Here is a 513611-nt window from a genome sequence, read left to right as displayed (position 1 = left end):
GAATGTACCCTGTTTTAAGTATTTGTTTTTTGTATATTTTCTTGCAAATTAAAGTATATTTTCAACTAAAAAAAAATGATGCCTTTTTTTTCTTTTTTTTCTCTCTAACTTTTTCCATCCCAGAGTTTGTCTTAATACCACGAGCATGTCAATTGTAACCATATCTTTTTGCATTAACTATCTTTGTAGACTGGCAACACTATTTGTATTTTCTGTATAAATAAATTTGATCTTTTGTAATTTAGCACCATTATCATTCCTTATTGATTTCTTGGGTTATAGAATTAACCGCATTGGTTGATTCATATATAGAGAAAAGGATTTAATCACTTATATATCATTAAGTATATAAGTGATGTAGGTAAAAATAGCCTTATCAGATGGCGCCCATTTGTGTGAGGAAGTTTAACGTTTGGGTGAATGCAATTTCTTGTATGGAAGACAGAGCTGGTTTATATTGAATACCCAGACTAAAAAATCTTCTCAGAACTTTCCTGTTTACCTTTTGTCTGTAGCGCACTACTCCCTTGGGAGCTGCTGTGTAGTTCATACTATACTGCCAACATGCATTCGTTCTTCCACCATGCATGATTCACAACAGACACAGTTAATAAAGTTGAACAGGTAACTTTTATTCCTTCTGCTGCAGTCCATGTGTAATGGTGGTGATGGGAAGTATGAGCTGCCTCCTTCTAGTTTCTCTGAGTAGCTAGATCCCTTTCCCTTAAACTGACCAATGCTCCTCTGAAAAGCACCTTGGCAATTGGACGCTGGAAGTCCTAGGCCAGTTTAGGAAAGTCCGGATGATGCCCGCTTTGCAGCTACTTCCTGTGTCCTAAATATATGGGATGCCTGGATTAATTCCCCAGGATTTCTCAGACTTCTTGATGTACTGGGGCCTCTGAAACCACAGGCCTTTGAGCTTGCTCCTTGGAGTTACATTTTGGCTGCTTCACTGGACTCAGTTTCTTCCCATCCTCCTCTAGGAAGCATGTGACCTCAGAATATATATCAGTCCCACCCCTGCCCATACAAATTAATGATTGGGCCAGGGGCCATATACACTGCCTGCACTCCAGTCCCTGACCCGCCTCCTTTCCAGAACATTCTTGGAGAAAGCAAGGGAGGGTTTTCCCAGGGCAGAGTACAGGTGGCCACACCCCCTTTATTCTAGTACTCCTCCCAAACCAAATTAACCCACCAGGCCTAAACAAACAGTGTAAAGCATTGGCAATTTTAAAGCGGAGGTCCACCCTAAAATGGACCTCCGCTCATCGGAATCCCCCCCCCCCCCTCCGGCGCCACAATCGGCACCTTTCAGGGGGGAGGGGGGTGCAGTTACCTGGATAATCCAGGTAACTGCACCCACTTCCGGGCTAGCTCTCTGCGGAACGGGGCGTACCGTTCCGCAAGCGCCCGCCCCCTTCAGCAAGTGCCCCGCTGCCTGCTGGGAAACACACAGCTCCCAGAGGCAGCGGGGACCGTCCGGATTGCGCCGCGCGGCTCGCGCATGCGCAGTAGGGAACCGGGAAATGAAGCCGAAAGGTGGTGGGTGCTACATGTCTATACTAATACTTTGTCAAGACAGATTTTGAATAATGTATATATATGTGTGACTAAGGTGCGACTTTAATGTGACTGTGGTGTGGCTTTGAATGCGACATTGATCCAAATTTACACTCTGGGTCTGGGCCTGCTGCAGCTTTCATTTGGAAGTATTCCCCGGATGGTCACGATACCCGGCGCTACACCACCATCATATTAATTGTAGTGAGTTAACAAGTTCTTTGGTTTGGGGACCTCAACCCCATCATTGTTCATGTTTATACTTATACTTTAACCATTTACTTGGTTAAGACCATATTATTTACCCATAGATACATCTTGTGCTCGCTCCTGACAAGTGGCCCACTTGCCACGAAACGTGTAGAGCTGCCACAGACCATATAAACATTAACATTACCTGACCATCAAGCTTACCTCTATTACCCTTTTTCAGGACCAATGAAGTCATGGGCTTTGCAGGCATTATTATGCATTACGGTTTTATCCCATTGTTGGTTTTGGTGAACTCTGGAAGATCATTGTTTGCTATACCTTGTGATATTGCTTTTATGACTTTATGCATTGTATTACTACTATATCATTGTTATATATGTTTACTTATCATATTTGGCTGTACTATATGGCAACCAATAATAAATCCAAGTACGTTCACCATTTTGCTTTTTTGCAAACCATGTGCCTCATATACATTTTCCGATTCCCTCACAAGACATTGCCGATGCACAGCGACCCTTGGCATTGGATCAGGAAGAGGAGGTAGCAACAACCGCCACTCAGCAGTCTGACGACAGTACCCAGATCAGCCCAAGGAGGAGGTTGGTCCCCGGTGTTGCTGCCTACTCGGAGATCTCTAATTATAGTGGTGGGGAAGGTAACGTCGATGATGACGTGTCTAGTGATGTCACGTGGGTGCCCACAAGAGAGGAACAGGAGGGGAATTCAGAGGGAGATATGGACCAGCAGATAGGGAGGAGAAGCAGGTGGAACTTAGATTGCACAGTAGGGACAAACCAGACTGCTAATGTATCTGGAGCGAGGCATCAACCATGTACGGTCACATCTGGCGCTCCCAGGACGCCAAAACATGGCTCCGCAGTGTGGGCTTTTTTAACGTGTCCGCTGCTGACAATAGTGTTTCCATCTGCAATCTTTACAGTCATTGCATAAGTCGCAGTAAGCCCAACACTCACCTAGGGACGACCGCCATAAGAAGGCACATGAGCAGCCATCACCAAGCCCAGTGGGAGCAACGGAACCCACAAAGCCATACTCCAGGCTCTCACCGTCCAGCCTCTTCTACTTCTCCTTCTCCTCTCTCCTCACAATTGTCCTCCACTCCACCTTCCATTATGCTGTCCTCACGTTTTTCTGGAAAAAAGCAGGCTTCCATGGGTCACATGTTCGAGCGTAAAAAAAATAAAAAAAATGATGACACCGGGAGGAAGTATTTCTCACAGAGGGGCATCTCAGAGCTATATGGCCATGTTCAGCAAAAAGCGAATGTATCTCTGGCACACAGTGTCAGACATACATCTGACCACAGACAAATGGTCTGGCAAACATGGGCAGGGAAGGTATATAACAACTTTTACTGTCCACTGGGTGAACCTTCTGACAGCTGTCAAGCATGTAACCCATGGTACCCGTGTAGATTTTGTTTTACCGCCACGGATTGCATGCAGGCCTGCCTCTTCTTCTCCTCCTCCTACTCCATCCTCCTCCCTTTCCTCCTCGGCTGACTCCTCCTTTTTCCCCTGCTAGTGTCTCTTCCGCTGCGCCGCCCAAGATCCCCAGAACCTATTCGACATACCAGGTGAGACTTTGCCTTGCTGTGCTGCATCTGTTGTGCCTGGAAGCCAAGAGCCACACTGGTCCTGCACTCCTTTCAGCTTTGCGTTCACAGGCAGATCAGTGGCTAACACCACTCAATTTGACAGTTGGTAAAGTGGTGTGTGACAACGGTGCCAATCTGCTTAGTGCATTGAAACAGGGCAAAATTACACATGTGCCATGCATGGCACATGTCTTAAACTTGGTCGTGCAACGATTCGTTGTCAAATACCCTGGGGTCCAGGACATCTTGTGGCAGGCAAGGAAAATCTCGGCCCATTTCAGAAGATCTTACATGGCGATGGCTCGCCTTGCTGACATTCAGCGGCGACACAATCTGCTGGTCAGACGTCTTATTTGCGATTGCCAGACGCAATGGAACTCAACCTTCTATATGCTTGATAGGCTGCTCCAGCAGAAGCGTGCAGTTAACGACTGTCTGTACGAACTCTGCGGCAGAACAGGTTCTGGGGAGCTTGGTTTTTTTCACCGCACCAGTGGCTGCTCATGCGTAATGCATGCAGACTTTAAAGCATGCTTTAAACCTTTCTGGGATCCCTGTTGTTGTCCGTGGATGGGAAGAGGAGAACGAGGAGGACGATATTATCCTGGATGATGAGCAGGAGCCAGGCCACCACACCGCTTCTAGTTTAGTACAAATGGGGACCTTCATGCTACAGTGTTTTAACAGGGACCCCCGTATAAAAAAGCATAAAGGTCAAGGACCAGTACTGGGTGGCAACGTACTTAGACCCCCGGTACAAACACAAAATGGCGGAAATGTTACCACCATCACAGAGGGCTGTCAGAATGGAGAAATTCCCACTCCCAGAGAAAGAGTTGCGGGTACCAATCCAACAGGGCCTGCAAGAAGAGGACGGTTTGAAGATGTGTTGGTGATTTCTGATATGAGGTCATTCTTTCAGCCGACCCATCGACAGGTCTCATCCGGATCCAGCATCAGGGAACACCTAGACCAACAGGTGTCTGACTACATCGGGTTAACAGCCGATGTGGACGCTCTGAGAAGTGATGAACCCCTGGACTACTGGGTGGGCAGGTTTGACCTCTGGCCAGAGCTTGCCCAACTTGCAATGGAACTGTTTGCTTGCCCCTCGTCCAGTGTCCTTTCTGAAAGGACGTTCAGCGCAGCAGGGGGGATCGTGACCAATAAGCGCACTCGCCCAGCTCACGACAGTCTTGACTACCTCACATTTATAAAAATGAATGAGGCACTGACCTTTTTTCTACCTTTGGCTCACTTCCTTGTACAAAAAAAGCACACTGTACAATATGCCTGTACCCTCCTGTTTGAAGAGGTTGAGCGGTGTCATATTTTTGGGTCCCGCATCAAGTTGCTGGTTTCAGTGCTCTCTCTATCTCAGCGCTGGCGTCAGCGCTCTCCATCACGGCGCTGGCATCAGCGCTCTCCATCACGGCGCTGGCGTCAGCGCTCAGCCTCGAGGTGCTGGTTTCAGACAGTGAGGGAAATAGCAGTGCCAGCACCATGGCTGAGGATCAGCACTGGACTGGCACCGTGAAACGTCCCATCGGAAGTTCGTCCATCACTATTCAGCGCCCTTACCTAGTTGGTGATTCTATTTGTCAGCCCATTCGGCTGTCTTTTGGACTACCTAGGTGTGTGTTGTATGTTCAGTGAGTCCCGGAGCTAAAAAGCAGAGATCAGCGCAAGGACGGCATGACAGGGTGGACTCACATTGCCGCTTTAAGGTTGGAGTGGGTGCTTTAAAAAAATGGGAGGTATTACGGACTGAGCGGCACTTAGGTAAAGAAAGAGTTCAGAGGAACAAGGAAATGATGTCAGTCCATGCGTTAGAGGAAGAGATTACAGGACCTTCACTGCTCTGCGCAGTGCCAAATATGGAGACAGAAGACCTCATGGAGCAGCTTAGGGCGGCAGTGGCAGAAAACGGTGCTGATTGGCTACAGGCTCAGGTAGCGGCGTTTGCGGCAGGTGGAGGAGTGGCGCGGGATGGGGGGGGGGCGGCCACACCAAGGGCTTGGCATTCCTGGCCACCCCAACTTTTCAGCCCTGAGCTGGGCACGACAGGGACACAGAGGGGACAGACAGCAAGTGGCAGGGTCCAGACCCTTAGCACCTCAGCAGGAAAATGCTTGAGCAACAGAAACCCGGAAACGGTGGGGGGCAGCAGGAGAGGACAGGCTGCAGCGAGGGGGAGCCCAGATCTACACATGGCTCTGTGCCCCCAGCCCGGCAGAGATGCCTGGGTCGGTCAGCAGCGAGTGGTGGAACGAGCAGAGACGGCCAAGTCCCTCAGCATCGGATTGGGTCTCAGCAGGGGGGGGGGTACTATGGTTAATATGGCCCCCAGCCCCAGGCAAGCAGAGTCCAGGACAGGGAGGAGCACCAGGGCAAGTGATGGGGACAGTGCGGCACAGGTGGCAAATGGTCCAGGGAGGTACAGACACAGGAGCCAGTCACTCAGTGAGCCGAGCGGGTCTGGCGGGGTTAATGAACGTGCAGGACGAGTTCGGCACCCCAGACCCACAGCGGATGGTGCAGGTCCATCTGGAGCCCAAGCTATGGTGCGGCAATCAGATGCAGTCAACGACAGGTCGGAAGGTGAACTGATGGAGTCAGAAAGAGGCGAGGATGTCGATCAATCGTCAGTGGTGGGTCCGAGTACAGAGGCCGTTGGGCCCAGTCCTGGGCAGCCTGGTGAGTCCAATTCTTCATTGTCTATTTCTTCTTTGCTAAGTACTTTGTTGGGTCAACCTAATAATTCAGGGCCAGCGGAAACTAGCATGGGGGTAGGGATTGGGGGGGAACAGTTCCACCACCTCTACTCCTGGGGTGATCGACCCTGGCGCCGGGCCAGAGGGGTTAGACGGCCTGCTTTTGGGGCTCAAGGAATTGGTCCAGTGATTTGAATCGCATGGGCTGGGGGGCCCGGCATAGGCCCAGGACGCCTAGTGCAACAACAGGGTCAACAGGGGCGGCTGCTAGGATCGAGAAGGAGGCGTCTGCCGTGGTGGCTGGAGTGGCTAAGTAGGTAAGTGAGGCGTCAAGGAGTCCAGCTAAGGAGGAGACACCGGAGGGCAAGGTTAGTGAGAAGAAGACGAAATCTGTCAGGCTGGCAGATTCGGCATTTGAAGATGGAAATCAAGGACAAGATATGGAAAGGAGAATATGTTGAAATCTTCAAGTTGCTTCCCTTAGAAAAGTTCAACCTGGATAGGTTGAAGCCAGAGGAAAGTAAGAAGGACGGGGAGAAGAGACATTATCCCCTTATCAGTCCTACTTTTTCCAACTGGCTGCAAGCTTTTGCCATCCTGGCTAGTGTCATGGAGGAGAAGAATCCCGAACACTCTTCGGCATTGTTTGTATACCTTGAAACTATAAGCGAGGCCCATAGGACCTATGAGGGAATGGGAAAAGGAATACATTTCAGGAATTGGCACCAAGGGTGGAACAGCATGGAGTCACCTGTCCCGGCTGGATGTGGAGAATTGCGTTAGGAACGCAGCCAAGTGGATCAAGCAGTCTGTGAGTACGGCCACGTGGAACGCTTACTCTAAGGTATGGAGGGACTGGTTGGAGTGCTTGTCAAAAATCGGTGTGTCCCCAGAGGATCCGAGAGTGTCACATGCCGTGCTAAACTTTATCGGCACGGGGTGGAGACAGGTGTCTCACCGCGGCTATTGAGTGCAAGTTAGCCGGTTTGGCATTTTATTTAAATGGCAGGGGCATAGGGACTACACCAAGGATTTTTGGATAAAACAGAAGGTGAAGGGTAGGAAGGTCCACAAAAAGCAGGATGGACGACACCCGGTCTCCTTTGATATGCTGCAAGTGTTATGTTTGCTTCTGGACAAGGTTTGCACCTCAGTTTACGAGACAGCCTAGTTTAGAGCGGCCTTTACGTTGGCTTTCTTTGGGGCTTTGAGAGTGGGGGAATTGGTTCGTTCAGTAAAAATGGTAAAAGGAGGACTATTGTTAGGTGATGTAGAAGTTGGTCAGGGAATGCTCAGAATTGGATCAGGAGATCTAAGACTGACCAAAGAGGACGAGGGATTCAACTGGAAGTCGTCAGGATTGACGAGTCCAGTATCTGTCCGCTAAGGGCATTTGGAATTTTCCAGGAAATGCGACCTCCGGTTCATTGCTAGTACACATGGATGGTACTTCTCTTTCAAAATTTCAATTTGTCGCAGTATTTAGGAAATGCCTAAAACTGGCAGGGTTGATCCCATGAGTTTTTCCTCACATTACTTTCATATAGGAGCGGCAACAGAAGCATCCAGGGCAGGTTTGAGCCAAGAGGAGGTCAGGCGCATCGGCAGGTGGGAGTCGGACAGGCTTAAATTACACGTCCGCCTGCAGCTGTTGATATGGGGAGGCCACGGGTCCTGAGGGTGGTAGGATTTTACTGGGTATTGTGTTCCGCATGTTATTTGTTGGTGTTGTCTTTGTCAACAGTGGGATTCATGTGGATTCTTGGCCATTCTTACGTCTACTGGGGGGGCCAGAAGAACTGACGTTCGGCCAAACGGCAGACAGTTAAGAATACCATGCCTGGAGACTCAAGTCTGGTGGATCGGGGTCCCGGGCATGCATTGGAGCAGAGTTCTGGGGGATATGCACAGGTTCTCTCACCTGGACAGGCCTCCGTATGTGTTGCTTTAACATGTGGGGGGCAACAACATGGGATCTAGATCAATGAGGGAACTCATTAGAGTCATAAAATGTGACACTTAAGCCTTGTACACACGATCAAAGAATCCATCGGAATGTGTCCTATCGGACCGTGTTGTCGGATAATCCGACTGTGTGTGGTATGCATCGAAATGTTTCCGTCTGAATATCCGTCGGACCCAAATTTCCAACTTGTTGGAAATATTTCCCGACCAACTGGTTCGATAGGACATACTCCGATCATGTGTAGAGAATTTTGATCGGACCAAGTGCCACGCATGCTCAGATCAAATTCCTACATCAAAGCTATTGGCTACTAGCCTGAATGTAGTCCCATCGCAACAAAATTACGTCATCACCTTCTGAAAGATCAGATTTTTCGACAACTTAGTCCGACCGTGTGTATGCAACAGTTTCGAACAAGATCCGACGGACAAAATCCGACGGGCAAAATCCGACGGATTTGGCTGTCGAAATCTCCGACCGTGTGTACAGGGGCTTAGACTCAAGGTTGCTTATCCCAATATGGTAATGGTATGGTCAGATATGGTGGGCAAGACTTCTTGGAGTTGGGCATGTTTGGATGAAAAAGGTGGACAGGGCTAGAATAAAAGGTGAATAAGGAGGTAAGCCACAGGGAATTGGAAACATGGAGGTATTTGAGAAGTGATGGGGTCCATTTGAATGAGGTGGGGACAGATTTGTGGTCCCTGGGTTTACAGGAGGGTATCCAGCGGGGGATCAAGGTGTGGAGGTGCTCGCAAGGACAAAGGGTTACTCCTTGCGTGTGGTGGCAGATGTTGGGGTCGCTTTAAATGAAGAGAAAGGTACATGTCGTATCCATCCATGGGATGGGGGTGGTTATGGTTAGGAGGGGTTAACCTGGAAGGGTTAAATAAAGGGGGTAGGTCACTGTGATGGTTTGGTACCACCTCTGAGTCAGGGGTGTCTGACTGGAGGCAAAAGTTCAAAGTTCAAGAAGTTTTCACAGTGACCAGTTGATTAGGGTTTTTCCCCTACACATGACAAAGTTGACGGAGTTTTAAATTAACGGTTACATTTATAGATGTTATTTTAAGTTACTTTATATTTTTTACCTAATGAATATCTGTGTGTTCCAAGGCACACCAGTCGACTTGTGTACCTGCTACTGTTCAGTGATCCCGGCGCCTCAGTGCTGCAAGGGATTTTTCTTTGCCCATTGGCCAATTGTGTCTGGTAGCAGCAGTTCCTCACGCTGGATGCACATTATGCAATTTTTTGTTGTTTAGTGTCCTTTAGATTTATTTTCAGATGCGTGGTACAAGGGACTACCTGATGGCATACAAGTTGAAATGGGAACATATAAGTTGAGAGTGTATAGGCCTCGTCTTGTATAGTTTTGTGTGAGTCTGGAGGAGAAGAGTTGCGCAGGAAGATTGTATGGGGGTGTTACCAGCTCTTGGCTGTTCTAAGGAACCCAACTTTGGTTATATGTGTGGGCATGCCATATTCTCCTCAGTCGATACTAGGGATGAGCTGGGTGTTCAAGTCAAAATCATGTTCTGCAAAGCCAGTACTTTGTGGGCCATTTGCGCCGTATTCATGTGGTGCTCATGGCCCACAATGCACTGCGCCATCGCAGTGCATTGCTGGCTGATGCTTGGCCAAGCATGCACTGTGACCTGCAGCGCCGGCAGCGAGAAGATCCATAATTGCCCACAGGCAGGATGCCTGTGGCCAATTATAGCTCAGGGGGTTTAATACATGCCCCACACTATATAAGGTCGCCTAGGATAGGCAGGGACAGTGTCTTTTCTTGTGAACCTAGTGCAGTTACAGTTGGTGTATTGTGCCTCCTGCACAGTATACATCTGAAGCTACCCTCAATTGCTGGTGTTGTTCTGTTCCTATACCACAGGCATCTGCAGCAGTTACAGTCGGTGTATTGTGTCACCTGCACAGTATACACCTGACGCTACCCCCAATTGCTGGTGTTTAGGGATGAGCTTGGTGTTTGAGTCAAACGCATGTTCGACTCGAACACCGGCTGTTCACCCATTAGGCAAAGCCAGAATTCTGTGGGCCGTTTGTGCCATATTCGTGTGGCGCTCACGGCCCACAATGCACTGCGCCATCGCAGTGCATTGCTGGCTCATGATTGGCCAAGCATGCACTGTGATCCGCATGCTTTGCCAATCACAGCGCCGGCAGGGAGGAGAGGAGAGCCATAATTGGCCACAGGCAGGATGCCTGTGGCCAATTATAGCTCAGGGGGTTTAGAACACGCCCCACACTATATAAGGCCGCCAGCGCGGCAGCCTTGTGTAGTGTGTTCTGGCATCTGCAGGAGTTAGTGGTTATTGTATGCCTCCAGCGCAGTATACACCTGTCTCTACCCTTTATTGCTGCTGTTCTCTAATACAAGCACCTGCAGGAGTTAGTGGGTGTTGTGTGCCTCCAGCACAGTATACACCTGTATATACCCTTTATTGCTGGTGTTCTATCATACAGGCATCTGCAGGACTTAGTGGGTGTTGTGTGCCTCCAGCACAATGTACACTACCCAATTGCTAGTTTTCCCATCTCCCTGCAGGTCATTACCATGTCTGGAAGGCTAACAAGGAGAGGCAGACAGTCACGAGCCAATAAAAGAGGGCAAGCAGGCTCTGTGTCTAGAGACAACAGTGCTGGTCATGGACGCGGTGCATCGTCATCAGCACGTGGCCATGGGACACACTTGTCCCTCTTTTCGGCAACTGGATGCGTTGAGCCGCATCATGCCGAAGACTTGGTAGAATGGATGACCAAGCCCTCTTCATCCTTCTCATCCTCTCTCACCCAGGCTCAGGGTACTAGCAAAGCAGTTGCCAACGCATCCTCTTCCCTCGTCTCAATGTCATCATCAGTCACTCCTTCCCTAGACCCACCATGTCCTCCTGAGGAGTCCCCCGAACTGTTTGAGCACAGTGTTGGGTACATGCGTCAGGAGAATGCCCAGTGTTTTGAAGGCTCTGATGATGATACTCAGCTAAAGGAAGGCAGTAGCATGAGCGCAGAGAGAGGGGATGCTCAAGGAGGACAGCAATCTGGCAGTCATGTTCCACTAGCTGCAGCATACTGCCAGGTTTGCTCCAGTGATGAATGGGGATGATGAGGTCACTGACTCCACGTGGGTGCCTGATAGGAGGAAGGAGGAGGAGGAGGCGGCACATCTCCAATGAGGCAGGATGCCCTCCAGGGGCCAGCTTAGGGGCAGCACACCAACTGAATCACACCGCAGAGCTCCGCCTGTGTAGGGCGCTGCCTCTGCTCATTATTCCAAAAGTTCTTTGGTGTGGGCCTTTTTTGAGATGAGTGCATCAGATTGCACCGCTGCTATTTGCAACATATGTCTCAAGCGCATCTCGCGTGGCCAAAGCATCACCTGCTTGGGCACCACAGGCTTGACCAGACATATTTTGACCTGCCATGCAGTCCGTTGGCAAGCATTCCTTACAGAACCACACCAAAGAACAAAGCAGACCTCTCCTTGCTCCTCATCAGCTGGGATCTCCAACCCCACTAGACCTTCAGTCCTCTCTGACACCTGCACTGAGAGGAATGAAGGTGGAGAATTAGGTGTGTCACAGCCAAGTACTTGCGGGCACTCTGCTAGCAGTACACCCACGTCCTATTGTACCAGGCAAATTTCCCTGCCCCAGCTGCTGGACCGTCAAATGAAGTTTACACCCAGCTATCCACATGCCCAGCGGTTGAATGCTAGCTTGGCTAAATTGCTAGCACTTCAACTGCTGCCTTTTCAGGTGGTAGACTCGGCCCCCTTTCTGAGTTTGTGCAATGTGCGGTTCCTCAGTGGCAGGTTCCCAAATGCCATTTTCTCACGGAAGGCGATTCCGGCTCTCTACTGGCATGTGGAAGGCAATATCCATGCCTCACTGGACAGGGCGGTCAGCGGCAAGGTGCATATTACCGCTGACTCATGGTCCAGCAGGCATGGACAGGGACGTTACCCATCTTTCACGGCACATTGGGTCACTCTTCTGGCAGCTGGGAAGGATGCAGGACAAGGTGCAGTAGTGTTGGAGGTTGTTCCGCCACCACGCCTCCAAAATGCTACTACTGGTTGTGACACTCCTCTCTCCTCCACTCCCCCCTCTTTTTCTTCCTCCATGGCCTCTTCCTGTGCTTTGTCCTCGGAACCAGAGGTGATCCTAAGGCATTCAAGGAGCTACGTAAGTACGCAGGAAAAAAGATGCCACGCCGTGCTTGCGCTGGTGTGTTTGGGGGAAAGGAGCCACACTGGGGCAGATATTTTGTCAGCTCTGCAGGGGCAGGCTGAGAGGTGGTTAACGCCAACAGAGCTTAAGCAAGGAATGGTGGTTTGCGACAATGGCACCAACCTCCTCTCCATCCTCCGACAGGGACAACTGACCCATGTGCCCTGTGTGGCTCACATCCTTAACCTGGTGGTGCAGTGGTTCTTGGGCAGGTACCCAGGCTTACAGGATGTCCTGAGGCAAACCAGGAAAGTCTGTGTGCATTTTCGCTGATCATATAATGCCAGCGCTCGGCTGGCAGAGCTCCAAAATGAGTTGAACCTTCCCAAAAACCGCCTTATATGTGACATGCCCACCAGGTAGAACACAACGTCGGCCATGCTGCAGCAGCTGCCCACGCAGCAGAGGGCCATCAATGAGTACCTGTGCGACTACGGCACCAGGACAGGGTCAGAGGGAGCTTGGTTTTTTCAAAAAGCCAGTGGGGCATGATCAGGGATGCATGCACTGTCCTGTCACCATTTGAGGAGGGTGAGCAGTGACAGTGCATGCATCAGTAAAACTGTACCTCTTGTCCACCTGTTGGAGCATACGCTGCGTGGAATAATGGACAGGGCAGGAAGAGGAGGACTTCCTTGCCTCTCAAGGCCCCCTTTATCCAGACAGTGTTCCTGCTGTCCTGCCAATCACACAGGATGAGGAGGAGGAGGAGCAGGAGAAGGATTGTGTCAGCATGGAGGTGGAGCCTGGCAATCAGCAGCAGCAGTCTTTTAGGGAGGATTTACAGTCCCAAAAAACACGTGGACTTGTACGTGGCTGGGAGGAGGTGGCTGCGGATCATGTTGTCCTTAGTGACCCAGAAGACTCCGGACCGAATGCCTCAGCTAACCTATGCTGCATGGCCTCCTTGATCCTGCAAAGCCTGCAGAAGGGTCCTCATATTCTTCGAATCAAGGAGAGGGATCATTATTGGCTGGCAACTTGTGGACCTCATCTTGCTGTCGCAGAGGGAGCAGAGGGTGAGACATCTCCGTAGGGCCTTGCAGAAAGGTCTCTGCAATGCGTTCCCAGAGACTGGGAGGTTACAAACTCCTGGTCCTGGACAACGTGTTGCTGAGGCTCTGGTCAGTCACAGAAGTAGTGGTGGAGAAGGTGGCCGTCTGACCGATGCGTTCAAACAATTTTTTTAGTCCGCAGCCCCAAGGTATGATCGGTTTGAGCAGCCTTTGCCAGCATCTGATTTACATGGTGCAGGAATACCTAGGGGCAAGGTCAGACTTGGACACCTTTCCCACTGAAAATTCTCTGGGTTACTGGGTCTTGAGGATGGATCACTGGCCAGAGCTTGCACAGTATGCAATTGAGCTACTGGCCTGTCCTGCATCCAGCGTTCTTTTGGAAAGCACATTAGGTGCTGCTGGAGGCTTTGTAACCGATCACAGGGTGCACCTGCCCACCGACTCGGTTGATCGACTGACCTTCATAAAGATGAATCAGTCTTGGATCACCACCAGCTACCAAGCACCTGAAGCTGATGTAACCGAGTATTTTTATTTTTTTTAATGTCACATCCCTTCAAGACTGCCTATGCTGATGCTGAGTGACTATCTTGTTATGTTGACTGACTATCCTCTTCCTCCTCAATGATCGTGCTGATAGCTTGGAAGAACATTTTTGGTTCTGGGTGCCGCCATCAGTGCCTAAGGCCCAATTTTTCAGCCCCTGTTTAACGGGGGCATGTAATTACAATTTTTGATGCAATGCTTTGCAGCAGGGCACATTCCTGCACTCCAACTAGAGTATCTGGGAGAGGTTGCAGTGTCGTGGCACCAGCACCAGTGCCTAAGGCCCAATTCTTCAGCCCCTGTTTAACAGAGGCATGTAATTACAATTTTTTCTTGAAACATATTTTATTAACATGCATCATAACAGTTACACAGTGTAGATCACTTGTTGGAGTGCAGGATTACAAAACATTTTGCGATAATGTATCAAATACTTTGTATACACAACGGGTGTCAAGACCCGAACAGTCAAGTAGAGTGGGCATGAAATGATACATTGAAAATGCACAACAAATATGTGAATAGGAAGATTATAAGGTAAGAGACACTTAAGGACGAGGGACAAAACCTTCCTAAGTTTGTGAGTCAATCCCGGGTAGGGATCGTCGACCTGTGTGGTAGACAATTTTCAGTGAGGGGGACATAATAGGAAAAGGGAAAGAAAAGAAAGAGGTGTGAAAGTGAGGCTGGGAGGAACAGGGATGGGGAAGGGGAGAGAGGCAGGGGGAAGAGAGCCGGCCGACCCGCCCGGGCAAGGGGGTCCACAAAGAACTAAGGTTCGGGTAATATTGAGCATGCTATATCAGCAGCCCAATGTATCTAAATCAACATTAACAGGCAAAAAGTGATCAGCCCATGGTTGCCAGATTTTATTATGCTTGGGGAGGCGGTCAAGGAACTTGGCTTCAGTCCTGCTATGGATCATAGCCTGCGTTACCCTATTCTTAACAGCAGGCAGGGGTAAAGTTGTGGACTTCCAGGCGTGTGCTATGGTTTGTTTCGCTGCAGTGGTAAGTTGGAGAAAAAGTTTCAATTGATTGCAAGTGCAACATTCAGGAGATTTGTTAAGTAAAGCGAAGACAGGGTCTGGCTGTAAAGTGAATTTGAATAAAGTGGATGCCATTTGGAACACTGCTACCCAGAATTGCTGGGCTACCGGACACGTCCACCAAATGTGTAGGTGGGTGCCAACCGTGTTGCAGCCCCTAAAACGTAACGCCGAGTATCCTGGAACGTATTTGGCGATTCTAGCTGGAACTAGGTACCAACGCATTAATACTTTAAAATTGGCCTCAGAGGCAACAACATTTTGAGATGCGTTCTTGGTATTAGGCCAAATCTCGCCCCAGGTGTCAACGTCTAGGTCTCTAGACAGATCAGTCGACCACCTCGTTGCATATGGTGGGAGGGAAGGGGGGGGAAGTGAGGTGGGCATATAGTTGTGATATAATGCCTGGGGCATGTGGGTCTGAGTCGCATATTTTTTCAAAGAATGATGTGTTGTGTTGGGTCGGACTGGGCTTAGGAAGGGATTGTAAGAAATGTAGAATCTGAAGGTAACGGAAGTATTCCGCATGGGGAAGGTGATATTGTTCATGGAGTTCGTGGAATGTTTTTGGCAATCCGCCCCTCAGGAGGTCTAAGACTCTAGTTATGCCTGCTCCGAACCAGGCTGTAAAAAGGCCTGGCTCAGTGAGAGCCGGGGGGAAGAGCGGGTTACCAAAAATAGATAACAGTGGAGTGTGCGTGGATATGAGTGCGGAAGATTTGCGAGAGGCGTCCCAAATTTTCAGAGAATGCACCGTAACTGGGTTTGTAAGGGAGCCTCTCTTGGAATGGGGTAACCAGAGTAGGTTAGAAATGGCAATGGGGTGGACATCTACAGCTTCAAGGCTAACCCACAGAGGAACTTCTGATTTAGCGTGGTAAAGAGCTAGTTGGGCCACCTGAGCTGCTCTATAGTACTGTAAGAAATTGGGCACCCCTAGGCTGCCCCGTGTCCCGTGGCGGAAGAGGACAGATCTAGCAATTCTCGGTCTAGTCGGTTCCCAAATATATTTAAGAGTCTTATTTTGTATGATACGATGGAAATATGGGGTAACCGTGATGGGGAGAACTCTATAGAGGTAGAGAAATTTAGGTAGAAGAGACATTTTGACCGCCGTAATTCTACCCAGCCACGAGACACAAAGCGGCTGCCAAGAAGCCAAGATACTCGCAAATTTCCTGATTAAGGGAAGGTAATTTGAACGATAGAGGGAGGATGGGTCGTTCGTCAATTGGATGCCTAGATAAGGGATGGAGGATGAGGACCATGAGAAAGGGAAATTGCTTTGTAGTCGTTTAAGGTCATCTGATGGCAGGGACACGTAATTACAATTTTTTATATAATATTTCACAGCAGGGCCCATTCCAGCGCCCACCAAGAGTAACTGAGGATTTAAAGTGTTGTGGCACCAGCACCACCAAAGGCCCAATTTTTCTACCACTGTTCAACAATGGCATGTAATTACATTTCTTGATATAATAATTCACAGCAGGGCGCTCCAGCGCCCACGAGAGTCACTTTGAGGGATTACAGTGTTAACTTGTGACAACATCTTAGGGCCAAATTTCTGCAGAGCATATAGGGCAGGCCCCTACTTTCAAAAATCCAACTTACAAACATCTCCTATTTGCAAACGGAAGGAGACAACAGGAAGTGAGCTGAAAAAAGTCAGATGGCCAAAAAAATTATACAGGGGTGATAACCCTTCCCTATGTTTTCCAAAAACCTTAAAAATAGATTTTTTACTGGAGCTACACTTTAAAAATGTACCACTTCAAAATTACAAACAGATTCTACTTAACACAACAAACCTACACAGTCCCTCTCTTGTTTGCACCTCTTGTATACTGCTGTTCTGAGTATATAGGGCCCAGGGGCCCCACGCCTTTCCTTTTTTTTAATTTGGGTATGGGGTTCTCCTTAATATCCGTACAAGACCCAAAGGGGCTGGTAATGGGCAGGGGGGCTACCCATGCCATTTTTCTCACCGATTTCCATCCATATTGCCAGAACGAGACATTACATTAAAGAGGAAGTAAACCCTGATGAGTTTATTTCCTCTTTCATTCCCTGCAAAGGCAAAGCATAATGGACTACTATGCATCGCATAGTAGTCCATTATGTGTCACTTACCTGACACAGTAGCCAGCGAAGTCACTGCTGTCCCCTGCAGTCCGGCGCATTTATCTTCTTGGTGGGGTCTCGCAGCTCCGCCGCTGTCATTCAGCGAAGCCGCGATGACGTCACTCCCGTGCATGCGCGCAGGAGCCGAGACGCACGGCATCTTCGTCATCGACGATGCCACGCTCAGTGCACCTGCGCGCCGCTGTCTATGGCGCATGCGCCGTAGACAGCGGTGCCCGTCTTCGGGCAAATATCTCCTAAACTGTATAGGTTTGGGAGATATTTCTTGGACCTACAGGTAAGCCTTAATCTAGGCTTACCTGTAGGTCAAAGTGGTTTGTAAGGGTTTACAACCACTTTAAAGCCGCAAGCAGTTTTAAATTACTTTTTTTCCGTTAAATGTAATTTTGTGCAGGGACTGTTCTAAACACAGGAAACGTGCCACTTCAGAGGCATACTATAGACACCCCCAAGGCACGACATTTAAAGGAATATTTCACTTTTTTCTTTTCATTTTAAGCATCATTAAAATCAGGACAATAACTTGCATATTAGCCTTTAAAATTGGGGTTATAAAGTTCGTACAAATTTTTGGTCCGTTCGAAGGTTCTGGTGCGAACTGAACCGGGGGGTGTTCGGCTCATCCCTAGTTAATATCTATAGGTGTCCTTCCTGTCCTAGACACCTTGTGTATCTTAACTAGTTGCCTGTGTCCTGCATGCCAGGAAGACCAGTGCCCCAGTGCTACACTATGCCCCTGTCATTCATATGAGTCCTGTCTGAATAGTGTAGGCAGTTTATTTTGTATGGGTGAAGGATAACATCATGGTCTGATTATTGAATTGATAACGGAGGGAGAAGGTGTGCAGCCTCTATAAAGAAACAAGTGTACCTGGTGGCAGGTGGTTTTCAATCTGGGTATTCAGACTATTTCCCATCCTTGGGAAAGAGAGGCTTAATGGAGACTGTCTTTGGAGCTGGAGGTGGGGCACTGGGTACCGTAAAACACTATGGAGCTGGAGATACCGAGGACCACATTGGGAGGTCTTGTGCTACATATCAGGGGTTAGGAAAACCAACTTGCTTTGTCCAGCATCACTTTGCAAGGACAGGCAGATGGGGGTAGTATCCAGGTTGCCTATGAGTCGTAATAGATTGGTGGATGACTCAGTTCCAGGATTGTCAAAATTGAACTTGCACTTTTCTCATCCCTAATGGCAGGGATGGAACATTGTGTAGATATCAAGGTCAATCTGAGTACTATCTTATCAGACTGTGTTTCACAGTCCATCTTGTTCTGATAGTTTGAATCTGGACAGCCTCAGATGACTGGTACTGATGAGTGCTGCAGAAAGTAAGGAGTTGTGCTTTTGGAAAAGGCAACAATTCTGGCACAGAGGGAGTCATGTATAATGGATGCCAGGGTAGTGCCACAACTGGTCCTAAACAAAGTTAAAAATACTTGAGACCTGAGACCAGGATACTGGTGCTGGTAGCATGCACTTTTAAGCATCAGGTTAAATGGTACTCAGCAGGGTACACTACCTTGGGGAGTCTAATGTACATCTCCTCTGGCCCTTTGCATGGATATAGCAGGAACACTGGGTTGTACCCAAGAAAGGTTTTATAGCAAACCTGACATCCCCTTACACCTACTAAAACTTCAGTTGGGATTCGGGGAGGAGTTCAAAGTTGGGTAGTTTGGGCAACAGGTAGATAGTGCCAACAATTTGTGCAGGGCATGAATAGAAGGGCCCTGTTTATAGGGATGAGCTTCGTGTTCGAGTCGAATGTACTTTCGACTCGAACATTGGCTGTTCGTCCGTTCGAAGTCCGAACATTTTGGTCCGTTCGCGTCAAATTCGTGTGACGCTCACGGCCCACAATGCACTGCGATGGCGCAGTGCATTGCTGGCTCATGATTGGCCAAGCATGCACTGTGGCCAAGCATGCGGGGTCAATCGCAGCGCCAGCAGCGAGTAGAGCCATGATTGGCCACAGGCAGGATGCCTGTGGCAAATCATAGCTCAGGCTGTGTAGTGCACGCCCCACACTATATAAGGCCGCCATCGCGGCGGCTTCGTGTAGTGTGTTGGCGTCTAAAGCAGTGGGTGTTCTGTGTACCTTCAACACAGTACACACGTTTTCGGCCAATTATCTATCTTGCTGTTGTGTAGTGGTTATTGTCTGCGTGCCCTGACCGCAGTATACACCGCTATATTCACCTCACCTATATAGCTAGTGATCTATCTTTAATAATAGAGCTTGCAGTCAGTAGTGTTAGGAGCTTGTGCGTGCTGTCTGCATGCTCTGTACCCAGTACATACCGCTATATCCACCTACATAGCTGTTCTCTATTTGAGCCCACTTGCCATCTGCAGGAGTTATTGGAAGTTGTGTGTGCCTCCAGCACAGCACAGTATACATCTGTATATACCCCTTTATCTCTGGTGTTCTATAATAAAGGCATCTGCAGGAGTTAGTGGGTGTTGTGTGCCTCCAGCACAATATACACTACCCAACTGCTGTTTTACCCAACTCCCTTCAGGCCATTACCATGTCTGGAAGGCCAGCAAGGAGAGGCAGACAGGCGCGAGCCGATAAAAGAGGGCAAGCAGGCTCTGTGTCTAGAGACAACAGTGCTGGTCGTGGACGCGGTGCATTGTCATCAGCACGTGGCCATGGGACATGCTTGTCCTTCTTTTCGGCAGCTGGACATGTTGAACCGCAACATGCCAACGACTTGGTAGAGTGGATGACCAAGCCCTCTTCATCCTCCTCATCCTCTCTCACCCAGGCTCAGGGTACTAGCAAAGCAGCTGCCAACACATCGTCTTCCCTCCTCTCAATGTCATCATCAGTGACTCCTTCCCTAGACCCACCACGTCCTCCTGAGGAGTCTCCTGAACTCTTTGAGCACAGTGTTGGGTACATGCTCCAGGAGGATGCCCAGTGTTTTGTGGGCTCTGATGATGACGCTCAGCTAGAGGAAGGCAGTAGCGTGAGCGCAGAGAGAGGGGATGCTCAAGAAGGACAGCAATCTGGCAGTCATGTTCCACAAGCTGCAGCATACTGCCAGGTTTGCCACAACGATGAAGAGGGAGGGGGTGATGAGGGCACTGACTCCACGTGGGTGCCTGGAAGAAGGGAGGAGGAGGAGGAGGCACATGTCCAACGAGGCAGGATGCCCTCCGGGGGCCAGCTTAGGGGCAGCACACCGACTGAATCACACCGCAGAGCTCTGCCTGTGCAGAGCGCTGCCTCTGCCCGTTATTCTAAAAGTTCTTTGGTGTGGGCCTTTTTTGAGACGAGTGCATCAGATCGCACCGCTGCTATTTGCAACATATGTCTCAAGCGTATCTCACGTGGCCAAAACATCAGCCGCTTGGGCACCACATGCTTGACCAGACATATGTTGACCTGCCATGCAGCTCGTTGGCAAGCGTACCTCAAAGACCAACACCAAAGAACAAAGCGGACCTCTCCTTGCTCCTCATCAGCTGGCATCTCCAACCCCACTAGACCTTCAGTCCTCTCTGAAACCTGCTCTGAGAGGAATGAAGGTGTAGAATTAGGTGTGTCACAGCCAAGTGCTTCCGGGAACTCTGTTAGCGGTACACCCACGTCCGATTATAGCAGGCAAATGTCCCTGCCCCAGCTGCTGGACCGGCGGAAGAAGTTCACTCCCAGCCATCCACATGCCCAGCGGTTGAATGCTAGCTTGGCTAAATTGCTAGCACTTCAACTGCTGCCTTTTCAGTTGGTAGACTCGGCCCCCTTCCGTGAGTTTGTACAATGTGCGGTTCCTCAGTGGCAGGTCCCCAAACGCCACTTTTTCTCACGGAAGGCGATTCCGGCTCTCTTCCGGCATGTGGAAGGCAATGTCCTTGCCTCGCTGGACAGGGCGGTCAGGTGCATATTACCACTGACTCATGGTCCAGCAGGCATGGACAGGGACGTTACCTGTCTTTCACGGCCCATTGGGTCACTCTTCTGGCAGCTGGGAAGGATGCAGGACAAGGTGCAGTAGTGTTGGAGGTTGTTCCGCCACCACGCCTCCAAAATGCTACTATTGGTTGTGACACACCTCTCTCCTCCATCCCCTCCTCTTCTTCTTCTTCCTCCATGGCCTCTTCCAGTGCTCTGTCCTCAGAACCAGCGGTGCTCTGTAGGCGTTCCAGGGGCTACGCAAGTACGCATGCAAAACGATGTCATGCCGTGCTTGCGCTGGTTTGTTTGGGGGACAGGAGCCACACTGGGGCGGATGTTTTGTCAGCTCTGCAGGGGCAGGCCGAGAGGTGGTTGACGCCACGCCAGCTTAAGCCAGGAATGGTGGTTTGCGACAATGGCACCAACCTCCTCTCCGCCCTCCGACAGGGACAACTGACCCATGTGCCCTGTGTAGCTCACGTCCTTAACCTGGTGGTGCAGCGGTTCTTGGGCAGTTACCCCGGCTTACAGGATGTCCTGAAGCAGGCCAGGAAAGTCTGTGTGCATTTCCGCCGATCATTTAATGCCTGTGCTCGGCTGGCTGAGCTCCAAAAGGAGTTGAACCTGCCCAAGAACCGCCTTATATGTGACATGCCCACCAGATGGAACTCAACATTGGCCATGCTGCAGCGGCTGCACACGCAGCAGAGGGCCATCAATGAGTACCTGTGCGACTACGGCACCAGGACAGGGTCAGGGGAGCTTGGTTTTTTCTCACCACGCCAGTGGGGCATGATCAGGGATGCATGCACTGTCCTGTCACCGTTTGAGGAGGCCACAAGGATGGTGAGCAGTGACAGTGCATGCATCAGTGACACTGTACCTCTTGTCCACCTCTTGGAGCATACGCTGCGTGGAATAATGGACAGGGCACTTGAGGCAGAACAGAGGCAGGAAGAGGAGGACTTCCTTGCCTCTCAAGGCCCCCTTTATCCAGACAGTGTTCCTGCTGTGCCACCCATCACACAGGAAGAGGATGAGGAGGAGGAAGAGGAGGAGGAGGATGATTGTGTCAGCATGGAGGTGGAGGCTGGCACTCAGCATCAGCAGCAGCAGCAGCAGTCTTGTAGGGATGATTTACAGTCCCAAGAAACACGTGGACTTGTACGTGGCTGGGAGGAGGTAGCTACGGATCATGTTGTCCTTAGTGACCCAGAGGACTCCGGACCGAATGCCTCAGCTAACCTACGCTGCATGGCCTCCCTGATCCTGCAAAGCCTGCGGAAGGATCCTCGTATTCTTCGGATCAAGGAAAGGGACCATTACTGGCTGGCCACTCTCCTTGATCCACGGTACAAGGGTAAGGTTGCCGACCTTATCTTGCCATCGCAGAGGGAGCAGAGGATGAGACATCTCCGGGAGGCCTTGCAGAAAGGTCTGTGCAACGCGTTCCCAGAGACTGGGAGGTTACAAACTCCTGGTCCTGGACAACGTTTTGCTGAGGCATCGGTCAGAAGGAGCGGTGGAGAAGGTGGCCGTCTGACTGATGCTTTCAGATCATGTTCCAGCACGGTATGATCGGTTCCAGCACCCATCGCCAGCGTCTGATTTACATGGTGCAGGAATACCTAGGGGCAAGGTCAGACTTGGACACCTTTCCCACCAAAAATCCTCTGGCTTACTGGGTCTTGAGGATGGATCACTGGCCAGAGCTTGCACAGTATGCAATTGAGCTACTGGCCTGTCCTGCATCCAGCGTTCTTTCGGAACACACCTTCAGTGCTGCTGGTGGCTTTGTTACCGATCACAGGGTGCGCCTGTCCACCGAATCAGTTGATCGACTGACCTTCATCAAGATGAATCAGTCTTGGATCACCACACAGCTACCAAGCACCTGAAGCTGATGTAACAGAATAATTATTTTTGAAATACCACATCCCTTCAAGACTGCCTATGCTGATGCTGAGTGACTGTCCTGTTATGTTGATTGTCTATCCTCTTCCTCCTCCGCTGATATGTTGGAAGAACATTTCTGGTTCTGGTTGATGCCATCAGCCCAATTTTTCTGCCCCTGTTTAACAGGGGCGTTTAAGTACAATTTTTGATGCAATGCTTTGCAGCAGGGCTAATTCCTGCAATCAAACAAGAGTATATGGGAGAGGTTGCAGTGTGGTGGCACCAGCAGCAGTGCCTAAGGCCAAATTTTTCTGCCCCTGTTTAACAGGGACATGTAATTACAATTCTTGATATAATATTTCACAGGAGGGCCCCTTCCTGTGCCCACCCAGAGTAACGGTGAGGACTTATAGTGTTGTGGCACCAGCACCACAACCACCAAAGGTCAATTTTTCTACCACTGTTCAACAATGGCATGTAATTACAATTCTTGATATAATCGTTCACAGCAGGGCGCTCCAGCGACCACCAAGAGTCACTTTGAGGGCTTACAATGTTGTGGCAAAACCAACACCTTGTTCCGCCATTTTTGCAGAGCATATAGGGCAGGCCCCTATTTTCAAACATCCAACTTACAAACATCTCCTACTTGCAAACGGAAGGAGACAACAGCAAGTGAGATGAAAAAAGATGGACGACAAAACAAATTATACAGGGGTGATAACCCTTCCCTATGTTTTCCAAAAAGCTTAAAAATAGTTTTTTTGACTGGAGCTACACTTTAAAAATGTACCAGTTGAAAATTACAAACAGATTCAACTTAACACAACAAACCTACACAGTCCCTCTCTTGTTTGCACCGCCTGTATACTGCTGTTCTGAGTATATAGGGCCTGGGGGCCACACGCATTTCCTTTTTTTAATATGGGTACAGGGTTCCCCTTAATATGCGTACAAGACCCAAATAGGCTGGTAATGGGCAGGGAGGGCTACCCATGCCATTTTTCTCAATGATTTTCAACCATATTGCAGGAACCAGATATAACATTAAAACCGCAAGCAGTTTTAAATGGCGTTATTTCCGTTTAATGTCATTTTGTGCAGGGACTGTTCTAAACATGGGAAACACATGGCACTTCACAGGCATACCACAGACACCCCCCAGGCACCATATTTAAAGGAATATTTCACTTTTTTTTCACTTTAATCGTCATTAAAATCAGTGCTCCCGCCAAAACGGCCATTTTTAAAAACATTTTAGGCATTGACCCATGTCCCCTGGGGCAGGAGCCAGGTCCCCAAACCCTTTTTAGGACAGTATCTTGCATATTAGCCGTTAAAATTAGCACTTTTCATTTCGAACGTTCGAGTCCCGTAGACTTCAATGGGGTTCTAACGTTCGTTCGAATTTGGGGTCCGTTCGAAAGTTCTGGTGCGAACCGAACCGGGGGGGTGTTCGGCTCATCCCTACCTGTTTATGATCTAAGGGGAGGAGGATGGTACAAAAATAATAGCTGCTGGGAATTATCTGATATGGAGCTGGCTGAGGTAACATCTTAGGTGGAGGCATGGTAGGCTTCCCAGAATAAAAGAGTTTTTTTAGAAATGAAAGAGCCAATGTTTGCTCGTGTTTTAAATAATGTCACTTTGGAGGAAAAGTTTAGAGGACAAGTTGTAAAGGGTCTCCTGCCATCCCATTGACAGACTGATTTCTGCCCAAGATAAATGTTATTCCTCATCCCATGGAAATTTCACCTTGCAATTCTCCATTCTCTCATTGTAGATTTTGTCAAAATACATGCTCTTGGATTCAGTGAAACGGTTCTTCCAATCACCACAGATACCTCGAAAGAATAAAATGTGTATATAGTATGTTCAGCTCCAGCCCAAACTTTGACAATAGATTGGGTAAGAGAACTCACATTTTTACAGTGACCCCTTTAGGGAGATTTTTGCTCACTTCCTGCCCCTCCAAAGCACTTATAAAAAATTAGGGTACAGGCATCACAATAACAGAAAGTAATGGCCGGAGGAGGAGGAACGGTGGGAGAAGGGCAAGCATGACTGGGGTGGGCAGTGAGGCAGAGTTAATATTGTGGGTGGATAGGCAGGAAAGGTATGGAGGTATGGGCGTCCTTTCCTTTAAATGGTAGCAATGGTGTGTAGTTGGTTGTATCTGGAAGGAAGTAACTGGTTGTCCCTGAGCTTGCGTAATACACGGCGTGGTGACTTTATAGGGTGTACCGATACAACGATTTGGTTGGAAATATAATTTGATCAAAGATCTCTAGATCAGGAAGGTTTAAAAACTGATTTGTATTTGGTTGTATGGTTATGTAAGAATGTATTATATGCATTAAGTTATATGTTCATGTGAATTTTTGTGTTTCTATTTGTTGTAATAAAGAGGCTGCTATGGCCATTCAACTCCAAAAAATTGTGTCGTCTGGTCATTTGCTGGTAAGGATATAGAAGGGTTTATAGTATTATTGATGGTAGCCTCAGAAATATGCACATCCCTTAGTCAAGAGACAGGCAGCCATAGAATGCCGTCAGAGGTTTAACTGTTCCCTAGTCTACTAAAAAGGTGTTTTGTCTGTATCCCCAGTATAGAGACGTATCATCACTTCTTGCCCCAAAAGAAGTAGGACACAGATGACCTTAAAAGCAGGACAGAGTCTTCTCTGCTGTGTTCAAAACAAAAGTTTGTTCTTTAAAGTATTAGTGGCAAAAGTAATGCTTTACAGAGAACTTTTGAACAATTTATCTCCTACTTGCAATGTCATGGCAGTGCAGTTTACACCTCCCAAAACATTATAATAAAGGGTAAGGCTTAGTGAGCGTCTCCCATCTTACACATTTTGGCTCCTTTCACACTGAGGCGTTTTTCAGGTGCTACAGCGCTAAAAATAGCACCTGAAAAAAGCGTCTCCTTTCACTCTGGAGCAGTGCGTTGGCAGGTAAAAAAAGTCCTGCTAGGAGCATCTTTGGAGCAGTGAATTCACCGCTCCTACCGATTGAAATCAATGGGGCGGCGTGGCCATACCACCGGCAATGCGCCACTGCAGCAGCGCTTTGCCGTGGTTGTAACCCTTTTCAGCCGATAGCGGGGGTTAAAACCGGCCGCAAGTGGCCTAATAGCACCGCTAAAACAGCGGTAAAGCGATGCTAAAAATAGAGCCGCTTTACAGCCGATGCCCGCACCGCCCCAGTATGAAAGGGGCCTTAGGGAAGATCACTATAATTAAATAGATTTCCGATCTTATGCATTTTTGAAATATCAATATTAAATAGATTTCATTACAGAGCGCCTTGGCTGCCTTACTGAACCATGTAGGAAGACTGTATAAGTGATCTACAACAGGTATGTATATGTAGTCACAATGCACATAATCAATGCTTTTTAAATCAGCCCCATTCTGAAATGCTGATCAGTCAGTCACCCCATTGCATTTTAAAACTGTTAAAACAAGCAAGCCAACCATAAACAATCAAAAATGTCATTTAATTTAGGGTACACAGAGGCTTCAAGTTAAAACCCCATTTTAATGCTTCCAAATTCTGTTTCGTTGGACTGATTCTTTGCACCGTATACTTGACCTATGCATTTAGGAATACACCCCTTCCCATAAACCTTCCATTTTCCTACCCCTTACCTTTTACCTTTCCCCTTTCCCTTACCCCCCAATAAATAGACCACACTGGAGTTTGGAGTATAAAATGGCCACAGCAGCCTTTATTTTAACCAATCTTCAACCAAAATAAAATAAATAACTTTATTACTCTAATAGAGCAATACTATATTGCAACAGCAATTACAACTCCCAGCCATTTGGTCTTTGACGGTACCTCAGTTCTCCTTTTAACTTTTTCTGTTTTACCAATACACTGCGGGACCAAATTTTCACCATACCAGGCCTCCGGCCGTTTATCAGCCCGGAGACAACCCCCTTTCCCGCAGTGCCACCAAAACCCGTATCCCAGCCTACCCTTCCGCTGGGATACACCAAAAAGGGGGCACATACCACATATGAGTCCCCCCCACCACTTCCATCACCTCCGTTTCTTTACCCCGTCAAAGACCAAAGGCACCGCCTTCCGCTGCTATGACGACCTTCTTCAACGAACCTGCAAGAAAAAAGGGGGACAACGACAACAACCAGAAATACAATAACCAAAACAGCAACCTAACCTAAGGGCGGGTGGGTGGTCAACTTCCAAAATCTTGTGACCCACGCTTGCCGCTCGACTCCTCCCCTCCTTTAAATAGAGTTCCGCCCCCTTTTCGTACCGGCTCTCAGCTCCGCCCTTCCTTTACTTCCTCCTCAATTTTAACCCTACAGGGTTTTTACTTCGCATCCATCATGCCAGCCCTGCACCTACGTCCTTGACTTTGTTTCCGTGCTTCCCTATACTATGGTCCCCATAACCAGTCACACAAGCCATTAGCAGAGTGCCCATTTACTTACCATGCTCATACACAGGTGCAGGTCCCTTTAACTACATTTTTCAGACATGCCCAGGGAAGATAAGTTTCTCAGCAGCTTAGAGACAACTAATTAACAGGGATTTCCTCTTACTTCCTGTTCTGGCTTTAGGACAGGAAGTGAAGGAAATCTTTCCAAATGGACACAAATAGCAAAAAAACACTGCCAGGGGTTATCCTTCCCTTCCTCCCTTATTCTATCAAAAGTGGAAAAAAAAAACTTACTATAGTTCCAAGTCTTTCTGATGTCAAAATGTTGCAAGTGTGGGCCAGGGAGCTGAATATACTGTTATTTAGTGCTGATGGTGAAAACCCCCCTGCGAGGGAAACCCCGTTGGTTTGCTTTTCTGGAACTTTGAATGTTCTTTAATAAAAGTGGGCCAACAAGCCCTGAAATGTAACTATTTTGTTTGGAATGTTCTCGCTAGCAGGCGCTACACTTGAGCCAAACAACCGCCAACTTTAGTGTGTGGTGGAGTGCTTTGGGCACAATCTGACATCCCTGCAATCAAGTAAGTTCATCTGTGATATGAACTGTGTGTGTTAGTGCAGGAGACTGCACAATCTGGGAGCACAGGTGAAAACCTGCAAGAGAAAAGTAACTTGCTTTAACCACTTCAGCCCAGGAAGATTTGGCTGCTTGAATGACCAGAGCATTTTTTGCGATTCAGCACTGCATCACTTTAACTGACAATTACGCGGTCTGTACCCAAACAAAATTGTTGTCCTTTTTTTCCTGCAAATAGAGCTTTCTTTTGGTGGTATTTGATCGACTCTGCGGTTTTTACTTTTTGCGCTATAAACAAAAAAAGCATAAATTAAAAAAAAAAAAATATATATTTTGTACTTTTTGCTATAATAAATATCCCCATTTTTTTTTAAAAAGGAAATTTTTTTCTCAGTTTAGGCCAATATGTATTCTTCTACATGTTTTTGGCAATAAAAACCTCAATGAGTGAATATTGATTGGTTTGCGTCTACAAAATAGGGGATAGATTTATGGCATTTTATTATTATTATTATTTTTTTTACTAGTAATGGCGGCGATCAGCAATTTTTATTGTGACTGTGACATTATGGCATCGGACAATTTTGACACATTTTTGGGACCATTGGCATTTATACAGTGATCATGGTTATAAAAACGAATTGTTTACTGTCGCTGGCAGTGAAGGGGTTAACACCTGGGGGCGATTAAGGGGTTAACTGTTCCCTGCTACCTGTTCTAAATGAAGGGGGGATGGGACTCGCGAGGGGAAGAGATAGATTGGTGTTCATACTTTGTATGAACACATGATCAGTCTCTTCTCCCCTCAGAGAACCGGGATCTCTGAGTTTACACAGAGATCGGAAGTTGGAGAGGTATGTGGTTGCCCATAGCAACGGTGGTGAGGTCAAGGCTGTGCACCCCATGAGAAAAGTATTGCCTGCAGAGGATAGTGGCAAGTTAAAAGCAACAATGCTCCAAGGAGAGCAAAGTCGTTGTGTTTGGGAGAGTGACATGTCCCTTCGCAATAAAAAATCGAGTGTCAACCGGAAGGAGGAGCTACAGTGGAGATGTGGAGCAGCGGCCCACTAAAGATATGTGCAGAAATGTATCATGTCTGGAATGTGGTCAACTGGGACATGGGATCTTTTCTTGTCCCAGGTTGTGGAATGTGGCTGGAGCTATTGCTACTGGGCAGAAGTCGTTGTCTGCAAGCCCAGATTCTTGTTAAAAAGTGTTTGCAGTCACCTCTGGCAACAGTGAGAAAGTACCTGTTGTGCCTGCAGGGGGTGCTAAGGAGTCAGAGATGGCTACTGCAGTTTCATTTCGTGGCCACCAGGGAGAGTTGGCCAGTGAAAGTGTGACAAAGGACAGACAACGTACTGAAGTGAACATGGCAACCCCTGTTACAGTGATGGGTAAGACTGTTGCTGGTAAATGCATGGAAGTGACCCCAAATGGGAGATCCACTGTGTGTGTGGAAAAGGACTTGCCTCGCTGCAGTGCCCTGTCCAGTGGGAAGCAAGTGTTAAACTTGAAGGTGACAATGGGATGTTTAAAACTGCTAATATTGTGTTGGCTAAAGTTGATAGTCCAGTTGCTAATGGGCTAGTGCAGCTAACTAGAGATAAAAACATTACTATGAATGCAGTTAAAGATGCGCTATCTCCCCTAGTAGCTGTGATGAAGGCCACAGAAGTGTTCCTAGAAACCCCCAGGGAGCTCTGCGTTTTGGAGCCGGAGGTTGCCCAGGACAACTGTGGAGCCGCCAGTGATAACAAAATGTTAAATACTAAAACTGAAATGTCTAAAAATATTCATGGTGGAAATGGGTTAATGCAGCCTGGTAATGACAGGTGTGAAGATGTTCATGCATTTAATAAAGTGGCACCAGAGCAAGGTGGCACAACACCAGGTGTGGTATTGCAGCCTGCTATGGTTACAAAATATATTGGCACAGTCTGATTTGAACAAAAGTGACATGTGCAATATGTCTGTTACTGGACCACTCTGTCCCTCTGGGTCTCCTTGTGCAGTTGAAGCAGTACTTCTGATGGGAGCGCAGAGATAACAGACTGGGAAAGGTGGGCCAAAAGTCAGTTGGCTTTATTGGTAAAGACCTCTGATGGTAAAAGTGGAGCCAGTGGCGTATTACCCATGAATGCAGGGTGTTCACTGCACGTGGGCACCTGCGGGGGGGGGGGGGGGGCACTGTGACCTGACCCACCCTGTACACATGGATGATATGTTCAGGAATGATTGGTGCATCGGTGGGGGCCCATCCTTTCATCCAGAGGCACTGTTCCTTCGAGAAGTGACCCCCCCCCCCCGAATAGTGCCCGGTATGTACTACATATGCGCCGTACGGAACAGCACAACAGCTGATTTGCCAATAAGCTGGGCTGACTTAACCAGGGTGCATGCACTCATCGTAGGAGGCGTCTCTCGATGGGAGGTACCATTTCACAGGCACAATTTAAGCCTATACCTACAGCGAGGGAGACCATAGTTCTCAGATTGTACATCACTGCTGCTGGAGGGCGGCTAGCTGCTGTTGAAGAGCTGGTTTTGTCTGTGTTGCAATCCACCCTTTCACACAAGAAAAAATGTAGTAGTTGTATGTCTTACCTGGTTTCCACCACTAGAGGGAGTAAGAGCAGCCTGATGCATACTTACATGCCTTTCAGATACACACGCTCAGTGAAGACTCACGTCTCCACTGCAATCTCTGCCACAATGAAGGTAATACAGGGGTCCCACGTAGTCTGGGGGTCCCACGCAGCTCCGATGGCGATTCCCTTCCCCCCTGGATACCGGCGGTCCTCGTGCGCGCGCGCGCCGAGCGCGCTCCCATGCTAATGGAGGAGGGGGGAGCGTGGTTGCGAGCCGTGCACGTCGGTGTGCACGGCTCTGTACTGCGCAGGTGCCAGGCGGCAGTTTTAAAAAAGCCCAGAGCGTCAGGGGGCTGTAAGTGGAGACAAAGGAGCTGTGGGCAGTAAGCATCCCAAGGGATTGGATCCAGGCAAACCTAAGACACCTACTCAGCATCAGGTTGTGTAGTTTAAGCATATATATTTATTGTGAGACTTTAAGCACAACAGTGATTGCACTTTGTACTAGTACCTCTGCTTTGTAGCTTAGGACTATGTCTCCTCGTAAGAGGGTCTCAGGGGGGAGGTAACAAGGGCACTGGTAAAACACCGCCTAGGTCTAGGGGTTCTAAAAATGCCTGTAGGTTACCATCCCCCCCTGAAAGCTTCCCTGAAAGATAGCAGGAAAAGGGATAGATCCTCTCCCTCTGCTGAGATTCCTCTTTCAGATGACACTTCTGACAATGAGGAGAGATCCCTATTTTGGGACAGGGATCTTGAGCATACGGATGAATCAGAGGAAGAGGAGAGAGTCCCCTCCTCCCAGGCACTCATAAAGCAGGTGCTGTATTATACTGAATTGGTGTGTACCACATTCAGAATGCCTGCTGCTGAGGTCGCTACGTCCTCTGTTTCTTCCCTGGGAGTCAGGAAAATCCCACAGACTGCCTTTTCCTTTCCAATTCATCCCTTAATGGATAAATTGTTGTATAAGGATTGGGGACATCCCGATAAACTGTTTGCTCCTCCTAAAAGGTTTTCTATGCTTTATCCTCTGGAGGAAAGTTTCACCAGAAAATGGGGGGTCCCATCTGTCGATGCGGCTGTTTCTTGCGTGAATAGAAACCTGACCTGTCCTTTGGATAATGCTCAGGTATTTAAAGATCCAACTGATAAGAAGCTGGAAACATTATTAAAAGCCTCCTTTTCCATGACTGGCGCTGTAGTGCAACCTACAGTCGCAGCTGTGGGGTTGTGTCAGTTCCTCAAGGAACAGGTTAAGCAGATGCTTGGCCTCCTTCCCAGTGAGGAAGTGGAGAATTATGCAGAAATACCTCAAATTCTGTGTTTCATGATTGATGTGATTTTGGATTCTGTCCAACAAGCATCTCGTTTGTCTCTCCTGTTGGTACACATGCGAAGGGCCCAATGGCTAAAGAATTGGGCATCTGAGCTTTCATGCAAGAAGCATTTGATTGGGTTCCCGTTTAAAGGGGAACGTTTGTTTGGAGAAGAATTAGACAAATTCGTCAAAAAAAATTCAGGGGGTAAATCTACTCTCCTTCCAGTCAAAAGGAGCAAATGTCCATCATTTAGGCATTCTTTCTCTCCCGGAGCATCAAGCTCTAAGCAGTGGCGACGGCCTTCTCAACCCCCCTCTACAGGAAAGGCTCAAGGCCGGGCCCAGGGGCAGAAGAAAGCCTGCCAAGCAGAGCCCAAAAGCTTCCTTGTGAAGGGGCGCCCCCGCTCGGCCGAGTGGGGGGAAGGCTCCTGCAGTTTGCAGAAGCCTGGCGGGAAGAGATCCAGGACAAGTGGGTGGTCTCTTCGGTATCTCTGGGCTACAAGCTGGAGTTTCAGGAGATTCCACCTTCTCGCTTTCTAAGGTCAAGGATCCCCAGGGACCCAGTAAAGCAAAGACTGCTATTTCTGGCCTTAGATCACGTACTATCCCAGGGGGTGATAGTAGAAGTGGACCCAAGAGAACAGGGTTCAGGGTTTTACTCGAATCTCTTCACCGTTCCAAAGCCAAATGGAAGTGTCAGACCTATCCTGGATCTGAAGGATCTGAACCGTTTTTTACGCCTCTGGTCCTTCCGAATGCAGTCAATTCGCACTGTGGTCTCCTCCCTGCAAGGGGGAGAGTTTATGGCATCAATAGACATCAAGGATGCATATCTCCATGTGCCAATTTTTCCTGCACACCAAAAGTATCTAAGGTTCGCGGTAGAGCGGCGCCATTTTCAATTTCTGGCCTTGCCGTTCGGGCTCGCTACGGCCCCTCGGGTCTTCACAACGATTCTGGACCCTCTCTTGGCAAACCTAAGAGCTCAGGGTATAGCCGTCATGGCTTATCTAGACGATTAGCTTCTCATAGAGAAAACAGTAGCGCTCCTGAACCACAGTGTTACCAGAACGCTAGAACACCTGGAACGCCTAGGTTGGATTATAAACCTAGAAAAGTCGTCCCTACAGCCTGCTACCAGGTTGGAATACCTGGGTATGGTTATTGACACCGCTCAGGGCAAGGTGTTTCTACCAAGGCCAAAAGCCTTGGCCATTGGGGATCTGGTGCGCCTAATTCTGGGCAGAAGATCTTCCCCCCATTCGGTTGTGTATGAGACTGTTAGGGAAAATGGTCGCCTCCTTCGAGGCCGTTCCATTCCCCCAGTTCCACTCAAGGCCTCTGCAAAGATGCATCCTTGCGGCTTGGAACAGGAAGCCCCTGTCCTTGGATCTTCCTATGCGTCTATCCCCAGGGACGCGCAAGGGCCTCTTCTGGTGGTTACAAACCGAGAATTTGCTAAAAGGCAAAACTTTTCTTCCTCTTCCATGGAAGATTATTACGACAGATGCCAGCCTACCAGGCTGGGGAGCAGTGTTGGAGGAGACATGCTCGCAGGGGAAATGGTCTGCGATCGAGAAGCTTTTGCCCATAAATGTCTTGGAGATCTGGGCAGTTTATATGGCTCTCATAAACTGGTCTTTCAGACTACGGGGTCTCCCTGTTCGGGTTCAGTCTGACAATGCCACAGCGGTGGCCTATATCAATCACCAGGGCGGTACCAGGAGTTTGGTTGCGCAAAAAGAGGTGAATCGCATACTTGTCTGGGCAGAAAGGCATGTTCCATGCCTTTCTGCAGTCTTCATTCCAGGAGTGGAAAATTGGCAGGCGGATTTTCTGAGCCACCAGCAGTTGTGCCCAGGAGAATGGACTCTGCACCCCAAACGTGTTTTGGAACATATGTCGCAAGTGGGGTACTCCCAGGCGTAGATCTGTTTGCGTCCAGGTTCAACAGAAAACTGGACAAATTCATGTCAAGGACAAGAGATACACTCGCTCAGGGGTTGGATGCTCTGACAGTTCCCTGGGATCAGTACAATTTGATTTATGCCTTCCCCCCGTGCCCGCTTCTGTCGTGGTTCCTAGGAAGAGTCAAGACGGAAACAAAGTCAGTTCTTTTGGTAGCCTTGGCTTGGCCCATGCGACCGTGTTACGCAGAGATCATGAAGTTGGCAGTGGGCAGGCCGTGGATCCTCCCTCTCCAGCCAGATCTGCTCTCACAGGGTCCAATTTACCATCCTGCTTTACACAGTCTGAATTTGACGGTTTGGCTGCTGAGACCCACATTCTGAGAGACCGTGGGCTTTCTACTCTGGTCAATGCCAAAAAGCCAACCTCCAGGCTTATTTACTACAGAATCTGGAGGGCATAGGTTTCCTGGTGTGAACTCAGGGAATGGCATCCTAGAAAGTATGTCATTAGCAGGATCTTGGCCTTCCTCCAGTCAGGCCTAGAAATGAATTTGGCCGTAAGCACTATCAAGGTGCAGATTTCGGCCTTGTCGGTGTTTTTTCAGAAGCCACTTGCATCGCATTCCCTGGTGTGGGCTTTCATCCAGGGGGCTATGCGGATAAGGCCGCCAGTCAAACCTCCGGTATGCCCATGGGATCTGAATTTGGTTCTCTCGGCTTTGCAGGGGCAACCTTTTGAACCTTTGCATCAGGCTTCTTTAGTTCTTTTGACTAAAAAATTGGTTTTCTTGGTAGCCATATCCACGGCTTGAAGAGTATCAGAACTAGCAGCTCTCTCCAGCAAAGAGCCATATCTAATTATTCATAAGGACCGGGTGGTAATGCGTCCCAACAGGTCATTTCTGCCTAAGGTGGTTTCAGGATTCCATTTGAATCAAGATGTAATCCTACCATCCTTTTTTCCGGACCCACAGTCCACAGAAGAAGAATCTTTGCACACTTTGGATGTGGTTAGGGCAATCAGTATCTATCTTCAGGCAACTGCTCAGATAAGGAAAACTGATTGCTTATTTATTTTGCCGGAAGGGCCAGGCGGCATCAAAATCCACTCTCTCAAGGTGGATTATGCCACGTACACACGTAGCCGACTATCCGATGGACTTAGTCTGGCGGACTTCCCGCCAGACTGTCCGTCGGACTTTCCGAACGAGCTACTTGCCCACACGCGGCACTTTTTGTGGGCAAGTTCCCCGTGACGTATGGGTGACCCCGCCCCCCTCTGATGTAACGGAAACCTGCCTGTGTTACATCAGAGGGGTGCGGGTCACCCTTACGTCACAGGGAACCCCGGGTTTCCCCTTGCGTCAGAGGGGGGCGGGGTCAGGTGACGGGTGGCCCCGCCCTCCGTATATAAGAAACGTCAGCCGCCGGAATGCCTGCAGTGTCTCCGTGGAGGAGACAGAAGAAGGATGTATTCGCTGCGCTGGATGACATGAGACATCGCTGGAGAGATGACCGTCCGTCGCTGGATAGCAAGAGTGGATTACCACCGCTGGAATCTTTTTTTTATTTTTTTATTTTTAATAAAGGAATTTTTCAAAAGTGTGTTTGTTTTATTTAACCATTTTTTACACTTTCTTTGTGAAATGGTAGGGGTACTTTTGTACCCCCTTACCATTTCAAACAGGGGGGGGGGGGGGGCGGGATCTGGGGGTCCCCTTGTTAAAGGGGGCTTCCAGATTCTGATAAGCCCCCCGCCCGCAGACCTCCACAACCACTGGCCAGGGTTGTGGGGATGAGGCCCTTGTCCTCATCAACATGGGGACAAGGTGCTTTGAGGGGTCACGGACCCCCAAAGCATCCTCCCAATGTTGAGGGCATGTGGCCTGGTACGGTTCAGGAGGGAGGGGGGGCCGCTCTCTCCTCCCCCCCTCTTTTCCTGCGGCCTGCCAGGTTGCGTGCTCGGATAAAGGGTCTGGTATGGATTTTTAGGGGGACCCCCACGTCAATTTTTTTTTTAATGTGATGCGGGGTTCCCCTTAATATCCATACCAGACCTGAAGGGTCTGGTTATGGATATTTAGGGGGAACCCCACGTCAAATTTTTTCTTAAATTTAAGGCAGGGTTCCCCTTAATATCCATACCAGACCTGAAGGGCCTGGTAATTGAATTTGGGGGACCCCCACGCTTTTTTTATTTATTTATTTATTTATTTTTTTATCAATGACTTTCAATGAGTGTTCTCTGTATTACGGAGCTGACAATTCATAATAGCTGCGAGTGTTTTTAAAGGACTTTTTTTCCTGCATAAATGACACTTTGTGCAGGGACAGTTCTAAGCACGGGAAACATGCGCCCCTTCACAGGCACACTATAGACAACCCCCCCTACGAAATTTAAAGGAATATTACACTTTTATTGTTTCACTTTAATCATTATTAAAATCACTGCTCCCGAAAAAACGGCCGTTTTTAAAACTTTTTTTTGCATTGATACATGTCCCCTGGGGCAGGACCCGGGTCCCCAAACACTTTTTAGGACAGTAACTTGCAGAATCTTTTCTCTCTGTCAAATCTTTTTTCTCTGTCGAATATTTTCTCTATATAATCTTGGACTAATAGAGGTAAGGTTAAGCACATTCGACCACAGGTTCTATAGAAACAGATTGTTGTCAGAGTCATGTCGAATCTCCTATTCTATATCGAACTGTTGTAACAATGAAAACGAAAATAAAGCATTTATTTATGTCGGATCTTTCTTTTTTCGGATTTTGTTCTTTCGTTATCATTTGTCAAAACGAAAACGAAAATAGCTGAAATTCGGACGAAAATGCATTCGGACGAAAACGAATGCACATGTCTAGTAGGGGTACATTGTACCCCATACTCATTCACATAGGGTGGGGGGGGCGGTATCTGGGGGCCCCCTTATTAAAGGGGGCTCCCGGATTTCGATAAGCCCCCCGCCCGCAGACCCCGACAACCAACGGCCAGGGTTGTCGGGAAGAGGCCCTTGTCCTCATCAACACGCGGCCCCCCCTTCCCTAAGGCACCCCCCATGTTGAGGGCACACAGAGTGGTACGGCTTGGAGGGGGGCGCTCACTCGTCCCCCCCCTTTCCTGGCCGGCCGGTTAGCGTGCTCGGACAAGGGTCTGATGTGGACCTGGGGGGACCCCCACACCAATTTTTTTCGACGTTGGGGTTCCCCTTTAAGTCCATGCCAGGTGGCGGGGCCAGAGACGTCTCCTTCGCGGGCCCCGCCTACCTGGAGACCCGCTCGAATGAGTGGACTTTTCTCCGGGTGGGAAAAATCCGTTCATTTCAAAAGTACGGTGGACTGGCATACACGTGGCCGGATTGTCCGCCGAAATGTGAGTCCGGCGGGAAGATTGGAGTGCAAAACTACTTTCTAAGTCCGCCGTACTTTCGGGTCAAAAAAGTATGCCGGAGGCTACACACGAGGGGATTGTCCGGCGGACTTGAGTTTGCCGGACTTTTCCACCCGATTGTTTGATCGTGTGTACGCGGCATTAGACAGGTTATTTCTCAGGCCTATAGTGTTAAAGGGAAGATCCCTCCTTTTCAAGTGAAAGCGCACTCAACTAGGGCTGTAAGTGCTTCTTGGGCAGTGCATCACCAGGCCTCCCTGGCTCAGATCTGTAAGGCTGCAACTTGGTCAAAAGTCCACACATTCACCAGATTCTATCAGGTGGATGTCAGAGGGCAAGAGGATATCACCTTTGGGTGCAGTGTACTGCAGGCTGCAGTTTAGGTCCTCCGGTCCATGGCGGTCTATAATTATGATCTGTGTCTCCCTCCCCTCAATCTAAGCAGTGCTTTGGGACATCCCACTATGTAATGAAGCTCCTGTATCCCGTGATGTATGTTTAAGAAAATAGGATTTTTATATACAGCTTACCTGTGAAATCCTTTTCTTGAGAGTAAATCACGGGACACAGGGCTCCTGCCCCTCTTAGGTTTTACGTGGTTTCCTATTGCTTTGCTACAAAACTGAGGTGCCTCCCATATGGGAGGGGTTATATAGGGGAGGAATTCTCCTTAATTGGGGGTTAACCAGTGTCCAATCACCAGAGGTGCCTATATAACCCACTATGTAATGAAGCTCCTGTGTCCCGTGATGTACTCTCAAGAAAAGGATTTTACAGGTAAGCTGTATATAAAAATCCTATTTTTTTTTGTTATAAAATCGTCACGCATAATTTCTTTGAAAAAAAATTTCAGCACACTGTGCTCAAAAGGTTGCATACCGCTGATTTAGAGCCTGAAGAGTCCCACTATATTTCTAACCATTCAACATTTTACTTTTTCTTAATAAACCTGCAGTGCACGGGTCAGCGCAGGATTACAACATAGCATTGCACAATCTTCAGTCTGCCTGAGGAAAGAGGAATGCTCCGATGTCTGCTGGGCAGAAAGCTGTAATCGGCGCAGGGCTGGTGCAAGGATTTTTGACACTGTTACAAACTCACCGGGGACAGAGGATTTTGTAGGCATTGGTGGCAGCAGTGGGATGCTTCCTGCAGTCTGGGACATCAAAACTTACATCCGGATCCAAGGTCCGGATAGCGGGAGAGGATAGGAGAGGTACAGATACCAGCCGCCATGGAAGAGGAATTCAGAAGGAGGTTGGGAGAGATGCAGATACAGCACAGAGGACCAAAGCAGGTCCTGCTGGGATGGTTTGATTCTATCCACTGCAAACTCTGGAAGGAAGTACTAGCCCCTGAGCAGCGACGCCAGGGAAATGTTCTCCACTCCATCCAGGAAAGGTACTGGTTAAGGATGAACCGAACACCCCCGGTTCGGTTCGCACCAAAACCTGTGAACAGACCTAAACTTCGTGTGAACTTTAGAACTCTATTAAAGTCTATAGGACTTGAACATTCAAAATCTAAAGTGCTAATTTTAAAGGCTAATATGCAAGTTACCGTTCTAAAAAGTGTTTGGGGACCCGGATCCTGCCCCAGGGGACATGTATCAATGCAAAAAAAGGTTTTAAAAACAGCCATTTTTTCAGGAATATTGATTTTAATAACGATTAAAGTGAAACAATAAAAGTGTAATATTCCTTTAAATGTTGTACCTGGGGGATGTGTATAGTATGCCTGTGAAGGGGCGCATGTTTATCATGCTTAGAACTGTCCCTGCACAAAGTGTAATTTTTGCAGGAAAAAAAGTCATTTATTCATCGTGGCTATAATGAATTGTGGGCTCCCGTAATACAGAGAACACTTACTGAAAGTCATTGATAAAAAAAAAAAAGCATGGGGTTCCCCCAAATTCAATTACAAGGCCCTTCATATCTGGTATGGATATTAAGGGGAACCTCGCTTCAATTTTTTTTTTTTAAATGACGTGGGGTTCCCCCTAAATATCCATACCAGACCCTTCAGGTCTGGTATGGATATTAAAGGGAACCCTGCATCAAAAAAAAAAATTACGGTGGGGCTCCCCCTAAAAATCCATACCAGACCCTTTTACGAGCACGCAACCTGGCAGGCTGCAGGAAAAGAGGGGGGGCAAGAGAGCGCCCCCCCTCCTGAACCGTACCAGGCCACATGTCCTCAACATTGGGAGGATGCTTTGGGGTCCCCCCAAAGCACCATGTCCCTATGTTGATGAGGACAAGGGCCTCATCCCTACAACCCTGGCAGGTAGTTGTGGGAGTCTGCCGGCGGGGGGGCTTATCAGAATCTGGAAGCCCCCTTTAACAAGGGGACCCCCATATCCCGGCCCCCCCTGTTTGAAATGGTAAGGTGGTGCAAAAGTACCCCTACCATTTCACAAAAAAAGTGTATAAAAAATAGTTAAATAAGACAAACACACTTTTGAAAAAGTCCTTTATAAAAAAAAAAAAAAAAAAAAAAAAAGATTCCAGCGGTAATCCACTCTTGCTATCCAGCGACGGATGATCATCTCTCCGGGGTCCAGCGATGGTTGATCTGATCCAACGACGGGGGATCTCTCTCTCCAGTCCAGTGCAGCGCATTCCATCCATCCTCCTCTGTCTCCACTGGCGGAGACACTGTGGGATCCGGCAGCCTGACATTTCTTATATGAGGAGGGCGGGGCCACCCGTCACCTGACGCTGCCCCCTCTGATGCAAGTGGGGAAGCCTGGCTTCTCCAATGACGTGTGGGTGACCCCGTCCCCTCTGATGTAATGCAGGTTTCCGTTTTCCTGCGGCCTGACAAGTTGCGTGCTCGGATAAAGGGTCTGGTATAGATATTTAGGGGGAACCTTACGTCATTTTTTATTTTATTTGATGCGGGGTTCCCCTTAATATCCATACCAGACCTGAAGGGTCAATGACTTTCAATGAGTGTTCTCTGTATTACGGGAGCCGATAATTCATTAAAGACGCAAGTGATTTTAAATGACTTTTTTTCCTGCAGAAATTACAATGAAAAAACATGCACTCCTTTACAGGCATACTATAGACACCCCCCAAGTAGGGAATTTAAAGGAATATTACACTTTTATTGTTTCACTTTAAGCATTATTAAAATCACTGCTCCCGAAAAAACGTCAGGTTTTTAAAAAAAAATTTGCATTGATACCTGTCCCCAAACACTTTTTAGGACAGTAACTTGCATATTAGCCTTTAAAATTAGCACTTTAGACTTCTCCCATAGACTTGTACAGAGTGTTACGTGGCTTTTTGAATTTGCCACAAACACCCCAAATTGTTCACTGTTCACCGAACAAGCAATGTTCGAGTCGAACATGAGTTTGACTCGAACTCGAAGCTCCCTAGTCCTGGTAGCAGTATGGATTGCGGGTGCTGCTTTTGGGAGAAAGCAGCTGAATTTAGCAGGCTGGTCTGGGCAGAGATGTGGCTGGATCAGAGCTACAGAGCCCTCCGGTGGTATGTATCCCAAGCATGCCCTTGGATAGCAGCTGAGAACCCAATGGAAGGCTTTGGCTAAGGCAGCCTGGGCCTATTGTATGTGAAGCTGACAGGGGACCCTAACTTTGGGAGTGATTTGGAGTGGCGGTTGGACGAAATCATGGATTTCCAAGAAGGGCTACTGAACGTCTCAGAAGTGCACTGAGCATTGGAAGATATAGATTTTCTGGCCGTTCAGGAATGGGAGTTGGAGATCGCCTACAGACGGCTACTAGACTCTGCTCAGTGCCAGGGCTGGGCTCCCTTTGCCTGGGTATCAGGAAATAATAGTTGACAACTCTGAAATCCTGGCTGAAGAGTAACAATATGCTTTGCCAACCTGCCCCCCGCAGCTATGGATGCGGAGGTCTTATGGCAGATGCAGCAAGTGCTGACTGACCTTGATGATCCTGTTTCTGCATGGGATGATCTTGGATGGAGGAATGTGCCTGTCCAGCATTAGTTATATCCTTACTATACACTACATACCTCTGCCCCATTCCCCCTCCCCTATCCCCCTTTTTTCCCAACCCCTTCTCTCTCACTTACCCCTTCCCGCCCTTGCCAGTTTGGATATGTCTCATCCTATCAATTTACATCATTTCATGAATCATCTCAGCATCTACCTCCATCATATCAATTCCTTTCTTATATATTTATATATTTTTATATATATATTTTTTTATTTGTATATACTTGTTATACATTTCATATATACAGTTTATTCGTTATTATTTTTTACTATTATTCTTTATATATATCTTTATTACATTTTTATGTGTATTTTTATTATTTTCTTTTATATCCAATATTTAATATTACAAAATGTTCATCTTCTAGTTTTTACACATATAAACTTTTTCCACCATTACCTCTCTCCATATATCTACTTCCTCTTATACCATTTATTCCCACCATTTACACATTCTCATTAGTACACCCTTCTCACGTCCCTCGGTTCTGTCATGACCGCCATACTCCCCTCCAAGCCACACATACACCTTTCCTGTACTGTGTTTACTCAATCTCCATGGTTATAAACATGCCGCACTAGTTCAGCCCATTCCCCAATCATGTTCCGACCCCCCCCCCCTTGTCAATGGTATATATTCCCTCTTCCAATATGGCCACCAGCACAGCCTGATGAAGAAGCATGCATGCTCCAAACGCGAAGCACTGCCTGCCTGACCATGTTCCCAGAAGAAAAAATATCAGCACAGTGTGGAGCATCATGGAGCGTGCTCCCCCTGCGTCCCTACCACCTGGAAGCGCTGAGCACCTACAGCACCTCCAGGGAGCCTTAGGACCTAAGATAAAAGACCCTCTCCATCGGCCCATGACATCTCCACCACCCGGGATACACGCGGATGAATGGACACTAATGTTACAATGCTGGTTATTATCTACTCAAATTTGAGTGTTTTTAACCCCTTATAAATAAATTGTTGTATAACCCATGCTGCAATTAGAGGGTGCCATCCTCTCTCCTTCTTGTTTCTGTCTTGCTGCTTGCTAACCTCTGCCCAGCACCGATAGCAGCATCTTCTGGGTTCCACGGACAGGAGCTGGTGAACCTCTATCCCCAGACACCAGTTGCAGAGACAGGGGGTTTGATAGACTTTTCTGCTGAGGAATAACAACCTGATCAGCCTCCAGCAGAAGAGCTGGTATCAGGGCCAAACTTCACTGTGCTCTGCCCAGCACCAACAGCAGTATCTCTGGAGTTGCAAGGAACTTTCCCAGCTGAAGTGCTGGTCACCAGACAGAGGGTCCAAGACCTCTACCCCACACCTGTGGCAGTTCCGGAGGCTTAGGGTGAGAATGTGGCGGACATGTGTTAGCCAGGCAGAGTGAACTCACATAGTCTGTCCGCATGATCTCCTTTGTTGGCTGCATGCAGGGAATAGTTGACCTCAGTAGGTGAGGGGCATTGATTCTCTGTCCGACTGTCAGCGTTTCAGATGGGTGGTGTTTACCATTCCATGGCTTGGCCTGTTGCTGGGCAGAGGGGCCCATTGCCCCAGTTCCCTGAAGCTGAGAAGAAACTGTAGGTGCTAGGTAGAGGCCAGCGGCACGCTGCCCTGTTGTCGGCAATTCAGCTGGGAGTAGAAGCTTCACTACACCTGCTTGTTGCTGGGAAGATGGGCCGACTGCCCCAGCTCCCTGGAACTCCACTGTTGTTGCTGGTGCTGGGCAGAGTTTGGTAGCACTCTGCCCTGTTGCCAGCACTTCTGCTAGGGACTCTGTATCATCCGCTTCAGCTAACCGTTGGGGCAGAAGGCTGGATTCCTCCACTCCCAAAATGTGTAGTTGCCATTGGGGAGGTGAGCTGGCTGCTTCCTTTTCTGTTCCCCAAATGCCAGGGCCCATAATTGGTAAGCAGGAGGCCCGCATTTAGTCCCCTCCAAAAGCCACTGTCCCGGGTGAGTCTGTCACAAACATTTAAATGTACGTTTTTTCCTTAAACTTCCCTCCTAAACTTGGAGTGCGTGTTATACACTGGTGCATGTTATACACTGATAAATACGGTAATATATAGAAGGTAGGGCCTGTAAGTGACTCAAGCCCAGGGGGCCCCACCACCCTAAGTCCTGCCCTGGCAGGAGGTATGGGTATGTTCTCAGCTCTGCTTTTGGACAGACTTTAGCATCACAGAGGCAGAGACAAAGGGTGCAGCTCCAGTGTTTTGGCGCCACCCCACACTTCGCTCAGGGCAGTGGTCCCTCCCATCCCCCCCCCCCCCCATACCCACCTGTATAGTGTAAGCCACAAGGATACATGGGACATGTTTTATTATAGACAGGTACATGATGGATCAGCCACACTGCTGTAGTTATGAAGGACAGACGAATAGCCACAACAACACACACAAAGACAATATAGGGACATTTTCACTGTTAAGCCCCGTACACACGAGAGGACTTATGTCCGACAGACTTCCGAAGGAGTTCCGTCGGAGTTCTGCCGGAGTTCCGACAGAGTTCTGACGGACTTTTCGGCTGAGCGGACTTGGCCACACACAATCACACTAAACTCCGACGGATTCGAACGTGATGACGTACGACTGGATTCGAATAAGGAAGTTCATAGCCAGTAGCCAATAGCTGCCCTAGCGTCGGTTTTAGTCCGTCGGAATAGCATACACACGAGCTAATTTTTCGAAGGGACCGGGTCCGGCGGAGTTCCTTCGGAAAAATTTGAAGCATGTTCCATATTCTAAAGTCCTTCGGACTTTGGCGAGTCAAAAGTCCGTCGGACTTTGGATGTTGAAAAGTCCGCTCGTGTGTACGGGGCTTAAGAAGAGCTTATGTTACAAAATGACTACAGTGTTTTGCTGTGGTGAAAGATGATCTTTATTTATATTAAATGTCAGCACCGAATTTAGATCTTCTTTAATTACAAAGAAAACATATATTGACAAATTCAACCACTTGTAACATTTGTAAGTAAAGTATGTCTAACATCTTTAGTTATTATAATCATTTACATTTGCCAGTGACTGAATCAGAATTGTTCCCAGGAAAAAGACATGTTGAGGTCTTTCATTTTCTCCTGATAAATTTTATCGAAATACTCACTCTGGGCCACTGTAAAATGGGTTTTCCAGTCTCCAGAGACTCCTGTAAGAAGCACAGCAATGATATGAGTACAGTAAACCATGAATGTCTCTAAACATCTGAAGTGGTATATCAGGCTTAACAAATTTGACCCCCACTGGGGATTCTGCCTTATATTAGAATGTTGGGGTCCCTGTCACTCCTAAAGCCCCATTCACACCTGACCGTTTTGTAGCTCGAAGCTCCAAAATGCTGGAGGAGAAAAAAAAACTATTCTTTGTGGAAATGGCTCACATTTCTACTCCAAGTCACCTAAAGCCGCCTAAAGCTCAAAAAAGATTGATTGACAGATTGCTCACCCGACGATATCCTAACAACAATAAGTCATCCCTGCTGGCAGCAATAAATCTCTGCTAATAGCAGAATGTAAACAAAAAGAAAAAGCAGAGTAGCCCCCCCAATCTATACCAGGCCATTTGGGTCTGGTAAGGATTTTGAATGGGCACCCACGCCAAAAAACAAAGCCAAGAAAAAAAAAGGCTTGGGGTCTCCCCCAAAATCCATACCAGGCCCTCTGGTCTGGTATGGATTTTAACCTCTTCAGCCCTGGAAGCATTTACCCCCTTCTTGACCAGAGCACTTTTTGCAATTCGGCACTGCATTGCTTTAACTGAAAATTGTGCAGTCGTGCGACGTTGCACCCAAACAAAATTGATGTTCATTTTTCCCACAAATAGAGCTTTCTTTTAGTGGTATTTGATCACCTCTGCAGTTTTTATTTTTTGCACTATAAACCAAAAAAAGAGCGACCATTTTGAAAAAAACACAATGGGGGTTATTTACTAAAGGCAAATACACTTTACACTACTAGTGCACTTCTAAGTGCACTTACAGTGTACTTAGAAGTGAAGTCGCTGTAGATCTGCGGGGGCATGCAAGGAAAATTAAAAACAAAATTTTAGCTTGCACGTGATTGGATGATAAAATCAGCAGAGCTTCCCCTCATTTCAGATCATCCCCTCAGATTTACAGTGGCTGCACTTCCAAGTGCACTTGCAGTGCACTTGTAGTGCAAAGTAGATTTGCCTTTTGTAAATAACCCCCAATATTTTTTACCTTTTACTATAATAAATATCCCCCAAACATATATAAAAAAACAATTTTCCCCTCAGTTTAGGCCAACATGTATTCTTCTATATATTTTTGGTAAACAAAATCGCAATAAGCGTATATTGATTGGGTTGCGCAAAAGATACAGCATCTATAGAATAGGGAATTGTTTTATGGCATTTTTATCATACATTTTTTTGTTACTAGTAATGGCGGCGATCTGCAATTTTTATTGGGACTGCAACATTATGGCGGACACATCTGACAATTTTGACACGTTTTTGGGACCATTGGCATTAATACAGTAATCAGTGCTATAAAATGCATTGATTACTGTAAAAATGTCACTGGCAGTGAAGGGGTTAACACCAGGGAATGATCAAGGGGTTAATTGTGTTTCCTGTTTGTGTTTCTAATTGAAGGGGGAAGGGGACTGTGTAGGGGAAAAGATAGATCCCTGTTCATACTCTGTATGAACAGATGATCTGTCACTTCTCCCCTCAGAGAAGCGGAAACTGTGTTTACATACACAGATCCTAGTTCTCTTTGCCTCAGCAGCAATCGCAGGAGCCTGGCGGTGATCGTGACTGCAGGGCACTCACATCGGCTCGGGGGGGTGTGCAGCGGGCATGCCCCTAGTGGCCACAGGACGAGGTGATGTAAAATAATGTCACCTCGCCCAGCCGTGCCATTCTGCCACAGTAGAACTGCAGTGGCTTGTCGGCAAGTGGTTAAGGGAAAGCTGCCCCAAGAAAAATGTTGTGTGGTACCCCCCCCAATCCATATCAGACAATTCTCCAAATATGCAGACCAGGAAAGGCCCCCCCCCCCCATACCATATGCCTTCAACATGGGTGGACATTTTGACAAGTGCCTCTTCCACAAAATTCTGGCCTGGTCTTTGTAAGGGTGCGAGGACTAGCTTATTGGAAACTACGACAGGGGGAAACCGGGCTGTCAATTGGTGAGTGACAAGCAAAGGGACCAGTCGTGTTCAGTGGACGGCTGGATGCTCTTTTTAGTGCGGGTCAGGTACCGATACTTCCGGTCAAGTACTCACATTCACCAATAACGAGTAGCAATACATACACATACACTGATACTTACAAAATGAATGGGCTCAAGTTGAACTGCAAAGAATCGCATGAGATTTGAACAGGAATGCAGTGCGGTTCCTATACAAATTGCATGTGGTTTCCTGCACCGCACTGAAGTGACTAAGACAAGCCTGGGTTCACACGGGAGTGGTGGTGGAAACCGCATAAGATTCAGACAGGAATTTAACTGTATTCCTGTTCAAATTGTATGTGATTCTTTGCAGTGCAATTTGAGCCCATTCATTACTAGACCTACTGATTACCAACAATACAAACCTGATCACAGATGTGGAAAAAAGGGGAAATTTAGGAAACAGTGATCACAGGTCAATTAGTTTCAGTATAAATCACACAAATAGGAAACATAAGGGGAATGCAAAGACACTGATTTTCAAAAGAGCCAACTTCCCTAAACTACGAACTTTGCTAGAAGAAACAAATTGGGATAAAATCTTAGGAACAAAGAACACGGAGGAGAGATGGGTTTGCTTTAAGAGCATATTAAATAAGGGCATTAGCCAGTGCATTCCATTGGGAAATACATTTAAAAAAGCGAACAGAAGTCCTGGATGGCTTAACTCCAATGTAGAAATGCATATAAAAGCAAAGGAGAAGGCCTTCAGAAAATACAAGCCTGAGAGATCATCAGCATTCAGACTTTACAAAGAATGCAATGTAGGGGTGCAATTAGAGTGGCTAAGATAGAACACAAAAGATACATAGCGGAGGAGTGCAAAGAAAAAAAATAAGACAATTTTTAAGTATGTAAACAGGGGGTTACACATACACACACTGAAAAGGTACTGGAGAGGCGGGGCAGCTATAATCTTGGGATTTATAAAAAAACACAGATTTTTACATACTGTCCCTGGTTTTATTGAGACTGGCAACCCTGATGGGGCCCCTTAGTGGCATGGGGCCATCGTCATGATGAGCAGAGACAAATGTGCGGAGAAAGACCTCTAACTTCTGATTAACCCTCTTAGTCTGTCCATTGGATTAAGGATGGTACGAAGAGGAAATATCCAAGACAATATTAAAAGATTTGCAAAAGGCTCTCCAAAAATGAGATATGAACTGAACATCCCTGTCAGAAACAATATAGGAAGGAACCCCATGGAAGACAAAAGATCTATTGAACAAAAATGGGAAGCAAAGCAGGAGCAGAAGGGAGACCAGGAAGAGGAATAAAATGAGCTATCTTGGAGAACCGATTGATTACCACCCAAATGACCGTATTATTCTCAGATGGTGGAAGATCGGTGATAAATTCCATGGCTTTGTGAGACCATGACTCCTCAGGAATGGGCAAGGGTATGAGAAGACCAGCAGGAGCTTGCGTGGAGGAGTTAGACTGGGCCTGGACATGAAAAGCCTTAACGAAGTCTTTGACATCCCAACGGAGAGTAGTCCACCACTGATGAGAAGGAAGGATCAGAGGAACCCAGCATGACTTGCCACCCTGGAAACTTGTCCCCAATGAAGGAGCTTAGCTCTTAGCTCAGTGGGGATGAAGGTCTTGCCAGGAGGAATTTTTGACTCCATGGTGGTAGAATGAGGTAGGAATGATCAGCTCAGGTTCAGAGGTGGGCTCCTCATCCTGAATGTCAAAAGACCTAGAGAGTGCATCAGCCATACTGTTGAAGGATCCAGGTTTGTACGTAATGGTGAAATTAAAATGGGAAAAGAAAAGACTCTTCCTGATCTGTCTGGGATTGAATCGTTTGGCATTCTGTAAGTACTGCAAATTCTTTTGGCAAGTGACAATTGTTATAGAATGCGGGGAACCCTCCAAGAGATGACGCCACTCCTCCAACCCCAATTTAATCGCAAGAAGTTCCCAATCACCAATAGTGTAATTCTTCTCTGTCTGAGAAATTTTTTAGAGAAAAAAAACGCACAAGGTTGACGTTTTTCCTCAAAGGATTGAAGAAGCACGGCTCCCACTACAGTCAAGCAAGTGTCCACTTAAAAAAAAAATGATCCCCAGGGTAAGGTCGCCTCAACAAAGGTCCAGAAACAAAGGTCTGTTTCAAATCATGAAAAGCAGAGACAGCTTCAGGGGGCCACTCCTTGGCATTCACACCCTTCTTGGTTAAGGTGATAATAGGCAGAGCAATGGAAGAGTAATTCCTAATGAACTGACTGTAATAATTAGTGAACCCAGAAAGGCACTGTGTGGCCTTGATGCTGGCAGGGAGAGGCCATTTGGTAATGGCTGAGACCTTTCAAGAATTCATACCAAGACCAAAACTAGAAACAAAGCATCCCAGGGAAAGGACATTTAGAACATTCAAAATAACATTTCTCCAGCTTGGCATACAGATTATTGTCTTGTAAGCGCTGAAGTACACTCTGGATATGGTTTCTGTGAACAGATTTTCCAAAAAGATGAGAATGTCATCCAGATAGATGACAACAAATTGATAAAGCAGATCCCTGAAGATTTTGATAACAAAGTTTTGCAACACAGCTGGGGCATTACACAAACCACAGGTCATAACCAAGTATTCATAATGTGAATAAAAAGTGCAGCGCTATAGTGCACCTATATGCAAAAATGAGTGTAAATGAAACAATAATAAAAGGAATAAATATCCAATCAAATTGTATAACAGTGACTGAAAAGTCCCAGGAAAATATATAAATGTCCACTAGTATCGATTCAAATCTTGGGATTCATAATGCCCATCTCTAGTGTTAAATTCATCACCCTCCCATATTCGGATCAGATTTTATGCACCCAAGATTCAACTTTGTAAAAATGGAGGCACCTTCAAATCTGTTGACTAGTTCAGATACTAAGGGTAATGGAGTATCGATTTTTGATTGTCACTGCGTTTAACTTCTTGAGATCCGTGCTATAGCCAAATGACGGTTACAGCGCAGACCTGCTTTTCCGGGTTGACGTCTATTGATGTCGTCCCATGCACAAGCGGCCTGCGTGCCCCCTGATGGGCGCGCGTGGCACGCTCTGTAATCAGCGAGTCTATGAGACTCGCCTGATCACAGATCGGAGCAAGGGGTCGATCTCGACCCCTTACCACGTGATCAGCTGTCAGCCAATGACAGCTGATCATGTGATCACAACAGAGCCGGTAATCGGCTATTTTTCCTCCTCGCGCTGACAGTACAGAATCAAAGTATATATAAAATATGCAAAGTGATTGGAGGGAAACTTCAGAATGGCAAAGGATGTTTTTATTACAGATTATGTGAGCAGACTGCAGTTCCTCTTTAAGCTAATACACAGACCAGAGATAAGCAGATAGACAGGGCATGAAACATAACACATACCTTTTCTGAAGCCGATCCGGTCCCACTCTGAGCTGTCAGCGGCGGCTTCTCTGTGGAGGCGGATGCAGAGGAGGCAGCCAACAACAGAAGCCCCATAATAACTCTATGGGTGAGGACACATCCCAGGCATTTCACATTGTCGGCTGTTTCCTGCACACAGCATCCACTGCTGGAGACCAGAGTGGCTTCAGAAAAGTTATGTATAGCGATTTCTTCTTTACAGGGCTAGATAAATTAGTCTTAGATTGTGGATGCAAGTAGATTTAGAGATTTTAGCTTTAGGGTGAACTTCTACTTTAATAAAGCCTGAACCATTTTATAATCATGCAAGTTGATGTTGGATTTTCTAACTCTGAGACAGGGGCGGACTGACAACTCATGGGGCCCCCGGGCAATAGGAGATTGTGGGGCCCCCAGGCAATCAGAGATTATGGGGCCACACAGTATACACAAACACGCACACACACAGTATACAATCACACAGTATACACATACATGTGCACACAGTATACACAGACATGTTTCTATTGGCTGAGAAGGTACTGGAGAGGTGGGGCAGCTATAATCTCTGGATTTTTAGACCAAAATGAAGTCGGTAAGGGACATTTTTAGAGACAAATGTAAAAAAAATAAAAAAATAATTTTTTTTTTTCATACTTTCCCTGGTTTTACTGAAGCTGGCAACCCTGATGGGCTCCCCTAGTGGCACTGCCAGAGTGGCCCAATGATCAGTCCGCCCCTGCTCTGAGAGTGCCACAAAGTCTGCAATATTGTTGCAGAATAAAATCTCTTATGGACTATACAAACTAGTGTGGGTTACATAGTTACATAGTTAGTAAGGTTGAATAAAGACACCAGTCCATCCAACTCAACCTGAGTGAGTGTCTGCAATTGTCCCTATCCCTGTACATTGCACACTCACATTGGTCCCTACACTCAAGGAGCCCACAATCCAAGGTCCCCATTCATATACTAGGGCCAATTTGGGACAGAAGCCAATTAACCTACCTGCATGTCTTTGGAGTGTGGGAGGAAACCAGAGTACCCGGAAGAAACCCACACAGGCACAGAGAGAACATGCAAACTCCAGGCAGGTAGTGTCATGGTTGGGATTCAAACCAGCGACCTTTTTTACTGCTAGTTGAGAATGCTAACCACTACACCACTGGGTCTCCCACCTTTAAAGTGTTTTGACAGGTTGGGGTGAAGGACTGGTTGGGCAGCAGTCCACAAAAAAGGGTGTAGTTAATTCTTTAGAGGTGGTGGGGCCAAGAGACCTAAGGGACTTAACCATCACAGACATTTGTTGGTCATCCAAGGATATGGGTGTTGGTCATGGGTCTTACATTGCCATTACTGGAATTAAGTTTTGGGTTGAAACCTGGAAGCAGCATTCTCCTCTTCTACAGTCCCTCGCCGGTGCTCCAGCGTCCTTCTCCTCGGCTAGTGCCCCCATAAAAAGCTGTTTTCTATAGGGGCACTCATGTGGGCTCGCTCCCGAACCACCTTGTCTATATTGACCCCTGCTCCCTCATCACAGCATTTGATTGACAGCAAACTGTCCAGTGAAGAGGGAGACCGCACCAAAAGCCGCTGCTCTCATGCACATTGCTGTATCTGGATCGGGCTGAGGTAAGTATAAGGGGGGGTAGGGGGTAACCTGTAGCCCAGAAGTTTTTTACAAAGTGGAGTTCCACATATCTTTTAGTTTATTAAAAGTCAGCAGCTACAAAAAGTGTAGCTGTTGACTTTTAACCTCCCTGACGGTATGATTATTACAGATTTTAGGTGCTGAAAGCGGTACAATTATTTTGCATGAAAATTTGGCGTTTTATATTGTAGTCCTGTATTTCTTAGGAATATTCTTAGGAATAACTCAATTAAATCTGTCCAAACCAGAGTATAGCAGACATCCCGGGTATGATAAAGTTTGAAAAATGAAATCATAAATTATAATATAATAAATAACTATAAATAATTATACCAAATAATAATATAACAATAATAAAAATTATTCAATAATGTAATCAAATCAAAAACACTGAAATTTGCTCAGTTGCAGAATTGTCACTGTCATTACTTTTCAGTATTTGATGACGGATCTCCCCACAAATCGCTATCGCTCAATTCTGCGAGTGATTCTAATTTACTATCGCTGTTTTCTAGCTGGTCTAAAATCATTTTTGATGTAAAGGGACAGTTTTGGTTGCTATGGACAATCTCCAGTTTCCAGGCATAAAGAACAATTTTTATAATCTAAAACTGCATGCAGGACACTGGGCAGATGACTAGGGACAAAGGGGATGTGAAATAATTACATACAGCAATGTAATCTGTAAGATTACATTATACTGTATGTATACTGTGTGTTTCACTTTTTGAATTTGGAGCCGATCTCCGTCCCCGTGCGTCGCAACGCTCGCAGGGAACAGAGATCGGCTCCGTGATTAATCGAGCGGTGGACGAGCCGCTCGTACAGTGGGGGGACATTGCTGGATCCAGGGGAGAAGGTAAGTAATCTCCTCCTGCATTCAGCGATGAGGTTCCGAGTCTGGCTCGGGGCTACCGCTTTTGGTATAAAACGTCCACCCCGAGCCAGACTCGGGAATAATAAACTGACACTTACTTGTCCCACGGTCCAGCGATGCTGCCACTGGAGCCCCGCTCCTCTCCCCTGGCACCGTCATAGCCACTGTGAGCACCTAGCCGTGACAGCTTTTGGCTTCACGGCTGGACACGCACTGCGAATGCGTGAGCCGTGCTGCGCTCTCATAGCTCACAACTGTCTCTGATTTGGGAGGACTGTCTCTGATTTGGTGCAATGTCCCTCTGTCTCTCATTCCTCCTCAGTGTCCCTCATTTTGGTCTGATCTATATAGATGTATGTAAAATGCACTTTTTATCTATGAAAACGTGTTTTCCAGTGCTAAACCTCTCATCCAATTTCTAAATTGCTGAATTTGTAAGTTCCAAAAGCCAATATAAAGGAATAGTAATGGTAAAAAAGCACTTGATTTTTTGTAAAATTCTCCTTTAAGGGGGCATGGCAGGGGGTGTGTCCTATGCCTGCATGCTTGTGCTGATAGGTGTCCCTTATTCCCATCTCAAAAAGTTGGGAGGTGTGCGCTCTGCTAGTGGCCAGGCAATCTTCTGGGACTGAACAAGTGTCTCAGAAGATTGCTGACAGGGAGGGGCCGCCTAGGGGGACAGGAGTCGTCTAGGCAGCCAAGAGCAGGAAGGAGGAAGTGGGACAGGAAGTTCCACTCTAAACTAAGTACCCACTCCCCCCAAAACAATTAGATGCCAAATGTGGCCTGTCAAGGGGTGAGGAGTGCTTAAAGCGGATGTTCCACTTTTGGGTGGAACTCCGTTTTAATGCATAGAATGCATTCAAGTAAAAAAAGTTAAGGCTTTAGAACCCCTTTAATGGGCGAGCAGGTCATGTGCAGGACGGACGGAGGAAATGATTCGCCTGGAGGAGCTGATCACATGTGGATGCAGGGCTGGACTGTGTCTGTGGGTAATCGCGCCAGCCCTGCATGCTCCCGGAGTGTCCTATACTTGCGCTGTGCGTCTCTGTCATCTGCTCTGTCAGCCCTCCTCTTCTATGTCAGCCGCCCCCTCCTCTCTGTCAGCTGGCCCCCTCCTCTTTATCAACCCCCCTCCTCTCTGTCAGCTGCCCCCTTCCTCTCTGTCTGACCCCCCTCTGTTTTGTCTGACCCATACAGCCCTGTGAGTGAGTGCACCAGACCCCCCCTCCTCTCTGTCAGACCCCCCCTCCTCTCGGTCAGACCCCCCTCCTCTCTCCTCTCTGTCAGACCCCCCTCTTCTCTGTCAGATCCCCCTCTTTTTTGTCTGACCCATACAACCTAACAGCAGCCCTGTGAGTGAGTGCACCAGACCTCCTGCTCTCTGTCAGACCCCCTGCTCTCTGTCAGACCCCCTCCTCTCTGTCAGACCCCCCTCCTCTCTGTCTGACCCCCCTCTTTCACCTCTCTCTCCTCCTCCCCCTTTCTTCCCCCCCCTCCCTCACTACTGCCTCTCTCTCTCACCTCCCTCTTTGCCTCCTCAGGCTGTACGGGGCCCCATTAATTTCTAACAGCAGCCCTGTGAGTGAGTGCACCAGTTCGGATGCGTCTTGACCTGTATAACGGGGTAGGTCAGTGTGGAGTGTAGGGGGCCCTCTATGACAGGGGGTAGGTCAGTTTGGTGTGTAGGGGTCCCTTCTATTAGAGGGACCCCTACACTCACCTACCCCCTATCATAGAGGGACCCCTACACTGCAACACTGCATACTGACCGACCTGAGATGTAAGGAGGCACTCCGCTGGGGACACTGAGATGTAAGGAAGCACTCCGCTGGAGACACCTGAGATGTGAGGAGTGACTGTACTGGGGATACCTGATGGCATCTGGTGGCAGGCGACGTGACAAGTCACACACTCAGGGCTCTCACTGGTTCTGCATTATGATGAGTTGAACTATTTCATTTTAGATTACAATGTAATAATAATGCGCTTCAATCATCCTGACACAATGGTGCTGGGATGATTTAAGAGCTAACACCAGGTGTTTGGAGTATCTATATTTGCTGATTGTTAAACTTTCTGAAATACACATATTTCTATTGTGGTGTGGGCCTGCTGTCCCTCCATCCCTTTCTTTCTCTTTCTTTCTCCCTTTGTTTCTCCCTCCATCCCTTGTTTATCTTAGACTCTAGCCACACCCCTTTGAGTCATGCCTATTTAAGCCACACCCACTATTTTACACAAACCACACCCGTTTTTCTCTTTCCCTATCCCACTCCTACTAATGCATGTCCCACCCCCTAATTATAAGTTGACTCCGACTGTAGCCAGAATTGTTTTTTTTTTTTTTACAATGTTGGCAACTATGCAAACGCCAGGCAGTTAATGCCATGGTTGGGATTCAAACCAACATGCCTAGTGCTGCTAGGTGTAAGTGCTAACCAATTTGCCACTGTGCTGCTACTGTGCTAATAAAAATATTGCTAATTTGCAAGCTCATCTTAAGACGAGTTATAGTAGGTGTTTTTCTATAACATGCTAGAATGGCCTACAAGAAAGCATGGATGTAACATTAGAGGGCAGTTCCAGAACAAGGCAGTGACAGGGAAGGCATTGTGTTGGAGGATGCAGCTGATGTGGAACCATCTCCTGCCTTCTCATTGCCTGGCTATCTCCTACACTGCACACAACCAAGCATTAAAACTGACAGCTCAGTTCTGCAGGTAACAGTGGGAAAATGTGGCTATCCCAATGTAATCAGCAGGACTCAGCTATTAGTATGACAGCAACCCGCTCTGCATCTGGAGCCCTGGGCACTATGGATAAATAAAGCATAGCAAAGAGCTGTCAAAGTGACAGCAAAGCTCTGCTGGTTGCACAGAGCCTTTAATAAAGGGTCAAACCACACAATAAAATTAGCACTTTTGATAAGCTATCAACTACTTTAGCATAACATAACATAACATACTTTTGTAATGATAACAGCTCTCCTTTCACATGCTCATTATGACTAGTAGGGATGATCCAAAACCCCCGGTTCGGTTTGCAGCAGAACATGCGAACAGGCAAAAATTTTGTGCGAACACGCAAACACCGTTAAAGTCTGGGAAGCGAATGTTAAAAATCAAAAGTGTTTATTTTAAAGGCTTATATGAAAGGTATTGCCATAAAAAGTGTTTGGGGACCCGGGTCCTGCCCCAGGGGATATGTATCAATGCAAAAAAAAGTTTTAAAAATGTCAGTTTTTTCGGGAGTAGTGATTTTAATAATGCTTAAAGTGAAACAATAAAAATAAAATATTTATTTAAATATTGTGCCTGGGGGGTGTCTATAGTATGCCTGTAAAGTGGCACAGTTTTCCCATGTTTGGAACAGTACCGCAGCAAAATGACATTTCTAAGGAAAAAGTAATTTAAAACTGACCACGGCTGTAATGAATTGTCGGGTCTTGGCAATATGGATAAAACTCCTTGAAAAAAACATCCATTACTTGGCATTTTGATGGAGACAAGGGCGTCATCCTCACAACCCTTGCCCAGTGGTTGTGAGGGTACACTGGCGGGGGGATTATCAGAATCTGGAAGCCCCCTTTAACAAGGAGACCCCCAGTTGCCGCCCCCCATGTGAATTGGTAACAAGTCCATTGTACCCCTATCATTTCACAAAAGAAAGTGCCAAAAATAGTAAAAAAGGCAGGAGAGACATAGGGACAAGTCCTTTATTAAAAGATAAAAAAAATAAAAATGTCCCGCGATGTCCAGTCATCTTCTATCACGGCGAGCTGAAAAAAGAAAATAACCACAACAGCTTTTCCTCCATGGGAGGCTCCCACCGAGTGACGCTTCTTCTTGGTAACAGCTCATATATAGCTGAGGACGGGGCCACCCGGTGATGTAAACAGGTGACCCCGCCTTCCTCTGACATCACAATTATGTCAACGGGTGGCCCCCGCAGTTATATAAGAGCTGTCATCAAGAAGAAGCATCGCTCAGCAGGAGCCTCCCATGGAGGCATAGCTGTTTCCTTTTTTTGGGCTCGTCAGCGGTGTGATAGAAGAAGAATGGACATTGCGGCACATTTTTATTTTTTATCTTTTAATAAAGGACTTGTCCCTAAGCGTCTCCTGTCTTTTTTACTATTCTTTGACACTTTCTTTTGTGGAATGATAGGGGTACAATGTATCCATTACCAATTCACATGGGGGGTGGGATCTGGGGGTCCCCTTGTTAAAGGGGGCTTCCAAATTCTGATAAGCCCCCTGCCCGCATACCCCCACAACCACCGGGCAAGGGTTGCAGGGATGAGGCCCTTGTTCCCATCAACATGGGGACAAGGTGCTTTGCGGGTTGCTCCAAAGCAGCCTCCCCATGTTGAGGACATGTGGCCTGGTACAGTTCAGGAGGGGGAGGCACTCTCTCGCCCCCCCCTCTTTTCCTGTGGCCTGCCAGGTTGCGTGCTCGGATAAGGGTCTGAAATGTATTTTGGGAGGACACCTACCCCATTTTTGTAAAAATTTGGGGGCAGGGTTCAAGTTTGGTATGGATTTTGGGGGGACTCCTACGCCATTTTTTTAAATTTGGCGCAGGGTTCCCCTTAATTTCCATACCAGACCTGAAGGGCCTGGTGTGGCTTTTGGGCACCTCCACACAATTTATTTTTACATTTAAGGTTCGGAGTTCCCCTTAATATTCATACCAGACCCAAAGGGCCTGGTAATGGACTGGGGGGGTAACCCATGCAGTTTTTTTCAATGAGTTTTACCTTTGGTCCCCAAACATTTTTTATGACAATAACTTGCATATAAGCCTTTAAAATTAGCACTTTTGACTTTAAATCCCTACAAAGCAGTCTGGGAAAATATCTATGGAATGACAAAAAACCCAGTTGCACATACCACATACTAATTAAACATAGAAATATAGGTGGATCAACCATTCCTGATCTACAGGACTACTATGACGCAACTATTTTAACCCAAATGCAGGAATGGTTCTTACCTACTCCTACAACTTTATGGGGACAAATTGAGAAAGACATCATGCGACAACCCAATATGCAATTCTGGTTGCTAAGTAGGAAAGTTAAGTCAGCTACCACAGCTCAATACCCACCGACGGTGAAAGTGACGCTAAACACTTGGAAGAGAATCATCACATACAAATGGGATAAAACTCCAATCACCATGTTAAATCCACCTCTAAACATACTATCAACATTAATTTCTGGCCTGCACATACATGAATGGAATTTGGGTCGGGATATCAAAATTGGATCCCTCTTTCAACAAGGCTCATTAAAATCTTTTTCACAATTGAGTAATGAATTACAGCTCCCGAAATCTGAGCAATCTACGTATAGTCAAATAACTAAGTGTCTTCATCATAACCCACAACTCAGGGCTTTAGTCCCGGTTAAAATATGGTCTTTCCTAACCAACCATACCACATCAAAGAAAGGAGTAGCAATACTATACTCAATCCTAGGGGAGAAAAACATACCCAGCAAATTACCCACCTTTCTTAAATGGGAACAAGATTTGAAGCAAGACTTCTCAATTAAACAATGGACGGCTTCCTTACAAAGTATATACCAGGTTACAGCCTGTGTTACATTGTGGGAATTGGCACAGAAATGAACTCAAAGACGATACCTAACCCCGCATATCCTAGCAAAATTCAAGGGGAACTCTTCACCAGCTTGCTGGAGGAACTGTACCCAAATAGGGACCCTATTTTATATTATGTGGGAATGCCCATACCTACAGTGGTGTGAAAAAGTGTTTGCCCCCTTCCTCATTTCCTGTTCCTTTGCATGTTTGTCACACTTAAGTGTTTCGGAACATCAAACCAATTTAAACAATAGTCAAGGACAACACAAGTAAACACAAAATGCAATTTGTAAATGAAGGTGTTTATTATTAAAGGTGAAAAAAAATCCAAACCATCATGGCCCTATGTGAAAAAGTGATTGCCCCCTAAACCTAATAACTGGTTGGGCCACCCTTAGCAGCAACAACTGCAACCAAGCGTTTGCAATAACGTGCAATGAGGCTTTTACAGCGTCCTGGAGGACTTTTGGCCCACTCATCTTTGCAGAATTGTCCTAATTCAGTTATATTAGAGGGTTTTCGAGCATGAACTGCCTTTTTAAGGTCATACCACAACATCTCAATAGGATTCAGGTCAGGACTTTGGCTAGGCCACTCCAAAGTCTTCATTTTGTTTTTCTTCAGACATTCGGTGGTGGACTTGCTGGTGTGTTTAGGATCATTGTCCTGCTGCAGAACCCAAGTTCGTTTCAGCTTGAGTACACGGACAGATGGTCGGACATTCTCCTTCAGGATCTCTTGGTAGACAGCAGAATTCATAGTTCCTTTTATCACGGCAAGTCTTCCAGGTCCTGAAGCAGCAAAACAGCCCCAGACCATCACACTACCACCACCATATTTTACTGTTGGTATAATGTTCTTTTTATGAAATGCAGTGTTCCTTCTACGCCAGATATACTTGGACACACACCTTCCAAAGAGTTCCACTTTTGTCTCATCGGTCCACAGAATGTTGTCCCAAAAGTCTTGGGGATCATCAAGATGTGTTGTGGAGAAATTGAGACGAGCTTTGATGTTCTTTTTGCTCAGCAGTGGTTTTCTCCTTGGAACTCTGCCATGCAGGCCATTTTTGCCCAGTCTTTTCCTGATGGTGGAGGCATGAACTCTGACCTTAACTGAGGCAAGTGAGGCCTGCAGTTCCTTGGACGTTGTTGTGGGGTCTTTTGTGACCTCTTGGATGAGTCGTCGCTGCGCTCTTCGGGTAATTTTGGGCGGCCGGCCACTCCTGGGAAGGTTCACCACTGTTCCATGTCTTCGCCATTTGTGGATAATGGCTCTCACTGTGGTTCGCTGGATTCCCAAAGCTTTGGAAATGGCTTTATAACCCTTTCCAGACTGATAGATCTCAATTACTTTCTTTCTCAATTGTTCCTGAATTTCTTTGGGTCTCGGCATGATGTGTAGCTTTTAAGGATCTTCTGGTGGACCTTACTGTGTCAAGCAGCTCCTATTTAAGTGATGCCTTGATTGTGAACAGGTGTGGCAATAATCAGGCCTGGGTGTGGCTAGAGAAATTGAACTCAGGTGTGGACAACCACAGTTATAGTATGTTTTAACAAGGGGGGCAATCACTTTTTCACACAGGGCCATGATGGTTTGGATTTTTTTTCACCTTTAATAATAAACACCTTCATTTACAAATTGCATTTTGTGTTTACTTGTGTTGTCCTTGACTATTGTTTAAATTGGTTTGATGTTCCGAAACACTTAAGTGTGACAAACATGCAAAGGAACAGGAAATGAGGAAGGGGGCAAACACTTTTTCACACCACTGTACATACCTATTGGCAGGCAATATCCCATTTAATTACTTCGGTTACAGGTATTATCTTTAAACTTTCACCAGAATTGGCCATTCTAAATATAAATATACAAACGATTCCCAAAAATATATCGCAAAGTGGTAACACATACTTTTGGCTGCGAGACTATCCATAACTAGGAAATGGAGAACTGACTCTATTCCTACTCTGAAAGAAGTTATAGAATTAACCCAACTACACCATTCCAATGAACTGATAGTTCCCAACAACAAGTTCCTTTACATTAAGGAACAACAACTATGGGAACCATGGAGTATATGGTACAAAAATTATACCTCTATAATTTAGACCGTGCTGATAATAGAACAACAATGATTCTTTAGTCAACTAGAAAGAAGACTCCATGTAAGTTTTAATGTATCTTGGAAAGCTTTAGAATAGCTTCATAATAAAGGGAAAAATACATCACATGTTTACTTCCTTGAAGTGAGCTAGGGAGTAAGAATAGACCTTTATGTCAATTCACAAACGACAATTACTATGTTTAAGTTCCCTATACTAAGACATTGGCCTGGACACCCCAAGACACGGATAGATCCCTACGAGGGGTGTCTTGGGAGTCCTGGAGTGGCCGTTACCCATATCGATATTATAATTTTGAAAATAATTATCATACAGAATGTACTATACAATCACTAATATACTTACTCTTGTTCGAGTCCCTTTTTGACAAAGGTTATTGGATACTTGTGAATGTTACTTTACTCTATGTTGTGGACTATTTATTACTATACTATACTATGCTGAGAACAATCTGTCGCTATATTACACTGTGCTGTGAAAATTTTGTTACTACATTTTTGTTTCTTTTGTAACCCTTGTTGTAAACAAATCTGCAAAAAAATTCAGTAAAAACATTTGAAAGAAAATTAGCACTTTTGATTATTAATGTTCGTGTCCCATAGACTTTAACGATGTTCGCTTGTTCGTCCAGATTATTTGCCTGTTCGGATGTTCTAGTGCAAGCCGAACCTGTGAAATATTATATCAAAAATTTAATTACATGCCCCCGTTAAACAGGGGCAGAAAAATGTAGCCTTTGGTTTTGGTGGTGCTAGAACACTATACGCTCTCAGAATTACTCTTGTTGGGTGCAAGGATGGGCCCTGCTGTGAAATATTATATCAAAAATTGTAATTTTATGCAGGGCCGGTGCTACCACTAGGCGGACTAGGCAACCGCCTAGGGTGCACTGCCGCCTAGGGCGCAGCCAGGACCGCTGGTTTCCCTACTTTGCGCTGGGAGCTTGTCAGTGCCTTGTTCTCCATAGTCCAGCATGCAGAGGGCGCGCACAATGACAGCACACTAGCACGGCCGGCCGCGTCAGCTCCACTCACACACACAGAGAGCGGCATGTTTGTGGGCGCTCCGCTCCCCCTCCCGCCTGCCTTCTCTTCAGGCCGTTTCTCATTGTTTACTGAATGGGAGGAGCGTGAGAAGTGTAGGAATCCCATCCCAATAACGGGGAAGGCCGTCCTGTCCCGCCCCGGGGCAGGAACACTTAGCAGGTGACAATACATTCGCCGCCACCCTCTTGCCTCTACTCGACGCTGACTTGAGCCCTGGGACACTGGTAGCTATTGGCCACGCCCACCACCACATGGCACGCCCGCCCCTGCTATCGATTGGTCGTGTATCCACAAGCATATAACTCCATGATTGGCTGCTCTGACGGGCTGTTTATTGCTGAGCTAGGATTCCATGCAATGTGACTGCCTCTTGAGAAGCTGACACTAACATCCAATACAGTGAGTGAAGTTCTTGTACCTGTCACACTGCCCTCCACCATCACCTGTCACACTGCCCTCCACCATCACCTGTCACACTGCCCTCCACCATCACCTGTCACACTGCCCCCCACCATCACCTGTCACACTGCACCCCACCACCACCATCACCTGTCACACTGCCCTCCACCATCACCTGTCACACTGCCCTCCACCATCACCTGTCCCACTGCCCTCCACCATCACCTGTCACACTGTCCTCCACCATCACCTGTCACACTGCCCTCCACCATCACCTGTCACACTGCCCTCCACCATCACCTGTCACACTGCCCTCCACCATCACCTGTCACACTGCCCCCCACTGCCACCTGTCACACTGCCCCCCACCACCACCTGTCACACTGCCCTCCACCATCACCTGTCACACTGTCCTCCACCATCACCTGTCACACTGTCCTCCACCATCACCTGTCACACTGACCCCACCATCATCTGTCACACTGCCCTCCACCATCACCTGTCACACTGCCCCCCACCATCACCTGTCACACTGCCCCCCACCACCACCATCACCTGTCACACTGCCCTCCACCATCACCTGTCACACTGCCATCCACCATCACCTGTCACACTGCACCCCACCATCACCTGTCACACTGCACCCCACCACCACCATAACCTGTCACACTGCCCTCCACCATCACCTGTCACACTGCCCTCCGCCATCACCTGTCACACTGCCCCCCACCACCACCTGTCACACTGCCCTCCACCATCACCTGTCACACTGTCCTCCACCATCACCTGTCACACTGCCCTCCACCATCACCTGTCACACTGCCCTCCACCATCACCTGTCACACTGCCCTCCACCATCACCTGTCACACTGCCCCCCACTGCCACCTGTCACACTGCCCCCCACCACCACCTGTCACACTGCCCTCCACCATCACCTGTCACACTGTCCTCCACCATCATCTGTCACACTGCCCCCCACCATCACCTGTCACACTGCCCCCCACCATCACCTGTCACACTGCCCCCCACCACCATACATCACCTGTCACACTGCCCTCCACCATCACCTGTCACACTGCCATCCACCATCACCTGTCACACTGCACCCCACCATCACCTGTCACACTGCACCCCACCACCACCATAACCTGTCACACTGCCCTCCACCATCACCTGTCACACTGTCCTCCACCATCACCTGTCACACTGCCCTCCACCATCACCTGTCACACTGCCCACCACCATCACCTGTCACACTGCCCTCCACCATCACCTGTCACACTGCCATCCACCATCACCTGTCACACTGCACCACACCATCACCTGTCACACTGCACCCCACCACCATCACCTGTCACACTGCCCTCCACCATCACCTGTCACACTGCCCCCCACCATCACCTGTCACACTGCCCCCCACCACCATACATCACCTGTCACACTGCCCTCCACCATCACCTGTCACACTGCCATCCACCATCACCTGTCACACTGCACCCCACCATCACCTGTCACACTGCACCCCACCACCACCATAACCTGTCACACTGCCCTCCACCATCACCTGTCACACTGTCCTCCACCATCACCTGTCACACTGCCCTCCACCATCACCTGTCACACTGCCCACCACCATCACCTGTCACACTGCCCTCCACCATCACCTGTCACACTGCCCCCACCATCACCTGTCACACTGCCCCCCACCATCACCTGTCACACTGCACCCCACCACCACCATCACCTGTCACACTGCTCTCCACCATCACCTGTCACACTGCCCTCCACCATCACCTGTCACACTGCCCTCCACCATCACCTGTCACACTGCCCCCCACCATCACCTGTCACACTGCCCCCCATCATCACCTGTCACACTGCCCCCCACCATCACCTGTCACACTGCCCCCCACCATCACCTGTCACACTGCCCCCCACCATCACCTGTCACACTGCCCCCCACCATCACCTGTCACACTGCCCCCCACCACCACCATCACCTGTCACACTGCCCCCCACCACCACCATCACCTGTCACACTGCCCTCCACCATCACCTGTCACACTGCCATCCACCATCACCTGTCACACTGCCCCCCACCACCACCTGTCACACTGCCCTCCACCCTCACCTGTCACACTGCCCTCCACCATCACCTGTCACACTGCCCTCCACCATCACCTGTCACACTGCCCCCCACCATCACCGGTCACACTGCCCCCCACCACCACCATCACCTGTCACACTGCCCTCCACCATCACCTGTCACACTGCCCTCCACCATCACCTGTCACACTGCCCCCCACCATCACCTGTCACACTGCCCCCCACCACCACCATCACCTGTCACACTGCCCTCCACCATCACCTGTCACACTGCCCTCCACCATCACCTGTCACACTGCCCCCCACCGCCACCTGTCACACTGCCCCCCACCACCACCTGTCACACTGCCCTCCACCATCACCTGTTACACTGCCCCCCACCATCACCTGTCATACTGTCCTCCACCATCACCTGTCACACTGACCCCACCATCACCTGTCACACTGCCCCCCCACCATCACCTGTCACACTGCCCCCCACCATCACCTGTCACACTGCCCCCCACCACCACCATCACCTGTCACACTGCCCTCCACCATCACCTGTCACACTGCCATCCACCATATCCTGTCACACAGGAGATGGTTCCTAGTGATGTGACCAACGTGAAGGCAATGGAGAAATGAGCTGGAAGGCTTTAAATAGGCAGGTCAGGCGAGCATCATCGGGAACAGCTGGTAACTGTGGAGAGAGAAGAAAGCTGGCAATTAGCCAACAGCTGAGCGGCCAGCCCAGAGGAGGAAGGGCTAAGCCAGCCCTGACAGTACCCCCCCATGACCCCTCTCCCTCAGAGGGCCACCGGGCTTGAGGGCAAACCGTCTACGGAACTCGCGGAGGAGGACAGGGGCATGTACGTCAGAGGATGAAACCCAGGAGCGTTCCTCCGGACCGTACCCCTTCCAATGCACCAGGTACTGTATGCGCCCACGGAACCAACGGGAGTCAACAATGGATTGTACCTCATACTTCTCATGGTTCTCAACCTGAATAGGGTGAGGACGTGGCACCGAGGTGGTAAATCGGTTACAGACCAATGGTTTCAATAAGGAGACTGGAAAAACATTTGAGATGCGCATACTAGGAGGAAGTTCCAACGCGTAAGCTAGTGGGTTAATCCTACGAAGGATACGGAAAGGCCCAATAAACCGAGGTGCAAACTTCAGTGAGGGAACACGAAGCCAGAGATTGTAGGATGACAGCCAGACTCTGTCCCCAACCTGATAGGAAGGCGCAGGCAGACGTCTGCGGTCAGCATGGAGTCTGTACCTATCATTAGCATGACGCAAAGCCTCCTGGACTTGTACTCAAGTGGAACGAAGACCACGGAGATGCTCCTCTAACGCAGGAATACTCTGCGGAACAAACGAGTCAGGCAACATGGAAGGTTGGAAACCATTTTTCACCATAAATGGAGACAATCGGGAGGCAGAATTCAAGGCACTGTTGTGAGCAAACTCTGCCCAAGGTAATAGGTCAGATCAGTTGTTATGGTGGTCAGAAATATAGCAACATAGGAATTGCTCCAAGGACTGATTGGCTCTAATAAATGAAGTTCTTTTTTTAAATCGTTTAGCTTCTTTTCGCTCTCTTTTTTTACCCAGGATCCTATGGATATTAATTTCCCCCTGGTTAGGGCTTTGTGGGCCTCCCAGAGTGTAGCCCTTGGGATCTCCTCTGAGTCATTGGTTAGAAAATATTGTTCAATTTCATATTTAATAGTGTTTTCTGTTTCCACATCTTCCAGAAGGGACTCATTTAGTCTCCATAACCCTCTACTATATTCTCTTCCTAGATCTTTTAATTTTATTATTACAGGTGCGTGATCCGAGAGGGTTATAGATCCTATTTTAACTTCCAATATATTTTCTAGTAATTCATGGTCTACAAATATATAGTCCAATCTAACATACATATCGTGTACTGTGGAATAGTATGTGTAATCCTTTTTCCTTAAATTAAGTATTCGCCAGGTGTCCATTAATTGATGCTGCAGCATCTTCTTTTTCAAGGTTCTATGTTGTTTGATTTCGTGTACCATGCCCAGTGAAGTGCTATCTATATACGGATCCATGGCGAAGTTTAGATCCCCTCCCATGATTATATGGCCCTGCTTGCATGTTTCTAAAGTATTCAGCATTTTGTTTAAATATTTCTTTGGGCCTTTATTGGGACAGTATATATTTACTAATGTGTATCTAACTCTTTCTATTAGTCCTTTTACAAATAAGTACCTCCCCTGTGGATCTGTTTTTATTTCTTCTACTTTCCAATTGACTTTTTTAGAGATCCCAATTGCCACTCCCCTAGAGCCCCTGATTGGGGTGTCTGCATAATACCACGTTGGAAAATTCTGTGTGTTTAATCTGATACTTAAGTCTAGAGCCAAATGCGTTTCTTGTAAAAACACGATGTCTGCTGAATAACCCTCCAGCTCCCTTAGTATATTGTACCTTTTTTTTGGAGAATTCATTCCTCTGACATTGTATGTTACTATTTTGATTTCCGGCATTATACGTGTTTAACATTTTTTCTATCCTTTTTTAGTAGTGGCAATGGTTTCTTGTCAACAGATTTAACCCTCCCCCCTCCCTCTACCCACCTCCCGTTCCCCCTTTACCCTCCCATTTACCCTCCCGTCCTTCTCCCCTCCCTGACCCCTCCTCAGATGTAAAATTGACCCACTGGTCCGGGACCTTTTATCTGGAACTCCCTCGTTCCATTTGTCCCTTGGCCCTAGGGTGGAATTCTGTTTAACGGTGTCGTCACCCAACTCACCTTTCATTGGCAAGGTGATTATCCCGCATACCAGGGGCACCCCAACCCCCACCGCACCCTCCCTCCCCACCCCCCCAATTCAACCCAACCCACCCCACCCCCCTCCCCCCCAGCAAAGCCAAGGGGGAAAGGGGAGGGGCAAGGCGAATGCGAGCAGGGAAAGGCGATCCCGAAAACTAGAACTCCACCTTCTCAATAAATTACATCTCTATCGACCTCTCCCTCCTCCCCCCCCCACCTCCCGGCAGAGAGGGGCGGGGTTGTTTCCCGTCTCCCCCCCATCTCCTCCCCCCTCCACCCCCCCGGGACCGGGACCCCCAGTTTTCTACAAAATTCTGCAGTTTCTTCAAGAAATCTTAATCTTGCTGTGCGGCCATTTTTTTTTCCTATTAAACTTGCAGGGAAACCCCAGTTATATTGCACTTCATTCTCAACCAGAACTGTCAATAACAGGTTTTAAGGCTCTTCTCCTCCTCAAGGTTTCCTGTGCAAAATCTTGGAATATCTGAATGTCGTTCCCTTCATATCTTAATGGTGCTTTTGCTCTTATATTCCTCCATATTTGATATTTTTCCTCTTCGTTTTGGAATCGCACTATAATGTCCCGTGGCATTTCTTGTGGGAGACCTTTAGGTTTCCTTACTCTGTGCACTCTTTCTACATTTATTACGTTAGTTATCTCTTTATTCATTAAGGGGTTACAAATCTTCTTGATTATATCATTCAGATCCTCTCGTTGTTGTGCGTCTGGAACTCCACGGATTCTTAGGTTTTTTCTTCTGTCTCTATTTTCTTGATTTTCGATCTTATATGCTTGCTCTTGTTGTGCTTTTTTTAGACTTTGTATTTCTACTTCCTGGTTTTTTATTATATTCGTATCTCTTTCCACTTTTTTTTCTACTTCTTCTACTCTTTCTAGTATGTGTCCAAGATTCTTATGTAATCTTTCCATTTCGGATTTCATAGTATTTTCCAGGGCTGCAAACATAGATATTATCTCATTTTTAGTGGGCAATACTTGGCGGTTATCTTGTTGTGTCTGTTGAAATATTAAGGGTTCTACATCTCGGTCTAGTTCAGTTATTGGGTCTGTTCCTTCTTCTGATGGTACGTCAAGTAATGTTTCTGAGTCATGTACGGAGATGTTTTGAGTTTGATGTTTCCTCTTCTCTTTTTTACTCTTTTCTCTCTCCTTTTTATCTCTGCTTTCCGCCTGTTGGGTTTTGGTGTATTGAGGTTTTTCAACGTGCTGCTTATCTGTAGCTACTGTCTGTGTAATATACTTATTCATTGCGCCGGGACTGGTAATCAAGCTCCGGCGTGGTGATTTCGAAACAGCCCCTGCTTTTACTGTTTTTCCCTTCATCTGGCACCGCGATATTTGAGCACCTTTATTACTCTTGTTATATGTGCTCACCCTCGGCTCCTAAGATGTGATTTTAAGATTTTTTCTGTCGCAGTGTTTTCGTGCTACCGTCGAGATGGCGCTAGTACCCCCTTATTCCATTCTCAGCATACTCGTTTTTTCACTCTGTTTTTTACATCTAGAGCAATCACGTGATATAGAGATCTGTCCCCTTTTATTTTGTTTTATTGAGATGGGTCACTGTTGTGTTGTGTAATTAGTTGCTTACTTGCCAATACAATTACACACAAAAAAAAAAAAAAAAAAAAAAAGGAAACTGTATTTTCCTAGTATATTAACTTTTATCTTCGTGGATTTTCCAGTCTGTCCCGTTACTTAACAGAAAATATAGTGCAGAGTATTTTGCTTTATGCTTTATATTATATGACAATTATATGACCACTTACCCCGTGGTTACTTGCAGTCTAGTTTATCTGCATATTTTAATTCTGCCCGACATTCAGCATTCTCATGTAGATTTTAGTTCTAGGTTTTTTTTTTTTTTTTACTGACCTTCTTGGGATCCCCTTTTTTTTTCTTTTTTCCACAATACCTTTCAATGTCTTTTGAGAGCAGTACCTTACTTTGTCCAGTAGATGGCGTCCGGAGCACTCGTAAGCCTTCCCAGAAGATTAACCTTGCTCTGCACAGCCAGTGCTACCGAAAAGCCGACATCCCCGGCATCCCTGCGCTCTCACACTGCAATCTCCACAGACACACAGGAGGTCCGGATCTCAGCCCGCCACGCCGCTCAGCGCAATGCAGCGTGTTCCGACCCGGGGGGAAGAAAGCCAAGGGGGAAGGTAGGAGAAAGAGAGAGGACCCACCACACCAGTGGTGGGGCTCCGCCGAGGGTTAGGACAGGAGGGTGGGGATCAGAGGAGGACCGCAAACAGCGGCATTATCCCTGCGGTGGGGGACTTGGAGCGCTCCAGCGCGCTAGGTACAGACACACACCATTCTCAGACTCCTCCCCCGGAAGGGCCCGGGAACAAGCATTCCCGTATTTATTAGAACAAAAACATAAGGGTCAACTCGATAAAAACACATATAAAGAAATAATACATAAACGTATGCAACTAAACAATAGATTGGAGCAAGAAGTAAGAAAAACCTATAAACACGTAGCTAAAGAAAGATACATGTGGGGTAATAAACCGGGGAAACAATTGGCCAGAATAGTAAGGGATAAAAAAGCTATAAATTATATAGAAAAAATCAAAAACGCGAATGGTGAAATAAAATACAGAACATCAGAAATAGCAAACGCGTTTAAAACATATTATAGCGCCCTATACTCAATCAGGAACAAGGAGACTGAAAGTCAGAAGGAGATCAGGAAAATTAAAATACAAGAATACCTGAGGGAAGTAGATCTACCAAAGATAACCCCCGAAATGTCTAATAGCCTAGAGGCTCCAATCACTCCAGCGGAAATTGAGTATGCAATAAAGGACATGCCCAACGGGAAAAGCCCAGGACCAGATGGTTTCACCATCAGGTATTATAAAAAATTCAAACAGCTGTTGGTCCCACAGTTATGTAAACTCTGGAACAAACTGGCAGAGGAGGAGCTCCCGAGGAAAGAATCACTCCTAGCTAATATCATACTAATTCCAAAACCGGGTAAAGATCCTTTGAATTGCTCTAATTACCGTCCAATCGCTCTTTTGAATACGGATATTAAATTGTACGCAAAAGTGTTGGCAACGAGGATAAAAAACCTACTCCCAGAATTGATCAACGAAGATCAAGCAGGATTTGTACCAGGGAGGGAGGGCCGCGATAACAGTTTGCGAACGCTGTTATTAATGGGGAATGATAAGGAAACCAATCCTCCAATGATATTGGTCTCAATCGACGCAGAAAAAGCTTTTGACCGAGTCGATTGGAGCTTTATAATGGAAACATTACAGTCAATGGGACTTGGCCCAAAAATGCTAAAATGGATAAACAATCTATATACATATCCATCAGCCAGAGTGGGGGTAAATGGGAGTATGTCGTCCGCGTTCGATATGCAGAATGGTACAAGACAGGGGTGTCCCCTTTCGCCATTGCTATACGTGTTAGCTCTGGAACCCTTATTAGCAAAAATTCGTAACAACCCAGTCATAGAAGGTATAAGAATGGGGGGGGAAGAACATAAAGTGGCGGCATACGCGGACGACATACTCCTATACTTGATCAACCCCCAAACATCTCTATCAGGTATGATGAAGGAGATCAGAGACTACGGGGCCCTTTCTAATTTCAAAATAAACCCAATTAAAACAGTTATCCTGAATATCGGATTAGATCTGCATGAGGAAGAAAAGATACGGCATAAATTCCCTTTCACATGGGAAAAAAAAGAAATAACATATTTAGGGATTAAAATAACAAAAACAATCCGGGGGTTATATCAAGCTAATTATGTCCCGTTGATAAACGAAGTTAAAGCGGAATTAATGAAGTTAAATAAAGGAAAAATATCTTGGATGGGAAGAATCAATGTGCTGAAGATGGTGGTATTACCAAAAATTATATACAAAATGCAAATGCTTCCGATAAATATTCCTATAGGTTTTTTTAACATATTAAGGACATTATTTTCAAAATTTATTTGGCAAAATAAAAAACCCAGGATAAAATTTAATTTATTAACCAGGAAAAAAAATAGGGGAGGAATGGCACTACCTGACATTCACAGATATTATTTAGCAATTATTTTCACGAGATTGGTTGAATGGACAAATCAAAACACGAAAAAGAAATGGGCAAAAATGGAGGAGACATTGACCGGGTCACAATTAAAAAAAAACATATGGATTCCACCAAAATTTAGAGCAATTAGTAGTAGGACGCACGAAATCACTTTAATGGCACTAAAAAAATGGGATACAACACAGCGTAAAAACAAACGACAATATAATTCACCATTAATCCCCCTGGAGGGAACGAGTTTTTTTACACCTGGGCACGACACATCACTAGGGAATCGAATGAGGGATTTACAATTAAAAGACATTATAAGGGAGGGGAAGATAATGTCAAAACAAGATTTAATGACGAAGCACAATTGGCAAATATTGAAAGACTGGGAATACCTCCAGATTCAGCACTTCGTTAATTCCATCCCAAAACCAATAAGAAATGAAAAAAGCTTAACAGCAATGGAAAAATTATGTACAAAGAAAAGAGCAGTTAAACATTGTGTCTCACAGCTATATGACTGTTTATCGGAAATAGAAGGCCAAGGACATATCCCATTCATAGCTAAATGGGAGAGGGACTTGGGTTATGAAGTTGATGAGACCCAAATGATTAACTCAGTATATCATTCTGTATTTGATATAAGATCAATTGAAGTAAATTATAAATGCCTAACGAGATGGCACTTAACACCAGATAAATTACATAGAATGGAACCATCCAACTCCAAGTTATGCTGGAGAAAATGTGGGAAACCGGGAACGATATTCCACTTCTGGTGGGAATGCCCAGTAATAAACCAATATTGGAGTAAAATTACAGAATATATAGAGAAAATAACAGGGCAAAAAATACCTTTAACCCCAGGGGAATGTTTGTTTTTAGGGGTAGATGTAAAAACGAGTAAGCATTTCAAAAGAAGCATACAAAACTCATTAACACCCGTTTTACTTAATGCCGCAAAAGCTTTAATACCAAAAAATTGGTTACAGGTGAAACAACCCCTGATCAGAGATTGGATCCAAAGAATAGAATACATCAATAATATGGAATACCTAAGAAAAATGGAGGAAAATAAAATGATAAAATACCGTAGAACGTGGGAAAAGTGGAGAACATTTAAAAAGACGAAGCATTATTCCCAAGCATTAATGGAATAAAGAGTAGTGGGTATGGGGAAGGTCAACAGATGGGGAGAAGATGGAAGGGTGGGTGTGGTAAAATCTAACAAAATAAGGAGTTAAATAAAGAGATAAGTTAGTAGAATAGGTTGGCAATGATAACTAAGTAGATGTCAATTTTAGTGTTGGTTTTTCTTTTCTTTCTTTTTCCCCTTTTCTCTATATATGTATGGTTTTCTCTTTTTAATGGAAAATATTAAACTGAATTAAGCTTATAAAGGAAAAAAAAAAAAAAAACACAATGATGTTAAGTACACAGGATAAGATTCAGACAGTCAATCTGATTAGAATCCATAAATAACAAATCTTAATGAGTGGTAAAAAAAAAAAAAAAAGGACTGATTGGGCTCTGCGTCCCCATTAGACTGCGGGTGATATGCAGAAGAGAACGCAAGCTGGATTCCCAACTGTGCACAAAAGGCTCGCCAGAACTGGGAGACAAACTGACTGCCCCTATACGAAACAATCACCTTGGGTAGCCCATGTAAGCGAAAGATCTCCCGAGCAAAAATGGAAGCCAGTTCCTTTAGAGGTGGGCAACTTCTTAAGTGAAATTCAATGACACATCTTTGAGAACCGGTCAACCTTCATAAGGATAACAGTGTTTCCTTGGGAGTTGGGCAATTCCACAATGAAATCCATAGACAGGTGAGTCCAGGGCCTCTCTCCATTGGGTAGGGGTTGTAGGAGGCCCACTGGAAGGTGTTGTGGCATCTTACTCTGGGCACATATGGGACAGGCAGCTACAAAAGCAGTAACATCAGCCCGTAGACTAGGCCACCAGAATTGTTGGGCGATGGCCCAAATGAGTTTATTCTTCCCAGGATGGCCAGCTGCCTTGGGAGAATAATAAGTCTTGAGCACTGCAGTACGGAGACTCTCTGGGACAAAGCAGCGGTCACAAGGTTTATCAGGAGGAGCATGGACCTGAGCAGCAAGAATGTTGTCACCCAAAGGAGAAGTAAGACTGGTGTGAACCGTAGCCAAGATACGATCAGGAGGAATCATAGGAACTGGAACCGACTCCAACTTGGAAGTGGAGGAAAATTGTTGTGACAAGGCATCAGCCCTTACATTCTTAGTACCGGGTAAGAAAGAGACAATGTAATTAAAGCTCGACAAGAAAAGAGCCCATTGCGCCCTTCTGGGAGAGAGTCGCTTAGCCTTACTGACCATAAGATTCTTATGGTCAGTAAGAATAAGAATGGTCACAGTGGTACCTTCAAGGAGGTGGCTCCATTCTTTCAGGGCTAAAATGATCGGCAACAGCTCTCTGTCACCAGTTTCATAATTGCACTCAGCAGGTGACAATTTCTTAGAAAAGTAGCCACACGGATGCATAGCGCTCTCAGTGTTAGGACATTGAGACAGAAGGGCGCCAACTCCCATCTCAGAAGTATCAACTTCTAGAATAAAAGCCAATGTAGGATCCGGATGTACCAACACAGGAGCAAAAACAAAGGCAGCCTTGAGAGTCTAAAAAGCCTTAATGGACTCCGGGGACCAACTCTGTGGGTTACTGTCCTTTCTAGTCATATCAGTCAGAGCCTTGACCAGAAACGAGAAGTTCCGAATAAACTTCCGATAGTAGTTGGCAAAGCCCAGGAAATGCTGCAGAGGACCTAAACCTACGGGTCGAGGCCACTGTAGGACTGCTGAAAGTTTCTCTGGGTCCATTGAAATACCAACAGTGGAAATGACATAGCCCAGGAATGTAAACTGTTCACGATGGAACTCGCACTTCTCCAGTTTACAATAGGGATTGTTCTCTCTTAGTTTCTGAAGTACACAACAGACATCTGTGTGGTGGCTCTCCAGGGACTTGGAAAATATGAGGATATCATTGAGATAAACCACCATACACAATTGCAACAAATCTCGGAGGATATTGTTAATAAATTCCTGGAAAACTGCCAGGGCGTTACAAAGGCCAAAAGGCATTACCAGGTATTCATAATGGCCTGTTCTGGTATTAAACGCAGTCTTCCACTCGTCGCTCTCCTTAATGCACACAAGATTGTATACCGCTCTCAGGTCAAGCTTTGTGAAAACCGTTGCTCCCTTGAGACGGTCAACTAACTCTGTAATCAATGGAATCGGGTAGGCATTCTTAATCATGACACGATTGAGACCCCTATAATCTATACAAGGTCTCAGTTCATCGCTCTTCTTTTTCACAAAGAAGAACCAGCACCAGCAGGAGATGAGGATTTGGGGATGAAACCTCGAGAAAGTGCATCAGCAACATACTCCTCCATGGCCCTATCCTCCAAGACCAACAAAGGGTAAACCCGGCCACGAGGAGGTATGGCACCAGGCTGAAGGTCAATTGCGCAATCATAAGGCCGGTGTGGAGGCAAACTACCGGCTTGACCTTTATCAAAGACATCGCCAAAATCACGGTACTCTTCCGGCAGGGAGGGGAGTGAAGCAGTGCACAGGACCTTGGATACCTTCAGGAAGCATGTCTCACGGCATTGTGGTGACCAGGAGAGAACCTCAGTATGGACCCAATCAAAAGAGGGGTTGTGCCTCTGTAACCAAGGATAACCAATAACCAGCAGAAATCTGGGCGAGGAAATAACTTGGAATTGGATTATCTCATGGTGAAGAGCCCCTATGGCCATGGACAACGGAGCCGTCTCATGACTCGCATGGGCAGGCTGTAAAGATCTCCCGTCAAGAGCCTCAATGGCAAGTGGAGTGTCACGCAGCTGCAGCGGAATAGAGTGCTGCGAAACAAATGCAGCATCTATGAACAGGCCTGCAGCCCAAGAGTCGGTTAGAGCCTGTATCTTGATGGACGACTCAGCCCAAGAAAGGGTGACATCTGGATAACTGGGGACGAAACAACGCCACCTAAGGTTTGTCCATGACAGGACCTAAAGGTTTGGGCGTTCCCTGGATGGGTAGGACAAGACTTCAAAAAGTGACGTGCCGTACTGTTGCCCACACGTATTTATGACTGATCTTAAAGGTGACATCAGTCACAAATGTTTGGAAGCCTACTCATTTCTTTTTGTGATCTTTCTATTTGTTATACTAAATTCTGTATGTAAAATTTTCTTCAATAAAAACTAATTAAAAAAAAAAAAAAAAGTGACCTGCCTGGCCATAATAAAGGCACAATCTCTCCCTCCTCCTAAAGGCTCTCTCATCTGCAGAGAGACGCGTGAAGCCCAGGTGCATGGGTTCATCTTCACTGACCAACTCGGTACCAGGAGGCATGGGAGGTGAGGGAGGCATGGGTGGGACTACAAAGCTTGGAGGCAAACATACAAGAGGCTTCCGCAAGCGCTCCTTAAGAGAAAGTCTTTCTCTGAGTCTGGAGCCAATGAGGATGGCAAACAAGATCAAGCTCTCCAGCTCAGTGGGTATATCTCGGGCTGCTATCTCATCCTTGATGGAATCCGAAAGACCATGAAAAAAAGCAGCCACGAGGGCCTCATTGTTCCAAGCAACCTCTGCTGCCAGAGTATGGAATTCAATGGCGTAGTCGGCAACAGTTCTCGTACTCTGTTTGATGGACATGAGGCACTTGGCAGCAGAAGCAGAGCGTGCGGGAACGTCAAAAACCCTTTTAAAGGAGGTCACAAACTGAGGGTAACTCAAGACAACAGGTTTTTGCGTCTCCCATAGAGGATTAGCCCAGGCCAAGGCACTCTCAGAAAGCAAAGCTATCACGAAACCTACTTTGCTTCCGTCCATGGAAAACGCCTGGGCAGCATTTCGATGTATATCTCAACCTGATTGAGAAACCCTCTGTGCGATTCAGGAGCATTTGTAACGCCAAGGCAAACTGATCCATGTGGTCTTGCTCATCCAATCTGGAAAAAATATTACCAACAAGTGGATTGACTGTATCTTCTGAATTCATGGCCTTCACGTACTGTCAGGAACCATGAAACAGACAGAGACAGAAGTACAATCAAATCACACTTGTTTATTATTAAAAATAAAAAGGTAAATAGGAAAAAGCGTAGTTGTTAGAATATTATTCCAAATTCATAATTCGGCACTTATAGGTGTTATAATATATTTATGGCAAGCTTGCAAAACATATTTGGTTTTATGATTAATCATAATAAATAGTATGTGTGAATGACCTTGATCAAGTGTTCAGTGAAACATATCCTCATCGAAAGCTGAGTTAGTAATAAGTTTCTGAATGTAGCCAATTTGAGCATGACATATATGGTATCTTGGTACAGAATGTCATGAGAAGACAAAAATAGACATGTGTCTACGTAGCTAAAGAAATGATACATTGTGGATTATATCTTGTTAAAATAAGTTTAGAGTAGTCTCAGTCATGTTAATATATATTAGTATATAGTTATCTAATATAAAGTTGCTAATATGTGTTCATATTATGTAAATGTATGGTTATATGACATTACATGAACAGCACATGATGTCAAGTATGGAGTGTTACATGTGAGCTTGTCAATCAAGCTCCATATGACTCTCTGAGTTAGTTTTGGATCGCACATTGCGGAAGTTAGCAGACATGAATGTGTGCCATACAAGGTACTAAGTTTGTGAGGTTATGACATTCGCATGTAATATTTAAGCCTATGTTTTCAGAGCTCTCGGAGACACTCACAGGGCACTCATTGACTGACACACACACGTACCCTCATACTCTCACAGACACACACACACCCAGACATATTCATACAGAGACTGATGACTTGGGACAGCTGAATTCTGCCAGAAGTCTAAAGGCCCGTACACACGGTCGGACTTTTTGACAACAAACATGCAAATTAGCTGTTTTGGAGCAACATCCGACTGTGTGTACGCTCCATCGGACAAACTTTTTCTGTTTTCATCGGACTTTTGTTGGCTCTGCGAACGGACAAACTTTTTGACAACAGAAGTCCGATGGAGCAAAGTCCGACCGTGTGTATGCAAAAGCATCGGACTTTTGTACAAGGTACAAACACGCATGCTCAGAACCATTGCAAACGATCAGACTACAATACAGAAGTTGACCAAAGGTGGCGCTGGAGTCATTGAACGTCCTCTTTTGAAGTGGCGTCCGTACGTTGTGACGTCACCACGTTCGTGTTTGTTGTCAAAAAGTCCGACCGTGTGTATGCAATACAAACTTGTGGACAACACACTTTGTACAAAAGTCCACGGAAAAGTTTGTACAAGTCCGACCGTGTGTATGGGGCTTTAGAACGTCATTTCCTGTTGCTTCTTGAAGGACACACAAGACAGCAGCCATTAAAGCACACATGCTTTCATAAGCTTATTACAGCTTTATAACTATACTATTTTATATATTTTTACCTACACTGAACTGAACTATTATACTTTTTACATTGTATTTATGATGCCAACTGTGTAACAAATAAACTCACACTTTCTTTTAAGTAAGTTTGACTATCAATGCTATTGATTCGGAAACGCCTCTGAGATACAGAATATTAGACAATATTAATATTCTTCAATTTGGCGAGCCAGACAGTGCCGTCATTTCTCAATTTTTACGGAAATCTCGATCCTTGCTGAGGGGGGAGAGATTAGCGCAGTCTTGCGAAGATTCAAGTCTCGAGATAAAAGACGGTTCAGAACCTATCAACCAAGAGGCGTTTGTGTTGCATCAGATGTGGTCAACAGTCCAGTATCAGACGGTTGAAGACAAGAAATTCTTCTAAATATGGTGAGTAAAAGTTATGGAATTTATTGATGATATAGCGAGAGAAAGCAAACTAGAGTTTAAAGATGTGTCTTTTTACCCAAATCACAGTGACTTATGGGCATATATGTACAATGAATGTTTACAAGCCAATTTGCAGATCGAGAAAAATAAATTTACTGTTCTGAAAGAGCGTAAAAAGATATCGAACATTTTTAACCTAGTGAGAATATTTAATAAGATTATTATTAATATTTTACCTGCCAAAAATATGTTTACACTAAAGCAGACAGAAACTAACAATGTACAGAACACAGGAATACATGAAAATGTGTCCCAAGATTCTCTTAGTTGTCCAAACTGTGAGATTTTTTGTAATTACATAGAGAATCTTGAAGAACAATTAGAATCTAAAAAAAATAATTTGCCAGAGTTACAAAATGACAGTAGACAGGTTGCTGTAATAACTACAGATGACAAAAAGACTGTATCCAAGTCTAAGCTACCTTCTTATATTCCGGAAAATTCGGATATGGAGAATGTTGATGCTACTAATGAAGTAGAAATGAAACATAAAAACTTATTATGTAGAACTGCAAAACTAAAGTTGCAAATACATGACCAACTTATGAAAGTTTTAAAAGATTTTCCTATTTATGACATTGAGGCAACTGTATTTTCCAATTGGGATTTATTTGAAATGTTTGCGGATCGTTTTAATCTGTCAAATGATCAGCGCAATTACATATTTCAGTTGTGGGTTCCTGTTAATTTTGCTAAACGAATTAATTCAACTGTTATTGATGACGAAGGTCAGGAAAAACAAAATGACGCGACAGATAGACTACGATAATTATTGCTATGTGCAACTGGTGAGCAAATACCAACCATAGAAATGTTAGATCTATTACAGACTACTGTAGAAGAAGATCCATTTGGGTTTAAAATACAATTTTGCAAGGTTTATGAAATGATTTTTGGAGTAGATGACAATGATAAAGTAATGACAATGACCCAGGTTTAAAAATAGCTTTCATAAAAAAATTTAAATACCTTGACCCAACTTCAGTAGCCATAGCACAGGAACGTCAAAATTTAAATGATGTAGTAAGTTTCATTGATAAAATTAGAAGACAATAGAATCAAAGCAATCTAACACACGAGGTAGCTATAATTCAATGTGACAAAAATAATCAGGCTGCAGACATGTCAGAAACGACAGGTCATAGCAGGAATGACAAGGACAGGTGCAGACAAATGAGGCAAGGAGAGCCTATCACGTGTCTTTACTGTCATAGATCTGACCATATGAGAAAACATTGCTGTAAATTTAAGAGAGATTCACAAATAGAAACTAAAGATATGGAGAATGAAAAATCAGCTTTTGTACAACCTGTTTTTTCATGTCAAGATGAAATTTTGACTGAATTGCCTTATGCCACAGAAGTCAAACAGATCAGTAATTTGACTGTTAACAGCAGTTCAGACAACACTGTCACTGAAAGAGAAGGTTTATTGCCATTGCCAAAATTAGAATTACATCGGGATTCAATTTCTCTGCCATTACAATATGTAGCACCAATTATATTGGACAAGAATGGTAGACCATATATACAATGTTTGCTGAAAAAAAAATATAAATTGTCTCATTGACAGTGGATCTGAGATTAGCCTTACCAGAGAAAACATATCTGTGAAACCTAATTCTCCTATGTGTAATATAGTGGGTTTTAATAATACAGGTGATTCCACTGCTAGACAGGTATCTAATGTAACATTTGAGGTACCTGGATTAGTGAAAACTAAAATTAACATTTGGGTTTGTCACAAAGCAGAGAATATACTTGGCATTGATGTAATCAATGAACAAAAGTGGGTGATTGATTTGACAAATAAAAGTATTTGGAAAGATCCATCTAGGCCAAAATCAGTGCTTATTGATCCCTCTGTATACAGTAATGTTGGTTCCCTTACCAATATGTCTACAGAACAAAAGTGGCCTGATGTTGATGGTAATTGTGCTTTAAAGGAAGTGGTACAAAGTTTTCCAAGTTTGTGGTCAAAGTTTAAAAAAAATATTGGAACTATGAAAAATACAGAATTGAATATTGAGGGAAAAGATCCAGAACCCCTTAGTCAGTATGAGTTACCACTAGAATCAATTGGTCCACGTTCTGCCATTATTCAAGAGTTTGTACAACTTGGAATTGTAAAGAAAGCTAAATCAGTGGTAAATAACTGTATTTGGCCTATCAAAAATACTGATAATTTATATTCTTTATCAGTTGACTTGCGGACATTGAATAAACACATCACAAATAACCCAGTTCTTCCTGATAAATCTAATATAAAGTTAAATTTGAATGCTGAGGACAATGTGTTCTCTGTACTAGAAATCGCTAATAGCCATTTTTCAATTCCTTTAACGAATAGTTGTCAGTACAAACTTGCATTCACATTCAGAAAAGAGACTTATACGTTCACTCGATTAATACCTGGTCTAGGTATTGGTGATGGTATAGTTCATGAAACTATAGCAAAAATACTTTCAAAATGTTCTAGGCCAGACTGCATTTGTCAGCATGTGGATACGATTTTGCTGAGTACTCAGAATATCGATGAACATATTGCTCTTTTGTCTGAGTTGTTTATGATGTTACAAGCTGAAGGTTTAAAGTTAAACACGGCGAAAGTGGGGGCGTGGCCAGGATGGCACTGTGAGCGGCTGCTTTTTTAGTGAGCTCCGCTTCTGCAATAAAATCACCCGGATCCAGGACTTTTATCTTCCACAATCAGCCCCTCTGGAGCCTGGGGCTGGTGTTTGTTGGCCCCGTGGCCCAGCGGGAGAAGACCGAGAGCCCGGCGCTCTCCCGACTGCTCCGCGGCCTTGCCGGTGTTTTAGGCCGAAGCCGCGGACTTTCCTGGCGGCCCTCGCCCGGGCGGCGGAGCGCGGTGCTCGCGGAGGATCGCGGCGGGACCCCCGAGACTGGTGGCTGCACGGAGGGTGGACCCCTGCCTGGCGGATAGTGGCGGCCCAGAAGCGGAATTCGGACCTCCGGCGGTGAGTAGGCCGCGACCGCGGCCTTTCCTGACGGCCCCCGCCCGAGCACCTGCAGTACCCCCGGAGCGGCACCCCCCGCGGCCTGTGGCGGACCCCATACGTGGTGGGGCAGAGCCTGGACATCCGGAGGCGAGTAGGCCGTGACCGGGGCCTTTCCTGACGGCCTGCGGACGGCCCGGGGGCTCAATTCTGCACACCTCCCCCCTGCACTGAGGTGGGATCCCCTGCCTGGCCTGCACACTGCAGACTCCCCCCCCCCCCGGTATACTGGGCTCTCTGGGACATTGATTGGAGGGAGTTTGGGGGGTGACCCCCCTGACGGCCCCTGTGAGGTGAAACCGGGCGGGGGACCCTTTTTTTTTAGCGCCCCAGCTGTCCTGGGGGACCCCAGCCGACGGATCAAGGGCCGCCTTGGCACAGGAACGGGCCCTTCTGCCCACACAAATCACAGCCCTCCCTTTACGGTCCGACGACACCCGGACTCTACAGCCGAGGCACCAGGGACTTGCCGGCGGACATTCTCTGAACCCACCTGGACTTGTCCTGCGCCACTCCATCTGAATGAGGCGCCGGAACTCTGGCAAGAATTTTAGTAAAGGGGGTAAGCGTCTGTCTTTTCCATCCCAGCCGGACCCCCCCCGGGAAGACTTGGTCCCCCAGGAGGAGACCCGCACCACACGAAGTGCCCATAGAGCTTCCCAGACGGCCCCCATGGATCCAGCCGAGTCCCGGCCTCCCTGGCTGGCGGAGGTCATGGCGGCCATTGCCACTTGTCAAACCACCCTAACAGCCAAAATGGAAGCCGTGCAGCTGGATATGGGTCTTATCAGACAGGACATAGACAAACTCAGATCCAGGGTTACTGAGACTGAGCAAAGGGTGAGCAATACTGAAGACACAGTGTCCGAGCATGGAGCTGCACTTCGCACCCTTCAAACTAAAGTTAAAGCCTTGGAATACAGAGCCGAAGATGCAGAGAATAGGAACCGGTGCAATAATCTCCGCATTGTCGGCCTCCCGGAGGGGGTTGAGGGGAACAACCCCACCTGCTTTGTGGAGGGCATGCTGCGGGACCTCCTCCCTGCTGCTCGTTTCTCGCCTCACTTTGCAGTGGAAAGGGCGCACCGTGTACCACCTAAACCGGGGCCTCCTGGAGCCCCCCCGCGAACCTTCATCCTCCGCCTCCTCAATTTCAGAGACCGTGATGCAGTTCTCCACGCTTCTAGAACGGTCGGCGACCTTCAATATCAGAATGCCAGACTGATGATCTTCCCTGACTACTCGGTGGAGACTCAGAAGCTCAGGAAATCCTTTGATTACGTGAAAGCGACTTTGAGAGCACGTAACATCCGCTATAGTGTTCTTTTTCCGGCCCGTCTACGAGTCCAGGATGGAGAGACGACCCGCTTCTTTAACACCCCCGGAGAGGCATCCGCCTGGATTGATTCGCTGGCGCCCGCCCGCTGATCGACTAACTACCTCTTCGGAATTGTTTACAATCCATTCTACTGTTGGGATGCCCACGACCTTTGTTGCACCTGTTGTGCCCAGTTTGCACCGATGGTGGGCTCACCTCTAACGCTGGCAGAAACCTCCCCAGTAGCGGGAGTTTAAGTTGACACCCCTGACCTGAGATACGGTCGGGAGAGGACTGTGACACGCCGCTCCTCTTTGCCCTTTCCTGCTCCCTCCTGGAGCATGGGGGCTCATACCATATGCTCCTTCTTCCCCCCTTTTTGGATCATTTTCACTGATGGGACAATCTGCAAATTTTCTTTATCCTCCCAGGTCCCTGTCCCTGTCAGCCTTCTTTATAGAGCAGGCGGTTGCCTCACGCCTAGTGAGCCGCTCACTTGGTTACCTGCACCCCCCCAGGATGTCTGGGAGGGGTGGAACTTGCCTCCTGCACGGACCCCCAGTTGCAGCCGGCGAGCTGATGCACTTTGGGATGGATACCCTCCTCAGTTTAAGGGGGTTGGGTGGGGTGGGGGGTGGGGACTGTTCCCCTAACGGGGCCAGGGACTTTTGTTTCCCTTTTTCTTTTCTCATGTATGGTTATTGGGGTTTTTTGTTTGTTCTCTGTTTAGTTTTGTTGTACTTGTTTACTAAAAATATTGATATTTCAGTGTTGCATTGTCCTCAGATATGTATGCCCCGGGTCCAGCGGTCCAATCCGGGAGCCGGGTTCCACAATGATCCTGATCCTTCCACTGCCCCCAGAAGCCATGTCCACACTTAACATTGTATCCTGGAACACCAGGGGATTGAACTCCCCGGTTAAGCGATCCCTGGTGTTCCAATTTCTTAAAAGCTATAACCCACATATATGCATACTCCAGGAGACGCACCTCATTGGAAGTAGGCTGCTTTCCCTTAAAAAACCCTGGGTGGGGTACCATTACCACTCCACCCACTCTAGTTTTGCCAGGGGGGTGAGTGTCCTAGTATTGAAGTCCCTCCCCTTTCGGCTCCTGGATCTGGCCTTGGACCCCGACGGCAGGTATGTCATTGTTCATGCGACAATTTACTCAATGACCTGGACCATTGTGGGATTGTACTTGCCCCCGCCGGCCTCATTGCTGGTGCTGAACCAAATCACTAGTAAGATGGCCGAGTTTGCCTCTGATAATGCTCTTATCCTGGGTGATTTTAATCTAGTTCCTGACCCAGACATGGACAGACTGACTCCAGGGGGACACCATGGACCTGGGCTTGCTGCCTGGGCAGACACATATGGCCTGACGGATGTCTGGAGGTGGAGACACCCCGGGTCTCGGGCATTTACATGTCACTCTGCCACCCACAAAACATTCTCCCGCATTGACTTGGTCTTTGCGCGGAGCCCAGTCCTCCCAAGGGTCGTAGATATACAAATATTGCCCAGGGGGATATCTGACCATGCACCTTTGTTCCTGACATTGGATCTTTCCCTGGGACCAGCGGTTAGACTATGGAGGCTTTCCAGGTTCTGGATCTCAGATGCCGCTGTGGACACTCATTTTAGGACCGAATTGAACAGCTATTGGGAGGAGAATGCAGGTTCGGCTGGGGTCACGGTAGTGTGGGATGCCTTTAAGGCTACCACGAGGGGACACTATCAGACTATCATAGGCAAAATACGCAGGGAACGTAGAGCAGAGCTAAAAAAGGCAGAAGAGGAGGCGGTCCGCGCGGAGGCTCTTTTTGTCCGCACTCGGGATCCCCACCATTATCGGCAACTGCAAATCCTGACCAGGGAGGCTGTTGATCTCCGTACCTCTCTCACCCAGAAGAGAATGCTGGCTCAGTCCCAGCGGATCTTTGAGCAGGGGGAGAGGTCGGGTAGGATGCTGGCCTGGCTCTCCAGAGAACAGGCAGGGGGGCTGAGCATTTCACATATCAGGGATAACTCCGGTCAGTTGCTTCACACCCCAGATGGGATTAACAACTGTTTTGCAGAGTTTTATACATCTCTCTACACCTCTAGGTCGGATTACAGTAAGGAAGAACTAACGACTTACTTGGCCGACATAGATATACCAATCCTCACGGAAACGTACCGAAATAGGTTGGACGCCCCTATCACGGTCCTGGAGATTCTCCAGGCGCTTAAATCTATGCAGGCGGGTAAGACGCCGGGACCGGACGGAATCCCGGCGGAATTCTATAAGCACTACGCTACGGAGCTTTCTGAAAGACTCCACCATCTCTTCTCTGCGTCGTCGCATATTGATAAACTTCCCGACACCATGAGCGAGGCGATCATAGTGGTGATCCCCAAGCCGGGGAAAGACCCCACCTTGTGTTCGTCATACCGCCCTATATCACTGTTAAATGCGGACGCGAAAATACTGGCCAAAATCCTGGCCAACAGACTAAATTTAGTCATCACGGCCCTTGTCCATAGCGACCAAACAGGTTTTATGCCGGGCAGAGGCACAGACATTAATATCAGACGCCTACTCACGCACATAGATAGAGCGGCCGGGGGGGGGACTGGTGTGGTGGCCTCACTCGACGCGGAGAAGGCTTTCGACTCTGTCGAGTGGGGTTACCTATGGGAGGTGCTCTCGCGATTCGGATTTGGCCCGGGATTTACGAATTGGATCCGCATGCTGTACCGCAGCCCCTCTGCTAGAATCCGTACCAATGGCTGTCTCTCCGGGCAGTTTCAGCTGGCACGGGGTACGAGACAGGGGTGCCCCCTCTCACCAGCCTTATTCGCCCTCGCGATGGAGCCCTTGGCTATCTTGCTGAGAGCGGATGCTGGGATAAAGGGAATACAGGTAGGGCCCATCGAGGAAAAGCTGTCCTTGTATGCAGATGACGCTCTGCTTTATTTAGCGGACGCGTCGTCTTCTTTGGGCACTGCACTGGAACTGATTAATCGATTCGGTCGGTACTCCGGTATCCGCATCAATTGGGACAAATCGGTTCTTTTCCCACTCCACTCCTCGACCCCTCGCGTGCCTCATCCGCAGCTTAAATGGGTGGACAGTTTCATGTACCTGGGGATTAGGGTCAGTGGTAGAGTTCAGAACTATCTGGAGGACAATATACAGCCACTCATGACGCAACTAGGGGCTAGGTGCGCGGCATGGCGATCTCTCCCTTTATCCCCAGTGGGCAGAGTCAATTTGTTAAAAATGATCTATCTCCCCAAGTACCTGTATTTCTTTCGTAATACCCCCATCCACATCCCCAGGACTTTTTTCAAGAGACTGGAGAGTCTGTTGATATCCTTTGTCTGGGCTGGAAGACCCCCCAGGGTAGCTAAGCAGATACTATATCTCCCACTATCGGGGGGGGGGCTGGCGCTCCCAAATTTTCAGATCTACTACTGGGCGGCCGTTTTGGTCACAATTCGGTGGTGGTTCTCCCAGCCCACACAAAACCCGGCGGTCACCCTGGAGGCAGCCATCCTTGGCTCCTATGCAGCTCTGAGCAACCTACCATTTCGGGGGCTTAGAGCGAGCTCCTCCATGACGGGCTTGATGCGTACCACGGTGAAGGTCTGGCGGGAGGCAAGGAGGAGCTATAGTAAGCCCAATCACATCTCCCCACATATGCCCCTATGGGGCAACCCCATGCTCCCTCACCTGAATAGTATCCCAGACCCTTCTCTGTGGGCGAAAAGAGGAATCGTTACTTTAAAGCACATAGTTCATCAGGGTAGGCTAATGACTTTCCAAGAACTGAGACGTACATATGGGCTTCCAATTTCTTTCCAGTTCAGATATTGGCAACTGAAGCACGCCTTTGGGGCTCAGTTTCCTGCCCCTCTGACTCTGGAATCGGACTCCATTGAACGCCTACTGACTTCCAGGGTGATGGGGAGAACTCTGTCGACCTTATATCTTTACCTAACGGTGGAACATGATACTAGTTTGACCAAGACCCGGGAGAAGTGGAGTTCGGACATTCCGTCCCTAGGGGAGGAGGAATGGGAGGAGTGCCTGACTTCTTACATTCCAACAATGATAGCCGCGAAAGACAGGTTTATACAATTTAAATTCCTGCATAGGGCATACTTCACCCCGCAGAGGCTGGCACGGATTTACCCCCAAAGAGACCCTAATTGTCAAAGGTGTAAGCAGGAGGAGGGCACTTTCTGGCACATGGTCTGGTCATGTCCCAAAATCCAGCCCTACTGGGAGGAAGTGGTTTCTACGCTAAATGCTGTGACCGGGTCGAACCTTCAGGTCGACCCTCAAACCCTACTATTGAGCCATTTGGCAGACGTTGAGGGGGACAGGTACTGTAAACTGTGCCTTACCTTCGCATTGTATTATGCCAGACGCGAGATTCTATTGAAATGGAAACTCGAGGACCCCCCTACCCCTGCCTTGTGGAGGAAATCAGTGAACCTGGTGCTCCCCCTGTATAAGCTGACCTATGAAAGTAGACAATGCCCGGGGAAATTTGATAAAATTTGGTCATCCTGGATAGATGCGTCCGCTGATCTTGGTTCCCCCTCCCCCTAACTTTGAGTTGAGCTGACGCGGTGGTGATTCCCCCCCCCCCCCGGCTGACCGCCCTGTCCTCTCTCTCCCGACCATTTCCTCCCTGGCCCCCCCCCCTTCCGCGGGCTCGCGCAAATGTCAGGTACCTGCATGATGGCTGTGAAGTTTCGCTGGGAATGTCCTGCATTTATGATAGAGTTATGGATGCTCCTGTTATCTGTACTGCTGGATTATTGATTTAAGAATGGCTACTGGATGAAGGTGTTTTTGTTTTTTTTGTTTTCTTTTTTTTTTCCTTTCTACAACTGTGTAATATCGGATCTACTGTACTTTGCAATGTAATGCTGATTTGTCTAATAAAATTTTCTGTTAAAAAAAAAAAACACGGCGAAAGTTCAGCTGATGAAAAATCAAGTGAAATTCCTTCACATGCAAATTAGTCAAGGAAAGAGACAACTGTTGCAAGAAACAGTTAGAGATATCACTGCAATTCCAACTCCAACAACTCATAAGGCATTGCATAAATTTTTGCATAAAATAAATCTTTGCAAAGAGTTTGTACATTGTTTCGCAGAAAAAGTTAATCCACTCTATAACCTTTTGAGAAATAAAGGTAATAACATAATTGACCAATGGGGTCCAAAGGAGAAAAATGCCTTTGAACTGTTGAAAAAAGATTTGCAGAATGCTTCAGCATTAAATATAGTAGAGGTTTGTTCTGAAATATCTTTTGTTTTGAAAACTCATGTATCTGAGAATGCCATCTCAGTAACATTGTCTCGATTACTAAAAGGTAAGGAGAAAATAATTGCCTATTTCTCCAGAGTTTTATCATTTTTGGAAAAGACTTTTGAGCCAGGTGTAAAGCAACTGCTAAGTGTTTACTATGCAATTAAAGCTACAGAGAGCATAGTAAAATCAAACAAAATCATTGTACAGACACCTGACTGCTCACTAAAAGATATTTTTAAGGAAGATAGTTTTAAAGAATGTCGTAAAAGATATCATCTATGGTTCAGAGCTTTATCAGGCAAACACATTCAAATAGATGTAAAAGGAAGACATCTTCAGAAATGTACACCAGCACATGTTTATACAGCTGTATCTGAGAAGTCTTCATCTCAGGTTTCCAGCATAGGAACAGAGAAGGACACAGAATCAGTACTTGTTACTGAAGAACATTTTAACACTAGAATAAAAACTTCAACACAGAATACACTTACGCATATTTTTAATCTTTTAGAAATGAGAACAAAGGCATAGTCCATTGTTGTCTTTGGGTGATATAAAACCTTTGTTTGTGAAAATATGGATTTGTATCATGACTAAAGAGAAATGTTACATTCTGTCATACCTAAACTTTACAGACATATGTTTTATAGTTGAGGTCATTTTAGACAGGATAAGGACAGTACATTGTCATACAGAAGTTCTCTTTGAAGGAAATACAAGATAGTATTATTTTACATATAGTTTAATGAATTCACAAAGTTACTTCCTACTATGTTTTAACATTTGTTGAAAAAAAAAAAAAAAAGAAAAGTTACAAGAATTGAATGGAAATATTTTATGCCTGATTAATGATACTGCAATCTCTTTTACAGATATGGCATCTAAAATCAAATAAATATGGAGGATAACAAGCTCCTATGAAGAGCAAAGAGAATATAAGGAAATTCAAAGTTAAAGAAGAGATCCTATCGGAAAGAATATTGGACAAAAGATTTATACTTCATATTTATGAATGTTTTATCTTATTCAACAAGGTTTTTCTAACCTAACAGAACTTGAAGAAGAAATTTTAAAGACATTTCATGAAGTGAAAAATGAATCAGAAGAAACTTTATCTACTATAGATAAACAATTTAGGACTGAAACATTTATCCACATATACATTTTTGATAATCCAATTATTCTGATAGTAATGTTCATATTAAGTTAGGATTATCATTATTATTTTTATTTATTTTTCCTTATTCATATATTGAATATTTTTAGGTTACAAATGCTCAATCATTCATTCTAGTTAGGAAACATATCACTTTTAATAGAACTATGGAAAGTTATGACAAGTTTTAGAGTGTAAAGTATATTTCCAAAAGAGCTAAAATATTATTTGAGCACAAATATGGAAATATATTATTCCATCATTTATTTTATTATTAATAACAATAATAATAATAATTATTATTATTATTATTATTAATAATAATAATAATAATTATTGATATGAGTCATGATTATGTTATACTTTAAAAAAAAAAAGAAATTATACAATTATTTTAAGATTTTGAATAGATAGATCTAAAAGGAGTTAAAAGTAAAGAGAATAGCATTTAGAATGAGAGTTATTTCTAGCTGCTTCAGTTCTGAGGAATATTTTGTTCGATCATTTGATACAAGGATGAGTGAATGGGACATAAATTATGTTATGAATGTATCAGATAAATTTGGTATGATTAATCATAATTCAGGGGGGATTGTTAGAATATTATTCCAAATTCATAATTCGGCACTTATAGGTGTTATAATATATTTATGGCAAGCTTGCAAAACATATTTGGTTTTATAATTAATCATAATAAATAGTATGTGTGAATGACCTTGATCAAGTGTTCAGTGAAACATATCCTCATTGAAAGTTGAGTTAGTAATACGTTTCTGAATGTAGCCAATTTGAGCATGACATATATGGTATCTTGGTACAGAATGTCATGAGAAGACAAAAATAGACATGTGTCTACGTAGCTAAAGAAATGATACATTGTGGATTATATCTTGTTAAAATAAGTTTAGAGTAGTCTCAGTCATGTTAATATATATTAGTATATAGTTATTTAATGTAAAGTTGCTAATATGTGTTCATATTATGTAAATGTATGGTTATATGACATTACATGAACAGCACATGATGTCAAGTATGGAGTGTTACATGTGAGCTTGTCAATCAAGCTCCATATGACTCTCTGAGTTAGTTTTGGATCGCACATTGCGGAAGTTAGCAGACATGAATGTGTGCCATACAAGGTACTAAGTTTGTGAGGTTATGACGTTCGCATGTAATATTTAAGCCTATGTTTTCAGAGCTCTCGGAGACACTCACAGGGCACTCATTGACTGACACACACACATACCCTCATACTCTCACAGACACACACACACCCAGACATATTCATACAGAGACTGATGACTTGGGACAGCTGAATTCTGCCAGAAGTCTAAGAACGTAATTTCCTGTTGCTTCTTGAAGGACACACAAGACAGCAGCCATTAAAGCACACATGCTTTCATAAGCTTATTACAGCTTTATAACTACAGTGGTGTGAAAAAGTGTTTGCCCCCTCCTCGTTTCCTGTTCCTTTGCATGTTTGTCACACTTAAGTGTTTCGGAACATCAAACCAATTTAAACAATAGTCAAGGACAACACAAGTAAACACAAAATGCAATTTGTAAATGAAGGTGTTTATTATTAAAGGTGAAAAAAAATCCAAACCATCATGGCCCTGTGTGAAAAAGTGATTGCCCCCTAAACCTAATAACTGGTTGGGCCACCCTTAGCAGCAACAACTGCAACCAAGCATTTGCGATAACGTGCAATGAGGCTTTTACAGCGTCCTGGAGGAATTTTGGCCCACTCATCTTTGCAGAATTGTCCTAATTCAGTTACATTAGAGGGTTTTCGAGCATGAACGGCCTTTTTAAGGTCATACCACAACATCTCAATAGGATTCAGGTCAGGACTTTGGCTAGGCCACTCCAAAGTCTTCATTTTGTTTTTCTTCAGCCATTCGGTGGTGGACTTGCTGGTGTGTTTAGGATCATTGTCCTGCTGCAGAACCCAAGTTCGTTTCAGCTTGAGTACACGAACAGATGGTCGGACATTCTCCTTCAGGATCTCTTGGTAGACAGCAGAATTCATAGTTCCTTTTATCACGGCAAGTCTTCCAGGTCCTGAAGCAGCAAAACAGCCCCAGACCATCACACTACTACCACCATATTTTACTGTTGGTATAATGTTCTTTTTATGAAATGCAGTGTTCCTTCTACGCCAGATATACTTGGACACACACCTTCCAAAGAGTTCCACTTTTGTCTCATCGGTCCACAGAATGTTGTCCCAAAAGTCTTGGGGATCATCAAGATGTGTTGTGGAGAAATTGAGACGAGCTTTGATGTTCTTTTTGCTCAGCAGTGGTTTTCTCCTTGGAACTCTGCCATGCAGGCCATTTTTGCCCAGTCTTTTCCTGATGGTGGAGGCATGAACGCTGACCTTAACTGAGGCAAGTGAGGCCTGCAGTTCCTTGGACGTTGTTGTGGGGTCTTTTGTGACCTCTTGGATGAGTCGTCGCTGCGCTCTTGGGGTAATTTTGGGCGGCCGGCCACTCCTGGGAAGGTTCACCACTGTTCCATGTCTTCGCCATTTGTGGATAATGGCTCTCACTGTGGTTCGCTGGATTCCCAAAGCTTTGGAAATGGCTTTATAACCCTTTCCAGACTGATAGATCTCAATTACTTTCTTTCTCAATTGTTCCTGAATTTCTTTGGGTCTCGGCATGATGTGTAGCTTTTAAGGATCTTCTGGTGGACCTTACTGTGTCAAGCAGCTCCTATTTAAGTGATGCCTTGATTGTGAACAGGTGTGGCAATAATCAGGCCTGGGTGTGGCTAGAGAAATTGAACTCAGGTGTGGACAACCACAGTTATAGTATGTTTTAACAAGGGGGGCAAACACTTTTTCACACAGGGCCATGATGGTTTGGATTTTTTTTCACCTTTAATAATAAACACCTTCATTTACAAATTGCATTTTGTGTTTACTTGTGTTGTCCTTGACTATTGTTTAAATTGGTTTGATGTTCCGAAACACTTAAGTGTGACAAACATGCAAAGGAACAGGAAATGAGGAAGGGGGCAAACACTTTTTCACACCACTGTATACTATTTTATATATTTTTACCTACACTGAACTGAACTATTATACTTTTTACATTGTATTTATGATGCCAACTGTGTGACAAATAAACTCACACTTTCTTTTAAGTAAGTTTGACTATCAATGCTATTGATTCGGAAACGCCTCTGAGATACAGAATATTAGACAATATTAATATTCTTCAGTAGTCAAGCATAGCCAGAGTCTAGTAGCCAGATCAGGTAGTCAGCCAGTCCAGACGTCAGGGATCCAAGGAGAGCAACTGCAAGCAGGATAGAAGCCAAGAGGGATGCCAGAAAGCCAGTCTTGAAACAAACAGCAGGAGATGGTTCCTAGTGATGTGACCAACATGAAGGCAATGGAGAAATGAGCTGGAAGGCTTTAAATAGGCAGGTCAGACAAGCATCATTGGGAACAGCTGGTAACTGTGGAAAGAGAGCTGGCACTTAGCCAACAGCTGAGCAGCCAGCACAGAGGAGGAAGGGCTAAGCCAGCCCTGACAAAGGGATCCCAGATCCATAGCAAATTCAATCAGTTACATCAGCATCAGGTGCTTGATAGCTGCTGATCCAAGACTGATTTATATTCATGAAAAAGAGGGGAAAAACTGCGCTACGGGAAAAAGAAGCAAATAGTGTTGAACGGAAGCTGCAATTCAAATATATACCAAAAATATATCAAACAAAAATAGAAAAAAGAAGAACTGCGCTAACCACAAGATACCCAATGTGATTAGGGTATATGAAAGTATCGGACCCACACTGTGGGTCTTAGTATCTAGTGTGTTAATATTGTGAATTCCCCAGACTCAATATATGTGTATCAAACTCTGTGCATAAACCCCTAAACCATAAAGATAAGAATATAAAGAATATATATTTGCTATTAGGCATAAATGATAGACATGTGCATTCGTTTTCGTCCGAATGCATTTTCGTCCGAATTTCAGCTATTTTCGTTTTCGTTTTGACAAACGATAACGAAAGCACAAAATCCGAAAAACGAAAGATCCGACATAAATAAATGCTTTATTTTCGTTTTCATTGTTACAACAGTTCGATATAAAATAGGAGATTCGACATGACTCTGACGATAACAATCTGTCTATAGAACCTGTGGTCGAATGTGCTTAACCTTACCTCTATTAGTCCAAGATTATATAGAGAAAATATTCGACAGAGAAAAAAGATTTGACAGAGAGAAAAGATTCTGCAAGTTACTGTCCTAAAAAGTGTTTGGGGACCCGAGTCCTGCCCAAGGGGACATGTATCAATGCAAAAAAAAGTTTTAAAAACGGCCGTTTTTTCGGGAGCAGTGATTTTAATAATGATTAAAGTGAAACAATAAAAGTGTAATATTCCTTTAAATTTCGTAGGGGGGGGTTGTCTATAGTATGCCTGTGAAGGGGCGCATGTTTCCCGTGCTTAGAATTGTCCCTGCACAAAGTGTCATTTATGCAGGAAAAAAAGTCCTTTAAAATCACTCGCAGCTATAATGAATTGTCGGCTCCCGTAATACAGAGAACACTCATTGAAAGTCATTGATAAAAAAATAAATAAATAAATAAAAAAAAAAGCGTGGGGGTCCCCCAAATTCAATTTCCAGGCCCTTCAGGTCTGGTATGGATATTAAGGGGAACCCTGCCTCAAATTTAAGAAAAAATTTGACGTGGGGTTCCCCCTAAATATCCATAACCAGACCCTTCAGGTCTGGTATGGATATTAAGGGGAACCCCGCATCAAATTTAAAAAAAATTTGACATGGGGTTCCCCCTAAAAATCCATACCAGACCCTTTATCCGAGCACGCAACCTGGCAGGCCGCAGGAAAAGAGGGGGGGACGAGAGAGCGGCCCCCCCTCCCTCCTGAACCGTACCAGGCCACATGCCCTCAACATTGGGAGGATGCTTTGGGGGTCCGTGACCCCTCAAAGCACCTTGTCCCCATGTTGATGAGGACAAGGGCCTCATCCCCACAACCCTGGCCGGTGGTTGTGGAGGTCTGCGGGCGGGGGGCTTATCAGAATCTGGAAGCCCCCTTTAACAAGGGGACCCCCAGATCCCGGCCCCCCCCCTGTTTGAAATGGTAAGGGGGTACAAAAGTACCCCTACCATTTCACAAAGAAAGTGTAAAAAATGGTTAAATAAAACAAACACACTTTTGAAAAATTCCTTTATTAAAAATAAAAAAAAGATTCCAGCGGCGGTAATCCACTCTTGCTATCCAGCGACGGACGGTCAGCTCTCCATCGATGTCTAATGTCATCCAGCGCAGCGCAGCATCCTTCTTCTGTCTCCGTGGAGGAGACACTACAGACATTTCGGCGGCTTGACGTTTCTTATATAGGGTGGGCGGGGCCACCCGTCACCTGACCCCGCCCCCCTCTGACGCAAGGGGAAACCCGGGGCTCCCTGTGACGTAGGGGTGACCCGCACCCCTCTGATGTAACACAGGCAGGTTTCCGTTACATCAGAGGGGGGCGGGGTCACCCATACGTCACGGGGAACCCCGGGTTTCCCCTTGCGTCAGAGGGGGGCGGGGTCAGGTGACGGGTGGCCCCGCCCTCCGTATATAAGAAACGTCAGCGCCGGAATGCCTCCAGTGTCTCCGTGGAGGAGACAGAAGAAGGATGCTGCGCTGCGCTGCGCTGGATGACATTAGACATCGATGGAGAGCTGACCGTCCGTCGCTGGATAGCAAGAGTGGATTACCGCCGCTGGAATCTTTTTTTATTTTTAATAAAGGAATTTTTAAAAAGTGTGTTTGTTTTATTTAAACATTTTTTACACTTTCTTTGTGAAATGGTAGGGGTACTTTTGTACCCCCTTACCATTTCAAACAGGGGGGGGGCCGGGATCTGGGGGTCCCCTTGTTAAAGGGGGCTTCCAGATTCTGATAAGCCCCCCGCCCGCAGACCTCCACAACCACCGGCCAGGGTTGTGGGGATGAGGCCCTTGTCCTCATCAACATGGGGACAAGGTGCTTTGAGGGGTCACGGACCCCCAAAGCATCCTCCCAATGTTGAGGGCATGTGGCCTGGTACGGTTCAGGAGGGAGGGGGGGCCGCTTTCTCGTCCCCCCCTCTTTTCCTGCGGCCTGCCAGGTTGCGTGCTCGGATAAAGGGTCTGGTATGGATTTTTAGGGGGAACCCCACGTCAATTTTTTTTTTTATTTGACGCGGGGTTCCCCTTAATATCCATACCAGACCTGAAGGGTCTGGTTATGGATATTTAGGGGGAACCCCACGTCAAATTTTTTCTTAAATTTGAGGCAGGGTTCTCCTTAATATCCATACCAGACCTGAAGGGCCTGGTAATTGAATTTGGGGGACCCCCACGCTTTTTTTTTTATTTATTTATTTATTTATTTTTTTATCAATGACTTTCAATGAGTGTTCTCTGTATTACGGGAGCCGACAATTCATTATAGCTGCGAGTGATTTTAAAGGACTTTTTTTCCTGCATAAATGACACTTTGTGCAGGGACAATTCTAAGCACGGGAAACATGCGCCCCTTCACAGGCATACTATAGACAACCCCCCCCTACGAAATTTAAAGGAATATTACACTTTTATTGTTTCACTTTAATCATTATTAAAATCACTGCTCCCGAAAAAACGGCCGTTTTTAAAACTTTTTTTTGCATTGATACATGTCCCCTGGGGCAGGACCCGGGTCCCCAAACACTTTTTAGGACAGTAACTTGCAAATTAGCCTTTAAAATTAGCACTTTAGATTTTGAACGTTGGAGTCCCATAGACTTTAATAGGGTTCTAAAGTATGCTATATAGTTAGCTCCGTCGAATCTTCTTTATACATTCGACAGACACCATAAGCCTTCCAAGACAGATTCGACCGTAATTCATGTGGATTTTCGGACGAATGCAATTTTTGAACGAAAAACGAAATAAATAAAAACGAATTTCGGGAGTAACTAAATAAATTAAGTTTTCAGACGAAAACGAAATTCCGAAACGAAATATTTTACTCTGCACATGTCTAATAAATGACCTATCGAAAAAATACTAAATCTGTGTTCAGAGACACTCTGTCTAATGTCCATACAATCATATATCAAAAAATTGAAAAATTAAATAAAAAATAAACATAAAAAATAAATGTCCATATAGTGAATGAACACCAGTGAAACAAAAATTTCAAATGAGGTACGACAATAAAGAAAAGTTCCAAACGACTGAATTGCAAATGCACGGATTGAAAATCTTCTCCAAAGACGTGGTGTGCTTATCCCATCACCGAAATAAATGAATCAGCTCCTTACCAGATCCAGACGACCCCCCGTTACAGAGGGTCACCACAAGCAGTAGTAGTCAAAAGGGTGTCCGGATAGCGCCTCCTCCTCAGATGGTCACGAATCTTCCACACGATGGGGTTGTGGCTGTTACTCACTCCCAACACAACGTGGTGTCACATAAGGGAAAACATAGGCTCCAGATAGTGTAAAACCAAATGACTTTAATTCTTAAAAAGCGAACGTAAACACTTACATAAAAGACTTTAAAAGCAGGTTCAAAACAAAGACGTGCACCGGCCGGATACACGCCAACGCCAAGACCAACCCGTCCTTCCTGGTCCACAAAAACGAACACGACTTGGGGTGACGTCGACACGTTCGCACCGCCCTACGCGTTTCGTAATAATTTACGTCGTCCAGGGGGTAGAAAGTTAAAATGCGGAGAGATTTGGAGATGGGCCTAGACACCTTGTGTAATAACAAGTCCCTGGTCACTAGACCTGCCGATAAAGGGGGGGGGATTGTGGTACTAGACCGTTGTGACTATATGAAAGAGATGCATCGCATCTTGGAAGATAGGGAAACGTACACTATCCTGAATCGGGATCCAGTGGACAAATATAGGAAGGAATTGGGTAGGATCGTGGAGGGAGGTCACCGGAGGGGCATTCTAAATGATAAAGAAAAACTCTTTTTGATACCCTGTGCCCCCCGTACACCTGTTATTTATTACCTCCCGAAGCTTCATAAGAATCAATCTTGCCCCCCGGGACGACCCATAGTCAGTGGTATCGACTCGGTTACGTCCCGGGTGGGCAAGTATATAGATCATTATCTACAACCTCTGGTCCAAAAGGTTCCGTCTTATGTCAAGGACACCAAACATATAATCAATCTCCTGTCCGGTATCACCCCTGGAGATGGTCTTTGGTTGGTCACAGCAGACGTGAACTCACTGTATACCATCATTCCCCATTCTTTAGGGGTCGAGGCAGTGAGATTATTCCTACAGAGGGGATCAGGCCTTCCTTCAGCTCAGATTGACTTCCTAATAGAACTGTTGGAATATGCGGCCGGACACAACTATTTCTGGTTTGACCAGCAATTTTACCGCCAGGATAGGGGAGTGGCCATGGGGGCTAAATATGCCCCCAGCCTGGCCAACCTCTTTATGGCCAAATGGGAGGAGGACGTCGTCGATGCCCCTAGAAGGTCTGAGATAGTCCTGTGGGCGAGGTATATCGATGACGTCCTCCTCCTTTGGGAAGGAACAGAGCCAGACTTGCGGTCGTTTATGGCTGGTCTAAACGAAAACAACAGAGGAATTAAATTTAGCTTTGAGGCTAGCCAGGATGAGGTCAACTTTCTTGATCTTAACATCAGGAGGGTTGGCAATGAGTTCATTACATCTACATATTTCAAGTCAACAGACAGGAATTCGTACATCCCTACCGACAGTTGCCATTTTCAACCTTGGCTAAAAGCTGTTCCCCTGGGGCAATTTCTACGCCTCAGACGGAACTGTTCGGATATAGTAAAATATGATGAACAGGCAGCGATTTTGGCAGGTAGATTCCTAGAAAAGGGATATGATCCCGTTTCTCTTGGTGACACTATGGAGATTGCCCGGACTAGAGACAGACCCTCACTACTGGCAGATAGACAAAGTGCCAGGGCAGGTACACAGGGTGGCGTACCGTTTGTCACGACTTTCTCAGTCCAGCATCGTGGTGTGAGAAACCTGATTCAGAAACATTGGCACTTACTTACTAGTGACCATGTTTTGAATCCAGTTCTGCCTGTTAAACCTCAAATAATTTTTAAAGGGGCCTCTTCACTGGGAAACAAGATTGCCCCCAGTGTACAAGACCCGCCTAAGGCCAATAGATGTTTTTTTCAAAATCTAGTTGGCTATTATAAATGTAAGAACTGTCAGGTCTGTACCCTGAATTCATATAGGGGCTCTAAGATTTCTAGTATCGCATCTTCGAGCACCTCTAGGACATATGACATAGAGTCCTTTATTACTTGCTCCTCGGAGGCTGTGGTTTACCTTTTACAGTGCCCCTGTGGCCTCCAGTATATTGGGCGGACCAAGAGGGCATTTCGGGTCAGGGTGAACGAACACATTGGCAATATCAGACGGGGGTTTGACAAACACCCTGTGTCCAGGCATTACGATCAGACACACAAGAGAGACCCATCAGGCACCCTATTTGTTGGCTTAGATAAATATAAGCCCCACTGGAGGGGGGGGTCCTTGGTCAGGGAGATATCCAAGCTCGAAATGGCCTGGATTCATAAATTAAAAACATACACTCCGTTTGGCCTCAATGTGGACACCGATGTAAATGCCTTCATTAATAACTCATGAGGTGACCTGTTTTGATGTAATGTTTCCCTACAATGGTTTTACTGTATTAGTTACTGTGAAAAATCACCTGATTGCATTATTCATTTTTCTTGCTGCATTATTAATTTTTTCTTGCTGTTTACTTTGATGTATATCATTGTAGAGCACATTCTGGTGTGACAGACCTGGCTTTGGGTCTGGCGGCCTTTTAGGTTACTGTTAGGTCTATCCCTCGACGTTGTTTTGGGGCACTCCAGAAAAGTCCCTGGGGAACACGCGAGACAAGAAGGCACTTGAAATACATGTCTACAACAATCTCATTTCCTAAGTGAATTTGATTGCTATATAAACACACCGGGTAAACGCACTACCTTTGAGGTATCTTTACACCTATTTGTCCACACGTAACTGGACCTGTTGGCCGTATGAATGCAGCAGGAAGCGTAGAATTTCTGATGCATTCCTGTCCCTATTTGGGATGGCCTATTTATTTTTTCTATTTTTTATTATTATTTTTTCTAATACATTATTATAATTTTTTATTTTTTTACCTTATTGATTTTTAATCTATTTTATCCTTCTGTTTTGGCGATCCACACTGTACCCTGTTCCGGGGTTCAGGAGGCGCACTTTCATGTGAGGGCATCTGCCATGTTACTCTGCCGATAGGGCTAATACCTGGAAGCGAGGCTTGGCTTATGATCCTATAACGTCCACATGAAAACGAGGCTTGGCCCGCAACCATAGGACGTTCGTTGCGGAGACGCACATCTGACGTTCGTGAGTGATAGTGAGGCTTGGCCTACGTTCTCTTTGATTACTATTGTTGGTGACGTCTAAAATGGCCACTGACCCAAAGTGAGGCTTGGTTAAATATATGGTTATAAAAGGGGTGACGTCGCACGCCGCCCGTGCCCCTGGACGACGTAAATTATTACGAAACGCGTAGGGCGGTGCGAACGTGTCGACGTCACCCCAAGTCGTGTTCGTTTTTGTGGACCAGGAAGGACGGGTTGGTCTTGGCGTTGGCGTGTATCCGGCCGGTGCACGTCTTTGTTTTGAACCTGCTTTTAAAGTCTTTTATGTAAGTGTTTACGTTCGCTTTTTAAGAATTAAAGTCATTTGGTTTTACACTATCTGGAGCCTATGTTTTCCCTTATGTGACACCACGTCGTGTTGGGAGTGAGTAACAGCCACAACCCCATCGTGTGGAAGATTCGTGACCATCTGAGGAGGAGGCGCTATCCGGACACCCTTTTGACTACTACTGCTTGTGGTGACCCTCTGTAACGGGGGGTCGTCTGGATCTGGTAAGGAGCTGATTCATTTATTTCGGTGATGGGATAAGCACACCACGTCTTTGGAGAAGATTTTCAATCCGTGCATTTGCAATTCAGTCGTTTGGAACTTTTCTTTATTGTCGTACCTCATTTGAAATTTTTGTTTCACTGGTGTTCATTCACTATATGGACATTTATTTTTTATGTTTATTTTTTATTTAATTTTTCAATTTTTTGATATATGATTGTATGGACATTAGACAGAGTGTCTCTGAACACAGATTTAGTATTTTTTCGATAGGTCATTTATGCCTAATAGCAAATATATATTCTTTATATTCTTATCTTTATGGTTTAGGGGTTTATGCACAGAGTTTGATACACATATATTGAGTCTGGGGAATTCACAATATTAACACACTAGATACTAAGACCCACAGTGTGGGTCCGATACTTTCATATACCCTAATCACATTGGGTATCTTGTGGTTAGCGCAGTTCTTCTTTTTTCTGATTTATATTCATGAATGTGAGCCTATCAACGGAGTCTGTGGACAAGCACTTTTCTTCCTGTGTGTTTGATTGGCTCGCAGGAATGCTATCTGGATAAAGGGTTCCTTGAGATGAAAGGAAGTCCTCCTCTTCCTCCCGCTGTTCTGCCTCAAGTGCCCTGTCCATGATTCCACAAAGAGCATGCTCCAGCAGGAAGACTAGAGGGACAGTGTCACTGATACATGCATTGTCGCTGCTTACCATGCTTGTGGCCTCCTCAAATGGTTACAGGACAGTGCATGCATCTTTGATCAGTAGCCACTGGCATGGCAAACAGAAGCCAAGCTCTGCTGATGCCATACCCACACAAGTACTCACTGCTGGCCCTCTGCTGTGTGTACAGCCGCTGCAGCATTGCCAACATTGAGTTCCACCTGGTGGTCATGTCACAAATGAGGTGGCTGGTAAGCAGGTTGCATTTCGTTTGTATGCCAACCAGCCGATTACTGGCATTGTATGACTGGTGGAAATGACCACAGACCTCTCTGGCCTGCCTTAGGAGATTTTGTAAGCCTGGGTACCTAGTCAAGAACTGCTGCACCACCAAATTCAGGACGTTTGCTAAACATGGAACATGAGTCAAGTGTCCCTGTTGGAGGAGAGAAGGTTGGTGCCATTGTCACATATAACCATTCCTGGCTGAAGCTGGCATGTTGTCAATCACCTCTGAGCCTGCCCCTGCAGAGCTAACAGAATGTCTGCCCCAGTGTGACTCCTGTCCCCTAGGTAGACCAACTCAAGCACCACATGGCATCTTTTATCCTGATTGCTTATGTAGCCCCTTGAACGCTTACAGAGCAATGCTGGTTCAGAGGAAAAGTCTGCATAAGAGGCCATAGAGGAAGAAGAGGAGTGGGTGGAGGAGAGAGCTGTGGCAGAAGCACCACTAGCATTTTGGAGGCGTGGTGGCGGAACAAGCTTCAAAAACACTAAACCCTGTCCTGCATACTTCCCAGCTGCCAGCAGAGTTACCCAGTGAACTGTGAAGGAAAGGTAATGTTACTGGCCATGCCTGCTGGACCAGGAGTCAGTGGTAACATGAACCTTACTGCTGACTAGGGATGAGCTTCGTGTTCGAGTCGAACATATGTTTTCGACTCGAAAATCGGCTGTTCGCCCGTTCGGCGAATTCCGAACGTTATGGGCCGATCGCGCTATGATTGCCTGTGGCCAATCATAGCTCAGGCGGTGTAGTACACGCCCCACACTATATAAGGCCGCCTGCGCGGCGGCCTTGTGTAGTGTGTTGGCGTCTGTAGCAGTTAGTGGGTGTTCTGTGTACCTTCAACACAGTATACACCGATCTTTATTGGCCGATTTTTCTTGCTCTTCTGTAGTGGTTGTTGTCTGCGTGCCCTGACCGCAGTATACACCGCTATATTCACCTATATAGCTAGCGATATATCTATCTTTTATAATAGAGTTTGCAGTCAGTGTTAGGAGATTGTGCGTGCTGTCTGCGTGCTCTGAACCCAGTATACACTGCTATATTCACCTATATAGCTAACTATCTTGCTCGTTTTAAATAGAGCTTTCAGTCAGTGTTAGGAGATTGTGCGTGCTGTCTGCGTGCTCTGAAGGCAGTATACACTGCTATATCCACCTATATAGCTAACTATCTTGCTTGTTTTCAATAGAGCTTTCAGTCAGTGTTAGGAGATTGTGCGTGCTGTCTGCGTGCTTTGAACGCAGTATACACCGCTATATCCACCTATACAGCAAACTAGTAGTATGTAGCCCCTTGAACGCTTACAGAGCAATGCTGGTTCAGAGGAAAAGTTTGCATAAGAGGCCATAGAGGAAGAAGAGGAGTGGGTGGAGGAGAGAGCTGTGGCAGAAGCACCACTAGCATTTTGGAGGCGTGGTGGCGGAACAAGCTTCAAAAACACTAAACCCTGTCCTGCATACTTCCCAGCTGCCAGCAGAGTTACCCAGTGAACTGTGAAGGAAAGGTAATGTTACTGGCCATGCCTGCTGGACCAGGAGTCAGTGGTAACATGAACCTTACTGCTGACTAGGGATGAGCTTCGTGTTCGAGTCGAACATATGTTTTCGACTCTTTTATAATAGAGCTTGCAGTCAGTGTTAGGAGATTGTGCGTGCTGTCTGTGCGTGCTGTCTGCGTGCTCTGAACCCAGTATACACCGCTATATTCACCTATATAGCTAACTATCTTGCTCGTTTTAAATAGAGCTTTCAGTCAGTGTTAGGAGATTGTGCGTGTTGTCTGCGTGCTCTGAAGGCAGTATACACTGCTATATCCACCTATATAGCTAACTATCTTGCTTGTTTTCAATAGAGCTTTCAGTCAGTGTTAGGAGATTGTGCGTGCTGTCTGCGTGCTCTGAACGCAGTATACACCGCTATATCCACCTATACAGCAAACTATCTTGCTCGTTTTAAATAGAGCTTGCAGTCAGCAGTAGGAGCTTGTGCGTGCTGTCTGCATGCTCTGAACCCAGTATACACTGCGATATCCACCTATATAGCAAACTATCTTGCTCGTTTTAAATAGAGCTTGCAGTCAGCGGTAGGAGATTGTGCGTGCTGTCTGCGTGCTCTGAACCCAGTATACACAGCTATATCCACCTACATAGCTCTTCTCTATTTGAGCCATCTGCCATTTGCAGGAGTTAGTGGAAGTTGTGTGTGCCTCCAGCACAATATACACTACCCAATTGCTGGTTTTTCCAACTCCCTTCAGGCCATTACCATGTCTGGAAGGCCAGCAAGGAGAGGCAGACAGGCACGCGCCGATAAAAGAGGGCAAGCAGGCTCTGTGTCTAGAGACAACAGTGCTGGTCGTGGACGCGGTGCATCGTCATCATCAGCACGTGGCCATGGGACACACTTGTCCTTCTTTTCGGCAGCTGGACATGTTGAGCCGCAACATGCCAACGACTTGGTAGAGTGGATGACCAAGCCCTCTTCATCCTCCTCATCCAACTCTCACCCAGTCTCAGGGTACTAGCAAAGCAGCTGCCAATGCATCGTCCTCCCTCCTCTCAATGTCATTATCAGTGACTCCTTCCCTAGACCCACCACGTCCTCCTGAGGAGTCTCCTGAACTCTTTGAGCACAGTGTTGGGTACATGCTCCAGGAGGATGCCCAGTGTTTTGTAGGCTCTGATGATGATACTCAGCTAGAGGAAGGCAGTAGCGTGAATGCAGAGAGAGGGGATGCTCAAGAAGGACAGCAATCTGGCAGTCATGTTCCACAAGCTGAAGCATACTGCCAGGTTTGCTCCAGCGATGAAGAGGGAGGGGATGATGAGGGCACTGACTCCACGTGGGTGCCTGGTAGGAGAGAGGAGGAGGAGGAGGAGGAGGCACATGTCCAACGAGGCAGGATGCCCTCCGGGGGCCAGCTTAGGGGCAGCACACTGACTGAATCTCACCGCAGAGCTCCGCCTGTGCAGGGCACTGCCTCTGCACGTTATTCTAAAAGTTCTTTGGTGTGGGCCTTTTTTGAGACGAGTGCATCTGATCGCACCGCTGCTATTTGCAACATATGTCTCAAGCGTATCTCGCGTGGCCAAAACATCAGCCGCTTGGGCACCACATGCTTGACCAGACATATGTTGACCTGCCATGCAGCTCGTTGGCAAGCGTACCTCAAAGACCCACACCAAAGAACAAAGCGGACCTCTCCTTGCTCCTCATCAGCTGGGCTCTCCAACCCCACTAGACCTTCAAGAGGAAGTAAACCCTGATGAGTTTACTTCCTCTTTCATTCCCTGCAAAGGCAAAGCATAATGGACTACTATGCATTGCGAAGCCGCGATGACGTCACTCCCGCACATGCGCACGGGAGCGAACACGCGCGGCAGCTCCGTCATTGAGAATGCCGCACTCAGTGCGCCTGCAAGCCGCTGTCTACGGCGCATGCGCCGTAGACAGCAGTGCCTGTTTTCGGGCAAATATCTCCTAAACCATATAGGTTTAGGAGATATTTCTTGGACCTACAGGTAAGCCTTAATCTAGGCTTACCTGTAGGTCAAAGTGGTTTGTAAGGGTTTACAACCACTTTCAGTCCTCTCTGAAACCTGCTCTGAGAGGAATGAAGGTGTAGAATTAGGTGTGTCACAGCCAAGTGCTTCCGGGCACTCTGCTAGCAGTACACCCATGTCCGATTATAGCAGGCAAATGTCCCTACCCCAGCTGCTGGACCGGCGAAAGAAGTTCACTCCCAGCCATCCACATGCCCAGCGGTTGAATGCTAGCTTGGCTAAATTGCTAGCACTTCAACTGCTGCCTTTTCAGTTGGTAGACTTGGCCCCCTTCCGTGAGTTTGTACAATGTGCGGTTCCTCAGTGGCAGGTCCCCAAACGCCACTTTTTCTCACGGAAGGCGATTCCGGCTCTCTACCGGCATGTGGAAGGCAATGTCCTTGCCTCGCTGGACAGGGTGGTCAGCGGTAAGGTGCATATTACCGCTGACTCATGGTCCAGCAGGCATGGACAGGGACGTTACCTGTCTTTCACGGCCCATTGGGTCACTCTTCTGGTACCTGGGAAGGATGCAGGACAAGGTGCAGCAGTGTTGGAGGTTGTTCCGCCACCACGCCTCCAAAATGCTACTATTGTTTGTGACACACCTATCTCCTCCACCCCCTCTTATTCTTCCTCCATGGCCTCTTCCGGTGCTCTGTCCTCAGAACCAGCTGTGCTCCGTAGGCGTTCCAGGAGCTATGCAAGTACGTAGGCAAAACGATGCCATACCGTGCTTGCGATGGTTTGTTTGGGGGACAGGAGCCACACTGGGGCGGATGTTTTGTCTGCTCTGCAGGGGCAGGCTGAGAGGTGGTTGACGCCACGCCAGCTTAAGCCAGGAATGGTGGTTTGCGACAATGGCACCAACCTCCTCTCCGCCCCCCGACAGGGACATCTGACCCATGTGCCCTGTGTAGCGTCCTTAACCTAGTGGTGCAGCGGAAAGTCTATGTGCATTTCCGCCGATCATTTAATGTCTGTGCTCGGCTGGCTGAGCTCCAAAAGGAGTTGAACCTGCCCAAGAACCGCCTTATATGTGACATGCCCACCAGGTGGAACTCATCATTGGCCATGCTGCAGCGGCTGCACACGCAGCAGAGGGCCATCAATGAGTACCTGTGCGACTACGGCACCAGGACAGGGTCAGGAGAGCTCGGTTTTTTCTCACCACGCCAGTGGGGCATGATCAGGGATGCATGCACTGTCCTGTCACCATTTGGGGAGGCCACAAGGATGGTGAGCAGTGACAGTGCATGCATCAGTGACACTGTACCTCTTGTCCACCTCTTGGAGCATACGCTGCGTGGAATAATGGACAGGGCACTTGAGGCAGAACAGAGGCAGGAAGAGGAGGACTTCCTTGCCTCTCAAGGCCCCCTTTATCCAGACAGTGTTCCTGCTGTGCCACCCATCACACAGGAAGAGGATGAGGAGGAGGAGGAGGAGGATTGTGTCAGCATGGAGGTGGAGGCTGGCACTCAGCATCAGCAGCAGCAGCAGTCTTGTAGGGATGATTTACAGTCCCAAGAAACCCACGGACTTGTACGTGGCTGGGAGGAGGTAGCTGCGGATCATGTTGTCCTTAGTGACCCAGAGAACTCCGGACTGAATGCCTCAGCTAACCTACGCTGCATGGCCTCCCTGATCCTGCAAAGCCTGCGGAAGGATCCTCATATTCTTCGGATCAAGGAGAGGGACCATTACTGGCTGGCCACTCTCCTTGATCCACGGTACAAGGGTAAGGTTGCTGAACTTATCTTGCCATCGCAGAGGGAGCAGAGGATGAGACATCTCCGGGAGGCCTTGCAGAAAGGTCTGTGCAACGCGTTCCCAGAGACTGGGAGGTTACAAACTCCTGGTCCTGGACAAACTGTTGCTGAGGCATCGGTCAGAAGGAGCGGTGGAGAAGGTGGCCGTCTGACCGATGCTTTCAGACAATTTTTTAGTCCGCAGCCCCAAGGTATGATCGGTTCCAGCAACCATCGCCAGCGTCTGATTTACATGGTGCAGGAATACCTAGGGGCAAGGTCAGACTTGGACACCTTTCCCACCGAAAATCCTCTGGCTTACTGGGTCTTGAGGATGGATCACTGGCCAGAGCTTGCACAGTATGCAATTGAGCTACTGGCCTGTCCTGCATCCAGCGTTCTTTCAGAACGCACCTTCAGTGCTGCTGGTGGCTTTGTTACCGATCACAGGGTGCGCCTGTCCACCGAATCAGTTGATCGACTGACCTTCATCAAGATGAATCAGTCTTGGATCACCCACAGCTACCAAGCACCTGAAGCTGATGTTAACGAATAATTTTTTTTGAAATATCACATCCCTTCAAGACTGCCTATGCTGATGCTGAGTGACTGTCCTGTTATGTTGATTGTCTACCCTCTTCCTCCTCCGCTGATATGTTGGAAGAACATTTCTGGTTCTGGGTGATGCCATCAGCCCAATTTTTCTGCCCCTGTTTAACAGGGGCGTTTAATTAAAATTTTTGATGCAATGCTTTGCAGCAGGGCACATTCCTGCTCTACAACTAGAGTATATGGGAGAGGTTGCAGTGTGGTGGCACCAGCACCAGTGCCTAAGGCCCAATTTTTCTGCCCCTGTTTAACAGGGGCGTTTAATTACAATTTTTGATGCAATGCTTTGCAGCAGGGCTAATTCCTGCACTAAAACTAGAGTATATGGGAGAGGTTGCAGTGTTGTGGCACCAGCCCCAGTGCCATCAGCCCAATTTCGTTTAAGTACAATTTTTGATGCAGTGCTTTGCAGCAGGGCTAATTCCTGCACTAAAACTAGAGTATATAGGAGAGGTTGCAGTGTCGTGGCACCAGCACCAGTGCCTAAGGCCCAATTTTTAAGCCCCTGTTTAACAGGGACATGTAATTACAATTCTTGATATAATCGTTCACAGGAGGGCCTGTTCCTGTGCCCACCCAGAGTAACTGTGAGGACTTATAGTGTTGTGGCACCAGCACCACAACCACCAAAGGTCAATTTTTCTACCACTGTTCAACAATGGCATGTAATTACAATTCTTGATATAATCGTTCACAGCAGGGCGCTCCAGCGCCCATCAAGAGTCACTTTGAGGGCTTACAATGTTGTGGCAAAACCAACACCTTGTTCCGCCATTTCTGCAGAGCATATAGGGCAGGCCCCCTACTTTCAAACATCCAACTTACAAACATCTCCTACTTGCAAACGGAAGGAGACAACAGCAAGTGAGATGAAAAAAGATGGACGACAAAACAAATTATACAGGGGTGATAACCCTTCCCTATGTTTTCCAAAAAGCTTAAAAATAGTTTTTTTGACTGGAGCTACACTTTAAAAATGTACCAGTTGAAAATTACAAACCGATTCAACTTAACACAACAAACCTACACAGTCCCTGTCTTGTTTGCACCGTCTGTATACTGCTGTTCTGAGTGTATGCGGCCTGGGGGCCACGCGTATTTCCTTTTTTTAATATTGGTACGGGGTTCCCCTTAATATGCGTACAAGACCCAAAGTGGCTGGTAATAGGCAGGGAGGGCTACCCATGCCATTTTTCTCAATGATTTTCAACCATATTGCAGGAACCAGATATAACATTAAAACCGCAAGCAGTTTTAAATGATGTTATTTCCGTTAAATGTCATTTTGTGCAGGGACTGTTCTAAACACGGGGAAACACATGGCACTTCACAGGCATACTACAGACACCCCCCAGGCATGATATTTAAAGGAATATTTCACTTTTTTTTTCACTTTAATTGTCATTAAAATCAGTGCTCCTGCCAAAACGGCCATTTTTAAAAACATTTTAGGCATTGACCCATGTCCCCTGGGGCAGGAGCCAGGTCTCCAAACCCTTTTTTAGGACAGCATCTTGCATATTAGCCGTTAAAATTAGCACTTTTAATTTCGAACGTTCGAGTCCCATAGACTTCAATGGGGTTCTAAAGTTCGTACTAATTTGGGGTCCGTTCGAAAGTTCTGGTGCGAACCGAACCGGGGGTGTTCGGCTCATCCCTACTGCTGACCTCCCTGTCCAACAAGGCCAAAACATTGCCATCCACAGGCCGGTAGAGAGCCGGAATGGCCTTCTGTGAAAAGAAATGGCGTTTTGGAACCTGCCACTGAGGTACAGCACATTACACAAATTCACGAAAGGGGGCAGAGTATACCAGCTGAAAAGGCAGCAGTTGCAGTGCTAGCAATTTGGCCAAGCTAGTATTTAGACGCTAAGCATATGGATGGCTGGGACCAAATTTCTTTTTACGGTCTTTTTACAGTTTACGGAAATTTGCCTGCTAAAATCAATTGGTGGTGTACTGCTGGCAGATTGGCTGGAATTATTTGAGACACCTTTTGTTATACCTTCATTCCTCTCAGTGGAGGTTTTTGAGAGGACGGGAGGTATAGTAGGGTTGGAGATCCCAGATGAAGAGAGAAGTCCACTTTTTTCTATGATGTGGGTCTTTCAAGTGCTGTTGACAATGAACTGCATGGCAGGTTGTCAAAAGTCTGGTCATGATTGATCTGCTTTAGACATAGGTTTTAAACAGCAATGGTGCGATCTGTTGCACACGTTTTGAAAAAGGCCCACACCAAGGAACTTTTAAAAGTCAGCGGGGAGTCAGAAGCGCCCTGCACCTGCAGAGCTCTGCAGTGTGATGCAATAGGGTGGCTGCCCTTAAGCTGCCCCCTAGAGGACATCCTGCATTTTTGGAGTTGTGCCTCCTCCTTCTCACTTTCCTCCTCTCTTTTCTCATGCACCCAAGCGACCTCATCATCCCCTCCCACCTATCACTGAAGCAAACTTGGCAGTATACTGCAGCTGGGTGAACATGACTGCCAGTTTCTTGTCCTTCTGTGGCACCCCCTCTCTCTAGGCTCATGTTACTCCCTTCCTCAACCTGTGAACCAACATCGGAGCCTTCAAATCGCTACGCATCCTCCAGCTGCATATACCCATCACTGTGGTCGCATAATTCCGGGGACTCCTCTGTGCATGATGGTGGGGCTACGAAAGGAGTGGCTGTTATTCACAAAAATGTGAGGGGTATACTCACTTTTCTCACTATATATTAATATATATTATTCCCTGCACTGACTGAATATAGAGTAAACACTGATTATATGAATTTATATATACTGTATAATATATCGTAGCAGAGTGTCCCAGAGAGAGACAGAAAAAGTCCTGTTCGGGGTTTATACCTCTCCCAGGCTCCTCTCATACACATTCAGGAATCTGTGATCCATGATCCAGTTCGGGTCTTGGTCCTCTTCCCCAGGCTAATTTAAGCTCACCTGAGCAGACAGCTTTTGCTCTCTGCCTGGGACATACAAAGTTGGTCTGTGGAGAGGGTAAGGTTGGTAAAAGCTGTTAAGCAGTTTTTGTAGAGACTGACAAGCGCTAGGCTTGTTCAGCCTGGTAGTGAGGGCCTGCAGATTGTATAGTTAGAGCCGTGACACAGCTAGGATTTGTGTTTTGCTACTCTGCCCTTTAATTTGTTTTCTGGAACACTGTACAGCACCTGTATATGGACTTGTATATAACACAAATAAACACAGCACTGTTTGTCACTTCATCATCTCATCCCAGGGAGCTTTATACCTGCTACCTGTCCCCCAGATTACATATGGAGGAGGCTGCGACCAGCTGTAGTAAGTTACTACTTAAAAGGCCAGTACCTAGAGTGACTAAAACATGGAGGAAATCCTAAAACAATTGATGATATCCAATGCTACACAACAGCAAACAAATGCTGAACTACGGCAAGCCGATGCTGCACAACAACAAGCAAACGCTGCACAGCAGAAAACAAACACTGTACTCAACGCTGCACAACAGCAAGCAAACACTGCACAGCAGGAAACAAATACTGCACTACAGCAAGCTAATGCTATCGCACAGGAGCAAACCAAGGCGTTGTTCAAACAGATTAGTGCTGTACAGGAGCAAACAAATGCTGCACTACAGCAAGCTAATGCTATCGCACAGGAGCAATTGCAGAGGCTGTTTGAACAGCTAGCCACTGATGCCTTGACGGAGGTTGTGGAGACGCTAGCACAGTGGTCACCTGCTTAAGTTGATGATGGAGACAAGCCCTCAGCCATCCATGTGGGTCGCTTTCTTTCTAAGATGACTGACTACAGATGATGATCCAGAGGCCTTTCTGCTAACGTTTGAGGCTGAGAGGGAAGGTTGGCCTAAAACCCAGTGGGCAGGACTGGTTGCTCCCTTGCTTTCTGGAGAATCGCAGAAGGCCTACTATGATTTGGAATTGGCAGAAGTGGGAGACTATGAAAAGGTCAAACGGGAAATCCTGGCATGACTTGGTGTCACTTTGGCAGTTCGAGCACAGCGGGTCCACAGCTGGTTCTTTCAAGGGGAGAAGCCCCCAAGATTGCAGATGTTCGACCTTATTCACCTGGTGAGGAAATGGCTACAGCCGGAGTCCCTGTCTGGGCCACAAATAGTGGAGCGTGTGGTCATGGACCGGTTCCTGAGGTCACTACCGATTCCCCTGCAGAAGTTGGTGAGTCAAGGAGACCCCAAATTGGCGGACAACCTGGTGGAACTCGTTGAAAGGTACTTTGCTGCAGAAAACCTGGTCACCACCCCTACAACTGCGCGGACATTCCACCCAAAGCCATGGTCTTCCCAGGCAACCGGTAAGACTGTTCCAGGGGAAGTGGGTGGTAAAGATGGCAAGGAAATAGGGGGGAGGAATTTTGTTGCCAGGACTGAAGTTTGGCGTCCCAAACAAGGGAATTCGTTGCCTGTCAGCAAACCAAACTGGGGAAACGTCAGGTGTTTTCGTTTCCAAGAACTGGGACATGTTGCAGCAAATTGTCCATTGACAGATGAACCGATGCAGTGCAAATTTTTTTCATTAGGAGACAGTCTATGTTTGCAGCTGTTTAATGCGCTGCAGCGCCAAATGTGGGAACACCAATGTGCCAAATGACTGTTAATGATAAGCCTATTACAGCCTTGCTGGACTCTGGAAGTCTAGTGATTTTGATTACAGCTGAAATGATTGAACCTGTGAATTGTCATGCTAAAAAAAATTCTGTGACCTGTATTCATGGGGATACCAGGGAGTACCCTATAACCACTGTTTGGTTTAAAACTGGCTTAGGTATGGTGACCCATCAGGTTGGACTTGTCCCCCACTTGGTGCATGAGGCCGTCATTGGTAGAGACTTCCCTAAGTTTTGGGAACTGTGGGATTGGGCCGACCTGGTCGCAGTACCTGACTCAGTGGCAGAGCCAGAACTCCTGGCCACTACTGACAAGGTGGGTGCAGGGGATTCCTCTCAGGGCTCCCCGGGTTTTCCTCTGTCGGTTTTGGCAGGAGAACTGGAGGAGTCTGAGGAAGTCCCCACCACTAGTAGAGCTGGACAGCCATTTACTGAATCCGAGCCTACGTTGGACTTTGCTGACCTCAATGTGCACAAAAAAAATTTTGGTACTGAGCAAAGAAAAGACCAGACCCTTGCCAGGGCCTGGGAAAATGTAATAGTGATTAATGAGGTACCTGTCGAACCAGGGGACAGGCCCTGTTTTCCTTATTTCAGGAGCAGTGAGGATTTACTGTATCGTGTATGTAAAATGAGTCATGAAGTGGTTGAACAATTGGTGGTCCCTAAGCCATACGGACGGGTGGTGTTGGAACTTGCCCATGGGCACTTGCTAGGAGGCCATTTAGGGGTTGAAAAAAATACTGAAAGGGTGTTGCTTAGGTTTTACTGGCCCGGGGTACAGAAAGATATTGAGAATTATTGTCAATCCTGTCCTGTGTGTCAGATGTCAGCCCCACTACCCCACTTCCGAAGTCCTTTAGTGCCATTACCTATTATTGAAGTGCCCTTTGAGAGGATTGCCATGGACCTTGTGGGTCCACTCCCCAAGTCTGCCCGGGGTCATCAGCATATCCTAGTAATCATGGATTATGCTACCCGTTACCCTGAAGCGGTTCCCTTACGCGCCGCTTCTGCTAAAAACATCGCCAAGGAGCTGTTTATGGTATTTAGTCGGGTGGGCATACCTAAAGAAGTCTTTACAGACCAGGGCACCCCATTTATGTCGCGAATAACTAGGGAGCTGTGCAAGTTGTTTAAGGTGACACATTTGCGAACCTCAGTGTACCATCCTCAAACGGATGGCTTGGTGGAATGCTTCAATAAGACGTTAAAGAGCATGTTAACCACTTAAGGACCGCCGTATTGCCAATGTACGTCATTACAATGGCACCGGTAGGCACAAGCACGTACATGTACGTGCCTGACTTCCAGCAGGTGGGGGGTCCGATCGGACCCCCTCCCGCTGGATACGGCGGTCCGGTTTGCTTCAGGAGCGATCCGAGATGAGGGGATGGCCGTTGGTTTCTGGCCATCCCCTCTCGATCGCTCCTGGCGAATGAGAAGCTTCCTCCCACTGTGTATTGTATACACAGGCAGGGAGGAAGTGATGTCATTCTCCTCGGGGCGGTCTTTTTGACCGGACTATGAGGAGAAGACAAAGTAAGTGTGCACCAACACTACACTGACATGTAGGCACACACAGGCACACAAACGCCCCCCCCCCCCCCAGTCACAGTGTCACTGATTGCAGTGATCATTTATTTACTGATCACTGCATTCAGTGTCAGTTGTAACAGTAAAAACTGTCAGGGCAGTTAGTGTTAGGTCCAGGGTAGCCCCCTACCCCCCCCCCAATAATGGTTTTAACCCCCTGATTGCCCCTAGTTAGCCCTTTCACCCCCTTTTGCCAGTGTCACTAGGCGATCATTTTTCTGATCGCTGCATTAGTGTCGCTAGTGTCACTAGGTAGCTAGTTATTTTTTTAGGTTCACCGCCAGGTTTTTATATCGCTAGGTACCCCGATATACTACCCAATAATGGTTTTAACCCCCTGATTGCCCCTAGTTAACCCTTTCACCCCCTTTTGCCAGTGTCATTAAGCGATCATTTTTCTGATCGCTGCATTAGTGTCGCTAGTGTCGCTAGGTAGCTAGTTATTTTTTTAGGTTCACCGCCAGGTTTTTATAGCGCTAGGTACCCTGATATACTACCCAATAATGGTTTTAACCCCCTGATTGCCCCTAGTTAACCCTTTCACTCCCTTTTGCCAGTGTCACTAAGCGATCATTTTTCTGATCGCTGCATTAGTGTCGCTAGTGTCGCTAGGTAGCTAGTTTTTTTTTAGGTTCACCGCCAGGTTTTTATAGCGCTAGGTACCCCGATATACTACCCAATAATGGTTTTAACCCCCTGATTGCCCCTAGTTAACCCTTTCACCAGCGATCGCAGTATAAGTGTCACTGGTGACGCTGGTTAGCCAGTTAGTTATTTAGGTTCCCCGTCAGGTTTTTATATAGCGCCAGGGACCCCCATATACTACCTAATAAAAATTTGAACCCCCTGATTGCCCCTAGTTAACCCTTTCACCAGTGATCACCGTATAAGTGTTACGGGTGATTCTGGTTAGTTTGCTTTTTATAGCATCAGGGCACCCACCATTTATTACCCAATAAAGGTTTAACCCCCTGATCACCCGGCGGGTGATATCAATTAGGTTTTAGGGTCAGGGTCTGCGTCACCCCAGGCAGCGCTAGGTTAGTGCCAGTACCGCTAACACCCACACGCAAAGCATAAACCTCCCGTAGTGGTATAGAATCTGAACAGATCAATATCCGATCTGGTCAGATCTATACTAGCATCCCCAGCAGTTTAGGGTTCCAAAAAAACGCATTGTTAGTGGGATCAGCCCAGATACCTGCTGGCACCTGCGTTTTGCCCCTCTGCCCAGCCCACCCAAGTGCAGTATCGATCGATCACTGTCACTTACAAAACACTAAACACATAACTGCAGCGATCGCAGAGTCAGGCCTGATCCCTGCGATCGCTAACAGTTTTTTTGGTAGCATTTTATTTTTAATCCGGAAGGCAGTGCTTGGTTTTTGGGGTCCCGTACGTGGTTAGGCTCCCAAAAAGTCCCCCACATGTGGTATCCCCGTACTCGGGAGAAGCAGCAGAATTTATTTTGGGGTGTAATTTGACTTAAGCCCATAGCATGTGTGAGCAATATATCATTTAGCGACATCTTTGTGCAAAAAAAAAAAAAATTGTAAAATTCCTGCAACTTGTGGCAAAATATAAAATATTTCATGGACTCAACATGCCTCTCAGTAAATAGCTTGGGGTGTCTACTTTCCAAAATGGGGTAATTTGGGGGGGGTTTGTGTTATTTTGGCATTTTATGGCCTTCAAAACTGTGATAGGTAGTGAGGAGTGAAATCAAAAATTTGCACCCTTAGAAACCCTGAAGGCAGTGATTGGTTTTCGGGGTGCCGTACGCAGATAAACTCCCAAAAAGTCCCACATATGTGGTATCCTCGTACTCAGGAGAAGCAGCAGAATATATTTTGGGGTGCAATTCCACATATAACTATGGCATGTGTGAGCAATATATCATTTAGTGACAACTTTTTGTAAACTTTTTTTTTTTTTTTTTGTCATTATTCAATCACTTGGGACAAAAAAAAAATATTCAATGGGCTCAACATGCCTCTCCACAACTTCCTTGGGGTGTCTACTTTCCAAAATGGGGTCATTTGGGGGGGTTTTGTGTTATTTTGGCATTTTATGGTCTTCGAAACTGTGATAGGTAGTGAGGAGTGAAATCAAAAATTTGCACCCTTAGAAATCCTGAAGGCAGTGATTGGTTTTCGGGGTGCCGTACGCAGCTAGACTCCCAAAAAGTCCCACATATGTGGTATCCTCGTACTCAGGAGAAGCAGCAGAATATATTTTGGGGTGCAATTCCACATATAATTATGGCATGTGTGAGCAATATATCATTTAGTGACAACTTTTTGTAAACTTTTTTTTTTTTACTAAAGACATGTGGCTGAATAAATTTTGCTCTAAATGTTTGACTAAAATTGAGTTTATTCGATTTTTCTTATAACAAAAAGTAGAAAATATCATTTTTTCTCAAAATTTTCGGTCTTTTTCCATTTATATCGCAAAAAATAAAAATCGCAGAGGCAATCAAATACCATCAAAAGAAAGCTCTATTTGTGGGAAGAAAAGGACGCAAATTTTGTTTGGGTATAACATTGCATGACCGCGCAATTATCAGTTAAAGCAGTGCAGTGCGAAATTGTAAAATGACCTCTGGTCCTTAGGCTGTTTATTGGTCCGGGGCTGAAGTGGTTAAAGAAGGTTGTTGACAAGGATGGGAAAAACTGGGACTTCCTGATACCATACTTGATGTTTGCCATCAGGGAGGTTCCCCAGTCCTCTACGGGGTACTCTCCATTTGAGTTGCTTTATGGGAGACACCCTCTGGGACTTTTAGACATAGCCAAAGAAACTTGGGAGGGGGAGCAGACACCCCATAAAAGTGTCATTGAGCACATCGCTCAAATGCAGGAGAGGATTGCAGCAATCATGCCGATGGTAAAATAACACCTACTGCAGGCCCAGGCAGCCCAGCAGAGAATATACAACAGGGGGGCCCAACTCCGGGGTTTCTCACCTGGTGACAGGGTCCTGGTGTTGGTTCCTACTGTTGAGAGCAAGTTCCTGGCTAAGTGGCAGGGCCCCTTTGAAGTAATTGAAAGAGTTGGGGAAGTCAACTACAAGGTGTATCAACCAGGAAAAAGGAAGCCAGAGCAGGTTTACCATGTAAACCTGTTAAATCCCTGGAAAGATAGAATGGCGTTAACTGCGAGATCCCTCCCGGTAACGCCTAAGGGTACTGAGTCCCCTCTGATCCCTGAGGTCACAATTCCTGATACCTTGTCATGTTCCCAAAAACAGGAAGCTAGAGAATTCCTGATAAGGAATAGAGAGACATTTTCAGAGTTACCTGGCATGACTTCAGCAGTTCAGCATGATATTGTTACTGAACCTGGGGTACGTGTCAAGCTCAAACCATACAGAATTCCTGAAGCGAGGAGAAAAGACATGAGCAATGAAGTTAAAAGAATGTTGGAGCTGGATGTTATTGAGGAATCCAATAGTGACTGGTCTAGCCCCATCGTGTTAGTCCCAAAACCGGATGGCACTTGGAGGTTCTGTAATTACTTCAGGAAGCTTAATGCAGTGACAAAGTTTGACACATACACAATGCCCAGAGTAGATGAACTTATAGACCAACTTGGCAAAGCTCGCTATATTAACACTTTGGACTTGACAAAAGGGTATTGGCAAATACCCCTGACTGATAGCGCCAAAGAAAAGACTGCATTTGGGACCCCGGAGGGTTCATTTCAATATAAAAAAATGCCTTCTGGGTTGCAAAATGCCCCCGCGGCATTTCAGAGGGCCATGGACAGGACCCTAAGACCCCACCGACTATATGCAGCAGCCTATTTAGATGACATAGTGGTATATAGCGCTGACTGGGAGTCTCACTTGCCTCGTGTCCAGGCTGTCCTTGATTCTCTCTTCAAAGACGGTTTTACGGCAAATCCAAAAAATGTGTCATTGGTCTAGAGGAAGCCAAGTATTTGGGCTACACTATTGGCCGTGGTGTCATAAAACCTCAAGTGAGTAAAATAGAAGCCATCCAGGAGTGGCCATGTTCTGCAAACAAGAAGCAGGCCAGGGCCTTTCTTGGCAGTGCGGGGTATTATAGAAGATTTATTCCAAATTTTGCAACTATAGCTGCCCCTCTGACAGACATGACGAAAGGTAAAGACTCTGTAATGGTGAAATGGTCCTCAGTAGCAGAGGAGTCTTTCCAAGTCCTGAAGAAGGCTCTTTGTGCACAGCCAGTACTGTACTCCCCCGATTTCTCCAAAGATTTTTTGGTTCAGACGGATGCGTCTGATGTTGGTATCGGGGCAGTACTATCGCAGGTACACAATGGGGAAGAACACCCTGTGGTGTACCTAAGCAGAAAGCTCAATGACCATGAGAAAAAGTATGTAGTCATTGAAAAGGAATGTTTAGCAATAAAGTGGGCTGTGGATGCGCTCAGGTACTATTTGTTAGGGCACCAGTTTGAGTTAGTAACTGACCATGCTCCCCTGAAATGGATGGCCCAAAAGAAGGAGACTAATAGACGGGTGAATCGGTGGTTTTTGGCTCTACAGGATTACTTCTTCACCGTAAAACACAGGCCAGGTGTTGAGATGGGGAATGTAGATGCCCTGTCCCATGTTCACTCCTGTTGGGCCACAGTTGTTCCAACCCTGGGGTTGAAACAAGGGGGGAGGATATGTAGCAGAGCATCCCAGAGAGAGCCAGGAAAAGTCCTTTTCGGGGGTTTATACCTCTCCCAGGCTCCTGTCATACACATTTAGGAATCTGTGATTCATGATCCATTTCGGGTCTTGGTCCTCTTCCCCAGGCTAATTTAAGCTCACCTGAGCAGACAGCTTTTGCTCTCTGCCTGGGACATACACACAAAGTTGGTCTGTGAAGAGAGTAAGGTTGGTATAAGCTGTTAAGCAGTTTTTGTAGAGACTGACAAGCGTTAGGCTTGTTCAGCCTGGTAGTGAGGGCCTGCAGATTGTATAGTTAGAGCCGTGACACAGCTAGGATTTGTGTTTTGCTACTTTGCCCTTTAATTTGTTTTCTGGAACACTGTACAGCACCTGTATATGGACTTGTATATAACCCAAATAAACACAGCACTGTTTGTCACTTCATCTCTGGATTTGGTATCTGTGCCTGAGAAACTGCTCATCTCAGGGAGCTTTATACCTGCTACCTGTCAACCAGGTTACAATATATATATATATGCACATATGCTAGACTGTCTACATATATACACATTTATGGCTCACTCAGCAGAATGATCTCACAGTGCATTATGGGGCGTTCCGGGGTGCTTGAATTTTCCGCAAATGCCCCATATGTTCAGTTTGTTTTAGAACAAAATGAACACCCTATGCTTGAGTCGAACTTACGTTCGTCTCCAACTGTGGGCTCATCCCTAATTATGACTAAATTACACTGCTTCAATTATGTCACAGCAACTCCCCCATCAAGTTTGGTTTTCCTTGGACCAAAAGGTAAAAAATCTAAAGGGCCATACACACGAGCCAAATACCAGGCGGTATCGACATTCAGCCCATGTGTATGGCAGGAATCCCCCTGTCAGATCACAATAGCTCAGCGGGAGAGATCCCTGTACTAACATTGGATAGCTAGTACAGGATCTCCTCCCAAGCTCTTCAGGTTTTTTTTTGTCCACAGACAATGGCTGTAATTTCTGCACAAATGAGCACATGGCTTTGTTCCCTTCCCACACATCGCAGTCTTCTCTCTTTCACTTTTGCAGAATGCTGAACTGTGTCAGAGTGTGAACTGCACATGCCTGGGTAGGGAAAAAGGCCAAGTGCTCATTTGTGAGTTTCTGGGGTTGCACATCCATGGTTCAGTATGTCCTAACATCTGCAGGATGGGGAGGGAAGGGCATTGAAATAGGCAGATGAAAAAGTAAGGCTTCTTTTTCAAAACAGCATACTGAGGACAATGTGATGCATAGTGATGTTTATGGCAAAACTCAGTAAAGGCAAACAAACCTTTAAGTTAAACCTAGGCTCAAAAAATAAAAGACATAATACTCTAACAAGTATAATTTAACGCAGTTTTGCAGAATGAATGGCATAAGCATATTATTTCAGGTTTGGGTGGACTTGTTGGGTCACCAACTTAAGGTACCAGCTCACAGGGCCAGCATAACCCCTAGGCGAACTAGGCAATAGTGATGGCCGAACGGTTCGCCCGGCGGTCGTTTCGCGGCGAATTTCCGACATTCGCGGTCCGCACGTTCGAACGCCTTTTTCCGTCGTTCGCCGCGGCGGACTTACGTGTTTAATGTATACAAGAACTTTAACCTTTGGTGACACGTTTATCATGTGATACAGGACAGCCAATTGAGACATGACAGCACATGGACACTTGTACATTCCCCCTAACCTATAAATACACCCGATCCGGTGGCCATTTTACATTCTTTCTTCTGTTAAGATAGGGACAGGTTCCTGTGTGGAGTAGGGAGAGATAAACCACTAGCTATTTGGTACACAAAAGTTCTTTTCAGGACTGGTATAGGTGTTAGGTGTTGATAGGTTTGCTGTGCTGCTGATTCTTGCAGCAGCCTGAGTGTCTTTTGTTAGTTTAGAGAAAGGGAAAGGACGGTGTATGCTACAGGGACAGCCAGATTAGTCTTTCATCATCATCATCATCATCATCATCATTAGCTGTTACTATCAAGGTCCACAAAAGAGCTGTTCCAGTAACCACTAATCGTTCTCTTTTTTTGCCAATTTGTATAGGGACAGGAAGGAAGCAGTGTTGTCAGGCAGTGAGGGTAATTTTAAAGACTTGCTGTTATTATTAGTTCCACAAAGGTTCTTTTCAGGACTGGTATCAGTGGTACAGTAATAGGCTTGTACATGTATAATATTCTTTCTTCCAAATATAGAAAGGATATTATACTTGACTGCTGCCCTTCTGCTGCAGTCTGCTAAACATTCACAACTCACTTGTTCCACAAAAGTTCTTATAAGGACTGGTAACTTGGTATAGGGTGCTACGGTACATAGGCTTGAGTGCGGTACAGTCTGCTGTTCTGTAAGGACCGCTATCGGTCCACAATAGATAGGGTTGACGTGCACCACTGCTGACCGCTGCCCTATACTGCAGCAGTCCTTCAGCGGTATAGGGACTGACGTACAGTCTGCTAATCACTAACACACAACCTGCTTGTTCCACAAAAGTTCTTATAAGGACTGGTAACTTGGTATAGGGTGCTACGGTACATAGGCTTGAGTGCGGTACAGTCTGCTGTTCTGTAAGGACCGCTATCGGTCCACAATAGATAGGGTTGACGTGCACCACTGCTGACCGCTGCCCTATACTGCAGCAGTCCTTCAGCGGTATAGGGACTGACGTACAGTCTGCTAAAAACTAATACACAACCTGCTTGGTCCACAAAAGTTCTTATAAGGACTGGTAACTTGGTATAGGGTGCTACGGTACATAGGCTTGAGTGCGGTACAGTCTGCTGTTCTGTAAGGACCGCTATCGGTCCACAATAGATAGGGTTGACGTGCACCACTGCTGACCGCTCACCTATACTGCAGCAGTCCTTCAGCGGTATAGGGACTGACGTACAGTCTGCTAAACACTAATACACAACCTGCTTGTTCCACAAAAGTTCTTATAAGGACTGGTAACTTGGTATAGGGTGCTACGGTACATAGGCTTGAGTGCGGTACAGTCTGCTGTTCTGTAAGGACCGCTATCGGTCCACAATAGATAGGGTTGACGTGCACCACTGCTGACCGCTCACCTATACTGCAGCAGTCCTTCAGCGGTATAGGGACTGACGTACAGTCTGCTAAAAACTAATACACAACCTGCTTGGTCCACAAAAGTTCTTATAAGGACTGGTAACTTGGTATAGGGTGCTACGGTACATAGGCTTGCGTGCGGTACAGTCTGCTGTTCTGTAAGGACCGCTATCGGTCCACAATAGATAGGGTTGACGTGCACCACTGCTGACCGCTCACCTATACTGCAGCAGTCCTTCAGCGGTATAGGGACTGACGTACAGTCTGCTAAACACTAATACACAACCTGCTTGTTCCACAAAAGTTCTTATAAGGACTGGTAACTTGGTATAGGGTGCTACGGTACATAGGCTTGAGTGCGGTACAGTCTGCTGTTCTGTAAGGACCGCTATCGGTCCACAATAGATAGGGTTGACGTGCACCACTGCTGACCGCTCACCTATACTGCAGCAGTCCTTCAGCGGTATAGGGACTGACGTACAGTCTGCTAATCACTAACACACAACCTGCTTGTTCCACAAAAGTTCTTATAAGGACTGGTAACTTGGTATAGGGTGCTACGGTACATAGGCTTGAGTGCGGTACAGTCTGCTGTTCTGTAAGGACCGCTATCGGTCCACAATAGATAGGGTTGACGTGCACCACTGCTGACCGCTCACCTATACTGCAGCAGTCCTTCAGCGGTATAGGGACTGACGTACAGTCTGCTAAACACTAATACACAACCTGCTTGTTCCACAAAAGTTCTTATAAGGACTGGTAACTTGGTATAGGGTGCTACGGTACATAGGCTTGAGTGCGGTACAGTCTGCTGTTCTGTAAGGACCGCTATCGGTCCACAATAGATAGGGTTGACGTGCACCACTGCTGACCGCTCACCTATACTGCAGCAGTCCTTCAGCGGTATAGGGACTGACGTACAGTCTGCTAATCACTAACACACAACCTGCTTGTTCCACAAAAGTTCTTATAAGGACTGGTAACTTGGTATAGGGTGCTACGGTACATAGGCTTGAGTGCGGTACAGTCTGCTGTTCTGTAAGGACCGCTATCGGTCCACAATAGATAGGGTTGACGTGCACCACTGCTGACCGCTCACCTATACTGCAGCAGTCCTTCAGCGGTATAGGGACTGACGTACAGTCTGCTAAACACTAATACACAACCTGCTTGTTCCACAAAAGTTCTTATAAGGACTGGTAACTTGGTATAGGGTGCTACGGTACATAGGCTTGAGTGCGGTACAGTCTGCTGTTCTGTAAGGACCGCTATCGGTCCACAATAGATAGGGTTGACGTGCACCACTGCTGACCGCTGCCCTATACTGCAGCAGTCCTTCAGCGGTATAGGGACTGACGTACAGTCTGCTAAACACTAATACACAACCTGCTTGGTCCACAAAAGTTCTTATAAGGACTGGTAACTTGGTATAGGGTGCTACGGTACATAGGCTTGAGTGCGGTACAGTCTGCTGTTCTGTAAGGACCGCTATCGGTCCACAATAGATAGGGTTGACGTGCACCACTGCTGACCGCTCACCTATACTGCAGCAGTCCTTCAGCGGTATAGGGACTGACGTACAGTCTGCTAATCACTAACACACAACCTGCTTGTTCCACAAAAGTTCTTATAAGGACTGGTAACTTGGTATAGGGTGCTACGGTACATAGGCTTGAGTGCGGTACAGTCTGCTGTTCTGTAAGGACCGCTATCGGTCCACAATAGATAGGGTTGACGTGCACCACTGCTGACCGCTGCCCTATACTGCAGCAGTCCTTCAGCGGTATAGGGACTGACGTACAGTCTGCTAAACACTAATACACAACCTGCTTGGTCCACAAAAGTTCTTATAAGGACTGGTAACTTGGTATAGGGTGCTACGGTACATAGGCTTGAGTGCGGTACAGTCTGCTGTTCTGTAAGGACCGCTATCGGTCCACAATAGATAGGGTTGACGTGCACCACTGCTGACCGCTGCCCTATACTGCAGCAGTCCTTCAGCGGTATAGGGACTGACGTACAGTCTGCTAAACACTAATACACAACCTGCTTGGTCCACAAAAGTTCTTATAAGGACTGGTAACTTGGTATAGGGTGCTACGGTACATAGGCTTGAGTGCGGTACAGTCTGCTGTTCTGTAAGGACCGCTATCGGTCCACAATAGATAGGGTTGACGTGCACCACTGCTGACCGCTGCCCTATACTGCAGCAGTCCTTCAGCGGTATAGGGACTGACGTACAGTCTGCTAAACACTAATACACAACCTGCTTGGTCCACAAAAGTTCTTATAAGGACTGGTAACTTGGTATAGGGTGCTACGGTACATAGGCTTGAGTGCGGTACAGTCTGCTGTTCTGTAAGGACCGCTATAGGTCCACAATAGATAGGGTTGACGTGCACCACTGCTGACCGCTCACCTATACTGCAGCAGTCCTTCAGCGGTATAGGGACTAAGAGTTTTGTCACAGGGTCATTTAAAAAATGACATGCAGAGGAAGAGGCAGGCCCTTCCGCAGGGGTGGTAGGGGTAGGGCAGGAGCAACAGGCTTGAGCCAAAGTGGGAAGTTGCAGAAGGTGCGTTCAATTACTTTAAAGGATGCACCAGACTTGGTTGAGTGGCTCGCTCAGCCTTACTCTTCTGCACCCTCCTCATCCTCTCGATCTGCACCCTCTTCTTCACTCTCTGCTATGTGCACCCCCAAAGACACTACCACCAACAACACGACCACCACCACCACCACCACATACCTTCCGCTTGAGTCACTGGAATTATTTTCCGATCCATATCAAGAGGACATTTCTGATGCGCAGCCACTCTTGGTATTGGATCAGGAAGAGGAGGTAGCAACAAGCGCTACTCAGCAGTCTGACGCCAGTACCCAGATCAGCCCAAGGAGGAGGTTGGTCCCCGGTGTTGCTGCCTACTCCGAGATCTCTACTTATAGCGGTGGGGAAGGTGACGTTGATGATGACGTGTCTAGTGATGTCACGTGGGTGCCCACAAGAGAGGAAGAGGAGGGGAGTTCAGAGGGAGATATGGACCAGCAGATAGGGAGGAGAAGCAGCAATGACTTACATTGCACAGCAGGGACAAAGCAGACTGCAAATGTATCAGGAGCGAGTCATCGACCATGTACGGTCACATCTGGCGCTCCCAGGACACCGGCACATGGCTCCGCAGTGTGGGCTTTTTTTAACGTGTCCGCTGCTGACAATAGCGTTGCCATCTGCAATCTTTGCAGTCAACGCGTTAGTCGCGGTAAGCCCAATACTCACCTAGGGACGACCGCCTTAAGAAGGCACATGAGCAGCCATCACCGAGCCCAGTGGGAGCAACGGAACACACAAAGCCACACTGCAGGCTCTCACCGTCCAGCCTCGTCTTCTACTTCTCCTTCTCCTCTCTCCTCACAATTGTCCTCCACTCCACCTTCCATCACGCCAAGCTCACATTTTTCTGCAAAAAGGCAGGCTTCCGTGGGCCTAATGTTTGAGCGTAAAAAAATGATGATGCCGGATAACCCTCTTGCCCAACGGTTGGCGGCTGGCTTGTCAGAACTCATAGCCCGCCAACTACTGCCATATAAACTGGTGGACTCGGAGGCCTTTCGCAAATTTGTGGCCATTGGAACACCACAATGGAAGGTCCCAGGAAGGAAGTATTTCTCAGAGAAGGGCATCCCAGAGCTATATGGCCATGTTCAGCGGCAAGTGAATGTATCTCTGGCACACAGTGTCGGTGCCAAGATACATCTGACCACAGACACGTGGTCTAGCAAACACGGGCAGGGAAGGTATATCAGTTTTACTGCCCACTGGGTGAACCTTCTGACGGCCGTCAAGCATGTAACCCGTGGCACCCGTGTAGATTTGGTTTTACCGCCACGGATTGCATGCAGGCCTGACTCTTCTTCTCCTCCTCCTACTCCATCCTCCTCCCTCTCCTCCTCAGCTGCCTCCTCCTTTTCCGCTGCTAGCGTCTCTTCCACTGCACCGCCCAAGCTCCCCAGAACCTATTCCACATGCCAGGTGAGACGTTGCCATGCCGTGCTGCGTCTGTTGTGCCTGGAAGCAAAGAGCCACACTGGCCCGGCACTCCTTTCAGCTTTGCGTTCACAGGCAGATGAGTGGCTAACACCGCTCAATTTGACAGTTGGTAAAGTGGTGTGTGACAACGGTGCCAATCTGCTTAGCGCATTGAAACAGGGCAAAATCACGCACGTGCCGTGCATGGCACACGTCTTAAACTTGGTCGTGCAGCGATTCCTTGTCAAATACCCTGGGGTCCAGGACATCTTGCGGCAGGCAAGGAAAATCTCGGCCCATTTCAGAAGATCTTACACGGCCATGGCTCGCCTTGCTGACATTCAGCGGCGACACCATCTGCCGGTCAGACGTCTTATTTGCGATTGCCCGACGCGATGGAACTCAACCTTCTATATGCTTGATAGGCTGCTCCAGCAGAAACGTGCAGTTAACGTCTACCTGTATGAACTCTGCGAAAGAAACGGTTCTGGGGAGCTGGGTTTTTTTTCACCGCGCCAGTGGCTGCTCATGCGCGACACATGCAGACTTCTGCGGCCATTTGAGGAGATCACCAAACTGGTCAGTCGCAGCCATGGCGCCATCAGTGACATGGTACCTTATGCCTTCTTTCTGGAGCGTGCATTGCGTCGTGTCATTGATCAGGCTGTGGAGGAGCAGGAGCGGGAAGATGAGGAAGTCGCAATGCTGGATGAATTCCCAGGGGGGGCTACTCTATCTGAGACAAGTCAACAACAGGAGTCTGATGAGGAGTCAGAGGAGGATGGTGCCGGGGCGGATGAGCAGGAGCAAGAAGAGCATGCTTTAAACCTTTCTGGGATCCCTGTTGTGCGAGGATGGGGAGAGGAGAATGAAGAGGACGACATTATCCTGGATGATGAGCAGGAGCCAGGCCACCACACCGCTTCCACTTTAGTGCAAATGGGGGCCTTCATGCTCCAGTGTTTTAATAGGGACCCCCGTATAAAAAGCATGAGGGTCAAGGACCAGTACTGGGTGGCAACGTACTTAGACCCCCGGTACAAACACAAAATGGCGGAAATGTTACCGCCGTCGCAGAGGGCTGTCAGAATGCAGCACTTCCAGGCCTTGCTTCGAGAAATGCTGCATTCTGCTTTTGCGTGCGCTGGCAGAGGAGCAATTCCCACTCCCAGAGAAGGATTTGCGGGTACCAATCCAACAGCGCCTGCAAGAAGAGGCCGGTTTGAAGATGTGTTGGTGACTTCGGATATGAGGTCATTCTTTCAGCCGACCCATCGACAGGTGTCATCCGGATCCAGCATCAGGGAACGCCTAGACCGTCAGGTGTCCGACTACATTGGGTTAACGGCCGATGTGGACGCTCTGAGGAGTGATGAACCCCTAGACTACTGGGTGGGCAGGCTTGACCTCTGGCCAGAGCTTGCCCAATTTGCAATCGAACTGTTGGCTTGCCCCTCATCCAGTGTCCTGTCCGAAAGGACGTTCAGCGCAGCAGGGGGGATTGTGACCGATAAGCGTACTCGCCTAGCTCACCACAGTGTTAACTACCTCACATTTCTAAAAATGAATGAGGCATGGATCTCGGAGGAATTCAACACATGTGACCAGTAGACCATGTATATGTCTATAAACTATTTTTTTAATCAAGCACACAGACCTTCTTAATTCATTTGGCTCACTTCCTTGACCCAAAAAAGCACACCGTACTATATGCCCCTACCCTCCTCTTTGAAGAGGTTGAGCGGTGTCATATTTCTACTGGGGCTGCTTATGATATCCCTGTGCTGTGCTGACTTCCTCCTGGGGGTTCTTATTATGAAGGGATCACACTATCCCTGTGCTGTGCTGACTTCCTCCTGGGGGTTCTTATTATGAGGGGATCACACCATCCCTGTGCTGTGCTGACTTCCTCCTGGGGCTGCTTACGGTGCTGCTGTCAGTGCTGTATGTCACGGTGCTGCTGTCAGCGCTGTATGTCACGGTGCTGCTGTCAGCGCTGTATGTCACGGTGCTGCTGTCAGCGCTGTATGTCACGGTGCTGCTGTCAGCGCTGTATGTCACGGTGCTGCTGTCAGCGCTGTATGTCACGGTGCTGCTGTCAGCGCTGTATGTCACGGTGCTGCTGTCAGCGCTGTATGTCACGGTGCTGCTGTCAGCGCTGTATGTCACGGTGCTGCTGTCAGCGCTGTATGTCACGGTGCTGCTGTCAGCGCTGTATGTCACGGTGCTGCTGTCAGTGCTCTGTATTACGGTGCTGCTGTCAGATGCCTCTATCACGGTGCATGTGTCATTCCGGTATGTCACGCTGCTGGTGATCATCTCCTGCACCCTCTTCTTTGCCTACCCTGGTCCCTGACCTTCCCTCTCCTCCATTGCCTTCATTAGCTCCATAGTCCTGAATTGTTAGAACAATTTCCCAAATAAAATAAAAATGCTTGTAGTTATCGATCCCAAATTCACCTCATACATGTATTATGTCATTGTCCAGATGGTGGGACTACGTTTTACCCCCTAATAATTACCACGTGGCCGCAAATTCGACATGAAGGTTTGCAAAGTTCGCCTCCCATTGAAGTCAATGGGGCCCGCGGCGAACGGTCGGTTTCGCGAACGTTTGGGTCCGTTCGCATTTCGCGTTCGCGAAACGTCCCGTCGGAAGTTCGTCCATCACTACTAGGCAACCACCTAGGGCGCAGCCACAGCTGCTGGTTTCCCAACTTTCTGCTGGTTTCTGGGTAGGTAGGATGGTGGGAGTTGGGTGGTCTCCAGGGCACTGGTGGTCTTCTCCCCTTCCTCTTACATCATTCTAATTCGGCCTTCACTGAGGAGAGCAATCCCAGATCAAAGGAGATTCCAGGAGATCTCTGGTTAGTGGGCTGGAGGTGTCCATAGAGAAGAGATGAATAATGGGATCGGACAACGATTATCTGTACTCCACTAGGCCCTCCCTCCACCTTCCAAAAAACCGGCATTTACACCGAACCAACTTACTGTCCACCTCCATAGTAGGCCCAGGATGTGAGAGCTGATGTCAGGGCTCCACACTCAGGACATCCAGAGACCAAGGTTTCTGTGATCCCAGTGCGGCACACCGCCAGACCCCTTCTGGGCATTACACAAAGTCAAGTGTCCAGAGAAACATCAATGTTATCAGGTGATATAAAGAGGGACTGTGTCCCCTGAGCTACAGGCTGTTTTAAAATGTTCTACTGTTTTTAAAAATGTTTACATTTTTCTTGGGGGGGAGGGGGGGATGCATGTGAGTAGCTGATCATGCCTAGGGTGCAAAATAGTCTAGCGCCGGCCCTGCTAGCTCCCTAGGAATGGAGAATATGGCCCTTAGTGTTTTCCTGCTATAACTTAAAGTATTTAATATTTGGTTTGTAACTGGAAGGGTTCAAGCCTGTACAAGAGGAATGAATTAGGACAGAGAGGTGTTCTGGCAGTGACCGACAGAGAAACAATATGAGCCAGTGGACAAGTTAGTTGATAACTAGAGAAACAATTTGGTACCCAAAATAGGGACCCTCAGGGACCTTTTGTTGAAGCTGTGACAAAATGCACTGAGCAGGATTTGATCCGTGGCTGAAAATTAAGTGACCTGACTTTTGACCATACAAGGGGAAAGTCTATATTATATTTTTACAAATCTTACTGTGAAAAATCCTTTCTATATGTGGAGGGTAGACCTTGTTTTCTCCAAAAGCAAACGGTGCCACCTTCTCATTTGCAATGACCTTAAAGTGAACAACTTTGCACCAAGTTTACTATATGGACCATTTAAATATTTATACAAGGTGATCAAATTGCCCATTTAACACCTCTTCTGAAGTGTATTTACCTGTTGTATGTTGCGCTTGATGGTGCAAATTTATACTTTCTATTAGGCTCAGTTCACACTGGTGCGATGCGGGAACCCTGTTACCCAGTGCGCACCTAAACCGCACAGTGGTTCACGCTGAGATTTGGAATTTTCTGAGGGTGTCGATCTAAAGTTAATGACACCCCAGATCGGTTCGCAGATCAAAGTGAGAACTGTGAAATGGTGCAGGAATTGGATCACATGGGTGTGAACACCCATGCGATCCGATTCCAGTCCGGACCAAAAAAAGGGTCCTGCACCATTTTGGTGCAGTGCAATGTGATTTTAGCCATACAGTTTGTATGGCTGAAATCGCATCGTACAGACATTGCATGTGATCTGCACAGCAATACGGTGCAATTCATATGCGATGGCTGGCATCGCACTAGTGTGAACCGGGCCTTAGTCCTAGTGACTGCTTTCAATTGAGTAGAAAGTGATGGGGTTGCCAGAATTTTACAGTCAGCCATAGAATAGAAATACAAGAAAAACCTTTTACTAGAGACATCCATTATGGTGACAACTGTCTAAGGACTTGTTCACACCAGGTACATTGATTCACTCTGATCATTGCAGGCTCAACACATGGGCCTTGTACATTCCATACATGTGCTTTGGGATGAATTGCTTAAAAATGCAGCATGTCAGCGTGCCACAACGAGCTGCATGCATTAATTGTTTTCTCGTTACCTTTAAATAAAATTAAAAAATAAAACATGTAAGCATTGTGATGCATAAAACGCATTGCACAACCCCTACACAGCACACACCAGCGTTTATACAGACCATAACGTGTGCTTGCTGGTGTGAACGAGCCCTAATGCCACGTACACATGATCAAACAATCCGGTGGAAAAGTGTGTGGGCTCTGGCGGACTTTTTTTACCCAAAAGTCTGGCGGACTAAGAAAGTAGTTTTGCACCAAAATATGTCCGCCGGACTCGCAGTCCGGCGGACAATACGGCCATGTGTGTGCTACACTGCCGTACCTTTGAAATTAACAGACGTTTAATGCACGGAGAAAAGTCCATTCATTTTGAGCGCGGCTCCATGTAGCCGGGACCAGCGAAGGAAGCGCCATTGGCTCCGTCACCTGCTATGGAGTTAAAGGGGAAGCCCTACGCCGAAAAAAACGGCGTGGGGGTCCCCCCAGGTCCATATCAGACCCTTATCCGAGCATGCAACCCGGCCAGTCAGGAAAGGGGGTGGGGACCGGGGGTTTGTCCGCCAGACTAAGTCCGCTGGATAGTCTGATCGTGTGTACGCGGCATAAGAGATAAAGACCCCTAATTTGAAGACACTTTATCTCCTTTCCTTTTGTGTTTCCAGGACAGGAATTACTACAGGGAATCTAACGAATCCCTATGCTCTACAAAACAAAACAAAAAAACTATTTAGGCTTCAGCTTTATACTTCCTTTGCAAGTGAGTATCACTTGGAATTCTATCCACATACCTTTACGTAAAAAGGAGCCTTTTGTGTGATCTAAAATGTCAGACATTACTTGAGTCCAGTTAGACATCTTGTTTTCCTTCATACTGTTGAAAGATGAATGCTTTACAATGGAGTCAATCTGAGCATCATCCAACTGCTTTCCTAGGAACTTACAGAGCTTCACCACACTTCCACGAGGGTCCTGAAAATAATGTTTCAATGTAACTTTTATTTGCATGAATAGTATTATAATGTAAACAGTATAATGCAGAATGACAATGCTCATTCATTATACTGTATCTATGGAGGAGCAGTGTTGTGACTCTGGGACAGCAAGTGTGTTTAGACTACAGAAACCTTCTTCTCTGCTCATATCTATAACGTGGTGAGAGGTAACCACAGCGAGGCTGCTAACACTGCTTGATATAACCCCTTAGAGGGGACAGAACACAAGAAAGCTCTAGTTCAGCGTTTCTCTTCAACATGGTGGAACCGTTGAAATAACTCTCTGGTCTCAGGGAACCCTGCTAAAAAATAACTATATCTAGAACCCATGATATATTATTGTGAAGGTCAGTGGGAAGAATGCTCCTTACATTTGTGGTCATTAGGAAGAATTTTACCCCCTTACAGATAGCTAAATAGATCAATGGTGTCAGTGGGAACTTATGTGAGAGGCAGAAACTGCTCATTGCTCAAGGAACTCCTAGCAAACTCAGGAGAGACACTGGTTGAGAAATCCTGCTCTAGATTTTGGGCAGGAGCAACAGGTATTTTTAAACCTATTGAACAGATTTAACAAAACCTTGTCAAATGTATATTTAATCACTTCAACCCCGGAAGGACTCACCCCCTACCTGACCAGAGCATTTTTTGCGATTTAGCACTGCATCGTTTTAGCTGACAATTGCGCGGTCATGAAACCTTGCCCCCACCCCCCCCCAACAAAATTATTGTCCTTTTTTCCCATAAAAAGAGCTTTCTTTTGGTGGTATTGGATTTCCTCTGTATTTTTTTTTTTTGCTGAAAAGACTGAAAATTTTGAAAAAAAAGCAATATATATTAAACTTTTTGCTGTAATAAATATCCCCCAAAAATATATAAAAAAACAAATTTCTTCCACGGTTTAGGCCAATATGGATTCTTCTACATATTTTTGGTTAAAAAAAATCGCAATACCTGTATATTAATTGGTTTCAGCAAAAGTTATAGCGTCTACAAAATAGGGGATAGATTTATGGCATTTATATTTTTTTTTTTTACTAGTAATGGTGATCTGCGATTTTTATCGGGACTGCGACAGATCAGACACTTTTGACATATTTTGGGACCATTGACATTTATGCAGCGATCAGAGCTACAAATAGCCACTGATTACTGTATAAATTACAATGGCAGGGAAGGAGTTAAACTCTAGGGGGCAATCAAGGGGTTACGTGTGCTCCCTAGGTGTGTTCTAACTGTAGGGGGGATGGGTTCACTACAACAGGACAGAGATCACTGCTTCCGATGACAGGGAGCAGTAGATCCCTGTCATGTTGCTAGGAAAAATGGGGAAATGCCTTGCTTACATAGGCATCTCCCTGTTCTGCCTCTTCTCGCCGCAATCGCAGGCCACTGGCGAACATACGCAGCTGTGGCGTACCCACTAGGGGGCAAATTCAAAGAGACGTACAGGTATGCCCTTTTGCCTGTCCTTGCCATTCTGCCAACGTAAATCGGCATGAGGCAGTCGGCAACTGGTTAAGGGATCAAAAAGGAACAAATAAGAGGAGTTCATTATTATGGGTTATAGTAGGTATAGAAAAGAATGACCCCCTTTAAAATAATCAAATTGTGTTGCATTGCGGCCTGAAATTAAGACAGACACAGTTTTGGTTTTATCCAGTTGTATATACTCATTACATCCTTTAATATCCAAGTGAAAGATTTAACACCAACATGTCATAAAAAAAAAATATATACCGGTATATAAAAAACAGAATCACTGAGTTAAAAAAAGGATCATCTCCTTGTGTCAGTTTTTTGTTAAATGGCATTTTGCTTTAATTACAACCTTTAGGCCGCGTACACACGGGCGGACTGTTTGCCCAACCTTGTCCGCTGAACAGTGTTTGGGCGGACAGTCCGCTCGTGTGTGGGGCTTCAGCGGACAGTTTCAGCGGACAGTTGGCCGAACAAGGTCTTACGGACTGTTCGCTCGTGTGTAGGCTTGTTCGGCCAACTAAGTCTCGCGCATGCTCAGAAAGGATTTCCACGTCGGAAGGTTGCATTGCAGTGTATTGGACGTCGAAATTTTCGATCCGTCGTGCGTGCCGAAACGTCATCGCGCACGGTTTCAGCAAACTGTTCGTCCGTCGTGTGTGGCCATGTCCGTCCATGCTAAGTTTGAGCGGACTGTTTGCCGAAACTGTTGGACGGACAAAGTTGGGCGAACAGTCCGCGCGTGTGTACGCGGCCTTAGTCTGTTGGGATATGTCTCTACTAACTTTGCACATCTAGGCTTTGCAATAATTGCCCACTCATTAAATTTTAGTCTCATCTGACCATAACACCTTTTTTCTTTTGTTCATTGGTGAACACAGCACTTTAATCTTGACCTTAGGATTATATTGCCACCTTTAGGAGAGGACTAGGCAGAACACATAAAAAACAAGCACAGTACCGCCCAGGAGGCGGTCCTACTGGCTATAACCCCTCCCTCTGCTTCCAGCAGCTCAGTTTTTTTCTGCGTAGTCTAGGAAAAGGACCTGGCTCCCTGTGGGGGCCAGTGGTCTTTGAAATGTATTCTTTTTTGCTTCCTGTGATCTACGATCAACAAGCCGGGCTGGGTGACAGGCTGGATAATATAGATCCTGGCAGTCTCCCCAGCCTGGCCATCGAGCGCGTGAAGACCTTAGCTCCACGCTGGGTCAGCCGTGACAGGCCCCAATCTGTTGCAGAGGCAACCCGTGAGCTATATGCTCCAGGGCACACATATGACCAGGCTACTGCTGTCTGAGTCACATTGTGCCATGGCTGGCAGCCACCCAATACTGCTCGGGTGATGGGTCTGTCTGTTCGGTGCGTCCAGCAGTCCCTGCAGGAGGGGTAAGTATGGTTCCACCTGTTTAGGTAGGTTAGAGCAGCTGGGCACTACCTGGGAGGTCAATTAGGGGTCTCTCTCACTCCCTTTCTTCTCTCCCTGCCTCTTTCCCTCCTCCGCATTCTAAGGGGGTGCTCTGTGGCTGGGCATAGGGGGTGCGGAGCATGTACCTGGCTCTGGGGTCCTCTGGTTGGTCTCTGGGTCCTGGCAGGGGGTTGTGCTGTGCGTTCGTTTGTTCAGATCGTTTATCCCTCCGTTTTAACTTCGGTTGTTCGTTTCGGTTATCACTTAGTTTTTCAACTTCATTTGCCGCCATGCGTGGCAAACATTCTCCGCGGGAACCATGGCCATTTGCCTTCGTTTGGCGCGTGCAGGGGGGGTTGTTCGCCACGGGAATTGCGGCCATTTTCCTGTTACCACGGTCATGTTCTTGTGGTCATCAGGGACGGTGTCTGTTAGTTCTCTAGTGCTGTGCGGCTGTTTAAACCAGAAACAGAGCAAAACTGACACAGAACATCCCGTGATTTGGAAGGCAGAAGGGAGAACGGACAGGAGCACAGCACAATGCCTGCATCAGGGTGGTAAGTCCTGCGGGGGCCCCTCAGTCTGTGGCAGCTAGGAGGGTAGGCATGTTTTGTCTCTTGCCTTAGGTCCCGGGTGACAGGCGAGAGTGGGTCAGACATGGTGTTGGATGTTGGCGCTTCTTCCCCATACACTCCTATGATAGCAACTGGTTCCACTGCCCCTGCGGCACCCATGGATGCTTGCTGGCGGTCCTGAAATCATTTGCTGACAGGGTGGAAGAGGCATGCGGGGGCAAGGTGGGTAAAAAACGCCCCCCACCCCCTCCCCCCATCTGCCAGGGAAAGCTCTGTTTCAGACTCGGGTCCCGCTGTTGCAGGCGGCCCCTGTTCTGACACTTCAGAGGTCAAGGACCATGACCCGCCAGACAGTGAGGAGGAAACCTCTGTGTCCGTTTTCAGCACAGAAAAGCGCTAGAGGGGTAGAGGATACAGCTGGGGCATCTGCAGATGTTTGATTCCTTTCAGGTTCCACAAGCCGATCTGCACCGCTAAGGTGTTTCCCTACCTAACTTATTTTGATAAGTTTATTGACAAGGAGTGGGAACACCCGCAGCGTGCCTTTTCAGGGCACTTCTTCCTCAGACACCCCTATGATAGCAACTGGTTCCCCTGCACTTGCGGTGAATATGGATGCTCTGTCGGCGGTCTTGGAATCATTTGTTGCCAGGGTGAAAGCAAGGTGAATGGCAGGGCGTTACTCCTGTGAGGAGGGATTCCTGAAAAATTTGACATCTCCTCCAGTTGCTGACCCCGCCCCCCCCCCCCCGGTATCTAGGTCTTATAAGGTAACCATGATTCCGGTGGAAGGGTTCCCCCTTTTTCACGGACCCTGCCGACAGAAAGGCTGAGGCGGTTGCCTGGCCATGTTTACGGTTGTGGGGTCAACGCTTCGGCCGGTGTTAGCCATGGCTCTGGTGTCAAAAACACTTACTGAATGGGCTAAGTTGTGAGTTTGGGAAGCAACAGGTTTCCTCAGTCTGTGTGGAACTGGCAGACCAGTTGGTGCATGATCTTAGGTATATCTGTGATGCGGCCCAAGATATGGTCCCTTTGCTTTCTAGAGCCTCTGTATCAGCAGTAGTGCTGCATCACCTGGTTTGGCTCAAGTGTTGGTCTGCGGAACAGACATCTGAGAAAGCACTGGTGGAGTTCAAGGTGGGAGGCTGTTTGGCTCCTCGCTGGATGACATTATTAAAAAGGTTACTGGGGGAAAGAGTACTTTGCTCCCACCATCCAGAAAAGGTAAGGAGCTACGCCGTAGGCAAGGGCTCCTATTTTTCCACTCAGAAGAATCATTCACCCGGGTCGGTGGGTAAGCGTCTTCAGTTCGACAAGGGGCCTGCTGAGGGACAAAAGCGTCCCTGGTATGGCAAGCTGAACAAGCATGTGAACAAATCAGCTTCCGCATGAAGGTTCGCCCCTGCCTGGCTCTTGGGTGGGAGGTCACCTTTGGGAGTCTGTAGACCAGTGTACATCTCTCCTTTCCAACCAGTGGGTCTGCAAGCTGGGTTTGTCAGGCTACAAGATAGTTTCCCTCTTGTCCACCAGACAGGTTTTTTCCCTCCAACCTTCGTCTCCATCCAGCTCGTTGGAAGGCCCTGTTTGGGGCAGTACAGGACTTACTGCTGCATGATAGTACCTGTACCAATGTTGGAAAGGTTTCAGGGATTCTACTCCAATCGGGTTGTAATTCCAAATAAGGAAAGCTCCATCCAGTCCTGGATTGCAAGGCCCTCAATTGTTTTGTGAAGGTTCGGAGGTTCAGGTGGTCACTGCACCCCAGAGGTTCCTGCGATTTGCGGTTGGGGACAAGCACTACCAATTGATCACTCTTCCCTTTGGCCTAGCATCGGCACCAAGGGTCTTCACCGGGTCCTGGCTCCGATTCTGGCATTGCTGAGACAACTAGGGATCGTGATCATGGGTTACCAGGACAATCTCCTTCTGCTTCAGGACTAAGGGAGGATGTGGCGAACACCATGCAGAATCTTCAGGAGTTTGGCTGGGTGTTGAATTTCCAGAAGTCGGTGTTGCTGCTGACCCAGTGCCTGGAGTTCTTGGGGTTGATTCTGGACTCCCCAAAGGTAAGAGTCTTTCTTCTTTCAAGCAAGCTGAAGTTTTCCAATCCGTAGTGTGGTTACTAATGTTCCACAGGTGGTCGTCGCTGCGCTGAGGTCGGGGCCTCATGGTAGCCACTTTCGAGGCGGTACTGTATGCTCAATTCCACAATCGGGTCTTGTAAGAAAATATACTGTCCAAATGGGACAATTCCCCGATGTCCCTGGATTATCAAATCCAGGTGAGCCAGCTAGCCAGGGCTTTCTTTCTCTGGTAGCTGAGGTCCCCGGCCCTTTGGTCCAGGAAATCATTCCTTCCTCTTCATTGGATGGTGATCATGACGGACGCCAGCCTGACTGGCTGGGGGAAATTTTGGCATCCAGTTGACCTAGGGTTGCTGGGAGCAGGAAGATTTCCATCTCTTGATCAATGTGCTGGAGTTGCTGGCGATCAGGCGATGCCTCTCTACATGGTCGCCGAGGCTGCAGGGTCATCCGGTCAGGATCCAGTCGGACAACTCCACAGCGGTGGTGTATGTCAATCATCATAGAGGTATAAGGAGCTCAGCAGTGATCTCCCACATCCTACAGTGGGCAGAAAGGCGCGTGTACATTCCGGGCGTAGACAACTGGCAGGTGGACTACTTAGTCGTCAGTTGCTGCACCAGGGGGAATGGTCACTGCATCTGTAAGTGTTTTGGCTCATTTGACTAAGGTGGGGCATGCGAATGTGGATCTCCTGACTTATCGGCTCAACTGGAAGGTGCAGAGGTTTGTGGCCAGGTCAAAGGATCCCTGGGTGGATGCATCAGACGTATTAGTGGCCCCATGGGGGCAATATCATCTAATTTATACCTTTCTTCCTTTAGGGCTCCTCCCTTGTCTGCTGCCCAGAGTGGAGGGTGAGGGGATTCTGGTAAATTTTGATGCCCCCACACTGGCCTCAATGTCCTTGGTACGCCAACATGGGGCAGATGTTCCTTGGTGGCTGCTGGTGCAGGAGAACATGTTGTCTCAAGGTCCGATACTCCACCCTGCTTTACCGTCGCTGGCTTTAACGGCATGGCTGTTGAATGCCAGGTGTTGAGGGGCTGAGGGCTGACAGTTTTGGAAATTACCATTATGCTAAGGGCGCAAAAGTCTTCTTCCCAGAAGATTTATCATACCTTGAGGGCCTACATTTGGTTTATTTGGTTTCCAAGATCCTGCTCTTTTCTGCAGCAAGGAATGGATCAGAAGCTTGCATTAAGTACCATTAAGGGGCAGATATCAGCTTTGGCTGTCTTTGTTTCAGTGGCCATTGGAAATTCGCTCATTGATGCATTGTTTGTTTAGGGTGTTCGACATGTGGCCCCTCCTGTACGCCCGCCACTGCCCCCGTGGGATCTGAATTTGATGATTTTGGTGCTTCAGAAACCACCGTTTGAAAATATTAGGAAGATCCCTTTATGGACGCGCTCTCAGAAAGTAGTCTTTCTAGTGGCTATTACTAGTAATGGACTAACTTCCGATGGGATGTTTCATGAACACGAACCGCGAATGCAGTCAAAAGTTTGCGGTGGACCCCATTGACTTTAATGGCAGGCGAACCTTAAAAACCTACAGGTCATATTTTAAGCCACAAAATACTTACTAGCTGTGCACACATAGTCCCACCACATGGACACTGACATAACAAAAGTATTAAGTGAATTTGGGATAGACAACGACAAGCATTCCTTTTTATCTGTGAAATTTTGACAATTCAGGAGTACATGAAGGCCATGGAGGAGAGGCAAGGTCAGGGCAGACTATGAAGTGGGTGCAGGAGATGATCAGTGCCACAGTCAGGGCAGCGCAGTCCTGTGCCAGTCTCCCAGTGTGCCAACCTGTGCTTGAGCCCCTCCCTCTGCCTCACCTATGCAGGGCTCCACTGCGGTGGTCCGGAGGTGCCAGTCCAGTGCTGACCCTCAGACATGGTGTTAGGAGTGCCTGCTTATTGGCTTCTCCGCTGCTATCTCCCTCACTGTCTGAAACCAGCACCGCAATAGAGACTGAGCACTGACACCAGCATCATGATAGAGAGCACTGACACCAGCACCGAGATAGAGAGCACTGACCGCAGCACCAAGATAGAGAGCACTGACACCAGCACCAAGATAGACAGCACTGACACCGGCACCGTGATAGAGAGCACTGACACCAGCACCGTGATAGAGAGCACTGACACCAGCACAAGATAGAGAGCACTGACACCACACCAGCACTGTGATAGAGAGCACTAACACCAGCACCGAGATAGAGAGCACTGACACAAGCACCGTGATGGAGAGCACTGACACTAGCACCCTGATAGAGAGCACTGACACCAGCACCCTGATAGAGAGCACTGACACCAGCACCGAGATGGAGAGCACTGACACCAGCACCGAGATGGAGAGCACTGACACCAGCACCGAGATGGAGAGCACTGACACCAGCACCGAGATAGAGAGCACTGACACCAGCACCGAGATGGAGAGCACTGACACCAGCACCGAGATGGAGAGCACTGACACCAGCACCGAGATAGAGAGCATTGACACCAGCACCGAGATAGAGAGCACTGACACCAGCACCGAGACAGAGAGCACTGACACCAGCACCCTGATAGAGAGCACTGACACCAGCACCCTGATAGAGAGCACTGACACCAGCACCAAGATGGAGAGCACTGACACCAGCACAAGATAGAGAGCACTGACACCAGCACCGAGATGGAGAGCACTGACACCAGCACCGAGATGGAGAGCACTGACACCAGCACTGAGATGGAGAGCACTGGCACCAGCACCGAGATAGAGAGCATTGACACCAGCACCGAGATAGAGAGCACTGACACCAGCACCGAGATAGAGAGCACTGACACCAGCACCCTGATAGAGAGCACTGACACCAGCACCCTGATAGAGAGCACTGACACCAGCACCCTGATGGAGAGCACTGACACCAGCACGAGATAGAGAGCACTGACACCAGCACCGAGATAGAGAGCACTGACACAAGCACCGTGATAGAGAGAACTGACACCAGCACCCTGATAGAGAGCACTGACACCAGCACCCTGATAGAGAGCACTGACACCAGCACCCTGATAGAGAGCACTGACACCAGCACCAAGATGGAGAGCACTGACACCAGCACGAGATAGAGAGCACTGACACCAGCACCGAGATAGAGAGCACTGACACAAGCACCGTGATAGAGAGCACTGACACCAGCACCCTGAGAGAGAGCACTGTTGGTGGTAGTGACTTTGGGGGTGCACACAGCAGAGAGTGAAGAGGGTGCAGATCGAGAGGATGAGGAGGGTGCAGAAGAGTAAGGCTGAGTGAGCCACTCAACCAAGTCTGGTGTGTCATTTGAAGTAATCGCACGCACCTTCTGCAATTTGCCACTTTGGCTCAAGTCTGTTTCTCCTGCCCTACCCCTACCACCCCTGCGGAAGGGCCTGCCTCTTCTTCTACCTGTCATTTTTTAAATGACCCTGTGACAAAAGTCTCTAGAGAAGTGCAGTATGTATGTGGAAGAAGGTATAGAACACCCCGCTTCAATCTGTCGTTTCTGGGGGCCACTGGTCTATCACACCAGTTATAATACTTTTTTTTTTAATTGCGTTTGTCACTCTTTGTAGTATCGCTGCAGAACCGCTCAGCAATCACAATGATGCACAGCGGAAATGCACTATACTATACTTTCTATATGTGCAAGTATTTTATGCGTGTATTACACCCCTATATACTGTACACCAATACTTTACCAGTCCTTATAAGGACCTTTGTGGACCTAGTAGCTAGTGATTTGCAGACTGTCCCTCAGTCCCTACACTGATAAAAGACAGCTGCAGAATCGGTCAGCACTCAGCTCAGCAGTCAAGTATAATAGGCTTTCTATATTTGAATGAAAGTATATTATACATGTACACAGGGGTCAAGTCCTGGGGAAAAAAGTGTGGGAACTCCCACCCAAGATCCACTCCCCCACCAAAAAAAAATGATATGCTCATATGCACGAACGCTTCAAAAATGTTATTTTTCATCCAATTTTTGTATGGTGTGTATGAAGCTTAACTGTTAGTACATTAAAAAAAAAACAATCCTCAATGAACATAAATACGGTAATTCTTCATTCAATTGTGCTTCCATGCAAATATGAACATCATGTTCTAAACTTTTTTGGGGAATGTTATATTGTATATAGAGTGTTTATGTGGTGAGTTTACACTTTTCATTGAACAGAGTTTGGGTAACATAGGGTTAAACGGAAAGGTCATAAATGAACTGCACATTATCTGGACAGAATGCTTGGGGAGATAGTGATTTGTTCCTGCTTAGGAGATGTATGTTAGCTTGGGGGGCTGCAAACTGTGCAGGGCTCCAACACACACTCGCTGCTATTCCAACCCTTCACATATTTTCACATAAACTTCCCGCCTGGCATTAAACTTTGCCAGGTATTGTGCTCAGCTTACCACCCCAAACTGATGTTCCTCCCTCAGCTCACCTCTCTCCCTGCATGTCCTGTGAGCAGAATAGCTGTGCTCCTCCTCTGGGTTCTCTCATCATATGGCACTGAAGATAGAGGAGGGGGGGATTCAGCGGGACACATAGAGCAAGAATGCAGGAGACTGGGGGGGGGGGGAGATGAGGAGACAGAAGTTCAGGTGGGGCCAGCGGGGAGGAGTGCATCAGGCAAGGTCTGACTAAATACAATCTCTTAGCAGCATGGAACCGGATCTACCCGTCAGCTAGCTATGATGACAGGTAGATTGAAGCGGAAGCTGTCATGGGGCCCCCTACTGGCAATGCTTTGGTGAATCGCGAACACGCAAAATTCGCCGCGAACTGACCGCCGGGTGAACCGCAAGGCCATCCCTAGCTATTACATCTGCAGGGAGGATTTCTGAGTTGGCAGCCTTGTCATGCAAGTCTCTTTATCTACATGAGGATAAGGCGGTGCTGCGTCCACAGCTCTCTTCTCTTCCAAAGGTTGTTTCGACCTTCCATTTAAGCGAGGACATGGTGCTTCTGTCCTTATGTCCTCAGCCGTTGCATCCCAAGGAGGTTGCTTTACATTCTTTGAATGTGGTCTGGGCCCTGCGGGTGTATCTGTCTGCTACAGCTCCTTTTTGGAGGTCGGACTCTCTGTGTGTCTTGGTGGCTGGTCCGAGGAAGGGCCTGGCAGTCTCTTCAGCCACCGTTTCTCGGTGGATCAGACAGATTGTGGTTTAGGCTTTTGCCATAAGGGGGCGGGTGCCTCCCCTTCCTGTCACAGTGCTTTCTACTAGGGCAATGGATGCTTCCTGGGCTTTCTGGCATCAAGCGTCTGTTTCTCTGGGTGTAAAGCAGCTAACCTGGTCGTCCGTACACGCTATCACCAAATTTTGGAAGGTCGATGTGGATGCATCTTCAGATGCATGCTTTGGCTGCAAGGTTTTGCAGGCAGCCGTCTGAGGTTGTGACTCCTCTGATGGGGAGTTCTTTTGGTGGTGGGTGGAGTTTATTTTCTCTGTGTTCCCACCCCTTGACACTGCTTGGGGACATCCCTAAGGTCATGATTAAAATGCTGTGTCCTTCAATGAACTAAAGAGAAAATAGGATTTTTGTACTCACCGTAAAATCCTTTTCTCTGATTGACAGACACAGCACCCACCTCTCCTATTTATGTTTGTACTGCTTTTTGATGAACTGAGCTGTTGGAAGCAGAGTGAGGGGTTATAGCCAGTAGGGCCGCCTCCTGGGCGGTACTGTGCTTGTTTTTTATGTGTTCTGCCCAGTCCTCTCCTAAAAGTGGCTATATAACCCTAAGGTCAAGATTAAAGTGCTGTGTCCGTCAATGAACATCAGAGAAAAGGATTTTACTGTGAGTACAAAAATCCTATTTTTCCATGTGGCTGCAGAATCTTCAAGGTGCGTTTTGGCAAAGCTCAGTCATGTCTGCATGTGGCCTTTCTTGAGGAGTGGCTTATTTCTTGCAACCCTCCCATCAAGCCACATTTGTAGAGAAGTTGTGATATTGTTGTCACGTGCACACAATGACCTCTCTTTGTCATAAATTCCTGCAACTGCTTCAGAGTTTCTGTAGGCCTCTTGGTAGCCTCTCTGACCAGTTTCTTCCTGGTCCTTTCATCCAGTTTGGAGCAAGATCCTGATCCAGGGAGGGTCTGTGTTGTACCAAATACCTTCCACTTTCTAATGTAGTGCACTACTACCTTGCTTGTTCATTACCTTTTTTGTCAGTTAGCCCCATTATTTTCCTGTCCCATGCAATTTCACACACCAGACGACTTTAAGGTTGATAATGCTTTATTCTGGGATAAATCAATAAATGCTGAAGCTGATGATATGAGATGCCCCATTATTTTATCATATTGGCATGTTATAATTTACTCCTGGTGACTCCCTCCTGCGCTTAACTTTTGCTCAGTTACAACTTAACACATCCAGTACGGACTGACCAGCATCACTCTGAATAATGCGTTGAGTTAGACGACAATGTCACAGGCCACACTGCCTATTTCCATGACCCTTCCTGTCATCCCTCCATCAAGTCCTGGAATTTGTGTATCACTGCAGTCCTTGAATGCAGTGTGTTCCCGGAAAAACACTACTGGGTTGCACTCCCTTTGCTCACTCCCAAGCAACAATCCATGTTACTCACAGAAAGCCGATTCCCAGTTTCCTCCGTACGCTTGACTCCTACTTCCTCCTCCTTTGATGTCCAGTGTATCCCCGCATAGGGACGCCTGGCCTCTGTTACAGTGCCTTGCGAAAGTATTCGCCCCCCTTGAACTTTTCAACCTTTTGCCACATTTCAGGCTTCAAACATAAAGATATAAAATTTTAATTTTTTGTGAAGAATCACCAACAAGTGGGACACAATTGTGAATTGGAACCTATGGAATCTATTGGATATTTTAAACTTTTTTAGCAAATGAAAAACTGAAAAGTGGTGCGTGCAAAATTATTCGGCCCCTTTACTTTCAGTGCAGCAAACTCACTCCAGAAGTTCAGCGAGGATCTCTGAATGATCCAATGTTGTCCTAAATGACTGATGGTGATAAATAGAATCCACCTGTGTGTAATCAAGTCTCTGTATAAATGCACCTGCTCTGTGATAGTTTCAGGGTTCTGTTGAAAGCACAGAGAGCATCATGAAGACCAAGAAACACACCAAGCAGGTCCGTAATACTGTTGTGGAGAAGTTTAAAGCCGGATTTGGATACAAAAAGATTTCCCAAGCTTTAAACTTCCCAAGGAGCACTGTGCAAGCGATCATTTTGAAATGGAAAGAGTATCAGACCACTGCAAATCTACCAAGACCTGGCCATCCCTCTAAACTTTCAGCTCAGACAAAGAGAAGACTGATCAGAGATGCAGCCAAGAGGCCCATGATCACTCTGGATGAACTGCAGAGAACTACAGCTGAGGTGGGAGAGTCTGTCCATAGGACAACAATCAGGCCGTGTACACACGGGCGGACTGTCCGCCCAACTAGGTTCGTCAAACAGTTTGACAAACAGACGGTTCAAAATTAGCATGAACGGACTTGACCACACACGTCGAACGAACAGTCCGCTGAAAACTTGCGCGATGACGTGAACGGCACGTACGACGGGACGAGAAATTCGAAGTCCAATACACTGCAATGCAACCTTCGCCGTGTAAATTCTTTCTGAGCATGCGCGAGACTTAGTTTATCGAACAAGCCTACACACGAGCGGACTGTCCGCTCAAACCAAGTTTTAGCGGACAGTCTTACGGAAATTCCGAAAAACTTTGTTCGTCAGACTGTCCGCTGAAACTGTCCGCTGAAGCCCACACACAAGCGGACTGTCCGCTGAAACACTGTTCAGCGGACAAAGTTGGGCGAACAGTCCGCCCGTGTGTACGCGGCCTCAGTCGTACACTGCACAAATCTGGCCTCTATGGAAGAGTGGCAAGAAGAAAGCCATTTATCAAATATATCCATAAAAAGTCTTGTCTAAAGTTTGCCACAAGCCACCTGGGAGACACACCAAACATGTGGAAGAAGGTGCTCTGGTCAGATGAAACCAAAATCGAACTTTTTGCCCACAATGCAAAATGATATGTTTGGCGTAAAAGCAACACAGCTCATCACCCTCAACACACCATCCCCACTGTCAAATATGGTGGTGGCAGCATCATGATTTGGGCCTGCTTTTCTTCAGCAGGGACAGGGAAGATGGTTAAAATTGAGGGGAAGATGGATGCAGCCAAATACAGGACCATTCTGGATGAAAACCTGTTAGTCTGCAAAAGACCTGAAACTGGGACGGAGATTTATCTTCCAACAAGACAATGATCCCAAACATACAGCAAAATCTACAAAGAAATGGTTCACAAATAAACATATCCAGGTGTTAGAATGGCCAAGTCAAAGTCCAGACCTGAATCCAATCGAGAATCTGTGGAAAGAGCTGAAAACTGCTGTTCACAAACGCTCTCCATCCAACCTCACTGAGCTCGAGCTGTTTTGCAAGGAAGAATGGGCAAGAATTTCAGTCTCTCGATGTGCAAAACTGATAGAGACATACCCCAAGCGACTTGCAGCTGTAATCGCAGCAAAAGGTGGCTCTACAAAGTATTAACGCAAGGGGGCCGAATAATTTTGCACGCCCCACTTTTCATTTTTTTATTAGTTAAAAAAGTTTCAAAAATCCAATAGATTTTGTTCCACTTCACAATTGTGTCCCACATGTTGGTGATTCTTCACAAAAAATAAAAATGTTATATCTTTATGTTTGAAGCCTGAAATGTGGCAAAAGGTTGAAAAGTTCAAGGGGGCCGAATACTTTCGCAAGGCACTGTAAATCTCTACATGGTTGATGTTTCTCCAGGGACCAGTTGTGGGTCCACTGAACTCCTGCTCCTCCGGTTATCCAGCTCTGGGGTCTCTGAATCCCCAGGCCTTCAAACCTCCACCAGAGGCTCCGGGGTCTCTGAACTCCCGGCCCTCCTCCTCTCCTTTCTCAGTACTTGTCGCCCCCCTTGATCATGTGACCTTCTTTTTATATGAGAAACACCAAAGAAATGTACCATTCTCTAACATGGGTTTCCTGCCACTCAGACCTGAGTCCTCTCTTTCCATTCCTGCCCACTGTCCAGCAGAGGAGGTGTCCCTGAGTCCAAGTGTAGGCGGCCACACCCCAATCTACACTAACACTCCCATCCCCAAATAAACAACCAGGTCTAGGGAAAAAAAAGAACCAGGCCCAGCCAAATTTACTTACATCTAACCTATACTTACAAGAAAACCCATGCTAATCACCCATCTAAGCGTGGGGTCCACTACACTAATAATAAACATCACTCATTCTAGGAATTGACAAAGCCTTTTACTTTTTTTTTGTCCATCGTCTGACTTGTGCCTATCCACAACTTTATTCCAGTGAGTGCCTTGTTATATTTATTTTCTAGTATGTTGGTTTTATATTTTTCACTTGGATGCTATAGTATAAGTAGAACTACAGCTGGATAAAACAAAAACTGTGTCTGTCTTAATTTCAGGCTACAATAAAACAAAATATGATTATTTTAATCCTTAGAACATTTGGTGTCCTGCATGATTGTTACTAATACTGAACTTTATATACCACCTAGTTTGGGTAAATATCAATGTCATATAGTTAAAAAATCAAAGTTAAAATGTATTAATTATTTTGTGCTAAAAAAATAGCCACCACACTTTGGGGGTCAGAGACATTTTCCTTTATCAGAGCTTTCAGTTAAAATGAGAACCTAGAATGGACTCAAAATAGAGCTTTGCTGTGTGAATTTGGGCAGGGAAGCCAATTTCTGCTACAGGAGAGTTACTAGTCAGCAGTATCTGTGTGAGCAATCAAGATGTCTCATAAAAGTTTGTGTGAGGGGGTCTAGAAAGGTGTGGAGATGTTATGCCAGCACAGAGAGTAATTAGATGTATCCATCAGAGTACAGACGGTGTGTTAACTTTTCCTAGAATAGTACGATTTTGTAGCAAAATCAGAGGCACACTGCAAGTGAATGAAAAAGCATTTATGGTTTCAAAAATGCTGCAAAAAGAAGTAATGTACTTGTTTGTCCTGTATTTTTACCTGCATGTTTGCAAGTTTGTGAAACTGTATCCTAACAAGGGCTCAGAAGTGCTTTTTCATATCATTAGCTTATTTGTTTCAGTTCAGGGGGAATTAGTATATGTTTAATCCATTTTCTTGCCTTTCCATACCTTTAAAAGCTCCTCATATGTAATAAAGAAGAATCTGCTGTCGTCCTTCATTTGCATCCAGCCTTTGACATGGTCAAACCAAGACCCATAGAGAGCTGGAAAAATAAATAGAACATATTAGTCAATAAAGTTACAACATGATAGCATATGTAGTGGTGGCTTCTGAAGAGCACGCGCTATGCGGTTTTTCAAAGTAAAACTTTGCCTAAACTGCAGTTTGGTTTAGGTATATTTGTCTAAATTGGACTTCGGCATCAGTCTGACTGGACTGTGAGATGTTGATCCTGGCCACAGGGGACACTGTCTCTTGTGGCAGGCATGGAACTATGGTCTGGTCAGGTGCTTAAGTTACTCTCTCTCTGAGCCAGGTCAGTGGGAGCGGCGCTCTCGCTGTGCTTTCTTGGAGAGGGTATTTAAGATGCGGACATCACGTGGTTCGGGGTTCCGGTCCAGTATGATGTGCTGACTTCATGGTCCTGGTCCTCCTGACCAGCCCCCAGGAAGGTTATGGCCTGGGGTGCGGATCCACCCGACTTTAATGTCTCGGGGCTGGCTAGCCCGAGGCAAGGAAACTAAAGGAGAATTCTGAGGTGGTTGGGTGCCATCTCCAGTTCGGAAGAGACCCAGTGTACTTCAAGCATTCCAGGGGAGGACTCTTTAGAAGAACACCACGTATGGGTTGGTTTTCTTAACAAGAGCCTGGAAGGGCTGAAGTAACCGAGAGAATCAGGTCTTGTGGATATCGCCAAGCAGGCTGAAAGATCCAGGTATCCTACAAGTGTTTCAAGTTTAGTTTCCCTACATGTTCTACAACAACGTCTGTGGCAGAGACATTATTTTGTACGTTCTACAACAACGTCTGTGGCAGAGACTTGTTCCTGAGTAAGCACCTTGTTGGCTGCTAGGCCTTGTGAGAGAGGGACTGTCCAACCTGAGTGATCATCCAGCTGCGAATGGCTATTCTCTGGATGCATTCAAAGTAAGCAAGTTCTTCAACGTTTTTTGAATTTGACATTAGGAGTACCTGAACTTCCTTCCCAACCCTCTGATCCCAAGTTGAAAGACTGTTCAATTGACTGAGTTTTGCAAATAAAATCCATTCAAGTGGCTCTGTTGTCAATCTCGAGTTACTGGGCTATTTACCACAGGACATCCCCTAGACGTGCCACAAGGAGAACAGAAGGTAATGGTAAGCCCAAAAATAACCAGCTGCTCCTTCGGGGGTTGGTGCTACACATATATAAATAATAATGTGCACCATTGTTAAATCAAGAAATTATATTTGGATATACGCTAGAGTAGGCTTAAGTGGATGTAACAAATCTTTTTTTCTGGTTCCTTTAAAGTTGACAAATCACAAAGGGTGCCGTAGATGGATCGAAATTCAGCTGTTTCAGCAGGGATCAGACAATTTTCGATCCATGTGAGGTCATTGCAGTTTAACAAAAGTTGATCCATTAATTGGCTTCTATTAAATCACACTGTTGGATAGAAGCCACTAGAGCAGCAGCTACTGCCAAAGATGGCGGCAGCCCTTTCTGTACAGCAGGGAGCATTGCCCCATCCACCTTAAATGTATGGATATGGGAATTGGCAGTGGCATGTTGTAAGCGCCCTGGGCAAGACAAGTAGTTTGCCCCCCCTAACCCATGGACTTTTAGCACTCCCCAAGTCCCTTCCACTAGTACAGTATTAAGCCCCTTATGGTAAATTTTAGGATTATTCATACATACAAAAGTATTGGTATGCCTGCCTTTACACGCACATGAATTTTAATGGCATTCCAGTCTTAGTCCATAGAGTTTAATATTGAGTAGGCCCTCCCTTTGCAGCTATAACCGCTTCAATTCTTCTGGGAAGGCTGTGCACAAGGTTTAGGAGTGTGGCTATGGAAATGTTTGACAATTAATCCAGAAGCACATTTGTGAGGTCAGGCACTGATGTTGGGCGAGAAGACCTGGCTTGTGCTCTAATTTATCCCAAAGGTGTTCTATCGAATTGAGGTCAGGATTCTGTGCAGGTCAGTCAAGTTCCTCCCCCCCAAAATTGCTCATCCATGTCTTTATGGACCTTGCTTTATGCACTGGTGTGCAGTCATGCTGGAACAGGAAGGGGTCATCCCCAAACTGTTCCCAACAAAGTTGGGAGCATAAAAGTGTCAAAAATGTCTAGGAATGCTGACACCTTAAGAGTTCCCTTCACTGGAACTAAGGGGCCTAGCCCAACCCCTGAAAACCAACCCCACACCATAATCTGGAGTGGAGGAACTTTTTTTTTTACAGGGTTTATAACCTTTTTAACTAACAAACTTTTGAACTAGTTACAGCAAAATGTTTTTTTTTATCCCTTTTGGCATAAAGATTTTACATACATTAATAAAAGCTGACCATTGTAAGAATCCCTGTCTGTGTTATATTGTTTATCTCGTCCTAACTGCTGCTTTTGCTGGATATCTTGGTCCATTAAAGGAAGTTGAAAAATAGTAGCCTTACTGGCCAGATCAACAGGTGAAAATAAAGCTTTTGTTTTTGGGTTCAATACTTGTTTAATGATTGGTCTGTTTTAAGATTCAATAAACCTGCACTTAGATGAGAACCTTCTGACATTATCATGTAAAAGATTCAGCGTATGTGGCCACCTAATCTGTCAAAGCACCCACTCCTGCCTGCTCTATGGGCGACCCAGTCACACTGGCAGCACTGGTGCCATCCTGCTGGAGATCTCTCCCTTCTTCACCACCCCCACCCCACCTCCCTCCGTACATTACCATCCATTGCAAACCTGTATTTCTGCAATGTGACACATTAGTATAAAAACCAAGCTTGGGTTAGGATGAAATCTGGTATTGCAGTACCATATACAGGGTGAAGTAAGAGTCAATTCATTCACATAATTACACGAGCTTAGCTGACACACAATCACAGAATATATAAAGGAATAAATTGGTGGTTTAAAAGTTTTTTTCCTGCACCTGTCTTTTACTTCAAACTTTTGTAAATTCTTTGTATTGTGTTGTATTGTGTATTCTTTCACGTCATAAACTCACCATTCCCATTCACAAAGTCCTCTATCAGTTGTTGAAAATTCTCAGATTCCTTGAAAATTTTAACAATCTTGGTGAAGTGGAATAAAGAAACAATTATGTCCTTTGGATTTCGCATTGTATATATAATCTGAAAAGAACCAAAAGAATTCCAGATATTTTAGCAATCAAAGGTGCTCTGTTTTCATGTGTCTGTGCTACAAAGCTGTCTTTTAAGGCAGATATTAAAAAAATAAAAATAAAGGGGAACTAAACTTACTTACTATTATCTGCCCGCCACTGCAAAAATTGTATTCTATTTTACACCTTTTCATATCTTTTGTGCTGTAGTGCACTTCAGGGCTTCTACCAAATGGTAAGCTGGCAGCATTTTTGCACACGCACATAAATACTGGTGCACATGCGCACATGCACCACTGGTATCTAGGTACTGGCAGTAATCTGACACACATATGCGCACATGCACCAGGACTTCTGCGCATGTGTAGAAATGCTGCCAGCTTGCCAGTCAGCATTACTGCCTGGCAGCGTTAGTGTGCATGTGCATAAATCTGTCATACATGTGTCTCTAACATCGTACAATTGCAGCTTAGTAACGCATATGCACACATGTTTGAATTTAAACCCCTTCCCGCAGACCGCCTCCAGTCCCTTTAAGAGTTCCAAAAGCTAGGAGGCTGGCATTCAAGTAATGTGTCTGCTGTGATTGGCTGTCACTGCGGTCACATAATCAGAAAGCTCCCAGTCACAAATATGCATCAGGAGCCTACTGATCCCAGCCAGCTAGACACTCTCAGCATGGTAAGTTGTTTACACAGAGCCACATATATGCAGGCACTCGGCATTAAGGCCCACCCGCCAAGAGCTAAACTTCTGAATGAATGGCCGACCCCCCTCCTCCACATCACCATCTTTAATCCCTTGACACCAACAGTAAGCATATATGAGGCCTCATATATGCTTACTGTTGGTGCCAAGGGATTAAAAGAAGACAAAGATTTTGAGAGGCGTAATGAATTCCAGAAAAAATAAACAGAGTTCAAAAGAACCTGAGAATTACAAAACAAGAAAAATTCAAACAAAATGAATGTATTAGACTGGGAGAAGGGTGACATGTTTAATTCCTTTGCTGAGAGAAGCCGAATTACATCTAGGTGTTTAATGCCACATACACACGATCAGACTTTTTAGACAGCAAAGGTTAGACGGAACAAATTTGTCGAACAATTCGATCGTGTGTGGGCTCCATCAGACCTTTGCTGTTCAAAAATCTGATGGACTTTAGGAATAGGACCACTGGACCCAGTTCCCATTGAGAAATCCGCTCGTCTGTATGCTAGTCCGATGGATGAAAACCGACGCTAGTGCAGCTATTGGCTACTGGCTATAAACTTCCTTATTCTAGTCCAGTCATATGTCATCACGTTCGAATCTGTCGGACTTTGGTGTGATTGTGTGTGGCCAAGTCCGTTCATTCGGAAAGTCTGTTGGAACTCCACCGAAATGCCATCGGGAAGACCGACGGACCTAGTCTGCCGGAAAGTCGTGTGGTCGTGTGTACGCGGCATTAGGTTGAGAACACATACTCACTTTAAAAAGACACAGTCATCGTTAGACAGGGAAAACGATAATGCAGAAAAATCTGTTATTTTTTTAGGAGTAGAGATCAGCCCGAACCCATAAAATATAATGACCATAAAACAAGGGAAAAGAAGGAGGAAACGATTTATTGGACAAAAAGGGAAAAGGAATAGAGGTAAATGGAAATCAGAGAAGTACTCGACAGAGAAATCAGAGAAAATATTAGATATTGAATCTAAGGAGCATGTAATACATAATATGAAGGCGGTAAACTTCTCTGATTTTCAGTTAAATGAGAATCACATTCAGTTATTACAAAGAGGGCTATCCTCCCCAACATCTTCAATAAATTAAATCAATAAATTAAATTAAAGTCTTTAAAGCGGAGGTCCACCATAAAGTGGACCTTCCGCTCATTGGAATCCTCCCCCCCTCCGGCGCCACAATTGGCACCTTTCAGGGGGGAGGGGAGTGCAGGTACCTGTACAGTACAGGTATCTGCACCCACTTCCTGGATAGCTCTCTGCGGAAAGGGGCGTAGATTACACCCCTTTCCGAAAGTCCCCCGCTGCCTGCTGGGAAACACACAGATCCCAGAGGCAGCGGGTCCATCCTCATTGTGCAGCGCGACTCGCGCATGCGCAGTAGGGAACCGGGAAATGAAGCCGAAAGGCTCCACTTCCTGATTCCCATACCCAAGATGGCGGCGGCAGCACCCGAGAGACGATCGAGAGATCGGCTTTGGGTGCTGACATCGCGGGCGCGCTGGACAGGTAAGTGTCACTATTTTAAAAGTCAGCAGCTGCAGTATTTGTAGCTGCTGGCTTTAAAAAAAAAAAAAAACGCGCACTCCCGGCGGACTCCCGCTTTAAAGACCTAAATATGTTTTTGTAAAACTTTTTCATCTTTGGCATGAAAGGAGGGACTCTACTTTGGGCCTCAATCTGTAGAAAACTTTGGATGAGGGGGACAAAGGAGCCCTGAATAATCAAATTTCCCTTCTTGATGAGAACATAGATAGCGAAACGGATAAAGAACATATTAAACTGGTTAGATAACCTTCTAATATTCGTATCCGATCTACTAAAATGCCATCTGTCTCTAAACATAAATGGCTGAGCCTCTGCCTTGACTTAGTCCAAATAGATCTGGAAAAGGTCAATTGGAACTGGCATTGTATTGATCATTTATCAATAGAGGAACGTAAAGCCCTTAAAGAATTAGACGAGGCCCCAAACTTAGTAATAAAGAAGATGGATAATGGCGGTAATGTGGTTCACCTGAGTGAGTCTATGTATGAGATGGAAGTCTTGAGTCAACTTAGGAATACTACCACCTATAGAAGTCTTGTAGGATCTCCATTTCCCGCACTTGTGGATGCATTAAATTCTAAATTAAACCTAGGGTTAGGAACAGGACTGATCTCTAAATAAGAAGCTAAGTACCTGCTAATAGAGGATTATAATATTCTAACTTTTTATATTATCCCTGAACTACACAAATCTTTACAAAAGCCCCCCAGAAGATCGATTGTGTATGCGATTAAGCACCCCCCTTGAAAAAATAGGGAAATATGTGGATTCACTAATTAAGGAAATGGTTAACCATCTTCCCTCCTTTGTTAGAGATACCAGTGATGTCCTACTTAAACTCCTAAATCTCTAGGTGCCTACTGGAGCCCTATTAGTGGGTATAGCTGTAGAAACACTATACACATCTATCCCCCATGATTGAGGCTTAAAGCAATATCCTATTTCCTGGAAAAGGAATACCCCCACCTTGGGGTACACAATGAGTTCATAGTTTAACTCCTGGAATTCATGTTATCCCATAATTCTTCCAGTTTTTAGGTATTAGTTATTAACAACTAAGGGGTACTTCTTCAGGAGCACCATGTGCACCGGCTTACACGTGCCTTCATCTGTGCTTTTAGGAAGAGGAGCTCAGGTATAGATACCTGATGTACCTCAGCCACTGCTACATGTGGCTGCGGTACATCGATGACCTTCACATGGTGTGGAGTGGTACCACTGAACAACTGGCGAAATTCCTGAACAAACTAAATGCTAATTAGAGAAATATCAAACTTACCTACTCCCATCATGAGAAGACACTGCCTTTCCTAGACTTACAAATCTCTATTGAAGTTAAAACAAAAAAGTGTGGCGCTTAGGTGGCAACAAACCACATGAACCAGTAAGGTACTAATTCAAGCAAAGAAAATTACATACACTTCAAAAAAAAGAAATTATGTGTAAATTCCATTGTATATTAAGAGATCTTACTCCCAGGTGGAAGAGTGCATGAACCTCATGCACACAAAAAGTTAAGGTAAATAAAATTAATTTAACATATACAGTCCATCAAGTGAACGTCTAACAGTCCTTGAAATGTGTAATATCAATCACAATTCCAAACTTGAGGTGACGTGAAAAAAGGTGAAATTCAACTTCTGATGTGTAGAATAATACCACCACCACCGTGATAAAGAAGGGGAGAGGAGGCTTACCAAATGACGTGGACTCAGAGGAAGGCTTACGCCTCTCCAGTCATATGGGCCTGTAGGTTAGCAAACCAGATAATCATACATCTAGTATGTAATCTCCCGCAAGTCTTCAGGTCATGAAATCATCCGTAGCGATCCTCCTATAGTGCTCATCCCACGAAAATAGGGGGCTCGGGTATCAAAGACCATGGAAGTAGAAAACTAGCATAGCGTGATACCGTTTTAACATCCAATTTATTAAAAAATAATAATAAAATTACACTCACATTTGGTTCAATCGTAATAACATAGTCAGAAAGTAGCGATGTCTGTAAGGGGGTCCACCCGACGCGTTTCAACTAAACAGCCGTCCTCTGGGGTGTGGACCCCCCCAAACAGCATCGCTTATAAGTACAAAATGACCCCAAAATAACCAATGACCCCGGAAGCACTTGGCACTTCCGGTCACATGTTCCGGAAGTGTATATATTAAAACCTAGAATGTCAAGGAGTTTTTAACTTAAGCACTGTCACATTATCTCAAGAAGAAAAAATCGTATTAAACAAGGGTCTCAAGTTTGCACCTCCTCGGAAGTTGAGCAAATTTGACACTTTTGTTGATGTCCATAAATTTATTAGAAAGGTGAACATACAACGGTATATAACCTCTAATCCCACTAGGAATGTTGCCAGGGCTGCAACATCAGGGACTGTACATTCAGGGTTACATAACCCCTCTTTGTTTAGCCCCCCTACACAGCTGGCCACATCATTAAGTATGTTCAAAGAGCTAGTATTGAAAGATTTGGCTTTATTACCACCTAGGAGGACTCATAATCCTCTACCCGAGGTGGGACTCAGGTCCTTGTGCGATAACAAAGACCTGGTCATTCGCCCTGCTGATAAGGGCGGGGGCGTGGTATTACTAGACAAGGCTGACTATGTAGGTGAAATGTACAACATTCTTAGTGATCACGCTACATCTGTTGAACTACCTAGTGATCCTACAAAAAAATACAAAAGGGAACTAAACAGTCTCATTGTTAAAGGATTTGATTTGAAGATTTTAAATAAAAAAGAAAGAGAATTTCTTGTCCCACTAGCTCCACGTATTCCCATTATTTATTATTTGCCCAAGATCCATAAGAATCCCATTTGTCCCCCCGGCCGTCCCATTATAAGTGGAATTGATTCCATCACCTCCCGTATTGGGAAATATATTGACCATTTTCTCCAACCTTTAGTTAAAACTACCCCTTCGTTTCTTAAAGACACCAAAGATGTAATCAACCGATTGTCTAGTTTCACTGTTGAGGAAAATTTGATCATGGCTACGGCAGATGTGGCATCACTGTACACGTGTATCCCTCATCATATTGGGATGTAAGCTGTACATACGTTTTTAAAACGTGATCCCACTCTTGCCGAGTTTCAAGTGGACTATATTCTGGAACTTTTAGAGTTTGCAACTCAACACAATTATTTTTGGTTCGAAGGGAAGTTTTACTTACAAACCAAGGGTGTAGCAATGGGGGCAAAATTTGCCCCCAGTTTAGCGAATCTATTTATGGCCAAATGGGAGGAGGACGTCGTCTTTGCTCTGGATTACCCTCAATTGAAACTGTGGGCCAGATACATTGATGACGTCCTCCTCCTATGGGCAGGTACATCTGAAGCATTAAAAGAATTTTTTTCTGTCCTTAATGGGAATGATAGAGGGATAGTCTTATCCTATGAATCTAGTATGTCTAGGATTAATTTTTTAGACTTGGGAATAGAAATTTCAGGACATCAGTTAGTGATGAGCACACATTTTAAACCCACAGATAGAAACGGGTTTATACCTGTGGATAGTTGCCACCACAGAACATGGCTGAACTCTGTTCCTAAGAGTCAATTCCTGCGACTTCGCAGGAATTGTACTGATATCAACACGTTTAAAATACAGGCTGATGTCTTGAAGTCTAGATTCTTGGATAGGGGCTATAGTGGGGTTGATATTGATAGAGAATTGCAGAAGGTTTTGGATATTGATCGAACTTCTTTGCTGGGGGAGAGGCCTCGTAGGGAGGATGATGGCCACTATAAATGGTCCTTCCTAACACGGTTCTCTACACAGCACAAACAAATTAAGAATATTTTTGAAAGACATTGGAGCATCCTAAGGAACGATAAAGTCCTTGGACCTCTCATACCGGAAAGACCCAAGGTGGTCTACCGGGGTTTACCTGCATTGAAAAGTAAGATTGCCCCCTCTATCATCAACCCCCCTGTAAAACCCATGTTCTTTCACAATTGGACAGGTTACTATCCATGCAAAACGTGTACGGTTTGTCATCATAATAGCAGTGGACGCGGCAGCACTAAGGAATTTAAATCTACCGTAACGGGCCGCACTTATAAGATCAAACAGTTCTGCACCTGTGCCACAATAAACGTAGTGTATCTACTGACTTGTCCTTGTGGCAAACAGTATGTAGGTAGAACTATAAGATCATTCACCATTCATGTGTCTGAACACATTAACTTAATAAAACTTGGGAGCCTGAAACATACTGTTCCGCGTCACTATCGACAACACCATGCTCGAAATCCTATGGGAACTCAGTATCTGGTAGTGATGGACGAACTTCCGACGGGACGTTTCGCGAACGCGAAACGCGAACGGACACAAACGTTCGCGAAAACGACCGTTCGCCGCGGGCTCCATTGACTTCAATGGGAGGCGAATTTCGCAAACCTTTAGGTCGAATTTGCGGCCACGGGGTAATTATTAGGGGGTAGCACGTAGTCCCACCACCTGGACAATAGCATAATACATGTATGAGGTGAATTTGGGATCGATAACTACAAGCATTTTTTTTTTATTTGGGAAATTGTTCTGACAATTCAGGACTATGGAGCTAATGAAGGCAATGGAGGAGAGGGAAGGTCAGGGACCAGGGTAGGCAAACAAGAGGGTGCAGGAGATACAGAGCACTGACAGCAGCACCGTAATACAGAGCACTGACATCAGCACCGTGACATACAGCGCTGACAGCAGCTCCGTGACATACAGCGCTGACAGCAGCTCCGTGACATACAGCGCTGACAGCAGCTCCGTGACATACAGCGCTGACAGCAGCTCCGTGACATACAGCGCTGACAGCAGCTCCGTGACATACAGCGCTGACAGCAGCACCGTGACATACAGCGCTGACAGCAGCTCCGTGACATACAGCGCTGACAGCAGCTCCGTGACATACAGCGCTGACAGCAGCTCCGTGACATACAGCACTGACAGCAGCTCCGTGACATACAGCGCTGACAGCAGCTCCGTGACATACAGCGCTGACAGCAGCACCGTGACATACAGCGCTGACAGCAGCTCCGTGACATACAGCGCTGACAGCAGCTCCGTGACATACAGCGCTGACAGCAGCTCCGTGACATACAGCGCTGACAGCAGCTCCGTGACATACAGCGCTGACAGCAGCTCCGTGACATACAGCGCTGACAGCAGCTCCGTGACATACAGCGCTGACAGCAGCTCCGTGACATACAGCGCTGACAGCAGCTCCGTGACATACAGCGCTGACAGCAGCTCCGTGACATACAGCGCTGACAGCAGCTCCGTGACATACAGCGCTGACAGCAGCACCGTAAGCAGCCCCAGGAGGAAGTCAGCACAGCACAGGGATGGTGTGATCCCCTCATAATAAGAACCCCCAGGAGGAAGTCAGCACAGCACAGGGATGGTGGGAGCCCCTCATAATAAGAACACCCAGGAGGAAGTCAGCACAGCACAGGGATGGTGGGAACCCCTCATAATAAGCAGCCCCAGTAGAAATATGACACCGCTCAACCTCTTCAAAGAGGAGGGTAGGGGCATATAGTACGGTGTGCTTTTTTGGGTCAGGGAAGTGAGCCAAATGAATTAAGAAGGTCTGTGTGCTTGATTCCAAAAATTGTTTATAGACATATACATGGTCTACTGATCACATGTGTTGAATTCCTCCGAGATCCATGCCTCATTCATTTTTAGAAATGTGAGGTAGTTAACACTGTGGTGAGCTAGGCGAGTACGCTTATCGGTCACAATCCCCCCTGCTGCGCTGAACGTCCTTTCGGACAGGACACTGGATGAGGGGCAAGCCAACAGTTCGATTGCAAATTGGGCAAGCTCTGGCCAGAGGTCAAGCCTGCCCACCCAGTAGTCTAGGGGTTCATCACTCCTCAGAGCGTCCACATCGGCCGTTAACCCAATGTAGTCGGACACCTGACGGTCTAGGCGTTCCCTGATGCTGGATCCGGATGACACCTGTCGATGGGTCGGCTGAAAGAATGACCTCATATCCGAAGTCACCAACACATCTTCAAACCGGCCTCTTCTTGCAGGCGCTGTTGGATTGGTACCCGCAAATCCTTCTCTGGGAGTGGGAATTGCTCCTCTGCCAGCGCACGCAAAAGCAGAATGCAGCATTTCTCGAAGCAAGGCCTGGAAGTGCTGCATTCTGACAGCCCTCTGCGACGGCGGTAACATTTCCGCCATTTTGTGTTTGTACCGGGGGTCTAAGTACGTTGCCACCCAGTACTGGTCCTTGACCCTCATGCTTTTTATACGGGGGTCCCTATTAAAACACTGGAGCATGAAGGCCCCCATTTGCACTAAAGTGGAAGCGGTGTGGTGGCCTGGCTCCTGCTCATCATCCAGGATAATGTCGTCCTCTTCATTCTCCTCTCCCCATCCTCGCACAACAGGGATCCCAGAAAGGTTTAAAGCATGCTCTTCTTGCTCCTGCTCATCCGCCCCGGCACCATCCTCCTCTGACTCCTCATCAGACTCCTGTTGTTGACTTGTCTCAGATAGAGTAGCCCCCCCTGGGAATTCATCCAGCATTGCGACTTCCTCATCTTCCCGCTCCTGCTCCTCCACAGCCTGATCAATGACACGACGCAATGCACGCTCCAGAAAGAAGGCATAAGGTACCATGTCACTGATGGCGCCATGGCTGCGACTGACCAGTTTGGTGATCTCCTCAAATGGCCGCAGAAGTCTGCATGTGTCGCGCATGAGCAGCCACTGGCGCGGTGAAAAAAAACCCAGCTCCCCAGAACCGTTTCTTTCGCAGAGTTCATACAGGTAGACGTTAACTGCACGTTTCTGCTGGAGCAGCCTATCAAGCATATAGAAGGTTGAGTTCCATCGCGTCGGGCAATCGCAAATAAGACGTCTGACCGGCAGATGGTGTCGCCGCTGAATGTCAGCAAGGCGAGCCATGGCCGTGTAAGATCTTCTGAAATGGGCCGAGATTTTCCTTGCCTGCCGCAAGATGTCCTGGACCCCAGGGTATTTGACAAGGAATCGCTGCACGACCAAGTTTAAGACGTGTGCCATGCACGGCACGTGCGTGATTTTGCCCTGTTTCAATGCGCTAAGCAGATTGGCACCGTTGTCACACACCACTTTACCAACTGTCAAATTGAGCGGTGTTAGCCACTCATCTGCCTGTGAACGCAAAGCTGAAAGGAGTGCCGGGCCAGTGTGGCTCTTTGCTTCCAGGCACAACAGACGCAGCACGGCATGGCAACGTCTCACCTGGCATGTGGAATAGGTTCTGGGGAGCTTGGGCGGTGCAGTGGAAGAGACGCTAGCAGCGGAAAAGGAGGAGGCAGCTGAGGAGGAGAGGGAGGAGGATGGAGTAGGAGGAGGAGAAGAAGAGTCAGGCCTGCATGCAATCCGTGGCGGTAAAACCAAATCTACACGGGTGCCACGGGTTACATGCTTGACGGCCGTCAGAAGGTTCACCCAGTGGGCAGTAAAACTGATATACCTTCCCTGCCCGTGTTTGCTAGACCACGTGTCTGTGGTCAGATGTATCTTGGCACCGACACTGTGTGCCAGAGATACATTCACTTGCCGCTGAACATGGCCATATAGCTCTGGGATGCCCTTCTCTGAGAAATACTTCCTTCCTGGGACCTTCCATTGTGGTGTTCCAATGGCCACAAATTTGCGAAAGGCCTCCGAGTCCACCAGTTTATATGGCAGTAGTTGGCGGGCTATGAGTTCTGACAAGCCAGCCGCCAACCGTTGGGCAAGAGGGTTATCCGGCGTCATCATTTTTTTACGCTCAAACATTAGGCCCACGGAAGCCTGCCTTTTTGCAGAAAAATGTGAGCTTGGCGTGATGGAAGGTGGAGTGGAGGACAATTGTGAGGAGAGAGGAGAAGGAGAAGTAGAAGACGAGGCTGGACGGTGAGAGCCTGCAGTGTGGCTTTGTGTGTTCCGTTGCTCCCACTGGGCTCGGTGATGGCTGCTCATGTGCCTTCTTAAGGCGGTCGTCCCTAGGTGAGTATTGGGCTTACCGCGACTAACGCGTTGACTGCAAAGATTGCAGATGGCAACGCTATTGTCAGCAGCGGACACGTTAAAAAAAGCCCACACTGCGGAGCCATGTGCCGGTGTCCTGGGAGCGCCAGATGTGACCGTACATGGTCGATGACTCGCTCCTGATACATTTGCAGTCTGCTTTGTCCCTGCTGTGCAATGTAAGTCATTGCTGCTTCTCCTCCCTATCTGCTGGTCCATATCTCCCTCTGAACTCCCCTCCTCTTCCTCTCTTGTGGGCACCCACGTGACATCACTAGACACGTCATCATCAACGTCACCTTCCCCACCGCTATAAGTAGAGTAGGCAGCAACACCGGGGACCAACCTCCTCCTTGGGCTGATCTGGGTACTGGCGTCAGACTGCTGAGTAGCGCTTGTTGCTACCTCCTCTTCCTGATCCAATACCAAGAGTGGCTGCGCATCAGAAATGTCCTCTTGATATGGATCGGAAAATAATTCCAGTGACTCAAGCGGAAGGTATGTGGTGGTGGTGGTGGTGGTCGTGTTGTTGGTGGTAGTGTCTTTGGGGGTGCACATAGCAGAGAGTGAAGAAGAGGGTGCAGATCGAGAGGATGAGGAGGGTGCAGAAGAGTAAGGCTGAGCGAGCCACTCAACCAAGTCTGGTGCATCCTTTAAAGTAATTGAACGCACCTTCTGCAACTTCCCACTTTGGCTCAAGCCTGTTGCTCCTGCCCTACCCCTACCACCCCTGCGGAAGGGCCTGCCTCTTCCTCTGCATGTCATTTTTTAAATGACCCTGTGACAAAACTCTTAGTCCCTATACCGCTGAAGGACTGCTGCAGTATAGGTGAGCGGTCAGCAGTGGTGCACGTCAACCCTATCTATTGTGGACCGATAGCGGTCCTTACAGAACAGCAGACTGTACCGCACTCAAGCCTATGTACCGTAGCACCCTATACCAAGTTACCAGTCCTTATAAGAACTTTTGTGGACCAAGCAGGTTGTGTATTAGTGTTTAGCAGACTGTACGTCAGTCCCTATACCGCTGAAGGACTGCTGCAGTATAGGGCAGCGGTCAGCAGTGGTGCACGTCAACCCTATCTATTGTGGACCGATAGCGGTCCTTACAGAACAGCAGACTGTACCGCACTCAAGCCTATGTACCGTAGCACCCTATACCAAGTTACCAGTCCTTATAAGAACTTTTGTGGACCAAGCAGGTTGTGTATTAGTGTTTAGCAGACTGTACGTCAGTCCCTATACCGCTGAAGGACTGCTGCAGTATAGGGCAGCGGTCAGCAGTGGTGCACGTCAACCCTATCTATTGTGGACCGATAGCGGTCCTTACAGAACAGCAGACTGTACCGCACTCAAGCCTATGTACCGTAGCACCCTATACCAAGTTACCAGTCCTTATAAGAACTTTTGTGGAACAAGCAGGTTGTGTGTTAGTGATTAGCAGACTGTACGTCAGTCCCTATACCGCTGAAGGACTGCTGCAGTATAGGTGAGCGGTCAGCAGTGGTGCACGTCAACCCTATCTATTGTGGACCGATAGCGGTCCTTACAGAACAGCAGACTGTACCGCACTCAAGCCTATGTACCGTAGCACCCTATACCAAGTTACCAGTCCTTATAAGAACTTTTGTGGACCAAGCAGGTTGTGTATTAGTGTTTAGCAGACTGTACGTCAGTCCCTATACCGCTGAAGGACTGCTGCAGTATAGGGCAGCGGTCAGCAGTGGTGCACGTCAACCCTATCTATTGTGGACCGATAGCGGTCCTTACAGAACAGCAGACTGTACCGCACTCAAGCCTATGTACCGTAGCACCCTATACCAAGTTACCAGTCCTTATAAGAACTTTTGTGGAACAAGCAGGTTGTGTGTTAGTGATTAGCAGACTGTACGTCAGTCCCTATACCAATGAAGGACTGCTGCAGTATAGGGCAGCGGTCAGCAGTAGTGCACGGCAACCCTATGTATTGTGGACCGATAGCGGTCCTTACAGAACAGCAGACTGTAACGCACTCAGGCCTATGTACCGTAGCACCCTATACCAAGTTACCAGTCCTTATAAGAACTTTTGTGGACCAAGCAGGTTGTGTGTTAGTGATTAGCAGACTGTACGTCAGTCCCTATACCAATGAAGGACTGCTGCAGTATAGGGCAGCGGTCAGCAGTAGTGCACGGCAACCCTATGTATTGTGGACCGATAGCGGTCCTTACAGAACAGCAGACTGTACTGCACTCAGGCCTATGTACCGTAGCACCCTATACCAAGTTACCAGTCCTTATAAAAACTTTTGTGGACCAAGCAGGTTGTGTGTTAGTGTTTAGCAGACTGTGCGTCAGTCCCTATACCGCTGAAGGACTGCTGCAGTATAGGGCAGCGGTCAGCAGTAGTGCACGGCAACCCTATGTATTGTGGACCGATAGCGGTCCTTACAGAACAGCAGACTGTAACGCACTCAGGCCTATGTACCGTAGCACCCTATACCAAGTTACCAGTCCTTATAAGAACTTTTGTGGACCAAGCAGGTTGTGTGTTAGTGATTAGCAGACTGTACGTCAGTCCCTATACCAATGAAGGACTGCTGCAGTATAGGGCAGCGGTCAGCAGTAGTGCACGGCAACCCTATGTATTGTGGACCGATAGCGGTCCTTACAGAACAGCAGACTGTACTGCACTCAGGCCTATGTACCGTAGCACCCTATACCAAGTTACCAGTCCTTATAAGAACTTTTGTGGACCAAGCAGGTTGTGTGTTAGTGATTAGCAGACTGTACGTCAGTCCCTATACCAATGAAGGACTGCTGCAGTATAGGGCAGCGGTCAGCAGTAGTGCACGGCAACCCTATGTATTGTGGACCGATAGCGGTCCTTACAGAACAGCAGACTGTACTGCACTCAGGCCTATGTACCGTAGCACCCTATACCAAGTTACCAGTCCTTATAAGAACTTTTGTGGACCAAGCAGGTTGTGTATTAGTGTTTAGCAGACTGTGCGTCAGTCCCTATACCGCTGAAGGACTGCTGCAGTATAGGGCAGCGGTCAGCAGTAGTGCACGGCAACCCTATGTATTGTGGACCGATAGCGGTCCTTACAGAACAGCAGACTGTACCGCACCCAAGCCTATGTACCGTAGCACCCTAGACAGACCAAGTTACCAGTCCTGATAAAGAGCTTTGTGGAACAAGTGAGTTGTGAATGATTAGCAGACTGCAGCAGAAGGGCAGCAGTCAAGTATAATATTCTTTCTATATTTGGAAGAAAGAATATTATACGTGTACAAGCCTATTACCGTACCACTGATACCAGTCCTGAAAAGAACCTTTGTGGAACTAATAGTAACAGCAAGTCTTTAAAATTATCCTCACTGCCTGACACACTGCTTCCTGCCTGTCCCTATACAAATTGGCAAAAAAGAGTAGGCTGGAACGATTAGCTGGAACAGCTCTTTTGTGGACCTGATAGTAACAGCTAATGATGATGATGATGATGATGATGAAGAAAGACTAATCTGGCTGAGCTGTCCCTAAAATAGCAGCATACAGCGCTCTGTCCCTTTATCTAAACTGACAAAAGAAACTCAGGCTGCTGACCTAACACCTATACCAGTCCTGAAAAGAACTTTTGTGTACCAAATAGCTAGCGTTTTCTCTGTCCCTACTCCACACAGGATCCTTTCCCTACAGTGACAGAAGAAAGAATGTAAAATGGCCACCGGATCGGGTGTATTTATAGGTTAGGGGGAATGTCCAAGTGTCCATGAGCTGTCATGTCTCAATTGGTTGTCCTGTAACACATGATAAACGTGTCACGAAAGGTTAAAGTTCTTGTATACATTAAACACGTAAGTCCGCCGGGGCGAACGACGGAAAAAGGCGTTCGAACCCGCGGACGGCGAAAGTCGGAAATTCGCCGCGAAACGACCGCCGGGCGAACCGTTCGGCCATCACTAGTATCTGGTCATAGACAGATATATTGCACAATGGAGGGGCGGAGCTAACACCAGGGGTGTTTCAAGACTTGAAACATTCTGGATCTATGAGCTACAGACTTATCATCCTTTTGGAATGAACGTGGAGCTAGACATAAATGCATTTATTAATCAAGCATAAGGACAAAATAACAACTTTTTATTTTTTTTATAATATCTTTTTAGTTATTCATTGGCCCTCCCCTGATTGATCTACATTTGCATTAAAATCGATTGTTATTCAGTCGAACTATTTAATTTGTAGTGATTGCATGATGTACTCACTACAAATGGTAATTGGTGGGAATACTATTTGATTGGTGGCCAATTGTTTTCATTTGTTTTAGTAGCGTGTTTTTTTGGAGAAATTAATGACCCCTATTGAGGTGGAGTAAATGTTTTATCTCCCCTTTTCTCCTCCTTTTTTTTTTTTTTTCTTCCCCTTATGGTGAATATGTTCATGTGAATATCTGTATATATATATATACTTTGTATATCTACTAAATATGTGTAAAGTTTATATTGATGCCCCCCTTAAGACCATGACTCCGGCAGACGCTGTATGTGATATGTATGGCATCGCCCTGTTGCTATGTAGTTGCTTGACGCCCCCTATGGGGAGGTTATGTGGGGCGGGTTCATATACACATAAGCGGTCAGTATGCGGCTAGATAATGATTGTTGCAGCCAGTCCGTGGGTTGGGCCTCGTTCTGAGAGCGAGGCTTGGTCCTGGGAAGTGTTTGCTGGCTAAACGTTCTGAGAGCAGGGCTTGGTTTTCAGAATGAGGCTTGAATATGCTGCATGCTGTTGTTTGGATGGCCAGGCCTTGTGATCAGAACGAGGCTTGGTTACGACACAGGATGGATGCTAATATGAGGCCTGGCCTCATAATCAGAGCGAGGCTTGGTTTTCAGAACGAGGCTTGAATATGCTGCATGCTGTTTGGAAGGCCAGGCCTCGTGATCAAAACGAGGCTTGGTTACGACACAGGATGGATGCTAATATGAGGCCTGGCCTCATAATCAGAACGAGGCTTGAATACGCTGCATACTGTTGTTTGGATGGCCAGGCCTTGTGATCAGAATGAGGCTTGGTTACGACACAGGATGGATGCTAATATGAGGCCTGGCCTCATAATCAGAGCGAGGCTTGACTATGCTGCATGCTGCTGTTTGGATGGCCAGGCCTCGTGATCAGAACGAGGCTTGGTTATGACACAGGAAGGATGCTAATTTATGCCCAAGATGTGGAAAATCTTTTATATCCAAATATTCACAGTCTCGCTTATATTTTGGATATTTGGCGGGCATCTCTGATGGGGATGATGCTATATGTAAGGATAATAAATATACATGGAGGAGTTTTTAATATATACACTTCCGGAACATGTGACCGGAAGTGCCAAGTGCTTCCGGGGTCATTGGTTATTTTGGGGTCATTTTGTACTTATAAGCGATGCTGTTTGGGGGGGTCCACACCCCAGAGGACGGCTGTTTAGTTGAAACGCGTCGGGTGGACCCCCTTACAGACATCGCTACTTTCTGACTATGTTATTACGATTGAACCAAATGTGAGTGTAATTTTATTATTATTTTTTAATAAATTGGATGTTAAAACGGTATCACGCTATGCTAGTTTTCTACTTCCATGGTCTTTGATACCTATGCCCCCTATTTTCGTGGGATGAGCACTATAGGAGGATCGCTACGGATGATTTCATGACCTGAAGACTTGCGGGAGATTACATACTAGATGTATGATTATCTGGTTTGCTAACCTACAGGCCCATATGACTCGAGAGGCGTAAGCCTTCCTCTGAGTCCACGTCATTTGGTAAGCCTCCTCTCCCCTTCTTTATCATGGTGGTGGTGGTATTATTCTACACTAGGGATGAGCTTCGTGTTCGAGTCGAACGTACGTTCGACTCGAACATTGGCTGTTCGGCCGTTCGGCGAATTCCGAACGTTTGGGCCGTTCGCGTCAAAATTCGAGTGACGCGCGCGCGGACCACAATGCACTGCGGTGGCGCAGTGCATTGCTGCCCCATGATTGGCCAAGCATGCACTGTGACCCCGCATGCTTGGCCAATCGCAGCGCCGGCAGCGAGGAGAGCCATGATTGGCCACAGGCATCCTGCCTGTGGCCAATCATAGCTCAGGCTGTGTAGTGCACACCCCACACTATATAAGGCCGCCTTTAAGGCGGCCTCGTGTAGTTTGTTACTTAGCATCTGAAGCAGTGGGTGTTCTGTGTACCTTCAACACAGTACACACCGATCGTTTTTGGCTGATTTCCTATCTTGCTGCTGTGTAGTGGTTGTTGTCTGTGCCCTGACTGCAGTATACACCACTATATTCACCTCACCTATATAGCTAGTGATCTAGCTGTAACCACTTAACAACTGCCCATTGCCGATTAACGGCTTCAGGGGGGTTGTTTAACTCTGAGAGGCCGTTAATTAACGGCCTCCCAAAATTCTGCTCTCGCGTGCCCCGAGGTGTGCGCACTCGAGAGCATCCGTGACCACCGGGTCGCATCACGGATCACGGTAAACGGCCGCTCATAGCGGCCGTTTACCACGTGATTGTTCCGTCAAATGACGGAGTGATCACTTGGAAACAAACCGGCGTCATGTTATGACGCCTGTTCCTCCCTCCCCTCTCTGTACCGATCGGTACAGCGGAGGGGAAAGAGATCGGTGTCAGCAGCGATGTGGGCTGCATCTGCAGTGCCCACATCACTGCTCACCGAATTTAACCCTTCAATTCCCTGCCAATACTCTGCAATACCAGTGCATACTCTGCAGTACCCTGCCATTACTCTGCAGTACCCCGCCATTACTCTGCAGTGCAGTACCCTGCCATTACTCTGCAGTGCAGTACCCTGCCATTACTCTGCAGTAACCCCCATTACTCTGCAGTAACCCCCATTACTCTGCAGTAACCCCCATTACTCTGCAGTACCCGCCATTACTCTGCAGTACCCGCCATTACTCTGCAGTACCCGCCATTACTCTGCAGTACCCGCCATTACTCTGCAGTACCCCCAATATTCTGCAGTACCCTGCCATTACTCTGTAGTACCCCCCAATACTGTGCAGTACCCTGCTATTACTCTGTAGTACCCCGCCAATACCCCGCCAATACTCTGTAATACCCTGCCATAAATTGCCATACCCAGCCATACTCAGAGATACCCAGCCATACTCGGTGATACCCTGAAATACCCAGCCATAGACGCCCCCCACCCCTCACCGCCCTCCGGTGCTTCTACCAACTCGCCAGTACGATCAAAGCCAGAATCTTTTTTTTATTTTTTATTTCAGGCTTCCCAGCCTAGAGGTGAGATGTGGGGTCATATTGACCCCCCAGATTTCACTGTAAAGAGGACCTGTCACCCCATATTCCTATTACAAGGGATGTTTACATTTCTTGTAATAGGAATAAAAGTGATCAAAAATATATTTTTGGGGAAAAAAATGGCAAACTAAAATAAAGTAAAATGAACAATAAAAAAATAAAATAAAAATTAAAGCGCCCATGTCCCCATGTGCTCGCATGTGCCAAACATGTGAGGTATCGCCGAGAATGTTAGAGCGAGAGCAATAATTCTAGTCCTAGACCTCCTCTGCAACTCAAAACATGTAACCAGTAAAAAAAAAAATTAAAGCGTCGCCTATGGGGATTTTTTAAGTAGCGACGTTTGGCGCCATTCCACGGGCATGTGCAATTTTGAAGAGTGACATGTTTGATATCTATTTACTCAGCATAACTTCATCTTTCACTTTATGCAAACATTGGGCTAACAAGTGGTTAATAATAGAGCTTGCAGTCAGTAGTGTTAGGAGATAGTGCGTGCTGTCTGCGTGCTCTGTACCCAGTACATACCGCTATAATATAGGGCAGGCCCCTACTTTCAAACATCCAACTTACAAACATCTCCTACTTGCAAACGCAAGGAGACAGCAGCAAGTGAGATGAAAAAAGATGGACGACAAAACAAATTATACAGGGGTGATAACCCTTCCCTATGTTTTCCAAAAAGCTTAAAGATAGTTTTTTTTGACTGGAGCTACACTTTAAAAATGTACCGGTTGAAAATGACAAACAGATTCAACTTAACACAACAAACCTACACAGTCCCTGTCTTGTTTGCACCGCCTGTATACTGCTGTTCTGAGTATATAGGGCCTGGGGGCCACACGCATTTCCTTTTTTTAATATGGGTACGGGGTTCCCCTTAATATGCGTACAAGACCCAAATAGGCTGGTAATGGGCAGGGAGGGCTACCCATGCCATGTTTCTCAATGATTTTCAACCATATTGCAGGAACCAGATATAACATTAAAACCGCAAGCAGTTTTAAATGGTGTTATTTCCGTTTAATGTCATTTTGTGCAGGGACTGTTCTAAACACGGGAAACACGTGGCACTTCACAGGCATACTACAGACACCCCCCAGGCACCATATTTAAAGGAATATTTCACTTTTTTTTCACTTTAATCGTCATTAAAATCAGTGCTCCCGCCAAAACGGCAGTTTTTAAAACTTTTTTTTGCAGTGACCCATGTCCCCTGAGGCAGGAGGCAGGTCCCCAAACCCTTTTTAGGACACTATCTTGCATATTAGCCGTTAAAATTAGCACTTTCCAATTCGAACATTCGAGTCCCATAGACTTCAATGGGGTTCTAACGTTCGTACCGAACGCGGGGGTCGTTCGCAAGTTCTGGTGCGAACCGAACCGGGGGGTGTTCGGCTCATCCCTATTCTACACATCAGAAGTTAAATTTCACCTTTTTTCACGTCACCTCAAGTTTGGAATTGTGATTGATATTACACATTTCAAGGACTGTTAGACGTTCACTTGATGGACTGTATATGTTAAATTAATTTTATTTACCTTAACTTTTTGTGTGCATGAGGTTCATGCACTCTTCCACCTGGGAGTAAGATCTCTTAATATACAACGGAATTTACACATAATTTCTTTTTTTTGAAGTGTATGTAATTTTCTTTGCTTGAATTAGTGCCTTACTGGTTCATTTGTTGCCACCTAAGCGCCACACTTTTTTGTTTTAATTTTTGTATGTTACTGTGTAGTCTTCAGTAGTGTTGGCAGCTGGGTAGAACGCATCTTTTCACAGCGCAGTATTTTTTTACACCTTTAAATCTCTATTGAAGGAACTAAAATCATTACCAGAATCAAAAAGAGACAGTGGCATACACCCTCCACGGATTTCCAACTGGTCAATTCCTGCGCATCAGGAGGAATTGTTACAAAAATCAGGACTTCAGTAATAAAGCCATAGATATGTACCAAAACTGTAGGGAACAAGGATATTCTCATAACACCATAAGGAGAGCCAGGAAGAGGGGTGAGTGTAAAAGGGAGAACCTCGTGGGGAAAGTAGAAATAAATGAAAATTAAGTAAACGTGTTTGTTAATGCGAAATGAACATTTCTGCCAGCCCCTCTATTATAGGCAGGCATACCACACTGTGTAAGTCTTTTATAAAAATGAGGCATGTAAATACCTTTCTTGATCATACATCACGGGACACAGGAGCTTCATTACATAGTGGGTTATATAGGCACCTCTGGTGATTGGACACTGGTTAACCCCCAATTGAGGAGAATTCCTCCCCTATATAACCCCTCCCATATGGGAGGCACCTCAGTTTTTTCGCCAGTGTCTATGGTGGTTGGTCACGTAAAACATGTGCTATGAAGAAAGCTCTGTGCAGGTCCCTGCGGGGGCCTAAGGGCTACAACAAACCGGATCCATATCTCGGGCTGATATTTTGGCTCCCAAGATGATATGGTACCCGGGCCTCATCATCCGAAGAAACAAGGTTTTGCCTGTAAGTCCTCTCCTATTGGAAGACTGGGCTCTGGGAAAACCAGACTTGCTGTACTATTTACATAGTGGCACGAAAGTTTCTGGCAGAGTCTTTTACAAGGTCCAGGTAGGAGGTTCTTCTGAGAAGGAACCCCAAAAAAACCTGAAGGTTGGCACAACTCTGCCCGCCGTGATGGGTGAAGGCTGGAATATGTCTGTTTTCAGCAATTCCTGCGGCGAGGACAGGTAAGGGAAGTTAATCCTATATAAATTATATTATGGATTTCTTCATTGAGTAGTTGTATGTCTTACCTGGTTTCCACCACTAAAGGGAGTAAGAGCAGCCTGATGCAAACTTACATGCCTTTTCAGTACACATGCTCAGTGAAGCCTGGTTCTCCCATATGACTCACGTCTCCACTGCAATCTCTGCCACAATGAAGGTAATACAGGGGTCCCACATAGTCTGGGGGTCCCACGCAGCTCTGATGGCGATTCCCTTCCCCCCTGGATACCGGCGGTCCTCGTGCACGTGTGCCGAGCACGCTCCCATGCTAATGGAGGAGAGGGGAGTGTGGTTGCGAGCCGTGCACGTCGGTGTCCACGGCACTGTACTGCGCAGGCGCCAGGCGGTAGGGATGAGCCGAACACCCCCCTGTTCGGTTCGCACCAGAACATGCGAACAGACCTAAACTTCGTGTGAACTTTAGAACCCTATTAAAGTCTATGGGACTCGAACGTTCACAATCTAAAGTGCTAATTTTAAAGGGTAATATGCAGGTTACTGTCCTAAAAAGTGTTTGGGGACCTGGGTCCTGCCCCAGGGGACATGGATCAATGCAAAAAGAAGTTTTAAAAACGTCGGTTTTTTCAGGAGCAGTGATTTTAATAATGATTAAAGTGAAACAATAAAAGTGTAATATTCCTTTAAATTTCGTAGCTGGGGGGTATCTATAGTATGCCTGTGAAGGGGCGCATGTTTCTGGTGCTTAGAACTGTCCCTGCACAAAGTGTCATTTGTGCAGGAAAAAAAGTCTTTTAAAATCACTTGCGGCTAAATTGTTGGCTCCCCGTAATACAGAGAACATTCAATGAGTGTTCTCTGTATTAGCCGACAATTCATTCATTCATTGATAAAAAAAAAAAAAAAAAAAGTGTGGGGGTTCCCCTAAATTCAATTACCAGGCCCTTCAGGTCTGATATGGATATTAAGGGGAACCCCGCATCAAATTTTAAAAAATAATTGACGTGGGGGTCCCCCTAAAAATCCATATCAGACCCTTTATCCGAGCACGCAACCCTGCAGGCCGCAGGAAAAGAGGGGGGACGAGAGAGCGGCCCCCCCATCACTCCTGAACCGTACCAGGCCACATACCCTCAACATTGGGAGGATGCTTTGGGGGTCTGTGACCCCTCAAAGCACCTTGTCCCCATGTTGATGAGGACAAGGGCCTCATCCTCACAACCCTGGCCGTTGGTTGTGAGGGTCTGCGGGCGGGGGGCTTATCAGAATCTGGAAGCCCCCTTTAACAAGGGGACCCCCAGATCCCGGCCCCCCCCTGTTTGAAATGGTAAGGGGGTACAAAAGTACCCCTACCATTTCACAAAGAAAGTGTCAAAATGGTTAAATAAGACAAACACACTTTTGAAAAATTCCTTTATTAAAAATGAAAAAAATAAAAAAAAGATTCCAGCGGTGCTAATCCACTCTTGCTATCCAGCGTCGGATCTCCGGGGTCCAGCGATGGATGATCATATCCAGCAACGGAGGATCTCTCAATCCAGCGCCGTATTCTGTCTCCACTGCGGAGACACTGCAGAGATCCCGGCGCTGACGTTTCTTATATTAGGAGGGCGGGGCCACCCGTCACCTGACCCCGCCCCTCTGACGCTGGAGAGGGAAGCCAGGGGTTCCCCAGTGACGTGTGGGTGACCCCGCCCCCTCTGATGTAACGCAGGTTTCCGTTACATCAGAGGGGGCGGGGTCACCCATACGTCACTGGAGAACCCCTGGCTCCCTTCACCAGCGTCAGGGGGGGCGGGGTCAGGTGACGGGGGGCCCCACCCTCCTAATATAAGAAACGTCAGCGCTGGGATCTCTGCAGTGTCTCCGCAATGGAGACAGAAGAAGGATGTATGGACAGCGCTGGACTGAGAGATCCCCCGTCGCTGGATATGATCATCCATCACTGGACCCCGGAGATTCGTCGCTGGATAGCATGAGTGGATTAGCACCGCTGGAATCTTTTTTTTTTTTATTTTTTTTATTTTTAATAAAGGAATTTTTCAAAAGTGTGTTTGTCTTATTTAACCATTTTGACACTTTCTTTGTGAAATGGTAGGGGTAATTTTGTACCCCCTTACCATTTCAAATGGGGGGGCGGGATCTGGGGGTCCCCTTGTTAAAGGGGGCTTCCAGATTCTGATAAGCCCCCCGCCCGCAGACCCTCACAACCACCGACCAGGGTTGTGAGGATGAGGCCCTTGTCCTCATCAACATGGGGACAAGGTGCTTTGAGGGATCACAGACCCCCAAAGCATCCTCCCAATGTTGAGGGTATGTGGCCTGGTACGGTTCAGGAGGGAGGGGGGGCGCTCTCTCGCCCCCCCTCTTTTCCTGCGGCCTGCCAGGTTGCGTGCTCGGATAAAGGGTCTGATATGGATTTTTAGGGGGACCCCCACGTCAATTATTTTTTAAAATTTGATGCGGGGTTCCCCTTACTATCCATATCAGACCTGAAGGGTCTGGTATGGATATTTAGGGGGACCCCCACGTCAATTTTTTTTTTTTATTTGACACGGGGTTCCCCTTAATATCCATGTCAGACCTGAAGGGCCTGGTAATTGAATTTAGGGGAACCCCCACGCTTTTTTTTTTTTTAATCAATGAATGAATGAATTGTCGGCTAATACAGAGAACACTCATTGAGTGTTCTCTGTATTACGGAGACCCGACAATTTAGCCGCAAGTGATTTTAAAAGACTTTTTTTCCTGCACAAATGACACTTTGTGCAGGGACAGTTCTAAGCAGCAGAAACATGCGCCCCTTCACAGGCATACTATAGATACCCCCCAGCTATGAAATTTAAAGGAATATTACACTTTTATTGTTTCACTTTAATCTATATTAAAATCACTGCTCCTGAAAAAACTGCCGTTTTTAAAACTTTTTTTTGCATTGATCCATGTCCCCTGGGGCAGGACCCGGGTCCCCAAACACTTTTTAGGACAGTAACCTGCATATTACCCTTTAAAATGAGCACTTTAGATTTCTCCCATAGACTTGTATAGGGTGTTCCGGCTTTTCGAATTTTCTGCGAACAGCCCAAATTGTTCACTGTTCGCTGAACAGGCAATGTTCGAGTCGAACATGAGTTCGACTCGAACTCAGGGCCGGCGCTACCACTAGGCGAAGTAGGCAGCCGCCTAGGGCGCACTACTACCTAGGGCGCAACCATGGCCTCTGTCCAGTGTGAGCTCAGCTCTCCTGATCGCTCACTCCCCGTGGTGTGCCGCCGGCGCCACCAATCCCCCATGTTTCCCCTTGAGCACCCCGCTGTGCTCACATGGATTTATCTCACAGCGCCGCTCAGGGAGTCCTTTGCTCCAGCCTGTCCCTGTGGAGCGGCGCTGTGTGTCTCTATGAGTGCAGCGGAGGGGCGGGGCTCGGCGGAGATGGGAGCATTGAGAGGTCTGTCAGCTGACCTCCCGCCCGGCGGGGACATCATGGAGTGGATGGATGGCGCTGGCCTGGAGGGACATCGTGGAGCGGGTGGACGGCGCTGGCCTGGAGGGACATCGTGGAGCGGGTGGATGGCGCTGGCCTGGAGGGACATCGTGGAGCGGGTGGACGGCGCTGGCCTGGAGGGACATCGTGGAGCGGGTGGACGGCGCTGGCCTGGCCCTGGCGGGACATCGTGGAGGCGGAGCGGGTGGACGGCGCTGGCGTGGACTCCTGAACAATTCTGCACACCCAGTGCTGAGGAGAGGCCCTGATTATGGTCGCTGAAGCATCAAAGAGCAGAGGTAAGGAGGAGGGTGGTTCTTCCCTGATCTACATTGAGCTGTATGGAGGGGGTTTGTGTGTGAGTAATGCAGGAACTAGGAGTCAGGTAGGTCAGTGTATGTGTCAGTGTATGTGTCAGTGTGATGGTCAGTGTCAGCGTATGGGTCAGCGTATGTGTCAGTGTGATGGTCAGCGTATGTGTCAGCGTATGTGTCAGCGTATGTGTCAGTGTGATGGTCAGCGTATGTGTCAGTGTGATGGTCAGCGTGATGGTCAGCGTATGTGTCAGTGTGATGGTCAGCGTATGTGTCAGTGTGATGGTCAGCATATGTGTCAGTGTGATGGTCAGCGTATGTGTCAGTGTGATGGTCAGCGTATGTGTCAGTGTGATGGTCAGCGTATGTGTCAGTGTGATGGTCAGCGTATGTGTCAGTGTGATGGTCAGCGTATGTGTCAGTGTGATGGTCAGCGTATGTGTCAGTGTGACGGTCAGTGTGATGGTCAGCGTATGTGTCAGTGTGATGGTCAGCGTATGTGTCAGTGTGATGGTCAGCGTATGTGTCAGTGTGATGGTCAGCGTATGTGTCAGTGTGATGGTCAGCGTATGTGTCAGTGTGATGGTCAGCGTATGTGTCAGCGTATGTGTCAGTGTGATGGTCAGCGTATGTGTCAGTGTGATGGTCAGCGTATGTGTCAGTGTGATGGTCAGTGTGATGGTCAGCGTATGTGTCAGTGTGATGGTCAGCGTATGTGTCAGTGTGATGGTCAGCGTATGTGTCAGTGTGATGGTCAGCGTATGTGTCAGTGTGATGGTCAGCGTATGTGTCAGTGTGATGGTCAGTGTATGTGTCAGTGTGATGGTCAGTGTAGGTGTCAGTGTGATGGTAAGTGTCAGTGTATGTGTCAGTGTGATGGCCAGTGTCAGTGTATGTCAGTGTGATGATCAGTGTGATGGTCAGTGTCAGTGTATGTGTCAGTGTGATGGTCAGTGTAGGTGTCAGTGTAGGTGTCAGTGTGATGGTCAGTGTCAGTGTATGTGTCAGTGTGATGGCCAGTGTCAGTGTATGTGTCAGTGTGATGGCCAGTGTGATGGCCAGTGTCAGTGTATGTGTCAGTGTGATGGTCAGTGTAGGTGTCAGTGTGATGGTCAGTGTGATGGTCAGTGTGATGGTCAGTGTGATGGTCAGTGTAGGTGTCAGTGTAGGTGTCAGTGTAGGTGTCAGTGTAGGTGTCAGTGTGATGGTCAGTGTAGGTGTCAGGTGGGTTAGTGTAGGTGCCAGGTAGGTCGGTGTAATTATCAGGTAGGTCAGTGTAGGGGTCAGTGTGATGTGAGTAGTGCAGGAAGTAGGAGTCAGGTGGATTAGTGTATGTGTCAGGGGGTCAGTGTAGGGGTCAGATAGGTCACATGTGTAGCAAGGGCAGGGTAAAGTGGAGTCAGGGGCGCAGCGGGGGGGGGCGGCAAAATTAGGTTTCGCCTAGGGTGTCAAAGATCCTTGCACCAGCCCTGCTCGAACTCGAAGCTCATCTCTACCAGGCGGCAGTTTTAAAAAGCCCAGAGCGCCAGGGGGCTGTTAGTGGAGACACAGGAGCTGTGGGCAGTAAGCATCCCAAGGGATTGGATCCAGGCAAACCTAAGACACCTACTCAGCATCAGGTTGTGCAGTTTAAGCATATATATTTATTGTGAGACTTTAAGCACAACAGTGATTGCACTTTGTACTAGTACCTCTTCTTTGTAGCTTAGGACTGTCTCCTCGTAAGAGGGTCTCAGGGGGAGGTAACAAGGGCACTGGTAAATCACCGCCTAGGTCTAGGGGTTCTCAAAATGCCTGTAGGTTACCACCACCCCCCCCCCCCTGCAAGACTGGAGCCAGCCTCACAGGATGAGTCAGTGCCCCTGTCAGGTTTTGCAGCCTATCCTAATATTTCAGCCCCGGTATACGTCACTGAGAACTCCCTTAGGGCTACATTGGAGGGTTTTGAAGGGAGAATCATGAATTTTATTTCAGCTTCCCTGAAAGATAGCAGGAAAAGGGGTAGATTCCCTCCTTCTGCTGAGATTCCTCTTTCAGATGACACTTCTGACAATGAGGAGAGATCCCTATCTTGGGACAGGGATCTTGAGCAGTCGGATGAATCAGAGGAAGAGGAGAGAGTCCCCTCCTCCCAGGCACTCAGAAAGCAGGTGCAGTATTATACTGAATTGGTGCGTACCACATTCAGAATGCCTGCTGCTGAGGTCGCTATGTCCTCTGTTTCTTCCCTGGGAGTCAGGAAAATCCCACAGACTGCCTTTTCCTTTCCAATTCATCCCTTAATGGATAAATTGTTGTATGAGGATTGGGAACATCCCGATAAACTGTTTGCTCCTCCTAAAAGGTTTTCTATGCTTTATCCTCTGGAGGAAAGTTTCACCAGAAAATGGGGGTCCCATCTGTCGATGCGGCTGTTTCTTGCGTGAATAGAAACCTGACCTGTCCTTTGGATAATGCTCAGGTATTTAAAGATCCAACTGATAAGAAGCTGGAAACATTATTAAAAGCCTCCTTTTCCATGACTGGCGCTGTAGTGCAACCTACAGTCGCAGCTGTGGGGTTGTGTCAGTTCCTCAAGGAACAGGTTAAGCAGATGCTTGGCCTCCTTCCCAGTGAGGAAGTGGAGAATTATGCAGAAATACCTCAAATTCTGTGTTTCATGATTGATGCGATTTTGGATTCTGTCCAATAAGCATCTCGTTTGTCTCTCCTGTTGGTACACATGCGAAGGGCCCTATGGCTAAAGAATTGGGCAACTGAGCTATCATGCAAGAAGCATTTGATTGGGTTCCCGTTTAAAGGGGAACGTTTGTTTGGAGAAGAATTAGACAAATTTGTCCAAAAAATTTCAGGGGGTAAATCTACTCTCCTTCCAGTCAAAAGGAGCAAACGTCCATCATTTAGGCGTTCTCTCTCTCCCGGAGCATCAAGCTCTAAACAGTGGCGATGGCCTTCTCAACCCCCCTCTACAGGAAAGGCTCAAGGCCGGGCCCAGGGGCAGAAGAAATCCTGGGGGCGAAAGCCTGCCAAGCAGAGCCCAAAAGCTTCCTTGTGAAGGGGTGCCCCCGCTCGGCCGAGTGGGGGGAAGGCTCCTGCAGTTTGCGGAAGCCTGGCGGGAAGAGATCCGGGACAAGTGAGTGGTCTCTTCGGTATCTCTGAGCTACAAGCTGGAGGTTCAGGAGATTCCACCTTCTTGCTTTCTAAGGTCAAGGATCCCCAGGGACCCAGTAAAGTGAAGACCGCTATTTCTGGCCTTAGATCCCTTACTATCCCAGGGGGCGATAGTAGAAGTGGACCCAAAAGAACAGGGTTCATGGTTTTACTCGAATCTCTTCACCGTTCCAAAGCCAAATGGAAGTGTCAGACCTATCCTGAATCTGAAGGATCTGAACCGGTTTTTACGCATCCAGTCCTTCCGAATGCAGTCGAATCGCACTGTGGTCTCCTCCATGCAAGGGGGAGAGTTTATGGCATCATTAGACATCAAGGATGCATATCTCCATGTGCCAATTTTTCCCGCACACCAAAAGTATCTAAGGTTCACGGTAGAACGGCGCCATTTTCAATTTGTGGCCTTGCCGTTCTGGCTCGCTACGGCCCCTCAAGTCTTCACAAAGATTCTGGACCCTCTCTTGGCAAACCTAAGAGGTCAGGGTATAGCCGTCATGGCTTATCTAGACGATTTGCTTCTCAAAACAGTAGCACTCCTGAACCACAGTGTTAACAGAACGCTAGAACACCTGGAATGCCTAGGTTGGATTATAAACCTAGAAAAGTCGTCCCTACAGCCTGCTACCAGGTTGGAATACCTGGGTATGGTTATCGACATTGCTCAGGGCAAGGTGTTTCTACCAAGGCCAAAAGCCTTGGCCATTGGGGATCTGATGCGCTTAATTCTGGGCAGAAGATCTTCCCCCATTCGGTTGTGCATGAGACTGTTAGGGAAAATGGTTGCCTCCTTTGAGGCCATTCCATTCGCCCAGTTCCACTCAAGGCCTCTGCAAAGATGCATCCTTGCGGCTTAGAACAGGAAGCCCCAGTCCTTGGATCTTCCTAAGCGTCTATCCCCAGGGACTCGCAAGAGTCTCGTCTGGTGGTTACAAGCCGAGAATTTGCTGAAAGGCAAAACTTTTCTTCCTCTTCCATGGAAAATTATTAGGACAGATGCCAGCCTGACAGGCTGGGGAGCAGTGTTGGAGGAGACGTGCTCACAGGGGAAATGGTCTGCGATCGAGAAGCTATTGCCCATAAATGTCTTGGAGATCCGGGCAGTTTATATGGCTCTCATAAACTGGTCTTTCAGACGACAGGGTCTCCCTGTTCAGGTTCAGTCTGACAATGCCATAGCAGTGGCCTATATCAATCACCAGGGAGGTACCAGGAGTCTGGTTGCGCAAAAAGAGGTGAATCGCATACTTGTCTGGGCAGAAAGGCATGTTCCTTGCCTTTTTGCAGTCTTCATTCCAGGAGTGGAAAATTGGCAGGCGGATTTTCTGAGCCACCAGCAGTTGTGCCCAGGAGAATGGGCTCTGCACCCGATGTGTTTTGGAACATATGTCGCAGGTGGGGTACGCCAGATGTAGATCTGTTTGCATCCAGGTTCAACAGAAAACTGGACAAATTCGTGTCAAGGATAAGAGATACACTCGCTCAGGGGTCGGATGCTCTGACAGTTCCCTGGGATCAGTACAATTTGATTTATGCCTTCCCCCCGTGTCCGCTTCTGTCGTGGTTCCTGAGTCAAGAGGGAGACAAAGTCAGTTCTTTTGGTAGCCCCGGCTTGGCCCAGGCGACCATGGTACGCAGAGATCATGAAGTTGGCAGTAGGCAGGCTGTGGATCCTCCCTCTCCGGCCAGATCTGCTCTCACAGGGTCCAATTTACCATCCTGCTTTACACAGTCTGAATTTGACGGTTTGACTGCTGAGACCCACATTCTGAGAAACCGTGGGCTTTCGGGGCCAGTCCTTTCTACTCTGGTCAATGCCAGAAAGCCGGCCTCAGGCTTATTTACTACAAAATCTGGAGGGCATATGTTTCCTAGTGTGAACTCAGGGAATGGCATCCTAGAAAGTATGTCATTAGCAGGATCTTGGCCTTCCTCCAGTCAGGCCTAGAAATGAATTTGGCCGTAAGCACTATCAAGGTGCAGATTTCGGACTTTTCAGTGTTTTTTCAGAAGCCACTTGCATCGCATTCCCTGGTGCGGGCTTTCATCCAGGGAGCAATGCGGATAAGGCCGCCAGTCAAGTCAAAGCGCACTCAATTAGGGCTGTAAGTGCTTCTTGGGCAGTGCATCACCAGGCCTCCCTGGCTCAGATCTGTAAGGCTGCAACTTGGTCATCAGTCCACACATTCACCAGATTCTATCAAGTGGATGTCAGAGGGCAAGAGGATATCGCCAGTTTAGGTCCTCCGGTCCATGGCGGTCTATAAATATGATCTGTCTCCCTCTCCTCAATCAGAGCATTGCTTTGGGACATCCCACTATGTAATGAAGCTCCTGTGTCCCGTGATGTATGATCAAGAAAATTGGATTTTTATATACAGCTTACCTGTAAAATCCTTTTCTTGAGAGTACATCACAGGACACAGGGCTCCCGCCCCTCTTGGGTTTTACGTGGTTTCCTATTGCTTTGCTACAAAACTGAGGTGCCTCCCATATGAGAGGGGTTATATAGGGGAGGAATTCTCCTTAATTGGGGGTTAACCAGTGTCCAATAACCAGAGGTGCCTATATAACCCACTATGTAATGAAGCTCCTGTGCCCCGTGATGTACTCTCAAGAAAAGGATTTTACAGGTAAGCTGTATATAAAAATCCTATTTTTTAGAGCGATCTTCAGGCTGGTCACATGACTCGTGGCCTCTTTACATCTCCGATACAAGGCTACTGCAGAATGGGCTGACATCTGACATCAGCTGCGGAGATCAAGCTCAGCCCTCCCCACAGAAGCCATGTATTGGAGATGTAAAGCCTGAAGATAGCTCTAAAAATGTATTTGCAAACCTCGTTTTAATAAAAGACTTGCACAGTGTGGTATGCCTGCCTATAATAGACGGGCTGGCAGTGGCCACTGTAAAAGAAGTGTCAGGATCCAGGTTTTTTACAGTTTAGAGAGGGGCAGATTACACGGTACAAGCACTGTGCTGTTTAATCTGCTTTAAGGCAACAGGATCTGTATTTCATCTTTTTTTGGGTTAACAAAGACTTTAAAAAGTTGGAGCACCCAAGAATTATCACCAGAGATGGCTCCCAGTGGCATCAAGTCAAGACCATTTTTGAAAAGCATTGGCACATTTTAACCAAATCTCTGCTTATTGTGGTTATAGTGGGACTGCGACCTCTAATGACCACACGTAGAGCCCATATTCTTAATTATACCTTGGTTTACTCTGAGTATCAGAGAACTCCAACTAAAAATTGGTTGACTGATCTCACTCCTATCTGCGGCATTAATGCTTGTGGACACTGCCACATTTGTAAATATGTCCATAAAACTGATTGGTTCACCAATCTTGACGTGACAAAGATCTTCAAGATCCACTAATTCATTAACTGCTCTGTGACTACAGCAGTATATATGCTATACTGCCCAAACAATAAAGCCCCGTACACACGAGAGGACTTATGTCCGACAGACTTCCGAAGGAGTTCCGTCGGAGTTCTGCCGGAGTTCCGACGGAGTTCTGATGGACTTTTCGGCTGAGCGGACTTGGCCACACACAATCACACTAAACTCCGACAGATTCGAACGTGATGACGTACGACTGGATTCGAATAAGGAAGTTCATAGCCAGTAGCCAATAGCTGCCCTAGCGTCGGTTTTAGTCCGTCGGAATAGCATACACACGAGCAAATTTTTTGAAGGGACCGGGTCCGGCGGAGTTCCTTCGGAAAAATTTGAAGCATGTTCCATATTCTAAAGTCCTTCGGACTTTGGCGAGTCAAAAGTCCGTTGCAGCCCACACACGATCGAATAGTCTGACGGAATCAGTCCGGACTTTGGATGTTGAAAAGTCCGCTCGTGTGTACGGGGCTTAAGGCCTATGTGGGCAAAACTAAGAGACCACTTTGTGTTAGAATTGGTGAACACGTAAAAAGTATATATACAAAAAAAAGGATGACGAGCCTTCGCTGGCAGTACATTTTGCCCAGTTTCTTTAGGGCAACCCCACTGGTTTAAGAATGAAGGCATATACAGTGGATTTTAATCCATGACCGCGTAGTGTGTGACTAATGGTTTTCTTTGAGACTGTGGTCCCAGCTCTCTTCAGGTCATTGACCAGGTCCTGCTGTGTAGTTCTGGGCCGATTCCTCACCTTCATGATCATTGATGCCCCACGAGGTGAGATCTTGCATGGAGCCCCAGACCGAGGGAGATTTACGGTCATCTTGAACTTCTTCCATCTTCTAATAATTGCTTCAACAGTTGCCTTCTCACCAAGCTGCTTGCCTATTGTCCTGTAGCCCATCCCAGCCTTGTGCAGGTCTACAATTTTATCCCTGATGTCCTTACACAGCTCTCTGGTCTTGGCCATTGTGTAGAGGTTGGAGTCTGTTTGATTGAGTATGGGGACAGGTGTCTTTTATACATGTAACAAGTTCATACAGTTAATGAGTGGAGAACAGGAGGGCTTCTTAAAGAAAAAATAACAGGTCTGTGAGAGCTGGATTTCTTACTGGTTGGTAGTTGATCAAATACTTATGTCATGCAATATAATGCAAATGAATTACTTAAAAATCATACAATGTGATTTTCTAGATTTTTTATTTAGATTTCGTCTCTCACAGTTGAAGAGTACCTATGATAAAAATTACAGACCTCTACATGCTTTGTAAGTAGGAAAACCTGCAAAATCGACAGTGTATCAAATACTTGTTCCCCCCACTGTATGTTCTAAATTTATTGCTAGAAGAGGTGATTTTGATATCATCCTTCACCAGAGGAAAAAATAGGAATTTATAGACTCAGAACTTTAATTCCCAATGGCCTTAACAATGAATGTAGTGTAGCACCGGGCTCCTAAAGAGCACACAATATGTGTTGTACATTTTGTTTTTTCCTAAGACTATGGTTGGGTCTTATGGTTAATTTCTCTAAATTGTGGTTTTGGCATCAGTTTGGCTGGATTGTACTATGTTCTGCCTGGTCATGGGTGTAGGTATCACTTTTGACAGGCATTGGAACACAGTCTGGTTGGACGCATTGGGTACCAATCTCTCTCTCTGAGCCAATCAGTGGGTGCGTTTTCTCGCTCTCTATTCCGGGAGAGGGTACTTAAGGTGCTGAGGTCATGTGGTTCTGGGTTCTGGTCCAGAAGTATGTTCTGACTCCATGGTCCTGGTCCTCCTGACCAGCCCCCACAGGCCCTCATGGCCTGGGGTTACCAATCCACCCATTTCCGAGTCTTGGGACTGGCTAGTCCAAGGCGCGGTAACTGGAGGGAGGATTCTAAGGTGGTCCTATGCCGTCTTGGGTTTGGAGAGGCCCAGCAACTCAAAACGCAACCAGGGGAGGACTCTTCAGAAGAGGGCCATGCACGAGGCTGGCTGCTCGGTAAGAGACTAGAAGCTGAGCTGTAAGGACACTAATTGAATCCGCATTTATTACGGTATCGTCGGACCGGCTACAAGATACTGATACTGTAAGAAAGTTGCTAATTTCATCCTTCGGTTACAACTAAGTTCCTGTGAGAGACTTTTCTTCGTGTTCATCTAAAGTTTTACAACCAAGTCTGTGGCAGAGACTTTCCTAAGCTAAAATCACTTGTTGGCTGCTAAATCCACCAACAAGGATTTATCCAACAGTTGAAATATCCAGGTGCGAGTGGCTATTCCCTGGATCATCTAGAGAGAGACATCTTTAAGTGTCAGCAGTTTCCAAAAGTGCCTGAGTTTCCTACCCATACCTTCTATTCCCAACTGAGAGACTGTGTTTCTGTTCAATGTTTTATCTGTCTCTGCAGTTTAGTGGGCCATCAACCTCGGAAACCCCTAGACGAACAACTAGCGAGAGATGTTAATGGTAAGCCCAGCAAAACCGGACGCTCCTTTGGGGGTCAGTGCTACAGTAGTTTACAACATTTCCTGGAGGACCTTTAACTGGTACTCAATAGTTGTATAATTACTTGCCAGATGCCCCCAGTAGAGTATCTCGATAAGATGGGCTAGCCCCTTTTTGTTCATTTTTTCCCTATTGTTTTGGCTATTTAGGAAAGTTCTGTGTCCACACCCTCCTATTTGCTGTAAATTACAAGAATTTTCCATAGTTAGAATCGCCAATATATTTGATTTGTAATCACTCAATGGTATTTTAGCTATAATAGAGTGATGAATGTGGAGGAGAAGTGTTAATGCATGACATCTTGTGGTGAAAAGGCATTACTACATTGAGTAAATGGTATATAAAGATGATGCAGGTAAACCCCTGCTCGCTCTGAGAAAGCTAGTGGTGATTGGCTAACGACTGTACCAGATATTGTTTTTGTTTATTCCATGGTGGTATGGTTGACACAGCCAAGACAGCAAACCTTGCATTGTCTGTTTTCTGAAATTCATTACTGTGTGTTGATTCAGGGAATCCTTTTTATTCTTTTATGTCATTTATGTAATAAAAAACCCTACCTGTCAGCAGTTTTGTCAAAAGTGAGTTTAGTACCACATACCCAGTTTGGATATAGGTACCTTTTTATAGGTAAGTAAATGCTAGCTTTAACTTTTGTACAGTTCCTAAGCCAGTAATTTAGATTTCAAAGCATATATAACAGTCAGGTTGTCTCATACCCACCTTTGCTTTGGATTTGAAAAACGATTTTGCAAACAAGTGGTGGGGGAGGTGGGAGGATATGATTCTTGGCTGGGTAAGTTTTTTTTCTTTTTCTGGAAAATGAATAGTCTCTTGCCATGGTGCTCTTTCATAGCTTGATATACTCTGACATACTGTTGCATCCCCATTGTGTTTGATTAAACTCAAGATCTCTATCATCCAATTTGTACCTGTAAACAATCCAAACACAATCTATATGGATAACAAAAAAAAGCCAGTGGGGGTGATTTACTAAAACTGGACTGTGCAAAATCTGATGCAGTTCTACATAGAAACCAATCAGCTTCCAGATTTTATTGTCAAAGCTGAACTGAACAAGCTGAAGTTAGAAGCTGATTGGCTACCATGCACAGCTGCACCAAATTCGGGGAATTCCAGTTTGAGTAAATCTTCTGCATTGAGTTATATAGTGAATCTTGGAGGATTACATCCACACTCCCACAGATTTAAGAGGATTTCAGCTAAATTAGAGTTACCTAAGATCAGTTTACAAATAGTGATGCACAGTGACGAACAGTGATAGTAGCATAGTTGCCAACATTCTGAAAAAATGTATAAAAAAAACTTTTTTTGTATGTAAGCGAAATCTTATTTTAATTAGGATCAGGACATTCATTTGTAGGTGTGGCTTGGCTGATAGAAAGAATGTGGGGCACGTAGCATTAAGATAAAAAGCCTTCTGTGGGCAGTAGCCTCCCCAGCACCCCCTAATAATTACCTGAGCCCCATCTCTGTCCAGCGATTTGCACAAGTCCCTTTGCCGTCTGAGACTCTCCCTCCTGATTGGCTGAGATACAGCAGCAGCATCATTGGCTCCTGTGGCTGTCAATCAAAGTCAGTTAGCCAAGCAAGGGAGAGAGGGGGACCAACGGCCGCTTCTTATCTGAATGGTTAGACAGAGCTGCAGCTCAGCTTGGGTGCCCCCATAGCAAGCTGTTTGGAAGAGGGAGGAGCCAGGAGCAGTGAAGGGTGACCTGAGACGAGGTGGATCCAGGCTGCTCTGTGCAAAACCAACTGCACAGAAGAAGCAATAATATGTTTTTTATTTAAAAAGAAAATGAAAAGAGACTTTACAATCACATTAAGTCTTCATCCTTCCCAAGAGATCTCCTGAAAGTCAGCCAGGTGGGTCGGTGAAGAGTCAGTGGGGAGAACAGGTGTGAGGCCGCGTACACACGCGGGGACTGTTCGCTCAACTTTGTCCGTCAAACAGTTTCAGCAAACAGTCCGCTCAAAATTAGCATGGACGGACTTGCCCACACACGACGAACGAACAGTTTGCTAAAACCGTGCGCGATGACGTGAACGGCACGTACGACGGGACGGAAAATACGACGTCCTATACACTGCATTACAACTTTCGGCGTGTAAATCCTTTCTGAGCATGCGCGGAACTTAGTTTGACGAACAAGCCTACACACGAGGGGACTGTTCGCTGAAACCAAGTTTCAGCGGACAGTTTTTCGGAATTTCCGAAAAACTTTGTTCAGCAGACTGTTCGCTGAAACTGTCCGCTGAAAGCCCACACACGGGCGGACTGTCCGCCGAAACACTGTTCAGCGGACAAAGTTGGGCGAACAGTCCCCGCGTGTGTACGCGGCCTGAGAGTTAGCCTGAAGGTTTTAAAGTTTTACTGAAGTCAAGTGGGTATCCAATAACCTCCCATTCCTATCCAAGTTATTAACCCCTTAATAAGTAACAAAAACAAAGTCACAAACTGTACTCTGATTCTGGGTGAAAATTCAGTGTGCATGGCTGAGCAGGAGTGGGGGATACAAGTTCACCAGCAGTCCCTACAGGGGTGTGCTACATATTATACACATTCTCTGCCTTATAAATATGTATGGAAAAAAAATAATCCCACTTTTTATGGAAAAGGGGCAGTGGAAAGTGTGCTGCCTCTGCAGGACATAGAAAATGCATTTGTGTATTCAGCCGGTGTTGGTTTCAGATTAAGTGTTGGTTCACACTGGGGTGACTTGTCAGTCCATTAAGTTCAATGGAACTGTTCTAATCTTAGAAAAAGGTTCCTGCACTACTTGGGGGTGACAATGGAGTCCCTTGCATTGACTTCTATTAAAGAAGTTGTTTGCAAGCCATGCCAAAGTCGCACTGTGCGGGGTGGCTTCAGAGTCAGGCGACTTTGAAGCCACCCCAGGGTAAACCATGCCTAATTGTTTTCATTATGTTGCCACCTTGTAAACATTTTTTGTATTTGATGTTATTTTCTGTATTTCCTTTTCCTGAGTGTGGGCTTGTGTAATGCGTCCTTCCTCCTACAAGAAACACACTGGGGCTAGGAAAGGCCAATACTCCTTTTTGATCACCTAAACAATTACTACATCAATCTGCAGCATTTTATTGTAATGCCACAGCTTTCTGCATGCAATAAAGTCATTCATGGATTTTCAGTGTTGTCAGTTCAGTTATTTGACAAAGACTTTCCGCAGTGAGTGTCTCTACTATATACAGGCCAGTCATAGAGGTCTTAGAAAGGGATAGTCACTAATACAACAATTGGAGTCAGAATAGAACTGCATTCTCCAGTCTGCAGTAACAAAATCATTCTGTAGTGAAACTCCAAGAGTCTGTGCCTGGGTATTGTAATCTCATTGACTACTTTTCCATGATAAATACAGAGTTTTCTTGTTATACTATTATGGTATATTGTAGAGTCAGGAGTTTGTTCCTGTTCTGGAACACTTATCATGTATTCATTACTATTGCACAGGATCGCATTATGTATGCATTAATATCTTGATAATGACATGTAGTGGTAATTCAGTGTAACTATTTATATATTTGTTAATGGTCTAATCCAGCTTCCCAGTTTGTAGGGGCTAGCTAAACAAGAAGTTTGCTTTTCTTTTTTTTTCTGTGAGAAATCATGCTTACCTAGGTGGATGCAGCCTCGGTCTGAGGCTGCATCTGTCCCACACCGGCTTTCAGACCAGAACTGAGCAATCAAAACTGCTAATTGCTCAGTTCTCACTGCTTTATTTACAGAGAGCTGGTGACTGGCAATCATCGGCTCTCTGCTCTGCCCCCCCCCCCTACTCACTGGAGCCCTGGGATGTGGAGGGGGTGGGAGTGGCTGGCTCAGGCTCTCAGCAGCTCACTGAGAGGCTGAGCCAGGTGCTGGCCAGGCTGGGAAAAAGATCATGACCATATGGCTCTAACATCAGCGGACAGCAGGTTTCAGCCCACTGTCTGCTGAAAACGGGTCACAGGAGTGCAAGAACTGCACTCCAGTGATCCACAGGAGAGCTTTGGCTGTACTTCTCCTTTTTTAATTTAGTCCTTAGACAGACCAGCCCCTTCTTCATGCTCTCTCAGTCAGCTGCCAACTATCTTAGCAGGCACAAGACTGAGAGCATTATAGGGAAGCCCGAAAACGCAGGCTGGACGGAGGTGCAGGGCTGGCATGACTGATGCTAGGTAGCCCCTATAGGGTTAAACCTAGTGAGAAGACAGAGGGAGGGGTGGAGCGGCAGGAAGGAAAGAGGAGAGGGCGGAGCGATATAAAAGTAAGGGGAGGAGCTACGGCAGGAAGCATGGGGTCACAAGCAAGAAGTTGGCCAGGAGTAAGGACACACAGGACGAGCTCCGGCGGCACCGTGGGCGGGACGGGTGGGTTTTTGGCACACGGGGGGGCTTTTGCTGCACTGTCATAACATGGGGGACGTAGCGGAGCTTTTGGAGCGGCTCCGGGCGGCAGCGGGAACACGCGGGACGGACTGGTTACAAGAGCAGGTGGCGGCCATTACACGTGCGGCGGCGGGGGGGCCAGTAGAAGGGGGGATGGCACACCACGCGCTCGGCGGTCCAGGCCACCGGAGCGCTTCTCACCTGACCCCTCCACCAGAGTCCAGCGCCCTACCAGGAGCCCGATAGCGGACCCGCCGCCCCCCCGCGAAACGGTCTTCAGCGGGGGCTCGGGGGGGTCCGGGCGGAATCCTATTCGTGGGCGGGACTCGGGGAGTGGGGGCTTGGAGTCAGCGGTCACCCCCTCCCCACCGGTGCGGTCAGGGGACGGACGGAGCACGGTCCCCCTTGCGGCCGCGGTGCTGCCGCCGCGGGGGGAGACACGGCGGAGGAGATCCAGCGACACACCTGCGCGTCCGCTACCAGACGCGGCGGGCAGGTCGGAGCGGAGCGGAAGTGGAGCCCGGAGGGTGGACGGGGACAGTCCTACGGGGCCCGCACGTGGACGCAGTGCGGGCGCCTTGCTCGGCAGGAGGGTCGGTCGGGCTTGCTGCGACGACAGAGCATCTACTAGCACAGCTGCTGCACCCCCGGGCTGCTCCACGGCCGGAGGGTCTGCTACGCCTATGCCGTCCGAGGCAGATGCGCGTTCCGAAGAGGAGCTGTCGGGTTCCGAAGAGGACGTCCTTGGTCGAGTGGAGGCGGCTGGAGTTTCCGGAGGGACGGCTGACGGGAGGGGACCCACGCAGCCAGGTAAGGGGCTTCATTTTCCTTCTCACGTTTTGCCTGATGCTTTGGGGTGTCTGTCGGGGGGAGTAGGTGGGGGCGCGGCATGGGGCCGCGCGGGGGGGGTGGTGCCGCGGGAGGCGGGCGGTTTGCCTGCCTCAGGTGGGACCCAGGGATCGTTGCAGGCGCTGTTGGGGGGTTTACAGGATCTGCTGCAGAGGTTTGCTGCCGGGGCGTCCGCGGGCCCCCCGCAGGTTGCGCCTTGGGTAGGTGGTCTGGGGGCTGGGTTGGGCTCGAGTTCCCTTCCGGGGGACGGGGCATCCCGTGGGGGTGAGGTATTACAGGGGCCCGGGGCTGGGGTGTTCGCGTCGCTGGAGGCGGGCTCCCCCTCGGGGGTGCAGGCGCCGGTGTCCGGGAGTGTGGAGGTAAGTTCGCGGCAGGAGGCGACGGTGGCTGGAGCATCCTCGGTAAGTACGGGGGACGACCTGACGGCAAAAGAGGCCGCGGCTCGGGTGGATTTGGTGCGGCTGGCTGACGCGGCTAGGTGTGAGGTTTATGTCTGTTACGAAGGGCCGTTGGGGGCGCATCTCAAGCAGGAGGTACGGGATAAGATCAAGAAGGGTGAGTATGTGGAGATCTTTTCGTTGCTTCCCTTGGAAAAATTCAATTTGGATAGGGTAAAGCCAGATAGCTCTTAGAAAGATGATGAGGAGAAGAGGCGGTATCGGCTGATACCGCAGACTTTCCCCAATTGGCTGCAGGCGTTTGCCATTCTGGCCAGCGTGATTGGCGAAACGGCGCCGGAGCATTGCTCGGCCCTGTTTTGTTACATGGACGCTATCGGGGAGGCGCATAGGGTGTATGGGGGTACGGCTTGGCTGCGTTACGACGAGCAGTTTAGGCAACGGCGGGCGGTGCGGCCTGATATTCGATGGGACCACAAGGATATCAGCCTTTGGATGCGGTTGATGGCGTCGGCGCGGACGCCGTCGCAGTTTTTTCAGGGGGGGGCCGGGGGAACCCCCGCCTCTGGACTTCCGGCCGGAAAAAAAATGGGTGTTTGCTGGCAGTTTAACGAAGGGGCCTGCAAGTTCGGGGGGTCCTGTCGATTTAAACATGAGTGTTCCGGTTGCGGTGGCTCTCACTCCCTCTCCCGTTGTTTTAAAAAGGGCAAGCGTGCCGGGGAACCTGCGTTCAAGGGGAGCAACCCCGGTGAGGGTGGAAAGGATGCGTCCTTTTCTAAATAGGTACCCGGACAAAAGGGCTGCGCGGGTGCTGGGGGAGGGGTTTGCGGTGGGGTTTCGGATTCCGTGTTCGTTAGAAGTTGTTCCTCCGTTGGCTAGGAACTTGAGGTCTGCCTTGCAGCATCCGGGGGTGGTTAGCGAAAAATTGGCTAAGGAGGTTGCCTTGGGTAGGATGAGTGGCCCGTTCGTGGAACAGCCGTTGCCGGTTTTGGTGGTGTCGCCGTTGGGGGTGGTGCCTAAGAAGGAGCCTAACAAGTTCCGGCTTATCCATCATCTGTCCTTCCCAAAAGGGGGTTCCGTGAACGATGCCATCGATCCCGAGGCCTGCGCGGTGTCTTACACGTCGTTTGACGCGGCGGTGGGCTGGGTGCGGCGTTACGGTAAGGGGGCCCTTATGGCGAAGTCTGACATTGAAGCGGCGTTTCGGCTGTTGCCGGTGCACCCGGAGAGCTTTTGGCTCTTGGGGTGTTCTTGGCAGGACCGGTTTTACGTGGACCAGTGCTTGCCCATGGGCTGTTCCGTGTCCTGTGCCTTGTTTGAACTGTTTAGTTCATTCTTGGAATGGGTGGTGCGCGACGTGTCGGGCTGGGCGTCGGTGATTCACTACCTGGACGACTTTCTATTCGTGGGCCCCCCGTCCTCCAATGTGTGTGCGATCCTGTTGGCCACGTTGCAGCACATTGCGGATAGTTTTGGGGTGCCGTTGGCGGCCGACAAAACAGAGGGGCCGGCCACGGTCTTGAGTTTTTTGGGCATTGAAATAGACACCGAGGTGATGGAGTGCCGCTTACCTGAGGACAAAGTCGAGGGACTGAAGCAGGAGCTGCGGGAATTGGTCGGCGTGCGGAAAGTGCAGCTGCGGAAGTTGCAGTCGGTCCTGGGTAAGTTAAATTTTGCTTGCCGGATCATTCCGATGGGGCGGATATTTTGCCAACGGCTGTCGGGGGCTACGGCAGGTGTTCTGGTTCCGACCCACTTCATTCGGTTGACAAGGGAACTTAGGGAGGACTTGAGGATTTGGCAGACTTTTTTGGAAGGCTTCAACGGACGGTCGGTGTGGATGAAGGGGCCGGTGAGTAATTTTGACGTGGAGTTGGTGACGGATGCGGCAGGGTCAGCGGGCTATGGGGCCTTTTTTCAGGGGCAATGGAGCGCGGAGGCGTGGCCCCGGTCGTGGGTGGAGGCGGGGTATGCGAAGAACCTGGTGCTGCTGGAATTGTTTCCGGTGGTGCTGGCTATGGAACTGTGGGGGGAGTCGTGCCGGGATCTGAAGATCAGGTTGCACTGTGACAACATGGGCGTGGTGCAGGTGATCAATCGGATGTCGGCGTCTTCGCAGCCGGTGATCCAGCTGCTGCGCCACCTGGTGCTGAGGTGTTTGCAAGCGAACGTATTTTTGTATGCCGTTCACGTACCGGGGGTGGACAATAACGTGGCTGATGCCTTGTCTTGATTCCAGTGGGAGCGGTTTTGGGCGTTGGCTCCGGAGGCGGCGAGCGAGGGGATCCCCTGCCCGGGGTGGCTCTGGGAGGTTGCGTTGGAATCGCCACGGACTGGATCAGGAGGTCGGTGAGCGGTGCGACCTGGGCGGCATACAGTAAGGTGTGGAAGGAATGGATGGACTTTACACGGCTAGCGGACGCTGAGCTGGGTGGGGGTGGCGATAAGGGGCTGTTGGTGTTGTGCTTTGTAGCTAAGATCATGGAACGCTTGGGGTCGGTGTCCTTGCTTGAGCGTAAGCTTGCGGCGCTGGCCTTTTGGTTTAAGTTGCGGGGGAGGTTGATCACACAAAAAGTTTTTGGGTCAAGCAGGCGGTTAAGGGGTACAAGAAGGGCAATCCACGGAGGGATATGAGGAGGCCGGTGACCTTCCAGGTCTTGCAGGTTATCTGCGAGCGGTTGGGGGAACAGTGCACTTCTGATTATGAGGTGCGGTTGTTCCGAGCGGCTTTTTCGTTGGCGTTTTTTGGGGCTTTTCGGGTGGGGGAGTTGGTCAGTCCGGCAAAGACTGTTGGGGGGGTCTGTTGGGTCAAGATGTGACCTTGGGAGCTGATAGGGTGCGTTTGCGGCTGCGTAGGTCCAAGACGGATCAGACTGGGACTGGGGTGGACGTATGGTTGTTTGCGCTGCCGGGGTCGGGATTATGCCCGGTGAGGGTGGTTTCAGAGTTCCTGGGGGTTCGACCGCAGGGGGTGGGCCCGTTGCTGGTGCATCAAGACGGCACCTTTTTATCTCGTTTTCAGTTTGTGGCTGTGTTTAGGAGGTGTCTGCGGGCCGGGGGGTTTGGATTGCTCTCAATTTGCCTCCCACTCCTTCCGCATTGGGGCAGCCACTGAGGCGGCCAGGTGCGGGTTGGACGAGGCTGTGGTTAAGAGGATTGGGCGCTGGGAATCACGGAGGTTTCGGTCGTACGTGCGGCCACACCTGATGTAGGCGGAGTTCGGGGTTTGGTTCATGTTTTACAGGTGGTGGGGGGGGTGTATGTGTTAGGGGGTCGTGGTCGGGTTTTGCATAGTTGCTTTAGTATTTTGTTTTTTCCTTTCAGATGGAGGTCGCGAACGCCTCGTCTGGATATTGGGGCACTCCTATGTTTTTTGGGGTGCCAGGAGAGCAGATGTCAGGCCGGAAGGAAGGCAGCTGGGGATTTCCCGGGGGGAGGCAAGCATACGGTGGTTGGGGATCCCCGGGCTTAAATGGGACAGGGTGGTGCCGGAGTTTCATAGGTACGCCAGACTGGATAGGCCCCCGGATGTGTTGGTGTTGCATGTGGGGGGGAACGACTTAGGGGTCCGGTCCACCAGGGACATCGTTTCGGATGTAAAGAGGGATTTTCTCATGCTCCGGAGGGATTTTCCGAGTATGGTGGTGATCTGGTCGGACATTGTTGCGCGGACCGCGTGGCGTATGGCTCGCTCGGTGGTTCGACTCAACAAGGCTAGAATTAAGGTTAATAAGGCCCTGGGGAGGTTTGTGTCCCGGAATGGGGGATTGGTGATACGGCACATGGAGTTGGAGGTGAATGTGGGCATGTACCTTAGGGGGGATGGCGTACATCTCACGGCAGTAGGAACTGACCTTTGGACCCTGGGGGTGCAGGGGGGGATTGAGAGGGCTCTGCGGGTGTGGAGGGGCCCTTAAGGCTAAGGTGGTCATCCTTGCGGGCGGTGGCGGTGTCTTTGGTCTTTGACGGGGTAAAGAAAATTAGGTGATGGAACGGTGTGGGGGGCTCATAGGTGGTATGTCCCCCTTTTTGGTGTATCCCAGTGGAAGGGTAGGCTGGGATACGGGTTTGACACTGCGGGAAGGTGGGGTTGTCTCCGGGCTGTTAAACGGCCGGAGGCCTTGTATGGTACAAAATTTGGTCCCGCAGTGGGTTTGGAAAAGGGTAACGTTAAATGGAACCGAGGTACCGTCAAAGACCAAACGACTGGGAGTTGTAATTGCTGCTGCAATATATATATATAAGTATGTTTCTATTTAACATTAAAGTTATTTATTTTATTTTGGTTAAAGGTTTTGGTTAAATAAAAGGCTGCTATGGCCAATTTATACTCCAAACTCCGGTGTGGTCTATTTATTGGGAATGGGGGAGGGAAAAATGGAATGGTACAGGTATGGGTAGTAAAAGGGAATATTTACGGAAGGGGTAATTACCGAATGCATAGGTCAAGGGAAGCCCGAAAACGCAGGCTGGACGGAGGTGCAGGGCTGGCATGACTGATGCTAGGTAGCCCCTATAGGGTTAAACCTAGTGAGAAGACAGAGGGAGGGGTGGAGCGGCAGGAAGGAAAGAGGAGAGGGCGGAGCGATATAAAAGTAAGGGGAGGAGCTACGGCAGGAAGCGTGGGGTCACAAGCAAGAAGTTGCCCGCCCACCCGCCCCTTTAGGGTAAGATGCTATGTTTGTTTTCAGGTTGTTGTCGGTTGTCTCATTTTTCTTGCAGGTTCGGTTGAGGAGGTCGTCATAGCAGTGGAAGGCGGTGTCTTTGGTCTTTGACGGGGTAAAGGAAATTAGGTGATGGAACGGTGTGGGGGGCTCATAGGTGGTATGTCCCCCTTTTTGGTGTATCCCAGTGGAAGGGTAGGCTGGGATACGGGTTTGGTGACACTGCGGGAAGGTGGGGTTGTCTCCGGGCTGTTAAACGGCCGGAGGCCTTGTATGGTACAAAATTTGGTCCCGCAGTGGGTTTGGAAAAGGGTAACGTTAAATGGAACCGAGGTACCGTCAAAGACCAAACGACTGGGAGTTGTAATTGCTGCTGCAATATATATATATAAGTATGTTTCTATTTAACATTAAAGTTATTTATTTTATTTTGGTTAAAGGTTTTGGTTAAATAAAAGGCTGCTATGGCTAATTTATACTCCAAACTCCGGTGTGGTCTATTTATTGGGAATGGGGGAGGGAAAAATGGAATGGTACAGGTATGGGTAGTAAAAGGGAATATTTACGGAAGGGGTAATTACCGAATGCATAGGTCATGTCTCTTTACACTTCAAGTGACTATTCCAATGCACTGCATTTTAAGAATTATAACTAAGTTGGATTAAACTGCAATGTTTTTTTGGAGAGTTGAGCTGTCTTTGGAGGGGACTCATACTGGCAGCATGGGCCAAACCATATAGAAGATATGTCAATGGCTAAAGCACTCAAACAACAGTTCCTGTAAACTTGTAACTAATAGATTTGCTTTCATTTACCTGATTTGAGGTAGGTAACATTGAAAATATCATCATCCAAGACTTTAAGTTCATTTTCCACATAACTGATACTCTTTTCTGAATGAACTTTGTGGGCAAATCTGACCCCTTTGTACTCAAAATGATCAAATGACATGTTTATCTGTAATGAGATGAAAATACAAATGTTATAAATGAACAAAACCAATGACACAATCTGGTGATTACACTACATTAGAGATTAGATAACACTGATCTACTGCTCCCAAAGGTCTCAAAAAGTCGAATCAATTCTCATTTTGGTCAGAGTTCATTAGTCAAACAAGGTAAGTGTATTTCTAAGCAAAAACACTCAGTACAACTCTTCAATACAATCACATTTTCTTATGTTTTGTCTCCTAAAAATGCTGTATGAACATCAGAAGTGCTTGTTGCTCACAGGTATTTTCCTTCATTATATATGTGGCCTTTTTTTCTACAAAGATATGCCATAGCAATGTCACCCAGTGTAAAAGCTGAATAAAGGGACCCTGCCACATCAGTGTGAATTTTGCAAAGAAAAAAACCCACCTATAAAAGACAGGGAAAAATATATGAATAGAGCTCTGTAACAATATAAACAACTCTGTGGCAAGGCACACGTTGCCCTATTCTATGAAGCAGAGCAAAGAGCAAAGTCAATGCAGAAATCAATAAGTGATTAGTCAAAGTTATGGAGAAGTCAAGGGAGTTTATATTGTGCATTTCCAGCTCATGAAGTAACAAGTTAAAGTGGTTGTAAACCCTTACAAACCACTTTGACCTACAGGTAAGCCTAGATTAAGGCTTACCTGTAGGTCCAAAAAATATCTCCTAAACCTATATGGTTTAGGAGATATTTGCCCGAAAACGGGCACCGCTGTCTACGGCGCGGGCGCACTGAACGCGGCATTTCCAAGAATGGAGCTGCTGCGCGTGTCGACTCCCGTGCGCATGCGCGGGAGTGACGTCATCGCGGCTTCGCCGAATGACAGCGGCGGAGCTGCGAGGCGCCACCAACAAGATGGATGCGGCGGACTACAGGGGACAGCGGCGACTTCGCTGGCTCCTGTGTCAGGTAAGTGACACATAATGGACTACTATGCAATGCATAGTAGTCCATTATGCTTTGCCTTTGCAGGGAATGAAAGAGGAAGTAAACTCATCAGGGTTTACTTCCTCTTTAAGGCAAGAGTGGGGCTTGTTCATACTATCTCCAATGAACTTCATTGACCCTCATGGATCAATGCAGGCTCAACGCAAGGGCACATAGAAAACAATTGTTTTCACATCGCAGCACTATGTTGAGGTGGGTTACGTAGAAATGCAGACAACGGGATTCCAGCACTATGCCTGGGAGCTGAAACAATCAACTCATGGTCTTCTGATGCTAATACAGATCACTCCATCAAAGTGTGCTGTAGATGTGAATGCAAACACTATTCTTCCACATAATGTTTGTATCAGGATTGTTATGACTTCATCGCCCTTCCTGCCAGGAGAAGTGGGCAGAGCTGATGCATCTCTCTCCAACTTCTCCCTACAGCAGTAGATCGCCGTTATAGTGTTCAATTGCTGGCTCATGGCTATTTCAAGTGATGTAGCTGCATGAGGGGTCTGGATCTTGTCTCCACTGAAACATAAAAAGAGGAAAGAGGGCACACCAACCTTGTGCATTACCAATGGTAGATTCTATTAAAAGCTATAACAGCAACAATCATACTCACATATGAGCGTGTAAAAGAGGCTTATCAATAGGTGAGACTGTGTCTCTGAACGTCTGCAACCCGGACCTGATGTTGGAGGGGTCAAAAAACCCTCTTCCTCAGAGCCAAAGCGATCAATGACCTATCTCCTCTGATTACCTCTATATATATCCACATGCCCACGCCCAGACCAACACCCACCAGAACAAGCCACACACATCCAAGTGAACAAATTCCACCTGGTGACTCAAACTGATCACATGCCTATCCCCTGCTATGCTGAAGGTGTCCCAATCCAAAATTCAGGGGTGTACTATAGGCAGGGATTAGCGTGGGTGTAGCGCCTCCCAGAATAATCAGTATCTAATGACAGGATCATAGTATATAACTCATGGTACTGGCCAGAAAACGTAGCCATCAGGTCTGGGTTGCAGACGTTCAGAGACACAGCCTCTTTTACACACTCGTTTGTGAGTATGATTATTGGTTCAGAGACACAGTCTCACCTATTAATAAGCCTCTTTTACACACTCGTTTGTGAGTATGATTATTGCTGTTATAGCTTTTAATAAGATCTACCATTGGTAATGCACAAGGTTGGTGCACCCTCCTTTCCTCTTTTTATGTTTCAGATTTAAAGCGGATTTCACTATGGAAAAAAATATTAAAAGCCAGCAGCTACAAATACTGCAGCTGCTGACTTTTAATAAATGGACACTCACCTGTCCTAGGGTCCAGCGATGCCGGCAGCCGAGGCCGATCGATCGATCACTCGGCTCTCGGCTGCTGCCGCCACCATTCTAGGTGAGGGAATCAGGAAGTGAAGCGCTGCGGCTTCACTTCCCGGTTCCCTACTGCGCATGTGCGAGTCGCGCAGCGCAATAGGAATTGTCCACGCTGTCTCTGGGACCCGTGTGTGTCCCAGCAGACAGCGCGCAGGGACAGGAAGAGGCATAGACTCCCACGGGAGTGTCTTTGACAGGTATCTGCACCCCCCTCCCCCCTGAAAGGTGCCAATTGTGACACCGGAGGGGGGGAGGGTTCCGATGAGCGGAAGTTCCACTTTAGGGTGGAACCCCGCTTTAATTAAAACCCATTGTTCTGAGGAGGGCAGCAAGACTGCAGGCACTGTTTGATTTGGAGGGTTGGTCGCACCACTTATCCATAGAGTAAGCAGCCAAGCGCAGGAGATTATTGTTGTTTCCTTGTCTCCACTGACCGAGTCTATACACCCCTGAAGAAAAAAAGTGTAAATAAAATAAATAATTATGCAGTGTCTATGTATAATAATATAATGTTTATATATACCAAAAAGCCATACCTTTATGACCACGCACCTTATATTTATAGGTCCCCCTTTTTGCTGACAAAACAGCCCTGACCAATTGAGGCATGGACGCCATTAGACCTCTGAAAATATGCTATGGCATCTGGCACCAAGCCGTTAGTAGCAGATCATTTAAAGCAGTAGTAAACTGCTAGGTGTGTCTTGGAATCGAACATGATACATCTAAAGTTTCTACATATCTGTTGGTACAACCAAGTCACCAAACAAAATCTGCATAGCAGAATGAGTTCTATTCAGCCCACCTGGTGTGCACGGGGCTTCAAAGACATTTAGGACAATGATGGCACTGGTCTGTCTGTAAGGACAAAGAAGATAACTAATGAGCGGGAAGGGCGTCCGAGATCGAATCACAAGATGTGAACCCAGTCGGAGCAGTTACAATTCATGGGCAAACACTGCCCCCCAGAGGCCAATTATGGCAGGACTGTCAGAGGTAGTTAGCCTGGGGGAGGAGACGCCCCAGAGACGCTGATTGGTCCACAGGCAAAGGAGGGTGGGCAATGGGGTGTGGTGTGGCTGAGGTGTGGTTATCAAAAAGGGGTTCATCAATGGGAGCTATCTCTGATTCCATCAGGAGGTCCAGTCACGAGGGTTGGATAAGTATGATGCTTGCATTGTATTCTGATTGTATGTTATGTACTCTGGTAACTTCTATTGATACCTTATGTAAGCTTTCTTATTTCCTTGGGAAATAAATGAGATTTGATAGATCTTAGACCGTGTATTGATTTCATAGCTAATGGTGGTAGTATTGTGATATTAACGATAGCGTGTGCTTGGAGTATAGATAGACTAACTAAACTATAGGGATTAGACAAAGTAATACATAACTGATAATAATAATAGGTTGCATTTATCAGTTACTTCAGTGTATGTTTGTTTTTTCCCAACCTGTAAGGTAAAGCCATAATGTGCTAGTATACATGGCATACTAGCACATTATGTCAAACTTACCTAAAAAACAAAGCCCTCCAGTGCAGCACTGTCACCACTGAGAGGGCTTCATTCTTCAACTGGTCTTCCTCCCGGGTTTGCGGACTCCGGCTGTATGAGCTGCTATAACGTCACTCCCGTGCATGTACAAAGGAGCTGTCGCTTACAGCACAGGACTCTGAAGGAATGGCTTGGTGGCCTTTCCTTCAGAGCGCCGGTGACGTCACCGGCTGCATGTACAGTAAATATTTCCTAAACAGTGAACATTTAGCAGATATTTACAGTACCTATAGGTAAGCCTTATTATAGACTTGTAAAATTATGAAAATGTGGAGATCGCAAATGTTAATAAACATGTGTAACCAATAGGGATGAGCCGAACACCCCCCAGTTTGGTTTGCACCAGAACCTGCGAACGGACTAAAAATTTGCGCAAACTTTAGAACCCCATTAAAATCTATGGGACCCCGAACTTTCAAAATCAAAAGTGCTAATTTTAAAGGCTAATATGCAAGTTATTGTCATAAAAAGGGTTTGTGACCCGGCTCCTGCCCCAGGGGACATGTATCAATGCAAAAAAGTTTTAAAAACTGTTGTTTTTTCGGGAGCACTGATTTTTATGTTGCTTAAAGTGAAAAAAAAAGTGAAACATTCCTTTAAATATCGCCCCTGAAGAGTGTCTATGAAGTGGCCCATGTTTCCCGTGTTTAGAACAGTCCCTGCACAAAATGACATTTCTAACGGAAAAAAAGTCATTTAAAACTGCTTGCGGTTTTAATGTATTGTCTGGTACTGACAATATGGATGAAAATCATTGAGAAGAATGTCATGGGTATCCACCCCCCCATCCATTACCAGCCCCTTTGGGTCTTGTACAGATATTAAGGGGAACCCCGTACCCAAATAAAAAAAAGGAAAGGCATGGGGCCCCCAGGCCCTATATATACTCAGAACAGCAATATACAGGCGGTGCAAACAAGACAGGGACTGTGTAGGTTTGTTGTTAAGTAGAATCTGTTTGTAATTTTGAACTGGTACATTTTTAAAGTGTAGCTCCAGTAAAAAAAATATTTTAAGCTTTTTGGAAAACATAGGGAAGGCTTATCAACCCTGTAACATTTTTTTTTGCTGTCTGTGCACATCTTCAGAAGATTTCCCCTCACTTTCTGTCCCAATAACCAATTTTTTTGAAAATTTGGGGTTTTTAGTAAAAGAAGGATTGGGATAAAGCATCAGTGGAGACACATTTTTCCCATATCAACTCTTAAAGGAGACAATTTCCCTTCCTAGGGGTAGATTTAATCTCACTTCCTGTTGTCTCCTTCCGTTTTCAAGTAGGAGATGTTTGTAAGTTGGATGTTTGAAAGTAGGGGCCTGCCCTATATGCTCTGCAGAAATTTGGGCCTAAGGTGTTGGTGTTGCCACAACACTGTAAGCCCTCAAAGTGACTCTTGGTGGGCGCTGAAATGCCCTGCTGTGAATTATTATATCAAGAATTGTAACTATATGCCATTTTTGAACAGTGGTAGAAAAATTGGGCCTTTGGTGGTGGTGGTGGTGTCATAACACTGTAAGTCCTCACGGTTACTCTTGGTGGGCGCTGGAACAGGCCCTGCTGTGAAATATTATATCAAGAATTGTAATTACATGCACCTGTTGAACGTGGGCAGAAAAATTGGGCCACTGCAACACCTCGCAGAAACTCTAGTTGGAGAGCAGGAATGAGCCCTGCTGTAAAGTATTGCATCAAAAATTTTAATTACACACCCCTGTTAAACAGGGGCTGAAAAATTGGGCCTTAGGCGCTGGTGCTCATGCCATGACGCTGCAACCCCTCACAGATACTTTAATTGGAGTGCAGGAATGAGCCATGCTGCAAAGTATTGCATCAAAAATTGTAATTACACGCCCCTGTTAAACAAGGGGCTGAAAAATTGGGCCTTAGGCACTGGCACTGGTGCCACGACACTGCAAACGCCCACAGATACTCTAGTTGGAGCACAGGAATGAGCCCTGCTGCAAAGTATTGCATCAAAAATTGTAATTAAATTGTAATTACACACCCCTGTTAAACAGGGGCTGAAAAATTGGGCCTTAGCCACTGGTGGTGGCGCCCAGAAACAAAAATGTTCTTTCAAGCTATCAGCAGGATTATTGTGGAGGAAGAGCATAGTCAGCCAGCATAACAGGATAGTCACTCAGCATGAGAATAGGCAGTTTTGAAGGGATCTGAAATTTCTAAAATAATTATTCGGTTACATCAGCTTCAGGTACTTGGTAGCTGGTGGTGATCCAAGACTGATTCATCTTTATGAAGGTCAGTGGATCAACCGAGTCGGTGGACAGGCACACCCTGTGATTGGTTACAAAGCCTCCAGAAGCACTGAATGTGCGTTCCGAAAGAACGCTGGATGCAGGACAGGCCAGTAGCTCAATTGCATACTGTGCAAGCTCTGGCCAGTGATCCATCCTCAAGACCCAGTAACCCAGAGGATTTTTGGTGGGAAAAGTGTCCAAGTCTGATTTAAATCAGACGCTGGCGATGGTTGCTGGAACCGATCATACCTCGGGGCTGCGGCTAAAAAAATTGTCTGAACTCATCTGTCATATGGCCACCTTCTCCCCCGCTCCTTCTGTGACTGACCGAAGCCTCAGCAACACGTTGTCCAGGACCAGGAATTTGTAACCTCCTAGTCTCTGGAAACGCGTTGCACAGATCTTTCTGCAAGGCCTCCCTCTGCATTGGCAAGATAAGGTCTGCAACCTTACCCTTGTAACGCGGATCAAGGAGAGTTGCCAGCCAGCAATGATCCCCCTCCTTGATCCGATGAATACGAGGATCCTTCCGCAGGCTTTGCAGGATCAGGGAGGCCATGCAGCGTAGGTTAGCTGAGGCATTCGGTCCAGAGTCCTCTGGGTTACTAAGGACGACATGATCTGCAGCCACCTCCTCCCAGCCATGTACAAGTCCACGGGTTTCTTGGGAATGTAAATGATCCCTAAATACTGCTGCTGATGCAGAGTGACAGGCTCCACCTCCATGCTGACACAATCCTCCTCCTCCTCGTCCTCTTCCTATGTGATCCGTGGGCCAGCAGGAACACTGTCTGGATAAAGGCGGCCTTGAGAGGCAAGGAAGTCCTCCTCTTTCTGCCTCTGTTCTGCCTCAAGTGTCCTGTCCATTATTCCACGCAGCATGTGCTCCAACAGGTGGACAAGAGGGACAGTGTCACTGATGCATGCACTGTCACTGCTCACCATCCTCGTGGCCTCCTCAAATGGTGACAGGACAGTGCATGCATCCCTGATCATGGCCCACTGGCATGGGGAAAAAAACCGAGCTCCCCTGACCCTGTGCTGGTGCCGTAGTCGCACAGGTACCCATTGATGGCCCTCTGCTGCATGTGCAGCTGCTGCAGCATGGCCAACGTTGAGTTCCACCTGGTGGGCATGTCACAGATTAGGCAGTTCTTGGGCAGGTTCAATTCCTTTTGAAGGTCAGCCAGCCGAGCACTGGCATTATATGACTGGCGGAAATGCACACACACTTTCCTGGCCTGCCTCAGGACATCCTGTAAGCCCATGTACCTGCCCAAGAACCGCTGCACCACCAAGTTAAGGACATGAGCCAGACAGGGCACATGGGTCAGTTGTCCCTGTCGGAGGGCGGAGAGGAGGTTAGTGCCATTGTCGCAAACCACCATTCCTGGCTTAAGCTGGCATGGCATCAACCACCTCTCAGCCTGCCCCTGCAGAGATGACAGAACCTCTGCCACATTGTGGCTCCTGTCCCCCAAGCACGCCAGCGCAAGCACGGCATGGCATCTTTTTGCCTGCGTACTTGCGTAGCCCCTTTAACGCCTACGGAGCACCACTGGTTCTAAGGACAAAGCAGAGGAAGGGGCCATGGAGGAAGAAGAAGAGGAGGGGGGAGGAGAGAGGGGTGTCCCAATCACCAATAGTAGCATTTTGGAGGCGTGGTGGTGGAGCAACCTCCAACACTACTGCACCTTGTCCTGCATCCTTCCCAGCTGCCAGAAGAGTCTCCCACTGTGCCATGAAAGACAGGTAACATCCCTGTCCATGCCTGTTGGATGTCATAGTGCATGCTTGGCCAATCGTCAGCCAGCAATGCACTGCGATGCCGCAGTGATCTATGGGCCGTGCATGCCACTCGATTTTGGCGCGAACGCCCCATAATATTTGGACTTTGCCGAACGGGCGAACAGCCGATGTTCGAGTCGAACATGGGTTTGACGCGAACACGCAGCTCATCCCTAGTAACTAAGTGTGGATGAGTGCAGATGTGAATATACAACGCAAAAAACATGTAAATAAAGTCTAAATAAATGTGCTGAATGTTCTGATCTGCAATGGGAAAAAAAACAAAAAAACTTTTGACGTGTTTCCGGTGGCACTGACGTACTGTAATTTCCTGCTCCTTGGAATGCACTTCCTGGTTTCTGGAATGCACGCCGTGAGCAGCATCCGGATCCATCCCTAATCCCTTTACATGCCTGTTTAAATCAACTATTTTGTAAGTACCCATTTGTATCTGGAATAAATCCCTTTTCAAACTTTTCACTATTAGTTCAGTATTTATCCTTTTTTGGTGCCAGGTGATTCTGCTGAGAAATTCCAACAAGAAATCCTTTGATCTGATGTGCACAGCACCACTCCTGAGCTTCTGTGGATATCATCACATAAGCCTGAAGTAACCCCCAGACTGCAAAGCTGGGGGTCATCGCCATTCGGTGAGTGGGGACACATGTGGGGGTGGCATTTCTGCACCGGAAAAGTCCTGGAGTGTCTGTGGTCCATTGTACTTCAAACGTTTTTTTTCCCCATTGAGGATCAGAACATTCAGCATATTTATTTGGACTTTATATACATGTTTTTTGCTTTGTATATTCACATCTGCACTCATCCACACTTGGTTACACTGTTAATTAACATTTTCGAGTGACACATTTTCAGAATTTTACATTCTAGTGAGTAGCACTTTGTGTGTGGCAGCTGCTTTCGTTTTCTTTTTCACAGTTTTTTCACAATTCAGTGCAAGTTTAAATTTTATATTATTCACTTATTATAGGCTTACCTATAGGTAAAAGTCAGAAATGGGAGTTTACTCCCACTTTAAGTCCTGTAAGTTGCAAGTTAAAGGGGAAGTAAACCCATCGATTTAAACAGTTAAAAAAAAAGGCATGCCGGGAATGCTAACTGCACATTGGCTGTGCTCTCAGCCAAACTATCAAACCATCCAATGGCTGGTGTCATAACGAATCACATGTGCAGCATCATAGCAGTTGAAGATTAAACAGAGGCAAAGATGGCAGCTTCTTTGGCTGAAAACAATAGGGGAGTTTACTTTCACTTTAAAGCCCTCACAGATGTTCAATTGTTTTGAAATAAGGAGAATTTGGAGGCCAAGTCAATACCCCAAGCTTGTTTTGTTCCTCAAAACATTCTTGAGGAATCGACAGTGCAACAATATCATTGGATGATCTGGAAGACATTTGCTTTCACAGCAAAAGCATCAAATGCTCACGTAAAGGAACACAATGCCAGTCTAATTTTTTGCGATCCCAAGCCTATGAAGAATGAAGAATTCACTCTTTGCTGTTGTGCTCATTTTTTCCCTTGCCAACCTGACGGTCCTTGTTAATATTATCATAAAAATTTACGTAAACCGTTTATTTTCCCTCTGTGTGTTGTAAAGTAGCATTAGTTAAGGAAGGGGAATAAAGCACTACTAAAGTAAAGTGCATTTAACATTCTGCTATGTTATATAAAAGCCCCACTAATGTGAGATCATTTAAATGTGCAGACTGTGTTAATTACATTTTGAGGTAAGTGTATGGGGGTGCGTAATTTACATTAACATTTTGTTCTGAAAAGTTACAGGAAGCTGACTTTTGTTTTCAAATTTGTATCTATTTATTGCCTGTAAAAGGCAAGTAGGAAATTGTATCCAAAGTTGCTACCAAATTAAAGCTCTTTCAGAAACGATGTATAATACATTAGGGTAGATTACAGCACAAAAAAGTTATAATGTGCAGAACCTAAATATGCCCAAAATGATAAAGAAATGCTCTGGGACTCAAGGAGATTCATAAGAAAAAGGCTTGGGGCCCTATTCACTCATTAGCTATTACATGCGGCAAACTCAGCGGGAGTTCCTGGTGAGTAGATGTAGGTGAAAGCCCATTGAAAGCAATTGTAGGTTGACAGCTTTCCAGCTAATCATGGCCACGATTATGTAATTACTCATGGAGTGATTACTTGCTAATGATCGACCCTGGGCTGATTATTCACAAGCAATCGCTGCAGGATTGAGCAGCCCCAATTAGCTGTGGGATCTGTCAGCCTCTCATTGCTTTCAATGGGACTTCCACCCGCACCTAATTGCCATGAACCCCAACTGGGTTTTCTCCATGTAATTGCTAATGGTCCTATTTACACATGGGAATGGGGCCCAAAGATTTTTGACTATTTAGGCCAAATGAATCTTCACTGAAACTATAAAAATTATGAGAGTCAAGCAAAAATCATAACACTGGCCCCTGAAAAATGAGTACTCTTTATACTGTTTATATTCAACTTATAAGCAGGCCATCGCCTTCATCTAAGAAGGTCAGATATCATTTCTGTTATTAAATAGCTGGCATGAAAGAAGTATTCATGGGAGAACCATATCATGTGTAAGAAGTCCTTGTACAGCCATTGCTATTTTCTAATTCAGGCACTTATGGTGGGTGGGAAATATCCAAATCATCAGATTAGGCCTTCACTGCTAATTGGGCCACCAATTACAATTGGCACCCAAATGTGACTGGGTATGGATTGCATTAGATGAACCTACGGCCAGGCTATGGGTATTCTTTACCAAGCAGTGAGCTTTAACACCAAGCTGCCCATAGTGTCGACAGTAAAACACCGCTATTTTAAACAGTGTTTTACCGTCGGATTTGCAGTGTATTTTGGCCACTAGTGGGGCGCTTTTACCTCTGCTAGCGGCCGAGAAAGGGTTAAAACCGCTCACATTACACTGCAATAGCGGCGTTTTGCTGGCGGTATTGCAGCGCTGCCCCAATGGGGAGCAGTGGTGGAGGAGCAGTAAACACACTGCTCCTTCACCGCTCCAAAGAAGCTGCTGGCAGTACTTTTCCTGACGTCCTGCCAGTGCAGCAGTCCAGTGTGAAAGCCCTCGGGCTTTCACACTGGAGACCACAGAGCAGCAGTGCTCTGCTATAAACTTTGAGGCTGATGCAGCTACAGAGGTCAGTGAAGGCTTTCTTTAAAGGCTAAACTAAAACAAAAAGAAACAGTGCTAGGGCCCACATACTATTCAATGTAAAGCAGCTAGTACTATGCCCAAATATAGAAACCCAGTTATCTTATGGGTTGAATCTATCCTGAGAGAGTACCAGTTTAAAGAGACAATGCTAGTGGGGCTTACAATTTGCAGTATTGCTAGAGTAGAGTACACATTTGGTGTGGATTACATTAAGCACTGATTGACCACTCTTTATTGAGGGTCATTCCAATCTGGTAATCCCCCCACTTGTTTCATTAGGGTGGTGTGCCATGCTGTCTTCTTTACAGTCTGAAGGCTTCTAGGACCTATGTTAATTATTTCACTATTCCTTATGAGGGATACCCTTCTCCTCGGCTCTTCATTGGGATTGATTCATAACTAGTTTGTACTATTTATTTATTTACAAATATTCTTCATTAGTTTTGCATGTATACTTTGTATACGGTGCAATAGATTACCTTCATTTTTATGTAGAAATTCATATAATAATACATATATCACTTTTAGAAGTAATATACAGTGAATTTTTTAGCACTGCTCATTTTGTGTATTTATTTTAAATGTTATCTAAAGCCAATTTTTATTTTTGGTTTAGAGTAGCCATGTGTTAGAACCACAGTTGAGATTTTTATTGGTAGAAAGTAGATATAGGGCGTTGGGCCCTGAATCTTCTGTAGCAGTGGTATTAAATAGGTCTTAAGCAGTGTGGAGAGAATGATTACCTTTGGGCAGCTTTCCTAGGAGCTGAGGGAGAAGGTCAATACTTTGTTGAATGCAAGGAGAAAAGTTCAAAAAGCAAAATGTATAAGAGATACAGATACAGATTTTATTTTAGCTTCTTATATCAATAAATAAATATACAACGCATTTCGAGTCCAGAGGAGTCCTGAATGTTAACTCTGGCATCTAGATTGATCACACAAAGTACCTCTAATGCCACGTACACACGACCGGACTTTCCGTCAGAAAAGGTCTGACATTTTGTCGGACATTACAATCATGTGTGGGCTTCATCTGACTTTTTTCTTAAAAAATTCCGACAGCCCTAGAAATAGAACATGTTTCAAATCTGTCCGATGGAATCAATTTATATCGGGAAAAACGTTCATCTGTATGCTGGTCCAATGGACCGAATGCGACGCAAGGGAAGGTATTGGCTACTGGCTGTTGAACTTCCTTTTCTAGTCCCGTCTTACGTCATCATGTTCAAAATGAACAGGCTTTGGTCCGTTGGTGTGTGGGCAAGTCAGTTTGGTCAGAACACCATCGGAACTCTGTCAGGAAGACTGTTGGGAAGGCTGTCTGACCTTTTCTGCCGGAAGGTCCGGTCGTGTATATGTGGCATTAGGATTCCTCCAATGTTATCAGTTCAGTATATGCCTCCTACCAAATACCAAGTCCCAATGAAGGGAACCCTTTGAACCCTTAAAATGCATTATCTTTTTAGGATGCAGGAGTCTGAATAAAATTAAATCTGGACTTTATATGCATTCTGCATTTGGTACTCTCCTCCTTCCACACTTAGCTCTAATGTACAGATTTTTATTGATGTCTGTGGATACTTATTTGTCAAAGTAACTGTTGTCAGTGGGGAAGAAACTGATGGGAATAATAGAGTTGCCACTGAAAAGGAAATAGTGGGGAAATCTTTCAATGGGGACACTTGGTCTGTTGAAAGATGCCTCTCATGTTCTTTGTCTTCTAAACATGAAGGTAAAAGTGTATGTCAGTGCAAAATAAAGAAAAAACACATAGTCAGGACATCTCTGCAATATGTGCACATTTCCCCATGCTTTATCCCTGTAAAGATCCTGCAAGTACAGAAATAAATGCATGTCTTTTTGCCAGAAATGCACTCTAATGCTCATTAAGGTAAAAAAAAAAACTTTTATATGCCGTTCTCTGTGCCCCTCTAAATACTTACCTTAGTCTGATCTCGATCCAATGCCATTCCCTAGAGCAGTAGTGCTGCTCTCTTTCTCTTCTCACTGGACTTAGTGAGAACAAAAGAAGCCAAATTCAGTGATGAGGGAGCCTGTGTGTATTAATAGACGCACACAGCCCAGCTTGGGAACAAGCCCGCACATGTGCCAACTTGGAGAAAAGGGGGAACCCAGAGAGTCAGTGGGGGACCCCAGAAGAGGAGGTTCAGGGCTGCTCTGTGCAAAACCATTGCACCATTTTATTTTACAAAACAAGAACCTTAACAATCAATTTAAATCCTGTTGTTGATGGAAAACACACAGCTTTTGTTAATGAAGTGGCCTCAGCCCTGCCTAGTTGTCCTTTGCTAATCTCAGTCAAACCTTCTCAGTCTCCTAATCTCTACAACATAGACACTAATTATTCTGTAATCCAAGATAAGAACTAGGAGGCCTAATTAAACTCCTTGCAAGGAAGTGTGGCCAGGACAGCTCAAAATTTCTTACATGATCACCAGGTATCTTTGCATTTGTTGAACAGATATTACAAAACTCTTTTGCTGTGTACACACAATCAGAATTCTGGCCAGAAAAAGACAGATGAGAGCTTTTCATAGGAAAATGCGACCGTGTGTATGCTCCATCGGAATTTAGCTGTCCGAATTTCCACCAGCCAAAAATTTATAGCATGTTCTCAATTTTCCAGACGGAAAAACTTTCTATCAGTAATTCCTATTGTGTGTGTGCAATTCCGACATGCCAAAAATCACGCATGCTCAGATTCAACTACGAGAGAGAAGCTATTGGCTACTGGCTATTGAACTTCCTTTTTCTATTCACGTTGTACGTGTTGTACGTCACCGGTTTATAAATGATCGGAATTTGATGTGACTGTGTGTAGGCAAGACAGTTTGAGCCGAATTATGTCGGAAAAAGCTCTGAGAGAATTTCAATCGTGTGTACGCTGCATTTTGGTGGAATATTTAACAGACCGAAGCAGAGCAAATAAGAGAAGTTCATTGTTAAAGAGGAAGTAAACCCTGATGGGTTTACTTCCTCTTTCATTGCCTGCAAAGGCAAAGCATAATGGACTACTATGCATCGCATAGTAGCCCATTATGTGTCACTTACCTGACACAGGAGCCAGCGAAGTCGCCGCTGTCCCCTTTAGTCCGCCGCATCCATCTTGCTGGTGGCGTCTCGCAGCTCCGCCGCTGTCATTCGGCGAAGCCGCGATGACGTCACTCCTGCGCATGCGCACGGGAGTCGACACGCGCGGCAGCTCCATTCTTGGAAATGCCGCGCTCAGTGCGCCTGCGCGCCGCTGTCTACGGCGCATGCGCCGTAGACAGCGGTGCCCGTTTTCGGGCAAATATCTCCTAAACCATATAGGTTTAGGAGATATTGCTTGGACCTACAGGTAAGCCTTAATCTAGGCTTACCTGTAGGTCAAAGCGGTTTGTAAGGGTTTACAACCACTTTAAGCCGGCCATAGATGGTTTGAATCTTCACCTGTTCAGCAGGAATCGGCCAAGATTCGAACCATGTATGGGCAGGCTGAATGTACCCAAGTTGATCAATCAGTCAACTTAGGTACAACCAGTCTGTCGGATTTTAAATGAGATTATTGCTAGCAGCTGTTATATCCATTGGAATAATCACTGTGTTCTCCCGGTTGGTCTGGCTTCTCCCACCCCCCTGCCGGGAGAACACAATGGCTCAGCGGGAAAGATTTCCCCATCAACACTGACTGCGGTTACAGGAAAGCAAATTGCTTTGTCTATGGCTAGCCTTAGCCCCTGTATACACGGTCAGAGATTTCGACAACCAAATCCGTCGGATTTTGTCCGTCGGATCTTGTCCGAAACTGTTGCATACACACGGTCGGACAAAGTTGTCAAAAAATCTGATCTTTCAGATCGTGATGACATAATTTCGTTACAATGGGACTACATTCAAGCTAGTAGCCAATAGCTTTGATGTAGGAATTTGATCTGAACATGCGTGGAACTTGGTCCGATCAAAATTCTCTACACATGATCGGAGTATGTCCGATCGGCCCAGTTGGTCTGGAAATATTTCCAACAAGTTGGAAAATTGGGTCCGATGGATATTCCGACGGAATCAGTCCGATGCATACCACACACAGTCGGATTATCTGACAACACGGTCCGATAGGACACATTCTGACGGATTCTCCGCCCGTGTGTACGCGGCCTTAGAGTTCCCATCCAGTTTAGCATTATTCCTCCCTGTAGGATTGAGATGATAAACACAAAAAAAACTGATAGGGTTTTAACCATTACCTATTGTATCTGATACAAAAAAATGTTTTGAGCTTTGATGTATGTTAAGCTCATTTTGTCAACATTGACTTTTTTTTTCATTCTTTATTTATGTTGGCATAACATAGAGTAACAACCATCACATAGTTACAAAGTACATGTTTCCATTAGGAGGCATATTTGAATTAGCATAATGAACTTGTATGCCACTGAAATATAGCAAATATACAAGCCTAAAAAATAAAGGTCAGACTGCCTGGGGCATGTCCTTTGAAAACATTCACAATTTTTATTACTTATGCTGCTAGCATTGGTAAATATACTGTATAAGAAAGTATATCATATTTACTTGTTTTACACTTTTTTCTTTTCTTTTTTTTTTTTTTTTTACATTTCTTCAGTTACTTCCTGGTTTTCAGGCCTAGGCAACTGATGCCATAGATGCCAGGCATCTTCAGGAGGGGAGGAGGGTTTTTTCAGCTAAGTACACCCTCCTGCATGCACGCCTAAACTAAAGCCAGATGGATTCCAGCAAGTAAATGCTACATAAATCATCTGTCCTTACTCTAGGTGGCCCCAACCAGAAATGTTATGCCGCGTACACACGATCAGACTATCCGGCGGAAATGTCCGGCGGACTACAATCCGGACTACAATCCGCCCGTGTGTGGGCTCCGGCTGACTTGTTTTGACTCAAAAATTGTCCGCCGGACTCGCAGTCCCCGTCAACTGGTATGGACTTAAAGGGAAAGCCCTACGCCGAAAAAATGGTGTGGGGGTCCTCCCTGGGTCCATATCAGACCCTTTTCCGAGCACGCTACCCGGCCAGTCAGGATAGGGGGTGGGGATGAGCGAGTGCCCCCCTCCTGAGCTATACCAGGCATGGGGAGGTGCTTTGGGGAAGGGGGGCCGCGTGGTCCCCCACCCCAAAGCACCTTGTCCCCATGTTGATGAGGACAAGGGCCTCTTCCCAACAACCCTGGCCGTTGGTTGTCGGGGTCTGCAGGTGGGGGACTTATCAGAATCCGGGAGACCCCTTTAATAAGGGGGGCCCCCGGATACCGCCCCCCACCCTATGTGAATGAGTAGGGGTGCAATGCCCCTACTCATTCACCTGTGAAAAAAATGTAAATAAAACACAACACACAAGGGTTAAAAATTATTTATTGCACAGCACCGGGGGTCTTCTTTCGTCTTGGGGGGTCTTCTCGTCGGACTCCTCCACTATCTTCTGCTCTTTTGCTAGCTCTTTTACTAGCGGAGGAGCCCAGCTTTCTTCTTCGTCGTCGCTGCCGCCTTCTTCCGACTTCGGGGGTCTTGTCCCCCTCTTCGGGGGTCTTGTCCCCCTCTTCGGTTCTTCTTGCCGGGCCTCCGCTCCTTCTTCCAGCTCTTTTACAAGCGGTGGCCCGGTCTTCCATCGCCGCCGCCTTCTCTTCTTCTTGTTCTTCTTCCTTGAGATGTTGACTCAACGTGCTCTCTGGACGCAATGACAGGGACGCGGCATGCGGCGACTTATATAGGGACATCGCCGGGTGATGTCCCCGCCCATTATGATGTCACAGTCCCAGAGGATGCTGGGACTGTGACATCATAATGGGCGGGTACATCACCCAGTGACCCCGCCAATTGTCCCTATATAAGTTGCAGCGCAACACGTCCCTGTCATTACGGCCAGAGACAGCGACGAGTCAATATCTCAAAAAGAGAAGAAGAGAAGAACAGAAGGCGTGGCGAAGACAGCGGCGACAGCAGCGACAGAAGACCGGACCACCGCCAGTAAAAGAGCTGGAAGAAGGAGCGGAGGCCCGGCAAGAAAAACCGAAGAGGGGGACAAAACCCCCGAAGTCGGAAGAAGACCCCCGAGCGGCGAAAAAGAAAGCCGGGCTCTTCCGCTAGTAAAAGAGCTAGCAGAAGATAGCTGAGGAGTCCGGCGAGAAGCCGTGCAATAAATTATTTTTAGCCCTTGTATGTTGTCTTTTATTTACATTTTTTTCACAGGTGAATGGGTAGGGGTACATTGTACCCCATTCTCATTCACATAGGGTGGGAGACCACTTAGTCCACCGGAAAAGTCCATCGGAAAAGTCCCGTGTGTGGGCAGGTCCGCTCGTTCGGACAGTCCGGCGTACTTTACGGCAGTTTGTCCGCCAGACTAAGTCCGCCCGATAGTCTGATCGTGTGTACGCGGCATTAGGGAGTGTTTTTCAAATTGATTTCTCAGCAAAACAAAGCCAGAGACATGGATGGAAGGATAAGTTTGCTTTGAATATTAAAAATTTATTAAATAGTGTTTTGGTTTGTGTTGCTCAGATGCAGTGTAGTTTTGCTTTAACCACTTCCCGCCAACATAGCGCATATATGTAGCCTTTCAATAGGTGGGCTTTAATGCCGAGAAGCTGCATATATGCGGCCTTTTGTAAACAGATTTTTGTGCTGAGAGGGCATGCCCTGCTTGCTCCCAGCACAGTCAATAGCAAGGACCAAAAAGCTCCTGATGGATACTTGTAATCGGGAGCTTTCTGATCATGTGACCACTGTGACAGCCAATTACAGCAGTCACATGACCCGAATGTCTATCTCTGCCTCCCAGCCTTTAGACGCTCTCTTGCGGCCACAGGTATACTTTAGGATTTGCCCAAACCAGATTAGAGAATCATTAACAGTGGGGAGATGAATACATAAAATGTCTAATTCAGTCATTGTACACCATGCTTAAAGCGTAACTTCAGTCATTTTTCATCTATTAAATCTTCTGCCCTTGTCTTAACTTTGGATAGTAAAACATTTCTTTTTCAGACAGTAAATACCTTATACAGCCCACTTCCTGTTTCTTGTCTGGAAAAAAGCCTAGGCTTATGACATCATGCACAGCTATCTCTAAGGCCGCGTACACACGCGGGGACTGTTCGCTCAACTTTGTCCGTCAAACAGTTTCAGCGGACAGTCCGCTCAAAATTAGCATGGACGGACTTGCCCACACATGACGAACGAACAGTTCGCTGAAACCGTGCGCGATGACGTGAACGGCACGTACGACGGGACTAGAAAACGACGTCCTATACACTGCAATGCAAACTTCGGCGTGTAAATCCTTTCTGAGCATGCGCGGAACTTAGTTTGACGAACAAGCCTACACACGAGGGGACTGTTCGCTGAAACCAAGTTTCAGCGGACAGTTTTTCGGAATTTCCGAAAAACTTTGTTCAGCAGACTGTCCGCTGAAACTGTCCGCTGAAAGCCCACACACGAGCGGACTGTCCGCCGAAACACTGTTCAGCGGACAAAGTTGAGCGAACAGTCCCCGCGTGTGTACGCGGCCTAACACTCTCGTGAGAGTTTGCCAGGAAGGGAGGGGGGATGAGTCATAAGAGGGCCAATTCAAGCTGCAGAACTGGAGGTGTGCCTGTGTGTGTAAATCCAGGAAGTGACCAGGCAGCAGCTTCAGCTGCCCATAGTTAAAATTGTTGCTGCCAGACTCAGTGGAGGGAGATTTCTGCAGCATATTTGGCAAGTACAGAATCGCAGTATATATAAAATATAATGCAAAGTGGTTGGAGGGAAGCTGGCAAAGCTTGTGCATATCTTTTTTTAAAGAAAATTTTATTGAAGTTTATTCAAGTACAGGAGAATAAACATAAGTACAGACATATCTCTTCCAAATGTAATCAACGGGAGATTGTTAGGCCGCGTACACACGGGCGGACTGTTCGCCCAACTTTGTCCGCTGAACAGTGTTTGGGCGGACAGTCCGCTCATGTGTGGGCTTTCAGCGGACAGTTTCAGCGGACAGTTGGACGAACAAGGTTTTTCGGAAATTCCGTAAAACTGTCCGCTGAAACCTTGTTTCAGCGAACAGTCCGCTCGTGTGTAGGCTTGTTCGTCAAACAAAGTTGCACGCATGCTCAGAAAGGATTTTCACGCCGAAAGCTATAATGCAGTGTATAGGACGTCGTATTTTTCGTCCCGTCGTACGTGCCGTTCACGTCATCGCGCACGGTTTCAGCAAACTGTTCGTCCGTCGTGTGTGGCCATGTCCGTCCATGCTAAGTTTGAGCGGACTGTTTGCCGAAACTGTTGGACGGACAAAGTTGGGCGAACAGTCCGCGCGTGTGTACGCGGCCTTAGAGAAAAAAAAGAAAAAGAAAAAGTAACAACAAAAACCGGTTCAACACAGCCATATTTATCCCAAACTGGTGTTTTTTGTATAGTCCGGACCAAGTGTAAATGTAATTTCTTAGAGATAAGGCTCGGTTGAGGGAACTGTATTAAGGAAGATTAGTAGACGTTGCTAACATAGCAATATAATGCTGAGTCAAGGAGTTTGCAATCAGATACGCTCTCAAACAAGTACAAGACACCCCTTGATCCATGCGTAAATTTTTGTGGGGGATAAGTTATCTGCAGCTTTCGGAAAAATAATAATATGATTCTGCCAAGGTTGGTGTGGGCCGAGTCTTAATTTACTATATGTTCTATCGTGAACTCTTGGGTCCTATGGAAGGCAGTGGCTGGGGAGAATAATGGATGGATAGTGTACAGGGATCAAATAATCGGAAGAGTAGAGCCGAAAGAAAAGAAGTAGAGAGGGTGGGTGAGGATAGCTAGGGGGGATAGAGAAAGTGGGAGGGGGGAAGGACACATAAGGAAAAGAAAGGAGAGGGAGATGAGTTTGCCTCCTGGGGTTGTATTAACCACTTCAGTTCCGGACCAATAAACACCTTAAGGACCAGAGGTCTTTTTGCAATTTCGCACTGCGCTGCTTTAACTGGTAATTGCGCGGTCATGCAATATTGCACCCAAACGAAATTTGCGTCCTTTTCTTCCCACAAATAGAGCTTTCTTTTGATGGTATTTGATTGCCTCTGCGATTTTTTTTTTTTGCGATATAAATGAAAAAAGAGCGAAAATTTTGAAAAAAAAAGATATTTTCTTCTTTTTGTTATAAGAAAAATCGAATAAACTAAATTTTAGTCATACATTGAGGGCAAAATTTATTCAGCCACATGTCTTTAGTAAAAAAAATGTCAATAAGCGTATATTTTTTGGTTTGCGCAAAAGTTATAGCGTCTACAAACTAGAGTACATTTTCTGGAATTTACACAGCTTTTAATTTATGACTGCCGATCTCATTTCTTGAGGTGCTAAAATGGCAGGGCAGTACAAATCCCCCCCAAATGACCCCATTTTGGAAAGTAGACACCCCAAGGAAATTGCTGATGGGTATGTTGAGCCCATTGAATATTTATTTTTTTTGTCCTAAGGGATTGAATAATGACAAAAAAAAAAAAAAAAAATTTTTTTTACAAAAAGTTGTCACTAAATGATATATTGCTCACACATGCCATGGTTATATGTGAAATGACACCCCAAAATACATTCTGCTGCTTCTCCCGAGTACGGGGATACCACATGTGTGGGACTTTTTGGGAGTCTAGTCGCGCACGGCACCCCGAAAACCAATCACCACCTTCAGGATTTCTAAGGGTGCAAATTTTTGATTTAACTCCTCACTACCTATCACAGTTTCGAAGGCCATAAAATGCCAAAATAGCACAAAACCCCCCCAAATGACCCCATTTTGGAAAGTAGACACCCCAAGCTATTTACTGAGAGGCATGTTGAGTCCATGGAATATTTTATATTTTGCCAAAAGTTGCGGGAATATTACAAACTTTTTTTTTTTTGCACAAAGTTGTCACTAAATGATATATTGCTCACACATGCTATGGGCAGAAGTCAAATTACACCCCAAAATAAATTCTGCTGCTTCTCCCGAGTACGGGGATACCACATGTGGGGGACTTTTTGGGAGCCTAGTTAACTAGCTACCTAGCGACACTAGCGACACTGATGCAGCGTTCAGAAAAATGATCGCTTAGTGACACTGGCAAAAGGGGGTGAAAGGGTTAACTAGCGGAAATCAGGGGGTTAAAACCATTATTGGGTAGTATATCGGGGTACCTAGCGCTATAAAAACCTGGCGGTGAACCTAAAAAAATAACTAGCTACCTAGCGACTGTAGCGACACTAATGCAGCGATCAGAAAAACGATCGCTTAGTGACACTGGCAAAAGGAGGTGAAAGGGTTAACTAGCGGCAATCAGGGGGTTAAAAACATTATTGGGTAGTATATCGGGGTACCTAGCGATATAAAAACCTGGCGGTGAACCTAAAAAAATAACTAGCTACCTAGCGACACATGCAGCGATCAGAAAAATTATCGCTTAGTGACACTGGCAAAAGGGGGTGAAAGGGTTAACTAGCGGCAATCAGGGGGTTAAAAACATTATTGGGTAGTATATCGGGGTACCTAGCGCTATAAAAACCTGGCGGTGAACCTAAAAAAATAACTAGCTACCTAGCGACTGTAGCGACACTAATGCAGCGATCAGAAAAACGATCGCTTAGTGACACTGGCAAAAGGGGGTGAAAGGGTTAACTAGCGGCAATCAGGGGGTTAAAAACATTATTGGGTAGTATATCGGGGTACCTAGCGATATAAAAACCTGGCGGTGAACCTAAAAAAATAACTAGCTACCTAGCGACACTAGCGACACATGCAGCGATCAGAAAAATGATCGCTTAGTGACACTGGCAAAAGGGGGTGAAAGGGTTAACTCTAGGGGCAATCAGGGGGTTAAATCTTTATTGGGGGGTGATAGGGGGCTACCCTGGACCTAACACTAACTGTCCTGACAGTTTTTACTGTCACAACTGACACTGAATGCATTGATCAGTAAAGAAATGATCAATGCAATCAGTGACACTGTGACTGGGGGGGGAGGGGGGCGGGGGGGGGATCGGGGGGCGATCGGGGGGGGGATCGGGGGGGGTTTGTGTGCCTGTGTGTACCTACATGTCAGTGTAGTGTTCGTGCAGACTTACTTTTACTCTTCTCCTCGTAGTCCGGTCAAAAAGACCGCCCCGAGGAGAATGACATCACTTCCTCCTTCCTGTGTAAACAATACACAGGGGAGGAAGCTTCTCATTGGCCAGGAGCGATCCAGAGGGGGTGGCCGAAAACGAACGGCCATCCCCTCATCACGGATCGCTGCTGGACCGAATCGGACCGCCGTAACCAGCGGGAGGGGGTCCGATGGGACCCCCCACCCGCTGGAAGGCAATCACGTAGATGTACGTGATTCTGCCTGCCTGTGCCATTGTGCTGACGTACATTGGCAATACGGCGGTCCTGAAGTGGTTAAGTAGTACTTAGTGTTGGGAGGAGGGAGCTGTGTGTTCTACTATCATAGGTAAGGCAGAGCGTCTGTAGTGTCTTCTATAAAATCAGGGCTCAAGATTGTCCTTTGAGGATGTTAGTGTATGTTGGGGTGGATTTGAAGTGGATCCAACAGGCCCATTTCGAACTGAATTTTGATGGTGTGTCACGAGCGATGTGTATTAGCTCTTCCATCGCTGCCGAATTATTGACTCTGCAGAACCATTCTTTGATTGTGGGTACCTGGCTAGAAGTCCATTTGGTTGGGATACATTGTTTGGCTGCGTTTAGCATAAACATGGCTAATGATTTGTGGTAGGTGTTATGTGATCTGGGAGAAAGGTGTAGTAAACATTGAGTGGGAGAAGGTTCAATAGCATATGTAGTAACCTGTGTAGTAATTTTACAGACTTCCGTCCAGAAAGGGACCAACAAGGGGCAGGACCACCAAATGTGTAGGAATGATCCTGTGTCGGAGAGGCATCTCCAGCATCTATCTTGTGTGTTTGGGTATATTTTGCTTAATTTCGCTGGTGTGTGGTACCACCTGGTTTGCAATTTATAATTGTTCTCTTGTGAACTAACATTTAAAGTGCCCTTGTGGGTAGTTAGAAAGATTTTACTCCATTGTTCAAGTCCTCTTCCCAGCGTTTACAAGCAATATAGTCCCTAGGGTTCATTTGGTCAAAGAGAAGTGCATGTGTGTAGGCTATCAGATGTCGTTGTGGGGATTGTTGGGAGCATAGTTTTTCAAAGGGTGTTTGATCCCGGGAGCAATTCTGGTTTTTGTTCAACGAATGGAGGAAGTGGGATATTTGAATGTATGGCCAATGGGGAAGAGAGGGCTTCTCTAGATTTGCTGCGATGTCTGAGGTGGCTTGCAATTTACCCCTGGAGAAGAAGTTGCCTGCCCTGGTTTGAGCTGGTGTCCAGTCTGGGGCTAAGAAGTGAGTGGATAAGCCTGGGGGAAAGTCTGGGTTTAGTTTGATTGTCGTTAATGGGCTGGGGATAGACGATATACGTGACTGTTTGCAAATGCGTTGGAAATAATGCAGAGTCGGACCAATTATTGGATGACGTTTTATAGTCAAGGGAATTCGTTTCGGGTTAATCCAAGGGATGGAGGCTAGGGGGGTAGGTGAGAAGGATGATTCTAGGGCAACCCAGTCTTTAGAGGTTGAGTGTAAGTTCCAGTCGGCAATTCGAGCTAGGTGTACTGCATAATTCATAAAATATATCAGTACAGCGCAAATACAAAGTGATACAGAAAATATCATAAAGTGAAAAAAATATAAATAAGAAGTCCATATAGTGAAAGAGATATTTCAGAAAGAGTCCACTTGTGTAATATATCTTCAATCAATAAATCAAGTGACGATGTGATCCCTTCACCATTGAGCAAGTTGAACTCTCACCTCAACAAGTGGACCTCTGATAAATCAGATAGGTCAAAAACGCATGTTCCCATCAAGGGTAGATCATAAGATTACAGCAGACCAAGCGGAAGCATTTCCAGGTAAAGTTCTCCTCCGTATCATCAGATCAATGTGATATCATATAAAAAAGAACAGGCAAATCTAGTGCTCTCCGTTGATGTAAATTTATTAAACAGATAAATAAAAACAAATACCACTCACATTTAGAGGCACTGATCTCCAGTGCTGAGTGCTCAGATAAAAAGTACCATGCATGGATCAGTGTGTCAGCTGGCGGATGACGTCACGACGCAGGTCACGTGGTCAGTACGCGTTGCGTCCCAGAAAGTAGGCGGGACTTCATCAGCGGAGGTGTACTGCATAGCAATAATTGGATATGTCAGGTAGGCCAATTCCACCCATGGTTTTGGGGCGCGTAAGAAACTGGAAGCCAATCCTGGGTCTTCGACCGTTCCAAAGAAATCTGGAGCATACGGATTTATATGTCTTAAAAAAGGCTGATGGGAGATGAATAGGGACAGCTTGTAAGATGTAGAGAAGTCTCGGCAGAGCGTTCATTTTAAGGATGGCCGCCCTACCGAACCATGAAAAGATCGGCCTGCTCCATCTTTGAAGATCCAGGATTAGCTTGTTTAAAAGGCGTAGGTGGTTCTTAGCATACAGTTCAGATAGTTTGGAGGGGATTTGGATACCGAGGTACGTTATATGGTCGGATCTCCAGTGGAACGGAAAATTACTCTCACATTGCTGAAGTGTGTCCTGTGTTAGGGAGATGTTGAGTGCATATGACTTTGAGAAATTAATCTTGAGGTTTGATATTGATTGAAAGGATTGGAATTCAGCTAGGAGGTTCGGAAGAGTGGTTATGGGTTCAGACAGAAAGAGTAAGATGTCATCCGCGAAGGCGGCATATTTGAATTCTTTATGTTGTGTGTGGATTCCTCTGATGTTTTGGTTGTTTTTCAATTGTTCAAGAAAGGGTTCTAGCGTTAAGATGAAAAGGATAGGGGATAACGGGCACCCTTGTCGCGTGCCGTTGCGTATGGGAAAGGCGTCTGACAGAGTGCCATTAACTTTTACTCTAGCTGTTGGGTTAGAGTATAATGCCAGGATGAAGTTAAGCATATTAGGGCCCATACCTAGTGTGCGGAGCACAGCTTCCATATATTCCCATGACACTCTGTCAAACGCCTTTTCTGCATCGAGGGACAAGAAGAACCCCTTTTGGCCTGACTGAGTCATGAGGTGGTGTAGATTGAGGGCTTTGATTGTGTTGTCCCTAGCTTCGCGCCCAGGGACAAAGCCTACTTGGTCTATTGAGATGATATCTGGAATCAGAGGTAACAATCTATTTGCCAGAATTTTGGAAAAGATCTTTAAGTCCACGTTCAGTAATGAAATTGGTCTGTAATTGCCCGTGTTAGTGGGGTCCTTATCTGGTTTTGGGATTACGGCTATGTGGGCTTCTAAAAGCCCCGTGGGGAGTGACCTAGAAATGGCGGTTGAATTAAAAGCCTTAAGGAAAGGGTTTTGTAGAGTGTCCGCAAAAGTTTTATAATAAACCGCGGTGAGGCCGTCTGGGCCTGGGCTTTTTGCTGGCTTAAGCTGTTTCACTGCCTGCTTCCATTCGGAAGTGGAGATTGGAGCGTCTAAAGTGTCAACAACGTCCGGGCAAATCTTTTTCAGGGATGGGTTGTCAAGGAGTGAACGCAGTTTGTCGGATTTCAGTTGAGAGGGGAGGTTGTTAGGGTTAGCGAGGTCGAGATTGTAAAGCGATTTGTAGTATTGTTCAAATTCCCGTGCAATGTCTTGAATTTTCACAATGGGCTTACCCGTTGGGGAGTGGAGCATGTGGATTGTGTGTTTCACCTTTTTCGTGCGGAGAGCCGGAGCTAACAGGTGTCCAGTTTTATTTCCGAATTCATAGAAAAGTTTCTTCGTGAGAATAAATTTCCTTTTCAGTTTAAGGTCCAAGTCTTCCTTGATGAGGGAGCGTATCTCTAAAAGTTCTACATGTGTATTTTGAGCTAGTGTGCGCTTATGGGTAGCTTCTAAAGATTTAAGTCTGGAGAATAGGGTCGCTAACCTGGCAGCTTTTTCCTTTCTGATCGCTGAAGCAATAGAGATAATCTTACCCCTTACTACACTTTTGTGGGCCTCCCATTGCGTTAAATGGGAGACATCAGGCGTGTCATTTTCTTGAAAGTAGTTTGTCAGGCATTCCCTAATGTCCGAGGTTCTAGCTTGGTCAGATAAAATGCTGGCATCTAATCTCCATATATGTTTGCTGAATTGTTTGTCAGGGAATACTAGCGTTGCTGTAACAGGGTGGTGGTCAGAGCAGGTCATAGGTTCGATTGTGGCCGAGTGTAGGTAATTAAGGGATTGTTGTTGGACAAAAATACAGTCGATGCGCGAATACTTTTTATGCGGTGTAGAATAGAAGGTATAGTCTTTGTCTTGGGGGTAAAGTGTTCTCCAAGTGTCGTGGAGCAAGAGGTTGTGGAGACATTTTCTAATCTGTTTAATAGCCCTATAGGGGAGATGGGATGTACCCGAGGAGGTATCTAAAATTGGTTCCAGAGGGATGTTCAGGTCTCCTCCAAAAATCAGGAGACCTTCTTGAAAGGAGGACAATTGATTGATTGTTTCCCGAAAGAATTTCACTTGGCAGGAGTTCGGACTATAGATATTTGCTAGAGTTACACGCCTACCATTGATGGTCCCTTTCAGGAAGAGAAATCTACCTTCTGTGTCTACAAGTGTGTCTGAAATTTGGATAGATATATTTTTAGAGACTAGAATGGAAACACCTTTGTCTTGGAAATGGGGGAAGTTGCATGAAAACTGTGGGGGTAGGCATGGTTTTGTAATTTGGGAATGGAATTCTGCCGGAAGTGAGTTTCCTGGAGGAAAATGATGTCTGCCTTCATAGATTTCATATTAGTCAATACTTGGGATCGTTTCTCTGGGGTATTTAGCCCTTTAGCGTTCAATGAAATTATTTTCAGGGATGTGCTTTTGCTCGGTGAGTACGGAGAGGGCATGGTGGCCAAAATGGACAACCAGTGAATAAACAGAAAAAGAAGTGGGGATACAAGTGGTTGTAAAGAACCCCGGGAGGCAAAGAGCACAACAGACAGGGGATAAGCGTGAGGGGGAAAGGAGAGAGAAGGGGAAGAGAAGAAAAGATAAGAGGTGTCCTGAGGACGAGTATATTAGGTGTGATAGGGGTTGTGGAAGATACCGGATGCGGGGACGAGCCTGTCGTCCCTCTATTTCACAGGTTTGGTAACCGGAGCGGTCGACCGTGACTACCTGCGTCAGTCGTGTGGGGGTGGTATGCAAGGTAGCACAAGGTGAACTTGCTCTATTGTCCAATATTGGCCAGAAAGCTGCTTGGCTTGGGATTAGCCGGGTATGTGACAGGAGGCTTGTGACTAGTTGTATTCTGTGTACATCTAGGTCATGGAGGATAAGGTGAGCCTGTTTTCAAGTGGGGCATAGTCATGCTGGTTCGCATGGAGATCACAATGGATAAAATAAAGAGGGGTCTGGTGGAATCATGAGCTGCAGAATCCACCAATGGTAACGGGTAATGGGCGGTGTAGACAGAGAGAGATCCCATTACTACAAGTATTATACAGTGAAAAATGATTAAGTTGAACTAAAGAGTGACAGTAGGTGATGTCAATAGTTTATGTATCAGATAATAATGTGGTACATAGTAAACAAAGGCACTGGGACCTCACAGTCCTTAACAACATGCATGACCAATTGACCATATATAAATGAGTAAAAGAAACCCAAAGAGGTGCACCTGTATATGTGACTCGGGAAAACCATAGGGAGCAACAGTACATCAAAAAACATATACCATTATTCTCACCCCCCCTCCCTCACCTATTATTCCCCTTATGTAGTGTGTGCTAGGGTGAAGAGGGGAGCTTCTCATTGGTTCACCGTTTCTCGCACTGTTGTGACCTTTCCCCACCTCACTCCTCCCCGTTAGTATGAAATAATCTGTTAGGGTAAGGGATAACGATACCTGTTTGGTAGTAGGCCAAAACACAATAAAGGTGGGCTTAGGTTTGACCTGAGGACCAGAGTCCTATTGCGAGAAGCTTCCCTCTTAGTAAGCCCAAATTACTGAGTGAGATAGTAAAGTGAAACATTCCGTGCATCATAATGCAGGTCATTAGTGTTATGGAAGAGCATCAGTTCACAGGGCCCAGTTGCCCTAAATTGGGGGCCACAAAAAATACAAAAATGCCCCCACCTCCCTCCCCCCCTAAAAAAGACATTGAAGTCCGTTGAGAAGGAGAGGATTCTGTAATATTGTCTCTCATACTTGCCCTTAGGAAGAGTCGGATGTAGCTTCTCTGTCAGATGTGTATCTACCTTCGTTCTTCTCTTCATATTCTGTGTTTAGCTGATCTTCTTTGCTCGTGGGGGATCGTAGGGAAGGATCGATCGTCCTGGGGGTTTTCAAGGCAAACTCAGGAGAATGTGTGTAGTGAGGTCTCATACCTGGAGTATGAGAAGGAGGGGGGCTTAAAGGACATTTAAGAATCAATCTTCAGCTTGCTTCTCAATTGGGTCTAGGTACTGTTCACGGGAGTCGAAATCAGAAACAGGTGCACAGTCTGAAGAACATTAGGTCAACTGGAACCAACTCGGACTGTGAGGTCAACACGGTTTCAGTGCAACATGGAATCGTGCATGTAAGCGAATAAAGCAATCAGTTGATCCGAGCTCTTCGGTGGGCCGGAGATGCTGTTGGACTGCCGTTCCTCGGCATATCTCTTTCCCTTGGGTGTGGTAGTGATAAGGAGGGAGCTGGAACTTGTCGGGGGCGTCTACCAATGCTGAAGTTTCCCGCTTCCTCTAAGCCTTCCATCGATGTGGTTCTGACGGATGTCGGTAGTCTAAAATCGCTATACCAGTCAGGTAAGCTTACCACGGGTATGTCGATAGTGGCGCAGAAGTGGTCTAGATCTTCCGGTACCCTTAAGTTTGCTGTGCGGCCTTGGTGAGTTACCGACAGGCAGAAGGGAAATTTCCATCTGTATTGTATTGATCTGTCGCGCAGAACGTCTAGGAGTGGTCTGAGCTCCCTTCTGCGTTGCAGTGTGATGTTTGAAAGATCTTGAAAGATTTTAATATGGGCTCCTTCAAATAATATTTGGTTCCTGGTTCTAGCCTTGCGGAGTATCTCCTCTTTAAGCGGGAACTCTACAAGGCAGCACACAATATCAGGTGGGGGGTCTGCTTCTCTGTTTCTTGGTCTTAGAGCTCTGTGCAATCTTTCAAAAACAATTGGCGTTTCTGCAGGTCTGTCAAGGATGTCATTAAAGATGGTAGACACAGTTTGGGAGAGGTTAATGGGATCTATGGACTCCGGGATTCCTCTTACCCTTAAGTTCCGACGTCTCCCTCTGTTGTCCAGGTCCTCCATGTGGCGGTTAATCTCCCGTAGATGGACGGCGTGGGATTCTGTTAACTGCTGGACCTGGCAGAGAGAAGCATCATGGCGGGCCTGTGTAATCTCCACTTCTTCCACTCTTACAAATATGGAGTGTATATCGTCCTTGAGATCCGCTATCGCCGCAGCTAAGGTGGATTTAATATCCGCTGCAACTGACCTGAGGTCTTCTATGCTGATAGCCTGCGGTTCTCGGGGCATCTGATCTCCTCTGTCACGGGGCGGGCCTCTACTGTGGGAGCGGTGGATATGCGAGGGCGCTGCAGTGGAGGCCTGAGAGCTGCCTCTGGGCCGCGCTCTGAAAATTTCGGGGATTCGCCGGGCCGAGTGTGGATCCAGCTCCGCCGGTGAGCGCGATCGTGCCCCCGTTGCTTTATCCTCCTGTCTCTCCATAATTTAGGTTCCAACTGAAGTTTTTCAAGCCTGTAGCTTAATTTGCAGGGCCGTATGGACGGGAGCTAGTGAACTACGCGTCCATCTTGGTACGGTGCCAAGCCACGCCCCTCAAGCTTGTGCATATCTAACAATAGGTTTACATTTAATTGTGTTTCTTGGTTGATAATCTATGTGATGAAAACTTAGTTTGCCTACTTGGTATTGATGCCAAGAAAAGGCATGGCATGTCCACATATAGTATATACTGGATGCATCATGATTATCTCACAGAAACTAGATATGCATGAAAAGAACTAGATTGAATAGAAGGATTCAACTGCTTTCTTTGGTAGACTGTTAGCAACCTCATGTTTTTATGTCCCAGGGCATACTATTACAACATTCTGGAACCTATACAGTGTGAAAATAAAATATATAGAAAATAGATTTATAGAGAAGTAAATAGCACAAGCAGTATAAAAGTCCAGAACATTTATTGGCAGAACAAGACATTTTATTGTTCCATGCTGCATGATAAATTAGAAGTACATACTGTAAAGGGAGTCAAGGTGTTGGAGGTGGAACAAAAAAGTTTTGGATCTAGAAAATGTATTAGAAGCATAAAAAATAGCGCAAAAATACAAGCTCTCCCATCCAAACACAAGGAAACACAAAGACATGGGTTTTCACTGTTCACAAATGACCAAAAAGTCTGCTCTCAAGCAGATAACAAACAACAGATAAGATTGGGCGCCTGTTAAGAAATCTGTGATGGGGGGTTGATAATTTGCTGAGAGTCTTAGCTGCTAGTAATGATTCCTGGGAGGGTGGGGGGGGGGGGGGGTTGAAGGCTGCAACAATGTATTCCATAAAGCGCTTAGACTCTGGTGTGTTGCTCCATGACAGTGGAGAGCGAACTCAGATCGAACTCAGTCTTACAATATAAACAGCCTCTAAAGATTCCTTGATTATAAGGTAGTTTATTAACCACTTGCTTACTGGGCACTTAAACACCCTTCCTGACCAGACCAATTTTCAGCTTTCGGTGCTCTCACACTTTGAATGACAATTACTCAGTCATGCAACACTGTACCCAAATGAATTTTGTGTCCTTTTTTTCCCACAAATAGAGCTTTCTTTTGGTGGTATTTGATCACCTCTGGGGTTTTTATTTTTTGCGCTATAAATGAAAAAAGACCGAAAATTTTGAAAAAAACACATATTTCTTTGTTTCTGTGATAAAATTTTGCAAATTATAATTTTTTTTTCATAAATTTTGGCCACAATTTATACTGCTACATATCTTTGGTAAAAATAACCCAAATTAGTGGATATTATTTGGTCTTTGTGAAAGTTAGAGAGTCTACAAGCTGTGGTGCGAATCGCACAAAATTGATCACACCTGATGTACTGGTGGCCTATCTCATTTCTTGCGACCCGAACAAGTCAGGAAAGTACAAATACCCCCCAAATGACCCCTTTTTTGAAAGTAGACATTCCAAGGTATTTACTAAGATGCATGGTGAGGTTTTTGATGTTGTCATCTTTTTCCCACAATTCTTTGCAAAATGAAGATTTTTTTTTTTCTCACAAAATTTTCAATGTAATAGGTTATTTCTCTCACATGGCATGTGTATACCACAAATGACACCCCAAAATACGTTCTGCTACTCCTTCTGAGTATTACGATACCAAATGTGTGAGACTTTTACACAGCCTGGCCACATACAGAGGCCCAATATTGAAATAGCACCATCAGGCGTTCTAGGAGCATAAATTACACATTTCATTTCTCAACCACCTATTACAGTTTTGAAGGCCCTGGAGCACCAGAACAATGGAAATGCCCACAAAGTGACCCCATTTTGGAAAGCTAACACCCCAACGTATAATCTATGAGGCATAATGAGTCGTTTGAATGGTTCATTTTTTTTCCAGAAGTTTTGGGAAAATGTGGAAAAAAATGAAAACGCATTTTTTTTACGCAAAGTTGTCCATTTATAAGATATTTCCAACACATAGCATGTACATAGCAAAAATGACACCCCAAAATACGTTCTACTACTCCTCCTGAGTATAACGATACCAAATGTGTGAGACTTTTACACAGCCTGGCCACATACAGAGGCCCAATATTGAAATAGCACCATCAGGCGTTCTAGGAGCATAAATTACACATCTTATTTCTCAACCACCTATTACAGTTTTGAAGGCCCTGGAGCACCAGGACAATGGAAATGCCCACAAAGTGACCCTACGTGGCACTGACGACACGTGGCACTGACAGATGGCACTGGAGGCAGATGGCACTGGAGGCAGATGGCACTGGAGGCAGATGGGGCTGGCAGATGGGGCTGGCAGATGGGGCTGACAGATGGGGCTGACAGATGGGGCTGGCAGATGGGGCTGGCAGATGGGGCTGACAGATGGGGCTGGCAGATGGGGTTGGCAGATGTCGCTGGCAGATGGGGCTGGGGCTGGCACTAGGGCTGGCACTGGCAGATGGCACTGGCAGATGGTGCTGGCTATTTGCTCTGGCTAATTGCTCTGGCAAATGGGGCTGCCAGATGGCACTGCGGCTGGCAGATGGCACTGGCGCTGGCAGGTGGCGCTGGCAGGTGGCACTGGCAGGTGGCACTGGGGCTGGCGGCACTGGGGCTGACGGATGGCACTGGGGCTGACGAGTGGCACTGGCGCTGGCAGGTGGCACTGGCAGGTGGCACTGACAGGTGGCACTGGCGCTGGCAGGTAGCACTGGCACTGGCAGGTGGCACTGGCAGGTGGCAGGTGGCACTGGCAGGTGGCACTGGCAGGTGGCACTGGGGCTGGCGGCACTGGGGCTGGCGGCACTGGGGCTGACGGCACTGGGGCTGACGGATAGCACTGGCGCTGGCAGGTGGCACTGGCGCTGGCAGGTGGCACTGGCAGGTGGCAGGTGGCACTAGCAAGTGGCACTGGTGGCACTGGCACTGGCGGCACTGGTGGTGGCACTGGCAGGTGGCACTGGCGGCACTGGCACTGGGGCTGACGGATGGCGCTGGCAGGTGGCACTGGCGCTGGCAGGTGGCACTGGCGCTGGCAGGTGGCACTGGCAGGTGGCACTGGCACTGGCGGCACTGACGGCACTGGGGCTGACGGCACTGGGGCTGACGGCACTGGGGCTGACGGATGGCACTGGCAGGTGGCACTGGTGCTGGCAGGTGGCACTGGGGCTGACGGCACTGGCGGCACTGGGGCTGACGGCACTGACGGCACTGGGGCTGACGGCACTGACGGCACTGGGGCTGACGGACGGCACTGGGGCTGACGGACGGCACTGGGGCTGACGGACGGCACTGGGGCTGACGGGCGGCACTGGGGCTGACGGGCGGCACTGGCGCTGGCGGCACGGGCTGACGGCACTGGGGCTGACGGCACTGGGGCTGACGGCAGGCGCTGGCAGGTGGCACTGGCGGCACTGGCACTACTGGCAGATGGCACTGGGCTGACAGATGGCACTGGTCTGACAGATGGCACTGGCACTGGGGCTGACAGATGGCACTGGGGCTGACACTGGCACTGGGGCTGACACAGGCACTGGGCTGACACAGGCACTGGGGCTGAGACTGGCACTGGGGCTGAGACAGGCACTGGGGCTGAGACAGGCACTGGGGCTGAGACAGGCACTGGGACTGAGACTGGCACTGGGGCTGACACTTAGATCGCTCTCCCTCCTCACACGCTGTCTCTGTGTGAGGAGGGAGAGACACGGCAATGGGAGATGATCTCATATGTTTACATATGAGATCATCTCCCATTGGCAGCTGCGATCGCGCTGTGAACGGCCGCTTTGATTGGCCGTTCACGGCGATCTGTATTTGCCTGTCTCCGGGAGACACGGCAAATACAATACTTCCGTGATGCACGCCCCCGGCGGCGCGCATTGCGGAAGTAAACACCAGGCCGTCCAGGGACGGCCAGGCGAAGGAAGCCGCCCGCTCTAAGGCCGTCATTCGGCCATAGGGTGGGTGGGAAGCGGTTAACAAAAAAATAAATATAAACTTATATAGCACTGACCCCCGAAGGAGCTGCTGGTTTTATTGGGCTTACCGTTACCTTCTTGAGTGCTTCTCCATTTAAGGTTTCCTGTGGTAGATAGCCCAAAGAAATAAGGAAACTGACACTGAATCTTCTTTTGGGTTATTTATTTGAAGTAGAAACATGGTCTCTCAGTTTAGGGTAGAAGGTTAAGTGAAAGTTCAGGTACTTTGGACTGCAAAAATGGAAAGTCTCCAGAGAATGACCATTTCACAGCTGGATTTTACAACTCCCGGACAGACCTCCTCTCACTAGGCCTAGCAGCCGGTAGGGTATTAAGTAAAGTAAAGTCTCTGCCACAGACTTGAGCGTAGAATACTTGAGAAGGTCTCTGCCACAGACTTGAGCGTAGAATACTTGAGAAAGTCTCTGCCACAGACTTGAATGTAACTGAGGGACATAGACAAATTTAAAGAGCTCTCATATGGTACCAGTATCTCTCAGCCAGTCCGGCGATACCGTATAAGTGTAGATCCATGTAGGGTACTTCAACTGAGCCTCCAGGCTCCTTCAGAGAAGCCAGCCTTGCGCACGGCCTTTTCCTGAAGAGTCCTCCCCAGGTTGCTTCTCCAGTTGCTGGGCCTCTCCTTAGATGAGACGGCACCGGACCAGCTTTGAATCAATAGGCCCAGAAATCCATTCAGGCTTGTCCCTGCAGTTGTGTCGCCTCGGGCTAGCCAGCCCCGAGACTTGGAAATGTATGGTTCCGCACCCCAGGCCTGAGGGCCATGGGGGATGGTCAGGATGACCAGAACCAAACAGACAGAAAATATCTTCTGGAATGGAACTCCGAAGCACGTGATCACCGTACCTTAAATACCACCTCCCAGAATGCACAGCAGGAGAACAGCAGAAGAACACTCCCACTGGGTTGGTTCCGAAAGAAACGTAGCATTCAATACACCCAGCTAGACTGCGTTCTCACACTTGCCGGCAGTGACAGCGACACCTGCGATCAAGGAGAACCCAGTGCAACCCAGCTGGACTGGTACTGAAACCATAATTTAGTAAAATTAGCCCCAAAACCCAATTGTGGTTTCAGGAGATTTAACTTTTAAAAAAACATATATCACATGCTCCTCAGGAGCCAGTGCTACACTTAGATGGGAGCCTCCATCCCAAATGGACAATGGTCTATATCCACAGGTCTAAAATGTCAATTGGGCCATGCTTGTCCTCGGATGTAAGGGAGCTGGGTGTGTGGCTGAAAAAGCGTTGTCATTGGTATTGGTGATTGATAACCCCAACCACAGAGTGGACAGGGAGCCTCTAATCCGTGCTGAGAATGGTAATTGCCAATGGACACAGCAAAAACCAATATGGGAAGTGGAGAGAAGGCACAAGGAGGCAGATCGTGTACATAATCCCGTCACCGCGATAAAATGTTTCGCATCCAGCACTTTGTCAAGTCATGTGACGGGACATAAAATACCCGAAGACCGGAAGTTGACAGGTGAATGGGATGTGTGCTAGGCTGTGGACACACCTTTCATCCTTCCTTCCAGGATTACACTATTATGTTGCTAATGCTCTATATGATAAAATCATATTAAAAACAAAAAATGCTTATCGTTTACAGATTATTTTGATTATTAAAATTAAAAGCCAGCAGCTACACATACTGCAGCTGCTGGCTTTTAACAATAGGACACTTACCTGTCCTGGAGTCCAGCGATGTGGGCACCGCAGCTGATGTTTCCATCAGCTGTCGGGTGCTGCCGCTGCCATTGCATGTAAGGGTACCTGGAAGTGTAGCCTTATGGCTTCACGCTGGGAATCCTACTGCACATGCGTGAGGCCCCGCTCCTCTCTCCTTCCGGCCCGGCGACAGGGAGAGAAGGAGGGAGCCCGGCGGTGAGTCTGGCCACGGCCCAGACTCCCAGAAATGGGAACAGGATATAAAGATAGATATCCTGTCCCCCCCTCCCCCTGAAAGGTGCCAATTGTGGTACCGGAGGGGGAGAGGAGAAAAATGAGTGGAAGTTCTACTTTTCGGTGGAACTCCGCTTTAAAGTGGTGTTCCAGCCGCAAACGTATCTATATTGACTAAAGATTCAAAATATTTGGTGTGACTCCCAAAAATGGCTAAGTCATCTTGTTAACTAAATGGTATTTGTGTTAGATGATTTTAGATTTATTATAGGATATGTTATAAAATTAGTTAATACTACTGGCAGATTGGTAACTAAAAAGAAAATAAATGTTATTATAGATTATAAATGAATCATGTGTATTCATATTTTAAGAACACTTTATAATTTATTATGGGGCATTTAGTTATAACGCATGTGTGTTCCGCAAACCAAGAACCAAACATGTATCTGATTATCTGTACGCATTATGGTGAACTAATCACAAACACATGTACTTTTATATTGTTGATAATTCCTAATTAATGAATCAATTACTAAATACCAAAAACCAACGACAGATGTAAGGGAAAGGATAATGCGGGGGGGTATGGCTTTTTTTTATAAAGGAGCAATTTGTTTATTCCTATATTAAGCTATTGGTCACCAGTTCCTCATCTAACCCATAAGGGGACAAAGTATTTAATTAAAAAATCCAATAAATCGAGAAAGCTTCCCTCTTGCAGGGCGAACTTCTCATTGGTTGTTAAAGTTCTATCTGGGATATACTCAATTACCATCACCTTGAGGCATTCAATATCCTTATTGTGGTATAACAAAAAATGTCGGGGGACGCTATGTTTGTCGCATCAACGCTTGATGAACGTTCTATGCTTGCCCACCCACTTTCGCAGTGTGCATATGGTGTGTCCAACATACAGTAAATCACATGGACATCGAAGTATGTATATAAACAATTCAGATGAACACATAATGGAATAATGATAAAAACCTGACCTTCTTTGTCAGAAAAACGTGTGTGTTCCATGAAAAAATAAACTGACATCCTCTCTTACGACATTAAAAAATGCCTGTGCGATTGTCGAAACATTAACAAATGTCGGAAGTGTGTGCCCTACAATGTGTTTTCAGTTAACTCAGGGCAATCAAGTTTTTAAGAGTTTTGGCTCTTCTAAAAGTGACTTGTGGGGCCTCTGGTATTGAATTCATTAACTGGGGATCTTGTGTTTAGAGACTCCGAATAATCTGTGTAATTTTGTTTGTGTTGGTCATTAAAACCTGTAACGAATCTGATTGTATTAATTTAGTTATTGTTGCAAGTTTTGCTAGAAGTGGAGGGAGGTGAATGATGTGTTTTTGAGTGGCTTCATCTAATAGGGGAGAAGACTTTTTCTAAGAATTTGTGTACAAGTGTCTGACCATGTCTCTTGTGGTCCTCATCTTTAGTACAATTCCAACGTAGCCTTTGGAATTGACCTCCTAGGATGTTTTTGCACTAGGAGGGGTCATGGCAACTTGTGAAGTGTAAATAAGAGTTGCCACTAGTTGGTTTACAATGGTTCACAATGGTTCTGGGAAATGAACCTTGTTTGTGTGATAACTCTAAGGCCGCGTACACACGGGAGGATTGTCTGCCCAACTAAGTTCGTCAGACAATCCGACAGACAGTCCGTTCAACTTTTGAATGAACGGACTTGACCACACACGATGAACAGACAGTCCGCTGAAAGCTTGCGTGATGACGTATACAGCACGTACGACGGGACTAGAAATACGACGTCCAATACACTGCAATGCAACCTTCGGCCCTGTAAATCCTTTCTGAGCATGCGCCATACTTAGTCCGTCCAACTTACCTACACACGAGCTGAAACCAAGTTTGGACGGACAAAACCAAGTTTGGACGGACAAAATTACGGAAATTCCGAAAGACTTAGTCCGTCAGACTGTCCGCTGAAAAAGTCCGCTGAAGCCCACACACGAGCGGATTGTCCGCTGAAACACGGTTCAGCGGACTAAGTTGGGCAGACAATCCGCCCGTGTGTACGCGGCCTAAGTCTAAATCTAAGATGAGTGAATCTGGGTCTATCACGTGTGTAAATTTGAGCCCAAATTCATTGGTGTTGCAATGGGACACAAAGGAAGAGAATTGGTCCACCATACCATTCCAGATGATGACGACATCATCGATGTATCAACCGCAACACATGATGTGACAGGCATAGGGATGCCCAATACTACTGTGATCTTTGCATAGCATGGAGCAAAGTTAGCCCCCATGACGGTGCCATGGAGCTGGAGAAAGAATTGATCTAGAAACGTAAAGTAATTGCGTTGTAAACAAAATTCTGTCTCTTCAATCAGGAATTGGGCCAGTGTCAAATTGATAGTAAGGTCTTTGTAGAGGAAATATTGTAGGGCTCTGAGGCCTACTGTGTGTGGAATGGATGTATATAATGAACATACATCTAGTGAGGCCCATGGGTAGTGGTCTTCCCAAGTATATGATTTCAGAGTGAACACATGATCTGAATTTCTGATGTAAGCAGGGAGATTGGCAACGATAGGCTGGAGGAAGAAATCTATGTAATGTGAAAGCCCACTCGTAAAACTATTTGTACTGGCTACAATAGGCCGTCCTGGTGGATGTGTTAAATAGTGATGGACAAACTTCCGACGGGACATTTCGCAAATGTGGACCGCGAACGCGGCCGATAATTCGCGAACCGCTATGTTCGCGGCGGGCCCCATTGACTTCAATGGGAGGCGAACTTTGCAAACCTACAGGTCAAATTTGCAGCCACAAAATAATTACAAGCTGTGCAAACATAGTCCCCACCACATGGCCAATGACATAACACATGTATGAGGTGAATATGGGATCGACAACTACAAGCATTCTTTTTTTATATGTGAAATTGTGACAATTCAGGACTGTGGAGCGCATGAAGGCAATGGAGGAGAGGGAAGGTCAAGGTAGGCAAAGAAGAGGGTGCAGGAGATGATCACCAGCAGTAGGGATGAGCTTCGTGTTCGAGTCGAACATACGTTCGACTTGAACATCGGCTGTTCGTCCGTTCGGCGAAGTCCGAACATTTTGGTCCGTTCGCGCCAAATTCGTGTGGCGCTCACGGCCCACAATGCACTGCGATGGCGCAGTGCATTGCTGGCTCATGATTGGCCAAGCATGCACTGTGACCCCGCATGCTTGGCCAATCACAGCGCCAGCAGCGAGGAGAGCCATGATTGGCAGGATGCTCAGGCTGTGTAGTGCACGCCCCACACTATATAAGGCCGCCAGCACGGCGGCTTTGTGTAGTGTGTTGGCGTCTGAAGCAGTGGGTGTTCTGTGTACCTTCAACACAGTACACACCGATCGTTTTCTGCTGTTGCTGTTGTGTGGTGGTTGTTGTCTGCGTGCCCTGACCGCAGTATACACCGCTATATTCACCTCACCTATATAGCTAGTGATCTATCTTTTATAATAGAGCTTGCAGTCAGTAGTGTTAGGAGCTTGTGCGTGCTGTCTGCGTGCTCTGTACCCAGTACATACCGCTATATCCACCTACATAGCTGTTCTCTATTTGAGCCCACTTGCCTTCTGCAGGAGTTATTGGAAGTTGTGTGTGCCTCCAGCACAGCACAGTATACATCTGTATATACCCCTTTATCTCTGGTGTTCTATAATAAAGGCATCTGCAGGAGTTAGTGGGTGTTCTGTGTACCTTCAACACAGTACACACCGATCGTTTTTGGACGATTTTCGATCTTGCTGTTGTGTAGTGGTTATTGTCTGCGTGCCCTGACCGCAGTATACACCGCTATATTCACCTCACCTATATAGCTAGTGATCTATCTTTTATAATAGAGCTTTCAGTCAGTAGTGTTAGGAGCTTGTGCGTGCTGTCTGTGTGCTCTGTACCCAGTACATACCTCTATATCCACCTACATAGCTCTTCTCTATTTGAGACCACTTGCCATCTACAGGAGTTATTGGAAGTTGTGTGTGCCTCGAGCACAGCACAGTATACATCTGTATATACCCCTTTATCTCTGGTGTTCTATAATAAAGGCATCTGCAGGAGTTAGTGGGTGTTGTGTGCCTCTAGCACAATATACACTACCCAACTGCTTTTTTACCCAACTCCCTTCAGGCCATTACCATGTCTGGAAGGCCAGCAAGGAGAGGCAGACAGGCGCAAGCCGATAAAAGAGGGCAAGCAGGCTCTGTGTCTAGAGACAACAGTGCTGGTCGTGGACGCGGTACATTGTCATCAGCACGTGGCCATGGGACACGCTTGTCCTTCTTTTCGGCAGCTGGACATGTTGAGCCGCAACATGCCAACGACTTGGTAGAGTGGATGACCAAGCCCTCTCCATCCTCCTCATCCTCTCTCACCCAGTCTCAGGGTACTAGCAAAGCAGCTGCCAACGCATCGTCTTCCCTCCTCTCAATGTCATCATCAGTGACTCCTTCCCTAGACCCACCACGTCCTCCTGAGGAGTCTCCTGAACTCTTTGAGCACAATGTTGGGTACAGGAGGATGCCCAGTGTTTTGTGGGCTCTGATGATGACACTCAGCTAGAGGAAGGCAGTAGCGTGAGCGCAGAGAGCGGGGATGCTCAAGAAGGACAGCAATCTGGCAGTCATGTTCCACAAGCTGCAGCATACTGAAGAGGGAGGGGATAATGAGGGCACTGACTCCACGTGGGTGCCTGGAAGGAGAGAGGAGGAGGAGGAGGAGGCACATGTCCAACGAGGCAGGATGCCCTCCGGGGGCCAGCTTAGGGGCAGCACACCGACTGAATCACACCGCAGAGCTCCGCCTGTGCAGGGCGCTGCCTCTGCGCGTTATTCTAAAAGTTCTTTGGTGTGGGCCTTTTTTGAGACGAGTGCATCAGATCGCACCGCTGCTATTTGCAACATATGTCTCAAGCGTATCTCGCGTGGCCAAAACATCAGCCGCTTGGGCACCACATGCTTGACCAGACATATGTTGACCTGCCATGCAGCTCATTGGCAAGCGTACCTCAAAGACCCACACCAAAGAACAAAGCGGACCTCTCCTTGCTCCTCATCAGCTGGCATCTCCAACCCCACTAGACCTTCAGTCCTCTCTGAAACCTGCTCTGAGAGGAATGAAGGTGTAGAATTAGGTGTGTCACAGCCAAGTGCTTCCGGGAACTCTGCTAGCGGTACACCCACGTCCGATTATAGCAGGCAAATGTCCCTGCCCCAGCTGCTGGACCGGCGAAAGAAGTTCACTCCCAGCCATCCACATGCCCAGCGGTTGAATGCTAGCTTGGCTAAATTGCTAGCACTTCAACTGCTGCCTTTTCAGTTGGTAGACTCGGCCCCCTTCCGTGAGTTTGTACAATGTGCGGTTCCTCAGTGGCAGGTCCCCAAACGCCACTTTTTCTCACGGAAGGCGATTCCGGCTCTCTACCGGCATGTGGAAGGCAATGTCCTTGCCTCGCTGGACAGGGCGGTCAGCGGTAAGGTGCATATTACCGCTGACTCATGGTCCAGCAGGCATGGACAGGGACGTTACCTGTCTTTCACGGCCCATTGGGTCACTCTTCTGGCAGCTGGGAAGGATGCAGGACAAGGTGCAGTAGTGTTGGAGGTTGTTCCGCCACCACGCTTCCAAAATGCTACTATTGGTTGTGACACACCTCTCTCCTCCACCCCCTCCTCTTCTTCTTCCTCCATGGCCTCTTCCAGTGCTCTGTCCTCAGAACCAGCGGTGCTTCGTAGGCGTTCCAGGGGCTACGCAAGTACGCAGGCAAAACGATGCCATGCCGTGTTTGCGCTGGTTTGTTTGGGGGACAGGAGACACACTGGGGTGGATGTTTTGTCAGCTCTGCAGGGGCAGGCCGAGAGGTGGTTGATGCCACGCCAGCTTAAGCCAGGAATGGTGGTTTGTGACAATGGCACCAACCTCCTCTCCGCCCTCCGACAGGGACAACTGACCCATGTGCCCTGTGTAGCTCACGTCCTTAACCTGGTGGTGCAGCGGTTCTTGGGCAGGTACCCCGGCTTACAGGATGTCCTGAAGCAGGCCAGGAAAGTCTGTGTGCATTTCCGCCGATCATTTAATGCCTGTGCTCGGCTGGCTGAGCTCCAAAAGGAGTTGAACCTGCCCAAGAACCGCCTTATATGTGACATGCCCACCAGATGGAACTCAACGTTGGCCATGCTGCAGCGGCTGCACACGCAGCAGAGGGCCATCAATGAGTACCTGTGCGACTACAGCACCAGGACAGGGTCAGGGGAGCTCGGTTTTTTCTCCCCACGCCAGTGGGGCATGATCAGGGATGCATGCACTGTCCTGTCACCGTTTGAGGAGGCCACAAGGATGGTGAGCAGTGACAGTGCATGCATCAGTGACACTGTACCTCTTGTCCACCTCTTGGAGCATACGCTGCGTGGAATAATGGACTGGGCACTTGAGGCAGAACAGAGGCAGGAAGAGGAGGACTTCCTTGCCTCTCAAGGCCCCCTTTATCCAGACAGTGTTCCTGCTGTGCCACCCATCACACAGGAAGAGGATGAGGAGGAGGAAGAGGATGAGGATTGTGTAAGCATGGAGGTGGAGGCTGGCACTCAGCATCATCAGCAGCAGCAGCAGCAGCAGCAGTCTTGTAGGGATGATTTACAGTCCCAAGAAACACGTGGACTTGTACGTGGCTGGGAGGAGGTAGCTGCGGATCATGTTGTCCTTAGTGACCCAGAGGACTCCGGACCGAATGCCTCAGCTAACCTACGCTGCATGGCCTCCCTGATCCTGCAAAGCCTGCGGAAGGATCCTCGTATTCTTCGGATCAAGGAGAGGGACCATTACTGGCTGGCCACTCTCCTTGATCCATGGTACAAGGGTAAGGTTGCCGACCTTATCTTGCCATCGCAGAGGGAGCAGAGGATGAGACACCTCCGGGAGGCCTTGCAGAAAGGTCTGTGCAACGCGGTCCCAGAGACTGGGAGGTTACAAACTCCTGGTCCTGGACAACGTGTTGCTGAGGCATCGGTCAGAAGGAGCGGTGGAGAAGGTGGCCGTCTGACTGATGCTTTCAGACAATTTTTTAGTCCGCAGCCCCAAGGTATGATCGGTTCCAGCACCCATCGCCAGCGTCTGATTTACATGGTGCAGGAATACCTAGGGGCAAGGTCAGACTTGGACACCTTTCCCACCGAAAATCCTCTGGCTTACTTACTCACAGGGTGCGCCTGTCCACCGAATCAGTTGATCGACTGACCTTCATCAAGATGAATCAGTCTTGGATCACCCACAGCTACCAAGCACCTGAAGCTGATGTAACAGAATAATTTTTTTTGAAATATCACATCCCTTCAAGACTGCCTATGCTGATGCTGAGTGACTGTCCTGTTATGTTGATTGTCTATCCTCTTCCTCCTCCGCTGATATGTTGGAAGAACATTTCTGGTTCTGGTTGATGCCATCAGCCCAATTTTTCTGCCCCTGTTTAACAGGGGCGTTTAAGTACAATTTTTGATGCAATGCTTTGCAGCAGGGCTAATTCCTGCAATAAAACTAGAGTATATGGAAGAGGTTGCAGTGTGGTGGCACCAGCACCAGTGCCTAAGGCCCAATTTTTCTGTCCCTGTTTAACATGGACATGTAATTACAATTCTTGATATAATATTTCACAGGAGGGCCCCTTCCTGTGCCCACCCAGAGTAACGGTGAGGACTTATAGTGTTGTGGCACCAGCACCACAACCACCAAAGGTCAATTTTTCTACCACTGTTCAACAATGGCATGTAATTACAATTCTTGATATAATCGTTTACAGCAGGGCGCTCCAGCGCCCACCAAGAGTCACTTTGAGGGCTTACAATGTTGTGGCAAAACCAACACCTTGTTCCGCCATTTCTGCAGAGCATATAGGGCAGGCCCCTACTTTCAAACATCCAATTTACAAACATCTCCTACTTGCAAACGGAAGGAGAAAACAGCAAGTGAGATGAAAAAAGATGGACGACAAAACAAATTATACAGGGGTGATAACCCTTCCCTATGTTTTCCAAAAGCTTAAAAATAGTTTTTTTGACTGGAGCTACACTTTAAAAATGTACCAGTTGAAAATTACAAACAGATTCAACTTAACACAACAAACCTACACAGTCCCTGTCTTGTTTGCACCGCCTGTATACTGCTGTTCTGAGTATATAGGGCCTGGGGGCCACACGCATTTCCTTTTTTTAATATGGGTACAGGGTTCCCCTTAATATGTGTACAAGACCCAAATAGGCTGGTAATGGGCAGGGAGGGCTACCCATGCCATTTTTCTCAATGATTTTCAACCATATTGCAGGAACCAGATATAACATTAAAACCGCAAGCAGTTTTAAATGGTGTTATTTCCGTTTAATGTCATTTTGTGCAGGGACTGTTCTAAACACGGGAAACACGTGGCACTTCACAGGCATACTACAGACACCCCCTAGGCACCATATTTAAAGGAATATTTCACTTTTTTTTTCACTTTAATCGTCATTAAAATCAGTGCTCTCGCCAAAACAGCCATTTTTAAAAACATTTTAGGCATTGACCCATGTCCCCTGGGGCAGGAGCCAGGTCCCCAAACCCTTTTTAGGACAGTATCTTGCATATTAGCCATTAAAATTAGCACTTTTAATTTCGAACGTTCGAGTCCCATAGACTTCAATGGGGTTCTAAAGTTCGTTCGAATTTGGGTCCGTTTGAAAGTTCTGGTGCGAACCGAACCGGGGGGTGTTCGGCTCATCCCTAACCAGCAGCGTGATATACAGCAATGACCCCAGCACCATGATAGAGTGATCTGACACCAGCACCGTGATAGAGAGCACTGACATCAGCAGCGTGACATACAGCAATGAAACCTGCACCATGATAGAGTGATCTGACACCAGCACCATGATAGAGAGCACTGACATCAGCAGCGTGACATAAAGCACTGACACCAGCACTGTGATATACAGCACTGACACCAGCACTGTGATATACAGCACTGACACCAGCACCGTGATATACAGCACTGACATCAGCAGAGTGACATACAGCAATGACACCTGCACCGTGATAGAATGATCTGACACCAGCACCGTGATAGAGAGCACTGACATCAGCAGCGTGACATAAAGCACTGACACCAGCACCGTGATATACAGCACTGACACCAACACCGTGATAGAGAGCACTGACATCAGGAGCATGACATACAGCAATGACACCTGCACCGTGATAGAGTGATCTGACACCAGCAACGTGATAGAGAGCACTGACATCAGCAGCGTGACATAAAGCACTAACACCAGCACCGTAATATACAGCACTGACACCAGCACCATGATAGAGAGCACTGACATCAGCAGCGTGACATAAAGCACTGACACCAGCACCGTGATATACGGCACTGACACCAGCACCGTAAGCAGCCCCAGGAGGAAGTCAGCATAGGACAGGGAGGGTGGGAGCCCCTCATAATAAGCAGCCCCAGGAGGAAGTCAGCACAGCACAGGGATAGTGGGAGCCCATCATAATGAGCATAGCACAGGGATGGTGGAAGCCCCTCATAATATGCACAGCAGAGGTACAGCCCCAGGAGGAAGTCAGCACAGCACAGGGATGGTGGGAGCCCCTCATAATAAGCAGCCCCAGGAGGATGTCAGCATAGCACAGGGATGGTGGGAGCCCCTCATAATAAGCAGCCCCAGGAGGAATTCAGCACAGCACAGGGATGGTGGGAGCCCCTCATAATGAGCATAGCACAGGGGTGGTGGGAGCCCCTCATAATATGCACAGCAGAGGTACAGCCCCAGGAGGAAGTCAGCACAGCACAGGGATGGTGGGAGCCCCTCATAATAAGCAGCCCCAGGAGGATGTCAGCATAGCACAGGGATGGTGGGAGCCCCTCATAATAAGCAGCCCCAGGAGGAAGTCAGCACAGCACAGGGATGGTGGGAGCCCATCATAATGAGCATAGCACAGGGATGGTGGAAGCCCCTCATAATATGCACAGCAGAGGTACAGCCCCAGGAGGAAGTCAGCACAGCACAGGGATGGTGGGAGCCCCTCATAATAAGCAGCCCCAGGAGGATGTCAGCATAGCACAGGGATGGTGGGAGCCCCTCATAATAAGCAGCCCCAGGAGGAATTCAGCACAGCACAGGGATGGTGGGAGCCCCTCATAATGAGCATAGCACAGGGGTGGTGGGAGCCCCTCATAATATGCACAGCAGAGGTACAGCCCCAGGAGGAAGTCAGCACAGCACAGGGATGGTGGGAGCCCCTCATAATAAGCAGCCCCAAGAGGATGTCAGCATAGCACAGGGATGGTGGGAGCCCCTCATAATAAGCAGCCCCAGGAGGAAGTCAGCACAGGGATGGTGGGAGCCCCTCATAATGAGCATAGCACAGGGATGGTGGGAGCCCCTCATAATATGCACAGCAGAGGTACAGCCCCAGGAGGAAGTCAGCACAGAACAGGGATGGTGGGAGCCCCTCATAATAAGCAGCCCCAGGAGGAAGTCAGCACAGCACAGGGATGGTGGGAGCCCCTCATAATAAGCAGCCCCAGTAGAAATATGACACCGCTCAACCTCTTCAAACAGGAGGGTATGGGCATATAGTACGGTGTGCTTTTTTTGGACAAGGAAGTGAGCCAAATTAAGAAAGAAGGTCTGTGTGCTCAATTAAAAAAATCGTTTATAGACATATACATGATCTACTGGTCACATGTGTTGAATTCCTCCGAGATCCATGCCTCATTCATTTTTAGAAATGTGAGGTAGTTAACACTGTCGTGAGCTAGGCGAGTACGCTTATCGGTCACGATCCCCCTGCTGCGCTGAACGTCCTTTCAGACAGGACACTGGAGGAGGGGCAAGCCAACAGTTCGATTGCAAATTGGGCAAGCTCTGGCTAGAGGTCAAGCCTGCCCACCCAGTAGTCCAGGGGTTCATCACTCCTCATAGCGTCCACATCGGCCGTTAACCCGATGTAGTTGGACACCTGACGGTCTAGGCGTTCCCTGATGCTGGATCCGGATGACACCTGTCAAACCGGCCTCTTCTTGCAGGCGCTGTTGGATTGGTACCCGCAACTCCTTCTCTGGGAGTGGGAATTGCTCCTCTGCCAGCCCACGCAAAAGCAGAATGCAGAATTTCTCAAAGCAAGGCCTGGAAGTGCTCCATTCTGACAGCCCTCTGTGACGGGGGTAACATTTCTGCCATTTTGTGTTTGTACCGGGGGTCGAAGTACGTTGCCACCCAGTACTGGTCCTTGACCCTTATGCTTTTTATACGGAGGTCCCTATTAAAACACTGGAGCATGAAGGCCCCCATTTGCACTAAACTGGAAGCGGTGTGGTGGCCTGGCTCCTGCTCATCATCCAGGATAATGTCATCCTCTTCATTCTCCTCTCCCCATCCACGCACAACAACAGGGATCCCAGAAAGGTTTAAAGCATGCTCTTCTTGCTCCTCCTCATCAGCCCTGGCACCATCCTCCTCTGACTCCTCTTCAGACTCCTGTTGTTGACTTGTCTCACATAGAGTAGCCCCCCCCCTGGGAATTCATCCAGCATTGCGACTTCCTCATCTTCCCGCTCCTGCTCCTCCACAGCTTGATCAATGACACGACGCAATGCACACTCCATAAAGAAGGCATAAGGTACCATGTCACTGATGGCGCCATGGCTGCGACTGACCAGTTTGGTGATCTCCTCAAATGGCCGCAGAAGTCTGCATGCGTCGCGCATGAGCAGCCAATGGCGCGGTGAAAAAAAACCCAGCTCCCCAGAACCTGTTCTGCCGCAGAGTAAATACAGGTAGACGTTAACTGCACGTTTCTGCTGGAGCAGCCTATCAAGCATATAGAAGGTTGAGTTCCATCGTGTCGGGCAATCGCAAATAAGACGTCTGACCGGCAGATTGTGTCGCCGATGAATGTCAGCAAGGCGAGCCATGACCATGTAAGATCTTCTGAAATGGGCAGAGATTTTCCTTGCCTGCCGCAAGATGTCCTGGACCCCAGGGTATTTGACAACGAATCGCTGCACGACCAAGTTTAAGATGTGTGCCATGCATAGCACGTGCGTAATTTTGCCCTGTTTCAATGCGCTAAGCAGATTAGCACCGTTGTCACACACCACTTTACCAACTGTCAAATTGAGCGGTGTTAGCCACTGATCTGCCTGTGAACGCAAACCTGAAAGGAGTGCCGGGCCAGTGTGGCTCTTGGCTTCCAGGCACAACAGACGCAACACGGCATGGCAACGTCTCACCTGGCATGTCGAATAGGTTCTAGGGAGCTTGGGTGGCGCAGCGGAACAGACGCTAGCAGCGGAAAAGGAGCAGTCAGCCAAGGAGGAGAGGGAGGAGGATGGAGTAGGAGGAGGAGGAGAAGAAGAGCCAGGCCTGCATGCAATCCGTGGCGGTAAAACCAGATCTACACGGGTGCCACGAGTTACATGCTTGACGGCCGTCAGAAGGTTCACCCAGTGGGCAGTAAAAGTGATATACCTTCCCTGCCCGTGTTTGCTAGACCACGTGTCTGTGGTCAGATGTATCTTGGCACCAACACTGTGTGCCAGAGATACATTCACTTGCCGCTTAACATGGCCATATAGCTCTGGGATGCCCTTCTCTGAGAAATATTTCCTCCCTGGGATCTTCCATTGTGGTGTTCCAATGGCCACAAATTTTCGAAAGGCCTCCAAGTCCACCAGTTTATATGGCAGTAGTTGGTGGGCTATCAGTTCTGACAAGCCAGCCGTCAACCATTGGGCAAGAGGGTTATCCGGCGTCATCATTTTTTTACAGTCGAACATTAGGCCCACGGAAGCCTGCCTTTTTGCAGAAAAACGTGAGCTTGGCGTGATGGAAGGTGGAGTGGAGGACAATTGTGAGGAGAGAGGAGAAGTAGAAGACGAGGCTGGACGGTGAGAGCCTGGAGTGTGGCTTTGTGTGTTCCGTTGCTCACACTGGGCTCGGTGATGGCTGCTTATGTGCCTTCTTAAGGCGGTCATCCCTAGGTGAGTGTTGGGCTTACCACAACTAATGCGTTGACTGCAAATATTGCAGATGGCAACACTATTGTCAGCAGCGGACACGTTAAAAAAAGCCCACACTGCGGAGCCATGTGCCGGTGTCCTGGGAGCGCCAGATTTGACCGTACATGGTCGATGACTCGCTCCTGATACATTAGCAGTCTGCTTTGTCCCTCCTGTGCAATGTAAGTTATTCCTGCTTCTCCTCCCTATCTGCTGGTCCATATCTCCCTCTGAACTCCCCTCCTCTTCCTCTCTTGTGGGCACCCACGTGACATCACTAGACACGTCATCATCGAAGGTCACCTTCCCCACCGCTATAAGTAGAGATCTCGGAGTGGGCAGCAACACCGGGGACCAATCTCCTCCTTTGGCTGATCTGGGTACTGTCGTCAGACTGCTGAGTGGCAGTTGTTGCTACCTCCTCTTCCTGATCCAATGCCAAGAGTGGCTGCACATCAGAAATGTCTTGATATGGATCAGAAAATAATTCCTGTGACTCAAGCGCAAGGTATGTGGTGGTGGTGGTGTTATTGGTGGTAGGGTCTTTGGGGGTGCACATAGCAGAGAGTGAAGAAGAGAGTGCAGATCGAGAGGATGAGGAGGGTGCAGAAGAGTAAGGCTGAGTGAGCCACTCAACCAAGTCTGGTGCGTCCTTTAAAGTAATTGAACGCACCTTCTGCAACTTCCCACTTTGGCTCAAGCCTGTTGCTCCTGCCCTACCCCTACCACCCCTGCGGAAGGGCCTGCCTCTTCCTCTGCCTGTCATTTTTTAAATGACCCTGTGACAAAACTCTCAGTCCCTATACTGATAAAGGACTGCTGCAGAATAGGGAAGCAGTCAGCAGTAGTGCACCTCAACCCTATATATTGTGGACCTATACCAGTCCTTAAGGAATAGCAGACTGTACCTCACTCAACCCTATGTACTGTAGTACACTATACCCTACCAGTCCTTATAAGGACCTTTGTGGAATTAGTAGGTTGTGATTAGCAGACTCTACCTCAGTCCCTATACTGATAAAGGACTGCTGCAGTATAGGGCAGCAGTCAGCAGTAGTGCACCTCAACCCTATATATTGTGGACCTATACCAGTCCTTAAGGAATAGCAGACTGTACCTCACTCAACCCTATGTACTGTAGTACACTATACCTTACCAGTCCTTATAAGGACCTTTGTGTAACTAGTAGGTTGTGATTAGCAGACTCTTCCTCAGTCCCTATACTGATAAAGGACTGCTGAAGTATAGGGCAGCAGTCAGCAGTAGTGCACCTCAACCCTATATATTGTGGACCTATACCAGTACTTAAGGAATAGCAGACTGTACCTCACTCAACCCTATGTACTGTAGTACACTATACCTTACCAGTCCTTATAAGGACTTTTGTGGAACTAGTAGGTTGTGATTAGCAGACTCTACCTCAGTCCCTATACTGATAAAGTACTGCTGCAGTATATGGCAGCAGTCAGCAGTAGTGCACCTCAACCCTATATATTGTGGACCTATACCAGTCCTTAAAGAGGAAGTAAACCCTGATGGGTTTACTTCCTCTTTCATTCCCTGCAAAGGCAAAGCATAATGGACTACTATGCATCACATAGTAGCCCATTATGTGTCACTTACCTGACACAGGAGCCAGCAATGTCATCGCTGTCCCCTGTAGTCCAGCGCATCCATCTTTTCGGTGGGGTCTCGCAGCTCCGCCGCTGTCATTCGGCGGAGCCGCGATGACGTCACTCCCGCGCATGCGCACGGGAGCCGACACCTGCGGCAGCTCCATTGTTGGAAATGCCGCGCTAAGTGCGCCTGCGCGCCGCTGTCTACGGCACATGCGCCGTAGACAGCGGTGCCTGTCTTCGGGCAAATATCTCCTGAACCGTATAGGTTTAGGAGATATTTCTTGGACCTACAGGTAAGCCCTAATCTAGGCTTACCTGTAGGTCAAAGTGGTTTGTAAGGGTTTACAACCACTTTAAGATATAGCAGACTGTACCTCACTCAACCCTATGTACTGTAGTACACTATACCTTACCAGTCCTTATAAGGACCTTTGTGGAACTAGTAGGTTGTAATTAGCAGACTCTACCTCAGTCCCTATACTGATAAAGGACTGCTGCAGTATAGGGCAGCTGTCAGCAGTAGTGCACCTCAACCCTATATATTGTGGACCTATACCAGTCCTTAAGAAATAGCAGACTGTACCTCACTCAACCCTATGTACTGTAGTACACTATACCTTACCAGTCCTTATAAGGACCTTTGTGGAACTAGTAGGTTGTGATTAGCAGACTGTCATGATCTGGAGTCAGGCTCAGAGGCCAGTAGCTATAGCAGCAGAGCAGATATTCACACAGGTCACCCTGGCTGATGACACGTGTTCACCTGAGGTGCGGGGTCTAAGCACTAACCGGTATTCACCAGAGCTTCCAAAGGTGGAGATGGGCTTTGCTGCGTGTTAGTGCCAGGTTGCGGTCCTCAGGATAGCCCCACCAGGAGTTGAGCAAGCCGGGGGTCTGGTAGCAGATATAGCAGGTAGGGATCAAGCAGAAGCGTAGTTGAGAAACAAGCCAAAAGTCGGTAACAAATAGTTGCAGGTTGGGATTCGGCAGAAGCGTAGTCCAGGAACAAGTCAAATGTCGGTAACGAATTGTAGCGAGGATACGGTCGGCAGCAGGAGAGATAGGAGCAAGATATTGGCTGGTGAAGGCACAATATTCTGGCAACCAGGAAGTGCAGAGACATGGCTTAAATCAGGAAGTTCATGGGAGGAGCAAAGGGTTCAAGGTTCAAGGCAAACAAGATTCAAGACAAGATCACTCAAGGAATTGTCCAAGGAGCTGTCCAAGGAGCTGTCCAAGGAGCTGTCCAGCATTCCAGGTAGCTCAGCAAGCAGAGTCACTGCCAGACACACCAGAGGTCCCAGGACATCCCCTGGATGTCTTAGGGCCAGGTTTCTGAGGAAACCTCTGGTGGAATTCCTTTGTCAATCTAGGGGCATGAACATTCTCCTCAGGCTCCCAAGAATTTTCTTCTGGCCCATATCCTTCCTATTGAACCAAATATTGCAATTTGTTCCTAGAGATCCTGGAGTCAAGAATTTTTCCCACCACAAATTCTTCTTCACCCTGTACCTCGACAGGTGAGGGAGGAGGATGAATTCTTCCAGAGAAAGTATTTTCATTAAATGGTTTGAGTAGTGATATATGAAACACAGGGTGAATCTTCATATTGTCAGGAAGTTTTAGGCGAAAAGTGACTGGGTTGATTAGAGCAGAAATCTCAAAAGGTCCCATAAACTTTTGACCCAACTTAGCACATGGACCTTTCTATTTTTTAATTTTTGGTAGATAACCAAACTTTCTCACCTACTTGAAAAGTGGGAATAGACCTACGGTGTCTGTCAGCAGCCTTCTTGTAATATTCCTGCGCCTCCTTCAATGTATCAGTAAATTTCTCCTGGATCTCATGTAATGAAGTTAGTCTGTTGGTAACAGCAGGAATTGAAGTTGAGATGGGGAGGTCAGGAATAAAAACTGGATGATACCCGGTGTTTAAGAAAAATGGGCTTTGGGATGTGGAACTATGTTTAGAGTTATTATAAGCAAACTCTGCCGTAGGAAGGTAGTCCACCCAGTCATCCTGAAGATAACTCACGAAACATCGAAGGTATTGCTCCAGAGTTTGATTGGTCCTCTCGGTCTGACCATTAGACTGCGGATGAAAAGCCGAGGACAGATTAACTGTTATGCCCCGTACACACGAGAGGACTTATGTCCGACAGACTTCCAAAGGAGTTCCGCCGGAGTTCCGCCGGAGTTCCGACGGAGTTCTGACAGACTTTTCGGCCGAACGGACTTGGCCACACACGATCACACTAAACTCCGACGGATTCGAACGTGATGACGTACGACCCGACTCGAATAAGGAAGTTCATAGCCAGTAGCCAATAGCTGCCCTAGCGTCGGTTTTAGTCCGTCGGAGTAGCATACACACGAGCGGAGTTTTCGAAGGGGACCGGGTCTGGCGGAGTTCCTTCGGGAAAATTTGAAGCATGCTTCATTTCTAAAGTCCGTCAGACTTTGGCGAATCAAAAGTCTGTTGCAGCCCACACACGATCGGATAGTCTGACGGACTCGGTCCTTCGGACTTTGGATGTTGAAAAGTCCGCTCGTGTGTACGGGGCATTACACCCATAGCTGAGCAAAAACTTCTCCAAAATTTTGAGGTAAACTGTACCCCTTTGTCAGACACCACATCATCGGGAATTCCATGAAGTTTAAAAAATTCTCTAACCATTACCTCAGCAGTATGTTCGGCGGAGGGTACCCCTTTAACTGGAATAAAATGAGCCATCTTAGTGAGACGGTTAACGACTACCAGAATGGTGGTCACCCATTTTGAAAGAGGAAGGTCAACCACAAAGTCCATAGAAATTGACCCCCATAGTCTTGATGGAACAGGTAGTGGTAGAAGTAACCCCAGAGGAGAAGATCGAGGTGTCTTATTGCGAGCACAGGTTAGACATGAAGCTACATAACTCTTAACATCTTTCTTGTACTCAGGCCACCAAAAGGAACGTGATAAGAGTTCTTCTGTCTTAGAAACCCCAAAAAGACCAGCAAGCTTAGAGTCATGTACCAACCTGAGGGCTTCTACCCGAACTGATTCAGGTACATAGAGGCAATGCGCTTGAGTCCAAAAACCATTGTTATACTTGAGGTTAATGTCCTTAGGCGGATTATTAAAAAGTGGGTCATTCTCATACCCCTCCTTGAGAAGATTAAGAAATGTCTTCGAACTCATGGCCCCTAGAAAGTTCTTTTGAGGCAGGATTGTACATTCAGAGCTGCTTTCCTGGAGAGGCCCAGACAACATCCGTGATAGGGCATCAGCCTTACCATTCCTTGACCCAGGGCGGTATGAAATAACAAAATTAAACCTGGAAAAGAAAAGGGTCCAATGTGCTTGTCTAGATGACAACCTTTTAGCAGACCTAATAAATTCTAAATTTTTATGATCGGTGAGAACGGTTACAGGGTGCTTAGCTCCTTCCAGCAGATGCCTCCACTCAGAAAATGCTTCCTTAATTGCCAGCAGCTCCTTGTTTCCAATGCCATAATTCATCTCGGCTGAAGACATCAGTCGAGGGAAATAAGCACAAGGATGAAGCTGCATTTTTTCTCCCATTGGCTGAGAAAGGATAGCTCCCACAGCAGAATTAGAAGCATCAACTTCTACGATGAAAGGTAGTTCTGGATCTGGATGTACCAGTATTGGTGCAGAAGTGAAGAGAGTTTTCAGTTTACTAAAGGCAGCCTGTGCCTCAGGTGACCACAAAAAGGGCACCCCTTTTTTTGTCAACTGTGTGATTGGAGCAATTACCCTAGAGAAATTCCTTATAAATCTTCTGTAAAAGTTGGCAAATCCAACAAATCGCTGTATCTCTTTAACATTCTTAGGGGCGGGCCAATCCACCACAGCTTTGATCTTATCGGGATCCATGCTTACCCCTTCAGAAGATATTATGTATCCCAAGAACTGGATCTGAGTTTGTTCAAACTCGCATTTCTCTAAGTTTATGTAAAGTTGATTTCGCCTTAATCTCTCGAAAACAATACAGACATGCTTGCGGTGTTCTTCCAAAGTATCAGAGAAAATGAGAATGTCATCCAAATATGCTATTACAAACTGATCAAGCAAATCTCGAAAAGCATCATTAATAAAATGTTGAAAAGTTGCAGGAGCATTGCAAAGCCCAAAGGGCATGACCAAAGACTCAAAATGTCCATATCTGGTTCTGAAAGCAGTTTTCCACTCATCTCCGGGACGAATGCGGACAAGGTTGTATGCCCCCCGTAAATCTAATTTGGTAAAGAGCTTGGCAGAGCGGAGTCTCTCAAGCATTTATGGAATCAGTGGGAGTGGATAGCGATTCTTAATTGTGATCTTATTTAAATCTCTGTAGTCAATGAACGGACGCAGGGTGGAGTCCTTTTTCGTCACGAAGAATAAGGCTGCACCAGCAGGAGAGGTTGAGTGTCTGATAAAACCCTTCTCAAGATTCTCATTAATCCACTCCCTGAGCACTTTCAGTTCAGGTTCTGATAAAGAATAAAGGCGACCAAATGGTATTTCTGCCCCTGGAAGCAATTCAATGGGACAATCATAAGAGCGATGAGGAGGCAGCTGATCTGCGTTCTTTTTATCACAAACGTCCCGAAACTCAAGATATTGTGGAGGTAGCTTGTCGTATGACTGGGTAGTTGCCAAAACTGCTTGTAAATCTTGGGTTGGTGGAGGGCTTATTTGATAAGATTCTTTGCAATGTTTCTTGCAATGGTCAAATGTAAAGCTTAAAGAACGTGTCTCCCAGTTGATGGAGGGATTATGGATAGAGAACCAAGGAATGCCCAGGATAATAGGGAACTTGGGTGATGTAATCAGCTCAAAGCTGATAGTCTCCTGATGGTCAGTTTCAATTAGGAGTTTAAGTGGGATTGTCTCGTGGGTAACAGGGCCTGAAATCAAAGGTGAGCCATCCACAGTTTCCATATCAATTGGGGCGAGTTTATTTCTTATTTGAATGTTATTACTTTGGGCAAATTCGATGTCGATGAAGTTTCCCCCAGCCCCTGAGTCCAGCATAGCAGAGCAAGGTATTTCATTGCTTTCAACAATAAGCTTTATAGGGATGACAAAATGAGTTGATAAAGAATTAACTTTATTTGCTTCCTGAATCAAAGGAGAGATGGACTGAGAAATTGAGTTTATTTGTTCAGATACTGTAACATCCGTTGCTGCAATTGTTCTTTTAAATTTATTGGGACAATTAACTGCGTAATGCCCAGAGTCTCCACAATAAAGACATACGTTTTCTGAACGTCGTCTTTCTTTCTCCTGAGTAGTAATAGATCTTTTAATAGCATCCACCTGCATAGGTTCAGGAGTGTCAGAATCAGGAAAAACTCTTGGACCCTTAGGAGGATACTGAGTAGTAGAAAAACGCATGCCACCATTACTGCCTAGGATTCCCAGTCTCTCCTTTCTCCTTTCAGTAAGTCTCTGATCAATTCGAATACATAATTTAATAAAAGCTTCAAGGTCATCAGGACTTTCTACTCTGGCAAGCTCATCTTTTACTTGTTCTGAGAGTCCTTGACGGAACTGACTCTTTTGTGCTGCTGGATTCCAATTGGTATCTGAGATCCAACGTCGGAATTCAGTTGTGTACTCTGCAACAGAGCGTCTTCCCTGCCGTAAATTGTGCAATTTTGCCTCAGCAGTAGCACAACGGTTAGGATCATCGAAAACTTGGTTCATCGCAGTCACAAAAGAATCAAAATTATCCAGGATGACATCATCTTTCTCCACATAAGGGGAGGCCCAGGCTAAGGCTTCCTCAGTCAGGAGGTTGATAATAAACAGCACCTATTTCCTGTCAGAAGTGAATGCAGCAGGTTGCATCTGAAAGTATATACGACATTGATTAAGGAATCCTCTATAATGGCGGCGGTCTCTGCTAAAGTTGAGTGGTAGGGGCATTCGTGCATTAGTTTCTATGGCAGCAGTATCTCGGGCATGAAAATCCCGCAATTGTTTGTGTAGATCAAGGATTTCCTCTTGTAGACCTTTCACTTCAATTTGTAACTCAGAAAATGTTTCCTGGTAGTCAACACCAAATGCCTGTAACTCAGCGATTTGAACCCTGAGAGGAGCCACGGCAGCTGCTACAACGGCCTCCATGTTTTTGGCCAGAATATTCTGTCACGATCTGGAGTCAGGCTCAGAGGCCAGTAGCTATAGCAGCAGAGCAGATATTCACACAGGTCACCCTGGCTAATGACACGGGTTCACCTGAGGTGCGGGGTCTAAGCACTAACCGGTTTTCACCAGAGCTCCCAAAGGTGGAGATGGGCTTGGCTGCGTGTTAGTGCAAGGTCGCGGTCCTCAGGATAGCCCCACCAGGAGGTGAGCAAGCCGGGGGTCTGGTAGCAGATATAGCAGGTAGGGATCAAGCAGAAGCGTAGTTGAGAAACAAGCCAAAAGTCGGTAACACATAGTTGCAGGTTGGGATTCAGCAGAAGCGTAGTCCAGGAACAAGCCAAATGTCGGTAACGAATTTTAGCGAGGATACGGTCGGCAGCAGGAGAGATAGGAGCAAGATATTGGCTGGTGAAGGCACAATATTCTGGCAACCAGGAAGTGCAGAGACATGGCTTAAATCAGGAAGTTCATGGGAGGAGCAAAGGGTTCAAGGTTCAAGGCAAACAAGATTCAAGACAAGATCACTCAAGGAATTGTCCAAGGAGCTGTCCAAGGAGCTGTCCAAGGAGCTGTCCAGCATTCCAGGTGGCTCAGCAAGCAGAGTCACTGCCAGACACACCAGAGGTCCCAGGTTCAAGCCCAGGTCCTAACACAGACTCTACCTCAGTCCCTATACTGATAAAGGACTGCAGCAGTCAGCTGTAGTGCACCTCAACCCTATATATTGTAGACCTATACCAGTCCTTAAGGAATAGCAGACTGTACCTCACTCAACCCTATGTACTGTAGTACACTATACCTTACCAGTCCTTATAAGGACCTTTGTGGAACTAGTAGGTTGTGATTAGCAGACTCTACCTCAGTCCCTATACTGATAAAGGACTGCTGCAGTATAGAGCAGCAGTAGTGCACCTCAACCCTATATATTGTGGACCTATACCAGTCCTTAAGGAATAGCAGACTGTACTTCACTCAACCTTATCTACTGTAGTACACTATACCTTACCAGTCCTTATAAGGCCCTTTGTGGAACTAGTAGGTTGTGATTAGCAGACTGTACCTCAGTCCCTATACTGATAAAGGACTGCTGCAGTATAGGGCAGCAGTCAGCAGTAGTGCACCTCAACCCTATATATTGTGGACCTATGCCAGTCCTTAAGGAATAGCAGACTGTACCTCACTCAACCCTATGTACTGTAGTGCACTATACCTTACCAGTCCTTATAAGGCCCTTTGTGGAACTAGTAGGTTGTGATTAGCAGACTGTACCTCAGTCCCTATACTGATAAAGGACTGCTGCAGTATAGGGCAGCAGTCAGCAGTAGTGCACCTCAACCCTATATATTGTGGACCTATACCAGTCCTTAAGAAAAAGCAGACTGTACCTCACTCAACCCTATATACTGTAGTACATTATACCTTACCAGTCCTTATAAGGACCTTTGTGGAACTAGTAGGTTGTGATTAGCAGACTCTACCTCAGTCCCTATACTGATAAAGGACTGCTGCAGTATAGGGCAGCAGTCAGCAGTAGTGCACCTCAACCCTATGTATTGTGGGCCTATACCAGTCCTTAAGAAATAGCAGACTGTACCTCACTCAACCCTATGTACTGTAGTACACTATACCTTACCAGTCCTTATAAGGACCTTTGTGGAACTAGTAGGTTGTGATTAGCAGACTCTACCGTAGTCCCTATACTGATAAAGGACTGCTGCAGTATAGGGAAGCAGTCAGCAGTAGTGCACCTCAACCCTATATATTGTGGACCTATACCAGTCCTTAAGGAATAGCAGACTGTACCTCACTCAATCCTATGTACTGTAGTACACTATACCTTACCAGTCCTTATAAGGACCTTTGTGGAACTAGTAGGTTGTGATTAGCAGACTCTACCTCAGTCCCTATACTGATAAAGGACTGCTGCAGAATAGGGCAGCAGTCAGCAGTAGTGCACTTCAACCCTATATATTGTGGACCTATACCAGTCCTTAAGGAATAGCAGACTGTACCTCACTCAACCCTATGTACTGTAGTACACTATACCTTACCAGTCCTTATAAGGACCTTTGTGGAACTAGTAGGTTGTGATTAGCAGACTCTACCTCAGTCCCTATACTGATAAAGGACTGCTGCAGTATAGGGCAGCAGTCAGCAGTAGTGCACCTCAACCCTATATATTGTGGACCTATACCAGTCCTTAAGAAAAAGCAGACTGTACCTCACTCAACCCTATATACTGTAGTACATTATACCTTACCAGTCCTTATAAGGACCTTTGTGGAACTAGTAGGTTGTGATTAGCAGACTCTACCTCAGTCCCTATACTGATAAAGGACTGCTGCAGTATAGGGCAGCAGTCAGCAGTAGTGCACCTCAACCCTATGTATTGTGGGCCTATACCAGTCCTTAAGAAATAGCAGACTGTACCTCACTCAACCCTATGTACTGTAGTACACTATACCTTACCAGTCCTTATAAGGACCTTTGTGGAACTAGTAGGTTGTGATTAGCAGACTCTACCGTAGTCCCTATACTGATAAAGGACTGCTGCAGTATAGGGAAGCAGTCAGCAGTAGTGCACCTCAACCCTATATATTGTGGACCTATACCAGTCCTTAAGGAATAGCAGACTGTACCTCACTCAATCCTATGTACTGTAGTACACTATACCTTACCAGTCCTTATAAGGACCTTTGTGGAACTAGTAGGTTGTGATTAGCAGACTCTACCTCAGTCCCTATACTGATAAAGGACTGCTGCAGTATAGGGCAGCAGTCAGCAGTAGTGCACCTCAACCCTATATATTGTGGACCTATACCAGTCCTTAAGGAATAGCAGACTGTACCTCACTTAACTCTATGTACTGTAGTACACTATACCTTACCAGTCCTTATAAGGACCTTTGTGGAACTAGTAGGTTGGGATTAGCAGACTCTACCTCAGTCCCTATACTGATAAAGGACTGCTGCAGTATAGGGCAGCACTCAGCAGTAGTGCACCTCAACCCTATATATTGTGGACCTATACCAGTCCTTAAGGAATAGCAGACTGTACCTCACTCAACCCTATTTACTGTAGTACACTATACCTTACCAGTCCTTATAAGGACCTTTGTGGAACTAGTAGGTTGTGATTAGCAGACTCTACCTCAGTCCCTATACTGATAAAGGACTGCTGCAGTGTAGGGAAGCAGTCGGCAGTAGTGCACCTCAACCCTATATATTGTGGACCTATACCAGTCCTTAATGAATAGCAGACTGTACCTCACTCAACCCTATGTACTGTAGTACACTATACCTTACCAGTCCTTATAAGGACCTTTGTGGAACTAGTAGGTTGTGATTAGCAGACTCTACCTCAGTCCCTATACTGATAAAGGACTGCTGCAGTATAGGGCAGCAGTCAGCAGTAGTGCACTTCAGCCCTATATATTGTGGACCTATACCAGTCCTTAAAGTGGTTGTATACCCAAATTTTTAACTTTTACCTACAGGAAAGCCTATAATAAGGCTTACCTGTAGGTAAAAAAAATATCTCCCAAACCTGTACGGTTTAGGAGATATTCCCCTCGGTATGCACCGCTGACTGCAGCGGCGCATGCGCACAAGGGGATTCTCGGCCTGGAATTTCGGCAGTGGCCGGCCGGCCGGAATGAAATCTCCCGCGCGCATGCGCGGGAGTGACGATATCGCGGCTCCGGCCACTCACAGCGCTGGATCCGCGATACCCGGAAGAAACGCCAAGGGAGCATGTCAGCTCCCTTGGCGTGGATCGGGCCAGATGTCGGGGCCTCGTTCTAAGGTAAGTATTTCATAATGAGCTAGTATGCGGTGCATACTAGCTCATTATGCCTTTTGCTTTGCAGGTTTAAAAAAAAAAGTTGCGGGTTTACTACCGCTTTAAGGAATAGCAGACTGTACCTCACTCATCCCTATGTACTGTAGTACACTATACCTTACCAGTCCTTTTAAGGACCTTTGTGGAACTAGTAGGTTGTGATAAGCAGACTCTACCTCAGTCCCTATACTGATAAAGGACTGCTGCAGTATAGGGCAGCAGTCAGCAGTAGTGCACCTCAACCCTATATATTGTGGACCTATACCAGTCCTTAAGGAATAGCAGACTGTACCTCACTTAACTCTATGTACTGTAGTACACTATACCTTACCAGTCCTTATAAGGACCTTTGTGGAACTAGTAGGTTGGGATTAGCAGACTGTACCTCAGTCCCTATACTGATAAAGGACTGCTGCAGTATAGGGCAGCAGTCAGCAGTAGTGCACCTCAACCCTATATATTGTGGACCTATACCAGTCCTTAAGGAATAGCAGACTGTACCTCACTCAACCCTATGTACTGTAGTACACTATACCTTACCAGTCCTTATAAGGACTTTTGTGGAACAAGTAGGTTGTGAATGATTAGCAGACTGTACCTCAGTCCCTATACTGATAAAGGACTACTGCAGCAGAAGGGCAGCAGTCAAGTATAATATTCTTTCTATATTTGGAAGACAGAATATTATACGTGTACAAGCCTATTACCATACCAGTCCTGAAAAGAACTTTTGTGGACCTAATAGTAACAGCTACTGATTAAACTGATTGTCTCTCACTGCCACACACAGCTTCCTGCCTGTCCCTATTTAAACTGACAAAACACAGGCTGCTGCAACAATAACTTGAATAGCACTGTTACAAGTTTTTGAGGTAATTAATATTTTAAATCATAAAAGTTTCTGAAAATATATGTAAGTTATATGTTCAGTGGTAAGTGATGGTTTCTGAAGGTCACACAACAGCAGATCATATAGGGAGGAGGGGATTTGCTGAGTAGGTATTTCTATTTTTGAGTTACTAGTCAGAAAAATGGGTGGAGTTATGCTACTTATCTATAGACTGAACCATATTGGGTATATATGCAAATGTGGGAGTTATTAGGGTATGCTGACATAACATCTTGAAACAGTATAAGAATGGACTAGGGTTATAGGAAAGGTAGGATTGGTGGGAAGAGAAAGGATTCTACACTTTGGAGAATGTAGATCAGAAGACCCATTCCTCCTTCTGAGGCCATCACCATGCCATATGTTACCAGATGTCAATCTTGTCTTTGCTTGTCTTTCTGAACAATAAACGAACTATTGGATGAACGAAGGATTCTTCAATTTCTACTCCTGAAAGTACGTTTGAAATGCCTTGGAAGGAAGACAGACTTTACTGATTCACATATTACACAAAGACTTTGCTATTCATTAACCACTTCAGCTCCGGACCAATAAACACCTTAAGGACCAGAGGTCTTTTTGCAATTTCGCACTGCGCTGCTTTAACTGGTAATTGCGCGGTCATGCAATATTGCACCCAAACGAAATTTGCGTCCTTTTCTTCCCACAAATAGAGCTTTCTTTTGATGGTATTTGATTGCCTCTGCGATTTTTTTTTTTGCGATATAAATGGAAAAAGAGCGAAAATTTTGAAAAAAAAAGATATTTTCTTCTTTTTGTTATAAGAAAAATCGAATAAACTAAATTTTAGTCATACATTGAGGGCAAAATTTATTCAGCCACATGTCTTTAGTAAAAAAAATGTCAATAAGCGTATATTTTTTGGTTTGCGCAAAAGTTATAGCGTCTACAAACTAGAGTACATTTTCTGGAATTTACACAGCTTTTAATTTATGACTGCCGATCTCATTTCTTGAGGTGCTAAAATGTCAGGGCAGTACAAATCCCCCCCAAATGACCCCATTTTGGAAAGTAGACACCCCAAGGAAATTGCTGATGGGTATGTTGAGCCCATTGAATATTTATTTTTTTTGTCCTAAGGGATTGAATAATGACAAAAAAAAATAAAAAAATTTTTTACAAAAAGTTGTCACTAAATGATATATTGCTCACACATGCCATGGTTATATGTGGAATTGCACCCCAAAATATATTCCGCTACTTCTCCCGAGTATGGGGATACCACGTGTGTGGGACTTTTTGGGAGTCTAGTCGCGCACGGCACCCCGAAAACCAATCACCACCTTCAGGATTTCTAAGGGTGCAAATTTTTGATTTAACTCCTCACTACCTATCACAGTTTCGAAGGCCATAAAATGCCAAAATAGCACAAAACCCCCCAAAATGACCCCATTTTGGAAAGTAGACACCCCAAGCTATTTACTGAGAGGCATGTTGAGTCCATGGAATATTTTATATTTTGCCACAAGTTGCGGGAATATTACAAACTTTTTTTTTTTTGCACCAAGTTGTCACTAAATGATATATTGCTCACACATGCTATGGGCAGAAGTCAAATTACACCCCAAAATAAATTCTGCTGCTTCTCCCGAGTACAGGGATACCACATGTGGGGGACTTTTTGGGAGCCTAGCCACGTACGGGACCCCGAAATCCAAGCTCTGCCTTCCGGATTTGAATATAAAATGCTATAAAAAACAAACTAACCAGAGTCACCCGTAACACTTATACGGTGATCAGTGGTGAAAGGGTTAACTAGGGGCAATCAGGGGGTTCAAATTTTTATTAGGTAGTATATGGGGGTCCCTGGCGCTATATAAAAACCTGACGGGGAACCTAAATAACTAACTGGCTAACCAGCGTCACCAGTGACACTTATACTGTGATCGCTGGTGAAAGGGGGTGAAAGGGTTAACTAGCAGCAATCAGGGGGTTAAAACCATTATTGGGTAGTATATCGGGGTACCTAGCGCTATAAAAACCTGGCGGTGAACCTAAAAAAATAACTAGCTACCTAGCGACACTAGCGACACTGATGCAGCGTTCAGAAAAATGATCGCTTAGTGACACTGGCAAAAGGGGGTGAAAGGGTTAACTAGCGGAAATCAGGGGGTTAAAACCATTATTGGGTAGTATATCGGGGTACCTAGCGCTATAAAAACCTGGCGGTGAACCTAAAAAAATAACTAGCTACCTAGCGACTGTAGCGACACTAATGCAGCGATCAGAAAAACGATCGCTTAGTGACACTGGCAAAAGGGGGTGAAAGGGTTAACTAGCGGCAATCAGGGGGTTAAAACCATTATTGGGTAGTATATCGGGGTACCTAGCGATATAAAAACCTGGCGGTGAACCTAAAAAAATAACTAGCTACCTAGCGACACATGCAGCGATCAGAAAAATGATCGCTTAGTGACACTGGCAAAAGGGGGTGAAAGGGTTAACTAGCGGCAATCAGGGGGTTAAAACCATTATTGGGTAGTATATCGGGGTACCTAGCGCTATAAAAACCTGGCGGTGAACCTAAAAAAATAACTAGCTACCTAGCGACTGTAGCGACACTAATGCAGCGATCAGAAAAACGATCGCTTAGTGACACTGGCAAAAGGGGGTGAAAGGGTTAACTAGCGGCAATCAGGGGGTTAAAAACATTATTGGGTAGTATATCGGGGTACCTAGCGATATAAAAACCTGGCGGTGAACCTAAAAAAATAACTAGCTACCTAGCGACACATGCAGCGATCAGAAAAATGATCGCTTAGTGACACTGGCAAAAGGGGGTGAAAGGGTTAACTCTAGGGGCAATCAGGGGGTTAAATCTTTATTGGGGGGTGATAGGGGGCTACCCTGGACCTAACACTAACTGTCCTGACAGTTTTTACTGTCACAACTGACACTGAATGCATTGATCAGTAAAGAAATGATCAATGCAATCAGTGACACTGTGACTGGGGGGGGAGGGGGGGCGGGGGGGGATCGGGGGGCGATCGGGGGGGGGGGGATCGGGGGGGGGTTTGTGTGCCTGTGTGTACCTACATGTCAGTGTAGTGTTGGTGCACACTTACTTTTACTCTTCTCCTCGTAGTCCGGTCAAAAAGACCGCCCCGAGGAGAATGACATCACTTCCTCCTTCCTGTGTAAACAATACACAGGGGAGGAAGCTTCTCATTGGCCAGGAGCGATCCAGAGGGGGTGGCCGAAAACCAACGGCCATCCCCTCATCACGGAGCGCTCCTGGACCGAATCGGACCGCCGTAAACAGCGGGAGGGGGTCCGATCGGACCCCCCACCCGCTGGAAGGCAATCACGTAGATGTACGTGATTGTGCCTGCCTGTGCCATTGTGCTGACGTACAATGGCAATACGGCGGTCCTTAAGTGGTTAAGAAACGCCCCTGTGAGTGAGTATGTAGAGTTTACACTACATTTACATTTTACTTCTCTACAATCACTTTTAACAAGCACTCAAAACTATATCCTGTACTACTTTACCATACCAGTCCTGAAAAGGACTTTTGTGGACCTAATAGTAACAGCTAATGATTAAACTGACTGTCCCTGCTGCACACAGCGTCCTGTCCTTCTCTCTACACTGACAAAAGACAGGCTGCTGCAACAATCACTAGCACAGCAGTGCCTCAAACCTATATCCTGAACTACACCTAACACCTATACCATACCAGTCCTTAAAAGAACTTTTGTGGACCTAATAGCTAGCGATTTGGGTCACTGCAGTCTCTCCCTTCTCCACACAGCAACCTCTCCCTATAGTGACATACGAAAGAATGTAAAATGGCCGCCTGATTGGGTCTATTTATAAGTTAGGGGGGATGTCCAATTGTCCATGTGCTGTAATGTCTCAATTGGCTGTCCTGTACCACATGATGGATGTGTCATCATAGGTCAAAGTTCTTTTACACAGTAAACACGGAAGTCCGCCGGGCGAACAGCGGCAATAGTCCGCCCGATCGGGTGGACCGCGAACAGCCGAAATTCGCCACGAAACGACCGCCGGGCGAACCGTTCGGCCATCCCTAGTGTTAAAGATTTGTCAACTTTGGGGAGATGGTAAAAGTATGGCGTACTATTGATGCTGGGTAATAGAAACTGTGTTTATTTTTTATCTAGAACCCCATCCTCAAAGGCCCTATTGATGAGGTAATATAAAAACTGCTGGTATTCGGGAAGAAGATCTTTCTTAAGAGTGGTGTAGGTGTTATTATCCAAAAGGAGGAGTTAGGCCTTATTTAGGTAGTTGTCCTTATCCTGCAAAACTATGCTGCCTCCCTTGTTGGCTAATTTTATAATTATTTTATTGTTAGCTTCAATATCTTTCAGGGCCTTATGTTCTATAGGTGTTAGATTTTTATACTTATTGTTTTTTTGTTGTTTTGGCAAATTTCCTTAAAATCCTGGTACACTGATTGAAAGTAAGTTTCCATATAAGGTCCTTTGGACTTGGTTGGAAAAAAGGACGACTTTGGTTTAAATATCAGGGTCTGTATAACAATCCATTGGTTGACTGTCAGTGTATCCTTCCTCCCAAAGTTCTCCTAATATGTGGATGATAGATTAAAATTCAAATGGTAAGATGTGTTGTCCACATTGTTGTTGGGGCTGGAAAAAAATGACGTTTGAATGTCAATATGCAAGTGAAATTGTGTAAATCTTTAAAAAGCCCAAATTGATTTGGACCACTGGAAGGGGCAAAATGTAACCCCTTTCTGAGGAGGGACATTTCAGCGTAAATTGAGGCTGTGGGAGGATAGGTTTAAAATTTTGATGGTGCTGTCTAAGGTTTTCTTTCCTTTCTTTTTTGTTGTTTAGCCTTAACCAGTCTTCCTCCTTTTCTCCCTCTGACAGTTTTCTTTTTTTTCAATTTTTTCTTTCACCATGCTTGTGGGAGATGGCACTACAAAAGAAGAATTCTCTGGTGTATTGGAGATAGGAATGCTGGGACCAGCGTATATGTCAAGCTCATTAGGGATAGTGGCCACTGATTTACTGGAGCCACTCTTACTGGCAAAGATTTCTAAATCTCTAGATAGAGGGCTATATCAGTTATAAATAGGTATGGTCAATGATTGGGAAGAATTGAAGATGAGGGTGCCTGAAAGAACATCCATAGGGAGTACTCTTGCTTGGGAATGTGGATTGTTGGGAGATGGGGAGACATAAACATATATGTCATTGCATGTGGGAAATGGCCTAAGATCTTGTGGTATGATCTCCACAGTGGCTACTGTTGTAGTTTGAGCAATATTTTGTATGTGGTGTATCTATGTGTGTGGCGTTAAGTCATAAAATCCCATACACTGAAACAGTTATACTCTGTCTGGCAGCACAAGGTAACCTTCTGACAAGCAGCACTCAGAATACACACTGAAGCATCTGCTTCCTGATGCCTGCAAGCTACAATACATCTATACAGGCTTAACCAATTCACACACATGGAAACAATCTGTTTATATAAAACCACATGGACTACATTCCTCTACACTGTATAGAGAGCTGGGACATGGATAGCTGCAAAGCTAAGGAGTAATCATCACATAACCTTTGACATCTCCCTACTAACCACTCCCCTTTCATGTTGGTCCACACTCTATATATATATCTTGTGCAGACTTATTATTGCTACTCAAGGCTCTGATGAAGAGGACATCCTCAAAACGCGTTAGCCCACCTTTTGAATGCTTGTCCTTGTATGGGCATGCCTGTTTTTAAAAACAAGTTTTTAATGTGAATATGTTTTTAGCCTGCTTTTATGAATATGTAGATACTTTGTATATGCTTTTATAATTTTTTTTTATGTGAATAAACTGTATACATCTTTTGATCAAAGTGTCAGATCACGTGCCTTCCATTTTTTCTCTTTCACCTGGCTCTTTTCGGACAACCCCTGGTCAGCTTAGGCAGCGGGACATGCACGATCATTTGTTAAATTCACTGCCTTTGAAAGTACTACCACCCTATACCAGCAGCCCCTTCACAAGTGCAGGAGTAATTCATTCGTTCTTTATTCATATATACGCAATAGCGTGAACCCAGCCTGAATTAACAATTGAGGGTTAAATATGACTTGAAATCCAGGAATGATCCTTATTGTATACTTACATTGGTTCAGCTTGGAACTATGTAAAGCTGACCTTACCCCTCTAGAATTTCCTTTGAACTTTCAGACAAGAAAGCTCGTCTGGCTGTTCAACGATGCCTTCATGGATTCAACTAATTTAGAACAACTTTTCATTCAAGCACCATGCCAGTTTCTAAATTTTCATAGAATGAATGTTCCACTTCCAGATTAACTTTGACAAGTGCATGTGCATAAGGCTAGTTGCAATTTTTCTTAGCCGGGAGCAAATTCAACAATTAGAAATGTATTCCCATTAGATTTGTTAACAAATTTCCATCCTTGCCCTATGATTTTTTTTTCACTCATTTTGGCTGAAACCATTTGTTAATTTGTTAACTGTCCCCTTTAACACTTGATTAATCCAAAGTTCTGAAAATGACATCTTATGAATGAAATTCTTCTAAGGAAAGCTTAAGTATACATAGATGTATATATACATAAAGAGGAGCTCCAGGCCCCCCACCAAAAAAATTAAAAGTCAGCAGCTACAAATACTGTAGCTGCTGACTTTTATTAGGACACTTACCTGTCCAGCTATCCCGCAATGTCAGCACCCCAGCCAAATTTTCAGTTGGCTCTCGGGTGCTGCCCCCCGCCATTCCTTGTAAAGGAAATTGACAGTGAAGCCCCGTGGCTTCACAACCAGTTCCCTACTGCACATATGCGAAGAGCTCTGTGCTTTGTGAATGGCCTGGTGGCGGGGGAAGGAGGAAGGTGGTTGAACTTCCAGGGGACCTTTGCTGTGGCGAGGTCATCCAGAAGTAGGGACAGGTACCTGTCAAAAACAGATACCCACTCCCCCCTCAAAAGGTGCCAAGTGTGGCAGTGGAGATGGAAGGAAGCAAACAGGCAGAGCTTCTCCTTTTGGGTGGAGCTTCACTTTAAGGAGCTCATATGCATATGCAGATGAGCCACTGGGGAAAGCTGATATTTACTGATCACTGATAATCACTGCAATAGCATTTTAACATGTTCAATTATTTCAAATGTAATTTGCAGACTTTTCAAGAGTTCTCCATAAAATAGCACCTTGTTGGATCATGTCATGAAAGTCGTTGCTCAAGAACTACCTCTTATAGGGTAACAACACTCTGCCCCCTCTTCCAATGGCTTTCCTGTGTTGTAACTCTATCATAAGCGCTGCTGGAGGAGACTATAATCAGATGCACTGACACTCAATTTGCAGGTATGTTCCACTGTATAAACCATCAAGACGCTATGTCTTAAATGATGGTTTGCAGAGACCACTATGCTACCAGAGTCCCCGGAGACAAGATTTTGTGATTATGACTGTAAACTGCAGGGTTTGGGAGTTATGAGTTATCAACATTTTTAGATTTAAGATCTTGAATTGTGATACTATGACCTTTCAATAAGATCTAGGTTAAAACTTTTTCTGAGGGGGGGGGATATATTTTAAACAGCCCACCGCTAACTGCCTCCTTTTAAGTGTACATCCTCATTAAAGTGTACATATAGACAAAATTTAAAAAATTACATATAGGACACATACTGTCACATGTACTGAGGACAGGACATTTCAATCCACCAACGGAAAGGTATTAACTTCATATGACTGAATTAAAGCACAGAGCACCACCTTCCTACAGAATTGGGAGCTGGCGGTCAACCTTTTAAAAAAGTCTTTAGAGAAAGGAAGATAAGGAACTGGCAGAATCAACAGATTTTTATGAACCATTTACTCACACCAATATAAAAATTTTTGCATGGGGATGTGGCCTTGCACCGGAGTGAGATGTACAGAGCTCCAACACCTAGGGCTACTGTTTCAGCCTTTCTTCAGTGGGAGAGTTCACGATTTGGGCAGCAAGGATACCGGAGAGCAGAAATTCAGCCACCCTATCCCAAATGGACACTGGCACGCAGCTACCGGCAATGTTCCGAACACAGCAGACTGTCTCCCAGGCCTCCTCTCAGGCCTCAGATCACCATGCTGCTAGCCACGCTGTTCCCTCAGACTCCATGGGAGTCTGAGGGAACAGCTGGCATTATCAGTACACAGCCCTCCCGCTGCTCAGTCTAGCTGACTTACAGCTTGTGGCAATGGACATCAATAACACTTTGTCATCAGCAATTGCGGACCTCAAGACAGATCTGAGTGCAGAGGTTTCTCGCTTAGAACATGTGGCGTCTGCGGCCCTGACTCATTGTGTTGCTATCCAGCAGGTGCAGCGGGTTTCTAGTGTTCATGCACAGCATCTAATTGACATGAACTGCCACCGTGAAGATTTGGACAATAGGGGTCTGAGGCGAAATCTACACATCAGAGGGATCCTTGAGTTGGTGGAGGGTCCTCAGCTACAGTCTGTTGTGTGGGCAATCTTTAATACCTTGTTGGGCAGACCACTAGGCACACCTGTGGAGATGGAGAAATGTCAGATTACCTAGAGGTAAGGAAACTCAAACCCCCCCCCAACACTATTTGCTGTCTGGTCAGCTTTACACAGGAGGAAGAAATCTTGTGCCTGTCAGGTAATCATGGTCATCATGCATCATGAGTGGGTGCACATCCAAATTTCTCAGGATCTGTCTGCCATCACTCTCCCACACAGGAGAGATCTATGTCCTCTTCTCAACGTTCTATGTGACAGGCATATTGTGTACCATTGGAAGTTCCCCTTCTGTTTGCAAGCCACAGTAGGGAACCGCTCAGCACTTATGCAAACACCTGCGGACCTGCCAGCCTTCTGTGACACCCATGGCATCCCGGTGGTAGATGGTCCAGAGTGGTATGGCTCCTTTCTGCAAATGGAACCCAGGATCTCCACTCACTCAGAAGTTACTCCACGCTCCCATTGCAACAGACAGGGATGTCGCAGTTGCTCTTCTGACTCATCCCTGAGGGGCCGGGGCGACATGGATACAGATCGCAGCTCAAGAGCCTCGCCATCTTCTGCCAGACGCAAGACAGATCATTGAACTGGTTCCAACTGGATCTTTGAGTTAGCTCCTTTGCTCTGAGTTTATTCCTTAGTTTTACGGTTCTGACCGCTGAAAACACATGCTGAATTCTTAATTTTTTGATAATCATTGACGGTAGTGCTTTTGCCATGGGATAGTATACGAGACTACTATCTTTCTCATGCATTAAGGCACAACGGAATTTAACTGATGTTACTCCTGTAGGCCTGTAACTGTTTCTGTGGTCCTGGCAACCATAGACTTACCTAGCAAGAACCCCTTTTCCATGACTATTTGCCTTTTACTGAGATCCCAGGTAAACTAATCTCCAGGCCATTTAAGGCAGGTTGCCCATAAAGGAGCTTCTGACTATATGAACTGAGGGGGTTGTGCAGATGTAAAAGACAGCGGGATGTATCTTCTTATTCCCTCTATGCTATTTGAATGGGCATCCCTTCCACAGATTCATATGCTAGGCATTGGGAACTTCGTACTATCGCATCTATCGCAACAGATCCACTTGAAAGGCATCTGGGGCTTGCGGGAGACTTATGATACCTGGCCCTGCTACCCTTTATGCACTGCAGTGAAATTGTAGTGCCTGGTATAGCCATAGGCAACAAGTTTATTATATGCTGAGTTATAGTTACATAACTAATATTGCTCTGCTTACCACGCTGGAGATCAAGGTCCTGAAAGACTTTAAATTAGTTAGTAAGATCTCTAGTGGGGTACTCTGAAATCTTTTCTTGATATTGATCTGGTATTAGCCAGGACGCTTATTCCTCCAGGGCCTAGATGTTGTGTGCCTGATTGTGCCTACATATTTTGTAGGCCTTTTCCCCTTGCTTGCTGTATGCCAGGGGCGGACTGACCATTGGGCTACTCGGGCACTGCCCGAGGGCCCCATGCCACTAGGGGGCCCCATCAGGGTTGCCAGTCTCAGTAAAACCAGGGACAGTATGTAAAAAAATTGTGTTTTTTTTACATCTGTCTTTGAAATGCCCCTTACTGACATCCTTTTGGTCTAAAAATCCCGAGATTATAGCTGCCCCACCTCTCCAGTACCTTCTCAGGCAATAGAAACATGTCTGTGTGTACTGTGTGATTGTATACTCTGTGTGTGTGTGTTTGTGTATACTGTGTGGCCCCCTAATCTCTGATTGAATGGGGGCCCCATGATCTCCTATTGCCCGGAGGCTCCATGAGTTGTCAGTCCGCCCCTGCTGTATGCCTATTAAAACAACCATTACAGGGGAATTGAGTTCAAATTCTGGCTACGCTAGACTTCTAACTATAGATGCTGTTATATTTGTTCTAAGTGTTTCACTCTAGAGCTCAGTAATTCAACCCACCAGTGCCACCTATCAGTGCCCATGAGTGCTGCCAATCAGTAGCCATCAGTGCCTCATCATCAGTGTTATCTATCAGTGTTGCCTATCAGTGCCTATCAGTGTCCATCAGTGCCACCTCCCTGTTCTGCCTATCAGTGCCCATCAGTGCCACCCATCAGTGCAGCTTCATCAGTGCCTCCTGATCAGTGGCACCTCATCAGTGCCACCCACCAGTGCCGCCTCATTAGTGACCATCAGTGCAGCCTATCAGTGCTCATCAGTGCCACCTCATCAGTCCACATCAGTGAAGGAGAAAAATTACCTGTTTGCAAAATGTTATAACAAAATATGAAAAAGCTCTATTTGTGTGGAAAAAAATATATATTTGGCTACAGTATTGCATGACCATGCAATTGTGACTTAAAGTGAGACAGCGCTGAAAGCTAAAAATTTGCCTGGGCAGGAAGGGGGTATAAGTGCCCAGTAGGCAAGTGGTTAACTGTCGCATTTATGCCTATCATAATAACCACAGAGTGTCTGATTTAGAATTTAACTTTTTAAGCCAGAGTCTCTTCTGTAATCTTGTTTTTTATTTTTTGTTTCAATGGTTTTTATTTAAATTTTTCTGATTTTTCATGGTAAAACAGAAGTACAAAAACATGTATGTAATCTTGTTTTTCACATACAAATCTTCCTTCTCTGGAACATCCACCCTGTTTTCTCCTGCTTTGCCAAGAAATACATCAAACTCTGACCTGTTTTTTTTTTTTGTGCTAATTAAAGCGAGAGCCGCTGTAACACCCTTTCCCCCGTGACCTCATTGTTCAGGTGAATATGTCTGGCAGCTGTAATTTCTCCCCCGTGCGGCTAGATTTTGTGAAGATCCTTTTTAAGGACAAAAAAATGTATAATTTACTTGTATGACTTATGCCCCGTACACACGAGCGGACTTTTCGACATCCAAACTCCGATGGACTGAGTCCGGCGGACTATCCGATCGTGTGTGGGCTGCAACGGACTTTAGCGAAGCTAAAGTCTGACGGACTTTAGAAATGAAGCATGCTTTAAATTTTCCCGACGGAACTCCGCCGGACCCGGTCCCCTTCGAAAAATCCGCTCGTGTGTGTGCTACTCCGACGGACTAAAACCGACGCTAGGGCAGCTATTGGCTACTGTCTAGGAACTTCCTACGTCGAATCCAGTCGTACGTCATCACGTTCGACTCCGTCGGAGTTTGGTGTGATGGTGTGTGGTCAAGTCCGTTCGGTCGAAAAGTCCGCCAGAACTCCGGCGGAACTCCGCTAGAACTCCGTCGGAAGTCTGTCAGACTTAATCCCTCTCGTGTGTACGGGGCATAAGTCTGTCTAAAGGTTGACTGCTATAACTTCTGTGCTTCCTGTTGTAAATCAATATATGCCTTGACTATTGTATGACTGATGTGACTTACTGACCCAACATTTTCCTTCTTAAACTGCTACGCCCCCACCACTTACTACCCCAGAAATTGAGACCACACCCATCTGGAGTAAACATGGCCGTAGCAGCCAATTATCTTTATTATCAAAATATTCAAACAATTAACATAAATAAGATAAATAACATAAATAACATAAATTAACATAACTAAATCAGGTAGTAAGGCACTTCCTCCATTGCAACTCCTCCCCGTTGGTCTGTGCAAGGATAACCCACCAATCACCATAAACCATTAACGGCACTGCGGTACCCAAACTATAATGGGCCTCAAGCTGACAAACTAGCTCAGAGGCCAAACACTGACCGCAGTGCACCTGATCACCCACTGTAGCTAAACTACTGTTAGCTATATCACCACCGACGGGTACTATACCACCGATAGGCCCCAAACTCTTCCATCCCTGGGGTAAAATCCTTCATCCGCACAGACCAACAACATGCCACAGCACGCAAGGGCAACACCTTACCCTTGCATGCCCTGCCACACCCTCACAGCTCGCTGGATCCCATCCTGGATCCCCAGGGACCAAATATCGGTCCCCACATCGTTTGGGTGGACCCCATCCTTCTTCAGGTAGCGCCAGGTATCCACTTCCAGTTCAAGGTGCCGTATAGCCAAACCCCCATTCCTGACGACAAAACCGCTAACTTCCTTATTTATTTTTCTCCTGGCCCTGTTCAGCCGGTCTACCGACCTTGCAATCCTCCATGCCGTCCTGGCCACCATGTCAGATCACACAATAATCATGTGTGGAAAAGCAAGGCGTAGCTGGCAAAAATCAAACTTGATCTCCTTGACGAGATCTAGCATGGTCTTGACACCTAGGTCATTGCCTCCGACGTGCAGCACCAGCACATCCGGAGGCCCGTCCCAGCGTGCAAAACGGTGGACTTCCGACACCGCCCTGCCCCACAGCATGCCTGGCACCCCCAGCCAGTGGATCAGTGCCTCTTGCATAGAAAACCCAAGCTGATGACCCTCCGGGCGGGCATCACCCCGTCTCGCCCCCCAACAAACATAGGAGTGGCCTACTATCCACACCATGCCCGGCCGGCCGCCTGTAAGAAAGGAAGAGAAGAAAAAAAAAACAGAGAAGAAAACATAACCCCAAAACATCAATATAAGACATGAGCCCACAAAGGAAAAGCAAAAACAAGCAACACATATGCAGTCTCCTACCCCCCAGGCACTTCACGCAACCAATAAATGCGGGCGAACATATAACTGGAACCTCCTGGATTCCCACCTCCCACTGCGCTTGACCGCCGGCTCATCCAGACCCCACCTGACCGCTTCAGTGGCCGCCCCAATGCGGAATGAAAGTGAGGAAAACTTCTGCTCCCCCAAACCCAATGCCAGCAAGCATCGCTTAAAAATCGCTGAAAACTGGAATCTCGAGAGAAATTGCCCATCCTGATGTACCAAAAATGGCCCCTGGATCGCCGGGCGAACCGCCAAAAAGTTTTGCACCAACCCAATAGGGCACAAAGGCGAATCCGGCAAGGCAAACAGCTGCACCGACTTACCCTTGCCCTGTTGATACGTTTTCGAGCGGCATACCAGGATGGACAACCTGTCCGCCTCACACACCACCGCGTCCCAGCCCAAACCTCCCTGCCGGCTCCGCGATGGGCTAACCAGCTCGCTGACCCGCAAAGCCACGAAAAATGCCAAAGCAAACGCCGCTCTGAACAAAGCCACCTCGTATGGCGACGAACATGTACCTACCACTTGCTCCAACAACCGGCCCAAAAGCTTGAACGAAACCGGGCGCCTGGAATCCTTCCTGACCTGAGAACGCCTGTATCCCTTCATGGCCTGCCTGACCAAGAAATCCTTTGTCGTGTCCGGCAAACCCTTGAGTTTGAACCAAAACGCCAGCCCAGCTAATTTTTTAGTAAGCCCGGACGCAGACACCCCAGCTTCAAAGTTCCTGGCCACAAAATAAGTAACTAACAAGCGCAGATCCCGTTTCTCCTGACCTCCTGTGGCCTGCTGCATGAAGGCAGCCCATTCTCTCCACACCTTGCTGTATGCGGACCATGTCGCCTCGCTCACCGACCGCCGTATCCAGCCTGCTACTCGTCCAAGACAATCCTCCATAGCCATTCCGGACAAGGGACCCCTTGCTGCTCCGCCCCCGGTGCCAATTCCCGAAACCTGTCCCACTGGAAGCGAGACAAAGCATCAGCGATGACGTTCTCAACGCCCGGAAGGTGCACAGCATAAATAAACACATTTAACTGTAAGCAGTGCAGCACAAGGTGTCTGAGCAACCTGACCACCGGCGGCGATGCCGCCGACACCTTGTTGATCACCTGCACCACCCCTAAATTGTCCCCATGAAAGCACACTTTCAGATTCCGGAAAGCCTCTCCCCACAGTTCCACCGCCAATACCACCGGAAAAAGTTCCAGCAGCAACATGTTTTTAACCAGGCCCGCCACCTTCCACGAAGCCGGCCAAGGCCCTGCGCTCCATTTTCCCTGGAAAAAGGCACCGAAACCCGCTGCCCCCGCCGCATACGTGTACAGCTCCAGATCAAAGTTGCTGACGGGGCCCGACATCCACAAAGCCCTGCCGTTGAAATTAGCCAGGAACGCGTGCCATGTCGCCAGGTCATCCCTATGCGCCTTGACCAAGTGCACAAAGTGCTTGGGCGAGGTGGCCCCAGCAGTACTGGCCGACAGCCGTCGGCAGAACACCCTCCCCATTGGCAGTATGCGACACGCAAAGTTCAACTTACCCAGCAGCGATTGCAACGTCCTAAGTTGAACCTTGCGTAAGCCCATCATCCCACAAATCTCCGCTTGGAGCGCCCTCAATTTCTCCTCCGGCAACCTACACTCCATCCTCTCGGAGTCCAGCACAATGCCCAAGAAGCTCAACACCGTCCGCGGGCCCTCCGTCTTGTCCGGTGCCAAGGGAACGCCAAACTTCCCGGCAACATGTTCCAGCGTAGCCAACAGTATCGCGCATAACTCCGAAGCAGGCGGGCCCACGCAGAGGAAGTCGTCAAGATAATGGATCACCGAGTTCAGTCCCGCGACGTCCCGCACCACCCACTCCAAGAAAGAACTGAACCTTTCAAACAGAGCACACGATATGGAACATCCCATGGGCAGGCATCTATCGATGTAGAATCCCTCCTGCCAATGACAACCCAGCAACCGGAAGCTGTCCGGATGGACCGGGAGCAGAAGGAAGGCCTATTCAATATCGGTCTTAGCCATCAATGCCCCCTTCCCATACTTCCTGACCCAAAAAACTGCAGCGTCAAAGGACGTATAAGACACCGCGCAAATCTCCGGGTCAATAGCATCATTCACCGATCCCCCTTTTGGATACGAGAGATGATGAATGAGCCAAAATTTATTAGGCTCTTTTTTTGGGCACCACACCCAAGGGTGACCCCACCAAATCTGGAATGGGTGCCGTCGGGAAGGGGCCGCTCATGCGCCCCAAAGCCACCTCCTTTTTCAGTTTTGCAGATACCACCTCGGCGTGAGCTAATGCCGAACGCAGATTACGTGCCAAAGGGGGTGCCTCCCCCAGTTGCGCCGGGATATGAAAACCCTCCGCAAACCCCCGGGCCAGCAACTGCGCCGCTTCCCGATCCGGATACCTATCGAGAAAAGGCAGCATCTTTCCCACTTTCACCGGAGTTGTCCCCTTTTCCAACCGCATCACCGAACTTGCCCTTTCCTTGCTTGAAACAGCGGGACGATGGGTGACCCCCACCGCAGCCAGTGCATTTGTGCTTGTACTTGCACGACCCCCCGAACCTACAAGACCCCTCGTTAAACTGCCAACATACTCCTTTCTTCCTTGTGGCCGATTGTCCGGGGTTAGTGGACCCACCGGCCCCTCCTGGAAAAAACTGACCAGTCGACCACGCTGAAGTCATAAGGCGCATCCATAGACTGATGTCCTTATGATCCCATTGTAAGGACGGGCGAATCGGCCTCCACTGACGAAACTGCTCATCGTAACGCAACCACACCGTTCCCCCGTAGACCCTGTAGGCTTCTCCCACGGCTTCCAAGTAGCAAAACAGCGCCGAGCAGTGCTCCGGGTTCTTTTCCCCTATCACACTAGCCAGAATCGCGAACGCCTGTAGCCAATTGGTAAATGTCCTGGGAATGAGCCTGTATCGCCGCTTCTCCTCATCCTCCTTCTTGTGATCCTCCGGCTTTACCCTATCCAGATTGAACTTCTCCAGCAGCAGAAGGGCGAAGTTCTCGACATACTCACCCTTCCAGATCTTCTCCCTGACTTCAGGCTTCAGATGAGCCCCGAGGGGCCCCTCGAAGCAAACATACACCTCACATTTCGCCGCATCCGCCAAACGGACCAAGTCCTGTTTTTTGGTGGCCTCCAAAGCCGTCCCACCCCCCGCGGGCGTTGATCCCGCCCCCAGGTCAGCCACCGCAGCCACCGTGGTGGCAGGCGCCGCTGGCTCCGCAGCCCCCACCGTCAAACCCCCCGACCCACCCTGCCCCCCAACGTCAACCCCGCCCCCCCGTGCCCGGGGCCACCCAAGCCGCCACTGGGGCCCGGTCCCCGCCTACTCCCGGTTCGAACCGATGGACCAGCTCCTTCAAACCCGCCAGAAAACCCCTCAACCCCTCATCCTCCACCGCGCGGTCCGAGACCACCGCGGCCGGCGCAATGGGCGCGGCCCCCACTGGCCGCCCCGCGCATACCTGCCCCTCCCGCTTTCCCCCCCACATTGCAAGACATAGTAGAAAAAACATAAGCAGACTCACCGTGTTGCCTGGATGGAGTCCCACCAGCCGAGGGTCCCGGGTCCACTGCCTTCAGAACGCCTTGCCATCCCTCGTCCTCCGACTGCGATAATTCTCCCTCCGAGCGGACATCCGCCAACTCCGCCTCGCTTGCCGACTGCCCTCCAGCAGAATCATCACTGGGTGCCGGGGATCCGCGGAGCTCCCTGGTCTTACGCAACACGCCAGATCTGCCCGCCGACTTCCTCAAGGACTTGCCGGGGCCAGCTTGCCCCCGATCGCAGTGCCGCCCAAGACCACTGCTGGCAGCTGCCGCCTCTCCTGGGTCCACCACAGCCCACCGTAACACAGCAGGGGACGGCTGCTGTCCATCCACCCCAGGAGTGCTACTTGCCGACTGTCCCTTGCACCCAGCGGCCATCTTCCCGGGCGTCACCGATGCCAGCCCCGCCCCTGCCGTCTCAAAGCCACGAGCTGGGGCCCCCCGCACAGTCCTGGGACTCCTGCCCACACTAGCCTCCGGCCTGGAAATGCCCGCTCGCCCCCCAACATGTCCTGCTCCAGTGCCACAGTCCCCCAAGCCATCTGCCGCCACAGGCCGCGCCGCGTGTTTCGTGGGCGGGCCTGAGTGAGCCCTGCCATCCCTGCTGTTGCTGCCATGTGTCCCAATGAGGGGGGAGGGGGGTCCGGCGAAAAGCGAGCCAGCGGCCGCGATCACCACGCTCGCGCCCGCACGCCACCTTCCCGCTCGGCCGCCGGGGGTACCTCACCCAGCGCCGCCGCCAGCCTCGCGTCAAGCCATCCCGGTCCGCGGGATGCCGATTCGGCCTTCAGCCGAGCGAAGAGCTCCTCCACGGCCACCATGTTGCAAGCTCGCTTCTCCCTGCAGACTGAGGAGGGGAGGAGCTGCACATTAAACTCTGCTCCTCCCCTCTCAGCCTCTGCAGAGAACCGCCCCCTCGAACCAGCTCGTCCCCAGTTAACACTGTCATGCCCGCCCTCCGCCTATTTTCCTGGCTTTGTGCTGCGGGCTTTCTTTCCTTGGTTTCCTTGATTGTATAATTCAAGTATGTGTTGTGCTGAGAGATTCGCATTTACTTATCAGCTGTGCTTTAGCTGTTGTGTGAAGAGTGCATTGGTATAGAGTTCTATTTGTGCTATATCGGAGTATTGGGGCGGAGAGGATGGAGGAACAAAATGTATCCAACAGCATAGGCAATGGCAGCCTCTATACTACTTTTATGAAAGGTTTACTTTACTATCTAAAGTCACCGACATAAGAATGTAAGGATTTTGTCACCAGTGGCAGGCGCTAATGCAGGGCGTAGGGGCGCCACCCCCTAATCCATGCATCCGGCCCCTAATCCACATGCGGGGCGCCAGACGAATGGATTCAAATTGGTTTATTTTATTTTTTCTAAGCACATGATTAGAGCCTGAGACTCTAATTCGCTTCAAAAAGGGTGAGCTCGGATTGCAGAGCCCTGACATTATCGAATTAATATTTGCTAATGTCTTCCTTTTTCTCCTCCCCGCTAGGGTTGAGCCGAACACCCCCGATTCGGTTCGCAGCAGAACATGCGAACAGGCAAAAAATTTGTTCGAACACACGAACACCGTTAAAGTCTATGGGACACGAACATGAATAATCAAAAGTGCTAATTTTAAAGGCTTATATGCAAGTTATTGTCATAAAAAGTGTTTGGGGACCTGGGTCCTGCCCCGGGGGGACATGTATCAATGCAAAAAAAGGATTTAAAAATGGCTGTCGTGTGGCCCCACCCTCAGTTATTAAAAGAACTGTCATCTGAGAGGCGGGTCATTACAGCAGGTGCCTCCCATGGAGGCAGATCGTGGCGGCATGTGGCTTTTCTTTTTTTTTCTGGTCCGTCAGAGTGAGAGAAGATGAATGGACTTCGCGGGACACTTTTATTTTTTTATTGGGGGGTGGTTGGTCGATCTGGCTGGCTGGGGAGGCTGTGAGCTGCTCCCACAAGAAAATTGAACACCAGCCGCCACTGGTTGTCACTATGTTTTAAATAGGGATTTTCTCCCAAACTAGCTGTGAGTAGGTTCAAACCAAATAAGCATTTATTCAACACATGTGTTGGGGGTCAGCATACCAGCTGAAAGACAGCTGAACCCCCCCCCCCCCCCCGAGCAAATCTTTTTTTAAGTTCTGTTTATCAAGCTTAAGATCAAATTATAACACCATTGGTCCACATAAGTAGCTATAAAAATGACAGCCATCCAATCATAAAGTAATATTTAATTAATTACATAAATGCCCATGTTGGTAACCTGTCCTGTGACATGACTTTACAGAGTTGCCATCTTCCCAGTGGTTTTTGAAATACTCTTCTAACTCATTAAGGCCCATTTTACATGGGGCAGATACGTCCAAGCAGAATCTCCCGGCTATGCGAGGGATCTCTCCACAGGCAGATGATATGGACACAACCCGCTCTCCTCTATGGGCAGGGGGGCACCTACAGCATTTGGCACCCAGGGCGGATCCTATATCTGGCACCCCCCCACCTTAAAATGTAAAAACACCCCACTGTGTCCCCTGCATACCTCTGCATCCTTCAATATCATTTTGTCACTACTGTGTACCCCCCCTCTCCACAACTGCACCTCTGGACCCCTTTAAATTACACAGCACCCTGCACCACTGGACCCCTTTACATTACACAGCACCCTGCACCTCTGGACCCCTTTACATTACACCTAACCCTGCACCTAAGGACCTCTTTACATTACACAGCACCCTGCACCTCTGGACCCCTTTACATTGAACAGCACCCTGCACCTCTGGACCCCTTTACATTACACAGCACCCTGCACCTATGGACCCCTTTACATTACACAGGACCGTGCACCTCAGGACCTCTTTACATTACACAGCACCCTGAACCTCTGGACCCCTTTACATTACACAGGACCTTGCACCTAAGGACCTCTTTACATTACACAGCACCCTGCACCTCTGGACCCCTTTATATTACACAGGACCTTGCACCTAAGGCCCTCTTTACATTACACAGCACCCTGCACCTCTGGACCCCTTTACATTACACAGGACCTTGCACCTAAGGACCTCTTTACATTACACAGCACCCTGCACCTCTGGACCCCTTTACATTACACAGGACCTTGCACCTAAGGACCTCTTTACATTACACAGCACCCTGCACCTCTGCACCCCATTTACATTACACAGCCCCTGACAGCTCTGGACCCCCTGCATTGTTACACAGACCACCTACAGTGCAGACCCCTCCCTATCGTACAGACCCCCCATCTACAGTGTAGATGCCCCTACAGTACAGACCCCCCTACAGTACAGAATCCTCCCATATAGTGCAGACCCTCCTACAGTACAGACCCCTCCACCCTACAGCGCAGGCCCTTCTACAGTACAGAATCCTCCCCTACAGTGCAGACCCTCCTACAGTACAGACCCCTCCACCCTACAGCACAGACCCCCCTACAGTACAGACTCCCCTACAGTACAGACCCCCCCTACAGTGAAAACCCCCTACAGTACAGTACAGAATCCTCCCCTACAGTAAAAACTCCCCTACAGTACAGACCCCCCCCCCCCCTACAGTACAGAATCCTCCCCTACAGTACAGACCTCCCTACAGTGCAAAATCCTCCCCTACAGTACAGTCCCCACCTACAGTGCAGACCCCCCCCCCCCTACAGTGCAGACCCCCCTACAGTACAGAATATTCTCCTACAGTACAGACCCCCCAACAGTACAGTATCCTCCCCTACAATACAGACCTCTCCCACCTACAGCGCATACACCCCTACACTGCAGACCTCCCTACAGTGCCAAATCCTCCCCTAGAGTACAGACCCCTCCCCCTACAGTGCAGACCCCCTATAGTACAGACCCCCCTACAGTGCAGGACCCCTACAGTGCAGACCCCCCACAGTGCAGCCCCCCACAGTAAATAACCCCCCCTACAGTGCACAAACCCCCTACAGTAAAGCAGTAAAGAACCCCCTACAGTGCACAGACCCCCCTAACAATACAGCCCCCCCTACAGACCCATACCTCAGAACACACACGGAGAGCCCAAGGCAGTGGCATTGCAGGGGGGAGGTGCAAGCAGCACCTGAGTGGCATCTGTCGGCTCAGTGATCCGGGACCCGGTGAACAATCCCCTTCTCTCTGTGGTTGCGCCTTTCTGATCAGTCTCGGCAGCGGCTGTCACTCACAGCCGAGCAGAGTGAAGCCGCCTCCGCCTCCTCCTTCATGTCTACACAGTGCTGTGCATGCAGGAGGAGGGGGAGGCGGCTTCACTCAGCTCGGCTGTGAGTGACAGCCGCTGCCGAGACTGATTAGAACGGTGCCACGTGACCACAGAGAGAAGGGGATTGTTCAGCACTGGGTCCCGGATCACTGAGCCTACAGGTGTCACTCCACTCGGGTGCTGCTCGCACCTCCCCCCTGCGATGCCGCCCACTGCCAGTGCCTCGGGCTCTCTCTGTGTGGTCTGCCTAACCCGCGGCCGCAACACTGTCTCCTCTTCAGTTGCGGAGGGGGAGGGAGGTGGCCTGACACTCCCCCAGTGTGTGGCACCCGGGGCAGATCCGCCCCCCCCCACCCCCCACTTAGTACGCCACTGTCTATGGGGCAGTTGGATGGAAACAGTGGTGGAATTATAGGGGTCGCCAAGATCGCCATGGCGACCGGGCCCCTTGCTGCAGGGGGCCCTCAGGCCCCCTGTACTCTTCCGTAGGAGGGGAGGCTGAGAGGAGCTCCTCTATCATCAGCCGAACTGAAATCGGCTCTGTGCGGGAGCTCCTCATATTAGGGTAAAGTGTGTGCTCTTTGTCTCCCCCTGCAGTGCTGTACCCAGCAGGAAGAGCCAAGGTACTGTAAATGTCTGCCGTTTTTTTTATAAGACTAGCTACTGCATTTGTGTTTATATGTGTGTGTGTGAGCATGCTTGTATGTGTGTGTGTGTGTGTGAGAGCATGCTTGTATGTGTGTGTGTGAGCATGCTTGTATGTATGTGTGTGTGAGCATGCTTGTATGTGCGTGTGTGAGCATGCTTGTATGTGCGTGTGTGAGCATGCTTGTATGTGCGTGTGTGAGCATGCATGTATGTGTGTGTGTGAGCATGCTTGTATGTGCGTGTGTGTGTGAGTATGCTTGTATGTGCGTGTGAGCAAGCATGCTTGTATGTGTGTGAGCATGCTTGTATGTATGCGTGTGAGCATGCTTGTATGTGAGTGTGTGAGCATGCTTGTATGTGCGTGTGTGAGCATGCTTGTATGTGCGTGTGTGTGCATGCTTGTATGTGCATGTGTGAGCATGCATGTATGTGTGTGTGTGAGCATGCTTGTATGTGTGTATCTGTGTGTGTGAGCATGCTTGTATGTGTGTGTGTGAGCATGCATGTATGTGTGTGTGTGTGTGTGTGTGAGCATGCTTGTATGTGTGTGTGAGCATGCTTGTATGTATGTGTGTGTGTGTGTGTGAGCATGCGTGTGTGTGAGCATGCATGTATGCGTGTGTGTGTGTGAGCATGCATGTGTGTGAGCATGCATGTATGTGTGTGTGTGTGTGAGCATGCATGTGTGTGTGTGTGTAAGCATGTATGTGTGTAAGCATGTATGTGTGTGAGCATGTATGTGTGTGTGTGTGTGTGTTCATTTATGTATGTGTATGTATGCATGTTTGTGTGCGCATGTATGTGAGTGTGCATGTATGCATATGTATGTATGTGAATGTGCATGTGTTTATCAGTGGCGGTGCATCCAAAAGGGTGCACAGGTGCCACCCCCTCTCTCCAGCCACACCCTCTATGACCAATGGATAGATTCATGCATAGCATAGCATGAATCTATCCATAGCCACCGCTAGCACCCCCATATTTAGGTGTCTGGTCCCTTTTGGGGTGTCGGGCGCCTGAATTACAGCGGCGGGGGGTGTTTTTGCAGCACCTGATTAGAGCCATGGGCTCTAATAGGCTTCAAAATAGGTGAACTGCGAGCGCCATGCTTGACGCTCGCAGTCTGCCCAGGTGTGTTAGAAAAGTGAATTAATATTCACTTTCCTAACACTGAACCGCCTCTCCACCAATCAGGTGTGCGGGTCTGTTACCCATCACCTGATTGGCTGAAACGATAGGCACAGCTATTGGACGCCTATCAGGAGGAGAGGACAGGAGATGAGGATGGCGGGAGATGCATGGAGGATCCCGCTCATGGCCGTTACCCGCTGCCCCACCCAGACAGGGTAAGTGGCGGGCAGACAGCGAGCGGGTGGTGGGGATTCACAGTGGCAGCATTTGATGGGCACACCAACAGCATTTGATGTGCACAATGGCGGCATTTGATGGGCACAATGGCAGCATTTGTTGGGTACACTGGCAGCATTTGATGGGCACAGCGTGGCATTTGATGATGGGCACAGCGGCAGAGTTTGATGGGCACAGCGGCAGAGTTTGATGGGCACAGCGGCAAAGTTTGATGGGCACAGTGGTGACATTTGATGGTACAGTGGTGGCGCTTGATGGTACAGTGGTGGCGTTTGATGGGCACAGTGGCTTTAATTGATGTTTTTTAAATCGGTTCCTTTATATGCGGCCACCCACTTGGGACTGGGCCCTGGTGTTCCACCATCGGGCTCGGAGAAAAGAGCCCTGTCCGGAGGTCGGGGGGGGGGGGCTCCAAGGTTTCCTGCATCGGGGCCCTGAAGGTTCTAGTTACACCACTGGATGGAAACGGTGATTTTACAAGAATCAACCAAGTTTCCCTACACAATTTAAAGTGGGTATAGAAAAGAATCACATTTTGTTGCTTTGCAGGCTGAAATTAAGATAGACACAACTTTTGTTTTATCCAGCTGTATTTACTAGTACAACTTATAACATCCAAATGAAAGATATAACACCAACATGTCAGAAAAAAACATAAAAACAAAAACAGAATCACTGAGTTGGAAAAAGGATCACCCCTTATGTCAGTATTTTGTTGGGCCACCTTTGGCTTTAATTACAGCCTTTAGTCTGTTGTGATATGTCTCTAGTAACTTTGCACATCTAGATTTTGCAATATTTGCCCACTCTGCTTTGCAGATCTGCTCAAGTTCAGTTGCATTTAATGGTGACCATTTGTGGATTGCAGTCTTCAAGTCATTCCACAGAACTGAAATGGGGATTTAGTCTTTTAAGTCTGGGCTCTGACTAGGCCATGCAAGCGCAGTCACCTTTTCTCCTTCAACCACTGTGTGGTCATTTTTGCTGTGTGCTTTGTCATGTTGGAAGTTGGTTGTTTCCATTGACAACTTTCTGGCAGGGTTTAAAGAAGTTTTTCTCTGGGTGGGACTTTTAATAGATTAAAGTAAAAAATATATATATAAGAATATATATATTGCCCCACCACATATGTGGCCCCACCTCCATTTTCTCCTTACTGGCTTATTGGCTCCCGCTGCTGTTTCTAAGCCTATGAGGGGAGAGAGTTCCGGGAGAGCCGCTGCTCTAGCGCTGGATCGAGATGGGCCTCAGGTAAGTATAAGTGGGGGGCTGGGCAGAGGGGAATTAGCAGCACCATTCTATTCAGACCAGTGGTGGCTGGTGGTATATTTTTTTTTTGGGGGGGGGGGGGGGGCTCTGGCTCTAATCACATGATTCTAAAAAAAATTAAAAATAAAATAAACCCACTGGAATCCTTGCATTCAGCCCCCTGCATGTAGATTAGGAGGTTGGGGGCGTGGATTAGATGGGGGGAGCGGCCCTGCGCCCTGCATTACGGGCTTCCACTGATTCAGACACTCTGGGGGCCATGGCTGCCCAAGTAAAATAGGCATTAGTAGAGATTTCTCTATCCATACTGTTCAGAAAATGAAGCCATGTATGGCCAGCTTTAGTTTATACTGTATACTAATTTCAAAAGAAATGTTGCAGAACTGAAGCTGGGAAAAGCTTTAAATCCTATGGGGCTTTTGTGTAAAGAGACCCCATCACCACCTGATACTCATCAAACTAACAGGCAAGGAGTCTGCATTAGGGGTATTTACATAAGCCCTACCTCAGCAACATCTTTGTTGTAATCCTATAGCACTTTGACAAGGGCTTACTATTCAGCAGCTTTGGTTCTGAGCATATGAGTTTTATTTATGTAGCTACAATGCTGTGATGACATAGTGGCTGAGGAGGGGGTGCACTGCATATGGCCTCTCTATTTCAAAATGCCAAATTTGCTGTAGAACTGCAACAAAGATATACATCATATTACCAAAAGTATTGGGGCACCCAGTCTTAGTCCATAGGGTTCAATATTGAGTTGGCACACCATTTGCAGCTATAACAGCTTCAACTCTTCTGGGAAGGCTGTCCACAAGGTTTAGGAGTGTGTCTATGGGAATGTTTGATCATTCTTCCAGAAGCTAATTTGTGAGGTCAAGCACTGATGTGGACGAGAAGGCCTGGCTCGCAGTCCCCGTTTTAATTTATCCCAAAGGTGTTCTATTGGGTTGAGGTCAGGACTCTGTGCAGGCCAGTCAAATTCCTCCACCCCAAACTAACTCATCCATGTCTTTATGGACCTTGCTTTGTGCACTGGTCCATGGAGGGGGGATTATGGTGTGGGGTGGTTTTTCAGGAGTTGGGCTTGGCTCCTTAGTTCCAATGAAGGGAACTCTTATGGCGTCAGCATACCAACACATTCTGGATAATTTCATGCTTCCAACTTTGTGGGAACAGTTTGGGGATGGCACCTTCCTATTCCAACATGACTGCACACCAGTGCACAAAGCAAGGTCCATAAAAACATGGATGAGCGAGTTTGGGTGGGGTAACTTGACTGGCCTGCATAGAGTCCTGACCTCAACCCAATAGAACACTTTTGGGTTGAATTAGAGTGGAGACTGCAAGCCAGGCCTCCTCGTCCACATCAGTGCCTGACTTTACAAATGCGCTTCTATAGAATTGTCAAACATTCTTATAGACACTCCTAAACCTTGAGGACAGCCTTCCCAGAAGGGTTGAAGATGTTATAGCTGCAAAGGGTGGGCCAACTATACAATGAGCCCTATGGACGAAGACTGGGGTGCCATTAAGTTCATGTGCGTGTAAAGGCAGGTGTCCCAATACTTTTGGCAATATAATGTATCTGCTGATCCTAGGGACAACAGAATTTTTATTTTTTTCAAAATTGTCTGTCTTTTTTTGTTCATAGCGCAAAAAACAGAAAACGCAGTAGTGATCAAATACTACAAAAATAAATCTCTATTTGTGGGAAAAAAGGACATACATTTTATTTGGGTACAGCGTTGCATGACCATGCAACGGTCAGTTAAAGGAATGCAGTGCCATATCACAAAAAATGGTCATGAAGGGGGGTAATTTTTCCTGAGGTCAACTGGTTAAAGTCCCATTCGTTTAAATTTGGTTGGAACCCAATATTCTTCAGAGCAGCAAAAGTCACCTATGGTGCAAAATAAGCAATGATGCTGATGTCATATTTCTCTGGAATTTCTGCTGCCCGAAAGGTTTAATAGAAAAGTACCTGGAATTTTACATGGTAGATTATGATGCAATTGCAGTACTACTGTTAACATAAAAAATATGTTATCATTTTAATGACGAAGGTGTAGATTCTTACTTATCCAGGTAGTAGTAGAGTAGTTAGGCACAGTCATTAGAACAAAAGAAGTTGCTTGGATAACTTGGATCATTTGGATAAGTAATACTAACACAACAACATGATCTTATTTTACAGTCCAAAGTGTTGCTTCACAGTAAAGTAAAATCATAACTTTTTTAAGAAGCTGGGACACTACAGATATGTGTAACTATGAACATCACAGTATACACATGTAAGCATGAACTACGATCATAGAGAATGAATATTGGTTCCCATATACAAAGAGAAAGAGGCATGGAGTACTGATAAATTAACATTAACGGTGAGTATATGTTGTTTCTCTTTTAATGTGTATCTAAAGCCAAAATGTACTTTTTAAGGGTGGGTAGTAATGCGTAGGAAATATTACAACCCCTGAGACAAAATCAAATCAAAGTAAGCAGAAAACCCTTTTAGTTATCACCAGAACAAATCTCCCCATTGTAAAACGTACGCTCTATTCATGGAAAATGTAGCATTTCCTCCCTTTCTGCCCCAATGACATGATAAATAGGATGTATAGTAGGGTTGTGGAAACTAAAGATTAATTCCGCTATTAATCGATTCATTCTTTTGACCGGTACTCACCTCTCCGCTGGCTTCCGGGGCTTCAGGGAGTTCTGTCGGAGATTCAGTGACGTCACGGACATCGACGTCACTGGACTCCTCCCTCCTTAGCCAAGTGCCTCCGTCTGCTAACGAAGGGAAGAGGGGAGGAGTCCGGTGACGCTGAAGTTCTGATTGAACGTAACGCGTACAGGGAGGAGCTATGCATGACGTCACCCGCTGCTGCCTTACGGAACTAGCACAATTGGCGGCTTTACATCCTGTGTTTTTATCATCTGTATGTGAGTAGTTTGTGTTTGAACACAAAAATGTAATCTTATACTTAAGCGGTGAGCACTTAGATCTTTTCTTTCTACCCATGACCTGGCATCCTTGCTGAGATCTAAGGAGACGCAAGAGAAGTTTATGGTCCGTGTTAACCCTTTTAATACCCACTTGCATGACCACCTGTTTGCACAGGGGTCCATGCCATAAGGTGAGAGTGATTAGTTAGACGGGAGGTGGAGGGATTGTCACGCTACTGTGGGAAAAAAATGACTTATCTCAGTGCTACAGTTTGAATTTAAAACGTATTTGTGTGAACTGTGAAGTTAAGTCATGGATTGTGGAAACTACCTAGTGTCGGGTGATTGTATATAGTGTATACCACATTTACCACTGACTAATGCAGAGTTGCAATGCAAGGAAATCAGCTAAACGTATTTGTATCTGTATGTGCTCTATAATTAATCAAAATTAGTCGATTAATCAATTTGAAAAAAAATCGATTATTCGAACACGAAAATTTTAGTCAGTAACAGCCCTAATATATAGACAAGGTGAATTGCCCCAGCCAGACACAAACAACATTAAAACTTCCATTAAAGTGTCCACATTCTACCCAAAATAAAAGAACGTTTTGGCCTTAATCAATCATCACTTCCACCAAAAGACGTCCACCCCTCCTTGGATATGAATTAAAGTACCCCTGTAATTAGAGGTGCAGTAATCTGGAGGTGACCACTGACTCCCTCACTGCAGGGTTCAAGCTGGATAAACATTGCAAGATTAAAGTCACTTCAGGTAAAATGATCAGTGCCAATTACATGAAAACGCAACGTTTGGGGGATGCATTTTCTTTTATTCATTCAAAATTGTATTCTAAAATAGCATCTACATTTCTTTAAAAAGTTATCCTGCAAATTAATATATATATATATATATATATATATATATATATATATATATATATATATATCCCCATCTAAAGGTAAAGGAGAATAAATTAGGAGAGATGAACAGTACCTTCTGTACTCCGGTCACCAGTTATGGATAAAAGAGTTTTGATTGTTAAAGTTGTATGCTGCTACTGTGCCAGGGTCTTGTACTTTGTAGCAAGCCTCTGCAATCTGAGCTGAATGGTAATTTACACCTTTTTTATATAGCAGCTAAGGTCCAACATTGCAATTGTCCCACCTCTTCTTTTGCTATTGGGCATTTTCTTTGCAACTATTACTTGCAGAAAAGGAGTGTGGATTCAGTTCAATCCAAATGGATATGCAAGTTTAGAGAAGATATTTAAATAATAACAATACAATATAATAAATTAAGTCATTTGTATACCTCATTTCCAAGAAGCAGGGTACCTCTACAAACAAAATGTAGTTTTCATGCATGCGCTATTATCTCTGAGCCAACTTTGATTAAAATAAATAGGATGTTACAGGGGATACCGCATTGTGTTTAGCAATACCAAGGTGCCAAACCTAGCACATTGCTGCAGATAAGATGAATTGCACACCAGAGACACGTAGGCAGGTGCAAGTATGCTTGCACTGGTATTCCCACAAAAGTTTGGATGGCCATGTTAAAGTGGGAGCCCTTAAAGTGGAGTTTCTACCTGTACAAAAAAAGAAAAAGAAAAGTCAGCAGCTACAAATACTGTAGCTGCTGGCTTTTAATAGAAGGACACTTACCTGTCCAGGAACCAGGGGCAGATCCAGGGGGGGCAACAGGGCAATTGCCCCCTCCGAGAATGCGGGTGGCTCCACGGGTGATCTGGCGCTCAGCTCCACGGGTGACAGCCAGCGGGAGGTTCCAACCTCACCCGCCCGCGCTGTCACCCGCTGAACAACACCCGCAGAACCGCTCGCGGGCTGTCAGACACGGAGCCGTCCGCCCAGAATGACACCCCGTGAGCGGTTCTGCGGGTGTTGTTCCGGGCGGTCAGCTCAGCGGGTGACAGCACGGGCGGGTGAGGTTGGGAAAGCTGGGCAGCTCAGTCTTCGAGCAGGGGAGCAGGGAGATTACATCATTTCTCACTTCCCTGCATCTCTGCAGTTCTGCCCTCATTGTGCGGGAAGCAGTGGGCAGCAGAGAGATTACATTATCTCTCTGCTGCCTAATTTCACTCTGAGAACAATCCGCAACGTGTGGCATGCGACTTGGCAAGTGACAATCTGCAATGTGTGGCAGGCTACGTGGCAAGTGAAAAACTGCAATGTGTGGCAGGCTACGTGGCAAGTGACAATCCTCAATGTGTGGCAGGCTACGTGGCAAGTGACAATCCACAATGTGTGGCAGGCTATGTGGCAAGTGACAATCCGCAATGTGTGGCAGGCTACATGGCAAGTGACAATCCTCAATATGTAAATACCAAAAAAGCAAAACACTACGCTACTTAAATCAAACTAGCAGCTAACACTCAAACATACAAAGTTGTAATAAATGTGAAAAAAATAAAAATGTAGCACTAAAAAAATGAACCCAAAAGCCTAAAGGAAAATTTTAAGTGAATATAAGTGACCTATACTCAAAAAAAAAGGAAAACTTTGCACTGATTATAAAACAGGTACAAACAACAATATGTGCAGAGTGTAATTCCTGGTGCTATATAAATACGACAGTGCATAAACAATGTAGTAACAGTGAGGTCACATGAGGTGAATCCTGAAAGATAAACTATTAACAGTTCATCAATCTGTACAAAAGTCCACTTGAATGGAGAGAGAGTGACCAATCTTCTCATATGGACCTTGAATCAAGGTAACAAGGAGACACACCACGACAATCTATTAGTCCGTAGAGATATCTGTAGATGCAACAATGCAACAATCTGAAGCAAACAGTTGGACCCGCATGCCGTACGACAATAGGTCTAAAAAGCTTGTAATCCCAAAGGATTGTACTCCAGCCTCTGCAGGGAAGGGTCACGGTATGGATTCCTCTTAGGAGCGTCCACAATCCCAAATGAAGACAGATGGGCCGGATAATTACCAACCAGTGATTCCCATGCTCAAGGGGGACGGTACCTCAGGAAACCAATGTATCCCACCTCCATTTCAAGGGTTCATACAGGTAGCATATAACAGGAATAAGAAAAAGAAAGGGCTCCGGATGGTGTAGGTAAAAAAAAAAAAAAGATTGGTTTTAATTAAAAAATAAGTATTATACAAATATAAAAAGTGTTCACAAAAGAATAAATGTACTAAGAAAAAAGCAATATGGGGTGCTCCTGAGGTACGTCACCCTCGAGCATGGGAATCACTGGTTGGTAATTATCCGGCCTATCTGTCTTCATTTGGGATCATGGACGCTCCTAAGAGGATTCCATACCGTGACCCTTCCCTCCAGAGGCTGGAGTACAATCCTTTGGGATTACAAGCTTTTTAGACCTATTGTCGAACGGCATGCGGGTCCAACTGTTTTGGTAAGCGTATCCATCTTATACCTTCAGATTGTTGCATCTACAGATATCTCTACAGACTAATAGATTGTCGTGGTGTGTCTCCTTGTTACCTTGATTCAAGGACCATATGAGAAGATTGGTCACTCTCTCTCCATACAAGTGGACTTTTGTACAGATTGATGAACTGTTAATAGTTTATCTTTCAGGATTCACCTCATGTGACCTCACTGTTACTACATTGTTTATGCACTGTCGTATTTATATAGCACCAGGGATTACACTCTGCACATATTGTTGTTTGTACCTGTTTTATAATCAGTGCAAAGTTTTCCTATTTTTTGAGCATAGGTCACTTACATTCACTTAAAATTTTCCTTTAGGTTTTTGAGTTCATTTTTTTAGCGCTACATTTAAATTTTTTTCACAATCCTCAATGTGTGGCAGGCTACGTGGCAAGTGACAATCCGCAATGTGTGGCAGACTACATGGCAAGTGACAATCCGCAATGTGTGGCAGGCTACGTGGCAAGTGACAATCCGCAACGTGTGGCAGACTACATGGCAAGGGACAATCCTCAATGTGTGGCAGGCTACGTGGCAAGTGACAATCCGCAATGTGTGGCAGGCTATGTGGCAAGTGACAATCCGCAATGTGTGGCAGGCTACGTGGCAAGTGACAATCCTCAATGTCTGGCAGGCTACGTGGCAAGTGACAATCCGCAATGTGTGGCAGGCTATGTGGCAAGTGACAATCCGCAATGTGTGGCAGGCTACGTGGCAAGTGACAATCCTCAATATGTAAATACGAAAAAACAAAACACTGCGCTACTTAAATCAAACTAGCAGCTAACACTCAAACATACACAGTTGTAAGAAATGTCAAAAAAATAAAAATGTAGCGCTAAAAAAATGAACCCAAAAACCTAAAGGAAAATTTTAAGTTAATATAAGTGACCTATACTCAAAAAAAAAGGAAAACTTTGCACTGATTATAAAACAGGTACAAATAACAATATGTGCAGAGTGTAATCCCTGATGCTATATAAATACGACAGTGCAAAAACAATGTAGAAACAGTGAGGTCACATGACATGAATCCTGAAAGATAAACTATTAACAGTTCATCAATCTGTACAAAAGTCCACTTGTATGGAGAGAGAGTGACCAATCTTCTCATATGGACCTTGAATCAAGGTAACAAGGAGACACACCACGACAATCTATTAGTCTGTAGAGATATCTGTAGATGCAACAATCTGAAGGTATAAGATGGATACGCTTACCAAAACAGTTGGACCCGCATGCCGTACGACAATGGGTCTAAAAAGGTTGTAATCCCAAAGGATTGTACTCCAGCCTCTGCAGGGAAGGGTCACGGTATGGATTCCTCTTAGGAGCGTCCACAATCCCAAATGAAGACAGATAGGCCGGATAATTACCAACCAGTGATTCCCATGCTCGAGGGTGACGGTACCTCAGGAAACCAATGTATCCCACCTCCAATTCAAGGGTTCATACAGGTAGCATATAATAGGAATAAGAAAAAGAAAGGGCTCCGGATGGTGTAGGTAAAAAAAAAAAAAGATTGTTTTTAATTAAAAAATAAGTATTATACAAATATAAAAAGTGTTCACAAAAGAATAAATGTACTAAGAAAAAAGCAATATGGGGTGATCCTGAGGTACCGTCACCCTCGAGCATGGGAATCACTGGTTGGTAATTATCTGGCCTACCTGTCTTCATTTGGGATCGTGGACGCTCCTAAAAGGATTAAATACCGTGACCCTTCCCTGCAGAGGCTGGAGTACAATCCTTTGGGATTACAAGCTTTTTAGACCCATTGTCGTACGGCATGCGGGTCCAACTGTTTTGGTAAGCGTATCCATCTTATACCTTCAGATTGTTGCATCTACAGATATCTCTACAGACTAATAGATTGTCGTGGTGTGTCTCCTTGTTACCTTGATTCAAGGTCCATATGAAAAGATTGGTCACTCTCTCTCTATACAAGTGGACTTTTGTACAGATTGATGAACTGTTAATAGTTTATCTTTCAGGATTCACCTAATGTGACCTCACTGTTACTACATTGTTTATGCACTGTCGTATTTATATAGCACCAGGGATTACACTCTGCACATATTGTTGTTTGTACCTGTTTTATAATCAGTGCAAAGTTTTCCTTTTTTTTGAGTATAGGTCACTTACATTCACTTAAAATTTTCCTTTAGGTTATTGAGTTCATTTTTTTAGCGCTACATTTTTATTTTTTTCACAATCCTCAATGTGTGGCAGGCTACGTGGCAAGTGACAATCCACAATGTGTGGCAGGCTACGTGGCAAGTGAGAAGCCGCAAAATGTGGCAGGCTACGTGGCAAGTGACAATCCGCAATGTGTGGCAGGTGACGTGGCAAGTGACAATCCGCAATGTGTGGCAGGCTACGTGGCAAGTGACAATCCGCAACGTGTGGCAGACTACATGGCAAATGACAATCCGCAATGTGTGGCAGGCTACGTGGCAAGTGGCAATCCGCAATGTGTGGCAGGCTACGTGGCAAGTGACAATCTGCAACGTGTGGCAGGCTACGTGGCAAGTGACAATCCGCAATGTGTGGCAGGCAAGGTGGCAAGTGACAATCCGCAATGTGTGGCAGGCTACGTGGCAAGTGACAAGCCGCAATATGTGGCAGGCTACGTGGCAAGTGACAATCCGCAATGTGTGGCAGGTGACGTGGCAAGTGACAATCCGCAATGTGTGGCAGGCTGCGTGGCAAGTGACATTCCGCAACGTGTGGCAGACTACATGGCAAGTGACAATCCGCAATGTGTAGCAGGCTATGTGGCAAGTGACAATCCGCAATGTGTGGCAGGCTACGTGGCAAGTGACAATCCACAACGTGTGGCAGGCTATGTGGCAAGTGACAATCCTCAATGTGTGGCAGGCTATGTGGCAAGTGACAATCCGCAACGTGTGGTAGACTACATGGCAAGTGACAATCCACAATGTGTGGCAGGCTACGTGGCAAGTGACAATCCACAATGTGTGGCAGGCTACGTGGCAAGTGACAATCCGCAATGTGTGGCAGGCTATGTGGCAAGTGACAATCCGCAATGTGTGGCAGGCTACGTGGCAAGTGACAATCCTCAATGTGTGGCAGGCTACGTGGCAAGTGACAATCCGCAACGTGTGGCAGACTACATGGCAAGTGACAATCTGCAATGTGTGGCAGGCTACGTGGCAAGTGACAATCCGCAATGTGTGGCAGGCTATGTGGCAAGTGACAATCCGCAATGTATGGCAGGCTACGTGGCAAGTGACAATCCGCAATGTGTGGCAGGCTATGTGGCAAGTGACAATCCGCAATGTGTGGCAGGCTACGTGGCAAGTGACAATCCTCAATGTGTGGCAGGCTACGAGGCAAGTGACAATCCGAAACGTGTGGCAGACTACATGGCAAGTGCCAATCTGCAATGTGTGGCAGGCTACGTGGCAAGTGACAATCAGCAATGTGTGGCAGGCTATGTGGCAAGTGACAATCCGCAATGTGTGGCAGGCTACGTGGCAAGTGACAATCCGCAACGTGTGGCAGGCTATGTGGCCAGTGACAATCCGCAATGTGTGGCAGGCTACGTGGGAAGTGACAATCCTCAATGTGTGACAGGCAAAGTGGCAAGTGACAATCCGCAACGTGTGGCAGACTACATGGCAAGGGACAATCCACAATGTGTGGCAGGCTACGTGGCAAGTGACAATCCGCAATGTGTGGCAGGCTACGTGGCAAGTGACAATCCGCAATGTGTGGCTGGCCATGTGGCAAGTGACAATCCGCAATGTGTGGCAGGCTACGTGGCAAGTGACAATCCGCAATGTGTGGCAGACTACATGGCAAGTGACAATCCGCAATGTGTGGCAGGCTACGTGGCAAGTGACAATCCATAATGTGTGGCAGACTACATGGCAAGTGGCAGGCTACGTGGCAAGTGATAATCCGCAATGTGTGGCAGGCTACGTGGCAAGTGACAATCCTCAATGTGTGGCAGGCTACATGGCAAGTGACAATCCGCAATGTGTGGCTGGCTATGTGGCAAGTGACAATCCGCAATGTGTGGCTGGCTACGTGGCAAGTGACAATCCTCAATATGTAAATACAAAAAAAGCAAAACACTGCGCTACTTAAATCAAACTAGCAGCTAACACTCAAACATACAAAGTTGTAATAAATGTGAAAAAAATAAAAATGTAGCGCTAAAAAAATGAACCCAAAAACCTAAAGGAAAATTTTAAGTGAATATAAGTGACCTATACTCAAAAAAAAGGAAAACTTTGCACTGATTATAAAACAGGTACAAACAACAATATGTGCAGAGTGTAATCCCTGGTGCTATATAAATACGACAGTGCATAAACAATGTAGTAACAGTGAGGTCACATGACATGAATCCTGAAAGATAAACTATTAACAGTTCATCAATCTGTACAAAAGTTCACTTGTATGGAGAGAGAGAGACCAATCTTCTCATATGGACCTTGAATCAAGGTAAAAAGGAGACACACCACGACAATCTATTAGTCTGTAGAGATATCTGTAGATGCAACAATCTGAAGGTATAAGATGGATACGCTTACAAAAACTGTTGGACCCGCATGCCGTACGACAATGGGTCTAAAAAGGTTGTAATCCCAAAGGATTGTACTCCAGCCTCTGCAGGGAAGGGTCACGGTATGGATTCCTCTTAGGAGCGTCCACAATCCCAAATGAAGACAGATGGGCCGGATAATTACCAACCAGTGATTCCCATGCTCGAGGGTGACGGTACCTCAGGAAACCAATGTATCCCACCTCCAATTCAAGGGTTCATACAGGTAACATATAACAGGAATAAGAAAAAGAAAGGGCTCCGGATGGTGTAGGTAAAAAAAAAACTATTGGTTTTAATTAAAAAATAAGTATTATACAAATATAAAAAGTGTTCACAAAAGAATAAATGTACTAAGAAAAAAGCAATATGGGGTGCTCCTGAGGTACCGTCACCCTCGAGCATGGGAATCACTGGTTGGTAATTATCCGGCCTATCTGTCTTCATTTGGGATCGTGGACCCTCCTAAGAGGATTCCATACCGTGACCCTTCCCTCCAGAGGCTGGAGTACAATCCTTTGGGATTACAAGCTTTTTAGACCTATTGTCATACGGCATGCGGGTCCAACTGTTTTGGTAAGCGTATCCATCTTATACCTTCAGATTGTTGCATCTACAGATATCTCTACAGACTAATAGATTGTCGTGGTGTGTCTCCTTGTTACCTTGATTCAAGGTCCATATAAGAAGATTGGTCACTCTCTCTCCATACAAGTGGACTTTTGTACAGATTGATGAACTGTTAATAGTTTATCTTTCAGGATTCACGTCATGTGACCTCACTGTTACTACATTGTTTATGCTCTGTCGTATTTATATAGCACCAGGGATTACACTCTGCACATATTGTTGTTTGTACCTGTTTTATAATCAGTGCAAAGTTTTCCTTTTTTTTTTAGTATAGGTCACTTACATTCACTTAAAATTTTCCTTTAGGTTTTTGAGTTCATTTTTTTAGCGCTACATTTTTATATTTTTCACAATCCTCAATGTGTGGCAGGCTACGTGGCAAGTGACAATCCGCAATGTGTGGCAGGCTACGTGGCAAGTTACAATCCGCAATGTGTGGCAGGCTATGGGGCAAGTGACAATCCGCAATGTGTGGCAGGCTACGTGGCAAGTGACAAGCCGCAATATGTGGCAGGCTACGTGGCAAGTGACAATCCGCAATGTGTGGCAGGTGACATGGCAAGTGACAATCCGCAATGTGTGGCAGGCTACATAGCAAGTGACAATCCGCAATGTGTGGCAGGCTAAGTGGTAAGTGACAATCCGCAATGTGTGGCAGGCTATGTGGCAGGTGACAATCCGCAATATGTGGCAGGCTACGTGGCAAGTGACAATACACAATGTGTGGCAGGCTATGTGGCAAGTGACAATCCGCAATGTGTGGCAGGCTACGTGGCAAGTGACAATCCGCAACATGTGGCAGACTACATGGCAAGTGACAATCCGCAAAGTGTGGCAGGCTACGTGGCAAGTGACAATCCGCAATGTGTGCCAGGCTATGTGGCAAGTGACAATCCGCAACGTGTGGCAGGCTATGTGGCAAGTGACAATCCGCAATGTGTGGCAGGCTATGTGGCAAGTGACAATCCGCAATGTGTGGCAGGCTACATGGCAAGTGGCAATCCGCAACGTGTGGCAGGCTATGTGGCAAGTGACAATCCGCAATGTGTGGCAGGCTACGTGGCAAGTGACAATCCTCACTGTGTGGCAGGCTATGTGGCAAGTGACAATCCGCAATGTGTGGCAGGCTACGTGGCAAGTGACAATCCTAAACATGTGGCAGGCTACGTGGCAGGTGACAATCCGAAATGTGTGGCAGGCTACGTGGCAAGTGACAATCTGCAATATGTGGCAGGCAACGTGGCAAGTGACAATCCACAATGTGTGGCAGGCGACGTGGCAAGTGACAATCTGCAACATGTGGCATGTGACAATCCGTAATGTGTGGCAGGTGACGTGGCAAGTGACAATCTGCAATGTGTGGCAGGTGACGTGGCAAGTGACAATACGCATTTGGTGACAAGTGACAATGTGCAGTGTTTTGCAAGTGACGTGGAAAGTGACACCCTCAGGGCTCCCACTGATTCTGCATTATGGTGAGTTGAACCATTTATTTTTATTTTCAATAATTTTATTGAAGATTTTCATCAGAACAATAAAGACGAACATTCCTTATAACAAACAAGTAAAATCCACCTTTGCATATACATAGCCAGTCTAGACAAACATAGATCTAGACAATAACCTAACAGAACAGACCTGTAAAACAATCAGGCATTATGTTGATATATCAATTGTAATATCATGGACCCATATCATCTAGTCAATTCCTCTCAATGGAGTATGTCCAGTCAAGGCACACGAGCCCCAAGCCCCCTGGCGCCCCAAACGGGATCAAGCTGCAGACCAGGGTTCGGGCCCGCCCACCAAAACCAGCATACTCCCATCCCATCCCTACAGGGTTCCAATACCTGGGATGCCGGTAGGAATTTGGGTGACTAACTAGCCCATAACATGGCTACTGCCTTTCTTAGGACCCCATATGGGGCACAACATGTTACACCAAGGGAGGTGACGAAGGAGGAAAGAGAGAAAACGTGTGAGAAAGGAGAGGAGAGAATGTAAAATGTTATTCAAGTGCTACCTGCCCCAGAGGACAGGGTTCCAGGCTGCACCCCGGGATAGGAGAAATATTACACTTTATTGCCCAAGGTTCCCAGATCAACCGGAATCTCTTCGTTTTGTCGTTCCATTTGGCCACTACTTGTTCCTGTACCATAATCCAAGTTACCTTAGTTCTAAACATCTTAAAGGATACCGTGTGTTTCTTCCAGGCCTTGGCTATCGTAACTTTGGCCCCAAGAAAAATAAAAAACGCCAGTTGCTGTAAATGTTTGGGTAGAGCCGGGATAATATGATTTAGTAAGGCCGTACTGGGGTGTGGTACTAAGGTGATCCCTGTAATGGAACTAACCGTGCAAAACACTTTCCGCCAAAAAGAGCGAATGCGTGGGCAAGACCACCAGACATGAAACATGTCCCCTTCCAGATCACAACCTCTGAAACACAATGGCGAAGAGCCCCGAAAGATTTTGGCCAGCCTGGAAGGAACATAATACCATCTAAATAAAACTTTGATACCTGCCTCGATTAGCGAAACATTAAGGATACCTTTGTGAGCTCTCATCGAGGCCCCTAACCATTGTTTCGGCTCCCAGGTGCAGCCCAAGTCAGCTTCCCATGCCGGAGCATAAGGGGGCTTGTTGTCCGTCTTCATAAGAGCTGCGTAGATCAATGAGATGCCCCCCCTCTGGTCCGTAGCCCGAGCACACCATTGTTCATATTGCGTTATAAAAGGGGGAAGTGGCTTAGAGGTCCAAATGGAATTTAAATAGTGTGAGATTTGTGTAAATCTGTAGATTTCCGAATCGGGCATATCTAGTTTCTTCCTGCAGTGTGTTAAAGAAAGAGGGCCGGTAGGGGAAAAGAATTGTCCAATTCTATATAACCCCTTGTCCGTCCACCATTTAAAGGCTTCTATATTTTCCCCCGGGGGAAAATCCCCATTATGAAAAATGTGTGTTAGTGGTCTCAGTGGGGAGATCAGCGAGTCCCGTTTAAAAAGGTTAGAGCTCAGCGCCATGGAGTGTGAAAGGGTGGGGGCTAGAATCGCAGGTTTACGTTTGGGGTTGCAACCCATCAGAAAATCTTTTGTGTGGTGGGGAATAGATTGCCGTTCCATTGACAGCCAGTCCGGTTTAACAGAACCAGAGAAAGCCATCGATATCTGGGTCAATTGTGCCGCTTGATAATAACCCCACAAGTTGGGAAGACCTAACCCCCCTTGAGATTTCAAACGGTAAAGTGTGTCTGAGGAGCATCTATAACCTTTCTTCCCCCAAACAAACCTCACGATGTCCGATTGTAATTTGCTCAGAAATGTTTTGGGGACCGGAATTGGGAGTGAAGTATAATAATCGCGGTAGAAGTGTCATTTTCACCGCGTTAATCCTACCCAGCCAGGAAATGCCACAACCGGACCAACGAGCCAAATCCGTTCTACATTTTTTCACCATGTTGGGATAGTTAGCTTGGAATAGTGTGTGTATGTCTGAAGTGAGTTTGATTCCTAAGTATGGAAGCTGGGAGTGCGCCCAGGAGAAGGTAAAATTATTTGAAAGTTGTGAGAGCATGTCTGTGGAGATCGTGACATTCAGAGCTAAAGATTTTTCCATATTAACCCGAAGACCCGAGATCCTACTAAAGTCCAATAAAGTCCGGTTAATTATGGGCATGGAGGTCAAGGGTGAAGTAACAAAAAGGAGGAGGTCGTCCGCATAAAGAGCACATTTGTGTTCGCATAATGTCAGGGTTAGAACGTAAGAACGTAAGGCAATGGCCAAAGTTTCTATGGCTATGGCAAAAAGAAGCGGTGATAGTGGGCATCCCTGTCTTGTCCCCCTAACAATGCTGAATGTGTTAGAATACCTGCCCAGCAGACGCACCTGAGCCGAAGGATTCGAATAAAGTGCCGATATAAGATTAAGAAAGTACTGGCCGCATCCCCATCTCACCAGGATATCAGTTAGGTATGTCCAATCAATGGAATCAAAGGCCTTATGCAGGTCGATAGACAACAGAAACCCCTGTTGCGGGGTACCCCTGTCCCATTGTGCCTTTAGGAGTGATATAATATCTACTGCGCGCCTAATCTGGTCTGGTCCTTGTCTCCCAGGGATGAACCCCACTTGATCTTTGTGTATATACCGAGGGATAAAGCTTGAAAGTCTGTTCGCCAATACTTTCGCCAATACTTTCGTCATTATCTTAATGTCATTATTGATAAGCGATATAGGCCGATAATTGCCCACCTCGCTGGCATCTTTTCCGGGTTTCGGAATCACTGAAATAAATGCCGAGTTCATATCCGGGTGCATGGTGGCTCCATCCCTGAGAGAGTTGAACATTTTTACCAGATAAGGGGCCAGACAAGGTCCAAACTTCTTATAATACCCATTTGAGAATCCGTCCGGATCCGGTGCAGAGCCCACGCTAAGAGATTTAATAGTGTCAAGGACTTCTGCAAGAGTGAACGGATCCTCCAAAAGATCCCTGTGTTCTTTGGATATCGTGGGCAATGGGAGAGCGTTCAGGAGCGTCTCACGAGCACATGTGGGGGGAATAGGCCCTTGTTTATACAAGTCTGAGTAGAACCGCAAAAAAGTTTCCATTACTTTAGAAGGATTCTGAGAAAGGTCCCCTGAATGAACCCTGATTTTAGGAAAAGACTGTGAGCGTGGCTTGGGGGTCAGTTTTACCGCTAGTCGCGAGCCAACCCTGTCTTTCTGTGCATAGAATTTGGCCCCCGTCCAAGTAAGATGTTGAGCAGCTGCTGTAGTCAAGGACATGTTCAGTCTGGCCTTGGCCGCATCTAGTTTGGCTAGTGAATCTGCCGTGGGGCGCTTTTTATGTGCTTTAGCTAGTGAACGGAACTCTTCCGTGAATTTGAGAGTGTCGGCCTGATGTTGTGCTTTGAGATTAGAGGACAACTGTATCAATTTGTCTCTCATTACAGTTTTATGTGCAGCCCATAGAGTAACCGGTGATACTTCCCCTGTATCATTCAGCTCAAAGTATTCCCGTATAGAAGCCTCTAAAGCTGCGCTATGTGCAGGATCGCTCAAAATGGATTCTCGGAGACGCCAGCGTGGGCGACTCCCGGATCCCATAGGTCTCCTGGACACTACAACCACCATGGAGTGATCTGATAAGGACGAGTCCAGAATCCTCGCATGTACTATCAAAGGGATCGTCTGGGATTTCGTAAAAATGTGATCTATTCTGGCATAAGTGTGGTGTGGTGCCGAAAAGTGTGTGTAATCCTTTGCCCGTGGGTTCATCTCTCGCCAAGTGTCAATCAGACCTTCGGAGTGGATCATGTGGGCAATGTTAACGCTCTGTTTCGACGGACGCTTGGGTTTGGACCTACCAGTCGCCGATTTATCAAGAGAAAAATCAAATGCTACATTCGAGTCTCCTCCTATAAACACCGTGCCCTTAAGGCGGTTCTGCAGCTTCCCCAGCATGGATGCAAAGAAGGAGCTTTGGCCCTTGTTGGGCGCATAATAGGAAACAAAAGTGTAGCATTCCTCATCTATGTGTCCGGATACCAATATATATCGACCCTGAGGGTCCGTAAAAATCTCAGGTTGAGACAAGTTAATATGTTTGGAGAAACACACTGCCACCCCTCTAGTTTTGTTCTCTGCGGAAGCTAAAAAAAATTGAGGATAGTGCTGGTGTAAATATGTGGGTTTGAAAGTTGAAGGGAAGTGTGTTTCCTGTAGTAAGAGAATGTCCGCGTATATGGAACGGTAATGCTCTAAGAGCTTCCTACGTTTGAGTGGGGAGTTAAGGCCTTGAGTGTTGTGTGAAACAATTTTAAGGGTGGGCGCTTTAGCGGGTGTGTCAGACATGAACCAGGGGGGGTGATCTACACAATTGATCAGAAACTCACCGCTCCCACGAAGAGGGCCACACTGCCGTCGATTCACGAGCCACCAATAAGTCTCACAAAAGTCCGGGAGTGCAGGCTGGATGTCAAAGCTGGAGTCTCGAGGCCTGCAGTATACATGTGGAGAGAGAAGAAGGAAAGAGATGAACATGAAGAGGGATGAAGAATCATAGAGAGAAAGGACAGCAGCATGAGAAGAACCAAGTTGCATTATCATTATGTGGGCAAATAAATACCTATGGGGGACCCCAGTCCCCATCAACCCCCCTGAGTGGTCGGAACCCCCCCAACCAACCCTCATCTGTGAAGAGTCGGGGCAACCCTAGATAAGGGTACCCCGTATGTGGCTCAGAAGCGCCGAAAGTGCCTCTGAACCAGGAGGAGCGCACTGAAACCACCACTGCCCCGCCACCTTTAACTAAATAAACTATTGAGCCGGCAAGGGCCCATATCTAACTGCTAACGGAACGCCCATAATGAACTGTAACAGGGGAACTGTAATTCTAGACCTATAGCAAAGGGAATGACCCCAGTATCTCGCTCCAGTCCCACCACCCCCCCCCCAAAATAGGCAAGGTGGTGGGATGACCTATCCCTTATCGAATCACTACCTAGAACCCGTACTAAATGGTACAAAAAAATAAAAATAAAAATATCCTCTGGAGCATCCCTTGTAGCCGCTGAAAGAAGACCCAATGTTATCACCGACAAGATAGTCTCATGTCTGGCCTTTCCGCTGTGAAATTAGTCCGCTGCACTGACTGCTGAAGTCATGAGAAACAAGGACCGACACCTCGATCCGAATGCAAAAGAGGCTAACCCGGATCAAGGGCAAAGAAAAAACAAAAAAAAATTGTGTGGCAAATAGAAAAATAAAAAAACATAGAAACAATCCTAAAAAACCCCTCCGCAGGGAGGAAAATGGGCCAAACTGGACTGGCGTACTGCGACCAGACAGAAGCTGAACCAGACGAAAAGAAAAAAGGAGATGAGGGCCCTACTATACATCTCAAGATGTGGGAAGACCTCCCTCACGTTTCCCTCTATAAGGAAGAGGGGGCAAGGGGAACCCCTAAAGACCCCTGTATCCCATAGCCTGTGGCGCAGTCAGGGGATCCACAAAAGATAGAAAGTTCAACCCCAGAAGGGGAAACAAAAGCAGTCTCATGGTGGTAAATTTTCTTTTGATCGTTCGGAGCTTTGTGTCAACCAGATCTGTTGCAGCGGGCTCGCTGGGGATGGTCTCTTGACTGACGCAGGGGTCCCCCTGTTGGATTGTTCCGTTGTGGGTTCCAATTGTATCAGACCAATTCGAGTCAAAAGTTTTTCGCCTTCCTGGAATGAGGAGAAACCAAAGCTTTTGTTCTTGTACGAAAAATTCAGCCGCAAAGGAAACGACCATCTGTAAGCGATTTCCTTGTCCAATAATACTTGAAGCAAGGGTTTGAACGATCGTCTCTTCTGTATAGTGTATGGGGAGAGGTCAGCGAATATCTGGATCTTGTGACCCTGAAACGAGAGATTCTCCGCATATCTGGATTTACGCATGACCTCTTCCTTCACCGAGTAATAATGGGGTTTGACAATAATGTCCCTGGGTAGACCGTCAGAACGGGGAGCCTGGAGAGCCCTATGAGCTCTATCCAATTCCAAATGGCGATCCGGGATGTCTGGGATTAAATTCTTTATGAGAGATCTCACCACCCTATGTACCTCTTTTTCAGATTCTGGGATCCCCCGTACCCTGAAATTGTATCTTCTCGACCTGTTTTCAAAGTCATCGATTTTTGCAAACGCAGTCTCTAGTTGGTAATGCACCTCCTCTAATCTAGACGAATTTTGATTGATCCGGGATACTGCCTGGTCAGTTTTCCGTTCCACAAAGTCCAGTCTCTGACCTATCTGCTGTAGATCTGCTTGTAGAGAAGTAGTGATCTGATTTGCCTGAACAGCTAGGCTTTTGGACAGCATGTGTGAGAAAGCATTCATCATGGAAGGAAAGTCTGTGGGGGGAGGGAAATCTTCTTGTGCCTCACTGACTGCCAGCAGCAGGCCTGTATGGGGATCCCTCATAGGGGTGGAGGAATAACCTGCGCTCAATCCACCCAGCAGAGACTCAGTGGAAGAGGGGGAGTTAGCTGTCTGTAAGGGGGCACAGTCTGTACCTTGGAAAGGCAGCCGCTCTTGGTCCTGATCCGCAATGGATGTGTCCTGTGGCGCTGTGACTGGGAGGCCTCGTGTCACCGCCGCCATCTTGGCATAACTGACTGGGCCGTTTTCGGCCTTCATGCGGCCGGATAAGTCCTTCCTGGCGTTCGGGGATGCCATCCGCGGGATCCCGGAGTGTTCCCCCGTTCGAATCCGCCGACAGGCTGTGCGTTAGGGCGCTCTGTGTGCTGCAGTGGTCACTGCAGGGCTGTGGTGGAGCGGAGCGCTAGAAGCCGGCGGCCATCTTGGGAGACTCCGCACATGCGCTCTGAACCATTTATTTTTATATTACAATGTAATAATAGAAATAATACGCTTCAATCATCTTAACACCATAACAACCATGGTGCTGTGATGATTGAAGCGACAATAGCAGCCATTTCCCCGACAACTTGCCCCCAAAAAAACATATTTTATAGCAGTGCCCCTCCCGAGACTAGGCTCTGGATCCGCCCCTGCCAGGAACCCCAAGATGTCAGCATCTCAAGCTGATTTGTCCATCGGTTTCAGGTGCAGGTGCAATGCGAGCCGAGCTGCACCTTCTGAATGGTTCCGTTGTCTTCTGGGAAACACATAGGTACCAGAAGGCAGAGAGGGCAAGGAATAGGGGCTGGAAATTATGGAGATCGCTGTGCAGCAATCTTACCAGGAAGTGGGTGTGGGTGCCTGTCAAAACCATGTACCCGCTCCCCCGTCCCCCCAAAAAGTGCCAAATGTGGCAGTGGAGGGGGGAGGGTGCAAATAAGTGAAGCTTCCCCTTTTGGGTGGAGCTCCGCTTTAAAAGAGGGATCCCGTGTCATTTGGGTGCGCTTCTGAGTTAGTGGCTGGCCAGGGAGAGAGATTTGTCTCATAGGGCCAGCCTAAAGCGCAGGGAAAGGTTCCTCGCAAGTAGGGACATCCTGAGGGACATGACATTCATATGATTCCCTTCAGTGGGCTGTTTGAGACCAGTTGTACAGCAGAAGCTGTGCCCCAGTAACATTCCAGTGTAATACTGAAAGCTGAACTGAACTGTCTATTCTACAATGTGCCAATCAGTTATATAAATTTTGACTGCTTTATCTCCAACAATTGCTAACCTTACTATGGGAAAATCTAAGTGTGTGTGTAATCCATCATGAGGGATTACCCTATACAGCTCCTACTACATGCAGCTCTCGAAATTATCTTGCCATCACTGAAAACCTCTCTTCCTCCATAAATCCCAGTTTCAACTGACTACTGTGTTGCTGGCAACCAAACAGACTATTGCTAAAGCTTGCAAGAAGCAATTCATACAATTTATGGACATCAGGCAGCAAATAGATTTGTTTTTCATTGACGAGAAACTCACCAGCATACATATGGCGCGTACACGCGATCGGACTATCCAGCGGGACTGTGACATCATAAGGGGCGGGGTCACCATGTGACATCACCCGGTGACCCCGTCTCTTGTCCCTATATAAGTCGCTGCACAACGCGTCCCTGCCATTATGGCCAGCGTTGTGTCAACATCAGAAGAAGGAAGAAGAAAAGAAGGAGAAGCAGAAGACCTCCAAAGAGCGGGACAAGACCCCCGAAATCGGAAGAAGACCGAAGGAGAAAGCCGGGCTCCTCCACTAGTAAGAGAGCTAGCAAAAGAGCATAAGATAGCGGAGGAGTCCGACGAGAAGTCCCCCGAAAACGGAAGAAGAGAAGATCCCCGGAGCTGTCTAATAAAGTATTTTAAAAACCTGTGTTGTGTTTTTTTTATGTACACTTTTTTTCCTCAGGTGAATGGGTAGGGGTACATCGTACCCCATACTCATTCACATAGGGTAGGGGGCCAGAATCTGGGGGCCCCCTTATGAAAGGGGGCTCCCGGATTCTTATAAGCCCCCGCCCGCAGACCCCGATAACCAACGGCCAGGGTTATGGGGAAGAGGCCCTTGTCCTCATCAACATGGGGACAAGGTGCTTTGGCATGGAGGACGCTCGCTCTTCCCCACCCCCTTTCCTGGAGCCAGAGGGAGAGACTGTGGGGTTGTTGTGAAGTCAAGTCGCTACAGCTAGGAGGGCTGGCGGGATTTGCATCAGATGTGCTGGGATCAGTAGTCCACCAAGTGTCAGTTAGCACATTTATTCTTCTCATCTAAAATGGTTGCTACCACAAAAGGGGACAGCAAATCCCTGCCTTTAATGGGCAATCAGGGAATCGTCAGGACTTATTCAGAGTGAGGCCTAGCCTAGGGTGACCAGACATACTGATAAATAAAAATATTTATCAGTATACGCAGGGTCTAATATTATAACATTGTCAACATTCATGATAAGTGGGCGTCCCACGAGGGTGAATGCTATTGGAATGGAGTTCTGTTTGTCTAATGTAGTATGTGCCCGATTGGTCGTGGACATCTGGGTATGAATATAAATAGCGTCTTCCAGTTGGTTGGTTACGCCCTCAGACGAAGTCGGAAATGACGAAATGCGTCAGCCACGTACTCAACCAGAAGTGACGATTGAACCTCATCCCTGTGTTCCACGAGCCAGAGAAGCAGGAAGTGACCCGCTGATGTACACAGCAAACGATTTATCCTTTTCCGGCAATTAGGATCATGAAAACAGGCACAGTGCACTTTATCTTAGCGCTTTTAAACTTGTGATTTCTGGTACGCTTATGCCGGGTACACACGACCAGACTTTTTGAGGTACTAGGTCCGACAGTCTTTCCGACTGACTTTCAGCGGAGTTCCAACGGACTTTCTGAATGAACGGTCTTGGCCACACACAATCACATCAAAGTCTGATAGATTCGTACGTGATGACGTATGACCGGACTAGAATAAGGAAGTTCATAGCCAGTAGCCAATAGCTGCCCTAGCGTTGGTTTTTGTCCGTCGGAATAGCTTACACACGAACAAATTTCTCGGTCCGGCTGAGTTCCGTGGAAAAATGTAAAACATGTTCTATTTCTAAAGTCCGCCGGATTTTTGGTAAGCAAAGGTCCGATGGAGCCCACACACGATCGAATTGTCTGACGGACTCGTTCCATCAGACCTTTGCTGTCAAAAAGTCCGGTCGTGTGTATGCGGCATTAATGTATTTTTGGGGGGCCTTTGTATAAATAAAACTGTGAACTAGGATTACACTATGGTACTATTCTTTATTCCTTTCACATGGTATACTGGAGCCCTAACCCGCTAATACTGACATCTAGTGGAGGAGGAGAAACCATATAAAGGATTGATTACTTTTGAAGGCCTATTATTACAGGTGTTCTGTGAGTGCATCCCCAAAGGGGATTCCCAAGCCACATGCAGTGAACTTTGGTGGAAGCTTTCTCTAAGTCACAATAAGGACCTGTCATTACTCCTACCACGTTTTTATATTACTATCGGATTTGAACTTAGATAAGAATTTTTTAATTTGGATACAAGTGAAGAGCACTGCTACAATATATGAACTGGACTTTGTTTAGTATCATTTTTTATATTGTTTTTTACAGATCGAAAATAAAATATGTTTTGGATGATTTTGAATTGCAATAAACTCTCTTTGTTTTATATTGTATGGATTCTTGTACTATCATCTCGGCTAGTACACAATCTAAACACAACTCAAATGCGCTGGTTAACGCCAGAGGGGCATTTGTGGCACATTTATATTGACATGAAGGGAGGCATTTGGGGAGCGATAAAGCTAGCCGAATGCTACATGTCAGATAACTTTTGGCACAACATGAAGTGATGCCAATGTGACTATGTGAACAACACTTTTTGCTGCCAGGCACATAAGTGACACAGAGCGCTGACAAGCATTCGTGGGGCTTCAAAACATAGATGAAAAGTCTGCTTTAGATGTTTAGCCTAAAAGGAAAAGCTATGGAGTAATCCCTTCTCTGTTAACTGGCGCTGTACACATGATGGACTGGTAAAGAGATTTAAGTGATTAGTATAATATTAGTATAATATTCTGAAGTATTACATAGGGATGACTACAAGTAAACCATCATTGTATGTGTACACGCATGGAGGTTTCCTCCGTAGCTAAAGGGGGTAGTGGTTGTGTGCAGTAAAAGTGCAGTTCAGCCATGGAGTTTTAACACCTCTCAGCCTTGCATGTAAACAAGCCCTCAAAGTTCATTTTTATTTTTCAAAGTGATTAGGTATTCTTTGCAAAGTGAATTTTCACGTTGTTTCACCTAATTCTCTAAGATAATTGAAAATATTGAAACATGCTTGACATGTGAAGGACCTAATCCACAGTCGGTTAACCCACCCGTTACACATAATATCCAAACCCTCCAAACCCCCTCACAAATGACATGACAAGATTTTTGGAGTAAATGGCCTTGACGGCCTTTTATTAACAATTACTTTAAACTTAAACAAATAACATTTTTTTAAATAAATCTTAACCCAACTTATGTCCTCTTGGGGTATTCGAGGGTAACACACATCACTGGTCACTGCGACAAACTTCTTTTAACTTTAGGCCTCCAGTCGCAAGCCCCCTGACCCGGAGACGGTACTCAACTTTCGCAGTCACCTACCTTTTACCCCTTCCAGGTTAACCCCTCATTAACCGGAAGGTACCTGATAACCCCATCCACAGATGGGTACCACCATGTTAATCCCATACCACAAATGGGTACCAACCATGTTAACCCCATACCACAGATGGGTACCAACCATGTTAACCCCATACTACAAGATGGGTACCAACCATGTTAACCCCATACTACAAGATGGGTACCAACCATGTTAACCCCATACCACATATGGGTACCAACCATGTTAACCCCATCCACAGATGGGTACCAACCATGTTAACCCCATACCACAGATGGGTACCAACCATGTTATATATGCATATAACATCCATATTCTCTGTTAGAAAAGTTTTAAATGTTTATTGTGTGACTATTAGAAAAACAATAGTCCTGAGACTGATTTGTTAAAAAACTTACTTCTGAGCACATTATTGTATTAACTCATTGTATTGTTTTGTCTTAATCAACTCCATAGTAAGTTGTAGAATCATTAGATTTAACTAAATATGATAGCCTAAGAATGTACGGAACATGTATAGCTAATAAAGTGCCAGCCTGTGCCATGACAACGTTATTTATGTTCCCTCAGCCAATAGAAGCACAGAGATGTTATTCTTATGGGGTATGTGAGGGCGTAACACGGTCTTTTGGCAGACATTTTTCTTCAGCTTTCGTGCTGTAAGCATGTCTCTCTGTTGTGGGCCACATCAGAAATAAATTTTCCTGCTTCTCAGAACACCTGAAGTTTTTTTTACTGATCACAAGGGAAATTCCTAACATTTTTGGTCTTTCGAGCCGGGAGCAACACGCTGGTTTTCAGATCAGACGGCCCGACAAACCTTCAGTGAGTATTGGACTTTGAAGCTCACCGAACGCTTACAAGTCCCCCCAATCAATGTTATTTGGTGAAAAAGGGGCGGGGCCAAAAGATCTGGATTCCACTGTCTGTTTCCGAACCTTGTGTGATCCAGTCCAGGTGTTTGAGAGGTAAGATCATTAAAATTATTCTTAATTCTTTCTGAGTCTTTTCTTCTCTTTCTCTTTGCTTCTGGTTTAATGTGTTGTAATTGCCGACATTGGTATTGATCGTATAATATCTAGATGATCCAGTGCTCGTAGACAGAGACACTTGGGGACGTTGTCTAAGGTAAAAAATTACGTTGCCCGCTGTCCGGACAGATAACAAAAAGATTTGAGGTATACCGAATGTCAGAGGTTGAATGCCTGACTATTTCAGCGCTGTTTAGTTAAGTGATCTACAAAGATCGCAAGGCTATCTTTTTTCTGTGTGTGTTTACTTATCTTTGTTCATGTTTAACCCTTTTTGATTCTCTTGATAGTGTGGGGAGTGCTGATGTTTTTTCTCTTGTATTGACATGTTTTTTGTGCTGGTATTTCTCAGAAGATAAGAGGCCAAGCACTGCTCTCTCTCCCCCTCCCCCTCCCCTCATGGAAGGATTGCTTCTGCAAGAATTTGTAAAAGTTAACCCTTGATTAGCTATGACAATACAGAAGGGTTATATTGTAAATATTGAAACTTAGCATAAAAGAAAAAGAAGGTAGATTGCATTTTGGAGTAAATAGAATGTTGTAGAATTATCAGGTGGCTTGATGAATGTGAAAAGAAAAAAAAAAAAAGGCTGAGGATGTTTTCATTGCTATGAAGGTCAAGAAGCTGTTTCTCGGAAACAAGAAAATGCAGATTGCCTGACAGAGGTTAATTTGTGCATCTGTGAAAATATTAGGACTTTTGGTGGGAAAAGAGTCTGAAAAATAGTTTTAAAGTAAATATTTATATTGGATTGGAGTTGATGATGCAATGCTGTTTATATTTGGGTACATTTATACAAAAGGCAAAGTTCAAAAAAGGTATGGGTTGGAAATGGCGGAGTATTGGCTTCAGCATGCTAGAATTAGGGTAGAAGGAAGAACAAAGGAAAAATGCCAAGACCAATTGCCCCTAGTGGACAAAGAGGATGATCTCATCTGCTACACCCAGAGACCACCTCCCTATAATGGTCCTCCCCCTCAGGTGCAAGTAACTGCCCAGAGTAACACCTTCCCTGTGACATCCACCCCTGTCAAAGGAACCGCCTCTGAACAAAACCCCAACTCCACTTCCTCAATCTCTCCAGACAGTAGTTCAGTCCTGGAGATGAACAGATCGATCCTTGAAACATTAACTGATGCCATAACTCATGTACTAGGTGCCCCAGCAGGAGCCAAGAGACTAAGTAAACCTCCTATTAGGTATGGTGTGGAGGACGGTGAGGAATACCCCCGCGCCCCAGAAAATGCACATGGACGGGGGGATCCATTGCCTCCAGAAAGCCCAGACTTAGGGAACAGGTTGACTGCCTTATTGAACAGATGCCGGCTTAGATGGGTACAACGGACTGATTGGCAAAAAAATAAATATGACAGTACAAGAAGACAAAGAAAGTGTCAGTGACTACCTAAATAAATTACAAGAGATTTTTAGAGTGTTTTCCGGGCTCCCCGAAGCTGAGGATGTGTATAGTGCATATCAGCAACAGCTAAAGATTGCTTTTTAAATGGATTGAAACAGGATCATAAGGATTACATTGTTTAAAACATGGTTACTTACCGAACTGCATCAGTTTTAGATGTTTTACAATATGCTAAGCATTCTGAGAAGTATTTGAAAGCAAAAGCAAAAAAGAATGTGAAAGTAAAGGTTCTTATGCAAGGTGATGAAGGAGAGGAGGAAGCAGAAGAGTACACTGCTGAGGCAGAACTAGAGGGGTCTCATAGAGGAAGGATTACTCTACAGAAATAGACAGTGCAACGAGAGTACTTCCACCCTGTGTACAAGCACTGGTAGCATCAGCGGTGTAGTGGTTAGCACTCTCGCCTAGCAGTGAAGGATGTCACTGGTTCGAATCCCAATCATGACGCTGCCTGCCTGGAGTTTGCATGTACTCCCTGTGCCTGCGTGGATTTCCTCTGGGTGCTCTGGTTTCCTCCCGCACTCCGGAGACATGAAGGTGGGTTGATTGGCTTCTGTCCCGGTTTGGCCCTGGTATATGAATGGGGACGTTGGATCCTTGGGGGTGGAGAACGATGTGGGTGTACAGGGGTAGAGGCTAGACACTCACTCAGGCTGAACCGGATGGACTGGTGTCTTTATTCAACTTTACTATCTGAAAAGGTACCACATGCAGTGTTTGTTATCCTGTTACAGCAAAAGATATCACATTTGAGCCCAGCACTAGTGATGGACGAACTTCCGACGGGACGTTTCGCGAACGCGAAACGCGAACGGACACAAACGTTCGCGAAAACGACCGTTCGCCGCGGGCTCCATTGACTTCAATGGGAGGCGAATTTCGCAAACCTTTAGGTCGAATTTGCGGCCACGGGGTAATTATTAGGGGGTAGCACGTAGTCCCACCACCTGGACAATAGCATAATACATGTATGAGGTGAATTTGGGATCGATAACTACAAGCATTTTTTTTTTATTTGGGAAATTGTTCTGACAATTCAGGACTATGGAGCTAATGAAGGCAATGGAGGAGAGGGAAGGTCAGGGACCAGGGTAGGCAAACAAGAGGGTGCAGGAGATACAGAGCACTGACAGCAGCACCGTAATACAGAGCACTGACATCAGCACCGTGACATACAGCGCTGACAGCAGCTCCGTGACATACAGCGCTGACAGCAGCTCCGTGACATACAGCGCTGACAGCAGCTCCGTGACATACAGCGCTGACAGCAGCTCCGTGACATACAGCGCTGACAGCAGCTCCGTGACATACAGCGCTGACAGCAGCACCGTGACATACAGCGCTGACAGCAGCTCCGTGACATACAGCGCTGACAGCAGCTCCGTGACATACAGCGCTGACAGCAGCTCCGTGACATACAGCACTGACAGCAGCTCCGTGACATACAGCGCTGACAGCAGCTCCGTGACATACAGCGCTGACAGCAGCACCGTGACATACAGCGCTGACAGCAGCTCCGTGACATACAGCGCTGACAGCAGCTCCGTGACATACAGCGCTGACAGCAGCTCCGTGACATACAGCGCTGACAGCAGCTCCGTGACATACAGCGCTGACAGCAGCTCCGTGACATACAGCGCTGACAGCAGCTCCGTGACATACAGCGCTGACAGCAGCTCCGTGACATACAGCGCTGACAGCAGCTCCGTGACATACAGCGCTGACAGCAGCTCCGTGACATACAGCGCTGACAGCAGCTCCGTGACATACAGCGCTGACAGCAGCACCGTAAGCAGCCCCAGGAGGAAGTCAGCACAGCACAGGGATGGTGTGATCCCCTCATAATAAGAACCCCCAGGAGGAAGTCAGCACAGCACAGGGATGGTGGGAGCCCCTCATAATAAGAACACCCAGGAGGAAGTCAGCACAGCACAGGGATGGTGGGAACCCCTCATAATAAGCAGCCCCAGTAGAAATATGACACCGCTCAACCTCTTCAAAGAGGAGGGTAGGGGCATATAGTACGGTGTGCTTTTTTGGGTCAGGGAAGTGAGCCAAATGAATTAAGAAGGTCTGTGTGCTTGATTCCAAAAATTGTTTATAGACATATACATGGTCTACTGATCACATGTGTTGAATTCCTCCGAGATCCATGCCTCATTCATTTTTAGAAATGTGAGGTAGTTAACACTGTGGTGAGCTAGGCGAGTACGCTTATCGGTCACAATCCCCCCTGCTGCGCTGAACGTCCTTTCGGACAGGACACTGGATGAGGGGCAAGCCAACAGTTCGATTGCAAATTGGGCAAGCTCTGGCCAGAGGTCAAGCCTGCCCACCCAGTAGTCTAGGGGTTCATCACTCCTCAGAGCGTCCACATCGGCCGTTAACCCAATGTAGTCGGACACCTGACGGTCTAGGCGTTCCCTGATGCTGGATCCGGATGACACCTGTCGATGGGTCGGCTGAAAGAATGACCTCATATCCGAAGTCACCAACACATCTTCAAACCGGCCTCTTCTTGCAGGCGCTGTTGGATTGGTACCCGCAAATCCTTCTCTGGGAGTGGGAATTGCTCCTCTGCCAGCGCACGCAAAAGCAGAATGCAGCATTTCTCGAAGCAAGGCCTGGAAGTGCTGCATTCTGACAGCCCTCTGCGACGGCGGTAACATTTCCGCCATTTTGTGTTTGTACCGGGGGTCTAAGTACGTTGCCACCCAGTACTGGTCCTTGACCCTCATGCTTTTTATACGGGGGTCCCTATTAAAACACTGGAGCATGAAGGCCCCCATTTGCACTAAAGTGGAAGCGGTGTGGTGGCCTGGCTCCTGCTCATCATCCAGGATAATGTCGTCCTCTTCATTCTCCTCTCCCCATCCTCGCACAACAGGGATCCCAGAAAGGTTTAAAGCATGCTCTTCTTGCTCCTGCTCATCCGCCCCGGCACCATCCTCCTCTGACTCCTCATCAGACTCCTGTTGTTGACTTGTCTCAGATAGAGTAGCCCCCCCTGGGAATTCATCCAGCATTGCGACTTCCTCATCTTCCCGCTCCTGCTCCTCCACAGCCTGATCAATGACACGACGCAATGCACGCTCCAGAAAGAAGGCATAAGGTACCATGTCACTGATGGCGCCATGGCTGCGACTGACCAGTTTGGTGATCTCCTCAAATGGCCGCAGAAGTCTGCATGTGTCGCGCATGAGCAGCCACTGGCGCGGTGAAAAAAAACCCAGCTCCCCAGAACCGTTTCTTTCGCAGAGTTCATACAGGTAGACGTTAACTGCACGTTTCTGCTGGAGCAGCCTATCAAGCATATAGAAGGTTGAGTTCCATCGCGTCGGGCAATCGCAAATAAGACGTCTGACCGGCAGATGGTGTCGCCGCTGAATGTCAGCAAGGCGAGCCATGGCCGTGTAAGATCTTCTGAAATGGGCCGAGATTTTCCTTGCCTGCCGCAAGATGTCCTGGACCCCAGGGTATTTGACAAGGAATCGCTGCACGACCAAGTTTAAGACGTGTGCCATGCACGGCACGTGCGTGATTTTGCCCTGTTTCAATGCGCTAAGCAGATTGGCACCGTTGTCACACACCACTTTACCAACTGTCAAATTGAGCGGTGTTAGCCACTCATCTGCCTGTGAACGCAAAGCTGAAAGGAGTGCCGGGCCAGTGTGGCTCTTTGCTTCCAGGCACAACAGACGCAGCACGGCATGGCAACGTCTCACCTGGCATGTGGAATAGGTTCTGGGGAGCTTGGGCGGTGCAGTGGAAGAGACGCTAGCAGCGGAAAAGGAGGAGGCAGCTGAGGAGGAGAGGGAGGAGGATGGAGTAGGAGGAGGAGAAGAAGAGTCAGGCCTGCATGCAATCCGTGGCGGTAAAACCAAATCTACACGGGTGCCACGGGTTACATGCTTGACGGCCGTCAGAAGGTTCACCCAGTGGGCAGTAAAACTGATATACCTTCCCTGCCCGTGTTTGCTAGACCACGTGTCTGTGGTCAGATGTATCTTGGCACCGACACTGTGTGCCAGAGATACATTCACTTGCCGCTGAACATGGCCATATAGCTCTGGGATGCCCTTCTCTGAGAAATACTTCCTTCCTGGGACCTTCCATTGTGGTGTTCCAATGGCCACAAATTTGCGAAAGGCCTCCGAGTCCACCAGTTTATATGGCAGTAGTTGGCGGGCTATGAGTTCTGACAAGCCAGCCGCCAACCGTTGGGCAAGAGGGTTATCCGGCGTCATCATTTTTTTACGCTCAAACATTAGGCCCACGGAAGCCTGCCTTTTTGCAGAAAAATGTGAGCTTGGCGTGATGGAAGGTGGAGTGGAGGACAATTGTGAGGAGAGAGGAGAAGGAGAAGTAGAAGACGAGGCTGGACGGTGAGAGCCTGCAGTGTGGCTTTGTGTGTTCCGTTGCTCCCACTGGGCTCGGTGATGGCTGCTCATGTGCCTTCTTAAGGCGGTCGTCCCTAGGTGAGTATTGGGCTTACCGCGACTAACGCGTTGACTGCAAAGATTGCAGATGGCAACGCTATTGTCAGCAGCGGACACGTTAAAAAAAGCCCACACTGCGGAGCCATGTGCCGGTGTCCTGGGAGCGCCAGATGTGACCGTACATGGTCGATGACTCGCTCCTGATACATTTGCAGTCTGCTTTGTCCCTGCTGTGCAATGTAAGTCATTGCTGCTTCTCCTCCCTATCTGCTGGTCCATATCTCCCTCTGAACTCCCCTCCTCTTCCTCTCTTGTGGGCACCCACGTGACATCACTAGACACGTCATCATCAACGTCACCTTCCCCACCGCTATAAGTAGAGTAGGCAGCAACACCGGGGACCAACCTCCTCCTTGGGCTGATCTGGGTACTGGCGTCAGACTGCTGAGTAGCGCTTGTTGCTACCTCCTCTTCCTGATCCAATACCAAGAGTGGCTGCGCATCAGAAATGTCCTCTTGATATGGATCGGAAAATAATTCCAGTGACTCAAGCGGAAGGTATGTGGTGGTGGTGGTGGTGGTCGTGTTGTTGGTGGTAGTGTCTTTGGGGGTGCACATAGCAGAGAGTGAAGAAGAGGGTGCAGATCGAGAGGATGAGGAGGGTGCAGAAGAGTAAGGCTGAGCGAGCCACTCAACCAAGTCTGGTGCATCCTTTAAAGTAATTGAACGCACCTTCTGCAACTTCCCACTTTGGCTCAAGCCTGTTGCTCCTGCCCTACCCCTACCACCCCTGCGGAAGGGCCTGCCTCTTCCTCTGCATGTCATTTTTTAAATGACCCTGTGACAAAACTCTTAGTCCCTATACCGCTGAAGGACTGCTGCAGTATAGGTGAGCGGTCAGCAGTGGTGCACGTCAACCCTATCTATTGTGGACCTATAGCGGTCCTTACAGAACAGCAGACTGTACCGCACTCAAGCCTATGTACCGTAGCACCCTATACCAAGTTACCAGTCCTTATAAGAACTTTTGTGGACCAAGCAGGTTGTGTATTAGTGTTTAGCAGACTGTACGTCAGTCCCTATACCGCTGAAGGACTGCTGCAGTATAGGGCAGCGGTCAGCAGTGGTGCACGTCAACCCTATCTATTGTGGACCGATAGCGGTCCTTACAGAACAGCAGACTGTACCGCACTCAAGCCTATGTACCGTAGCACCCTATACCAAGTTACCAGTCCTTATAAGAACTTTTGTGGACCAAGCAGGTTGTGTATTAGTGTTTAGCAGACTGTACGTCAGTCCCTATACCGCTGAAGGACTGCTGCAGTATAGGGCAGCGGTCAGCAGTGGTGCACGTCAACCCTATCTATTGTGGACCGATAGCGGTCCTTACAGAACAGCAGACTGTACCGCACTCAAGCCTATGTACCGTAGCACCCTATACCAAGTTACCAGTCCTTATAAGAACTTTTGTGGAACAAGCAGGTTGTGTGTTAGTGATTAGCAGACTGTACGTCAGTCCCTATACCGCTGAAGGACTGCTGCAGTATAGGTGAGCGGTCAGCAGTGGTGCACGTCAACCCTATCTATTGTGGACCGATAGCGGTCCTTACAGAACAGCAGACTGTACCGCACTCAAGCCTATGTACCGTAGCACCCTATACCAAGTTACCAGTCCTTATAAGAACTTTTGTGGACCAAGCAGGTTGTGTATTAGTGTTTAGCAGACTGTACGTCAGTCCCTATACCGCTGAAGGACTGCTGCAGTATAGGGCAGCGGTCAGCAGTGGTGCACGTCAACCCTATCTATTGTGGACCGATAGCGGTCCTTACAGAACAGCAGACTGTACCGCACTCAAGCCTATGTACCGTAGCACCCTATACCAAGTTACCAGTCCTTATAAGAACTTTTGTGGACCAAGCAGGTTGTGTATTAGTGTTTAGCAGACTGTACGTCAGTCCCTATACCGCTGAAGGACTGCTGCAGTATAGGGCAGCGGTCAGCAGTGGTGCACGTCAACCCTATCTATTGTGGACCGATAGCGGTCCTTACAGAACAGCAGACTGTACCGCACTCAAGCCTATGTACCGTAGCACCCTATACCAAGTTACCAGTCCTTATAAGAACTTTTGTGGACCAAGCAGGTTGTGTATTAGTGTTTAGCAGACTGTACGTCAGTCCCTATACCGCTGAAGGACTGCTGCAGTATAGGGCAGCGGTCAGCAGTGGTGCACGTCAACCCTATCTATTGTGGACCGATAGCGGTCCTTACAGAACAGCAGACTGTACCGCACTCAAGCCTATGTACCGTAGCACCCTATACCAAGTTACCAGTCCTTATAAGAACTTTTGTGGAACAAGCAGGTTGTGTGTTAGTGATTAGCAGACTGTACGTCAGTCCCTATACCAATGAAGGACTGCTGCAGTATAGGGCAGCGGTCAGCAGTAGTGCACGGCAACCCTATGTATTGTGGACCGATAGCGGTCCTTACAGAACAGCAGACTGTAACGCACTCAGGCCTATGTACCGTAGCACCCTATACCAAGTTACCAGTCCTTATAAGAACTTTTGTGGACCAAGCAGGTTGTGTGTTAGTGATTAGCAGACTGTACGTCAGTCCCTATACCAATGAAGGACTGCTGCAGTATAGGGCAGCGGTCAGCAGTAGTGCACGGCAACCCTATGTATTGTGGACCGATAGCGGTCCTTACAGAACAGCAGACTGTAACGCACTCAGGCCTATGTACCGTAGCACCCTATACCAAGTTACCAGTCCTTATAAGAACTTTTGTGGACCAAGCAGGTTGTGTGTTAGTGATTAGCAGACTGTACGTCAGTCCCTATACCAATGAAGGACTGCTGCAGTATAGGGCAGCGGTCAGCAGTAGTGCACGGCAACCCTATGTATTGTGGACCGATAGCGGTCCTTACAGAACAGCAGACTGTACCGCACTCAGGCCTATGTACCGTAGCACCCTATACCAAGTTACCAGTCCTTATAAAAACTTTTGTGGACCAAGCAGGTTGTGTGTTAGTGTTTAGCAGACTGTGCGTCAGTCCCTATACCGCTGAAGGACTGCTGCAGTATAGGGCAGCGGTCAGCAGTAGTGCACGGCAACCCTATGTATTGTGGACCGATAGCGGTCCTTACAGAACAGCAGACTGTAACGCACTCAGGCCTATGTACCGTAGCACCCTATACCAAGTTACCAGTCCTTATAAGAACTTTTGTGGACCAAGCAGGTTGTGTGTTAGTGATTAGCAGACTGTACGTCAGTCCCTATACCAATGAAGGACTGCTGCAGTATAGGGCAGCGGTCAGCAGTAGTGCACGGCAACCCTATGTATTGTGGACCGATAGCGGTCCTTACAGAACAGCAGACTGTAACGCACTCAGGCCTATGTACCGTAGCACCCTATACCAAGTTACCAGTCCTTATAAGAACTTTTGTGGACCAAGCAGGTTGTGTGTTAGTGATTAGCAGACTGTACGTCAGTCCCTATACCAATGAAGGACTGCTGCAGTATAGGGCAGCGGTCAGCAGTAGTGCACGGCAACCCTATGTATTGTGGACCGATAGCGGTCCTTACAGAACAGCAGACTGTAACGCACTCAGGCCTATGTACCGTAGCACCCTATACCAAGTTACCAGTCCTTATAAGAACTTTTGTGGACCAAGCAGGTTGTGTGTTAGTGATTAGCAGACTGTACGTCAGTCCCTATACCAATGAAGGACTGCTGCAGTATAGGGCAGCGGTCAGCAGTAGTGCACGGCAACCCTATGTATTGTGGACCGATAGCGGTCCTTACAGAACAGCAGACTGTACTGCACTCAGGCCTATGTACCGTAGCACCCTATACCAAGTTACCAGTCCTTATAAAAACTTTTGTGGACCAAGCAGGTTGTGTGTTAGTGTTTAGCAGACTGTGCGTCAGTCCCTATACCGCTGAAGGACTGCTGCAGTATAGGGCAGCGGTCAGCAGTAGTGCACGGCAACCCTATGTATTGTGGACCGATAGCGGTCCTTACAGAACAGCAGACTGTAACGCACTCAGGCCTATGTACCGTAGCACCCTATACCAAGTTACCAGTCCTTATAAGAACTTTTGTGGACCAAGCAGGTTGTGTGTTAGTGATTAGCAGACTGTACGTCAGTCCCTATACCAATGAAGGACTGCTGCAGTATAGGGCAGCGGTCAGCAGTAGTGCACGGCAACCCTATGTATTGTGGACCGATAGCGGTCCTTACAGAACAGCAGACTGTACTGCACTCAGGCCTATGTACCGTAGCACCCTATACCAAGTTACCAGTCCTTATAAGAACTTTTGTGGACCAAGCAGGTTGTGTGTTAGTGATTAGCAGACTGTACGTCAGTCCCTATACCAATGAAGGACTGCTGCAGTATAGGGCAGCGGTCAGCAGTAGTGCACGGCAACCCTATGTATTGTGGACCGATAGCGGTCCTTACAGAACAGCAGACTGTACTGCACTCAGGCCTATGTACCGTAGCACCCTATACCAAGTTACCAGTCCTTATAAGAACTTTTGTGGACCAAGCAGGTTGTGTATTAGTGTTTAGCAGACTGTGCGTCAGTCCCTATACCGCTGAAGGACTGCTGCAGTATAGGGCAGCGGTCAGCAGTAGTGCACGGCAACCCTATGTATTGTGGACCGATAGCGGTCCTTACAGAACAGCAGACTGTACCGCACCCAAGCCTATGTACCGTAGCACCCTAGACAGACCAAGTTACCAGTCCTGATAAAGAGCTTTGTGGAACAAGTGAGTTGTGAATGATTAGCAGACTGCAGCAGAAGGGCAGCAGTCAAGTATAATATTCTTTCTATATTTGGAAGAAAGAATATTATACGTGTACAAGCCTATTACCGTACCACTGATACCAGTCCTGAAAAGAACCTTTGTGGAACTAATAGTAACAGCAAGTCTTTAAAATTATCCTCACTGCCTGACACACTGCTTCCTGCCTGTCCCTATACAAATTGGCAAAAAAGAGTAGGCTGGAACGATTAGCTGGAACAGCTCTTTTGTGGACCTGATAGTAACAGCTAATGATGATGATGATGATGATGATGAAGAAAGACTAATCTGGCTGAGCTGTCCCTAAAATAGCAGCATACAGCGCTCTGTCCCTTTATCTAAACTGACAAAAGAAACTCAGGCTGCTGACCTAACACCTATACCAGTCCTGAAAAGAACTTTTGTGTACCAAATAGCTAGCGTTTTCTCTGTCCCTACTCCACACAGGATCCTTTCCCTACAGTGACAGAAGAAAGAATGTAAAATGGCCACCGGATCGGGTGTATTTATAGGTTAGGGGGAATGTCCAAGTGTCCATGAGCTGTCATGTCTCAATTGGTTGTCCTGTAACACATGATAAACGTGTCACGAAAGGTTAAAGTTCTTGTATACATTAAACACGTAAGTCCGCCGGGGCGAACGACGGAAAAAGGCGTTCGAACCCGCGGACGGCGAAAGTCGGAAATTCGCCGCGAAACGACCGCCGGGCGAACCGTTCGGCCATCACTACCCAGCACGACTCCTTTCCTGTATGACAATACTCTTGACACAACCTCACTTAACAATACAGAGGTGTACTACATTAAAACCATCCACACTACTACCACTTCCTACTGACGGGTATAAACATGACTGCACTGCTGCCATCACTGAAAAGGTACTGCCACGAAGTGATCTGAAAGATGTACCATTATCTAACCCTGACATGATACTTTTTGTTGATGGTTCTAGTAAGAAAAATCCAGATGGCACAAATGCAACAGGATATGCAGTAGTGACACAGGATGAGATTTTGGAAGCGGGGCCACTACCAAAACATTATTCAGCACAAGTTGCAGAACTTGTAGCATTGACAAGAGCATGTATACTGTCAGAAGGAAAATCTGTAACCATATACACTGACAGTCAATATGCCTTTTCAACAGTGCATGTTTTCGCACAACAATGGAACAACAGGGGGATGGTCACCTCCAGTGGTAAACCAATTTCACATACGGACTTCATTTTAGAACTCCTAGATGCAATACAGTTACCAAAAAAGCTTGCAATCTGTAAATGTCAAGCACATACAAAATATACGGACCCCATCTCAAAGGGAAATAAAAGGGCAGATGAAGCTGCACATAAAATAATGACGAGAAATCATAGTGATAGATCATACAGTCCTTACTGATATGCAGCAAAATGCCCCCCCTGGGGAAAACAATATTGGAAAACAAAGGGTTGCACAATAATTGATGACATTTACACATCACCTGAAGGGAAACCGGTATTACCAAAATCTTTATTTAGGTATGCAGCAGTATTGACACATGGAGTAACGCATGTGTCAAACAGGGGGATGACTGAGATGTTAAATAAATTATGTACAGCCTATGGATTCACAAATTACTCAAAAAACTTTTTGCTCTCAATGTCTTATATGTGCAAGACACAATGCTCAGGGAGGTATAAGACCACAGAAAGGGAAGTTCCCTACACCACAATATCCATTCCAACACATTTGCATGGATTTTATTGAATTAGACAAATGTGAAAGGAAGAAATATTGTTTGGTACCCAGGCACCCTGACCAAATGGGTGGAGATATTCTCGACAGGAAGTGCAGATGCACAGACTGTAGCCAAAGCATTACTAAGAGATATTATTCCTAGATTTGGAATCCCTAAAAGGATTTACAGTGATAATGGACCCCATTTTGTAATTAACAAATATACAACATTTGATAGAAGTGATGAGAATTAAAGGGAAATACCATTGTGCCTATCATTCCCAATCAGCTGGATTGGTAGAAAGACATAATGGCATTCTAAAAAGCAAACTGAGAAAAGCTATGGAAGAAATAGGTAAAAATAATTGGATGTATTGCCTACTAGTAGCTGTGACCAGTATGTATATCACACCCCCAAAAGAAGATGAAAAAGGTGCATGTGGGAGATTGGGTCTCAATAAAAAGTAATAAGAAAAAAAAAAGCAGTGGTAACTCCCCAAGGTGGGATGGTCCTTTCAAAGTCCTTTTAACTACCCCTACTGTGATAAGGATTGCAGAGAGGTCTACCTGGATTCACCAGTCCCATTGTAAAAACGTTTCACAGGCAGAGTAGGGCCAGTTGGCTACAAGAGGTCCAGAAAGTCCGGCTACAAAGGGAGGTCTCACACAAGGTGGGACTTGTCTCAAACCGGTGAAGTCTCCCTCCCCTTCCAACTCCCCTATCCTATCCGCTGGAACTCTGTAGCTGGTTAGGATGAAAGGGACAGTAATTATCCTTGGGTTACTGGTGACTCTAGGAGAGGCATCCATAAGAGGGGGTAGGCGCTATGGAAGAGTAGAGGAACCTTTGGATTGGGAAAGAACAGGAAAAGCTTTAAATCTAACCTTTATAGAGGGAATAACTAGCACTATACTGGTAGACTTCTGTCAGATTGCAGATTGTGGGGATACAACTGGGGCTAGAGGACTTCTATAGGCAGATAAATATATCTGCTGGCTCTGGAATAAGGCAGGATGTCAAGCATGGGATCAGGCCCTGTGGACTACAGCGCATCAAGATTGGGGGTATAATCAACCAGGGGCTAAAAAGAGTGGTATAAAGGAGAGACTCGTAATCACAAAAGCGGCCAACTCCCCCTTCACAAATAGTAAGAACTGTAACCAACTATTAATAACATTAAAGGAGCCGAGGAAGGAAGATCAGCGGTTGTATTCCATGGGAGCATGGGTGTCAGGAACTGATCCCTCAGGAACATTTTTCCTTGAGGTATTACCACCTAATAAAATTAAACAACAGGAAAAAGTAGACTCAGAAGGGAAAGAAGAAGGCCATACTAAAATAGAAGTTCTGAGTAAAACTATAAGATTCACTAACCTAACAATAGAAGATGCCATAGCTTTGGAGACGGGCTACCAAGAAAAAAAATGAGTGGTTAGAATGGTTGAGGTACACGGTTAGAACTCTGAAAAAGGAAAACTGTTTAGATTGTGCAGGAGCCAGACCACATTTAGCAACAGTTCCTTTTCCTCTAGATCACAATACAGATCCAGAAGGTTTAAAATGTATGTTGCAATTGTATAATAAGAGCTATAAACCTGAAACAAATTCTACTCGTCACACATTGAGTTTGTTGTTTCCCCCAGTACAGAGACCTCAGATACCTCCAGCGGTTGCCGCTTATCCGGGCAACTTTACTTGTTTTGCACTCCCAGGGAACCGTAGCGCGGTGGATCTTGGGTCACTACCTGATGACTACTGTGTGGAGAGGATTAACACGGACAACGGTGACTGGGTTGGACATGACATTCAGAGAGCTGATGTCTGGTGGATGTGTGGGGATAAGAAACTGCGAGCTAGACTACCAGCCAATGCCCAAGGGGATTGCGCCATGGTCCAGCTGGCTATGTCCCTGAGAATCCTGTCAGAATACCCGTGGACTAAGAGTCACCGACAGTATCGTAGGGACACCTCTCCCTTGGGGTCATTTGACTCTCAGATCTACATAGATGAGATTGGGGTTCCTCGCGGGGTGCCGGACGAGTTTAAAGCCAGGAATCAGGTGACAGCTGGGTTTGAGTCTCTTCTCTGGTGGGTGACTATAAATAAAAATGTTGACTGGATTAATTATATATATATTATAACCAACAACGATTTGTAAACTATAATAGGGATGCTGTGAAGGGCCTAGCAGAACAGTTGGCCCCCACATCTCTAATGACCTGGCAGAACCGAATGGTTTTAGATATGGTCTTAGCTGAAAGAGGAGGGTATGCAAAATGTTTGGTAGCATGTGTTGTACCTTTATCCCCAACAATACAGCTCCTGGAGGGACAGTGACCAGAGCCTTGGAAGGACTGACTGCGCTATCGAATGAATTGGCGGAAAACTCAGGTATTAATGATCCATTCACAACTTGGCTTGAAGGATGGTTCGGTAAATGGACTGGATGTATCACATCATGTTTGATCTCAATCGCTGTGGCTTTGGCTGTTTTGGTCACTTGCGGATGCTGCTGCATTCCCTGTATTCGAGGACTTTCACAAAAACTCATTGCAGTCTCAAGAACAATGTATCAAACCCTCTCTACCTCTGAGGAGACCTATGTGGACATTGAAGCTCAACTTAATGACATACAGTCCGAAAGTGTATAACACAGGGACTTTCATCGAAATGTGTTGAGATAAAATAGTCACACAAAGAGGAGGGAATGTTAGAAAAGTTTTAAATGTTTATTGTGTGACTATTAGAAAAACAATAGCCCTGAGACTGATTTGTTAAAAAAACTTACTTCTGAGCACATTATTGTATTAACTCATTGTATTGTTTTGTCTTAATCAACTCCATAGTAAGTTGTAGAATCATTAGATTTAACTAAATATGATAGCCTAAGAATGTACGGAACATGTATAGCTAATAAAGTGCCAGCCTGTGCCATGACAACGTTATTTATGTTCCCTCAGCCAATAGAAGCACAGAGATGTTATTCTTATGGGGTATGTGAGGGCGTAACACGGTCTTTTGGCAGACATTTTTCTTCAGCTTTCGTGCTGTAAGCATGTCTCTCTGTTGTGGGCCACATCAGAAATAAATTTTCCTGCTTCTCAGAACACCTGAAGTTTTTTTTACTGATCACAAGGGAAATTCCTAACATTCTCCTCCTCCAAAGACCCAACCACTGCCACAGGCTTTCCTTACCGCCCCTACTATAATGAACCATACTCGGGAGGGTGGGTGGGAATCTTCTCCACCTTCGCTCAGTGCTGATGTCACTCCCCCTCCTTCCTCCTAGCTTCCTAACCCAAGTGCCTCCCCTGCTCCGGCCACTCCCCTTTTCTTAAAGGGGACACATTTTTCTTTCCCAATAGCCTGACTGTGCTGTCCACACCTGTCATGCCGTCCCTGCGCTAATTCTTTTCTCTCCTTCTGCTCCGGGACTCTCTTGACATGTGAAGGACCTAATCCACAGTCGGTTAAGCCACCCGTTACACATAATATCCAAACCCTCCAAACCCCCTCACAAATGACATGACAAGATTTTTGGAGTAAATGGCCTTGACGGCCTTTTATTAACAATTACTTTAAACTTAAACAAATACATTTTTTTTAAATAAATCTTAACCCAACTTATGTCCTCTTGGGGTATTCGAGGGTAACACACATCACTGGTCACTGCGACAAACTTCTTTTAACTTTAGGCCTCCAGTCGCAAGCCCCCTGACCCGGAGACGGTACTCAACTTTCGCAGTGACCTACCTTTTACCCCTTCCAGGTTAACCCCTCATTAACCGGAAGGTACCTGATAACCCCATCCACAGATGGGTACCACCATGTTAATCCCATACCACAAATGGGTACCAACCATGTTAACCCCATACCACAGATGGGTACCAACCATGTTAACCCCATACTACAAGATGGGTACCAACCATGTTAACCCCATACTACAAGATGGGTACCAACCATGTTAACCCCATACCACATATGGGTACCAACCATGTTAACCCCATCCACAGATGGGTACCAACCATGTTAACCCCATGCCATAGATGGGTACCAACCATGTTAACCCCATACCACAGATGGGTACCAACCATGTTATATATGCATATAACATCCATATTCTCCTCCTCCAAAGACCCAACCACTGCCACAGCACGAAAGGGGTAAAACCTTACCCTTGTGTGCGCCTCCACACCTTCCTTGCTCGCTGTATGCTTTCCTGCAAACCCAGAGTCCAAAGATCGTTTCCCACTTCATTAAAGTGCACCCCATCGCTCCTAAGATACCTCCCTCTAACCACTTATAGCACTCCCTGACGTATAATCCCACCCCTGTTCCTAATCACAAACTTACTCACTTCCGTGTTTTCTTCCACTCGGGTCCCATCAACCTTTTTAGCTGGACAAGACGTACTGCCCGCCATATCTGACCAATAACCATCCCGGCTGAGCTTCCTGACTGGAGATGCCCCACTGCCTACTGTTCAGCTGAACATAAGCTCTTCTGGCCCACCCCAGGAAACATATGAGTGACCCAGGATCCACTTGGCCAACCTCTGCACCTGTAAACAATAAAATGACAGACCAACCATCAATTTCCCCCATACTTAACACCAAAATAAAGCCTGAAAAAACACATCTGTAAACCAATTCTGCCACGAATGTGGGAGACTATACAACTCAAATCTGTTCGAGCCCACATACCAAGGCGCTTATGTGTTTCATGATGGAGGACGGCTCATGAAGCCTCCGTGTCCGCCCCAGTCCAGAAGAACTGGGAGGCCTACATTTTTTGGATCATAGCCACCGCTGTCAACCATTTTCAAAACCTGGCTATGAACTGTAGCATTGGCAAGGACGACCCATCACTATATCTCCGCACAGAGCCTGTGAACCCAGGCCACTTGTCCCTAAAGATCATGCTCCTCTTACCGGACAAATGTGTGACTCAGTAGTCCGGAACCTTCCAGTCGCATGTACTTACCGGTCAGACCGGTTGTCTGTTCTTTGACCGCCTTACCCACCTACTGACCGAATCTCGCAAATACCCACAGCCCTCCATTAGCTGTCCCCCTGGAGACATTTTAAAGAGGGTTGCCAAACTCGCTTATCCGCAACATCCCAAAGAAAATCAGTGTGAAGGCCGAGCGGAATACGGCACATTTATACTCTGAGCTACCAATGTTGCTCAGCCCCGAAATCAGGCCGTGTAGCATGGCAATGGAACTGGTTGCCTCATACTTTGAAAAGAAAGGCCAATTCTGCCAATTAACGATCAAAGGCGGCTGCCGCCATACCTCTCTCAAATCCTATGTGAAGAAAATTAGAGACCTGCGTGGCCTGCCTATCGACCCTCAGAGGCAGTGCTGCGCCTGTACCAGCCTACTCCACATAACTGCCCTGCCGTGGAATAGCCCCCCCCCAAGTTGTCGCAACCACAGGGATTCTAATCCCTTGTGCTGCGATCCCCAAGGCAATGCTCCACCTAAGTCAGAACAGCTGACCCGTGTTGTTCCACGTCCGGTGCCAACTCCCAGCACCTGGCCTGCTGAAAACAAAACAAAGCTGCCGCCAAGATGTTATCAATACCTGGCAGGTACACCGCGTAATCAAAAGCATTCCATTTTGCAAGCAGCACAATGCCCAATGTCCCAACCACCGAACCACCGGCCTGGACGCTGCCGACCAGCCGTTACGAACCGCCACCCCCAGGTTGCCACAAATGAAATGCACCTGTAAGTTCCAGAAGGATTCCACCCACGCTTCCATCACTTTCACCATTGGAAACAGTTCCAGGAGAACAAAGTTCCTCAAGAACAGGCCTACCCCCCCACGCTGGGGGGCAAACGGTGGCGCTACGTTTCTCCTGACAGAAGGCCCGATAGCACGCGGAGCCTGAAGCGTAAGTGAACACTCTAACTCGCCATCGCTGATGGGACCAGGCCTCCGTAAAGCGTGCCCATTAACGACTCCAGGAATTCCCACACCCCTTGCACCCCCGCAAGAGCCCTCTTTGCTCACAGTTGAGCTCACAAAGTACTTCGGGGGCATTGACTACAGCAGATGCTGCCGACAGTTGACGGCGAAACCCTACCTATGGGAATTATATGGCAAGCAAAATTTTGCTGCCCCACAGCAATTGTAACTGACGCTGCTGTACTCGCTCACAGTAAAGGTCCCACGATGTCTGCCTTGAGATTTTCTGCTTGTCCATCGACAATCGGCAGTCCATTCCATGAATCCACTGCAATTCCCAGGAAAACAAAGGTAGACGTGGGGATTTGCTAGCGGGACCCCAAATGTACCACTATATGTTGCAATGTCCCCCAACAATGCCAATATTGTAACCTGGTTGAAAAACGCATATGAAGTCACCCATATAGTGAATGACTGAGTTGATCCCGGGGACGACCCGTACTACCCAATTTATGAAGAAAGCGCCTGATGTGGAACCTCTCCTTGGGAGACAATGATCCACGTAGTACGCCACCTTCCAAGTACAACCTGGCAGATGGCAATTGACTGGACGAACTGGCAAAGGCCGTAAAGCTAAGCCAATATCCGCTTTCAAACCACGACCCCTACCCATAACGACGAACCCAAGATATTGCTGCACCAAACAAGTCTATGATACTGCCCACCCCTCCGGAGCAATACAATCATTAACCAACCCCCTAAGGAAGGAAAGGTGGTGAATCAATCAGAGCTTATTTGACCTCAGTAATTGGGCCAAACGTAAAACTCGACGCTAATGAGCATTTTATCTTGAAACCGCGCGAGAAACCCGATTCCAACACCTGAGCCGCTTTTTGGTCGGGGCACTTACTGAGAAAAGGAAGTGTCCGATCCCTCCACTGGTGTCATCCCTCCTCATCTGAACCACCTACCAGTGCATGGGAACCCCCGCGGCCAGAACGTGTGCGATTGGAGAGACAGCTAACCCCAAACTTACCTTTTCAGTCGGTTATCCAGAGGCAGCGGTACCTCCGACCCCTCCTGAAATTGCTCAGGAGCCCGCTCCGCTGTCCTAAGCTTCATACACAGGCGTATATCCACGTAATCTCCATCGGCGTAGCTGTAGGGCGGCCCCATCGTTGTCAAAATTGTTTGCCGCACCGCAGCCATGCCCTAACACCCTCCGTCAGATGTGTCTCGCTAATGGCCTCCAGGTATACTAACAACCCCAAGAAGGCGAACGCCTGCAACTAAGTTGAAAAAAGGTATGAGGAATAGCAGATCACTGCGTTTCCACTCCCCAGATCGAACTGCTCTAACGGCACTAAAGTCAAGCCCTCCACCTATTCCCCCCTTTTGACTTCCTTTCCCTGATGAACTACCCGCAATCGGGGACCCAGCTGTTTTTTTTTTTTTTTTTTTAAAGAAGAAACAAGTAAGGAAGAATTGCACTCACCGGGCTACCCAGGACAGGGCCCACCAGTCGCCACTCTGGAATCCGCCGCTCCCGAATGTCCCTGGTCCTCGCCCTTCCCGGACCCAGACAGTTCTCCCTTCGATCCGTCGTTGTTATCCTCTGGATGAACGACCCCTGGCTACACCCCAGAGGGTCCTGCGCCGGTTCCCGGGGGTCTGCATTGCTGTTCCCGTCCTTCTCTCCGTCCTGATGCACCAGACTAGCTCGTGCCCACCTAGCGGGGCTCCTGGTCCAACTCCCGGTCTAGGCATTTGTTGCTTGACCTCTGACCTCGCTCCCACCTTCACAGCGCTCCTCCTGTCCTCACATTGGTCACATGGGACAGCGGGCCTACCCTGCCGCCTGACCCGCATCACGGCTCTCCCTCGCTGGGCCATCTGGCTGCTCCGGCCTTCTCCTGCAACCCTGGCCTCCCGTTCCTGGGGGGTGGGGGGGTGTGTGGAGCCGAGCCATGTGTTGAGCTCTGCTCCCCCACCCTTGTGCTCCTGTCCCAGCACTGTGTAAGTCTTAATCCCCTTTCCTGGATCCCCTGGGGCTGCTGTTCACTGGAGGGGAGGTGCAAGGATTTTTGACACCCTAGGCGAAACCTCATTTTGCCGACCCCCCCATCGGCCCCACCCCTCACTCCACCCCCTTTGCTGTGCTCATGTGACAGGAGGCGGTGCTATACCAGAAGCATCGGTTCTGCTTCCTCTAGCGCTGGCTCCAGTGCTGCACCTCTAATTACATTACCGGTCAGACGAAGCAGCTGCCTGAGACTGAGTTAGTTACAAGCTGCAGCCTGCAGACACGGAGGAAAACCAGTGGTCGGGCGCCCCTAGGCAGCAGTGCGCCCTAGGCGGCTGCCTAGTTTGCCTAGTGGTAGCACCGGCCCTGCTCTCTACTACAAGAAATCATCCCCATTGTGTTTGCAAATGCTACTTAGGTTCTACTGAGGAAGCCCAATGAGAGAGCGGATCACGAAGAGAGGGGAGGAGCCGAGTCTGTGAGAACACATTAATCACCGTGGGTGAGACCTGCGCTGAACAAATCAATGTTTTATATGCTTATCTGACGTTTTTACTTTGTAAATTTAAATCTTTGGGGGTGTTTTAACCACTTCAATACCAGGCACTTATACCCCTTCCTGCCCAAGCCAATTTTCAGCTTTCTGCGCTGTTGCTGTTTAACCACTTCAGCTCCGGACCAATAAACACCTTAAGGACCAGAGGTCTTTTTGCAATTTCGCACTGCGCTGCTTTAACTGGTAATTGCGCGGTCATGCAATATTGCACCCAAACGAAATTTGCGTCCTTTTCTTCCCACAAAGCTTTCTTTTGATGGTATTTGATTGCCTCTGCGATTTTTTTTTTTTTGCGATATAAATGGAAAAAGAGCGAAAATTTTGAAAAAAAAAGATATTTTCTTCTTTTTGTTATAAGAAAAATCGAATAAACTAAATTTTAGTCATACATTGAGGGCAAAATTTATTCAGCCACATGTCTTTAGTAAAAAAAATGTCAATAAGCGTATATTTTTTGGTTTGCGCAAAAGTTATAGCGTCTACAAACTAGAGTACATTTTCTGGAATTTACACAGCTTTTAATTTATGACTGCCGATCTCATTTCTTGAGGTGCTAAAATGGCAGGGCAGTACAAATCCCCCCCAAATGACCCCATTTTGGAAAGTAGACACCCCAAGGAAATTGCTGATGGGTATGTTGAGCCCATTGAATATTTATTTTTTTTGTCCTAAGGGATTGAATAATGACAAAAAAAATAAAAAATTTTTTACAAAAAGTTGTCACTAAATGATATATTGCTCACACATGCCATGGTTATATGTGGAATTGCACCCCAAAATATATTCCGCTACTTCTCCCGAGTATGGGGATACCACGTGTGTGGGACTTTTTGGGAGTCTAGTCACGCACGGCACTCCGAAAACCAATCACCACCTTCAGGATTTCTAAGGGTGCAAATTTTTGATTTAACTCCTCACTACCTATCACAGTTTCGAAGGCCATAAAATGCCAAAATAGCACAAAACCCCCCCAAATGACCCCATTTTGGAAAGTAGACACCCCAAGCTATTTACTGAGAGGCATGTTGAGTCCATGGAATATTTTATATTTTGCCAAAAGTTGCGGGAATATTACAAACTTTTTTTTTTTTTTGCACAAAGTTGTCACTAAATGATATATTGCTCACACATGCTATGGGCAGAAGTCAAATTACACCCCAAAATAAATTCTGCTGCTTCTCCCGAGTACGGGGATACCACATGTGGGGGACTTTTTGGGAGCCTAGCCACGTACGGGACCCCGAAAACCAAGCACTGCCTTCCGGATTTGAATATAAAATGCTATAAAAAACAAACTAACCAGAGTCACCCGTAACACTTATACGGTGATCAGTGGTGAAAGGGTTAACTAGGGGCAATCAGGGGGTTCAAATTTTTATTAGGTAGTATATGGGGGTCCCTGGCGCTATATAAAAACCTGACGGGGAACCTAAATAACTAACTGGCTAACCAGCGTCACCAGTGACACTTATACTGTGATCGCTGGTGAAAGGGGGTGAAAGGGTTAACTAGCAGCAATCAGGGGGTTAAAACCATTATTGGGTAGTATATCGGGGTACCTAGCGCTATAAAAACCTGGCGGTGAACCTAAAAAAATAACTAGCTACCTAGCGACACTAGCGACACTGATGCAGCGTTCAGAAAAATGATCGCTTAGTGACACTGGCAAAAGGGGGTGAAAGGGTTAACTAGCAGAAATCGGGGGTTAAAACCATTATTGGGTAGTATATCGGGGTACCTAGCGCTATAAAAACCTGGCGGTGAACCTAAAAAAATAACTAGCTACCTAGCGACTGTAGCGACACTAATGCAGCGATCAGAAAAACGATCGCTTAGTGACACTGGCAAAAGGGGGTGAAAGGGTTAACTAGCGGCAATCTGGGGGTTAAAACCATTATTGGGTAGTATATCGGGGTACCTAGCGATATAAAAACCTGGCGGTGAACCTAAAAAAATAACTAGCTACCTAGCGACACATGCAGCGATCAGAAAAATTATCGCTTAGTGACACTGGAAAAAGGGGGTGAAAGGGTTAACTCTAGGGGCAATCAGGGGGTTAAATCTTTATTGGGGGGTGATAGGGGGCTACCCTGGACCTAACACTAACTGTCCTGACAGTTTTTACTGTCACAACTGACACTGAATGCATTGATCAGTAAAGAAATGATCAATGCAATCAGTGACACTGTGACTGGGGGGGGAGGGGGGGCGGGGGGGGATCGGGGGGGGTTTGTGTGCCTGTGTGTACCTACATGTCAGTGTAGTGTTGGTGCACACTTACTTTTACTCTTCTCCTCGTAGTCCGGTCAAAAAGACCGCCCCGAGGAGAATGACATCACTTCCTCCTTCCTGTGTAAACAATACACAGGGGAGGAAGCTTCTCATTGGCCAGGAGCGATCCAGAGGGGGTGGCCAAAAACCAACGGCCATCCCCTCATCACGGAGCGCTCCTGGACCGAATCGGACCGCCGTAAACAGCGGGAGGGGGTCCGATCGGACCCCCCACCCGCTGGAAGGCAATCACGTAGATGTACGTGATTGTGCCTGCCTGTGCCATTGTGCTGACGTACAATGGCAATACGGCGGTCCTTAAGTGGTTAAATGACAATTGCGCAGTCATGCCACACTGTACCCAAACAGAATTTTTAGCATTTTGTTCCCACAAATAGAGCTTTCTTTTGGTGGTATTTGATCACCTCTGCGGTTGTTAATTTTTGCTAAACAAATAAAAAATACCGAAAACGTTGAAAAAAAAAAAAAGTTTTCCTTTTGTTTCTGTTATAAAATTTTGTAAATACGTAAGCTTTCTCCTTCACTGATGGGCACTGATAAGGCGGCAACAATGGGGGGGCACTAACAGGCACTGATAGGCCCGACGATGGGCACTGGTAGGCGGCACTGATATGCAGCACTGATGGGCATTGATAGGCAGCACTGATGGGCACACATGGATGGCACTAACCACTGTTGGGCACTGAAAGGCTGCAAAGATGGGTACTTATGAGTGGAACTGATAGGCGGCACTGCTGGGCACTGATATGCAGCACTGATATGCGGCGCTGATAGGCATCCCTGGTGGCAGTGGCAATGGTATGCATTGTGAGTGGGCACTGATTGGCAGCTGCCTGGGCATTGATTGGCAGCTGCCTTGGTACTGATTGGCATTTCCCTGGTGGTCTAGGGGGAGCATACCTGGTGGTCCAGTGTGTTTGCCATCCTGGTGGTCCTGGGTGGCATGATGATGGTCCTGGGTGGGATCGGAGGGGGGCTGCGCTGATAAACAATCAGCACAGAACCCCCCCTGTCAGGAGAGCCGCCGATCGGCTCTCCTCTACTCACGCCAATCAACGGCTTTTCCTGTTTACATCATGATCAGCTGTGATTGGACACGGCTGATCATGTGGTAAAGAGCCTCTGCCAGAGGCTCTTTATCGAGATCGGTGTAGCGGTGTGTCAGACTGACACACCGCACCACCGATTGCCACGGGCACGCGGCGGCTGTTATCCTAAAGGGCGTCATATGATGCCCAGTCAGGATAACTGAACCACTGCCCAGCCATCATTCTGCTATAGGCCAGGCGGGAAGTGGTTAATAAATGTAGCAACAGAGAAACACTATGGTAGTTGTGTGTGTTGTTCCATGTTATAAAACCACACTGATTAAAGCGGAGTTGGACCTGAATGAGAGAGTGAAGGAGGGTGTTCCCTGGAATCATCTGTAGTGAAGTCACCAGCGTGAACGGGCAATCTAATGGCCTGTACACACGATCTGACTTTTTGAAAACAAACATCCAAATTAGCTGTTTTAAGGCAACATCCAACCGCATGTACGCTCCATCAGACAAGCTTTTTTCATTTTTCATCTGACTTTTGTTGGCTGTGTGAACAGACAAACTTTTCGACAACATAAGTCTGATGGAGCATAGTCCGATCATGTGTACAGAAACCCATTGGAATTTACAAACATGCATGCTCAGAACCAATGCAAAAGATCAGACAACAATACAGAAATTGACCAAAGGTGGCGGTAGGGAGCAGAAAAAACACATGATTTGGTGAAAGTTGGCTGAAAAAGTCCGATCGTTTGTATGCTTAAGTACAGGGCCAACGCCCTTTGTACAAAAGTCCACAGGAAAGTTTTTATAAAGTCCAATCGTGTGTATGAGGCTTTAGGAGCATACGATTCTTACCACTAATAACCCGAGAAGTAGAAAGGAATGAGGATTTAAATGCAAGACCTTTCCTATGAGTTTTTAACTCATCCGTGAGGTGAGCGAGCATTTTGTCTGGTGATGGTGCGCACATAGCATTATATTCAAGAGAGAGAGGATCTGCACAGCGGTATTTCTGTTTACACCACATTTTATGAGAACATTTTCCAGAAAATACAGGAGTTGTTTTTTCAATATTATTATTTTTTTTTTTTTTTGAGTGGTCACACAAGGACTGACTAGAGTGTGAGGCAATCATTATTAATAAGCATTGTATACTTTATATTTGTATGTATATTTCCTAGCTCTGTACTATTTAACAATTATTATAATCTATATTTGGTGAGGTGATTCACTGAGAGTGTCACAGCAGCTGTGGAGATATTGTAATTTATTATTACTATTCACAATTACATTTTGACTTATGTTAGTATTTGGCGCTGATTGCTTTTTTTCACCGTTTATACTTGTATAAAGCAATAAAGTTCTTAAAAATAAACTGGAAAGCAGCTGTTTTTTTATTTTGCTTATTGCATTATTCCTACACTTTAATAAAAATCAAACAATAAAATAATTAAAAATATATATTTTGATTAAAAAGTAACATGATGCTTTCCACTGATGTCTGGTGTTTTTAAATCATGCGTCTTCCCAAAAAAACTTCATATTTAAATCTTTCATTTTCTCTTGATACACTGTATCAAAATATTCATTCTGGGCAACTGTAAAGTGGTTCTTCCAGTCTCCAGTGATCCCTGCAAGGATAAAACAGTTGATACATATAAGGTAGAATTCAGTTTAGCAAGTCACTATCACGCTTTCAAAAAGCTACTACAAGTATATTTAGTCTGTTTAAAGCGGTTGTATACTCATTTTTTTTACTTTTACCTACAGGAAAGCCTATAATAAGGCTTACCTGTAGGTAAAAAAAAAATCTCCTAAACCTGTACGGTTTAGGAGATATTCCCCTCGGTATGGGCCGCTGACTGCAGCGGCGCATGCGCACAAGGGGATTCTCGGCTGAAAGCCCGGCAGTGGCCGGACCCGGCCGGGATGAAATCTTCCACGTGCATGCGCGGGAGTGACGATATCGCAGCTCCAGCCACTCACAGTGCAGAAGCCGCGATACCCAGAAGAAGCTGACATGCTCCCTCGGCGTGGATCAGACCAGATGTCGGGGCCTCGTTCTAAGGTAAGTATTTCATAATGAGCTAGTATGCGGTGCATACTAGCGCATTATGCCTTTTCCTTTGCAGGTAGAAAAAAAAAAAACATCTGCGGGTTTACTCCCGCTTTAAGGCCCCCTAAACATCAGAACAGGAAGTCAGTAGACATTAAAAATTTGCTAAAAGCCATGTCTTGGCCAGAATATGGATTTGTTCTGAGCATTGGAAGTGCTAGATGTGTCTAGTTGTTTATGCCCATTTAGGCACTTACCCCATTTTTACTTTCTGCTATAAAACATACCCAATGAAAACATGTAAAAAAATCAAATGTATTCATCAATTTAGACCAAAATGTATTTTGTTACATATTTCTGGTAAAAAAATTCCAATAATCATATATTGATTGGTTTGCACAAAATTTATAGCGTCTACAAACTATTGGATTTTTTTTATTTTATTTTATTACTAGTAATGGTGGTGATCAGTGACTTTGCAAGAAATCGGACACTAAGTGACAGTTTTTGGGGACCAGTGACACCAATACAGTGATCAGTGCTAAAAAACATTTATTTTCACTGTACTAATGACATTGGCTGGCAAGTGATTAACATCAGGGGCAATCAAAGGGTTAACTGTGCGCTCTGGACTGGTGAGTCCAAATTTGAAATATTTGTCTGTAGCAGAAGGAAGTTTGTTCGCCGAAGGGCTAGAGAGTGGTACGATAATGAGGCGAGAGTGAAGCATGGAGGAGGTTCCTTGCAAGTTTGGAGATGCCTTTCTGCAAATGGAGTTGGAGACTTGGGTCAGGATCAATGGTGTCATCAATGCTGAGATATTCAGAATAATTATCTATCATGCCACATCATTAGGGAGGCATGCGATTGGCTCCAAATTTATTCTGCAGCAGGACAACCCCAAACATACAGTCAATGTCATTAAGAGCTATCTTCAGCTTAAAAAACAAGGAGTCCTGGAAGTGATGGTTGGGCCCCCACAGAACCCTGATCTCAACATCAACAAGTCTGTCAGGGATTACATGAAGAGACAGAAGAATTTGAGGCAGCCTACATCCATAGAAGATATGTGGTTAGTTCTACAAGATGTTTGGCACAACCTACCTGTCAAGTTCCTTCAAAAACTGTGTGCACGTGTACCTTGAAGAATTTGTTGTTTTGAAGGTAAATATTGTTCACACCAAATATTGATTTCATTTGGATTTCTCTTTTGTTCATTTCTTTCCATTTTGTTAATTAATAAAAAAATAAACTATTAACATTCATCTATTGCTGAAAACATTCTTAATTTAAAGCATTTTTTCACACCTGCCTAAAACTTTTGCACAGTACGTCAACAAACGATTTAATCATGCGTGCTTACATTGCTTATTTAGTTGTGTCCAGATTTCAAAGTAAACTTAAAAGCGTATTTCCAATTTTGCAGGCAAATTGGGGTAACACCTACTGTATATACAGTATGTCACATGTTCTCATAATATAGCTTTAAAAAAAGGTGCTGGTTACCTTTTTAATGTGTTTTACTTGCCTAAATTTTCTGACATGCTATCCCTGCTTTGCAATATTTGGGAGGGGGCAGTGAAGTAATGTTTAACATAATTAACCCTGTCTGTACTGCGTTCAGGGTTCTTCATTATTAGTTGCAAACTAGATGTATATTGTAACCCTTTGTTAGGACAGACTGGGGTTGACTTACTAAAATTGTAGAGTGCAAAATGTTTTTATACTTTTGCAGTCAAATTTGAGAAGACCCCACTATGCTTTTGCTACTTGTCCCCATTCACAAGTAGCAGTAGTATATATACACACACACACGGCCTTCTATTGAGGTGGTTATACCAATATCATATTTGCAGCTACAACCATGAGACGGTACTTTTTTTAGTCTGTGATTCTACATAAAGTAAATGTGATCTGAGTGGCTATACATTTGCCCAATCACTTTTACAGGAGGCGGAAGGGGGTCCCCCTACTCCTGCCGCCTCCTTTTCTGGGCTCCCCCATCCCACCAGAAAGCCTGGTACCAAAGCAACCAGTTTGTAAGTTTACATACACTGAGAAGAATGGAAAAAAATGTCCCCCCTATTCTGATGTCAGGAACCAGATCGTCAAGGATTTAGTCACTTCCAGTCGTGGCTTATTGTATACAAGACGTTACCGGCTTGTAAAAGCATCTTATCAAACTGATCTTTGTTGATCAGATGCTTTGGAGGCCAAAGGAGAGAGCTGGGATCTAATAGACCCCAGATCTCTCTAAAAAGAGGACCTGTCACAGCCCATGCTATAGCAATCAAATGAATCTAAAAATAAAAAAAAAGTACAGTGTAAAAAATAAATTTAAGTAAAATAAAATATATATATTTTTAAATGTGCCCTGTCCCCCCATGCTCATGCAAAAATGTGAATGCGCACATAGGTCCTGCATAGGGTTGCCACCTGTCTGGGATTCACCTGGACAGTACGGGTTTAGAGTAATTTTGAATCACGTGTCCGGGGCTCCTGCCGCCTGGAACCCGGACACATGATCCAGACCGCACTGTGGCTCAGAGCTCCATCTGTTCAGCTGGGGGCCGGGCAGGAGCATTACTACAGGTTATTATGCTACTACAGCTGTTTGGACAATTTAGTCAGTGTGGACCCCACTTCTATAGTATCCGCCGGGGAAGGTAATTGCCGGGAACCGCAGCTCACATGCCTTTGTCAGAGAATGCACAGGTCAGAAGAGGTGCCCGGCCAGCAGACACTGAGGACACTCAAACCCTGGACAACTTTACAGAGGAGGAGACCGCTATAGACGAAAGAGTCCAGCCAGCAGTGACCTGTCAGTGTTCGGGTGTCAGTGCAGAATTGGAGGACAGCGCACTAGATCGGGGATATGAGCTGCATGATCGGCCGAGCAGTATATACAATATGTAGTTTATCACACAGACAGCTGACCGGGAAAAGACCGTGCAGGAGACCAGCCGCAGAATCAGCTCCATCCACACTACTGGGCTGGGTAAGAAATACACTGATCTGAGGAGGGAGGAGGGAGAGGGGGGAAATCTTAGGATTCTTTGCTATCACCTCTGTGTTGTAATGATCGGGAGGCAGGGCTGGTGCCAGCATAATACAGTGTCCTGTATATGAGCGAGAATAGTGTGTCACCTCCACATGTCCTCCCTGTCACTCTACCTGTCCCCTCCCTGTCACTCTACCTGCCCTCTCCATGTCACTCTGCCTGCCCCCCTCCATGTCACTCTGCCTGCCCCCCTCCATGTCACTCTGCCTGCCCCCCTCCATGTCACTCTGCCTGCCCCCTCCATGTCACTCTGCCTGTCCCCTCCATGTCACTCTGCCTGTCCCCTCCATGTCACTCTGCCTGCCCCCTCCATGTCACTCTGCCTGTCCCCTCCATGTCACTCTGCCTGCCCCCTCCATGTCACTCTGCCTGTCCCCCTCCATGTCACTCTGCCTGCCCCCTCCATGTCACTCTGCCTGTCCCCCTCCATGTCACTCTGCCTGCCCCCTCCATGTCACTCTGCCTGTCCCCCTCCATGTCACTCTGCCTGCCCCCTCCATGTCACTCTGCCTGTCCCCTCCATGTCACTCTGCCTGTCCCCCTCCATGTCACTCTGCCTGCCCTCTCCATGTCACTCTGCCTGCCCTCTCCATGTCACTCTGCCTGTCCCCTCCATGTCACTCTGCCTGTCCCCTCCATGTCACTCTGCCTGTCCCTCTCCATGTCACTCTGCCTGCCCTCTCCATGTCACTCTGCCTGTCCCCCTCCATGTCACTTTGCCTGCCCCCTCCATGTCACTCTGCCTGCCCTCTCCATGTCACTCTGCCTGCCCCCCTCCATGTCACTCTGCCTGTCCCCTCCATGTCACTCTGCCGGTAAATTTTACCCCCAACCACAAGTGTAAACGGAGTCGTAAAGCACTCTGAAGAGTGATCCATAGCGGATCGTGTTTTGAAGGTATTTGACAGGTGGTGAAGAAGAGTTATGTTGCCTCCTCATCACCTGTTTTAAATCCCTAAAAACCCTTGCCATTGTGCTGTAGCCATGTGCATTGCACACGGTTATAGCGCAGCCCCATTCAGGTGAATGGGTTGAGTTAAGCAAGCGCAGGGCCGTGCACCACTAAAATGTTCAGGTTTGGCTTGAAGAAAAGGTGGCAACCCTAGTCCTGCATGCATATGTAAACGGTGATCTCACCACATGTGAGGTATCACCACAAACATCAGAGCAAGAGCAATAATTCTAACACCAGACCTCCTGTGTAACTAAACTAGTAACCTGTAAAGCAGGGATATGCAATGAGCGGACCTCCCAGCTGTTGTAAAACTACAAGTCCCATCATGCTTCTGACTCCAGGTGTCATGCTTGTGCTGTCAGTCAGTCTTGCTATGCCTCATGGGACTTGTAGTTCTGAAACAGCTGGAGGTCCACTAATTGCATATGACTGCTGTAAAGGCTTTTAAACACTTCAGCCCCAGAAGAATTGGCTGCTCAACGACCAGGCAATTTTTTATGCGATACAGCACTGCGTCGCTTTGACTGATAATTGCGCAGTCTTGCGACGCTGTACCCAAACAAAATTGACGTACTTTTTTTCCCACAATTAAAGCTTTCTTTTGGTGGTATATGATCATCTCTGCGGTTTTAATTTTTTGCACTACAAACAAAAAAAGAGCAACAATTTTGAAAAAAGAACACAATATTTTGTAGTTTTTGCTATAATAAATAGCCCTGTTTTTTTTTTTTTTTAAATCTATTTTTTTCCTGAGTTTAGCCCGATATGTATTCTTCTACATATTTTTGGCAAGAAAAATAGCAAAAGCGTATATTTATTGGTTTGCGCAAAATTTAAAGCGTCTACAAAATAGGGGTTCGATTTATGGCATTTTTATTATTCATTGTTTTTTTATACTAATAATGGGGGCGAGCAGCGATTTTTATCAAGACTGCGATATTATGGCGGACACATCGGACACTTTTGACACATTTTTGGGTTGATTGACAATTATACAGAGATCAGTGCTATAAAAATGCAATGATTACTGTATAAATGTCATTGGCAGGGAAGGGGTTAACACTAGGTGGCGATCAAGGGGTTAAACATGTTCCCTATGTGTGTGTGTGTGTGTGTTCTAACTGTGGGGGATGGGACTGACTATAGGAGATAAGAGATCGTGGTTCCCAGCTCGTAGGAACTCCCAATTTCTCTCTCCTCTCCTCACAGGACTGGGATGTGTGTGCTTACACACACACGTCCCTGTTCTGCCTCTCATGTCCGTGATTTTTCGTGGCCAGCAGACATCGTGATTGCTGGTTACTAGTGATGGACGAACTTCCGACGGGACGTTTCACGAACGCGGACCGCGAACGCGGTCAATAGTGCGTGAACTGGAACATTCGCGGCGGGCCCCATTGACTTCAATGGGAGGCGAACTTCGCAAACCTACAGGTCAAATTTGCAGCCACAAAATAATTAATAGCTGTGCAAACATAGTCCCACCACATGGCCAATGACATAACACATGTATGAGGTGAATCTGGGATCGACAACTACAAGCATTCTTTTTTTATATGGGAAATTGTTGTGACAATTCAGGACTGTGGAGCGCATGAAGGCAATGGAGGAGAGGGAAGGTCAGGGACCAGGGTAGGCAAAGAAGAGGGTGCAGGAGATGATCACCAGCAGCGTGACATACAGCAATGACACCTGCACCGTGATAGAGTCATCTGACAGCAGCACCGTGATAGAGAGCACTGACATCAGCAGCGTGACATACAGCAATGACACCTGCACGTGATAGAGTGATCTGACAACAGCACCGTGATAGGGGGCACTGACATCAGCAGCGTGACATAAAGTACTCACACCAGCACCGTGATATACAGCACTGACAGCAGCACCGTGATAGAGAGCACTGACATCAGCAGCGTGACATAAAGCACTCACACCAGCACCGTGATATACAGCACTGACAGCAGCACCGTGATAGAGAGCACTGACATCAGCAGCGTGACATAAAGCACTGACACCAGCACCGTGATATACAGCACTGACAGCAGCACCGTGATAGAGAGCACTGACATCAGCAGCGTGACATACAGCTATGACACCCGCACCGTGATAGAGTGATCTGACAGCAGCACCGTGATAGAGAGCACTGACATCAGCAGCGTGACATAAAGCACTCACACCAGCACCGTGATATACAGCACTGACAGCAGCACCGTGACAGAGAGCACTGACATCAGCACCGTAATATACAGCACTGACACCTGCACCGTAAGCAGCCCCAGGAGGAAGTCAGCATAGCACAGGGATGGTGGGAGCCCCTCATGATGAGCATAGCACAGGGATGGTGGGAGCCCCTCATAATAAGCAGCCCCAGGAGGATGTCAGCATAGCACAGGGATGGTGGGAGCTTCTCATAATAAGCAGCCCCAGGAGGATGTCAGCATGGCACAAGAATGGTGGGAGCCCCTCACAATAAGCAGCCCCAGGAGGAAGTCAGCACAGCACAGGGATGGTGGGAGCCCCTCATAATGAGCATAGCACAGAGATGGTGGGAGCATCTCAAAATATGCACAGCAGAGGTACAGCCCCAGGAGGAAGTCAGCACAGCACAGGGATGGTGGGAGCCCCTCATAATATGCACAGCAGAGGTACAGCCCCAGGAGGATGTCAGCACAGCACAGGGATGGTGGGAGCCCCTCATAATATGCACAGCAGAGGTACAGCCCCAGGAGGAAGTCAGCACAGCACAGGGATGGTGGGAGCCCCTCATAATATGCACAGCAGAGGTACAGCCCCAGGAGGATGTCAGCACAGCACAGGGATGGTGGGAGCCCCTCATAATAAGCAGCCCCAGTAGAAATATGACACTGCTCAACCTCTTCAAAGAGGAGGGTACGGGCATACAGTACGGTGTGCTTTTTTTGGACAAGGAAGTGAGCCAAATGAAGAAAGAAGGTCTCTGTGCTCGATTAAAAAAAATGTTTATAGACATATACATGGTCTACTGGTCACATGTGTTGAATTCCTCCGAGATCCATGCCTCATTCATTTTTAGAAATGTGAGGTAGTTAACACTGTCGTGAGCTAGGCGAGTACGCTTATTGGTCACGATCCCCCCTGCTGCGCTGAACGTCCTTTCGGACAGGACACTGGACGAGGGGCAAGCCAACAGTGCGATTGCAAATTGGGCAACCTCTGGCCAGAGGTCAAGCCTGCCCACCCAGTAGTCCAGGGGTTCATCACTCCTCAGACCGTCCACATCGGCCGGTCTGACGGTCTAGGCGTTCCCTGATGCTGGATCCGGATGACACCTGTCGATGGGTCGGCTGAAAGAATGACCTCATATCTATAGTCACCAACACATCTTCAAACCGGCCTCTTCTTGCAGGCGCTGTTGGATTGGTACCCGCAACTCCTTCTCTGGGAGTGGGAATTGCTCCTCTGCCAGCGCACGCAAAAGCAGAATGCGACTTCCTCATCAGCAAGGCGAGCCATGGCAGTGTAAGATCTTCTGAAATGGGCCGAGATTTTCCTTGCCTGCCGCAAGATGTCCTGGACCCCAGGGTATTTAACAAGGAATCGCTGCACGACCAAGTTTAAGACGTGTGCCATGCATGGCACGTGCGTGATTTTGCCCTGTTTCAATGCGCTAAGCAGATTGGCACCGTTGTCACACACCACTTTACCAACTGTCAAATTGAGCTGTGTTAGCCACTGATCTGCCTGTGAACGCAAAGCTGAAAGGAGTGCTGGGCCAGTGTGGCTCTTGGCTTCCAGGCACAACAAACGCAGCACGGCATGGCAACGTCTCACCTGGCATGTCGAATAGGTTCTGGGGAGCTTGGGCGGCGCAGCAGTAAGAGACGCTAGCAGCGGAAAAGTAGGAGTCAGCCGAGGAGGAGAGGGAAGAGGATGGAGTAGGAGGAGGAGGAGATGAAGAGTCAGGCCTGCACGCAATCCGTGGCGGTAAAACCAAATCTACACGGGCGCCACGGGTTACATGCTTGACGGCCGTCAGAAGGTTCACCCAGTGGGCAGTAAAAGTGATATACCTTCCCTGCCCGTGTTTGCTAGACCACGTGTCTGTGGTCAGATGTATCTTGGCACCGGCACTGTGTGCCTGAGATACATTCACTTGCCGCTGAACATGGCCATATAGCTCTGGGATGCCCTTCTCTGAGAAATACTTCCTTCCTGGGACCTTCCATTGTGGTGTTCCAATGGCCACAAATTTGCGAAAGGCCTCCGAGTCCACCAGTTTATATGGCAGTAGTTGGGGGGCTATGAGTTCTGACAAGCCAGCCGTCAACCGTTGGGCAAGAGGGTTATCCGGCGTCATCATTTTTTTACGCTCGAACATTAGGCCCACGGAAGCCTGCCTTTTTGCAGAAAAACCTGAGCTTGGCGTGATGGAAGGTGGAGTGGAGGACAATTGTGAGGAGAGAGGAGAAGGAGAAGTAGAAGACGAGGCTGGACGGTGAGAGCCTGCAGTGTGGCTCTGTGTGTTCCGTTGCTCCCACTCGGCTCGGTGATGGCTGCTCATGTGCCTTCTTAAGGCGGTCATCCCTAGGTGAGTGTTGGGCTTACCGCGACTAATGCGTTGACTGCAAAGATTGCAGATGGCAACGCTATTGTCAGCAGCGGACACGTTAAAAAAAGCCCACACTGCGGAGCCATGTGCCGGTGTCCTGGGAGCGCCAGATGTGACTGTACATGGTCGATGACTCGCTCCTGATACATTTGCAGTCTGCTTTGTCCCTCCTGTGCAATGTAAGTTATTCCTGCTTCTCCTCCCTATCTGCTGGTCCATATCTCCCTCTGAACTCCCCTCCTCTTCCTCTCTTGTGGGCACCCACGTGACATCACTAGACACGTCATCATCAACATCACCTTCCCCACCGCTATAAATAGAGATATCGGAGTAGGCAGCAACACTGGGGACCAACCTCCTCCTTGGGCTGATCTGGGTACTGTCGTCAGACTGCTGAGTAGCGGTTGTTGCTGCCTCCTCTTCCTGATCCAATACCAAGAGTGGCTGCACATCAGAAATGTCTTGATATGGATCGGAAAATAATTCCTGTGACTCAAGCACAAGGTATGTGGTGGTGGTGGTGTTGTTGGTGGTAGTGTCTTTGGGGGTGCACATAGCAGAGAGTGAAGAAGAGGGTGCAGATCGAGAGGATGAGGAGGGTGCAGAAGAGTAAGGCTGAGTGAGCCACTCAACCAAGTCTGGTGCGTCCTTTAAAGTAATTGAACGCACCTTCTGAAACTTCCCACTTTGGCTCAAGCCTGTTGCTCCTGCCCTACCCCTTCCACCCCTGCGGAAGGGCCTGCCTCTTCCTCTGCCTGTCATTTTTTAAATGACCCTGTGACAAAACTCTCAGTCCCTATACCGATGAAGGACTGCTGCAGTATAGGGCAGCGGTCAGCAGTAGTGCACCTCAACCCTATGTACTGTGGACCTATACCAGTCCTTATGGAATGGCAGACTGTACCTCACTCAACCCTATGTACTGTAGCACCCTAGACAGACCAAGTTACCAGTCCTTATAAGGAGCTTTGTGGAACAAGTGGGTTGTGAATGATTAGCAGACTGCAGCAGAAGGGCAGCAGTCAAGTATAATATTCTTTCTATATTTGGAAGAAAGAATATTATACGTGTACAAGCCTATTACCATACCACTGATACCAGTCCTGAAAAGAACCTTTGTGGAACTAATAGTAACAGCTACTGATTAAACTGACCCTCACTGCCTCACACACTGCTTCCTGCCTGTCCCTATATAAACTGACAAAACAGAGGCTACTGGAACAATAATTGAAATAGCACTTTTGTGGACCTGATAGTAACAGCTAATGACTAAACTGGCTGTCCCTGCAGCACACACCGTCCTGTCCCTTTCTCTAAACTGACAAAAGACACTCAGGCTGCTGCAACAATCACTAGCACAGCACTGCCTATCCTGAACTACACCTTACACCTATACCAGTCCTGAAAAGAACTTTTGTGTACCAAATAGCTAGCGATTTGGGTCACTGTAATCTCTCCCTGCTCCACACAGCAACCTCTACCTATAGTGACAGAAGAAACAATGTAAAATGGCTGCCAGATCGGGTGTATTTATAAGTTAGGGGGAATGTCCAAGTGTCCATGTGCTGTAATGTCTCAATTGGCTGTCCCGTACCCCATGATGGATGTGTCATCATAGGTCAAAGTTCTTTTACACAGATAACACAGAAGTCCGCCGGGCGTAAGGCGCCAATAGTACGCCGAACGGGCGGACCGCGAACAGCCGAAATTCGCAGCGAAACGACCGCCGGGCAAACCGTTCGGCCATCACTACTGGTTACAAGCATCGGCACCCCCGCTGTGCAGCAGGCGCGCGCCTGCTATCTCGCTTAAAGGGACGGGCGTACACCTACAACGGTTCGCTGGATCGCGCTGACCTGCCGCAGTATTATGATGCCGGCTGGTTGGCAGGTGATTAAAGTGCCGTTTATGGATAATTTTTTGTACTGTAGTTTGGGTAGGAAGAGAGTTTATTCTGGGCATGCTGAGTTAGAGGCTGCAGGCTGTGACAGGTGCATCAGGTGGGGTGATAAACTCCAACTTCAGCTTTGAGAGCTTTAAAAATCTTTATTTTAATAAACATTCTTAATTACAGTATCCAATTGTTATGCCTATAGCAGCCTTTCTCAACCTTTTCAACACAGAGGAACCCTTGAAATAGTTCTCCGGTCTTGGGGGAACCCCTGATAAAAATTTGAAATCTACAACTCATGATACATTAGTGTGATGGTTAGTGTAAAGAATGGTCCTTACACTTGTGGTCATTGGGAAGAATTACCCCCTTACAGATAGCTAAAAAAATCAATGGTGTCGGTGGGAACTTATCTGAGAGGCAGAAATTGCCCAATGCTGAAGGAACCCCTAGCAACCTTTGGAGGAACCCTGGTTGAGAATCACTGGCCTATAGCCTTTATTTTACATTCATTATATAATATTTGGATCCTGTTTTTCATTTTAAACATGAAGACACATGACTAGAGCACCAATCTGCGCTGTTGCTCCAGGCACAAGAAAATGTGTGCAGGATTCATCGCACTCTAGCAGAGAGTACTACCTACATATTCCACACTAAGCTACGGAGTAATAGGGTATTGACCAATGTAAGTGAAAAAAAAAGGTAGGTACAGTAATTCAATGCACTATTAGTCCACGCATATGCAAATAGGTTTATTGACACTTTATTTAAAACTGATAACATATATTAAATCAGATTTTTACCTTTGCGCATAAAAGAACCTTTGGTTTGATCTATATAATTCTGAGGAAGTAAACTGTAGTTGGACATCTTGTTCTCTTTCATTGCTTTGAAAGATGAATTGTTTACAACTAAATCAGTCTGTACTTCATGTAATTCTTTCCCCAAAAAATCACAAATTTTTACCACACTTCCTCTGAGATCCTGGATGAAGAGAAAAATCATTAGTAGAAGTATCCATTTCCAAATGCATTGCATCTTCAACAGCATTTAAATGCAGCATATGCCTATAGTTTGAAACAAAAACAAAAAAGACAACCCTTTAATGCATGAACCTGGGTACTCTGTGTTCAGTTTATTGGTACATAATCCCCCGGAGACAAACCCCCGCTCTGCAAACACTTCCTCAACACCGCCGGAAATTGGAACCGAGAAAGGCACGAACCATCTTCATGAATGAATAAGGCCCCGTCCCCCCCGGGCGTACCTCCAAATAAACCCTTAAAGCCTCCACAGGGCAAAAACTGGGGTCTGCACCCCGAAACAACTCTACCCATACCCCACTACCTAACTGAACCATTTTTGTACTTCCTAATCAAAATTACCACAGAAGAAGGGGCCCAGTAAACATCCCCTCTCCTCAAACCCCCCCGAAGCTTTCTTGGAAGGTGATACCAATTCACCTATCCGAAACGCCCCAAAAAATGGCAACAAGAAAGCAGCTCGGAAAAGTTTTTTGTTCAAAAACTATAGAACACACTTCCCCGATGTGGCGCAACAAAAATGCCCAAGACAGCAAAAGAAATCGGCCGCCGAGAGTCCTTTCTCGCCGCCCCCTTTCTAAAAAACCCTCAACGCCTTTTTAACTAAAAAATTCTTAGTCACATCCACTAACCCTTTACGTTGAAACCAAAAGGCCAAAGCCGACATGTTTTTTGCTGACTGCTGACCCAGACACCCCGGACACATAATTATAACAGATAAAACCTAGCACCCACATCAGCAGATCTGCAGGGACTTCTGGCCCCCCAACCTCACCCAACCAGGTCGACCATTCCCTCCACCTTGCCTGATAAGCCGCTCGAGTATCTTCACTCATCGACTGTTGAAACAATCCTCCGATGAGTCCAACACAATCCTCCACAACTCCGGAGGGCACGGGTACCCGCGTCTGTTTGCAGACTGCGAAAAATCCTCCCACTGGAAACGAGACAGAACATCCGCCCACCTATTCTCAATTCCAGGGATGTGCACCGCATAAACAAACTCATTAATCCGCAAACAACTGCGCACCAACCTCCTTAACAACCTAACCACCGGGGGCGAGGAAGCCGAGATATTGTTTATGGCCACCACCACCCCCATGTTGTCACAATTGAATCATACTTTTTTATCCCTGAGCTTGTCCCCCCACAAGTCCACAGCCAGAACAATGGGAAAAAGCTCCAGCAGTGCCAGAATTTTCAAGAATTTTCAAGAACCCGACCTCTCTCCAAGATTCCGGGCAAGGTTCCGCACTCCATTGCTCGTGGCAATAAGCTCCGTCCACGGCAGAGTCCCAGAGGGAGGGGGGTCACTTACCGGGACAGGTCTCAGGCTACCTCCAGGACCCGCCGAACCTGCCGCGTCGGTAAACAACACTAAATCAGCATCGCTGACCAGTCTCTCCTGCACTATCGCTCTCTCCCATTAAACTCATCCGGGAACACCCCCACACTCCCAGATCGTCCCGTAACTCTCTGAACAATCTAACGAAGTGAGTGGGCACCCTCACCCGCCAGCCTCCTGCAAAAATTCCGCCCCATGGGCATGATCCTGCAAGCAAATTCAATTTGCCCATGAGCGATTGCCATTCCTGCAACCTGAGTTTTTGCCTGCCTCGCGCCGCGCTCACCTCCTGCCTCAGCGCCACCACCTTCTCCTCCGGCAATCTACATTCCATGGCCAAGGAATCAATCGTGATTCCCAAAAACACTATCTCCGATGTGGGACCTTCCGTCTACTCCTTCGCTAAGGGAACCCCAAACCGTTCCGCCAGATGCTGCACCGTCCCCAGCAGTATCCCGCAGCCGCGGGATCCTGGCGGACCCACACACAGGAAGTCATCCAGGTAAGAGATAACCGAGTTGACCCTAGCCGTCTCCATCACAGCCCGCTCAAAAAAGGAACTGAACATCTTAAAAAGAGCACATGAGATAGAACATCCCATGGGCAAGCAGCGATCAACAAAATAAGATCCCTGCCAGCAACAACCCAACAAGTGCATACTCCCTGGATGCACTAGCAACAAACGAAACGCTGCCTCCCCATCCGTTTTCGCCATCAGAGCCCCCCTGCCATACTTCCTTACCCACGCAATTGCGACGTCAAATGACATATAGGTAACCGCACAAGCTTGCGGGTCAATACCGTCATTTACCGAACCGCCCCTGGGGTAAGACAGGTGGTGAATCATCCTAAATTGCCCCGGTTCCTTCTCCGGAACCACCCCCAAAGGTGAGACCACCAGATCCCCCATCGGTGGGGTAAGAAATGGGCCGGCCATCCGGCCCAGCGGCCCGATCAGGATACCTACTTAGGAAAGGCAGCATCCTGTCCCGCCTCACTGGCGTCATCCCTTTATCCAGCGAAGTCCCCAGTGCGACCTTGTCCTTGCCTGAAGCAACGCGCAAAGGGGTGCCCTCCACTACATCCCAAACGCTTGTGCTAGTAGCGACATGTGTTCCCAAACTCGCACGTCCCGTCATTAAATTGCCAGCAAACCCTTTCCTGTTTTGGGGCCAGCGATCCTCAGCGCCGCCAGCCCCCCTGAAAAAAAAAAAAAACTGGCCCTGGACGAAGTCATCAACTTCATCCACAGGCTGATATCCTTATGGTCCCATCTAATGGTCGGGCGCACCGCTTTTCGTTGGCGAAACTGTCCGTCATATCGGAGCCAGGCCAAACCCCCATACACCCTGTGCACCTCACTAATGGCCTCCAAATAGCAAAACAACGCTGAACAATTCTCCGGTGCCTTTTCCCCACTCACGCTAGCTAAAATCGCAAACGCTTGCAACCAATTTGCAAACGTGCGCGGAATAAGCCTATACCCCTCCTCTTAATTTTTTCTCTCATCCGGCTTGACCCTGTCTAAATTTAATTTTTCCAACGGTAACAATGAGAAAATTTCTACGAACTCGTCCTTCCAAATCCTCTCCCTCACCTCTTTCTTCAAATGCGCCCCTAAACGGTCCCTCTAAGCACACATATACTTCGCTCCTCGCCGCATCCGCCGAATCTTCTCTGCGTCATTATCTTTTCCTACTGAAGCACCAACGGTCCCTCGCCGTCTGACCATGTCTCCGTCTGCTTTTCCGCCCGCGTCTCTGCTGACACCCCACCCCTCGACATCCCTAGTACAGAGGGGACTGCTGTCCCCCTTACCCCCCGCACCGCACCGGGCGGCGCCACCCAAGGGTTAATCGGGGCGGACGCCGGCCGCCCGCTGCCCTCCAAGCGGCGTAGCAACTCTTTCAGGGCATTTAATACTTCACTACCCCCCACACCGTTCCCCCCTGTGCCCCCCGACCCTGCATCCCCCCTCTAACCCCAGCGGTCAACCCCTCGACATACCCCAAGGACTTACCGGGCTGCTGCAGGCTAGAAGGCCCTCCAGCCACTGGCCCCACTGTCGCTGGCGTGTAATCCTTCCCTTCATGCAACTCCCCCTCTTTCGTGCTGCACTCCGGTGCACTCTCAGGCCCCATCGGGGGCCTCCGGGCTGGTGTTCTGGACGGCCCAGGCCGCCCCCGGCCGTTTTCTGTGTCCGTATCCTGGAGGCCGCCATCTTTTTTGTTTACCCGTGACGAACTTCCGGTCACGCCGACGTCATATCCGCTGACGTCATCAACGTGCGCCGCACTGCTCGTGTGCACGCCGCTCCTCCTCCGACCATCCCTCCCAGGCACTGAGACGTGCCCGGAGGCGTGGCCACCCGACTGCCGCTCTGCAATCACTGCTAGCCCCCCCGACCGGAGCTTCACCAGGGGGAACCACCGGTACCACCAACGATCGAGCTGCCAATCTAAGCTGCTCCCAAAGCTGTTCTAACCCACTCATCTTTTCTAGGGTGGTGATCCCGAACGTTCCTCCTGACCTGCTGCTCCAGACTGCTGACCTTCCTACCCTCACGTGCCTTCCCATCAACTCTACTCTACCCACTCTTACTCCATCCTCCAATCAGGTAAGCCTTGTAACTTTCTTAACCCCTCGCACCATTCCCCTGCGTAAGCCTTGCACCCTGTCATGTATGCCCTACGCTTACGTTGCACTACAGCTACGTACATGTCTGAATAATCATAATTGGAAAAAATAGTAGAGAGTTTAATCATTAATGTGGGGGGGGGGGGGAATTAGTGGGATCACCCCCATGAAAAATGTGGTTCCTTCCTCAAGCAATTTGTTGGGCTCCCAGTGTTTGGTACGTTTGGCCTCAGTGTACGGAAACAATGCACGATTTGCTCAATTTCAGCTTTACTAAAGGTTGTCTCAATAAAGTTTCAAACTTTTGTTCTGTTTACGTGTAAGGAACGCTATAGTGTATGCCACCCATTGTATGCCACCAGCCTATGCCTGGTGCTCTTTTAGGCTGCTTAGAGCCTGTGTGGGCTTATTAAAAAAATGGCTTATGAGAGGTGTTGCCATATGACTTTACCTCTTTCATGGCTTTTGCTCTCATCAGCCATACTATCTCCTTTCTTTTTTCTCCACTTGTTTTCTATGGAGCCCTGTCTTTGGTGGAACTTATGAGATGCAAATTACTTCTAACTTAGTTCTCTATAGAGTTGGACATTGTACCCAAACACAATTGATCTCTTTTTTTTCCCACAAATAGAGATTTCTTTTGGTGGTATTTTATCAAAAGTTTTATTTTTTATTTTTTGTGCTATAAACAAAAAAAGACAGACATTTTGAAAAAAAAAAAACACACAATATTTTCTACTTTCTATTATAATACAGATCCAAAAAAAAAATGACAAAAACAAATTTCTTCATTAATTTAGGCCAATTTGTATTCTGCTACATATTTTTGGTAAAAAAATCCCATTAAGTGTATATTGATTGGTTTGTGCAAAAGTTATAGCGTTTACAAACTACGGGATAGATTTAGGGACTTTTATTTTTATTTATTTTTTACTGGTAATGGTGTCAATCTGTGATTTTTAGCGTGACTGCGACATTGCGGTGGACAAATCTGACCCTAAGTGACACTTTTTGTGTCAGGGTCAAATCTGACCATAAGTGACACTAATACAGTGATCAGTGCAAAAAAATGCATTGGCCCTTGTATAAATGACCGGGCAGGGAAGGAGTTAACACTTTTGAGCGATCCAGGGGTTATATGTGTTTCCTGGGAGGTGTTTCTAACTGGAGGTGGGGGAAGTGGATTCACTGGAGGAAGAGAGAGATCGTGATTCAGCTTAGATGAAACGCAATCTCTCACTTTTCCTTCCTGACAGATCAGCGGTGTGCTTTGTTTACAGGTATGTGATCTTGTGTACCTGGGCCGCCCTGCTATAATAAATGCGGTCCAGAAGTGGTTAAAATCCATACCAGACCTGGAGGCTTTCCGGCCGGTCCTTAACGACCAGCTATTCACTGTGCTTTGCCCAATCAGGGCTTACAAATTAACTGTGCAGCGCGCAGTGCATTGTGAGGGGGCTCAGCAGGCGAATATCGCACCGAGCGCCGCTCAAAATCGAGTGTTCGCCAAATGGGCAAACAGGCAATGTTTGGGCCGAACTTTTGCTTGGCTCGAACGGCTTGCCCAACTATAGTTCTCCGTCAGTCCACTCACGGGTGCTCTGTGTAGACCCATGTGCAGTTTGACTCCTAGCAGCCATCTTGGGCTTGTTGGACTCAGATGTCTGTACATGTATTGATGTTAGTTCTTTGGTTGACTCCGTCTTCTACGGCAATTAAATATTCCCACAAGACTGCTCTGGTAAGCATTCTATTTTAACAGAGTACTAAAACTTGTACTGTAACTGCTGCCTGAGTGAAAAGGCTGGGGAACCATAGTCTAGACTGGAATTGCATTGAAGAGCTAATCACAGACATCTCAAGTCTCCCGGATTTCTACGGCGGCTCCCGCACACCAGCAAGTACCTTCCGATCTCCCGGGAATGATCGGAAGGCGGGAGACAACTGTGATCATGACAGCCGCCTCTCCTTCTCTCCCTCCAGCGGCTGACGGCTAAACTGAAGCAGTAAACTATGTTTACTCTGCTCGGTTTATTAATGGACTGGAGCCTCTGTCTCCTGTTCATTCATCTTTAGTGCTGAGAAAGGGACTGGGGAATGTGTTCTCAGTCCCTTTGTCTGTCTCAAAGGGGAGATGTCAGGGGTCTGTTTAGACCCCTGACATCTCACCAAAGCCCCCAAAAATAAAAAATAAAATATTGTAAAAAAATTCTAAAAAATGAAAAAGTGTAAAACACTAAAATAAACTACTGACACCATTCTCCCCTGCCCTACCAACACTGTCCACTGCCCCAACCCCTTCCAACAATTTAAAGTGTAAAAAAAAAAATTAAATTATTAAAAGTAAAGAAACTACTGACACCGTCCACTGCCACCCAGCCCCTTCCCCAGAAGCACTGTGAAAAAATATTGAGAAAGTGATTTAAAAAATACTTTGCCCCGAGGCGGGGGAGCGTTTGTGGGCGTGAAGCGCCACCTCCCTGAAATTAATTTTTGCACAGAAAGGACCCCAAAAATAATAATTCTGACCCTTTACCTGATGAAGTTCCTCATAAGTGATATAAAAGAAGTTCTTATTTGTCTTCATTTGCATCCATCCTTTCACATGATCAAACCATGAGCTGTATAGAACTACATGGAAGGCAAATAAACTGTGAACATACAGTATTAGTCACATATAGTTACATAGTTAGTTTGGTTGAAGAAAGACACAAGTCTTATCTTTCAAAATCTATTACAGGTTGAAATATGTTGCTGCTATTCAGAGTACTGGATGCTATAATGCAGGTAGTCAATATTTTGGACATACTGTACATCCCTGAATGCATAACGCCCTAAACACGATTTCCACTTGGTACTGCCAACACATATGTCAACCTATCCTAGATTTTGAGAAAACAAGACATAAACGCTGGGATTTGGCACAGTATAACCACACAGGTTATGGTGAGAGGGGATTTTTCACAATCAAAAAGTACTCACTCTACCTCTAATGGTCAAAGAAACACATGGGTTTGTCTGGTGTCTAAACAATATGTGTGAGATGCACTTTTCTGTGCATTTCTAACCTGCATTTACTTTTATGGAAGCTACAAATCTTTAGCTTTTATATCCATACAAGCAAATGCTTTCAGAAAACACTGCACAGTCTATTCCAAATCAAAACATGAAGAATATTTGTTATTGCTTTACAGAAGAGAAGAAAAATGAATATTAGGCTTTTCCAAAAAATAGCACTGTCTGCATTTTTCTTTACAAACTCAAACATTTACTATATAAACTGAAAAATACTTGAAGATTTAGCTTTCTTGTGAATCACTGAACTAATATTTAGTTGTATAACTACTGTTTAACATCTATGTTGCATGGAGTTGACCAATTTCTGGCACCTTTGAACAGGTATTCTAGCCCAGGATGATTGCACTACATTCCACGATTCCTCTGCATTTCTTGGTTATTCCTCATAAACAGCATTTTTTTATGTCACCCCACAAGTTTTCTATTGGATTAAGGCCCAGGGATTGTACTGGCCACTCCATAACGTTAACCTTGTTGGTCTGGAGCCAAGATGATGATCACTTACTGGTGTATTTGGAGTCAATGTCTTGTTGAAACACCCATTTCAAGGTCATTTTCTCTTAGTCATAAGGCAGCATGACCTTTTTAAGAATTCTGATATATTTAGAGTGATCCATGATCCCTGGTATGTGATAAATAGGCCCAACACCATAATATGAGAAACATTCCCATGTCATGATGCTTGTGCCACCAAGCTTCACTATCTTCACAGTGTACTGTGGCTTGAATTCAGTGTTTGGAGGTTGTCTGACAAACTGTATGTGGCCTCTAGACCCAAAAAGAGCAATCTTGCTTTCACCAATCCACAAAAAATTGTGCCATTTCTCATTAGGCCAGTCAAAATGTGCTTTGGCAAATTGTAACCTCATTAGCACATGTCCTTTTTTTTCAACAATTGGACTTTGTGGAGGCTTCTTGCCGATAGCTTGGCTTCACATAGGTGTCTTCTACTTGTTACAATGCTCGCAGGTAACATTAACTGAGTCTTTGCCATTTTGGCTATTCTTTGATCCATTCGAATGGTAGTTTTCCATTTTCTTCCACGTTTTTCTGGTTTTGGTTGCCATTTTAAAGCATCTGAGATCATTATAGTTTCTGTGCTTCTTTATATGTTTTCCCCTCTCCAATCAACCTTTTATTCAAAGTACACTGTTTTCTGAACAATGTCTGGACCTACCCATTTTACACAGATTTTCAGAGAGAAATGCACTATAGCTAGCATGTACAAAATTTGCTGCCTTCCTCTTTTAAATAAGGGCCCCCTGTCTGACATGTATTTTTTTCACAGACTAAATTACCTCACTAATTGAACTCCAACTCTGCTATTATTGTGAACAATTAATGATTCAATTACACAGAATCAGCATAATGCATGTCATGACTGTTGGGTCTGTTGGTTGTCTATTACTCTACTACACCTACTATTAAATTATTCGCCATGTCAAAATATAATATATACCAAAAACAGTGAGTGATCTAGCCAGTGATATTGGACTGCTATTATTTTGAACACAACTATAGATCCAGGACATGTCTTTTATATTAATGCAAAAAAACACATGAGAAGGCTGAGCTATTACTTGTGAAGTTGGGCTGTCACCACCTGTGACAAGGAGGAATAATCTTAGAGAGAAATACAATCTTGGAACATTGCAAATTGGAGTAACCACACATACATAGAAGTGAGTAATACATGGAATCAAGTCATATAGAAAGTATTATATAAATCATGCTTCATATATGTAGTACCCACCACCTTTATGTGGATGCTAACAGGTTAGAGTTAGGAGAAATTGCCAGTGCCTTACAGTTTCTTTGCCGGGTGCCTGGTGGGTTGATCTGGGTCTGGGAGGAGCAGTAGAATAGAGGGGGGTGTCACCAACTGGAAGACCTCTCTTGCTTCTCCAGGGTAATGTTCTGGAAAAAAGGCGGGGCAGGGACTGAAGAGCAGGCAGTGTATATGGCCCTGGCCCAATCATTAATTTGTATGGGCAGATGCGGAACATACATATATACTGGGGTCACATGCTCCCTGGGAGGAGATGGGAAGAGTCTGGGTCCAGAGAAGCTTCACAATGTGACCTTCAGGAGCAGCGCTCAAAGGGCTGGGGTTTCAGAGGCCCCAGTGCTGGAGAGCAGGAACCTAACCTAGCCTGAGGGTTCAGAGACCTCAGAGCTGGATGGTTCAAGCCTACAATCTACACCAGAAATCCTGGGAAAATAAATCAGGCATCCTGGCTGGGATGGATCATTGCACAATGACTGGAAAGTAGCTGCCAAGCGCACGGAGTAGACCGGGGGCACATGGACTTTCCCGAACTGGCCTGGGAGGATTTGCAGGAGGCAAGAGAGGCAGGTGAGGTCTGGGATTTCCAGCATTCCAATTTACCAAGGTGTCTTTCAGAAGGGCATCGGCCAGCTCGCTAAGGGAAAGGGGTTAGCTACTCAATATGGAACAAGAAGAAGAGGCAGCTCATACTTCCTTGCACTACTGATAACACCATGGACTGCAGGAAGAAAATAAATGTTCACTGTTCAACTGTTTGATTGTGTCTGTTGTTACTCATGTGGGGTGGAAGAGCGGGGGTTAAACCAGCAGTACTGTAATGAACAACATATCAAATTTCTGTTTTATAAATATCCACACTGCACCTAAATAGTGGTCCATTTAAACAGTGATATGTCTGCTGTCCAACTAACTACTCTGCTTCCCAGTATACAGACGCAAAAAGCTTCAATAACAAGTATTTTGTCATTGGGTATATACCCACCATTGCCTTGCAAAAAGTCTTCAAAGAATTCTTCAAAACTTCCAGGATCTTTATAATGGCAACTCATCTTTGAGAAATGAAATAAGGATACAAGAATATCCTTAGGGTTCCTCATTACGTAGATAATCTTAGAAAAATAAATATTAATTAGAGACAACTTTCACACACCAAGAGACAGACATAGGATACAAAATTGAATACAAAGGAGGAAAAGTCTCACTGGATTTAAGGTGTTCCCTGACTAGTGACCTCACTTGATATTGGTAAGAAATAAGTGCTTTATGTAGGTTTGGTTCAACGCTAGTACTATCTTTCTGTATATACACTATATTACCCAAAGTATTGTGTACACTCACATGAACTTTAATGGCATCCCAGTCAAGGTTTCAGCATACCAAGTCATTTTGGAAAATTACGTGCTCTCAACTTTGTGGGAACAGTTTGGGGAAGACCCCTTCTGGTTCCAACATGACTGCGCACCAGTGCACAAAGCAAGGTCCATAAAGACATGGATGAGCAGGTTTAGGTTTGAGGAACTTGACTGGCATGCATAGCCCTGACCTCAACCCAATAGAATATGTATGGGATGAATTAGAATGGAGACTGCGAGCCAGGCCTTCTCATCCAAAATCAGTGCCTGACCTCACAAATGCGCTTCTGGAAGAATGGTTAAACATTCCCATAGACACACTCCTATACTTTGTGGACAGGCTTCTTAGAAAAGTTGAAGCTGTTATAGCTGCAAAGGGTGGACCAACTCAACATTGAACTCTACAGACTAAAACTAGGATGCCATTAAAGTTCATGTGTGTGTAAAGGCAGGCGTCCCAATACTTTTGGTAATATGTATATAGTGTAATGTATAGAAAAAACTAGAAATAAAGGTCCTTAAGTGCACTGTGTTTGGGCGCCGGACACAGTGCACTATGGGAAGCGCCACGATGAGGTGCTTCATCTGTGGGCTTTTGTCCTGCCTTGTGGTACATTCCATCACGCCGAACAGCTTCTTCACGGTGCCCCCTAAGGAGAGGACACCACAGCAAAGTAAGTGCCAGTCCGGACCTCCCGCAGAGAATGTGGCGGAAGGGGGTTTAATGGGACAGTGAGGCTGCATTTGATGGGACACAGGTTGCATTTGATGGGACACAAGCTGCACTTGATGGGACTGTGAGGCTGCATTTGATGGGACAGTGAGGCTGCATTTAATGGGACATTGAGGGTGCATGTGATGGGACACAGTGAGGCTGCATTTGATGGGACACAGTGAGGCTGTATTTGATGGGACATTGAGGTTGCATTTGATGGGACAGTGAGGCTGCATTTGATGGCACAGTAAGACTGCGTTTGATGGGGCAATGAGGCTGCATTTGATGGGACACAGTGAGGCTGCATTTGATGGGACACAGAGACTGCATTTGATGGGACACAGAGACTGCATTTGATGGGACACAGAGACTGCATTTGATGGGACACAGTGAGGCTGCATTTGATGGGACACAGTGAGGCTGTATTTGATAGGACAGTGAGGCTGCATTTGATGGCACAGTGAGACTGCATTTTATGGGACAGTGAGGCTGCATTTGATGGAACACAGTAAGGCTACATTTGATGTAACACCGTGAGGCTGCATTTGATGGGACACAGAGACTGCATTTGATGGGACACAGTGGGGCTGCATTTGATGCGACAGTGTGACTGCATTTGATGGAACACAGTAAGGCTGCATTTGATGGGACAGTGTGGCTGACTTTGATGGGACAGTGAGGCTGAATTTGATGGGACAGTGAGGCTGCATCTGATGGGACACATTGAGGCTGAATTTGATGGGGCACAGTGAGGCTGCATTTGATGGGGCACAGTGAGGCTGCATTTGATGGGGCACAGTGGCTGCATAAGATGGGCACAGTAGCTGTATTTGATGGAGCACAGTGGCAGCATTTGATATGGCACAGTGAGAGCATTTGATATGGCACAGTGGCTGTGTTTGATGGGCACAGTGGCTGCGTTGGATGGGCACAGTGGCGGCAATTGATGGTCACAGTGGCGGCAATTGATGGGCACAGTGACTGCGATTGATGGGGGTTTTTCTCAAAACTTTTCAGTTTGTGCCCCTCCCCCCAAAAAAAATGTTGAGCACCGGCCGCCACTAGGTTTGGAGGCTTTTATAGCTGTGAAGGGGGGTGGGGGGAGGGGGTAACTCCATATTAATGCACATGGGTTGTATATGTTTGATGGCCAGGTGTCTATAAACTTTTGGCCAATTCTGTAAGTTAAAGCGGTTGTAAAGGATATTACACAGAGTGGGGTCCCCTGACAGCCCTCTTGGCTCCTTCTCTTCTGTGTGTGCCCCCATAGCAAGTCACTTGCCATGTGGGCACACCTAGGGGCTCACTCCCAAGCCAGGCTGTGTGTGTCCAAAGACAGACACAGCCTGGCCTGGACAACCCTGTCCTGCTCCCTCCTCACAGGCTTTGGTTGACAGCAATAGGAGCCAATGGCTCCCGCTGCTGGCTGTGTCCTGTGAGGAGAGAAACACAGACTAGCAGTGATGTAGAAGGGCATGGCACCGAAACAGGATAGAACATTTTTTTCCCTAAAGCAGCCCTCCTCAGCCCCCAAATACTTACCTGAGCTCCCTCTCGGTCCAGCAATGTCCGCGGCTGCCCTGTGCACAGAGCAGGTAAGTATAACATGTTGGTTATTTTTATAGGAAAAAAAACAAGACTTTACAATCACTTTAATGCAAGGAAAGCATTTGTAAACAAAATTCTTGGCTTTAGAACCATTAAGTAACAAACCTTTGCTTTAGATGTGAAAAATGACTTTACGAAGATGGGGAATGGTAAATGAGAGGTAAACACTCTTGGAGGGGTAATATCTATCATCTGTGACTGGCCCTCCACAGATTCAAACCAAGGAGATCGGAGCCAGATTGGAACACTATTACACCAAGTAGGATCCCCATGTGTCCTAAGTAAGCTCAAGATCTCAATCATCCAGTTTGTGCCTGCAAAAAACATAGTCACGATAATCAGTAATAATATAAAATTACTGTACGTATACTAATTTTATATAATAAAATATTCATAAACCACATAAAATTAGGTGGTCTATGTACAGTATATTTTCAGACAGAAGCATAACTTTAATTCATGGGGCTTAATAGAAAAGTTTTGATGAAGCCACCCAGCAACCTCTCTATGTGACACCTGGAAAGGTCAATTATGTAATTGATCCACAAGGTATGTCTAAATTAAGGCCAGGCAACAGGAGAGTTGTTTGGTAGTTACAATAAGGGACCAACGCAGCAGTGCAGAGAATTCACTTTAACCAGTAGCCCACTAACTGCCGTCATCCTGCGGCAGGTCGGCTCTCCTGGGCAAATTGTCGTAGGCATACGTCGGGCACGCAATCGGATTCGCATCAGAACTCCTTTCATTCCAGAGAGAGGAGAGAGAAAATCTTACCGTGAGTTGCACAACACTACACTAACACCAGTACACGTAGGTACACTTGTCACTCCCGGATCGCTCCCCCCCCCTTCACCCCCCCCCCAGTTAACCCCTTCACTCCCTGTCACAGTGTCACTAAGTGCACTTTTCACTGATCACTGCATTGGGGTCATTTGTGACAGTGTTAGGGCAGTTAGTAGTAGGCCCCCCCTTAGGTCTAGGGTACCCCCTAAAAAAGGTTTAACCCCTTGATAGCCGCCCCGTTAACCCTTATATTACCTAATAAAGGTTTAACCCCCTGATCACCCGGCGGGTGATATCAGTTAGGTTTTAGCGTCAGTCAGGGTCTGCGTCAGCCCAGGCAGCGTCAGATTAGTGCCAGTAGCGCTAACACCCACACACGCACCATACACCTCCCTTAGAAGTATAGTGTCTGAATGGATCAATATCTTTGATCTGATCAGAACTATATTAGCGTCCCCAGTAGTTTAGGGTTCCCAAAAATGCAGCATTAGCAGGATCAGCCCAGATACCTGCTAGCACCTGCGTTAACCCCTCCGCCCCCAGCCCACCCAAGTGCAGTATCAATCGATCACTGTCATTTACTAAACACATAACTGCAGCGTTCGCAGAGTCAGGCCTGATCCCTGCGAACGCCAACAGATTTGGTAGCATTTGAAGCAGTCACTGACAGTCTCTCTTCTTATATAACGGAGGGCGGGGCCACCCGGTAACCACCCTCCATTATATAAGGAGTGTCAGAAGAACAGAAGCGCCACACGGCGGAAGACTCCCCTGAGGCAGATCGTGCGGACGGAGCGGAGAAGAAGCCAGAGCAAGATGCGGGACTAGAAGAGTGGAGGAAGAAGAAGATGAAGAAGAAGAAGATGGAGGAAGAAGAAGAACACCAAAGCAAGGCCAGAAGAAAGAAGATGGAAGAAGAAGCGTAAAGAAGAAGAAATTAATAAAGGATTTGTCAAAAACCATCTCTTGTGTTTAACCCTTTTGACACTTTTTTTTGTGAAATGGTAGGGGTACATTTGTACCCCATTATCAATTCACACGGGGGGGGCAAGATTTGGAGGTCCCCTTGTTAAAGGGGGCTTCAGATTCCGATAAGCCCCCCACCCCCAGACCCCTACAACTACCCGGCTAGGGTTGTGGAGATGAGGTCCTTCTCCCCAGCAATGTGGGGACAAGGTGCTTTGGGGGGGGCTACTACCCCAAAGCCTTCTGCCAATGTCGAGGGCATGTGGCCTGGTACGTTTCAGGAGGGGGGACGCTCTCTCGCCCCGGTTCTTTTCCTGTGGCCTTCCAGGTTGCATGCTCGGATAAGGGTCTGGTTTGGATTGACCCCATGCCATTTTTTTTTTTTACATTTTGGCGCAGGGTTCCCTTTAAAATCCATACCCAGGTCTGGTATGGATTTTGAGGGGGACCCCATGCCATTTTTTTTTTTATTTTGGCGCGGGTTCCCCTTAATATCCATACCAGACCTGAAGGGCCTGGTATGGAATTTAAGGGGACCCCCATGCATTTTTCTTTTTTCATTTTGATTCAGGGTTCCCCTGTGGGGAAACTGCATGCCGTTTTTATCAATGAACTTTTATGTGTACTGTCAGACCAACAATTCATGACTCCTGAAGCCCAAATGTCCCCTTTTCTTAACTTGCTACCATTTTCTCCACCCCTCTCATTACCCCTATAATAATGAGACCACTCTTTCTTTATGGAGTAAAATGGTCACAACAGCCTTTATTAACACAACCAAAAATTCCAAAATATATATATATAAATATATATATACAGCAACAACAAACATTAAACAAAACGTTTGCTAAACCCAGTCTGGTGATCTCTGACGGTGACCCACTTTACCACATAACACCACCTCACTGCGGTACCTTTAACATAACAGGAATCCAGCTGTGACCGCTTGGAGACAACCTCTTCCTGCAGTGAAACCATCCACCGTTCAGGAATAAACCGGAGGGGCCCATATTACCAATGAGCCCCCCACCCCTTTTAGATCACCTCTGTTTACCGCCACCATCAAAGACCACCAGAAAGATAACGCTGCAGCTCCCAGAAGAGCCGATTTCTGCTGTCGTGACGACCGTCAATCTTCCCCTGAAAGAAAAACACAAGCAGGAAAAAGACCACAACAATGATCACAAATATTACCAATGAGCCCCCTGCCCCTTTCAGATCACCTCTGTTTACCGCCACCGTCAAAGACCACCAGAAAGATAACACCACAGCCCGAAAAGGGTGACTACCTTATCCTTGAGGGCATCCCCACACCCGCAAGAACTTTTGGATTCCGTCTTCGACGTCGGAGAGATGCACCCCATCGTTTCTTAGATAAAGGCCCACATTAGTCTCCAGTTCCCTGTGCCTAATCATCAAGGCCTCGTTCTGGACCACAAACCTCCCCACCACCTTATTGATCCGGATACGTGTCTTCTGGATGCTTGTCACTGATCTAGCCCACCTCCACTGTGTCCTGGCCACAATGTCAGACCACAACAGGACCATACTTGGAAATCTTGTCCAGAACTTCACAAAATCCGATTTTATGTCCCCGATCAAGTCCCTGACCGTCCGGACCCCCAGATCATTTCTCCCAGCATGAATTACTAACACATCCGGGGGTCTGTCCAGCCGTACATACCTCTCCACCTCCACTATCACCCTGTCCTACTTCATGCCTGGTATTCCCAACCAATGCAAGTCAGCTTCTCTCCTGGAAATCCCCAGTTGCCTACCATCCGGCCTCATGTCTCCTCTCCTGGCCCCCAACAAACATATAAGTGGCCCATGATCCAAACGAGGCGTACTGAACCTCCATCTGAAACGAGAAACCACAACAGAATGACAAACATACATCAGAACAACGCACCTATAGCAAGCCCCAAATCAGAATTCACTCAACCATGTCCACCCCTTTTCTTTTTAAAACACTATTGGGAATGCCCAACCGCCAGCTGTGGTCTGATGTATGACCGAAACCTCTTTGACTCCCACCTACCGATCCTGTGCACCGATGCCTCATCCAACCCACATCTGGCAGCTTCCGTGGCCACCCCACTGCGGAAGGAGTGTGAGGCATACTCCGACCCTACCAACCCTACCGCATGTAAACATCTTCTAAACACCGACACAAACTGAAACCTCAACAAGAAGGACCCATCCTCATGCATAAGGAACGCCCCCCCCCCCCCCCAGGTCTCACCCCACGATACTCGCGCACTGCAACCACCGGGCAAACCTTAGACCCAAACAGGAACACTTGCATTCCTTTCCCCTGTTGGTCAGTTTTGGACCTCCGCAAATGCAACCACACCCTATCGCAATCCGCCCATAAGTCCTGATCCAACAGTCCCCTCGGCACCCGCTTCGACGGGCTGACCAACTCCCTTAACCAAAACACCCCGTAACGCGCCAATGAAAAGGCTGCTGTAAATAACAACGCCTCATACGGAGATGCGCAAATTGATCCCAACTCCGCACATATGGCCACCAAGTTCTCATATGTGACCGGACGTACATCCACGTGTCCATCCGTTTGTTCTATTTCCAAAAGTCTTTTAAAATCTGCCGCACTCAAAAATCTTTTGTCCAATCTTCCGAATCCGATAACTTGAAGAGAAACAATAAACCTGACATTTTCTTATCAATTGACGACGCCGACCGGCCGCATTCCATATTCCTGGTCACAAAATACAGCACCAACAGACAGCAGTCGCTTCCATCGCCATCCATACCCGCCTCCAGAACCAATCCCCGCCACTCTTTCCATACCTTTTCATATGCCATCCAGGTGGAACCACTTACGGACCGCCGTATCCATTCCGCAGCGACTCCAAGGGCAGAGCCCAGATCCACTCCGGGCAAGGAATTCTTTCTGCTGCTGCGCCGGGCGCCAGTTCCCTGAACTTGTCCCACTGAAAACGAGACAGTGAGTCAGCCAAGGAGTTGTCCACCCCCAGGATATGAATGGCATACATAAAAATGTTCAACCGCAAAGACCTAAGTATTAACTGCCGCAAAACCTTTATGACCTATTTTTTGTCTGGTCTGTAGAGTCCTATGGTCTGTTTACCACTTTATTACAATCTTGTCATCCAACTGCTTATGATGTATATGTCATCTGATCCTTTTTGCTGACACTGTTTTCTATTTATCGCTTTAATAAACTTTTTTGAAAACAAAAAAAAAAACTTTATGACCGAAGGCGAGGATGTGGACATGTGATTAACTACCTGCACCACCCCCATGTTATCACAATTAATCCTCAACTTCAAATTTCTGCATTCCTCCCCCCACAGCTCCATCAACAGCATCACCGGAAAGAGTTCCAGCAACACCAAGTTACCCAGGAAACCCGCTTCCCTCCAAGACCGTGTGGCGATGGCTCCGCGCTGTCAGAAACCATGAAACAGACTGAGACAGAAGTACAATCAAATCACACTTGTTTATTAATAAAAAATAAAAAGGTAAATAGAAAAAAGCGTAATCAAGCATAGCCAGAGTCCAGTAGCCAGAGGTAGTCGGGTAGTCAGCCAGTCCAAAGTTCATTAACCAGATCAGGTAATCAGCCAGGCCAGAAGTCAGGGATCCAAGGAGAGCAACTGCGAGCAGGATAAGAAGCCAGGAGGGATGTCAGCAAGCCAGTCTTGAAACAAACAGCAGGAGATGGTTCCTTGTGATGTGACCAACGCGAGGGCAAAGGAAGAGTGAGCTGGAAGGCTTTAAATAGGCAGGTCAGACGAGCATCATCGGAAACAGCTGGTAACTGTGGAAAGAGAAGAGAGCTGGCAATTAGCCGACAGCTGAGCGGCCATCCCAGAGGAGGAAGGGCTAAGCCGGCCCTGACACCCGCTCCACTTGCCCTGAAAAAACGCGCCATATCCTATTGAACCTGCCGCACCAGTGACCAATTCCACATAAAAATTGCTCACTGGTCCGGACATCCATACTGCCCGGCCGTTGTATGAGGATAGGAAATCATGCCACACCCTCAAATCCTCTCTGTTTTCCTTTGTCAAGCGATTGAAGTGAGTAGGGGCTTTTACCCCAGTGGTCGCCGCCGACAGCCGTCGGCAGAACACCCGCCCCATAGGGATGATCTGGCAAGCAAAATTCAGTTTTCACAGTAACAACTGGAAGGTCCTCAACTGCACCTTACGTTGTCCCTGGATCTCTCAAATCTCCCCCTGCAAATCCTCCAGCTTGTCCACCGGTAACCTGCACTCCATGGCCCTGGACCCTCTATTTTCTCGGCTGCCAATGGCACCCCAAAAATGGCCAGACATGTCCCACTCTAGAAACAAGCTAAACGCCGCAAACACGGAACAAGAAATGGAGCAACCCATGGGCAAACACTTGTCCACGTAAAATTTCTCCCTCCAGTGACAACCCAACAGCCAGAAGCTGTCCGGGTGCACCGGAAGCAACCTGAACGTCCATTCGATGGCCGCCTTTGCCATGAGCGCCCCTTTTCCATAGCGCCGCACCCACAGCCGCGTCAAATGAAGTATAGGACACCGTGCACACCTCAGGATCAATGAAATCATTGACCGAGCCATCCTTGGGGAAGGACAAGTGGTGTATGAGCCGAAACTTGTTGGGCTCCTTCTTGGGGACTACCCCCAGCGAAGACCCCACGAGATCCCCCAAGGCCTGTCTGCAAATGGCCCCCCATACGCCCCATGTCCACTTCTTTTCCCAATTTTTTGTTCACCACTGTGGGGTGCTGCAAGGCTGACTTAAGGTACCGGGCCACAGGCGGCACCACCGTCAGCACGCAAGGTATCCGAAAACCCTCTCGGAACCCTGACACCAACAGCCACTCAGCAACCCTGTCCGGATACTTACAAAAGGAAGCATCCTTTCCACCCTCACCGGCATCCTCCCTTTTGTTCGTAGCGTCACCAGTACGCTTTCCCCACTTGAAGCACCGCGACAACGCAAGGGCTCCCCCACAACCCGAACATTCGTGCTTGAATCTGCACGCACCCCCAAACTTGCAGATACCCTCATTGAACTGCCAGCACACTCCCCACTTATTTCCGGCCGGCAGTCCTGAGGAGGGTGTACCCCGGCCCCCTCCTGAAAAAACTGAGGCGGGGCCCGTGCCGAGGACATAAGCCTCATCCAGAGACTGATATCCTTGTGATCCCAGCTCCTGGCGAATCGCTTTCCGTTGCCGGAATTGCTCATCGTACCTGAGCCAGGCTACACCCCCGTACACCCTGTGCGCTTCCCCCGATGGCGTCCATATAGCAAAACAAAGCCGAGCAGTGCTCAGGGTTCTTTTCGCCGATGACGTTCGCCAAAATCTCGAAAGCCTGCAACCAATTTGCAATCGTCCGCGGAATCAGCCGATATTGCCTCTTCTCCTCGTCATCTTTCTTGGAGTCGTTGGGCTTGACCCTATCCAAGTTGAATCTTTCCAACGGGAGCAGCGAGAATATCTCCACATACTCACCCTTGGCGATCTTTTTCCGGACTTCCGACTTCAAATGCGATACCAGAGGGCCCTCGAAGCACACATAAACCTTGCACCTTGCTGCATCCCCGATCCTGACCATGTCTGACTGGCCTGCTGGCTCCGCTTCCCCTTGTCCCCACTCATCCCAGCAACCACCGCCGGTACCACTACCGAGGGGGCTGGGGGCGCCGCCACCGCAGCCGGTTCCACCACCGCAGGCCTGGTGCTCATATCTGCCTCCCAAGTCGCCGCCTGGACTGGTCGGCCCTGACCCCCCGAACATATCCACCAACTCCCTCAACCCTTCCAGGAGATCCTAAATTTGTGGCGCGGGCTCAGGCAAGGCAGGTCCACGCCCTGCCATCGGCTGGTCTCGCAATCCCCGCTCACCTGTGCCACTGGCCCCACCGAGCCTGCAGGAGCCAACCCTGCAGAGATAATAAAACATAATCAATAGACTTACCGGGCTGACCAGGAACACGCCCAACAGTCGCTCGGTCGCTCTCCCCCGCTGGAACCAATAGATCATCCTCTGTGGACACTTCACCCTCCGATTTCGCGTCCAGGTCCCTCTCCAGCAATGAATTGAATCCCCGGATGAATCAGCCCCAGAGGTCGCGTCTTGTGGTTGCTTGCCCGTCACGTCCACCGCAGGGGCTCCTCCTCTCCAGACCGCCGGTGCATACCGGATCTGGGGCGCCCCCGCGTAGCGGCCGGCACCTCCCCGCCTCCAGCCTTCTTAGCCGCCCGGCCCCATCCCCTCGCCACTTGTCCGGGCCTCTTGCCGGCCACCACTGAGCCTGCCGCCGTGGCCCCGCCTCTGCTCTCATCGCCCCTGCTCGTGCTGGGGCCGTCCCTCGCTACCCCCACATGATCGGCTGCTGGGCTGGCAGACGGGGAACTGCCACCTCCACAGCCCATGGACCCGCCCCCCCTTTTGGCTAAGATCAAGTGTAGTATCTGTTCTTATCAATTGCCAGGAGGTGGCGCTTGCTTCCGTCCCTGCCTCTATGCCTGGGTGGAGCAGGGGTGGCGGTTGCTATGCAAAACCTGCTGGCGTGAAGGTAACCTGGAGCGGTTTGTAGCCGAAAGGGAAGCCTTCTGATGGGGATGGAGAACCACTGGTCGGCGCTGAAGGGCCGGGGCCCTGGCCTTCTGGCCTGGATTGGGGCAGCTCTAGCTCTGGTCAGTTTTTCGGGAGGGAACGCTGGCTCCCCTTTCTCCCACTGGGGGAACGGCCAGTACTTCCCGAATGTAATTAGGTAGGAGTGATGGGAGCGAGGGTGAGGCCTGATGGCAAACGGCCCTCACTAAGCTCCTAGATCTCCATGCCTTTCTGCCTGGGGTGGGGGCTTCTGTGGTCTGGGCTGTGGGTCATAGATGCTTTTGAAAAGCCTGTGGTGATGTGCCCCTGAAGTGGCAGTTCAGGGATGCTTTACTCTCACTGTGAGAAATCACTTTGACGTTTGGCACCAAGGTCACTTCACCACAACACACATTTTTCACACCTGCCTCTTGGGCCCGGCCTTTTGGCTAGGACCAGGGGAAATTATTATTCCTGGCCGGAGGGCCGGCCATTGTATCTCACAATGGTCACTTTCACTCACTCTCCCACTTCCTTCTCCCCACTTTCTTTTTATTTATCCCCAGTGTTTGTCACTTTTTTGTATTTTTATGTTTGGTGTGTCATGTTTTGTCACTGTGTGATGAGTAGGGTGTTGGTCCTCGGGCCAAACCTGAAAGTCTTGGGAGAGGGTGGACATAGGCCTTCTGGCTTAGTTTGCCCTCTCTCTCAGGGGGTCTCCCTTCGGGGGAGCCCCAATCGAGTACTTGGGTGGGTCTGTTTCGGCAGACCTTCCAGAGAAAGGTGGTCGTCTGGTTTCGGCCAGATGGACCTTGTACGGTACCTCAGTCCCCGTCTGGAGCCTAACGCCCTGGGGGATCAGGGTATGGTCCTTCCTCATGGAGGACAGTGGTACACCCTTTGCACATTTTTGTGTTGACTCTTTATGTGTGTGCACTTTTTTTGGCACTGGGTGGAAGTATTTGGGTGTGTTTTGCACGCCACAGGCTTTAAAAAAAAAAAAATCAGAAGAGAGAGGGGGCAGGCCCGAGAAAAGGAGGATTTGTGCTGCTCTGTGCAAAAGCATGCCAATAGATGGTTTTAATCTTAGCTGGTCCCTGCTGAGCAGCTGGTGGCAGAAATGAACAGGAAACATTTTATCCTATATCCTATATATACTAATGATATTTTAGACCCTGACATGAACAAAAAGCTATGTACAGAGAAAATGCACATGATCTATATCCTTTTCTCCATGAGTGGTCCCCTATCTGTGTCTGTTAAGGACTGGGGGCTCCTTAACCCATCCCGACCAGCCGGATGGCACTGCTACACGAGCTGTCATAGCTGTACGTCAGCTCTTAAAGATGCTGTAGCAGGTTCACGAGCCAGCAGCAAGTCCCCTTAGCCAACACGCATGACCACCAGGCACCTGCGAGAGCCAGGATGTGTGTGTAAACACACAAATCCCTATTCTGTCAGGGGAGAGGAGACAGATTGTGTGTTCCTACTAAGTAGAAACAACAATCTCTCTCATCTAGTCAGCCACATCCCCCCTACAGTTAGAACACATCTAGGAACACATTTAACCCCTTGATTGCCCCTAGTGTTAATCTCTTCCAAGCCAGTGACATTTATACAGTAATCAGTGGGTTTTAGCACTGATCGCTGTATAAATGTCACTGGTCCCAAAAAGTGTTAAAAGTGTCCGATGTGTCCGTTGCAATGTTTTAGTCACACTTTCCCAGTCCTTTATTATCCGCTTCAGCCCCGGAAGATTTTACCCCCTTCCTGACCAGAGCACTTTTTGCGATTCAGCACTGTGTCATTTTAACTGACAATTGCGCGGTCGTGCGACGTTGCACCCAAACAAAATTTACGTCCTTTTTTTCCACAAATGGAGCTTTATTTTGGTGGGATTTTATCTCCTCTGCGTTTTATATTTTTTGTGCTATAAACAAAAGAAGAGCGACAATTTTGAATAAAACACATTTCTTTTTTTACATTTTGCTATAATAAATATCCCCCAAAAATATATAAAAAAAAATTTTTTTTCCTCAGTTTAAGCTGATATGTATTCTTCTACATATTTTTGGTAAAAAAAAATCACAATAAGCGTATATTACTTGGTTTGAGCAAAAGTTATAGCGTCTACAAAATAGGGGATAGTTTTATGGCATTTTTATTATTTTATATTATTTTATTATTTTATTATTCATTTTTTCACTAGTAATGGCGGCGATCTGCGATTTTTATCTTTACTGCGACATAACGGTGGACACATCGGACAATTTTGACACATTTTTGGGACCATTGGCATTAATACAGCGATCAATGCTATACTAATGCATTGATTACTGTAAAAATAACTCACTGGCAGTGAAGGAGTTAACACTAGGGGGGTTAATGTGTTGCCTAGTGTGTGTTCTAACTGACGAGGGGAGGGGACTGTGCAGGGGAGATGACAGATCCCTGTTCACACTCTGTATGAACAGACGATCTGTCTCTTCTCCCTCCAGAGAACCAGAAAGTGTGCGTTTACACACATAGATCCCGGTTCTCCATGTGTCAGCGGCGATCACGGGAGCCCAGCGGCGATCGCGGGAGCCCAGCGGTGATCGTGACCGCCAAGCACTCGCACTGGGGGTGAGCGAGGGGTGCGCGTGCCCCCTAGTGGCCACAGGGCAAGCGACGTTACATAATGTCATTTCGCCCAGCCATGCCATACTGCGGCAGCTGGCCGGTAAGTGGTCAATAATAAAAAACATTTGCAGTGACATTTTTTTAAAACCTACCAGAAGTACCCTGTTGCTAGGTGGTGCCTCCTAATCTGCCACTTACAGCTCTGCGGCACTTCCGCATCACTACCTTACGCGCCTGTGCTCCTGGGAAATGTGAGTCATCATTGCTCAGGAGTAGGGATGAGCTTCGTGTTCGAGTCGAACGTACGTTCGACTCGAACATTGGCTGTTCGTCCGTTCGGCGAAGTCCGAACATTTTGGTCCGTTCGCGTCAAATTCGTGTGGCGCTCACGGCCCACAATGCACTGCGATGGCGCAGTGCATTGCTGACTCATGATTGGCCAAGCATGCACTGTGACCCCGCATGCTTGGCCAATCGCAGTGCCAGCAGCGAGGAGAGCCATGATTGGCCACAGGCAGGATGCCTATGGCCAATCATAGCTCAGGCTGTGTAGTGCACGCCCCACACTATATAAGGCCGCCAGCGCGGCGGCCTCGTGTAGTGTGTTGGCGTCTGAAGCAGTGGGTGTTCTGTGTACCTTCAACACAGTACACACCGATCATTTTCGGCCGATTTTCGATCTTGCTGTTGTGTAGTGGTTATTGTCTGCGTGCCCTGACCGCAGTATACACCACTATATTCACCTCACCTATATAGCTAGTGATCTATCTTTTATAATAGAGCTTGCAGTCAGTAGTGTTAGGAGACAGTGCGTGCTGTCTGCGTGCTCTGTACCCAGTACATACCGCTATATCCACCTACATAGCTGTTCTCTATTTGAGACCACTTGCCATCTGCAGGAGTTATTGGAAGTTGTGTGTGCCTCCAGCACAGCACAGTATACATCTGTATATACCCCTTTATCTCTGGTGTTCTCTTGTTATTGTCTGCGTGCCCTGACCGCAGTATACACAGCTATATTCACCTCCCCTATATAGCTAGTGATCTATCTTTTATAATAGAGCTTGCAGTCAGTAGTGTTAGGAGATAGTGCGTGCTGTCTGCGTGCTCTGTACCCAATAGTGTTAGGAGATAGTGCGTGCTGTCTGCGTGCTCTGTACCCAGTACATACCGCTATATCCACCTACATAGCTGTTCTCTATTTGAGCCCACTTACCATCTGCAGGAGTTATTGGAAGTTGTGTGTGCCTCCAGCACAGCACAGTATACATCTGTATATACCCCTTTATCTCTGGTGTTCTATAATAAAGGCATCTGCAGGAGTTAGTGGGTGTTGTGTGCCTCTAGCACAATATACACTACCCAACTGCTTTTTTACCCAACTCCCTTCAGGCCATTACCATGTCTGGAAGGCCAGCAAGGAGAGGCAGACAGGCGCGAGCCGATAAAAGAGGGCAAGTAGGCTCTGTGTCTAGAGACAACAGTGCTGGTCATGGACGCGGTGCATTGTCATCAGCACGTGGCCATGGGACACGCTTGTCCTTCTTTTCGGCAGCTGGACATGTTGAACCGCAACATGCCAACGACTTGGTAGAGTGGATGACCAAGCCCTCTTCATCCTCCTCATCCTCTCTCACCCAGTCTCAGGGTACTAGCAAAGCAGCTGCCAACGCATCGTCTTCCCTCCTCTCAATGTCATCATCAGTGACTCCTTCCCTAGACCCACCACGTCCTCCTGAGGAGTCTCCTGAACTCTTTGAGCACAGTGTTGGGTACATGCTCCAGGAGGATGCCCAGTGTTTTGTGGGCTCTGATGATGACACTCAGCTAGAGGAAGGCAGTAGCGTGAGCGCAGAGAGAGGGGATGCTCAAGAAGGACAGCAATCTGGCAGTCATGTTCCACAAGCTGCAGCATACTGCCAGGTTTGCTACAGCGATGAAGAGGGAGGGGATGATGAGGGCACTGACTCCACGTGGGTGTCTGGAAGGAGGAAGGAGGAGGAGGAGGAGGAGGCACATATCCAACGAGGCAGGATGCCCTCTGGGGGCCAGCTTAGGGGCAGCACACCGACTGAATCACACCGCAGAGCTCCGCCTGTGCAGAGCGCTGCCTCTGCGCGTTATTCTAAAAGTTCTTTGGTGTGGGCCTTTTTTGAGACGAGTGCATCAGATCGCACCGCTAATATTTGCAACATATGTCTCAAGCGTCTCTCACGTGGCCAAAACATCAGCCGCTTGGGCACCACATGCTTGACCAGACATATGTTGACCTGCCATGCAGCTCGTTGGCAAGCGTACCTCAAAGACCCACACCAAAGAACAAAGCGGACCTCTCCTTGCTCCTCATCAGCTGGCATCTCCAACCCCACTAGACCTTCAGTCCTCTCTGAAACCTGCTCTGAGAGGAATGAAGGTGTAGAATTAGGTGTGTCACAGCCAAGTGCTTCCAGGAACTCTGCTAGCGGTACACCCACGTCCGATTATAGCAGGCAAATGTCCCTGCCCCAGCTGCTGGACCAGCGGAAGAAGTTCACTCCCAGCCATCCACATGCCCAGCGGTTGAATGCTAGCTTGGCTAAATTGCTAGCACTTCAACTGCTGCCTTTTCAGTTGGTAGACTCGGCCCCCTTCCGTGAGTTTGTACAATGTGCGGTTCCTCAGTGGCAGGTCCCCAAACGCCACTTTTTCTCACGGAAGGCGATTCCGGCTCTCTACCGGCATGTGGAAGGCAATGTCCTTGCCTCGCTGGACAGGGCGGTCAGTGGTAAGGTGCATATTACCGCTGACTCATGGTCCAGCAGGCATGGACAGGGACATTACCTGTCTTTCACGGCCCATTGGGTCACTCTTCTGGCAGCTGGGAAGGATGCAGGACAAGGTGCAGTAGTGTTGGAGGTTGTTCCGCCACCACGCCTCCAAAATGCTACTATTGGTTGTGACACACCTCTCTCCTCCACCCCCTCCTCTTCTTCTTCCTCCATGGCCTCTTCCAGTGCTCTGTCCTCAGAACCAGCGGTGCTCCGTAGGCGTTCCAGGGGCTACGCAAGTACGCAGGCAAAACGATGCCATGCCGTGCTTGCGCTGGTTTGTTTGGGGGACAGGAGCCACACTGGGGCGGATGTTTTGTCAGCTCTGCAGGGGCAGGCCTAGAGGTGGTTGACGCCACGCCAGCTTAAGCCAGGAATGGTGGTTTGCGACAATGGGACCAACCTCCTCTCCGCCCTCCGACTGGGACAACTGACCCATGTGCCCTGTGTAGCTCACGTCCTTTACCATGGTGGTGCAGGGGTTCTTGGGCAGGTACCCCGGCTTACAGGATGTCCTGAAGCAGGCCAGGAAAGTCTGTATGCATTTCCGCCGATCATTTAATGCCTGTGCTCGGCTGGCTGAGCTCCAAAAGGAGTTGAACCTGCCCAAGAACCGCCTTATATGTGACATGCCCACCAGATGGAACTCAACATTGGCCATGCTGCAGCGGCTGCACACGCAGCAGAGGGCCATCAATGAGTACCTGTGCGACTACGGCACCAGGACAGGGTCAGGGGAGCTCGGTTTTTTTCTCACCACGCCAGTGGGGCATGATCAGGGATGCATGCACTGTCCTGTCACCGTTTGAGGAGGCCACAAGGATGGTGAGCAGTGACAGTGCATGCATCAGTGACACTGTACCTCTTGTCCACCTCTTGGAGCATACGCTGCGTGGAATAATGGACAGGGCACTTGAGGCAGGACAGAGGCAGGAAGAGGAGGACTTCCTTGCCTCTCAAGGCCCCCTTTATCCAGACAGTGTTCCTGCTGTGCCACCCATCACACAGGAAGAGGATGAGGAGGAGGAGGATGATTGTGTCAGCATGGAGGTGGAGGCTGGCACATCAGCAGCAGCAGTCTTGTAGGGATGATTTACAGTCCCAAGAAACACGTGGACTTGTACGTGGCTGGGAGGAGGTAGCTGCGGATCATGTTGTCCTTAGTGACCCAGAGGACTCCGGACCGAATGCCTCAGCTAACCTACGCTGCATGGCCTCCCTGATCCTGCAAAGCCTGCGGAAGGATCCTCGTATTCTTCGGATCAAGGAGAGGGACCATTACTGGCTGGCCACTCTCCTTGATCCACGGTACAAGGGTAAGGTTGCCGACCTTATCTTGCCATCGCAGAGGGAGCAGAGGATGAGACATCTCCGGGAGGCCTTGCAGAAAGGTCTGTGCAACGCGTTCCCAGAGACTGGGAGGTTACAAACTCCTGGTCCTGGACAACGTATTGCTGAGGCATCGGTCAGAAGGAGCGGTGGAGAAGGTGGCCGTCTGACTGATGCTTTCAGACAATTTTTTAGTCCGCAGCCCCAAGGTATGATCGGTTCCAGCACCCATCGCCAGCGTCTGATTTACATGGTGCAGGAATACCTAGGGGCAAGGTCAGACTTGGACACCTTTCCCACCGAAAATCCTCTGGCTTACTGGGTCTTGAGGATGGATCACTGGCCAGAGCTTGCACAGTATGCAATTGAGCTACTGGCCTGTCCTGCATCCAGCGTTCTTTCGTAACGCACCTTCAGTGCTGCTGGTGGCTTTGTTACCGATCACAGGGTGTGCCTGTCCACCGAATCAGTTGATCGACTGACCTTCATCAAGATAAATCAGTCTTGGATCACCCACAGCTACCAAGCACCTGAAGCTGATGTAACAGAATAATTTTTTTTGAAATATCACATCCCTTCAAGACTGCCTATGCTGATGCTGAGTGACTGTCCTGTTATGTTGATTGTCTATCCTCTTCCTCCTCCGCTGATATGTTGGAAGAACATTTCTGGTTCTGGTTGATGCCATCAGCCCAATTTTTCTGCCCCTGTTTAACAGGGGCGTTTAAGTACAATTTTTGATGCAATGCTTTGCAGCAGGGCTAATTCCTACAATCAAACAAGAGTATATGGGAGAGGTTGCAGTGTGGTGGCACCAGTGCCTAAGGCCCAATTTTTCTGCCCCTGTTTAACAGGGGCGTTTAATTACAATTTTTGATGCAATGCTTTGCAGCAGGGCTAATTCCTGCATTCAAACTAGAGTATATGGCAGAGGTTGCAGTGTGGTGGCACCAGCAGCAGTGCCTAAGGCCAAATTTTTCTGCCCCTGTTTAACAGGGGCGTTTAAGTACAATTTTTGATGCAATGCTTTGCAGCAGGGCTAATTCCTGCAATAAAACTAGAGTATATGGCAGAGGTTGCAGTGTGGTGGCACCAGCACCAGTGCCTAAGGCCCAATTTTTCTGCCCCTGTTTAACAGGGGCGTTTAAGTACAATTTTTGATGCAATGCTTTGCAGCAGGGCTAATTCCTGCAATAAAACTAGAGTATATGGAAGAGGTTGCAGTGTGGTGGCACCAGCAGCAGTGCCTAAGGCCACATTTTTCTGCCCCTGTTTAACAGGGACATGTAATTACAATTCTTGATATAATATTTCACAGGAGGGCCCCTTCCTGTGCCCACCCAGAGTAACGGTGAGGACTTATAGTGTTGTGGCACCAGCACCACAACCACCAAAGGTCAATTTTTCTACCACTGTTCAACAATGGCATGTAATTACAATTCTTGATATAATCGTTCACAGCAGGGCGCTCCAGCGCCCACCAAGAGTCACTTTGAGGGCTTACAATGTTGTGGCAAAACCAACACCTTGTTCCGCCATTTCTGCAGAGCATATAGGGCAGGCCCCTACTTTCAAACATCCAATTTACAAACATCTCCTACTTGCAAACGGAAGGAAACAACAGCAAGTGAGATGAAAAAAGATGGACGACAAAACAAATTATACAGGGGTGATAACCCTTCCCTATGTTTTCCAAAAAGCTTAAAAATAGTTTTTTTGACTGGAGCTACACTTTAAAAATGTACCAGTTGAAAATTACAAACAGATTCAACTTAACACAACAAACCTACTCAGTCCCTGTCTTGTTTACACCGCCTGTATACTGCTGTTCTGAGTATATAGGGCCTGGGGGCCACACGCATTTCCTTTTTTTAATATGGGTACGGGGTTTCCCTTAATATGCATACAAGACCTGGCTGGTAATGGGCAGGGAGGGCTACCCATGCCATTTTTCTCAATGATTTTCAACCATATTGCAGGAACCAGATATAACATTAAAACCGCAAGCAGTTTTAAATGGTGTTATTTTCGTTTAATGTCATTTTGTGCAGGGACTGTTCTAAACACGGGAAACACGTGGCACTTCACAGGCATACTACAGACACCCCCCAGGCACCATATTTAAAGGAATATTTCACTTTTTCTTTTCAGTTTAATCGTCATTAAAATCAGTGCTCCCGCCAAAACGGCCATTTTTAAAAACATTTTAGGCATTGACCCATGTCCCCTGGGGCAGGAGCCAGGTCCCCAAACCCTTTTTAGGACAGTATCTTGCATATTAGCCGTTAAAATTAGCACTTTTCATTTCGAACGTCCGAGTCCCATAGACTTCAATGGGGTTCTAACGTTCGTACGAATTTGGGGTCCGTTCGAAAGTTCTGGTGCGAACCGAACCGGGGGGTGTTCGGCTCATCCCTACTCAGGAGTCAAAGGGCAGGACTGTGTTAAAAAATTGCGTTATCTCCCAACAGCAAATGATGCGATTTAAGGCGGATCTATCTATATTGCCATAACAACAGGGCGGGACCTTCCTCCATCGCCACCCGTTGTTATAGCAACTTGCTAAACAATTAGTGCTATGGACACAGGAGCCACGCGCATGCGCGAGATCGAGAGGTGCATGTTGGTTACCCAGCATATACCCTTCAATCGGTTATCCAGGAAGAGGTTGCGATTGGGCTTCATATGCCCACACTTATCATCAGGGCTGTCTTTAATTCTGATTGGACCTTGGGTAAAAATTTTCTTGGGCAATATCATAGCAATGGCCAGAAGAGGATCATCTAAATCGTAAGAATAAAAAAATATATATGATTACTATCCACTAGCAAATATACAGATAGTTTATGTGTGTTTATGCCCTGTACACACGGTCAGACATCCTGACGACAAAATCCATCTGATTTTTTCAGACGGATTTTGGCCCAAACTTGTCTTGCATACACACGGTCGCACAAAGTTGTCGGAAAATCTCATCGACGGGACTATAAAAAGGCCAATAGCTTTCGTCTCGTAATTTATTCTGAGCATACGTGGCACTTTGTCCGTCGGAATTGTCTACACACGATCGGAATTTAAACGATCGAATTTTGTTGTCGGAAAATTTTAGAACCAGATCTCAAGCTTTGTGTGTTGGAAATTCAGACGGAAAAAGTCTGATGGAGCCCACACACAATCAGATTTTCCGACAACACGGTCCAATTGCACATTTTCCATCGGAAAGTCCGACTGTGTGTACAGGGCATTATTACTGCAGTGTAAGGGGATGCCTGGAAAGAAAAATAAAAAATTCTGTGGCAGGAGCTCCGCTTTAATGATATCCCATCTTTTGCCTGAGTTTGCCAATTGTAGTAGGACTTAGTGATAGTCATCATATGTTTAGGGGTGACCACAGACACTTCAATACAATCAATGCTCACAGTATTGAGCCTCACCAGGATTTATCAAGCAGTTGGATGCACGCTGAGAACCTTTGCTGTGTCCATTAGGAATGTGTGGATAATTTACCAATGGTCAGATTAAATATTTCCTTTAGAGTATACTACATATGTGGTCATTGATGGCATATTATACAATACCTGATTTAGGATATGTAACAATGTAGACATCATCATCTTGTACTTGGAATTCATTTTCTGCAAAATTTAGACTTTCTTGGCTGTAAGATCCAGGAGAGAAGTTCACTCCTTTATATGTAAAATATTTAACCGACATTTGTATCTATGGATTATAAAAAAAGTAGTATTTGTTAAAACATCGAAATATATCAATATAATGCATTCAGCAATTATAGAAATATAAACCCTGCCCCTATGACAGACGTGACCTCCATCCTCACATACACTATATTAGCAAAAGTATTGGGACACCTGCCTTTACACGTATATGAACTTTAATGGCATCCCAGTCTTAGTCTGTAGGGTTCAATATTGAGTTGGCCCACCTTTTGCTGCTATAACAGCTTCAACTCTTCTGGGAAAGCTGTTCACAGGGTTTAGGAGTGTGTCTATAAGAATGTTTGACCATTCTTCCAGAAGCGCATTTGTGAGGTCAGGCACTGATGTGGACAAGAAGGTTTTCTATCGAGTTGAGGTCAGGACAGTCAAGTTCCTCTACCCCAAACTTGCTCATCCATGTCTTTATGGACCTTGTTTGTGCGCTGGTGCACAGTCATGTTGGAACAGGAAGGGGCCATCCCCAAACTGTTCCCGCAAAGTTGGAAGCATAAAATTGTTCAAAATGTCTTGCTGTGCTGGTGCCTGAAGGGTTCCCTTCACTGGAACTAAGGGGCCAGGCCCAACCCCTGCAAAGCGACCCCACACCATAATCCTCCCTCCACCAAATAATTTAGACCAGTGCACAAAGCAAGGTCCATAAAGACATGGATGAGCAAGTTTGGAGTGGAGGAACTTGACTAGCCTGCACAGAGTCCTGACCTCACCCAATAGAACACCTTTGGGATGAATTAGAGCAGAGACTGCAAGCCTGACCTTCTTGTCCACATCAGTGCCCGACCTCACAAATGTGCTTCCAGGAGAATGGTCAAACATTCCCATAGACAATATGTCATACAAAACATGTCAATCATGTAAATATTTGATGTGAATATAAAAAGCTGAATGCAAGGTGCAAAATAGTAAAAACAAGACCAGTGATAAAAGCGAGTCACTGAAAAAAGTGAGTTCAAGTGGGGCTGGTAGTCAAAAAAATAGTAATAACAGTCCACCCTTGGAAGGGATTCAGGAGTAAAATGGAACAACCATGATCATAGACAGAACACCGGGGATGGTGTGTCCTTCACCTGGGGTGAGGGGTAAATGCTGGATGTAGTGGGCTCACATGCCAGCGGCAGTGGGTCAATCACACTCAGAAAGCCAAGGCATGGAGCTCCGGTGTAAGACCCTGGAAATCTGACAGAGGAAGATGGCACTGGAACTCAGATTAGATCAATTGGGGTGCAGGCAGTGAATGCAAGGCACTCTCATCAAGAGGAGTATGGAAATGCCCCAGTTGAGATCCATTGGTAAGAAACATGTTTTTTATTTTTTTTTATTTTTAAATAAACCCATCCGTTTTGACGTACACCATGTGGAGGCTTTTTTCCTTTTATCTCTATACTCCTCTGGATGAGAGTGTCTTGCATTCACTGCCTGCACCCCAATTGATCTAATCCGAGTTCCAGTTCCATCTTCCTCTGTGAGATTTCCAGGGTCTTACACCGGAGTTCCATGCCTTGGCTTTCTGAGCGTTTTATCACCGGTCTTGTTTTTCCTATTTTGCACTTTACAATCAACACATTATATTTATATCCAATATTTACATGAGTGACATGTTTTGTATGACATATTGCACTTTATATGTTTCATTGTCACTTTTGTAGCGCTACACTGTCTACCACCAATGTTTGAATATTGTCAATTTTGTGTTAGCTGCTTTATCTATTAGGGTTAGCGCAGTAAAATCACACATTTTTCATTCCCATATACACACTCCTTGTGGACAGCCTTCCCAGAAGCGCTGAAGCTGTTATAGCAGCAAAGAGTGGGCCAACTCAATTTGGAACCCTACGGACTAAGACTGGGATGCCATCAAAGTTCATGTGAGTGTAAAGGCAGGTGTCCCAATACTTTTGGTAATATAGTGTATGCAAATGCTAGATAAAGAGGGGCATACAACAGCAACTTCCATTCATGCCTTTGTTTTATTGGAGAACAGATTTTCAAGAGCTGGCTTAAAGAGTGGCATGTTTTCCAGTGAAATGAGGGCAAAATCAAGCATCACCAAAAGACTGAAGGGTTGTTTTTTTTCAACTCATCAAACCATCAGCTATGCAAACATCAACCCTTGATGAATGAACCATCAGATGGCTCAGGCCATAATTTCATACGGGCAGACCACTGAACATCAATCATCAGAATACAGTGTAGTGCTATACCTGTAGGGACTACTAAGTAGATGACAGGATCCCTCATCAGAGACGCTGCTGATGAGTCATCCAGCCTACCTGGGTCACTCAACCAAACCACATTAAGCCCCTGTACACACGGTCGGACATTCTGCCAACCAAATCCGTCGGATTTTGTCCGACGGATTGTGTCCGAAACTGTTGCATACACACGGTCGGACCCAGTTGTCAGATTTAGCGGTTGCCAAGAACGCGTGACATAAGCCATGTACGGCGGGACTAGAAAAGGGAAGTTCAGCACCACGTCCGGCACCCTTTTGGCTCCTTCTGCTGATCTCGTGTTAGTAGAAGTTTGGGGAGAGGCGATTCGCGCTTTTCACATTAGTGATTCAGATCGCTACTGCTCTTCAGTTTCTGCTTATCTTTGCATATCTGATAATCAGTGCGTGCCGTCATTAAGTATTTGTTTCTCATTGTGAACTATATCTTGGTATAGTACGCTTTGAAAGGCATTTTTTATTGTCTGCTTGCTTCTGCTATTCAGGTCGTTCTTTCAGGCCTTGCTGTTTATCGGTGCTTTCTGGTGTCCGTTCTGACCAGCCGACCGTTTTCAAACCATGTTTCCTCTACGTGCTGTGCAGGGGCTTCGTGTTGGGGTTCTTACTTTGATACAAGCCCAGTCCATGAACAGGGAGGGGAGGCGTTTGTGGACCAAGAATTGGTTGCGCCAGCGTGACCAGTTCTCGCACATGCCTTTGCCCCGTGAGATCCGCGAGAATAATCCTGATGATTTCAGGAATAATCGCCGGATGACGGACCCCGTTTTTCACCGTCTGCTGGCTTTGCTGACCCCTTATATCACCAGGCAGGATACCTGCATGTGGCAAGCCATCACTCCGGAGCAGAGGCTCATCGCCACATTGCGCTACTTGGTGACAGGGAGAAGTTTTCAGGACCTCAAGTTCTCTACATGCATCTCCCCCCAGGCTCTGGGGATCATTATTCCAGAGACCTGTTCTGCCATCATTCAGGTCCTGCAGAAGGACTATATGAAGGTAAGTTTTATCCTTAAATATCACATTCTATGTATTTCATGATTGCTAATGTCTTGCATTTCTTGCCTCATTCCCTAATTACAATCATTGCAATATGCTCTAATTCATATGCTCTGCCCCTTTGTCCTCATGCATATTTGCCTCACTAACTTCCCCACCATGCTCTTCTTGGCCCATAAAACTATAGTCTAGTCACTTAACAATGTCTTTTGGCAGCTCCATAGTATTGCTTTCCCCTAAACACCCCCTAAAATGTCTACAAATGTGATGTGTGTGCTTCAATTCATGCAAAGTGACCTTTTTTTTATTTTTGGAGTTGTGCCAAACTCATTAGTAACCCCCCCTCCCCCCAACTGCTAGCTCAGCTGATAGCAATCTTCTATCTGATGACTTGAGCAAACCCAATACACACTATACCTACCTTTTTCATGATCACATTTATGGACGAATTCACCAAAGCATGTAGTGTAAGGGCCTGCCTCAATACTTTCAAATGCTATTTTTATTTTTTTAACACATTAATTTTCTTGCTATGTAATAGTAGAATGTAAAAATGTGCTTCCATTTTGTTATTATGACACTTCTTACCTGTCCGGTGGGCTGTCAATAGTGTAACTAAGGAGGGGCTTCCCAAAGTATCACACATTATTTAGGCATTCAGCTCTCAATCAAGTGGAGAGGGTTACCTGTCCTAAACATCCCCCCTCATTTTTTAGCAAGGGCCCATCATATGGGGGGGGGGGGGGGGTGATGACTCTCATAAGGAGACCTTATACTTTAGGCTTTAAATACTCATTTCCCAAAATGTTAGAAGAATTTTGACCAAAAATGTGGGTGTCTAATCTGCTTGCAATGTTGATTTGTCAAATTACTAATTGTTGTACTTGTTTCACTACACAGTGTCCTTCAACGCCACAGGAATGGCAGACTGTGGCCTCCCACTTTGCCATTTTTTTTAAGTTGTGCCTTTTTCACCAACAGTGCAAACCCAAGTTCAGAGCGAGATGAGGGGACAGTCTCTTCTTCAGATAATCTTATTATGTTGTGGGTCTGCTACACACACACCTTGTTTTTGTTAACTAATGTATGTAGTGAATTACTGGCCAAAATCGTGCTAATTTTCAGCACCATGGCAGGAAAATGGCATGATTGTCCAAATTTACACCTCACTCTGTTTTTTTTTTTACTAAAGGCACATCCACTATGCACTACAAGTGCACTGCAAAAGTTCACCTGAAACTGCACTTGGAGTGCAAAGTGGAGTTGCCTTTATTAAATCACACTCCTTCTCAGAACAAACTAAAATTTGACTACAAATACATTTTATGCGCAATGAAAAAGGAAGCCACACATTGTTGAGAATTCAACTTTTTAATACAAGCACATTCACATGTGCGTTTCGAAAAGGTTTTTTTTTTTTTTGAAAAAAAACGAGTTTATTGGTAAATGGCACAGTAGACAAAAAAGGGAATTACAGTTTATGGTACATTCGGCAATTAAAAATATGAACAATCGGGAGCGGCACCTGCACATCAAAAAATACAGGACCGATCCATTAAAACTATGTCGTCATACATGGGTAAGTACTACAGCTGTGCTGCATATCAAATAGAGAAGCAGGAGAAGAACTCCTATCACATGAAAATACATCAATCGCATAGAGCGCCCATGAGGGTCTCAGCACGTCAATAGATCAATTCCCACAAGTATCTGGGTCATTAAGCCAACGGTCCCAGATCTTATTAAATTTGTTTGGGCACCCCCTGTGTGCATATATGACCTTCTTCAACGGCAAAGTTGAATTAACCTCAGCCACCCAAGCCCTAAGTGTCGGGGGTTTCCGACCGCATCCATAACCGGGCAATTAACTTCCTAGCACTGAACAGTGTTTCTTGGATGAAAATAACAATTGAGGGTTCCGCCGGGACGCCCAGCTCCAGGCCTAATAAACAAGTTTTGGGGTCCACCTGAAGGGGGGAGCCCATATGGTCATGGAGGAATTGAATCACTTGCAGCCAGAAGGCCTGGACGTCCGGACAGGACCACATCAAATGGTAAAAGGAGCATGGGATACTCCCACAATGTGGACACCCCGGTTCTAGGGAGGGTCTGTATTTGCGAATTCTGGCTGGTGTAAGATAGGATTTGTGTAGGATGTACAGTTGAGTTAGTCTGTCAGTTATCCTAGGGAAAACTTGCTTAACCCTATCTAAGATCTCCTCCCACTCCTCCCCCCCAAGCGGGCCCACGTCCTCCTCCCACCTGTATCTTGCCACCTCTGTAAGTCCAGCTACAGCACGTCTTCTAAGGGAGTCGTATAGTGTCGATATTAGTTTCGTGGGCTCCTCTCCAATTATAATACCCACAACCGATAGTTCTTGAGGATCCGGGAACCCCCCCTCAAATTGAGCCCGAAAGGGCATGGGATAGCTGCGCAAAACGAAAAATCATATGCGGGGGGATCCCGAACTCCCTCTGCAGCGTCTGGAAATTACGTACCCCCAACGGGGTGACGACCTGGTACAGGTATACCACCCCTCTGGAGGCCCAGAGACCCGCACCCGGTAGCTCCCAAAGTTCCCGCAACTGAGAGTTGTACCACAGGGGTGTATGGGAGTGCACCCAGTCTGCACCCAACATCTTTTGTGCAATGCCCCATATCCGTCTATGCTGAACCAGCAAGGGGGCATAACTCTTCACTCTCCTGTCAGACTCCTTCCCCCTAAACAGAACCTGAAGGGGAGAATGGGCACAGCTATTAGGCATTCCACATAGCAGTGCTTGATATCTGGAAACATCCGCTTTGTGCAGGTGAAAGAAGTGGGAGAGCTGGGCCGCAATGTAATAGGCGTGGAAGTCGGAGAGTGCAGCTCCCCCCATATTGGTAGGATTCTTAAGCGTATTCCAGGCCAACTTATGTCTGCCGGAGCCCCAGACAAAGGAATTAAGAATAGTATCTATGGTTTTAAAATATTTAAGGGGGATAAGAGTAGAAGCCTGCCAGAATTTGTAGAGGAACTTGGGGAGAAGAATCATTTTAATTAAATTTATCCTTCCCATTACACCAAGGGGGAGTCTAGCCCATGATTGAGTTTTAGATTTCAAATACGATATCAGGGGTTCGATATTATGAACTATATAATCGGAGGGATCCCTAGTAATCTGGACTCCTAGATACTGAATGGAGGCCACCCTGCGCAACGGAAGGGAGGTCTCGTCCCGCCCCGGCGGAGAGAGGTCAATGGGGAGAATTTGCGACTTTGACCAATTAATAGTAAGGCCCGAGTGTTTACCAAAGTCTTCGATAGTATTAAGAGCCGCTCTTAGGGATGGCCCCTCATCCTCGAGGTACAGGAGCATATCGTCCGCGTACATGCTCACCGTCTCTATGATGGACCCTACTCTAAGGCCCCTAATATGTGCGTTGGATCTGAGGGAGATAGCCAGCGGTTCCACTGCCAGGGCGTATAAGAGCGGGGACAGGGGGCACCCCTGTCTGGTCCCCCGCCCTAGGGGAAACGGCCCCGACAGGCATCCGTTTACCGCCACACGTGCCTCCGGTGAGAAATATAATATCTGAACCCACTTTAAAAAATTTGGTCCGAACCCAAATCGTCGAAGGCATTCCCATAGATATCCCCACTCCACCGAATCAAATGCCTTGGCCGCGTCTAACGCCACTACGGACCTAGTTCCTCCATTTTCATGAAAGGCTTGTAGGTTCATATGGAGTCTGCGGATGTTCATCGCCGTGTTTTTACCGGGCATGAAACCAGTCTGGTCTGGGTGAATAAGGGACAAGATATGGGTGCATAACCGGGCCGCTAGTACTTTGGCTAAGATTTTTATGTCCACCTGCAACAATGAAATTGGGCGATATGAATCAGGGCGATGTGGATCTTTACCTGGCTTGGGGATAACTATAATTGTCGCTTGTCGTAAAGTATCTGGGAGGGAGTCGGATTCAAAAAGGTATTTGTATAAATTTAGTAGCTCAGGGGCCAAAACGTCAGAATACGCTGCGTAAAAATCTAATGGTAAACCATCATGCCCTGGGGCCTTGGCCGGTGCTAAGGAGGACAGCGCCAGTTCAACCTCCTCAAGCGAAATCGGAGCTTCCAAATCTGTGATCTGGGCCACCGATAGCTGAGGGAAGAGAACATTCAGTAGAAACGCCCGGGTCTCCTGAGGCGTGACCTCCACACGAGAGGTGTAGAGGTCAGCATAGTAAGATCGGAACATCTCGGCGACGCTCCCCGGGTCATAGACAAGAGCTCCGCTCTCATCCACCAGAGATACCACTACCGGCGGCCTCGCATCCTGATGGGCAAGGTATGCCAACAGTTTACCAGCTCTCTCACCCTGCTCAAATATCCGCTGCCGCGTAAAAAAATGTTTTCGTTTGGCCTGTTCAAAGTGCAGTTGGTCTAAAACACGGGTTTGGAGCTTGAGAGCCGAGACGCTCTCCTCACTGGGGTGCATTGCGAATTCTCGGGTGACAACCTCCAGCTGCTCCTCCGCCTGACTGATCAGTAGACATGTGCAGAGTAAAATATTTCGTTTCGGAATTTCGTTTTCGTCCGAAAACTTAATTTATTTAGTTACTCCCGAAATTCGTTTTTATTTATTTCGTTTTTCGTTCAAAAATTGCATTCGTCCGAAAATCCACATGAATTACGGTCGAATCTGTCTTGGAAGGCTTATGGTGTCTGTTGAATGTATAAAGAAGATTCGACGGAGCTAACTATATAGCATACTTTAGAACCCTATTAAAGTCTATGGGACTCCAACGTTCAAAATCTAAAGTGCTAATTTTAAAGGCTAATTTGCAAGTTACTGTCCTAAAAAGTGTTTGGGGACCCGGGTCCTGCCCCAGGGGACATGTATCAATGCAAAAAAAAGTTTGAAAGTCATTGATAAAAAATAAAAAAAAAAAAAAAATAAAAGCGTGGGGGTCCCCCAAATTCAATTACCAGGCCCTTCAGGTCTGGTATGGATATTAAGGGGAACCCCGCGTCAAATTTTAAAAAAAATTGACGTGGGGTTCCCCCTAAAAATCCATACCAGACCCTTTATCCGAGCACGCAACCTGGCAGGCCGCAGGAAAAGAGGGGTGGACGAGAGAGCGGCCCCCCCTCCCTCCTGAACCGTACCAGGCCACATGCCCTCAACATTGGGAGGATGCTTTGGGGGTCTGTGACCCCTCAAAGCACCTTGTCCCCATGTTGATGAGGACAAGGGCCTCATCCCCACAACCCTGGCCGGTGGTTGTGGAGGTCTGTGGGCGGGGGGCTTATCAGAATCTGGAAGCCCCCTTTAACAAGGGGACCCCCAGATCCCGCCCCCCCCCCCTGTTTGAAATGGTAAGGGGGTACAAAAGTACCCCTACCATTTCACAAAGAAAGTGTAAAAAATGGTTAAATAAAACAAACACACTTTTGAAAAATTCCTTTATTAAAAATAAAAAAATTAAAAAAAGATTCCAGCGGCGGTAATCCACTCTTGCTATCCAGCGACGGACGATCATCTCTCCAGCGATGTCTCATCTCATCCAGCGCAGCGATCCTCCATCCTTCTTCTGTCTCCTCCACGGAGACACTGCAGGCATTCCGGCGGCTGACGTTTCTTATATACGGAGGGCGGGGCCACCCGTCACCTGACCCCGCCCCCCTCTGACGCAAGGGGAAACCCGGGGTTCCCCGTGACGTATGGGTGACCCCGCCCCCCTCTGATGTAACGGAAACCTGCCTGTGTTACATCAGAGGGGTGCGGGTCACCCCTACGTCACAGGGAACCCCGGGTTTCCCCTTGCGTCAGAGGGGGGCGGGGAATTTTTCAAAAGTGTGTTTGTTTTATTTAACCATTTTTTACACTTTCTTTGTGAAATGGTAGGGGTACTTTTGTACCCCCTTACCATTTCAAACAGGGGGGGGCGGGATCTGGGGGTCCCCTTGTTAAAGGGGGCTTCCAGATTCTGATAAGCCCCCCGCCCGCAGACCTCCACAACCACCGGCCAGGGTTGTGGGGATGAGGCCCTTGTCCTTATCAACATGGGGACAAGGTGCTTTGAGGGGTCACAGACCCCCAAAGCATCCTCCCAATGTTGAGGGCATGTGGCCTGGTACGGTTCAGGAGGGAGGGGGGGCCGCTCTCTCGTCCCCCCCTCTTTTCCTGCGGCCTGCCAGGTTGCGTGCTCGGATAAAGGGTCTGGTATGGATTTTTAGGGGGAACCCCACGTCAATTTTTTTTTTAATTTGATGCGGGGTTCCCCTTAATATCCATACCAGACCTGAAGGGTCTGGTTATGGATATTTAGGGGGAACCCCACGTCAAATTTTTTCTTAAATTTGAGGCAGGGTTCCCCTTAATATCCATACCAGACCTGAAGGGCCTGGTAATTGAATTTGGGGGACCCCCACGCTTTTTTTTAAATTTATTTATTTATTTTTTTATCAATGACTTTCAATGAGTGTTCTCTGTATTACGGAGCCGACAATTCATAATAGCTGCGAGTGATTTTAAAGGACTTTTTTTCCTGCATAAATTACACTTTGTGCAGGGACAATTCTAAGCACGGGAAACATGCGCCCCTTCACAGGCATACTATAGACAACCCCCCCCCTACGAAATTTAAAGGAATATTACACTTTTATTGTTTCACTTTAATCATTATTAAAATCACTGCTCCCGAAAAAACGGCCGTTTTTAAAACTTTTTTTTGCATTGATACATGTCCAGTAACTTGCAGAATCTTTTCTCTCTGTCAAATCTTTTTTCTCTGTCGAATATTTTCTCTATATAATCTTGGACTAATAGAGGTAAGGTTAAGCACATTCGACCACAGGTTCTATAGACACAGATTGTTGTCAGAGTCATGTCGAATCTCCTATTCCAGGGGTAATGAATTAAAATTCAAGGAGGTCCGGTCGCCAAAATTTTCTTTGGCCCGAGGTCCGAATCTGAAGTCTGCGCTATGACTCAGAAAGATTGTAGTCACTGTATATCTATCAAAAACATGAGAAATGTACAATTTCCTTAGCATTTCAACAATATTTATTGTCAAGTTTCAGTTACAATATTAAACATGTGGACAGTTGGAACTAGGATAGCTTTACATTTGCTCTTGTCTTTGTAAGGAAAACAAACAACTATTTTTAACAAAAAAAACATGGAAGCAAATCCATAACTCTTTAACCACTTGCCGACCGCCTCACGCCGATGTACGTCGGCAGAATGGCACGGGCAGGCATAAGCACGTACATGTACGTGATTTGCCTCCCGCGGGTCGGGGGCCCGATCGGGCCCCCGCCCGGTGCCTGCGGCGGTCGGTTTTCGTTCGGGAGCGATCCCGGACGAGGGGACGGCCATTCATTCATGGCCACCCCCTCGCGATCGCTCCCGACGAATGGAAATCCTCGGTGACATCACTTCCTCTCTTGTAATGTAAACACAGGAGAGGAAGTGATGTATTCTCTCCTCCGTGTCGGTATTTTTCGTTCCGACACGGAGGAGAGCGGATCAGTGAGTTGCACCAACACATCCCACACACAGTAGAACATGCCAGGCACACTCACACCCCCCCTTTACCCCCCGATCACCCCCCCAATTACCCCTGCCCCCCCAGTCACAGTGACACCAATGTCATTTTTTTTTTTTTTTTTTTTTGCATTGGTGTCATTTGTGACTGTAATAACTGTTAGGGCAGTTAGGGTTAGCCCCCTTTAGTTCTAATGTACCCCCCTAACCCCCCCAATAAAGGTTTAACCCCGTGATCACCCCCCGTCGCCAGTGTCACTAAGGCTGGGTTCACATTGCAGCGGTTTATGAGAACGAATGTGATTCGCACCGCACTGCAGTGCAAATCACATCCGATCTCTGTGCGATTCGAGTTCAGCCATTCGCCGCACCCGCCGCACCCGCCACACCCGCCGCACCCGCCGCAAATTCGCACGGGACCCTTTTTTTGGCCCGCAGCAGAATCGGATCGCATGGGTGTTCACACCATGCGATCCGAGTTTGCAGATCGCACTGCGATATGCGAACTGATCTGGGGGTGTCAGTAACATTTCACTGACACTCCCAGCAGTTCGCATAGGGCAGTGTGAACTGCCGCCTGGAGGCATGCGATGCGGGAACCCGCCGCGGATTCGCGGCGTTCCCGCATCGCTCCAGTGTGAACCCAGCCTAATAAGCGATCATTTTTCTGATCGCCGTATTAGTGTCACAGGTGACGCTAGTTAGGCAGGTAGGTATTTAGGTTCGCCGCAGCTTTTTATAGCGCTAGGGACCCCCATATACTACCGCATAAAGCCCCCTGATTGCCCCCTAGTTAACCCTTTCACCAGTGATCACCATATAACTGTTACAGGTGACGCTGGTTGGTTAGTTATTTTTTTATAGTTTCAGGGCACCCGCCATTTATTACCTAATAAAGGTTTAACCCCCTGATCACCCGGCAGGTGTCATTTGTGACTAATAACTGTTAGGGCAGTTAGGGTTAGCCCCCTTTAGTTCTAAGGTACCCCCCTAACCCCCCCAATAAAGGTTTAACCCCGTGATCACCCCCCGTCGCCAGTGTCACTAAGGCTGGGTTCACATTGCAGCGGTTTATGAGAACGGATGTGATTCGCACCGCACTGCAGTGCAAATCACATCCGATCTCTGTGCGATTCGAGTTCAGCTATACAGATAGTATGGCTGAATTCGTGTCGCACCCGCCGCACCCGCCGCAAACTCGCACGGGACCCTTTTTTTGGTCCGCAGCAGAATCGGATCGCATGGGTGTTCACACCATGCGATCCAAGTTTGCAGATCGCACTGCGATATGCGAACTGATCTGGGGGTGTCATTAACATTTCACTGACACTCCCAGCAGTTCGCATAGGGCAGTGTGAACTGCCGCCGGGAGGCATGCGATGCGGGAACCCGCCGCGCATTCGTGGCGTTCCCGCATCGCTCCAGTGTGAACCCAGCCTAATAAGCGATCGTTTTTCTGATCGCTGTATTAGTGTCACAGGTGACGCTAGTTAGGCAGGTAGGTATTTAGGTTCGCCGCAGCTTTTTATAGCGCCAGGGACCCCCATATACTACCGCATAAAGCCCCCTGATTGCCCCCTAGTTAACCCTTTCACCAGTGATCACCATATAACTGTTACAGGTGACGCTGGTTGGTTAGTTATTTTTTTATAGTTTCAGGGCACCCGCCATTTATTACCTAGTCTCACTAGTGTACCCCTAAATTTAGGGGTGTCTACTTTCTAAAATGGGGTCATTTGGGGGGGGGGGTTTGTGCCATCTTGGCATTTTATGGCCTTCAAAACTGTAACGCCCTTAGAAAGCCTGAAGGCGGTGCTTGGTTTTTGGGGCCCCGTACGCGGCTAGGCTCCCAAAAAGTCCCACATATGTGGTATCCCCGTACTCAGGAGAAGCAGCAGAATTTATTTTGGGGTGTCATTTCACATATGCCCATGGCATGCGTGAGCAATATATCATTTAGTGACAACTTTGTGAAAAAAAAAAAAAGTTTGTAATTTTCCCGCAACTTGTGGCAAAATATAAAATATTCCATGGACTCAACATGCCTCTCAGCAAATAGCTTGGGGTGTCTACTTTCTAAAATGGGGTCATTTGTGGGGGTTTTGTGCCATCTTGGCATTTTATGGCCTTCAAAACTGTAATAGGTAGTGAGAAGTGAACTCAAAAAATTACGCCCTTAGAAAGCCTGAAGGCGGTGCTTGGTTTTCGGGGCCCCGTACGCGGCTAGGCTCCCAAAAAGTCCCACATATGTGGTATCCCCGTACTCAGGAGAAGCAGCAGAATTTATTTTGGGGTGTCATTTCACATATGCCCATGGCATGCATGAGCAATATATCATTTAGTGACAACTTTGTGAAAAAAAAAAAAAAAAAAAAAAGTTTGTAATTTTCCCGCAACTTGTGGCAAAATATAAAATATTCCATGGACTCAACATGCCTCTCAGCAAATAGCTTGGGGTGTCTACTTTCTAAAATGGGGTCATTTGTGGGGGTTTTGTGCCATCTTGGCATTTTATGGCCTTCAAAACTGTAATAGGTAGTGAGGCGTGAAATCAAAAATTTACGCCCTTAGAAAGCCTGAAGGCGGTGCTTGGTTTTCGGGGCCCTGTACGCGGCTAGGCTCCCAAAAAGTCCCACATATGTGGTATCCCCGTACTCAGGAGAAGCAGCAGAATTTATTTTGGGGTGTCATTTCACATACGCCCATAGCATGTGTGAGCAATATATCATTTAGTGACAACTTTGTGTAAAAAAAAAAAAAAATTTTTTTTTTGTCATTATTCAATCGCTTGAGGCAAAAAAATAAAATATTCAATGGGCTCAACATGCCTCTTATCAATTTCCTTAGGGGGTCTACTTTCCAAAATGGGGTCATTTGGGGGGGTTTTGTACTGCCCTGTCATTTTAGCACCTCAAGAAATGAGATAGGCAGTCGTAAACTAAAAGCTGCGTAAATTCCAGAAAACGTACCTTAGTTTGTAGATGTGACAACTTTTGCGCAAACCAATAAATATACAATTATTGACTTTTTTTTTACCAAAGACATGTGGCTGAATACATTTTGGCCTAAATGTATGACTAAAATTGAGTTTATTGGATTTTTCTAATAACAAAAAGTAGAAAATATCATTTTTTTTCAAAATTTGCGGTCTTTTTACGTTTATATCGCAAAAAATAAAAATCGCAGAGGCAATCAAATACCATCAAAAGAAAGCTCTATTTGTGGGAAGAAAAGGACGCAAATTTTGTTTGGGTACAACATTGCATGACCGCGCAATTACCAGTTAAAGCAGCGCAGTGCCAAAGTGTAAAAAGACCTCTGGTCATTTACCAGCAAAATGGTCCGGTCTGAAAGTGGTTAATAAAACATAAAAAGCACATCCATTTTTCAAGTAAAAGAAGCACCTTCTGACTTTATTTCAATTTTTTAACACCCAAAAAACTTTCCTGTCTAGTGAGAAAAATGGGATTTTGATTGTCCTGCCAGTAGTTTGAATCTTGGCTTAAATTGAGTTACTGCCATTCTCATGCACATATGTAGGTGCTCATTGGTGAGCCTGGAACGATACTTTGTTTTAATAATGTTCATAGTAGAGAAAGCTGACTCACAGCTGTATGTAGATCCAAACATGGTCAAGGTGTGTAGTGCTACCTTGATTAGACAAGGGAAATCAGTCTCAGGCACAGTCTGTAGCCAGAAGTTAGCCGGATCAGTTCCTTCAAAGTGCTCTCTTAGTGCGACATTTGTTTGCAGGTCAATCATTTCTGTCTGTAGAGATCCCTCATGTGCCCACTTGAAGGTCTGCATCACCTCCTTTGAAAACACTCTGACATCTTTAATGAGGAATGGATTGTGAATGAACAGGAGGATCTGATGTCCAAGACTGAAGCTATCAAACCTTTTACTGAAGTTTCCAATGAGTTTATTTATGAAGTCAACAAAAGGAGAAACATCTCTCTTTCCTTGAATCTGTTCTTTCACCTTTGTGAAATGCAAGCACTCTCCTTGCAGATCTTCCTTGAACAAATCCAGTTTTCTCTGGAAGGAGCGGACAGCGGTCATCAAATCACAGATGGAATTGTTCTTGCCTTGGAGCTTTACATTGAGTTCATTAAGGTGTGATGTTATGTCCACTAGGAAAGCGATATTTTCCATTGTGCTTTCATCTTGTAAAAACAGTGAAAACTGTCTTGCTTTCTGACTTTTGAGTTGCACTAAGAAAGCTGCTACTTCAGTTCGAATGGACCAAAAGCGTTCCAATACATTGCCTTTACTTAGCCATCTAACATTGTTGTGAAGTAAAAGGTCATTTGCATTTGCCTCAACTTCTTTAAGAAACTCTCTTAGTAAACGATGTTGATGGGATGAGGATACTCTGAGGAAGTTGATGAGTTTCATCATCGTGTCCATGATTTCTGCAAACTTGTCCGATAGAATGGCACACAGGACAGTCTGGTGAATAATGCAGTGGTAAGAAATAAGGTCAGGGTTGTCCTCTTTCAGTCGTGCCACAGCTCCTCTCTCCTTTCCTACCATGGCAGGGGCACCATCTGTGGTAACCGAGACCACCTTTTTCAGATCGATCTTCCTCTTTCTCAGAATCTCCTTAATGGCCTCATATATGTCTTGTCCTCTTGTGTGCGTCTCAAGTGGTGTTACACCTAACAGGTCCTCACAAAGTTCTTTTGTTTCTTTGTGAAAAAATCTTACATACACCAAAAGCTGGGCATTATCAGTTATATCCGTTGATTCATCAATGGCTAAAGAAATGCATACTGCACTCTGAATCGCTGCATCAAGTTGTCCCAAAACATCCTCTGTTAATATTTCAGTCTTTTTTGTTGCTGTTGACGCTGACAGTGGGATCTGGTTGATTTTTCCACACAGCTCATCTTTTTGTTTACCCTCAAGGAAAGTTTCAGCAACAGCATTCAAACACTCCTTTACAAATGTACCATTGGTAAATGGTCTTTTGTGTTGCCCCAAAATCCATGCTACTTTAAGTGAACATTCATTTGCACGCTGCTGGGCTGTAAATGAATGTGAGAGGACTTTGGTAGATCTGTCATACTGGGCTTTCAGTTCCGTTATTTTACGTGCCCTTACCTCAGAATGCTGTGGATATATTTGCGCAAACGAGCTGTGTTTTGTTTCGTAGTGACGCTTCACATTGCTACTTTTTATTAATGCCACGGTTTCGCAACAAATCAGACAAACTGGTTTTAAACTTCCCACAGGAAGAATGAACCTATATTGGTCTGTCCATTCATCTTTGAAGACTCGGTTTTCAGTGTCTACCTTCCTTTTCTTGGCACAAGCCATGCTCTCGGTCACTTTTGCTACGGTTTCCTCCACACACTTTGGTAATATTCTGTAAATGTAAATGTCCCCATTAGTTTTCCCTCTTACATCAGTTGCCCCTATTAGAGTAAGGCCACGTACACACGGGCGGATTGTCTGTCCAACTTAGTCCGCTGAACCGTGTTTCAGCGGACAATCCGCTCGTGTGTGGGCTTCAGCTGACTTTTTCAGCGGACAGTCTGACGGACTAAGTCTTTCGGAATTTCCGTAATTTTGTCCGTCCAAACTTGGTTTCAGCGGACAATCCGCTCGTGAGTAGGCTAGTTCGACGGACTAAGTTTGGCACATGCTCAGAAAGGATTTACACGGCGAAGGTTGCATTGCAGTGTATTGGACGTCGAATTTCTCGTCCCGTCTTACATGCCGTACACGTCATCGCGCAAGCTTTCAGCGGACTGTCTGTTCATCGTGTGTGGTCAAGTCCGTTCATTCAAAAGTTGAACGGACTGTCTGTCGGATTGTCTGACGAACTTAGTTGGGCGGATAATCCGCCCGTGTGTACGCAGCCTAATTCATTAATTCATTGCCCCATCAGACTACCCCCAAAATAAGTTGCCAAAGGCAGACTACTCTCTTATATCAGGCATTCTTGTCAGAGTGCCCACTTACATCAGGTTTCTGCAATGGAAAGCCCCCTTACAGCTGGTGTCTCCCATCAGTGTGCCCCCTTATACAATTTGTCACCATCAGAGTGCCCCATTATATAAAGGTGCCCTCTTACATAGGGTGTCCACATCAGCGTGCCCCCTTACATTAGATGTCACCATACGTGTGCCTCCTTACATCAGGTGTCCCCACCAGATCAGATGTGCCCATCTGATTGCACTTTAAATTAGGTGTGTTCTTCACAGTGCCCCTTTACATCAATTGTCCCCATCACCGTGCTCTTACATCAGGTGCCCCCATCACAGTGCCCCTTTACATCAGTCGTTCCCACCACAGTGCCCCTTTACATCGGGTGCCCCATCACAGTGCCCCTTTACATCAGGTGCCCCCATCACAGTGCCCCTTTACATCAGATGTCCCCATCACAGTGCTTCTTTAAATCAAGTGTCCTCATCACAGTGCCCCTTTACATCGGGTGTCCCAATCACAGTGCCCCTTTACATCGGGTGTCCCAATCACAGTGCCCTTTACATCTGGTGTCCCCATCACAGTGCCCGTTTACATCGGGTGTCCCCATCACAGTGCCCCTTTACATCGGGTGCCCCATCACAGTGCCCCTTTACATCAGGTGCCCCCATCACAGTGCCCCTTTACATCAGATGTCCCCATCACAGTGCTTCTTTAAATCAAGTGTCCTCACCACAGTGCCCCTTTACATCGGGTGTCCCAATCACAGTGCCCCTTTACATCGGGTGTCCCAATCACAGTGCCCCTTTACATCGGGTGTCCCCATCACAGTGCCCCTTTACATCGGGTGTCCCCATCACAGTGCCCCTTTACATCAAGTGTCCCCATCACAGTGCCCCTTTACATCGGGTGTCCCCATCCCAGTGCCCCTTTACATCGGGTATCCCCATCCCAGTGTCCCTTTACATCGGGTGTCCCCATCACAGTGCCCCTTTACATCGGGTGTCCCCATCACAGTGCCCCTTTACATCGGGTGTCCCCATCACAGTGCCCCTTTACATCGGGTGTCCCCATCCCAGTGCCCCTTTACATCGGGTGTCCCCATCACAGTGCCCCTTTACATCGGGTGTCCCCATCACAGTGTCCCTTTACATCAGTCGTCCCCATCATAGTGCCCCTTTAAATCGGGTGTCCCCATCACAGTGCCCCTTTACATCGGGTGTCCCAACCACAGTGCCCCTTTACATCGGGTGTCCCCATCACAGTGCCCCTTTACATCGGGTGTCCCCATTACAGTGCCCCTTTACATCGGGTGCCCCCATCACAGTGCCCCTTTACATCGGGTGCCCCCATCACAGTGCCCCTTTACATCAGTCGTCCCCATCACAGTGCCCCTTTACATCGGGTGTCCCCATCACAGTGCCCCTTAACAAAATGTGCACATCAGGGTGTCCCTTAACATAAAATAAGGGTCATGCTGATGGGCACATTTTATATTAAGGGGCACTCTGATGGACAACAAAATGTGCCCCTTAACTTAAAATTTGCCCATCAAAGTGGCCCTTTTAATATAAAATGTACCCATCAGTGTTGCTCTTAAAATAAAATATGCCCATCAGCATGCCCCTTAACATGAAATAAGGGTCACACTGATGGGCGCCTATTATGTTAGGAGGCACTCTGATGGACAAATTTTATTTTAAGGGGCATGCTGGTGGGTATATTTTTAATGTGCACATCGATGGGCATATTTTGTAAGGCACATTTTGTTGTGCCCCTTAACAAAATATGCCCATCGATGTGCACATTAAAAATATACCCATCAGCGTGCCCCGTAAAATTAAATTTGTCCATCAGAGTACCCCTTAACATAAAAGGTGCCCATCAGCGTGACCCTTATTTTATGCTAAAGGGCACTCTGATGAACACATTTTATTTTAAGGGGCATGCTGATGGGTATATTTGTAATTTGCACAATGCTGGGCTTTTTTTGTAAGGGGCATGCTGATGGGTATATTTGTAATTTGCACAATGCTGGGCTTTTTTTGTAAGGGGCACGCTGATGGATATATTTTTAAGTGCACACTGATGGGCATATTTTGTTAAGGCGCACCTTAACAAAACATGCAAATCAGTGTGCACATAAAAAATATATCCATCAGCGTGCTCCTTACAAAAAAAGCCCAGCATTGTGCAAATTACAAATATACCCATCAGCATGCCCCTTACAAAAAAAGCCCAGCCTTGTGCAAATGACAAATATACCCATCACCATGCCCCTTACAAAAAAGCCCAGCATTTTGCAAATTACCAATATACAAATACAGTCATGATCACTATGTGCCCACATACCTCAACTGCAGGAGGGCACAACAGAAGCTGCCTCAAGGAGTCGGAGAGCCAGGACCCGGGAATTCGGAACCGCGGGCAGCATGGGGGGCGGAGCGCGCACGTGACGTCACACCCCCTACTATCTGTGAGCGTGCGTGTCTTCAGCCCTGAGACACGGCCAGGAGCAGGGGGCGGGCGCATGCGCACAGCGTCACTGGTTGCTAGGGAAACCCGCGGTCCCAGCAAACCAGTGATTGCTGTCATTTAATATGCTGGCGGCATAGCGGTCCGGGCGGAAGCCCTGCTCGGTCCGGACTCGGACCGCGGGCCGCCATTTGATGACGGCTGTCCTATTCTATATCGAACTGTTGTAAAAATGAAAACGAAAATAAAGCATTTATTTATGTCGGATCTTTCGTTTTTCGGCTTTTGTGCTTTCGTTATTGTTTGTCAAAACGAAAACGAAAATAGCTGAAATTCGGACGAAAATGCATTCGGACGAAAACGAATGCACATGTCTACTGATCAGCATTTTAGAGGAACATTTTAATCTATTAATCCGCCTTATCATAATGGATCGTGCATGAATTTTGAATGCCTCCCAGACACTGCCACCCGCTGCTGTCCCCCTATTAGTGGCAAAAAAGTGACTCCACTCCTCAGCCAGGTCATCCCGCTCCCCTAGCGCCTTCAGCCAAAAAGGATTAAGGCGCCAGACCCGAGGTCCCGCCTGCTGTGTCAGCAAAAGGGTAGCCCAACAGGGAGCATGATCTGACAGGGATCTCGCATGAAACCCTGCATCCTCCAGCTGAGGAAGGAGGACGTTTGATGCCAAAACATAATCTATGCGAGACATAGTAGAGTGTGTAGCTGAGAAGCATGTGTAAGCCCGGGTCGTGGGGTACCTATGCTGCCAGACATCAGTCAGCGAGAACTCCCTAAGGGTGCGACACAGTCTAGACCCTATCTGGGTCGCAGGGGCAGAGCCACCCTGCAGCCTGTCCATGTGCGGGTTGAGGGCGACGTTAAAGTCCCCGAGCCATATGGCAGGGGTATCAGGGTAGTGGGTCATATAGGAAAGTCCCTCAGACACAACACTGGCAGAGTAAGGAGGCGGTATGTACACAGCCAAGAGTAAATATCTTAGGGTAAAGATAGTGTAGCGCTTCTACAATAGTGAATGTGATGAACACACACATAAACAAAAAATGTATAGAAAGTGGTCACATAGGAAAATCCATAATATGGGAGAAGTCCAATTGAAATGGAGGAAAACTCCGTGATGTGACTGGTGCAGAAATAATTAAACCGCTTCAAGTGGGGGTCTTGCTATTCAGGTACACTCGAATATATCGGCTTGTCTGCAGACATTAGTGAAATAAATGAATACTCTTACCAACTGTGTTGGACTCACACGGTCTTACGACGGTTGAGTCTAAAGAGCTTGTGGTCCTAACCTAGGACCAAAGGAAGGATCGGTGAAGGTCCGTCAAGTTGATGAGGAAACTCCAAACAGCTGTAGGCCATACGATGTAGTTCAGGACTGGAACGCCGGAATGGTTTCTTGTCCAACTCGGACGCGACTCGATCCGTACAGATACCCCCGAATATGGAGTAAACGATGGTGTGGGTTTTAAACCAAAAACGGGAAAAAGAAAAGAAAAAGAGAGCTCCACATGGTGCGGGTCAGACGGTCTTAACCGGCAAATTTATTTGAAAGTCAAATAATTCAATAAAAATTAAGACTTAGTGATCACATAAGGGCTGAATAAAAGAATAAAAATAAAAGCAATGTGGGGTGCCAACAGCTAGCCCGACGCGTTTCGACATAAATGTCTTCAACAGGGGCATGATGGAACCCACCACATTGCTGACAAATTTATGGAGTTTCTAAGACAGCTCCGCCTAAAAAAGGGGCGGAGACTCTAATCTGAGACAACCCCTTACAAATGGACTAAACAATCATAGCAGGCTATAAAGGGCTTATTCAGTCATAATATACAAATTCATATAACTGATCCATTATCCATACAAGACAATAACCTCTCATACAACTGCCCAGCTACTTTGGTTAAAATTCGCAAAAGCACAGATATCAATGAGCATATCACATACATTTATCCCGTCTGTATTCCACTTTTACCTCTATGACTAGAGGAGACCAATACATGACCAGTACAAATGCAGCATTTTGTCTAACACATAGAACATGGCCACCTAACATGCAACTTTATCACCCTATATGCTGTGAATCTGACACTTAGAATATTTACTCACAGTTGTGTTGTATCAAGATGGGTGTATATATTTCATGGTAGCCGTGGCCGATAATGATCTGCCTTTGTATGTGATTAGATGGATCTTTAGTGACTATAACCTGCTAGCGATGTGCGGTTAAAACAACTTGTGTATGGGTTGCCATAGCAACCAATGCTGTGTAGAATGTGTATTTACTACGTCCCGGGTCATGTGACGTAATTACGTCCTGACCCTTGGGATGCTTGTCCTACCTCCACCAATCACAGGTTCGCACAATGCGTCACCGTGAGGGGAGGATCTAAAGGAGGCGTGCATCTTTCGTGCCACGAGGTCACGGCGCGCACGCCAAACAATCACGTGACACGTCAGCCTCGCATGGCGTACATACAGGAAGGAGGGGCGGGGAAGAGCGTGCAAACTTCGCGCCAAAAGGCTGCGTCGTGCACGCCTCCAATCCCACACTACGGCGTACGCCATAATCTCCTTAGTCGAGACAGCCGGAGCGTGTGACGCAATCACGTCGCGTCAAAACACGTCACCGGCTGGATCGAAACCATGGTAACCAGTCCCCTGACTTGGGAAGGCCGTTGTCATGGGGAGGAGGACGCTAAGGGAACAAAAATTCTAAATTGAACACTGAGGCTCGCATCGCAGGGGTTCATAATAAATGGATGATGTCGCCCATATATGAAAGGAGAGAATATATAAGTAACGGAGAAGGTTAACACAAATCAATATAGTCTGCTTCTAAAACTACAAAAGCCAGACAAACATTGTAAGGGATGCGCGTCATTTGCCCCAGAGCAGGAAAAATAAATTAACCCGCAGTGGGGTACAAGCGACAAAGACACGCACCGCACACTATAAAACAGGTACATGATGTCCCAGGACAACATTGTACTGACTTGAATATCTTGTGTCTCAGAGAAGTAGTACACTACTACACATAATGGTATGTATTTGTAATGTAAATTAGACAATGATTCAAACGCATGTAAGAGACTGTAAAATAATAAATTTAAGTGAAAATGGACATGAATAAACATGTTGGGGAAAGTTCAGTGAAAACAAAACGAACCACTATGGGCTCGAGAAGAGGCACAAAGTGTGCCAAATGTATACGGGGCATGTTCAAAAGAACTATGACTCACCAACTATTAAATAATAACCATGTTAGTGGTGAAAATAAGTATAGTGTATGAAAGTGAAAAGTAATGAATGTAAAGTCTGAAAAACAGAAAAATAATATGGATAAGGAAATATTAACCCGCACCCAAATTATTTAGGCCTGATTAATAAAACTATTGATGTCCCAGTCTGTATTCATGCCATGGGGGGAGTAGCACCTCAATTCGTATATCCAAAACGTCTCGAGGCGCGACACCCCCCGTAGGCATGAGTCCCTCCTCCAGCTTGGAACGAATTTGTCTATGATCTGAAAACGTATGCCTGTAGGATCTCTATTGTGTTGTTCAAGGTAATGTCTCGGGACCGTGTGTTTATCACAGCCTTTTTTTATTTTGGTAAGATGTTCATTTACTCTGATTGAGAAGTTCCGAATAGTACGGCCAACATATTGCTTGTTACAAGGGCATGTAATCAAATAAACTATATATCTAGTGGTACAAGTGGTAAAGTGTTTCATGGAATATCTGCGTTGGGTGGCTGTGGATGTGAAAGAGTCACTCTTCCGCTTACCCAACATGTTATGTATGCAGACGTTGCATTTTCTGCAAGGAAAATACCCTTTGCTCTGTGGGAAAAACTGAATAGGTCTGGGGATGTCTATTACATTAGGGGAGATATCACTTTGTATCGAGCGAGCTCCCCTGTAAATAATTCCAGCTTTCTCAGGGATTATTCCTCCTAAAACTTTATCACTGCATAGTACCTTCCAATGCCTGTTAATGATTTTCTTTACCTCATTATGTTGTGTGGAGAAGGTGGTGAAGAATGACCATTTAAATTTGTCATTCGTTTTTGTTTTAGATTTCTTTTTGACAAGGGACGACCTATTGGTCTGTAAAGCTGTTTTAATATCAGCATCCAAAACGCATGGGTCGTAACCCTTGTCTATGAACCTCTTTCGGATAGTATAGGATTGGGAAATAAAATCACTGTCATTAGTGCAGTTACGCCTCAGTCGGAGAAATTGACCACGTGGAACAGATTTGAGCCATTGTTGATGATGGCAGCTGTCTACAGGGATATACCCGTTCCTGTCAGTTGGTTTAAAAAAGGTTCTCAAGACTAGGCGTTTCTGCACTACTGTGATTTCCAAATCCAGGAAATGTATGTTGGTGGTGCTGGCTTCAAAGGTCAAATTAATACCGCGATCATTGTTATTAAGGGTTGCCATGAAGGCATCTAAAGATGACCGACTACCTCTCCATAGGAGGAGGATGTCGTCTATGTATCTTGCCCACAGTACCAATTCAGGTCTGTCCAGGGCATAGACGACATCCTCCTCCCACTGTGCCATAAACAAATTGGCTAAACTGGGTGCGTATTTAGCTCCCATGGCAACACCTTTGATCTGGGTATAAAAGATGCCCTGAAACCAGAAATAATTATGAGAGGTGGCGAACTCTAAAAGTTGCATGAGGAAATTTCTATGTATCAAAGGGAGTGTTAAGTCCCTTGAAAGAAATAATTCCACAGCGCTCAAACCCAAGTGCTGTGGGATACAAGTGTATAGGGCGGATACATCGGCTGTAACTAGAATGAGATCATCATGATACTGTATATTCTCTAATAGTCGAATCGTATCACCTGTATCTTGTAGATAAGATGGTACACTTCTCACTAGGGGCTGAAGATAAAAATCTATATATTTCCCTATCCTCGAAGTAATGGAATCTATACCACTAACAACCTCACGGTGACGCATTGTGCGAACCTGTGATTGGTGGAGGTAGGACAAGCGTCCCAAGGGTCAGGACGTAATTACGTCACATGACCCGGGACGTAGTAAATACACATTCTACACAGCATTGGTTGCTATGGCAACCCATACACAAGTTGTTTTAACCGCACATCGCTAGCAGGTTATAGTCACTAAAGATCCATCTAATCACATACAAAGGCAGATCATTATCGGCCACGGCTACCATGAAATATATACACCCATCTTGATACAACACAACTATGAGTAAATATTCTAAGTGTCAGATTCACAGCATATAGGGTGATAAAGTTGCATGTTAGGTGGCCATGTTCTATGTGTTAGACAAAATGCTGCATTTGTACTGGTCATGTATTGATCTCCTCTAGTCATAGAGGTAAAAGTGGAATACAGACGGGATAAATGTATGTGATATGCTCATTGATATCTGTGCTTTTGCGAATTTTAACCAAAGTAGCTGGGCAGTTGTATGAGAGGTTATTGTCTTGTATGGATAATGGATCAGTTATATGAATTTGTATAGTATGACTGAATAAGCCCTTTATAGCCTGCTATGATTGTTTAGTCCATTTGTAAGGGGTTGTCTCAGATTAGAGTCTCCGCCCCTTTTTTAGGCGGAGCTGTCTTAGAAACTCCATAAATTTGTCAGCAATGTGGTGGGTTCCATCATGCCCCTGTTGAAGACATTTATGTCGAAACGCGTCGGGCTAGCTGTTGGCACCCCACATTGCTTTTATTTTTATTCTTTTATTCAGCCCTTATGTGATCACTAAGTCTTAATTTTTATTGAATTATTTGACTTTCAAATTAATTTGCCGGTTAAGACCGTCTGACCCGTACCATGTGGAGCTCTCTTTTTCTTTTCTTTTTCCCGTTTTTGGTTTAAAACCCACACCATCGTTTACTCCATATTCGGGGGTATCTGTACGGATCGAGTCGCGTCCGAGTTGGACAAGAAACCATTCCGGCGTTCCAGTCCTGAACTACATCGTATGGCCTACAGCTGTTTGGAGTTTCCTCATCAACTTGATGGACCTTCACCGATCCTTCATTTGGTCCTAGGTTAGGACCACAAGCTCTTTAGACTCAACCGTCGTAAGACCGTGTGAGTCCAACACAGTTGGTAAGAGTATTCATTTATTTCACTAATGTCTGCAGACAAGCCGATATATTCGAGTGTACCTGAATAGCAAGACCCCCACTTGAAGCGGTTTAATTATTTCTGCACCAGTCACATCACGGAGTTTTCCTCCATTTCAATTGGACTTCTCTGATATTATGGATTTTCCTATGTGACCACTTTCTATACATTTTTTGTTTATGTGTGTGTTCATCACATTCACTATTGTAGAAGCGCTACACTATCTTTACCCTAAAATTGTTGAACTTTGTTTGTTTTAAGTGTTGGCAGCTGTTTTTTTGCTTAGTTAAGTTACAGCGCAGTGTTTTCCCCCCTGTTTTTCTGTTTCCTTTTGACACATTATTCACTGCAGCTCAGAATATACCGTCCCATTCTTAAATGGATATTTTTGAATATAGGACCTCCAGATCTTTTAATACTGATGGTGTTTTTACATCCAATTCCACCAACACTGAAGTTAGTGGTCTTTTCCTTAGACTCAAGAATGTGATGGTCTCGGAGGTACATCTCCAGTGGGACATCGCCTTCTTGAGGCAATATATTAAGGAGAAGATGGTCCCTCGGGGACTACGTTGGGATATACACCCCCAACAGGGGGAGATGGAATTTGATGTTTGGTTTAATTATTTTAATGATGTGGGTATTAAACTGTTGAACTTCCTGGTTGAAAGAAAACAGGCAAGGTTACCCTCCATTGACAAGGAGATCAAAGATCTTAAAGAAAAATTAACACCAGCATTAGGTACACCAGAATATAACACCTTATCCTCTAACTTAAAAAATCACCTGGAGAAAGAGGAAAAGGACCAACGTATTAAAAAGCAAAAGAAATATAATCGGGATATTAACGATTATAAGACTAATTTTGTCTTTAATTGGCAGAAAAAAATTGCCTCTGAACCAGGTTGTAATTTACTGTTGGATAATATACAGCCCGAGGCTATGGAGATGGAAAGGAGGTTAATTTATGAACCTCCCTTGCCCCAGCCTATACCCTCTGGCTCTGTTAGAACCAACGACCACGTATACACACCACCAGTCAAAGCCCAATATCCTAACCATCAAGGCAAGGGTTCCAAACCCCGCAATAAGGGTAGAGGTAGAGGCAATTATAATCATGGCCGAGATAGACACCGTAGTGACACCCATGGTGGCTACCAATACACTCCTCGTGAATCTAGTAGATCTCGGCGAGATGACAAATTTAACTATAGGAGGGAGAATTATCCCCATAGTACCCCCATACGCACTCACAATCGCTACCTGCCTCTTAGGGATGAGGGCCACTATGATTCGTATCGTGACCCTCACCCCTATATGACCTATGGCGACAGAACCCCATATAATAATAATTACCCTCCGGGACCTTCATACCATCAGGATTTTAACAGGGTCACCCCCACCCGCGGAGGAAATATAAAACCAAACGAGGCACCAGAGGGGGGCGGCGCATCCAATGGAAAAAGAAAGCGGACACAGTAGGAGCGGGCATTTTTAATCTTAGTACGGCAATATTATCAGAGAGTGAGAAACGCATTCTCGATAAAGGTCTTAAATTTGTCCCACCTAGAAAACTCAATAAATTTAACACATTTATTGATGTACAGAAATTCATTCGCAAGCTTCACATACAGAGACACTTTCTGTCTTCACCTAGTAGAACTAATACAGTTTCCGATCCCACACCAGTTAGACACTCTGGATTGACCAACCCTTCCTTGTTTAATCCAGGTATCTTACCCCCATCAATCAACGTTTTTAAAAATCTCGTTTTAGATGATCTAGACAAACTGCCCAATAAAAGGGTACACCAGGACCCAGCTATAGCGCACGGCCTTAAATCCTTGTGCGAAAGAAAAAATCTTATCATCCGCCCTGCAGATAAGGGGGGTGGTCTGGTGGTACTAGATAAGTCACGTTATGTTAATGAGATGAACAGACTGTTGAGTGACGTCACCACTTACAGTCTGTTACCAGGAGACCCCACCTCCAAATATAAAAAAGAGCTCACACAGATTATAGATGAAGGTTTCTCTTTGAACATTTTAAATCAAAAGGAGAGGGAATTTATGATCCCACTAGCACCACGTATCCCTACAATATACCACCTACCTAAAATACACAAGGACCATGAGAACCCACCAGGCCGCCCGATTGTTAGTGGTATAGATTCCATTACTTCGAGGATAGGGAAATATATAGATTTTTATCTTCAGCCCCTAGTGAGAAGTGTACCATCTTATCTACAAGATACAGGTGATACGATTCGACTATTAGAGAATATACAGTATCATGATGATCTCATTCTAGTTACAGCCGATGTATCCGCCCTATACACTTGTATCCCACAGCACTTGGGTTTGAGCGCTGTGGAATTATTTCTTTCAAGGGACTTAACACTCCCTTTGATACATAGAAATTTCCTCATGCAACTTTTAGAGTTCGCCACCTCTCATAATTATTTCTGGTTTCAGGGCATCTTTTATACCCAGATCAAAGGTGTTGCCATGGGAGCTAAATACGCACCCAGTTTAGCCAATTTGTTTATGGCACAGTGGGAGGAGGATGTCGTCTATGCCCTGGACAGACCTGAATTGGTACTGTGGGCAAGATACATAGACGACATCCTCCTCCTATGGAGAGGTAGTCGGTCATCTTTAGATGCCTTCATGGCAACCCTTAATAACAATGATCGCGGTATTAATTTGACCTTTGAAGCCAGCACCACCAACATACATTTCCTGGATTTGGAAATCACAGTAGTGCAGAAACGCCTAGTCTTGAGAACCTTTTTTAAACCAACTGACAGGAACGGGTATATCCCTGTAGACAGCTGCCATCATCAACAATGGCTCAAATCTGTTCCACGTGGTCAATTTCTCCGACTGAGGCGTAACTGCACTAATGACAGTGATTTTATTTCCCAATCCTATACTATCCGAAAGAGGTTCATAGACAAGGGTTACGACCCATGCGTTTTGGATGCTGATATTAAAACAGCTTTACAGACCAATAGGTCGTCCCTTGTCAAAAAGAAATCTAAAACAAAAACGAATGACAAATTTAAATGGTCATTCTTCACCACCTTCTCCACACAACATAATGAGGTAAAGAAAATCATTAACAGGCATTGGAAGGTACTATGCAGTGATAAAGTTTTAGGAGGAATAATCCCTGAGAAAGCTGGAATTATTTACAGGGGAGCTCGCTCGATACAAAGTGATATCTCCCCTAATGTAATAGACATCCCCAGACCTATTCAGTTTTTCCCACAGAGCAAAGGGTATTTTCCTTGCAGAAAATGCAACGTCTGCATACATAACATGTTGGGTAAGCGGAAGAGTGACTCTTTCACATCCACAGCCACCCAACGCAGATATTCCATGAAACACTTTACCACTTGTACCACTAGATATATAGTTTATTTGATTACATGCCCTTGTAACAAGCAATATGTTGGCCGTACTATTCGGAACTTCTCAATCAGAGTAAATGAACATCTTACCAAAATAAAAAAAGGCTGTGATAAACACACGGTCCCGAGACATTACCTTGAACAACACAATAGAGATCCTACAGGCACACGTTTTCAGATCATAGACAAATTCGTTCCAAGCTGGAGGGGGGACTCATGCCTACAGGGGGTGTCGCGCCTCGAGACGTTTTGGATATACGAATTGAGGTGCTACTCCCCCCATGGCATGAATACAGACTGGGACATCAATAGTTTTATTAATCAGGCCTAAATAATTTGGGTGCGGGTTAATATTTCCTTATCCATATTATTTTTCTGTTTTTCAGACTTTACATTCATTACTTTTCACTTTCATACACTATACTTATTTTCACCACTAACATGGTTATTATTTAATAGTTGGTGAGTCATAGTTCTTTTGAACATACATTTGGCACACTTTGTGCCTCTTCTCGAGCCCATAGTGGTTCGTTTTGTTTTCACTGAACTTTCCCCAACATGTTTATTCATGTCCATTTTCACTTAAATTTATTATTTTACAGTCTCTTACATGCGTTTGAATCATTGTCTAATTTACATTACAAATACATACCATTATGTGTAGTAGTGTACTACTTCCCTGAGACACAAGATATTCAAGTCAGTACAATGTTGTCCTGGGACATCATGTACCTGTTTTATAGTGTGCGGTGCGTGTCTTTGTCGCTTGTACCCCACTGCGGGTTAATTTATTTTTCCTGCTCTGGGGCAAATGACGCGCATCCCTTACAATGTTTGTCTGGCTTTTGTAGTTTTAGAAGCAGACTATATTGATTTGTGTTAACCTTCTCCGTTACTTATATATTCTCTCCTTTCATATATGGGTGACATCATCCATTTATTATGAACCCCTGCGATGCGAGCCTCAGTGTTCAATTTAGAATTTTTGTTCCCTTAGCGTCCTCCTCCCCATGACAATGGCCTTCCCAAGTCAGGGGACTGGTTACCATGGTTTCGATCCAGCCGGTGACGTGTTCTGACGCGACGTGATTGTGTCACACGCTCCGGCTGTCTCGACTAAGGAGATTATGGCGTACGCCGTAGTGTGGGATTGGAGGCGTGCACGACGCGGCCTTTTGGCGCGAAGTTTGCACGCTCTTCCCCGCCCCTCCTTCCTGTATGTACGCCATGCGAGGCTGACGTGTCAGGTGATTGTTTGGCGTGCGCGCCGTGACCTTGTGGCGCAAAAGATGCACGCCTCCTTTAGATCCTCCCCTCACGGTGACGCATTGTGCGAACCTGTGATTGGTGGAGGTAGGACAAGCGTCCCAAGGGTCAGGACGTAATTACGTCACATGACCCGGGACGTAGTAAATACACATTCTACACAGCATTGGTTGCTATGGCAACCCATACACAAGTTGTTTTAACCGCACATCGCTAGCAGGTTATAGTCACTAAAGATCCATCTAATCACATACAAAGGCAGATCATTATCGGCCACGGCTACCATGAAATATATACACCCATCTTGATACAACACAACTGTGAGTAAATATTCTAAGTGTCAGATTCACAGCATATAGGGTGATAAAGTTGCATGTTAGGTGGCCATGTTCTATGTGTTAGACAAAATGCTGCATTTGTACTGGTCATGTATTGGTCTCCTCTAGTCATAGAGGTAAAAGTGGAATACAGACGGGATAAATGTATGTGATATGCTCATTGATATCTGTGCTTTTGCGAATTTTAACCAAAGTAGCTGGGCAGTTGTATGAGAGGTTATTGTCTTGTATGGATAATGGATCAGTTATATGAATTTGTATATTATGACTGAATAAGCCCTTTATAGCCTGCTATGATTGTTTAGTCCATTTGTAAGGGGTTGTCTCAGATTAGAGTCTCCGCCCCTTTTTTAGGCGGAGCTGTCTTAGAAACTCCATAAATTTGTCAGCAAAGTGGTGGGTTCCATCATGCCCCTGTTGAAGACATTTATGTCGAAACGCGTCGGGCTAGCTGTTGGCACCCCACATTGCTTTTATTTTTATTCTTTTATTCAGCCCTTATGTGATCACTAAGTCTTAATTTTTATTGAATTATTTGACTTTCAAATAAATTTGCCGGTTAAGACCTTCTGACCCGCACCATGTGGAGCTCTCTTTTTCTCTTCTTTTTCCCGTTTTTGGTTTAAAACCCACACCATCGTTTACTCCATATTCGGGGGTATCTGTACGGATCGAGTCGCGTCCGAGTTGGACAAGAAACCATTCCGGCGTTCCAGTCCTGAACTACATCGTATGGCCTACAGCTGTTTGGAGTTTCCTCATCAACTTGATGGACCTTCACCGATCCTTCGTTTGGTCCTAGGTTAGGACCACAAGCTCTTTAGACTCAACCGTCGTAAGACCGTGTGAGTCCAACACAGTTGGTAAGAGTATTCATTTATTTCACTAATGTCTGCAGACAAGCCGATATATTCGAGTGTACCTGAATAGCAAGACCCCCACTTGAAGCGGTTTAATTATTTCTGCACCAGTCACATCACGGAGTTTTCCTCCATTTCAATTGGACTTCTCCGATATTATGGATTTTCCTATCTGACCACTTTCTATACATTTTTTGTTTATGTGTGTGTTCATCACATTCACTATTGTAGAAGCGCTACACTATCTTTACCCTAAAATTGTTGAACTTTGTTTGTTTTAAGTGTTGGCAGCTGTTTTTTTGCTTAGTTAAGTTACAGCGCAGTGTTTTCCCCCCTGTTTTTCTGTTTCCTTTTGACACATTATTCACTGCAGCTCAGAATATACCGTCCCATTCTTAAATGGATATTTTTGAATATAGGACCTCCAGATCTTTTAATACTGATGGTGTTTTTACATCCAATTCCACCAACACTGAAGTTAGTGGTCTTTTCCTTAGACTCAAGAATGTGATGGTCTCGGAGGTACATCTCCAGTGGGACATCGCCTTCTTGAGGCAATATATTAAGGAGAAGATGGTCCCTCGGGGACTACGTTGGGATATACACCCCCAACAGGGGGAGATGGAATTTGATGTTTGGTTTAATTATTTTAATGATGTGGGTATTAAACTGTTGAACTTCCTGGTTGAAAGAAAACAGGCAAGGTTACCCTCCATTGACAAGGAGATCAAAGATCTTAAAGAAAAATTAACACCAGCATTAGGTACACCAGAATATAACACCTTATCCTCTAACTTAAAAAATCACCTGGAGAAAGAGGAAAAGGACCAACGTATTAAAAAGCAAAAGAAATATAATCGGGATATTAACGATTATAAGACTAATTTTGTCTTTAATTGGCAGAAAAAAATTGCCTCTGAACCAGGTTGTAATTTACTGTTGGATAATATACAGCCCGAGGCTATGGAGATGGAAAGGAGGTTAATTTATGAACCTCCCTTGCCCCAGCCTATACCCTCTGGCTCTGTTAGAACCAACGACCACGTATACACACCACCAGTCAAAGCCCAATATCCTAACCATCAAGGCAAGGGTTCCAAACCCCGCAATAAGGGTAGAGGTAGAGGCAATTATAATCATGGCCGAGATAGACACCGTAGTGACACCCATGGTGGCTACCAATACACTCCTCGTGAATCTAGTAGATCTCGGCGAGATGACAAATTTAACTATAGGAGGGAGAATTATCCCCATAGTACCCCCATACGCACTCACAATCGCTACCTGCCTCTTAGGGATGAGGGCCACTATGATTCGTATCGTGACCCTCACCCCTATATGACCTATGGCGACGAGCCCCCGTCCAGAACCCCATATAATCATAATTACCCTCCGGGACCTTCATACCATCAGGATTTTCACAGGGTCACCCCCACCCGTGGAGGAAATATAAAACCAAACAAGGCACCAGAGGGGGGCGGCGCATCCAATGGAAAAAGAAAGCGGACACAGTAGGAGCGGGCATTTTTAATCTTAGTACGGCAATATTATCAGAGAGTGAGAAACGCATTCTCGATAAAGGTCTTAAATTTGTCCCACCTAGAAAACTCAATAAATGTAACACATTTATTGATGTACAGAAATTCATTCGCAAGCTTCACATACAGAGACACTTTCTGTCTTCACCTAGTAGAACTAATACAGTTTCCGATCCCACACCAGTTAGACACTCTGGATTGACCAACCCTTCCTTGTTTAATCCAGGTACCTTACCCCCATCAATCAACGTTTTTAAAAATCTCGTTTTAGATGATCTAGACAAACTGCCCAATAAAAGGGTACACCAGGACCCAGCTATAGCGCACGGCCTTAAATCCTTGTGCGAAAGAAAAAATCTTATCATCCGCCCTGCAGATAAGGGGGGTGGTCTGGTGGTACTAGATAAGTCACGTTATGTTAATGAGATGAACAGACTGTTGAGTGACGTCACCACTTACAGTCTGTTACCAGGAGACCCCACCTCCAAATATAAAAAAGAGCTCACACAGATTATAGATGAAGGTTTCTCTTTGAACATTTTAAATCAAAAGGAGAGGGAATTTATGATCCCACTAGCACCACGTATCACTACAATATACCACCTACCTAAAATACACAAGGACCATGAGAACCCACCAGGCCGCCCGATTGTTAGTGGTATAGATTCCATTACTTCGAGGATAGGGAAATATATAGATTTTTATCTTCAGCCCCTAGTGAGAAGTGTACCATCTTATCTACAAGATACAGGTGATACGATTCGACTATTAGAGAATATACAGTATCATGATGATCTCATTCTAGTTACAGCCGATGTATCCGCCCTATACACTTGTATCCCACAGCACTTGGGTTTGAGCGCTGTGGAATTATTTCTTTCAAGGGACTTAACACTCCCTTTGATACATAGAAATTTCCTCATGCAACTTTTAGAGTTCGCCACCTCTCATAATTATTTCTGGTTTCAGGGCATCTTTTATACCCAGATCAAAGGTGTTGCCATGGGAGCTAAATACGCACCCAGTTTAGCCAATTTGTTTATGGCACAGTGGGAGGAGGATGTCGTCTATGCCCTGGACAGACCTGAATTGGTACTGTGGGCAAGATACATAGACGACATCCTCCTCCTATGGAGAGGTAGTCGGTCATCTTTAGATGCCTTCATGGCAATCCTTAATAACAATGATCGCGGTATTAATTTGACCTTTGAAGCCAGCACCACCAACATACATTTCCTGGATTTGGAAATCACAGTAGTGCAGAAACGCCTAGTCTTGAGAACCTTTTTTAAACCAACTGACAGGAACGGGTATATCCCTGTAGACAGCTGCCATCATCAACAATGGCTCAAATCTGTTCCACGTGGTCAATTTCTCCGACTGAGGCGTAACTGCACTAATGACAGTGATTTTATTTCCCAATCCTATACTATCCGAAAGAGGTTCATAGACAAGGGTTACGACCCATGCGTTTTGGATGCTGATATTAAAACAGCTTTACAGACCAATAGGTCGTCCCTTGTCAAAAAGAAATCTAAAACAAAAACGAATGACAAATTTAAATGGTCATTCTTCACCACCTTCTCCACACAACATAATGAGGTAAAGAAAATCATTAACAGGCATTGGAAGGTACTATGCAGTGATAAAGTTTTAGGAGGAATAATCCCTGAGAAAGCTGGAATTATTTACAGGGGAGCTCGCTCGATACAAAGTGATATCTCCCCTAATGTAATAGACATCCCCAGACCTATTCAGTTTTTCCCACAGAGCAAAGGGTATTTTCCTTGCAGAAAATGCAACGTCTGCATACATAACATGTTGGGTAAGCGGAAGAGTGACTCTTTCACATCCACAGCCACCCAACGCAGATATTCCATGAAACACTTTACCACTTGTACCACTAGATATATAGTTTATTTGATTACATGCCCTTGTAACAAGCAATATGTTGGCCGTACTATTCGGAACTTCTCAATCAGAGTAAATGAACATCTTACCAAAATAAAAAAAGGCTGTGATAAACACACGGTCCCGAGACATTACCTTGAACAACACAATAGAGATCCTACAGGCATACGTTTTCAGATCATAGACAAATTCGTTCCAAGCTGGAGGAGGGACTCATGCCTACGGGGGGTGTCGCGCCTCGAGACGTTTTGGATATACGAATTGAGGTGCTACTCCCCCCATGGCATGAATACAGACTGGGACATCAATAGTTTTATTAATCAGGCCTAAATAATTTGGGTGCGGGTTAATATTTCCTTATCCATATTATTTTTCTGTTTTTCAGACTTTACATTCATTACTTTTCACTTTCATACACTATACTTATTTTCACCACTAACATGGTTATTATTTAATAGTTGGTGAGTCATAGTTCTTTTGAACATGTCCCGTATACATTTGGCACACTTTGTGCCTCTTCTCGAGCCCATAGTGGTTCGTTTTGTTTTCACTGAACTTTCCCCAACATGTTTATTCATGTCCATTTTCACTTAAATTTATTATTTTACAGTCTCTTACATGCGTTTGAATCATTGTCTAATTTACATTACAAATACATACCATTATGTGTAGTAGTGTACTACTTCCCTGAGACACAAGATATTCAAGTCAGTACAATGTTGTCCTGGGACATCATGTACCTGTTTTATAGTGTGCGGTGCGTGTCTTTGTCGCTTGTACCCCACTGCGGGTTAATTTATTTTTCCTGCTCTGGGGCAAATGACGCGCATCCCTTACAATGTTTGTCTGGCTTTTGTAGTTTTAGAAGCAGACTATATTGATTTGTGTTAACCTTCTCCGTTACTTATATATTCTCTCCTTTCATATATGGGTGACATCATCCATTTATTATGAACCCCTGCGATGCGAGCCTCAGTGTTCAATTTAGAATTTTTGTTCCCTTAGCGTCCTCCTCCCCATGACAACGGCCTTCCCAAGTCAGGGGACTGGTTACCATGGTTTCGATCCAGCCGGTGACGTGTTTTGACGCGACGTGATTGCGTCACACGCTCCGGCTGTCTCGACTAAGGAGATTATGGCGTACGCCGTAGTGTGGGATTGGAGGCGTGCACGACGCGGCCTTTTGGCGCGAAGTTTGCACGCTCTTCCCCGCCCCTCCTTCCTGTATGTACGCCATGCGAGGCTGACGTGTCACGTGATTGTTTGGCGTGCGCGCCGTGACCTCGTGGCGCGAAAGATGCACGCCTCCTTTAGATCCTCCCCTCACGGTGACGCATTGTGCGAACCTGTGATTGGTGGCGGTAGGACAAGCGTCCCAAGGGTCAGGACGTAATTACGTCACATGACCCGGGACGTAGTAAATACACATTCTACACAGCATTGGTTGCTATGGCAACCCATACACAAGTTGTTTTAACCGCACATCGCTAGCAGGTTATAGTCACTAAAGATCCATCTAATCACATACAAAGGCAGATCATTATCGGCCACGGCTACCATGAAATATATACACCCATCTTGATACAACACAACTGTGAGTAAATATTCTAAGTGTCAGATTCACAGCATATAGGGTGATAAAGTTGCATGTTAGGTGGCCATGTTCTATGTGTTAGACAAAATGCTGCATTTGTACTGGTCATGTATTGGTCTCCTCTAGTCATAGAGGTAAAAGTGGAATACAGACGGGATAAATGTATGTGATATGCTCATTGATATCTGTGCTTTTGCGAATTTTAACCAAAGTAGCTGGGCAGTTGTATGAGAGGTTATTGTCTTGTATGGATAATGGATCAGTTATATGAATTTGTATAGTATGACTGAATAAGCCCTTTATAGCCTGCTATGATTGTTTAGTCCATTTGTAAGGGGTTGTCTCAGATTAGAGTCTCCGCCCCTTTTTTAGGCGGAGCTGTCTTAGAAACTCCATAAATTTGTCAGCAATGTGGTGGGTTCCATCATGCCCCTGTTGAAGACATTTATGTCGAAACGCGTCGGGCTAGCTGTTGGCACCCCACATTGCTTTTATTTTTATTCTTTTATTCAGCCCTTATGTGATCACTAAGTCTTAATTTTTATTGAATTATTTGACTTTCAAATAAATTTGCCGGTTAAGACCGTCTGACCCGCACCATGTGGAGCTCTCTTTTTCTTTTCTTTTTCCCGTTTTTGGTTTAAAACCCACACCATCGTTTACTCCATATTCGGGGGTATCTGTACGGATCGAGTCGCGTCCGAGTTGGACAAGAAACCATTCCGGCGTTCCAGTCCTGAACTACATCGTATGGCCTACAGCTGTTTGGAGTTTCCTCATCAACTTGACGGACCTTCACCGATCCTTCCTTTGGTCCTAGGTTAGGACCACAAGCTCTTTAGACTCAACCGTCGTAAGACCGTGTGAGTCCAACACAGTTGGTAAGAGTATTCATTTATTTCACTAATGTCTGCAGACAAGCCGATATATTCGAGTGTACCTGAATAGCAAGACCCCCACTTGAAGCGGTTTAATTATTTCTGCACCAGTCACATCACGGAGTTTTCCTCCATTTCAATTGGACTTCTCCCATATTATGGATTTTCCTATGTGACCACTTTCTATACATTTTTTGTTTATGTGTGTGTTCATCACATTCACTATTGTAGAAGCGCTACACTATCTTTACCCTAAAATTGTTGAACTTTGTTTGTTTTAAGTGTTGGCAGCTGTTTTTTTGCTTAGTTAAGTTACAGCGCAGTGTTTTCCCCCCTGTTTTTCAAGAGTAAATATCGCCTGCCTTGGATAGTGCAGTGTAGAAAGACAAACCGGCCCTGGGGATCAGTCCGCAAGTCAAGCAGGTGGAATTGTAATGTCTTAGCTATCAGCAGGGATACACCTTGAGAATAGGGGGTGTGGGTTGCGTGGTATGTCCACCCAACCCACGGTCTTCGGAGCGCCAACTGGAGGCGGCCCGTTACATGAGTTTCTACCAACACTATAACATCTGCTCTGTAGGATTTAAGGCACGTGAAGACAGCCGTGCGTTTGAGCTTATCCCTAATGCCCCGGACGTTCCACGTCAGAAATTTAACCGGAGCCATATAACAGTAGCTTTCAATCTATGCTCCTGGCAGGGCAGGCCGATCCCCAATGCAGAATCCGTCTCATCCCCCCCAGCTCCCATCCACCATCCCGTCAGTACATACTGGAGCACATTTCTATATACCATAAACTCGAAAAATAACCAAAAAACCAACACAAACCCAATCCCAAACCCCCACCCCCCTCCCCCCACCCAGCTCTCAGCCCCCCCAACTGAGCCGGAGCATACACCCCCAACTCGCCAAACTTTTGCCCGTACCCCCTGCAGCCAATGTATCCAGCAGACCCTCCCCCTACTGCCTGGATTATACAAGTCTACAGGGGGATAAACCGGGCATTGAACTACATACGGGGCGGTCACTCGCTGCATAAGGCGCAAAGAGCAGCCCACCGGGCTAAGCCGCGAAACAAGGGTCACGGCCCCCGCCCCCGGTATCAACGAAGAACGCATTCCAAACAGCACTACATGGTTAACAGTTGTGACAGTAATAAAATTAAAGGTAGGAAAAAGAAGAGAGGAAGGGCAGATAGACGGGACAAAAGAAATAAGAGAAGAGAAGGAGAGCACATGCCCGAACAAGGTGTATTCATATTGCAGGGGCTGCTGGCCATGTGAGAGCATAGAGATCTATTATAATAAGTCCCAAGCCTACGCCAGTCACAGAGAGAAAAACAAAAAAAAAGGATCGCGGTCAGGCTGCATCTCAGGAAGTCGCGCTGGAACAGTCCCAGTTCATCGGTGGAAATCTGGCGAATCTAGTGAAGTTGCGGGCAGCGAGGGACAGAGCCTGAAGTACCATCAGTCATCATCAAGGCAGTGCATGGTAATAAGTAGAATAGCTCACTCACCCACTGATAATAGCCTACCTCCAGCGGTAAGAAAACAGTAAGGGGAGGAAAATCCCAGGAACAATGGCACATAGCAGATAGAGCAGTCCATTCGTTATGCCCGACGATTTCTGTCAGCTTCCCTTCGCTCCAGCCATTCCATCGCTTGCGCCGGGTCGTCGAAGAAGTGTGCTCGGTCTTCACCCAGGACACGGAGCCTCGCCGGGTACATCATGGCATATTTAATGTGGCTAATTCGCAGCCGCTTCTTCACCTCAACGAAGCGAGCCCGCTGCTTCTGCACTTCCGCGGAGAAATCCGGGAAGGCCATAATATGACCAGCCTGAAAGGGAATGTTGCCCCTCTCTCTGCTCAAGCGCAGAACGGTATCCCTGTCTCGAAAGTTGAGCAGTTTTGCAATGAAAGTGCGAGGCGGCGCGCCTTCCGGCGGGCGCCTCGCAGGCATACGATGCGCCCGTTCCACTATAAATGTGGTGGAGAATGCTTCCCGGCCATAGGTTTTGATCAGCAGATTCTCAAGAAAGGTAGGTGGATCGGAGCCCTCTGCACCCTCCGGTAAACCAATAAAGCGAAGGTTCGACCTACGCGATCTGTTTTCAAGGTCGTCCTGTTTTTGGGCAAGAAGATGGAGTTGGCGCCTCACCTCCTCGTGGGAGTGTTGGAGCGGATGCAGCACATCCTCCGCCTGGCCGAGCCTGTCTTCCGTCTCCTTCCCACGGTCTTTGAGCTTAGACATGTCCTGTCTTATAAGAGAAATGTCCACTCTAAACTCCTCAATTTTAGTGGTGAGGGAGGATTGGCAGGCGGAAATAGCCTCCAGCACTTTGTCTGTATCATTCGCCGCTGGATGAGCTGTGGAGGGCGAGGGGACGCCATCTTGGGCCGACTCCCTATCCTGCCTGCGGAACTTTTCCAGGGAGGCTGCCGCCGAGCCGTGTTTTTTTGTAGGAGACATGTCGGGATGAGTAGCGGGGTCCCAATCCACCGATTCCCCTCAGTCTTAGGCTGCCACCGAAGCACAGGATAGCTGTTCAGGATAAACCGGGAGCGGAGCTCAACTCACTTGCGACCTACTCCATCGCCGTCCAGCTTCGAAAAGGTTTTTACAACAAACCAAGAGCTTTTGTGTATCCAAAACAGAGTTTAATCAGAATTTTGTTTCCTTGTTGTTTTTGTGTAAACAGGCATGTATCAAACCGTAAAATACAGAACACAGGAACTTACAAAGTTCAACTTTGAAAAGTGAAGACAATATCAGACATGAGTATGTACAAACTGGGCTGATATTGCCTTCATCACATGGGGTGTCACCCCTGAAAAAAACTAATTTGGAAGATGCACACAGTGTGTCAACATGTGCTATCTCCAATCATGGGGGATCAATGTACATGCTTTGGGGCTGCAACGCCTTCCTCTCAGACACTTTCCACAAAACATGTACATTGATCCCCCATGATGGGAGATAGCGCATGTTTACACACTCTGTGCATCTTACAAATTTGGAATTTCGATAAATACAACATTTTGTTTTTAAAATAGCAAAAATAAAACCCTATCTAGTTTTTGTTGTTTCACACTCTCCCCAAAACATCAATGATGTTCTTCATTTTATTTTTAACATCATTGATGTTTTGTTGGATAATTTCCAAATCCCGAATGGCACCCCATTATCTACCCAATCAAGATCTGGGCACTTTCACTGGTAACATGGGAATCTGCTTCCACATCACCAACAAAACAAAGCAAACAAACACACCATGTAATCCAAATATGGTGATATACACTGATAAGCTTACCGGAAGCTGTGTTCTCCGACACTCACCTGTTGTGGTGACAATTTGTCCAACCTCCACGATCTCTCCTTCCTCCTCCTCCTGCTCCTGCTCCTCTGTTTCTGCTTTTGGAAGTTGCCCTTCTTTGGGAGGGGTGTGGTCCCTGGTGTCCTCATACTTGCAGAGTCTTCTCTCCCCTATGAGAATGTAAACAAAGAATAATTAGCACAGAGAGGGCAGAAATAGGAATCATAAACATTGCTTGGAAGTGTTGTACAATTGTGTTTTTGGGCCGAGTTACAAGGTGAGAACATTATTGGGTACACTTTGTTTAGGTGGAATACTTCCCTGCAGAACGATGTTTCATACGAACGAACAAAACCATGAACTTGAAAGTGCCCATTTTAAAATGCACAACATGAAATCAAAGCACATGGAGCAGTATGCAAGCAAGAATAATCATATGAACACACGAAAACTACTTACTTTTTTTAAGAACACGCTTGATCCTTAGGTACTGCTCGTGCTCCCTCAGTTTTAGGTCTGACCAGCGTTTTCTCAGTTGATCCTTGGATCGGTGTACCCCAAAATTCTTCTGAAGACTCTTCACAACTTTATTCATGATCTTGGCCTTTCTGATATTTGGGTTTGGGTAAGGTCCATACTTCCAATCATAGTCGGTCCTGTTCAATATGTCGACCATCTCCAACATCTCTCCAAAAGACATATTTGAGGCCTTAAATCTTGTCTTCCTGGATCGGGACGTTTCAGGCTCCGGGCTTTCCTCACCCTCCTCCTCGTTAGTGCAACTATTATTAGTGCGCACCTGTGTTCTCTCCGCCATGTGCTCTCCCCACTGTGCCAGAAGCGAAGGGGCGGGGAATAGTCTGGAAATAACGTCAGGGGCGGGTGGAGTTTCACGCATGCACACTGTATATAAAACGCAACACGCATGTATCGTCCGTACGATCTGGGAAGAGAGTGAGGCGCGGACATGACGAACGTGGAAACAAAGGTAAACATTTTAAGTTGGTGCTTCACTAGACTAGACTGCTTCTATCTAGGCCAATGTTGAGACAAGATTAGGAGGGGTTTTAATGGCATTATTAGTATTTGAGGGTTTGTCTTGTGTTGTGTCTTGTAGACAATATGGATCCTTTCAAAAATGCAAACTTTATGGGGCTATTCATAGAACTGTACATGGAGATGCCCTGCGTGGGGCAGTTCCACTACAAGTATTAGCAAGTTTATGCCGACAGAACAAAGAGGAACGCAGCACTGGAGAAACTGCTTTCTTTGGTGCGGATCATGGTCCCCACGGCAGACATGGACTATCTGAATAGGAAAATTGTGGCCATGAAGCTTACATATTTCAGGGAGAGAAAGAAGCTCCTGGAGTCCTTGAGAGCAGGAGATCCAGATGCCATTTATTCCCCCAGGATGGTTCACTTTGACAGGCTGCATTTTCTGGGAGACCAAGGGGTACCCAGGCCACCACTCAGGCCACCACTCAGGCCACCACTCTCCAGTCTTCCTTCAAGGCATCCTTCACCCCCAGCTGAGGCTTCTGATGTCCAACCTGGGCCTTCCAGGCAGCAACATGTGGTGGGGCCCAGCTTGAGACAGGTATTGCATTGTTGAACATATTTCTTGTGTTACATTTAATGATGTTAATTAGATGTTCTTATTGATCAGTAAGTTGTGATTTAACAAAGTGGTTTACATCTCAATAGACAGTAGTGACCAAAAATGATTGGGACGTGAAAGAAAAATGCTGGTCTCAGAATGATAGTCTATTCTATTTGGTAACATTCAATTTGCAAAAGCCAAGAGCACAAAATGGTGTGATTGATGATCAAAAAACTAAAACTATGTCCCCTTTTCATACACAGGAAGACCTCAGTCGGGGGGAGGCTGTGGAAGGATGCCTGGTGGGAAGTGCCCAAGGAAGACGAGAGAGTGATGGCCTGGGTTCAGTCTGGTCTGCCAGAAGATGCAGCCTCTTGAAGATCCACATCCTGGGGACAGAAATGGCATCTGAATTTCCTGTTCTCTAGGACTTCGGGACCAGACTTCTCTCCCTGAGATATCTACTCCTCAGGCCACCAATTTTTTCTATTAGAATTTGTTCATGTCTGCCCTGGGGGCCAAAGGCTGCACCAAAGTTAAGAAGTTTCTCCAGTTCTGCGTTCTTATTTTTATTTTATAGCGACCAAAATAAAGGTTTTTTTTGTTTGATGAAATACTTGTGTAATGTGTTTTCCTTCCAAAAGGCCAGTTTATTTGTGAGCAGGCAGGTACATTTCAAAAATACAAAGTGAAATGAATAACAAGGGGTGCCAACACTAAACAACCTCCTGTAGATTAAAAAAGAAAAACCAAAGATAAAAAATAAAATAATGTTGTTGTGGTAAGTTTACACACAAAAAATCACCCCAAAACAAGGAGAAATTAGTAAACTGTCTTTAAAGGAGATTTTTAGGAATTAAAAATAAAAAAGCATCCAAAAAAGAATAAACAAAATCTAAAATTGTGTAGATGTGACGCAAACTAAAATTGTATTGCTGAAATGGTTAAAAAAGAGTAATGAAATCGGGAGAAGTGTGTGTGACTATGAGCATCAAAAGAAGTTAGTTCTTGCAGCATTGTAAAGAACAAGAAAATGCGCTTGATGAAAGAATTTTTAACATTGCAGCTTGACGAAAGTGCTATATCGCTTACGAGCAGTAGTTTTACCTGAACGAGCGCTTCCGTGTCGGAATTTGAATGTGAGCATGCGTGGCACCTTATCCGTCGGAGTAGGCTACACATGATTGGAGTATCCCAGTTGGTCGGGAAATATTTCCAACAAGTTGGAAAATTGGGTCCGACGGATATTCCGACGGAATCAGTCCGATGCATACCACACACAGTCGGATTATCCGACAACACGGTCCGATAGGACACATTCCGACAGATTCTCTGACCGTGTGTACAAGGGCTTACACAGCCTGGAAATGCACCTACACTAACACAAGACATCCTACTCTATCACCCTTGCAACGCTAGGGGGAGCTACAGTTACAATAACAGAAAGCTGAAGACAGCGCACTTGACCTTAATAAACCATCCAGTCAAACAATACAATTGAACGTAGCTACCCTCTAACGGGAAGTCAGATCTCAAGCATAATTAGCAAAATCAAAGAAATTAGAAATTTAGAGGAGGCTTTGAGCAATAGAAGATACTTTTTTTTAGGTTAATCACTTGCTTACTGGGCACCTAAAATCCCCTCCTGCCCAGACCAATTTTCAGCTTTTAGCACTGTCACTTTTTGAATGACAACTGAGCAGTCATACAACACTGTACCCAAGTAACATTTTTATATTTTTTTCCCCACAAATAGAGCTTTCTTTCGATGGTATTTGATCACCTCTGGGTTTTTTTTTTTTTGTTAAAAAAAATAAAAAAATAGACTGAATTAAAAAAAAAAAAATACAAAACCGTTTTATATTTTGTTAATAAAATTTTAAAACAGGTAATTTTTCTCCTTCATTGATGTACGCTGAGGAGGCTACACTGATGGGCACTGAAAGGATGCACTGATGGGCACTGATAAGGCAATACTGATGGGCACTGATAAGGAGGCACTGATGGACACTAATAGGCGGCACTGGTGGGCACTGATGAGGTGGCTCTGGTGGGCACTGATAGGTGGCATTGGTGGGCACTGATTGGTGGCATTGAAGGGCATTGATAGGTGGCACTGAAGGGTACTAATAGGTGGCACTGATAGCTGGCACTGATGGCCACTGATGGGTGGCAGTGGTGGGCACTGATAGGTGGCATTGGTGGGCACGGAGAGGTGGCACTGATTGGTGACACTGAAGGGCATTGATAAGTGGCACTGAAGAGCACTAATGGGCACTGCTAGGTGGCACTTATAGCTGGCACTGATGGCCACCCATGGGTGGCAGTGGTGGGAACTGATAGGTGGCATTGGTGGGCACTGAGAGGTGGCACTGAAGGGCACTGATTGGTGGCACTGATGGGCATTGATATGTGGCACTGCTAGGTGGCACTGATGGGCACTGATGGGTATCAGTGATGGGCACTGATGGGAAGCAGTGATGGGCACTGATAGGCACTGGTAGGTGACACTGATAGGCAGCACTGCTAGGCGGCACTGATGAGGCACTGATTGGCACCACAGGTGGGCATTGATAGATTGCACTTGTGAGCACTGATAGGTGACACTGATTGCTGGCACTTACTGTGGGCACTGATTTGTACCACTGGCAGGTGGTACTGGTGGGCAAATATGAGGCAGCTTCGCCCCTTCCTCTTCTGGACCAATCTCCCTTCAAACAGAAGCCAGTGATTGGCTTTTTTTCTTCTCACTCTGTCAAGAATTTTCTTTACAGGCCAAATAGAGAGGGTGAATCTCCTTAACGGGGACAGCAATAAAAATTGACAGGGGTTCTAATCCTCTTCACTCTATCCAAAACTAAAAAAAATAAGTTTTGGCTTTAGTCATACTTTAATCATACATACTTGAAGATATATTTTTCTTTTTAACTGCCTCCTGTCCGCCATCTGAACATATAGGTCCTTGGACGGGAAGGGGAATATCTCAGCCATCACTTCAGCTGCAGAGACCAAGATTTAATTTTTTAGTGGCAGCAATTTGCTTCAAGGTAAATGTAATCCAAGCAGCTATAGAGCCACTTGATCACTTTTAGCCCTGGTTCACACTATTGCGATGCCAGACATCGCATGTAATGCACAGCGCACTGCTGTTCACATTACATGCCATGTCTGTGTGGGTGCGATGTCAGCCATACAGATAGTATGGCTGATAGGGATGAGCTTCGTGTTCGAGTCGAACATACGTTCGATTCAAACATCGGCTGTTCGCCCGTTCGGCGAATTCCGAACATTATGGGCCGTTCGCGCCAAATTCGTGTGGCGCTCATGGCCCACAATGCACTGCGTCATCGCAGTGCATTGCTGGCTCATGATTGGCCAAGCATGCACTGTGACCCCGCATGCTTGGCCAATCACAGCGCCAGCAGCGAGGAGAGCCATGATTGGCCACAGGCAGGATGCCTGTGGCCAATCATAGCTCAGGCTGTGTAGTACACGCCCCACACTATATAAGGCCGCCAGCGCGGCGGCCTTGTGTAGTGTGTTGGCGTCTGAAGCAGTTAGTGGGTGTTCTGTGTACCTTCAACACAGTATACACCGATCGTTATTGGCCGATTTTCGATCTTGCTCTTCTGTAGTGGTTGTTGTCTGCGCGCCCTGACCGCAGTATACAACGCTATATTCACCTCACCTATATAGCTAGTGATCTATCTTTTATAATAGAGCTTGCAGTCAGTAGTGTTAGGAGCTTGTGCGTGCTGTCTGTGTGCTCTGTACCCAGTACACACCGCTATATCCACCTACATAGCTCTTCTCTATTTGAGCCATCTGCCATCTGCAGGAGTTATTGGAAGTTGTGTGTGCCTCCAGCACAGCACAGTATACATCTGTATATACCCCTTTATCTCTGGTGTTCTATAATAAAGGCACCTGCAGGAGTTAGTGGGTGTTTTGTGCCTCCAGCACAATATACACCTGTATCTACCCTTTATTGCTGTTCTCTAATAGAGCCATCTGCAGGGCTTAGTGGGTGTTGTGTGACTCCATTACAGTATACCCCTTTATCTCTGGTGTTCTATAATAAAGGCATCTGCAGGAGTTAGTGGGTGTATTGTGCCTCCAGCACAATATACACCTGTATCTACCCTTTATTGTTGTTCTCTAATAGAGCCATCTGCAGGGCTTAGTGGGTGTTGTGTGCCTCCAGTACAGTATACCCCTTTATCTCTGGTGTTCTATAATAAAGGCATCTGCAGGAGTTAGTGGGTGTTGTGTGCCTCCAGCACAATATACACCTGTATCTACCCTTTATTGCTGTTCTCTAATAGAGCCATCTGCAGGGCTTAGTGGGTGTTGTGTGCCTCCAGTACAGTATACCCCTTTATCTCTGGTGTTCTATAATAAAGGCATCTGCAGGAGTTAGTGGGTGTTGTGTGCCTCCAGCACAATATACACTACCCAACTGCTGTTTTACCCAACTCCCTTCAGGCCATTACCATGTCTGGAAGGCCAGCAAGGAGAGGCAGACAGGCGCGAGCCGATAAAAGAGGGCAAGCAGGCTCTGTGTCTAGAGACAACAGTGCTGGTCGTGGACGCGGTGCATTGTCATCAGCACGTGGCCATGGGACACGCTTGTCCTTCTTTTCGGCAGCTGGACATGTTGAACCGCAACATGCCAATGACTTGGTAGAGTGGATGACCAAGCCCTCTTCATCCTCCTCATCCTCTCTCACCCAGTCTCAGGGTACTAGCAAAGCAGCTGCCAACGCATCGTCTTCCCTCGTCTCAATGTCATCATCAGTGACTCCTTCCCTAGACCCACCACGTCCTCCTGAGGAGTCTCCTGAACTCTTTGAGCACAGTGTTGGGTACATGCTCCAGGAGGATGCCCAGTGTTTTGTAGGCTCTGATGATGACACTCAGCTAGAGGAAGGCAGTAGCGTGAATGCAGAGAGATTAATTACAATTTTTGATGCAATGCTTTGCAGCAGCAGGGACGTACTAAGTGGGGGGGCGGGGGGGGCGTGTCGCCCCGGGTGCCACACACTGGGGGGGGTGTCAGGCTAGCGACCCCCCCCCCCCCGCAACTGAAGTGTCAGACAGCGCCGTGCCTCGGGTTCGCAGCCCACACAGAGAGAGCCCGAGGCACTGGGAGTGGGCGGCATTGCAGGGGGGGGTGCGAGCAGCACCCGAGTGGAGTGACATCAGCTGGCTCAGTGACCCGGCACAATAATCCCCTTCTCTCTGTGGTCGCGTCGCGCGGCCGTTCTGATCAGTCTCGGGCAGCGGCTGTCACTCACAGCCGAGCAGAGTGAAGCCGCCTCCCCCTCCTCTATGCACAGCACTGTGTAGACAAGGAGGGGGAGGCGGCTTCACTCTGCTCAGCTGTGAGTGACAGCCGCTGCCCGAGACTGATCAGAACTACGCGACGTGAGTCACGCGACCACAGAGAGAAGGGGATTATTGCGCCGGGTCCCGGATCACTGAGCCGACAGGTGACACTTCACTCGGGTGCTGCCCACACCTCCCCCCTGCAATGCCGCTGTCTTGGGCTCGAGGTACACTATGGGTCCTTAGGGGAGGCTGTGCACTGTAGGGGGGTTCTTTACTGTGGTGGGTCCTGCACTGTAGGGGGGTCTGCACTGTAGGGGGGTCCTGCACTGTAGGGGGTCCTGCACTGTAGGGGGTCCTGCACTGTAGAAGGGGTCCTGCACTGTAGGGGGGGTCCTGCACTGTGGGGGGGTCCTGCACTGTAGGGGGGTCCTGCACTGTAGGGAGGTCCTGCACTGTAGAAGGGGTCCTGCACTGTAGGGGGGTTCTGCACTGTAGGGGGGTCCTGCACTGTAGGGGGTCTGCACTGTAGGGGGTCTGCACTGTAGGGGGGGTCCTGCACTGTAGGGGGTCCTGCACTGTGGGGGGTCTGCACTGTAGAAGGGGTCCTGCACTGTAGGGGGTCCTGCACTGTAGGGGGGGTCCTGCACTGTAGGGGGGTCCTGCACTGTAGGGGGGTTCTGCACTGTAGAAGGGGTCCTGCACTGTAGGGGGGTTCTTCACTGTAGAAGGGGTCCTGCACTGTAGGGGGGTCCTGCACTGTAGGGGTCCTGCACTGTAGGGGGGTCCTGCACTGTAGAAGGGGTCCTGCACTGTAGGGGGAGGTCTGTACTGTAGGGGAAGATTCGGCACTGTAGGGGGGTCTGTAGGGGAGTCTGTACTGTAGGGGGGTCTGCGCTGTAGGGGGAGGGGTCTGTACTGTAGGAGGGTCTGCACTGTAGGGGGGGGTCTGCGCTATAGGGTGGAGGGGTCTGTACTGTAGGAGGGTCTGCACTGTAGGGGAGGATTCTGTACTGTAGGGGGGTCTACACAGTAGATGGGGTCTGTATGGTAGGGAGGGGGGTCTGAACTGTAGGGGATCTGTGTAACATGCAGAGGGTCCAGAGCTGTGAGGGGCTGTGTAATGTAAAGGTGTGCAGAGGTGCAGGGTGCTGTGTAATGTAAAGGGGTCCAGAGGTACAAGGGCTGTGTAATGTAAAGGGGTCCAGAGGTTCAGGGTGCTGTGTAATGTAAAGAGATCCATAGGTACAAGGGCTGTGTAATGTAAAGGGGTCAGGAGGTTCAGGGTGCTATGTTATGTAAAGGGGTCCAGAGGTACAAGAGCTGTGTAATGTAAAGGGGTCCAGAGGTGCAGGCTGCTGTGTAATGTAAAGAGGCCCTTAGGTGCAAGGTCCTGTGTAATGTAAAGGGGTCCAGAGGTACAGGGTGCTGTGTAATGTAAAGGGGTCCAGAGGTGCAGGGCGCTGTGTAATGTAAAGGGGTCAGGAGGTTCAGGGTGCTATGTTATGTAAAGGGGTCCAGAGGTACAAGAGCTGTGTAATGTAAAGGGGTCCAGAGGTGCAGGCTGCTGTGTAATGTAAAGGGGTCCAGAGGTGCAGGCTGCTGTGTAATGTAAAGGGGTCCAGAGGTGTAGGCTGCTGTGTAATGTAAAGGGGTCCAGAGGTGTAGGCTGCTGTGTAATGTAAAGAGGTCCTTAGGTGCAAGGTCCTGTGTAATGTAAAGGGGTCCAGAGGTGCAGGGTGCTGTGTAATTTAAAGGGGTCCAGAGGTGCAGTTGTGGAGAGGGGGGGTACACAGTAGTGACAAAAAGATATTGAAGGATGCAGAGGTATGCAGGGGACACGGTGGGTGTTTTTACATTTTATGGTGGGGGGGGTGCCAGATATAGGATCCGCCCCGGGTGCCAAATGCTCTAGGTACGCCCCTGTGCCACCTCTTTTCTCTGATGTCAGAAACCAGAAGCAACAACGATTTCATCACTTCCGGTTTCAGTCTGTTGTTTACAAGGCATTTTTGGCTTGTACAAGAATCAGAACAAACGGATCTCAGTTTGATCAGATACTTTGGAGGCTAGAGGATAGATCTGGGGTCTGAAAGACCCCAAATCTCTCCATAAAGAGGACCTGCCACGGCAATTGCTATAACAAGGGATTTTCTTCATACCTTATTATAGCAATAAAATTCAATAAAAAAAAAATGAAAGGTACGGTGTCAAAATAAAAAATAGGGGGTGGTGTTGTGCTCCTTACACAAGATTATGTATTTTTCTATATATAGTAACTTGTTAGAATTATCAACTTGTGATTATAGCTAGCAAACATTCATCGGTATCATTAGCCAAATAGAGTGCAAATGTGCAGATAAAGTATAGTAAAATAGTATCATAAATTCATAAATATATACGTTAAAAAGGGACATAGATGTTCATCATAAAAAATTTCTACTGTGCAATAAACAAATTTAAAAAATAGATGTAAAACATATATCCAACATGTGCAAAATTGCATAAAAAGGTAAGTAGTGTGTGATTTCAAAATTGTGCAACATACACAAAGAGTGAATAATTCATAAAGTGACTTATTTCATCAAGGAGAAACAAAAAATATGTATATACACAGAAAAAGTATATAAATAAAATAAATAAATAAATAAAATTCCTTTAGCAAACTGAGTGTATCAAGTCTCTAGTGCAATATTGGATGTTTATTTCTTGGTCCAGTGTGCGACAGTAGTGCAGATGTGGAAGTGTTTCACAAGAACACTGTGCTGCTATACTGACATTCAGTGATACTGTGCCTTTAAGTGCTAAGAAATGAATCTTCAGTGTCACTGACACCAGTGGCTGAAATAAATGATTACCTTACTGCTGTAAGGTAAACAGCATGTAGCGAGGTTCGTACTGTCCTAGGCGTTCGTACTGTGTATGGAGTTTTTATGGTTCTACTTAAATAAAGTATGTGTATGGAATAAAGCCAGGGGGAGGTAGTATATTGAAAAAAGTTTTGACGTTTATTTAAGTAGAACCATAAAAACTCACATTTTTCCCTATGCAAGCTGTACAATGTAAAAAACGAGGACCGAGCTCATACCTGTGCGTCTGTTCCGGTGTCTAGTTTGCCTCTCGTATCCTACCCGTTACGTCACAACACACGTGACTTCAAAGTCACGTGTGTTGTGACGTAACACGTAGGATACGAGAGGCAAACTAGACACCGGATCAGATGCACAGGTACGAGCTCGGCACTCGTTTTTATAATGTACAGCTTGCATAGGGAAAAATGTGAGTTTTTATGGTTCTACTTAAATAAACGTCAAAACTTTTTTCAATATACTGCAGCATGGTAGGCCTCTCTTTATCTTTTCTTTGATACATTGAGCATCTAAATGACCTGAGTGATCCAAGTAACTAACACCCAGCGGAAAGACAAGGAAAGGATCCATCCCCCCCCCCCCCCCCCGGCTTTATTCCATACACAGTACGAACGCCTAGGAAAAGATGGATCCAAAGGGATCCCTCCCCTTAAACCTCGCTACATGCTGTTTACCTTACAGCAGTAAGGTAATCATTTATTTCAGCCATGGGTGTCAGTGACACTGAAGATTCATTTCTTAGCACTTAAAGGCACAGTATCACTGAATGTCAGTATAGCAGCACAGTGTTCTTGTGAAACACTTCCACATCTGCACTACTGTCGCACACTGGACCAAGAAATAAACGTCCAATATTGCACTAGAGACTTGATACACTCAGTTTGCTAAAGGAATTTTATTTATTTATTTATTTATTTTATTTATATACTTTTTCTGTGTATATACATATTTTTTGTTTCTCCTTGATGAAATAAGTCACTTTATGAATTATTCACTCTTTGCGTATGTTGCACAATTTTGAAATTACACACTACTTACCTTTTTATGCAATTTTGCACATGTTGGATATATGTTTTACATCTATTTTTTAAATTTGTTTATTGCACAGTAGAAATTTTTTATGATGAACATCTATGTCCCTTTTTAACGTATATATTTATGAATTTATGATACTATTTTAGTATACTTTATCTGCACATTTGCACTCTATTTGGTTAATGATACCGATGAATGTTTGCTAGCTATAATCACAAGTTGATAATTCTAACAAGTTACTATATATAGAAAAATACATAATCTTGTGTAAGGAGCGCAACACCACCCCCTATTTTTTGATTACGTACACATTTGGACACGAGTTTGGTTAGGTATCGCCAAGAACATCAGAGCGAGAGCAAGAATTCTACTGCCAGACCTCCTGTATAACTCAAAACTGATAACCTGTAAGGGCTTCCAAAGCCTATGGAGATTTTTAGGTACCATAGTTTGTCGCTATTCCATGGGCTTACACAATTTCAAAATGTGTAATTTTTTTTTTTTTATCAATATACTGTATTCAGCATAACATTATATTTAATATGTTACCAAAAACGAGCATTATATTGTGTCCGTGTTCACTAAAACTCATTAAATTGTATTTTTTCCTGAAAATCTGAGTTTGATAAAGCGCTGCACAAATATCATGCAACATAAAAAATGCAACAACCATTTTATTCTTCAATATCTCTGATTAAAATAAATATAATGTTTGAGGGTTCTGAGTAATTTTCTAGCAAAAAATAATTTTTACATGTATAAGAAAAATGTCAGAATTTGCCTGGACTGGAAGAGGTTAAAACAAAAACAATACATGCAAACACATATCATTGATTATAGCCATATAATATGAACTATGAAATAATCAAAAAATATTTTTAATGATATCTATCGCTTTTTTTTTATCATCCCTATATAATGGAGTATACAGTATGCTTTACTTTATACGCATTGATGTATATTTTATGATTCATCCTATTTTTACAATTCATGTGGAGGTGTATAGAGCTACTTATATAGTGTATATTTTTATTATTATTATTATTCTTATTATTATATTATCTTTTCGGTTACATATTGATAACATAGTCCTTTTGACTATCATGTGAACGTATAGAATATTAATGAAATTTGATCACCTGAATTTGATAACCACTGTAAGCAGGCCCGGACTGGGACAAAAAATAGCCCCGGGCATTTTGGATTGAGCAGCCCATGACATGTGAACTGGCCCCTTCCCCACTCTCCACCCTGACAAATCTCCTGAGAGAGGGGAGGGGGGAACCCAGAAAAGGTGTGGGGGGGGTGAGGTGGGACCAGGAAAGAGCATGGGGGGATGGAGAGCACAGGGAAGAACCTTGAGAACATGGGGTGGGGCAAGAGCACAGGGAGGAAGAGAAGAGCACAAGGGGCAGCGGAGAGCATGGGGGGAGGTGGAGAGGACAGGGAGGGTGGTGGAGAGAATGGGGGGAGGTGGAGAGGACAGGGGGCAGCAGAGAGCATGGGGGAGGTGGAGAGCACAGGGAGGGTGGTGGAGAGAATGGGGGGAGGTGGAGAGTGCAGGGAGGGCGGCGGAGAGCATGGGGGAGGTGGAGAGCACAGTGGGGCTGGTGGAGAGCATCAGGGGAGATGGAGAGCGCAGGGAGGCAGCAAAGAGCATAGGGGGAGGTGGAGGGCACAGGGAGGGTGGTGGAGAGCATGGGGGGAGGTGGCGAGCACAGGGAGGGCGGGGGAGAGCATTGGGTAGGTGGAGAGCACAGGGAGGGTGGTGGAGAACACAGGGAGGGGGTGGCAGAGGGCATGGGGGAGGTGGATCGCACTGGGGGAAGGCAGAGGGCATGGATGCGGTGGAGCGCACTGGGGGGGTGGCAGAGGGCATGGGTGAGGTGGAGCGCACTGGGGGGGTGGCAGAGGGCATGGGGGAGGTGGAACGCACTGGGGGGGTGGCAGAGGGCATGGGTGAGGTGGATTGCACGGGGGGTGGCAGAGAGCATGGGGGAGGTGGAGCGCACTGGGGGGTGTCAGAGAGCATGGGGGAGGTGGAGCGCACTGGGGGGGTGGCAGAGGGCATGGGTGAGGTGGATTGCACTGGGGGGGTGGCAGAGGGCATGGGGGAGGTGAAGCGCACTGGGGGGGTGGCAGAGGGCATTGGTGAGGTGGATTGCACTGGGGGAGTGGCAGAGGGCATGGGTGAGGTGGATTACACAGGGGGGGTGGCAGAGAGTATGGGGGAGGTGGAGCGCACTGGGGGGGTGGCAGAGGGCATGGGGGAGATGGAACGCACTGAGGGGTGGCAGAGGGCATGGGGGAGGTGGAGCGCACTGGGGGGGTGGCAGAGGGCATGGGTGAGGTGGATTGCACTGGGAGGGTGGCAGAGAGCATGGGGGAGGTGGAGCGCACTGGGGGGGTGGCAGAGAGCATGGGGGAGGTGGAGCGCACTGGGGGATGGCAGAGGGCATGGGGGAGGTGGAGTACACTGGGGTGGTGGCAGAGGGCATGGGGAGGTGGAGTACACTGGGGTGGTGGCAGAGGGCATGGGGAGGTGGATCGCACTGGGTGGGTGGCAGAGGGCATGGAGGAGGTGGAGTACACTGGGGGGGTGGCAGGGGGTATGGGTGAGGTGGATTGCACTGGGGGGGTGGCAGAGGGCATGGGTGAAGTGGATTGCACTGGGGGGGTGGCAGAGAACACGAGAAGGCAAAGAGTATGGGTAGTGGGGGGGGGGGGGCAGCAGTAATAAGCAGGATAGGCGGGGGGGGGGGGCGATTGCATATAGAACAATCATTCTCTCCATCTTCCTCCTGCAGTCTCCTGCTTCTCCTCTACCTCTTGCAGGCATTCCGATACTGCAGGAGGAAGATGGAGGGAATGATTGTTCTATATGCAGCCGCCCCCACCGCTCCTCATATCCAGGTTATAAGGGGGTGAGCGCAGAGCACGGCGCGGAACTCACGTTTACTGTAATCCGGTGTTCTGCCAGGACTCAGCAGCAGGTGTCTGCTCTGGCTCCTCCCCCTTCACAGCCACGCCCCCTCTCAGGCTGGCTCCGATGGCCGACCTATACAGGCAGCCAAGGAGAGGCCAAAGGCTTCTCATCTAGCTCCGCCCTCTCTATGTTTACATCCTCTAGACGCCGATGGGCTGAGTTTAGCTGGCAGCTTGGCAGCCGCGGAGAGGCTGCATGAGCAGCGCGGGCTCAAAGAGCCTTGTCCCCGAATGCACTTGCAGCATGGCGGCCCCGGCGGCCGCGGCCCACCGGGCAATTGCCCGGTTTGCCTTATGGCCAATCCGGGCCTGACTGTAAGAGATATTATGTATGCAAACATACATATATATATATATATATATATATATATATATATATATATATATATATATATATATATATATATATATATATATATATATATTTATGGTCAAAACCCTTCGTCCTCAAAGATATGGAAGGAAAACATAAACACGCCACATGATGAACAACATAAAATAGACCTGAAGTGTGCCCTGGTCTGCGGTAAGGTAAACCCAGGTGAGCTGGGCAGTGAGCCCTGTGCTACTGGGCGGTATGCTAAGAGAAGGGCGCATACCTGAAGAAAGTAATGGATGTTTCTGTAGAGAAACTTGTTTTTTGAGTGCTGTGAGAAAGGGAAATGGGTGGGAGGGTACCGCGCACTGTAATCGACACTGAGCGGTGTGCGAGGTCTGGTTATATACCCTCTGGGCTCCTCCCATAATTACGGGCCACCATACTGGCCCTCTTATTTATGGTCAAAACCCTTCGTCCTCAAAGATATGGAAGGAAAACATAAACACGCCACATGACGAACAACGTAAAATAGACCTGAAGTGTGCCCTGGTCTGCGGTAAGGTAAACCCAGGTGAGCTGGGCAGTGAGCCCTGTGCTACTGGGCGGTATGCTAAGAGAAGAGCGCAAAAGACTTGATTTAGGGACAAAGTAGTTTATTATAGTAAGACAATATGATTAGAGAGCAAGGCCGCAGAAGGCTTGAGACATTTCTGACTGTGGGTCGGGAATGTACTGAGCGAAGCAAGTGGATTTCCATCTTCCCAACTTCCTGATCACGTGTGCTGGAACTCCGTTGCGTGAGGCTGCTGATGCTGCTCCGATGCGGAAAGAATGTCCTGAATAACGAGCTGGGTCAAGGCCTATATTGCGTAGGAGGATCTTGACGTGACTAATAAACTGATTACAGCTAAGAGGTTTAATGGTAATAACGGGCTGTCGGGTGATGGATCGGATAAGTGCGCTAGTAATTGGTCCAAGACGGCCACGGGGCACCAGGTATTGAAAGTTTCGAAAAACTTGATGTCCGTCCCTGGGCCCACCTGTTGTGTTTTAGATACCTCTAGATGTAGAGTGAAGAAGGTTTGGTGGCGAGTGAGGTGCCGTCTGCATAGCGTCTTACAGCGGGAGCTGGTGACTGTAAATTCGCTGGGGCGCAGAAAACCATAGAAGGCTAGGTAAATGGCTGCTTTAGTGACCAGGCTAGGAAAGGGGCCAAAAGGGGAATGAGAGAGGATGAGCAATATCTCACGAAAGATGGCGCCGGTCACGGGAAGACGTTTGCTGCTGACTGGCGGCTGCTGTTTGAGAATACCACACAGAATTGTCTTGACTGCGTGAGCGGCGAATAAGGACGGCTTGGCGGGGTCTTGTAAAGAAATAAAGTGTTGGATGCCCGCCAGATAGAGTCTGATAGTATTGTGAGCCAAAGTCATCTGCGTGTGGCAGTATGAAATGAAAGCGAGGATATGATGGAGATCGCCTGGGCTCGCCCCGGGAAAGGCCGCTAGGAATCTGTTGTACATTTTCCAGGCAGCACGATAGGCCTTGATCGTGTTGTGAGATAACGAAAGGTTAATGAGCTTGGTAGCATTGCGTAGGTATGGATTCAATGCAGAGTTAGCTGAGACCAGTGTGGGATAGTAGTCATGGTTGGGTCGGCTCCAGGTTCCTGTGAAAAGAACGATTCGAAATTAAGGCGGGACAGGGCATCAGCTAAGGTATTACACTTGCCTGGGATGTGGATGCAGAGAAGATTAAATTGGTGCTGAAGGGACAATTGTACCAGCCTGCGTAGAAATGACATTATGGCCAGTGACTTACAACGGCCTTTGTTTATGATGTTGGCTGTGGCTTGATTGTCTGTAACGACAGTAACTGTCTGTCCTGCCCAGCTACTGCCCCAGGCTTGCGCTGCAGCCACTATAGGATATAGCTTGAATAACGAGGATGATAGACTGAACCCGGGGATTGCGAGAATTTCTGGCGGCCATGGGCCTGCGAACCAGTGACGGTCAAAAATCGCTGCAAAGCCTGTGGAGGCTGCAGCATCAGTGACTATCTGGGGTGAAGAGGGGGATACTGATGAGATAAACATTGAGATGCCGTTCCAATTTGCTAAGAAATCGTCCCACATGTTGAGATCGGCTGTCGCTGCTTGATCTAGCCTGAAGATATGGTCGGTGTCTTGGACTTGGGAAAGAAATACCAAGAGGCGGGAGACAAAAGATCGACCCTGGGGGATGATCCTTACCGCGAAGTTGAGCATCCCGAGCAAAGACTGAAGTTGTCTCTTGGTGCACCCTTGGGTAACCGTAAAGGTATGGATGACCTCCCTGATGCGGGTTAGTTTGTCGAGAGGTAAGCTAGCCTGCATTGTTTGAGTGTCGAGGATGATACCCAAGAAGGTGATGCGTTGTGCAGGGCCTTCCACCTTCTTCTCTGCTATGGGTATATTGAGTTTGGCAAAAACTTCCCTAAGGTTATTTAGATCTACTGGAGGTTCCCCAGGTTCCTCAATAAGCAGAAAGTCGTCCAAGTAGTGGATCACTTTCTGACAGGACGCGTGGTGTGAAAGAATCCAGGACAGGCACTGGGCCAACATGTCGAAGAGCCACAGACTGCTTTTGGAGCCGAAGGTTCATTTTGTGGCGAAATAGTACTGGTCCTTCCATTTGACACCGTGCCATTGCCATAGGCATGGATGAATCGGTAATAACTTAAAAGCGTCCACGATGTCGGCTTTGGACAGCCAGGCGCCAGCTCCTAAGCTGAGGATGGTTTGGATGGCAAGGTCTACGGAGGAATATTTGAGGCCGAATTCTTCTGAGGGTATAAGGGAATTTAAACTAGGTACGTGAGAAAAATGAGGCGCGGACAAATCATAGACTAAACGAAGTTTATTTTAGAATTTCCCTTTCACAAGCCCGATAGGGCTGACTCTCCAAACAGAAAAAGGTGGGTGTGAGAAGGGGCCGATCATGTATCCCCGATCAAGTTCATTTTGCAGCAAGGTGCTGATCGCTTCTTCGTCTGTGGCTGATGACAGAAGATTTCTGCATTCGTGGGTGGTGTCTGGAAGAGTGATAAACCCTGTGTGGAAACCTACGGTGAAACCCTGTAGTAGGAAGGCTGCTAGTGAGGGTGATGGGTGTGAAAGAAGGTAGAAGTGCAGCCATCCGATATGTATGCGGCTCAGTCATGTGTGGTTAGGTTTTTTGATCCCACAGGCGATTCTGGGGTGAGCTTGGTGGCAAGCGAGGCAGACGTGGAGGAGTCTACATTGAGGGAAATGGCAACCCCCGATGTTGAAGTTATTACAAATTTGAGCCCCTCCTAGAGTTTTAATGGGTCGACCTAACTTGTCTTCTTGTGGGCGCTGTGTGGATGTTCCTGAGCTCTGAGCTGTGTTTGAGAAGGGGGGAAAGTACGGAGGGCGTCTGCCCTCGTTTTCCGAACACCAGCTAGCTGTGTGGGTTGTCGACTGGCAGTTGGTGCACAGTGGGGAGCGTAGTCCCGCGAAATGGCGACAGAATAGTTCTGTAACGACTGCGCTCCAGTCGGTAGCCAACTGAAACTGGCTGAGCCTGGCAGCTGCTTTGGCTGAAAAGGAGCGGTGGTAGTCATAAAACGCGCTACCTCCATACCTATAACCTAGATCCATCACTGCCTGTAAATACAGATCTAGTTCTTCCCTCTTGTTGGGGTTGAGGGAGCAAATTATGTCTCTGACCATGTCGAAGGCGAGCACGAACTCAGTGACTGTGAGCTTACGTGTGAGCCTACGGTCTTTTGCTTTTAGGACGACGGAGACATCCCCCCATGTATAGGCTTTGTTCTCCGCTGCGTCGTGTACTGAAATAAGGAGGGATGCGAGATTGACGTCCCGGCCATCTAGGATGTCCTTCCTAATGTTAGCTGGGACGAGATGTGCCGGGAAGATGGTGGAGCTGTACTGGGGCGTACCTAACGGCATTGGCATGAGGGTGGTAGTGGCGGGTGGCGTGGGGACCACTTGTCGTTCTTCCAGAGACACTACTCTGGTCTGGACATCGGAGACTGTCGATGAAAGTGAAGCCACTAAGGAGTGCAGCTGAGCAACTGCTGATGCGATGGAGTGTAGGGACGCCTGGGAGTCTGATGGGGCTGGCGTAGATGGTGGAAATAGCAATTTGAAGAGTTCAGCTTTTCTTGCTGTAGCCGGGTAGGGAATATCCCTACGTCGCAGCTCTGCCGTGAGTTTCGGGATGGTCCAGGCTCTGTAGAGCTGCCCGTCATCGTTGGTTGAACCCGCCCCGGGTGATGACGGGTCGGGGGGAAGAGGTGTCGCTGCCGGCCAACGACATGGCGTCCGCTAAACGAGAGGGGAAATGCATATGTTTTAAGAAAAGGTTGGGGATACAGGAGGGGACAGAAAGGTATTTCGAGGAAAGCACGAAGTAGGAAAAATCAGGGGGAGTGACAGCCATAGCGACAGTTGGTTTGCGCTCGAGCGCTGTTGAGTGAAATTTTTTTTAAAACTCATAAGAATGCGTGACAACCGAGGTGAGCCAGGAGGTGACTAGCTAGGTTACCGATAGCTCGGGTGTCCGACTGTGCTTGGCACAGACTAGTGCACCAGAGTCCCCGGGGCGGACCGCGGAGGGTAACGGAAGTCTGGTGTGCTAAGTAGGAATGTTGCGGTCTGTAGAAACTTGACGTGTGTTCGGTCGGCTAAATGCTTGCAAGAATGGGGGTTTAGGCGACCTTGTCTGCGTAGTGGAGGCTTGTGCTCCGAAAACAGAGTGAGATGCGTAGAAGTATGTGACAGTTGCTAACGCCTCGGAACCAAAATAAAATTATGCGTGTGAAGTTAAATATGTCGTGAAAGTGTGTAAGAGAAAGGAAATTTTATAAATCTTATCGTTCCATACCTTCTAACGATGCACCTGCCTTGAAGCCCTGGTGCTGGCGTCTCTGTTGGGGTCAAGGACTGCGTTTGCGTGAAAAACCTACAGCGGGGTGACATGGGAGTAGTAATAAGGTGGGTTTACAAGCTGTTTCGGGGCCATAGCCGACCCCCTGGTGAAGAAATGCAAACCCTAGCCAGGTTACCCTGTGTTCTACCCCTCCCCTTTTTTTTTTTTTTACCTGGAATGGGTGGTCCGAGCCTGTTGCAGGATGGACCAAATGGCAAACTTACTGACCTAAAAGAGGAACAGGGATAGAGAAAACGTATGAGTAGTCATGTTGCTACTGGAGACGTTGGCTGTTTTGTGAGCCAAATGCAGAAAGACTTGCCGTGGTTGCAAGATGGTTTAGTTAGAAAGATAAAAGGTAAGAAAAATGATTATGTGGGGTTGACCGTGCGTACTTCGAGCGATTTGGTGCAGAAGTTGTGAATGAACATGCAATTAGATTCGAGAAAGGTGAAAGAAAGTATCGTAGAGCTTGTGCTGTGACTAGTAGAACCGGGCTGGATGCGAGCCCTGAAAGAACGGTTGGTGAAAGATTTGGCCCGTTTGGGTCGATGATGTGATAAGACTCGGTGCGGTATTTTAACAATTGGTTCCGTGTGGATTCGAATCATAGCGCTGATGCTGCGACTAGGTGCGAATCCTACGTAACCGGTTGTGAGTCAGTCGATGACAAGGGTTCGGACTGACTAAGTGTAGATGAATGCCCCTCCCCCTTTTTTTTTTTTTTTTTTTTTTAAGGGTATTTGACAAATGCCAAAAATATTCGAATCGTACAGTTTGACGACCAGATTCGAATCGGCAGTCTGGGGTGCGTATGTGATCTGAACGAAAGAGTAGAATGCCAATTTGAGGCGGGGTGCATGTTTGAAACCGTGTAAGGGTAGCGACTGGTTTCGGTTTACTTTGCGGCAGGCAGAAAATTTAACATATATGAAAGATGCTGTTAGAAAAAAAGGGGGGGGGGGGTACTAGCTGAGCAATAATTTAGAAAGTAAACATGGTAACGAATCGATACGAATTCAGAGTAAAGGAAGCAAGATGACCCTGCCTGTGACGGAAATGCGTGACGATTTTAACGAAAGCTGTGAACGAGTACAGGATGAGAACGTACGGGTGAATACGGCAGGTAGAAGACAATATACGTGAAGGATAGCGCGAAAGAGATACTAGCCGAAAGTGCGACAATTTAGCAAAGAAAAACATGCTAACGAACTGATACCAACTTTGAGTAAAGATAACGAGAATAGTCCTACCTGTGACGACGAGGCGTAACGATCGACGAAAGTTTACGAATGGAGACGGGATAGCGATGGTGTTGTACGCACTTACGAAAACGAAGTAAGAAGCAAAGGTCGGCCTGGTGACGTTGTACCGCGCACTGGAATCGACACTGAGGGGTGTGCGAGGTCTGGTTATATACCCTCCGGGATCCTCCCAAAATTACGGGCCACCATACTGGCCCTCTTATATATATATATATATATATATATATATATATATATATATATATATATATATAGTATCTCACAAAAGTGAGTACACCCCTCACATTTTTGTAAATATTTTATATCTTTTTATGTGACAACACTGAACAAATTACACTTTGCTATAATGTAAAGCAGTGAGTGTACAGCTTGTATAACAGTGTAAATTTGCTGTCCCCTCAAAATAACTCATCACACAGCCATTAATGTCTAAACCATTGGCAACAAAAGTGAGTACACCCCTAGGTGAAAATGTCCAAATTGGGCCCAATGAGCCATTTTCCCTCCCAGTGTCATGTGACTCGTTAGTGTTTTCTGTTTTTTTGTTTTTTTGTTTTTTTTGTTTTTTTTTAACAGGTATAAAGTTTATTCAAAAGTTACACATTATCAATGACATAATGCACAGTTTATACATAGCAATAGAAAATCCAAGAGGAGACAAGGTAACAAGTAGATCTATTAAGTAATACCACATCTGAGATATGAATTTAAGTAGAATGAGCAGCAAAACAATTACAGCCACCATAGTTTTTTTAGGGCAATTCCTGCTCTCTTAGGTCACTTTATACAATGACAAGACAGAGTTGATTGTTGAAGCATTAAGCGTTGGTGGGGTAGGTTGTTTCCATCTGAGAGGGACTTCTCTTATAGCATAATACAGGGCATAGAAGATAAATAATTTAATATGTATGGAGGCCATAACATCCTCCATGCTACTGAGTAGCACCAAAGTCAGATCCTGTCCAGACTCGTTAGTGTTACAAGGTCCCAGGTGTGACTGAGGAGCAGGTGTGTTAGATTTGGTGTTATCGCTCTCATTCTCTCATACTGGTAACTGGAAGTTCAACATGGCATCTCATGGCAAAGAACTCTCTGAGGATCTGAAAAATAGAATTGTTGCTCTACATAAAGATGGCCTGGTTGTCGGTCTGAAGGCCTGGAAAGCACGCTACTAGCGATTGCGGAAGGACCTTTTCGTTCGGTCGGAGAGCGAGTTTTTCTGTCAAGGCGAGCAGCCCCAGTGCCGGGTCAGGCACACAACCACGTAAGGAGCCATTTGGATGTCTGTTTTTATATATTTTTTATTAAAGTCAGTATCACGCTATGGATCCTTTTGTATTTTTTCATATATACCGCCTGAGTCTGTGAAGGGGGACGTATTATCTATTGTCATTTCCATCAGTATCCATATGAGCAGGTATTACCTGTATAGGCGCTGTTTGACTTACTTTTTAATTAAAGTGGTCAAACGAATCTGGTAAGCAGTTTGGACTTGTATCTTCACAAGTGGTGTATTGCTGTTTGCTTGGTGGAGGGAGTCGCAAGCCTTTTGGATCTGCTGCTATACCACAATTATATTATTTGTTTCCACACTTGGATCCTTCAGAATTTTTTCCATGTAGAGACACATATATTGGGACTTTATCATATGATTGGTGGTTCACCAGTTCCCAGTTTATTTCATATTCTGATATTATGTTTTTTTTCTGTGTATGTTGATTAGATCATTGTTTTAATTATTTTGTATCAATGCTATTTTGATATTGATATGGTTTGATACATTTTTCACATTTAGACTATTCTAGAGCGCCCCTAAATCACTGTTATTATCCATTAAGGTGTTTTTTTTTTCACTTTTTCAGGGAGCAGCTTTTTTTGTTTTTGTTTTTCCTTTTTTCGTTTTTTTCACATGGCGCGGAATTTGCGCAGTTGAGGTTCAATTGCTTTTTTTCACAGTACTAAATTATAAGAAGATTGCCAAGACCCTGAAACTGAGCTGCAGCACGGTGGCCAAGACCATACAGCGGTTTAACAGGACAGGTTCCACTCAGAACAGGCCTCTCCATGGTCGACCAAAGAAGTTGAGTGCACATGCTCAACATCATATCCAGAGGTGATCTTTGGGAAATAGATGTATGAGTGATGTTGGCATTGCTGGAGAGATTGAAGGGGTGGGGGGGTCAGTCTGTAAGTGCTCAGACCATACACCGCACACTGCATCAAATTGGTCTGCATAGCTGTCGTCCCAGAAGGAAGCTTCTTCTACAGATAATGCACAAGAAATCCCACAAACAGTTTGCTAAAACAAGCTAAGGAAATGGATTACTGGAATGTGGTTTGTTGAGACCAAGAAAAACTTATTTGGTTCGTGTATGTGGCGGCAACAAGGTGAGGAGTACAAAGACAAGTGTGTCTTGCGTACAGTCCAGCTTGGTGGTGGGAGTGTCATGGTCTGGAGCTGTATGAGTGCTGCCGGCACTGGGGAGCTACAGTTCATTGAGGGAACCATGAATGCCAACATGTACTGTGACATACTGAAGCAGATCATGATCCTCTCCCTTCGGGGACTGGGCCGCAGGGCAGTATTCCAACATGATAAGGACCCCAAACACACCTTCAAGATGACCACTGCCTTGCTAAAGAAGCTGAGGGTAAAGGTAAAGGACTGGCCAAGCATGTCTCCAGATCTAAACCCTATTGAGCATCTGTGGGACATTCTAAAATGGAAGGTGAAGGAGCGCAAGGTCTCTAACATCCACCAGCTTCGCGATGTCATCATGGAGGGGTGGAAGAGGACTCCAGTGGCAACCTGTGAAGCTCTGGTGAATGCCATGCCCACGAGGGTTAAGGCAGTGCTGGAAAATAATAGTAGCCACACAAAATATTGCCTCTTTAGGCCCAATTTGGACATTTTCACTTAGGGGTGTACTCACTTTTGTTGCCAGCGGTTTAGACATTAATGGCTGTGTAAAGCAAAAGTAAAAACGGTGCTGGACAATAAACTAAACAAAATAACTGCAACAGAAAGTGGGATACACACAAATTACAATAAATACAAAAAAGGTTGCGCTCTAAACCTTGACCTTAAAAAACCTCAGTGAATGAGTATTAATCTTGTATATAAACTTCAAGGATAAATGGAGAATTTTTATTTTTTGGGGAAAATATTGTATATCATTAGTGATCAGTAATACTGTATTAGTGTCCAAAAAAAATGACCAAAAAATATACAAAAAGTGATCAAAGAGTGTCCAATAAACTGTGCAATATTTAGCGACAGTCCAACATATGATAAAATTCACAATTGAAGTGATAGATTTGCTTGATAGATCCCACCACCAGAAGAAATGTACGCTTACCAGCTGCCAGATAGTTAATGCCTGTAGCTAATACCAGGCTAGGACTTTTTCTTCAGTTGGATTTCCGGAAACTACCTGGTCATCACATCTGTGGGGGGTCCCCTGGTCAGGACTATGGCCACATGAATCCTCCACTAGCGACCGATTGCATTACAAGAATGGTGATGCAAATATGTCTCAAAGCAAAAAAAAGGAGATGGCCATGGGTAAAACCCGCTGGATATTTATTATTATAAAACAAACACCATAGGCATATAAAAACAAGTAGAAAATTCAATAGATAAAATTGCGGCTGGCCGGCTGCAGTACACACGCCCGTGCTACAAACAATGGGACATAGCGCACGGTGATGTCAGTACGTCACTCCTCTCAGCGCGTTTCGTCACAGGTTTGAGGTCATCATGGGGCACATGGGACAGCAAATTTATACTTTTATACAGGCTGTACACTCACTACTTTACATTGTAGCAAAGTGTAATTTCTTCAGTCAGGTCACATGAAAAGATATAATAAAATATTTACAAAAATGTGAGAGGTGTACTCTCTTTTGTGAGCTGCTGTATATATATTTGTGTTTATCAGTATTTTATGCACCATCCTGAGGAAGTGGCCAGTGCCACAAACAAGTTGATGGTGTTTTCTATACTATATTTTTGAGCAATAAATATTGAATTAATGAAGAATCCACTTCTCAGCTTCTCCTTCACATTTAGGCACCTCCTAGACCTCTTACTGGCATAAAAAAAGGTTAGTGTCCCTTTAAAGTGGAACTAAACTCCCCACTGTACTCACCTCTGCCTTCCAGCAATCGACCACTGTAACTTTCTCCCAAGTGCCTGTTTTTCAACCTATTGATTGGTGGGGGGGTGATGTCATCCTGGGAAAGCGTGCAGAAATCAGTGTACATTAAGTAGAAAATGGTGAGCAGGCAGGTAAGTGTGTACATAGCATGTCTCTTCTGCAATAAAGAGCTGCCTGCTGTAACGTACCTGGTGATTGAGCCCGAGCAGCTGGCTGGTGGCACACTGGCAGAAGAACAGGAACTGGTGACAGGCCCAGCTATGGCTGGATTGGGTGCAGGGAAAAGATCCAAAGAAAGGTCAGACAGTGCAGGTCAGCAACTAGCAGGCAGCTCAGACACAGGTAGCAGGCAGAAGAGTAGTCAGAAGTAAGGCCAGATTTGGTAATAACAAGGCAGATGAGCAGATAGATAAGGCAGAAGCATAGTGGGTTGGCAATGGGTTAGCAATACAGAAACAGTTGCTTCAGAAACATAATAGACCAAATGGAACTGATGAAGGCACCAGTGCAATTTAAATAGCCCGTCTGGCATGAATGTGCACTCGTTTATGCACATGCTTGTGAAACAGTGTGCGCGAACACACACAGCTGTAAATGGCCACGAACAGGGTTTACAGGAACCAATCGCCTGCACACATGCATGCATCTTCCCTGACACCTGTTCTCGGGTTTCTTAAACTTAGGCTGTGTTCCACGCCTGGGGAAATAATCTCTTGTTCAAAGTTGCCATTGCCACTGCCAGCTGCTAGTGTCCACCCCTCGCATTGTCCTAACACCAATGTCACTTTTCCACCATTTACATAATTTTCATTCTTAAAAGATAGAAGGTTTTCAGGGGGCGTGTCCGGAAGTGACCGGCGGAGGACGCTTTCTGTGGGAGCTCCGTGTACCCTGAGCTCATCCATTGCCATCCTTGCTAAAAAAAGCCCTGCTTAGTGCCTGAAACGACGGTCGGCTACCCCCTTGGGTGCCCTGCAGCGTCCGGTGCCCATATTTTGTGTGGATAACCCTCCAGTCGGCCGTGGGACGGTCGACACCGGGAGCTCGCGGCGGCCATCTTGCCGCTCCGGAGGCCTTGCAAATCTCCGTAAATTAGGCCGCATCGGGAGGTAGGGGACCATCATCCACCCTCCAACCCTACTGATCTCTTCCCCCTGTGTGCTCCGGTGGCTCGTTTGAGCCTTGGGGGTGTGCGAGGAGGCCGCGGCCGGGTCCAGCCTAGTGCGGCCTAGCGAGGCCTGTGGATCCCCGGCCTTTCCTACAGCGGTCACCCGCGGAGGAGCACCGCACCAAGACTACTACCCGGCGAAAATCGGGAGAGGGATCATCCGACCACAGGGTCCCCCCCCTGGACAGCAACTACCTCTCAAACCCCCGCACGGATAGCCTTCGGCCTGGTGAGTCCCCACAGGGGTTGCTCCTTGCCCCCCCTCCCAATCTCCCCCCACCAGATGAACATCCCCTCCAGTTTTTATAGGGGAGCTGGACCCTGATTAGGCCTGGACACTCACACCTTCTGCCAAGCCTGGTGTCCCCTGACTGCAGCTTCCATCGGGCCTGGTCCTGGTCCCGGCCTGTGCCGGCTGTGATCGGCCATCTTGCTACACCCAATAGCCTACTGCTCCTAATTTCACACTCTGCTGGGGTGGAGGGGGAGAGGAGTCTCCTGCAACCATTTCAACCCATCTTCTGCCATCGTCATGTGTCTCACTGACACCGACCAATATGACTTTTAAATGAGTTAAAGGGCCAGTCTGCTCCCCATGACCCCCGCAACGCCACACTAGCTACTAAGTGCTCCGGGGGTAAGCATTCCTCTTCATTGCAGTGTTAAAGCGCCCCATGGGAAAAATTGGTGAGCAACAGGAACATTACAAACACGTCCCTGATCAGCAGACGGGGCCTACTATTGACCGCTTTGTTACCAGATCTCAGCCGCCTCCCTCCCATTCCCCTTGAGACCCTTTCTCCAATATGGACTTACCTCTGGGAATGGAGGGCTCTGGCACTCCCCCAGTTATTGTTCCCCAAGCCTCCGACTCGGGCCTGCCATCCCCGCAGGGGATCCTTACCCCTGACATATTGGATGCAAACTGGATGCTAAGCTACATCTCCTGCTTCAACAAATTACAACCAATGTCTCGGCCGAGGTAAACAAACTTGCGGTGGAATTGCGAAAGGAAATCAACCAGCTCGCTGACCGCACAGACAAGCTTGAAAATACATTTAATGAGATGGTCAGCTATGTTCAGGCTGTTGAGGAGGATAACCACAACCTTCGCCTCTCAGTGTCTCAACTACAGCTCCAACAGGAGGATCTGGAAAATAGAGAAAGACGCCAGAATCTTCGCTTTAGAGGTATCCCGGAGACTGTGGGAGACTGTGACTTACATGCTTCCCTATTAGGCCTCTTTAACACCCTGGCCCCCCACGGTAGTGGACATAGACTGGCGCCTTGACAGGGCTCATCGCTCTCTGGCCCCCAGGCCTCCTGTAGGGGCTAGGCCCAGGGATGTTATTGTCCGGTTCCACTTCTTTGAAAGCAAAGAGGCACTGATCCAATCCACGTGCAATAAACCTCAAATTGTATACAAGGGAGCGAATTTGCAAATTTTGACCTTTCCCCCATCACCTTGGCTAAACGCAGGAACCTTCGGCCAATTACCTCTTACTTGCAGCATCACAAGGTCCCATATTATTGGGGCTTTCCCTTCCGTCTGCTTGTGTCCAAAAATGGAGCTCAGTACACCCTCTGTGATCTTCCGGAGAGTGAATCCTTTCTAAAGAGCCTTGGGCTCCCTCCCCTGCCTGAGGAAGACATGCATCCGGCTGAAGCCCAGACCTGCCCTCTTCCCAATACTCCTAGCCGCATCTGGACACCCGTGAGGAGCAAATCCAGGAGGCATCTCTCTACACCTCAACGCCCACGATTCTCCAAACAGCCTCCCTGACTTTCCCTGCCATATCCCATATGGCTCAATTATGTATGTTCCTCATACTTCCCCATCTTTTCCCTTGCCTCCGTGATTTGAACGGAAAAGATTCTGTTGCAATGGTTACTTCAAGTTTGTCCTTTGTCTTGAAGGTTCAAGCTGGGACTATTTTTCCCCTTCCCATGGGGGTTTTGTTCCTACAAATGTCTATATGTTGTTAATGCTCTTTTGTTAATTTCCGAGTTCATAAGGTGATCGTCTGGCCACGACCCTCTTGGCCTGGGTATTTGCCCTAGGTCCCCTGAGGTATATGTTCCCCTCAGCCTCCCAAGATCTTCTGTTTTTTTTTCTTTTTTTTTTTTTTTTCTGACGCTTCTGTTAATGTTCCTTTTTAAGGTCTTTTGTTCTATTGTGTCCATTTATATAGATCAGTTTTATTGTTTACTCATGCACTGTACATGCCGGCTTGGCCTCAGGTTATCCTGGCTCTGGGTATACCTACTTTTTCCCCATCGCTTAGGCATAACTGACGCTAATGACACTTTATATCGACTAGAGTCCTGGTCCTTTGTTATTTATTGTCTGCTGTATTACAACCTCCTGGCTCTCACATACGCATACCTACCTAGACTGCCCTTATGGCTTTAAAGCTCCTGTCGTATAATGTGAAGGGCCTAGGCTCTATACGTAAGCGCTGGGTGGCCCTGAAGGAATTCAGGTCCTCTGGTGCAGACGTGATTATGTTGCAAGAAACACACTTTAAAGTAGATGGCTCCCTTAAGTTTGCCTCCAAGCACTTCCCCACCTCCTTCCTAGCCTCTGACCCCACAGGCGGGTGTTTGCGATTTTGATTAGAAAATCATGCCCCCTTAAGGTCAAAAACTCGCATGTAGATCCCCAGGGTAGATACCTAATCCTAGACTGCCAATACTTTAACACCTCTCTGACCCTTGTCAACCTGTATGCCCCCAATGTTGGTCAGATTGACTTTCTTAATGGCCTGTTTGACTCCTCCCACTATCCTTCTCAGCCTTTCATGATAGTTGGCGGGGACTTCAATTTGGTGATGTCCCCCACTAGAGATAGAAAAACACTGTTCTCTCCCATGCCCTCCAAGAAGCTTGCCTCTCAAGCTACCTCTTTCCGGCAGCTTATTAGATCCCACCGCCTTTTTGACTCATGGAGGATTAAACACCCCACAGCCCAGCAATTTACTTTCTATTCACCTGCTCATAAAATTTACTCGCGGCTCGATCACTTCTTTATATCTGCCCCGCTTATCCCATTGGTGGTTGACTCTGAGGTGGTGTCGATTACCTGGTCTGATCATGCCCCCATTACCCTAGACCTCCTGCTCACTCAGGCCTACCCCAGATCCTGTCACTGGCGGCTTAATAACCACCTCTTACAATCTGAAGGCTCCCGCTTTGTCCTTGCTCAGAAATTTTGAAGAATTTTTCCAGCTAAACAATGGGTCAGTCTCTGACTTTTCCACCCTGTGGGAAGCCCACAAAGCCGGTTTTAGAGGTGCTTGCATTGCAGAGAGCTCTAGATTGAAGAGAGACAGAGCCGAATATATTCGTTCTCTAACTTCTGCTCTTCTCTCGGGCTTCTGGGTTCCCCCACGGTGGATAGACTGCAGAGAGTCACTCTACTCAGGGAACAGATTAAAACGGCCCAACTTGACCGGGCTGCTAAATCACTGCTTTGGACGAAGCAGAAATTTTACGAATTTTCCAATAAACCCCATAAAATGTTAGTTAATAAATTACGTCCGCACCCATTCAACTCCTTCCCTGAGTTTCTCTCCTGTCCTGACGGTACCAAGACCCATTGCCCTCGTGAAATCTCCAACACCTTTGGCAAATTTTACCACAAACTATATAATTGTTTATCCCCAGAAAATCATTTTCACTTCACACAAGAGAAATTCAAGTCCTTTTTCTCTACCCTGAAACTCCCCAAGCTTTCAACAACTGATTTAGAAACCCTGAACAAATCTGTAACTGCAGACGAGCTCTCGGCCATCATACGGGAGCTCCCTTCGCATAAATCGTCTGGCCCTGATGGCCTCCCCTATTTCTATTACAAAACCTATCTGGATATCTTGGGACCGCATATGCTCACTCTATTTGATTCCCTCCTAGGGGGCACCCCCCACCCCCAATTTTCACATTCCTACATCTCAGTGATCCCCAAACCGGGTAAGGATCCCTCTATCCCAGACAATTATAGGCCTATAGCCCTTCTAAATTTGGATTACAAGATTTTTACGAAAATTCTCGCTTCTAGATTGTCAGTCCTTGCCCCCAAACTTATCCACAGAGACCAGGTGGGGTTTGTGCCTGGCAGGCATGCCGGAGACAACACCCGACGCACAATCAACCTAGTGGACCTTCTGGATAGGACCAACAAATCAGCATTGCTACTTAGTCTAGACGCACAGAAGGCCTTTGATAGGCTCTGTTGGCCTTATATGTTCGCAACGCTTAAAGTCTTTTACTGGCCCTTTTTTAAACGCACTCGAAGCTTTATATTCAACTGTCACTGCCCAGGTTCAGATGTCGTCCTTCTTGTCGCCTTGCTTTCCCCTGATGAATGGAACTCGGCAGGGGTGCCCTTTATCACCGTTGTTATTTATTTTATGCCTAGAACCCCTAGCCGAGTCCATACGTTCTCATCCAGATATCCGCGGGGTGGTGATGCGACAGGGGGAGTATAAATTATCACTCTTCGCGGACGACATCTTGTTAACCATTACCAACCCACTGGTCTCCCTCCCCTCACTACACAAATTACTCTTAACCTTCGGGGGGATCTCTGGTTACAAAGTGAACACCTCAAAGACTGAAGCTCTACCCATACACATACCCGCTACACAACTCTCCAGGCTTAAAGAAACTTACCCTTATAGATGGTGCATGGACTCACTCAAATATTTGGGTGTTTTTTTGACTCCTTCATATTCCCACCTGTTCTGTGCTAATTCCCCCCCCCCCCCTATTCCAAGACATCAATAGCTCCCTACTGACCTGGTCCAAATACCCTCTATCCCTCTTGGGCAGGATCAACGTCCTTAAAATGTCAGTTTTGCCCAGGTTGCTCTATCATTTTGAGACACTGCCAGTCGCCCTTCCAACCCCCCAGCTTAAACTCCTCCAGAGACAGTTTTTAAAATTTATATGGGCTGACAGATCTCACCGCCTTGCCAGTTCAGTGGTATTTGCACCTCGAGCTCGGGGAGGTCTGGGAGGTCCGGATATCATATAATATTATCATGCTACCCATTTACGAATTATTAGCTCTTGGTCCTCTCTTAACGCCAAGAGTCAGTGGGCTGCCATTGAGAAGGGGGTCCTGTATCCGGTGCACCCATGCTCCTTGATCTGGGGTGCCTCTTCCCCTCTGCATCCTAACCTCAGGAGCCAATGTACAGCCCCAATGTCCTTCACCCTGGACATATGGCAAAGATGCAACAAAAAGTACTCCCTTTCCTCACCCTGCCCCCCCCTCACGAATGTGTTGTTCAACCCCAATATCCCGGATGGACTGTCTTTGGGCAGGATCTTCACGTGGTTAGCCCCTCCCCTTTTCCAACTTAGAAACCTGGTGCACCCCATCTCGCGTAGACTTCACACTTTTGAAACCTTACGTGACAAATATGACATCCCCAAGCACTTGTTTTACTTTTACCTACAGGTTAGGCACTTTTTCAGCTCCAAATCTCCGACCTTAACCCTTGCAAATCCCACGACTTTTGAACACCTTTGCGCCCAGGGTCCCCACCAATTACATCTAATCTCTTCTATCCACCAAATCCTCCATGAGTCGACCCCCTTAAATGAAATTACACATCTGTACATGAGTAAATGGTCTCAGTTGTTAGACAAACCCATCCCCCTACAGACTTGGGATAAGATTTGGGCCTCTACTTTTAAGTCCTCTAAGTGTGTCACGCAAAGGGAAACGGCAATTAAAATTCTCATGTTCTGGTATAGGACCCCCGATGTCATCCACAAATTTGATCCCTCAGTCTCTCCGCGATGCTGGAGATGTGGGCTCGACATCGGGTCATTGTTCCACATCTTCTGGAAGTGCTCCCTGATACGTCCTTTTTGGTTGGAGGTGGGGTCGTTGGTGATGGGGGTGACGGGGGTGTCCCTTCCGATCGACCCCCTACACTGTTTGTTGGGTCTCCCTCTCCCAGGCCTACCCAAATATATCAACCGGCTGATCTCATATATTCTTTTAGCTGCTAAGAGGCTCATACCGCTATGCTGGTTGTCTGGCGCAACACCCCCCTGGCCTAGATTTCTCCAATTGGTGTCCGAAATACAGAGAATGGACTACCTGACGGCCTCGGTATATGACTTGGTTTCCCAGTTTGATAGAGTCTGGGAACCCTGGGATCGGTCGGAATTTGGGTCCCCCCTGTCTGTACGCCCTTAACGGCTGCAGTCGCCGGTGGCAGTGCCCTCTTTCCGGCCTTTGCGCCCACCTTTCCCTCTCCCATTATCTTTCTATATGTACCAGTCCGGGTAACCTTCTCTCCTTCCCCTGAGAATTGTCATGATGTTCTTATGGCTGTTTTGTTGCTTTGTCTACCTTTGGCCTCCGGCCTATTGTCGTACCGACTTTCGTTTTTCATAAACTGTATGTTATTTACTTTAACTGAAACAGGTATGCAGTTCACTTTTGTGCCTGCATCTATGGACATTAATATCTGACTTCTATGGTTAACGTTTACGTTATAATCTATGTTTATTTCTGCTTACTGATCATTTCATTGCTTGATTATTTTGTACTTGCTTTGAAATTTAATAAAAATACAATAAAAAAAAAAAAAAAAAAAGATAGAAGGTTTAATGTTTATTTAGTTTAACACATTTTTACATTCAGTACCCTAACAGTAGATCACAGCCAGGTGACTGGTAGATCATGGACTGGGTTTGCTGACCCGCCATCCCAGAGCAAAAGAGTGCAATGCAGAGGGACTACTTGTAAAGTTGGAGCTGTATATGGAGCAAGAGCTGTATAAGCGAATGCCTCCTCTGTAGTGCAGGGTCCTATCCAATGTGGAGTGATACCAACTGCAATTCCATTTCTTATCCTGGCTAGCAGTCTCCAGAGTGGTGCCAGCAGCAGAAGAGATCTGCTTTTTTTCACACTGATGTGCTGCAGTGTACACACGTCGGACTTTCCGTCAGAAAAAGTCATTCCAACAGAAACGTTACTGGCGCATATAATAGTAATACCAAAAGAAGGATAGGATCCCTCTCGGTGTCCCAGCTACCGACCTGTTTCGTTGTTGAATGTGGACCTTAAATTGATCACAAAGATATTAGCTATGAGATTGATAAATTTGATACCGGAATTAATACACCCAGATCAAGTGGGATTTGTCCCAGGGAGAGAAGGAAGAGAAAATACACAACGAGTGGTGAACACAATCTACCTGGTACAAAAATTGCATAAGTCAACGGTGATAGTATCCGCGGATGCAGAAAAAGCGTTTGACCGGGTAGATTGGATATTCTTAAAAGCGGTATTACAACATATAGGCCTGGGGGAGGGGATGCTGAGATGGATCCTTAACTTATATTCAAAACCAAGTGCTAGGGTGAAAGACTATCAGAGCCATTCTCTATCTTAAATGAAACACGCCAGGGATGTCCCCTCTCACCCCTGATATTCATTTTGACAATAGAACCTTTTTTAAGGAAAATACGTGCCAATGTGGATATCAGGGGGGTAAAAATAAAAAATGAAGATCAGAAGTTGGCAGCTTATGCAGATGATTTGATTTTTTTCGTAACGTCCTCAATTACATCTCTCCCGTCTTTACTAAAGTACAGCCTGTAGCCGAGAACGAAGGGGTAGGCAGAGGGCTGACATGATTATAGTGGACTGTCAGCGATTGGGTAATAGCAGCTGGGGGGCGGAGCCAGCGCGAGGATGTGTGCGCGCTCAACGCCCCAGCGTCAGTCGGAAAGGAGAAGTTCGAGAGGCAGGATGGCGTCATCACTGGGGGAGCTCGTTCAACAGTTACGGGCCGCAGCGGCGGCGAACGGAGAGAGATGGCTGAGAGACCAGGTAGAGGCGGCTCTCGGGGAACAGCGGGACACCACCAGGACTGCGAGGGAAGGATCGGCCCGGGCGCGGCGCTCCCGCCCGCCGGCCCGATTCTCCCCTGAATCCCCCAGGGCTCCGCCTATTCGCCATGCGGGGAACGCTGGCGCCGCCGCCCGCGAAACGGCCAGTCATGAGGGCAGAGGAGGCCTCTGGGCGCAGCTGGGGCGGTGGGCGCAGCCATAATAGGCCGTTGGCCGGACTGGTGACGGCCTCCAGTAGCACAGCGGTACACCTCGAAGAGGATCTGGGCCCTTCTCCTGGTGCAGTCGCTGCGGGGGCAGGGCCACGCCGACGGAGGCATACCAACAGTGCTGCGGGGACTGCGACTGGGTTGGAGGCCATGATTCCCGAGGGGCGGCGGCCGCTGCACAGCAGCCTGCCAGCAGCGGAGGAAGCAGGAGCCAAAGGCCGGGGGAAGGCGGCGCAGAATGGGGCAACAGGGCAGAGAAGAGGACAGCCCAAGCGAAGCTCGCCAGCAGCCCAGGCGGGGCGCTGAGGACGGATGTCGCGAGGGGATGCAGCAGCGACCCCTGACCGGTCGGAAGGCGAACTTTCGTCGTCAGAGGAGGACCGTCAGCGGTCGGCGGAGGTTCGGCGGCTGGAGGCGATTCTTCCAGGCGGCCCGGTAAGTCGGCTTTTATTCAGGGGTCATTGGGGCAGGATGGTTGGGAGGGGTCGGGTAGTGAGGGGGAGGAGGGTGTACTGGGGGTTGCCCGCGGCGGGGGGGAAACCGCCCTGTCTGCCCCACATCTGGCCCAGCGGGGGAGGGACCGCATCACGGCGGATGGGGGGCTAGCGGGCCTCTTGACGGGGCTTAAGGAACTGGTTGGCAGATTGGAGTCTGGCGGGGCAGGGCCGGGGGCGGCGTGGACAGCTCCGGGGGACCGTTCACGGGGGGCGGCAGGGCCTTCAGGCGGGTCGGGGGCCGCAGGCGTGGCACTGCCGGTAGATGGGGGGGTAACAGTGGGGGCGACCCCGCCGGCTGCGTCCAGGGCGGTCACGGATCCAGGCACGGGGGACTCGGTGGTGGCTTCCGCGCCGGCAGCGCCATCGGGGTCTTCAGGGGACAAAGTGGGGGACGCGGGCAAAAAACAAGATCTGGTCAGATTGGCGGATGCGGCACGGTGTGAAGTGTATGTGTGTTTTGAGGGGCCACTGGGTGCGCATTTGAAACAGGAGGTTAGGGAAAAGATATGGAAAGGGGAATACGTGGAGATATTTTCTCTGTTGCCCCTGGAAAAGTTCAGTCTAGATAGAGTCAAGCCTGAGGACAACAAGAAGGAGGACGAGGAGAAGAGACGGTACCAGTTGATACCACGGACCTTCACGAATTGGCTGCAGGCGTTTGCGATTCTCGCCAGCGCGATAGGGGAGAAGAATCCGGAGCATTGTTCAGCGCTTTTTTGGTACTTGGACGCGATCGGGGAAGTGCACAGAGTCTACGGGGGATTGGCTTGGCTGCGATATGATGAACAGTTTTGGCAAAGGAGGGCGATTCGACCTGCTCTTCACTGGGATCATAAGGATATCAGTTTGTGGATGTGCCTTATGTCGTCGGCGAGGACGCCAAATCAGATTTTTCAGGGGGGGGGGGGGGGGCGGTGGATCAAAAAAGGGAGTCTGCTGGCAGTATAATGAAGGTAGTTGTAGGTTCACAGGAAGTTGCAAGTACAAGCACGAGTGCTCAGGTTGTGGGGGAGCCCACCCGGTATCTCGGTGCTTCAAGCAAGGAAAAGGCAGGGCTGGAGAGCCTTCAAACAAGAGGGACGACGCCGGTGAGGCTGGAAAGGATGTGTCCTTTTCTAGATCGATATCCGGATAGGGAGGCAGCATCGATTCTGGGTTTGGGGTTTGCGGTGGGTTTTCGGATTCCGGCAGTCCTCGGGACGACCCCCCCCCCCCCCCCCCGGTGTCCAAGAATTTGCGGTCCGCCATGCTACATCCTGAGGTGGTTTCGGAGAAGCTGCGGAAGGAGGTGGCATTGGGGAGGATCGCAGGCCCTTTTTCAGATATGCCCATGCCACACCTGGTGGTATTGCCTTTGGGGGTGGTACCTAAGAAGGAGCCAGGTAAGTATCATTTAATCCACCATCTGTCATATCCAAAAGGGGGTTCAGTGAATGATGCCATCGACCCCCGACTGAGCGCAGTTTCTTACACGTCCTTTGATGCGGCGGTGTTTTGGGTGAGGCGATATGGCCGGGGGGCTTTGATGGCAAAAATGGACATTGAGGCAGCTTTCCGCTTGCTTCCGGTGCACCCCGAGAGTTTTCAGCTTTTGGGCTGCCGGTGGTGGGAAGAGTATTATGATGACCGGTGCTTGCCCATGGGATGTTCCATCTTGTGTGCGCTGTTCGAAAAATTCAGTTCCTTCGTGGAATGGGTGGTCAGGGATGTCGCGGGAGTGAATTCGGTCATCCACTATCTGGATGACTTCCTGTGCATAGGTCCGGCCTCGTCGGCGATTTGTGCAGTGCTATTGACGACGCTGTAGCGGGTGGCAGAGAGTTTCGGTATCCCACTGACCCCAGAGAAGACTGAAAGGCCGACGACGGTGATCAGCTTTCTGGGCATCATATTGGATTCGGAGGCGATGGAGTGTCGTTTGCCAGAAGAGAAGTTGGAAGCATTGAAGGCGGATATACGTAGGTTGGTGGGCTTGCGGAAGGTACAGCTCAGGACTCTTCAGTCTGTGCTGGGAAAATTGAATTTCACATGCAGGATAATACACATGGGTAGGGTCTTCAGCAGGAGGCTAGCGGCCAGTACAAGGGGGGGGTGGATTCCCCGAGACACTTTGTGAGTTTGTCAAAGGATCATCGGGAGGATTTACGGATTTGGCATGTGTTTTTGGAACGTTTCAACGGACGGGCATTATGGATGCCCGGGCCAGTGAGAAACTTTGATCTGGAGCTCTACACGGATGCGGCGGGGTCCACAGGGTTTGGGGCCTATTTCCAAGGAAAGTGGAGTGCGGGCCCCTGGCCCGACTCCTGGAAAGGTGGAGGGATGCTGAGGAACATGATGCTGTTGGAGCTCTTTCCAGTGGTGCTGGCGGTGGAGCTTTGGGGGGAATCCTTCAGGGTTTGGAAGGTTCGCTTCCATGGGGACAATTTGGGTGTGGTGCAGGTCCTTAACTGGGTGTCGGCAGTGTCTCCGCCGGTGGTTAGACTGCTGAGGTATTTGGTACTACGATGCATGCAATTGAACATCTTTATACATGCGGTGCACTTACCTGGGGTGGAGGAGAAGGTTGTGGCTGACGCACTGTCTCGCTTTCAGTGGGACAAGTTCCGAGAGTGGGACAAGTTCCGAGAGCTGGCAACGTCGGCGGACGCTCAGGGGGCACCCTGCCCGGAGGAATTGTGGACGATTGCATTGGACGAGCCTCCGACTGGATCAGGCGGTCGGTGAGTGGGGGTACCTCGTCGGCATACGAGAAAACATGGGTGGAATGGGAGGCTTTGGGGTTACAGGTAGGGGCGGACGTGCGAGACAGGCGGTTGATGGTGATATATTTTGTGTTCAGGAACATGGAGCAGGGGGTTTCAGTTTCCCGAATGGGTCAAAAATTGTCCGGTTTGGCCTTTTGGTTCAAACTGAAGGGGGAGCAAGACTTCACCAAAGATTTCTGGGTGAGGCAAGCAATGAAGGGCTATAGGAGGGGACGACAGGTGAAAGATGACAGGAGACCGGTGTCTTTCGAGTTGTTGGGTAGGCTTTGTCGAGGGTTGGGGGTGGTGTGTTTTTCAGTATACGAACAAGTGTTATTCAAGGCCGCGTTTGTGTTGGCGTTTTTTGTCGCTTTCCGGATAGGGGAATTGGTCAGCCCTTCTAAGAAAGGGCCAGGGGGTTTGTTTTTTGAGGAGGTCGACTGTTGGGGTGACCGAGTGCGCATGCGGATCCGGAGATCGAAGACGGATCAGGAGGGAAAAGGGAAGGAAGTTGTGGTGTTCGCAATTCCTGAGCGCAAGCTTTGCCCGGTCTTAGTGTTAAGGGAATTTTTTTCATCGCTCGGCCGGAGGGTCCGGGCCCATTGTTGATACATGCGAATGGGGAGTTTGTATTGAGGTATCAGTTTATAAGGGTTTTTAGGAAGTGCCTGAAGGCATTGGGTTTGGAAGGGGAAAAGTTTTCCTCACACTCTTTCAGGATTGTGGCTGCGACAGAGGCGGTAAGGTGGGGTTTGGATGAGGAGGCGGTAAAGAGGACTGGCCGCTGGGAGTCTCGGAGGTTTAAATCGTATGTTCGGCCGGATTTGGTGAGCGTTTAGCCGGGGGGCTGGGGAATTGTTGGCATGGGTTTGTGTAACACATGTACAGTTACTGTGATTTGGGTATGTGTTTTTTCTTTCTTTCAGGTGCATCGCCAGGGTTGGTCTGGATTATGGGCCATTCGTACATCTGCTGGGGAGCCAGGAGGGGCAATGTTAGGCCAGAGGGCAGACAACTGGGTATCTCCAGACTGGAGGCGTGCGTTTGGATTTCCAGGCATGCTATGGAGCAGGATGGTGCATGAGGTGCGCCGTTTTGCGGGGTTTGACAGGGCCCCGGATGTTTTAGTTTTGCATGTAAGGGGAAATGATTTGGGTCTCCGCACTATCTCCGCACTAAGTTGGACGTTACGCGGGACATCAAATATGATTTCTTGTGACTGCGTGCGGCCTTCCCTAACATGATAATAGTATGGTCAGACATTATAGCGAGGACCAAGTGGAGGTTTCCTAGGTCAGTGGACAAAGTTAACAAGGCCAGGAGAAAAGTGAATCAGGAGGTTAGCCATTTTGTGGTGTGCAATGGGGGGTTGGCATTAGACATTTGGAGTTGGAGGTGGAGACATGGCGGTACCTAAAAGATGATGGTGTGCATCTCAATGACGTGGGCACTGATATGTGGGCCTTAGGCTTACAGGATGGGATTGAGAGAGCCTTGAGGGTGTGGCAGTGCTCACAAGGATAAGGTGTTATCCTTGCTTGCTGTGGCGGGTGTTGGTCGATGCAGGTAAAGGAAGATAACCCCTCCCCACAGAGAAGTTGATGCGGGACCCATTGGAGATATGGGCTCGTTGCTGATATGCCATATAGTGAGGGTTTATATGGCAGCTGGTGAATGGGTGCACTGCGGTAAAGAGTTGGGTGTCTTTGAGCTAGCATGTCAGCTTGAGGCCTAGTTACAGGAATATTACCACAGTGCTTGTTTTGGATCGATATGCTAACGGGGTGGGGAGGGGGAATGTCCTGCAAATGACCAACGCGCTCAGGGTTTTAAGTTAAATTATGCTTTTGTTGATGTTTTTGGTTATATGTTAAATTATTATTTTGATTAATAAAGGGGCTGGTCTCCTTTTAATGGGAAGGGGCAAGGTATGGAGTTGAGTGGTTTGTACAGCAGCTGAGCAACATCAGTTATACTATAGTCATGGAGCTACGAGAATATGGGAAAATATCTAACTTTAGAATAAACTATGGAAAATCAGAAGCAATGGGGGTAGAAATAGATTTGTCTCAGCTACAAGCAATATCCACACAATTTGATTTTAGATGGACGAATTCATATATAAGTTACTTAGGAACAAAAATGTCAAAAAATCTAAATGAACTGTTCGAACTTAACTATATCCCACTGGTAAGACAGATCAAAAGTGATCTTCAAAAATGGGACAAAGAGATTTTTACATGGTTTGGGAGAACCAATATTATTAAGATGAATGTGATGCCTAGACTTCTATACCTAATACAAACTATACCGATTAAGATCCCTCCAAGCTTTTTTAAGGATCTTAGATCAAGATTTATGAAGTTCATCTGGGCTGGGAAATCAGCAAGAGTACGTCGAGATATCTTAGTACTCCCCAAAGGAAAAGGAGGGATAGGACTCCCAGACCCAATAAAATACCAGGAAGCTTCACATTTAGCCAGAGTAGTGGAATGGTGCCGGCTTAAAAACGAAAAACCGTGGATACAGACAGAACAAGCAGCGATAGATATCCCATTGGAAGGATTAGTGTAGATTCCAGATACAGAAATACCAGCAGGAATGAGAAAACATCCAATACTAAGGGAGACATTATGAATAACTAAAAGAGTATTTAGAAAAACATCTATTTCAAGAATTCCCAGCCCGCTCCTTCCCATCCTGGGTACCCCGGCATTTCTACATAACGGATCCAAAATTCAAAACAATATGAGACAGAGGTATGAGCAGAAGTTGTCATTTCTCGGTAGGCAATCAGTTAATGACAAAAAAAGATATTGAAAAAGGAATGACATTAGAGTTAGATCCCTTCAGAATGAGGCAATTAGAAGCCTTTATTAGATCTAAATCAAAAGTTTATGTAGAAATAAGGGCACTGACTGAATTTGAAGAGATCTGTTTGAAAGGAGATGAACTGAGACATTTGATGTCTTATTTTTATAGTATGTTAATAGAACAGGAGACTCCACAAGAATTGCCCTTTCTGCAGGCTTGGGAAAGAGACTTAGGGACTACGTTTTCCCCAGAACAAAAGGATAAGATGTTGCTGTTTAATCAAAAGGCCTCGGCAAGCAGATATCAAGAAGGGGGATACAAGATCCTTACTAGGTGGTATAGAACACCAAAAGTGTTACATCAAATTTACCCCCAGATATCAGAGACATGTTGGAGATGTCGTGGAGCGAAGGGAACATTATTACATATTTTTTGGGAATGTCCAAAAATTAGAGTGAGAGAGACTGGGAGATGGTAGCTGATACTATTGTAAGGATTACAGGAATTGACCTGGGAGATAAACCGGCAACTTTTTTGTTGTTGGATATTCCAATGGCAATAGAAAGATTCAAAAATTCTTTGCTGAGACACTTATTGATAGCAGCAAGGGCATGTATTCCGGTTCTGTGGAAAAAAAGCAGCCCTCCAGCTAGAGCACAGTGGTTTCAGAGAATTGCAGAAATCCAACAAATGGAAAATTTAACAATGACAATGAGAGATCAAGATGAGAAATATCAGAAGATTTGGGCTATATATCTAAATTATAGAGAAAGTATGATGTAAAATATTTGAAACATGGTAGAGCTGGCGGGTCGTGAGGGGGGGGGGGGGGGGGGTGAAGGAAGGGGGGGATTATTATGAAAATTATTATTTTTTTTTCTTTTTTTTTTCTATTTTTTTTGGGAGGGAAGGATGAGGGATGGGGGAGGATGACGTGGAATTGAGGTATGGATTGAAATATTATAAAATATAGCTGTTAAAGAAGTTGTAGATATATAACGAAATGTAATGGGAAATCTATGGAAAGAAAAGATGAAAAAATAAAGAATTTATAAAAAAATAAAAATTCAGACGGAATCATTTCATCAAATATTCCTATTGTGTGTGGGCTTCATCTGACTTTAAAAAAAAAAAAATTCTGACGGACCTAGAAATAGAACATGTTTTAAATCTTTCCGACGGAATCAATTCCTATCGGGAAAACCGTTCATCTGTATGCTATTCCGACGGGCAGCTATTGGCTACTCACTATTGAACTTCCTTTTTCTAGTTCCATCGTACGTCACTGCGTTCTAAACGAACGGACTTTGGTGCAATCGTGTGTAGGCAAGTCCATTTCAGCGGAACTCCGTCGGAAAGACCGTCAGAGTTTATTCTGATGGAAAAACCGGTCATGTGTACGTGGCATTAAATTACATCTTGTGGCTTTGGTGCAGTTTCTGAATGCAGAAGTTTTGGTACGCTTTCAGGAAGTGCAGCACACCTGGAGGATATAATAGAAGTCTATGGCAAAGCACAGCTAACCAAGGAAAGTTGCAGATACACTGCGCTGCACCCACAGTCCAGGTAAACTGCAGCACATCAGTGCGAAAGCAGCTTTATAGGGGCCTCAAAACAGTTCATTTACATTAGTAGTTTGTAGTAGTGGGAAGATGTGTTTTTACCACCCCCACCTCAACCATACCTACTTTAGCTGCAGTGGCCAGGGGTGTACACATGTCGCAGCCGCAGTAGGAGTTATACGCCCTGTCATGGTTGGTGGGTGTAGCATCTGCCAAGCACAACCCATTCAAGCGAATAAGGCCACTCTGCAAATGCCCTGCAACCAGTACAGCAAACAAGGTTAAAGCAAGCAGCTTTATGTTGCTTTCTCAAAACCTGCTTTAACTCCTTGGGCTCCACAAAGGCACGCAGCTGTGGGACTCTTGCAGAGTGGCCCCATTTACTTGAATGGGTCATGATTGGCAGGCAGTAGCACCCACCAAAAGTAACAGGGTGTTTAATTTCTGCTGCAGCATGTTCATACCTTTGGCTGCTGTAGGGAGGGGGTGGTAAAAACCATGACTCTACTGCAGGGTTTTATCACCCCTGAATTTGTGTGAACAAGCCCTAAAGGTGCCACTGCCGAATACAAATAAGGGCTCATTCACAAGTGCAGCAAGCGCTACTGCTCCTCTGAAAAGCGATCTGAATGTATTTGACGTGATGAGAAAACGATATGTTGCCTCCTCGCCATCTGATTTAAACCCATGAATGCAATGCATGTGATTGCAACTCGGTAGTACGGCAATTAGAGGTTTAAATCAGCTTTTAGAAGGCGACGCTGTGCCCGGTGATCTTTGACTTCTCCAATGTTGTTCAGGCAGGGGCGGACTGACCTTTAGGCTACTCGGGCACTGCCTGAGGGCCCCAGGCCACTAGGGGGCCCCATCCGGGTTGCCAGCCTCAGTAAAACCAGGGACAGTATGTAAAAATCTGTGGGTTTTTTTTGCTTCTGTCTCTGAAATGTCCCTTACCGACATCCTTTTGGTCTACAAATCCCAAGATTATAGCTGCCCCACCTCTCCAGTACCTTCTCAGCCAATAGAAACATATATGCATATACTGTGTGATTGTATACTGTGTGTGTGTATACTGTGTGGCCCCATAATCTCTGATTGCCTGGGGGCCCCATAATCTCCTATTGCCCGTGGGCCCCATGAGTTGTCAGTCCGCCCCTGTGTTCAGGTAGATCTCCACCTCTTTGTGGTTGCCTACCCCTGTTGTAGATAACATATGTTCCTTACGTTCGTACTAACACAATGCACAGGAAAGGAGAAATATGAATGGGCTCTAAATGATCTGTGTATAAAACTACAATAGAAACCTCCTGCTACTTCTATTTGTGTCCTTAAACATATGGCTAGGCATGCAAAACAAAGAAAATATGTACCTTGTAGATGTTGTGATTGTTAGAAGTGAATGAGAATGGTCAGCTGCCAAAGACGTCCTATACGTGCTATGTCAGGGGGCAGCACATTCAAATACATTTCCCAAAATCCTTACTTGCTTCTGCTTACTGTACAATTGCAAACCACACTAGGGCCAAACATCATAAGCAATACTTGTTTCCTAATAGTTCATGACTGCATTACCTTTTCCATAAGGTCATTCATGTTATGAAATGATAAAGTAATGTATACTAGAGATAGCTGCATATAGACTGTTTTTTCCCCCCTTGAATAGTCAATTATTACGAACATTACAGAAGTCTAGGTAAAAAAAAAAAAAATCAATCACTACAATTAAATGATTAGGGACCTATTAGACAAAATTGCTTTGCATTCTGGTTTTGAGGATTTTATTATTTCACTAGGCTATGGCTCACACCAATGCTTTTTGCATTGAGGTTTCAGTTTTTCAGAAATGCACTTCAGTCCATTTAACAGGATTTCCTATGGGTCATGTTCACATCTGTCAGGGACTTTTGTGCCTCTAGCAGGTTGCATTTTTTGGTTTTACAGACTTCCATAAAAACGCATCAAAAATGCAGTACTCCTACTTTTTTTCTGGTTTCTTCTGCATGACAACAGACATATCCCAAAAACACTTTAACTACTTTCTGACCACCGGCAGTCAAATGACAGCCAGGCGGTGTACCTATTGTGGCGGGAGGCCGTCATATGATGGCCTCCCGTTTAAACAGGGAATGCGCACGATCGTGCACGCGCATCCCTGTTTCTTCGGTGGCGGCGTGTCACGGAGACACCGCTCGCCACTGAAGGGGGTGAACAGCCATTGGTTATGGCTGTTTACCACGTGATGAAGTCACGGCCGATCACAGATGGTCACACCCCCACTGTGCACGGCGCATGCACGCGATCGTGCTGCGCGTGCACGTCGGTGGCGGCGTGTTCCCCGGGAACACTGCTCGTCACCGATGCTGGTAAACAGCCATTGGCTGGCTGTTTACCCACGTGATCGGCTGTGATCCTTTCACAGCCGATCACTAAAATGTAAACAAACCGCGGTAATGAGATGTTACCGGGTTCTCCTCCTCACACACCGATCGTGCGTGAGGAGGAGATTGCGGTAACATCTCGTTACCGCCTACAGTGTACACCAATCACACTGATTGCCCCCCCAATAAAGAGGACCTGTCACCACCCCTCATAGTGCCTGTCACTCACAGTCCATCAGAGTACCTGTCACAGTCCATCAGAGTACTTGAGTACCTGTCACAGTCCATCAGAGTACCTGTCACAGTCCATCAGAGTACTTGAGTACCTGTCACAGTCCATCAGAGTACCTGTCACAGTCCATCAGAAGACCCGAGTACCTGTCACAGTCCATCAGAGTAGCCGAGTACCTGTCACAGTCCATCAGAGTACCCGAGTATCTGTCACAGCCCAGCAGAGTACCCGAGTATCTGTCACAGCCCATTAGAGTACCCGAGTATCTGTCACGGCCCATCAGAGTACCCGAGTATCTGTCATGGCCCATCAGAGTACCCGAGTACCTGTCACGGTCCATCAGAGTACCCAAGTACCTGTAACGGTCCATCAGAGTACCCGAGTACTTATCACGGTCCATCAGGGTACCCGAGTATCTGTCACGGTCCATCAGAGTACCCGAGTTCCTGTCACGGTTCATCCGAGTACCCGAGTACCTGTCACAGCCCATCAAAGTACCCGAGTACCTGTCACAGCCCATCAAAGTACCCGAGTACCTGTCTCGGCCCATCTGAGTACCCGAGTACCTGTCACGGTCCATCAGAGTACCCGAGTACTTATCACGGTCCATCAGGGTACCCGAGTATCTGTCACGGTCCATCAGAGTACCCGAGTTCCTGTCACGGTTCATCCGAGTACCCGAGTACCTGTCACAGCCCATCAAAGTACCCGAGTACCTGTCACAGCCCATCAAAGTACCCGAGTACCTGTCTCGGCCCATCTGAGTACCCGAGTACCTGTCCCAGTCCATCTGAGTACCCGAGTACCTGTCACAGTTCATCTGAGTACCTGAGTACCTGTCTCAGTCCATCTGAGTACCCGAGTACCTGTTACAGTTCATCTGAGTACCCGAGTACCTGTCACAGTTCATCTGAGTACCTGAGTACCTGTAACCGCCCTTCAGAGTACCCAAATACCAGTCACCAAGCCATCAGAGAGCCTGTCACCAGGCCATCAGAGTACCCGAGTACCTGTCACCAGGCCATCAGAGTACCCGAGTACCTGTCACCAGGCCATCAGAGTACCCGAGTACCTGTCACCAGGCCATCAGAGCACCGGAGTACCTGTCACCAGGCCATCAGAGTACCCGAGTACCTGTCACCAGGCCATCAGAGTACTCAAATACCTGTCACCAGGCCATCAGAGTACCAGAGTACCTATCTGTAGCCCATCAGAGTACCCGAGTACATATTTGCAGCCCGTGCCTCATAGGATATATGTTGGGGTGTTTGCTTTCCAAAATGGGGTAATTTTGTGGGTAATTTCACTGTCCTGGTGCTCCAGGACCTTAAAAAGTGTGATAGGTAGGAATGAAATGAGATGTGTCATTTATGCACCTAGAATGCCTGAACGTACTACTTCAATGTTCGGCCTCTCTATGTGACCAGGCTGTGTAAAAGTCCTACACATGTGGTATCGCCATAGTCGGGGGGAGTAGCAGAATGTGTTTTGGGGTGTAATTTTTGCTATATACATGCTATGTGTTAGAAATATCTTATAAATTGACAACTTTGTGTAAAAAAAAAGTGCGTTTTCATTTTTTTCAACATATTCCAAAAACTTCTGGAAAAAAATGAACCGTTCAAAAAACTCATTATGCCTCACAGATTATACGTTGGGGTGTTTGCTTTCCAAAATGGGGTCATTTTATGAGAAATTCCATTGTCCAGGTACTTCAATGTTGGTGCTCTGTATGTGGCCAGGCTGTGTAAAAGTCTCACACATGTGGTATCGCCATACTCGGGAAGAGTAGCAGAATGTATTTTGGGGTGTAATTTGTTGTATGCATATGCTGTGTGTGAGAAATAATCTGATAATATGACAATTTTGTAAAAAAATAATAATAATTAAAAAAAAATCCTTATTTTGCAAAGAATTGTGGGAAAACTTAAAAAAACTCACCATGCTACTTACTTAATACCTTGGAATGTCTGCTTTGTAAAAAGGGGTCATTTGGGGGGTATTTGTACTTTCCTGACTTGTTAGTGTCTCAAGAAATGAGATACACCTGATGTACTGAAGGCCTGATCAGATGTGATCAATTTTCAGTGATTGGCACCATAGTTTGTAGACTCTAAAACTTTCACAAAGACCAAATAATATACATTAATGTGGGTTATTTTTAGTAAAGATATGTAGCAGTATAAATTTTGGCCAAAATGTATGAAGAAAAATTACTAATTAGCAAAAATTTATGACAGAAACAAAGAAAAAGGCATTTTTTCACAAAATTTAAGTTTTATTTTATTTATAGCACAAAAAATAAAAAAACTCACTAGGGATTAAATACCACTAAAAGAAAGCTCTATTTGTGTGGAAAAAAGGACGCAAGTTTCATATGGGTACAGTGTTGCATGACTGAGTAATTGTCATTCAAACTGTGAGAGCACTGAAAGCTGAAAATTGGTCTGGTCAGGAAGGGGGTGTAAGTGCACTGTATTGAGGTGGTTAAAAACACATTAAAAACGCATGCCAAAAAACACAAAACACACTGTGGCTATACTATGCCTGTTTGACCACCTATAATCTAGTGGTTCACTGCTTGCGGTAAGAGGCCCAGTGTGTTGATGTTACTTTTTATACATAAACCGCCTGATTTGTGACATGCCCACCAGGTGGAACTCAACTTTGGCACTGCTGCAGTGGCTGCACATGCAGCAGAGGATAATCAACGGGTAACTGTGTGAGTATGGCACAACATTAGGTTCAGAAGGGCTATGCTTTTTTTCTCCCACGCAAATGGCTGTTGATAAAGGATGCATGCATTGTACTGTCATCATTTGATAAGGCAACATGGATGGTGAGCCGTGACAATGCATGCATCAGTGACACCATCCCTGTTGTGTTCCTGCTGGAGCATACTCTGCATGGCAATAAAGACACGGCACTCGAGGCAGAGAAGCAGGAGGAAGAGGAGGACTTCCTTTTCTCTCAAGGCCCTTTTCCTACAGGTTCACATGCCAAAAGTTGGATTAACAACTGACATTTTTTGAATGGAGCGGTACCAGCATGGTCCATACCTCGTTCAAATTTGCCCAAGCCAGCAGGAATCAGCCAAAATTGGAGCTGTGTATGACCATCTTAAAGAGTAAGTCCACTTTTGCTAAGTAATAAGAAGTATTCCCCTCTGGCTGATCAATATGCATTGCAGGTAGCAGTGGCGGCTGGTGAAGTTTTAGGATGGGGGGCGCCAGACCCTGCACTTCTTTTGACCCCTCCCATTTCTCATAAGCCCCACCCCTTACAGAATCAACCCACTCCGCCCCCTGTATTTCACTTGCTTCCACTTATATAGTGTCAAGAGTATACAGCTCTGCATCACAGATCAGGGTATATAGGACAGCATCACATAAAGGGTATATAGATCAGCAGCATCATATATACTGATCTTGCAGCACGCTGTCAACATCCTCACACTGGTGGAGGACACGATAACAACTCCCCCCCCCCCCCCCCCGATTGCAGCACACTGGCTAGGGGCTTACAGGACACACTAACAGCAATTCCCCCCCTCCCAGCATGGATTGAGGCACACTGATAGGGTGTCCTGTGAGCCTCGAGGTGGGAGTTGCTGACAGCACCACCAGGCAACCCCCCCCCCCCCTGGCTTGAGGGCAGGGCTGCTGTTAGAAATCACAGAGCCCCATACAGTCTACCTGACAGGCCTTCTCCTGCACTGCAGCTCTGGCCGCATAAGCCACTGCTCTTCAGTGAGTCCCAACATTATTAGAGGCGGATTGATCTCAGTACATTACAAAAACGCTGTTTTTAAAGCACTGGGACACACGGCGCCTCTGTACTTGCCAGCCATACTAAGAAAAAGGAAGGGCGGTGAAGCTCTCAGCCCAGCCGAGCCATTGATGAAGGAATTTTGCTCTCTCTCTGCATGAAAGCCACGCCCGCCCCTCTTCCTCCTCACCATCAGGCAGATAGGAGCTGTGTTCTTCTATGGAGCTGCTGTGGACTGGAATAAGTGGGGAGTTTCCTATTCATTTAAAAAAAATGTATTATGTTTTCATAAGTTTAAACAACAGATATACAGTAATATCATACGTGGAAATACAACATTTGATGGAATAGAAAATAATAGAAATGAAGTTTCATTAGTAATAAACATTAAAATAAGCTAAAGGGAAAAATTAGTAGATGATACAAAGTTACTTGTAACATATATGACTGAAATTAGGATACTTCTTATTTCAGGAATGAGTATGGAGAATATAAATAATTCAATAGAATATTGTACCTATGGTTTTGAGTGAAGAGCCAAATAGTTAAAATATGCATGAGATGGTACATTAGGAGTGTTACAGGGCAATCAAGTGCAATAGGTACGTTTTCCAGGGCCAAGTTCCTGCAAATTGGCTTGGCATTATCTGGAAATATGAGTAATATTTCAGATTATCCTGCAAGACTCCCATTAGAGTAAAAATAACTAGTATAAAAAGAAGGGGAAGCTTAGGTAATGTTTTGATGAAGAGATATTGGGATGTGAAATGGAGTATGTCACCAAAGGGGGTCAGTAGACTCGGGAGGTAAAAAATGAATGAATGAATGAATTAAAGCACATAACAGATTTAGATCTTAAACCCTGAAAGGAGTATTAAAGAGGTGTGAAAGCCCAGTGGTAGGAAATGTTCAATCCATGGTGTGCACAGTCCTTTGAATTTAGATATATTGTCAAGATAGAAAGCTTCTGTTTTAGCATGGCTTAGGGATTGAGTAACTCGTTGTTTAACTAATGATATATCCAGTGAATCTGTTTTCCAAGCTTTCGCTATAACCTGTTTTGCTGCTGTTGTTACAAAGAGCATGAGTTTAAATTGGCGGTTTGACAAGGCATGTGGTTTACTATTCAGGAGTGCAATAGGTGCTTCAGGCAGTAATATAACTTTAAACATTGTCGAAAGAATATTAAATTCTTCTGACCAAAAGGATCTGACAATATTACATTCCCAGCAGATATGTACCTGTGTACCCAGAGTATAGCAGCCACAAAAGCAATGGGAAGGATATTGTGGAGAGAATTTAGAAATTCTGGCTGGGACTAAGTACCATCTTGTGAGTACCTTATAATTGGTTTTGAGAGCCTGTCAGACTAGCACTTACCAGACCGGTGACTCCACTTGGGCAGAGGGTGGTCTCCCGTACGTGTCCGACTTACAACCCCTGATAGAGTAGACAGGTGGCTGAGAGTGCGGAGTGATAAGAGAGCCTGTGGTGTGGATCCAGGAGCAGGAAACCGCGGGGAACTCCGAAGCAGCAGGTATAGGCAAGACACAGGCAAAACTAGGTGCAGAGCAGGAACTGAGCAGGCAGTTCCGGGTACAGGCAGGGTTCAGCAACAGGCCGGCAGCAATGGTACAGTAGGAGCAGGCAGGAGCAAGGTCAGAACAGGCCGAGGTCGAGCGCCAGCACACACACCAGCGTCACCCGAAGCGCACACAACGGCGTGTACCGGTGCGCAACAGCGCCAGCAGGAGCGCGCATGGGCACACACTGGCGCGCACCACCACGCGCACAGGAACATGCACACCAGCGCGCACCGCCGCACATCGGTGCACACCAGCGCGGGCAGCACCGCGACCACCCAGGTAACGTCTCTGACAGTGCCCCCTCCTTAAGGGCAGACTCTGGCTGCCCAATTGGGCCAATCTGGAAGCATGGTGGTTCTTGAAGGCCCGCAAAAGTTCCTGAGCATGCAGGTTACCTTCGGGCTCCCAGGAGTTGTTCTCAGGGCCATACCCTTTCCATTTGATGAGGTACTGAGTTACGTTACCCTTCTTTCTACAATCGAGAATTGCTTCAACCTCAAACTCCTCTTCGTTGTCAATTATGACAGGTTCGGGTGGGCCGGTAGTGCGGCCAGCAAAGGGATTTGGGGTAACGGGTTTCAATAAGGTCACGTGAAAGACCGGGTGCACTCTAAGAGAGTCAGGTAGATCAAGTTCATAGGCAACTTCATTTATTCTCCTCTTTACTGTGAAAGGACCCATGAATTTAGGGCCTAATTTCCTGGAGGGACAGGCCATCTTCAGGTTAGCTGTGGACAAGCACACTTGGTTGCCGGGCGCCAGAACAAGTTCTCCACGTCTCTTTTTGTCAAACATCCGCTTATAGTATTCCTGGGACTTGGCCATAGTCTCCTTTAGGAGTTTGTTGTTGTTGGAGAAGAAATCCAAAGTCTCGGAAACTGCAGGAACAGTACATTCTGGAATTGAACTTGGTAGAAAAGCTGGGTGGAAGCCGTAATTGGCAAAGAACGGTGTTTGATTGATGGCGGAATGTAAGAAATTGTTATATGAGAATTCCCCAATGATAATAAAGAGACCCAGTCATCTTGCGAGAAGGAAGAAAAACAGCGGATGTATTGCTCCAGGGACTGATTTGTTCTTTCCGTTTGTCCATTTGTCTGGGGGTGATAGGCAGATGAAAACGCCAATTCAATTTCAAGGGATCCGCAGAGCGCCTTCCAAAACCTTGAAGTGAACTGGACACCTCTATCAGACACAATACTCGCCGGGACCCCATGCAACCTTACAATTTCCTTGACAAAGATCTTGGCCGTCTCCATTGCCGAGGGGGTGCCCCTCATCAGGAGGAAATGACCCATTTTGGACAACCTATCCACCACAACAAATATGGTAGAGAACCCCTTGGATGGGGGAAGTTCCACAATAAAATCCATCGATATAATTTTCCATGGTCTCTCAGAAACAGGCAAAGGTTTCAGTAGACCCCCAAGCCCGTGTCCAGCTGTTTTTACTTCGGGCACAAGTGCTACAAGAGTCCACGTAATTTTTACAATCCTTAAGTAGTTGGGGCCACCAGAAGGTGCGCTGGACCACCTCGGCAGTCTTCGGGGTACCAAAGTGTCCGGCCATCTTATGGTCATGGCAGAGCTCCAACACATTCACCTTCAAGGCTTCGGGGACCACAATTTTGCCTTTATGCCAGAACAAACCCTCACTACAGCTGGCTTCAGGGACCGGGGGCATTCCCACAGAAGCCTGTCTGATCCGGGAGATAAGGTCCCCTTGGAGGAGCAGGAAGTTCCCAGAAGGGAGGATTGTATCGGGAGGCAGAGTCTTGTCAGGGTCAGAAAACATGTGCGACAGCGCATCCGGCTTAACATTCTTAGAACCAGGTCTATAGGTAATATGGAATTGGAATCTGGAAAAAAAAGAGCCCATCTGGCTTGCCGTGGTCTTAGTCTTTTGGCAGTTCTCAAGTATTCCAGATTCTTATGGTCGGCGTAGACCAAGATAGGATGTGCAGCACCCTCCAATAGATAACGCCATTCCTCCAGAGCCGCCTTAATGGCCAGAAGTTCTCGGTCTCCAACGTCATAGTTCCTCTCGGATAACGAGAGTTTACGGGAAAAGAACGCCACCAGAAAGAGGAGGGCCTTGGCAACCTGCCGATGAGAGAACACTGCCCCCACGTCGATTTCTGAAGCATCAACCTCAAGGACGAAGGGCAAAGCTGGATCCGGATGTTTCAGAATAGAGGCTGATGTAAATAGCGTCTTGAGTCTTTCAAAGGCCACCTGAGCCTTGGGGGACCAAGAGATTCGGGTACCCTGCCTGGTCAGTTCGGTGATGGAAGCAATAATTGCAGAAAAACCCCTGATGAACTTCCGGTAGAAGTTGGAGAAGCCAACGAAGCGCTGTACACCCTTCTTGTCCACAGGCGCAGGCCAGTCCAGAATGTCATGGCTGACTGATACTGTCAGACTAGCACTTACCAGACCGGTGAGTCCGCTTGGGCAGAGGGTGGTCTCCCGTACGTGTCCGACTTACAACCCCTGATAGAGTAGACAGGTGGCTGAGAGTGCGGAGTGGTAAGAGAGCCTGTGGTGTGGATCCAGGAGCAGGAAACCGTGGGGAACTCCGAAGCAGCAGGTATAGGCAAGACACAGGCAAAACTAGGTGCAGAGCAGGAACTGAGCAGGCAGGTCCGGGTACAGGCAGGGTTCAGCAACAGGCGGGCAGCAACGGTACAGTAGGAGCAGGCAGGAGCGAGGTCAGAACAGGCCGAGGTCAGGTGCAGGCAGAGGTCAGGGGTGTCCAGGAGAAAGCCGGGTCGTCAGGAGATCAGGAAGCAGAAACGCAGGATACAGGCAACGGAACAGGAACCGGGAAGCTGTTGATCAGGCAGCACCTGAGTGGACTAAGCAGCAGACCTAAATAGGCCAATTTGCCCGAGCGCCAGCACACACACCAACATCACCCGAAGCGCACACAACGGCGCCAGCGCCACCACGCACCGGCACCAGCAGGAGCGCGCATGGGCGCACACCGGCACGCACCAGCGCTCGCAGGAGCGCGCACCACCGCGCGCACAGGAACACGCACACCAGCGCGCACCACCGCACCATCGGAGATCTTTTTCCCATTTGGTAGTATAGGTTGGGGGCTTAGAGTTAATGTGCGATAGTAAACGACTGTGTAGTTTGGAAGTGAGACCACGTATATGTGGATCTGATTTACAGGCTTGTTCGCAAATAGTGAAGTTTGGTGATTTCGTATCAGAGGGTGCATTGTTGTGAAATATGTTTTTTATTTGAAGGTATCTGAAAGTTTTCGTATGTGGGAGATCATAGTTTTCATGAAGAGTAGGAAATGGTGTCATTAGAGAAGATTTATAGAAATGATGAGAGCAGGTCAAACCAGCTCTTGACCATACCGAGAATGAGTTTGGGGAGGACCAAGACGGGTAGAATGAGGGAATATGGAGGAAGGAGAGAAGAGGATTATGTCTAGATTGTAGGCCAAAGCGGATTCTTAACCTATCCCAAATGGATAGGCTGTGTTTGGTAATGGGATTCATTACTCTTTCAGCTTTGTGTTGGGATTAGCCAAAGAAGATTTGCGATGGATAGAGGGTCACAATCGACAGATTCTACCACTACCTAAAGTGATATTTCCGTGGTATTTGAAAAGTTGTGATAATTGGGCTGCATAATAATATTTTGTAAAATCTGCCACACCCAGACAAACCCTGAATTTTAGGAGCATATATTTTATGTTTAGGAATTAGAGGTTTTGTCTTACCCCAGATAAAATGTAAGGTTTTACTTTGTACGATGCGTAAGATGTATGATGGTATAGATAAAGGGAGTACTCGAAAAAGATATAAGAGTTTTGGGAGGATGGACATTTTTATCACTGTAATTCTTCCTAACCAGGCCAATGGTATGGTTGACCAATTATTGAGAAGTTTATTAAGTTGTGAAAGCATAGGTGGGTAATCTGTTTCATAGAGCTCCAGAGGGTTGGCTGTAAAGTTAATACCGAAGTAGGAGATAAAAATTGTAGACCAGGTGAATGGTAGAGAGTGAGGAAGTTGGGTTTGGATGACAGGTTTCAACAATATATATCAAGCTTTAGATTTGTGGGGGTTTATAGAAAGGCCCGATACTTGTTCAAATTTAGAAAGGTCATTCAGAAGAGTTGGAGCTGAGGTTATGGGTGAAGTAAGAAATATTAAGACATCATCTGCAAACAAACATAATTTATGTTGATAACCACCAAGTTGGAGTCCTTATATGTTTGGGTTGGATTGATTGAGTTGGGCCAGGTATTCAATTGCCAATGCAAAGAGGAGAGGAGATAGGGGTCATCTCTGCCTGGTTCCTCTCTCAACATTAATAGGATCAGATTTAAAACCCGAATAAGAGATATATGCTTTCAGGTGTTGATATAAGGCAGCTATCCATTTCAAAGAAATGTGGTCTGAAACCCCAGTGATAAAGAATTGAGTGTGGATAAGGCCATGATAAGGAATCGAAAGCCTTTCGTATATCCAACGAGAGGAAACAGGCAGGGATATGGCATTAACGAGCTGCGTGGGCCAGAAGTGTAGCTCAACGAATATCGTAATCAGCATGTCTTGAGGGAATAAATCCTGTATGATCTCTATGAATAAGGGTGCCAATAATTGAATTAAGTTGGGAGGCAGGGACATCTGTATGGGGTGGCTAGGGGTGGCTGAATGTGATCCGAAAAGCCCAGAGTCTCTGCCATGTATTTTAAAATGATTATCCCCGAGTCTCCCATGAAAGCGAGGTGCCGCACTGCACATGAGCGAGAATGAGCGAGCAGTGGCCAGCGGGACATGTGACATCTTGATACGTGCGGCGTCACGCACGGCCGGCCCCTGCCTTCATTAAGCGTCGGCCGGCGGGAGACAAAGTGTGCACTAACATTACATTTGTCACAATAGGCAGGGCGAGCCAATCGCTCAATGGCGCAGCCAGCCAGACTCGAGGAGGAGGTCTGGGACCCAGAGACGGAGAGAGTGATCAGCACGAAGCCGGAGGTCACAGTGCGGCAAGGCGAGGGCCGGGACTTGAGGCAGTGTCACTGCCTGGCACTAACTAGTCTGCAGCCCAGGCCACGTGGCACAGCACACTTGACTTGAAGCTGAGGACACCAGAAGGGCAGAACTGAATGTTACAGTCTGATTGTGGCCTTGGGTGGAAAAGCCGCGCACTTGAGTATTTGATCAGTACAGATGGCACTGCAGGCTCCAGGCCTTGGCGGGTGGGCCCTGTCTAGACAAGTTTCTCATCAATCATACCTGCTGCCAGTGGTGGACCGTGTGGTCATCATGCTTCATGAGAGAGGCGCACTAGCACACTAGAGGTAACTATATGCAATTGCATGCATGGAGAAAATGCTGATGTCTGATCAAATTGAAAATCCTATAGACTATAGTCAAATTTAAATCACAGACTGTGTTTATTAAAATAATTTTGTAAAATATAATGTTGGTTTTATCTAAGTCTTTAGTCTGAAATAAATTAGATCATTATCTAAAACCTAGATTACAGTCATACAGTACCCTTACCTACCCATTTAATATATATAATATATACTTCAATAATTAGCATGGAGAAAATGCTGCCCTGGCCTGATGTCTGATCACATTGATTTTAAAACAGAATCGTATAATAGTTTAATTTAAATCACAGACTGTGTTTATTATAAATAATTTTGTAAAATAGAATGTTGGTTTTTATGTCTTTATAGTCTGAAATAAATTAGAACATTACGTACCTAGATTACAGTCATACAGTAACCTTACCTTATATATACTTAAATATATAATTCCTCAAAGGAAATGGGGACAACTTAGCAAGCGACATTGTTTTGTATGTATTAATCACAAAAAGCTTGGAAATGCTGACAACCATAAAATATAATTTTATATTGCTTTTGTCTTTTTCGAATAGTATTTTGTGTGCAAAATACAATCAACATCAAAGTATTTTTTTGGAATGGCACGAAACGCATGTCAACAATGCATACGAATATGCATACGAATATGGAACAACAAAACAGGTACAAATCATTCTCTTTCTCCTCTCTTTATCATCTCTTTCTCCTCTCTTTCTCCTCTCTTTCTGTCATTTTGAAGAATTAAAAAACTCCAACCCTGTGTGTGCTTTGTATATTGCATAATGTTTTTGTCCAAACACAATGCAGCTGTTGATAGCTTTCTGCATTTCCTTCATCATAAGTTGATCAGGCTGAGTTGATGGGCACTGGTGAGGCTAAGCCTGAAAGGAAGACACACCAAAGAGGCAAAAAAAAAACCCTATGACAACAGTTAAGTAGACAATAAATTCTAAATAAAAAATAGATTTTCCTACATCACCTACGCATTTTTTTGCTGTGTTTTCAGTTTTGCAAAAGCACACTACAATCCATTTAAAGAGGCGTAACACCCTTAAAAAAAAAAAAAAGAATCATGAATGTGCCTAAATAAAATAAACATTTGGAAAGGCTTGAATTGGGCCTTAGGCTGGATTCATACCTATGACATTTTAGTGCTTTTTGAATTTTGCAGATTTGCACTGCAGTCCATTTACCATGGTTTCCTATGGAACATGTTCTGTAGTGCAAATCTGCAAAAAGCACAAAAAATGCATAAGTGTGAATCCAGCCTTAAAGAATGAATGCCTACATATCACAAAATGTATATCCACATTTGAGAGCTCAAAGACCTGAAACAGAGTGGGCCATGTTTTGCTTTATTATACTTTATTTAGAATATGAATTCTCCATACTGTGTGAAAGAAAACTTTGAATCGGTTAGAGTCCATTCACACAGGGGCAACTTGGGATCCGACTTCAAGTCGCCCCAAGTCGCCCCAAGTCGCCTCAGGTCGGACAACACGCAGAACTGAATGTTAGGCAATGACTGCCGTCTTAATGGACACTACTGAAGTCGTTCCGACTTCAGAAAAGGTTCCTGTACTACTTGTATCCGACCTCTGGGCGACTTGCATCCATTGAATTCAATGCAAGTCGCCTCCAGGTCGGATCACAGTACATACTGAGGCGACTTAACAGGAAACTGAAGTCAAATTAACATACAGCCAGCCCCCTCCTGCTCAAACACAGCCAGCCCCTTCCTGCTCAGCAACAGAATACCTCCATTTTATTACTATTGCTCTGATTTCTCTGTTCTGTTTTGTTCCTAAAACTTCTTGAAAATGTCTAACAGAGCCAGTAATACCAGGGAGGTGGTAGACAATGAGGCCTTAATAAGGTATATTAGGGCTAGAAAATGCCTATATGATAAACAGGATCCTACTTACAAGGATCATGTAAAGAGGGACCATGCCTGGCTGGAAATCTGTCGGCTATTCTTCCCAGATTGGGATCTATTGTCAGAGACCGACCGCAGTGACAAATGTAAGTTAAACATTTTTATATTTATCTCTGTTATCTTTGACTTGTCATGATGTTTGTATTTCCAGATTTATCCGTGCAGAATAGGTACCTGCCAGAAGTTGCGTATTGTCCACTTGCCACGACTCCTTCCAGAAGTTGCGTATTGTCCACTTGCCACGACTCCTGCCACAAGTTGTGTATTGTCCACTTGCCACAACACCTGCCAGGATTGCCACGTGACCCGCCACGAGTGCCACATGACCCGCCACGTGTGCCACGTGACCCGCCACGAGTGCCACGTGACATGCCACGTGTGCCACGTGACCCGCCACGAGTGCCACGTGACCCGCCACGTGTGCCACGTGACCCGCCACGAGTGCCACGTGACATGCCACGTGTGCCACGTGACCCGCCACGAGTGCCACGTGACCCGCCACGAGTGCCACGTGACCCGCCACGAGTGCCACGTGACGTGCCACGTGACGTGCCACGTGACGTGCCACGTGACGTGCCACGAGTGCCACGTGACCCGCCACGAGTGCCACGTGACGTGCCACGTGTGCCACGTGACCCGCCACGAGTGCCACGTGACCCGCCACGTGTGCCACGTGACCCGCCACGTGTGCCACGTGACCCGCCACGAGTGCCACGTGACCCGCCACGTGTGCCACGTGACCCGCCACGAGTGCCACGTGACGTGCCACGTGTGCCACGTGACCCGCCACGAGTGCCACGTGACCTGCCACGAGTGCCACGTGACGTGCCACGTGTGCCACGTGACCCGCCACGTGTGCCACGTGACCCGCCACGAGTGCCACGTGACGTGCCACGTGTGCCACGTGACCCACCACGAGTGCCACGTGACGTGCCACGTGACCCGCCACGAGTGCCACGTGACCCGCCAAATTGCAAATTCCAATTATACTTCGGATAACAGCAATGCTAGTGGTGCATTGATTGGATCAAGGGATCATTAATTAGGGTATTTAAATGTTCTATGAATCATTGCAAGCAATTACAATTGTTTCAAATATTTTTTTAATAGTTCATCATCATTTTTAATTAACTATATAAACATAGGCAAAGTAATTCTTACAACATTTCCATGTCAAAATTTACAATAAGACATTAACTATAACGGAACATATCGTGAACTAATTGTAAAATCAATATCTGCAGGCTCTAGAGAACTGTACAGAAAAAACAACTGATCATAATAGCAATCAAGTTATGAAATGGCGTCCATTTGCCATTCTATTTCGCCAGCCGGTGAAACAAAGTATGATGTAAACTGATTGCGCACAGTTGCACCGTCACTGGATCCCCTCGTAGCAGTGATGTGTGCACTTTCCGGGTTGTGCATGAGTGAATCCTCAAAACAATAACCATCACGTATTCGAACATAATTGTGCAGCACACATGCTGCTTTAACAGCAGTAATTGCATTTTCCACGTGCAAGGCTATTGGTGTATGTAAAAAACGCCATTTATTGGCAAGAATGCCAAAACTGCACTCAACCACCCTTCTTGCCCTTGTTAAACGATAATTGAAAATCTTCTTCTCAGTAGTGAGGTTCCTATTGGAATATGGCCTCATAATGTGTTCTCCCAAGGCAAAAGCCTCATCTGCAACAAAGACATAGGGTAGTGGGGGTTCAGTTGTGCCTGGAAGTGGACAGTTTGCAGGAAGATCGAGTTGATCCTCTCGTAGCCTTTGACCGAAGGAGGAATTCGCAAAAATACGAGCATCGCAGGTACTTCCATAGGATCCTACATCTATGTAGGTGAAACAGTAATTTGAATCCGCCACGGCAAAGAGTACAAAGGAGCAATATTTTTTATAATTAAAGTACATACTTCCACTTCCAATAGGCTTAATGACACGCACGTGCTTCCCATCAATAGCTCCAATACAATTGGGGAAATTGCACCGACTCCAATATAGATTAGCAATGTCCCGCCAATTCTCCTGTGTAGGTCTCTTCATAACCATGTTGTTCAGAATGTCCCATAAAATTTTGCTGGTTTCACGGATAATATAGCTTATTGTTGACTTGCCCACCATGAACTCGAAATGAAGGCTTACTATAGAGTGACCGGTTGCCAGGTATCTAAAAGAAAAAATACATAAATGATTATGTTTCTGTTTATATTTTGCAGTATCCGTTTTACAAACACGATGGAAGGGTCTGAGGGACTGCTTCAAGCGCCACCTATGTAGACTGCACGAGGGCAGAAGTGGCTCAGGAAGTAGGCGTTTTGTGCCTTATGTGCACGCCGAGGAGCTGCAGTTTCTGTTGCCTTTTATGGAACCGAGAGAGTAAGCTAACATCTTTCATATTTCACAAGTGATATACTATAACGTTATATATATATAAATTGTGCTAAAATTTGTATTATATGTTTTATGCAGAACACAGTCAAGTTGGGGTAATGGGCAGCAGTCACGTCGTGAGGCAGCATCTCAGTCACGTCGTGAGGCAGCATCTCAGTCACGTTGTAAGGCAGCATCTCAGTCATGTCCTGAGGCAGCATCTCAGTCATGTCCTGAGGCAGCATCTCAGTCATGTCCTGAGGCAGCATCTGCAGGAGCAACTCTGGATTTGCCAACACATCAGCCACTTGAGGCAGCTGAGGAAGACATTTTTTTAGAGCCTTCTCCCCAGCAGTAGCACCTTCTGCACAGGTTGAGCTGCAAGACATGCAGGTGTCCCAACTCGACCTGGCCGATGTGGAGCAGCCCCAGGTGGAGCAACCACCAAACCAAAGGCCACCATTGCCAAGATCAAGCCGGCCTGTTGGGGGAAGGGGAGCCCAAACGATGGAACGTTTTGCAAGTCTTATGGAAAGACTGGATCGGAAGTTGGAAACTCTGGAAAATGAGGAGAGTGCGTTCGGGGTGATGGTGGCCTCAATGTTGAAAAGAGTGCCAGATGACCGTAAACATCTCGTCAAGAAAGATATAATGGACATCTTGGAGGCGAACATGACCAGTCCAAATTCCAGCAGTCAGCGAGTTATGTTTGAAAACCCACCATGCCCATCAGGCCCTTTTTATAATATTCCCAACCCTCCACCACCCCGTACCCACCCCTACTACCCCCCTCGCTTCCGTCCATACACGGATGAGTATGGGAATGCTCTGAATTCTTCTAATGCCCCGATCCCCTATCCATCACCATCCCCGATTATTTCTACCCATGATGCACAAAACAATTCATTCATGATGCCATCCACACCATCCCCAATGCCTTCCACCAGCTCCAATTTGACATACCACCAGCTATAATTTGATTCTTTTGTTTAAAGTTTGTTCTATTGTTTTTCTAATTGTTTACGTTTGACTTGTTGTTCCTGTTAATTAAAGTTTTTTTGGTGATTAAAATGTTTAGAACCTACTCTTTTCTAAATCTAAAAATATATTTGGAAAGATAGTGTTATTAATATTCCCAAAAAATTTGGGTATGCTACTAATGTGCATATAAAATACTTTACCTTAGTGTAATAATAAGTCTTTCAGTGCTTGAGATACTCCTCCTGTATGATGTATTCTGTCGCTGAAGATGGATGTCAACAAGACCAAGCAATTCGTCAAAACTGCAATACAAAACCCCAAAAAATTGTCATTTACAATATTCTAAATCACAAATCTAAACCAATTGGTAGCTACACACACACTCACACACACACATTGCCGCTTAGCCAACCATATGCAAATATGTGGCCTCACACACACCTGGGTTTCTGCTGGGGGAAGGTGACATGGCAAGTGGACAATACTCAACTTTAATGCCGAAAAGTGCTTGACATTTGGATACACATATCTCGGGGTCCCTTGTAGTTATAGATCCCAAATTCAGTAATTTTTTAGTGCTAGATCTACTGTGTTTGCAGAAAGTTGAGGTTTCGAGCTATACTTGGCCCCGAGATACATGGCCCCAAAGTAGTGTCGCAAAATGTCATTTTCTGCTACATAAACGTACTTGCCATATTGTCCATATTTTGGGGTCACTTGGTGCTTGGAATCTCACAACTTGTGTCCGGTCACATGGCTCACACGGCACATTACATGACTCACATGGCACATCAATGGGGTTCATGGGGTGGGTCACGTGGCACACGTGGCACATCACGTGTCACATGTGGCGGGTCACGTGGCGGGTCACGTGGCACTCGTGGCGGGTCACGTGGCACGTCACGTGGCACTCGTGGCGGGTCACGTGGCACTCGTGGCGGGTCACGTGGCACACGTGGCACGTAACGTGGCACTCGTGGCGGGTCACGTGGCACTCGTGGCGGGTCACGTGGCACTCGTGGCGGGTCACGTGGCACGTCATGTGGCACACATGGCACGTCACGTGGCACTCGTGGCGGGTCACGTGGCACACATGTCACATGTGGCGGGTCACGTGGCACACGTGGCACGTCACGTGGCACTCGTGGCGGGTCACGTGGCACACGTGTCACATGTGGCGGGTCACGTGGCACTCGTGGCGGGTCACGTGGCACACGTGGCACGTCACGTGGCACTCGTGGCGGGTCACGTGGCACACGTGTCACATGGGGCGGGTCACGTGGCACTCGTGGCGGGTCACGTGGCACGTCACGTGGCACACGTGGCACGTCACGTGGCACGTCACGTGGCACTCGTGGCGGGTCACGTGGCACATCACGTGTCACATGTGGCGGGTCACGTGGCACTCGTGGCGGGTCACGTGGCACGTCACGTGGCACTCGTGGCGGGTCACGTGGCACGCCACATGGCACTCGTGGCGGGTCACGTGGCATGTCACGTGGCTCACGTGGCACGTCATGTGGCTCACGTGGCACGTCATGTGGCTCACGTGGCACGTGGACAATGCACAACTTGTGGCAGGTGACGTGGCAAGTGGACAATGCACAACTTGTAGCAGGTGACGTGGCAAGTGGACAATGCACAATTTGTGGCAGGTGACGTGGCAAGTGGACAATGACATGCAGCATATGTACTTGCCTTGCGATGGACAAACTTCAAAACCACGCAAGTTCTCATACATAGCCCAGAACTGCCCTCTGTTAGGTCTATTGACAATGATTGGATGGATCCAGTAGCGACGTCTTCTTCTCATCCTCATCCTTCGCTTCCTTTCTTCTTCTTCCTCTTCCATCAACACTGCCAACCCAGCAGTTATGACAGCAGACATTAAATAACGCAACGAGAGCATTTTGGACACAGCACCAGGAAACAGGGAATAAGGAAGAGAACAGGAACAAGAATTATGTCACAAGAGCAGATAAGCTCTTATTGGCCACTTGTACACTATCCTTTGCTGGAGGCGACTTGTAAGTCGCCCCAAGTCGCCCCAAGTCGCGCTTGAAGTCATCACAAGTCGTTTTGAAGTCGTCCCAAGTCGCGCTGTGATCTTAACTCAAGTCGTGTCCAAGTTGCCTGACTCAAGTCGCCTACAAGTCGTGTTGCCCCTGTGTGAACGGACTCTTAATCCTATGTTATGAAGTGCGATAATTGAAAAAGTAAACATTTAAAACCTGTCAGGATTTTGATGAATATTGTATATCTTATATATGCTTTTAGAGGTAATTGCCTATGTAAATGATATGTTGTTTAGTTTTACTTCCCCCATCTCATTAGTATGTTCAACTCTTGAGTATTACCAGATGTTATAGTAACCACTCTTTAGCCCACACCCTTGTGAAGGAGGGTTTATTCTTTTGGCGCAAAATTAGAAGTCTGTTTTATATAAAAAAAAGTTAGGTGGTAAGGCCGCGTACACACGGGCGGACTGTTCGCTCAACTTTGTCCGCTGAACAGTGTTTCAGCGGACAGTCCGCCCGTGTGTGGGCTTTCAGCGGACAGTTTCAGCGGACAGTTTGACGGACAAAGTCTTTCGGAAATTCCGAAAAACTGTCCGCTGAAACTTTGTTTGAGCAAACAGTCCGCCCGTGTGTAGGCTACTTTCGAAATGAGCGGACTGTTCCCGCTCGGAGGAAAGTCTGCTCATTTCGAGCGGGTGTGAAGGTAGGCGGGGCCCGCGACGGAGACGTCGCGGGCTCCGCCACCTGGAATGGACTTAAAGGGGAACCCCAACGCCGAAAAAAATCGGCGTGGGGGTCCCCCCAAAGTCCACAACAGACCCTTGTTCGAGCACGCTTCCCGGCCGGCCAGGAAAGGGGGGCGAGCGAGCGCGCCCCCCCTCCTGAGCCGTACCAGGCCGCGTGCCCTCAACATGGGGGGTGCCTTGGGGAAGGGGGGGCCGCGCGGCCCCCCCACCCCAAAGCACCTTGTCCCCATGTTGATGAGGACAAGGGCCTCTTCCCGACAACCCTGGCCGTTGGTTGTCGGGGTCTGCGGGCGGGGGGCTTATCGGAATCCGGGAGCCCCCTTTAAGAAGGGGGCCCCCGGATACCGGCCCCCCACCCTATGTGAATGAGTATGGGGTACAATGTACCCCTACCCATTCACCTGTAAAATAAAAGTACCCAAAAAAAAAACACAACACACGAGAAAAAATATTTTATTGCACAGCTCCGGGGGTCTTCCGTCTTCGGGGGTCTTCTCGCCGGACTCCTCCGCTATCTTCGTGTAGCTCTTTTGCTAGCGGAGGAGTCCGGCTTTCTTCCTCCCCGCCGCCGGCCTCTTCTCCCGACTTCGGGGGTCTTGTCCCCCTCTTCGGTTCTTCTGCCGGGCCACCGCGCCTTCTTGTAGCTCTTTTGCAGGCGGTGGCCCGGTCTTCTGTCGCCGTTGTCGCCGTCGCCGCCTTCCGTTCTTCTTCTTCTTCTTGTTCTTCTTCTTCTTCTCCAGGAGATGTTGACACGACGCTCTCTCCGGCCGAAATGCCAGAGCCGCCCTGCGCTGCCACTTATATAGTGACAATGGGGCGGTGTCACATGGTATATGTCACATGGGTTGGTCACATGGGTTGATGTCACATGGTGACCCCGCCCCCTTACGATGTCATAGTCCCCATGTGACATCAACCCATGTGACCAACCCATGTGACATATACCATGTGACACCGCCCCATTGGCACTATATAAGTGGCAGCACAGCGCGGCTCTGGCATTCCGGCCGGAGAGAGCGACGTGTCAACATCTCCTGGAGAAGAAGAAGAAGAAGAAGAAGAAGAAGAACGGAAGGCGGCGACAGAAGACCGGGCCACCACCTCTAAAAGAGCTAGAAGAAGGTGCGGTGGCCCGGCAGAAGAACCGAAGAGGGGGACAAGACCCCCGAAGTCGGAAGAAGAGGCCGGCGGCGGGGAGGAAGAAAGCCGGACTCCTCCGCTAGCAAAAGAGCTACAAGAAGATAGCGGAGGAGTCCGGCGAGAAGACCCCCGAAGACGGAAGACCCCCGGAGCTGTGCAATAAAATATTTTAACCCTGTGTTGTGTTTTTTTTTTGTACTTTTTTTCACAGGTGAATGGGTAGGGGTACATTGTACCCCATACTCATTCACATAGGGTGGGGGGCCGGTATCCGGGGGCCCCCTTCTTAAAGGGGGCTCCCGGATTCCGATAAGCCCCCCGCCCGCAGACCCCGACAACCAACGGCCAGGGTTGTCGGGAAGAGGCCCTTGTCCTCATCAACATGGGGACAAGGTGCTTTGGGGTGGGGGGGCCGCGCGGCCCCCCCTTCCCCAAGGCACCCCCCATGTTGAGGGCACGCGGCCTGGTACGGCTCAGGGGGGGGCGCGCTCGCTCGCCCCCCCTTTCCTGGCCGGCCGGGTAGCGTGCTCGGACAAGGGCCTGTTGTGGACTTTGGGGGAACCCCCACGCCGATTTTTTCCGGCGTTGGGTGTCCCTTTAAGTCCATTCCAGGCGGCGGTGCCCGCGACGTCTCCTTCGCGGGCCCCGCCTACCTGTACACGCGCTCGAAATGGGCGGACTTGCCTCCGCCTTACGTGGGCGAGTCCGTTCATTTCAAAAGTTGAGCGAACTGTTTGGCAAACAGTTCGCTGAAACAGTCCGCTCAAAAAGTGCCGTGTGTGGGCAAGTCCGCTCATGCAAATTTTGAGCGGACTGTTGCAGCAACTGTTTGACGAACAAAGTTTCAGCGAACAGTCCCCGCGTGTGTACGCGGCCTAAGACTTCCTGTTGGATCCTACTCTCACAACTAAACAGACTCTCAGAAAGACACATCTCAGCTACATTCAGCATACAAAGGGTTATTCGGCCATTTTAGATAAGTACAATAGACCACATGGTCTAGCTTGATATCTTTAATAAGAAAGAAAGATACTAATAATTTTATCATTGTACTATTTTTTGTAAGTATTCTTTTCTATTTAAGTGTGTACAATAAAATACACATTTTTGATTTACGCTGACTCAGAACTAATTAAGGAAATTCGTCTCACAATCTCAATCGGTCTCACCAGATATATATAAGAGATATATAAGACATTTGCAAATATTTTTACATTGGCTCAGCTATCCAGTCAATCATAAGTCGGAAGTTTTTTTTCAACTTCCATTCTTTGATCAGAGGGGAAAGAAGTACAGCGGCAACACTGACAAGGAAGTGAAAGTATTCTCGCGCCTATCAATGTGTCCTAGAACTAGTGTGGTTGCAGCAAAACACCAGCAGGGGTGTAAACCCTCCCCAAATTAAGTGATAGTAATTAAGAAATGGTGTTGCGCTCCAGCTAAATAAATCTAATTAAACTAAAATAAACTAACATGTACTCAAGTACCAACCAAACAAAAATAAAATAAAGTAAAATGTGGAACTGTATATTTAAATAAGCTCAGACAATGTGCATAAATTCCAAAGTGCAATACCACAGGTCAGATTGTGCACTTAACATAAAAAACTTGACATAAAAAACTTGGTAAAAAAAACTTGGTAAAAAAGATCTTCTATTGATGATAGTGAGATAGTGTTGAGTGCACACATATATAAATGATATGGTACGGAGAACAAAAAAAAAAAAAAAAAAAAAAAATGTGTCGTTATACAAGTGTAATACAAATCAAAAATTGCACAAAATGCTAATAGTCCATGTGCAGTGTACCATGTGTATGAACAAAATACTAATAGTCCATAAACAGTGAAATGTGTTTTTGAACAAAAGCTCCAAAAAATATATATATAAGGTGAACTACAATTATACAGAGAGCATGTCCATTTGGTGGTAATATATGTCCATTTAGTGATAAACAAAGCAGTATCCTGCGTGCTCCAAAAACAAGAAGTGAATTCCACCAGTGCTCCTATGCGTATTGTATCCTCACAGTAGGTGCAGTAATTACCTTACCTTACTGCTGTAAGGTAAACAGCATTTCCAAAGTAACGCTTGTTGTCCAGTAATGCAGGTACAATAGGTGATGTAATCCTAGACTCTCATTCACCGTGGACACGTTGTAGCATGCAGGAAAAACAAGGGGAACACTCCAATGGTGAAGTATGTATTCACAATTTATTGGGTATAAAACGAAGATGTAGGTACTCACATTTAAAACAATAATAAAAAGCACAGCTAAACGAACGCGTGTCACGCTCGTGCTTCCGGACGTCACTTCCGGTGTCCTTACTGGCCAATTGTGTTCCTACGCGTATCGTCAAATGACTTCATCAGCGAATAACAACTGGGGTAAGGACGAACGTATAAATAGTGTCAGTAACAGTTACTGACACTATTTATACGTTCGTCCTTACCCCAGTACACACAAGACACATATATATCATGAAGAATTGTTATTAAATTCACACACATATCGGATTTAATTTTCATTGGAAGAATAATCTATTTTTGATATTCTACAATTGATATTGTTTTTGTAACATTTTGTTATTTTGTTATTAAACCAAAATTATCTTTTGTACAAGATAAGCGGTCTATCAAGTTGACCAGGAACAGAAAGGTTTATTTAAAATAAAATTAGATATTGTTGGCACAAGTTTAAGACAGAAAGGATAAAGATGATTAAAGAATTGTCACATGTGAGGTCACACCCAGAGATGGTGAGATGCACGTCACAGGCAGAGCTAGAGTTTCAGGAGTTGGAACATGGAAAAGTAATTGGGAAGGTCCATGGACATTTTGGGATGTTCAAGGGGTACAAATACCTTCTTAATTCAGTGAAATATGTATGTAGAAAGAAAAATGTGGGTATAACAAGTTGTATATGCCGAGATAATGATGCTGCATTCCTTTTTTCAGGAATGAATTATAAAAATCTAATCTGGAGGAATCATGGATCCCAAAAAGATGAAAAGATGTCAGCTCAACAAAAGAAAAGTTTTAAAGAGAGAAAATGTATCATCATCACAGGATGCATCTTTTCCCTAGTGACAATTTTATTTGTGATAATATATCAAGAACTGCTCAAGTTATGCAAAGACTAACAGGATTGAAGAATTACACAACAAAGATCACATGTTATTCAGAAATAAGAGAGATGTAGACATTGATATCAATGGAGATGAACTAAAACATTGATATCATTATAGAACATTGATATTAGTTATTGATATTAATGCATATGACAAAAATCATAATTTTAGAGATGTTGATATTAATACAGCAGAAGATTTGTATGGATTTGTATGTATAGGACAGGGATATGATTTCTGTTTACAATTGTATTTCATTCACAGCAATAATATTGAAATCAAAGTTAAAATAGAATCCAAAACAAATTTTGTTAAAATGTAGGGATCTTATAGACTAAATAACAAAACCGGAACTTTTGAATGTAACATATTGTTGAGGAGTTTCTGGTCTATATATTTAACCACTTGACCACTGGGCACTTAAACACCCTTAATAACCAGACCAATTTTCAGCTTTTGGTGCTCTCACATTTTGAATGACAATTACTCAGTCATGCAACACTGGACCTATATGAAATTGTTGTCCTTTTTTCACACAAATAGAGCTTTCTTTTGGTGGTATTTAATCACCTCTCAGTTTTTTATTTTTTGTGCTATAAAAGAAAAAAGACCGAAAATTCTGCGAAAATTTTCTTCGTTTCTGTTATAAAATTTAGCAGATTAGTAATTTTTTCTTCATAAATTTTGGCCAAAATTTATACTACTACATATCTTTGGTAAAAATAAGTACAAATTGGTGGATATTATTTGGTCTTTGTGAAAGTTATGGAGTCCACAAGCTATGGTGCCAATATCTGAAAATTGATCACACCTGAAGGACTGACAGCCTATTTCAATTCTTGAGACCCTAACATGCCAGAAAAGTACAAATACCCCCCAAATGACCCCTTTTTGGAAAGAAGACATTCCAATGTATTTAGTAAGAGGCATGATGAGTTTTTTGAAGTTGTAATTTTTTCCCACAATTCTTTGCAAAATGAAGATTTTTTTTCCCCCACAAAATTGTCATATTATCAGATTATTTCTCACACACAGCATATGCACACCACAAATTACACCCCAAAACACATTCTGCTATTACTCCCGAGTACGGCGATACCACATGTGTGAGACTTTTACACAGTGTGGTCACATACAGAGGTCCAACATGCAGGGAGCGCCATCAGGCGTTCTGGAGCACCCAGGACAATTCTGACATTTCTCTCCTACATGTAAAAATCATCATTTATTTGCTAGAAAATTACAGAGAACCCCAGAACATTATATATTTTTTTTTTTAGCAAAGACCCTGGAGAATACAATGGTGGTCGTTGCAAATTTTTATCTCACACGGTATTTGCGCAGCAATTTTTCGAACGCGTTTTTTTGGGGGGAAAAACAGTTTTGTGCTTAAAAAAAACAAAAAAAACAGTAAAGTTAGCCCAATTTTTGCATAAAGTGAAAGATGAAGTTATGCTGAGTAAATAGATATCGAACATGTCACTCTTCAAAATTGCACATGCCCGTGGAATGGCGCCAAACGTCACTACTTAAATAATCCCCATAGGCGACGCTTTAAAATTTTTTTACTGGTTACATGTTTTGAGTTGCAGAGAAAGTCTAGGGCTAGAATTATTGCTCTCGCTCTAACGTTCGCGGCGATACCTCACATGTGTGGTTTGAACACCGTTTTCATATGTGGGCGGGGCTTACGTATGTGTTCGCTTCTGCATGCGAGCACATGGGGACAGGGGCGCTTTAAAAATTTTTTATTTTTTTTTATTGTTCATTTTACTTTATTTATTTTAGTTTGACATTTTTTTCCCCAAAAATAAATTTTTGATCACTTTTATTCCTATTACAAGGAATGTGAACATCCCTTGTAATAGGAATATGGGGTGACAGGTCCTCTTTACAGTGAAATCTGGGGGTCAATATGACCCCACATCTCACCTCTAGGCTGGGAAGCCTGAAATAAAAAAAATAAAAATAAAAGATTCTGGCTTTGATCGTACTGGCAAGTTGGTAGAAGCACCGGAGGGCAGTGAGGGGTGGCGGGGCGTCTATGGCTGGGTATTGCAGGGTATCTCCGAGTATGGCTGGGTATGGCAATTTATGGCAGGGTATTGCAGAGTATTGGCGGGGTATTAGCGGGTATTGCAGAGTATTGGGGGGTATTGCAGAGTATTGGGGGGTATTGCAGAGTATTGGGGGTACTGCAGAGTAATGGCAGGGTACTGCAGAGTATTGGCAGGGTACTGCAGAGTATTGGGGGTACTGCAGAGTATTGGGGGTACTGCAGAGTATTGGGGGGGTACTGAAGAGTAATGGCGGATACTGCAGAGTAATGGCAGGGTACTGCAGAGTAATGGCAGGTACTGCAGAGTAATGGCAGGGTACTGAAGAGTAATGGTGGGTACTGCAGAGTAATGGCGGGTACTGCAGAGTATTGGGGGTACTGCAGAGTAATGGCAGGGTACTGCAGAGTATTGGGGGGTACTGCAGAGTAATGGCAGGGTACTGCAGAGTAATGGTGGGGTACTGCAGAGTAATTGGGGGTACTGAAGAGTAATGGGGGGGTACTGAAGAGTAATGGCAGGTACTGCAGAGTAATGGCAGGGTACTGCAGAGTAATGGGGGGGTACTGCAGAGTAATGGGGGGGTACTGAAGAGTAATGGCAGGTACTGCAGAGTATTGGGGGGTACTGCAGAGTAATGGGGGGTACTGCAGAGTAATGGGGGTACTGCAGAGTAATGGCAGGGTACTGCAGAGTAATGGCAGGGTACTGCAGAGTATTGCAGGGTATTGCAGAGTATTGGCAGGGAATTGAGGGGTTAAATTCGGTGAGCAGCGATGTGGGCACTGCAGATGCAGCCCACATCGCTGCTGACACCGATCTCTTTCCCCTCCGCTGTACCGATCGGTACAGAGAGGGGGAGGGAGGAACCGGCGTCATAAGATGACGCCGGTTTGTTTACAAGTGATCACTCCGTCATTTGACGGAGCGATCACGTGGTAAACGGCCACGACTAGCGGCCGTTTACCGTGATCCGTGATGCGCCGGGTCCACTGGACCTGGCGGTCATGGACGATCTGGTGTGCGCGCCCCAGGGGGCGCGCGAGAGCAGAATTCTGGGAGGCCATTAATTAACGGCCTCTCAGAGTTAAACAACCGCCCTGAAGCCGTTAATCGGCAATGGGCGGTTGTTAAGTGGTTAAAAGGTAATAAGTCAACAATGTGGTCTGGAGATGTTACTAATACTATGTCAAGATCTGGGAAAATACTTTATCCCTTTGATCATTTTTATTATCTTTTTCAAAGTTTTGTGAAGATATTAAATCCAAAACATTTAAACATCATTGGAGATGAAAAAGGAGACGTTGTAAGAACATGGGATTTTAAAGTAACAAGAAAAGTTACTCAAATAAGGGTCAAAATTGATATTTTTATAGTTGATAGGATTGTTCCAGAAATTAATATTTTCCCACAATCTTTGGAAATTATGGAAGATAAAGATAATTTGCATTTGATATGTGATACAAAAATATCTTTACCTCAAAATTCATTGTTAACTTGGAAAAGAAATGATGAGTTTTTGGGTAGTTGTCTTTACAGTTCTACTATCATAATTCATAAAGCAATTTTTGGTAGCGTGGATTGGATCAATGATACATTTGTTTATCAACAAATGAGAGTATCTTTGAATGATACTGGTATATATGAATGTTGCATATCAATAGGAAATTATCCGGTGAAATGTGCTAAGGCAAGTGTTATTGTTATGTCTCCAAGGAAAACTCCATGTGTCAATAAGAAAAATTTCTCTGCAAGTCCTTTTCAGATTAACCATTTCCAATCCAGAACTCTTTTAAGAGAGGGAAAGTTTGTCATTATTTTGTGGAACTTTAATGTTTCAGAATGGAAAATTTCTACAAGGTTTCCACAATGTCAAAGGCATTTGGTTAATATGGAATTGGGTATTGAGAGATGGTTTGGAATCAATAATAGAAATTATAACAGAAATAAGCGTGGTATTGTTGAAGGTATTTTAGGAGGGATTGGCACAATCGGGAGTATAACAAATAGTATGGATATTAATACTTTAAAGTCTGATCTAGAAACCGCTGGTTTAGTGGGAAGTAATGGTATTAAAATACAAAGACATTTAAATCGGATTTTAGAAAATATGGTAATTAAAACTGCTAATATAATGGGTCCATCTATTTTACATCTTCAAAATATTACTCTTGATTTGATGATAAGTGAACAACATTCTCATATAGCCAGAGCATGCTTAGAGATTCAAACGGAATATTCCACTAATTTTAAAATAATTGCGCAAGCATTTCAGAGTGGAATAACTCCTCTTGGCATTTTACAGTATTTGCCCAAAGAATATTTATATGCGATAAATCATACAGATTTATGGGTAAATAAATGGATAGGATGCAAGCAGGACATATGTTATAGTTCTTCTATGATTCCAATAGCCGGAAAAGAACAAATTTTGGTTCCAATCACTGTTTTGGGATTACCTGTCAGCAATACACAATTATTATACTATAAATTACAGTATACAGATTTTGTATTTAACAATGACAATTCTGAATTAGAACAATTAGATCTGTCATCATGTTTACAATTCCAGTCTAAAGTTATCTGTTTACCTAATCAAGATAAAAGTATATTTCATTCTTGTTATCATAATCACACATTATGTTCAGCAAGAATAGAAAATGTTGAAATAATTTCTGAATTAATTATTCGTGTAGATAAAAAGAAGGTTTGTTTTCAGATTATGTCAGATACAGAAAGGGTTAAAACTTTTTTCTCTTCTTGTACAAATACAGAAAACCTAAATCAAGGGTTGTATTGTATAGAAGGAGACATTGTTGCAATAAGTATTAATGGGTTGAGAACAAATTTAACAAATATGTTTATGAAAAATATTAGCGCTCTTACTACACAGTATAATATTTCCCAGATAGATGAATTTCCATGGGAAAAATGGGCAAATATAATTCAAAAGGATCAAGGTTTATTAATAGCTTTGGCCAAGGAATTGCAGAATGCAGAAGTATTGTTTAAACATGAACAAGGTAATTTGCAAGAAATATCACATCAATGGTCAGAATTTTCAGGAAGTAATTGGTGGAAAAAATTTAGTAATAGTGTATCTATTTGGGGAAAAACTTTGATAACTTCAGCAGCAGGAAATATTTTATCACATCCTATTGTAATTATTTTTATTATTATTATTTTTTTTTTATTATAGTTATTTCTTATATTCCAGTTATGTTTGATATTTAGAATGAAAAAATTATATTATCGAATTAGAAGTGAAATTAAGAAAGGAGATGATTTGTTGCAAAATAAGCTAAAAAGGAAAATGGGTTTTGGAGGTACGAATTCAGTTGTACATGACAGAACATTTGGAGTTATTGAATCAAAGTTTGTTTGAATGAGATATGTGTGTTTGTGAATGGATTTAAATCTGAAAAATATGATTAGTATTCATATTTCAGAGGGGAATGTTATATTCTTAAAATCTAAATTTTAATTGGCTTTATTATACTTTATTTAGAATATGAATTCTCCATACTGTGTGAAAGAAAACTTTGAATCGGTTAATCCTATGTTATGACGTGCGATAATTGAAAAGGTAAACATTTAAAACCTGTCAGGATTTTGATGAATATTGTATATCTTATATATGCTTTTAGAGGTAATTGCCTATGTAAATGATATGTTGTTTAGTTTTACTTCCCCCATCTCATTAGTATGTTCAACTCTTGAGTATTACAAGATGTTATAGTAACCACTCTGTAGCCCACACCCTTGTGAAGGAGGGTTTATTCTTTTGGCGCGAAATTAGAAGTCTGTTTTATATAAACAAAAGTTAGGTGGTAAGACTTCCTGTTGGATCCTACTCTCACAACTAAACAGACTCTCAGAAAGACACATCTCAGCTACATTCAGCATACAAAGGGTTATTCGGCCATTTTAGATAAGTACAATAGACCACATGGTCTAGCTTGATATCTTTAATAAGAAAGAAAGATACTAATAATTTTATCATTGTACTATTTTTTGTAAGTATTCTTTTCTATTTAAGTGTGTACAATAAAATACACATTTTTGATTTATGCTGACTCAGAACTAATTAAGGAAATTCGTCTCACAATCTCAATCGGTCTCACCAGATATATATAAGAGATATATAAGACATTTGCAAATATTTTTACAAAAATGTGTCAAGCGATTTTCAATTTTCTAGTGGGATGTTGGCAGCGCACTCTTGGAACATATTTGACTAGAATATTCATGTAAAAAAATACTGCATTTTGTTTTTCTTGTCGAAATTGTGCCCCAAAAGGCACAATCTGGACACATTATTAACCACACAAGGTTTTAAAAATTGGAAACGTGCTTTAGATTCCTTTAAGGAGCATGAAATTAGTGCTCTTCACGAGTCTAGCATGTTGGCATGGGCAGCTTGTAAAGATTCTAAACTGCATGGAAATGTTGTAGAACAAATAGAAAAAGCTACTGAACTCCAAATTCAAGAAAGGCGAGAGTATCTAAAACTAATAGTTGCAACTACAGTGCTTCTTGCCAAGCAGGGCATATCATTTTGAGGTCATTTAGAAGAAGGAAGCCTAAATAGAGGCAATTTCAAAGAGTGCTTAAATTATTTACGTAAATTTGATCCTTTCCTTCAAAAGTACAAGCCTCCAGGCAATGCTACCCATACTTCACCTTCATCACAAAATGATCTCATACAGTGCTGTTCTGAAGAAGTAACAAGTACAATTGTTAGCGAGTTAAAGAAATCTGGAATGTATGCCATAATGGCAGACGAAGCAAGGGATAAAAGAAAACAGCAACTTGCTATCTGTGTACATTGCATTGAGCCTGACACAAGTGCTGTAAAAGAACATTTCCTGGGAATTTGTGAACTAAAAGATTTAAGTGCAAATTCAATAACAGAATCTTTGGAAGATTGCCTCACAGTTAATGGTTTAGCCAATGTCCTCTGTGTTGCTCAAACCTACAACGGAGCTCCAGTGATGAGTGGCGTAATTGGTGGTGTACAAGCAAAGTTTAAAAAAAAACATCCTGAAGCTATTTATGTTCACTGTTATGCCCATGAACTAAACCTTGTACTCTGCTATACCTGTAACGCAATCCAAGAGGCTTCTGATTTTTTTTCAAACACTAGAAAACCTTTATATTTTTTTGTGTATCTTTTACACAGCACCAAAAGTTCATTGATGTTTACGCTCAACTTGGACTAAAAGAAACAGAACTAGTACAGCTCTCCTAATTAGGTCTCCTAATACCCAACTTTCCAGCTGTTGTGCAGTGTCTTAAAGAGGAGAAATCTGCCATAGCCACTGGTTTGTTGATTAAATTGTGTAAGTTATTAATGCGCTACTGCCTTTTTGCATTTAAATTTTTACTGGCTACTACAGAAGGTTTCCATAAGTTGCTTCAGAAGGAAAACCTAGATTTGTCTACTGCTTTAGAGTATAAAAAAAGATGTTTGTACTTCATTAAGATCTCTAAAAACCAATGCCAAATCAAGAGATATACTTCAAAAAGCTGTTTCTTTGTTTGACATTGACACTGACACTGAGAATCCACAAACATCCAGGCAAATTAAAAAAACAAAAATGATGGAAGACTTTGTGTATGAAGCCAGACCAACACCATGTGATCATTTGTCAAGTGAAGATGATCTTAGAACAAAAGTCTTTTACCCTTGCTTGGACCAAATGCTCTCTGAACTTGAGCATCGTTTATCAAGCAATAAAGAAAATTTGGTCAAGGGTATTGAGGCATGCAACCCACTTTCTTCATCTTTTCTGTCAGAAGACATAAAGGCACTTGCACAACATTACAAAATTGATCTGCGCTATGAAGAAGTGGTTGTTGCTAAAAACTTATTTGAATGCAAAAAACAGGAAGGTGCGGTACTAACAGTACAGCACATTTGCAAACTTTTGAATCCTTTAATGTTTCCAAAGGGTTAAAAAAATCATGCAAGTTGTCCTAACAATTGCTGTGAGCCCGATACCCAGAAGAAGATGGACGCTCCGTGCTACATAAAAATAAAACCCTTTTTTTTTTTGGCTGTGTCAGTCACATCCAGGGGAGGTGTAACTGGGGCTGCCTGCATCCATTCCATGCATAGAAACAAAAGTGATTCAACGCCTAAATGGCAGAGAAACTAAAGGTGTATGTGTGGTCTATACACAAATGTATTAAGCTAATTTTGTTGCCTCTTACCTATAGTATCCCTTTAATTAGGGGATACTTTAACTATCCTCTTATGGATAGTTTTGAACTTTAATATTTTAAACCAATGTTTATTTCACATCAGTGAGTAGTGTACCTTGTACTTTTTTTGGTTGTTTTTTCACTAAACTCCAAATTCTAGTGAACCAGAATCAAAAAGGCAAAGATCAAGCTAAAATTGCCAAGCTATGGCATGGCATGGCTACAAGGCGAGTTTGATCATTTCTCCATATTAGCTATTTTTACCGGCATTTTGCTCTTTGCTATAGTTTGGCTTTTATTGAATAAACCCGTTATGTGTTAAATGAGTCTTGTATAAATCGTCTCTTAAAGTGGTTGTAAACCCTTACAAACCACTTTGACCTACAGGTAAGCCTAGATTAAGGCTTACCTGTAGCTCCAAGAAATATCTCCTTAATTTACATGGTTAAGGAGATATTTTACAAAAATAGGTCACCTCTGGCACAGGCACACTGAGCGTGCCGCAAGTGAAGGCAAACATGTGTCACTTAAGGCTCCCGTGCACGAATGCGCCGGAGTGACGTCATCGATGCTCCGGCCACTCACAGCACTGGAGCAGCGATACCCAGAAGAAGATGGATGCTCTGTGCTACAGGGGACAGCAGTGACATCGCTCGCTCCTGTGTCAGGTAAGTGACACATAATGAGCTACTATGTGATGCATAGTAGCCCATTATGCTTTACCTTTGCAGGGAGACAAAGAGGAAGTAAACACATCAGGGTTTACTTTCTCTTTAAATATTGCCTAAGCCCTTGTACACACGGTCGGAGAATGTGTCGGAATGTGTCCTATTGGACCGTGTCGTCGAATAATCCGACTGTGTGTGGTATGCATCGGACTGATTCCGTCGGAATATCCGTCGGTCCCAATTTTCCAACATGTTGGAAATATTTCCCACCAACTGGTTCGATCGGACATACTCCGATCATGTGTAGAGAATTTTGATCGGACCAAGTGCCACGCATGCTCAGATCAAATTCCTACATCAAAGCTATTGGCTACTAGCATGAATGTAGTCCCATCGTAATGAAATTATGTCGTCACGTTCTGAAAGATCGGATTTTTCGCCAACTTTGTCCGACCGTGTGTATGCAACAGTTTTGGACAAGATCTGACGGACAAAATCCGACGGGCAAAATCTGACGGATTTGGTTGTGGAAATCTCCGACCGTGTGTACAGGGGCTAAGACACCCATGCGGCATGGGTTTATTGAGGTAGACTGGAATGAGAGAATAACCTAAACATGACATGTGCCATGCCATGTATAGGGTATTTTCTCCTTCCAGTCTACCTCTATGACCATTGGGCCTGGTTCACACCTATGCATTTTTAGTGCTTTTTGCATTATGCAGATTTGCACTACAGTCCATTTAACATGGTTTCCTATGGAGCACATTCTCTAGTGCAAATCTGCAAAAAGCATTAAAAATGCATAGGTGTGAATCAGGCCTAAAAGTGGGATAGTTCTACATATTTAAATGTATACTATAGTCACCAAAATAACTTTAGCTTAATGAAGTAGTTTTGGTGTATTAATCATGCTGTTGCAAAACTACAAGTCCCATCATGCCTCTTCTTCTGGGTGTCATGCTTGTGGCTGTCAGAGTCTTGCTATGCCTCATGGGACTTGTAGGTCTGCAACAGCTGGAGGTCCACTAATGGCATATCCCTGGTGTAGTGTATGTATGTCAGGTAGCCGGTAAGGTGAGGTCAGTGTATGTATGTCTCTACTTTCCGTCAGTGTATGTATGTCAGGTAGGTGAGGTCAGTGTGTCAGGTAGGTGAGTTTAGTGCCCATCATCGATGGGCAGCACTAGTAAAGCTGGCCATACACCTATAGATTATCTATAGATTTTCTATGGTTAGATGGAAAAAGTGCAACAGATTTCTCCATGTTTGCTAAGCTGTGTGGATGGAGGAATCTCCCACTTTTTCCATCTAACCATAGAAAATCTGCAGATAATCTATAGGTGTATGGCCAGCTTTAGCCAGGCAGCAACCAGCAAATTTAGCTTACCCCCCCGCCACACAACCCCACCGCTCAGCCAAAAACACTCACGATACAACCACCCCGGATGCCCCCACTGTGCCACTATTGGCCTTCGGGCTGAAGCCTCTGGTCTTTTTGACACCTAGCAACGCCCCTGTTGGGAGGATAATATTTTGGCCAATATTTTAAAAGGCCATCTATGCCTGAATGTTTATGTGATTTGAGTGATTTTATAACTTGTATTTAAAATTCAGTAATATGTTTATCAAGAGTATCTTGATGAGATGAGGAAAGGGAGGGGAGATGAATTGAAGATAGGAGTGAGGTCAGTTGAGAATGGTCTAAGGTGTTAGGGTCTTTGTCTAATTCAGTTAGTTTTTTATGAAATTCTTTTAAAATCTTTAGTGGATTACTGGTGTATGTATCTTTTGAAATTTTTAGACGAATAGGTTTATGGCTATAGCTGGTCTTCCGCAACACCAGGGCTAGAAATGTGTTTGGTTTATTAGCTTTCATATAAAAGGTGTGCTTGGATTTACAAAGTGTTTTTTCTGCTGATTCTGTCAAATTTGTTTAGACCCCTGACATCTCACCAAAGCCCCCCAAAAAATATTAAAAAAAAATGTAAAAAAATTGTAAAAAATGAAAAAGTGTAAAAAAATAAAATAAAAAACGACTGACGCCACACCAGCACTGTGCACTGCCGCACCCCCCCCCCCCCCAAAAAAAAGCATTGTGATCAATTCAATTAAATAAATTATTAAAAATAAAAAAAACTACTCACAACGTCCACTCCCCAGAAGCACTGCAAAAACGTTTCAAAAGAGTGATTTTGCCACGGGGGTGGGGGCGTTTGCGGGCACGAAGCCCCACCTCCCTGAAATGAGTTTCTGCAGGTTGGGATGTCTGCCTCCCTGCATCCAACACCAATCAGTCCATATATTGGCTCATAGCCATGCAATAGGGACATACTGTATGCCTTTGGATGCCTTATGGCAATAAGGAGGAATCAATAAAGTAGGCATCACTATGCATTAGGATTCTTATCTAACCATGGACTGTTCACTATTTCAGCGAGTCCATTCACTCTACTACCTGAGAGGAATAGTCCAAGACTGCACAGAATTAGGGGGCAGTAATTCAGGCGACCAATCCAGCTGTCACCCCCTATATCCAATTTGTCCTCGTGCACTGCGGGTTTCTTTCCATATGTATCACTATGCCTGAGGACCGTGTCCCATGGTCAGGTCTATGATATCATGGGGTGAATGACACAAATATACAACAAGCCCTGCCAGGGACAAGTATTGCTTTGTGCCTGATTAACCCACACCTAGACCACCTAGCCTTAGATACCTGGAGGTCTCCATACTTAGTTTGCGGCATGATTGGACATGTGAGCAACATCCTGTGTGTTTGTTGAAGTGACAACGTTGTCTCTTTCCTTTTAACTGTGTTTAGAGGGAGGGGCCATTATGCCCATGTTTAAATTATACATTTTTGTATCACTAAAGTTTACATCATCAATCATATATACCGTGGCTGCTCCTCCTTTAGCGCCGGTTCACACTGCTGCGATTTCCGACATCGGATGTGATTCGCACCACTCTGCAGTGCAAATGACATGCGATGTCTGTGCAATGCGACCTCAGCTGGACAGATAGTGTGGCCGAAATTGCATCGCATTTGGATCAAACACACACAGGACCCTTTTTTTGGTCCACAGCAGAATTGGATTGCATGGGTGTTCACACCTATGCAATCCAATTCATGTCTGAAGATCACACAAATCGATACAGATCGTATCACGATAAGTAAACTGAATTGGGGGTGTCATTAACTTTTAATTGACACTCCCAGCAGTTCACATAGGGCAGTGTGAACTGCCACCAGGAGACATGCGATGCGGGAACCACAGTGGATTCGCAGTGTTCAACTTCTCTTGTCCCCTCCCCCCTTTCATTGATCTAGGGGTATGCCTGATCTTGATAAAGGGAATCCCATGCTCTAAGCATTCTGAGGGGGTCACTCTCCTGCTCTGGGTACATTTAGGGGGTCACTCTCCTGCTCTGGATACATTTAGGGGGTCACTCTCCTACTTTGGGTACATTTAGGGGGTCACTCTCCTGCTTTGGGTACATTTAGGGGGTTACTCTCCTGCTTTGGGTACACTTAGGGGGTCACTTTCCTGCTCTGGGTACACTTAGGGAGTCTCTCTTGCCCCAGTTACTCCTGAGAGGTCACTCCCTTGCTCTGGTTACACTTAGGGGGTCACTCTCCTGCTCTGAGTACACTTAGGGGTCACTCTGCTGCTTTGAGTACACTTAGTTGGCCACTCTCCTGCTCTGGTTACACTTAGGGGGTCACTCTCCTGCTCTGAGTACACTTAGGGGTCACTCTGCTGCTTTGAGTACACTTAGGGGGCCACTCTCCTGCTCTGGGTACACTTAGGGGGTCACTTTCCAGCACTGGGTAGACTTAGGGGGTCACTCTCCTGCTTTGGGTACACTTAGAGGGTCACTCCCCTGCTTTGGGTACATTTAAGGGGTCATTCTCCTGCTCTGGGTACACTTAGGGGGTCACTCTCCTGCTCTGGGTACACTTAGGGGGTCACTCTCCTGCTCTGGGTAAACTTAGGGGGTCACTCTCCTGCACTGGGTACACTTAGGGGGTCATGCTCCTGCTCTGGGTACACTTAGGGGGGGTCACTCTCCTGCTCTGAGCATTCTAATGTGCAAGTCTGATCTATATGGGCACTGTGATCTAAGGGGTCGCTCCTGCTCTTGCCACTCTAATCTTGGCACTCTATGAGTGGAACTCTAAAGGGGAACTCCTAATTGTGGCACTTTTAAGGGGGGAAGTCTGGTCTATATGGGCGCTGATCTAAGGGGTCACTTCTGCTTTAGGAACTCTGATGGGACACTCCTGCTCTGGGCACTTTAAGGGGGCATTCTGATGTGAAAAGGGGGACTCTGATGTGTTCCTCATGTGAACAGGGGATTCAGATGTGAAGGAGGCTCCTAATTTGAAGGGGGGCACCTGATGTTAGGGGTCTTCTACTGTGAAGAAAGGGATAAAATGGTGTGAAATAAGGGGTGACTAAGTATACCTCATCCTGCCTGTATCTGAGTATATACGTGGCAAGGTTTTTTTTTTTTTTTATTACGTATAGAGTTATGTCAGAGAGCCTCATAGCACAGTAATTATGAAGTATTTTGTGGGTACAAGAATTGCAGACTGTATACATTATATACCATTTGTAGGCTTAAAATCTATTTAACTATGCTCCTTTAATCTTTGTCCGCCCTTTGCTTTTCTTTTCTTGTTTTTTTTGTTTCTTTCCCTACATTGCTTGGCGTCCATCATCACCCAACCAGCCAACCATGGTTGATGTGGCTGGTACTAACAGTGTGTGCTCGAAGAGGGGGGGGTGGGCTGGGTGGGGGGTTAGGGGAAAAAGTGTATGGCGAGCTTGTGGCAGCGGGAGGGCTGTGTACAGCTTCGCCATTGTTTTACATATGTATGAAATGAAGATGTCTGTGAATTGTGAAAATTATTGTTAATTTGTGTTAAAAAAATTTCCAATAAAGAGGAATTAGTTAAAAAAAAAAAACTATGCTCCTTTAGGCCACCTTGATATTCAGCGTGTTTTAGCCACACCCATTTTTGCCAAGGTGTGCAAACACATGTCTTCTCTATCCCCAGGTCCCTAGCTCCAGCATTCCAGTGGATGCCAGGGTCTACCTGCAGGCTGGCACCAGGCACATTCTCCCCTTGCAGAAAGCTTCACCCCCCACTCACCTTCTTCCAGCAGTAGCACTACAACATGCAGCCATTTCAGGTTATAGGACACACAGAGCACAGTGTGGATGTCAGCAGAGCTCAGGGAGAAGCAGGCAGAGAACGTCTTACCTCAATTGTTCCTCTTTGCAAGAGATAACGTTGTAGATCAGGGGGGGGGGGGGGTGAGTTTCAGGACCCGACAGGCAGTGTAAACAGTTTATGGCAAAGGCAAAGAGAGATTCTGCAGCTTTTCCTGCTGTTTCAAAATCAAGGCCCAGCCTGAGAACAAAGCCAGTATGGGACAGCTTACTAACTGAAGGAACTGTGGGCAAGTATGTAGCATTGATAGCATAGCAGCTGGGAGGAAGAAAGCCAGCAGCGCTGTAGGGGTTCAACACGAGTCACAAGTCAAAACAGCCGGCTCTCCTCTCCTGCAGGTGCCCGGGCCCCCCGCTTTCTGGACTAATGAGGCTCAGGACACACTTCCCCCCACCGTTCTCCTCGGGAGGTCTGGCACTTACTGGGTTGTGGTGCCCTCTCCTCCTGCACTGGTGCAGGGAAAACCAGAAGTGACATCGCAACTCAAATGTCAATCAAAGCACACGGCCGTAGTAATACATACTACGGGCATCGGGCAGAAGTTGTCCAGGGCAATGGACTGCGCCACAAGGCAGGTCTCGTGATTGCATAGACGTGGCGCTTCCCATAGGACCTTTTTTTCTATCTTTTTTTGAGGGCCATTTAAAAAAAAAATATATTTTTAGTGACTTCCTGAGGGGGGGAGGGGGCGTTGGGGGGGTGGTGTTGGATGATGGGCTGGGGGGCGGATTGGTGGTGGTGCCCATGTGCTCCCAATGGACAGGCCACCACTGTATTTAGGCATCTAGACTTGGTGAAGTTCAAACTGAGCATCAGAAAGGGGATTTAAGTGACTTTGAACATGGCATGGTTGTTGGTGCCAGACAGGCTGGTTTGAGTATTTCAAAAACTGCTGATCTACTGGGATTTTTATGCACAACCATCTCTACAGAGAATGATCTGAAAAAGAGAAGATATCCAGTGAGCGGAAGTTGTGTGAACAAAAATGCCTGTTGATGTCCGAGGTCAGAGAAGAATGGGCAGACTGGTTTGAGATGATGGAAAGGCGTCAGGAATTCAAATGACCGCTCGTTACAAAGAAGGTATGTAAAAGGCCCAATTTTTCTGCCCCTGTTCTGTTTAACAGGGACATGTAATTACAATTCTTGATATAATATTTCACAGGAGGGCCCGTTCCTGTGCCCACCCAGAGTAACTGTGAGGACTTATAGTGTTGTGGCACCAGCACCACAACCACCAAATGTAAATTTTTCTACCACTGTTCAACAATGGCATGTAATTACAATTCTTGATATAATCGTTCACTGCAGGGCGCTCCAGCGCCCACCAAGAGTCACTTTGAGGGCTTACAATGTTGTGGCAAAAAACCAACACCTTGTTCCGCCATTTCTGCAGAGCATATAGGGCAGGCCCCTACTTTCAAACATCCAACTTACAAACATCTCCTACTTGCAAACGGAAGGAGACAACAGCAAGTGAGATGAAAAAAGATGGACGACAAAACAAATTATACAGGGGTGATAACCCTTCCCTATGTTTTCCAAAAAGCTTAAAAATAGTTTTTTTGACTGGAGCTACACTTTAAAAATGTACCAGTTGAAAATTACAAACAGATTGAACTTAACACAACAAACCTACACAGTCCCTGTCTTGTTTGCACCGCCTGTATACTGCTGTTCTGAGTATATAGGGCCTGGGGGCCACACGCATTTCCTTTTTTTAATATGGGTACAGGGTTCCCCTTGATATGCGTACAAGACCCAAAGGGGCTGGTAATGGGCAGGGAGGGCTACCCATGCCATTTTTCTCAATGATTTTCAACCATATTGCAGGAACCAGATATAACATTAAAACTGCAAGCAGTTTTCAATGATGTTATTTCTGTTTAATGTCATTTTGTGCAGGGACTGTTCTAAACACGGGAAACACGTGGCACTTCACAGGCATACTACAGACACCCCCCCAGGCACCATATTTAAAGGAATATTCACTTTTTTTTCACTTTAATCATCATTAAAATCAGTGCTTCCGCCAAAACTGCCATTTTTAAAAACATTTTAGGCATTGACCCATGTCCCCTGGGGCCGGAGCCAGGTCCCCAAACCCTTTTTAGGACAGTATCTTGCATATTAGCCGTTAAAATTAGCACTTTTAATTTCGAACGTTCGAGTCCCATAGACTTCAATGGGGTTCTAAAGTTCGTTCGAATTTGGGGTCCGTTTCGAAAGTTCTGGTGCGAACCGAACCGGGGGGTGTTCGGCTCATCCCTACCGGCGAACCCATCGCACCGCTACATCAAAGGATGTGTAGCTAACCGTACACTCTTCCGGATTGATGGCATCGGTGACCGCCCCCCCTTTTGGGAAGGACAGGTGATAAATCAACCTGTACTTGTTTTGCTCCTTTTTGGTACCACACCCAAAGGGGAGACCACCAAATCGGGCAATGGATGGACCGAAAAACGGCCCCCCATCCACCCCAGCTCCACCACCTTATGTAGTTTCGCAACAACTACGTCTGAATGTTGCAAGGCCGACTTAAGATTTTGGGGTATGGGAGGAATCACCTCCAATGACCCCGGAATCCGAAAACCCTCCGTAGACCATGTTTCCAGTATGTGAGCCACGCCCCTATCTGGATACCTACCGAGAAAGGGCCGCATCTTTGCAACCATCACTGGCATCCTCCCACTTGTGCCCAGCATCTCCTGGCTTGCCCTTACCCTGCATGAAGCAACGGGAGAGGGGGTGTGTTCCCCCGCAACCGGAACACTCGTGATTAAACCGGCAGGCTCCCCGAACTTGCAGGATCCCTCGTTGAGCTGCCAACACGTCCCCTTCTTCTTAGTGGCCGATTGTCTGGGGGCAGAAGATCCCCCCCGGCCCCTTCCTGAAAAAAAAACTGACCTGAGGCCCTCGCCGACATCATGAGATACATCCACAGGCTGATATCCTTATGGTCCCATCTCAGCGACAGACGAACAGCTCTTCCCTGGCGGAACTGCTCGTCGTACCTCAGACACGCAGTGCCCCCATAGACTTCACCTATAGAATCCATGTAGCAGAAAAGGGGGCGAACAATGTTCAGCGTACTTTTTCCGAATCACACTCGCCATGATGGCGAATGCTTGCAACCAATTATCAAACGTCCTGGGTATCAATCTATACCTCCACTTCGTCTTTTTATTGGTGTCATCAAGTTTGACCCTATCCAGGTTAAATTTTTTCAAGGGTAGAAGCGAGAATATCTCCACATACTCACCCTTCCATATATTTTCCCAGACTTCGGGCTTCGGATGCGCCCCCAAAGGCCACTCAAAACAAACGTACACCTCGCATTTAGATGCGTCTGCCAATCGAACCAGGTCCTGCCTGCCTGCTGACTTTGTCGTACCTACCGGCTTGGTAAGGGCCTGCGCCTCCTGCCCCTCCGGATCCTGCGCAACCACCTCAGTGGACACAGCCGCGCCACTCCGCTCCCCTGTGTCACCCGGAACTACCTCCGATCCTACAGCTGCAGGGACCCAAGCAACCTCCGGACTAGCGGTGACCCTTTCCTGCTTCTCAAACCTGCCCACCAGCTCCTTGATGCCTACCAGGAACCCCAGCAGCCTGCTCTCCACCCGGACCACCCCCCGGCCCCTTGGCCCGCCTCAGCGGGCACTGCAGCACTCACCCTCTGCTCGCTCTCACACCCAGCGTTCAGCACATTACCCCAGTGAGCTTGCATCTGCCCCAGCAGACGCTCCCCCCCTGTCATTAGCAATTAAAGGGTACTTACCGGGCTGCACGGGATCGATCCCACCAGCCGACCTTGCAGGCTCCCTCACGTGGATCCTCCTCACTGGAGCGTCTTCCTCAGAGCCGGACAGCTCACCCTCCAATCTCCGCCCCGGACCTTGGGTCATCCTCTCCAGACAGCCCACCAGGGGACACGGCCCTGGCTGCCGAGGCTAAAAACAGCCATCCTTGCCACACGCCGTGCTGCATACCCGCCTGGGGACTTGGCAATCGCATTGGTGTGGTCCTCCCCAGCCAGTACCGCAAGTTTCTGCTCCCGCCAACCTTCCAGCCTGTCCCTCCATCACTGGCGCTGATGCCCAGGCCACATCCTTAGAAGGGCCCGCCACCGCAGCCCACACTCTCCCCCGCTGAGGCCCCTTCCCAGTGGGCCGACCACCAGGGGAGGGGTCCGCTGAAGATCCTGCTGTCCTGCTGCTGTGCCTCGGTACCCCACCTGAACCCCCATCTGGGCCTCTCCTCAGACCCTGCCGTGTGGGTGATGGACTGTCCTGCCTCCTCCCGCTCGCCCTGGCCATCCTCATTGCCAGGGGGCCCGATGGAGCCTTCCCCAGACCATCCATCTGTGCCCTCTCCCTGCCAGGTGGCTCTGGTGAAAATCTAGATGGTGGCCGGGACAGCCATGTGTGCCCCCCCCCCCCCGCCGCCGATCGTGGGTGCATCCCCAGGCCGTTCTAATACTTCTGCCAGCTTGTGCTTCAGCCATAATGCCCCCCTCGTGTCTGCTTCCCCCTCAGGCATTCTATAAGGGTCTCCACCGCTGCCATTAGCACTAGGGACAGAGCAGAGACAGCCTACATCCTCTGGGAACTTTTCTGGCTTTCTGCTGCCTCGTGGAAGGGAGGGGTTTCCTATCCTTAACTTAAACCCCTCCCTGCCTTAACTTCCCACCTATCCCTGACCTTCTAACATCCCCAATCCTTTCTCCAATGACTGTAATGTTAACAGCCCTCTGCCTATGTGTTCTGTTAACCCTCTCGGCGCCGGGCTTCTCTTGAAAACATTGATCTGTTCTGCCTTGTATCAATGGTTCAGGCTGGTGGTGTAATGGTGTGGGAGACATTTTCTTGGCACACTGTGGTCCCCTTAGTACCAACTGAGCAATTTTTAAATGCCATGACCTACCTGAGTATTGTTGTTGACCATGTCCATCCCTTTATCTTCTGATGGCTACTTCCAGCAGGATAATGCACCATGTCGCAAAGCTCAAATCATCTTAAACTGGTTTCTTAAACATGAGAGATTTGCATCATGGATATACAGCCAACAAATCTTCAGCAACTGTGTGATGCTAGCGAGTAATGTTTCCAACACTTTATTAAATCTATGCCATGGAAAATTAAGGCAGTTCTGAAGGCAAAAGGGGTCCAACCTCCTAGCAAGGTGTATCTAATAAAGTAGCCGGTGAGTTTATATAATTAATTTGGATAATTTTAAATGTTTAAGCACAGCACCAGAGGTATTTAATGTGAATTTCTTGGCACGGGCGTATTTTGGTTACAGTCAAAATCGGTGGCGGCCCATCCATTAAGAGTGCAGAGGCACTGACCCCCTAATCTACATGCAGGGAGCCAGAAGCATGGATTCTAATTAGGGTTTTCTTGTTTTTTTTTTTTTAAGTGCGTGATTAACCACTTCAGCCCCGGACCATTTGGCTGGCCAAAGACCAGAGCACTTTTTGCGATTCCGCACTGTGTCACTTTAACTGACAATTTCGGGTCGTGCGACATGGCTCCCAAACAAAATTTACGTCTTTTTTTCCCCACAAATAGAGCTTTCTTTTGGTGGTATTTGATCACCTCTGCGGTCTTTACTTTTTGCTATAATAAATATCCCCCAAAAATATCTAAAAAAAATATTTTTTTCCTCAGTTTAGGCCAATACGTATTCTCCTACATATTTTTGGTAAAAAAAAATTGCAATAACCGTATATTGATTTGTTTGCGCAAAAGTTATAGCGTCTACAAAATAGGGGTTCGTTTTATGGCAGTTTAATTAATATTTTTTTATTTTACTAGTAATGGTAGCGATCTGCGATTTTTTTCATGACTGTGACATTATGGCGGACACATCGAACAATTCTGACACATTTTTGGGACCATTGTCATTTTTACAGCGATCAGTGCTATAAAATTTGCACTGATTACTGTAAAAATTACACTGGCAGTGAAGGGGTTAACCACTAGCTGGCTAGGAGGCGGTTAAGTGTGTCCTAGGGAGTGATTCTAATTGTTAGGATGCGTGGCTATGAGTGACACATCACTGATCACCGCTCCCAATCCCAGGGTGCTATGTCACTAGGCAGAATGGGGAGATGCTTGTTTACATTAGCATCTCCCTGTTCTTCCTCTCCATGAAACGATCGCGGGTATCCCCATGGAAATCAAGTCTGCGGGACCCATGATCCTACTCACTGAGCTCGCCGCCAGTGGCGCTCATGTGACCACATGGCGGCAAATTCAAAGGGACGTACATGTACGCCCATTTGCCCAGCCGCGCCATTCTGCTGACGTCTATCTACATGCGGCAGTCGGAAAGTGGTTAAAGCCAGAGGCTCTAATAGGTTCCAAAAAAGGGCGGAGCACTGCCCCCTGAGCCCACCCCCGTTGTGTGACAATAGCGAATGAATATCCACTATTGTCACACTGATTCTCCTCCTGGCCAATCAGGAAGCTGGTTGTTGAAGGAAATGTAGATTGTCTAAAGGTGATTTCTTAACCCCTTCATGTCTGTCAAAGTGTGACGTTCAATCCCCACACAGGCCTGGGAGATTAGCCCATTGAGACAATGACACAAAACAACAAAGTCTCTCCGAGCAAATCTAATCTTTATTCTTTGGTGTGAATATTTAAAGGGGGCTTTCAGAAAGTACCACCCTTTGAACGTGTCATACAGATTATCCAATCATATACAAGTACAGCCTACAATAAAAGTGAAACTAGCAATTCCTCAAAATCATGTGCTTTCCAAGAAACGAAACAACTAAATAAGATAACAGTAACATGGGAAACGAAACTAGACTAGCAAAACTTGAGCATACATTTTGTGAGGTGGATGTTAGAGAGAGACACAAAATGGAAACCAAATTTCTTAAAGAATGAAAGCGGTTAAGCTAAATATCCCTTCAATCCCCTCTTAGATCATATAAGATGATCTCTACATTCTATGTTGTGTCTTAATACTTCTTTGGGATTGTGGCATTGATTGCCTGATGACTCTTCATGTATGTCATGTAGGATAGAACCTTATCGGGAGATTGAAGGCGTGCAACTATGCAAGTGCAACACTTAAAGCAGAGGTAAAGAATCAGAGCAAGGATAAATATCATAACAATAACAAGGACAATGTCTTTTAACCATGAAAATATACCTCCAAGCCCAAATCCTGCATTGGCAAATGGGCTCCATGTTTTAGCAATGTCCCTAGCTTCCTGCTGGAGCTGACTTCTAAGGGATGTCCCCTTTTATCATCCCCTACCACTCCCATGACAGGTACCAAGTATGCAAGGTAACACCATCCCTTAATATGAAGGGGCACCCAGGGATAACACACTTTCCCACAACATACATAAATACTTTGTCCTAGTGCAAAAGGTCTCTTAGCGACAATCTCATGAGTGTACTTGTCCTGTGTCGCAATTATTGGTGCAATATTTCACCTACATTTTTAGGGAAAGAAGAAAAGTTATGCAAAGTTCAGTTTAGCCCTGGGTCAGATACTTGAAACAGTGAGCAGGCATTCCTACATCTTGATGTTAAATATTGACCTGCTGCAGAAAGAAGGGTTAGTCTGTGTTTCATTCCCTAAATTAAAACACCAATCAGGGGAATGACTTCTACCTGCTATTGGAAAGGTAACAAAGTTGTTTATGTACAGAGTGGATATGTTAGTCAGGAATACCGGAGGAGGAGTCTCCTTGAGAAAGGAGGAAATATTTAAAGGTACAGACAAAAGGGAAATTCAGGCAGTGCTAGGATGTAATTTGTTACATATCCTACATTCTTCATACCCTGATTTTTTCCCGAGCATAAGCATACTTAAATTTTAGCAAAAGCATCTTATCAGTAAAACTATCTCCAGTCTCTCTCTTGATTCTAGCTTGTGTCACTGTAATGCTCTCTTGTGTGTATGTATGTGTGTGTGTGTGTGTGTGTGTGTGTGTTCCCTCAGATACTTTTAATTGCACCCAAATCTTCAGGTGGGTAGGAACACTGCCAGAGAGATCAGGATCAGGAGGCAAAATGCCTTGCCAGAAGTCTGTGGTGAAATAAGCGAGGTCATCTTCTCTGGCCGGACCTGCTTTCCCAGGAACTCCTCCTTCCTCTGCTTGGACTTCGGCTTGAGGGTCTCCTGTATCCAAGATCTCCTTCCAGCTCTTGGGGCTTTGGGCAACCTTTTTCACTCTGTTGGCATGGATCCAGGACTGGCAATTTTCCACTGGGATGGCTGTTCTGGTCACTGCAACCACTGTGGTAGGAGGTCCATAGGGATACTCTTGCTTCTTACTTCTGTTCAGCTATTGGACCACCACGGTGTCTCCCACCTTAAAGAGGTGAGTAGCTTCCTGTGAAGAAAAAGGAGAGGTGCGAGCAACATTTCTCTCAACTGTATCCAATGTTTCAACCAATTTCCTTACATATTCTTCCTGTATTAAGTCTAAATCTACCTTTTCCATCATTAAAGGTGCTCTGGCCCATGGGGTGGGGGAAGTTAGACCCATCAAGACTTCAAAAGGTGAATACCCTGTTGTCTTGGAAGGGGTCATTCTTATTTCTGCCAGGACTGCTGAGAGGACCTTCTTCCAGTTGGCAAAGATTCCTCCTGTGGCCTTTCTTATTTTGTCTTTTTTTAATTGTTCTGTTCATTCTTTCTATTATCCCTGAGCTTTGAGGGTGGTAGGGAATGTGAAACTTCCATTCTATCTTAAGAGTTTTTACCAAGTCCTGGCAGACCCTTGATACAAATGCAGGTCCATTGTCTGAGTTTATTTGAAGTGGGCATCCCCATCAAGGAATGATTTCCTGAATGAGGATCCTCACTACTGTTTGTGCATCTTCTTTTGTGGTTACAAAAAGTTCAACTCATCTTAAGAAAATGTTCACAATTACCAAAAGATATTTCTGTCTTTTGCCTAGTTTGGCCATGTGTGTGAAGTCAGTCTGAAAATGTGTAAAAGGAGTGTTTGGCCTTGTGTGGGTTGCTCCTGATACATGTGATGCATCTTGATACATAATCTTTAATCCTTCAGGAAAGTTCTGGAAAATAAAAATCTTTCTCCAATAGTTCACAAGTGGCCTTCCAGCCTCTGTGACCTATTCCATGGTACTGGGAAATAAAAAGTGATGCACTAGCTACTGGTATACATGGCTTCCCCTCTTTGCAGAGAAGTCCAGTCTTTGGATCTTTCTGCACACTTATTTTGTCCCAATCCCTGAGATCAGCTTCTTCTGCACATCCCTGCAAATCTGAAAGAACCTGATCAAAGAAGGGCAATTCTGGGGCTAGCATGGACATTTAGATCTGTGCATTTTGTGAAATATCAGCTTGTTTAGCAGCTAAACCAGCCAGAGCATTGCCCTTGGCTATCTGTTTGTTGGCCTGTGTGTGCTCTGCAGTGCTGTGAAAGATAAATCAGACCTGGGTGACGTGTCTTGGTGAATGAGGTTTATGCAATCATGTTGTGGCACAACCTCATCCTGCTCTCCTTTTAATTCTAAAGGGCATTTAAGATTGGTGCTAGTCCTGCAGTGGGAGAAGCATATTTGATGTGCAATTTTGGATTAGACAGCACGATCACCTCATAGCCACTCAACCTCTGAGCAGACGTGCTGTGTATGTACATTTTTCAATAGGATTGATACATTGTTGGTGGTGTGAAGTGTCGTGTCGTGCCCCAGAGAGCGTGAAAGAAGTGGTCATCTGAACCATCATCGCACAGGACACGAGAGCTCCGAGACACACAGGCATGCCCTGAACCTGCACCGGAACCATCTTTGAGGGAAAAAAAAATAGGGCGCAACTTGCCTCCATGCTCCTGAGCGAGGACACCTGACAAAGTCTTACAATTTTCCCTTGCAAACAAATAAAACATTTTTCCATAATTAGGGAGGCCGAGCTCTGGAGCCATTACCATAGCATTTTTCAAATACACAAAAGCATTGCACATTTCATCTGACCATTTTATACAGTCTGGCATGTCTGAACCTATGGCTTGTCTCAGGAGATTGTCATAGTAGGAACAGTCAGGTATTCATTGGCGGCAGTAACCAATCATACCAAGAAAGGTAAGCATGTCTTTCTTAGTAAGTGGGCGGGGCAGACCCACAAGAACCATAGCTCTTTTGTGATTGACTTTCCTTTCTCCTTTTGAGAGTACACAACCAAGATATGCAACCATTTCCTGACACCATTGCAATAATTTCTTTGACACTTTGTGACCACTTTCAAAAAAACATTTCAAAAGATCCCTCCCATCCTCCAGGGCGGCCACCGAGTAGAACTGCAGATGAGGAGCCACATACTGCAGCAGGGATGAACAGTGTCCTGGTATCCAAGCTCTGGGAGTAGTTTGGAGGACAATGGGATAGACTGCAGAGGAGTCTACATAGCCCTGGGGCATTCTACACCATATATGTTCGTTAGAAAGCAAAGATTGGCTGTGTCTCCTCATCCACAGGGATGGAAATAAAAAAAGCATTCAATAAATCAATCACAGTAAAATACTCTGCATCCGGTGGTATGGCAGTATTGATGACACATCAGGCACTATTGGAGCAATCGGTACCATTAGGCTATTGATGGCCCTTAGGTCTTGTACAAACCTATAGTCACCATTTGCCTTCTTACTGGGTTAATGTTAATGTAGGGCGAGACAATTTCCCTCTTGGTTGTCTCTGTGTGTAACCCCCTCTTTGTCCTTGCCCTTTTATAAAAGTTACCCCTTTTATTTCCTGAGAAATCATTTTGATAATGTGTCTGCACTAGTTTGTTTAAGGATGTCAAAACATCCTGCAGCATCCTTCGCTGTCAGAAATCAGTTATTGTGCTTGTAGCCCACTCTGATATTTACTGTGTGTCCTCATGTAATGAAGTCTTTCATGAAACTCTTATCTGGTTGTGGAATGTAAGGGGGAGGAGGGGGTGCATGGTACATGCATAGAAAACGTTGATTTAACCCTTAAATCCACACTCTCATGTCTCTGTTAAACCCATCGTGGACAATGTTGTGGCTAGGATGCTATAGGGAGCCTCGGTCCAGCCGGGGATCTCCACAGCATGTTTATTTTCATCCTTATTTTTCTTTCTAAACATTCTGACTTTTATTTCCTTGACTTTTTTATTTATTTATTTATTTATTTATTTTTTGGCAAAATTCCAACAAGCACTCCTTATGGCCAGAGGTTCCCCTGATCACAAGCAAGCTTTGTGCATTATTACTTTTCTTATTTTTATAACCAAACAATTTTTATTTATATTTCAAATTTTTGCCAACAGGTTCAAACAGTACTTTCAATTGCTGTAGTACCAATGCCGCAAACAATTCCTCACTATCTATTACGGTCAGTGAGATATTAGCACTTGAACCCTGTTGGCAAAAAGCCAAATGTCCAAATTTTGCACCTGACTTCCCCTGTGCAAGAGATGTCAGTAGCAAAATTATTATTCAAATAGCATGTTTTGATCAAAAGTTAGCCTCAGAGTATACTACCGACTATGCCAATTCATGTATTACCTTAAGAGAGTGTTATTAACACTGCTACTATGCTCACTATCTCATACATTGGAGTCAAAACATTCATATGTAAATCATTAAGAGAAAACATAAATACATCACCGGATACTGTAGCATCGCTCTACGTCTCGGTTGGGGAACTTCCATCAATCACAAAAAGGAGCCGGGAGTTCACCGCAAGACGCGTCTGTCGCCTTTTATTTACGTACTCTTATAACACAGTGCAGTGGAAAGCGTCGTCTTACCTTACAACGCTGACAAATTCCACACAAACAGTTAACAGATCATCTTATAAACTTCTACAGGCGATAGGAAGATAAGCAAAGAGAAGGGTTTTGTCCGTCACACTTTAGCAGACTTTTTCTTATAATTACAGTACTGTATAAATCATTTTCCTACGAACTTCTCAGAGTCCATGAAAGCCCCCCCAGAGCTTTCTCCTTGTTCACACGGGAACAAGTGCTGCTTCTTAAAGCAGTCTTATTAAATGAACTTCTCGGAGTCCATTAAAGCCCACCCAAGGCTTCTCTACCTGTTCACACGGGAACAGGTGCTGCTTCTTAAAGCAGTCTTATTAAATGAACTTCTCAGAGTCCATTAAAGCCCACCCAAGGCTTTATCACTGTTAACTCAGAACAGCTTTTTTTACTGCTTCTCAGAGCAGTTAAACTTATCAACGAGGTCTGAAAACAACTTCTACATAAATCACAGGTTCAAAGAACGATTTCTGAATAATGTCACAGTGAGAGATACATGTATCAATTCAACTCACCATATAGACATATATTATAATCGACCCCGGACGAGCCCCCAAACTGAAGGAAATGTAGATTGTCTAAAGGTGATTTCTTAACCCCTTCATGTCTGTCAAAGTGTGACGTTCAATCCCCACACAGGCCTGGGAGATTAGCCCATTGAGACAATGACACAAAACAACAAAGTCTCTCCGAGCAAATCTAATCTTTATTCTTTGGTGAGAATATTTAAAGGGGGCTTTCAGAAAGTACCACCCTTTGAACGTGTCATACAGATTATCCAATCATATACAAGTACAGCCTACAATAAAAGTGAAACTAGCAATTCCTCAAAATCATGTGCTTTCCAAGAAACGAAACAACTAAATAAGATAACAGTAACATGGGAAACGAAACTAGACTAGCAAAACTTGAGCATACATTTTGTGAGGTGGATGTTAGAGAGAGACACAAAATGGAAACCAAATTTCTTAAAGAATGAAAGCGGTTAAGCTAAATATCCCTTCAGTTGTAAGACCCGTTTCCTGATTGGCCTAAAGGAGAAGCCATGCTATTGGCCTACGAAGAGAAAGGAGGAGGAGGGAGACATATGGCTGCCATGAGGCAGAGGAGATGCATGGAGGAGAATGAGGGGGGAAGCCGCTGCCACCATCTCCAGTTGTCAGTCCTGGGGCAGCACAGATTGAGTGAGTTTGCTACTGGGGGGAGTGTGGGTATGGTGCGCGGTGTGGGCTAGAGTGATGGGGGGGCCCCTGGTCAGGTCCATCTGACACCCCCCCAACTGATTGAGCACCAGCCACCACTGTTCAAAACGCAATAGGCACAGTCGGAAATGTTATAACCTGCACTGTATAGCTGAACAAAAAGATTCTGAGTGCCTAAGGCTTCATTCTCACGAGGCGGATCCGCTGGCTCGGAGTCTGCCAGCTCAGTGGGAGATCTCTCCGTTGATCTCCACTGAGGCGGCGGATGACAGGTCCCTCACTGCTCACTGAACGGGGAGGGGATTGTCGAGTGCCGCTAATTACTATGGAGAGATCGGACAAAAACAGACAGCATGTCCGTTTTCATCAGATCTCACCCGATCCGATCTGCCAGGGACAGATACGAATGCAGGGGCATCCGTCTGATTTCAGCAGATCAGACCAAGTCGGATGTCAGTGGATATGTCACCGATGACATCCGTCACTCCATAGATTAGCATGGAGTGCCTGTTCAGGTCCGCTGTCAAAACTGACAGGCGGACCTCAACAGTCCGACAGTGTGAAAGGGGCCTAAAAGTGGTATACTGACTGTCTGTGTTTTGCTAAAGCTAGCCATACACATATAGACTTCTTTAGTTCAGCCTCCAGTCTGAACTAAAGAAGTCTAAGTCCTTGTACACACGGTCGGAGATTCTGACAATTAAATCCGTCGGAGTAATTCCGACGGATTAATTACGGAAGAGGTCCGGAAGTGATGTTGCACTGAATTTGATCTGAGCCTGCGTGGCACTTTGTCCGTCAGAGTAGGCTACACATGATCGGAGTATGTCCGATCGGAGCATTTTGTCTTCAAATTTTACCGGCAAGTTGGAAAAGTTGGTTCGTTGGATACTCCAACGGAAACAGTCCAATGCAGACCACACAAAGTCGGAATATCCGACAAAACGGTCTGATAGGAAACATTCCATCGGAATCTCCGACCGTGTGTACAAGGGCTTACAGATTACTCGCATGAATGGATAAAATCTCATCCCTTTAGATGTGATTTCCCTTTGGGAATATCTCATCAAAAACATTTTTGTTGCAGGGAATGCTCAAAATCTGATTTGTATCTTAGTGCATGCATCTGGCCTGCAGGTAGCCATAATGCGTTGCCTTTTACAGAAAATTACAGAGCTGCAGATTGAAAGGGAAAGATAATTTTATTAACATTCAATTACAAAATGACTTTTGATAATGATTTTTAATGATTTTACAGAGCTGAAAATTCTACGTTTTTTTCCCCAAAATCTCGTGAGGTGAGGACTGCCGGATCTAGGCTGTCTCAGGGGAGACCTGCGCCAAGGCTGCCCAGGAAGAGGCCATTCCTCGCGTTGAATGAGCCTTCAATGCAACTGGGACTGGGAGCCCACAAGCCTGATATGCCCTCTGAATTAGTTTTACTATCCAGCTGGCTAAGGTGGTCTTGGAGGCCGCCATTCCTTTCCTTGCACCCTTGGGAATAATAAACAGACGTTGATCCTTGTGTAATTACTGTGTCAACTCTAAATAATGCCTCAGGGACCTGGCCACATCCATTTCATGTAGTTTTGAAGAGGTTGGATCTTCTTTGAAGGCCTGGAGAACCCATTCTTGATTAAGGTGGTAAACTGATGGTACCTTTGGGAAAAACTGGTGAATAGGCTGCAGAACCACCCTATCTGGAAAAAACGGGACGTAGGGTTCTCTAGCTCCCAAAGCTTGAATTTCCGACACCCTGCACCCCGATGTGATGGCGATCAGAAATTTCGTTTTCCAGGTAATATCTTCCAATGTACACTCTTCAGTGGGTGCAAAGGGTGGACTGGCTAAGACGTTGAGGACAACTGTCAGATCCCACTTGGGGTAAAGGGTTTTCCTAGGAGGACGTAACCTTAGTACTGCTTTTAGGAAGTGGTCTATGAGGGGCTCCAGTGCCCAGCGCGTGTCTGTTAAGACTGATAAGGCCGAAACCTGAACTTTCAGCGTGTTAAAACTTAAGCCTAAGTCCAGGCCCGACTGCAGAAAGAGTAGAACATTATGAAATCCAGGATCCAGCGGATTGAAATGGCTGGATTCTGCTAGCTGGGTGAATTTTTTCCATACCCTGTAGTAGGTGGCATTGGTAGATGACTTCCTTGCTTGCAACAATGTTTGTATAACTTCATGTGAGCACCTTAGGCTGCCCAGTCTCTTCCTCTCAATTTCCAGGCCCTCAATTCCAGGATCTCCAGATGCAGGTGGAAGAAGTTGCCTTGCAATAGGAGGTTGTCCGAGTGGGAAAGCGGAAGTGGATTGCACAAAGCCATCTTGATTAGAAGCGGAAACCATGGTTTCCTCGGCCAGTATGGGATGACCGCCAGGATAGTGACCTTCTCCGATGTCAGCCGCTGGAGGAACCTCAGTATCAGGGGAACTGGAGGAAATGCATACCCCCTTCTGGAAATTCCAGAGCTGGATTAGAGCATCCACCCCGGCTGACCTGGGAACCGCAAAAAAAACAGAGGAGTTTTGACATTGAGCGGGGAGGCAAAATGATCTATCTGGGGAGTACCCCACTGTTGGCATATCCATCGGAAAATTTGTGGATTCAATGACCACTCGATGTTGTTGTTGAAAGACCTCGAGAGGCGATCGGCTAGTTGATTCTCGGGGGCTGGGATGTAAGCGGCCCGAAGGTCGATCAAGTTGTTCTCAGCCCAAGATATAATTGGGGCTACCTTGCTGGCTAGGGACCTGCTGCGTGTCCCCCCTTGGTTTCAAACATAGACCACTGCCGCTCTGTTGTCCATCTGTAGCAATATGGCCTTGCCCCTGAGCAGTGGTGACAGATGTAAGATTGCCATCCATGTTGCCCTTAGCTCTAGGATGTTGGAAATCATCCCTTCTGCATTGAATCGCCACTTCCCTTGCACTAGTTGGTTTTGGAAGTGTGCCCCTTATCCTAGCTGGCTTGCATCCGAAGTAAGGACAGACCATGAGATGGGTCCCAGGGAATGGTGAGCCAGAAGGTTGGGTGGTCTTGTCCACCACCAGAGGCTGGACTTCATTGACAAGGTGATGACTATTAATTGCCCCAGGTGCTTCCTTCTCCACTGCGCCAGAAAGCCAGACAAAGTCTCGCAGATGCCACCTGGCCCACTTCACCATTGGTATACAAGATGAAAGGGAATTAGGAGGCTCAGACAACCTGATGCTGGCATGGAGCGGCTCCCTAATGCCTGCTTCACCTTCTGGATCAATATCGGGATCTTTTCTGGTGGGAGTGACACGGCTTTCTCTGGGGTGTTGAATAAACCTCCCAGGTATGTCATTTTCTGGGTAGGTGTCAATTGACTCTTTGCATAGTTGATAAGCCACCCAAATCTGGTCAAAGTGTTCAGGACTAGCTGCACCTGCTCCTCCAGAGTTTCTCTGTGTTCAGACAGGATTAGTATGCCATCCAGGTAGTGCAGGACCCTGACCCCTTTTTCCCGGAGGGGAGCTAGGATGGCCACTAAAACTTTGGTGAAAGTCCTGGGAGCTGATGAAATTCCAAATGGGAGACATTGGAACTGGAGGCGCAGATTGCCCACTTTGAATCGGAGAAAAGCCTGAAAATGATGGTGGATGGGGATGTGGAGGTACGCATCCTGAAAAACTATAGAGACCATCCAATCCCCTGGCTGTACCAACAGAATTACTGTATTCAGGGATTCCATCTTGAAATGCTCTACCCGTATCTAATGGTTTAGCCTCTTTAGGTCCATAACAGGCCTCCAACCTTCTGATTTCTTAGGAACTAAAAAGATTGGGGAATAGAACCCCATGTGAACATTCAAGTCGGGAACTGGCCGAACCGCTCGTTGGAGAAGGAGTAATTGGATATTTTGAAAGAGAACTTGTCTCTTTTCTCCGGAGGTCGTAATCTTGGTGGGGTGGAATGAAAAAGGTGGATGACGGCGGCTTCTGAATCTCCAGAAATGTCCTTGCCGAACCGTGGAGACTGCCCATGGATCCGTGCAACTTTCCACCCAAACCTAAGCAAAAGACTCTTGCTCTTACTGGACCAGTTTGGGTGGGTAAGGAGTCAAAAAGACTTCTGGCTCTCAACCATTGAAGCTGAAGCCTTAGGCTTTCCCAACTTAAGGAAAGTGGCTTGTGAGCCCTTCCAACCTCTTTTGTATTCTTTACCGAAACGGTATGATCTGGCATCCTTAGATCTTTGCTGGGTGGCTGGTCATGAAGTGAACCTTCTTTTCCTATTCCTATCCTGAGGGATTAGGCCACTTTTGCCACCTGTGACTTGGTTAATGGCTATATCCATCTTTTTGCCGAAGTGCGGTAATAAATGGATTCACTAAGGCAAAATCAAATGCTGATGAACTTTTCTCAGCTGTACCTGATTCGTCCTCTGAGTTAGCCTCCGAACTGGGTTGGTGAGAGGGCCCCTCCTCTGCTCTTCCACAGGCGGAACTAATTGATCTTCAGACAGAGCTAATTCCCGGATGGATTCTTTGATTAAATATTTAATTGAATCCATGGATCCCTGCTTATCCGCTGTGGCTTCCAAGAGGCACTGACTGCATGCCAATTTATCCGGGAGAGCTTGCTTCCCACAGACCCAGCAGGCCTTTTTCCATGGATGTGCCGACCTGCCCTGGGAATTATGCCTGCTTGAGACATGTTGGGGTAATCTCCGACTGCTGTGGGAAGCATGAGCAGAAGATGAGTGTGAATGTCCAGAGCTTCTGTGACCTCTTGACCTATCGGCAGAATCTCTGTGAGAAGATTTCTGAGATGATTCTCGGTGTGGGCTGTGGAAATAAAAGAACAATGAGATATTTCCAAATGCCCCGAGAAGGATCTTCTTTTTTTTTTGAGACTTACCTACATTTTGCAGCCCTTATCTAGTGGGATGTTGAGGATCTTTTTTATTATGCGGCATGGTGATTTCTGGGGCAGCTAGGAATGGGAAGATAAAATAATAATGAAAAAAAATAAATAAAAAAAAATATATATATATGCGCAGATATATATTATATATATATATATATATATATATATATATATATATATATATATATATATATATATATATATATATACACATATACACATCAGGACTCTACCTTGGCCAGGCTCCATCTAGAGAGAGAAGGTAGATAAGACACTCAGAGATACCTTCCCACTGACAGCGTGGCTAAAATGATACTTCAGGCTGTTTAAATAGGAAATTTCAGCTTGGGAGTACCAAGATGGCCCGTCTGGGGAGGGGGGGGGGGGAGCAGGAAGAGCACTGTGGTGGCTGCTGGCCATCCCAGGTAGCCAGCCATGAGGAGGGAAGCAGCATATTGGCCTGGCTGATTAGAAACAGGTATTAACGGCTCCCCCGCTGGGGGGGGGGGGGCGACTCCGTGATAGGCAGCCAGGAGACTGAGGATAAGACATGCTCCTGGATCTCTCTGCCCCAAAAAGATCCACAGAAAAACGGGCTCCCATACTTATCTGGTGCATTTAGCCACCCAAGTAATGAGACTCCATATTGCAGGAGAGCATGAACCTGCAATGGTCGAAGTGCAGAAGGCGGAGCCGAGCCAAGAGGTAATGCTGGCTTAGAGCTCCATTCTCAGCAGGACAACGGAGCCATATAGAGGCGGAGGTAACTTGACCCTCCGCACATATATCATACCAAACATTAGATAAATATCCCTACCTTACATAGGTGACATTCGGGGGGTCATAGGAGACTCATGAGGCAGAAAATTAACAAAAAAGCGCCGCCTCACACATACAGCAGTATGGCACTGAAACCCTCCCCCTCTGAGGGGAGGCACAGTGAGGAGAACAAACAGACAGCCCCTTCTGCTGCTTTATATAAAGATGTTCTCTCATTAACCACTTGCCGACCGCCGCACGCCGATGTACGTCGGCAGAATGGCACGGGCAGGCATAAGGGCTTACATGTACGTCCTTGCCTGCCCGCCGGTCGGGGGCCCGATCGGGCCCCCGCCCGGTGCCTGCGGCGGTCGGTATTCGTTCGGGAGCGATCCCGGACGAGGGGACGGCCATTCATTCATGGCCACCCCCTCGCG

At 46.7% G+C, this 513611-nt stretch overlaps 2 protein-coding genes and 1 pseudogene across 4 annotated transcripts; all 3 read right to left on the bottom strand.

Annotated features, from left to right (window-relative positions):
- Positions 1-43985: 43985 nt before the first annotated feature.
- On the bottom strand, positions 43986-282463 carry LOC143934092 (sulfotransferase 2B1-like). Of its 2 annotated transcripts, none has more exons than XM_077457404.1 (7): positions 282361-282463; positions 192698-192839; positions 182285-182493; positions 148233-148359; positions 145187-145281; positions 129237-129417; positions 43986-44243 (listed from the first exon to the last, which is right to left on the bottom strand). In XM_077457404.1, the coding sequence occupies exons 2-7, from the start codon at positions 192831-192833 to the stop codon at positions 44128-44130; spliced, it is 864 nt and encodes a 287-aa protein (XP_077313530.1). In that variant the 5' UTR covers positions 192834-192839; positions 282361-282463; the 3' UTR covers positions 43986-44127. The 2 variants fall into 2 exon arrangements, with proteins under 2 accessions (XP_077313530.1, XP_077313529.1); XM_077457403.1 differs by lacking the exon at positions 282361-282463 and adding an exon at positions 194422-194525.
- Positions 282464-329144: 46681 nt separating this feature from the next.
- LOC143934090 (sulfotransferase 2B1-like) lies at positions 329145-423369 on the bottom strand. 2 transcript variants are annotated; one of them, XM_077457402.1, is made up of 7 exons: positions 423312-423369; positions 372691-372832; positions 354121-354329; positions 351323-351449; positions 348010-348104; positions 341252-341432; positions 329145-329525 (listed from the first exon to the last, which is right to left on the bottom strand). In XM_077457402.1, exons 2-7 carry the CDS (start codon positions 372824-372826, stop codon positions 329410-329412), a joined length of 864 nt encoding a protein of 287 aa, XP_077313528.1. In that variant the 5' UTR covers positions 372827-372832; positions 423312-423369; the 3' UTR covers positions 329145-329409. The 2 variants fall into 2 exon arrangements, with proteins under 2 accessions (XP_077313528.1, XP_077313527.1); XM_077457401.1 differs by lacking the exon at positions 423312-423369 and adding an exon at positions 413317-413462.
- Positions 423370-428620: 5251 nt separating this feature from the next.
- Positions 428621-430331, bottom strand: LOC143932979 (uncharacterized; annotated as a pseudogene).
- Positions 430332-513611: the final 83280 nt, after the last annotated feature.

This window comes from Lithobates pipiens, unplaced genomic scaffold (genome assembly GCF_037356315.1).
Source record: "Lithobates pipiens isolate NorthernLeopardFrog02 unplaced genomic scaffold, aLitPip1_a1.2 Scaffold_27, whole genome shotgun sequence".
NCBI lineage: Eukaryota > Metazoa > Chordata > Amphibia > Anura > Ranidae > Lithobates > Lithobates pipiens.
Note: the sequence above shows the minus strand (reverse complement) of the source record. Positions and strands in the feature narration are given on the sequence as shown.

Excerpts from the sequence above, each read along its gene's own strand:
- LOC143934092 (XM_077457404.1), bottom strand. The coding sequence starts at position 192,833 with ATGTCATTTGATCATTTTGAGTACAAAGGGGTCAGATTTGCCCACAAA. Across the intron at positions 145,282-148,232 it reads GGACTTTGTGAATGGGAATG|CTCTCTATGGGTCTTGGTTT; the intron begins GTGAGTTTATGA and ends TTATTTTTCCAG. Across the intron at positions 129,418-145,186 it reads CATATGAGGAGCTTTTAAAG|GACCCTCGTGGAAGTGTGGT; the intron begins GTATGGAAAGGC and ends CATTATTTTCAG.
- LOC143934090 (XM_077457401.1), bottom strand. The coding sequence starts at position 413,442 with ATGAGGACACCAGGGACCACACCCCTCCCAAAGAAGGGCAACTTCCAA. Across the intron at positions 372,833-413,316 it reads ACAAATTGTCACCACAACAG|ATACAAATGTCGGTTAAATA; the intron begins GTGAGTGTCGGA and ends TATAATCCATAG. Across the intron at positions 329,526-341,251 it reads AGGTTCTTTTATGCGCAAAG|GGATCACTGGAGACTGGAAG; the intron begins GTAAAAATCTGA and ends TTATCCTTGCAG.